We start from the raw sequence: 576,716 nt of genomic DNA on the forward strand, positions 1-576,716 counted from the left end.
AAATTAACTTTAAAAAATTAGAATTGGTTAAGTGGAAGCTAATGACTGTATGAGACATTAAGAATCAATCAAACAAAATCAAAAGAATGAAAAATTAGAAGAAAATGTAAAATTCTTCTTTGGAAAAACAACTGACCTAAAAAAAAGATTGAAGAGAGATAATTTAAGAATTTTTGGACTATCTGAAAACCATCATTAAAAAAGAAGAGCCTGGGCAGTATGTTTTAAGAAATTATTTGAAAAAAAACAAAAAACAATTGCCTTGATATTCTAGAACCAGAGCATAAAATAGTAAGAATCCACTGATCACTTCCTGAAAGAGATCCCAAAATGAAAACTCCCAGGAATATTATAACCAAATTCCTGAACAGAGGGGAGTGTGTGTGTGTGTGTGTGTGTGTGTGTGTGTGTGTATGTGTATGTGGCGGGGGGAGGATGGAGAGGAAGAGCAAAAGCCAAGATGGCAGAGTAAAAACAGGTAATTCCCTGAACTCTCCCCCAAAGCCCTCTAAATACCTGTTAAAAATGACTCTAAACAAATTCTAGAGCTATAGATGGGTCACAAAATGACAGAATGAAACAAATTCCCAGCCCAAGACAACCTGGAAAGTTGACAAGAAGGGTCTATCCCACCAGGCAGGGAATGGAACACAGTCCAGTGTAGGCTGCACTGGCACAGATGGATTGAATCATTGGCAGCTGTGGAAGTTTCCAGACTTCTCAATCCACAAATGCCAAAAAGATCATTAGGAAAACTCTTTGAGACCTGGGTGAAAGAAGATCATGTGGTCTGGCGGGATTGGCCCCCAGCCCAAGGGTGGGGGAGGGTGGTGGCAGTAGTGGTTGGCAGTGGCAGTGGCAACAGCAGTAGCAGTAGCAAGTGCCAGAAACTGCTTCCCAAACTCTAGGCCTACAGATGGTGGGAGTTGAGGGACTGATACAAAATCCCTGAAGCCTGTGGCAGTACACCCACCCCCACTGGAAGCAGAGTCCTACCTTGACAAAGAGTTAGAAAGTCAAGTATTTGGCTGGGACAATGAGGAAATATCATAAAAGAACTCAGACTATAGAATCTTACTTTGATGACAAAGAAGATCAAAACATACAACCAGAAGAAGACAACAAAGTCAAAATTCCTACATCAAAAGCCTTCAAGAGGAATGTAAAGTGGTTGCAGCTCATGGAGGAGCTTAAAAAGGATTTTGAAAATCAAGTAAGAGAAGCAGGGGAAAAATTGGGAAGAGAAATAAGAAAGATGCAGGAAAATTATGAAAATTGAGTCAACAGCTTGCTAAAGGAGACTCCCCAAAATACTGAAGAAAATAACACCTTACAAAATAGACTAACCCAAATGGCAAAAGAGGTCCAAAAGGCAATGAGGAGAAGAATGCCTTAAAAAGCAGAACTGGCCAAATGGAAAAGGAGGTCCAAAAGCTCACTGAAGAAAATAATTCCTTCAAAATTAGAATGGAGCAAATGGAAGTTAATGATTTTGTGAGAAACCAAATTCCTGAACTCTCAGGTCAATGGAGAAAATACTGCAAGCAGCAGAAAAAAATAATTCAAATACCAAATATCAAAATTACAGATGGGATTGCACAGAATTTAGCAGTTTTTACATTAAAGGATCGGAGGACTTGAAATGTGTTCATCCTTCATTGCCAAGAAGACCATGCCATCAGAGAAATGATGATATAACTTGCACTTGACTTTTGTTTTGAGTGAGGGGGGGCTGTGCAGGTCACCAGCCTCACTTCTCCTCCACAGCCATCTGAATCCAGTGACCAGATATTCATCAGGATGACTGGAGATGAGTCAGAATGAGGCAGTTGGGGTTAATTGATTTGCCCAAGGTCACACGGCTAGTGAGTGTCAAGTATCTGAGGTGAGATTTGAACTCAGGTCCTCCTGACTCCTGCATTGGTACTCTATCTACTGTATCACCTTGCTGCCCTACAGTACTTGAAATGTGATATTTCAGAAAGCAAAGGAGTTTGGTTTACAACCAAGAATGAAGTAAAACTGGATAAAAAACAATCTTTCAGGAGAAAAAATGGATATTTGATGAAATAGGGGACTTTCAAACATTCCTGATGAAAAGACCAGAGCTAAATAGAAAATTCAGTTTCAAACACAAAACTCAAGAGAAGAATAAAGAGGTTAATAGAAAAGAAAAAACATAAGTTTTCATGTTTATTCAATAAGGTTAAACTGTTTATATCCCTACATGGGAAGATGATACTTTTAACTATTAAGGATGGTATCTTTATCAGAACAATTAGAAAGAGTAAACATAGAGGATGCAGGTATAAATTGACTTTGATGGGATGATATAAAAAGATTAAAGGGGGAGAAAGAGAATTACACTGAGAAAAGAGGGAAGAAGAGGCAGAATAAACTATATCACATGAAAAGGCATGAAAGACCTATTACAGTGGAGGGGAGAAAGGAGGGTGACCATTACACTCATTGGATTTGACTGAAGGACAACAATACACACACTTAGTTGGATATAGAAATCTATCTTACCATATAGGGAAGTAGGAAGGAAGGGGGACAAGAAAGGGTGGGGGTAATAGAAGAAAGGGCAGAAGATTTTGAGTGGATGGAAAAACAGGCACATAAAATGGTAGTTATTTATTTGTATTCAATTTGGATGCTTTTTAAAAAATAATTTTTGCTCCTTCCATGCTATTTCTACCTTCCATATAAGGAATTGTAATCTTCAGGTTTATAGGTGTTTACACAGTCAATGAACAAGAGAACTGAATGTTATAATGATTTCTGAAATTCCCTTCCATTTTCTTTTTATTTACTGTCTTTCAGTTTTCATCCTTGAATGCCCTTGGGATGACTTTACTTAGCTGAATATTAAACTGTTCTTAAACTTATTTTACCCTTCACATCTCTCTCTCCTTTTGAAGCTAACCCCGTTTTTCCTTCCATCATCATGAATCACCATAAGGTTTTACAAAGAAGTTCATATTCTAAACTCACATTGCCTTTGGCAGACATTGTTTCTCTGTTTGACAAGTAAATCAGATATTTGCTGCTTATGGTACTTCCTATGCTTCTTAGGTTTCTTTGTTGTGGCAATTAATTGGTTAAATATTTGGATAAACTAATTAGAGTCAGTTTCAATATCATTTCTTTTTTTTTTTAAAGTTGTTATTTCTTTTTTTTTTTATTTAACTTTTAACATTTATTTTCTTTTTTTTTTTAATTAAACTTTTAACATTTATTTTCACACAATTTTGGGTTACAAATTTTCTCCCCTTTTATCCCCCCCCCCCCACACCCGAGCTTTCTAATTGCCCCTGTGACCTATCTGCTCTCTCCTCTATCCTCCCTCCCTGGCCTTGTCTCCGTCTTCTCTTTTGTCCTGTAGGGCCAGATAGCTTTCTTGACCCCTTAACCTGTATTTCTTGTTACCCAGTGGTAAGAACATTACATTTGGTCCTAACACTTTGAGTTCCAACTTCTTTAGCTCCCTCCCTCTCCACCCCTTCCCCTTGGAAGACAGGCAATTCAATATAGGCCATATCTGTTTAGTTTTGCAAATGATTTCCATACTAGTTGAGTTGTATAGGACTAACTATATTTCCCTCCATCCTATCCTGTCCCCCTTTACTTCTACTTTCTTATGGTCCTTTCCCTCCCCATGAGTGTCGACCTCGGATTGCATTCTCCTCCCCATGCCCTCCCCTCCATCCTCCCCCCAACCCTGCTTGTGCCCCTGTCCCCCACTCTCCTGTATTATGAGATAGGTTTTCCTATCAAAATGAGTGTGCATTATATTCTTTCCTTTAGTGGAATGTGATGAGAAAACCTCATGTTTTTCTCTTGCCTCCCCTCTTTATCCCACCACTAATAAGTCTTTTGCTTGCCTCTTTTATGAGAGATAATTTGCCCCATATAACTTCTCCCTTTCTCCTCCCAATATTTCTCTCTCACTGCTTGATTTCATTTTTTTTTAAGATATGATCCCATCCTCTTCAATTCACTCTGTGCACTCTGTCTCTATGTATGTGTGCATGTGTGCATGTGTGTGTGTGTGTACTCCCACCCAGTACCCAGATACTGAAATGTTTCAAGAGTTACAAATATTGTCTTTCCATGTAGGAATGTAAACAGTTCAACTTTAGTAAGTCCCTTATGACTTCTCTTTGCTGTTCACCTTTTCATGGTTCTCTTCATTCTTGTGTTAGAAAGTCAAATTTTCTTTCCAGCTCTGGTCTTTTCATCAAGAAAATTTGAAAATCCTCTATTTCATTGAAAGACCATTTTTTCTCCTGAAGTATTATACTCAGTTTTGCTGGGTAGGTGATTCTTGGCTTCAGTCCTAGTTCCTTTGACTTCTGGAATATCCTATTCCATTCCCTTCTATCCCTCAATGTAGAGGATGCCAGATCTTGTTCTATCCTGATTGTATTTCCACAATACTTGAATTGTTTCTTTCTAGCTGCTTGCAATATTTTCTCTTTCACCTGGGAATTCTGGAATTTGGCCACAATGTTCCTAGGAGTTTCTCTTTTTGGATCTCTTTCAGGCGGTGTTCTGCGGATTCCTTGAATATTTATTTTGCCCTCTGGTTCTAGAATCTCAGGGCAGTTTTCCTTGATAATTTCATGGAAGATGATGTCTAGGCTCTTCTTTTGATCATGGTTTTCAGGTAGTCCCAGAATTTTTACATTGTCTCTCCTGATTCTATTTTCCAGGTCAGTTGTTTTTCCAATAAGATATTTCACATTATCTTCCATTTTTCGAATCTTCTCGCTATGTTCTGTGATATTGTCTTTCTCATAAAGTCCGTAGCGTCCATCTGTGCCATTCCAGTTCTGAAAGATCTATTTTCTTCAGTGAGCTTTTGAATCTCCTTTTCCATTTGGCTAATTCTGTTTTTGAAAGCATTCTTTTCCTCATTGGCCTTTTGAACCTCTTTTGCCAATTGAGTTAGGCTAGTTTTCAAGGTGTTAATTTCTTCAACATTTTTTTGGTTCTCCTTTAGCAGGGAGCTGATCTGCTTTTCATGCTTTTCTTTCATCCCTCTCATTTCTCTTCCCAGTTTTTCCTCCACCTCTCTAACTTGATTTTCTTTTTTTTTTTATTTAACTTTTAACATTTATTTTCACACAATTTTGGGTTACAAATTTTCTCCCCTTTTATCCCCTCCTCCCCCCCATACCCGAGCTTTCTAATTGCCCCTGTGACCTATCTGCTCTCTCCTCTATCCTCCCTCCCTGGCCTTGTCTCCGTCTTCTCTTTTGTCCTGTAGGGCCAGATAGCTTTCTTGACCCCTTAACCTGTATTTCTTGTTACCCAGTGGTAAGAACATTACATTTGGTCCTAACACTTTGAGTTCCAACTTCTTTAGCTCCCTCCCTCTCCACCCCTTCCCCTTGGAAGACAGGCAATTCAATATAGGCCATATCTGTTTAGTTTTGCAAATGATTTCCATACTAGTTGAGTTGTATAGGACTAACTATATTTCCCTCCATCCTATCCTGTCCCCCTTTACTTCTACTTTCTTATGGTCCTTTCCCTCCCCATGAGTGTCGACCTCGGATTGCATTCTCCTCCCCATGCCCTCCCCTCCATCCTCCCCCCAACCCTGCTTGTGCCCCTGTCCCCCACTCTCCTGTATTATGAGATAGGTTTTCCTATCAAAATGAGTGTGCATTATATTCTTTCCTTTAGTGGAATGTGATGAGAGTAGACTTCATGTTTTTCTCTTGCCTCCCCTCTTTATCCCTCCACTAATAAGTCTTTTGCTTGCCTCTTTTATGAGAGAGAATTTGCCCCATTCCATTTCTCCCTTTCTCCTCCCAATATTTCTCTCTCACTGCTTGATTTCATTTTTTAAAGATATGAGCCCATCCTCTTCAGTTCCCTCTGTGCACTCTGTCTCTATGTGTGTGTGCGTGTGTGCATGTGTGTGTGTGTAATCCCACCCAGTACCCAGATACTGAAAAGTTTCAAGAGTTACAAATATTGTCTTTCCATGTAGGAATGTAAACAGTTCAACTTTAGTAAGTCCCTTATGACTTCTCTTTGCTGTTCACCTTTTCATGGTTCTCTTCATTCTTATGTTTGAAAGTCAAATTTTCTTTTTAGCTCTGGTCTTTTCATCAAGAATGCTTGAAGGTCCTCTATTTCATGGAAAGACCAATTTTTCCTCTGATGTACTATACTCAGTTTGGCTGGGTAGGTGATTCTTGGTTTTAGTCCTAGTTCCTTTGACTTCTGGAATATTCTATTCCATGCCCTTCGATCCCTTAAAGTACAAGCTGCTAGATCTTGTGTTATCCTGATTGTATTTCCACAATACTTGAATTGTTTCTTTCTAGCTGCTTGCAATATTTTCTCCTTGACCTGGGAACTCTGGAATTTGGCCACAATGTTCCTAGGAGTTTCTCTTTTTGGATCTCTTTCAGGCGGTGTTCTGCGGATTCCTTGAATATTTATTTTGCCCTCTGGTTCTAGAATCTCAGGGCAGTTTTCCTTGATAATTTCATGGAAGATGATGTCTAGGCTCTTTTTTTGATTATGGCTTTCAGGTAGTCCCATAATTTTTAAATTGTCTCTCCTGGATCTATTTTCCAGGTCAGTTGTTTTTCCAATGAGATATTTCACATGATCTTCCATTTTTTCATTCTTTTGGTTTTGTTTTGTGATTTCTTGGTTTCTCATAAAGTCATTAGCCTCCATCTGTTCCATTCTAATTTTGAAAGAACTATTTTCTTCAGTGAGCTTTTGAATCTCCTTTTCCATTTGGCTAATTCTGCTTCTGAAAGCATTCTTCTCCTCATTGGCTTTTTGAACCTCTTTTGCCAATTGAGTTAGCCTGTTTTTCAAGGTGTTATTTTCTTCAACATTTTTTTGGGTCTCCTTTAGCAGGGTGCTGACCTGCTGTTCATGCTTTGACTGCATGTCTCTCATTTCTCTTCCCAGCTTTTCCTCTACCTCTCTAACTTGATTTTCAAAATTCTTTTTGAGCTCTTCCATGGCCTGAGCCCATTGAGTGGGCTGGGATATAGAAGCCTTGACTTCTGTGTCTTTGCCTGATGGCAAGCATTATTCTTCCTCATCAGAAAGGAAGGGAGGAAATGCCTGTTCACCAAGAAAGTAACCTTCTATAGTCTTATTTCTTTTCCCTTTTCTGGGCATTTTCCCAGCCAGTGACTTGACTTCTGAATATTCTCCTCACACCCACCTCACCTCCTGATCCTCCCAGGCAGTGTTTGGGGTCTGAGATTCAAATGCTGCTTCCAGTCTCAGGGCTTTAGGCGGGGGCAGGGCTGCTATTCAGTGTGAGATTAGGTTCAGATGCTCAGGTCAGGGCAGGACTGCCTCACAGGCTCAGTTCCCTCAGGGGGTTTATGCAGAGACCTTCAACAATGGATCCAGGCTCCTGCCTGCTTGGGGAACCCTTGTCTGCCGCTTCCTCTCAGCTTCTGCCTCCCGAGGGGGTCTGAGTTATGGGGGCACCCCACTCCCCTCTCGACCCACCAAAGAGACCCTCTCACCGACCCCTGTCACCTGTGGGTGGAGGGACCCGCGCAGCTGCTGGAGACTCTGTCCCTGAAGCCTGCTCGGATCTGCTCCTCTCGGTGCCGCGGCCAAGGCAGGGCTGTACTTGGCTCCCAGTCCGTGGCGCAAAGGACCTTTTGTGAGAGGTTTGTAGGTCCCTCTGGAACAGAAATCTCCCTCGCTCCAATGTTCTGTGGCCTCTGGTCCTGCAGAATTTGCAGTGAGTTGCTATTTACAGATGTTCTATGAGTTGTGGGTTCGGAGCTATGTGTATGTGCGTCTTTCTACTCCGCCATCTTGTCTCCACCCCCCTAGACATCATTTTTCAAGAAATTATCAAGGAAAACTCCTGATATTTAGAACCAGAAGGTAAAATAGAAATTGAAAGAATTCACCAATCACTTCCTGAAAGAGATTTCAAAATGAAAACTCCCAAGTATATTGTAACCAAATTCCAGAGCTCCTAGGTCAAAGAGAAAATATTGCAAACAGCCAGAAAGAAACTATTCAAATATCATGGAGCCACAGTCAGAACAGAACAAGATTTGCAGGTTCTACATGAAAGGTTTGGAGGGCTTGAGATATAATGTTACAGCAGGTAAAGGACCTAGGATTATAACCTATCCAGCAAAACTGAGTATAATCCTTCAGAGGAAAAAAAAAGGATATTTAATGGAATTGAGGACTTTCAAGAATTCCTGATGAAAAGATCAGACTTGAATAGAAAATCTGTCTTCTAAATACATGTGTCAAGAGAAGCATAGAAAGATAAAAAGGGAAAAGAAATCAAAGGGACTCAATAAGGTTAAACTGTTTACCTTCCTATATGGAAAGATGATTATTGGGGCAGATAGAAGGAGTGTGTATATGTGTGTGTGTGTGTGCATGTGTGTGTGTGTGTACATATACACACATATATACAGATATATGCACATTTATATATATATATACACACACACATATATATACATATACTATAAGTTGAATATGATGGGATACTAAAAAGTAGAAGTAAGTGGTGAAAAAAAGAAATGCACTGGGAGAAAGGGAAAGGAGGAAAGGAAGAGGTAGAATAAATTATCTCATAAAAGAGACACAAAAGAAGTTTTCCAGTGGAGGGGATGAGGGAGATGCGGGGGGGACACTTGAGCACTTGAAGTCTCATTGGAATTGGCTCCAAGAGGGAATAATATACACACTCAGCTGGGTACAGAAATCTATCTTACTTTACAAGAAAGTAGGAGAGTAAGGGGATATAAAAGGAGGGGACTGTAGAAGGAAGAGCAGATTGGGGGAGGCAGTAGTCAGAAGAAAAACATTTTTGAGGATAGACAGGGTGAAAAGTAGAGAGAGTGGAATAATGGGAAAATAAGACAGAGGGAAATAGTAATCATAACTGTGAAAAAATGTTTACATCAAATGTCTCTGACAGAAGTCTCACCTTTCAAATATATAGAGAACTCTCAAATTTATAAAAATAAGAGGTATTTTCCTATTTAAAAATGGTCAAAAGATATGAACAGATAGTTTTCCGGGGAAGTAATCAAAGCTATCTCTAGCCATATGAAAAAAATGCTCTAAAGCACTATTGATTGGAGAAATGCAAATTAAAACAATTCTGAGGTACACCTACCAGGTTGGCTAATATGACAGAAAAGGAAAATGACAAATGCTGGAGGGGATGTGTGAAAATTGAGACACTAATGCACTGTTGGTGGAGTTGTGGATTGATTTAACCACCTCACAGAACAATTTGGAACTATGCCCAAAGGGCTACAAAACCCTTTGACCCAGCAATACCACTACTAGGTCTGTATGATCTCAAAGAGATAAAAACCAAAATAGGACCTGTATGTACAAAAATATTTACAGCAGTTCTTTTCTGGTTGCAAATAATTGGAAAATGAGGGGTGTCCATTAATAAGGAAAAGACTGAACAGGTTATATTATAAAGAATACTATTGTACTATAAGAAATGACAAGCAGGATGCTTTCAGAAAAGCCTGCACTTACATGAAGTGATGCAAAGTGAAATGAGCAGGACCAGTAGAATAGTGTACACAGTTACAACAGTATTGTTTATCAGCATTGTCAGCTGTTTATTGGAGTGGTATTGTTTATCACCTTTATCAAGTATTCTCAGCAATAGAGAGATCCAAGGTTGACGAACTTATAATGAAAAGTGCTATCCATCTCCAGAGAAAGAACTAATGAAGTCTGAATGCAGATCAAAGGACACTTTAAGAAAAGCTTTTTTTATTAATTTATTATTTTTTTATTTTCATTTTCTTTTGCTCTGTATTTTCTTTCCTAACATGACTAATATGGAAATATGTTTTGCATGTCTGTACATGTATAACCTATGCAATTTGGTTACCTTCTCAATGAAAGGAGAGAGGAGGGAGTGAGAGAATTTGGAACTCAAAATTTAAAAAAAAAACCCATGTCACAAATAGTTTTTTATGAAATTGGTGCAAAAATAAAAATACTAAATAATTTTTAAAATTCTCCTAATGCTTTATTTGTAAAGAGTGAGTGAATAGGTAAATGAATGCAGGGGAGCCTACAGAGAAGGACAGAACAGAGAGAAGGTGACAATGATAGGAAGTCATGGAGAGCGAAAGACAAAAGGGAGGGGGAGCTAAAGAGCCCTAAATAAAAGTTAAACAATTAAGATGGACATGAAAATCCAGGATTGTGAGAAGTAGGAGATAAAAAGGTGGTGGCTTGGAGAAGGAAGAGGTGTAAAAGAGAGAGAGAGAGAGAGAGAGAGAGAGAGGGAGGGAGGGAGGGAGGGAGGGAGGGAGGGAGGGGGAGAGAGAGAGAGAGAGAGAGAGAGAGAGAGAGAGAGAGAGAGAGAGAAGAGAGAGAGAGAGAGAGAGAGAGAGAGAGAGAGAGAGAGAAGAGGAAGAAGATGAAGAAAAAGGAGAAGGAGAAGAAGGAGGAGGAGGAGGAGGAAGAAGAGAATGACTAGGAGAGAAGGAGGTATAATGATGCTTCCCTAGGAAGCTGGGAAGATGAGGGGCTGGAGGAGGGAGGCAAAGAGAAGGACAGAGAGTGGAAGAAAGCCAAGGAGGAGATTGGAGAAGATGTAGGAAAGGGCTGCCCAGGAGAGGGGACGGTGGGGTACCGCGGGCAGCGGAGCAGGCTGCAGCCTCATCAGACGATCGTAGGAGGATAAGGAGAGTGGGTGATGACGGTCCCAGAGCGTCGGTGTGGGAGAAGGGAAGGCGGAGGGTTAGGGGAGGAGGGAAGGGGAGGGAGGGAGGGGAGAAGATGGGGGAGATGGGGGAGGGACGGGGGAGGAGGAGGCCGGGAGAGGGAGGGAGCAGACCCCATCCTCCGGGACGCCCTGAGCATGCGCAGCGGCCACGACTGGGCGGCCGCAGGGAGGCGGCTGTTGCGGGTGCCCGCGCTGAGCGAGGCCCGAGGCGGGGCTGAGGCCCGGGATCTGCGTCCGGGAGAAGCCCCGGCCCCGCGGCCGCTCCGCAGCTCTCCCGCCGCCGCCCGCCCTGCCCGGGCGCTCGTTCGGAGGTTCCTGGGCCTCCATTTCGGCCTGCGCCGGTCCGTCACCCCACCCTGTTGCGGTAAGTCTCCCCGCCCCCCGCCCCCCGACCACAGGCTCCCCCTTTTTCCACATCAGTGACCCCGGCCCCCATCCATCCGTCCCACCTGGGGTGACCGAGCGCTAGGCCTGGGGTCCCGCCTCAGACTAGCTGGGTGACCCTGGGCAAGTCGCTGAACCTCTCTCTGTCCCTGCACCTCTCTCTGTCCCTGCCTCAGTTTCCTCTTCTGTAAAATGGGGATCCTAGTGACACCGATCTCTCTGGGTTGTTGGGAGCCTCCGGTGACATAATACTTGTGCCTCCTCCAAAGCACTTAGCACAGTGCCCGGCACATAGTAGGCTCTCTATAACCCCTCCTCCCCCTTCCGTCCTCATGGTCAGTCTTCCTACAGCCCCCGTCATCCTGGCTATCCTCTTCACCATTCCCTTTAACGCCTTGATTCGACTTTGCATTGTCTGTTTTACTGTGAAATTATTTATCAGCAACCATTTTAATAAACAAAAGAAAACGAGGATTGCCTGTTGAAGCCGGCGAAATTCATTTGTTTTCTTTATTTTTAACATGGTATGTTAAATTTAGCAGGATTGTAAAAAAAAAATGACTTATTTGTGTCCCCTATTTTCCTTATTAATGCTCTGCCTGCCTGTCTGTTTCTCCCTCTCCTTCCCCCCCTCCCCCTCTCTGCATTTGTCACTTTCTGGTTCAATTTCCCATTCGCTTCTCCCTGGTAACAAATAGTCACGCAAAGAAATTTACATGCTGACTGTATCTCTGCATCCGTGTCTCATTGAAATGTATCAAGGTCATCCCCTGTCTGCCAGGAGGCGGAGGAATGAATGCTTCACCATTCACCTTTACCACCCAATCCCCCCCATCTAGATCCAGGCAAGCTCCCCAACCCCTGCCTCTCGGTTTCCAGGGTTTGCTTCAAGACCCAGCTCCAAGCTCACCTTCAGTAGAAGCCTTTTCCCCTCGCCCTTCCAGCATGTTGATTGCCTCCCCTTTCAGATTGCCTTCCATCCGTTCTGTGTATAAATCTGATGTACCTAGTTTACATGTTGTCTCTCCCATTAGAATATGTGCTCCTTGACTACAGCGTCTGTTTTTTGCCTCTCTTTGTATCCGGGGTGCTTAGCTTAATGAACGCCTGTGGGTTAACAAGGGCCCTCTTGGCCCTTGAGGAGTAGGTTACCTGCATCCCTCATCTGGGTCTCTGGTACAGATATCTGACCACAGAAATGACTCAATCTCAGTCTTTTCATTTCCATTTACTACTTATTCCCTGCTTTCCCCCTCTTGCTCAGTACAGAGATAGGTTCCCAGATGTGTTAGTGTTCTTTCCTTGAGTGATGTGGAAATGGGCCATACTTTCTAGGTGAAAAAGCATAATATAATCCAAATTAGCAGGCCCTGCTAAACCTACAGATTTGGCATTTCAGTATCTAAGAAGAGGGCTATTTATTAAAATATTTCCCTTTGGGGAGAAAACCCTACCAGATGATTGTGTTTCACACTGTGTAGAATTCAGACTAGATCTTAGAATTTTTCTTAATTAATTAATTTATTTTTAGTTTTCAACATTCATTTTCACAAGATTTTGAGTTCCAAATTTTCTCCCCATCTCTCCTCTTCCCCTCACCAAGACAGGGTACATTCTGATTACCCCTTCCCCCAATCTGCCTTCCCTGTATCACACTCCTCCCTTCCCTTATCCCCACAGATCTTAGAGTTTTTATGGCACAAATAAATTACATCTGCTAGTTTAAATACAGACAGTGTTTCCTGTAGTCTTAATGTTTTATTCATTGTATTGCATTATAATATTTTTCACTATGTAGTTTATTTTTGGAACACTGCTGTCTAATCTTTTTCCTGACTGAAATGAATGAATGAATTTGTTGCCACTGGGAAACGTAATAATATTTGTTATAATATTATTATAATTTTATAATCACAATTATAGTTATATATTATATATAATATGATAATATTAATATTTGATAATGATGATAACGATAATAATGTTTATCAGCAACATAAATATCTTGAGAACGATGTGTAGTATATGTGAAAAAGTAAGCTATAAGGGAAGTCTTAGTTTCCTCTATAAAACATGGTGTTTTCCCTTGACTAAAATGAGCAGAGCTCTATTACCAAAAAAATAAATAAATAAAGGAATATATTGTTAGGTCAGGGTTTTTTTTGGATTAGTAATTGTACTTATGATTTTATACCTCTGTTTAGTTTGCAAGGAGGTAATCATTGAAATAAAAAGTTTTTATACAATTAAAAAATACATTATATACAGATCAAAATATAAAGCGTGGGAATTGCTATTGAATAATGTTTTAGGAAAGTCATGTATGTGAAACAAGCTTGAACAGTGTTCCTGTTTCAATCCTCAGAAAACTTTATTTTTTTTCTGGAGGATGGAAGTGGGTAGGGAGTGGGGGAGGAGGGGGAAATTGTGATGACATGTTGTCTAAAAAGGAATCTACCCCCAAATACTGAAAAGCTCATATGTATGTGTGAAACTTAGAAAATAATATCTATTTGTTTTTTTCCACCCTATCATTCATTAAGGCATCCTGTAACCTTTTCCTAATTATTTTACTCATTGATATTTTTGACAACATGGAGGTTAAACTAGAAGTTTTATTATCGACAAGTATCAAACAGAAAAAACCTTGGCCTCGAATTTCCTGGCTGGGACAGGTTGGTATTTCTTTTCATTCGTATAAATGCATATGTATTTGTTAGATGTTTTATATCATATATATATGTATATATATATATATATACATATAAAACTTCTAAGATAGAATAAGGTGAATAAGACACCCTTTCATTTGAAAGTTAGATGCTTCCTTATCTATTTGAGGTATATTAGCAGATGGACTATTTTACTTACGGATATTGACTCTTGATGGGACTTTAGTTGGCCGTCTAGTCCAGTCTCATTTTACTGATCAGGCAGTTGAGGCCTAAGGAGGAGAAATGATTGGCCTGCTTAAGGTGATACAGATGACAGGTGATACAGCAGGATTGAGCCCAGGTGCTCTAATGCCATCCAAGGGCATTTTTCTCACTATGCTATTTAATGTCCCTAAATAAATATAACTTTAAAAAAAGTAAAGATCTTTTTCATTTTAGGAAATTTTTTTCTCCAAGAGGAATTTATTTGAAAAATTTATTTTGCTACCAGTTAAATTTTTTTTTGTTATTTGGAGCTAGGGTGGTGTACATCTGAAGAGGGGAACCTTCTAAAAGTAGGACAAGTAGGGATGGGAGCCAGATCCCCAGATCACAAACCCCTCCATGCCTTCTCAAGCTGGGTTTGTAAATTTCAACAGCTCCTCTGCATCCTCCATCTAAAGATACCACTCAAATAAGATACTTCTTTAATGCTTAAGTGTATCTGTGATTTGATCAGAGTGGGTATTCCCTATGACTTTATAGATTGCAGCTTATGCTTGCTTTCTGAGTCTGTGCAAGTCACAGACAGGTTCTTCCATAGATCTACAAAAGATCTACCTGAGATTGTGGGAGGCTTCTTTTGTTCTTTGCATATTTTGTCAGTTCCAGTGGAGTACTTGGGCTGTCCCTCTGTGATCCTTTGCTCTTGCCATCTGACCAGGTCACTTACTTTTCCAATCATACATTTCCTTCGTGGTGTCTTTTATTTCTGTTCTTGTGGGTCAGATTGTGCAGATGACTTCCACTGACTGTACTTCTCACTATTTTAGCCTTTGAATCACTTGCACTTTGATTCCTCAAAGACTGTGGTATTCTCAACCCTACAGAACTGATGGGAAGACATTTGTGTTAAAAAGATAGTTTTTGCCCCAAGGGGCAGCTTGGAATTAGTAAAATCATGCATAATTTCTCAGGTGTAATTCAGATAGTTTTCATTCTCCTGTTCAATGATGAGCCTACCTCATTGTCTGTTGGCAGTGTTTGTCCCAAATAGACATACTAATATATTAATTTGATAGACTGGACATTCAGTTGTTTATCATAGTCTGGATGGCAGACATTCTTCATCTGTGTAGTTACATTTGTATGAACTATTAGATTGATATCTTTTGAATAATCATGGATTTCATTGTGGCAGCCCTTATGCCGTCAGCCCAATGTACTCAACAAAGAGGAGTTATCCGGAGGACTTACAAGGGGAATCTCTTTTTCCTTTTGAACCGTGTACAAGACCTCTTCCATGACAGTTAACATAGTACTGAATAAATCTCCTGTGGCTGACTGGAGACTTAATGTTGTTGTTCAGTCACTTCAGTCATATCTGATTCTTCATTTCTCCATTTGGGGTTTTCTTGGCAAGGATACTCGAGTAGTTTGCCATTTTCTTCTCTAGCAAAAAATTAATAGATTATGCCTATCTATAGTATGGCATAGTATAAGAGTTCTTAATCTGGACTTCTTGGATGCCCAAGGTGTCCATGAACAGATCTCAGGGGATGTGTTAATTTAGGGAAAAACAATTGTATCTTTATTTTCACTAACCTCTAATTGAACTTTAGCAGTTCAGTTGTTTGAAAGAATTATTCTTAAAAGGGGTACGTAGGCTTCACAAGATTGCCCAAAAAGGTCTGTGACTCAAAAGAGGTTAAGAACTCATGGCATAGTGTATAGAAAACTGTACTTAGAGTCAGGAAGAATTAGGGTAGAATCTTGCTTTTGACATTTAACAAGCTGTATGGCCCTGGTCAAATCCTCTAACCTACCAGAGCCTCAATTTCCTCATATCCAAATTGGGCATGATCATGGTACCTACCTCACAGGATTGTTGTGAGGCTCAAATGAGATAACATATATAAAAGTGCTTTTCATCCCTTAAAGTGTTATGTAGATTTTAGCTTTATAGTATACCTAGAAGACCCCTTTGTAATCCAAAAACCCAAACTGCATTAAGTTTTTAAAGTAACTATTAGAGAATTGTGAACTAGCAGATGAGATGTTGGAAAAGGTACTTAGAGAGTACTTACACAGCAGAGATACTTAGAAACAGTGGAAAATTCTTAGATAGCTTTCACTTACTGCTGTGTATGTCCATTATATGATTTCTGATTAAAATGTTAAATCATTCTCAAACTGGATTTCATCTTCTGTCTTTCTTGTCCCCCCTTTTTATTGGTATTACTATAGTTAGAATAAGTGAAGAGATAATTCTGTTTGACACCTCAGTGTTTTCAATGTTTCTTCTTCCATAGGAAAATGAAGCTATTTTCCTTTTGGATGATAAATATATAAATGAAATTAATTTACCATCTGGAAAGACGAAGAAGAAAATCCCTCGTTTACAGCTTTTGCTGAAGAATGTTGTCATCTTAACAACTTCTAATAATGGTTAAGTATTACTGATATTTTTAAAAACTTAAATTAAATTGATTTTGGAAGTAATAGTTACCTGCATAGAGAACTGGTCTTGAGCCAGGAAGACCTAGTTCAGACCCCACCTCTGACACTTACTGGCTGTATGAGTTTGGTGAAATCACTTAACTTCTCAGTTTCCCAGACAATTCTTTAATACTGTTAATTGCAGAGTAGCTGCCAATCTGTACTGGTAGAGAGTTTCTTTGTTGCGAGTTCCCTACATGAATGAAATCCCACAGAAAAATGGATTTCAATGTGTAGTAATTCATAATTGAAGTGAATGGCAGAACATTTTCAGGCATTTTAATAACAGTAGTTTAGAAGGAATACTTTTCTTTTTGGAAACAGATGCTTGGCTAGCTGGGTTACTTAACACTGGTGAAATTTTTCTTTGGAACAAAGATCAAGACTGCTTGAAAACTGTATCTGCAACTGAAGAGTCTAAGACACTGATAACAACAGCCTTAGGTAGGAATCTCTTAATTATCTGTTTACATTTATCAAAAATAGAAGGGGGAAGTATAAAAATCCTAATTGAAACCTCTTTTCATTGTTTTTGGTAACACCTGTCTCTGGCATACCTAACATTTTTGTGCTTAACATAAATTCATCCTTATTAACATTTTTTCTTCCTTTGCACATGTTTTGTGTGTTCTGAGTGTTTTTTCTTTCTAATTTATAAAATTAATGTATCAGGAATTTCTGATTGGCAAGGCAGAAAAATAGGTAAATTTAAAAAAATTCATGGAGCTAGCAAATTTGGCCCTCTGATGAATGGTTATTTTTTTTCCCCACAGAATGTTCTCTGAGACTGTATATCTATGTATCAGGAGATGGAAAAAGAGTTCTACTTACCATACCTTCTGGATGCATTTTGTTGTGGGAGTGTTTAGAGTCTGAGAATAATATATATTCCAAAAATTCTTCACTGTTGGGTCAGTGGACACAAATCAAACCTGAAAAATCAACCATTTTTCCTTCTCCTGAAGATAAAGAAGCTGTAGTAGATGCTGTTTTTATAAGAAATGAGGTAAATTTGAAATTAATCAGGCATTATATGATTTGAAATTGAGGAAAAAAGTTAATCATGTGATCTATTTTAGCAAGATGTGTAGAATTCCAGTTGTATATTGGGATGGTAATTGTAAGAATAGCTTATTAGTCATATGAAAATTTTCAACATTTCCTGTCTTGTTCTTTAAATATCGAAAAGAATATGGTTTAGACTTCTAATAGATTTTTCCTGATTTTTTTCAATAGCATATGCAACAATATAGAATTAATGGGATTAAGACTGATAAGAAGTAACTCACATTTCATTTGGAATGTTACATTGTTTGAATTCTAAGGCCCTTACCTCAGGTTTTCTTATGATAAGTATGTGCTGATGCTTTTAAAAAAATAAAATTTTACTGATTTTTAGAATATTTTCCCAATGCATCCCTTCTAGAGAGCCATCCCTTTTGATAAAGGATTTAAAAATAAAGAAAAAAATAGTTATACAAAACTAATCAATATATCAAAAAAGTCTGACATTATAATATGTAGTATTCCACACCCATGAGTTCCCTTGTCCTCATCTGCTTTTTTTGCTTTCCATTATTTCATAGTCTTTCCACGTTTCTTTATATATCTCATGCTTTTCATTCTTAATTATATCATGTTAAATGACTGTGGTATATCATTCTTTTACTGATAGACAGTGAGTTGTTTCTAGGTTTTCACTATTACAAGTAGTGCAACTATAAACATTTTCATAGCTAGCCTTTTCTTATATTATGTTCTGAGATTGTATTTTAACAGTGGGATCAATTGAAGGATATGATTTTTAAAATTTGTGGTATATTGCCAGTTGGATATGAGAGGCGTTTTAGTTTTGGCTTTCAAATTAGTTTATAATAATGTTAGCTTATTAAATCTTTTTGTAAAGTAAAATCAGTTGTTTCTTGTTTGTTTTATTTTGGCAGTTGCTTGGTGATTGCTGCTTGTGTTCGTTTACCTTTTATTCTGGAGAATATTTGATATTAACATTTTTGGCACTTCGGTGGCGTGAAAATGTATCTCGATTTATTAGGTGAGAATAACTTTTCTTTTAAAAGTAAACCAAATGGAAACCCTGTTTATGTACCTTCTGTTTAAGTTCTTTTAATCCTCATACAAAATAATAAAGAGTGAAATAGATAAACATCCATGGACCTGTACTTTCCAGGAGAAGAAAAAAAAAACAAAAGTGCTTGAGGCTGATGTTTAAAAATCTGGAGCCCATGAAGATTTTGCCCTTTTTGCTACTGCTTATTTTCTTGAAACTGGCACAGTTGTTAATTATGACATCATGGGAACCTGATTTATTGTAAGACTGTAGAGACACATAATTTGGAAAAAGTTAAAAAACAAATTAGAAGTTAAAAAGAAATGTGACCTATTTGTACAATGAATCTTTATATTTTTTATTTCCTATCAAAATGTTTATTAACTATTATGTAGACACAATAGCATAATATTAACTCACTTAGCACTTTAAGCTTTACCAAGCACTTTCCTTTACAAATATTCCTACCATTTTGCAAATGTTGAAACTCAGACAGAGATGAGTGAAATGATTTTCTCCAAGTGAACACATCCTGTAAATAGCAGAACCAGTATCTGGTTACCAATCCCTCAACTCTGGATATCAGGAAATCTAGGCCCATCAGACCAGGAAGGTTTGGACTATTAATAAAACACTTGGGTTGCTCTTATTTAACTGGGGCTATTCTGTTCTGCCCCAGATGAAATTTTGAGGTATCTTGAAGTTGGTCTTCAGTGGTAGAGATCAATAAGTGTATACACTGTTATTTCAGCCATGTTCAACTTTAATTACTTCTTGAAATTAGCAGCATATGATGAATTTTTTATGATTCCGTTATTTTTTTTTTCAGTTCATTGTCATACCAGGTTCACTGGGCACATCAAGAATGTTTTCTAAGTACTTTGGTTCCTAAATGTGAACCAGTAAAATCAAGAGGAGCCCTGATTATAGCATTTTCAAGGGATGGCCTTACCCTGGCAGTAACTCTTAATCAAAAAGATCCAAAGGTCAGTAGAATTAATCTGTCCAGCTAAGTGGAATCTGTAAGAAGACTGACTTGAAATAATTTAGAATTTACCTTGAATAGATAGTTTTTATTTTCTAGATATTTTATTGCCTTAATAGTGAGTCTTTTGAATAAATGTTGCTCTATTACTCTAGCAACTAGTACTAGTTTCTACTAGTATTAGTATTATTAGTACTGTAGCAATTGCTTGGGTAATTATATCTAAATTTGTGGCCTCGGATGGGGCAGCTAGGTGATGCAGCAGATAGAGCGCTGGGCCTGGAGTCAGGAAGATCTGAGTTCATATCCAGCCTCAGACACTTACTAGCTGTGTGATCCTGGGCAAGTCATTTAACTCCTATTTGCCTTAGTTCCTTGTCTGTAAAATGGTGACACACTGAAGAAGGAAAAGGCACATGACTCTAGTATCCTTATCAAGAAAACCCCATGGACAAAACTCCATGAGGTTATGTAGAGTCAGAAATGATCCTTCAAGTCTTACTATTTTTTGTGTGTAAGTAGAGGGGCTCAGATCCCATAGCCCTGAGGTCTGAAGCAGCCCTGAAGCCCCTTTCAGAAGCAGATCACCAGCACTCTGGGACTCTCTTGCCTACCCAGGGATTCTTTAATTGGAGGTTGGGCTAGAGTGGATCCTTGAGAAAGTGCACTAACGTCATGGAACCAGATTCAGAGCTGAAAGGAGTTTCAGAGGCCATATGCTTTATCTAATAGCTGAGAAAACTGAGACCCAAGAGATGAAGTAACTTGTCCAAGGTCATTCAGATAGTGTCAGAGACAGGATGTGAATTCAAGTCCTCTGACTCGACAGCCAGTGCTCTTTCCTTTGTATCTCACGTTGTATCTAAGTATGCGATTGAAGTCGTGGTCAGTCTCAGGCGTCCAGGTGACTTTAAAACAAAGTTTCTTAATGTAGAGTTTGGGGATTTTAAAAAATTTTGGATATCTATTTCATTACAATTGATTTCCTCTGTAATTCTCTGCATTTTCCTTTCTTCTATGCATTTATAAACATTCTAAGAAGGGTGCTGTAGGCTTCCCCAGATAGCTTGAGACACCACAAAAAATATAAAAACCCTATTCTAAAACCAGATCTAGTTGAAGCTCAAAAGAACTTCTCAAGACCCACTAATCAATCAGTCGACCAACATTTAAATTATTTATTATATCTTTTGTTTTTCATCACCTATATTTCCCCTCTTATTCTTCCTACTCTCTCTTACAGAGAACCAACCATCCCTTAAATAACAAAGTTAAAAAAATAATAGAAAAAAATTCAGCAGAACTAATTGATATATTGAAAAAATCCTGACATTACATGCAATGCTCAGCACCCAGGGAAACCTCCCCCCTCTACCCAAAGGTGTGGGGGGGTGTTATGTGCTTACCTACCTTCTTTGGAACTAAGCTTCAACTAGCATTTAATAAGTGCCTTATGTGCCAGGCATTGTGTAGCCAAAAATTCCTACCCTTGTGGTGCTTACATTCTAGGGGGAAGAACAACATGTATAAATGTAGGCACATGGAAAATATATACAAATTTATTAGAAGGTGATTTTGGTAGGGAGGGCACTAGCAAGCAACTGGACTGATTAGGAAAGGCTCCATAAAGCAGGTGGCTCATTAACTTCTGACACTGCCACCTCCCTGATCACTTCACCTATGGACTATCGAGATAGCCTGCTGGTGGATCTGCCTGCCATGCTGCACTTGGCTGTCAAAATGACAGCCCTGAAGCTTAGATTTGACCCTGCCACCTCTCTTTTCAGTAGACTTCAGGGGTCCCCTATTACCTTCAGAATCAAACACAGATTTGATTCGGTCAGATTCGGTCAGCCTTCTAAAGCCTTTTATAACTTGGTCCCTTCCTACCTTTCCTTACCTGCCTATCATTCTCCCCTGCACATAACCTGTTATCCAGTGCCACTAGACTCCTTGTTGTTATTCAAGCAAGATACTCCATCTCCCAACTGAACATTTCCCCTGGCTGTCCCCTGTGCCTGGGAGTCTCCCCCTCCTTATGTCTTCCCCCTGGTTCATCCTTGGCTTCTCTCCAGTATCATCTGAAGGCCCACTTCTGCAGGAAGCCTTTCTGGGGTCTCCTTACTGAATCTTAATGCCTTCTGCCTGTGGCTGTTCCCCAGTTTGTCCTGTGTAGCTTATTTGGACAGAGTTGTTTGCACGCTGTCTCCCCCATTAAACTGAGATCCTTGAGTGCAGGGAGTGTTTTTGGCCTCTCTTTGAATGCAGCATTTACACAGTACCCGTGGGTACACTCAGCACACCTGGTGGAAATTTGGTAAATGCTTTCTGGCTGACAGGTTTAACTCTTTCATTTGTCTCTTAATCTCACCTGTTCCTGACTCCCCCAGAACCTCGTTTCTTTACTCATTCCATTTCTCTTCCCCTTTACTGACACTCGTTGGTGTACTAACATGCTCAAATTCCCCATACCTAAAAATAGATTTCTCTTGACCCTAGCATTCTCTAATCTTAATGCTTCATGCTCTTTGTTCTCCTTCATTGCTAAACTTTTAAGAAGTGTGTTCTGTTTTTACCTCTACTTCCTTGTTGCCTCCTTGTGCTTCAGTGCCTTGCCCCCTGGTGCTGCGCTTCTCATGTAGCCCTCTGATGGAGTCACTGTTTCTGGCGTCTCCAAAAACCTCCTTCTTGATAGAGTTGCTGACCCTGATGTCTTCTGTCCCAGAAGAACTTGTTCTTCTACTACATGCCAATCTGCATTGTCAGTGGAAGTGTGCGAGTTTGTGTTTTCTCTCAGTGCCATCTGCATAGAGATTAAGCATTCTTACTTATTTTTTTTTTTTTTACCAATTGGATAGGTATGCCCTAGTTGTTCTTTAAATTTGCATTTTAAAACTTATCTATGAGACCCTTAGGTGGTGCAGGGGGTAGAATGCTGGGATTGCTGTCAGGAAGACTCATTTTCCTGAATTCAAATGTGGTCTCAGATACTTGCTAGCTGAGTGACCCTGGGCGGGTCATTTAACCCTGTTTGCCTCAGTCTCCTCATCTTTGAAATGAACTGGAGAAAGAAGTGGCAAAACCACGCCAGTCCTCTGCCAAGGAAACCCCCAGTGCAGTTATGCAGAGTCATACGTGACTGAAAAAAGACTGAACACACATGAGTTTGAATATGTTTGCAAGTTTTTGTTTCTTCATTTGATTGGTGACTGGGTGTTAGGCCTTGTTAGACTCAGAGCAGGTTTTTATGATGTGAGTGCTGAGGAAAACTTCCCACAGCTTCTCGCTTTTCTTGTTTTTATTGTCCGGTTCTTCAGGGAACAGTCTGAAGAAAGTTATTTCGTCAACATCATCCGTAATTATTCCTCTTGGTTATTTGAGTGATAAGAAACATTTTCCACATTTGGAATTATGCCATTCTGTTTTCTTCTAGAGTTTTTATTAAAAAAACCCAAACCTTCATTTATCTAGCTGGAATTTGGTGTGGTAGGAGTGTGGATCTAATTTTATTTTTCTCTACATTGTTATCCAGTTTCTCTGACATAATTTCTTGAGTTATCAATAGCTTTTGGTTAGTATGACAAGTACGATAAGGGGGGACGCTAGACTTTTTTTTTTAACCTAGTAGCAGATAGTTTTAATGGAAGTTCTTTTATCTTTTTAAGTCAGTGATGGTAAGTTTCCTTCAGACATTTTTTTATCTAATTTTCCCACTTTTTCCCCACGTAAATTTCATTATCATTTCATTTAATTCTATAAAATATATAATTGGTATTATTATTTCTGGTCTTGAGATTTCAAGATCAGAAGCTATGATCACTTTTATGAACTGGTAAAACCTTACCATGTGCTAAAAGTTTGCTTCACCATCCCCTGCTCTAGCAATCCTCCAGTTTCTGTACTCCTTTCTATTCATTATATGACTGGAAGTTTCTTAAGTCCAATAGGACTTAGTATGTATGTATAGGATTGGTGGAATTGAGTCTAGTATTTTAATGTATTATTTTTATTATTTTCATCTAAAATCAAAATTCATTAGTAAAGATTCTTGCAGGTTACAAAATAATTCTCAGTTTGGTTTTTTGTATTTTTTTGTTTGTTTTCTAGGCCACACAAATTCTATTTATAAACATATTGAATTTTGTTACTCTCTGCGGTAGTCTTAAAGGTTGTAGCAATAAGAATCCTGTGGTTCCGTCCAGACTCATTAGGTAAGATCTCTTTTAAAGAATGCCAAAATAATTTTACTTTTAAGGAAGTTATTACAGAACAATTTTTGGAAGTCTTGGAATTTTACAGATGTCAGGAATCTGCTTTCTATCCATTGTTGTTTGTGGGTGATAGATTCTAGAAGTTTTGGATAGTAAAGTCTATGAATCGATCATTATCAGAAGCAGAAGAGGGAGGTATTAGAGAGGGGAATTGTATATAAAATTTTCTCTTTCTTTTCCCATCTCTTTATTTTTTCTTCTTTTTTTCTTTTTCCTTCTTAGGAGAAAGGAGAGGTTGAGGTATGTTGAGAAAACTTGGATAAAGTGGAGAAGTAGAACAGGACTAATAGGGAGACTAGCAGTGGCTGGGATTATAATTTTTCATCCTTGCTTATATGTTAATGTAAAACTAGCAAATTGGCATTTCTGCCAAAAGAAGCACAGGGAAAGATTTTCAGTGGCACATCAGGACTTTAGAGGTAGTTGCACAGATGGTAGATGTTGGACCTGGAGTCAGGAAGACCTGAGTTCCAGTCTGGTCTCAGGGACTGACAACCTCTGTCTGCTTCAGTTTCTGTAACTGTAAAATGGTGAAAATATTAGCAGTATTGTGAGATTAAAGAAGAGAATATTTATTTATTTATAAAGTGATTAGCCCAGTGCCAGACACATAGTAAATGCTTATTCCACTCCCCTCCCCCCTCTTCCCCACCTTGCTTTTAAGCAAAATTGCAAAGAAGACAAAGTTTATCTTCCTTCTCTCTCTCTCTCTCTCTCTCTTTCTCTTTCTCTCTCGACTGTCTTCCCTCCCCCATTACCATCCCTTGCCATCCCTTAGGTACCTCAGATGGAGCTTTGCCTATACGACCTCATTCCCTTCACCCAAATTTGCTCTCTTTTAAGATAACTCTTTTTCTTTCTTCCACAATCAAAATTTCCATTCTCTGAATGTTAGTGTTCTCAGTTAAGTATTGTATGATTTAGGAGTCCCTAGCCTTTGGAGGGGGAGATCATTCCTTTGGGGATGTTAGCAGTTGAGAGTGGTATCCATAATGAATCTGAGGAAGAGGGGGTGCTAAGTAGTTGTGAGATTTTCCCACAGGGGAGGGAATATTCATTTAGGGGATATCATGGCAGTGTTAACTGTTTTGGAGACCTACTGAATATGCTTTTAGAATGATTAGTGATCCCTACTTTATAGTTGGAGGCTACTAATCTGACTAAAGCAATTTACAATTATGTATGAGTGCCCAATAGACTTAAACTTCTAGTGGGCATTTGCATTTTGAAAGCAGATCTTGTTATCCAAATGAATGTGTTTGGTGGAATGTGTAGAAGAAAGATTTTTTGAGAATATGAAAAAAATACTCCCCAACAAATAAAATACATAGAATTGATGTTTTAGTTACAGCTAACTCTATATGTTCATCTTTCCATCTCCATTCAATTTGTGTCTTTGGAACTCAGAGGACATGATTTGGGAAAACCTTGGATTTTTGAAAATGCAAACTACACTTTATTGATGAAGAGTTTTGTGAATGTGTTATCCTTTTCTTTCCCTAGGTCCTACTGGGTGGGTGATATCAGTTGGACTCATGATAGCCTTTTTCTGGCCTGCGTATTAAAACGTGGCTCCTTGGTTCTGTTAAGCTGTTTGGGTGAATTGCTAACTTTGGTCACGTTTGGTTGCTCTATAGAATTTGGACCAGCAGAATTTATTCCTCTTCATCCACTAATAACATATAGGTGAGATAGCATATGAACATATAAGTAAGACGTAATTTTTAGGTCTTTTAACCTGTGATGGTATCTTCCTTCCTGAGTGTTACTTGTATAGATTTTTTTATATAAATTCATCTTTCACATTGTCTTTCTTTTGAGTCTGTCATTTCAATATCTGTTTCTTATTTATAGTTCTCTCCTATTTCTTATTATGGCTTTACCCTGGTGAAAAATTGACATTGTGGCCATGTAAGTATATTATTTACATGTCTTAATAGAGTCAGAAAAATATAAAATGAATAGTCACATTTCTTGTGATAAAAGATTAACTCTTTAAAAACTTATAATTCAAAATTAATTGGGCACATGAATTTTTGCATTTGTTCCAGAAGTTTTAGTTTTTTTAAATAGTGAGAAACCCTTGTTGATTAATCACATTATCCTAAACTTTCGAAGTAGAAATACATGAAACATATAGTTATTTCTAATATGAATGTCACCTCTTGTTAATTTTAATGTAGAATTTAAAGTGACCCAATAAAACAACTGGCTGATCTAGCCATGGTTTTAGATTTATAACTTTGAGTTCATTTATTAGAGAATGATACTTATTAGGCATAGAGCAAGTTTTGGGAGGTATTTCTGTACTGCCCTGAAATTATTTTTTTACTTCTATAGTATGTCACAAATGATTTACAATTTATAAGAGAACCAGTGATTTTTATTGTCACTTAAAATATTTATGTTGGGATAGTTTCTAAAACAAAATATAAAGGATTTTTTACCCATGTAGCCACCTTATCAGGTGAGCACATATTGAAAAGGATATTTAATAGCTGCTATACTTACTGTGACTTTCTGTATGAATGTAGCTATTAATATGGTCATTTATGGAATTTTCTGAATGTTTGCAAAGACCTGTTGTCTACTTTTATTAAGTTGATGCCGTTGGTCTCTGTCATATTAAATTTCTAGAGTGGAGAATTCAATGAAATGCATGTCATGGATAGTACCTTCCTTCTCTGTTCTTCTCTTTCTTCCACCTCCAAACCTAGAACTCAGAAGAACGGCTGTTAAGAATACGAGAGGGGCAGTAGTTAGAGAGACTTTTGGTGGGTGGGATCTAGGAATTCTCTCACTATCTATTAACCTTTCCACTGAACGGTCCTTTACTTTTTGCCACAAGTTATTTTCTTAAGAAGATTGTACATTTCAGGTGCTTTAAAAATTAATTTGACAACCATTTAATTTCAAAGAATACTTATTTTTATTAAATTATGGAAATGCTAAGTTTCACTTGGAAGCACATAAAAGAATTTTTCCACCACTGTTTTCACATACCTTACCTTACTACTGATTTCTTATTTTTTTACACTTCATCAACAGAATGCAAATGTCCCAAACTCCCCTTCATCAAATTTAATGAACATTTCTTGAATACCTACTATGTACAAGGCATTGTATTAGGTTTCCTGAGATATATAAAAATAAGAGGTGTAAACTAGGACCTTAAAAATCTAACTAGATTTCTCTTAAATATATTGCTAGGAGACAAAAAAAAAAAAGAATCAAAGAACTGATAAAAATCCATAGTTTGCTGAAAACATAAAATAATCATAAACATTTACATTTACTGTTGAACTCAAAATACATTGTTGCCTTTTTCCTAAGAGTAAAAAAGGAATTTTATCTTTGTATTTCATTCTTGCTCTTTGATCTTTTTATACTGTCACTTTTTATTTCTGCCTTTTTTTTGGCTTTTTTCTTGGAAAACAATATAAAATGGAAACATTCTATTATTTCCCTGCAAATTTCCCCTTCTAATCCTTTTTTTTAAATTTTGGGGTTTGTTTACTAGACCACAGCAATTTGTACCTCAAGATTCGAGTTATTCCCCTGATCTGTCAGCCTCTGATAATGACCTGATGAGACAGAGATTTTCTGTAAAAACGCACTCAAGATTACCGTACCTGATTGTCTCTGATGGATATATGGTTACAGTGCTTCGATTTTTTGATAATCTCACCCCATCTGTACTTATGAAATCATTTCTGCTTGAATCAACCCAAAAGCTTGAGAAAATACATGAAGGCCTGATATCTCAGGTATGATTTTTATAGAAAATGTAAAACATATTTGCATTGCATTATTACAAAAATTAAAATGATAAATAATGCAGTTTGTTTTTGTACACTAATGTGTTTCTGGTATGGAAAAAGTGATGAAAGTATGAGTTTGTAAAGCCTTGTACTGTTCCCTTTTATAGTCTAAAGGAAAAAACCTGAGATTGCGATCATTGGATTCTCTCCGATCTAGTCTGTTAAAGCATCAGGGAAACCAGAGTTCCGTTGTCTCTGCCATCCCCACATTCTTGCAGACAGAGGAAGAAATAGGGGAACTGACTGAGAGAATGGAAGATTTGCAGGTATTTGATCTCACATTTTATTTCCTCTGAGCAATAATAGCATGTATTGATTTCAGGACTACATCAAGAAATATAGCCTTGGTTTCTTGCTTGTAAAAGGGAAAGAGAATTGGGGCCCCGATCATGTCTGTAGCATCACTACTCTGAGAGGTATTTGATGTTCAGATCTCTTTTCTCATTTCAGGATCACGAAATAGAAGAAAGTAATAATAGTAAACAATTTCCCAACCATTTTTTCCCTTTTTGGAATCAGAAAAGTGATTCTTTGTTTGAAGAAGGAAGACTAGAATTTGCATCCATGTTTGACACTATCCGTGCAAAGGATGATACTAAGGAAAGAGATGAAACCCTAACAGAACTACATTGTATCCAGAAAAATCTCCTTGCAGCCTGGAACATTGGAATTTCAAAGAATGTGGAACACAAAAAATTAATGTTAAATTACACTGTAATCTGTATTACTCATTTTCTCTACATCCTTCAGTTTGTAAAATGTCCTTCTCCTAAACAGAATCTTTTTTTAAGTAAGAACATAAGGCATAATACATGGCTGGACTGTGTCTTTCAACTTTTTCATCAGTGTTTATCCGTTCAGTACTGGGACCTGAGATACAGGCAGGACGTGGGCCATTTGCTAAAGCTGACATCACAGACGCTGAAGCTGATGGTCATTCAGCAGCAAGATCAGTTCTTCTCAGATACTCTTCTAGGTTGTTTCAACTTGCTTAAGATGGTCTCTGACAGTCTAAATGGCATATATACTCTTCAGCATCATCTTATTTCAACATCAGCTGATGGGAATAGGACGGCAAATCATGAATCATTGGTGGTACCTATTTTTCAACAACTTTCTTACAACTGTATTCAGAAATCATGGTCATGGAATTCTTTTCTAAAGATACCTCCTCAGGCCATAAATCTTGTTCAAAAGCCAGGCCACAGGTATGATCATATACTTACATTACAATGTTACTAGAGGTTTATTACTAGAGGTCTAAATAGGCTTCATGTTATTAAAAATGTTATAGTACTTGTGGAACAAAAGAAATCTTCATAAGAATTTCTTAGATTTTTAACAACTGAACAAATATTTTTAATCAGAGACTTGGAAAATATTAACAGTTCAGATTTTAGAATTACATAATTTAGAAAAATATTACCAACTTTTGAGTATGCCAGAAAATATTTGTGAAAAGAGCTGTTCATAATAAAATACGTAGTTTTTAGAATTTAAATTGAGACAAACAAATGATAATTGCCTGTTAGGTATGTCAGAAATAATCTATATATTCATTTATAATTTGTTTTTTATATGATATTCTTTCTATGCAGGTTATCCATCCTTTGGCAGTGGTTGTACAAACAAACTCTGTGGTATCAAGGTCATCTAAGTAGGATGGACCCTAAGGGTGATACACAGTTAATTAGGATAGCAAATGAAGAATCCGTCGTCAGATCCTTGTTGTGCCACATACAGGCTGTTCTGCAGACGGCAGGATGTCGCTTGAACCAAGCTTTGAAACTTAAGTCCATAATTGGTCAGTGTCCCAAAAGGAATCTCCGTCCACATGGTTAAAAATGTTACTGGTCTTTGTGTCCTTTTGGAAGCGCTCATAAGGATCTGTCATGTCTACTCTCAAGCCAATGAAATAGAAAGGCGTATTTTTTTACATGTTCCATTATGAATAAACAACATGTATTAAAAACAGCATCATGCAAATGAGATGGGATCCTCCGTCTGTCTTTATTAGAATAACTGCATGTATCAAACGTAGTTAAATCAGGGTGCAGATGCGATTTGGTGTTCTGTCTTTTTCATTTAACATCATCTCTAGCGTAGATTTGGCTGGGCTTTAAAGCTGAAAGAGACTTTTAAGTTTAAACCTCTTCTATTATAGCTTTCTCATTTTATGAATAGAAAAACTAAAACCTAGAGAGAAACATTTAACATTATCAAGATGATTATTTTTCAGGTTATATTATATATAATATACATATACACATATGTATATAATGTCCCATTTTATGAATATAGTAAAATTAGATAAGCTTTCCCCCCTTTATGGAGTTTTTGAATTATTGCCAGTTTTTTTGCTCGTATAAATGGTATTACCAAGAACATCTTTGGACAAAATTTTTTTTTCTTTTTAGTGATTATTTTTCTTTGGCATCTCTTGCCCAGTGTAGGCTTACTGGGTACTGGGTCAAAGGCTATAAATAGTTACGTGGTACTTATAAATATTGACTGTCTGAAAGTCTTAATGGAAAGAAATTTATAGTGTCACTAGTGATATTTTTGTGTAACTGTTTTCCTATCAGAACGGTTTTTTAACAGTATTAATGATAATTGCTTTTATTTTTTTTGAGGTGAGAAATACTTTCTTTTGGGATCATATGAAGAATCTGTTCAACTGTGGAAGAAAGCACTACAAGAAACCAAAGCAATAGGTAATGATACTGTTCTCTCAGAATAGTTATCTGATGACCAACTACAATTCTAGAGAATTTAGGATTGTATCCATCTCCTGATGGAGAAAACATAGAGTATTAAGTAAGACATATTTTAGGAGACATTATCTGTGCAGAAATTTGTTTTGCTTCAATATCCATTTTTGTAATAGAGGTTTTGTTCTTATTTTCTCAGTTGGTGGGAGGAAGAACATGGGAGGGAGAAAATGCTGATCGTAAAATTTGATTTAGAAAAGAAAAAATAATATATGCGAACTTAGAGGTGACGAAATATGTTGTTTGATTTACTGATCCTGTTAATTCATTGAAAATAATTCCAGATTTCACAGTGCTGAAAGCATTTTTTAATACCCAGATGTAATAGAAAATTGATACATACTAGTTGTCTACAAGGCATATTTTAAAATTTGTCTTATGTGTATAAGCAAAGTTCTTGTATCTTTTAAGTTAGTGCAGAATGTGTCAGTGACTCCAGTTGCATGTTCAAAAGGAGAAAAGTTGGGATTATAATTTTTTTTGACTGGAGAAAAATGTAGAAATAAGGAATGAGCCTTTTTTGTCTTCCTTAAGTGTTCTCTACTTTGGGAAGATGTGAAACTTCTGTCGGTTAACCTAGCTTGAAGACATTCATCCGTGCTAAAAGTCGGATTAAACTACTTTTGCTAAACAGATTTCTATAAAAAATAATTCAGTAGAATTTCTAGGGGATTGGTTTTTGAGGACTTTATGATTTCTAAGTGTTAGTGATAGATACTGACAAACTGAGGCAATAGGGCAATCTGTTGCTGGCTGCAAGTACTCTGTTTTATTTTTATTTTTTTGAAATGTTATTTTATTTTTTCCAATTACATGTAAAGATAGTTTTAAAAATTCATTTTTAATAAGATTTTGAGCTCCAAATTTTTCTCCCTCCCTATCTCTTCCCAAGATGACAAGCAATCTGATATAGGTTATACATGTGCAATCATATTAAATATTAGTCATGTTGTGAAAGTAGAAACAGAACAAAAGGGAAAAACCATGAAATCTTTTCTCTGGACATGGATAGCATTTTTCATCATGAGTTTTTTGGAAAACCATTCCATTTTAGAAGAGCTTTCCCAGCTTTTAAATAGCAATCATTCAATCAGTAAACTTTTTAAGCACCTACTATGGGTCAGGCATTATGATAAGCGGTGGGGATACAAAAAGGGGTGAAAGACGTTTCCTGCCCTGAAGGATCTTGTAATTTCTGACCACTTAGAAAGCATTTTACCTGAGAATACTTCATGGTGGGCCGTTCTCAGGAGGTTACATTGTTTTCTTTCTGTTCCACACTGTATAAGTTTGAAACCTGAATCATCAGTCATCCTGATGAATATCTGGTCACTGGATCCAGATGGCTCTGAAGGAGAGCCCTCCCTCACTCAAAACAGAGTCAAGTGCAAGTCATGTCACCATTTCTCTGATGGCATGGTCTTCTTCATCACCAAAGGACAAACATACATCATTAGTCTATGCTAAATGCTAATGTGTCAATCTCTTCATTAGACCTTTAGATAGGTGAACGATAGGTGAACTTTAGTCATCCTGACGTTATGTGAAATAAAGCAGAATCTGTTGAAATGTGGATAATTGCCATCCAACTAGTTCAGTCCATCAGACATTAAAGGTCTGCTATGTGCAAAGCACTATGCTAGTTGACACAAAGACAAAATGAAAACCGTACTATGATTTCAAGGGGCTTATGTATAATATGTCATCCAGTAAGTATATACACAATTTCAGGAGGAGGGAGTGAGCACTAACAGCTAATGTACCATCAGAAACGGCCCATGAACTGAGCTTTGAAGGAAGCCAGGTGTTCTGAGAGGTGAAGGTGAGGAGGAAGGACATAGGTACGGGGGAATGGCAGAGAGGTGAAAAGCAGGGAATGGGGAGCAGCATGGAGGCTGGTTTCGCTGAAATGTAAACTGAAGGGGAGTAATGAAAAATAGTCTTGGAGGTATAGATTGGAGTGTATTCAGAACTTAAAGGAGATTTAAATATTATTAATTTTTTTGTTTTTAATGAAAGCTTAACATTTTATCATTTGGTCAAGGAGGAAAGAGGACGTGCTTTCTTCAGATACGCTATTATCTTGCCCAGTTATATTGTCATCTCTACTGTTATAATTTAAATGATGCTCAAGGAATGTGTGATCATTTGATAAGAGAAATACTGAGACAGTCTCCAATGTCTTTCAAAGAAGAGGAATATATTCCAGGTATGTTTTTAATGTGACTATATCTAATTTTGCTAGTGTCCAGAGCATATGAATATAGACTAAGTTTGCTATTGAAAATTTGATTTCCGTTCTTCAAGGTGAAAATCTTCATGGCTGTATAATATTGGTTAAATTCTTTCCAAAAGGAATACTTATTAATATTCCAAATATCTTCTGTGACATTTTTTTTTCTGTCGCTCTTCATTTATTAAAGTGGCCCATTGAGGTCATCAGCAGTTTTCTTTAGTTTTAGCAACCAAGTAACCTAATGCTTTGTTCTTTAGGTTAGATTTAAGTACTAAAGCACTTAGGAAGTAGAAAAATATAAATGCATAATAACTTTGTTAATGTGATGGGCGTACTTGCAGAACCAGGAAAATGGACAAAGATGGGAACATATGGCATATGTTTTTAATAACTTCAATTTGATATAGAAGCTGTTGATAATGAAACATTGTTAATAGTTAAAGGAAAGGACATTGATATAGACTCATGAATTTCTACATTAATTTAACATATAATCTTTGTGTCATGGAATATTTTTGTTATTGTTCAGTACTCAAAAGATCTTTTAAAAACTACTGGATTATCTTCTGAATGGCTGAAGTTATTAAAAGTCTGACTGATTAGCAAGCATTTATTCATTTATTAATTCAGTTATTATACATAGTAGACGATATGCCAGGTACTGTATGAGGCAAAGCAACTTGTACATATTCAAAATTTTTATAAGTATAAACAAAATTCATGATAGTAAATACAAGCTGATTTTTAAGAGAAAAGGCACTGTAGCTGGTGGGGGAAGGGAATAAGGAAAAGCTTCATGTATAAGGTGGTACTTCACCTGAACTTTGAAGAAAATGAGGGTTCTAAAAATCATTGATGAGGAGGAGTGCATTCTGGGTATGGGGAACAGCCAGTACAAAAAAAACAAAAACAAACTGGAGATACGAAGTGTTGTGGGTGAGGGACAGTAAAAAGGCCAGTTTTACTGGATCGTATTGAGGGTGAAGGGAAGTGTTATACAGGATAAATCAAAGGTCTTAGTTCAGTTTAAAGCTTTAATAGCATAAAACTGCACTAAGATGTAAAGGAAGATTGTAGCCAGGTTTTGAAGGGCTTCAAATGTCAAAAAGAAGAGTTTATATTTGATCCTAGAATTAATAAGGACCAGGGAAATGCCTTGTGCTCTTTATCATTGGTGTCTTTTTTGGTTTTGGATTTCAATTTGAGATGCTGTTGAAGAAAAACTCAGAATCTGCCCATTTGGTACGAACTGGTTTTAAGGATTGGATTAATACGATCTTGACAAGCAGAAAGTCAAGTACTTGAGGACAGGACTTTGTTTCCTTTGAATTTTATAATTAATAGATAAGGTTTGGGTCCAAGTCAAGAATACTAAAATAACATAATTTCTTGGTACTTATCTTAAAGGGAAAAGGGAGCCTTTGTATGCTTGCAGAATGCCTACGGGACATTGAGTTCCAAATGCCCCGTAGGTAGTTGGTGATGCCAGACTGAAGCTTAGGAGAGAGGCCAGGGCAGTATCTGTAGATTGGAGAATCATGTGTCTAGAGTTAATTGTTACCAATGGCAGCTGATGAGGTCACTGAGAAAGAATTTAAAGAAGAGAACAGGACTTAGGAGAAAGCCCTGGATAGTGGCCAAAGGTAGAATTAGGGGGCAGGAAATGGATGATGATTCTGTAAAGGTAGGAAAACCAAGAGATAGCAATCAACGAAAAATCAGAGAGAGCAGTAGGGTCAAATGCTACAGAAACATGAAAAGAATGAGAACTAAGAGAAGGCCTCTGGATTGGGCAGTGAAGAGAGGGTTGTTCACTTGGGAGAGGGCGATTTCATTTGAGTGAGGAGGTCAGAAGCTTGATTACAAAAAGTTGAGAAGTGAATGAAAGGGGAAAACATATAAGCAGAGGTAATGAGACAACTTTTCCAAGGAGAAAAAGCTGTGAAAGAGAACAGAGTTTAAAGGATGATGGCTTGAGAGGACTGGAGTCAATTGAATGTTAGCCCCAGGATAAGTGAGATGAAACTGTAATATATTTTATATGGGATACGTTCTTATTTGGGCACGTAAGTTCTTTCCTCTTCACATCTGAAGAGACTAATGGTTTCTTCCCACTTCCTCCAACTTGATATGACAAAATTGAACAATTAGAAATGTCAGGAAGATTATAACTTCCACTTAGTATACAGTACATGCTGTTACATACAATAATGTACAATGACCATTTTCTTGGGAAATGAGATTGAAATGTATATTTTAGCTGTGTGATAATACATCTTATATGTTTTTAAAACCTGAATTTTAGTGTAGTTACTTAGTACTAATTTTCATTTTATTAATGTTTATTAATGTCAGTAAATAATATTCTGGAGTTTTTAAAGTGCTTTTTTCAATGGTTTCTAAAAAAAGTTAAAATTATAATTCTTGCATCATTAGAATTATGTTAATCAGACTCCTTGTGTTTTAAAATTATTCTGATTTTTTGAATTAATTGTTAAACACGAACATCTTTAAGGGTAGACACCATTACATAATTGCCAATTATGTCTTTTTGGGTTCTTTTTGTGAAGTCTTGTTATCAGACTGATGTTTAACACTTTTCTGCTGGTTCCTTCGGAGTCCCCTCACACTGCTTATGGTTTTGTTGCTTTCTAGTTTCAGAAAGTTTTCATTGTGACTTTGGAATAATTGGAAATGTTCATCCCGAGGCTGCGGTTGTGGTTGTCCAGTGCATGGCTCGATTCATGGCTGCCTATTTCACCAACCAGCCGCTTTATGTGCTCCCACCTCACAGTGTGGGTGTCCTTCCTCCTCTTCACGTAGAATCAGGTATTTTTATTGAAAAAATAACACTGAGCTATGCCTCGGCTTAAACCATGCTTTGTTGTTCTAAATATAACACTTTAGATTAGGCTTCCTTTTGGTTGTTCTTTAGTTTGGATTGAGTTGACTTTTGTAATATGAAGATGCCAATAAGATCAGTCTCTTACTTTCACTGACTGGAGATATTGTGTCATCCCTTTTTGGTAATTGATATTCATAAGGATTCCTGTAACTGGATGGTTTTAGTGGAACCTGGACGAGCTTTATTTGTCACAGATATTGTACAGATATTCCTTTTTTTTAAAGGAAAGTTTTGTTGATGCCTTTTGAAATAATTGTTTAGGAATGAATATAACAACCTTTTCCTTCTGCCCCTCACCCCCTCAACCACTGAGTTTTCATGAGATCCTTCATACAGAAATTATATCTGGCTCCATTTCCACTTTTGGGATTCTGTGGTTTCTGTGACTATTTAGAACAGAACTGCCCTCCATATATAGGTATACATTCAGAAGTATTACAGCAAAGTTTGGCCCCGGGCTGTTGTGTCAGACTGTCTGTGGAGCCTTTGATATAATGTCATCAGTGAGCCTGACATATCATGTTGTTTGGAGGTCTGAGAGGGGACTGAAGAAAAGTCTAGTTTTGGTTATTTGCATTTGTTTTTGCTGCCCTCAAGTCTCCGCTCCCTGTCTTCTCTCCACCTTGAAAAATAGGTAAGGATCAGAATTGAATGTGGGAAAGAAAAAAGAAACTGAGAAAAAGAAGTGATGCCAATTCTTTGATCAGAACCTGCACTTGATTCTCAATTCCTGTTATGCCTCTTTAGGATAACAGCTCCAAGGAGGATGTCTTGAATAAGCCTTTAGGGCACTAACTTCAAACCCACCGGGCTGTATGGAGACAGTTTTCTCTTCAAATCCACAGGACCCTATGGAGACAGTTTTATATTTGATTGATTTAAATTGTTGTGGAAATGAGTCTTGATCTGAGTCAGATCCGGGTGTTCACATTTTTATCCACATCATTTACATAGGGAGTGAAAAGGAACTTTTAGAATGTGTTCAATATTATTTTGTAAGTCCATTTGGGTTCTTTGGATTTCTGTGGTTTTATTTTAAAAAGCCAACCTAAGATGTCCAAGAACACTAAAGGAGTTCATTCTTAAAAAAAACCCCAAAACCTCAAACACTTTCCTCCTCCCCCAAATAACCCCAAACCCTAAACAGTTTTACAGTTTGGGACTTTATTGCAGCAGATTGAATGCACCAGCCAGTCCGGGAAGTCATCACAGACCATGCAAAGCATGGAACCATGCTGGTATGCTGAAAATCCCATGTTGTTTTATAAATATGCTTAAAAATTTTGTTATCTCCTCCTTTTCTTTATTCGTTCGCAGAACAGTCTGTTCGAATCGTTCCTCTGCAGCACTCTAAGGTGGCAAGTGTGATTAGAGATCAGAACCTCTCTTGTCTGTGGACAGTGGAGTACGCCCTTGAATTGCTGTTTATCACTGGTCTGGTTCCAGAGGCGGTGTGGCTTGCTCACAGACTTGGTGACTGGAAGACGGCTGTTTCAATTGGCTTAGCCTTCACATTATGCTATGAAGGTAACAGCGATTTATCAAGGTTTGTACTTTTCAAGTATGTTTAAGCTCACAGTTACCACACTGATGTCATAAATTTGAGACTTTAATTTTTGTTATTACTGTTATTTGCATTTTATATAGGAACTTTGTCACTTCCCAAATGTATTTATTTAAAATTAATACCTTCAAAGAGGTACTTAATATTTTCAAAGATTAAAAACACCTCTACATTTTGTGTGGAAATTGAAAGAAATCCATTATGTTCTATTTTTTTTCTCTTTACAAAGACTACTTTGTAGCCTTTGTAGTCAGTTAAAGTGGTTTGTGTTCTGTTGTTTCTAAGATTCTGAATAATGAATTTTGCCCGTATATATTTATTTGATCTCTGAACATGAGGCCAGTGTAATTTTATGGGAAGTGCACCAGACAGTGAATTCTAAGAACTGGGCCCTTAGCCCCAGTTTTTATACTGTTAGCCATGAAACCATAAATATATTTATTAACTTTTTTATGACTCATTTTCCTCATTTATAAATCAAGAAAAATAATATTTCCACTATCTACTTCTTAAAGTATAGTTTTAGGCAAGGAGCTTATTAAGTAGTGATGTGTTATATTTGTAATATCTGTTGTTTTATTATATACAATTATCTTTTTACACATTAAAGTCGTATAATAAATCTTGGAATTTTCACTTCTTTGTAATAGGATTGACTTTTAACTTTGCTTTCCTTTCCCAAATGATTTGAGGTATAAGAAAAAGGACTTCACTCTACCATTAAACATGACTCCAACACAGATTTTTCAGGAAAAACTACAATGCTTTTTAGGTCAACCAGCATCTTTGAAAGTGGCTGATGAGTTGGGTCCTAAATACAAACAGTTTACAGGTATGGTGCCTGTCATTTGGTGTTACATATAACATATGTATATGTACATATAAATGTAAATTCTTTCACGCTATTTCTAAAAGTCTTAAGTATCCATGGATTGAACCGCACCTTAAGTTTGTTATGTGAAAAGAGTAGACAGTACTTGCAGTTTTAGCCCCTGAGCGCTTCCAAACTCATTAATACTCAAAACATGCTTCGAGACACTGATGGATCTGTGATATTTTTGTGGGTCCTCTTCTTATGTATGTGTATTACAATCCCTTTATACTTCTACTTAGTGCATTTCTTATTTATATTTTTCTAATAATCCTTCATAGAGAGCAATCTAATGTAAACAATTTAATGCAAGGCATATACACTTTGCTTCCCAGTACCCCTTCCAGAATCTGTCTTTACCACTGTCATTCAGTAACCTTGCTCCTTTAGGGGTCATTCAATCCCTGTTTATTGTCCAGTCAGGATTCTAGTAGCCGTTACCTACTAGCCTCCAGGACTCTTTCCCTCCTTCTTAGGGAACTCATCTCCTGGCTCACAGTCTTTCTCTTCTCCCCTGCTCCTGTCCCTCACGCTAGCTCTTGTCACACCTTCAGACACCTTGACTTGCCCTTTTTCTATGACTCCATCTCCCTTCAGCTGCAGAAATAGCTCTTGCTATTATATTATATTCCACTTTCATGTTCATGAACTCAGAAATTCCTTCATTTGATTATAATCTGTTGTGCCTCACAGCCCCTAAGCTTGTTCCGTCTTGCCCGTAGCCTGTAGCCTCTCTCCTGCAGTTCTTTTCCAGGCCGTAACTCCTGTACCGGCTCCCCTCTAATACCTGCCATCGTAGTAAACTGCTTGGGCCTTTATTGGAATCTTGCTCTGCCAAGCCTCATCCTTGTATTGCTCTTGTAACTGCTGCCTTTGCTCTTTGTCACGTGCTTCTAAACAATGGGAAAAATATGCCACTGTTCAGTTTGGGTTCATGACAAATTGATTTTGCATAATCTTAACTGGAACCTAACTCTGGCACAGTGATTCTTTTGCTCCTCCCTGTTCAATTCACTGTCACCACAGCAACTTTTCCAGACCTTTTCATCCCTCCTTAAACCATACCTATTCTCACCTTTCTCAACCAAGAACTTTGCCTCTCCCATGCCTGCCAGTCCCCTCCCATTCCCCTCTGCCTCCAGCTAAGAAAGACCAAAAGGCAGAGATGCTTGCTCTGTCTGGGACTGCATCTTGGAAGGGCTCACAGCTACAGCAGTACCCAGCTAAAGAAATGAAGACTGGAAAACTAACTTGGGGCCTAAGGGAATATGGCCTTCAGATTATCTGAAAGAGGCCACATATATATCAATAAATATTCCAAGACAAAGGAAAATATCTAAATACCTGATGAGGGGGAGGGCCCTTTGGATTTTACTTGGTGATCTCATCAGTTCCTATAGGTTTAGTGATCTGTTCACATGATCCCTAGATTTTTACACACACACACGCATACATACATATACATGTAGCCTATGTAGCCCCTTATCTCTCCTTGGAGCAGCTGGGTGGCATAGTAGATAGAGTGCTGGGTATGGAGTTAGGAAGATCCAAGTTCAAATCTGGCCTCAGACACTTACTAGCTGTGTAACCTTGGGCAAGTCACTTAACCCTATTTGCCTCAGTTTCCTTACCTATAAAATGAACTGGAGAAGGAAATGGCAAACCACTCCAGGATCTTTGCCAAGAAAACCCCCAGAAAGGGATCATAAAGAATTGGACATGACCAAAATGACTAAACAACAACAAAAAGTGTCTATCATCCACTGCCTTTTGGACATCTCTGATTAGATGTCCCATTGGCATCTCAAACTGAACATGGCCAAAGCAGAATTCGTTTTCTTTTCCTCATACCTCCCCTCTTCCCAACTTCTTTTTTACTGTCCAGGGTACCATCATTTTCCCAGTCACTCAGGCCTCCATCTTGGTGTCTTCCTTGATTCTGCATTCACATCAACTCCATATATCCAGTCTGTTGTCTACCTTCTCTACATCTTTTGCATAACTTTCCTCTCAGTTCACACAGTCAGCTGTCCAGATGTAGACCCTCATTGTTACATGCCTGTACTATCGCAGTAGCTTTTTGGTTCGTCTCCCTGGCCTGTCTGTCAGTATTTTGTCCATCTTCCATTCACTTGCCAAAGTGATTTTTCTAAAGCAGAAGAATGTCAGCCTTTCCTTGAATTCCAAGGGCTCCCACTGATCCTCCAGGACGAATATAAAATCCTCTGACATTGAAAGCTTTTTACCACGAGGCTCCTTCCTACCTTTCCAGTCTCCATGGACTCTGCTATACTCTACTATCAGCGATACTCACACGCCCCTCTTATCACCTGACAATGCTTGTGCTTGCTCTGCAGGGCCTGGGCTGCTTTCTTCCTCACCTGCAGCTTTTTGGCTTCCTGGTCCTTTCAGACTCATCTCAAATCCTGGTCTCCCTTGCTGCTGTTGTCTTTCTCTGCTTACCCTCCGCTTCTACTATGTTTATGTTGCATGAATGCTGCCTCTCCCATTTAAATGTGAGCTCCTGGAGGGCACGGACTACATTTTTTCTTTCTTTCTTTCTTTCTTTTTTTTTTTTTTGGCATTTCTTGTATCCCTATTGTTTAGCTGAGTGTCTGGTGTATAGCAGACCCTTAATAAATAATTTTAAGTGATTGTATGTAAGTATATTTACACTTGGGAGTTAGTTTTTAAAAAGTTAGGTGTTAGTTTTGAAATTTATCAGTTTCTACAAATTAATGGTTCTAAAATGCTCTTGTTAATATTTGTCTTCCCATTTTCAGATCCCATTGAAGAAGAAGATGTCGACCTACTTTTTAATTCCATTCAGGAAGTGTTGAAAGCAGCAGTTATGGCTGATGCTGATATCCTCTCAGAGACATTTCAGCTTCTGATAGACTCAGCCAAAGACTTCAGCAAGAGGTTATGGGGCTTAGTACCTATGGGCTGGTATCTTCCCTCTCCTCCATTATATTGTCCTCAGCCAGCTGTTCTTAGTGAGGTAGGTGTGATGGATTAAAATTTAAAGTACTTTGAAAATCAATTATCCTGTCCATTTTTAATTTTATTGCATTTTTAAAATAAAATTTTTTTAAATAAAAAAAGCATTTTAAAATAAATTATTTTTAATTTTTTTGATCTTCTTTGCTTTCCATTGTATCCCTTCTTCCTTCCTCTCAGAAAGCCATCTCATATGACAAAAAATAAAAAAGAAGGCAAAAAACTGTTCAGAAAAAAATAACATTAAAAGAATTATCTGCAGTGTTCCATACCCCTACCTCAGCCCTTCAAAAATATAGGGGGAGGTGCCTTCTCATATCTCTTTGGGGCCAAACTTGGTCATTGTAATTTTGCAGTATTATGTTTCCATTATTTTATTGTTGTCCTTTGCATTTATATTGTTGTGGTCATGATGGATATTATTTTCCCGTTTCTGCTTATTTCACTGTGCATCAGTTCATAAAAATTTTCCCTTACTTTTCCGTTCGTCATATTCATTGTATTTTTCAACACAATAATATTTTGTTAGGTTCATATACTACAGCTCTTTCCCAGTTGATGGACAACTACTTTGTTTCAGATTTTTCTCTACCAAAAAAAAGTACTACTATAAATATTTTGTTATTTACGAGCCCTTGCTTGTTGCTGTTGACTTCCTTGGGGTATATCCTATGGCAGAATCTCAGAATCAAAGGGTGTATGTAATTTAGCCACTTGGTTTGCAGGGTGCTTTCCAAAATGGTTGTCCCAGTTCACAGCTCTGACAATAGGGCGTTAGTATGCCTGTCTTTTCACAGCTCTTGTAGCCTTGAGTCCTCTTCTCTTGTGCTATCTTGGCAAATTTATTGAATATGAGATGAACCTCGGGGCTTATTTGATATGCATTTCTTTTGTTATTCGTGGTTTGGAGTAGTCATTCATATGTGATTATTCATAGTTTTGTAGTCGTTTTGAGAACTGTTCATATCATTTGACCACTTATCCATTGGCGAATGATGTTTGGCCTTATGTATTTCTGTTAATTACAGATTTGCGTATATTTGATCTTTATTAGAGATATTTGATAAAATTTTTTTCTTTTTATCCTAGTTATATTAGTTTTGTTCATGCAAAATCTTTTCAGTTTCATATAATTGAAACTATTTTGCCATTTGTAATTGCCTCTGTCTCTAGTTGTTTAAAATTTGCCCCTAGTCATAGATATGAGGTACCTGGTTTTGCTTCCTGTAAGGTTTTTGAAAATAAAACCATAATAAAAACTGTCTTCTGAGATACATAAAATTTTTTAAGCCATTTACAAATGAGAATGGGTAATTTCACACAGCATTCCTATTAAGTGATTAAATAGTATAGCTCTCTGTTTGTTGTCACAAAACAAATCAGAATTGAATTTCAGAAGTTCCAAAAAATACTTCCAATATTGGGTACAGAGGTATACAATGAATGCTTCCATTCTGTTATTGTTATTGCTCTGCCTATTTTGAAAGGCTGTTTTTTTCTTGTATTAAGTTGATCGTTTAAAAATAATGCCCAGTAGAACTTTTTCATCATTTTAACCCTTTTTTGTTCCCTCTTCTCTGAGAATTTTGTGTTTAACTTATTTTTCCTTTAAAACATACCGTCTGGAATGAACAGCTTTCAAAACTGTCTGCTTGTCTGTTTCTTTCTTGGCCTTTTTTTCTCTTCTCTATTTAAAAAAAAAATTAATCTAATTTTATAATATTTTTTTTAATTTCCTTCCTTGTAATTCTTTAGAAACTTTTCAGTTTGAGGACCGTTAAATATCATTCTTTCTTTCTTTTTTGCTTTAACTTTTAAAATTACTTATTTGATTGATTCCCTAATTTTTTAAATATTTTTTAAGTACAGTGCCCAGCATGTAATAAAGATCTTTGTTCCCTTCTCTTCATTTACAAACATGACATGATTCCTCTTTTTACCTTGCTTTTCTCAGGACCATGGTGATGACCTCCTATTGAAAGCTGAGAAGGATTATCGCCAGAAGGTGTCTGGCATCCTTCAGAGAATCCTCCTGCTGTTCCGGGCAGCTTGCTGCTCCTGTCCGGCAGCTCAGTGGTACATCTTAAAACTGAGGTGGGCAAGAAAAGTGATGCAAAAGGTAACGCCCCCCTCACCCTTGGCCCTGCTGTTGGTCGTTACCATTCTGGATAATCATCTGCTTCCCTCCTTTATGACCATCTCTGTCATTTTTACACTGAAGTGGAGCATCTCGTGTGTAGGGTCAGTCTTTTCTGTTGGACTTCTGGCCTTGTGAAATAGTCACTTGTGGTGCTTGCTGCTTGCTTGCCATATGGAGGCTAGTTCTGAAGCTCCCTGAGGACAGGGAGACTGTCATTTTTATTGGTGTCCCCAGCACTTTTAGCACAAAACACTATATGTGGACAGGCTTCTAGTACATGTGCAATTTAATGTGAGGCCATGCTAGAAACAGTAGTTTCCTTAGAGAAAGAGAAACCCGAAATATCCCTTTCTTTTGTTCCTGGGTGAGATGATTGATGGTCAGTCTGCTTTTCCTGCCCCAATTTCACACATGTACAAAGCAGTACTAAATGGGTTAGAATAAGTAACAGAAACATTTTGGACCTTTTTGCCCATGTTGCAGAACAGGACAGGGATGGACTTTGTTTATTTTTCTCAGAAATTTTATATGACCAACCACAAGGTCATGTGAAAGTTTTTAGGTCTTGGACTACTAACATGGACAGAACAATTACGTGATCTGTCTAGGGCTATTAAAAAATAACCAGACCTGGTGATTAGGCCTCAGATCTGTGCTTTCATTTGTCATCTGGAGGCATGTTCTGGTAGTTTTAGTGTATTGGCCAGTTTCCTGAGATGTCATCGTCCTTGCCCAGGGGCGTATGGCTTGGGGTGTCAGAAACAGGGCTTGAATCACACACATTCGGCTGCCCCCTGATAAACTGTCCTTACAGATGGTAAATAGAAAATGATGTTGACTTCATTGAGACAAGTTTTAGCCTTCTCAGTTTTCCTTTAGAGAAAACAGAGGATAAATAAATGTTTTCCTTGTTTTAGAGATGGTGAAAAAAGTAGGAGAAATTAAGTAAAACAATTTACTTGTTTTTTTCTCTTTAAAGATATATGTGAACTTCAGAATGATTAAAATGATAAGGTCACTTTTAAAAGTATAATTGATTCTAGAAAGATTTTAACTGTATGGTTATGCCAAAATTTTATTATAGTCTCATTTTCCTTTCTTTTTGATTAAATCAAGTGTTTGTGTGGATCCAGAAGTACTCTGTTTTGAGAATTACTCCGTTTTGTTCACTTCTGTGTAACTGTAGTTTCCGATGTGTCTATTACAATGCAAGTAACCCAAAGTAGGACATCCTGTGGTATCCTGTTATACAGCCTATTCAGAGAAATAGTCTAGCCCCTCACCTCCTGTTATGAAGAAACCCCTAATCCTGAAACTGGGTAAAAGGGGTATTATATCAGATTAGCCTTGAGCCCCATTGACATGGACCTTAACCAGTCAGCTTTTACCCCATCCCCCTCCTGTCCAGTTACCTTGTTATTCCTGTTCCTCCCATATTTGTCTAGGCCCACAGTGGTTCTTGTGAAATCTAATGTACTGGGGATTTTTAAAGTCCTATGAAATTAATATTTTTGTCATTTTTCTCTTTTCAGATTCGAATGAAAGGCTTCCTCCCTTTATTGAATCCTTTCCCAGAGTCTTTGCTTCATTATTGTAAGGTTGGTGTGGCATTCTATCGACCTGGAGCCCCTAAAGACCAAAAGCTTGATGAAGTTTCTTGGAAAACAATAGGTTTGTAGCAATATGAACCTCATGATTTATAGTTTGATCTGGGCACAAAGAGGAACTGCATGTGATAAGGAACGTTCCCAGATTAAAAGAAAACCTCTTAAAAATAATAGAATAGAGCACCTTTTGTATGTCAAAATACTTGTACATGTGTTTTTACATTTCATATTTTATAACATGAATTTATGTTGCCGCTACTCAAAAATATTTTAAAATTCGGTTACTATTTTTATGTTAGAACTTTAAATTTGCAATTTCAGTACTTATGAGGGTATACATATTTTGGGGTATGTACATATTTCTACAGGTTAAGTCTTACATCATTCAATAGTGGTTGCGACTGTGGTTTGAATAACGTGATTTATGCTTTAGGTGACACTTGAATGAATATATAGAATTTTCAGTTGGAAAGGCCCAACCCTTTCATTTTGTAAATGAGGAAACTGGTTCTAACCATTAATTTTGTACTTTAAAAAAATGATCAGATTGCTTTTCATTGTCTTTTATACTTTTTATAGTCTGTTCCTAGAGGAAGCACTCATAGGTAAGGGTGAAAGATGGCACAAAGTGGTTTTGAAATACAGCTTCCTTAGATTCCAGAACTCTTCAGATTAGAGACTGAAGGTTTTTTTCCCCTTCTTGCTTTCCCCTCATTCCTTCAGCTGCTTGAATATTTCAGGAAAACAAGAATGGGAATGAGGTGATGGCTAGAGGTGTCAAAAATGGGGCCCACCAAACTCGTGAGTGTAACCCAAACCAGGTTAAAACATAATTAAGAAATATTTAACAAAAATAAATAAAAATGCAGTAAAATATGATAAAACTAAGTCAGTATGCAGCCTGCAACAATCCTTATGAATTGTCTAGTGACCCCTGTTTCTACCTGAGTTTGACACTCTTGGTCTAAGCTCTCTGCCATCCTTCATACTGACCTGGACCCCTTACTGCTCCTGGAAAGTGCTTAGCTTTGCCACTGCGGAGCTGTGAGGCATTAGGCACAGCCTGAACTGCAGATGGCTCATCTTTGGGAGACATAGGCTAGGGGAAGTCTAAGGTATGTTCCACCTCCCAAATTTTAAAATTCCTCATCGCCAGGTAGATATTTTTAAGTGTAATAGATATGGTAGAAGAATTTATTATTTCTTTAGAAACAGTTTTGAAAACTTTTCCAACATGCCATCCTTTTACTCCCTGCCCCAATCCCGAAGGAAACACACATACAGCGCAAGTAGAAAAGGTTACCCATTTGAAAATGAGGCTGTTTTAGGTGGAGGTGGGCAATAAGTCTTTTTTAAACTTTTGAGTGTATAGAGGCTATACAGAGTACTGTATTTTTTAGAAAGTATATTTATGAAACATATACCCAAGAGGCAAGGGCCATCTAACAGATGGTGCAGTGGGTGGAGCACTGGGTGTGAGATCAGGAGGACTCATCTTCCTGAGTTTCAAATCTGGCTTCAGACACTTACTGACTGTGTGACCCTGGGTAAGTCACTTACCCCGTTTGCCTCAGTTCCTCATCTATAAAATGATCTGGAGAAGGAAATGGCAAACCACTCCAGTATCTCTGCCAAGAAAAACCCTAAAGGGGTCACAAAGAGTCAGACATGACTGAGATGACTCAACGGTAAGAACAACAAAAAGTGGCAGCATGATGTAGTGAACAGAGAGCTCAGTGTCGGGAAGAAGGAGGTTTGAGGCTGGCCTCTGACATATGTCTGTATGACCCTGTGCAGAGGCATCTTGCGATTCCCCGCAGAATGTTGATCTGCATTGGTACTGGGAATTCCTTATCTGGTGAGCTCACCAGAGCTTATCTGGTGATCTAAAAGGTATTTCCATAATGTGTATATTTTTACAGGGTGCCTCAAAAGTCACAGCACACTTTAAAGCTTTAGTAGCTTAAACTGCACTAAGACTTTTGGAACATCCTGAACATCTCTTTAAAACACAAAGACATGAGCATATATTGACTAATATTTTTGGTTCAGGTTGTTTCAGAGAACTCTGTGCTCTGTGTTGGATGCTTCATGTCCGGGAAAAATTGTCATACAGCTGTAGACAATATCAGATAGCAAGAGAAAATGTGGAAAAGAAAAAGGTATTCATATTTATAGTAAAATAATAGTAGTGATCATTGAATTCATCAGATTATTTTGTGAAATTAGTCTACATGGTCTTAATCTCATTTTAAAATGATTTTACAGAATGGAGAAAAATATTTCCAGAATTATTCCCTTCTTTATTAATTCCTCTCTAGGATATGGCGTTGGAGTTTGATGCTTGTATGGTAGAGCACTGTCTCAGTGCACTGGAATGGGCATGTAGAATGTTACCTTTCTCTAGGTTTATGAACATTGAAGAACTTGTGCAGGATATAATTCTGAGTCTTGTTGGAGAGCTCCCACCCACCCGAAAGGTAAAACTCTTAGCTCATGGAGGGCTGGGCCTTTGCAGGACTTTGGCTTTGATGTGACTTGTTTGCTCATAGAACTAAAATAAGTTTATTTTTGCGTAGGTAGCAGAAATTTTGGTGAGAGCATTTCCCAATCCTGAAGATATAAGAGTACCTTTAAGAGAGAAATATAATTCTCTTCATCAGAGACTCAGACATTGTGCTGTGAAAGGTAATGTGATTTCTTGATTTTTTTGATATTAAATGTATAAATTCCTGAGGAATATGATTTTTAAGTATTTATCCTCTATAGACAAGACTCTTCTCTGTCTCTTGTTTAGTAGAGTTGGAGAAAACAAGATCTTGAAAACCTGTTCTCTACGAAGGCTTAGTCCATCATAGGTTAGTGGAAAGAATGCTGCATTTTGAGTCCCAGGAAAGCATTTTAACTCCTGATTGTCATTTACGAGTTGTGTAACTGTGGATGAGTTCCTCAGCCATTCTGGACCTGTTTCCTTATCTGCAAAATGAAGTAGTTGAATTAGGTGACACCTATGGTTATGCGTCTATGAATGAATCCTGTACAGAACAGGTGATCATGTGGAAGTTGAAAAAGAATTAGAAGATACCATGTGTTCTTAACTATTATCCATTGTCTGAGTCTGGTAATTTAGTCATTCCAACACTGTTGCATTTTTTCTTTTATCGAGAAACTTGAGCTATCTTTAGCGTGAGAAGTATTTTGTTAAAAAGTCATTTATTCTTATTATTAGAAGTTTAAAAGTCATTATTATTTACATATAGAATCTACTGAATGTCCAAACCAGATCGGTAGGTATGTTAATATACTTATATCTGTTTTTAGAGAATTCTAGAGATAGTTTCTGTAATTTCTGTTCTATATATTCTGTTGAAATAGTTATATTTATAGTCAGAAACAAATTCTTTGTTTCTTTTGTTAATTTCTAAACTTTTTTCCTCTTGTTCTTTTCTGCTCAGTTGCAATGGAACACAGTAACTCTAACATCTATCTGTATCATTCAGTGAATTAAAAAACTAATTTTATTAAAAAACCAGGCACTGTGGGGATACAAATAAAACATTTCAAGAACGTTTTATTAATGCTGTTTGTTTTTATATCAAAGTCATTTTGGGATATAGTCCTTGTACCTTTTTGTACCTCTCCCTTCTCTCCTCCCAAACTCCCCAATACCTTTCTTTTTCCCTCAGTGATCCTTTACTTATATCAATAAAGTCACTATGCAAAATTGCAAATCTAAGACAACGACTGAGTCCCACAGCTGATGTTGCATTTTACTTCCGCAGTCCTCACCTTTCCAGTGAAAGAAGTGAGGAACGTTTCTTTATGCCTTTTCTAGGTCAAGATTAGTCATTGTAATTATACAGCATTTATCTTTGTTTTAGTAGTGTTCTTGTGTAGTCATTTTGTATATTATTTTCCTTGTGTTTAATTCTACAATCAATTTATATGTCTTTCCATGTTTTTCTGAATTTCTCAGTCTTTTTTTTTTTTTTGCAATATAATAATATTCCTTTACTACCACTACAGTAGGTTCAGTCATTGTCTAATCATTGGGTACCTACTTTGTTTTACATTTTTTGCTAACATAAAAAGTGCTCCAATGTATATTTTGGTATATGTAAGAAATTTCCTTTAGGGCATCTTGAGGGGAAGATGAGAGGCTGCATTTGCCAGGCAAGTCAAACTCACACTACCGTAATCACTATCTCTCTTTGGACCCTGATGGAGATAGCCTAATACCCTGAATTCAAGAATTTGGGAATAGCAGTGTCCCCTAAACCACTAGACCTGTTTCCATTTTGACTTCTGCAACCATCATTGCAAGGGGAAGTCATTGTGGAGAAGGAGCCCACTGTTCTCATCACCACTAGCAGCAACTGTTGACCAACTCTCTAGGCACAAGAACTCTGATAGAATCACCTGTGACCACAGGCTTGGCTTTCAGCACAGCCCTCACACATGTGACTCTTGTAGAGAAAGGTCCAGTTATCTTCACCACCGGCCAGCTGTCTGCCGTACTTATAGGACAGACGAGGTAGCCTAGCTGAAGCATCATGACACCTTGAGGGAGAGATAGGAGGCAGCATTTACAGGTCAAATCACCACTGGCACTATCTTCCTCACCATTTCCCCTTAGACCCTAATGGAGAAAGTCCAGGACCCTGAGCCCAAGAACCTTGGGAATAGTAATGCTTTTAGCCCAGTACCCACAACCATCTTCTGGAATGCGGGTCTACTCATGTCACTCCCTACTTAGTAAACTCTAGTGGCTTCCTGTTGCCTCAAGGAGCAAATACAAAGTACTGTCTTTGGTACTCAAAGTTCCTCCGAATAGAGTCCCTCCTGCCTTTCCAGTGAGAAGATTAAGATTAATCCTGTATCATTTATTTATTGATTCTATTTACAATTCGTTGATTTTGTCCTGTAACTGCTTTTGTCTAGTCATTGTTTAAGTCATGGTTCTTTGTCTCTGAACTTGGTTCAGAGATTCAGTTGGCCTGTAAGACCTCCAGGAATGTAACTGACCTTGGAGGATGCATGTGGACACAAGGGAGTTTGGGCCTGATAGCTTTGCTCCACCAAGCTATGCTTCAAGGATATCTGATTTGCTGTCCAAAAGTCTGGGCTGCTCTCTTGTACCTGGCCTCAAACAATGAGCACTTCTTAGTCTCATGAGAGAAGCTGGGGGGGAAGGGGCGGGCGTTGTTAGCCCACATTACCAAACTTCCAGTCAGTCATGTTGCCCCCTGCACCTCAACTCTGTAGCCAGTCATGCCATCCTCAGTGTTCCCTACCTTCTCCTGCTGTTCCGTACTCTCCAAAACCTATAAAAGAACAACTGTGCTTTGGCATAAATGGAGGCAAGCCATTTATGGCAAGGTAGCATTCCCCTGCTGATAAATGTTGTCTTGCCAGGATATTTGCCTCAGTTTATTATTTTTTTTTTAAGTTTAAATTGCAACACCAGTCTTCTTAGACCCTGTTCCTTAATATGTACTCTTTGATCCACTGACAATGGATTTCCAGCTGTTCCACAAACCAGACATTCCATCTCTTTCAGGTCTGGGCATTTCCCTGGCTCTTCTCCATGCCTAGAATGCTTTCTCACCTCTGCTCTCTTCCTCCTCCACTTGGACTTCTAACCTCTTTGACTTCCTTTAAGTCTCAACTAAAATCCTACCTTCTATAGGGAGCCTTCTCTAACCTGTCTTCATTCCAGTGCCTTCCCTCTTTAAATTTTTCCAGTTTATCCTGTCTATAATTCACGTTGTGTATATTTGTTTATGTGTTGTCTCCCCCCATTAGGTTATAAGCTCCTTGAAGGCAGGGCCTATGTCTTGCCTCTTTTTTGTATCCAGAGTGCTTTGTATAGTGCCTGGCACAGAGTAGTAGATGCTTAATAAATATTAATTGAATGAATGAATAAGTGCATCATCTTGAAGCAGCTGCTGTGGAGAAGTAGCCCAGCAACTGCTCCTGCTGGAGCTGCAGCCACAGGAAACGAAGACCTAGAAAGAAGGTTCTTGCTACTAAAGCCCCTACTTGCCCCTCCATTGAACGTCTACGCCAGTGTGATTTTGTCATGGGAATGTGGCAGTGATCCTCGTTTGCTTTGCTGCTGTGCCCCAAGGACTATGGGGTCTTCCCATCTGATTGTGACTGAAACCTTCCTTACGTGTTGTCTCCTCTGTTAAAAAGCTGAGCTCCTGGGGAGCTGAGACTGGCCTACTTTTCCATCTGTATCCCGCACATAGCACAGTGCTCTTTCCAGGAGTGGATTCTCTAGTGCTTTCCAGAGCAGCCGAGCTGCTCCCCAACCCCCCCAGCAGTGTGCCTGTCTTAGCACCATCCTCCTTGGAATGAACAAGTGGTAGCTTTTCCCGTCTTTGTCCCTTTGAGGAGCGTGTGAGCCTCAGTTAAGTCCCAGTTCTTTTCTGCATTTCTCTTAGGGTTAACGATCTCATACAGTTGTTGATGGTCTGCACTGTTCCTCTTGAAAATGACTCGTTCATATCTTTTGGCTGCTTCTCATTTCTTTTAAGCAGTTGTCCGTGCTTAGTGTCCTTTTACCAGACCTGCACAAGTTGTAAGCTTCATTGGGCTGCCGATAGGTTAGACTAGAGACAACCTGATGTTTGCTGGTTGCCGCCGGTCACGTGACAGATGCCCGAAATCCTTCGGCAGAATGCAGCAGGCCTGCAGGCCCTAGGTGGGCAGGCCTGGGTTAAACTGAGCTAATGTTATCTTTTTAAATCTTCCATTTAGTAGCTTCTTTTCTAGTCTTTTGATACTTTTTATTGTTTACTAGACCCCCTCTGTTCTCTATATCCTTGAAATGTGGATTACAAACTGAACATTATTTTGCAATCCTCCCGTACCATTTTACTTTTAATAATTTGTCCTCTGATGGAGCTGGAAGTCATAGAAATCTATTCTCTTCTGTTCTTTCTACCACTAAAATAGATATGTCTTATCCTCCTAAACATCTATTTATTGAACGTAACATTAAATTCTCTTTGATTATCCTTTCCATCTTAGGGCCGCAAACTGAGGAAATGATGTCTGTTGTCATGCATTCTATTTACAAAGTAAGGGTGAAAGCTCTGAAACGAGTAAGGAGAAATATAGGCCCTTTTGAAACGAATATCTGGGAACCGCCTGAAGAAGAGACTGTAGATAATAAGATTCATACTTATGACCGGTTTTCATTTGGGACCAGCTTGAGCACAAGCACACTTACCGAAGTAGGAAATTGCCTGGCTCATAGTGATACAGAGGCAGCAGATACTTTCTCAGAAGCTTTGTCATCTGAAAAGAAAAGAGAGTAAGTAAATTCAGATCAAAGGTATGGTGGAGCTCATTTTAATATCACTTTCTCTGGGGAAAAATGTCCCCATTGTCTACAGACCTCTCTGTATGTCTTCCTATACCAATCTTGGCTGTAAAATGACTTACTATTTATTATTTTTTCTTGTATTTTTCCCTCAGAAATCATACTGTACATTTCCTATATCTTTTTTTAATAATTTATTTTTCAATTCTCAATGTTCACTTCCACAAGAATTTGAATTTAAAATTTCCTTCTCATCTTTCCCCACCCCACACCTCAGGACAGCATGTATCCCATCCACCTCTTCTTCCAGTTGGTCCTCCCTTCTATTACCCACCCTTCTTCCATCCCCCTTCCCCTCTGTTTTCCTGTAGGGCAAAATAGATTTCTATACTCCATTGGCTGTATATCTTAATTTCCAGTTGCATGCTTAAACAATTTTTAACATTCATTCTTAAAGCTTTGAGTTCCATGTTTTCTCCCTCCCTCCCCACTCACCCTCAGTGACAAAACAAGCGGTTCAATATAGGTCATAAATGTGTAACAATGCAAAAGCACTTCCATAATAGTTTTGTTGTAAAAGACTAACCACATTTCCCTGTGTTCTATCCTACTCTCAATATATTCCCTTCTCTCCCTTGACCTGTCCTCCCACAATAGTGTTTGCTTCTGATTATCCCTCTCCCCAGTTTGCTGTCCCTTCTGTTATATTTCATCTCCTATCCCTTTCCCCCTTGCCTTCCTCCAGGGTAAAATAGATTTCCACATCCAACTGAGTGTGTGTTATTCCTCTTGAAGCCAAATCTCATGAGAGTAAGGCTCACTTATTTCCTTTCATCTCCCCCCTCTTCCCCTCCATTATAAAAACTCTTTTTTCCTCCTTTTATGTGAGATGATTTGCTACATTCTACCTCTCCCTTTCTCTTACTCCTAGAACATTCCATTCAACAGTAAATATTATTTTTTTAGGTATTATCCCTTCATATTCAGCTCACCCTGTACCCTGTGTGTATGTATATATATGTACATATATACACCCATGTACATATACCTACACATGTATAATATACACATACATACATACCCATACACACCTACACACACACACATATAGTATATATACATATATACACACATATATTCCCTCTAACTACCCTAATACTGAAAAAGGTTTCATGAGTTACAAATAACATCTTTCCATGTAGGAATGTAAACAGTTCAACTTTAATGAGTTCCTTAAGACTTTTCTTTCCTGTTTACCTTTACATGTTTCTCTTGATTCTTGTATTTAAAAGTCAGATTTTCTATTCAGTTCTGATCTTTTCAACAAGAATAATTCATTGAAATTCCATTTTTTTCCCCTGAAGTATTATGCTCAATTTTACTGGGTAGGTGATTCTTGGTTTTAATCCTATCTCTTTTGACTTCTGGAATATCATATTCCAAGCCCTTTAGTCCCTTACTGTAGAAGCTGCTAAAGCTAAATCCTGTATTATCCTTATTGTATTTCCACAATACTTAAATTGTTTTTTTAGCTGCTTGTAATATTTTCTCCTTTACCTGGGAACTGGAATTTGGCTACAATATTCCTAGGAGTTTTCCTTTTGGAGTCTCTTTCAGGAAGTGATCGATGAATTCTTTCCATTTCTATTTTACTCTCTGTGTCTGGAATATCAGGGCAGTTTTCCTTGATAATTTCTTGGAAGATGATGTCTAGGCTCTGTTTTTGATCATGGTTTTCAAGTAGACCAATAATTTTTAAGTTATCTCTCCTGGATCTATTTTTCAGGTCTGTTGTTTTTCCAGTGAGATATTTCACATTGTCTTCTATGACTTCTTTTCATTCTTTTGGTTTTGTTTTATAATTTCTTGATTTCTCATAAAGTAATTAGCTTTCATCTGCTCCATTCTAATTTTTAAAGAACTATTTTCTTCAGTGAGCTTTTGATCCTCCTTTTCCATTTGACCAGTTCTGCTTTTTAAAGCATTCTTCTCCTTATTGGCTTTTTGGACTTCTTTTGCCATTTGGGCTAGTCTGTTTTTAAAGGTGTTATATTCTTCAGCATTTCTTTGAGTCTCCTTTAGCAAGTTGTTCCCTTGCTTTTCATGATTTTCTTGCATCGCTCTCATTTCTCTTCCCAGTTTTTCCTCCACCTCTCTTACTTGATTTTCAAAATCCTTTTTGAGCTCTTCCATGACCTGAGACCATTGTAAATTTTATTTGGAGGTTTTGGATGTAGAAGCCTTGACTTTGATGTCTTCCTCTGATGGTGTGCTTTGTTCTTCCTCATCCGAAAGGATGGGAGAAAATACCTTTTCACTGAGAAAATAACCTTATACAATCTTATTTTTTTCCCTTTCTGGGGCATTTTCCCGGCCAGTTACTTGACTTTTGAGTCCTTTGTCAAGTGGAGGGTATACTACCCCAGGCTTCAGAGGTTTTGTGCAGCTGTTCCCTGTGTAGGTACCTATTATAACTTCTCAGTTCCTTCAAGGTGGCAAAATCAAGGCCTGTGCTGTGATCTGTGAGCAACCACAAGCACTCTTTTCTGCTCTGGAACTGAGAATAGAGTTCCCTCTCCACATCCACCTCCAGCTCCACCATGCCAGTGCTCCTTCTTACCCTAGGACTGCCACTCAGAACTGAGACCCAGATCAGCAGCTTGATTCCCCCCAGGGTCTTTAGGGTGAGGGCTCCAAAAGTGGAGTCTGCTCCTGTAGTGGCTGCTGCTGCTTTGGAGCTAAGGCTGGGGCTGGACCATGCTATCCTCTCGCCCAGGTGAAAGAGCTTTCTTATTGACTTTTGAACCTGTCTTTGGCGTTTGTGGGTTGACAAATCTGGGAACTGCAGCTGCTACCCTTGATTCCATGCCTTGAAGCCTGCTCCAGTCCTGTCAGTGCTGCACAGCCCATGCTGGGCTGCTCTCTGTTCCTAGCGCAGAGCGATAGACCTTTCCTGTCAGCCTTCCAAGATGTCTTGGATGATAATCTGTTTCACTCTGTCATTTTGTGGCTTCTGCTTGCTCTGGAATTTGTTTAGAGTAATTTTTTACAGGTATTTTATAGGTTATGGGAGGAGAGCTAGAATAGGTCAGTCCTTCTACTCTGCCATCTTGGCTCAGCCCCTCTACCCCCCACTTCCTATATCTTTTTGGGAAAGTTTAAATGAGAAGGTTACTGTACTGCTTCCTGTTGCTCTGCCTTCATAGCATTCATTTTTAGTTATTTTGTGATCTTTCTTTCCTTTTACATTGCTATAATCATTTCGCATATTTTTTCTTCCCTCTGTTCACTTCAAATCAGTTTGTCTAAATCTTTCCATGCATCTCTGTATTCATCATATTTGTTGTTCCTTACATCATAGCAATACTCCATTATATTCTTGTACCACAATTTGTTTAGCCTCAATTTGTACCTCAGTTGATGTACAACTACTTTATCTCCTGTTATTTGCTACCACAAAAAGTGCTGCTATGAATATTTTGGTGTATATGGAGCCTTTCTTTTTATTATTGACCTGTATACCTAGCAGTAGAACCTCTGGGTCAAAGGATTTGGAACTTTTACCCATTTTATTTGCAAAACTCCAAATTACTTTCCAGAATAGTTATACTAATTCACAGATCTGTTAACAATGTATTAGTATTCCTGTCTTTTCATAGCCCTTCCAGAATTGACTATTCCTTTATTTTGTCATGTTTACCAATTTACTGGGGATGATTTTGGAAAAACTTCAGAGTTGTTTTTATTTCTCTTAAGTGAGTTGGAATATTTTAATGATTTTTAATAGTTCAGAATTCTTTTGAGAAATATTTGTTCATATATCCTTTACCTTTTACCTATTAGGGAATGACTTTTGGTCTTATTTGTTTCTTTTAGTTATGTATATATTATAGATATCAAACTCTTATCAGAGAAACTTGATGTAAATATTTTCTCTCATTCTACTACTGTTCTAGATGCATTTGTTCATGCAGAAGTTTTTCAGTTTCGTGTAATCAAAATTATCTGTTTTGTTTTGCATGCTTGCCTCATCTGTATTTCACTTGGGATGGGTTTGAGTAGAAATATTCTTACAGAGTTCTTGTTTGTTTAGGAATTCATCTCCCTAATTGTGAGAAGATGTATGATCTGCTTTTCTACTTTTTTAATTGTATGAACTTTAAGTTCACGTATCTATTTGAATTTATTGTGGAAAATAGCATATAGAGGAGTATTTCTTGGTGAAATGCTCATCAGTCAGTCATTTATTAAACACTTCCTGTGTGACTGACAATGTGGTAAGTGCTGGATATACAAAGAAAGTCCTTGCACTCAGAGAGCTCACAGTCTCATTAGCAAGACAACATGAAAACAACTTTATACACATAAAATGTATAGAGGATAAGTTGGAGATAATCAAAAGAGGGAAGGCATCAGAATTAAGGGGGAATCAGGAAAAGCTTCATGTAAAAGGTATAGAGTTTTAGCTGGGACTTGAAGAAAACCTGTGAAACCATGTAGCAGAAATGAGGAGGGAGAGCATTTCATGCACAAAGGATAGCCATTGAAAATTCCCAGAGTTGGAAGATGAAGTGTCTACTTCAGGGAATGGCAAGGAGATATATCACTAGGTAACTGGATTGAAGAGTATGTTGTAGGGGGTAGGAAGGGAGGCGCAAGGTGTAGAAAGACTGTAAAGTTAGGAGGAGCTAGGTTATGAAGGGCTTTGAAGACTGAACAGAAGATTTTATATTTGATCCTGGAAGTAATAGGGAGTCACTGTAGTTTATTGAGTGTGTATGGGGAGGTTTGACATTGTTGAACTTTCACTTCAGAAAAATTACTTTGTTGGCTAAATAGCAGATGACTTGGAGTGGATAGAGGCTTTTTGCAGGTAGATCAATCCAAGGCTATTGAACACCAATCCTAGGTCTGAATGGATGTAATGGTAATTTAAATGGGAAGATCTTTCCCATTCATTAATAGACCCTTCTGACCTGCCTATATCACATGGAAGCCCAAGTTACATGTGGTGGGAGGAACTTGCTGAATGGGGGGAACAGGAATTGTGGAGCAGAGCTGAGAGGAAGTTAGAGAGCAGTCACAGCTGGCTAGGACAGAGAAAGCAGGCAGCTGGGGCAGCAACTAGCTTGAGTGGGAGAGCTTGTTTGTGATTTTGTTTAAGGGAGCTGGTTTGTAGAAGCCTAACAGAGGGAAGACTTGGGGATGGTGTTGCCCTCTGCATTGTTACTGCATATAGATTTCTTGTTATTATGATGAATTTGGCTTTCTGGTGTTGGGATTCGACCATCTGGTATTTGAATTAATGTTTTGGTTCTGTCTTCCATGTGGAGTATCTGTTGTATTTTGTGATTCAGAATTGTGCCAGCATATTCATGGCTGCTTTAGGTGCTGTGGATATCATTTTGGCATGCCAATGGATGAGGACCTGTGCTAGATTGGTGGCAGTACCAAAGGAGAGAAGTGGGCATATTTAAGAAGTATTTCAGAGATAAAGTTGATAGGGCTTGGCATCAGATTAGATATGGGGAAGTGAGAGAGAGGAGTTGAGTCTAATACTAGGTTGTGGGCCTGGGGAACTGGAAGGATAGTGTTATCCTTAATAGCAGTAGAGAATTTAGAAAGAAGGAAGTGCTTGGGGGAAACATAATGAGTTCAGTTTTGTACCTGTTGAATTTAAGATGTCAGTGGGACACTCAGTTTGATATGTTCAGTAGACAATTGGAGATGGAAGTCTGGAGGTTGGGAGAGAAGTTCATAGGTTCCCAAAGTTGATGATACCACCCCTGGGGGAGGCACTGGAATGATTCAGGGGAATGATATTTTTTGAAGTGACATAAATTTAAAAAACATTAAAGGGTTAAAGAAAGTAGATTTCCAGGGAGACATTGAATATTTTTTTTTTTTTGAAGAGGGGGCAGTAAGCTGAATGCTTTTGGGAATCTCTGTTTAGATCTGAGAAACATCAGCATAGAGATAATTGAATCCATAGGAGTCAATGAGATCACCAAGTGAAATAAAATAGGGGGAGAATAAAAGAGGACTCAGGACAAAGCACTGTGGGATATCCATGGTTATCAAATGAGACTTGGATGAAGGTCTAGTAAAGGAGACTGAGAAGTCATGGTCAAACCAGGAGTAGAGCCTTGTCAGAGCGGTGTCATAGAAGCCTAGGGAGAAGAGAGTGTTAAGAAGCAGAACATGATTGACAGCATTAAAGGTTACAGAGGGATTAAAAGGGATGAGGATGGGAAAAGGCCATTAGAGTTGGAGAAGGCATTTCAGCTTCTATTGGAGAGAGCCGTTCCCATTGAATGAAGGAGGTGGAAGTCCTTATTTTGGATGACTTTTTCAGGGAATTTAACCACATTTAAGGGAGGAGAGAGATTAGACAATAACCAGTGGGGATGGAGGGGTGGATGGATGAATCAAGTAAGGAGTTTTGGAAGATGGGGAGTGGTGGGCATGTTTATGGGCAATAGGAAAGCAGTCAGTAGATTGGAAGAAACTGAAGGTTAGTGAGAGAGCAGAGATGATGGAGGGAGCAGTCTGCTGGAGAAGATGGGACAGAACGGGGTCACTTGTGTATAGAGTGGCAGAAAGCATCTGAGTGTTAAATAATGAGGGGGGAAGAGAAGAGGAAGCTCTCAGTAAATGCCTCAGTTTCTTCAGTGAAATATGGGGCAAGGTTCTCAGCCAAGAGAGTGGAGGGAGGGGAACTGTGAGAGGTTTAAAAACCAGATAAAATGTTTTGGAAAAGCTGCTGTGGTGAGTGGGGTATTCAGGGAAGTGTCAAAGGATTGCCTCATGTTTTTCTTTCTGGTATATTCTATGTATTATTACATAATTTTAATTTCACTTCACAAATTTTTCCCTTTGATATCTTTTATGTATTGCATTTAAAAAAATCATCAATTTTTTAAAGTTATAAAGAATTCTTGATGGGATCATCATCAACAGCTTACCCTACTCCCCGTTCCTACCTCTTCCTCTTTATAGATGGGAAACTAAGGCCCAAAGAAATTAATTGACCTGTTTATGGGAGAATACTTCATCAGTAATGAAGGATTAGTTTGAATTAATTTTTTTTAATATTTTGTTATAGGAATGCCCAGAATCCTACAGAATTCGCATCAATTAGTAAGCACAACAACAAGAAGAAAAAGTTCAATTCAGAGAAATGTCCTGAAAGGAAAGATGATTATGAAAATTTACCAAGAGAAAATATAGTTCCTGTAGTAGGCGTTTGGGAATTTGAACGTGACGATGATGAATATGTTAAATTCCTTGAGCTGTTCTTGAGTTACGTACTTGAAAAAGATCTGATTGGTTCTAATAATCCTGGCATTCCTTTTCTAAGTGGCTTTTCAGCCCTTCTTAAGGAACATGAGCTTAATTCTTTGCTTTTTGATGTTCATACAACATTAAAACGTCGTCAGGGCAAGCCAACAACCCAGAATGTGTTCAGAGCGGGCTCCTGCTATGTTATTATCCCGGAGTCTTCTGAATCTGAAAAATCATCTACTTTGAATAGTGAAAACTTTAAAAATTTGGGAAATCAAACATCTTCACCTTCAGTATTAGTTGTTCAAGGGCCAAGATCTTTTATACAAAACTCTTCAAATGAAGTAAATAAAAGTACAGGAAAGAGAGGCTTGTTTGGTTTAAAAGAAAAATCTATGTACAGAATCAAAGATGACAACAGAGAGATGCCCATGTCCCACAGATTACCAAAACAAGATTTTCTTCCACAAAACTTGAAGAGTACAAAATTCACTTACAAAGCGGTTCAATGGAATGACATTATTCCTCATGAAGAACTTTCTCCAGAACTAAAGAACAAATTTGGCAGCATAGCAAAGCTACTGGAGTGGATGATAAGATGGTCTGATAGAAGACTGCTCTGTGACTCCACTAAACCTGAATCGTCCTGTCAGTACAGCCCTGTCATGCGGGTGCGGACCTCAGCAGCTGCCATTCTAACCTCCCTGTGGCTTTTAGAACAGACACACTTTGTTCAGCAAAAAAGGGATGTCCTTTGTAAGGTAAGAAAATACTTGATATATTTTGCCAAGTGAATGTTATTTATCATTTATTATGTGCTCACTATGTTCCAGGTGTTGGAAATAGATGAAAAAATAGCTCTTCCCCTTTGGGAGTTTAATTTATTCAGGGGTTATGATGTGTGTACACATAAATATGATAGGGGTAGAGTATAACAATGATGATGATGATAGTCAACATTGATTAAACTTTTTACAGTGCTCTACATGTAATATCTTGTTTGATTTGGCCTTCAGTAACAGCCCTGTGAACTAGCTGGTGGGGTCAACATTTTGTGTAAGGAAACCGGTGCTTGGAAAGGTTAAATGACTTGCCCAGAGTACAGCTAGTGTCAGAGGTTGATCTAAACTTGGGTCTTCCCGACTCCAAGGCCAGCACTGTATTCGCTGTACCACCTGCCTGACAAATGACAGGTACACATTGTGATCTGAGGTCATTGGAAGATACATACTGCTTTTGGGGGGGATGGGGAAGGGAAGAGGTGGCAGGTGGCAGGGAAGGATCCAGAAAGATTTAATGAAGTAGATAACACCAGAGCTAGGAGTGGGAGGATAGAAGGGATTTAGCACAGAAAAGATGAAGAAGCAATCTACGTGAGTGTATAGAGCTGGAAGAGGGAGTACACAAAGACTTTGGTGGATAGCCATTAGACCATAATTATTGTAGAGTACAGAAAGGAGATTAATGTAAAAAAGTTTAGAGACTTTAAATGTAAGACTACAGAGTTTTTATTTTCTCCTGAGGACATACATATGGTATTTGACTTGGGGAGTGACAGAAACATTAAGATTATTTTGGCGGTAGACTAAGTACAGCGCAGATTGAAGAAGGGAAAGACTGGAGATAAATGAGCCTATGAGGGTAAGCTAAGACTTATACCAGTCCAGATGAGAGTCCTTGATCTAGGGTGATGACTATATGAATAGAGAAAAAGGGGATAGAGTTTTTGTTTTTTACTGGGATTTGGCAACAGATTTGATATGGTTGGGAAAGATGAGGTTTGGAGCCTCAGTGACTGTAATGGGGTTAGTAACATAATAGAATTAGATAGGGAGTTTGTTAGGAGGAGCAGGTTTGGAAGAGGGGCCATCAGGAGTTGAGTTTTGAACTTGTGACACTTTAAGATGCTAAGAGGAGAGGTCCTGAATGGGATGAGCTGTTTCTACACATTCTGTCTTCAAGATCATTATGTTTTACTGGAATAGAGTACATGTTTTATTTTAATGTTAATTGCTTTTTGCTTCTAGATTGTCTTTCACTTCTGTGTTTTTTGCATACTCAGTCGTCCTCTCTTTTGTTTCTTTAGTGAGACTGTTATTGTAGATTTCAGTTTTTTTATTCTGCTAATTATTTTTGCTTTGCAGTCCATAAATTCTGCTCTTACAATTCTCATTTCTCTTTTAAATCAATAACGAACAGTGTTCTGGTTCCACATCATCAAAATCCACAAGGTCTTCTGTCTCATCAAGTGTTGAATCATTTAATTTTTTTCTTTTTTAACAGTATGTTATTCATTTAATAAATATTTATTAAGTACCTACTATGTGCCAGGCACTGTGCTAAGCACTAGATTCCTGAACTTGTTTGATAGATTGGGAGGCTGTGTTTCCTTCTGTCAGTGTCTTTCCTCTTGGTTTATCTGCTTCTGCTCAAGGACTTTTGGGTCTTCCTCCGGAGATCGTTGGTGATTTCCCCTTCTTTTCCCCTGTTGCTCGCTTTCTGATGGCTTTCCCTCTGATGGTATATGTTAAAGTACCTCTCCTTGCTCACCAGCTCAGGTCTCTGCCCTGAGTGACTTTTTGTTGTCGTTCAGCTGTTCATTCATGTCTGGCTCCATGTGACCCCATGGACTTTGTCCTTGGTGTTTTCTTGCCAAAGGTCCTGGAGCAGTTTGTCATTTTCTTTCTCAGTGTGTTCCCATTTTACAGATGGGGAACTGAAGTAAATAGGGGTTAAGTAATTTGCCAAGAGTCACACAGCAAGTAAGTGTCTGGGGCTGGATTTGAACTCACATCTTCCTAACTCTAGGCCTGCTGCTGTATCCACTGTGGCACCTAGCTACCTGAGTGACTTTTGGTGGATGCCAAGTGCTTTCCCTTAGATGTTGTGAATTGCCATGCTGCTCCTTCTTCATGCTGCACTCTCTCTTTCTTAATTCTGTTACCTAGCAGTACACACCACTGCCGTGTTGGCACTGCCGCCTGGGTTGATCACTGTTGTTTGTGGTTAGCTTCCCACGGCTTGAAGAGGAGAGGTGGGGTGGGGTTTGGGCTGTGGATCATCCGCTCCACTGAAGGGAACTTTTGCAGCACAGAACTCTGCCACAATACTAGCTATGGACCCTTTAGCAAATTTTTTGCAGTTTGGAGCTTGGATCTCTATGTTACAAGAAAGAGAGACAGGAGTCTGGGGTATGGAGTTGTGGGGGTTTTTTTTGCAAGCCTATGGCAAGTGGTCACTAGGACAGTCTTGTGGGTAGTGTGGTGGTCCAGAGGAGAGGGAGTGTTTAGTGACCTCAAATGAGGTGTTAGTTCATGGAATTTTTTTAATCTTCTGTTGAGTTTCTGGTATCCTAGATCAGGGAGATAGCTTAGAGTCGCTTTGTCTTTGGAGCATAATGTCTGTTTAGGAGAGGTTTGAGAGGTTATGTGAGAGTTAAAGAAAACATCAAATCCTCCATTTTTTGATCAGTGAACTTAAGTTCTTGAATGAGATTGTGGGACTGGTGCTCAGGAGAGACATGGAGGCTGGATTAGGTCAGCATTTGTGTAGTGATCATAAAAGAAACATGGGAGTAGATGTGTTTTCTGAGAGTGGTTCGAGGAAGAAGAGAGGAGAGGAATTAGCCTCTGTCGTAGACACACACAATTAAGGGGCTGTTTTATTAAACAAACTTTTTATATGCCAGACACTTGTTACAAAGAGAGATGAAACAGTTTCTGTTCTTAAGAATCTTTTTAAGCACAAATACACAATATAAAAGTAATTTTAGGATTGGGTAAGAAACTGTAGGGCAGACCAGTTAAGATGAAGCAGCAGAGCTGCGTAGGGAGAGCAGTGAGAAGGAGGAGAAATGCCAAGAGACAGCCATTTCAGTGTGTAGCCCCATTGCTCTTAACTGCAAGGTGGCACAGGTTGGTTTCTGGGCATGCCACCGTAAAACAACCTTCACACTCTGGTCAAAGGCCTCAGGGCTAGAACTTCTATAGAGTGAGACAAAGAACTTACATGTCACTGATAAGAACTTGCCCTGTCTTAACAGAGGGAAGATAACTGGGACCAGTGAGATGAGGATATTTTTTAAATTGCCCAGTAAAGCGTGAGATTGCTGCTGTCTGTCCTTCATTCTCGAAGAGGACCATGACATCAGGGAGGTGATGCCATGACATGCAAGTGCATTGGATTTAAGTGAGGGAGGAAGGAGTGAGAAATGTGGGCCAGGGACATAAGGCCATTAACTCTAACTGTACCATCCCACAAGAGGCTTAGGGGTGGATAATGCCCACTTTCTGGGGTTATTAGCCTTAATATACATACATGTATCCTGAGAAGTTGGGACCATACTAGTCATACCTCCTTTTACCAGTCCCCAAAAGCATTCATTGTAAGGGGTATCATCATAAGCATCTTTAAGAAGGTGGTCCTTGACCTGAGCCTTAAGTGCTTTTGAAACCCTAAAGTGGTTTGTAAATATCACTTATTGTTCATGTTATTGATACCTAGCAAAGAAGACTGAGAGGGATAGTAAGGTAGTAGGAGAACCAGGATTGACGGATGTCATGGAATCTAAGAGAGCAGGTAATGTTCAGAAGGATGGAGGGGTCAATCAATTAATGAACAAATAGATATTGGCCACCTGTTATACGCCAGGTACTGTGGATACAGAAGCAAACTGAAACAGTCCTTGCCTTCTAGAAGTTTCCATTCTATTAGGAGAGAAAAAATGTGCATATATTAATATATACAAACTATATACATGATAATTTTGGGAAAGGAGGAAGGCATTAGCAGCTGACCTCAGAAAAGGCCTCATAGAAGGTGGCATTTGAAATGAGCTTTATAGGAAACTAGGGATTTTAAGAGCAAAAGTGAGGAGGGATAAAAAGTGTCTTCAAAGCCATGGGGCTAAGAGGACTACGAGATTCCAGGAACAGGAAGAAGGATACTTGGCCTGGCCCATATGGTGCATGAAAAGGAATAACGAGTCATAACATTAGAAGGTAGGTTCAGGCCAGTTGAGAAATTACAAACGAAGGAGTTTTTATTTGATCCTGCATGTGTCAGGGAAGCATGGGAACTGTTGGAGCATGATAATGCCATGACCAGAAACTCTGGCAGCCTGTGTAGAGGGGAGACTACAGGCAGAGAGAACAGTTAGGACATGGAGAGGTGATGAAGGCCTGGAGGAGAGAGAAGTGGATGAACACAAACATTGTAGTGAAGATAAATTTGGTAAAACTTGAAAGCGAATTAGAAACATGGATGAGGGACAGTGAGGAGTTGGAAATGACTATCAAGGATAGGGATGCCCTTGACAAAAATTGGGAAGATCTGGGAAAGGTCTGGGTTTTGGGTGAAAGAAAGATAGTTCTAAAATGTTCTGTAGGCAGTTGGTGATTCCCGACTGGGGCTTAGGAGAGATATGTGGGGTTGGATATAGTAGATCTGCAAATTGTCTACATAGGCATGATGATAAGTACAGCCATGGAAACTGAGAGTTAAGCATCATGGATGATGTAGAGAAAAAAAGAGAAGAGGGCTTTTTCTTCTGAGTAAGAGTGTTAAAAGCTGCAAAAAGATCAAGGACAGAGACTGAAAGCTAGTAGACCGGGCAATTGTAAAGTTGATAGTGACATTGGAGAGAGTAGTTTTGGTAGAATGGAAGGGAAAGAGACCAGACTACTGCAAGTTTTAGTGACTGTAAACGAAATACAAGTAATGGTGTGATGTGGTAGCTAAAAATGCCCATGTGATCTTGGGCATTGTGCTTCCAGAAATAGCGAGGTAACATACTCTTCCTACTCTATTCTGCCCAGAATTTCTATAGAGTATTTTGTTCAGTCCTCCGCCTAGTTTAAGAGGTATATTGATAAGCTAGAGAGTGTCTGCAGAAGCACCTTGAGGCTGTGACGTAAGAGGAGTAATGGGCACAACTGGTGTGTTTAAACAGAAGACTCACGGGAGAGTGACAGCTGTTTCCAAGCATCTGAAGAACTGTTGGATGGAAGACAGATTAGATTTGTTTTGTTTGGTCCCAGAGGAGAGAATCAAGAGCAATGGGTGGAAATGTCAAAGAAGTGTATTTAGACTCAGTATTAGAAAAAACCTTCCTAACAATGAAAGCTGTCTGAAAATAGATGGGTTGCCTAAAGAGTTTGGTGGGTTCCCTCTTCTTGGATGTCTTTGATCAAAACATGGAAGACCACTTGTCTGGAGAATTTTATGTATATATATATATATATATATATATATATATATATATATATATATACACACACACACACATACATACATGCATATATATGTATGTATATATATAAATATAAATATATATGTATAAATAATGATTGCTGAGGACAATTCTTCTCTCAAATTATGTGATTCTTTGGGGAATCACGGGGGTGATCCCCCACTTGAGAATTGTTGAGTTGGAAATGGTGGTAGGACAAAGAGGGACAGAGGATTTAAGGGTAGAGAATAATGCATGCTTGAACTAGGCAACTAGCTATGGAGTTTTGGCGGGGCTAGAAGTCATGGTGAGGACAGAAAAAGATGGTATGTGTTCTCACAGGGTGACTGTGGGCAGTTTGGGCTTGGCTTTTGGGCCCTGGGTTTGGGGACCCCAGGGATTATTCTGAACTGAAATAGGATGCCAGTATTAGACTCATGATCACGTAGGAAGGGATGTCCAAAAAGCAGTTGGTTTTTCGGGAAATGTTAATGTTCATCCATTAACTGTGTGATAAAGCTTGCTTTTGTCTAGAGCATCATGTCCATTGTGGCCTGTGTGGTCTGAAGGCCTCCTCTGCTGTAAGCTCTATTAATTTTTGTATCCATCTTTGAATTCCCAGGGCAAAGCCTCTGTGAAGCCTTCCCCGATCTGCCGACCTAGAACTGATTTTACCCTCATTTGATTTCATAGAACTTTATCTAGTTCTTATGACTTATCAAAGTCTAATATGCAATATATTTAATTATTTAAAATCTTTTTTTTCTTCTAGATTATAAGGATCTTGAGATCAGGGATATCGTTTTATTTGTTTACTTATTTTTGTTCTCCTTTCCTCCTGTAGCGCCTAATGGAAGTTCTTTGTATAGTGAGTTCTGAATAAATGTTCTTTGGATGAATTAACAAAAACAAAAAATTGGAAGTTTAGTTTTCTCTTGGTTCATTCTAAACCTAGTAGATTTAGGTAGTTAGTGACACAATAGCACAGCATCTTATGGCTGCTTGTTTCTGTGAAGCTTTAAATTTAACAGTGTGATTTCAAAAACATTTATTAAGGCCCTTCTATGTACAGTGTATTCGGTTAGTATTAGCTTTTGTAGAGCATACTAGATAAATTGTAAGAATACCATATTATATGTTATTCTCATGAGATATGCACACTTTTGAATAAGTGCAGAGTATGATTCAACAATGAGCCGGTGTGGTACAGCATCCAGAGTACTGGATTGGGAGTGAGGAAGTCATGGGTTCCCATCCTGCTTCTAATACTTACAATTTTGTGACCATGGGCAGCTAAGAACTTTATTAGCATTTGATGGAGGATGCTGTAGAGAGAGTTCCTATTTGGAACATATCACCAAGCTTTGAAATATCTCTGTACTTAAATTTAAATGAAATAAAGGATACAATAATAAACATTACAAATATTTTGTTTTAGGTCCCAGAGAATCATTATCCTGTGCCTTCTGTGCTCTTGCCTGAAACTAAAAACAATATTGAGAAAGAAAGCAGTGTAGATCCTGGCTGTCCAGCAGCAGTGCCAACTCCAGATGAAACTGAGGAAGGCCACAATAGCGATGGACTTCATGACAACTTTTTGGAGTAAGTTTTTAATTAGAACTTCCCTCCAGTAGCATGGGTGTGTGGGGAAGACTTCTGGACTTGAAACTAGATTAATGATTGATTTTTGCATGTCTTCATTATAATAGTAAGTCGTGAGGATCCCTTAACAATTTCTTTTAAAATGATGGAAAAATCATTTATTTTTCCTGTTATTTTTTGCTTAAATCTTACTGAGAAGGTGGGTATTTGAATATTAAATTTTTTACGTGGAACCTGTAGGATTACATAAAAACTGAGGAAGCAGTTTTTAATAAAACTTTTTGTGAAAATAATTGAAGGTTTTTTAGTCATTTCAGTATGTAGGATATGTGTTCATTAAAAAATGACAGAAAAACTCCTTTTTGAAAGGGGTTAGATAAGTTAGAATTCTCATCTTTTGAGCGTGGGTCTTTTCATGCTTATCAAAGAAGGCCTTTTCTGCTTTTAAAAAATAAGTAACTAAGCTGTTTTGAAAAAAGAAATTTTGTCAAAAGCCACACTTTGGTCTCTAACACTAGTTTGTATTTTTTTTCTGACATATTTGAATTAGTAGAATAACAACTCAATCAAAAGATCCCGAAATAAAAGAACTCATTGAGGAGAGCATTTCTTTTACTCATGTTACTGATAAAGAATTTACAGATTTTGATGAAGATATCCTAGAAGAAATGGAAACATTCACACAAGAGGAAGTAAAAGAGCCAGACTGTAGAGGTAAGTTCATTTAGTAGATAACTTATTAATTTGATGTTATAAATTTGATGTTAATTTTAAGCCAATGTTGTAGTTACTCTATTTACTTTAGCATTGTCAAAAATATAATTTTGAAATTATTTTGATTATTATTAAAGAGTTTTTGTTCATGAGCTTGGAGATGGGTATATTTTTGCCTAAAATATCTTAGCTACTAGTAAAATTTTTTTCCTGTTGTACCATTACATTGTTGCTTAGACTTTTATATGAAAACATGCTATCTCTTAGATTTTGTGATCCAGTTGACCAGGATTCCTAGATCTGAAGGTCATAGAACTTTAAGAATCCAGAGAATTACTAAACCAGTGACTGAAGACTCATGAGTGCTCACTTCAAGTACATATATTAAATTTAGAACTATACAGAGAAGATTAGCATGGCCCTTTGTATAGGGATGACATGCAGATTCATGAAGCCTTCTATATTTTTACCAGGAGAGCAGTCTTCACAGTAGCCACAATATTGTAAAGATAGTTAACTTTGAAATAACTCTGGTAGGCACAGCGACCAACCACAGCTCCATAGGACTCATTGATGAAATATGCTATCCAGCTCCAGGGAGACAACTGATGGACTCAGAGTGTGGATGGAAGCATATTTTTTCTTTTTGAACATGGTTAATTTGGAAATATGTTTTGTATAATTATAGATATTTGTAATGGGTTTTGTTTTTCTTTCCTTCTCAAGAGGAAAGGAGAGAATTTGAAACTGAATTAGAAGGTCGTGGTACTTAAAAAAATGAGAACAAATCCTGGCAAGTACAGAGGAAACACTTGATGGTGACACAAGAAGAAAGAGATAGGGATGTAGGCCATAGTTTTTAATAACTAAAGTATTTCACTTCAATTTAATAAGCTTTCATTAAACCATTTACTGTTGACTGCCTATGTGATATGTGCTAAGCACTGAGTGTGAGATAAAAAATTTAGATAAAAATGGTCCATGAAATTTACAAAATGTGGTAGGGGGGTTATGACACATACAAGTAACTGTAATATGAAATAGTACATAAATGAATCAGAGAGGTGCATATAGTGTTACATAAAGTTCAAGAGAGAGATTAATCTTTACTAATGGGGCAGTTGGGGAAGGATTATTCAAGAAAGTAACTGATATTTGAGGTGGTTGGGTATCAAAGGATAGGTAAGTATTCAAAAGGCAGGGCTTCAGGTTTTGGAGAGGGCATTCCAGGCATAAAGAGACAGTGTGAACAAAGGCATGGATACTGAGAAGTGTGAGGCATGTACAGGATAGACATTTGATTGGATCAGAGCATATATGGAAGTAATATGAGTTCTTAATGAGAGACATGATTGTGTCAGATTACAAAGAGCTTTGAATGTTACTCTTTCTAATAGTCAGTGAGTGGTCCATCCTGGGTGTTAATTTTCTCCTCTACCATTGTAGTCTATTAAACATTAAAATGGCCAACTTCCATAGACATATATAAATTTTCATCTGCCTTTAAGTCAGAAGTATACAGAAAAGTACAAAAATATGAACTAGTGTATGTTTATTTGGATAGAGTTCTGAATGTCTGACCTTGACTTGGTAGTCAGTAGAGAGTTATTGAAAGGTTCAATTCAATTCAGTATTCAATTAAATTAAGATTTGTTAAGTGCCTACTATGGACCAGGTACTGTGCTATATTCTGAGTTTTGTATAAGATGTTGGCATGCATATTAATTCACTTGTTTCAATTGTGACTGACTCTTCTTGAGTTTTCTTGGCAAAGATATTGGTGTGGTTTGCAATTTCCTTCTCCAGCTCATTTGACAGATAAGGAAACTGAGGCAAACAGGGTTAGGCAATTTGCTCAGGGTCACACAGCTAGTCTGAGGTCTAATTTGAACTCAGGTCTTGCTGAGTCTAGGCCCAGCACTCTGTCCACTGCTTTACCTAAGTTCCTGGTTCATGCATATTGTGCTTAAAGAGGATACATGCATGTATGTACACTCATATATCTATGTGTGTGTGCATTTGGGGAAGGGTAGTGTAGAGTGAGAATAAAGGGTAGGAGGTTATTACAATGTTGCTCAAAGGTTGCTGAAAAGGACCTGATCTAGGATGTGACCGTGGTGACGGTTGTGGTCCAAGCATCTGGGGCAAATGATCATCCAATAGTCTGAGAGTTCAGATAAACGCTCCTTTTAATCAAGATATCTAGTGATGTCCAGATAAAAATTAATCCACAGGGTAATAACCAGTCCAAGAATGTTAAAGCAAGTTTAAAGCCTCTGACAAGGAGGTTCTCTAAGGTCTCAGAAGCCCCTTTGCCAAAGTCCTAAAACTTACATTTTCCTTATCCAAAGGGTCTGTAGCTAGGTTAACTTAAACTTTCCCAGGTCTGCTCCTTTGCATCTTGGATCAGCTACAGCAGTTGAGTGTGTGAGAGTGTGGCAGTTAACTCAGATCCCACTAGTGTTCTCTCTACAATGAATGGGAATGGAGAAGACGGAACAGAAATAAAAGATATTCTGAGGTAAAATTGATGACTTGGTAACTGACTCACTGTGGCACCAAGATTATAAACATGGGAAATGATGGCATAGTGCTGGCAAAAACATTGAAGTCACAAAGAGCAGCAAAGTTTTAGGGAAAGATCGTTAAGAAAAAACATTTCACTTGAATATATTGAATTTAATGTGCTATTTAGACGTGACAGATGTTCTGTAGGCAGTTAGAAATAAGGGTTGTAGCTCAGGAGAGACTTCAAGTAGGTTTGATGGTCATCTATATACAGGTGAGAGCTGAAGCTATGGGGATGAATGAGATAACCTCAAAACAGCATATACATATGAAAAGAAGAGGATGAAGTCAGAAGGTGGGGGGATTTCCACATTAAGGGATCTGTAGCTGAGGAGTAAGAGCCATCCAAGAAGACAAATGACAGTAGAGGTAGGAGAGCTCAAAAGGCAAAGGAGGAAAGAATATCCAGAAGGAGAAAGTTTTCGATAGTGTCACATGCCACAAAAGGCAATTTCAAGAGAGCAAACTAGTCACTTTTTCTTATCCTCATTTCCTCTCAAAACTTTCAAAAATAGGAGTTTTTTAGAAGAGATAAAAACACTTTTAGCTGTCTCTAAGATCTAAAACACTAAGAACCCTAATGGAGTAAAAAAAACTCTATCATCAGAGAAGGTCAATCTCTGACCCACAACATGGCTCACTCAACATCCACTCTTCCATCATGTTCTAGCAGGATTTCATAAGCTGACTCACTGGCTTGTAGCAAAACTCAACTCTGTCTTACCCTCCACCTTGTGCCCTAGAAAACCAAAAGACAAGCTTTCTGTGGCTGGGGCAGCAGCATGGTAATGTTCTGTGTGGCAGCTAGAGAACTGAGGAATAGAAGGCATTGCAGCAGGACATCAGCATCTGTGGCACTCAACCAGGTCTGAGGAAAAGGAGACTGGTCTCCAATTGGACCCAGTTCTGCCTTCCCAGAAGTCATTTGGGGTAGAGACCAAAGCCAGTGAGTTCTTCAGTCTGGGAGAAGGCTGAAATAAGTTTAAGGTCTGTTCCTTGGGGGTCAACATCATCAAAAGAAAAGGAGTCAGAAGGAAGAACGGGGATATAAGAGAAAAAGACTAAAATTATCAGAGATCCTAGGAGGAAGAAAACTCTGTTAAAGATAATGAACACAAGTAGATAAACCCACAGGAAAGTTATTAATAACAGAAGGGATTATGGCCTCTAGATTGGCCGAATACATTCAGATATCTGTGAATAAAAATTGCAAGACGAAGGACACCTGATGAAGCAGAGGACTTGTGTGGAAAAACATCAGGATGTTCACAAGTGGTTTAAAAGAGCAATAAGAATTGTGAAAGCAAAATTTGTGGTCTGCGTAGCAGAAATAATTGATAGAATAAAAAAACTTGAATCCTCTATGGCAAACTTCACCAAAGAAACAAAAGAGAATAAATGATTCAGAATGAAAACATATAGAAGTGAAGGATAATCTTGAAGAAGAGAAGCAAAAAATCTATGAAATTAAAAGAAAATATGATCTTTATATAATCAGAACCTAACAATCTCTGTGACTGGATGCATAGAGAAAAACATAATAATGCCGGAAGTCATTCAATAAAGCTGCCTTCAGTTTGAGCGCCATTCCAAAGAATCCATGGAAAGCTTCCAAGAAAACCAAAACCTGTGCTTCAGACTCTTAACACATGTAGTGGTTAAATAAAATTAGCAGTTCCACTATCGTGATACCAAATTTTGTAAGGGACCAGGAGAAAGACCTTCTAATATAAAGTCAAGGAAATTCACATAACAAAACTTTTCCGTACCAACTAGAAACCCCAGGATGGGATGGAATAATGTGTTTGTAACGTGATATACCCTACAAACCTGAACCTAATTGTTAATGAGAAAAGATATGTTCAATTAAAAAGAAGTATTTGGAGCTTTTCCTTGGTCCCCACCAGTGCTGCCACTGGACACATTTCTTCCCTGCTCAGCTCTCAACTCTGAATCCAGTATCTTCACCTTCTGCTCCTGCTTCCTGAATCTCTACCAGCCCAGCTCCCCTACTCCAAGTTTTCCCAGAACCTATCTAGACATCCCCTTCCCCTGACCCAGCCTTGGCAGAACATGATGTAGACAGTGAACTCCTGGGTTAGGAAGATAATGACATGGAGACAGCAGGTTGGGGTGAGGGTGGAGCTGAGGCCCCTGCAAAGAAAGATTTCCTTTGTCTCCATCCACAGCTCTGGATTCTGTGACTTTCTACTTAAGCTGCTCTGAGCCATTGTAGATTGTGGCTTTGAGCATCCATCTGAAGTCCAGCATGAGTGTATTCCTCAGGCCATCTTAGGAATGGATGTCTTGTGCCAGGCCAAGTCAGGCATGGGAAAGACAGCTGTGTTTGTGGTGGCCACGCTGCAGCAGCTGGAGCCAGTCACTGGTCAGGTTTCTGTGCAGGTGATGTGTCATACTCAAGAGCTGGCCTTTCAGATCAGCAGGGAGTATGCGCACTTCAAATACATGCCTGATGTCAAGGTGGTGGCGTTTTTGGGTGGTCTGTCGATAAAAAAGGGTGAAGAGTTGCTGAAGAATTGCCCACACATTGACGTGGGGACCCTGGGCCATATCTTAGCCCTGGCCTGAGATAAGAGCCTCAATCGCAAACACATTAAACATTTTATCTTGTTTGAGTGTGACAAAATGCTCCAATAACTCGAGATGCATCAGGATGTCCAGGAAATTTTCTGCATGACCCACCATGAGAAGCAGGTCATGATGTTCAGTGCCACCCTGAGCAAGTAGATCTGCCCTGTCTGCTGCAAGTTCACACAAGACCCAGTGGAGATCTTCGTGGATGATGAGATGAAGTTGATGCTGCATGGGCTGCAGCAGTACTGTTGTGAAGCTGAAGGACAAGGAGAAGAACCAAAAACTCTTTGACTTCCTGGACATTCTGGTGTTCAACCAGAGGGTGATCTTTGTGAAATCTGTGCAGCGTTGCATTGCCCTGGCCCACCTCCTAGTGAAATAGAACTTCCCAGCCATTACTATCCATCATGGAATGTCCCAAGAGGAGAGATTGTCCTTGGTATCAGCAGTTCAAGGATTTCCAGCATTGTATCCTTATGGCCACCAACCTGTTTGGCCAGGGCATGAATATTGAACGAGTAAACATCACCTTCAACTATGACATGCCAGAGGACTCAGACACCTACTTACACAGGGTGGCTAGGGCAGGCTGGTTTGGTACGAAGGGTTTTACCATCATATTTGTGTCAGATGAAAATGACACCAAAATCCTCCTTGGTGATATCCAGGATTGCTTCGAGATCAACATCAGTGAACCGCCTGATGAGATAGACATTCTTTCCTACTTTGAGCAGAGTTGGTAGAGGCCTTGGCCTGTCCCTGGAGTATGATATCCTCTCCCTCTCTAGGAGCTGAACACTCGGGCATTGGGGTGAAGAAGATGCTACTGCCACCTGCCCCCAGCCTCCCCACCCCAACGGCCCTGTTCATTTCATCTCCCAAACTCTCTTATTGATTTGTCCTGTCAGATTTTTTTTTCACAAAACTAAAAATGAAACAAAAAAGAAAAAAAATATTTGGAGCACTGCTATAAAGAAAACCAGACCTAAACAGTATGTTTGCTTCACAAACAGACCAGACAATGGAAATATAAGAAAGGTAAACAAATACAGCATCCAAGTAAGATACAGATAATAAAATAAATTCCCTCCATAGGAAAAAGGAAAAAAATTAGCTAAAAAGAAAAAAATATACCTGTTAACAACAAAATAACAACAGCCCATTAAGAGATTTCTTTCAAAGAGCACAAGGAGGCAAGGTTGATAGCAGAAATCAAATAGAAGTCGTGATAGTGGAAGCCTGAAACATCATGGACTACATCTTACAACACACTGCCTGTAGGTCAGTCAGTCTTCCTTGTGTGACTAGATTGCAAAATAGGAGGACGTAGAAAAGGGGAAAGGAGAGGTAGAAAATAGAGGGGATTTGGTGACATACCTAATCAAGTCATAGGTTAATAATGAAGGGAAAATAACTCCTGAGCCTCTCAGGAGGAAGAAGGCCTACAAGAGAATAGGGAGGAGGCAAAGGGAAGGACTAAAACAGAAGGAAAGAAGTGGAGAAGTCCTGTTTCATTGGTGGAAATGGGGTTATCACTGAAGAATGCCCCCATGGGGGAGGAGAGATCTGTTCATGGAAAAGGGGACCTTACAATGGGTATAATCTCCAGAGACTACTTACTCACTCTGACTCAGGAGAAAGGGAATTAGAGCTCTTGAGGGCAACTTTTGCCCAGAAGAGTAGGAGGGCAGGAATCCAGGGAAGAGATTTCATGGCAAATGGGGAAGAAAGGATTGTATAGAAGAGCAGAAGGTAGTAACGAACTGCTCAGTAAGAAACAGGAGAATCCCTTCCAGGGGGCAGACTGTTGTTTTCTGTCACCTGCAGGGACTGAATTTCTGAACATGAGGAGTAACTGAAGCATTTTCAGTACTGTGAGGTAAAGGAATGCCAGCCTACGAAGAGAAAGTGTAGACATCATACCCTTGAAAGCATTTTTAAAGATATTTGTAATTGAAGAGTTGGACAGAGATGAAGGGATAGGAGGTCAAAAGAAGTCCTTTATAGGATTGGCAGACCTGAGTACGCTCCTAGGGAGACGAAGGGAACGTGGCATTCCCCATCATGGACTCAGTTCCAGGCCAGTTCCTCAAACCTGGCGTTCTATTTCTCATCCTCTTGCTTTTGCACAAGCCATCCCAATATGCTTCCTTATCTTTCAGAATGCCTATCTTCCTTCAGAGCTCAGGGGTCATTTTTTTCCATGAGACTTTCGCTGATTTACCTAATTTATTAATGGGCTCTACTCAGATTATCTTGTATTTATGTGTTTGTGTATGTATACACATATGTACATATATATACATATTCACACATACATATACACATAAATATATTTATATACACACATATATATGCACAAACATATATAGTTATGTTCCTTTCCTCTTCCCCCAAAGAATATAAGCTCTTTAAGGACAGCAAAAGCAGCTATTTCTTTTTCATCTTTGTGTTTGTCGTATCTATCAGAGTGTTTTGACTCTTAGTCACATTGATGTTTGTTGAATTGAATTGACAGTGTAGGATGGAAGGGATGATGGCTGGAGCAGAGTTGTAGAGGTTATCTGACAACATGTGAGTAAGAGAAAGGCCTCTTTTCTGAGACAACGTAATGGGTAAGGAAATGATAAGAATGAGAAGCTTTAAGGGGTAAAATATGGAGTTGAGAGATTAGATGACCTCCCTTCTCAGTAAAGCAGAAGGTCATCCACTCTGTTATAAGTGGCGGGGAATGGGGCTGCAGGAGAGTGAACGTTTTAGAGTGGTCACTCTGAGGAACTTAAGGATGTAACGATCACACTTTAAAAATATTCCACTGAAAAAGTAAATAAATTATCATTTAATTTTCCATCTTGTAGTTTATTCCAGGTGTTCTAAAAATCACTTCAGTTCTAAGGTAATCCTTTTTGCTTTTTTGTATCTCAATCTAGAGAATTCTGAAGAATCGTTTGGAAGTCGAAAAAGCACTGACATTTCTATCAGCCTTGTATCATTAGAAGGGCGATCAGAAGAAGTAAGTAAGGTTACATGTTGGTGACTCAAGTTGGCCATTTCTTCTTGTGTTAATGTTATAAATGCATCTAGTTAGAGGATAAACATATTGTTAAAATCTCACTATTCATCTTATTTTAAAAGTTACTGATGAAAAAAATACCACGTGGTATTTTTCCCTTAAAATTGAAATGTTGAAAGTGTCTATTAAGTTAATTAACTTGGTTTCTGAACTTTAATTTCATAAATTGCTTCAGTAATTGAATATAAGCAATGAAAGTGGCAGATCTCTTAAGTGTCAGGTAAAACATGTAATTTCTTTAATGTACATGTGGGAAAACTTGTGCTTATTATGTATTCTTTAAACATTCATCTGGTAGAATACTTTATACACAGCTAGACTGAAAATATTTTGAGATATTTGACTACTTGAAAGAATTCTTACCAATGATCATTATGCCATATTTTAGAGTTAATAGAGTAATTAAGAACCATGTATTTGTATGAGAAGAAGAACAGTTGTGCCGTCCATTCTGTTTCTTTCTCAGCTAGCTTCCCTGTCCTTCACTTTTCTGTCTAGCAGCCTGTCTCTATGTTATTCAAGGGACAGGTGGCAGATTATGCAGTCTGAATATCTGGACAAGAACATGGTTTCATGAAGCCGTCCCGTTTAAATCCTTGCTAGGCCATAGTGTTATCAAAGGAAACAGATTTCGCATAAACCACTTATTTGCTTATTAGAGTTTAGTTGCTCTAGACAGAGGTTCCCAAACTTGTTTGGGCTACTGTCCCCTTTAAAACAATTACTCAGCTCTCTCTCTCTTCTCTCACCCCTGAAATCTACTTTCTTTAACCCTTTAAAGTGGTTTGGTTATTTTTTTAAATTTGCATCATTTCAAATTACCACACTCCCCTGGATCATTCCAGCACCCCCCCAGGGGATGGAATCGCTGACTTCGGCAACCTGTGCTTAGGGGAAAGGATCTTAACCTCTTTTGTGTCATGTGTTCCTTTTGCAGTTGGTGAATCTTATGGATGCCTTGCTTCGAATAATATTTTAAAATTAGAATTACAAAATAAACCAAAGATTGGTGAAAATACAGGGAGATGAATTTTTTTCTTTCCCAAGTTCAAGAACTCCAAGTTAAGAACCCCTTTTCTAGGGGAATGGTTATTTGGAACACTTAATTAAAGTCGTGATGCCCATGGCCATGCATGATTGTTCTTCTTTCTTAAATGCCATCCTATCTTGTGCTATTTTTTAGCAGCATTCCAGAAAAAAAGTTGAGTGTCCATTGAAAGAGTCAGTGAAAGCATCATCTGAGCAGAAAAGGTAAGGTTTAAAAAATATTTTAAATGATTATGATAATTGGCTCATCGAGTTCAATGAAACTTAATTTTAATGTTTAAATTTTTAATATTTTTCTAGGGTTATTTTACTTATATATCAAGTTTTATCTTAGTATATGTGAACCGTGGCTAAGAGAAACTATTTTCTTTGACCTTGGAAAATTTTATATTTCTCAGTTCTCCGTCAAACTCCAAGTGATTTACTTGTAAAATGCTTTTCTCATCCTTTCGTATCATGTAAAATGTAATTGAAGCTGTAGTGTGGCTTCTTAACATCAGTTTTTCCTTTGCTTATAATATTTCTAGAAAAGTTTAAGGTTCTTGAAGGTCCATTTTAATCTTTTGAGAGTTATATTTTTGTGGAAAAAGCCTCGAGAAGAGTCCTAGTAAGAACCGTAGCACATGCTCTTCCCTTGTTCAGACTCAGCGGAGGGGTGCTGAGTGGACTTGCCGGGCATGATTCCTTTCCACAAGATGAGATATTGACTGACACAGATTGGCCTCCTACTTCCTGTGCTCATCCTCCAAGTTTGCGATCATTGCTGTACCTTCTTACCTTCCTTCCCCATCTTTTCCTGTGCTATTTCAGTAAACTTCCTCCACAGATTGAGGTTCCTTGTGCCCTTGTCTCACACCTGAACACTCGGTCCATCATACCCCATCAAAGACCATGGGACTGACCATGCCCTGGGATAGCACTGAGCCATGAGAGTAGAGACCCCAGAGGTGATCTAGCCCAGCGCCCTGCCCTCTCCCTATTTTGTTTAGGAAATTGATGTCCAGGAAAGGGAAGTGATTTGTCTGGATAGTAAATGATGATGGGTTTGAATGCATTTTCAAAACCTGTATCTGGGAATCAATCAATCAACAGACTTTTATTAAGAGTGCTCTCAGATGCTGTCAGAAGGAAACAGTCCCCTCCCTCAAGGAGTGTGTATTCTATTGAGGGGAACATGTGTGTGTCTTTGTGTGTGTGTGTGGGTATATTTGCACACACATAGACAAATTGTACGTGCTTCATACGTGTGTATACAGAAACACAGAATAAATTAAAAATAATTAAAAGGTAGTTAAGGAGAGAGGGGGTAGGTGAAATTAGCTTCTTTGCGTATTGGCCAAATAGCAACCTCCCTACCCCCTTCTTAATAACTTCCTCCCTCTCCCTTTTTTTTTTTTTTTTTTTTTTACTGGCTAAGCGTTCAGGCCTAGTACAAAATTCTTCATGGACTCCCACTTACAGTTAACATCCACTTCCTAGGCCAAGGTGGCCTTTGTCAACATCTTACCTTGGGTAATGGGTAAATGTGGAGCATCATGGTAAGGGCACATCAGCAGCACGTAAAGAGTGATGTCACCCAAAGTGTCCATGGTTCAGATAAGTCATGATCAGAAAGAGTAACCCGGAACCATGTAAGATCAGGCCAACTTTTACCAAATACCACATTGAAAGGGCCAGAGTAGACCAAGGCAGATGCAGAATAAAGGAAGACAATAGGCCCTATGACATAGTAGTTGATTTAGTCAGCACGTACTTTAGATGAATCCAGGAAAGGAACTCAGATGTCATTGTGTTCTCACAAGTATGCCAGGTACCTTCTGTTTTCTTTAATGGGACCTTTTATATCACTGGTGTAGGGACTCCGCAATGAGGCACTCCCTCTGTCAGTTTCTGCAGCTTACAACCTAAGGCACTAAGAGCCTAAGTGCTCCTCCCAGGTGCTATCAGCTATTATGTGTGACAGATCTAACTTGAACCTAGGTTGTCCTGACTTTGAGTCAGATTTTCTGCTGCTTGCTTTATATTGGTAGCTATTATTGAGCCTTTATGCTCCTGGATGTGTGACCCTGGGAAAGTCACATAAACACTTAGTAGTCTAGGCACCTCTTTAAAATTATGTGTTACCAAGAAGGTGCTTACCTGTACTGATAGAATTTCTTCACTTAGGACTTCTACATACCACTAAAATCAAAAGGTCTACCCCTTGCCCCTACTATGAAGATACTTTAACAAGTAAAATGGCATGTGGAATACAGACATTTCTCTTAATGAAAAATGAAATGTATTATTTAAAAATCTATCAACTGGGCTTAGTGATAAGGACCACAAACTCACTTAAGAAAGGAAGGAGAAACTAAATGTTCTGAAAATTTAATCTAATACTTATTTTAAGTTCTGTGTTCATTTTCCAGTGTTTGAAATGTCCAGTCTGAAATGTTTTTCATGTATTGTGTTTAAATGGTCAAAGTCTACTCATTGCCTTTTAGTCAGTTGCTAATTGCTATGGAGACAATTGTAAACAAACTATATTTATGAACTCAACAGCAGGGTATTATAAAGGAATAGTGATTGTGTATCCATGAAAGACTGACAGATTGCCTGTATTAGGGCTAATTTAATATATGTAAATCTTGAAAATATGCTCCATAAATCTCTTTTCTAATCTTATAGTATGGTTGAGACTGCTGCTGACATTAAATTCACCATTCCTCACTCGTTTTGTTTAGATACAAGTGCAGATACTCCTAGGTAAGAAAAAATGAGTTATATTTTTCATTAAATAAATTAGTTTCCTTATATTTTAAGCTCTGAATATTTTTGCATCATGCATTTGATACTATAAGTGTATTTTCTACTTATCATCAAGATATTCAAAACAGATTTTAAACCTTGTGTAATCTACATTTTAAGGGGCCAAAGAGGAAAAATCTTATGTGAAAATAGGAAATAAGCAGTATATTTGTAAAAAGAGGTAGACTTTGTTCTCAGTTTTCAACTTCTAACCCTTCTTTTAAAAGAGCATTTGAAAAATCCTGTGCTCTCATAAGACAAATTATGTTGTGAAAATACTCCTCCCAGCTTTCAATTTTATTTTATACTTGTTTAGAGGCAGGATGACCTGAAGGTTAGTGTTAGTAGTCTTTCCAAATCCGTAGGATATATTTTTTTGTATTTGGACTCATCAGCCTTCTGAAGACATTTTCCATATTAACAATGAGAATTGATATTATTGGGTGTTTACTGAAACTAAGGCACAGGTTTGTCTTGCTAAACAGGACAGCTGTATTACGCATGTCATAGATCTGGCTATAAAGGCATATTTGTTTACCTTAGTCTAAACTTGAATTCCAGGTATGTTGTTATTGCAAGCTAAATCTCTCCAGGGGAGAGACTTTAATTTCCACATAATTATACGTATCCAGATAGTCAGATCTTGTAACTTAGACAAGTTTGAAACCCAAGTTTTTAGAAGGAAAGAGAAAGAATTAGGAAATATTTTAGTATATTTCTCAGCCTGGATTTGGAATAGTTTAACTGACTTTCTATTTAGACATATATAAATGTGACTATTGATCCCCCTATTTTTCTTGCTTGATTTAAGCTCTAATTACTTTAATACGAATTGCCTTCTTTATGATTTAGTTCATGCAGCGCTTTTCATAAAGATCTTTTGTCTTTGCTTTAAGTAGTTTTGATGGGCTTTATAATCATTACCTTCCTTTCTAAGCACTAATTCCTCTGTACATGATTTGTGGTTAATTAAAAATCTGAAGCTTAGAAAGTGAAGCTTGAACTCTGAGTGTTTGAAGTTTATCAGCCGTCATCAGTATTTCAGGTTCTGCTTTAGCACCTGAATGGCAGAGAATGGCATTCTCGATCCGTTCTCTCTAGCCACTGTTTTCACAGTCCTACTCAGGGAACCCGAAAGCCAAATAAAATAAGCTGTACTGTCCCTGAAGTGGAAGTTTATTGATAGTGTGTTCTGAATTAATGAAAAAAGTGGGAACAATGTGTTCTAATCACTGTTTTGAATTTAGTTGTTCATATTAGTGAGTTTCTGTATCTATTTTCTGTATCACTTCATATAGCATACAAGTTTCTGCACCAAAAGAACGATCTTCCTCAGTTCCACTTTTGGTATCAGATACAACCAGTGTTTCCTCAAATACTCCTATTTCAAAACATCACAGGAGCCATAAAGATGCATCTCCAGCTCAATTGCCAAATTCTTCAGAACCTGTTAGACAGTTGCTCCACGATGAATTGTTTAGATTGGTTCAGGTAAGCTGCGTGTGTACACACACGTGTGTGTATACATGTGTGTTTGTGTGTATGTGTATGAAGCAGAATTAGAGAAATTGAGATAATAGTTTTCTTTCAAAAGAACTATGGAAAGACAAAAATTGCTTTCAAATTAAACCTATTGATGCCTGGTTTCAGAAAATGACTGGTTAGAATCTGATTCTAGAAGGATCTTCCTGTTCTGAATTTTTCCTTTGCTGTTAGTTTCATGGAACTGAACAAAGATAATTTTATTGTTTTATTTCCTAGTGGTCCATCTATTTTTGTAGATGACACCTGGCTGAAACAGCCCTCTCCTTTTCTCTCCCTAAATCGCATCATCAGTGGGACATTCTTTAGGGCTAATAAATTTTCCCTTTAGTATGAAAATATTGCCGGGGAGAGTTAAGTATAGAGATCATTTACACCTTAGTGTTAGTTACTTTTCTTAGATTAGTACCATTTGAGCTCAGCCAGTGGAATTTTTTAAAAGACCAATCATGATTGGACAAAAAGGCAGAAAAACAGACTAGAGTTAGAGACAGTATGCAATCACATAGCTCACCTGCCCACTCTCAGGAGATCTTTCTTGGCTGCTTTGCAGTTTTTTCTTCTCTCTTTATTGTAATAGTCTCCTACTGGGGACCTCTTGAACTTGTTCCCTTAATAGGAATCCCTTATCAGGGTGCGCCTGCATCCTTAATTTAATTATGACAAAAGCTACACCACAACACAAATGTGTTTACTGTTTTATGTTTTTAATTTTTATGGAAAGCAAAATGCATTGTAAAAATTTGAGTTTTATAAAATTGTTTTTGAACTTTTATAGACTGGCTTTAAATCTGCTAAGTGACTGGCTATTTTTTTAAATAGCAGTTTGATAGAGATACGTCTTGTACAAATTAGACACTTAAATACTTAGTAAATTGAACCATCAGTATTTATCAAATGTATTCAGTGTTTACCATAGTCAAGGCTTAATGCTGCGGACTGTAGGGGTTATAAAGGTAAAGAAGCTGTGGCCCCTGCTTTTCAGGAACTGAACATTTAGTTGAACCTAAAAAATATGAATGCAGATACTTTAAGGATTAGTCTTAAAGAATGCAAGTACCTTAAGGATTAGTCTTAAATATACCTCATCCATTGGGACGAGGGTGTGGGAGACAGAGAGTGAAAAGTTTGGGGGAGTAAAGAATAGGGAAATTTCATAATCTGACAGTTTCAGAGTTCATGTACTAGAACAAGAGTCCTTTCGATGACAAGTTGAGGAGATCTCCCGTTAATGTCCTCAGACTTCTTAGTGAAAGAGATGAGGTCATCAGTCATAAATTAGAGGCTCAAAATACAAGGGAAATATTCTTAACAATTGACTTATAGACAAACAGCAAATATAGAACTGACAGCTTGTTGAAGACTTGTGGTTATGCAGCACAAATTTGTAGTGAGTTGAAATCAGTATGATTTCATTTTTGTCATTGATGTTCCAATTATTTATTTAGTTATTTTTATACGTTCACTTTTTAAAATTTTGAATTCCAAATTCTCTCGCTCTCTCCTGCCCCACTCATTGAGAAGGCAAGGAATATGATACCCATTACACATGTGAAGTCACACAAAATATATATCCATATTAACCGTGTTGCAAAAGAAAAGGCCAAAAAATATGCTTCTTTCTGCCCTTGGAGTTTATCAGTTCTCTCTGGAGGTGAATAGCATTTTTCATGATGAGTCCTTTGGAATTGTCTTGGATCAGATTGATCAGAGTAGCTGAACCTGTCACAGCTGATCTTCATTACAATACTGCTGTTACTGTATATAATGTGCTTCTGATTCTGCTCACTGAAACCATCTTATTTGTCATTTCTTACAGCACAGTAGTATTCCATCACAATCTTATACCACAACTTGTTTAGCTGTTTCCCAGTTGATACGTATTCCCTCAATTTCTAATTCTTTGCTGTCACAAAAGGAGCTGATATAAATAATTTTGTGTATGTAGGTCTTTCCCCCTTTTCTTTGGTCTCTTTGGGATAGTGCTATTGCTGAGTCAAAGAGTATGCACAATTTTATAGCCCCTTGGTTCCAAATTGTTCTCCGGAATGGCTGGACCAGTTCACAACTCTACCACCAGTGCATTAGTGTAACTGTTTTTCCACATTCCCTCTGGCATTCGTACTTTTCTTTTTCTCTCATGTTAGCCAATCTGATAGGTAGGAGGTGTTACCTCAGAGTTAATTTAATTTGCCTTTAAATAATTATTCGTGATTTAGAGTATTTTTTCTTTTCTTTTTTTTTTTATTTTGTAATGTTTAACAATCACTGCCATACAATTGTGATTTTATCCCCCCCACCTACCCCCCACTCCCCCCCTCCCTCCCCACGACTGCATACAATTCTGTATAGATTCTACATATACTTTCCTATTGAGTATATTTTCACTATAGTCATGCTATGTAGTCAGACTAAGATAAATGAAAGAAATCGTATAACAAATCAGAACATGATACACAAACACATACACATACACAAACATGATCAGCTACAATATGTGAGTGACTTCCATATTTTAGAGTATTTTTTCATATGAGTATTGATAACGTTGATTTCTTCTTCTGAAAACTGCCTGTTCATATTCTTTGACAATTTAGCAGTTGGGTAGTGGCTCTTATTTTATATACATACATACACACACACACACACACACACATGACCTAGTTCCATACATATTTGAAAAATGAGGTCATTGTAAGAGAAACTTAGTGTAAAAAATTTCCCCTAGTTCCTGCTTTCCTTTTAATTTTGGCTGTGTTGGGTTTTTTTGTGCCAAAACTGTTAAATTTGTTGTAATCAGAATTGTCCCATTTCCTCCTTTGGTCTTCTCTATCTCTTGTTTGATCGTAAACTTTCCCCTTATCCATAGATCTAACAGGTAAAATGTCCCATGCTCCTCTTATCTGCTTATGATATGGTCATTTGTATTCAATTTCTTTTCTAAGATAGAGTTATTAAACTTCACCTTTTATGTCTAAGTCCAGTACCCATTTTGACCACAACTTGTATGCTCTGTGAGATGTGGGTCTATGCCTAGTTTCTGCCAAACTTCTTTCTAGTTTTCCCAAAAATTTGTGCCAAATAGTGATTTCTTGCCCCAAAAGCTTGGATGCTTGAGTTTATCAAGCACTGGATTTCTGTGATCATTTACATCATTCTGGTACACTGATCCACTGTATTTCTTAGCTAGTACCAGGTTGTTTCAGTACTATCACTTTTTAATATAGTTTGAAATCCGGCCCTGACAAGTAACCTTTCTTTCCATTTTTTTGTTGGTCTCTTGATATTCTTAATGTTTTGTTCTTCCAGATGAGTTTTGTTACTATTTCTTCTGGCTCATTAAAGTAATTCTTTGGTGGTTTGATTGGTGTGGCACCAAATAAGTAAATCAGCTCAGGTAGAATTGACGTTTTTATTATATTGGCTTGGCCTACCCATAAGCACTTACTAGTTCTCCAGTTGCTTCGATCTTGTCTTTAGTTGTGTCAGGGTGTTTTGTAATTGTGTTATACAATTCTTGAGTTTGTTTTGGCAGGTTGACTCCTAAGTATTTTATATTGTCTGCAGCTATTTTAAATGGAATTTTTCTTTCTGTCTCTTTCTGTGGGACTGTATTAGCAATATATAGAAATGCTGATGATTTCTATGGATTTATTTTATGTCCTGCTACTTTGCTCAAGTTGTTTAATTGTTTGAATTAGATTTTTAGTTGATTCTCTCGAGTTCTCCGAGTATACTGTGTGTCATATTGTCTGCAATTTTACTTTGTGGCCTATTCTTTCAATTCCTTTTTCTTGTCTTTTTGCTGGAGAGTACTTTTACTATAACATTGAATAATAGTGATCTTATCAGGAAGACTTCTAGTTTATTCACATTACAGATAATGCTTGCTCTTGTTTTTAGATAGATAACTTATTTTAAGAAAAGCTTCACTCGTATTTTGTCAGAAGTTTTTTTCTGCATCTATTGATATTCATATGATTTTTGTCCTTTTTTTATTGATATGGTCAGTTATGCTGATAGCTTTCCTAATGTTGAACTAGCTTTACATTCCTGGTATAAATCCCATCTGATCCATAGTGTATGATTTTTGTGACATAGTCTTTATTCTTCTTGCTAGTCTTCTATTGAAAACTTTTGCATTAATATCATTAGGGAAATTTGTCTGTTTTTGCTCTCCCTGGTTTAGGTATCAAAGCCATATTGTGTAGAAGGAATTCTGTCTTTATGTAATTTTTCACATCCCTTACATAGTACTGGAATTTATTTTTCTTTAAATGTTCAGTAGAATTCACTTGTAAATTCATCCGGTCCCGGGGTTATTTGTCTTAGGGAGCTCATTGATGGTTTATTCAATTTCTTTTACTAAGATATCTTTACTAAGATAGGGTTAGGTATGTATTTTATTTGCTCTTCCATTAAGTTGGGCAGTTTCCATTTTTGTAAATATCCATTCACCCATTTCATTAGATCGTTAGATTTATTGGCGTATAATTAGGCAACATAGCTCCTAATAATTGCTTTAATTTCATTTTCATTGGCAGTGCATTCACCTTCATTATTTTATATTAGTAATTTGGTTTTCTTTTTTAATCAAATTAACTAATGGTATATTTATTTATTAGTTTTTTTCCTAAAACAAATTCCTAGTTTTATTTATTAGCTTTATAGTTTTAATAGTTTTTTTGTTTTTAACTTTCAGGTTTTTTTAATCTCTTGATTTTCAGGATTTCTATTTTAGTATTTATTTGAGAATTTTTCATTTGTTCTTTTTCTAGTTTTTATTTTATTTGTGTGACCTTATTGATCTGTTCTTTCTCTCTTTTATTGATGTAAATAATTAGAAATATAAATTTTCTTCTATATACTTCTTTGGCTAAATTCCACAAATTTGGTATGATTTGGCATTATCATTATCTTTAATGAAATTATTGGTTGTTTCTGTGATTTGTTCTGTGACCCATCCATTCCTTAGGATTAGGTTACTTAGTTGACAATTAATTTTTGAACATTTTTTCTCAATTATATGTAAATAAAAATTTCTAACATTTGTTTTAAAAAATTTTGAGTTTCACTTTTTCTCCTTCCTTCTCTCCCTTGCTCCTTCCTTGAGAAGGCAAGCAATTTGACATAGACATGTGCAGTTAGGTAAATATATTTCCACATTAACCATGTTGCAAAAGAAAAAACAGACAAAAAATAAAAATTAACCAAATATGCTTCAGTCTGCATTCAAACTCCATTAGTTTTCTGGAGATGGATAGTATTTTTCATTATAAGTCTTTTGGAACTTCCTTGGATCATTGTATTACTGAGAATGGCTAAGTCATTCACAGTTGAGCATTGTACAATATTGCTGTTACTGGGTGCAGTGTTCAGGTTTTGCTCACTTCACTTTGCATCAGTTCACTAAGTCTTCCCAGGTTTTTCTGAAAGCAGACTGCTCATTATTTCTTATAGCACAATAGTATTCTATCACAATTATTTACCATTTGCTACAACTTGTTCAGGAATTCCCTAATTGATGGGCATCTCCTCAATTTCCAATTCTTTGCCACCACAAGAGGAGCTACTGTAAATGTTTTTGTACAAATAGGTTCTTTCCCCTTCTCTCTTCTTGCCTTTATAAAAAATCTTTTTGGAATACAGACCTAGTAGTGATGTTGCTGGATCAAAAGGTAGACACAGTTTGATTGTTCTTTGAGTATAGTTTCAGGTTGCTCTCCAGAACACTTGGATCAGTTCACACCTGCACACACAGTGTATTTTTAGTTTCCCAGTTTTCCTGCATGCCCTCCAACATTTATCATTTTCCCTTTCTGTAGTATTATCCAATCTGAGAAGTTTGAGGCATTACCTCAGAGTTGTTTTAATTTGCATTTTCTCTAATCAATTGTGATTTAGAAGCGGGGCTTCTTAAACTTTTGTCCCTCACAACTACTTTTTGCCCAAGAAATTTTTGCACGTCCCCAGGTATATAAAATAGGTATACAAATCAAACATTTACTGATAAGAAATCATAAAGAAATTTATTTTAAAACAATTCTTTGGTATACATATAATTTTATATTTTATTAAAGATGAAAGCAGATTTGCATACTAATGAGGTAAATGTCCTTGTTTATATTTACTTAAAGAATTAAATCTTGGTGGAATATTTGATACCATAGGACACAGCATCTTCAACATTTTTCAGAGTTGATTGACATTTTGAGTTTATAATTGTCAATGCTGTGTTCAGAACTATGGCTGTAGTGAAGTCACTCAGTGCAACATGGGCAGGTGCTGCTAGAAACACCTCGGATTTCATTATTTGTTTGACTTTGAATTAATTTTTAGTCGCTCATTCAGAAACCTTTTATTGTTGGCAAATTTTTCTTGACCCCCACATTCAGTTACACGACCCCATATGGGGTCTTGATCCACAGTTTAAGAAGCACTAAAAGGGTTGCGAGTGGAAAAAGTTTAAGAAGCCCTCATTTAGAAAATTTTTTCGTATGATTATAGATAGCTTTGATTTTGTCATCTGAAAAACTTCTTGTTTCTATCCTTTGATCATTTATCAATTGTGGAATGACTTTTGTTCTTATAAATTTGACTTAGCTCTCTCCATATTTCAGAAATGAGCCTAATCAGAGACACTTGTAAAGATTGTTTTCCAGCTTTCTGTTTTCCTTCTAATTTTGGTTGCATTGGTTTTGTTTGTGCAAAAACTTTTTTATTTAATATAAATAAAAACGATCATTTTACATTTTGTAATTCTCTGTATCTGTTGTTTGGTCCTAAATTCTTGTCTTATTAACTATTCCTGGCTCTCCTGCTTTGCTTATGCTATCACCCTTTATGTCTCAAACACGTACTCATTTTGACTTTATCTTGTAGACGGTGTAAAATGTTGGTCTGTACATGTTTCCTGCCATACTGTTTTCCACTTTTCCCGGCAGTTTTTGTCAACGTAGTGAGTTCTTGTCCCCAAAGCTAGACTCTTTGGGCTTATCAAACCCTAGATCGTTGTGGTCGCTTATGACTGTGTCTTGTGTAGCTGATGTTTTCTGCTGATCTGCCATTCCGTTTCTTAGCCGGTGTCAGATGGTTTTGATGATCGCTGCTTTAGAATACCGTTGGAGACATGGTGTGGCCGGGCCACCTTCCTTCACATCGTTGTTTTCATTAATTCCCTTGATATTCCTGACCTTTTGTTCTTCGGATGGAATTTGTGATGATTTTTTTCGAGTTCTATAAAATAGTTTTTTGGTAGTTTGAATGGCATGGCCCTGAACAAGTCAATTCGTTTAGGCAAAAATGTCATCTTTATTATGTTGGCTCAAACTACCCATAAGCAATTGCGATTTTTCAGGTTGTTTGGATCTCATTTTATTTGTGTGAAAAGTGTTTTGTAATTGTGTTCATGTAGCTCCTGGGTTTGCCTTGTCAGGTAGACTCCGAAGTATTTCATATTGTCTACAGTTATTTTAAATGGAATTTCTTTTTCTGTCTTTTGCTATTGGGTTTTATTGATAATATGTAAAAATACTGACTATTATGTGGGTTTATTTTATACTCTGCAACTTTGATAAAGTTTTTAATTATTTCACCTGGTTTTTTAGTTGATTCTCTAGGATTCCCTAAGCGTACCATCACATCATCTGCAAAGACTGATAGTTTTGCTTCCTCGTTGTAGGACAATATTGAATAGCAGTGGTGATAAAGGACATCCTTACTTTACCCCTGACATTAGTGGGAAATGTCTTCCCACAACTCATCCAACATTGATTCTTCCCATCTTTTGTCATCTTTCCTTAAATCATTTTCTAATGAACTTCAACTTATTCTGTTATCTCTTCATTCTATTCCATTCTATAGTGCTTTTGTGTGCTGTTTTATTATACTTCAGTATTTTAAGGATCAACGATTTTGTCGTTTTGTGCATGTATACTCTGTCTACCCATGCAAAGTAGTCTTTTTTGCATTTTGGTAGGGTGATCTTTGAGAGTTGCTGTGGCAGAAAAATCCATAGTTTTGTGATGAGTCTTTTCATGAACTTTTTTGAACTTGCCTGGACTGTCATCTAGTTCTCTGATGATAAACATGCAGTTCCAATACAAGGTCTGTACTTGAAACTTTTCTGTGTTAGTATAGTCTTTAAGACCCAGGGTCATCTCTATGCCATCATAGTGGGACTTAGAGGATATTATTTTATTAATATTCTTAAATCTTTTTTGTTTCTTAGATATGTTTATATTTCTGGCTATACTGTAAACTTTGTGAGGGTAAGGTTTTTTTCCTTACCTAGCACCTAATATAATATTTATTGCCTGACTGACTGAAAAAGAAGCAAGGATATGACTCAGACTTACTGACTCTTCTAAGGGATTGTGACTATTCCTTTTACTTAGATTTAATTTAAATAATTAAAGTTTTTTTTTTTTACTGTATTCTAGTTGCAGCAGATCAACTTCATGAGCCTAATGCAAATAGTAGGGTCCTCATTCGCCAGCCTTCCCACCATGTGCCCTCCACAGCAGGATCCAAGTGTGTGTTTGGAGGAGAGCCAGATTTCAGGCCCCACAAGAGGCAGTGGAGATGTTGAGCCCACGCGTATGCATCTTAAGAAAGGTTTCCTACCTGGATCCATTGGAGACAGCTCCAGACAGTTTGAAAAGAGCAGGCCTCGTCATGAAGAAACTGTCCAGCCTGATCAGAGCAAAGTTGGAAACTATCAGGTACCCTCCATAACGCAGAACATAAAGGATTTGTTTGGTTATTTGATTAAATGTACTTAATGTTCCCTTCACTAAAAAAAAATCACCATACATACCATACTTAAATTAACGAATTCTGAAATGTTTTCTCCAAATATAAACTCTTTTTTTCTCTTTCAGAATATTCCATCCTTATGCATTCCTTCAGGTCACTTAGATGGCCAATCTAATAATGGAAAAGTAACTCCAAAACCTCCAGGCTTGTCCACCACTCCAGGTTCTCCAACTTTTGCTGCAAGCAGTCACTTCCATTTGTTGTCCACTACACCCTCCATTCACAAGAGCCCTGTACTTATTCCAGCTGCAAAAACCTTAAATCCTGCCAGTGGTTTTCCTTTGCTTAAGATTCAGATGAAGCATGAATTCAACCCCCTCTCTGTCCATCCAGTAAGAACTCCACAAGTTACAGTCAGACCCCCTCCAGAACCAAAAGAGGCCTGGGGTTCATCCAGTTCTGGAAAAAAACTTCCTTCATCAGCCCAGAGCATCTCTCCCACATCCCATCTGAATTTGAGCCAGTATGATGTGCAGACTGTGCAGAAAGCCCTGAAGCAGAAGAGATGGGCAGAAGTAAGAGCTACGGAAACCCCTAAGCATCTCAACTTAGATCAGTATGTTGAACGGGAAGCCTTGACACCTCAGTATGACTCTTTAGTGAAAAAGCAAGAAAAAGTATGTGATGTGAGATCAGAGCCCTCTGAGACACCTAGTGAGAATTTTCTTGGTGTTCCTTTGTTACACCTGCAACTTAATCCGCCTACTAGGTTTTCACCAGCTTGGAGAGCATCAGTTTCTTCTCCCTCAATTCCCAGCAGATCTGAAGAAAAAGAAAGAGATTCAAAAGAAATCTTGTCCCCAAGCATAAAATTACTTCATGCTTGCTTAACCCCGGAACACAAGGTAATGGATTTTAACAATTTAATTTATTAGCAGAGCAGTACAAATGTATGATTCCTTCAGTGAAAATATTTTTTAACTTTCTATTTTAATAACATGATTTCTTATAGAAAAGATACCACCACCTAATACATTTAAACTAATAATGTGAGGTGCCATATAATAGTGGAAGGAGCACTGGATTTGGAGGCTGGGGCTTTGGGTTTAGATTCTAGGTATAATGGGATGAGCACATCCCATTATACCTCCAAGCCTTAATTTCCTCATCTGTAAAATAAGAAGTTTGGACTAGAGGATTCTGAAAGTCCTTCTTAGCACTAAATCCTATGGATTAGATTTTTAAAATTATTTATTTGTTTTTTACTTTATTTTTTTTTTAATTTTGAGTTGCAATTTCTTTCCTTTTTCTCTCACCCCTCCATCATTTATTGAGAGGGCAAGCAATATGATACTGGTTATGCATATGAAATCATGCAAAACATATTTCAATATTAGTTATGTTGCAGAAAAGTAAGAAAAATAAAGGGAAAAAAATTATGCTTCACTCAGAGTTCTTCAGTTCTCCATAGACAAGATATTTAAAAGATTCCATGTAGTCGAGTAATAGGGAAAGCTGCCTTGCTAAGATCTGGGAGCAAGAATGAGTTGTATTGGGCATTTCTGCCTGGCTGTAGTTATCTAGACTATTTAAGTAGCAGTGAAGCAAGCAGTTCATAATGCTGATGTTTGATCCTTTTATCTCTGAGATTACGTTGTGTAACTGTTCTGGGATAATTTTGTTTGAGGAGATAGTAAGAGAAGGAGCCAAGTAAAGCTTTTGATACATGGGGCTGTAGAATTGCTGCAGGATTTTGAACATTTGGTTTTGCTTGTATTCATCAACTTTGTTCTTCCATCAGCTGTTCTGGAAGGTGGCCGGGAGAGGGAGGGGTATGTGCATTTCCCTCACTGTCAGAAGTCCCAGATCAGGGGCTTTGGGCCATGCCATGTGACCCGGGCTGGATTCTCTGAGGAGTTGGCGGCTGCTTTTCTCATAATGATTGCAACTGAACAGACTGGACAGTCCAGTGTTTACCCTGTTCCCCTCCTGCTTAACTGGCTTAGTCCCATGGATGAGAAATCCTCTGTGGCTCTAGTACTCCTACAATCTAGATCTATTGTTTAAATACCAAATCATCTCTTTTTCTGATTACAGTATTTTAATTGGGGTTGAGCTTTGTTTTATTATTTTACTTTTAACTGCACCATTTTTTCTCTCTTTCATAGTACCAAAAACCAAAGTTCATTCCACTTGAAAATCTCATTGCATTTAAACAAAGCCAGCAGAAACAGGCACTTAATTTATTTGAACATGGGAACACTGGGAACATCCACCTTTTAAAGGCCAAAATAGATCCACAAAAGGAAAATAGAAAAAGGTAAGTTTTAAAATAAGATTTTATGAAAATAAGCTAGAAAATTCATTATTAATTTTAATCATACCTATGGAAACTTAGAATTGAAAGAAATTTTAAAGTCAGTTATGGTAGAGTGAAAAAAGTACTAGATTCCCAAGTCTGAGTCCTAGCTGTGCCTTAATGGTTTTGTGTCCTTATGTAAGTCATTTACCTCCTTGAGCCTCAATTTCTTTACCTGTCAAGTATGACTCACAGTACACTGCTGACATCATAAGGTGGTTCTTAGGATCAAATAGAAGAATGGTTGTAAAATACTATTTGGGGAGGCGGTGTGCTGTGGTAGTAAGAGGCACCAGTCTTGGAGTCAAACTCATTGAGCCTCTCCCAGCCAGTCTCCTCATCCATAAAGAGAGAAAATAATATACTACCTTCATCATAGTTTGTTGTTAGAAAAGTGCTTTGTAAACCTTTAAGTACTGTTTACATTTGAGTCAAGAGTTACTGCTACAGTATTCCTAAACTCTAGTTAATTCGTAGAGCTAGGAATAAAATCACATCTGTTAACTCTCCTTCTGATGCTTTACTCCATAGCATCTTCTATTTTTATTTTTTAAAAAAATCTAATTTATTTATTTATTTTTAGTTTTCAACATTAATTTCCACAAGATTTTGAGTTCCAAACTTTCTCCCCATCTCTACCCTCTGCCCACCCCAAGACAATGTGCATTCTGATTACCCCTTCCCCCCCAGTCTGCCCTCCCTTCTATCACACCCCTCCCTTCTATTATCCCCATTCCCTCTATTTTCTTGGAGGGCAAGATAGATTTCTATAGCCCATTGCCTGTATATCTTATTTCTCAGTTGCATGTAAAAACAATTTTTAACATTTGTTTTTAAATCTTTGAGTTCCAACTTCTCTCCCTTTCTCCCTCCCCACCCATCCCCATTGAGAAGGCAAGCAATTCTATATATGTTATACATGTGTAGTTATGCAAAAGACTTCCATAAAAGTCATGTGGTGGAAGATTAACTATATTTCCCTCTATCCTATCCTGCCCCTCATTTATTCTGTTCTCTCTTTTGATCTTATCCCTCCTCAAAAGTATTTGCTTCTAATTACACCCTCCTCCCATTTGCCCTTCCTTCTGTCATCCCCTCAATCCCCCTTATCCCCTTCTCCCCTACTTTCCTGTAGTGTAAGATAGAGTTTCATAGCAAATTGAGTGTGCATGTTATTACCTCCTTAAGCCAAATGGGATGAGAGTAAGGTTCACTTTTTCCCTCTCACTTCACCTCTTTGCTTTCATTGCAAAAGCTTTTTCTTGCCTCTTTTATGTGAGAGATAATTTGCCCCATTCTATTTTTCCCTTTCTTCTCACTCCTTAATTTTATCATCCCTTCCTATTCAACTCACCCTATGCCCTCTGTCTATATATATATAATCCCTACAACTACTCAAGTACTGAGAAAAGTCTCAAGAGTTATAAATATTATCTTTCCATGTAGGAATGTAAACGGTTCAACTTTAGTAAGTCCCTTATGATTGCTCTTTCCTTGTTACCTTTTCATGCTTCTCTTGATTCTTGTATTTGAAAATCAAATTTTCTATTCAACTCTGGTCTTTTCATCAAGAATGCTTGGAAGTCCTCTATTTCATTGAATGACCATTTTTTCCCCCTGAAAACACTCAGTTTTGCTGGGTAGGTGATTCTTGGCTTTAGTTCTAGTTCCTTTGACTACTGGAATATCATATTCCAAGCCCTCTGATCCCTTAATGTAGAAGCTGCTAGATCTTGTGTTATCCTGATTGTATTTCCACAATACTCAAATTGTTTCTCTGTGGCAGTTTGCAATATTTTCTCCTTTACCTGGAAGCTCTGGAATTTCGCTACAGTATTTCTAGGAGTTTTCCTTTTGGGATCTCTTTCAGGAGGCAATCAGTGGATTCTTTCAACATTTATTTTACCCTCTGATTCTAGAATATCAGAGTAGTTTTCCTTGATAATTTGTTGAAAGATGATGTCTAGGCTCTTTTTTTTTTATCATGGCTTTCAGGTAGTCCTATAATTTAAATTGTCTCTCCTGGATCTATTTTCCAGGTCAGTTGTTTTTCCAATGAGATATTTCATATTGTCTGCTATTTTTTTATTCCTTTAGTTTTGTTTTATAATTTCTTGATTTTTCATAAAGTCATTAGCTTCTATTTGCTCCATTCTAATCTTTAAGGAATTATTTTCTTCAGTGAGCTTTTGGATCTCCTTTTCCATTCTGGCCAGTTCTGCTTTTTAGAGCATTCTTTTCCTCATTGGCTTTTTGGGTCTCTTCTGTCATTTAGGTTAGTCTGTTTTTTATAGTGTTATTTTCTTCAGCATTTTTTGAGGTCTCCTTTAGCATGCAGTTGACTTGTTTTTCATAATTTTCTTGCATCACTCTCATTTCTCTTCCCAATTTTTGCTCTACTTCTCTTACTTGATTTTCAGAATCTTTTTTGAGCTCTTCCATGGCCTGAGACCAATTCACATTTTTCTTGGTGTATGTTCGTTCTTCGTTGCCAAAGAAGACCATGACATCACAGAAATAATGACATGACTTGCACTTGAATTTGTTTTGACTGAGGGAGGGCTGTGCAGGTCACCAGCCTCACTTGTCCCCCAGAGGCATCTGAATCCAGTGACCAGATATTCATTAGGATAACTGGAGATGACCCAGGATGAGGCAGTTGGGGTTAAGTGAGTTGCCCAAGGTCACACAGCTAGTGAGTGTCAGGTGTCTGAGGTGAGATTTGAACTCAGGTCCTCCTGACTCCTGCACTGATGCTCTATCCACTGTACCACCTAGCTGCCTCATGCTAAGATATGGAGCTGCTTGGAGGACTGAAAACAAGTGTCCCAGCTCAATACTTGGCTTTTTTATGCTAGCACCATCTCTCAAAAACCATGGTGGACAAATCACTGAAAGTTTCTATCATCCAGGCCCAATTTTCTTTTTCGGAGAGATGACACACTGCACTGCTTTTCCTCTCCTCTCCTTCCTTTAACAATCCTTTATTTAGCACCCACTTGGTGCCAAGACACTGCTGGGCCCTAGGAACACAAAGACTCAGCCCATCCATACTCTCCATCCACTCTATGCCTCTGCATAGACTATTTCCTATGTCCTTATGACAACACATTGCATTTCCCTCAGGATGGAGAGGAATTCAACACATTCCTGAAAGAGTAACTGGATATAACTTTGCACGTAAGTTAAACCACTGGTTCTCCTTTACTTAAAACAAATAACTGCCTCACTGCCACCAGCCTCCTGATCCTAGCATTTAGGGCCCCAGCGTACTACCCACTGAGTCCTATTCCCATTCTGTCCTCTTTCATCTCTGTGGCTTTGCTCATACCACTCCTACATCTGAAATGAACTCCATTCTCCCTGACCCTCTCTTGTCCTTCAAGGCCCAACTCAGGTACCATCTCTTCCAGGAAGCCTTCCTTCACATCTCACCCACTGTGCTGCCCACAGCCCTTTGCCCAGACCTGTCCTCTGCATGTACTTCATTGTCCCTCTTTATCAAACCTTGTTAAGAACAGACTCTGTGTCCTATAGATTGATGTGTATCCCCTAGTTCAGGGCGCTGCACAGAACAGATGCTTAATAAATGTGTGCAGGATGAATAAGGCTCCCAATACCTGCACAACCCAAAGTCCAGTGATAATAAATTTTATTCCTAAAGAGGCACAAATAAGAGGCTACCACATCAATTACCAACAGTTCATGACAGCTATGGAAATAATCCTATATCTGAACAAACCAGAGGACTTGGCGTTATCTGTAGCACTTCCTTTATTCAAACCGTGGATCCAGGCTCTTAGCAAGACTACAAGACAACCATCTCACAGCATGAATATTCATATTTCAAGTCTGTAGAGTCAAGGAGCTGGGTCCTTCCTGCCTGGATAATGAAAAAACTTTTAGCAGGCAAAGTTCCATAAAGATCTTTGCTTGTTGAAGCGTTCATTCATTCATTCAGCAAACATGTGAGTGCCTGCTGTTCTTCTTGGAGTCTTCGGATGGAGGAGCTTTGACTTGGTTGTCTTCTGTTTGCATGCTTTGGTCTTCCTTGTCACCAAGGGAAGACTCTATTGTCTGATTCTTTTTCCAGTGTTTGCTCATTTCCCCAGCCATTGACTTGACTTTTGAGCTCTTTGTCCAAGTAGATCTCTGCTTCCCGTGGGGGTGGGAGGTCTACTGTCAGCCACTGGACTTCCCCACCATCTGTGGGCCTTGAACTCCAGAAGTAGTCGCTGTCTCTGCCCCTGCTGCTGTGGCTACTGCAGGTTCCTCGCCTCCTTCCCCTCTGCTGCCGTCTCCCACACTGGTCCCAGTCTTTTTTCGCTGACCTTCCCGTTTGTCCTTGGTGTTTTGGGGTCCTGAAGTTTGGAAACTGCCATGGGTGTGAGAGATGCAGTCCCCAAAGCCTGCTCAGGTCCTGTCTATGCCATCAAGACCCAGCTGGACTGTGCCCTGCCCCCTGCCCCCTGCATGGTGTGATAGACACTTCCCAGCAGCTTTCCCGCTGTCTTGGGCTGGAGATTTGCTTCTCTTCATCCTTCTGTTGGCTCTGCAGCTCCAGGATTGATTCCGAGCCCTTTTTCACAGGTGTTCAGCTGGGCTTGGGGCAGCGCTCTAGAAAGTGTGCACTTACTCTGCCATCTTGGCCCCACCCACCTCTTCCTATGTTTAAAGTTGCGTTCCAAATGTGATCTCATTCATTTCATTCAGACATTTCAGTATATTCCAGAAGATCAAAGGATCATGCATTTTGCTCAGGAAAAATAGAAGTGCATATATTTCATCCTTTTGTTTCTCCATCAGTGGGGAGAATTGAATTAATGTAAATTCTGTATTTTTTTTACAATGTTTATTTATTTCCTTAAATATTTCCCAATTCCATTTAAAAATTTTGATATTCATTTTTAAAGTTGTCAAATTTCATGTTCTTTCCTTTCCTGCCTACCCTCCCTCACCCCTTGAGAAGGCAAGCAGTATAATATAAATTATACATGTATATTCATGAGAAGTCTTGCAAACTATATTTCATGTTGCAAAAGAAAACACACAAAAACCAAGAAAAATAAAGTGAAAAAACATGCAGCAATCTCTACTCAGAGTTCAGTTCTGTCACTGGAGATGGATAGCATTTTTCATCATGGGTCCCTTGGAGTCATTTTGGATATTGTCCTGATTGATCAGAGTAGCTGAGCCTTTCATAGCTGATCGTCATTAGAATATTGCTGTTACTGTGTCCAGGGTTCTCCTGGTTCTGCCCACTTTTTGCATCAGTTCATATAAGACTTCCCAGATTTTGTCTGAAACCATCCTGTTTGTCATTTCTCATGGTGCAATGGTATTCTGTCACCATCATATACTGCAGCTTGTTCACCCAGTTGGTGGGCACCCCCTCAGCTAATTGGAGCTGCTGGAATTATTGAGAAAGGCAAGCAGATAGGCACCAAACATTACTAAGTGTTCACTCTGTGCCCAGGCACTGGACCACGTGGGGATACAAATAAAAGCAAAAGAAAGACAGTCCTTGCCTTTATGGAACTAAATTCTAATGGGGGAAGACAACACACAAAAGGGAGCTAAAAACAGGAGTTTGGGATGGGAGGAAGATGCCTGTGCAGGGGCATGACATTGAAATCCAGAATTAAACAGAACCAGGAGAGGAATAAAAGTTCATTGGCCTCAAAACTTCCCCAAAAGAGAGGCTCATGGGAGGAACTCACCAATCAGAAAAGGGTTTGGCATAGTGGAATGCTGTTTCATGGTGGGAGTGCTGCCAAGGTGGATGGACTTTCCTAGAGGAGGAGGCTCCAGGGGTCTGAGGGAAGTTGTAGAATGAGAGAGCCACTGAACCACAGAGCTAGAGGATCACGTGGACCAGCCTCTTTATCTTTGAGTTCACCTCAAAGTTCCAGTCTTGACTTTTTTTCCTTTCTACACCTTCTCAACTGGTGTTTCATTTTAAAATTTCATTTTAGGAAAATCTTTGGCAGCTAAACAAAGGATGAGTTGGAATGGAGACTTGATGCAGGGAAATATATGGAATGTACTTGCAAAAGTTGGAGAATGCTGAGGTCCTGAACTAGGTAGAGATGGTGGCTGTGTCAGTGGACAGTAAAGGAAAAATTCAAGGGATGTTAGTGGATGTAGAAATAAGAAGACTTGGCAATTGATTAAGTAGATGGAGAGTGAAAAGTTAAGATTACCCCATGAAGGTGTGTGCATGGGTGACGAGAAGGATATTAAAGTCTGTCACGGAAATAGGCAAGTTGGAAGAGGGACATGGATTTTGGAAAAAGATAATGAACTGATGTGTGTTAAGTTTCAGATGCCCCTAGGACATCCAGATCAAAATACTTAGTGTGGAATTACTGCAAGACTGGGGCTCAGAAGAGAAACTAGAGACCACCTGTTCTCAGGTGGTCTGCGCTGGATCTTCATCCAGGTCGCTCCTAGTAACTGGGGGTGTCAGTCCCCTAGAATTGTGCCGTGGGCCCTCTTCTTCTTTCTACTCTGCTTCATTTGGTGATTTCTTCATAACCAAGGATTTGATTGTCATCTTCATCCAGGTGTTTCTCAGGGCAGCTTGTCCAGCCTCTTTCCTGTGTAAAATGTAAAAATGCACAGGAGAGGACAGCTCAGAAGGGTACAGAGAAAAATAAGTTGGGCAGTGTTGGCGCTACTGTTAAATTTAATGTATTTGAATTCAACTTCTTTTAAGTGGAAATGTCCACATTTGTAGTTGTTTGACAAGTTTATGAAAAAAAGAGAAAAAATGTTTCATAAACTGTAAAGCACTGTGTAAACGTAAGACCATGTGACTGCTCACACTTTTCCTCAGGTGTCCTTGTGTTCATTTGACAGTTTCTTGTTTCTTTTAATTAATTTAAATTTTATAACTTTTTATAACAGAGAAAGAAGACGGGCTAAGAAAGACCTTCAAGAAAAGAGTGCAGAGAAACAAGAGAAAAAATGTGTGACATTCCGATCAGAGGATTCCATTGTTAATCCAGATGATTTAGAAGCGTTTGTGAAACAAGAGGTAGAGGTAAGCTGCTGTCAAACTTTAGTATCTCACATGTACAAGAAACTCTGTTTTATATTATTTGCATTAATCTTATACATTTCTAAAGATTACAAATGGACAAACTCTCCAGTACATTCGTGTAGTAAGGCTCATGTTATAAAATGAATATTGCCTAGAAATAATTGTTTTTAAAGCTGAACAGAAGGGATTTACAAGAGAATAGCTTCAGGATTTCTGACGTTCATTTTAAACATGGTCTGTGTATACTATGGACATAAGCAAAATATGCCACTTGAAAATATCTCTAACCCTAAATTATTCCTAAAATATATGTACCAAACACTGATTTTATACTGAATTGAAAATGCTACATTTTACTATCTGGGTAACAAATTTCATGGAAATGGATAATAACTTTATACCGTATGATACCTAAATAATGTTAAATACCAAAGATAATAAACCACATTTTACAGTAACCAAACATTTATTTTGGGATTTATTTAGGATCAGCAAGAACAGCCGGTTCCTCAGCCTCCTGATTGTTTTGTAATTCCTTCGGGTATGTATCTTTGTAATTTATAAACAAGTTATGTTTAACTTAAAGATCAGATAAGCTTTTTGAGGGATGAGCTTATATAATCACAAGAGGTAGATTAATTAGATTTTTCATATTATCACCTGTAATAAGAAGATAAATTTCCACATATATAAATATGCTTATATCCAATGAAGGTCTCCCCTAGAAAACTATCATCAGGCTGTGGTATTTGAGGATTGAGGGAAATGACGTGGGTAAGTGGGTAGGATCTCACACATGCTAATGAATACTCAGATAAGCAGATTTATCAAGGTTCTGTGTGGGTTACAATGCAGGAGTTGGTTCAGAAAAGAGCACATGCTGTCTACACTCAGAAAACTGGTTCAAGTTGCTGCCTAACTGTAGGCATATCCTAAGATGGCATGGTCTTCTCCTCTAAATACGTTATTGTCTGAAGAAGCTTATCTGTTCTTGGTGACTTCATTATGTCTCTGGTGACTCCTAACTCTGTGTCTCCCATTCTGTCTGTTGATCACAGCTCTAGCCTTTTGCCTGCGATTCCTTACTGAACATTTACATGTTACGGTGCTTATATCATTCAGAATTCTCCCCCAACTTGCTATAAGTTCGTTATCTAAGCTAGAAACCTTCAGTCCTTTGGCCTGTCTTTCTGTGACCTCTGAATCTAGCCCTGACTACACGAAGGTTGAGACAGACCGTACCAAGCGATCCCTCTGTGGCTTTTGGTTGTTCGTTATCTGAAATATTCCCTCTGTTTCCTGTCCAGACTTTCTCATCCTTCGTGGTCCAGCTCACATCTCATTTTCCCACTATGTCCGTGAAGTCTTTTTTGGCCGTCTCTGCCCTCATCAACTTTGTCTTCTCTGGGCTGCTAAACAGTGTTATGTATAATTATCTGTTATCTCCTTTCTTGCTCTGTTTACTGGTTGTTTCCTGTCCTTGTTTCCAGACTTGATTACCACTACCTTGAGTGCCGAGTCCTTATTTCCCCCCAAGACTTCTCATTGTCCTGTGAGCATAGTAGGCACTGAATAAGTTGGTTGGTTGATTGTAGTTCACTTGGATTTTTTCTTGTATTTAAGAATCACTAGAAGAGGACATCACTACTTCCGCTGGATTACATTATATGGCTTCTATAAAAAAGAAGTTGGTAGAAAATCAAGATGCAAGTACAAACACAGACCCAGGTAAAACCCCACCCTGGCCCTTTACGTGCTTGTTTTGGGGTTGTCCAGGGTGGCTGAAAGACATCTGGATTTGGAGTTGTAATGCCTGGGTTTGAATCCCAGCTCCCAAACTTCACTTGCTTCTTTGACTTTAAGAAAGTCACTTTACCTCCCTAAAATCTTAGTTTTCTGATCTCTAAGAAGAAAATAATAATACTTTGCACTACCTATTTCAGAAGTTGCTATAAGGAAAGGCCTTTGTAAATCTGAAAGGACTCCGTAAATGAATTTCATTGGTACTATGTTTATGCTACTAAAATCCTTCCTTTTTTTAACACCTCTGTAAGGGATAAGTGTAAGGCATTTTAGTTAAGGTGGTTTTAAAAGAGCTTCTTAATGATTCTAGTGCAGATTATCTGTGACCAGTTTTTGGTTCCAGATTAGCTTCTTCTCTTTTCTCCCTGAGCCAGCTGGTTTGTACATCATTGTAAACACAATTTAGTATAATCTTAGATAAAACATAATAGAAAGATATACCTGTTTGTTTTCATGCATTCTATAGTGTATCCCAAGCCAAACATAGATTAGGTTTTTTTAATTTGGATTCTCTGCCCCAATTTTATTAATATGGAAAATTTGTTTGGTAGGCATTAAGACTACAAAGGCCACAGATAGTACGGCCACAGATAATACAGAAGAAGCATCTATAAATGATTGTATAATAATGATTTAAAAAGCATTTATATAACACTTTAATTTCTAAATATCTCGTTTTATCCTCACAATAACCCTGGGAGATAGATTGCTATCATTATCCCCATTTTACAGATGGGAAACTGAGGCAGAAAGTGGTTAAGTGACTTCCCTAGAGTCACACAGCTAGTACGTGTGGTTGGATTTCAACCCAGGTCTTCCTGACTCTGAGTCTAACTCCCAGTTGGTTAACTCTTGATGATGGAGTTTGTGTGTAAAGAAACTTTCAGAAGTTCATTAAATACACAGACTAATTTCCAGGAAATTTTTTTTGTTACTGTAAATTGTTCCAATATATAAGTAATGTATCTGAGGTTCTCATATTTAAAAATTGCAATTTGTATTTTTAAAAAATTTACTTCTAATTCAACAAACCTTTCATAACTTTGAAAAGGCTCTGTTCGTTGCTGGGAATACCAAAAACGTGAAACATTTCTTGCCCTTACAGAACTGTATTGGGAGGATGTATTTTATTTTTGTTGTTGTTTTTCCAAATTTATTTATTTATTTTCAACAATCACTTCCATAAGTTCTCAATTTTCTCCCCCTTCCTCCCCTTCCCTCCCCAAGATGGCATGCAGTCTTATATGGGTTCTACACATACATTCTTAAATAATCACATTTTCACATTATTCATGTTGCATAGAAGAATTAAAATGAATGGGAGAAACCAAGAGAAAAACAAAACCTAACATAACAAAGGAGAAAATAGTCTGCTTCGTTCTATGCTCTGACTCCATAGTTCTTTCTCTGGATGTGGATGGCGTTTTGCATCATGAGGCAAAAACAGTCCTTGCCTGTGAACTGATCCAGCCATTCTGAGAGCCATTGGAACTATGCCCAAAGGGTTATAGAATGTGCATAGCCTTTGACCCAGCAATATCACTTCTAGGGCTATATCCCAAAGAGATCATAAAAATGGGAAAAGGACCCACATGTACAAAAATATTTCTAGCAGCTCTTTTTGTGGTGGCCAAGAACTGGAAACTGAGGGGATGCCCATCAATTGGGGAATGACTGAACAAGTTGTGGTATATGAATGTAATGGAATACTCTTGTGCTATAAGAAATGATGAACAGGAAGACTTCAGAAAAATCTGGAAGGACTTACATGAACTGATGCTGAGTGAAGTGAACAGAACAGGAGAACATTGTACACAGTAACAGCCACAGTGTGTGAGGACTGTTTCTGGTAGACTTAGCCCTTTATAGCAATGCAAGGACCTACAGCATTTCCAAAGGACTCATGATGCAAAACGCCATCCACATCCAGAGAAAGAACTATGGGGTCGGAACACAGAAGGAAGCAGAATATTTTCTCTTTTTTTATGTTTGGTTTTGTTTTTCTCATGGTATCTGCCATGCGTTTAAATTTTTCTATGCAACATGACTAATGAGAAAATGTGTTTAATAGGAATGCATGTATAGAACCCATATAAGACTGCATGCCGTCTTGGGGAGGGAGGGTAAGGAAGGGGGAGAAAATGTGGAACTTATGGAAGTGATTGTTGAAAACTGAAAACAAATTTTAAAATTTGGAAAACTTGGAAAAGAAAAACAGCTCTTGCACACTGTAGCTGTTAACTGTGTATAATGTTCTCCTGGTTCTGCTCCTTTCACTCAGCATCAGTTCATATAGGTCTTTCCAGGTTTTTGTTCTTATAGCACAATAATATTCCATTACATTCATATACCATAATTTATTCAGCCATTCCCCAGTTGATGGGCAGGCATCCCCTCACTTTCCAGTTCTTGGCCACCACAAATAGAACTGCTAGAAATATTTTTGTACATGTGGGTCCTTTTCCCATTTTTATGATCTCTCTGGGATACAGCCTTAGAAGTGGTATTGCCGGGTCAAAGCGCATTTTTATACTGCTTTGGGCATAGTTCCAAATCGCTTTCTAGAATGGTTGGATCAGCTCACAGCTCCACCAACAATGCATTAGTGTTCCAGTTTTCCCACATCTTCTCCAACATTTATCATTTTCCTGTTTTGTCTTGTTAACCAGTCTTGGGAGCTAACGTAAAAATCATTTTTAATATTGTCAAACTCAACAAATCATTTCTGCCACATGAGGGTATAGTTTTTTTTCCTTTTCATTAATGCATGTTACATTAAAAAGTCTGTAAATTTTAATAACAAAATAAGTTTATTAATTAAAAAATAGCTAAATTGGTTTCATGCAGACAGATTCAATATCAGTGAGTTTTTCTCTTAATTTTTAGCTGATTTATGTATCATATTAATATAGTTTAAAAATGGTACCATGTTCAGAGGATTCAAGTGGAAAATGTTAAAAATGACAATGATGTCTTACTAAAAACTAGATTCCTAGTAAATAAGATCAGAACATTAGGTCTAAATACACAGCAGATATGCCTGGCAACCATATATTGTACGTACTGGTATGTGGAGACTGTGTTTTAAGAGGCAGACATTTTATAATCATTTTTCTTGTGGATAAAAAGTAGATACATTTTTAAAAGATGCTTTTTGTTAACATTTTTGAAGTTCCATTTTACGTTATTGACACGTTTTTCAGTTCCTTCGAGTCATTAAATTGTGAAGAGAAATTTTTTTAATTCCATCTCATTTAAAAAGATACTATTAGAGATTATATTATTCCACAGAAATTACTTTGGAATAGAATTTTTTTTTTTTTTTATTAATTTTTTTATTTTTTTTAATGTTTAACAATCACTGCCATACAATTGCGATTTTATCCCTCCCCACCCACCCCCCACTACCTCCCTCCCTCCCCACGACTGCATACAATTCTGTATAGATTCTACATATACTTTCCTATTGAGTATATTTTCACTATCGTCATGCTATGTAGTCAGACTAAGATAAATGAAAGAATCCGTATAACAAATCAGAACATGATACACAAACAGATACACATACACAAACATGATCTGCTACATTATGTGAGTGACTGGAATAGAATTTTACTTGTATTTCAACCACTGTCCTTTTTCACATTTTTGAAAATATTATGTTTCAGAGTTGCTTGCTACTTCAGAATTTTCATGTTTTAGATTTGCTTTGTGAAATTTTTACTTCTTTTGGACTAATTCTTATTTTCTTAATTTCATTCACCTCTAGTACAAGAATATTTGAGTGTTCCTCAAATGCTGGCTCCAGATGTTTATTTAAATCTCACATTTCCCTCTGAAACATCAGAAACACCTTTGATATCTGATCCTACGTCTAATGTGGTTTGTATTTCCCTAAAATGCTTGTAATATGTTGACATATTGTATAATACATCATAATACATTGTATTAATGAGTGCTAAAAAGTTTTTGTCATCTCAGTAGTTTTGGTGAAATACATTTAGATAATCTAGCCCTAATTAATCTAGGTGTGTCATGAAGTAAAAAAAAAAAGTAGAATCTAGGTCTCACTCTCCAATTAGGTTGCCAACTGGGACCATTTATCATCTGCTGCTTCAGCAAGGCTTAGTAATTCTGGACACATGGCAGGTTCATATCAGCTTGCCCTAGACTAGTTTACTTCGTATCTCTGCAGTGATGATACCTATATTTAGATACATAACCTCTTTAATTAGCTGTTAATAGTTGTTGTATCCTCTAGAAGAATATAAACTCATTGAAGGCAGAGACATTTTTAAAATGAAAAGCTTTAAAAAATTACCATGCATTTCTCTCACCCCCACTGGGGAAAACAAAGAGAAGTAAAACTCTTGTAACACGTGCATCATCAAGCAACCATGTTTCTCTGCCGCCAGTGTCTAAAACGTACGCCCTGTCCTGCATCCTGAACCCATCAGTTCTCTCCCAGCAGGCAGGTAGCGCCTTGATGAGTTCCTCAGTCTTCCAAAGTTACTCATTTTTACTCGTTTTGTTGTTATTGTATAAGCTGTTCTCCTGGGTCTGCGCACTTTATTGTCCCTCACTTTGTACAAATCTTCCCATATTTTTCCTGAAATTATCCACGTTGTTGATTCTGACTTCACAGCTGTCTGATTTGTTTTGATAGCTCTCAAGGCTAGCACAATGTCTTGCATGTGAAAACTTTTCAATAAATACATGTTTTCCACATGTTGCTGAATCCAGTTGCCCTTGTAATATATTTGGTCCTATGTAGAGAACCGTGTATTTAATTCTCTAATTTTCTGGTGTGCTCTACCTCAGGTTGGACACAATAATGTCAATGTCATTGACATCGAAGCCACTGAGCTTCTTCAGGAATTGCCTGTTAGAGAAGAGACCATGGACGATGTTGTTAATGCCCAGGAAGGTGAGAAGGTGAAACTTCCGTCTTCTGCAGATCTGCACTACATGGCAGCTTCTGTTACTAATGGAATTCCTCCTGACCAGTTTGTGACTCCAGGTAATAGCCTTCCTTCTGCTTTGTTACAGCAGTGAAACATTTTGAAGGAAAAAAACGTTAATATTGCTTTGCTTTCCCTATTTTCAGCCTTCTCAAAGATACTTCATCTGAATTTCTTTCTTAAAGTCACTCTTGTATCTTTGGATTTTTTTTATTTTAATGTATAAATGTCATCTTATTTTCTTTATTACTTGACACAGAATTTCCAGATCTATTCCTATTTTTATATTTTCAGAGGTGACCATTTTTTCCTCATCAAGGAATTACAGATTTTGTGATAGAAGAGCCAGAGTGCAGAAATAGGAGCCAAGTTAAATTCATAACTTCTGTTCAGAATGAAGTGGGAGAAAGGCTGTGGATGAAATGGCCAGGCCATCTATAAATTAATCATATGGTATAAACCAACAGGAAGGCCAGACCATTTCATGTTTATTTTTTAAAAGGAGATAAAATCGAGAAAGGAATTTTGACTAAGCAGGGTGAGGTGGAGGGAAATGATTTTAATTAATGAAAATTCACTGACGCAGTAACCAATACTTAATGTACTGCTGTTAGTAAACTGCATAATCTGATAGTAGGTCGGTGAATTTATTTATATAAATCATTACCAAGAGGTAAAATTTTATACATGTCAGTCCCGGAGGGATGGGAAAACTCAAAAATAAAATTCTGAAAATCCAAAAAGGAACAATTGTGATGAGGATGAAAAAGGGGAGTTATCTGAAGTGACCAATCTAGATACACAGGGAACTTCCCATCCAACTCAGATTCATAGAAGCAAATATTAGTAAGGAAGGATCAATGTAAAAAGCATGGCAAGGTTTTATAAGAATAAATTTAGGGGTGCTAAAGTTCAGTATGAGCAGAGTCTGGCAAGGGAGGCCACGGATAACAAAAATTTGGATTAGAGTTTTTAAAGTTATTTTAGAGTACTCACTTAAACAGATTTGGGTAAAAGAGAAGGTCAAAGAAATCTAGGATTGCTGAGCAGGATGGATGTAATAATGACAATGAATGACTCTATTTTCCTTCAGAATTCTCTGTTCAGGAGATTTTTGTATTGGGAAGAAAGGGCAAAAAAATCTAATCTGGAATTGATGCTGAAGATAAGCAGGGAGACAGTAAGATATTTGTCTTTTGGGAGCTCAAGTCATTAGACTCATGTGAACATCATAGGGTACTCAGAACTCGTAGCTATGATTGCTAAGCCACTGTAAGTTATCTTTAAAAGATTCACCAGAGTGGAAGGGCTGGTGTACATTGGATGTGCACAGTATGCAGGTTTTTGAATTTATTCTTAAAGGCTAATGTGTTACTCTACCTAGATTTTTGTTTGTTTTTGAGAGAAGCTGGTAGCTACTGCCTCATCCAATTTACCTTCCTACATTTCTCTTGTTTCTTGTATTTCTTTTTCAAAGTTCTTTCTTGTTCTTGTCTTTTCATCAGAATTACTTGAAAGACCTTTATTCTATGAGAGGTAGGTTTTTTTTTCCCCTATAGCATTATATTCAGCTTTCACAGAGTAAATTATTCTTAGTTGTTTACACCTGTAACTTTTGATTTTGGAATGTAGACAGTCCTTACTTTACATAAATTTGCGTTATTGTAAATTTGACTTCCCAGTGAACTGGAGGCAGTACCCTACCCTGGTCTTGGCTGTGGCTCCTGGCACATGGCAGCGCTGTGCTGGTGTGCAGCCTCTTACCAAGGGTCATCCACTACAGGCACTGAAGCACTCTGGCTGTGGGGATGCAGAGGCATGGAGGGGTCAGAGCCATGTAGAGCCGTTCATGGGGAGAGGGAGATCTGTTAAGTGAGGACTGGCTGTGTAGCACTCCAAGATCACCTCTTGTTCAAAGTACATGTTGCCACATCTTATGGGGCCTTGATGATAGTTCCTTGGTATTGGAATTGCTTCTTTCTGAGTGCTTGCAATAGTTTTCTTTAATTTGGGAGCTTTTGGCTATCACAATCTTGGGAGGTTTTTTTTTTTTTTCAGAGATCAGTGGATTCTGTCTTTACTTTTTATCTGGTTCTAATAGTTCTAGACACTTCATTTTGATTCCTTGAAATATAGCATTCAGACTTTCATTTATTTTTTATCATGGTTTTCAGAGAGTCCAGTGATTCTTACTGCGTTTCCTCTTGACCTGTTTTCTAAGTCATCTGTTTTTTATATGATATGTTATATTTTATTCATTTCAATCTTCTTATTTTATTCTCATATTTCTTGTTGACTCAAGGGCCATTGATTTCTGTTTGGTCTAGTTTTCAGGGAGTCCATTTCTTGGGTAAGCTTTACTACTTTTTACTCTAAGCTATTCTTAAAATTCTTTCCTCTACAGAATTTTTATTTCATTTTTTATTTCTTCTAGGTATTCATGTAGTCCTTGTGGAAATCACTTTTGTATCTCTCTTGCAGTTGTTAGGGAGTTCCTTATTCTAGATTTGCAGTATTTTTGGTATTGCTTAGTTGTTTTCTTTAATTTCCTCCAATCTTCAGTTTTGGTTCCTGAATTTGAACTTTGTACCAGGACCAGAATCTACCCCTTTCTGTGTTTTTGGGTATAGTGGTGGACCTGCCTCATGTCACATTAGGTCCCTGGGTTTTCTATGCTGACTTCTTCCCCTCTAGGGTCAGCCCGTCCATGTCGTTGAAGTTCAGAGTGCTGGGTCTTCAGGGCCCTCTCTAGCGTCTCAGGGGAGAATATTTGGGATCTCATTGCCCTTGCACCTAGTCCATCCCAGGCTGAGCTCGCTCAGAGGCTCCTGCGCCATGGGCCCTAGGGCTTTCTTGTGGGGCGCCAGTCACCTGTACTGCCAGACAGTCATTTGCTAGGCCGGAAGCCTACGCTGGGGTAGCGCTGAGTGCTGGCCTCTCCTTTTTCATCGCCTCCCTATTCATGGCTGACCTTTGGTAGTTCTGGGGTAGGAGAAGCGCTGTCTGTGGTTTCTCGTAGAATTTCTTTATCGTTAGTAAGTGCACTGCACGCTGCAGATCTTGTTAGGGAGATGCTGGGGTGTGGGTGGTCAGCCGCCTCTTCAAGCAGCTTGAAAGTTCAGTGCATTTTTTGTACAGATACCAGAGGCCGCGGGTTTTATTTCCTGGTCGTTTCAGTATCTTTACTGTTGTTCTACCTCCTGCGCTGTAGTTACTGCATGGCAGCACGGTATCCTTGTTTGATACATTGTAGCGGAGATTTCGTTCATGAGAGGGTTGGACGAGGCGGCCCCTGAGGATCCTTGTAGCCCTCAAATGCTGTATTTCTGGTGTATTTCTCTTGTTGGACATATGGAGACAGTTTTCTCTCATCCTCTGTTTTTTAGGTTAAAGCCTCTTTGATTAGATAGGCTAGATTCTTGGCAAATACATTTTCACTAGTTCATAGTACGCCACATCTGTAGTGAGGAGCTTGTCATTCTTTTATTGTAAGCTATGATCCAAAAGAAATCCAATGCCATAGCACCTGAGATCCTGAAGTCTTTAGTTTCTTGCCAGATTTTTTGATGTTACAGATGCTTTCTAGTTGCTTTCTGATTTTTAGCTACATTACAAAAGGGAGCAGTGTAGTCATCCAGTTTGACACGTCTTAGAAGGCTTTTGGTCAGACCTCAGAAACACGCTCCCACAAGAAAGCAGACCTTCCTGTTGTCTCTGTCAGGTAATGAATCCCTCCCTTACTGCTACTCAGGGGAGAGTCAGCTCCAACCACTAATCATCGTCATCATAATGAGAATAGGTAACATTCACATAATGCTTACTATGTCCCAGGCACTGTGCTAAGCACTTTACAGTTATTATCCCATTTGATCCTCCCAGCAGCCCTGGGAGAAGGTAGTGATGCAAAGAGGTTAAAGTGCTTTGCTGCAGCCACACGGTGTCTGAGGATGGATTTGAACTCAGTCCGGCCTTCCTGAGTTCAGGCCCGGCACTCCATTCACTGCCCCACCGAGCTGTCCCAAATTCATACGTTCTTCCCCTCTCTTCCACTGATTACCTCACCTGAAAGCACCTGTGAACTTACATCGCCGTTCATCCAAAGGTAGAATTCCACTTCCCTTTCAGAGTACCGCGTTCTTCTCTTTGGGAAGAGTTCCATTTTTCTTAGCTTTGGTTCCAGTTGTCCTTCTCTGTGACCTTCTTCTACCTCATCCACTTCCTGACACAGGTTAGGACTTCGCTCTTTCTTCACACCTTGTTCTCTGTTTTTATATTGGAGCTTGTTTTCCTAAATCATGTAGAGGCAGAGGGAGGGGAACCTGACCCCACCAACCTGGAAAAGAAACCAAGACCACGGGCATTAACTTTAGCAAGATCAGACATGTATTTGCCACACCTTCAGGTCCTCCTCTCCGTTGTCTCCTTTACCAAGCTGTCGTCCGTGTGTCCTTCTGGTTCAGCTTTGATCCCTCTGCTTCACTTCGTCTAGCTCTTGCCATATTTCTTTTTCTTTGTTTTGCCCAGTTTATTTTATCTTCTTAAACCACAATTTAACCCATTTAGCAAAGGCTTATTTCCAGGTTGGTTTGGTTTTTTTGCTATTATAAACAGTAATATGATGAATGTTTTACATAGATGGGTCCATTATTCCTGCCCAAAGCCTAAGTAAACAGACTTAAAGGTGGGATTGCTGAATTAAACATATGACCAAAATGGTCAGATTGATTTACAACTCCACCAGCGGTGAATTAGCCTGCCGGCTTCCCCACGCCATCTTAGGTCCTTTATCATCTTTGCCTGTTTGGATATATTTTGGAGCCTCAACATCATTAATTTTCATTTCTCTGCTTATTTGTGATTTTTTTTAACATTTTTGAACAGCAGAGCTAGAGACTGAAATCTAATCATTTCATGAAGAAACCCTGAAATAAAACGGTAATTTCTGCTATAGTAAATGGACTCTCATTTCCCCATAAATTCAGTCTGCCTTATATTTTGGACACCAGAGTAGTCACAATTAGTGTCCCGTTCACACAATAAAAGCAGAATTAGGTCTTTGAAGACAAAAATGCAGTTTCTGTATACTTTGTATGTACTATTCTAGGAATGTCAGTGTTCATAATTTTCTTAAGTCTGATTCTAAGTTTTACTTTTTTAAAATAAAAGATCCACCACAAGTACAACCTCAAGTCCAAGAACCTACTGTAAAATTGGGTGCTGGAGATGATTATTTAACCTGGAAACAGTGCCAGGATTTCAGCGCTTCCACTTACACGGTACCATCGGAAAAAAGCATTGACATAGAGCACCTTACCACTAAACTCCTGGAAATAGATGAAAAACTACTTGTACTCCAGAACATCGCAACTAATGTAGAGCAAGATTTTAGCGACACTACGTTGGTACGGCCCTCCTCTGCCTTAACTATCATTTTGTCTTCCTTTTTCTTTTCAAACAGTTTATATTTAGATTACTGATGCGATATCTTTATCATGTTTAAATTATCAAAATAGTATGGTATTTTCAATATCTTAGATTTCTTGGAAAAATATGTTTCTCCTGTTATAAAAATTAATATTAAATGCAAAGCCAGAATGTGGTTATGTCCAGGTGTTGCTTTGTGTGCCTGGTTTTGTATACTTTTTCTTCTTAAAGAATTTTAAAGGTTCCTTGTTGTAGGGTCAGCATTTTATTTGAAATTTTTTCCAGTATATCTTTTTTTAAAAAACTCACTGGTTTTTGTTTTCAGCATTCACTTTTATAAGATTTTGAGTTGTAAAACTTTCCCCCTCTTTTCCTCCCCTCTCCCTAAGATAGCATGATATGGGCTATACATGTGCAATCATATTAAACATATTTCCACATTATTCATGTTTTTCCAGTATATCTGAACTTGTCATTGTTTATAGCTAAGGCCCTTTCAAGGTTCAGCATTATAAGACTCTCTGTTTTTATTTCATTTAAATGCACTAAGCTATACTTACTTTAAAATTAAATCCTATTTGCTGAATCTCCACCATCTCTAATTTTAGGGTTAAGCTCATTATTTCTTTTCAAAAGTCATTTTCTCTTCTTTTTAAGCATATACTTTAAATAATATATAATGGCGTAATTGGTATTATTATTCAACCTTAATAGATATTTTAAGAAAATGTTTTAGTTGAAGAAATCTGAATCAGTGTGAAATTTAGAATTGTTTTGCTATTGGATATTATTTTCAGCTGGTGAAGAGAGAAGACCCCTTTGACTTGTCATATTCCCCAGAACTGGATAAAGAGACAACATTTTCACAAACTTTTAGAAGTCCTGAAGAGGGTTTGTATTCAGAAAAATAGTCACCCACTTCTAGTGGTGTTTTGTTTCTATCACAAGAACAAACATGTTCTTTGAAATGTAAGCAATTAGAACATTTGGGGGGGGGTGGGAGGATAGGAATAAGGAAATGAGCTTGGCATAGATTTTCTATTATATATTTAGTATGTCCGTTTTACATTTTCTAGACATTTAACCCTGTAACAGGAACCCTCTGCTAAGCAGCTGTCTATCTCAAAACCAAGAACTCCAGTCCTCTGGTATTTTCATTTAAATTGCAGAAGGCTGAAGAAGACAGTGCAGAGAACTTCTTTTCTTTGTGAAATAAGGATGTAGCTCCTCTGCATTACATATCTATACGCTGGAATGGACTCATGGGACTAACTGTCTGGGGTGACCACCCTGCTATCTGGCAGCTGCTGTTCATCCAGAAGTAATCTGGAGGGGGAGCAAACACACAATGCAACTTGGAGAGCCAGTGGAAAAGCTGGACTTTTAAATATCTGAGTAGTGAGGAAATGAGTGATTTTTTCTATTGAAAGAATGAAAACAATATAGTGACTTTCTAAAATACTGCTTTGGGTGGAATTATCATTTTAGAATTCTATATTTAGAGAATTGTTAGAATCCATGGAAGTTACTATAAGTAATTGTCTTGGTGTTAAGCGGGGTAATATTAATAAACTTAGGAAATACCCTCTTTTTTTGCTTTTTTCCCTTGCACCACTCCTGCCTTTGCTCTACAATGGATCAGCGTATTCTTTTAGCCATCAGTTTGAAGAAGAGGAGGAAGCTCCATTGCTTGAATTTCCTGAAACAAAGTCTGCTGTTTGGAACTCCTGCACCTTTTCTTCTGTCGTTTCATCTTTTAATGTTTCCAGTGACCAGATTATTTCTACTGGTACTGCTTTACTTTACCTCCGTTTGCTTTTTATTTTATGAACTGGTTATCGACTATTTAGAAAAACGTTCTCAGTGCCATGTTTCGGATGGCTTTGTGAAGTCATTTGCCTTTTTTCTAGATTACTTTGTGGAGAGAAGAGGGTCCAGAAATTGTCCCAATCAAGTTGATTGTTGCTCATCTTTAAAAGAGTTTCTTTATCCAAGTCTATTGAAGTGTATTAGCAATGGTGGAATTTTAATTGGAATTAGTTTGAATTTCAGCTTCATAATGTCTACTTTTTAACTGAAAGTGAGAGAGCATTGAGAATCACTTGCCCCAGCACATTGTAATATCACGCCCGTATCAGGAGGGACAGTGTAACATAGGAAGAGATCTTTGAGTTTGCAGTTAAAAGATCTCGGGGTACATGGTGTTGTTATAGATATACTTCATCTTAAATAGTTAGCGGCTAACCTGCCTTCCTGCATGAAGAAGTAAAAGTCACATCTCTAGACCAAAGCAGGGACCAAACTCTTGGAGCTCTTGTTGGATGTCCAGAACCAGTAGGCCGGCAGGGGCCGACAGAATGCATCGCCTCTCCAGGTACTAGTTTGTTTGACCAGTATTGTTTGTCCTGTAAGTAAAAGGTAAAATACTTCTTATTGCAGCTATTTTTATTAACTTACATTTATATAAAGTATTCCTCTTCAGTTCAATTCAGTTAATTTGTATTGAACAGTCAGAGGATACCTGGATTCTGGGGTCATACCCAAATATAAAGTGACATGTTAGAGGAGCCTTGTACCTAGTGCTCATAAGAAAGGAAATGGAGTTAAGATAGTTTCATACTAACCAAACATTTATTAAACAGCTACTCATTTTATTTAAATAAGTTCTAAGGGCCAGGCCACGTGCTGGAGATAGAAAGACAAAAAAATGAAACGATCTTAGCTGTCAAATAAGTTTGCATTGTATTGCAGGAGATAGAGCAGTTCATACAATAATGGATCAATCTCTGGGTCTAGAGTCAGGAAGATCTGAGTTTTGAACTCAGTTTTGAACTGAATTTTGGCCTCAGACACTTGCATGTCAATTTACTCATTTATAAAGCGAGGATAATACCTACCTCCTAGGAGTGTTGTAAGAATAAAACAGGATCGTATTAGTAAAGCACTTTATAAACTTTAAAGGGCTATTATATGTGCACACACATGTAAATATGAGGCGAGTTTTAGGGGATAGGAATGGATGTTTGGAAGGTCAGGAACGGCTTCTTGGAGAAGGTGGGAGTGCTGGAATCTTGAAAGAAGTGAGGCATCCTGTGAGGTGGAGGTAAGGGAAGAATCATTCCAGTAATTTGGAATAGTCAGTGCAGAAACATGTGGATAAGAAGCCAAGTAAAGTGCTGTGTGTGAGAAACAGAAAAAAAGACCAGTTTGGCCAGACCATGGAGGATGGGAAGGGAAGTGAGGTCTAAAAATGTTGCCTAATAGAATTACGCTTTATACAACATGTGTATAATTTGGGAGATAAAGTAATTAAGCAGGTTGGGTGTAAGAACAAAATGGCTCCAAAGTTTTCAAATTCTTTTATATAAACTAATTCATTTTTCTTTATAAACTCTCCATCTGGCAAAGGGAGGGCAGTGATTTTATCAGTGTATGGAACTGAAGATGAAGCACAATGTATTTTAATAACTTTTCAGAATTTGATCATCTAGGAGAGTGGCCAGGGCACCGAAAAGTTAAATGATACATGTTGTCTTTGTGCCTCTGGCAGATCATTTAACTTCCCAATACCTTGTAACCGTGAGGCTGCTCCATCTGCTTTATCATGTTGTCTCTCCCCATTTTTAATTGAAACAAATGGAAAATGGAAGAAGTCAGTGTTTTTAAGGTCATACTGTGTCAGTGCTGAAGAACTTAGCCGTCCTAACTATCCATTATGATCAATCAGTTACAGGATCGGTCAATTCTATAGCTCCTAGTCAGAAAGACAGAAACTCTGTCCTTTCCTCTTTTCTCTTTATCTTCCCTTTAAGTGAATATCCTTATCCACACCTAGCATTATTACCTCGAAAGGCTGTTTGCCTGTACTGAATGATTCCCAGCTGGGAATTCATAGTAATGAACCTGGCGATCTCAACAGTTAATAGCCCACACCTCAAATTTCCTTCACCAGGATCTGTTTTCCATTTACCCTCAGAAGTAGACAGGTGCTGATAGGCCCTTACTAGCCTATGCTCCATCAGGAAGTATTTAGTTAGTCTGGATCATGGTGAGTGCTAGGGTACCTACAGATGTTTCAGGACCTAAATATTAGTTGTTAATCTGGTCAAAAATGAAAAAGTATATTTAAATTGTAATTTAATTATATTTTAAAGACATTATTCGTCTTTGAGCCAGGTTATTCTAGGGAAGCTATTTTCTGAGTTTGACACATCTGGAGTTGTATTAATTTTCATAACTCTGGAGTATTTGGTACTGTACTAATTCTGTGCTCTTACTAGTCTGTGCTTCCTCAAGTCCATTGTGGACAGTCCTTGCTTGGAAGAGTAAAAATGATAAAAATCAGGTATCTCACCAGGCTGCATCACTGTTGGAGAGTATGTAGCAATGTGCTCATAAGGATATCCTTTTACAGCAGTAGTATCAATTTGACTGTATTTAAAATATTTTTATTACTAGTGACAAGATTTCTAAGTTTAACTTTACTAAAATTCTTATTAATGATAACAAAAATTCTTTTTTAGGCACAGCTAGCAGTGAAGATTCTGCTGGAAGGTAACTATATCATGATTTAATTTATAATCAGTAATTTTTTAAAATTTAGTATTGTATTTTTCCCCACTTACAAGTAAGAACAATTTCTAGCAACTGTTTTTAAAACTGAGTTCCAGATTCTCTCCTTCCCTCTCCACCCCCCTCATTGGGAAGGTAAGCCATTTGATATAAGTATAATCCTTAATTTTACTTAAAATTGAGTGTTGTATCTCCCTAATTTTGTTGTTTGTGCAGCTGTAAACTGTGGTTCCACATATCTTATAATCTGATTGAAAGAAATATGGTAGATTTCCATTTATCCAAAATGGACAAGGGGATGAGGTCTCTGATTAACCAGAGAATTGTGCATACTTGAGACCCTAGCTAAAGCATTTGTGTACCTGGGTCAAGGCTAAGTCAAGGCTACTGTGCTCTTTCCCTCGCATTCCATGGGTGTATTGAATACAATTTTACACCTTCAAGGAGTAGTTTATTTCGCTTTTGTAACCATCCCTATTCCCAGCTATTGTGTGCCTGTGATGTGTACCCACCCAGAGGTGCTGATCTTCACATTTAAGTCATAAAACTTGAGGTGAAGGTTAGAAGTTAAAAAAAGACAAACTTAAGACTTCCGAACCTCCAGACTAAGTCTCATTCTCAGCGTTGTTTTGTTTCAAGTATGCATTTAGGGTTAAAGCTATCTGAAATAATAATCTCACAATTTGTGAATCTGTGAAATTTACTAAGATTTATTGGTTGTTTTTTATAGGCATACCCAGCATGAACTAGCTTTCCTCTTTGTGGTAGCTATCACCATGTGAATTGTGGTCCATATTAGACACTAAGAGAAGAGGTTTTTCAACTGAGATGTGCAGAAATAGCAAACAGTTCAATTCTGCAAACATTTGTTAAACCCATGTTCAGGAACTGTGAGATAAAGAAGTCAGATATAACTAAAGTTTGGTGACTTGGTGACAGGAGAGAGGTACCATTAAAAGAAATAGGAAAGGGAGACAGAGTAAGTTTTGTACATTTTTGTACACAGACTTTGAGTCAGTGGTGACAACAGGAGATTATCCTGAAGGAGGCAGCCAGGAGACATTGGATGTGTGCTAGCGCGGGGCAGGGGAAGGGAGAGACACCCGTGTGCAGATAGGAAGCCTGAGCTTCAGTCCAGGCTTTGGTATTAACTGTGTGACTATGAACTCCTTTTCTATAAAATTATACTTTGTAAGGAATCTCTAAAGATCACTTTATGATTTCTTATAAAGTCCCAATTCTAAAATTCTTTAATTTTATGAAATTCTTTTTACTTAATGCCAAGGTCTGTGGATTTAGATAGGAAAAAGTTTGCCTCTTTGTTTTCATTGACTTCTCTCTGAAATTTATTTTTTCCTTTAGTTTTTTAAAAAAATCCCAAGAAGGGCCGGGCTCCATGACATAAAAAGATCCATCTCTGAGTGAACGATGCAGAGATATTCGTATTACTGCAGTGCTTTAGAGTTAGCGTTATGAACACTGGCATTACTATAATATAATATAATATAATATAATATAATATAATATAATATAATATAAAATATTCTGGCAGTTTTCTGTTTAGATGAATGGAAGCTTACTGTTATCTTATTTGTGTAATTTCATGCCCCCAGGTGAAAAAGTTTTTAATTGATTGGGTAATTTTTTTTCATTCATAAAATCTTACCAAGATGCAGCAGAAGAAAGGTTCCTCCTACCAAGTAGTCGCTACTGTTCTCTGAATTTGGGCACGTTGAGTGGTTGTGATAGAACCCGCTGTTAAGGGAATTAATATCCCAAAACAGCCATTTCCTCAGGGTTCGTAGCTAGGTGAAGAGGAAACACTACTGACCGTTACGTGTTTTTCCTGTCATCTGCAGACAGGATGATGTGGTGGAAAGAACGTAAGTCAGGAGACCTTGGTTCTAGGTCCTGGCTCTGCTCCTCCCTGGCTGGTCAGGCATTTACTTCTCTAGTCTGTTTCCTCATCTGGAAACCGAGGAGGTTAGACTTGATCTTTAAGGTCTCTGAAGAGGGAGGAGCAGACTGACAAATATTTGTGTGTATTCAGCTTATTGAGTAATAATTGGGCAGCTGGGATGCTTTTTTCTAAGGTTGCTTTTGTGTTTAATATTATTTTCATTTCCATCCTCACTGACTCGGTTCAAACTGCGTTTGTAAACGAAGCGTTTCAGCAGATTTTCAGATAACCGGACTAACCGATATTGCTGACATAATTGGTGATCTTATCACTGAGAGTGGTGTATCTAGTGAAGAACTCGGTTTAACAGAGCACCAAGCTAAGAAAATCTCCAGGTAACTGTCAAAGAATTCACATGATTGAACTTTAGGTTGAATTTTATTTTAATTAATTTTTAAAATTCATATGAATATATTAAAGGACCTGAAATATTAATCCTGACAAGTATAAACAAGATAACTTTTAGTCAAAAAGTTAGGCCAAGGCAGATCTTAGCTTTGCTCATTTTTCTAGATGAGTGGTTTATTTTTTCCCCAGAAACAAGACTGGAATACAGCCCTCGTGTTTTCTTGGAGAATGTTGACTTGGAGGGCCATATCATGTGAATATAAAGAGTCACTAAAGTTACTGCCAAAGCTGTTTTTTCATTCTTCATCAAATTTCATCCCTCACCCTGATGAGGACGAGACATTTTTATTGGGCTCGTTTTGAAAAAAAAATTTTTTAAGGGAGAGATGATCTCTTATTGCATGTACAATAAGAAATGCAGCTTGAAAAAAAGTTAGGAAAGGCTTAATCCAGTGAGTTCTAAACACTCTTTTTTTAGGGTAAAGACGAAAGAACAGTAGGGTTTGTTTCACGAATGATCTATTTAAATGACAGATCTCACTTTGATTTGTCATATATCTTCAGCTACAAAGGAGCAGAAAGCCTTTTGCAGAACAGCGTTGCTTTCTGTCCCACATAGAAGAATCATTACAAAGGCTGTAAAGAATGAGTCGTTTTGACTCCTCTCGGCTGCAGAACCAGATTTCAAAGGTACAGACATGTTCGCTGTTCAATCTCTCAGGATCCATGGCGCCCCAAAGAAGAGAAAGTCACAAAGAACAGAGAAGGAGAAAAGAGAGATCAGAGCGTGGATGAAAAAAAAAAGGAAGGAGAGGATGGCAGAGTATCTGACACAGCTGGCTGAGAAGAGAGAGCAGGAGCACGAGCCCTTCCAGGCCCCGAACCATCGGGTACGTTCTGAGACACAGAGGGTGACGGGGCAGTGATGTGTGGGGACTCCCTGCTGGGCCTGTCTGATTTCCAGCTAAGATCAAGTATAAGGGGGGATATACTTAGCATGCTAGGGTATGCTAATACAAACACACTCAGACAAGTTTCTCTGAAGAGATTTGCATGCGTTGTACTTAGAAGTATGAATCTCTTTCCCTACTGGTTTATTTCTATTTTAAATCTTTGGCTTAAAATTATAAAGTGACTACTTCTTTTGGGTTAGCATGCCAAGGGAGTCAAGTGTTCACGTAGGGGTCTATGAAAGGTGGTTGATGTTCATTTTGTTCCTCAGCGCAGACAAACCAAGGAAATTGAAGCTCTTTAGTTTTCATCTTAACATAAATGTAAAAACTGACCAGAAATTCTTTTTGTACGGCTCTGTGAGAAGGCAGCCAATGAGGAAGTAGCATCTTTTTCCTTCACTTTTCCTAGGTGTGTTTATTTTACTCAGTTGGTTATTTGGCCTCATGCATTAAAAGCAGTCCTATTTACTCACTTTTCAGTTTTAAGTCTCCCATTTAGCTTAGAGAAATAATAGATTTTAATGGCTCAGCCATGCATCCCAAGAACAGTCTCTCACATATATGTTTTGTAATCAGTCATCAAAAATCTAATGAGTGGCTACTATGTTTAAGTACGGGGAATTAGCCTTAAGGAAAAGAAAATAACACTGTCGAAAAGTGCCTTTTAACATTTTTTTTTGGTAACTCAATGGCATCATCATGAAAATGTAATTATTGCATGAGGCAGCTAGATGGTTCAGTGGTTAGAGCACTGGGCCTAGAGCCAGGAAAACCTGAGTTCACATCTGACCTCAAACACTTGATTAGCTGTGTGACCCTGGGCAAGTCACTTATCCTCTGTTTGCCTTAATTTACTGTAGAAGGAAATGACGATCCACTCCAGTATCTTTGCCAAGAAAGCCCCATAGACAGTATGGTCCATGGGGATATGAAGAGTTAGACATGACTGACACCAGGAGCAGAGGCTGTTGCATGCCGTGCTGTAATTCAGTGGTGCTCTCAAGCTGTTTCCCACCACAGTACATGTCCTGCTGTGGTTTCTGCTTTGTGTCGCCTCTGTCACCCTTCCTTGTGCCAGCCTGTGAACGTGCGTGTCTCTGACAAAGCTCGATACCCTTGCCATGCATTTTGCTGACATTCATTTGCTACGGGAAGTCAAATGACCAAGCTTGTTAAAATTATTGATAAAGCAAGAATAAATGGGCCAAAAAGAATTATTTTATGATTTAAAGTCCAGGAGCTTTAGGCATGGAATATATTCACTTATACCTGTCTTGCCTGCTAAAAGATTTTTCCTCCTCTTCAAATGCGCTCTCAGTTGTGTTTCAAGTGGGTGAGGTTGCCGGTTAAATTATAACCAAATAACTTAGATTTTACTGTAATTATGAAGTGTGTATGAGAATTTCTATGAAGAATCACTTGAACATTTTGTTCATCTCTATAAAGCCTTGAGAAAGTTAATTGCTTTATGCCTCAATTTTTCTGCATATAAAATGGGCATGATTGCCCATGTGAATCGTAGAAATGAACTTTAGCAGGTTTTCTGGAATGATAATGTTTACATATACGGTATTTGCCGCTTTATCCTTTTTATCCACAGGATTCATTCTGTGGCTTATAAATCAGCCCGGTGGTAAACCTTAAACAAGCACAGGCTTATACTTCCATCAATTATTCTTTTAGTAGGAACACAAACTAGAAAACAGAGGTGTCCTCATCTTTGAAATGCTGCCTATTTTCCACATAAAAGTACAGCTTTTTAAGAACGTGGGGATGTCATTTGTAAAATCGTTTTTGCACAGATGTTCTACACTGTTATCAGATTGTTTACTTAACACTTGAATATTGTTTCCTAGTTATGTGCAGGGATAAGACTACAGTTTATCGAAGAGATATTTCATTCAAACTCAATTCAGAAAACTTTCTGCAGATGTAAGATTGTCATGAAGAGGCAGTGTAGTATAGGAGAGCCGAGCCAGCCCCCAAGCCCAGGTGACCCGATTGCAGGCCCTGGTCCTGGCAGTGTTCCTCTGATGAACTTTGCCAGATAGGGGACACAGGCTGTGCTTAGCCACACTTTGGGGAAAGAAGCAAGTGGGATGATACATAGAGAGTCATGGTTTCATGTGCAGTCTTTTGTGTTCTGAGCCTTTGGAGATGCTCCTTTAAAAATTAAGAATAAAATAAAATGAAAAGAGTAAGTTACAGAAAGGTGGCGAATCTGTAACTGTGGAGGAAGGTTCCCACACTAAGGAAATAGCAGGTACAGACAGAAAAACTCTGATAGGTGATGAAATGGAAATGTTCCACTGCCAAGTTTTCCCTCAAGTCTGTTGAGGCTGTAACTCCAACCAGGATTATTATTTCCTTTCCACAAGACTACAGGGACATAGCTATAAAAGACAGCCAAAGAATGTTGTGTGGTATACGTATTTGTCAGCAAATTCCGTCGCACTTTCCATTCAAGTATATACAAGTTATGGAACACGATAACATCATTGGATTGAGCTAACTTGCTGTTTCTTGTGCAGTTGTGTATGACTTCAAAGGAAATTAGGCTGTGTCAGAAGATGAAGAATGAAAAAGACAGGTAAGTGGAGCAGATACGCCATGAAGACTCATCTGCACTTGGCTAAATCTTACGTAATTTTCACTGACAGACTTCCTGGCTGCGGTCAGAAAAGATGATCTGCTGTGACAAGGACGTTTATTACATCTTACACCCAAAGACCTACTTTCTTTAATTTCCCGTCTTTCTTAGTAACTATAGGTTCAGGGAGAAAGAACACTACTTAAAGCACTGAACATGGCAGGCTTAATTAGGCTTTAGTTTACAAAGTCTGTTATCTGTCTTATCCTTGTGGTTTCTGTTCTGTCCATATGAATTTTCCATCTATGAGGCTTTGTAGTATAATGGAAAAGGCTGAATTTGGAGTCAGAAGTCAAGATATGACTGAGATCCAGAGCTTCCGTTTTCTATCTGTGTGACTTTGGGTGGGTCACAACCTCTGTGAATCTCAGCAACCTTAGCTTCTTAAAAGTTTATGCTACTTACCTCATACAACTCTTGTGGAGATCAAATGAAAATAATGTATGTGAAGGGCTTTGTAAATTATAAAACATCACTTTAGCATTATAGCAGGAATTTGCGCATGCAGACATGTTCTGTCTCTTCATGGTTCTTAGAAGTGAAAACTAAATGCCCAGGATCCACTGCAAACCTCTGTAATTTCAAAGTAATACTCACAAACCAGTATGTTAACATGTTTGTATTTTTAATTCCTTTTCCAGATTACAACTATCTGAACACTATCATCGCCGAGTTGCACAAGCATATAGCCTAATGAATGAGTTGTTATTCGAGTCAGCACAGGTGCCAAGAAAATCCTTGACAAAGGCACCAGGGAGCCCACCCAAGTCTCCTCGAATTTCTAGGAGGCAGCATCATCTTCCTCCAAGCGGGTAAGAGAAGCCCTGACACGGGTAGTAGGCAAAGGTCACTTTTCGGTTTTCAAAGGCAGAAAATCAGCATTTTGTCTTTCGTATAATTAATTTGAGGCTAGGTCTTTGTGTCTGTCTCTAAACAGCTAAATTGAATTGAGAAAGTGTAACTAGATCATGGTCACAAAGACTTTGTGCATGTATAGTTACTCCATGAATATTAATTTCAGTAGCACCATGAAAAGGGCAGGGGTAAAAGTCTTAATTTTGTAACCAAAACAGCTAACATACTTGAAAAATGTGCTTCTTTTGGGGGCAGCTAAGAGGTACAGTGGATAGAATGCCTGGAATCAGGAAGACTTATCTTTCTAAGTTCAAACCTGGCCTCAGACCCTTACCAGCTGTGTCACCCTAGGCAAGTCACTTAACCCCATCTGCCTCAGGTTTCTCATCTGTCAAATGAGCTGGAGAAGGAAATGGCAAACCACTCCATTATCTTTGCCAACAAAACCCCAGATGGGATCACAAAAAGTTAATTTTTGCAACTGAACAAAAACTTCATGTTGGAGAATCTGACATATAACCAATAAGATTGATTACAGGCCATTTTTTTTCTTTCACAGTGGTTCTCTTTCGACCTTGGGCCTGGGTCCAGTAAACAGGAATAAATGGCACTTAGAATATCTAAGAAAACAAGAGTACATGGTTACAAGATAAACCATAACTTGATCGGTCTGTCTATCAGATAAGGATCCAGGTGTCTAAATGGATCACAAACTGAAAATGAATTAGCAGAATGTTCACAGGAACTGGAAAGAAATAATTAAAAGTATATAAAAAAGGCTAAAAAGGAAGTTATACAAGAGGGAAATACAATGTATAAATAGTGTTGGATCTGGTATCATGCTTTCCTCCTTACTTCCTACATGCCTTTGGACCAGCCTGTGCACCTCAGTTTCCTCATCTGCAAAAGGAAGGGGTTGAAATAGATGATATCTGAGATCCTTCTAGCTCTCTGCTTTTGTGAAGGTTTTTTTTAAAAAACCGTTAAAAATTTGGGCTTGTGTGGAATAGTGCATATTTCTTGCAAGTCAGGAAAATCTGTGTTCATGTCCCACTTCTAAGACATGCTGGCTTTTTGACCCTGAGCACTTTTCATGAATAAAAGTTGTGAAATAGTTTCTGCTCTGCATTAGTGAAAGGACTTTCCTCATTGAGAGTTCCCTGTACCATTGAAATCATAGACCTGGATAAAAAAGTGTCATCACCAAATGTCAGCATTAGAAGGGGTACACACCTCCAGGACGTGAACAAGACTCCCCACGGCCACGTGCCTGAAGACGTGTCATCCAGTCTTTGCTCTTAGACCTCTGTCTGGTCCGGAGGAACCATCCCATGTTTTGTGGAGATAGCTCTCATTAGGAAGGTTTTCCCAAGCACTCTGCTAAATTTTCTTTGTTGAAACTTCCCCCCTGTTGCTTCCTGTTCTGTTTGCTGGAGCCAAGGGGAACAGATCCCCTCCCCACTCTTCAAGTGCTTCTACAGCACAGCCAGCCTGAGTTTCCTGAGCCTGTTCTTATACAGCACGATCTTGAGACCCTTCAGCATCTCAGTCCCTTCCTGTGCATAATCACAAGCTTCTCAATGTCCTTTCCCAAATGTGGCAACCAGACAGAATCAAATCCTCCAAAGTTTAGGGAAGAGACAATCCAGGGATTATTTAATAAATATTGTCAAGTATGTAAAGAAGAGCTACCCCTTTCTAAAGCTCCATTAAAATAATAGTGATTTGTGTTCAACATATAGAATGAAGATTATAAGATATTGAAGTAATGAACTAGTTAGAAAATTGTGAAAACACTTAGATAAGTAAAGAAAATCTCAAGTTGGTAAGTTTTGGTAAATCTACTTCTATGGATATACAATTGTGCTGTATTTGTGGGAATTAAAAATTTCTTTAACTCATGTTTATTACCAATGTAATTTAGATTGTGAATAATAATTTTTTTCTCCTTTTAGAAAGGACCGTAATATTAGTACCTTGTCACCAAGTCGAAATTCAAAAGTTAGATTTGCTTCCAAACCTACTTATATTCATGGAAGATCCCCTTTAAGCCAACATCAGCATTCATCTCAACGAAATAGTAAGACTTAAAAAACCTTTCGCTCTTTATAAGCATTACTACTTATGACCACTATTCCATTTAAAATATCGCGATACTTTAAAGAAAGGGTCTGCTACCTAGGGAGCTATCACAGATGTCACATATATGTACTGATCTCTTAGTTACAGTATCATTTTCCCTTCCGTACTGATTTCTAAGAATTCCTGGTCTTGTAGAAATGTCATTGCTAGCTATCTTGAAAAGGACTCTTTTGCTAAAAAGGAGAAGGATAATCAATCCAAAAGTCCTTCCAGCTTGTATTTGAGATTGTCTTCATGGTGTAGACCAAAGTCAAGAGGGTTACATGCATTTCCCTTTCAGGAATGGTTGCTATTCCAATGAAGAAAACAACAGAAATGACCAAAAGGCCTGCACGAAATGTATCATGCTCTTCAGACCTCTCCAGTCAAGGTAAATTATAAAAAATGCCATGTTATAAAAAAAAATCTCCCAGATACAGACTTCATCATGTAGCACACACTTAGTAGAATTGCCAGAAGGAAAACTGATAGCAACTCATCAGGATGATGTCATTGGGTATTAACTCTGAGGAGCTGGACTTCTCTAACCATAAGTTTAGCTAGTTCTCATATAAAGGACCCCAAACAGAAATCTGTTTGGACATGTAGGATTAGTCACATGTGCTGTGGTTTCCTGCTTTTAACAAATAAAGTGGATGGGGCTCCCATGTGCCAAGTGTGCACACGAGGCAGAGGGCTGCTTCACAAAAGGAGTCATTTTCTCTTTTTGTGGAGGCCTCACCAGACTCACTATGGGGGGTGGTAAAAGATGAGACCTCAGCTGCCTGGTCTTTGCAGACTTGACTACTCAAAGGTCACTGTGCTGTGACCACTGGACTTACTGACTCTGCCTCTAGGCTTCCTCGTTAGCTGGCGCTCTCATCTGCCACCTGGCAGCTCATAGCCGCTCTGCTTCACTCACTACCAGGAAGTAAAAGAAACAGTAACTTTAATTTTAATGTGGACCTGAACTGTTTTCCATTGAAATATGGAACAAGGAAAGTCTGTCTGCTCACCTTCATTGCCAACCTATTAGAAAAAGGAATTTATATCTGTTGCTTGTACTCATACGTTTGCAATTCAGCTTCCATTCCCACTACTCTAGTATTAAGACTGCTTTGTCTATGCCTTAAGTACCAACTTAAATGACTTGTTCTTAGTCTTTTTGCCCTTTGACCTTCCTGTAGCATTTCACAGGATTGTTGATCCTACCTGCTTTCTCTATCCTCAGTTTCCCCACCTAGGCATGGATATTCTCCAAATCTCTTTCCTCTGCCTTTAAAAAAAATTAAGGTAACGGAAGGAACATAATAGTGTATTTACACTGGAAAAGGGAAAAAAATCATACCTTGGAAACACCTCGAAAAATCATTCCCCTGTCTCTAGGGGAAAATATAAATCTTACTCTTATAGCATTAATCCAATAAAACAGAAGGGAATGAAACACTGGATAAGAAAACAAAACTCTAAAATCTGTTGCTTACAAGAAACACATTTAAAAAACAGACATACACAAAATAAAGTTGAGGGGATAGAAAAAATTTACTATGCATCAGGTAAATCCAGAAAAGATGAATTACCATCATACTACCAGAGAAAACAAAAACAAACTTTCAAAAAATGAAAAGTATAAACAAGGAAACAATATTATGCTGAGAGGAGCCCCTCGACAGTGAATCGAGATCAGTAACATGCTTCTAACTAATATGCTTCAAATGCTTTAGCATCCACATCCACAGCGGAAACGTTACCTGAGCTTCAACAAGACATAGGCAGCAGCAAGAGATTTCCGTAGCCCTCTGTTTGTGGTCAGGTTTAGCAGAAAGATAAAAGGCAAAATATAGAAATGAACAAATTTCTCAAAACTAGAGAATTAAACTAGCAATTACTAGAATTAAATTAGAGTAGAAATAAACTAGAGAAACTAAAATTAATAGACCTGCGGCATTTCCTAAATGGGACAGAAAAGAACAGACATGTGCCCCGCCTGGAGCTTCTGCAAAGATTGACCTTGTCCGAGGGCAGAGAGATTGCAAACAGATGAAAAAGATGGAAACAAATAGTCAATACGTTCTATGTGAACCATAAAGTAACAAAACCAAAAATGGGTTCAGGGACCACAAACAGAAGACAGAGGCCCGAATCAAAGCTTACGAATGAAATCTTAAATAATGAATCTAAGACAATATCACAGAAAGAGTCATTAGGTAAAAGAAAATGATAACGATGAAATAAAACGCTAAAATTTCTGGCATGCAGCTAAAACACCTACTCAGAGGAAAATCATATTCTTAAAATCATTAATTAGCAAAATAGAAAAAGAGACAAGATTAATGAAGGGAATATGCCTTTTCAAACAAATAAACCTAACAAGCACAAAAAAAGGAGATCCTAAGAATTAGAAGGAAAACACAGATTAAAAACAAAAATCCCCATAGAAATCATAAAACTGAAAGGAAATTCTTTGAAAAGACTAATAAAATCTACAAATCTTTTGCTAATCTGATTAAAAAGAAGAGAGCAGGAAAATCGTATCAATAAAATAACAAATGAATGAGATAAAATCATGATAGAATTGGAATAAAAAAAGAATAACCAGAACATATTGTGAATACTTATATGCTAACAAACTGAGAAGACGGAAAACATGTACCCTCAAAAATGTAAAATACCCAGACTCTTAGAAGACCAAACAGAGATTTTTAAATAACCTCCCAGAAAAGGAACTACCAAAGAAAAGAGCTAATCTTGATGGATTCACAGGAGAATTCTGTCAAACTTCTAAAGTACAGTTAATATCCTTGCTTCACAAATTATTCTCAAAAACTGAGAATCAGAAGTCTTTGAGAGACAAGTATCGTCCTAATTCTTAAACCAGGAAAAAATAAAACATACAAAACTATAAGGCAATATCATTAATAGCATTAGCTCAAAAATTGTAAACAAAATCCTATTAAACAGACTTCAGTGATTTATCCAAGAAATCATTCATCATGACCAAGCGGGATTTATCCCAGAGTTGCAAGATGGCTCAACATTAGGAAAACAGCATAATTAATCATATTAAAAATCAAAACATCCAGAACTAAATCACCCTCTCAGTAGATGCAGAAAAAGCCTTTGACAGAGTCAAACCCTCTGCAAAGAGCCTTCTCAAGTGCAGGCCTGGAGGGACCATTTTCAGTGTCATTCATAAAAAGCATCTGTCTAAAGCCAAAAGCACATACCACATACTTTTTATACAGATAAAATTTTTTTCTGCGGAGGAGACGTTCTCTCTTAGACCCGCTTCCAGCACAGCAAGTTGCCTACAGGGTATATCTGTCCCTAAGAACATAATGGCCTCCTAGAAACAGATTCCTCTTTGATGTGGCCCTTCTAGTAGGAGAGACTGTGGTGTGCACAGCCTTGGGCTGAAGCCACATGGATCTACATCCAAGCCAAAAGTGTCCAAGGCAACCAGTGTACTATCCTCAGGAGCGTGTAAGTGGAATGAACTCTTTGTAGTCACATCTCCAGAAAAATGATGCTCATAGAGAGAGAGGTGATTCCTATACATTTTTGAGAAAGGTGATAGCCGATGCTGTCATCGTAGAAGGTGGTAACGTGCAACTGGTAGAGGCAGTTTTGTTTCTAGAAACATACCAGGCACAGGAGCACCTTCTGTTGCTCAGTCAGGAAACTGACTTACCTGTAGACTCCTCACCAGCCTGCCAGTGGTACCAAGATGTGGCACTAATCCGTCTCTACCTATGGATCATGTAGGCAGGATACGATGATGCAGAAAGAAATCCATAACTTTGGTATAACCAGAAAGGAACTTTTCTCTTGGGTAGGACAATCTGGATCATGTTCTCCACAAAGGGTCTGGTGGACTGAAAATGTGGGTGAAGGGTGAAGGATGCTACAGTTGACATTTTTTAGTACCCTTAGCTCTGGCCACACAAATACATCTTCAGTGCGGGGCAGATCCTCTCCAGCTGGCTAGAGGGAACATAGGCCATGACCATAGGGGCAGCTCAGAGGACCCATCCAGCATCCTGGCTCCACACCTAGGTCCTCACCACCCCAAAAGCACATATTATCTGCAAGATACTTAGTCTTCTAATCGGATGAGGCATTTGGGGATTCTGTTTCTTCATTTGCATTATTCAGGGCTTACTAAATAAATATCTAAAGCCTCTGTATTCCAAAGATATGATTTTATATAAAGGGACTGGAAATAATTGCCATTCTAATACTGTTATTGAAAGCCTATGTCTAAAATATTATGCAGGTTCTGTTTTGTGATCAGTAAACACCCAACTTGGAGTGCTATTTTGGAAATTTTATAAAATTTCCTTTTCAGGTTTGTGCAGCTTTTTCTTGCATATTTTGCTCTTATCATCTGATGAATTGTCTCAGGTAGGGCTCTGAGAAAAATGGAATCGGATGCTACAAAATGGTTCTCAGGAAGAAGAGTCCAAAGAGAGTAGAGCTTTGCCACGCATTTGGAGTCTAAATTTAGAGCTGGGAAGAGGAATGCAGAAGCTTGCCTAGTTTCACCCCCTCACTTCACAGCTGGGTAAAATGAGGCCCTCCGCCTGCTGTTTAACCCTTTCCTCTAACTCCAAATCCTGCCCACTTTCCATTGCTCCAGTGGCGAATGTGCCATCTCTTGGTTAAAATTTAAGCTCATGATCCTGAAATTCTGGCTTGAGAACTTACATTTCGCCAGATTCCATGATGGTCCGAATTTGTTTTTAAGAGTTTTTTTTTTTAAATAATTGTTAACATTTCAAAGCTTTATTTGAAAAATACTCTTGTATACATAAGTTAGCATAAGCTGTTCTATGTAGAAATCCAGAGCCATAATTATCATTCCCATTTCATAGATGACAATTCTGAAAGCCTAGAAACCTGCCCAGAGTAACCTTGGACTAAGTTTCCCATTTGCTGCTAACTTCTATTGCATCTTGAATTCAGAGAAACCAATTTCACACCCGGTTCTTTCCAGTGACCGTTGTTTGTAGCATGCTAAGCTGCTCTTTAGCCCTTGTTCAGTTTTCTTTATTTTAATCTTTCCTTTTGTACCAGCTTCTGTTCTTCTTGGCTACGGTGCTTGTTCATGTATTCAGTGCCATCGTCAGCTCCCAGACTCACTCTTCACCTTGTATTGTGGTGACAGAGTTTTTTTAAAAGAACAGTTTCTACTTCCTGCAAAGATGGGTTCAAGATCTGGTCTTTCTGTAATATCCTGACCTTATAACTTACTCCTAGCCTTGTGAATTACATTGACATTCTACTTAAAACAGGAAAGATAAACTCTTTCAGAGAGAATGAGGTTCTTGTGCAAAACTTTGAAGTGGCAGCCATGGTTCCTGCCTTCAGAGCTGTCATGGTACAGGTGGCTGCTGAGTGACATTATCCGCATCTCTCTTCATGCCCTTAGTTTGTGTACATTCAGCTTGTCACCTTTCCGAAGTTCAACCAAAATTAAATGTCTAACCTCTTCTGTTAACAAAGCATCCATCTCTTAATTTAGCTAGATTGTCCATCTTCTGTTGTAGTAGATCAGGAGTTTCTGGGAGGAAATTGCCTTAGATCCTATAGCTGGAAGAATTTTTCTTCCATATTTGAAAATGTTTTAAGGAAAATGTGTGTGTATTGTGTGTGTATTTATAGAGAGAGTTGTTTGCCATCCTTGAGCCATTGCATAGCATGATCAACAAGGACACCAAGCAGGCTTCTTTTGGCTGTATTTGAAAGTCACAATTTTTAAATAAATGGTATAAGACTGATGAGGCTATCTTAATTTTAATTGATTAGATTTTGGTAGCCCTCCAGCGTGGGTAGTGTGTGTGATTCTTTTCTTAGAATCTTATCATGATAGCTATTTCTTGCATCCTGAGATAAAGATATGTTATTTCTTTCATATATCTCAGTATATAACCATAGTATAAAATATGTACCTATGTATGACAGTAATGGTAACGGTAGCTCTTTTCTTAAGGAGGACATTTTGCTGATTTAGCAAAACTTGGTATTAGAATGTTTGCATTTATTTATAAAGGGATTACAAGCATTTTTGTCCAACAAAGTAGTTTGAATAGTTGAATGGATATTGCTATTACTTCACATTAGTATTGGTTTGGAGCTAATCTAAGTCTGAATGAACTTTGTGTGTGTGTGTGTGTGTGTGTGTGTGTGTGTGTTATAGTACAGCAGAGTACCTTTGCCAAGAGTATTAAAACACAGTAGGTTGCTTATAAACTTCAGAATTGATTTAATGAAACTAGATAATAGCATAAAGACTTTGGGACTTAAACTAGAAATCATCAAAGAAGGAAAACAATAGTGCTCTTTTAAAAGGCATACACTCCTGTGTTGCGTTCCATATTGTTTTTTTCCAGAAAGATGATTATATGTGAAAATGAGAGTTTCTATTATATATAGCTTTGCTTTTTAAAAAGTATATAACATTCAACATTAAAAAGTATATAACATTGCTTTCAAAGATGACCTCTCCATATTTCCTTCTGAAATTACTTATTTTCTTCTGTGCATTTTAAAAAGTACTTTAGGGACTCTCCTCTCTTTTGGGGGGTCAACTCTGTTGCTAGTTTCTCTGTACTTCCCTAAATTCAAAAAGGAAAAAAACAACACTTAGAGCATGCACTGACAAACCAAACAAACCCGCACATTTACCATTTGCAAAGATGCGTACTGCTTCTGCCCCCTTGAGCTTGTTAGCTGTTTGCTAGGAGAGGGGTAGCGTGCCTCATCCGTCCTCCGGAGCCCAGTGAGATTTGTCATTGCATTCATGGCTCGGAGTTCTCAGAAGACCTTTCGTAGCTGTTTTCTTTGTGGAATGTTATTGCTCGCATCAGTTCGTACACGTCTGTCCAGGCTTATCTGAAACATTCCCTTTCATAATTTCTTATTGTGCGATACATTTCCTTACGTTCACTTACCACAATTTGTTCAGTCATTCTCCAGCTAATAGATGCTTCCTTTGTTCCCCGTTTTTTGTTACAACCAAAGAGTGCTGCTATGAACGTTATCATACGCGAGTTCCTTTCCTGTTTCTTTGGGCTGTAGGTCTTGTAGTGGCATCGCTGGGTTAACACACTCTGTATTGACTTTTGGGGGATAGTTTCAGGATGCTTTCCAGAGCAGCTGGGCCAGTTCATGGTTTCAGTGAGAGTGCCCCAGTATGCCTGCCTTTCCCTAGCTCCTCCAGCAACGGTCATTTTGCTTTTTTGTTTTTTTTTTTGGTCACCTTTGCCAGTTTGTTAGGTTTGGAAGTTGCACTCCATGTTTTCACCTGACTCTGTCTACCTCATCCTTACATTGCTGCCATGAAGGCAGTCATACCCACAAGGCAAGGGGAGAGACTGTCTGGAGGCTATTAATGGCCATTTGTCATAGAACAGGCATTGGCACACTGCAGCCTGTGGGCACTTGCCAGACCTGCTTGTCTGTGTATGGTAGGAGAGCTCAAGTTGTATTGGACACAGCCAGGTTCAGTTTTCTGTCTTGTCACTGGCTGCTCTGCTTGCTCCATCTTACTGCTTGGTGCACGACAAACCACACGTATCAGTGTGCCACAATATTTTATTATTACTACTACCAGTGCATATCCATCGTACTAAAACAAGGAAAGAGGAGGCATAAAAAGAGTTTCATAGGATGTTTTAAGCTCAAGGCTGAGACTGAGATTTTTCAGGATAAAAAGAACTAGCCACATCCCTCATGATCCAGCCCTGTATAGCTTCGGAAATGAGCTTTGGCTACAGGCTTGATAATGAATTCAACCTAAAAATCACAAAGCACTTTGCTCATCTGTAAAACTTACACCATGGGAAAGTCAGTTCAATGACAGCTAACACTGTTTGACTCCCAAGTGATGTCAGGCTGCTTTTATACACTTTCTATTGTGTCAGGAGTTAAAACGAGAAGCAAGATTCCATTTCCATACAGATTTGCAGTGGATAATTTTTTCAATCTCAAACTACAGTTCCAGAAGCACTTTTTAGATCTTGACGTAAGTGCAAAAGAAATTTCCATATTTCAAATTGTATTTAACTGTATAACTGAAGAACTTCCACTAACCTTCAATTGTAAGTCATTCATCTGCAGTGTGAATGACATGCTCAAAAGCCAGTTTTCAAGAAAATAATCTATTAGAATCTTTAAATGTCTTCTAATTAATGATTATGATTAATTAAAAACATACTCATGGAATGATAGCAGCAGTTGGCATTACTTATCTGTATGAAAAGACATTTTCAAAGATAAACTACATAAAATCTCATTGCAGATCAGCATTAACAGATGAACATTTGCAATTGATTTTGATGACAGGAAATACTCACTTTGAACTCTAATTAAAGTGTTATTCCATAGAAAAATAATTCCATTCTTCTTACTAGTAGACCTGTATTACCAAAAATATATTTATTTTTAATTTTGAAATTCATCAGTAAAAAACTGTGGAAATTTGTTTTCTGTTCTTATGGAAGTACTTATTTAATACCCTCCGTTTTGCATTTTGGCCTGCAAAGCCTAAACTATTTACTATCTGGCCCTTTATACAAAAAGTTTGTCAAGCCCTGCTTGGAAGAATGTGCTTAAAAATGTGTTCTGAAGCAATTTCCTAAAAAGCCTCTGTGGCAGTGTATGTGAAAAGTTAATTATCCTATTTCCCAAAGTAGGTCTTTTATTTGAGTTTGTCTTAGCATCTGTAAGGACTCTCCACTCCAGGCTTCTTACTATTTTCCTTTAGGAGTTCTTAATTTTTGAGCCACAAGAGAAAATAACAGTTTGCTCTCTCTCAGCGTGATATTTCGATAGCATTTGCTCCAGGATAGCACTATATGGAAGCTCTAAGATGCCCTGAGAATAATATATTGCTCAGACAACCCAGATTTTATGAGCCAAACTGTGGAATATAATAGGATGCCTTGGCCCCAACAGTAAATGTCCTAACAAAGAATACTGATATCCATCTCAGGAACATGTCAATACAGCCAGATACATAACCTCAACTTTTTCTCCTTTGAAGATTTTGGTTATCCACCTCAACGAGCCAGATCCATAATAAGTTCTGAAACGAGTACATTCACAAGTAATGTGGAGGAATATGAGAGGGAACTTGATAAAGCAAGGACCTGGACTGTGTCTGAAGGTGTTGACAAGATTCTTAGCAGAAGGGCAGATTCTTCCCTTGAGGTAAGAATTATAACTTCAACAGGTTTTGCAAGGGAGTTGGGTCCCAAGTTGGAGAGGATTGCGACAGGGGGAGAGGATTGCGACAGGGAAAGGATGAAGGAAATCCGAGTGAAAAGAAACTAGCTTCAGCAGGGCTACAAAGCCTTGGCAATGAGCCCAGCATGAATGGGCCAAGAAGGCTGTTTTTCTTTTTGTCTTTTTCATCGTCATGTTCCCTAAAGTTCTTATTCTTTCTCAGTTGGATCTCTGGCTCACAAGCCCCAAAGTCTTTTCTTCCCATTGTAATAACTAAAGCCCCCTCTTTTCACCTCGTCTCCTAATACTTCTTTCTTTTTTTGTCATCTTGTGTTCCATGTAGATTTTAATACTTCATAACTTTTTTTTCTGCTGTGAAGGCTTTTACAGGTTCCTTGCTCCTTGCCTTCCAAGAGCTGTTGAATAGTGGGTGGATCTTTGTTTTCTACTTTCAGGAGTATCTTTTTGCAGGGAGAACTGTGCTATATCCGAAGTTGACTCAAGTCAAAGTGGTTAAACTCACCTTTATTTATTTATTTTTTTTACTGAAAGTTATTTTGCCAAGAAGCAGTTGTCCATAACAGCTCTGAGAAGGCAGAGTCACAACCTTTTGGTTCTCATAATCTTAACTAATCCCACAGTCACTGTTACAACCCTATAAGTCTTGTACTTAGTTTCATATGATTTAAAATACTACATGGCCCTGTTCCTTCTACCAGGAACATTTTCTAAGCTATTCCAACTGAAGAAGAAAGGCTGTCAAAGCGTTGGCAGAAGCACAGATAAGTGAAATGATGATTCCATGTTGGTCTAGTCTGAGCTTTGAGCTGATTGCTTGGAGGGAAGTTATGCAGAGATAGGGATGATTAGTGCCACTTCACACACAGCACGGGAAGTTTCAGTAGAGATATAGACTGTGGGATGAAAATGGTATTGGCTTTTTTGGCCTCAGTCTTTTATTTTCTTTGTTCAGTTCAGCAAGGAATTATTGCTTCTTTTGTGTCAGGTATGTAAAGATAGAATTCAAACAGTTCCTGTCCTCAAGGAGCTTAGATTCCATTTCTTTTTGGAGTGATACATCCTCCTCATTTGGTGCCCAGCACTCATGAGGCTTCTTCAGAGAAGGCCCAGGTCAGTGTGGTGATCTGTCACAGCAGTGATGGAAGGTCCCTTTGGAAATGAATAGAAGGATCCCGTTGAAAACCTCCCTTTCTGCCAAATTAATGGTTCAAGGTAATTCCAGAGACACTTGTCAATAGACTTTTAGTATCCTAAGTAACACACCTCCGTTCTTCCTTGCCCCTAGCCTAATACAGTGAATGATATTCAAAACTACCTCATTTTAAACTAAAATTGGACTTGGAAGAATTCTAGCAAGACTTCTGAGATTTTCTTTCAGCAGCTAATCCTTTCACAAGTATCCAAACCAGAGAAATATTGCTTATTTGAGGAGTTATTAGTTGATTTCTAGTCCAGCTGCTAGTCATTCTTATTTACCGTCAACCTGAAATGGGCTGTGAACACTAAACATGATGAGACAGGTCAGGAGTTGGGTCCAGGGATCTCTTCTTAGGTTTTGTTTAGCTTTTCTAAGCTCTCAGGAATGGGACTAACCAAATTTCTCCCGTTCCTTAATAGGACTTTTCACCAGCTGAAGATGAAGGGTTTCCCATAAGCATCAGTGGCCTGGATAGTGGGTCTGAGAGCACTGGCAGCATCCTCAGCAAGATTGACTGGCATGCTATTGATGACCTGATAGCCACGGTAGAAAACACGTGAAACAAATTGTGCCTTTGGGGCAGTGTATGCCCAGGCTGCTGTGCACAATACCAGCGTTACTGACTGTAAAAAATTACATCTCAGGGAAAGAACCTGAACCAGATCAGGGAAACTGGGATAAATATCTTAACTAGCATCAGGGAAAATTCAATAAACATGATTCAAGCTAGGAAGGAGAGGACGTCATACCATCTGTAGTGCCAGTCTCTGCATTGTACAAGGATGGCCACGCATCATTAGTAAATCAGTCATATCACATGAATAAAACATTTTCCTTTAAATTATATACTTTTATTGTTTTTCACCTTTAAGAAAACAGTAGAAATGTTTTCATGCTGTTCAGTTAAAAATTCAGATGATTTTAGCCCCCCTTTTAAATAAATGTAAACAGAACATTGTTCTAAATGGTTTTATCAATAAAAATTTTTTTCCTGGTCTCTGTTGTGATTTAAATAGCTAATGCATTTACCTATATCTAGATGAATCTAATTTCAATGCCTGTTTGATCACCGAAGATGAGGGGAAGCTTGTGAACAATGCATTGAGGCTTCCAGAGGGTTGTACTGATTAGCATAAACAGAAGTTACAGAGGAATATGGGGGAGCCATGTCTCAGGTGGATGGGGACAAGACAGTTTTTGCTTCAAGCACAGATGTTTCTGCATCCCCTGGATTAGGAGAGGAGATAGTGGGAGGTTGTTAACCATAGGATAGGAATGTAGTAATGCATTTGGATTAGAGCTCTCTAAGAATGTGACATGTGCACCTGCCTCTTGAGCACAACCATAGCGATGGACTTGGGCCCAAGAGGAGGCATGTGTGTCTGAACACAGCTAATGGGGGACCTGGTTTCCCATTTCTTTTTCCCAGGATGGGAGAGGAGCCTGTTAGAAGAAGGAAAAATAAGTACATATAAAATCTAATTTAAAAATAATGACTAAAATATGAATAAGTTAAATAAATAAATCTAAATAAATATATAATAGAATAAATATAAATAAATGGAAATAAAATTTATTATTCATTGTTGGAATGCACCTATATAATGAAAATATCACCTAAATTGATCTACACATGGAATGCAATACCAATCAAATTACCAGGGGTATGTATAACTTACTGAAGTTAAACTAATTAACCTCGTTAAACTAGGTTAAACTAATTAAAAATTCAGCAAAGTTTAGCAAAAAATCTAAACTCTTAAGTGAATTAGTGGAGAGAAAAAGAGAACAAAGGAAGGACTAGAAGTCCTATAGCTGACATGGTACCAAAAGCAGGAATTATCAAAAAGTATTTAGTTACTGGTTAAAAAAAGAGAAATGTAGGCCAGTGGACTGACCATAGGGACAATCAGAAAAAAAATGGATGCTATAACTCAGTGTTTGATATGTCTTGGAAAATACATGGGGAAAGAAGAGGGTAGAACTAAGATGGTGCAGTAAAAGCAAGGACTTGCTAGAGCTTCCCCCCCAAATCCAGCCGAACCCAGCCAGATACCTGCAAAAAATGACTCTAAACAAATTCTGGAGCTGCAGAATTCACACAATGACAGAGTGAAGCAAATCTCCAGCCCAAGACAGCCTGGAAGGTCGATGGGAAACATCAGTTATGCTGGGAGTGGAGCACAGTCCAGCATAGGATGCGTGGGCACAGAGAGCTTGAGTAGGCCTCAGGAGGACTGAATCACTGGCAGCTGTGGCAGTTTCTATACTTCTCAACCCCAAAACATCAACGACAACTTGGAAGGTCACTAGAAAAAACCTTTTGGACTGTGTGAGAGAAGAGCATGATATGGCCCCAGCCCCAGAGTGGCAGAGGGGGCAAAGGAGCCTGCAGGAGCTTTCTGGAGCTCTAGGCTCACAGACTGTGGGGGGACTAAGCAACTGACAGTACACCCCTTCCCCCACTGGAAGCAAGAACTACCTTGACAAAGAGCTCAAAAGTCAAGTAATTGGCTAGGGAAATGAGCAAAAATAGGAAAAAAATCAGACTATAGAATCTTACTTTGGTGAAGAAGAAGATCAAAACATACAACCAGAAGGAGACAACAAAGTAAAAACTCCTACATCTGAAGCCTCCAAGAAAAATATGAATTCATTTCAGGCCATGGAAGAGCTCAAAAAGGATTTTGAAAATCAAGTCAGAGAAGTAGAGGAAAAATTGGGAAGAAAAATGAGAGTGATGCAAAAAAATCATGAAAAACAAGTCAACAGCTTACTAAAGGAGATCCAAAAACTGCTAAAGAAAATAACACCTTAAAACAGACTAATCCCAATGGCAAAAGAGATCCTAAAAGCCAATGAGGAGAAGAATGTCTTAAAAAGCAGAATTGGCCAGATGGAAAAGGAGGTCCAAAAACTCACTGAAGAAAATCCTTAAAGATTAGAATGGAGCAGATGGAAACTAATGGCTTTATGAAAAATCAGGAAATTATAAAACAAAACCAAAAGAATTTAAAAAAATAGGAAACAATGTGAAATATTTCATTGGAAAAACAACTGACCTGGAAAACAGATCCAAGAAAGACAATTTAAAAATTATGGGACTACCTGAAAGCCATGATCAAAAAGGGAGCCTAGACATTGTCTTTCAAGAAATTATCAAAGAAAACTGCCCTGATATTCTAGAACCAAAGGGTAAAATAGATATTGAAAGAATTCACTGATCACCTTCTGAAAGATATCCCCAAAAGAAAACTCTTAGGAATATTGTAGACTAATTCCAGAGTTCCTAGGTCAAGGAGAAAATATTTCAAGCAGCCAGAAAGAAACAATTTAAATACTGTGGAAACACAATCAGGATAATACAAGATCTAGCAGTTTCTACAGTAAGTGATCAAAGGGTTTGGAATATGATTTTCCAGAGGTCAAAGGAACTAAGATTAAAACCACGAATCACCTACCCAGCAAAACTGAGTGTAATACTTCAGGGGAAAAATGGTCATTCAATGAAACAGAGGACTTTTCAAGCATTCTTGATGAAAAGACCAGAGCTGAATAGAAAATTTGACTTTCAAACACAAGAATCAAGAGAAGCATGAAAAGGTAACAGGAAAGAGAAATCATAAGGGACTAACTAAAGTTGAACTCTTTACATTCCTACATGGAAAAATAATACTTGTAACACTTGGGAGTTTTCTCAGTATTAGGGTAATTGGAGAGATTTCATAAAAAAATATATATGTATACACACACATACACAGAGGGCACAGGGTGAGTTGGATATGAAGGGATGATATCTAAAAAAAATTAAGGAGTGAGAGGATTATATTGGGAGGAGAAAGGAAGAAACAGAATGGGGTAAATTATCTCTCACATAAAAGAGTCAGGAAAAAACTTACAATGGAAGTGAAGGGGGGAGGTGAGAGTGAAAAAGTGAACCTTTCATCACATTTGACTTAAGGAGAGAATAACATGAACATTCAATTTGGTATGAGAATCTATCCTGCCCTACAGGAAAGTAGGGGGGAGGGAAATGATAGAAGGGAGGGCAAATGGGAGGAGAGAGTAATTAGAAGTAAACACTTTTGAGGAAAGACAGGGTCAAAAGAATAGAATAAATGGGGGACAGGGTAGGATAGAGGGAAATATAGTTAGTCTTTCACAACATGACTGTTTTGGAAGTGTTTTGCATGACTACATATGTATAACCTATTTTGAATTGCTTGCCTTCTCAATGTGGTGGGTGGGGAAGGAGGAAGGGAGAGAAGTTGGAACTCAAGAGTTTTAGAAATGAATGTTAAAAATTGTTTTTACATGCAACTGGGAAATAAGACATACAGGCAGTGGGGCATAGAAACGTATCTTGCCCTACAAGAAAATAGAGGAGAAGGGGATAAAAGGAGGGGGTGATAGAAAGGAGGGAAAATCGGGAGAGGGATAATCAGAATGCATGCTGTCTTGGGGTAGGGGAAGGGAGAGATGGGGAAAAAATTTAGAACTCAAAATCTTGTGGAAGTGAATGTTGAAAATTAAAAATAAATAAATTAGAAAAAATATTGTGGAAAGTAGTTCCAAATTACTGATGAGAGAATTACAAATCAAGACAACCCTGACCTTTTACCTCACACCCTGCAAACTGGCTAGGTTAAGAGAAAGATGTCAAATCAATGTTAAAAAGGTTATGGAAAGATAGGTAAATTAGTGCAATGTTGATGAAACTGAATCCATACATATATTTTAGAAAACAATTTGATATTGTGCAAATAAAGTGACTAAAAACGTCTAAAAATAAATTACATGGAGATGAAATGCTTTTCTTTGATTCTTTCATACATGATAAATTGGTCTAAGCCTAATTTCAGCTAACCCCTTTCCAATTTTCCTATTAATTCTTGAAGAAAAAGCATTAAGTGCTAGGAAATATACTGATGGCTGGGAATACAGATACCGGAAGGATCTCAAGGGTCTTCTATTCTAATAAAAGATAAGATATAGAAAGGAGTGGTTGTCAGGAAAAGGTGTTTGGTTCTGGGAAATTAAGGATTATGAGTGAAATCATGGTAGCATTTTTTATTTTGTTCAGTATTTTCCAAAAGAGTGAGTACAAGTGGGGAATGGTAGGAAGAATTAGCTATCACAGGATGTAGGGCCTGCACTGGAGGCAGATAGATGTACACAACCTCCATTAATTAGGAGAACATGGTCCCAGGGTGGGTGGCAGAGGGAAGCATCAGGGCAACATGGCAAGGTATACCAGCCACATAAAGTTCAAAATGAAGACGTGACCTGGAATATTAAAATTCACTATTAAAAAAAGAGCAAAGAGAACCAGATAAAGTGCCTTTCATTACTGTGGTTGGGGGGTACACTTTTTAACCAAAGTATAGAGGCCATCACAAAAGATAAAATAAGTAATTTCTTGACTTATAACTTATTTTCTTAAGCCATTTATTTCTTTCTGGCAAGACTGATGTACCTGATGATTATCACTTCTATTTCTGTCTTCGGTAACCTTTACAAAATACTCTCCATTTGCTTCACTCTTCTAGTTTCTGAATTTTGTCACAAGTACTTTTTAAAAAATATATATTCGTTTCTTTAAATATTTACCAGTTACATTTTTATATGAATTCTTTTTAATATATAATGCTTATTTTCATCTAACATAACTTCTTATATACTTTGAATAAAACGTATCCTTGAAAGTCATATTTTGGTCATGCATCTCATTTAGCTACTCATATAGGTACTCGTTATGTGGAAGCCAGCAGACATCTTTCCCTATTGATTATTAGCATATTAGAGAATTTATGACTTCTTGATTATGTGATTAACAAGATGTCAAATTACTTCCTCCAAACTTCAACTCTCCATGCCCTTACCTCCAAACCCATGCCACAAAAGAAGGAATTATGCACCAAATTGAGGGAAAAAGCATTCTATCAAAGTCCTTTTATGAGACAAATACAATCCTAATGCCTGAAACCAAGGAAGCAAAATAAAGCAAAAAAAAAAAAAAAAGGTATAGACCAGTGTGATTAATGAATATTGATTCAAACATTTTGAATAAAAACCTGGCAAAAGGCTAGAGTAATTTTTAAAAATCATTATGATCACATTAGATTTATGCCAGGGATGCAATGATGGTTTATCATCAGAAAGAAAGACTCATTAATTAACATTAAAAATTTTTTAAAGCACATGATTATCCCAATAAATGAAGAAAAAGCCTTTGACAAACCACAATGTTAATTTATGCTAAAAACTCTACAAAAATATAGGCATAAAGGGATTTATGTATGATTTTTAAAAGTATCATCTGAACACAAAAGCTAGCATTACATAAAATGAGGAGATACCAGAAACTTTTCTAATAAATATAGGAGTAAATCAAGGAGGCTCCCAATCCCTCACTATTTGATACAGTTAAAGATATGTTAAAATAGCGAATAAGACAAATTAAGGGCAAAAAGATAGACTAAATTATCCCTGTAGGATTTACTCAGAACATCCCACGGAATCAGCAAAAAAGCTAACTGAGACAATAACTTCAGTAAAGTTGCAGGCTGCAAAATAACCCATACAAATTCAACATTCTTTTGTAATAATAATAATAATATAATCTAGGAGTCAATAACAGAAAAGAAATCCCATTTAAGATGACTACAACCTAATTAAAATATCTGGAAATCAATAGTAATGCACAGTCAATATCTGTATAAATACAATAACAGTTCTCTTTTAAACAACTTAAGTAGTTGAAATAATATTCAGTGTTCATGACTATGCCAACATAATAAAAAGGACAATACAACCAAGGTTATTGACAAATTTAGTGCTACCAAACTGCAAACTACCCAAATGATTATTATACAGATAGACAAAATGATTAAAAAAAATAATTTAGAGCAACTAAAGATATAATATCAAAGAAAATTATTTTAAAATGTGTGAATGAAGGAGGAATAGCACTTCTCTATCTCTAACCACAGTATAAGCCAGAAATTACCAAGACAATAAAGTATTGATTAAAAAATAGAAAAAGAAAATCAGTGGAATGGACTAACTATGGAAGAATGAGGGATAATCACACACTAAATCCAATGTTTAAAAAGCCTGAAAATGTATATTGGCTAGAAAGTAATTTCCCATTTAATGAGAACTTCTGGGGAAAATGGAAAAAAGTCTGGAAGAAATTAGGTTTAGATCAGTATTTTACATTATATTCCACAAATATAAAATGGATAAGTGATTTCAGAATATTAAAGAACATATTTTGGAAAAATTAGGAGACAGAAGCAGGAAATAGATCTTTCACAGATGTGGTTAGGGGTGAATTCTTAATAAGGGTAAGGGGCAAGTACAAAAGAAAGTAATTTTGATTACAGTAAATTGAAAAGGTTTTCACATCAAGAAAATTAATGCAACTAGGATAAAAAGAAGTGGTCAACTAGAAAAAACTCTGTATCTAATGCCTCTGATGAGGATCAAATACAAGACAAATATAAAACTAACAGAAAATATATGGCTGACGGGGGAGGAGTTGGAGGAGTTGGAGATGGGGGTTGGAGTCCTCTCTAGGGAAAAGGCTCATGGTGTGAGAGCTGACAGCACTGTCCTTAGCTTCGAGAGGCTGATGAATCTATGCAAAAACCTGGAGTTTCAGACTCCTGGTAAAATCATTACCCACCCCTCCCTCCATTTTATAGTCAATTCCTATTTTTGTATTTCGTACATAATGACACAAATAATGCACAATACCTTTTGGAAAAGAATTCCTCCTGTTTTCAATTCTGCAAATTCTGAATTTGGGGGAATTTGGTCAGCACGACAAACAATCTGGCAGTGAGATTTCTTATGACTCTATACAACTATCGGTTCTCATTAATGATCTAAGACTATTTTAGTCCATCATGGAAACACTTGGAGATATGGCGTAGAAGACAAAACTTTGCCCTAGTTTTGCAGGCCTGTATCTCAACGATTGCTGATCTTGCAATATTTGTTGGATTTCCTGTTGAAGAAGAAGAAAGGTATATTATGGTAAAGATGGCATGCTGAATCTACTAACAATACCCCTAAATCCGAGTGAGTTTTTCCTATAACAGGCTTGCTTGTGAATTTGTTCCAGTTAAACCAATTTCAAATAAAAATAATTAGTTATACTGACTCTGGCTCTTCTTAAAAACTGACTTGTCTTTTTGTTCAACATAAAATTTGGAAATCTTGCCCACTAATCAATTTGGAAAACCAAAACTGTTATTTTAAATCTATTGAATGGTGTACCTAAATATTCTTTATCAGAACATGTGGTAAAAGACATGTCCTTAAACATTGTACCGAATAGTCATTGAGCCAATTCTTATTCACACAAATATTTCTTAATTCATACTATGACATTATTATGTGGTAAGGTTTTATTCTCTAGAAATTTCTGATAGAAAAACATGGTTATCTCAATATATAGATTTAAAATGTAGCAAAAAAATTATCTCCTTAGCAAACCAGTTATTAATTATTTTTAGCTCTTCTATACTAATGTTTTCAGGGAGAACATGCCAAGATGGGGGATGGTGGCCTTGAAAGTACTAATGAAAAAAGGACAGAATTCCTTATTATATCTTTAAAAAAAGAAAAGATAATAATAGGTATGAGATATCTTTAAATCAGAGTAATCCATGAAACTAAGGAAATAATTTGTCCAAAAGTTCAACTCAAGAGTAGCATGTCTGATCAACAGCTATTATAATAAGCCTATTAGCTTGGCTCATTTTTTTAAGCATACCTTGTAATTTCTGTGTGAAAGTTATGTTATTTGCATCTTTCCTACAAGTGATGTTTCTAAAGAGAAAAAAGAGCAATACTTCTTAGAGCCAATTCTAAACATCTGTTGTCAAGAAAAACATTTAAATGAACATCTGCATTTTGTATTTGGTATTAAAATAGTCATCTTGTAGCAGAGGATGATGTGAACTGAATCTTGAGGCAGAGAATGACCTGTCCTTTCAGAATTTGCTAGTTGATAAAGATTTCATAGGAAGGATGCTAAGATGGCAGAGTGAAGCAGGAACTCTCCTGAGCCCTCTCAAATTCCCCCCAAATAACTTTGCAATAATGTTTCAGAAACAATTTTGGTACAGTGAAGCAGCTTACCAGCCAGGACAACTTGAAAAGTCAGTAGGAAAGGTCTGTCTCACAGGAGTGGGAAGAGAGTGAGCTTCTGTGAGCAAGACAGTGGCAGAAAGCCCGAAAGGAGAGCAGCAGTGAAGATGTTTACCTCAGTGTAAGCCAATAGTGAGGTCCTAACCCAGGACAGGTCAGCAGGGAGGCCCTCCCTTCAGCACAAGCCAGTAGCTAAACCCTGGGGCCTAGTGCAAGCCAGCAGCAAGACTCTGAGCCCTGGCACAAGAGGGTTGGGACAGTGCCCTCTCTACTTTAAGATCAGAGCTCAATTTTTACATGAAGTAAAAAAGTCACAAAATAGGCTGAAAAATGAGCACACCCCCAAAACAAACAGACAAACAAGAATCTGACCAAAAAAAAACTTACTTTGGTGACAGGGAGGAACAAAGCACAAATTCAGAAAGGGAGAACAATGTAAAAACAGCTACATGTGAAGCCTCAAAGAAAAATATGAATTAATTTCAAATGTGAATTAATTAAAAAGGATTTTAAAAAGCAAAGAAGAGAAGTAGAGGAAATATTAGGAAAAGAAATGAGAGTAAAGTAAGAGAATCATAAAAAAGGGTCAACAGCTTGGTAAAAGAAGCACAAAAATTGGGAAAGGAGATACAAAATTTTAGTGAAGAAAACAACTCCTTAAAAAGAAGAACTAGTCAAATGGAAAAGGAGATACAAAAGCTCACTGAAGAAAATAATTCCTTAAAAATGAGAACTGAGCAAATGGAAGCTAATTATTCCATGAAACATCAAGAAATGACAAAACAAAACCAAAATAATAAAAAGATAGGAAAAAGTGTGAAATATCTCATGAGGAAAGCAACTGACCTAGAAAATAGATCCAAGAGAGAGAATTTTAGAATTATTGGACTACCTAAAAACTATGATTTTTTTAAAAAAGAGATTGAACATCATATTTCAAGAAATTACCCAGGAATATTGTCCCTATATCCCAGAGTCAAATAGAAATCAAAAGAACCCACTGATCACTACCTGAAAGAGATCTCAAAATGAAAACTCCCAGGAATATCATAGCTAAATTCCAAGTTTCCAGGCCAAGGAGAAAATACTACAAGTGACCAGAAAGAAACAATTCAAATTATCATTGAGCCATAGTAAGGATTATAGAGGATTTATAGCTTTTACATTATAGAACTGGAGGGCTTGGAATATAATATTCCAGAAGGCAAAGGAGTTTGGATTACAACCAAGTATCACCTACTCAGCAAAAAAATGAGTATAATCCTTCAGGGGAAAAAATGGATATTTAATGAAATATAGGGTTTTCAAGTATTCCTAACTAAAAGACTAGAGCTGAACAAAAAATTTGATCTTCAAATACAAAACTCAAGAGGGAAGCACAAAACAGGTAAAATGAAAGATAAAACATAAGAGATTTGATTAGACTATATTCCTAAATGACAAGATGATATTTGTAACTCTTAAGAACCTTATCATGATTAAGGCAATTAGAAGGATTATACATAGATAGAGGGTATGGGTGTGAGTAGGCTGAAGAGATGATATCCAAAACAAAAACAAAATTAAAGGATAGGAAAACTGCTTTGGGAGAAGAGGAAAGGGAGAGGTAGAATGGTATATATTAGCTCACATAAAAGAGAGGTAAAGGGCCATTACATTGGAGGGGAAGATGGGGGCCTGGATGGTCAATGGTTGAACTTTACTCTCATCGGAATTGACTCAAAGAGGGAATAACATACACATTCAGGTGGTTATAGAAATCCATCTTATTCGGGGAAATAAAGAGTGATGGAGATAAGAGAAAACGAGAGATTGATAGAAGAGAGGGTGGCTTGGAGAAGGTGGTAGTCAGAATTAAAACACTTGTGAGAAGGGGCAGAATGAAAGGAGAGACAGAGAGAATGATAAACCAGGGAAAAACAGGATGGAGGGAAATATACAGTCATCCTAACTGTAAACATGAATGAAATGAACTGATTCATAAAATAGAAGTAGATAGCAGAACTGATTAAAAATCAGCATCCTACAATATATTACTTACAAGAAACACATTTGAAGTGTCAAAGTAAGTGGCCAGAACAGAATCTATTATGCTTCAGCTGAAGTTAAAAAAAAAAAAGGCAGGCATAGAAATAATGATCTCAGACAAAGAAAAAGCAAAAATCGATCTAATTAAAAGAGATAAGGAAGGAAACCATATCCAAAGGAATGAAACTGCATGCCAGAAGTTACCATAGATAATAAGTACTTAATAGTAAAAATATATGTGAATTAAATGGTATAGCATCCAAATTTTTAAAGAAGTTGTTAAAAGTTGTTAAACAGGAGCAAATAGTGAAACTATACCAGTAAAGGACTTTAAATTTCTTCCCCTCTCAGAATTAGATATATCTGACAAGAATAATAAATAAGAAGATAAGGACGTGAATAGAATTTTAGAAAAGTCAGATATGACAGATCTCTGGAGAAAATTGAATGGGAATAGAAGGGAATATACCTTTTTTCCAGTGGCACATGGCATCCACACAAAAATTGACCATATATTAGTTCACAAAACCCTCACAACTAAATGCAGGAAAGCAAAAAACTTAAATGCATCTTTTTAAGCTCATACTGCAATACAAATTACATTCAATAAAGGATAGTCGAAAGGTAGATAAAAATTAATCGGAAAAGATGCAATCTAAAGAATAAGTGGGTCAAAAAACAAATCATAGGAACAATACATAATTTCATTAAAGAGAATAAAATGAGACAAAATATCCAAATTTATGGGATGCAGCCAAAGCATACTTAGTGGAAAATTTATATCTCTAAATCTTTATATCAATAAAATAGAGAAAGATTAATGAATTGGTCATGCAGCTAGGAAAACAAGAAAAAGAAGAAATTAAAAATCCCCAATTAAACACCAAATTGGAAATTCTAAAAATCAAAGGAGAGTAATAAAATTCAAAGTAAGAAAACCACTGAAGTATTAAAACTAGATGCTGGTTTTATGAAAAAACCCATAATATTAGAGAAATCACTCAACTGGTTTAAATAATGAACAACTTTAGCAAACTTACAGGATATAAAATGAACCCATATAAATCATCAGCATTTCTATATATTATTGACAAAGAAAGTCTGGCAGCAAGAGAAATGAAATAAAAAATTTGAAATAACTGTAAACACTATAAAATATTTAGGAATCTACCTGACAAGACAAAACCAGAAACAACATGAACAAAATTACAAAACATTTTTCACACAAATAAAATCAAATCTAAACAATTAGAATAATATTAATCACTTGTAGGTATGCTGAGAGAATATAATAAAAAAATGACCATTCTACCTAAATTAATCTAGTTATTCAGGGGCACACCAAACTACCAAAAATTATTTTATAGAGCTAGAAAGAATAAGAGCAAATTATCAAGAATGATAAAGGAATCAATAAACAAAAGTGATTTTTGTGACCTAGCCATACCAGATCTCAAGCTGTATTTTAAAGTGGTAATCATCATTACAATGAGGTATTAAGAAATCGAGTGTTGGATCAGTGGAATAGATTAGGTACACAATACGTTGTAGTCAATGACCATAGTAATTTAGTGTTTGATAAATTCAAATAGTGTTTGATAAATTTAGTGCCAAGCTTTTGGCACTAAAATTCATTATTTGATAAAAACTGCTGGGAAAAGTGGAAAACAGTATGGCAGAAACTAGACACATATCAACACCTCATACCATATACCAAGATAAGGTCAAAATAGGTGCATGTTTTAGATATAAAGGATGATACCAATAAGCAAATTAGGAGAGCAAGGAATAGTTTACCTAAAAGATTTATGGATAAGGGAAGAATTTAGCACCAAAGAAAGAGCATTATGAAATATAAAATGGATAATTTTGATTATATTAAATCAAAAAAGTTTTACACAAGAAATGAACATTAGAAGAAAAGCAGAAAATCTGGGAAACAATTTTTACAGCAATTATCTCTGACAAAGTTCTCATTTCTCAAATACATAGATAATTGAGTCAAATTTATAAAAATAAGCATCGTTCCCCAATTGATAAGTGGTCCAAAGACAGGAATAGGCAGTTTTCAGATGAAGCAATCAAAGCTATTTTTTGTCATGTGAAAAAATACTCTATGTTGCTATTGATTAAAGAAATGCGAATTCAAACAATTCTGAGGTATCACCTCATACCTATCAGATTGGCTAATATGACAAAAACGGAAAATGATAAATGTTGAAGAAGATGTCGGAAGATTGGAACACTAATAAATTGTTGGTGAAGTTGTAAACTGAGCCAACCATTCTATGGAGCCATTTGGAACTATGCCCAAAGGACTATAAAATTGGGCATACCCTTTGATCTAGCAATAGTATCACTAGTCTGTATCCCAAAGAGATTTTTTTAAAAGGGGGGGGGAGGAGAATCTATGTAAAGAAAAATATTTATAGCTGCTCTTTTTGTAGTGACTAAGAATTGGGAATTGTGGAGATGTCCATCAATTGGGAACAGATGAATAAGTTGTGGTACGTGACTAAAATGGAATAATTATTGTGCTATTAGAGTTATTGTGTATATAGAGAACTGATTCAAATGTATAACTATACAAGTCATTCCCCAATTGATAAATGGTCAAAGTATATGAATAGGCAATTTTCAGAGGAAGAAATTAAAGATATCTATAATCATATGAAAAAATGCTCTAAATCACTTTTGATTAGAGAGATGCAAATCAAAACAACTCTGAGGTACCACATCACGCCTATAAGATTGGCAAACATGACAGAACAAGAAAATGATAAATGCTGGAGAGGATGTGGGAGAGTTGGAACACTAATTCATCATTGGTGGAGCTGTGAGCTCATCCAACCATTCTGGAGAGCAATTTGGAACTATGCCCAAAGGGCTACAAAAATGTGCATACCCTTTGACTCAGCAATATTGCTTCTAGGACTGTATCCTCAAGAGATCATAAAAATGGGAAAGGGTCCTACATGTACAAAAATATTTATAGCAGCACTCTTTGTAGTTGCCAAAAACTGGAAGTCAAGGGGATGCCCATCAATTGGGGAATGGCTGGAATTATGGTATATGAATGTAATGGAGTACTATTGTGCCATAAGAAATGATGAACAAGAAGGCTTCAGGGAAGCCTGGAAGGACTTATATGATGTGATGCTGAGTGAAAGGAGCAGAACCAGGAGAACTGTGTGCACAGCAATGACCACAGTGTGCGAGAGTTTTTTCTGGTAGACTTGGAACTTCGTAATAATGCAAGAACTTAAAAAAAAAAAATCCTATGGTTTTCTAAGGCAAAATGCCTTCCACACTCAGAGAAGGAACTGTGGAGTTCATTCGTGGAATGTAGCAGACCAAGTTTGTGTGTGTGTGTGTGTGTGTGTGTGTGTGTGTGTGTGTGTGTGTGTGTGTATTATGTTTTGATTTGTTATATGATTCCTTCCATTTATTTTAGTTCGACTACATAGCATGACTGTAGTGAAAACGTATTCAATAGGAAAGTATATGTAGATCCTATATAGAATAGTGTGCCGTCTTAGGGAGGGAGGGAGGTGGTGAGGGGTAGGTGTGGGAGCCTCAAAATCTAAATTTTATGATAGTGATTGTAGAACATTAAAAAAAAATAAAATAAAATTTAAAAAATTAAAAAAGGAAAAAAATAAAAAAATAAAAATTCATGAAAAAAGAATTATTGTGCTATAAGAAATAAGCAAAATGGATTTTACAAAAACATGGAAAGACTTACACGAACTGATGCAAAGTGAAATGAGTAGAACCAGGATAACATTATATTCAGTAATAGCAGCAGCACTGAACAACTGTGAATGACTTAGTTGTTCTCAATAATACAATGATCCAAGACAGTTCCAAGGATGTGTGATGAAAAAATGCTATCCATGTCCAGAGACCTGATGATATCTGAATATAAACTGAAGCATACCATTTTTCACTTTTTCTTCCTTTTTTTAAAATTTGTTTTCTTTCATAAAATGACTAATTTGGAAATGTTTTACATGACTGCACATGTATAAGGTATATCAGATTGCTTGTAGTCTCAGGGAAGGGTACGAGAGGTAGGCAGGGATTGAATTTGGAACTCAGGAATTTTAAAAAATGAATGTCAAAAATTGTTTTTTTACGTGCAATTGGGGGGAAGATAAAATGCTGTTAAAAGATTCATAGGAAGTTGCTTATTTGCACATAGTAGTTTTAAACTTTTGGTTAAAAAAGATCACATTATAGAGAGTACTTAAGCCAAATTATTCAGCTAATAGAACACTGATTTATAATTTCTTGAATTTAAAATTGGTTCTATATTTGAAATTGTACAACTTTAATTTACTCTTATGATTCTAATTAAAAATAGAAAACTGAAAGTCATGAGGGTTGAGAGGATACCATATTTCTTTCACTAAATGAGACTAATGGTTCTCATTTGATAAATACTTTTTTTTCCATTCATTTCTGATTCTAGTAAATTTCTGATATTCATGGCAAGGTTTCCTTCACTACAGTGCACTACTGGCTATAAATTAAAAAAATACTTTTAGATATTTGGGAAAGATCCTATATTGTGTACTGTCCATTAAACATGTGACAACCTTATTATTTATTTCTACCTGTTAAAGTCCTAGAGCTTAAAAGTATTGAATGAAATGTAATTTCAGAGACATCAAATATAAACAAGAAATACACGACAAGAAATATAAATCAAAACAATTTCTCACCCTGCAAATTTGCAACATGACCAAAGATGGGATTATTGGAGGGGGCTGTGTAAAGACAGACAAAAGTATACTCTTGGTAGATCTAGGAGTTGGTTCAATCATTCTGGAAAGCAATATAAAATTACAGAAAGTTTCTAAAATATCTATGACACAGAGATTCCAATCCTGTGTTCATCCTTCATTGCCGAAGAAGACCACACCATCAAGAGAAATGATGACATGACTTGCACTTGACTTTGTTTTGAGTGAGGGAGGGCTGTGCAGGTCACCAGCCTCACTTCTCCAGAGCCATCTGGATCCAGTGACCAGATATATTCATCAGGATGACTGGAGATGACCCAGAATGCACTGGGAGACCTTGGGCCCTGTAGGCCAAGGTCTTTGCTGGTACTCACTTAGGGTGAGGCGACACCCATTCATTGAATAAGCCTGTTTAAGAAGTAGCCAGGGGGTGATGACCCCTTTAATGAGGCCAAGAAAAAGAAAGACATCAGACTGGGAAGGAAACAGCAACAGTTACTATAGATAATGACTCTAAAGCTAGGGGGTCCAGAAGAGCCCTTAGGCAGAGGCCCATTGCCATCCCAGCCTTAGAATGCAGTAGGCTTGAGGTTTTGGGAAAGGACAGGACAGGGGAAAGGAAAGGAAAAGGGAAATAAAAAGAAAGGAAAGGAAAGGAAAGGGAAAAGGAAAGGAAAGGAAAAACAAAAGGAAAGGAAAGGAAAGGAAAAGATTCCAATTCTAGGCATATTTTTAAGGAGGTCAATGACAAGAGGCTCCTCTGTAGTAGGGACCTAAGCTAACTCACTGCCTTGTGCCTAGGGTCTGTCCTGGGATTCCCCACTCCTCTGCAGATGCTCTGTGGGAATCCACCACCTGTACCCCTATGTAGCTGTGGTAGCTAAAGAAGAAGGAAGTGGGACTGAAAATGCCTTATCTTCTCAGTGGGGTGAAGCTTTAGGAACCCTTAAGTTTGCAAAGAGTCTCCCCCAGAACATCTATGTTGATCTCTCTCCAGTCCCTGTAGCAAAATGCAGTAGGTAACAGCCAAATAAGCAAAGGCAACTAAAGCAGCTAGGTGGCACAGTGGGGACAGTACCAAGTCTGCAGTCAGGAATACTCATATTCATGAGTTCAAATCCTGCCTCAGACACTGATTAGCTGTGTGACCCTGGGAAAGTCACTTACCCCTGTTTGCCTTAGTTTCCTCATCTGTAAAATGAGCTGGAGAAGGAAATGTCAAACCACTCAAGCCAAGAAAACTCCAAATGGGGTCACAAAGAGTTGGACATGACTGAAAAAAATGAATAAAAATAAAGAAAGGAAAACCAAATGGTGATTTTGGTTAGTAGTCCAGTTTGTCTTGAAGGAAAGGAGACTGAAAGCATGTAAGATTAGATTTGTCCCCTCTGCCTGTGTCCCAGTGTATTGAGGGTAGGGACACAGGTTGGTGACCCTTTTATGCCTTGATGTGAAGAAATTGAGGCAGTGGCAGCCTGGCAGCCTGGACTGGAGTCAAGAAGTCCTGAATTCCAATCTGGCATCAGATATTTACTAGCTGTGTGACCATGGGCAGTCACTTATCCTCTGTTCTCCTCAGTTGCTCATCTGTAAAATGGGGACACATTGGAGAAGGAAATGACAAAACTGGCAAATGACAAAATTGGCAAACCACTCTAGTATCTTTGCCAAGAAAACCAAATGGACTTGTCTATAGGGTTACATAGAGTCAGAAATGTCTGAATGACAAGGATAACAAAATAAATGAGGATATGATAGGACTAACATTTCTAGAATTCAACTTCTTTCCTCCTACCCACAACATGAACCTGGTTGACCTTACCTTTACTGCAACTTTCTGATTATCTAGGAGGATAAAAAGTTCCAGTTACATAACAAGTGAAATCTGGGTCTCTCAGATTTGGTGAGTGGCTTTATCTATGTGTTTCCCCATCACACAGCCCCATGGGTGTGGACTGACTGATTAACTGGTAAAATCCGAATTGGAGGTCAGGATGGTTGGGACTTAAGCAAATACTCTTGTGCATGCAAAGAGGACTTTGGGAATGAGTTAGTAAGGAGAGTCAGACCCAGCTGCTGCCCTACTAGTTAGGCAGCAGGGGATAAGCTCAGGAAGCAGCTTTGGGGGTGGCTACTGAAACAGGAGGCTGATAAGAAAGCAGATAATGGCCAGCCCATGTGGGTGCTAGTAAGACCCTACAGAAAAATGAAGGACTCCAATAGCCCTTCAGCCTTATCCAAACCTGAGTAATTCTCTAAATCAGGGGGCTTGAGGCCACAGGTTCCCCATCCTGCAAAAATCTCTGCCTCACTTATATCATTCAGGGGAGGCCAGAGTTCATAGAGGGAAGGAGTATTATGAGCATAGTATTATGTGGACCTTTTCAGCAACCTCCAGCCATGTTACTGTGGGTAAGGCCCAGTGGAAATTCTTAAAATTACTTGAACTCTTTCATGTAGCTAATACCAAACAAATTGGACAACCCAGAAGAGTGGAAAACATTTCTTCTATAGTGATAGAGAGAGAAGGAAGATGGAGTACTTTGTTATATCAGATACCCTTTCAACAGTCTTGTATTACCTTCAATGAAGGCACTGGCAGTTATAAACTAGACTAGTGGAAGCTGAATGAAGTTATCACATCTGCCTCTACAACTGTTCCTAATCTTGTCAATGTTGTAGATCAGGTAGTTCAAGGTGAATGGTATGGGAGAAATCAAATTTACCCAGGCTTTCTCTATTCTGGGGGCTAAGTCTTGTCAGGAGTGGTTTGCTTTCATCTGGGAAGGTGTCCAATACACCTTCCCATCCTTCCTTAGAGTAACTTCAACTCTTTCTTCTACTGCCACATTATAGTGAACTGAGATCTGAAAGAGGTCTCCCACCTGAGGGCATGGATGTACACCACTATGTTGATGACATAATATTGAATGACCCAGATGAGGTCACAGTGATGGACACTGCAGATCATATGGGAAATTATCCCTTAGAAAATAGAGGTCAGCCTGCTCAGTCAAATTTTGGGGAATAAAGGTGGGGCAAAACCAAACAATCTACAATAAGCTATTGATATTTGCTTCCCCATGATCTAAGAATGAATATCAGAAACTTTTTGGACTCTAGGTTTTTGAGAACTCACATCATTCTCCACATGGAAATCCTGTTGGGATCTTCTTGCATCCCTCAACCCATAATAGACAAATCTAGACAAAGGGTGATTATATGACCCTTTATCATCTGTTTAATAGCATCTAGAACCTAGTAACAGTCAAATGCGCTTCCCAGAAATGATAGCGGTACATTAGAAATCATCTTTGCCTGGGTTCCTCTGGTGTTTGTATCCTTCATAACCAAGTGGTGACTAGACCAGAGACTGAGGCCACCAAGGCCAGACACTGGAACCCTGCCTCTTCTGCTGGCTCAGTGGACTACTCCATATAAGGACCTGGCTCCCAAGTAATACCATTTTGCCTGGTTAATGGATGACTCTATTGGCTACAGTTGTATACACCACTGAAATTCTGTAGCCACTAATCTGGTAACAGGAGATAGATACATGTCTGTAAAAAAATCAGTGCTACCCTGGAAAGGGAATACCTCTTAACCAGTGGAATCTTGGATCTTGTTTCCATAAAGACTTACCTGATAAGGATGTGCTGTTTTCAGAGGGAGTTCTGGCTGATCCTCTCCAACCCTTTCTCAGCACAGAGTTGTCTTGTCATCAAGGTCCTTGCCTCCTAAGAGGTCTCCATACACCATGGAGAAGTAGCTCAGGTTACAACTGACTTCTTTTCTTCTGGGAAGGTTCAGGGAAGTCCTCCCCAGAAAGGGATTGGGGGAAAGGACAGGGTTTTATTGAAGGGAGATATCTTGCTTTCTAATATCATGGGGGAGATAAAACTGTTAAGTATTTACCTGGAAGAAAGGGGATCCCTTAGTTATCTTGGTGGTGATTCTGAACCATTGGATGAAGATAAGAGATTTTATTTAACCACTGTGGAACTGGGGAGCAACCCATCCAGAGGACTCTAAAGGGGAAAAGATTTTGTATGATTTTCTTGATGTATCTCTAAGGGAGGCAGAGATTTTGGCAGATAGGTCAGGGAACACTAATTGTGTGGTGGTACAGTTCTGTATCAATTTAGATCCTGGGATAGGTTTCCTGAGAGAGGATCATGACCTTTTATTCTCTTTGCTATAAATGACCTTTGATGAGCAATAAAGAATTTCTGACCGTACCAGAAGTGTACTCATTCTGGCCCTGACATTCCTGGAGCTGCTCTAGCTCTCTGTCACCAAGAGAAGAAATCTATGACTCTCCTGGAAGTGTCATCCTCTGTACTCTGTGTTCTTTTTGGTACTACTCTGGCTTGTTGTCACCAATTTTCATTAGGAGACCAGCTGTGAACTGAAAAGATTTGGCCTCATCCATGACATAGGCTAGTAAATGACTTGTGACTTGTTCTTTCAAAAGAAAGAAGAAAAGTCCTAGGATTTTTGAATGTTGTTCTCATCATTTTTATTTTGTTTTGTTTGGTTTTGATTTTTTCATCTTTTCTACTTTTCCTTCCCTTAGCACTACTCTTGACAGGAGGATTTTCTACTATATAAGCATTTACATGATGAAAGATTGAAGCTGGACATAGCTCAGATAACAGAAAAGGCAGGGACTCACCTGAGCTTTCCCAAATTCCCCTCCAAACAACTTTTAAAAATGCCTCAAAAAGAATTCTGGAGCAACAGAACCCACAAAGGGACGAGGTGAAACAATTTTCCAGCCCAAGCCAACTTAGAAGGTCATCAGGGAAAGTGTATCATACAGGGGTGAGAGTGGAGCACAGTCCAGTACAGACTTTGTCAGGGCAGGCAATGCCCCAGGAAACCAGCAGACCTGGGAAGTGACTGAATCAGAAGTGGCAGTGGCAATATCCAGAATTCTCGGTCCATAGATGGAAAGTGAGTCAGATAACTGGTTAGAAGAAGATTACAGGGGTCCCTCTGCTGGCACTGGGGCACGACTGTGTTGCATTGCCTATTTTCAGATCCAGATTGAAGTCCTGGGTCGTAGTCCCAGGGCGAGGAAGAGCATTAGTACACCAGAGTTTGTGGCTGCAGGGGAGCAAGAATTCTGGTCACAGTTCCAGGGTAGAAAAGAGTGCTTGTGGTCACTCACAGACCAGAGCAAAGACCATGAGAGTAATAAACACATCTCTCCTTGGATTATACCATCTTGGAAGAACCAAAAACTTACAGGTCCCCAGAATTAGCTCTGAAAACAGCTCGACAAAAAAACCTGAAGTTTGAGACATTGTCCCCTCCACCCTGAAAGCAGAGCCCAACTTTAATACAAACTTAAAAGTCAAGACATAGTTTGGGGAAATGAGCAAACAAAAACAAAAAAGGTATTGACCACAGAAAGTTACGGTGACAGGGAAGATCAAAAAACACAAAGTCAGAAGAAGACAAAAAATTTAAAACTGCTGCATCCCAAGCCTCAAAGAAAAAATGTAAATTGGTCTTAGGCCCAAAAAGAATTCCTAGAAAAACTCAAAAAGAATTTTAAAAATCACATAAGAGAGGTAAAAGAAAAAATTGGGAAAAGAAATGACAGTGATGCGAGGAAATCATGAAAAAAGAGTAAAAATCTTGGTAAAGTAGTCACAAGAATACAGATGAAAATAACACCTTAAAAACAGAATAAGCTAAATGATAAAAGAGGCACAAATATCCAATGAAGAGAAGGATGCCTTAAAAAGCAAAACTGGTCAAATGGAAAAAGATATGCAAAATTCACTGAAGAACTCATTAAAAAGCAGAATTGGCCAAATGGAAAAGGAGGTACAAAAGCTCACTGAAGAAAATAATTCCTTAAAAATTAGAATGAGTAAGTGAGAATTAATGACTCCATGAGACATCAATGAACAATAAAACAAAATCAGAATAATGAAAAAAATAGAAGAAAATGTGAAATATCTCATTGGAAAATCAATTGATCTGGAAAACAGATTGAAGTGAGATTACTTAAGAATCATTAGAGTACCTGAAAGTCATGATAAAAAAAGTCTAGATATCATCTTTCAATAAATCATCAAGGAAAGCTGCTATGATATATTACAACTAGAGGATAAAATAGAAATGGAAAGAATCCAAAAATCACCTCCTGAAAGAGATCCAAAAGTGAAAACTCCCAGGAATATTATAGCCAAGTTAAATCAGAGCTTCCAGGTCAAGGAAAAAATATTACAAGTAGCCAGAAAGAAACAATTGAAATATTGTGAAATCACAATTAGGATAACACAAGGCTTAGCAGCTTCTACATTAAAGGATCAGAGCACTTGGAATATGATATTCTGGAGGACAAAAGAGTTAGGAATTCAACAAAAAATTACCTACCCAGCAAAACTAAGTGTAATCTTTCAGAGGAAAAAGTGGATATTCAAGAAAATAGAGGACTTCAAAGCATTCCTGATGAATGAAAAGACCAGAGCTGAATAGAAAATATGACTTTCAAATATAAGACTCAAGGGGTAAATGGGAGAGAAAAATCATAAGGGATTAAATTAGGTTAAATTGTTTACATTCATTCATGGGAAGATATTTGTAACTCATACGAATTTTCTCATTATTAGGCCAATTAAAGAAATATACATAGACAGAGGGCATGGGTGTAAGTTAAGAATAAAACTAAGGGATTAGAAAGAGGAATGCACTGGGAGAAGGGAAAAGGAAAAGATAGAATGGGGTGTATCATTTCATAAAAGAGAAGAAAAAGAGCTTTTAGAATGGAGGGGAGTACCAGAAGGTGGGGAAGAGCATGTGAACCTTATTCTCATTGGAATTGACTCAAAGAGGGAATACACACATGCTCAGTTGGGTACAGAAATCTACATTGCCCTACATGAAAGTAGAGAGGATGTAGAGAAAAGAAGGGGGTGGAGTTGATAGAAGGGAGGGAAGATTGGGGGAGCTGATAGTCAGAAGCAAAACACTTTTGAAGATGGTCAGGGTGGGCAAAGGGAGTGAGATTAGGATAAATGGTGGGAAAGGAGACAGAGGGAAATACACAGTATTCAACTGTAGGGGAAAACTTTTACTGCAAGTTTCTCTGATAAAGGCCTTACATCTCAAACATATAGATAACTGAGTCAAATTTATAAAAATAATCACCATTTCCCAATTGATAAATGGTTAAAGGATACGAATGGGCAGTTTTCAGATGAGGTAAACAAAGCTAACTTAAATTATATGGGAAAAAATGCTCTAAATCACAGCTGATTAGAGAAATAAAAATTAAAATAGTTCTGAGATACCACCCCACACTTATCAGATTGGCTAAGGTGAGAGAAAATGAAAATGATAAATGTTGGAGGGAAAAACTAAGACACTATTGCATTCTTGGTGGAGTTGTGAACTGATTCAACCGTTCTGTATAGCAATTTGGAACTATAAAGGGCTATAAAACTGTAAAGCGTTGCCCATCAAGTGGAGAATGGATAAACAAGTTGTAGTATGTGATGGAATACTATTGTACTATAAGAAATGATGAGCCAGATTCTCTCAGAAAGACCTGTAAAAACTTACATGAACTGATTCAAAGTGAAATGAACATATTCTAGAGAAAATAGTAACAGCAATACTGTATGATGATCAACTGTGAATGACCAAGCTATTCTCAGCTATTCAATGATCCAAGACAATTCTGAAGGACTTCTGATGAAAAAATGCTATCTATCTATAGAGAAAGAATAATGGTGGGAATGCAGATGAAAGCATACTTTTTTAAACTTTCTTTTTCTTTTTTTTGGTCTGTGTTTTCTTTCATAACATGAGTAACATAGACATGTGAGTAAAATAGACATTTTTGCATGACTGCATAAAATTCTTTTCTTCTTAATGAAGGGGAAAAGGAGTAATTGAAAACTCAAAATTTAAAAAAATGGTAAAAATTGCTTTTACATGCAATTAGGGGGAAAATAAGATATTAAATAATTTAAATGATGGAAAATCCTCTAGCAGGTCCTTAGGGTCTTGTCCCCAAGGAGTGGTATGTGATAAGACCAGCATTTCTGGGACACAGCTTCTTTCTTCTAATCCGCAAATGGGGGGGTTTTACCTGAAAGACAAAGTTGTCCCCAGAGCCTGACTGGCCTTAGTTTCCCTGACACAACTTGCATGATCATCTAGAGACATAATAAGTCTCAGCTGCATGCAGTCTGGGGCTCTCATATTTGGTGGGCGTCTAAAATCGTACAAGTCATCATAGCAGGATGACTTATTGACCAGATGAATTTCCAGATGGAGACAAGGACATGTGGTGCATTCAGAGAAGCTAAGTGCTACTGCATTTTTGTTGCATATTCTAGGTGTTTTAAGGCAAGGTAAACCTCCTTTGTTAAATGTTTATTGACTTTTAAGTGCTTCATTTTGTCCCAATATCAAACTAATAACACTAAACTAAATAATACCCTTATTGATGTTGGAGCTTCCTCTACAGCAGAGGAAAGCCAGAAAATGAGTTCCTGGGGAATTTTTTTAAAAAGATGAAATGCCAAAAGTTTTATGAGGAAGAACCCACAGTAAAAATCCAGAGCAACTGCATACAAATTAATAGATATTGCCTTAAAACCAGAAGGAAGGATAAAAAGTGAATCTTCCAAAAGCATACAAAATTCTTACAAATATTGCAAGACAAAGGCAAGTGAACCAATAGCTGATAAAATACAGAATCATAAGGCCTCCCAAGGTAGCATGGGATAATAGTATGAATCTTTAGAGTGGTCCAAAAGACAAACAAAAACCACAGACTAAGGGTGAATATAGGTCAGAACTTAAAGCTCTCAGTGAAGAATTAAAAAAAACAACCAATCAGTAGTTTAGAAAAAAAATGGAATCTATAATGTAAAGTCTCACTAAAGAAGCAAAAGAAAGATGAACAAATATGGAACATAACAATGCAGAAATAGGGAAAATCTGACAGAAAAAAAGCAAAAAACACCCCCAGCATTAAAGGGATATATGGACTCTATATAAGCCCAACCAAGTAAATCATGAAGATGGGGCATAAGAATCATGTCTCTCAGAAAAACTCAACAAATTAAAAAAACAAAACAAACCGAAAACACCCAATCTCTTAAGTCCATAATGCAGGAAATGAGGCAAAAGAAAAGATTTAGAACTTGTGATACAGAAAACGAAACTCTAATCAACAGAACTCAGACTGCCTACAGAAAAAAAAGCCAAGTCAAACAAAACCAAACAAATACCAACCCAAACCTTTGTGATTTAAACTCCAAGATATATAAATGGTTAAACTGAATAATTTCAATGACAGGGAACCAATTTTGCAAGCAATCAGGAATGACCTTCAAATATGAAGGTAAGAAATTTTAGTCATAAGAAACTGAAGGAGGGAACTGAATAACATTTTGAAAGCAATGGAACTCAAGGAGCAACCCAAAATGGCATACCCTGAAAATTTGAGCCTAATCATCAATTTAAAAAAATGAACATTCAACAAAAAAGTGACATGACACATTTCTGTAAAAAGAAAACTCAAGCGGATATGAGCAAATTATTCAATTTAAAAACATCCCAAACAACAAATACAAGGAAGTACACAAGTATAATTATCAGGGAAAGAATAACTAATAGGTCAAATTGCCATATATTTAGTAGAAGAGAGAAAAGAAGAGATTTTGGAGAGAGAGACAGAAAGAGAGAGAAAGAGAGATAGAGAGAGAGACAGACAGACAGACAGAGACAGGGAGAGGGAGAGGGAGAGGGAGAGGGAGAGGGAGAGGGAGAGGGAGAGGGAGAGGGAGAGGGAGAGGGAGAGGGAGAGGGAGAGGGAGAGGGAGAGGGAGAGGAGAGAGAGAGAGAGAGAGAGAGAGAGAGAGAGAGAGAGAGAGAGAGAGAGAGAGAGAGAGAGAGAGAGAGAGAGAGAGAGAGAGAGAGAATATACATGTGGATATGATGGACATACACGTTTTTCTCCCCTCCTCTTAATTTCTCCTTCTAGCCCAACTAGTGTAAAGTATCTTAAACTGGATTTTAGACTCCAGGCTAATACATTGTTACTAGCATTTGTTAGGGTAGTAACAATGTCCATATACCAATTTTTAGGCCACAGTGTAGAAATCAAAATTCCATTTTCAGATATCATGTTATTCAAGCTTTACCATTTTCTTCTCTTTGTATAAAATTTTTTCTCCTGGTCCTCTTTACTTCATTCTGTATCAGTTTATATAAATTTTCTCAGGTTTTTCTGAAATCATCTTTATTATTTTTTACAGCAAAATGGTATTCATCACATTTATATATCATAACTTCTTCAGCCATTTATGATGGGTACCTACTCAGATTCTCATACTTTGTTCCCTCAAAAAACCATATTTTCCACATACTATTAGGGTTTGTTTTGCTTAAGACTGATTCTTCCTTTGATTTAACTTCTCTTTAATTCCTCCTTTTCTTCTTTTCTTCCTTTCCTTGGTGAGTGAAGTATCCAAGTGTGTATGTGTGTGTGTGTGCGTGTGCGCGCGCACATGGGCATGCATCCTTCCCTCCTTTGACCAGTTCAGAATTCATATTTGCCTCTTTAGGCTCTTGTTCTTGGTTTTCACATTGAAGTTCCCTCTCCCACTATTTTCTCCAGTTGCTAATTAATATTTTGTTGCTCATGATAACTTGGAGACTATGGAGACCAGTTCCTTGGCCATCTTTACCTTTTCTTGTCAGAAACAGGCACTCCTGCACATTGAGCATTGCTTAAGTCACTTGTTTGTGTTTCTCCTGAAGCCATCAGTCCAAGGCACAGCAAAATTTCCCAGCTCTCCATATTAGCTGGAAATGAGTTTCTCAGTTTTTGGAGACTCCAAGTCCAAATTTTCATTCTCCTCACATTTTTAGCATCCTATTAACATTTTGATCATTTTATAGTAACTTGACATATAGTCACTTTGGTATTATCATTTCCTCTGCTTAAATATATAACATCCTTTTGTGATACCACCTTGTAACTCTCTATAGAACTTAACAGTCATACCCAAATTCTTTCCCCCTCCTGTTTAGAACTTCTTCCTTGAATCCTCCTCTTCCTTCAGACTGAGTCTTATGCCCTGGTCCTTCTCTTTCCACCCCAACCCCTGCCTGAAGATCTCCCAAACTATTCCTCTCCAAATTTGATTTCTGACCTTCCCAATTCCAAAGCTTTCCAAATCAGCCTCATTCCTCAAGCTCTTCTTTCCTTTCCTCTACACAATCTCTTTCTTTGGAATCCAGAGGTAGAATTCTAATTTTGCATTAATTACTTTTTCTGGGACTGGATTGAATTTCATTGGTATAGAGAACTCTCAGTGTGAGAGACTAGAAAGTCATGCATGCAACTTGTAGTCTTAACCAGTTACCCGGGGCATGGAGAAGTTGTGATTTAAATATGATAACACAGCTAGTATACTATACTATACTGTCAAAGGCAAAGCTCGAACCAAGGTCTTCAAAACTACCTTTCCATCCGATTTTAATATTTGTTCCAATAAGCCAACTGTCTATATTGGCAATTTATCATTTCCTTTGCTTAAATATAAGCAATTACATCTTTGTGATGTTATTTGATACTAACCACATCCAGCCACCTCTTAACACTTTTCACCAAAAAAAAAAAAAAAAAAAAAAAAAAAAAAAAAGCATTCATAATGTTTCTGTATAAAGCTTCTGTATTGGCTTTAGGTCTCTGACTTCTCTGGTTACTTACTCCTAAACTATGTTATTTTTTTAAAACATTTTTTGCCTTCTTCCCTTAATTTCCCTAAAGCTACTGAATATTAAAGTATACCTTGATTGAACTAGAAGGTCTTATTGAGTTTATAGAATTTCCTCGCCTCCTCATCCTTTGTAACAGATCTAAGCAACAATTCTTTGCACAGGTCTCACAAAATATAGTTTCTTGTTGCCTTTGAATGCCTGGCCATTAAAACCAACTAAGCCAACTCATTCATTTGCCTCTCTGAGGGAAAATCTCTTCCCAGTCCTTTCATGGAGATGTACCTTTCTTTTCCCTCCCTGGTTTTGTTTCTGGTGAGAATGCCAAGATTAATATAATTCAATTTCTCCAATAATATATTCACCTAGTCACTGGAAAAGGACCTAGCATTTACCGTTTCAACAACTATGTTAACAGTTATAGTTGGTCCCCAAACCATAATTTTTGGCATCTTTCTGCCTTTGTCACTACATTTTGTCAATACATTTTATATTTTCTTTATGAGTTGCTATGGCCAAAGTATTAATCCCCATTTATTAGTGATGCTCTTAGGCTGGTCCTTGGGAAGCAGATGTAGTCTGTTGTAGAGATAGTACTTGATGTTCTTCTAGCATGGTAGAACCTGTGCAACCTTGTACTCTGCTGGCATCACTTTTTGAAGATCCCAGGGTCAACAACTTATGGTTAAGCTGGTGGAAATAAAGATTATAGAGGAACCAAGCTCTATTGCATTGAGGACATAAAAAAGGGCACCAGATTGAATAATGACCAAGAAATCCAAAGAGAAATAACAGTAAATCTTTTCATCCACTTCAACCAAGGAGGATAAGCAGAATTCTTTGGACACTGGGAAAGGGATGAAACCAACGGAGGCAGCACCCATTCAGGGACACAGACTAGAAGGCAGCCAATACTTTCTTACCAGCAATGATCAGGGAGGCCCTGAAGACTTCAGTCCTCTCCCTGGGACAATTCACCTGCCAACCAGTGTCCTGGGCAGAGGTACACGAGGGCAGGCAGAACCTGGTGGGTGGTAGGAACTCAGGAAATCTTGGCCTGGATAAAATCGGACTGAACTCCTCCAACCAATAGCCTGGCCCTGGCCCAAAGTCCCAAATCAACAACTAAGGCTGAATATAGTTATAAGTGAAAGGGAAAAAATACCGAATAATAAAGAAACACTATGGGTCAAGCAACACCCAAGAGACCAGCCCAGAAGAGAAAACAACACAAGTACAAGCAAAGTCCTAGAAAAATAAATGATTTGGCCACAGACAGGCAGGCAGCTAGGTGGTGTACTGGCTAGAGTTCTGGTCCTAGAGTCAGTAAGACCTGAGTTCAAATCTAGCCTCAGACACTCGTTATGTGACCCTAGGCAAGTTACTTAACTGCTGTCTGCCTCAGTTTCCTCAACTGGAAAATGGGGATAATAATAGCATGTACCTTCCAGGGTTGTTGTGAGGAACAGATGAGCTAATATTTGTAAAAGTGCTTAGCAGTGTCTGGCATATGGTAAGTACTTAATAAATGCTTGGGCAGTTAGGTGGCACAGCAGATACAGAGCCAGGCCTGGAGTCAGGAAGACCTGAATTCAAATCTACCTTCAGACACTTAGGAGCTGTGTGACCCTGAGGAAGGCACTTAACTCTGTTTGCCTCAGTTTCCTCATATGTAAAATGAATTGGAGAAAGAAATGGCCAACTACTCCAGTATCTTTGCCAAGTAAACCCTAAAAGGGGTCACAAAGTTGGACAAAAATGAAATGACTGAACATTAAATGCTTATTGAATTGGCTTGACAATGACCCCAAAAGATAAGAAATATTACTACAATGTCAAAAGACTGAAAAAAATCGGAAGGAAATATTTGAAAGGTAGCTACTATTAAAATAACTGATCAGAAAAAAATGGAATTTAAAAATGATCAGATTCCCTGAAAACCATAATTAAACAAATTATTTTTCCACCCTATCTATCTTCCCCATGTTCCCCTTTAGGACTATCTTGCAGTAGTAGCAGGATACATTAATTTGTATTAATGATTTTTTTTAAAAGCTCCAGAAATATGTTGAAACCAGCCCTTTCCAAAACGCCTGGAGGTGCTACATAGGCAATGACTTACACCCCAAATTTTCAAAATCATTAGTTCTTCAGTTTAAAAAAATTTGGGGGACGAGGAAGTTTTTATTCTCTTTCACTTTTTAAAAATTTTAATGAAGTACAAAATACTGGACTATAGGAGGCCATAGAACTCATTCTTACTAATGACTAGTAAAAAACCAAACAAACCCTGGATGTCATGTTCCAAAAAAATCATGAATTGAAAACTGCCAGGAATGTTATAACCTAAATTGAAAGCTTGTAGGTCAAAAAAAAAAAATACTACAAGCAGTAAGAAAGTGTTTAAATAACAGGAAACCAAACAGGATCACACATGACTTGACAGCAACTACTATGAAGGTAGGAGGAAAATGAGACTTTGAGTATGATATTCCTAAAGGCAAAAATAAAGTTTGCATCCAAGAATAACTTACCTTGTAAGATCGAGTATAATTCTTCAGGGAGAAAAACTGAATCTCAAATAGAAGAAAGAGACTTTCAAGTATTACTGATAAAGAGATGAGAGCTGAGTAGAAACTTTGAAATACAAAGTGAAGAGTTAATAGAAACCCAGAAAGGCAAATAATTTGAGCCATTGGAAGGAGTTACACGACGAAGTCCTTTCACTATAATAGAAGGGATGTTTACAATCCTCATGTTTTTAAACACCACAGAGTCAAATAAGACAAAGGGTGCCTGGGTATAGTTGTGTTCAGGAAAGAAAAGGGAGGGAAAAAAGGAAGACATCAGGAAAGAAATGAAGACAGGGGAACTTACTACTTCTTAGCACTGGACCATAAAAGGAGTACACTAACATGAAGGAAAGGGTGGGAGAACAGCCATCAGATGAATCTCACTCTTATCTGAATTGGACAAGGGAGGGCTAAACACACACAAACAAAATTTAGTGTAGAAATAAATGAAATTTAATAGTGAAACAGGTGGACACAGGGTGAGGGAAGATGGTTTAAGACATTGAGAAATGAATAGTTACAAGGAAAACAACTAACTTCAGAAGGGTGTACTGTAAAGAGGAGACTAAAAAGTGTTGATCATAGTAATTCTTTTTCACTATCTTCTTTGTAAAGCAGGGCATGGAGAGAAAAAGTAGAAAAACTTTTTAAGTTAAAAAAATTTTTTTTAGTTCTTTCCCCTTCTTTTTTGAAAAATTAGATTTCTAATTCTTTTCCTCAATGAAAAGCTACCTTTTTTTCCATCCACTTTCTTTTCCCCATGCTTTTGAAGAAAGAAAAAAACACAAAATCCCCATTATACACATATCTTTAGGCTGAACAAAATTCCCCACTGGCTATATTTTAAAAAAAAAAAAAGATTTTTCAATTTTAACTCTGAGGCTATCACCTCTTTGGAAGGGGCAAAGAAAGGAACATGCCTGGTGTCAGAATGAATATTCTCTTAATTAATCTTCGTAACAATCCCGTAAGGTAGGTGTTGCTATCATGTCCATTTTATAGTTGATGAAACTGAGGCAAATAGAGGTTTTTAGGTGACTTGTCCAGGATCACACAGCTAGTAAGAGTCTGAAACTGGATATGAGCTCAGGTCTTCCTGGCTCTGGGTCCAATGTCTCTATCCACGGTGGCCACATAGCTGCTTCTGCTGGGAAACGGATAGCATGTTTCATCATGAGACCTCTAGAATCATGGTTGGTTGTTGCAGTGATCAGTTCTAAAGTCTTTTATAGTTTTTTTGTCATAATAATAATGTGGTTTGTATAAAATGTTCTTGGGGCAGTGAGGTGGTGCAGTGGATAGAGCACTGGCCCAGGAGTTAGGAGGACCTGAGTTCAAATCCAGCCTTAAATATTTGACATTTGCTAGCTGTGTGACCTGGGCAAGTCACTTAACGATCTCCTTGCCAAAAAAAAATGTTCTTGTGGTTCTTGTCACTTCACTCTCCATCAGTTCATACATGTCTTCCCAGATTTCTCTGAAACCATTTCTTGGATCATTTCTTAGAGCATCATATTATTACATTATGTTCATACATCATAATTTGTTCAGCCATTCCCCAGTGATGGATGGGCACCCCAATTCTTTGCTACAACAAAAAGCTGCTATAAATAGAAAACTTATAAGAATATAAAAGAGGGAAATAAATGACAGTCATAATTATGAATGTGAATGGAATGAGCTCACACAGGGAGGAGGACAGTAGGATGGATTGAAAAGCAGAAGTCAGCCTTATACAAACAGTGCTGAGAGGAGCTCAATTCAGTCTGGTCATTAATCCATCTCTCTCGATGTGGCTGTGGGAGCAGCTGAGTTCATCCCTCTTCAGGGTCACAGTCTGGGCCCACACCCAAGCTTGTCTTGCTCCAACAGTGGTCACCAACCATGATGTCAGCATTAGGGAAGCTACAAAAGTACCTGGAAGAGGGGAAAGAGTGCTGGAAGTCCATGTTGCTCTGCAGCAGAGAAACTCAAACTGGAGACAGGAATCAAACACAGGGCAGCAGAATGGACAGGAGAAACTGTTGATAATGTGAATTTGACAGCTTTGGTTGCCCCCATTTCAGGTGGTTACACGGTGAAAATCAACCGTGATGGATAGATCAATCCAATACATTTGAGAAAATCTATATTACCTTAACTAGTGTTCACCAAATCCCCACTTAGAATACATAGGTGCAATTCACAGAGAGGCCATTAGAGCTTTCAGTAAAGACTCTAAATGGGGAAAAACTACCTTGGGGAAGTAACCACTTGGAGGCTAATCTCTGTGGAAGTTTAAGAAAGACCAAGAGTGCTACAGTTTTTGAATTATGAAAAAAGAAGTTGGAAAAGGATTGGGATTACCCAACCCAGGTAGTTATGAAGGTACTACAGAAGCCTTATGAAGATGGAGAAGCTGTTGAAGAGACCCATCACTAAAGTCTGGGTGGAGTCAAAAGAGAAACAAGCTAAAGAGAGACCCAATTTTGAGGCAAGAAAGTCCTTTCAGTCACCGATGCAAATTGTTTCTAGTATAGGACTGATGCTTAGCTGTGCAGCTGCATTTGACAATATATTGTTTTTATATCTTTCTTCCAAGCAAGGACTGTGATCTCTTTCCATTTCATGTTGGAGAATTTATTTAAAATAATATATGCTTTTATTTTAAAAGCCTTTCGAGGAGGATTACCTTAGCATTCTGATTTTTGTGTGCATGAAAAGGTCAATATTTCTTTAATTCAACATCAAAGAAGTCTTGCTAATTTTAAAATATGGATTATATGTGTATATGTGCATACGTGTGTGTATGTTAAAGGCAGAATCCAACATGTTTTTTTTCTTACAAGAAACACACTTGAAAGAAAGAGTCACACAGTGAAAGTGCTAGGCTAGAACACAATTTATTAAGCTTCTGGCAACTCAAAAAAGCAGGCATAGCAATCTTGATCTTAGACAAAGTAAATGTAAAAACAGAAACGGTTAAAAGGGATAAACAAGGGAACAACATTATACCTAAGGGCATTACAGAAAATAAAATAATATCAACACAATATACATGCACTGAATGGCATAGTAATCTATGTATCAAAAGAAAAGTTAATTAAATGAAATGGAGAAACAGATAGCAAAATTACAATTATTGGAAACCTCCTTGGGCTCCTTTCAGACCTAGACAAATCTAACAAAAAAACAAACAAACAAAATACTTCTAAAGAATTTTAGAAAAGTTAGATATAATAAATCACTGATGATGACTGAATGGAAAAAGAAACGAACATGCAAAGAAACTTGCTTTGTACAGCACCTTTACAATAATCAAATATGCACCAGGACATAAAAACCCCATAATCAAATTTAGAAAAGCAGAAATGTCAAACATAATCTTTGCTGAGCAAAATGTGACAAAGTTATAACAAATAAAAGGAAAGAAAGGATTCACAGTTAAATGAAGACTAAATAATTTAATCTTAATGACTTGGTTGGCCAGAGAATGAATTTTAGGACTATCTCCAGCACTGAGTACCTACCAAGGAATGTGGCTTCTATTTTCCCTACCCCAGGTCCTAGCACTGCCATCCACCTCTGGCTTCCATGACCTCTGGGCCTTTTCCAGGTCTGGCCTGCCATGGGGCAAAGCTCTCTCGACCTCCAACTTCTTGAGGTTTTGTACAGCACAGGCAAGGCACCACTGACATCTGAATGAGGTCTTATACCTATTTGAGGCTCTTATAGGATACATCTGCCACAAGGTTGAACCTTGCACAGTCTAATCACTTGATTCTCTCAAACGAGTACTCTTCAATTACTGATGACTTTGCCTGAACTCACTCTGCAATGGTTATGATAGCCCCAACTCTCTTTAACTCCCCTCGCCCCAATACCCTGCCAATGTCTTACTGCAGATCTATACTTTCCATTGTGTTCTCTGGAATTTCTGCTTCATAAATAACAAACTTCCTGTCATCCTAAACCTCTTCCTTTCTTACTTCTTCCTTCCTTGGCCATTTAATAAAATCTGGTTGCCATCTGATAACATTGCCTCCTTTCCTAACTAGACTCACATTCAGAACTTCTTTGAAGAAATGTGCCTGCGGGAAGTTTCATTTTCTATTCTGATAGACATACCACATCATCAGCTTTTTTGGATCAGCTATCAACTAGGGAGACTCAAACAACTGATGAGTACCGTGTAGCTGCAAACAGGCAGGGGATGTCTCCACAAGTGTGACATGCCTGGGGTAGGTAGACAATATCTGTGCATGCTTCAAGGTGGGGAATCTCTTACATTTTTTCCTAGCTTAAAATGTATTGTCTTCAGCAAATTACCCAGCGTGCATTTTTTTTCCTGTTTCTTTACACATCTTCAATCCCTCAGCAAAGTCCTCTAGGATCCCTTGGAAGCTGAAGCATTATTTTGTTTTCACTGCTACCCAAGCATTATGTAGGAAAGAGTCTCAGAATGGTCAACAGGACTAAGATCTTATACAATACAACTCCAAAGTTACATCCAGTGCTCACAATCATTGACCAATTTCAATTGGACAATTTCAATCAAGGACATTTTATGAAACATACCAGGGATTGTTGTTTGCTTATTTCTTTAACAGGGTCTAGTGGAAAACACTTAAACATTAAAAAAAAAAAAAGAAGAAGAAAACAGAACTAAAGCAAAGCTATCAAAAAAGGAAAAATTGGAGAAAAGAAAAATTAAGCCACCCACTCCCCCTCCCCCCAGAGAAAGAAACACTTAAATCTAAATTACCTCCTGAAATATATGGAGTTTTTCCCACAGGGATTAGGGGACTTTGTATCAATCAGAAATAACCCCCTCACCTTTCAGAACAGAAATCCATGGTTTTGCGTTCATCATTAATCTTCTGGAATCATGATTGTAATTGTATTGAACAGAGTTCTTAGGTCTTTCAAAGTTTTTTTTCTTTATAATGTTGTGGCTACTGTATAAGTTTTTGTGCTGGTTCTGCTCATTTCATTCTGTCAGTTCATATAGGTTTCTCTGACTCTATCACTTTGCCATTTCTTATGGCACAATAATATTCCATATGCATGTAATTTAATTTAAGCTGTTTCCCAGTCCATGGCCACTCATGAATTTATTAAGCATTTAATGTGTGTCAGATTGAGTCAGCTAAATGGTTCAGTCAATAGAGCTCTGGGGTTGGAGTCAGAAAGATCTAAGTTCAGATCTAGCCTCAGACACTGTGTGACCCTGGGCAAGTCACTTAATCTGTTTGTCTTAATCCACTGGAGAACTAAATGGCAAACCTCTCCAGCATCGTTGTCAAGAAAACCCCATAAACAGTATAGTCCATAGGGTCACAAAGAGTAGGACACAACTGAACAACAGCCACAACGGGTCAGGTCATGTGCCAAGTGATGGAATACAACAAGAGGTGAAACCATTGCTCCTGCTTTTAAGATGCTCACATTCTAACACAGGGAGAGAGGAGATGGCATTTCAATGACTCGTGTGGGAAGACCAAGAAGAACCATTCCATCTTCCCTTGCTGCTAACATGTAGGGACAGAATACCATTCTATTAAGTTTCTGGCCTGGTGTCCTGCCTTGGAGAAGGAGAATAACACCGCTCCATCTTCTCCAAGCTCTTGCTCCCTACATGTGAGCTGTCTAAAGAAGACCTCGTTCCCTGCTGAAGACAGAAGCTCTCTGGCCTTCCTTTCCAACACTGCCTGCATTTCCATTCATTCTCTTCCACTTACTGATCAAGGTGGAGGAATTAAAATATTACTTGCTTTCCATTACCACTTTGAGTTCTATCATCATTTAGTAACCTCTTCTTCTTTTTTTTAAAATTATTTTTTAATGTTTAACAATCACTGCCATACAATTGAGATTTTATCCCCCTCACACCTACCCCCCACTACCCCCCTCCCTCCCCACGACTGCATACAGTTCTGTATAGGTTCTACATATACTTTCCTATTGAGTACATTTTCACTATAGTCATGCTATGTAGTCGGACTAAAATAGATGGAAGAAATCATATAACAAATCAAAACATGATACACAAAAACATACACATACACAAACATGATCTGCTACATTCTGCGAATGACTTCCATATTTCTTTCTCTGAGTGTGGAAGGCATTTTGCCTTAGAGAGCCACCATTGGGATTTTATTATTATTTTTTTTTAAGAAGTTCTTGCGTTATTAAAAATTCCAAGTCTACCAGAAAAAACTCTCGCACACTGTGGTCGTTGCTGTGCACAAAGTTCTCCTGGTTCTGCTCCTTTCACTCAGCATCAGGTCTTATAAGTCCTTCCAGGCCTCTCTGAAGTCTTCTTGTTCATCATTTCTTATGGCACAATAGTACTCCATTACATTCAAATACCATAATTTATTCAGCCATTCCCCAATTGATGGACATCCCCTTGACTTCCAGTTTTTGGCAACTACAAAGAGTGCTGCTATAAGTATTTTTGTACATGTGGGACCCTTTCCCATTTTTATGATCTCTTGGGGATACAGTCCTAGTAGCGATATTGCTGGGTCAAAGGGTATGCACATTTTTGTAGCCCTTTGGGCATAGTTCCAAATTGCTCTCCAGAATGGTTGGATGCGCTCGCAGCTCCACCAACAATGAATTAGTGTTCCAACTCTCCCACATCCTCTCCAGCATTTATCATTTTCTTGTTCTGTCATGTTTGCCATGTAACCTCTTCTTCTTTCCATACAATCCACATCTGCCATGTAATCAAAATCCTTGTAGCCTTGAGGTCTACAGAACTCTGGGATACTCCTTTTCTTTCTTCAAGGATATCAGTGCTTGATTCACAGTCTTTCTTCCCCAACTCCTGCCCTCATACTAGGGGTCTTCAACATTCATATTGAGACTCTCAAACACCCCACCTCTCCCATTTCTTATGCTACTCATTTCTACTCCACCTTGACTACACAAAGATGGTCATAATCTTGTTCTTTCTATAGCCTACAAATGTACCACCTCCATGTTTAAATATTCTGAAATTCTCTTATCTGATCACAGACTATTAGCTATTCACTTTTCCCTCTACCTTCTGGTAGCAAATACCATTCTTCTTCCATACCTTGATCTACAACCCTTTGACCCCTCATATCTCTCAAGTTCCATTCTCTCTACCACATCTTGACCCCTTGATGAACCAGTTCAACTCTACACTGTACACTTCTTGAGAACCTAGATTCCTTAACTTATTGATGCTTGTGCTTTACAGCCTTGGATTGCTCCCACCATGTCTTTGCTCTTGCATGCACTTTGTTGACTGAAGGTGAGAAAATCACTCAACCATCCTGAGTCTGCCATAAATTTGTGTTACATAATTTCAACCAGAACTTCACTGCTGCTATGCAATCCTTCTGTACCTCCCTAATCAATTCAATTCACTACAGAGGCTCTTTCAAACCTTTTCACTTCTCCTCAAATCTCCCATGGCTCCCCATCTATCTACCATCTTGGTTGAGACCCTACCCTTATATTTTACGGAAAAATTGTGGCCATTTGCTGAGAGCTCTCTTTTTTCCTTTTCATCTCACTTCACTCATATGCCTTCTGTGACTATCTTCTCCTCCTGCCCTGTCTCAGGTGAAGAGGTGGCCCTTCTCCTTACCAAAACAAATCCCTCTATCTGCATAAGTGATCTCATTCCATTCCATCTCCTCTAACAGATTGATCCTTCTGATATCCCCATTCTATCACTTATCTTCAATCTTTCCCTTCTACTAGTTGCTTCCCTACTGCCTATAAAGATGCCCATGTTCCCCAACCCCCACCTCATCCTCAAAAAAAACTTCACCTGATCCTTACCCCTGCTAGGTATCATCCTGTATTTCTACTGCCATTTTGGCTAAAGTCTTTGAGAAAGCCATCTACAACTGGTGCTTCCACTTTCTCTTCTCTCAGTATCTTTAATTTGCTATAGGTTTCTAATCTCACCACTGAACCAAACAATAATTCTCTCTGAAGTAACCTTAATCGCCTAATCCAGAGGTCTTTTCTCAACCCTCAGTCTCCTTAACCTTTCTGCAGCCTCTGACACTGCTGATCACTCTCCTGGATAATTTCTTCTCTCTTAGGCTTTTGGAAAATGATGCTCCTCCTACCTATCTGATCAGTCCTTCTCAGTCTTGTTTGCTCAGGTCAATTAATCATGGGGTTTTTTCACAGGGTTCTGTCCTGGGGCTTATTCCCCCTCTATATACTTCACTGGGTGATCTTGTCACCTCCCATAGATCCAATGATCATCTCTATGCTGGTGACCTTGAAATTTCTTATCCAGCCCTGACATCTCTACTAACTTCTCTACTGCAGTCTTGCATTTTACTCAGTTAATGAACATTCACCTGCTTCCTATGGGCCTGATACTGTTTTAAGTACTGAGGTTCCAAATACAAAAAAAAGAAAAATAGTCCCTGTCTTCAAGTTTACAATTTAATGGGGGTAGACAACATACCAAAGGAAGTTGAAAAGTCTAGGCAAGAGTGAGGAGCTACTGGGTGAGGGGCATGATGGAGAAGACCAAAGGAGTGCAGCCAGGTAGGAAATGAAGAGATGGCTGGCCTGGCCTTCTTCCTTTAGTGGAGGTTTTGGGAGAAGCTCTTTGATCTGCCCTCCAATCAATGGTAGCAGAGTACTAATAGGACTGATGAGGTGGTGAGTATCCAGGCTGATGTGATCTTACAGCAAGATGAGGTTCCTGAGGGTATGAGGAAGTCTAAAGGGAGTGGCTGGCTGGGAAATAACAGGCATCCTTAACTCCCTACCAGATGTCTCAAACTGGATATCCAAGAGACATCTTAAACTCTACATGTATACAACTGAGCTCATTATCTTTCTCCCCAACCCTCCCTCCTTCCAAACTTCCTTGTTCCTATCAAGCAAACCATCTTCAAGTCCCCCAGGTTCACAACCCACCTCCTCACTATTGCTTATTCCCCCTATCTAATCTGTTGCCAAGACTTGCTGATTTCCTCTTTATGACATCTCTTGAATATGCCCCCTTCTCCTTTCTGCCACTGTCTGGACTGCTACAATGCCTGTGGTTGATCTGCCTATCTCAGTTCTCTTCTCCAATCAATCTTCCATTCAGCCACAAAAGTGATTTTCTTAAAGCTCAGGTGTGATCATGTCACACCTTCCCCCAAACTCCAATGGATCCCCATAACCTCTAGTATTAAATACAAAATCCTATTTGGTGTTCAAAGTCCTTCATAACCTTTTACTCCACTACATGCTCTTTGATCCAGTGACACTGTATTCCTAGCAATTCCTCAAACCAAACCTTCCATTTCTTAGCTCTGCCCATTTTCTCATCTTCACCTCCTCATAACCTTTGCTTCTTTCAAGTCCCAGATAAAATCCTACCTTCTCAAATTCTAAGTTCCTGAAGGACTGGGTCTTTTGACCTTCTTTGCATCCCTAGCACTGGTGGCTGGCACATAGTAGGTGCCGGATAAATGCTTATTAACTGAGTGAAACAACTATGTACATTTAACTGTAAATGTATGCATATTCAGTGCAAATGAAAGGTTATCTTAGGAGTTCCTTGCTACAACAAAAAAGGCTCCTAATATTTTTCTACATGTAAGCCCTTCCCCTCCATCATAGGATTGTAAATTTATGACTAGAAGGGGCCTTAAAGGCATTGAGTCTAACTCTCTCTTTTACAAATGAAACCCAGAAAATAATTAAATGAGTTGAAAAGGCATCACATAAATGTAAAGTGTTTGAGGCAAGACTTGAACTCAAGTTTTCTAGACTCTTGAGTCCTGAAATCCATTCAGTATTCATGATTTCTCCATACCGTCTTTGACTTCTTTGGAATATACTCTCAATATGGGTATCATTTTGGATGTAGTTCTAAATTGCTTTCCAGAATGGCTGTACCAATTTATAACTCCATCAATAGTGCACTAGCTTGCCTGTCATGTCAGAGTCCCTCTAATAATCATTTTCTGTTTTTGTCATCTCTGAAAATCTCATGGGTATGAGGCAGAACCTCTGAGTTGTTTTAATTTGCATTCCTGGTATATTTAGCAATTTGGAGCATTTTCATGTGGTGGTTGGTAAACTGCTTTTCTTCTTTTCAGGACTGTTGATACCTGTTGACTATCTATTGGGGAATGGCTCTTGTTCTTATATAGCTGTATCAATTCCCTACATATCCTGATTATTAGTTCTCTATTAAAGAAGTTACTTCAAAGATTTTTTTCCTCAGTTCTTTTTCTAATTCTAATCTTACTGTTTTTGTTTGTGCAAAATCTTTTCAATTTTATATAATTAAACTTCTTCATTTTAATGTTTCTACCCCTTGCTTGATCAATAACTCTTCCCTACCCATAGTTGTGAAAGGTGTCTCTTTTGTTTCTCCTCTAATTTGATCTGACATTTTATGTCTTCATCATGTACCCATTTGGAACTTACTGTGGTGTACTGTAGAAATGCTGGCTAAACAAATCTAATTTTTTTTTGAGTAGGGGCAGTTTTTGTAAAATAGTGCGAATCCTTACTCTAAGTGTAATTTTTAAAATGATAGGAGAGATGTGAGCATGTTTGTAGGCAGCAGAGTAAGAACCAATAGAAGAGAATGGAAATTAGAAGTGGGGGATGATAGTGGGACCAATATGCTGGAGAACATGGGAGAGAACACAAGTACATGTATTGGGGTTGACTTTGGTAAATAAGGATCACTTCCTCATCAGAAACTGGAGCAATGGAATAGAGAGTGAGAGATGATGTCAGGAAATGTGAGATGAGAAGGGAAAAAGAAGGAACTAGCAGGAAATGACTGGATGTTTTCAGTGAAGGATGAGATGAAGTCCTTGGCTGAGAGGGTGGGATGAAAAGATCATGTGTGAAGATTGAGGATAAAATAGGTTTAGAACAGTTGCTGTAGGAAGTGGGATGGATAGTCATGGATCAATGAGGGAGTGGAAGGATTGCTTTGCTTTGCTGCAATGAGGTCCTAGTTGAGATGAGATATCAATTTGAAGTGGATTCAATCAGCATGGTTTCATGCTGTTTCATTCAGTAGCACTTGAGTAATAGTGAATGAGGCAGATGGTAGGATAAAACCAGGACTGGGGTTTGGCAAGCTTGAGTTGCAAGAGGACAAAGGAACAAGAGTTGAGGATCATGTAGAGCTGAAACAAGAGATTAAAATTGAGAAAAGAGGAGAGTGTCACCAGGACAGAGGTGATCATGGTCTTGGAAATTACTGAGGAGCAGAGGAACTGAATGAAGGTCATGGTGAGGACAAAGAATACATTTAAGAATAAAGATCAGATAAAAGAAATAATGCAAAGTTGCTTAAATTCATGACAAAAAATAAAAATTTAAAAAACCTCTCTACATAAAAGCAATGAAACAATATTAGTATGTCATGGAGGAAAATAAACATTATTAATTGGTGATGGATTTACATACTTAACAGACTAGAGAATAATTTGGTAGTATTTGTTGAGGTTACAAAGTCATCACACCTTTTAATCTAACAGTATACATCCCCACAATGTAACAACATTCAACAAGCATTATTAAACACTTACCATGTGCCAGGCATTGGACTAAGTGCTGGGCAAACAAATACAAGCAAAAACAAAGGCAGTCTTTGCCTTCAAAGAGCTTACGTTGTTATTGGGAATAAAAGGAAATTGAAAATGAAGAGTGGGGAGAAAGCACCTGGTGAGAGATGTGCAAAGGACTGAAGGCTGGTGGGAAATGAAGAGACAGTTGGCCTGGGCACCTCCTTCAATGAAGATTCCAGGAAAAATCTACTCCTCTCAGCAGAGGGAGGGGCCCTAGGTACAAAGGGCACTTCCAAGGTATGAGTTAGAGAGCAGAAGTGACCTTCCAAGATGAAGAGTTTCTGGGACATGATGAAGGAGTTCAGGAGCACAGCCTTGTGGGAAATAAAAAGATGGCTGGCCTGAGAGCTCTCCTTAGATGGAAGCTCTAGGAGGAATATTCCACTCTCTAATCAGAGGCAAGATCTCCAGGGTGGACCTAGGCATTAAATCAGAGGATACTTCCAGGGGTTAATTCAAGCGTGAAGCGATCTTGTAAGATGTTGAGTTTCTGTGGCATGATGGGGAAGTCCAGGAGTATAGCCTGGTGGGAAATGAATGTAACATCTTAAATCATGTGCAGCAGAGAAACAAAATGGAACAGTCAGCACTCATGCTGAGGCTCGAGGGCTCACACTTCTCACCTAGTTGAGTGAATGTATCCCATAATACTCTGGAATTGGCTCATTTCTTCCTACCTACACCTACTCTCACAGGTCCAAGTGCCCATAGAGAAACAACCAAAACACAGTTATATGCAAACTCTCTTATGATTCTTCACGTGTGTTTAGAGGAAGTACATGTCACATCCTGCATTCATCAATCTAGCTCTTGAGTCTCCCTCTAAAATATTTCCTATCTACACAACAAGTCATTCACAATGATGACACTTTTAGAGTTCAAAACATGATGATTTATATAATTTACATAATAAGGTAAAAGAAATGATATGCTATATAAGATATAATCTCAAATATGTGAATAATAAAATACATCACAATACACATATTAACTCCACTGATGCACTCAACAACTATGGTGAAGAGTGGGAATACACTCATAGGAACCTGGCATAGAAACATATTAGGGAGGAAAATGTGAGTGCTTAAGGCAATTCACAGCTCTAGACTCAATATTACCGATCCATTCAGGAACATCTTCATCCCTGAAACTGCTTCTATTCTCATTGCTTGATAACTGAGCGTCCCCACCGGGGGGAAGAAATCTTCTCTAACACAAAGTAGCCTTTGTAAAGGCTCCTTCATTAACCATCACTAATAAAATACAATGGTGGTAGTGAGAGCCTGAAGACTCCCAGTAACTCATCTTTTATGTAAGAAGTCACAAATTTCCAAATTTCTCCTATCAAATTGTCAATCTTTTTTCAATCAACCTCAATTGCCACATGTTTGCATGATTTCTCATTTTCTTAATTTTACTTTCTTTTAAAAGAATATATATCATATACAAAAAAGGTATATATTTAAATTACCTGAGGTACCCCCATCATGTTTCTATAGAAGTCTCCCAAAAGGTAGTCTGTTGTCTCCAATGCCCTTAAACTTCTTTTACTCTCATGCTTCTCTCTAGCTTTTAATAAAAAATCTTTTTCTCTCTTTACATCCCTATAACAGTAAACTGCTCCTACAGAAGAGATTCAAGTCCTCAAATGTGTACTGCAGAGAAAATCCCATCTAAAAGCCATTTCTTCATATATACATTTTAACAGTTTATCATATGTACATAACATGTTATTAAAGCATATGAAACAAGATGTTTTTTCTACTTGTAGTAGGTATCCAAATGCTAGCCCATAACGGGCAATATCTTTTATGTAATAAATACAAATCTTTTCTTTCACACAAAAACACTTTTCTGTCCTTTTCGTCATGAACAACTCCAATAATTCCACTGTTAGGGAAAATGCCCTGAAAGTGTTTATCAAAATTTCAAAAAGCTATCTTTTCAAAGATGTTCATACCAGCATTAACTGTGTACAAGTGCTATTAAAAAACAAACAACAACAAAAAACTGAAAGCAATCACATAAGAGAAAAAGCAAATGAGAGTGAATGAACAAATCCTGATTTAGAAGGAGTGGCTGAATAGTCTGTAGCCAATACGCATCCTTGCCTCCTTCCCTCCAGCGAACCTCTCCATTTGTGTTCTTGATCACATTTCATTTGGCTCCCCCTGGAGACTTTGCTCCCAAGAGTATTTCCAGAAACCCTTTTTCTTCATCCTTTTACTCTGCCTACACACTCATCCGTTCAATCAATCAATAAGTATTTATTAAGAAAATATCATATTTGCCTGTTGCATATGTAACTAAGTACAAAGAATGAAACAATTTCTGTTTGTAAGGACCACACACTTAAAAAACATACTGCACACCTTTTCTTTAATTTTTTTCATACTTAAATTATATTTTTTCCAATTGGCAAAAATCTCCTTTCTCTCCGATCCATTGTCCCCTTCCCCAAGAACGATAACAACAATAAAATTCCTGTTACAAAAATGTATAGTTAAATAAAACATTTCTGCCTTAGTCATGTCCTATCTCTACACCACCCCCACATATCCTATTGCTACCTGTAGTTACACATCAATTCCTATAAGTATATTCCTACTCTTTATCATAGGTACATACACAACACATACAAACATATATATTCATACTAACAAACATATATTTTCACACATTTCTTATTCTGTACTCTGAGTCTTTCACCTTTCCTTTGATTTCATTTTTCTATTGTGAACTTAAACACCAAATAAAATGAACATTTTCATATACTTTGTAAAATAGAATAATGAAATACCATGTATATCTTATTTTTCTTTTAAAATACATAATAAATTCAACATATAACTTCTAAAGCTATCATTGTGATTCTGGCATTCTTTCTGCTAGTTTCTGTTCATTGAAAAACAGTCCTGTGATCCCTTTGTCTTTTATGCTTTGACTACCTTTTCCATATCCTTCCTCTTCTTTCTCCCACTGGGGAGAAAAAAGAAGCAAAAGCCTTTTCACCAACAAGCCAAATAATTCACCCATTGGCCATAACAGGACATGTATGTCCATTCTGCCCCTGGAGCTTATCCTGTACCTCATGTTTATCATTTGTCTTCCAGAGTCAAGGTCAGTCTTAACTTTTTAAGTCCTTCCAAGATATTTTTCTTAACAGTGTTCTGATTATTATATAAATTGTTCTCCAGGTTCTAATGACTTCACTGTGTGTACTTAAGTCTACACAAGTCTTCCCAGTTTTCTCTGAAACTATCCTTTTCTTCATTTCTTACAGTGCAATAATAATTTCATTACATTTTGGTTTTTGAAATTCAATTTTATTTAATTTAATGTTCCAATTTCTCCCCCTCCCTTGCCCACCGAGAAGGCAAGAAAAACAAAGCTCATTACAAAGTTGTATAGTCATGCAAAACAAACGACTACATTACCTATGTCCAAAAAGAGGAACAAAAAGAAAAAAAAAGGGAAATATGCTTCCACCCGTACAATAAGTCCATCAGCTCTCTATGAGGGGGTGGATAGCAAGTTTCATCATGGATTCTTTGGAGTTATGGCTGGGTTACTGATCATAGTTCCTAAGGGTTTCTAAGTTTATTTTTAAGACGCTGTTGTTACTGTATAAGTTGTTCTCCTGGTTCTGCTTACTTTACTTTGAATCAGTTCATAAAAGTCTTCCCAGGTTTCTCTGAAACAATCTCCTTTATCATTTCTTACTGCATGGTAGAGGGGCAGCCAGGTGGTGCGGTGGATGGAGTGCTGGGCCTAGAGTCAGAAGATCTGAGTTCAAATCCTCAGAATCTAGCTGTGTGACCCCATGGCAACTCACCCTGTTGGTCTCAGTTTCCTCATCTGTCAAATGAGCTAGAGAAGGAAATGGCAAACCTCTCCAATATTTTGGCCATGAAAACCTCAAATGGGGCCATGAAGAGTTAGATACAACTGAAAATGACTAAATAGCACCACCACATTACAATAATATTATATACGAAAACTTGTTCAGCCATTCTACAACTGATGGGCATCCCTTCAGTTTCTAATTCTTTGCTATGTCCTTTTCTCAGTCCTTATACTCCATGACCTGCTTCTTTTGCTGGCTTATGTTCTTCTTGCTCCAGAAGAGGGATTGTTTCACAAGGCTCTCTTCTCAGGTCTCTTTCTCCTTTACACAATTCCTTAATAATCAAAGGATGACAGAGATCTAGAGTTGGGAGAGCTCTTAGAAATATTCTAGCCTGACCTCAATTCCCAGAGGAGGACACTGGGGGCCACAGAAGTTAAATGGCTTGCTCAAGGCTACATATGTAGTAAGCATCAAAAAACAGGATTTGAACTCAGTTTCTCTGATTCCAGAGTAATGGTTCTTTCCGCTGCACCATACTCCCCTGACCTTATCCATTCCTATGGCTCTAATGACCACCTCTATCTTTCAAAATGACATATCCCTGCATAGTCCCTTTGCTGAATTCACCTGCTAATTCATAACTACATAAAATGCTCTTATTAATGCATAGTTCATTCCCCTATTATATTCAATAAACAGTTTTTAAGTACCTCCTGCATGCTGAGTACTATACTTGATGGTGGGGGAGGTATAAAATATGGCCATGAGATAGCTCCTGTCTTTGTGGAACTTCAATGGTTTCCTATTGCCTTTTGGACAAAATACAAACTTCTTTATTTAGCATTTATTGTTCTTAAACATCTGACTCAGAGGTACATGTCTAGCCTTATTTTATACTATAATCATCCACTCACTACACTGCAGTTCAACACTACTACCGGTTGTTTCCATAACTGCTTGTGTCTTCTCCCACCTCTAGGCATCTGGCACAGGCATCCTGTCCATGCTTACAGTGTAATCTCTTCTTTCTACTTGGTGAAATCCTTCTCTTAATCCAAAACTTACCTCAGAGGCCACCTCCATGAAGCATTCACAGATGTCCCATGTCTGAAAGTCATTTCTCCTTCTTCAGATTTTTCTTCCAGAACTTTACCTAGTTTTCACCTCTGATGTGTCACAGTCTACTCTTTATCACTACTTGTGGATATGTTTTCTTGCCTTCTAGTAGATTTAGGGGACTCAAGGGAGGCAATTATAGTCTCTAGTAGCAGAAATATCAGTAAAGGTATCAGCAGTAGTATCAGTAGTAATATCTGTAGTAGTGGCGGCGGTGGTGGTGGTAGTAGTACTTATATCATACAGACATAGCAGGAGAGAGCAACATCATGTGAGAGCAGGAGAAGATGCCCACCTTCCCAGAATGGTGCCTGAGATGCTGAATTATCTTGCCGATTATCTTGCCAGTTCCTTGAGCTGCGGCAAAAACGAGCCTTGTTCGGATTAGCTAATGTCCCAATACTTTAATTCAACCACAAAAAAGCAATTATTTTATCCACTTGTGCAATAGCTTGTAGACCAACAAATAAGAAATAATAATAGCAGGATAGTGATTTGTTCCAGGACCATTTCTCTCTGAATCCAATCAAAAAAAGAAGAATGGAACACTGACATTTATGTAGAAGTCTATGCTTTGCAAAGCACTTTTCACATTCATTATCTTATTTGATCCTCTTTGAACTTTTTTTAGGCAATGCTGTCTTATCTTCATTTTACAGATCAGTAAACTGAGGCTGAGTCACACAACTGGTGACTGAAGTGGGCTTTGAGACCATGTCTTCTTGACTCTAAGTGCAGCACTCTATCGCCTGTGCCATGCCCACTGTCCATCCACAGGTTCCCAAAGGGGAGATACTAGCCCCTGGGGAGGCACTGGAATGATCAAGGGGGGGTGGTAGTTGCCTCAGGTGCAATTTGGGGGTGTTAAATAAAAATAACGGGGTGGTGGAAGCATAAAGAAAGAAGAAAATTTTGAAAAAGAGTTCATCTGTTGTGGAACAGAGTCAAAGTCATAATGATTACATTATTTTCCAAATAAACACACAAAATGCAAGTTATAACTATTCAGTGGTCAAGTCTGCCAACAGGTCTTAACAAACAAAGGTTGGCAGGTGAGCATGTCTTGCATTGTCAGGAAGTCCAGCATGTATTGGCAGGAATACGTGTGTGTAATGACTTGTTTACAATACAATACTACACAGTTACATGAAGCAATATTGTGTCATCAAAATTTTAAAACAGAAAAAACTCTTCAAGTTTGTAGTAAATTATTAAATTTGAGATGTAACATTTAAAAAACATTTATTTTTTTGAAATGATGCAAATTTAAAAAAACATTACGGGTTAAAGAAACTAGATTTTCAGGGGGTGCTGAGCAACTTTTTTTTTTTGAAAAGGGGGCCAAATAAGCTTGCCTACCTCTGGTCCATACAAACGAGACATAGTGCCTTGCACATAGCACATGTTTAATATATGTTGGTTAAATTGTTCACAAACGCTTATTTACAAACGGGACAAGTTATCCTGAAACAATTTCCATTTGACAGATGGGGATCCTGAGCCTTGGGTATTACATGAATCCTCCAGAACCAACATGGAATCCATAGGTATAATTTTTGGAATTCAAGTCTCTTGACAAAACTGTTTGAAGGATGACTGCTCAAAACTTCTTCCTAAAGGAAAAACATGTGCAGGTGCCAGTTTGGGTGCCCAGTAAATATTAAGTACAATTAGGGATCTATCTTTAAGTAGACCTTGCTGTTTGAGGCCAATGAAAAAAATCTATCAGGGTACATGGAACCAAGTTTTCTAGGGGCAATGGGTTCGATGGCCTAAAAAATTCCCTTGATAAATCAGAATGCAGCTGTATAACTCTCTACCCAATCCATTTATTTGTTTGCTAGAGAACAAGCAAAATAAAACCAAAATAAAACAGTAGGAGAATGGTCAGTCAAACCCTTACCTACAGTATCCAGTTTCAGGAAAAGTCAGAGCAAGGATTAGAATTAGAAGTCTTGTTGCATTGGATGACTGAGGGGGAACCCTAGCCACACTCTATGGCCCAGTTTCCTAATTTCCCCGTAAGCTGCAAACAAAAAAAAAGGGGAAAGAGATAATATTGCCAAATAACACAATGGCACTCCTTCACTGTGTGAATGAAAAGAGACAGAAATCGTGGTATGATCATTAGAAAGAGTTACAGAAATGCTTTTTGACAACCTAGAGATTACAATAAGATAACACTTACCCTTTGCTGCTAAAAGCAGGTGACTGATCAGCTGAAAGATATTGTATGGTTTTTTTCTTTTATGGTGAAATTTAGTTATAATTCAATTTAAATATACATTTGTTAAACATCAAGCAGTCTTTTGGATGCTAAGGATACAAAGACAAAAAGGAAAAAAAAGGTATTTGCCCTCATGGTCCTTGCATTCCAGGAGAGCGGGGCAATATGTAGACAGAAAAGAAAGTTTCTAGAAAACAGGGTTCTATTAAATATAAAAGAACATTAAGTAAAAAAATTCTAAAAAAAAAAAAATCATCTGAATAAATAAACTTCCTAGTTCAGTGGTGGTCACTAGGATTCCTACTGTTTTCTAACTCATAAGTGATTAGCCACAAACCGGTAAAAGAAGTTTTAGATTTTGAAGTAATAGGTATATAAAGGGTCAAGGAAAATCCACTTATTAGGTAATACCTTCAGATATCATTGGGTACATACCTGGTCCTTCCTCATTCCTTCAGGGTTACCTTTGCCATATGAGAACAGTGTAATAGGCAACCTAGGTCTAGTTTAGTAAAACGTCCTAATTGTGGTCCAAAGAGTAAGGAAACAATGTTAAGAGAACATTCTAAGTCTAAAGGATTAGTGTGGATTATTCAACAAGAACTTTATGACAAAATTCTCATTCTTCCTCATTTAAATGGAATTTACTCACAAAAATATGGTATTACCATATACGATTTGAAGTTAACAACAGAAAAAGGGGGAAAAAGCCAAATATAGTAAAACACCAAGTGTTGGCTAGGTGCTCATGGTTGCTAGTCAGGCCAACCGGTTCAAACAGCCACTTTCTTTGTAGGCAAGGCAAAGCCCTAGAGATTGAAAATAAAATAGTTTGGGTTCTCAGATTCAGATTTCTCCCTCTCACTGAAAGTCCTGGCTGGGTCCAGATTGCCCCCTTTTTTTGTTCTGCCTATGCTCCAGTCTCCATTTGGTTTTGCCTCATCTCTCAGTTGTTTCTTCTGGTCATACTTCCTGCTTCTTGCTGAGGCAGATATTCACATATTGCTCTTGAACCTGCTCATGTCCAAAGGGCTCAGTCCTTTCAATTAAAGTCTTATCACATAACAGCTGGAGGTGAGAAAAAGTTGGTTTGTGCTGACAGCCATATCATCTCTCTCTGTGTCCTTTCTCCTTGAAATCTTGACTGCCTACATTTTAAGCTCTTTCCATCACTGCCTCAGTTCTAAAGCTCTGTTGGTAGGTCAGTATTTGTACTCTCTGCCTCAAATAAGCTAGTCATATTTTAAACTTAGGACTTTAAAAAAAAGTTTTGAATGAAGCTTTTCCTTGCATTTGTATGGCTCTCTCTTATTTTTGGTTGTTTGGTTGTTTCATTTGTGTCCGACTCTTTGTGATCCCCCCACACCCCCAATCCCTTTAAGGTTTCCTTGGCAGAGATTCTGGAGTGGTCTGCCATTTCTTTCTCTAGATTTGAAAGACAAGGAAACTGAGGTTAAGTGACTTGCCCAGGGTCAGTCACATAGCTATTAAGTGTTTGAGGCTGGATGTGAACTCACAAAATGAGTCTTCTCGACTCCAGGCCCAGAACTATATCCACTGCTCTACCTTTGCTGCCTGTAAGTGTACACAAATAGTACAGGGGAAGGAGAGCACCAGGTCTAGAATGAAAGGATTTTGGTTCAGATCTATCACTTAATACTTTGTGACTTTGGGCAAGTCACTGGACCTCTCTGGGACTCAGTTTCCTGATCTGTTAAGAAGGTTGCTAGAGATGACCTTTATATGAACACAATGGTATGTTAAGCTCCTTCGCCTGTTTCCTGAACTGTAACAAAGGAATGAGGTTACTAACATCCTTTAACTTCTCCCTCATTCTCATTCACGATGATACACTTACTCCTTCTGGAAACATTTGTGACTAACTCTGCAAGTGTAGCAATAGAGATGACAGAGTGGTGCAAAGTTAAGACCTCCAAGACAGCAGGCCGGGCCAGAGCAGCAGAGCAAGGCTGCTTTGGTTTTAGTTCCAGGGAGCAGCTCACTTTCTGTGCTCTCAAGAATAAGATCTAGAAAGACTCATAAAATATGCTGGACTTCCTTCCTTCCACCCTTTATAATCCTATAAAGAAGATCCTGGATATATCCCTTGTGGGGATTCTATGTGTAATATGATTTTATGACCTGTACTTGTATTGGTTTTCTAGGTTCCAGATTCAATTGTCTTTCCATGTGTAGGTGCCCCTCAGGTCTTTTCCTGGGCCCTCTCTTGACTTCCTGGCCTCTCTTATTGCTTCTATGTAGATGCTTCAATAGTTCAAGCCAGATCTCTAGATCCAATTCTTATTGCTTTCCCTGGGCTCCAATCTCACATTACCCACTGTCTTTTGGGCATCTCCAGTTGCACACTCTGCAGATGTCCCAAGCTTAACATGTCCAAAATGGTACTCACGACCTTTGTTCCTAAAGTTACCTTTCCTCCAAACTTCTGCATTTCTCATTGAGGGAACCACTATTCTCCCAGTAATCTGAGCTCATAACTTTGCTATCCTTCCCTCTTCATTACTTCTCATATCCATTTAGTTGCCAAGTTCTCTATTTTTCCTTGACAATGTCTCTTGCAGAGACATTCTCTTCCACCAATCCTTTCAGGGCTGGATCACCTCTGGCTTGAATTATTGCAATAGTCACCTAACTGAATGTTTGCCTTGAAGTTCCTCTTCTTTTCAATCTCTCCTACACAGAGCTACCAAAATAATCTTCATGAAACAAGTATGACCGTGTCACTTCCCTGCTCACAAACTTTCAGTTCCTCTGTTTCTTCTAGAATAAAAAAACTCCAAGGTTTGGCGTTTAAGGCCTTTCATAATTAGGCTTGAGCATACCTTCCTATCATTTTAACATTATTCCTGTCTTATTCTGTGTTCCAGTCACATTGTCCGATTCGCTCTTCTCCAAACTTGGCAGTCAGTTTCCCACTTCAATGCTTTTGCATAGACTGTCTTCCATGCCTTGAATGTACTCCATTCTCATCTCCACTTCTTAGAATCCCTAGCTTCCTTTAAGGCTTAGTTCAGGGATCAATTCTTCTGGGAAGTTTCTTGGTACACCTTAGCTGTTCCTTAAATTATCTTGTGTATATGCATATGCACATCTACTTATTTGTTCGTACATTTTATTTCTTCTAGTAAAAGGTGAACCTGAAGATAAGCAAATATTTTGCCTTTGTATCCCCAGCACACGGCAATGATCCTTGCTGTGAGTGTTTATTGGATTGGATTAGTTATGGATGTGCAGAGATGTCATCAACAAGTCAGATTTTAATATGTTACGTATAGAAGATGGAAGAGAAGAAAAGTATCTAAGAAAGGATATAAAAGATTTTTGTAAGACTTTGGTTGAGAATCCTAAGGATTACAATGCTTGAATGGTGGTTGGTGAAGAACTAAGAATGGCAAAGATTTTTAAAAAGGAATAAGGGGAAAAGGATCATGAAAGAAAGGACAGAATTCTTGCTTTGGGGGATAGGATGACAGTGAAGCTGAGAACCCCAAATTACTCATCCCTTATTTTGCTTCTGTTTCCTCTTTCAAGGAGAATTAACCTTGGATTGGAAAGACTACAGTTAAAGATGGTTTGTAAACCCAAATGAAGAGAAAATGCAGACAGAATCTAGCTGTACTCAACAATTAAAATTCACCAAGCCTGGAGAACTATATTCTAGGGGGCTGAAAATAACTGAGAAATGCTAAACCACTACTGGTGATCTTTAGAGACCCTGGAGAATGGCCTTAGCTCCGCTGCTCACATAGGAAGTCTTTCTTGCTCCCCAACAGCCAAAAATCCTCCCTGCTAACTACTCCATATTTACTATCCTTATGTTACTCACTCTTTAATGTAAACACATTTATATGTATATTTTTGTTGCATCCTCTAATCAAATGTAAGTTGCTCAAGAGTAGGAATTGCTTCATTCATATCACGTAACATAATAACTGGGAAATATGTGCTACCTAATACAGGCTTGCAGATTGATTATTAGAAGTGCTGGTACCAAATAAACAGGGAGTTTTAGTAAGAGCAGGGCATAACCATCCCTAAATAATGGGAGTGCAAACACTAGGAGATACATACAGGATGGACAGCTGAAATTCACCTGGTGCTGAGACACAGGATAAAGGTTGCCCTAATTTTAAAAAAAGAGAAGAATGTAGTATCTTTAAACTACCTCTCAGTGAGTACATTCTTGGGGAAATTCTATAATATTAATGCGACACTATATGAGAAATTAGAAAGTGGGATCTCCCCAAACCAGCATGGTTTTACTAAGAACAAGTCATAGCAGACAAACCCCCCTTCCTCTTATTTACAGGGTACCTGCGGGTAGAATAACAGTTAAATTTCAACACAGCCCTTGACAAAGATGCATATATTATCCTTGTGGATGATATGGGAAGGTATGGTTTAGATAATAGTGATTTAGACAGAGAGATAGGTCAGGTAGATTTGAAATGGCTTGAATGACGAAGATCCCTCCAAAGGAGGGCGAGCTCTTGTGTAGTTTCCTCAGAGATCAATTCTTGATCCTCTGCTGTTCAATACTTTTTTCTCAAGAACTTGGACAAAGTGATGGATAGCAATTGTAGATGACCTAAAGTTTGGAGGATAGCTAATGGATTACATAACAGGAGTTCAGGTCCAAAAGATGTAGAAAAAATTGACAGGCTGGAATGATAACTGGAACTGAATAAAGTCAAATTAGTATGGATGAAATGTCAAGTTCTACAGAGAACGCAGGAGTAGTGACTAGATAAAAGTTCTCATGAAAAAAAGATCTATGGGTCTAAGTGGACTGAAATCTCAGTGTAAGTCAAGCTGTCATCTAGTCAAGAAGGTTGATGCTATCCTAGGCTGTAATAAGAGACGTAATTTCCACAATGAGGAAGGTAATTTACTCCTCTGCCTTGGTCTACTACACAGTTCCACTAAGCTGGAAAATATTCCTAACAATGACAACTTTCCAAAAGTGGAATTAGTTCCTCTTCACTGAAAATTTTCAAGCAAAAAGTTATATGACCAAGGGTTGGGGACATTACACAGAAGATTCTTTTTCAGGTATGTGTTGGATGCAATGATTTGTGAGAATACTTTTCTATTTTGTGATTCTTAAATCTGTTTCTCAAGTCACAAGCATTAAGAGAAAGTCTTTTTATTCTCTATCTTTGTGCCCTGAAACCATCCTATGTCAATGAAGGGCAATAATATTTTAGATCATCTTGGCTGGCGAGAGCAGTACAGATATACAACATGTTGGCCCACATACAAATTTCTGTGCCAAATCAAGGGTGTGGTAGACATTAAGATTATTGGGTTTCTCACTTTACAGTGATGTGTTACTGAGAAGTTGCAGAAAAATCAGAAATTTGACCCTGAATGATTTAGTTGGCAATACTTTCTTTAGATGCTCTGATGGAGCTTCTTCAAGATGCATACAATAAATCCTTTTCAAATAAGACAGTGACACCTAAACTTATTTGCTTTGTAAATATGGATGGTATTATCCAATTTTCTGAAAGTAGAGCAGAATGAATCTAGGTGAGGTTTCTTGTGGCCTGAAAGGGTAAATTCTGTACCAGCAGATGAACAGCTTTGCATCCTGCTCATAGTAGCTCTGATCCATCGAGATTTTAAAAAGTTGTGTGATTTCTCTTATGACAGAATCTGGAAAAGAGGGCCTGAGTTTCTTGATTTCCCAGCTAGCAATAACAATGGACTGAGTTTCAAGGTATTCAATAATTAAAATATACCACACTGCATAAAGATCAGAGAAGATTAGAGCTGGGTTATATGATCTTAGAAATCATGTTGTTCAGTCCTGGAATTATACAGATGAAAAGGCTGATGTCCAGAGAAAAGAGTGGCTTTCCTAAGATCATTCACATACCTAGTCAATGAAAGAACAGGAACTAGAAACAAAGTTTCCTGGAGCCCAGTTTAATTTTCTTTTCATGACACCACACTGGGTTTTCTATTTTAAAAAACATACATAATTTCTGTTACAAGGAATTTGGAAGGGCAAGATCACTAGGTGGTAAGGCACTGCAGATAGGCATATATACACAACCTTTGCCTATGTAATCTCCCACCTTCTATATATTACAAAATTAAACTTATTATGCTACACTATGAATATTGTATATATATGCAAATTTAATAAATGGTAGCAATACTTTACTACGTGAAGAGTATTCTTCTTTCTTACCTGGGTGAAGAGAAGGTATACATACCATTTCTGGTAAGAAAAGGGGGACTTCTGACAGAAGGTTAAGCTAAGGTAAAAATTTTACAGTTTTGCATGAGTAGAGAAAGAGAGTCTTTCTAGTATAAATACATTATTCTGGCACAATTATTTTCATGAACAATAATACTTACAGTACGTTAAGTTCAAAACAAGGGTAATGTGAATTATATTCACACCCACATACATGTACCATTCTCCCTATTATCAGTGCTTCTTCCCCTCTCTTCTTTAAGCAAAGATTACATAATAATAGAACAAATTTATATGAAGAGCAAATACAAAAATACAAAGGATAAATTTATATAAAGGATAAATTAGGGATTATCTATTTTACAGATTCTTTGCTTTATAAAAGGATTCCTGACCGGATTCATTGAATTTTTGAGTTTATGCTAAGTGATTCAATTGACCAAATCATAATTCATGCAGATTTTGAAAACATACCACCCTATGTGAGATATATGAATTTCTTGGTTTCACTTGTCCTGATTTACCCATGGCAAAGAAAACTAAGTCAGGTTGGTACTTACCTAGTTGTTGGCTTCCTTTTTTGCACACCTACCAACTGACGGATGGATCCATGCTTAGGATCTTGTATTCTTGGTGTAACCAGAACTGGAGAAGAAATCCTGAAAACTGCAAATGACTGATGCATAGCTCTGAAAAAAAATCCTTCCACTAAATCTGGAGCCATTGGGTATGACCTGCCGATTTGGTTTCTGCAAGATGGTTTCTCTGTCTGCTGCTCCTACGTATAACTCCAAAGCATTTATTTAAGAAATCAATGGCAACCACTTCAACACCCTATTTGAGGAAAATAGCATGTCTGAAAACTGCACCAGGTAATAGTCCAGGCCTACCATTGTTCTCAGAAGTGTGAGGTCAGGATGAAAACAAGGCAGGATATAGGCATTGGACTGATAATCTCTAATGCAGCTTTGAGTTCTGTGTTATATGGTCCCAGGAGAACAGCCCTGAGAATTAAGTCAGGTGAAAATTACTTTTTGACCAATGAGATCATTTGGACAGTAGCCATACACAAAAGAGTAAAGTTTCATCATTTGATTGTATCTCACTGGTATTGAACAAATACCATGAAAATATGATAACCAACCATCTTCGTTTTTAAAGTCATCAGGGTTTAGTTGGAAGGGCCCTAACTCTTAAATTCTGGGCTAAATGAGATGAGAGTGAACCTAGTCTATAATTTTACTTTTGGATGGCTGACTTTTTGAATGTTTCTTCTTACATTTAACCTGAATGTGGCCCTCTACACCTTTCACTCATTGTTGTCAGAGGAAGAATAGAAAAACAGAACAAGTCTAATCCTTTTTACACAACAGGCTTCAAATATTCCAAGACAGCTGTCATGCCTGGTCAGATTCTTCTCTTTACTAAGCTAAACATTCTCAGTTATTTCAATCAATCTTCATTTGTGCAGCATAATGGATGGAATGCTGGGTTTGGAGAGAGGATGACCTGGGTTTGAATCCTGCCTCCATCACTAGCTAGCTTTGTGACCCTCACCAAGACATCAATCTCTTTTAGTTTCAGTTTCCTTATCTGTAAAATGGAGATTAAAAAACAGCACCTACCTCACAGGGTTGTTTGCAGATTAAACAAGCATATCCGTGTAATACTTTGTAAACAAATCTTAACAAACCAGATCAGCGTCAGTTATTATCATACGGAATGATCCCCAGGCCCAGCGCCATCTTGGTCAGTCTCTTCTAGTCAATCTCCATCTTATCAACGTCCTTCCTAAAATGTTAGTTAGGACTAAACACAATACTTTAGATATGGTGTAATCAGGCAGACTAATGCCTCTTAATGCAGCCTGAGAATGTTAGCTTTTCTGGCTGCGATATCCCATTGTAGACCTATCCTGAGCTTGCCTTCCACCAACACTCCCAGATCCTTTTTATACAAACAACTGTGCAGCCAAACCTCCTCAATCCTCAAGGTCAGAATGCACTTTAAGAGAAGATAAGCACCTGAATAAGAAAGCTGCAATCATGTCATGCAGAGAAGAGGGATCAATGGGTCTGCTGCTTCAAATATTCACATAAGCTGAGACCTTCAGGTTCACAAGTGGATTATGTGAAATCATTTGGTGAAGGGGAAAATTAATGTAACTGTGGGAGGTATCAATATGATTTTTCTTTTCAAAAGTACTACAAAAATCCAAAGGGTAACATCAGTAGGGTAACTACATGGATATTACATGACATTGGAGACTTGCGAAACTGTAACCCACCTTTAGTCATAATAGCTATTGATTACTTTAGTAAAAGAATGTTAGAGTTAGGACCTTTGGGCCTAGGCAGTCAAGGTACCTCATTTTACAGATTTTGGATGCAGTTAATTGTTTTACTTACCTACATTAATGGAAGGGAGCAGTGGTATAAATAATTCCAAATAATGGATAATCCAAACACAGTTTAGGATTGCAGTATCACTCCTTCAGATTAATTTTCTTAGTTGTGTTTCTTAGGCTAATAATGACTTTCATTCCTTAAGCACATATACAGAAGTCAAGAAGCTCAGGTAAAGCTAAAAAAAGCTAGAACAGGATTTAAAATTTAGACAAAAGATTTGACTAAGTAATTCCATAACAACCGAATTAACGCATTTGATTAAAAAAATTATCCTAAAGTGGTTCACACAGAATTGAAGTGAATTAGGTAACCATCTCATCTTGAATGTACTCTAGAGCTGAGCAAAGATTTTCTCAGATAATAATAATAGCACTTACATAGTGCTACATATACATCTGCGTCTCTTAACAAACTCGTGAGACAGGTGGTATTACCTCCATTTTACAGACAAGGAAACTAAGGCTAAGAAATATCAAATGGCGACCCAGGGCCACATGGCTACTGAGTGTTGGAGGCAGAATTTGAGCTCAGGCTGTAACCTTATAAAGATAACACAGAAAATAAATTATGTTGCAGTCAACAAAAGGACTTGATTAGGACGGTCAGAAGCTCTAAACTTGGGCAAGTCCTTTACCATCTCTGGACTTCAGCCTTTTCATCTACAAAATTAGGGGTCTGCCTGGCACATAATGTTTGTTTTTTTAAATTTGACTTATAGCCAGACAGTCTAGCTAAAAACTCTGGCTGGATATTTATTCAAATTTTGTTACTGAACTCTTTCTTTTCCTGTAGCATCTAAGAGTGTTTTTTATTCAGCACATGGCAGAAATTAAATGAAACTAAAAGTTTTGTCCAATAGCTAAAACAGCATGCCTACCTATAACCAAGATTCTCGGAAAAGAACTGTCTTTTTTGAAGGAGGTAGATGTGATATTTTGGAAGCTGGGTACAATGGAATTTCTACATCCTACCATGAGACAGTACGGTCTAGTGGGAAGAGCCTTGAATCTGTAATCAGGGGACCCAAGTCCAAATGCTGGTTCTGTCTCAGTCTCTGCTTGTAAGTACAAAGAGGCAAAATCCTATTAAAACAATATGACTGTAGATTCAAATTTCTCTGCACGACAACAAAATGACAGTCTAGCCTACAGTTCACTTGTTTTAAGGAATACTTGAAAGTAAAATTTAGACTCTTAAAAGTTATTGTCATTTTTTTGCTTGGGGATTGGGAATGCTATGTCTAGATCTATGAATTCATTGGTATGGGTATTTGCTGGTGAGTAACCTCAATCAATGCAGATCAACCCCTATTTGCAACTAATTATCTTAGAAAGTAGCTTGGGGTCCCAAGAGGTTAAATGACTTTTCCAGAATTACAGATGGAATGTGTCAGAGAAGACCGGAACCCGGTTCTGACTCCGAGACCAGCTTTGTAATCATAATGCTGTGCTGTTTCTCAAATGAATCTCATGAGGGTGGTGGACAAAATGTTGGAAAATTTATATGGTTAAGAGTTAAGTGAAGGCCTATAAAACTTCAATTCTTATTCCAATCCTTTATCTCCAACTACCTGCTGAACATGGATGTTCCACTGTCTCCTCAAACTCACTCCCAACTGGTTGTGACCTCTTTAGTTCATCTTTGCCATCTCCCCCAAATACCTAGGCTCAAGGATCTGCTCTGATTTGACTCCCAATAAGACAATTCTTCCTTTAAAATGTCTTTTAGAGCCATTCTTTCCTCTCCTACAGTCACTGCCACCATCTAACCCCTTAGTTTACTGCGCTAAACTTATTGGTCAACTTTTTTCCTCTTTCCACTAAAATTTACAAACCACAGCCATATTACGAATTCTAAGACACTGCTGTCATAATTTTACTCCCTATTAAAAAACCTTGAATGGTCCGTGCAGAATTAAAATCCAGATTTCTTAGCCTCACAATCAAAGCCCTTGTCTTACAGGCCACCTTGTGGTAATAAGTACCTAACTATGTACTCGTCTAGAGCTTATTACCTTCCCAATTAAGACTAAAAATCCTGTAGCTAGGGACCAAGTCTTGGTATCCCATGCAGACCTACAATTGCCCCAAACTGATAAATACATACTCTATATTAGTTCACATATACTAGGAATGAAGGCATTAACAAGTGTTAAAAGGCAGAAAATCGTATTAAACAAATCCCAAGAGAAAGCAATTTCAGTAATGTTCTGTAGAGTTTTTAATGTTAAATTACTTTTTTGAACTTGTATTAGTGACAACTCAGCCAGGAAACAAAGTTAAATATTGTCATTCATTATTAGAGTGTGCACATAACTGATTCATAATCATACCAAACTGATCTCTTGCCCATCTTAGGATTGATGCTGACTGTAGATGAGATAAAAAACTACGTAGAGCTAGAAAGGAATTTGGAAATCATTTAGCCAACTCCCTGAGGAAACTGAAAACCAGGGAAGTTAGGTGATTTTTCCAAGATGATCTACACAGTGAAAGTAGCAGTGCTGGAATTCCAACTCAGAGCTTCTGACTGCAAATGCAGGGAATCTTTATGGTTACATTATTCTTGATTTCATTTTGCCAGAAATCTTAAGGCTAAAGTGTTATGCAAATTTAAAGCCAAACTACCTAAATACTTTAAACTTAGGAATTTTTCTGATGTTTTAAACCTAAGTAACTTTTAAACTAGAACTGAATTTCATATGTGAACCTGTTTATCTTCTCTTTTGCAGAGTTCTTTTTGGGTGAAGAGTTTTAGTTAATATAGGAAGTGCTATTTATCTCACATGAAAAGGATCTAATATCAACATTATGCACATTTGTAATTAATTCAGAGAATAATATTAAGCAACATCCTCAAGTTACATTCCACTTGTGTAAGATCAACTGTTTGATTAGTATTGGGCTTTAAGATGTAGTGAAACGTGGAGGGTATGTGGTGAAATTACTCATTCAAAAAACAATGAGATTACATAACAAGCTGAAGTGCTAGTCAATGTCTGATGTATTATGGCTTCAGTTTGGGGAATTGGGTGAATATTATCCATACCAAGCCCAGTAACCATGGAAATTAAATTTGTTTTACTATGACAACCACTTCAGCACCCTATTTTATGTTTCCATTATTTGGTAAAAATGGATCAACAGGATAAGAATTATAATATCAATGATAATCTAGGTATCAATAATTTTATTTCTTAAATTTTCATATAATTCAAATTAAGACAATCAAATCTATTATGGCTGATAAAAAAAGAGAGGTTAGCTAGCGGACATGGCAAATAGCAAAAATGTCAAAAAATTTCAGGAACAAAGAGCCCAGATGATTATATTTTTGTCTAGGAACAATAAAGTCAGCAATGTTTTTGCTTGTAATTTAAATTTATTACCATTTCAAGTGCATGCTCTGGTGGGTTTTGTTTTCATATAGAGTCTTTTTCTTTAAAATCATAATCACTTATGTGACCGTAACAATGGTTCTGGGTTCACAAAATTTCTAGATTGCTTTTCTGTTACAAATAGTAAAGTGGTCTGTGGGAGCTCAAAAAACACCAACAGAATACACCTGGAGAAAGCAAGAATTTAATTTACAAGCTAGAGTGTTGCTATGTTTAAACACTCTTTTTCACAATCATATTAATAATAAGTCTTTACTTACCTGTTGATATGAGACAGACTTTGAACATCAGCCATGACGTATGTATGATAGACCTGTTGCCATCTCAAACAAATAGGCAGAATCAGGTATATATAATACCCTTTACTGGAATCTCAATTTTTTTTTTTTTATAAAGATCTTTTTTTGGCCATACTGTTCCTTTTAAATACATCCTCATGTATTGTTTCTTGTAAATGCACTTTCACAATGTTTGGTTATGGGAACAATAAAGCAGAGAGATTAAAATCAGAATGCTAAAATATGAATCTGATAAACCATCTCAACCAATGAAACAGTTAAGTTCAAGAATGTACTGGGATAGCATTGTGACAAGGTTATGTCATACCTAGTAAATTCCATGTTACGCTAACGTATCATGGTAACCTACCAAATAAGATTCCACAATCAAGATTGTATTTTCAGTTTTTCACTTAAGGGGTTTTGACTTAAAAGTATTTTAAAGATATTTTGAGGTCTAAAATTTTCCGAGTTTTACAATTGGACAAATAGTAGATTACGTTCTATTCAATTTTTAGGCTTAAAATGACACCATTTCATGAATTTTAGCTTTCAAAAGTAAAATTCTCAATGGGAGCCTTATACACAGCTAATTATTTTCTTTATACCTAGAACCCCTGTAAATGACAACACTGTGTGGAAGTGATGGTCATGACGAGTGTCTGAAGTTTGGTATGACTGTGAAAACAATATTGAGGATAAAGGTCACAATTAGCCAGTATGCAACTGCCGGAGCTACAGCAATTTTCTTCTAAAACACCATTCCAGGTGCCCATTTCCTAACCTCTCTTCTCCAGAGCCCTTCAAATATATATTAAAGAGAAAAAAAAAATCTAATTTTGCCCCCAAACAAGTTATTATACGATGGAAGATACAACAACATGCACAATTAAGGAAGCAAAACATATTCTTTGAGAAAATGTTCAACAAAGAATTCCACATAGGAATTAAATCCTGAGTTATCATTTCAGTTTAATAGGTTTGTACAAAAAAAAGTGTTTTGCAATAATATTACTATTCCTCACAAACTGAATATAATTTTGTTCGCTGGTTTCTTAAAACCGAGCATTCCACAAGTTAAATGTGTCTTAAAAAATCAGGTTTATTTATTTGTAAGTGCACCTATTTTAGAGAATTAAACTTGAAATGTCAGTTTGGTTTTTGTAAAAATTGCTCTTTCCCCACAGATTTTCAAACATTAGCAGCTATTGCTACTTGGGTCACTAGTGAAATCAACCCAACAAGCACTTGTTTTTCCCAGTCAGACAAAAGAAGTCTGTGTTGACATATATGGATACAGGTAAGTGCTCCTAAAAGATTTATGATACAACTTTAAAGTAGAAAATTAAAAAAAAACATTTCAATTAGTAAAAAATATTATAATATACAAATAGCATTAAAAATCATTTGTGAAAAAGGTAGTATAATTACCAAATTTCATACCCATCTCAATCCTCAGATTACTTCGCAAATAAACCTCTACAATTTTAACCAAGAGAAATGCTAGTTACCCAAAATAGAGCGATTGCTAAGTTTTCCCAAAGTTTAAACTATCAAAATTATCATTTTGACATCATTAGAAAGAAATTGAAGCATACAAGGAATAAACTATAGTTTCTTTTTATATCAAAATGTACTCTTGAAAATGTGTTTGGCACAGTGCTAAATCATATATAGTTAATACTAAAGATCGCAGGATACAATAAAACCCTGGAGTTAACTGTGTATACACCCTTTTATGGGAGAAAAATAAAGGTACCAATTATTCAGAAGTCAGTCAGCCTATACAAACTGTATAAACAATATTTTATGTCTTGCTTTGAAAACCACTGATAATAGTCAATTTTACATAAAGGACTGCAAAATAATATAAATGGATTTAAACATATCTTTACAATAAGAAATTCAAATGGAAACAGACAAGTAACAAAGAGAAGTAAAAAAATTTATTGCAGTATTCGTTCCACCAGATTGCCTGGGGATCCCTTTTCTTGTATTATTTCAGGGTGACCTAATACATCAAAATCTACATTTACAAAAACTCCTCCTGCAGATAGGTCATAGATACTGCATGCTTTTTTTTTTTCAACAGAATAAATTATATATCCAGGGGATTCTGCCATTTTACAGCCTGGAAAAAACAATGCTTCCCTGGAAACTGGGCTAAGCTAAAGAAAGCCATCCGCTGCTAGGTTAAACTCCAAGAACACTTTATTAAGAACATTAACAGACTAATTTCCAACATTCACTTGTTTATTTTATTAAACAGAAAGTTTTTTTTCAAGATATAAACAATTTTTGTTAAACTATAATACAGTGGGAGTAAAAATGAACTGAGAAGTTTCTGCTGCACAACAGCGAAGGAAGCTCCCACAAAAATGTTTACCAAACATTTCCTTCTTTTTTCCTGCGTCCCAGGTTCCATTCTTACTCTTCATAAAACTGATTTTTTTTTTTGCCAGAATGTTGATATTTCAAGTTTCTCTGCCTTTCATTTAAAATTCCTGTAATTTGGCTGCATGTACAAATTCATTAGCTGGAAGTCCCATCCTTGGCGGCATACAGCGATCGTAAAGTCTGAACAACTTTATTAGTCAGCTTATTAGCACTCGTTAGAGCAATTTTTTTGTAAATAATGTCTGACTCTTTAATAGTGTCTACCCAAGGCACCAGTTTGCGACCGTCACGGCGTTTAGCCTCAGTCCAGGAGCCACTGTAGGAGCCTGCCATCCACTGAACACTGAAGCCATTGCTGGTTTTCTGTACTACTCTTGCAATTTGTGGTCGATCTTTGTACTTTGGACAGCAAATAGCGATGACATCCATGACATCAACACTTTCATTCATCTGTGCTGCCAACTCTGTAGAGTCTGAATTTCGTTTTGACCTTCTCAATGACTAAAACATTGGGGGGGAAAAAAGACCAAGTGTTACACACGGAACTGTAGTGAAATTATTGCTTTTATTGCTTTTAATCCCTTGACGCCGGGAGTTGGGATTTCCCAGCATACTTCCATTGCCGGTAATGAGACGCACCGTGACCGCCAGCGCCAAGGGGTTAACACTTGTAAAACCACATACTCTTAATTTGTACCCGTCTTTACTCTTAGTGATATATAAAATATATATATGTATATATATATACACATAAATCATAAAGCTACATAAAAAACCTGGCAACAATAAAAAGGATGACACATACAATACATTGCAAAGGAAAATTAATAACCCTTTATAATTGGGTAAGTCTATTTTCCGTATTTTTTCTTTTTTATTGTCTTTTCTATTAAACTTTCTACAAAAGGATGTATAAATGGTTAAGTAGAGAATATCTATCTACAAAATGCTTTTTCTGGTAGATTACATTACTTTGTGTACATTTAGTATAATAGACTGACATGTATAAGCACATAAAAATCATTTTACGTAATACGCTGCGAAATACGTTGACTCCTCCTCCGCCTCACCCCTGAAGTGCCTCCTCCTCTATCCTCCCCATCACTTTCATCATCTTCTGTCTCAGCTGCATTGTTTTTAGGGCTGCCTCCTCCAAGCAGTGAGGTAATCGCTTTGTTCCGGGCATTTGTGCTGGCCGACACCTCCCCTTCTTCTTCTTCTTCATCAGGATCCAAATGTTCCATGAGGAGCTTGAACTATAAAAAAGAAGAATATTTCACAACTTCAGTCAGAATACTAAGGATCTAGTCCTGGCTAAGTACTGTTACATGATTAAGACAATTTGGCAATACTAATTCAAGCAAATTTTGGGAGCAACCCTCCTTCCTCATTTGATATTATATTTTTACCACCTAAAATACAGATATGATTATTGTTGGGAGGATGATTTTTTTAAAATGACTTATCCAAAATAAACATAGTTAAGATGCTCTGGAAGATATGAACATTTTATCTCTGGAGAGTTAAAATAATTTTACTATTTCAAAAACAGGATGCACACGGCATCTTTGTTTAAATAAGAATATGCTATTTTTAATGGGCTTTGTATTTGATTTCTTGTTTTACATAAGTTACATTATAAAGGATGATTTCAAGCTGAAAGTTAACCATTAGGACTCATTTAACATAGAAAGCTAATGAAATATTTTAAAGTGGTCTTTAAAAAGATATTTTATTATCAATTCTTAATGTCAAAGATTTCATGAACAAGCCACTGTATTTTATACTGTTTAAAAAGTAATATCATTAAAACCATATAATACTGCACACAATATTTGTGAAAAAAGGAATATATTTTGCAGTTTTATTACTCACATCTAGATATTGTTTAACTATACTCCTCTTCACGTCTTCTGTAATTTTGGAATTAGACATATCACTCCGCAGGAAGTCTAAGGTTTGTTTAGGATGAAAATGGATTCCTGTTTTCCGGTTTATCGCTTTATCATATACTTTTGCAGATTCAGATGGAGAATACTTCTGAATTTTACTGTTTTCAGGAAAAAAAACCCCAACATTTGAGATTTTTAAAATTTGAAGCACTGACATTTACACTGACCCATTCCACAATAAACCGAATTTCAACTTTAATAAAATGAAATGTGCCACTTGGAGAAGTATCTGAATTAAGTACATTTTATTAAAATTTTTAAGGCTTTAATATAACTTAATTCAAAGAGATTCTGAGATCACTTAATTTTTCAAAAAAAAAAACCAAACCAAACCAAAATTCTCTAGGAAGCCACCTTGCACATTTCAGAAATTAGGATGGGGTAAGAAAGTAATACTTATATCTAGAAACATAGTCTGCAGAAAGGCATGAATTTAATTTCCCAAAAGCCTGTGTGTTACAATGTACTGTATTTCTCAAAGAACCAAATAAGATATTAACATCTTATTCTATTTAAAGAACAGGGTCATCTATGAAATCAGGATGGTCATGTGAATAACGTAATACAGAAAAAGAAGCAGTCTTTGGGGCTTGAATATAATGAGATAGTATTTTGTACTCTAAGAAAGGACAAATATAAAGAATTAAGAAAAATGGGAAGACATATGAACTGAAGCAGACTGAAATGAGAGGAAGCAGGAGAAAAATATACATAACGCTACCGTAATTAAGCTAAAAAACACTACAAGGAAACAGAAATTGGAGTAATTATAAAGACCAGCATTGGCCTTGTAGAGTAGATGAAAAACACACCTTCATTCATTCTTTGAGATAGAGTAAGGAAGAACTAGGAAAACAGAGAAAGTAGAAATGGAAAACTGCTTACCCTTCTAGGAGTACTGATATTCCTCTGAATTTATAAGAATTTGCACATTTTCTAACTCTGTCTCAGAAGAGAGTCCAAAATTTATATAAAGTGAAGACCAATAGGATTTATATGAAGTTAGCTTGGAGGAAGACTATAGATATTCTTAGTGCACATCTACCGCTAAGGCCATGTACATAATGTTTTAAAGACAGCTAATAAAGAATTTAAGAGAGATCAGAAAGTTAGTAGCAACCTTTTATTGTGATTGTACCTTCCTACTCTCACTGCATGCAAAGGAATACTTGCAATGTGAAGAAGAGCACACAATCAAGGCTTAGTTCCTTATTCCTTAAAGTGTTTGAGTAAGAGCCTTCTGTCACGATTTCTTTCTCCTTACCTATCAGAGAATCCACAGAGGTTCTTTAAATGTTGTTTTAACATCAGAAGTAATAAAATACCCTGGGACACGTTGGCAAACTCAATTAAAGGACTTGAATTGTCAGGTAAACATTTCATCACAGCATTTATGTCATCTTCTTCATCTGAATCCGAATCCGAGTCAACTCGTTTACGTGACTTTCGAGGTTTGGAAACCTCTTCTTCACTGTCACTTCCAGATGCACTTTCCCGGTTTGGTGAAGGTTTCTTCTCTTTCCTCTTATCTTTCACCATAGACTGAAAGAAAGAAGAAATCGGCTCATCTCAGAACTGAGAAGATAAATATGGGCCTCATCTGACAGGATATAATAGTCCCTAACATTCTTCTATAACTCAGGTTTCTGTACATCAAATCCTATTTCATTATAAAAATGAAGATGCATACTCCTAGAAAAAAACTAGCCTCAAAACAAAATAAAATCGCAGGGCAAGAGATTTTTTGAAGTCACTTATTTTCTCTGAAGATATAACAAAAATCTGAAAATAAATGACAAAATTTCAATTCAATATTTAGAATTATTGTTTTGTATAATGTCTTATGGGATCTAAAAGAAAAAAATCATTACAGTAATTAATGTAAGCTGAACTTGACAAAAAAGTCACCTAATTTTAATCAGCTCTTCCCCTTTTCAAGAATCCTTCAATAGTATAACATACAACTTTGATCAGATCCTGATGAAATCATCAAGCTTATATAAACAGGTTGGCCTAAGCTAAAAAGGAAGACAGAAATACAACACGTAATTTTACTGAATTAAAGCCTTGGAGTAGATGAAGGTTGCAGAAAATGAATCTACAAATACATGCAATAGTAAGTGAACAAGGGAGCATATATACTATAAAATATGGTCAAAGGATTTGGAGAATTCTTTAAAGTTAGATCTCCCTGACTTAGAAATTTGGTTAATTTAAAATCTGTATACACTAAACTTTTACCCAAGGAGAAAATACCATTGGTATCTTTCAATTAAGTATTTATTCAATGACAAACTTTGTTCTCAGTTCAACAGCAGGAACTTTCACAATTAAACTACAAGACCAAAAAGAATATACATTATCCATTAACAGGACTCTACAACAGTGCTAATATCAATAGGTAAGTTTTAGACACTGGTGAATGGTGATTTCATTGTATGTACAAAAAGCCTTTACAACACCCAAGGTCAGTGCTTAAAGTAAGAGAAAAGAAGTGGCATTTAGCTCACTTTCTCCCATTCAAGGACTGCCAAGAGTTTCATGTGGACTTAAGAGTTTATACATCTGTCAAAGAAATAAAAATAAACACTGAGAAGCAAAACAGTGAAAATACCATGCTTTTATTTTGACAGATGCACTAAGGGTTCCCATGTGTAACTTACCTCCTTAAATGACTGTAGGAGATTACTGCCAGAAACGGAGAGGGTAATATCTATATGATGCATTATAAACAATGGTTCTTCCTGTGTCTGGTAAGGGAAACAGGCTAGATTGTCTGCTATATACAAGAGCATATTCACTTCTGTTTTCTGTAAGTTAAAAAAGATCAAAATATTTAAAAATTTGTATATTCATATTCTCAACATGAAATGCAAAAAAACAGGTGTCAATGCCTAGTGCATTGTCTTCTCATCTAAATAAAAAAGAAACTTTTCCTTCCACCCTTGCACCAAACATGAGCTGGGTTCATAAATTTTTCTTTTCCCATCATGTAGTTTCTCATCTGAAAAGGACAGTTTGTCTTCCTGTGGAAAGGGATAAGCTTGGAAACAGCACTCAGGAAGCCTCAGTAGCCCACCAGGGTTCGACCAGCCTTTCTCCCTTTAGTCTCCCTTCTGCCCTCTCTCCTCAGCGTCCAAGCTGCTGATCTCTCTAAATGCTGACCTCACTTCCTGGTCCCACCACATCCCAGCTCATCTTCCTTCACTGTCTGTACCTGCCCCGCAACTTGGCATTTTGCATCCCTCCTTCAATCTCTCTCTGTCAGTTTTAAATATCACAGAATTTCAGAGTTGAAAAAACCTATGGAGCCAATGAATCCAGCCATACCTGAGAAGGAATCCCAACTCTAATAAAGAGTGATTATTAAATTCATTGGTAAGCATTCTACCCTAAGATAAACTACACTTTAGTTATACTAAATTTTCATACTTTAATTTTGAATGAATCATGTTCCTTTTCAGGGTAATCTTTTAATTTGCAAATATTTAGAAAAATTAAGAATGCAGACATTAAATATTTTCATTGTATACCAGAAGGTAAAATTTAACACTATAGAACATTTAATTAAGAAAAAGCTTTTCATGCTTACTGCTGTGTCATCAAAGAGATTGAGTAAAGCAATTAGAAAGGCTCGTCTGTGTTGGCGATTTCCTCGGATCATGGAGTAAAGATGCGAACACAAAGCACTAGAGGATTCGTCTTGTCTGAAACCCCTTACGGCATCTTTTGGGGATGTGTTGATTGCTTGTTGAACTTGGTAAGACATCTTCATGCCAGCCACAGCTTTCATCTGAAATCATAAAATCTTCATTTTTATCATTGAAATTTTAAAAAAAGAAAACAAAAATAAAAGGGTACTATATCCTGAAATACATTTTGAGTCTTACTTCATCATCTGGTTCTTATTTCATAGTAAGAGCACCTTAGAAGAGAATTTTGTAAAATGTTGATTTGTAGTTCTCAATTTTAAGTGAAAACTATCTTACTAGATACTAATATCCATTTTTTAAAAATCCAAGACTACTTCCAATTATAAAACAACTGAAAATTAGATCATAGTATTTTAGATCTCTAAGTGACTTTGGATGCATAATTTGACGTCCTAATTTTAGAGATCAGGCCCAGGGAGGTCAACAGATTTGCTGAAACTCACAGAGCTAATAAGTAGGAGAACTCTTGTTTTCTGATTTAATGCTCTTTCTACTATCATACAAAGCCTTCATATCAAAAGGAGGAATTAAAAATTCTACTAAGAAACCATACATTCTTTTTAAAAAGCATAGTTGCTCAGTCTGATAATCCTTCCATACAACATTAAAAAAAAATTAATTTGGTCAGGAGAATGATTTCAGTACATAACACTTTAAGTTTTCATTTGCCAAACTCACTGAGTAACAACCATTCTGCACTAGTTCTTATTACAACATATTTTGCATAGGTAAATATATATAGAATTCCCCCTGCCTTGTTAGATTTTAAGTTCCATAAAAACAGGAATCATGTTCTACCTTTTATTTTATTTGGGGGTTTAGTATGGTGTTTTGCACAAAGTAGTTGCTTAAGGCTGCTGAATGAAGGCACACAAGTAGTATCAGTATTTAGCAACTGCTATTTGAAATTATTTATCATTAAGGCTCATATAATTCTGAAGTCCAACTAATAATTTTAAAAGATTGAGAAAATCTGTATTTTTAAGATATGAATAAACTAATAGTACTGATTATAGTAAAGGTTTATGGAGGCAGAGCTTAAACTAGAATTCAGATCTCTCGATTTCCTTATCCCATTCTTCCTTCTGTATCATTCTGCTAATCTTACTCCATTATAATAATTTATTTTAAATTAGAACTTTATTTTAGAAATAAACTTGGTACACACGGATTAAAGAGTCACACACTTAGAAAAATACATGTTAAAGACACATTAAAATTTTTTTAACGAATTGAAAAGAACTGATAAATATTGCGGGGTATTCAAAATTAAAACCAAGGAAAAACAAATTAAATTTAAATTATACATGTTTCAAGTACATACGTGAATGAATCCAGCATATTTTTTGTCTATTTCCACAAGCTGCTGGTCAGCTTTATTCCGCATGGCAGGCTCAGGGTCTGTGCCCATAGCAATTAAATATGGCACACACTAGAAATGAAATAAAGGGTATTTAAGTCAATGAGGTACTGCAAACTACCTGAAAGCTAGTTCAGCTAAAATCTTAGGAAAATTTAAGAATTATTTTGACTAAGTCATTTACATGAATTATAGCTTGATAAGTTCCTTATGGCCAAAAAATGCTTTCGTAACTAGCATTTACCCAAGGATTCTGACCTCTTTCATAAAGCGTTAGTTTGTTCTCAGGTGTAATCTACAGAAGAAAGTGTCAGACCACAGGCAAAGACCAGATTGAGGAGCCACTCTGAAATCTCATTGGTCAGTTATGAAGTCACATGAAAGGTTTAGTATTAATTATGCCATGCAGTGAATCCCTACAAGAGACTAGTAAATTTAAGACTTCGATAGCTAAAAACAAAATTGTTCTCTTATCCTTACGGTTTAGATAGGGTTCTGAAGTGATTAGACCCCTAAAGCACTCTTTCGGTCAAATGAGTTGACTAAGCATGAAGAGATATTACAGAAGGGACTTCTATATACTTTCCCTATACAATATAGTAGAGAAATATTTAATTCTGAAGACATTAAATAAAGTCAAACATCTGAAAGGAAAACTATGCTACTGTCTTATTCAGTGCTTTAAAATGCTGGATGAACTGACACAAAGTTCAATTTTATATTGTGTACGTTAACATCTTCATAGCTTTTTTATGAAAGAAAGGATCTGAACTGTAATTTTATCAATGTTAGCAACACCTGTTGGGTAGAAACTAGCTCTTCTGTAACTTATAGTTTCAGAGAGTGCTTGTGGCATTGAGAGATTTTGTGATTTGAAGGTCATGAATGTAGGTCTTCCTGATCCAAAGGATGATGCTTCTCATGATCACATATTTTACTGGGTATAAAAAATCCTCTAGAGATTAAAATAAAATATAATAAATAATGATTCACATTTATACATCATGTGATCCTATATAATTTTACATGTAATCCATATCAAAAGATTCAAGACAATGCTCAGGGTTCATAATGTGGAAAGGATGGAATGTATCAGGAGAAACTTTGTTGCACTGATATTTATTTCAAAGTAAATAGTATTATAATGAGGGTTACAGTGCATAAAGAATACACTGGTTATAATCAGTCTTGAGGTTGCAGTAAGACAGGAGTCAATATGGTACTCCTCACCCAAAGGGTACACAAGTTCTACAGAGGCAACGATTTCAGAAATAAAACTTATAATGATAGACCTATTATTTCTCACTCTTTCCATTTTCTTCCCACCCACCACCCCCTTAATTCAATACCCAAAGCTTTTAACAATTTTAAATTGGGAGGAGTTCTCAAAGTTACGTTTTCATCAATAATCTTGGAAGTAGAAAAAAAATTTTTGTATGTCCATGTATGAAACTCAATAAATCAGTTATACACAACAATGTCCCAATCATCTGAAGGTCAAACTTCTGGCAACTTATACCATAACAGTACTCCCAAGATAATTAAATAGCCACCAAAAGAAAAAATCACATGCACTTCCCATAGGAAAGGCCTTGGGGTTTTCAATCACATAATTCTACCAAGACTGGTGATTTGGCCTCTGTGCTCATAGGAAGATGGTCTGAGAGAATCAAAAAATAAGAAAGCAACGAAGGGGTTGGGGGAGTGTATGTATGGAGACATGTAATTTATAGGTTATTTATATTTCTGAATATTCACTTATCATTTATATACTTATATGTTATATAGGTTTATTATATATACACAAATATTGACACATACATATATAAACACATATATATTATAGCTTTGTATTTACCTATACACATATCCTAGATACAAAAGCAGTCTAAGTTCATTAAGTATAGAGGTAAGCACTTCTATAATATTAAGTATTACAATACTTAATTACTTCCACAATATTATTTATTAGAATGCAGTTCATAATTATGGACTTCAGATAATTAAGAAAGGGTTATATTATATTTTCTATTTAATTATATTTAAAGAGGCAGAAGTATACAACATGCTGTAGACATACTTCAATTAAAAATGATTAAAATAAAATGTTCTAGCCATTTGAAAGGGTAAACTAGTTATGGAAAAAAAAATGACTAAAAAGAAATGTTGCTACGTCAAAGTGTTTCACAGGCATATTTTCTGCATATGGTTTCCCTATTCAGTGTCCACTATCTGCCAGGCACTTTGCTAAGTGCTGGGGATACAGAAAGAGGTAAAAAAGCCTCTCTCTTTACGGAGCTTGTAATCGAATGGGGGAGATAAGAAGTAAATACGTAAAAGTAAAGCTATATACATGAAATAATGAGGGAAGCCACTAGAATTAAAAGAGGTTAGAAAAGGCTTCCCATACAAGATGAGATTTCAGTTGGGACTTGAAAGGAAGTCAGGGAAGCCTGTAGGTTGAGATGAGGAAAGAGCATTCTAGGCATGGGAGACATCTAGAGAAAATGCAAGGAGCTGAGGGATGCTAAGTATTACTCATGAAAGGGCAAGAAAGCCAGTGTCAGTGGATTGACACTGGGAATAAGGTATAACGCAGTGAAGGCCAAACGGAGGATTTTATTTTTAATCATGGGGGTGAATAGGGAAGTGTCATGGTGGGGTCTGCATGTTAGGAAACTTACTTTGGCAGCTTAATGGAGGATGGATTGGAATGGTGAGAGGGTTGAAACAGGCATACACACCCGAGGCTATCACAACAGCGTAAACATGAAATGATGAGGGCAAATACAAAGGTGGGGTTAGTATCTGAAAAACTGACAGACTAAACACAAATATAAGGAGTTGAGGATGACATCTAGGTTTTAAGTCTGAGGGAATGGGAGGATAGTGCCACTCTCAATAGTAATGAGGGAAGGAGGAGTTGGGAGGAAAGATAATGATTTATTTTGGACATGTTGAGTTTAACATGTCTACAGGAAATCCAGTATGAAATGCCTGCAAGGCAGATGAACTTGTGAGACTGAAGGACAGCAGAGAGGTTGGAGCAAGATAGGTAAATTGGAGAATCATCTACATAGAGATGGTAAATTCACAGGAAGTGGTTGAGATCACCAAGTGAAGTAGTAAAGGGGCAGAAGAGAGGAGGTCTCAGGACAGAACCCTGTGGGACACCAACGTTAGAGACTGCTACTAAGGAAGGAGAACCAGACGAAAGTGGTGTCCTGAAAACCATGAGAAAAGTGAGTATGAAGGAAAAGAGGGTCATCAGCAGTGTCAAAGGCTGCAGACAGGCTGAGGAAAGGCCTTTGGACTGGGCAAATAAGAAATCATGGTAACTTTGGAGAGAGGTGTTTCAGCAGAATGATGAAATTGGGAGCTACTCTGTAAGGGGTTAAGAAGAAAGTAAGAGGCAAAAGAGAGAAAAAGTATGTGTGCCTATTGTAGATGGCTTTTTAAAGAAGTTTACTCACAGACGGCAAAAAAGATATAAAGTTTTATGGCAGGAATGGAAGGATCAAGTGAGGGGTTTTTTTGGGATGGAGGAGACATGGGCATGTTTGTAGGCAGTAGGTAAGGAGCCAGTAGACAGGGAGAGACTAAAAAGAAGTGAGGATGACAGAGCAGATAAACTTTTGGAGGACAAGGGATAGTGTGGGATTGCTTAAGCAGGTAGAGGTACTTGCCATCGTAATTATAAAAGGCACCTGAGTGATAGGTGAGGGAGAGAAGAGGGAGCTTATGGAAAATGGCCTCAATTTCTTCTGTAAAATATAAGACAAACTGGGGGGAAAGGGGAAACAGAGCCAAGATGGCAGAGTAACAGCATGGACTTTCTACAGAACTTCTGCCAAGTCGAGCCAATACCTGTAAAAAATGGCTCTAAACAAATTCTGGACCTGCAGAACCCACAGAATAACAGAGTGAGGCAAACCTTCAGCCAAAGACAGCCTGGAAGGTCGCTGGGAAGTGTCTGTTGCGCCACGCGGGGGGAAGGGCAGTCTAGCGTGGGCCATGACAGCACAGACAGGACCTGAGCAGGACTTGGGGGGACTGAATCTCTCACACCTGTGGTGGTTTCCAGACTTCATGACCCCAAAACACTGCGGATAAATTGGAAGGTCAGTGGGAAAAGCCTGTGGGACCAGTGTGGGAGAGTTTGTTGGTCCAGCCCCAGGGAGGCTGAAGCAGGGAAGGGGAGGAGGAACCTGCAGCAGCCACAGCAGCAGCAGAGATAGAGACCCCGACTGTTTCTGGAGCTCTAGGCCCACAGATAGTGGGGGGATCAAGCGGCTGACAGTACACCTCTCACGCCCACTGGAAGCAGAGATCTATCTTGACAAAGAGCTCAAAAGTCATTAAATGGCTGGGGAAATGAGCAAAAATCGGAAAAAGAATCAGACTCTAGAATCTTCCTTTGGTGACAAATAAGACCAAAGCATGCAAACAGAGGGTAAATACAACATGAGACAGAAGGCACACGGGATGGTCAAATGGGAGACCCTGCTTCACTGGTCCAAAATTTTCCCTTTAAATGCTAGAGATTAGGAACAAGTTGGTGCAGAAGAAGACAGAAGTTTCATCTATGTAGCAAGAGATGGAAGCCCTGATTGTCACTGACTTTTCCTCTTACGTAACCAAATTCCAAAGTAAAGTTAGATTTAATTACATGAGTATAATATAATTCAATGATATAATTCTTGTATTTTCTTTTGAGGATTTAGGATTTCCTTATATTAGCCAAAAATCATTCACATAATAGTCACCATGGATTTTTTAAATTGCTCTTGGCATTACAGTGAGACTCTAAGTCTGAAAAGATACTAGTCGATTAGAAAAGTATCTTTTCTCAAACTGATTTGAAATATTATTCTGAAATTTTTGATTGGACAACTAAGTTTTGAGGAAAAGCATTATATAAACCTAGCAAGTAAGTAATGGCAAATAAGAGGAAGGTTCTGAATAGCTAATTCAAAACAATTCTGGCTTACCTAAGTTGGTTATGGTTTAGTGTGAATTCTCATTAGAACACAGATTCAACCCTGTGTCAGTCATTAATTTGTGCTCTATAGACTACATACCTAAACTAGTTAATTACCTCAAAAATATATACTGTTGGTCCAAATCTGAGAATGTGTTAATGGATTCGCTCAGATTTATCACTATTAATGAGAACTCAGGTCTTCTGACCTCCAAGTTGTGCCCTCTAACCACCGTGCTACTGAGTTGCTTGTACACACACTTTCTCATATTTCTAGTAAAATGAAAAATTCCTTACATATTTTACCAAAATTTCATTTTGGAAGAGTTTTTCAAACACTATAAGATCCTGAGGTAAAGAAGGCAAATGTATCACTTATATGAAGAACAAACACAACTTTATCAACTCATAATATAACTGGATCCAATATCAAAAAGAATTCATCCCTGCTTACCTGAACTGGATGAATGAGTCCCTGATTGAGGGTTAATGCAATGACATTTAGGGCAAAATGGCGCACACTTGACTGGGTGTGAAAGAAAGCCTCAAGAACTTGTTTGAGGTAAAGTTGCATGATGGAGCTGCTCATCCCTGAGGACACGTCACCCATTTCTTTCAGATCTTCCTGTTTTGCTACTTTCTTCCCTAGGAAAGGAAGGACAGATTGAGTCAAGTTTGACTGAAAATACTCTTTTTGTTGGGTACATTCTATTGCTCTGTCTTATGTCTCTGTTCAGAATCACAGAACCTTCAAACGGTGAGTTCACAGAGTTAGTCCTTGAACTAAAGGCAGTAAGACTCAAGGTAAAACAGAGATTAGTCACCTTCAGAAGTGAAAACCTTCAAAAGACAGTTTGTGAATGGGCTGACAATGAGAATAGTGAATTAAATCTAATCAAGAAAGTCAGATATCTACCCAAATCTATCAGAAGACAGCAATTGAAAATGTAATAGATGTAAAGAAAAGCATAATCTGCTCAGTATGTTTTAACAGGTCCACAGCAATGGCAAGTCAACAGAGGCATGGATATATGAGTGGATTCTATAAAAAATGAGAGTCCAAAGCAAGAATTTATGAGTATATGCAGTGCTAATGAGCACTGTTTTTCCTTATCCAATTCTTAATCCCCTCTCTCTTCCAAATAAGACTTAAATTTATTTGAACTTTAAACATTTCTAAGCATTTCACCATGCTTAAAAAATACTTAAAGGAAATGAAGAAAAAATGAAATGCAGTAATACTCCGTCTTCCTACACACAAAGAAAAGAAAATGTTCTTATACCATAGGAACGCCACTTCTATTCTTCTAAATTAAGAAAAGTCCATGAATTGATTTTAAAATCAGTTCTACTTCCTCTGCTTTCTTTCAGTTTGCTACTTAGCTTCAAAGCAAACTCACTCTTGCAGTAGTTTATAAATGCTCTTTTAGCAAGTCAATAATATTTAGGATTATTTAATCAGAGAGCACCATGGGCTCTAGAAAAATATGGCCTCATAACACTCACTAAAAGTAAAAAAAAAAATGAATTACCCTTTTCCCTGCATTATTATTCCCATAAAGGTACATTCAATGTTTAAAAAAAATAACTTGAAACAGCGTTCACTTACAGTCTTTATCTGCCTGTTGCATACGTGTATCTTCTTCTTGCAGGTAGGTTTGGAGATTTTTTAACACTTGGATTTTTAAATTTACCGAGCTGTTCTTATCAGCTAGAATGCTGTTATACAGATTCTTTACCTCTTGCTCAAACATTAGACTTGGATGCTGAATAAATGCAAATCCTAGGGAAATGGAAAAAAATTTTTTGATGCAGTCATTTCAAATTATAGGTAAAATGTTTCAAAATATAATGAAAATTTTGGTAAAAGATATAATTTCCTTAGTTCATAAAAATAATACTTAAAATGACTTTAAGAGTATGCAGGTAGCCTTACCTAGAGAAGTTTTAGAGCAGGAACTTCTTCCCCCATGTTTTAAAAACAAGAAATTGCATTTCAAAGGAGAATTTCACACAAGAGGAAAACTTGAGGAGGGAGCAGGGCCTAGTGGCTAGGGGAGTGGATTGGGAGTCAGGAGTCTTGGGTTCTATTCCTGGCTCCACCACTGACTTGTTGTGACCAAGGGTGAGTCACTTAATCTCTCTGTGCCTCAATTCTCCATCTGTAAAATGGGGACAATAATATTTACCACCCACCTACCTCACAGGGATGCTTTCAGGATTTAAGAGGTCATGTCTTTAAACATTTTCAGATCCCTAGTAAAAGGTACTATATATGCGTTACTTTTAAAGTTGAGCTATAACTGCCTGATATAATAAAATGGCTCATTTTAGGTTATTCCACAAGTGTCAACCACAATGCTAAAATCACTGAAATCTAAAATAGCGGTTTTCCTTTGATTTCTCCTTAAATGATTTCTTATTGCAGTTGAAATGCTGAACCTACAACCTTGATTTTACTAATGCAGCATACTAATATTTGTGTTTATAAACATTCTCTACCAATGTCTTATTCTGATGTCTAATTATGGAATAAGGTGACTCCAAGTTCTGAAAGCAGGGCAATACCAGTCACAGGGGGACCATTAAGCAAGAAAGGCTTGAAGTAGAGCCCAAGGAATAACTCAGTGTAAACTGTCTGAAGAGCGGCCCAATTAAACTCAGATGGGTTCCCTACAAGGTGTATTGTAGGAGGATGGAATGTTTTGGCCAGGCTAACTCCCAAAGATCATTTACTTAAAAGCAGAGAGGGGTTGCAATCTGAGTTGATAGGAGTATCCACACATCTACAAAATCACAGATTCTTGAAGTACTGACATAATAATGTCTTATTATGCAATGAAATTTTATTTTTATTTAAAGGTCTTTAAGTGTTTTCTAAATAGTACATGAAAGCCCATAATATTTATTGCTACCATAATATTATTTTAACTTTCTAATTCTGAAACCAAAGCATGGAGAAATCAAATAACTTGCTCAAGGTCACACAGCATATCTAAGGACTCAGCAAGAATGTCTTCTAATTGTTGATCTTAGAACTATTTCCTCAATAGTACTTTTTCTTTAAGTTAAAATAATTCTATCTCGTTTCTTTGAATATTTTAACTTCTGGTTTTATTACTGGGGCCTCTCTACTACATAAACTTCCTACTATAGTATACATTCATGTTTAAATGGCTTGAAGCTAATACTGCACAAAACTGCATCCCTAGTTAGAAAAAGCCATTAAAAACCCTAATAAAACTTTTCCCTACTATTGAAGCCTCTGAATGGAAAGACAGAAACACATACCTGACAGTGTAGGATAGGTAAGGTCTTGCTCAAAAAATCAATAATAAAAATGACAATAACATATAACTTTCAAACATTACAACAAATGCTAAACTTTGATGCATTTTTCTCTCAATAAGCAAGCCCTACATAAGAAAGGCCATAAAGTTTTCTTTCCAGTAAGTTAAAGAACTGTTTGTGTCAAAATCAAGAGTGATTTAGCATCAGAAATTAGATCTGTACCATTTTTAAGACAACTTTTAAGAGCCTTTTAAATGTCAACTTAGACCCTTTTACAGCTACACTGCTCATTTTTTCCTCATCCTTTAGCTTACATCTAAGCATTTTCAGGTACCCTGGACACTGAAAAACCAAAGTTAGAATAAAAAGATATTCCAATCATGCAATGCTCCTAGGGCAGGTATAAGAGAAGTGTCTTAAATTTGTAAAGTAACTTGCATTATGGTAGCTATTTATATAGCTACAAGGGAGTAAATACAAGAGGGTAAATTTTTATCCTATATGTAAATTACCCTTTATTCAAGAGTCAGGAACATACATGCAATGAATGTTTAAGAGTAAGTCGAGGAAATAAAACCAGGATTGAATCCTTGCTACTTAAAATACCTTCTTTCTCTGCTGAGTGCTTTATAAACTAATTAATCCTCACAATATCCATGTAAGATAGATGGGGGATAGATATTGTTAACTTCATTTTACTGATGAGGAAACTGATGTACAAAGAAGTTAAGAGACTTGCTCAAGGTCACCCAGGAAGTCACTGGGAAAGCTAAGAAGAGAGTTCCAACACCCAGTCCAGTATTCCATACACCAGATCATGCTGCTATTACCAGCACATTCAAGAGAACAACACTTAAGTAAAAGCATTCAAAAACTCACTAATTAGTTTTTATGTATTGTAAGATAAGAAACAAGTGAAGAACATGCAGTTGTCACACTGAGGTTGGCCAACCTTAATCCCCAAATCCGCAATGAAAATAAAGTTTAAAATACTATCTTACCTAGACCAATAATGGCTTTGGTTTGTACTTCCTCGTCTGAATGTTTTGTAAAATACATCAGGAGTTCAAGTACTTTATCCTTTATGTTAACCTAGCCAAATAAAGAGGGAAAGAAAAAAAACTGATGGAATTTTGGTCTTTGCTATACAGATTTTACTTTTCAACCTTAAAGAATACCTAGAATCCTTGAAGTATCTATTCTAATTTCTCTTTGATGCAAGAATCCCTTCTATAACAACTTTTTGAAATGATAACCCAGCTTTTGCTTAACTATCTCTGGTAATCAGAAGCTCACTATCTAAAGATACCTGTTCCATTTTCAGACAGTTATCACTTTAAAAATGTTCTCTCAGACTGAAGTGAAACCTGTCTCTAACTTCTTTCCACTGGAATTAAACTGATTTAGAATTTTAATAAGTAAAATTCAGCAAAACATAAACACATTTTAGTAGTCAGAAGACAATTTAGATTTACTATTTAGATAGACTGACTCATTTTTCAGTGTTGTCATTTGTTGCTTTTACAGATAAAATTTTTAAATAACAAATTAAGTAAATTGGAGAATATTACCTTACTGCTGCCTTTAAAGTCTTCTTGATCAAAATCAAAATGACGGCACAGTGCTCCAACAGTGAAAAGGGATCTAAGCAGTGCTGGTTTATTTGATGTAAGTACGGTGCTGGCTGAGTCTTCTTGATGCTGAATTTTTAATTTTGAAAGTGCACCTAATGAAGAGATCCTTCACTTAATCATACTCACCATTATGTCCCTGAATTAGTGTGTTAATTATTATATAAAATGTTTCAAAAACGACAATGAGTAAATAATCTCATCAAGAACACATTCATGCAAATACAAGGGTGAATTACTTTTGTATCTGCTCACTTTTCTATGCTGATTCTATTCCACAGGGTAACTATTTCTAACCTTAAAAAAAAATTAGGAATACATACATTATGGGTCTTGAAAATGATAAGAATGATGCTGACGATGAATCACCAAAATAATATGGGAAATTTTACAATACAGAGTAGGCTGTGAATTTATCAAAGTCCATGAAGAATGGCTGAAAGTGTAAATAACTTCCAAGAAGAAGTTAGAACAAAGATTTAATTCAATTTGGCCAATGGGTGAAGTGCCTACTGTGTGCAAGGTACTATGCTACAGCTGCTGGGGAAACAAAGACAAAAAATGAGGCAACTCTAATTTTCAATTAATTTAATGGGTTTGGGGAAGGAAGAATATTCTAGGGGTATACACCTAACATTTCTGAGGCTGTCATTGTGGAAGGCTATCACATCCTCCCACCCTGTCTCTCAGTATAGACATAGTACCGGACTTGGGTTAAAATCACAGAGCTGATGCACTATGTCAAATTTATGTCTTTATGCTTAACTTACCATAGTATCTATTGAAACAAGCCCACACAAATTTATAATTTTGTGTGACTTTATTTACAACAGCCCCAAGACAGCTCACACAATGTTGCACTACCTAAAAAGACATAGAAAAATGTTACCATTTAGATAGATTGTAAGTGCAAAATGAAAAGCTATAAAATGTTCAACTTTCCTTAAAAATCCAGGTGGCTAATTAAAAAAACTACAATATTTAAACAATTATCACCAGTTAATGATGTATTATCTAAATATAAACATAAGAGGATACTTACGGTCATGCCATATTTGATGATAAGTTTCATGAGATCTTCCTCGATGGTGGCAAGGAAGGTTTCACTTGGGTGTTCCATCAACGGTACTACTAATTCTAAGATTTTTGCAACATTGCAAATGACCATGAAATCATTTTGTGTCTGTAAGACCAAAATTAAGGAGGATTAAATTTTATGATTACTCAAAATCTGGGAAGAATTAGATTCGTGTGTGTGTGTGTGTAACGGCAGATAAGGTGAAACAACTATGCCAGCTTTAATATGAAAAAATCAACTCTTTCCTTCTCTTTCCAAGAATATAGAGAAGTAGTGTGATAAGGTGGAAAAAATGCTTGTCCAAAGCCTTGGGTTCTACTCTCCCATTTCTTACTAACTTCGTGTATGACCTTGGAAAAGGCATTTCACTTTTCTGGGCCTCATCTTTAAAAGGAGAAAACTGAACTACATGATCTTTAAGGTCTCTTACAGCTCAAAAATGCTATTATTTAAACTAAATGCTTCAATCTAAATTTTCAAATCTAAACCAAATATAATATTTAATAGGACAAAATAATTTATTACTACAAACATAAAATAAGAATTCATTCAGTGAATGAATAAAATTAAGTCCCACTTCTTTAAAATAATAAATGGCAGAAACCTAAGAAAATATTTAAAAATGACTATTCTTTTAAGCTAGTACTTCTCAAATTGGTGGATTATAAATCAATAATGTATAAGAATGAAGATGATCCTGGAAACTAGAGTTCTACAGTTTCCAAAGGGGTACTTTTTGAAAAAAAATTTGCCCTTTCTCACTTTGCTCAGCCAAGGAACCTTGCTTATTAACAACCAAGAAGCATTCATCATATATTCATTATGCTTATTAAGATTCCAATTAATATTATGATTCACTTACTGAATTGCCATTTATTGCCTAATGTTGAGTTAGACATTGGATAAGCTGCAACTAATATGATCTATGTAGCTATCTATCTAGACATGACCAGAGTCTTCCCACAGTCTAACATGGAAAATATGACACATAAAAAATACATAACTATATAATGATTAAAATGCAGAACACTAGGGAACAAGAAATGGAGAAATGGAAATCTGAGTTCTTGATGCATAAATAGGTTTCAATAGCCATAGATAAGGAAGTAAGAGAAGAACGTTTCAGGCATAAGCAAAAAAGGTAAAGGTACGGAGTTAAGAAAGTGCTGAACTTTTGGGAAGGGTATCAGGTAGTCTGATATGATCACAGCATAATATACCTTTTAGGAAAAAGAAGGCTGTAAAGAAGTTTAAGTTAAACCCTGATCATAAATGGACCTTAAATGTCAGACTAAAGAATTTGTATGTGATAAAGCAAGCAACAGAGCACCACGGAAGGCTGCTCCATTAGTATCTCTGAAATGTAAGGAGAAAGTGAAGAAGGTGCCCTCACATCTGGTGGACTCCCCATGTGAATTCCTGGCAGGACATGAATAAGAAGAGAAGGACATTGGATGGGAAGGCATGAATGGGTGAGGGAGTACCCACACAAATGAGACTGCAGATCCAGTATTCGAGAACTCTAGGGAACCTCTGAAAGGTCTTGAGCAAAGAAGTGTGGCATGATGACCAGGGACTGATTTTTCAGTAGTGACAAAGAATTAGAATTGAATTAGAGTGGGAAGCAACCATCTATAGGGAGGTCAATTAAGAGGCTGTAACAGTATAATCCACATGGGTAGAGGATAGTAGTGATAGAAAAAAATGAAAGGATGGTTATAAGAAATACTAGGTAGACAGAAGCAGTAGTACTCTGTATATATTTTCTAAGTAGAAGGTAGGAGAGAACAAAGCATGAAAAACCACATTGAGGTTTGAAGGCTGAGTGACTAGGAAAATTTATATATGATATAGCAAACAACAGAGTACATACATGGGAAAGATCTTAAATTCTTCTTTGGACACATTAAATATGATGGACCTGAGGGATATCAACTTGGTATACCATTAGACAGTTATAGATTCAAATCTGAAGGCTCAAGGATGGAAAGGAATGTGCCAGATTAGATGTGGAGATTTGAGAGCCATCCGTATAGAACTGAGAGTTGAAGTTGTGGGAATGGATGAGACTGCCAAGAGGGTGCGTCAAGAAAGGTCACAGGAAGATAGGTCAAGAATACGATGTTAAGTAACACCTGTCTTAAGGAAATGAAGACAAAGGAGGAAAATCAGCAGTGTGTGCTGTCATAGTAGCCACAGGGTACGGAGTGTCAAAGAAGTGAGTAAGGTCAGCAGAGAAGTCAAAATGGATGAAACTGGAGAGAAGGTTCTTGGATTCAGGGATGAGGTTCATTTGGTAATCTTTGAGGGAGTAGTTTTGATAGAGACAGAACAGAAGTTTAACTGCAAGGGGTTTGGGAAGTGCTAGGGAATTGAAGACATTAAGCAGAGAAAAATTTTCAGAAAGGTGAAGCAATACAACTCATTTCTTTATTCCCAAAGACTAAACAAAGTTGGGAAGGTAGAAAGTGTTATTTTTTTCTCTTAAAGAAAAGAGTGGGAGAAAAAAGGCCTAGAAATGAATGAACCCTCTACAGGAGAATCATAAAATACCTTTCTAATAAGCACTTATCAGTGAGCTTTCATGTAAATCATCTAATTTGATTCTCACAACAACATTCTCGGGTAGCCAGGACAAGCATTCTTATCCTTGTTATGGCAAGGAAAAAAACTAAGCCCAGAGAGATGTAGTGACCTGCCAGAAATCACAACTCCGGCCAGTGGTGGCATCTAGTTCTGAACTCAAGTTCTTGTGCCTGTTGTCCTCCAAGGCTTCCTCACTATATCTCACTATCTTTCTTTTCAATTCAATTGAAGGACTATGTATGTCAGCTAGAGAATGCCTAATGGCAAAGTAGTCATTTATGGATGTACTTAATGACTCTGTAAAGACAGAGTTATGGTAAAACAAATTTTCCTTGTCTTTATCTACCATCTTGCCTCTTTTTTCTTGCCAGGGCCTGAGTTTTTTCATCTAGAAAAATACTCAAGACAAACTGTTAACTGAGGTTATTCACAAACTTCTATCACCAGGGGTGGACATTAAATATACAGAAATCAGGACAAATAATTTCTTTTTTCATAGGAAAACACAAAATAGCAGTAATGAATGACATATGTAGAAAAAAGTCCATGATTTTAAAATTTAGCTCTCAAACAGGCTACTTAAATCTATCCTGCACATCTCTATATATTACATAATTTTAGATCTAAGTTTTTGTTTTTATGGAAATGTACACACAAAGTATTATACATACTAAACTAAATGTTCCATTCCATTTACAAATATACCCTGAAAAACAGACTAATGAAAAACTAAAACCTCAATGTTACCCTAAGGATGTATAAAGGACACACAAGAGTATTTTCTTCATGCTCAATGTTTGTGACCTATTAGTGAAACTCTGGTTGATATTTCCCCTTATTAGGTGAATTATAAATTTCAAATCTTCCATCTTTTACTTATGAAAGGCACTTTTCTGATACTTACGCTACATTTAGTGGTAAGGTATGGTTGCATGGTCATGGCATGTTTGACCATTAGCTGGGGTCTGATTTTGCTGAATAAGAACAAAGTGGTTATGCAAGCTACCAATCGACCAGAATTCACTCCCTTATTGTCAGAATCTGGAAAAAAAAAATTAAAATGAAAACACAGTGGAAATTGTACAGAATACAATCTAAACTGTTTTACTAATTCCTTGGGGGAAAATAATGTAACTCTGGGTAACTGAGGATAATGGAGAAGGCTTTTCCTCCCAGAGGTGGTGGGATGCTTAGTTGTATGAGGAGCTGAGCTGGGTGATTTCAGTGACAGAAGTAACAGATGAGGAAAACTAAGCCAGGAAAGCGGTTTAGCTGTGGCTGGAGAGAATCTATTTCAATGCCAGTAATAATTATTAGGCATCTAAAGCGTGCAACACACTGTGCACTGTGGGAGATGTATATTTTAGATAAGATAGGTTTCCTTTGCCCTTGTGGATGGGGCTAAACTAAAAGGACACAGAAAACAGAGGTAATAACACAAAACAGGGGTAAGATAAAGATGGCTAAAAGAGTGGTGACAGGCTGAAGAGTGTTAGGGTTAAAAGAGGAAGTTTTCTTTTGGGGGACAAATTGTATTACATGGGTCAAGGTGAATTTTTAGAGTAGGAATCAATAATCTTTTTAGCCCTAAAAATAAAAGTAATACCCTTAACTGTCAATAGAGTAGAAGAGAGAGGAAAAAACGAATAGAAGAAATGTGGGAAAGATAAAAGAAAAAAGACAGAGGTGGATAAAGTGGGTAAAGTATTACTCTGAACTAATTCAGACGTGTTACTAAATGGCATCTGTGTTAAAGGATGCATACATTTCTTCTGGAGAATGATTTATCGCTGACTATTCAGGTACTATAGAGTCTTGTGAGTTTTGGATTATCTATATTAATATTGCCACATTAGATAAAATAATGTATTTATATTTTAATGCTAAATTTCAAAATTGAGAATTGGCAAAAAAATGAGATGATCTTTGTTTTGACAGAAGATGAGATCTTAATTTCTTAAGGTGTTTTGACCCACTAACTGAATTTAGAAACAATTTTCAAGGCCAAAAATCAAATAAACAACAGCTCACAGAATTAAACAAAAAGCTTCCTTAAAACCTGTGAAATCAGTTTCTTTGTCATAAGTTAACAAAAATGATTTAAAAGAACTAGAATTCATCTATCTGTTAAAAATTCTAAAGTGGAGGTTTAAATTTTTTCAAGATATTCCTATCAATTAAGCAAAAAATGGTCTTTGGGCTTAGTTTCATTTATTACTCTAGATCCTAGGAGGTACCATAATTTACAGTAAGATGTGTAACCTTAATAGTTAGATAGAACAGTGTCGGGCCTGGAGTAGGAAGACTCATCTCCCCGAGTTCAAATCCGGCCTCAGACACTTACTAGCTATGTAACCCTGGGCAAGTCACTTAAACATATCTGTCTCAGTTCCTCGTCTGTAAAATGAGCTAGAGAAGGAAAAAGCAAACCATTCCAGTATATCTGCCAAGAAAACTCCAAACAGGGTCATGAAGAATCAAATAAAACCAAAACAACTCAATTGTGATTCTTAGAGAACAACTTTAAGAGGTTTATTCAACATTAACAATCCCATAAAGTATAATTTGGATTTCAACATCAAAAGGAAGTAGATGAAAAAACCTACACTACATTTTAACAACACGGGAAGAAATCTGAATCTTGTTATTTAGAAGTGAATGAGTGCTAAATAAATATTCGCTGATTCTCTGGCTATGCAGAGAAGAAAATGAGTACAGGAAATTGTCAAGTACCCTATTTTATATACATGCTTACATATGATTATGTATAGTTATATACACATATTTTCTACATATATTATAAAATGCGTGACTTACCAGCTAGAGATTCCTCATATTTAAGGATATGCTCAACTAAGTTATCAACAAGCTGGGTACAAGCTTTCTTCACAGGTTTATATGAAGCATCCTCTTCTGACTTCAACAGCTTTATCAGATAGGGAAAAAAATTCCAGTAAAGTTATTGAATATGCAATGATATAAACACAATGGCTAGTGTCTTAAATAAAAATTCTCAAATGTATACAATAACTTAACAATGCATATAAAAATACCACATTCTAAAAAGAAATTCCAACATAATCTTTAAGAAGAAAAGGGGAACAGGGTGACATAACTAGGGTAAAGGTTCTCAGGCTAGGTAAGTAAATAACTGTAGTGAGTTACAGCAGGAATACAAGACAAGGCCAAATTATATCTTGAAAGAATTTAGTTTGTGTGTTTTTTTTTTTAAAAACAGAGTTGGTATGAAGTTTATCTTCACTTAGAAAAAGCCTTGAAAATAGGTAAATTGATACAGAGAATTTTTCAAAATGCTGGGAAAACATCTAGAATACATTAAGAAAAACTAGATTTTTCCAAATGTATTCAAAGAGCATCTGATGACAGGAACTTAAAATATGGAAGAAAGCAGTAACAGTTTACTTTTATCAGGGATCTTCGTCTTAGGGAGCAAGGAAAAAAAAAGGGAACTAGAGAGGTTCTCTTTATTCTCCTGTATCCATCCCCTCTTCCGTTTCAAGAGACCTTCACCCTGTCCTTCAGAGGGAGAATGAGGTGAAAAAAAGTGGAGATATTTTACCCTCTCAAGAGTGGTAATCTTAATTTAAAGAAAAATTGAGATGTCATTCAACCCCAGTCTATAATCCCTTATAAAAATATACTGTTATCTATTTCTTTCCTATCAAATTTGACTATATTTGAAATGAACCCCAACTCCAATTTTACATTCATAGAATCATAATCTAAAAGGGAATATTGAGTAATTTGGTAGGAAAATAAAGTTAGTAACCTTTTATCAGAGCTTTAAAAACACTTAAGACATTACAAATGGGTTCTCTGTATGTGAAACATATTGTATTAAGCTACAGATAGCTTAGTTTATAATCATTAAGCAATTAAGCTGAGACTAGAACAGAAATGCTGATAAAAGGATTTTTTTTGAGAAATATCTATTTTATTTCTGTACAAATGCAAATCTTTCAATTTATGCAACCTTTATTAAGTGATTACTACTTCCTAAGTATTGGAGATATAAAGAGAAAAAAATGACACAGTCCTCTTCCCATTTCAAGGATGTAATTTATTTGTTCTCATGTCTGAACCTCCAATCAAAGTGAATTGTATAAATGTGAACTACCTTTTCAGTCCCCTGCCCTTCCCTTACCCTACAACTTAACAATCTTTTCTTGCCTTCATTTGAGCAGTATTAAAACCTTATCTTTTCTAGAAAGCTTTGACAACCTAAATATAGACTATCTAATAATCTTTTCCCATTAATGCCCCAATAGCAGGGTCTTCCTTTGTAAATATATTTCATATAATGACACATTATTCATATTTCTTACATTTATTCACTGTGTTTATTTTTGCTACCTCTAATACATTCATATGGGCGCTGTTGGCCTGAGATAATATGCCCATTAAAGTGAAAAGGTTTTCTTTATAAAATTCTATTTGCAGTGTCATAAATAGAGGGATCTACATGCTTTCTGGAAACTAATAACAATATCACTTGGCTTCAAAGTGCTTATACGAAGGTGGGATAGCTGTAAAAATGAAATGTTTTAATCTGGGCTGAGCAGTGAGAGCTCCATGTATGTTAGTATGGAATTAGAGAGCTTCATTTTCCAGGCTTCTGTCAATTTAATTATTCCAGTAACAACTCCTGTTCCATACATCATCACCATTTACCCTTTTCAACTTCCTAGTTAATTTTCAGAATTTATGTGTATAGATATACAACTGCTGGAGCTGATTATATTTTACATTACTTGTGTCGATGGTTATGTATTTTTTATCCATTGCTTATTTTTATAAAAGTGGGTTTTCCATTTTTCTTGTTACATTATAAATCCTCCTAAGGCAGGAACTACATAGAGCTCCATTTTATGTCTTCTGCTATCATTATTTGGACAGAATGGATGCCAAGTCACTGCTGCTGACTGATGGATTAAACAAAGGAGTAGTGGTGAAACAGAAGGTAGCAGATTACTATTGATTCAATAAGTGTTTCATATATGTCACTACAGTGATACTCTGGAGATCTGAATACCTCAACTGATGGTACCAGCAGAGCAAATAGATGAGAACAGTTAAGTCAACAAAGCTATCGGTGGCAACCTTGTTCATGATGCCCTAGATGATGTCATTGTAATAATATAGCAGAGAAAAAAAGGCTAGCACATAGTGTGAGGGTTAGGGATCTTATAAACATTTTATTGTGGATACTAGAGAACTATCATTTTGACTTTTTTTTTTTGGACTAGACCAATAAATTAACTGGTATAGGCAATGTCCCAAAGAGAAAATTCTTTTTGAAAATAAACACTGCCTTTCAATCAGCTAGCCAGAGCTGACAGAATCAGGAAATACAACTAAGTTTGTCAGCATCTGGCTCAGAAATACCATTTATAAGGTATACTGAAACCCACTGATCGCTGGGGCTTTGGGAGGATGTGATCCTGCTACAGTGTTATCCAAACTAAAGACCAGTCCTTGGGAGACAGACTTGATGGAGAAATGGATGGTGTGGGTGACTGGCACCTGCTTTGTACTTGGTACTGTAAGAGGGCAGCCTATGGCTGAGAAGTGTGAGGTGACTGGTCCAGGGTCACATAGGCAGCCTGTGTCAGAGGTGGGGATTGTGCATTGCCACTGTCTTGATTTCAGAACTTGCTCTTTATCCACCAAACCACTATAGCTCTCTTATGATATACCAAACTCAATTTCTGATCATATAAAAAAGTCTTTTCAGACTTGAACCTAGCCACACGTGGCCTTGAGGCCACAGATTCCCCACTGCCATGCTAAACTTTTCAATGTTATATGCCTAACTAGCATAAAAAATTTTGGGAAGTCATTTTATATATAGTTTTCCTTTTGTTATATTTTTCTTGAAAGAATGACTTATATCCCATACATTTTGGCTTGAGTTTTTGTTAGCTTCCCTTGTTTTAAATGATCTTATTTAAATTAACCTTAAAAACACAAAAATAGGAGTTTTCAAAAATGAGCAATGGTTAGGATTTTATTCAATATTAAAATTGAAACATATATGTTATTCAACTTTATAGATATTTATATTTCATAGATAGAAGTTTTTTTTTCAAATGCTTATAATCAAAAGTCAAAGGTATACTCACATTTTGAAGAAGCTGTTCAAACCAGTCATATCCAGTATCTCTACAAGCTGCAACCTTAGAGGAAAAAACATGTTATAGGGTCATAAAATTCGTTTACAGAACAACATAATTAATATATATTGTCTAATAATAATGACTGTTATATTATTATAATTATATGAATATTTTATAATATAAAAACAGATTTGTACTTATTTGCTATTTATATATGCATTTTTGATTTTCAGAACTATAAAATGATTTTTAAAAAATATATATACTCATTCTCCCTCTTATTGGGCTAAATAATTTGATGATGGGGCCTTAAGTATTATTCTAACTAAATTGGAAATTATTTCAATTAATATAATTCTATAAAATTAAGCATTATTCCAAATAACATGAAAATTCTGGGAGAAGGCAACTTAAGAATATAAAGCACTAAAGCCAGATATTACTTACATTTTAATCAATAACCTGAACCAGATATTACTTAATTTTAATCAATAACTTGACCACTGCTATATAAAAGCCTAACCCTCACTTTGCTATTTATCTTCCTCATAGACAGCTGACTTTTAAGACTTTTCAAATAAATTCAAAGTGCAAAAACAGATGTGAAATTTGCTAGTGATTAAAATTTAAATGTGATTCAAAAAAAGAATTTGGACAAATTTAAGACTCTATAAATATGCCACACTGTCCATTAAATTATACCAATTGAAATTCATACAAATACATAAAGTTTCTTCTCCAAAGTTTGTCTATGAATACAAAAAGAAGGAATTCTGATGAGGAAACAAAGGGAGAGTTTTCTAAAGAGACTGATGTGGATTCAGTGCAGATGTAATGAAGACATACAGTGGCAAAAGAAACAGGGCCAGGTAATGGAGAAAAAAGATAAAATGATGGCACCTCAGAAATAGTGGCAGCTGTGCCAAAGTGCAGAATGAGCTGGGGGTATGGAAGGAGCAGGGAGGGTGGGCAGGAAGGGCAAGGAAAGTTGAGGACACCATAAAGATTGTTTTCTTACGCCAGATGGGAGAAGAAAGGAGGGTCAAAGAAGGGATAAAATTGCCATGAAGGGCTGACAGACAACAGTGCAAGTGCTCCGTTCCTGTTGTGTTTCTGTTTTCTCTGGTGGGGTAAATATCTTATGGGTTTGAAAGGAAATGATAAAATGACTCAGAGGGAAACAGGAAGATCATCAGAGAGCACCTAGAGGTCCTTCTTATCTGAGGCTGCTGAAAGATCCTGTATAAGTGTATTAGAGACTGCTGAGTCACTTATCAATATCTTGAAAAATGGGAGAGCTAATAGAAGGACTACAGAAGGGCAAATATTATTTCAATTCCTGCATTCCTGCACCACAAAGGACTAGTATGGAGCCTGACTACAGGCCAGAAAACTTGATTTTGGTATCTGGCAAAATCCTTGACCATGTTATTGAAGTGAGAGTTGGTGAATATCTAAGAAAAGGAAGTGGCGCTCACAAAAAGCATGGCTTCTAAGAAAGGTAAGTCATGCCAGAATAATCTTATTTCTGACAGCATTACAATGGAATGCTACAGGTGAAGTTTATCTAGATTTTTAGTAATAGAGCTAATAAAGCTTTAAAGGTAATGCTTGTGGCCAGGGCAATTTGGAATGGGTTAATGGTTAAACTCAACACCTAGTCATTGAAAGTCTGATGTCAATTCTGAGGGCTCCAGAGATTTGTGCTTAGCACTGTATAGACAGCAAAAATCATCAATTTGGCAAAGAACACAAAGTGTGTGGGGGTAGTTAACACATTGCATGACAGGCTCTAAAAAGCTCTTTAAGAGTTTAGAATATTTATTAACATAAAGTCTTAGAAATGAGTTGGGAGACCTGGCTAGGTCATAGTTCATTTGAAAAAAATCGGGTGGTTTTAGAGGATTTCAAATTCAATAAGTGCCAACTATGTGACAGAACAGCCAAGAAAGCCCATATGAACTTAGACTGTATACAGGGAGGGATGCATCCAGGACTAGGGAGGACAAAGTCCTGCTTTCCTCTGTCATATTTGAGGAAGGATGTAAAGCTGGAAAATGTTCAGATAAAGGAAATTAGGATGGTAAAGGGCCCTAAGATCACACTTCAGGAGGATTAGTTATGGTGATAAGGGATATTCAGCCTGAAGGAGATAGGAGGTAAGAGAACTAATAGCTGTTTCCAAGTATCTGAATAACTGTTATGTGGAAGAGGAATGTGACTTGTTCTGTTTGAGCAGAACCAAGAGCAATGTTTGGAAATTACAGAGACAAACCTAGGATTTATATAAGGAAAATCTTTTTTTTTCTTAAACAATCAGAACTATCCAAAAAGAGGGAAAGGCGGTGGTACATCCCCCTCCATGTGGGTTTTCAGAAAAGTGGAGCATCGCCACTTTTCATGCACGCTGAATCAGGATTCCTTATTTATGTACGGAACAAGCTAGAGGATGTCAGAAATACCTCCCAAAGAGAGGCACTGTGATTGTATGACTGCTGTCACCTTTGCTTCAACATCCCAAACTGTGCTTTACCCCTTATCAAGCTTTAGGGGCTGCAGGAAGTAGAGGAAGGGGGCAGGTTTCAAAACTGTCAGGACTTGGGTTTTCTTCAGGGAAGTCCATGGTGGAGAGGGAAGTTGTGAGGGTCAGCAACCAAGCTCCCATGATTCCCTCCTACTAATATCTTCTACAGTCCTGACAGGAGGATTCACAGAGAAAGCAAATGTAGGACCTATAAGCCCATCCCATGTTTAAGGCACTGTAGTCTAGGAGTGATAAAGTAATAAGCATATGATCTCAAGTGATAATATATACACAGGAATCAAGTCCTTGTTCTAACTCCAATTCTTACCACATCAGTGATGTTTAAAATTTTCCTGGTCATTGCTTCTTTGTCATGATGAGGAGTTGGAGTAAACCAGAGTTTCTGGAATGTTTCATTTACTAATTTCTAGAAAACAGAAAAAGTTCCAAAACTGACTAAGCAAACAACTCAAATATTTCAAAATTGCTAATATTACATTCTAACTCAAATGGACATGAATTATGTGGAATCAAAGGAAAAAAATCAGAAGAATTCCTAAATGAATTTTCACAATCACCCAAGAATGAACTTAACATGTTGGCTATCTTTCAACTATGTTTTTATAATGAGCAATGTTTCTAAGTGTAAAAATAAACATAGAAGAATTAATTTTCATTTTTATAAAAGTTAGAATTACTTTGAATTATATCAGTAAATAGTCAAAGAAAATTTTATCATAAATTACAAACATTTCAGATTATTAAAAAAAGCCAGTATTTTTTATGATTACAGAAAAGAACATTTTATGTTTGGGTAATTACAAATGTAAGTTACACAGCTGCACCTAAAATGTTTTACTAAAAAGAAATTTTTTTACTATAACACTGTCATAGTTGTTGGGAGAAATGTAACTCCTAGAGTTAATCATTAATCTTAAGGCATTAATACATTTTTCCTTCCAAACACAATTTTTCAGATAAAAAGACTGAACGTTCACTAACAGAATGAAGACATAGGCAGACAGTCCTTTTCAAAGTTTTTAAGGATATAAGAGAAATAAAATAAATATCTCCTTAAAAGATTTAACTTCTTATCTAGAAATATTCTATATCTTACTGATAAGAAAAGAATAATGTGACTTGTCTAAGGTCAACCAGAAAGCTGGTTGCAAATTGAGAATCAATACTTTCAATAATCACTTTAAATAACTTTATAAGGAGGAAAAATGATTTTTTTTAGAAAAGTGAATCCAAAGATGAAGTCTGAACTGATATGAAAGGTCTCCTTCACTTCTTTCAGGAGAGTTTTGTAATCATGAATAATTCTGCAGCATGTTTATCTAGTTACCTGAATGCTGGACACATTCATTAACAATGACTGATCTATAAATTAGGCCTATGATTCATATTAATTTCTTCAGTGTTCTTAACCTCAAAAGCTTTATGCATTATGGAGAAAGGCATTTTGTTTAAATGTTTGCATAAATCAAAAAGTTAAATAATGGAAAAAGTTAGCATGTAAACATTTTGAACTCAGCATTTGGGAAAATGTTGTAATTTATGCTGATAAGAAAAGTAAATGAGCAGAGATCATCCTTTATGGATGACTAATCTGTTAACTGTAAAAATATGAATTTGCACATATTTATTAATTTTGACATTTTCAGAAACAAAATTCTTTTTTAGAAGGAAAAAAAAAGATCGACAACACTGAAAACCAAATTAGTCTCATTAAGTCAAATGCTACCACTATACATCCCCTAACAGCAATTTGAGAGAAACCTCAGTAATCTGAGCTCTCCAAGGCAGTGAAGGTAAATCATTAGTTCCCTCATTCAAAATAGTCTTTTTGTGCTTTATTCTGAACACCTCAGAAGCTTTTTTTTTTTTGGTTAAGTCACTAAACATGAAAATGAGGTAAAATTTAGAAATGAAGAAAAGATTTGTAAAGCACTCTGAAAATTTTAAACTGCTATTATAAAATGCTAATCTCAACTATTCTTAGGGTTAACTTGATGGAAGACTGGAGAAAGCGCTGAGCCTATGATCAGAATGATCTGAGTTCAAACGAAGCTTCAGAAGCTTACTAGCTGTATGACCATGGGAACGTTACTTAATACCTGTTTCCCTGAGTTTTCTCATCTACAAAATGGGGACAATGACAGCACCTACCTCTCTCAGGGTTGTAAAGATCAAATGGGATGAATACTTTTAAAGCGCTTAGTATAGTATCTGGCATACAGTAAGCACTACATAAACGGTCGCTATAATAAAAACAACAGCAAATACGCAGTGTGATGATTCATATTTGAAACTGTCATATAAATTATGCATGTTCAGGTGTGACAACTATTTAACTTACTGAAAAGAAGCAGCGTTTGCTTTTCATCCTACCTTAATGCCCTCTTCATCATTTACTCTGCGGATCATTTTCACACACATCTCTGTGATTTTGGGAAATGTAGGCTGTTCAATACATATGTCTCTCAGAATCTTTATTACTCTTTTTCTGACACTGATACCAGTATCCTGGAAAAGAAAATTACGCCAGTAAGAGTCAGAAAAATTATGACATACTGTATAAAATAATGAAATACGCCAATAAAATGATAAAACATCCAACGTATAGCAAAGCTACTACTGAAAAAACTGTCACGTGAGAAGTGTTCTTAACTTCTTAGATAAACATGGCGAACATGGGAGGTATTTTGATCATTACAACAGACGCTGAAACTACTTTTAATTTATCACACTGTTCTCAATGGCAGGAGAAATGGTGTGCATAATTATGGATCACTATTCACATGATGAGAGATTTAGAACATTTTACTGCTGTAGATAGCTCTCTTCTAAACACACTACAAAAATAATGAATCTGATTCTCCTTTCCACTCCTAGAAAGGAATAACTAATAAAATGCTTTCTTTGGCCCATACATTTTGCTTGAATTAGAACTACTATGTCCAATTAGAATATTACAGACTAAGGCATAACATTCCAATTTCATTCTAAAGACGGACGGCAAAAGAAATTACTGCAATACATGAACAACATAATGGTCACAATATGGGAATATAATTTAATCTGAGTTTTATCAAAACATATCAAGAATATTATCCAGATACTTCAGTTTCCTAAATAAGATCTGAAAAAGGGACCTCAAAAGCTATTTAAGTCATATATTTGATATCTGTCCTCCCCACTCCTGCCTCATCTTATACCTGAAGGAACTGAACCCAAGAAGGCTTAAGTGACATACGTACGGTCATATAGGTAACATTGCAAAGTCAGATTTTCAATTTATGTGCTGTGACTCTAAATCCAGTGTTATTTTTCACTGTAATACACTAGTTTTCATTTACTTTTTCATTTATTTATTACTATTTTCTTTAATTTGGTTATTTTCATTAAAATGACAACAACCATAAAGGAATACAAGCATTAATTTTATATGGACAAGGACAGCAATAGTAGTACTACTTTGCTGAATTTATTATATATTAGTAATTCAGTTTCATACACAATTCCCAAATTCTAGCTTTTTTTTATACGTAGAGATATTTACTGATTTTCTAGAATTCTTGCTCACTCTGTATTTTCTCACTGAAATAAACTTCTGGCTTTTAACACTGTTTTTATTCATTGTAAATAAAATTATGAAAATGATGCAGTAACTCAGAAGATATCAAAATCAAGAAACAAACTTTTATTTATAAGTATGAGTGGAAATCCTAAATGCTGTGTTTGAATTGCCACAAGATCTTGAGTAAAACAAGACACCTTTCCTTCCTCTGGCAGTTGCTTAAGATGAGGTAAGTATAGAACAATTAGCAAAATATACAGTATAATGCAGTCTTTGATCATTTCATTTTGTCAATGTGGGTATTCCTTCCACTTACACAGATTGCAATCTTTCTACAACTTGGGAGATTTCTTTCTTTCTTTTTTTTTTTGCCAAAGAGTCCCCCACCCTCTGGCCAAGCTGGGGATGAGCTTCTCTAAACAGAAGCATACTGGTTCTTCCAACTTTACTGCTTAAAACTTAAGACTTTGGAGACACCTGGTATAGTCTGTCAACAGACCTACAGTCAACGCATTTCCTAGTTGGTAGCGATGAATGTGCTGGGCACACTACTAATTTCTTCACAAAATTCTTATGTGTTAAATCAAATTCTGGAATTTTTATTAAAAACGTATTTTAGATATATAGGCAAAGCCTCATCTGTTAAAGAAGTTGTAAGGATAACAACATATCATCTCAATTACATGAATTAGGGAGGCCTGAAAAAAGAAAGACAGCCTTAAGAAATAGGCAATATAATGAAAACTAGTTATATCACAAAACAAACCTACCAATATTCTTTCAATCAGCATGTCATAATACTGTTCAGCAAGCTGAGGTCGACAGAGCACAAACCGACCTAATAATTCTACTGCTGCCTCTCGGACACTGGTGGAATTATCCATTAATCTTCCATGGACACCTCGCTGCATATCCAACTAAAGAAAAAAGCAAACTCTATGTTGTTCACAGGTGGAATGAATAAGTATGGACAGAAAAACACAAATACAAACAATTTCTCTTTCTTGCTATATGTTTGCTTGTTTTACCCTTGCTAAAATGCTGGGGTCTACAGCAACAACCTCAGATAAACACTTCATGGCTTTTGTTCGAACAGCTATTGCATTTTCACCAAGTACTCGTAGAATCTGGTAAGAAAAAGTAGAAATTCCAATGAATTCTATAACGTGGCAAGATACACGGAATATAAAACAATAATGAAAGAACATATGACAAAAACTAACATAAACACTTAAAAATCTAACCATTTCCTTTCATTTGGATAAGTTTGGTAAAGTAGGATAGTGTAATCTTGGTGACCTAATTCAAGTAGCAAAGGTAGTGCAAGTAGAAAACTACAGAATTCTCAAATTTTGGGCATTCCTGTTGTTCTGGTAATCTTCAGCTTAACATAGCTTTTACTGGAATGCTTCAACTGCAAGAAAGATATACAAGTCCACTGATACCTCTGTCCAACTGACTTTTATTAAGGTTATCAGTACAACTGAAATCCTAACCGGGAGTTTTGTATGAATGACCTTTTATATGAAAGTGGCTCCAAATATTATTTCTAAAACTCCTCTTCTAAACTGATCTCCAGGAATGACAAAATCATGCACATTTCTAGATGTGGTTTCTCTCTTGCTCCTTTTCTTTTAGGTTTAAGTGCGGTAAAAGTTTTAAATGATTTTCCAAAATAAACACATGGCTGAAAAGTAAAACATAAGGTTTCACATGTAGTGTGACTTTCTAATGCCACAATCTGTCTGATAATGCTTCATTATGCATTGGTAAAATTTATATTCAGAAAAAGCAGGCACAGCAAAAATAAATAAACAAATAAAATAATTAAAACAAAGACAAAAACCTGTAGGATTTACCTTAACTTACTAAACAACTGTACTCAAGAATGCATATTGTTGCACACATGACTCCATGTCTGGAATCAGTAAACTAACTCTATTCCACTGCACAAAACCTTTTTGCCTTTACCTGTGTCAAATAAATATCGAAGCTCTGGGCAAACGGCCTCATAGAGGCCAAGTATCTTACAATCAAGCAAGCATCTTCATAATCCACAGTATCAGAATTCATTCTGTAAGAAGTCATTAAAAATTTTACTTTCACAAAAATGTTTTTAAGAAGGAAAATTCAAATGTAATTATGCATATATGTGAATATACATATATATATACTTCTCATGCAGAACTTACTTTAATGTACTGAACTGAGAAGGTGTAGTTTTAATAATGCTTCGAAGAAATTTTTTCCGACCTTCAGCTCGATGCATGATTTGGCCAGTTGTTTCAACTTCCTTTGCATGATGTGTCCCTTCTGATGAATCCTCATCTTTCTGTGATTTCATTGCTTTTTCTGTCTCCAAAGTTGTGTCCCGAAACCACTGAGCTATATAAAACTTACGAGAAAACTAGGGAGAAGATGTATAGATTTGAGATGGACAGTTATTAATGTCATAATTTGAAATATTTATTATGCATTGCTATTGATAACTTTAAAAAATGCCAAATCTAACTACATAAAAGCTCACATAAAATTTAATGTTTATGGGAACGTGAAGGTTTAGAGAAAACTAGAATAGCCCAAAGGCCTTTAATGAGAGAGAACTTTCACAATTATTGAGAAAAAAGGGACATTCTTTTCATTACTTCATGAAATAGATCCAAAGAAATCAGGGTCAAAAAGTAATCTTAAAATCATTTTACTTTAACCTTTTATTTTGCCAATGAGGAAACCTAGGTCCAGAAATGTTAAGTAAATTGCCCAAGTTCAGGTAGCTACAAAATAGTAAAGATTCTGCATCAGAAAACCCAAAATTTCAAGTCCAGGCTTCTTTCCATTACACCACTCCGATCCACACAATATTTCACATAAAATATAGGACAAAGTAACTGAGTATTCAAATAAGAACAGTGACAGACACAATCAAGATAATTCCATGCATGATTATTAACTTTGGGACAACCTACAGCACTTGGAATTAAATAATGAAAATTTTTAAAAAATGTCTTTGGTGTTTTGCGTTTTTTTCCCCCTTCACTAAGAATGTAGCACTAATCAGTAAAACAGTAAGTACTCATACTATCTTCTACCTCTGACATTAATTCATGCCATTAAATAGCAGCAAGTAGCACAATCTGAGATAGTAGGAAGAGGTGAGTTAGATTAGTCTAAAGTTACATTTGAAAGCAAATACTCAACGTTTTCTTTAACAAGTATCCTCCATTCTCATGCCTGATACATCACCTAAAATCACACCAAAGTATCACAGCGATAACTGTACAACATCGAGACATCAGCTGTACATCAAGCAAAACGATGCTGCGATACACTTAAGAACATCAGGCTTTAATTCTGTGATGCTGTAATAAAATTTATGTTATAAAGAAACTAGGAAAAAGGCTTTTTAGTATTTGCTCTCCAAATATTTTTAAGAAAAAAATATGGTAGCAGATGGATCTCCTAACAATCCACTACTGGTTGCACTAAATAACTGTCTAGCCTTTTCAAATTATCATAAACCTTTTTTGGTGAGCAGTTCTATTATAAAATTTTATTAAAGAACAGGATTTAGACAGGTTCATCTGAATTCAGATAAACTAAATTATAAGAAATCCTCAAATCTGAGACCACAGGTATAAGGTTTACAGTGATACTTCAGTGTACTTTACCCACTATAAATTAAAAAATAATTTATATATATAATTCAAATCATTGTTGCAAAATAGTTGATGGCTATCTTCTAATAACCATTTTTAATGTATTTTAAGATAGAGCCAATCCTTTGTTCTCTCTAGAAATAAAGATTTCCAGCATCTTTAGCATCTTGTACAAGATACAACTTTTCAACTCTCTTTAAGGCCCTGTCCAAATATATCTGACACAGTCAAAAAAGAAAATGGAACCCTACCACCAATGAAGGATCAGTTTCAGTGTTTTCATCCAAGTAATCTAGCAATGCCTTTTGCAACTGCTGAATTTCATCTTCCCCTCCTGTAACCTGCAGTATAGTAAATAAGTATTTATAATATTTTAATTCATGATAAGAAAAATCTAGCTGAATGAAGAATTAAATTGTTAGATCATGAGGATGAGATGCTATTTAAACACACAAATAAAAACAAAAATAAAAGGAATTTGAAACCAGAAAAAAACACTTAAAATATTCTTAATTTTAGGCTTTATCCTTTATTCAGAGTACTTTTTTCCCAAAGAATTTACTGTTTAGATAGATACTTAGTATAAAAACTTTCAAAATAATATTTCTTGAGAGAAATAATTAATTTCTCATTCTACTTTTCAACAACATGCAGAGAGAAACAGAAATAACTCTTTCCTTGAGTCTTCTTCTCAAAGAACAATGCTCCAAATGTCATAATACGGGTACATGTATTATGTGTTACTACATGCTGCCTATTTTTTAAAATTTATTTTCAGTGTTCTACAATCACTACCCACCCATATAACCTAGATTTTTTTTCTCTCCTTCCCCCTCCCTCCCTGAGACAGTGTATAATTTTATATAGGTTCTATATATATATTCCTATTAAATACATTTTTACCATAGTCATGTTGTGTAGAAGAATTAAATTGAATGGGAGAAATCATATAACAAACCAAAACATAATACAAAAGAAAATGATCTGCTACATTCGGCAATTGAATTCCACAGTTCTTTCTCTGGATGTGGAAGGCATTTTGCTTAAAAGACCATTGGGAATTTTTTAAGTCCTTGCATTGCAATGAAGTTCTAAGTCTACTGGAAAAAACCCTCACACACCATGGTTGTTGATGTATACAAAGTTCTCCTGGTTCTGCTCCTTTTGCTCATATGCTGCCTATTTTTTGGGAACTACTTAAAATGTAAAATTCTGAAGAACAAAAATGATAATGTCTTGTATTCGACACACTTTATTCCATGGTGGGACAACTATAATTACAAGTAAAGCAGCTGATATGACCTAGAGAGCATGAAATTCCTTCTATCACGAGGAGTCTCTACAGTCCTGTTCTTGGATTTAAACGTATTTGACATTACTACTTGAGCTGCCCCTTAGTATGGTGTCTAGTACCGGTGCCAGGACTGAGTATGAAATGAAGTTCACACACTGAAGTTTCATTTCGTACTTAAATCATCACCGGGTTTTAATTTTCTCTTTGTAACCTTGAAAAATCATTAGGTATTCAAATTACTTTCTAAAATTAGTCCTTTATAAGAAAAAGTCTTTTATGAGAAAAAGAAAACTATCAGCTAATAACAAAAGCATTTTTGAAAATCCTCCACTGAACTACACTCCAGACTAAAGAAAGATTCTTATCTTTTCTAAATTTTATTTATATAGTGTGATACCTGTTTTAAAATTCGGGCAATAGATCCTTGATCCATTTTGCTTGTAACAGCATCTTTTCTCAATCGTGCAGCTACTGTTCCAAGATAATCAAGAGACGCCACTCTTAAAGCCATCTCTGTTGACTTATTGCTGAACTGATGAACCTAAACACCAAAATTAAGGAGGATTTCATTTTATTTATAGATAACATTTTGGCCAAAATATCATATCAACTCATTTTACAAACTTCATATCTCTTTGTAATAACATTTGTGTTACAGATACAAATATTAAACTGACAGAATCTAAAAACTTTGGCTAGTGGGTCATCCTCTTTGCTGAATCATTAACTATGAGGAGGGTGAGTATTGTTAATGAGGATGGAAAAATAGGCAGGGGCCTGGTTTTGAAGCTTTTAAAAAGATTAATGGAGAAGTATGTATTTTATCTTAGAGGCAATAAGCTCAAACCTCCCCTCAAAGCATAGATCAAGAAAGCAATGCTTGCGTACAGGTCACCCACCAACTTACAATCTAGTCCTCACCTCCTCAGCCGCCTCAACTACTAAAGACTGGGCAAAGAAAGTTTTCTTCAGCAAAGCTCTTAGCACTGTCAAATGGTTAAACAGCATAAACTGATATGGTTTAACTAATGGTAATGACCATTACTATTTGCTTTGCTGGTGAAACTTATGGACTAATAGGTCCTTGCATCTGATATCTCCATATATGTTGCCTCTTCATTTTAGAAGGTGAGTTCTTGAGAGAACAGGAATAGTCTTGCTTTTCTTTTTGTATCCTTAGTGGTTAATACAGTACTCTAGAGGTACATGGTGTTTATTTAATGCTCTTTTATTCATTTATTTGAAATATTTCAGAATGAAATTTCAAAACAAAATATTTCATTTTGTCATTACTATGTTCTAAATTTAAAAAGCTCAAGTAAAGAGAAATTAATGATTTAGAGTCAAATGATGTCCCTGGTCCATTTTTCTCAAAGCATGAAACAAAAAAATAATTCTATTCAAACTGGAATCAGTGGATCATTTTATCTAATATAATTATGCAAAAGCTTCAAGTCATTAAAATGAAAATTTATGAAAAGTTCTAAAGCACTGGATGTTGTCATTCACATACGAGAAAAATATTTTTCTTATTAAACTGAGACAAGATATATAGCATACACCTATGTTATGCTGTCCAGAAGTATTCTAATAATCTTTAAATGTTGTATTCTTACCAAGAGTCTCCCTAACAAGCTAAGTAATAATTCGGCAGCTGGCCATTCTGGCTTATTGACTGTAGAAAGGAGATCTTGAACAAAATTTTCAAAGAGTGGCCTGTAATCTTCTTCACCCTGCTTACTCCCACATCTGTTCAAGAAAAGTAATAAAGGAGGATATGAATTTAAACACTGGTTTTTCATAAAAAGAGTTGATGCATATTTCTTAGATATCCTGGTTCAAGCAAAAGGTAAATATATATATATTCCATTTAATGAAACATAGCTTTAAACAGACTATTTTAAATACTACATTACAATCATCAAAGTGTCCTTTTCTTCTAAATACCCTCACTTATTATGTTTTATTTTTGTTGTATTTATTCCAGATAATGTACACATGATGCTTTGTAAGTGAGGTACTACATTCGATTAACTGAAATGAAAAATGCTCTCTTTCTCTAGCATCTCAAGTTTTTCAACCTTGGCTCCATTTTCATTTATTCCTTCCATTCTTTCTCCAAAACCTTCAAGATTAAGTTGTGAAACCATATTTTCTATGAAAGGGAAACAAAAGAATCTGAATCTAGTTTTATAACTTTTCACAGATCACTATGTTTAAATTATTAACAAACCTACTATGGGATTTTAATTATATTCACTTTTTAAAGTAGTATTTTATTTTTTCCAATTACATATAAAACCATTTTTTAACATTTGTTTTTTTTTTTTTTTAATTTTGGGTTCCAAAAGCTATTCCTTCTTTACTCCCCTCCCCTCTCTTTGAAAGGACAAGCAATCTGAATAGGTTATACGTGATTACATTCTCACTTTTTAAGGAAGATGGAGAGGAAATTCTGTGCTGTTCGCATAGCTGTCTCATAAGAATTAGTAATGACGACATCCTGATCCACCTAAAATAAGAAAAATTAATTTAGATTATAGGAAAAAATAACCTACAAGGTAGCACTATCATTGAAGTACACATATTATTAAGTGTTTATAGTCACTAGAGAAAAGCATTAGTTGTAATAAGTGTTAAGAAAAATACACTTATATCTAAAAATTCTGGCAATAACATTAAACTTTAAGGAAATTCTCATTTCTTACAAAAATTAATTTTAATATTGGTACAATAAAGTTAATATAGTTTTTTGTGTATGTCAAAGAAAGGCATTAATCTAAATAAAAAAATGTATCAAGTAGCAACTCAGCAAAAGGATTCAATATAAATGCACATGTATATAACCAGCAATAATCTACTTTTCCAAAGGTCAGGATAAGAGGAAATTACGGCCAACATTACAAAGAGGGCCTTAAACAAGACATCAAGAAAAATCACTTAGAGAATATACAGTAAAAGAAAAAAGGACTAGAGCAGATAACCAAGGGTCTAGGATGATTTGCTTGAAGTTAAGTTAAAACTGGGGTGATACAAAAAGATTTCAAAAGAACTGAGATTAAACATGGAATACTGCTTGCTCAATAACAAATCAGCTGATTTCATGCATTAATAGAACTTGAATAATATCCTGTATTTGTATAACACTTTTTCAATATGCTCTCATATATTACATCATTAAGTCCTCATAAAAAGTAAAAGCAAGGTGGGTAGACAGGTTAGTTATTATCACTACCATTTCACAGATAAGGACACAGACTTATGCAGAGACCAAGTAAGCTGCATCTGGTCTGTAAGTGTGGTCTTCTGACTGAATAAGTCAAGTGCTTGCTTTATGAAACACTCTATCTTCTTGTAAATTGTCTATAAACTATAAATGATCTAGCTAAATCATGTTCCTATTAATTACCATGATAATATTAGAGATGCATTATTATGGGAAAAAAATTGTCTTTAAATCCCAAGAAAAATCCCATTTAATGTGAATATTTATTTCAAGAAGCACCAAGGAGAAATTATTTTACAAAAGTCACCACATCACTAAGTGAGAATTTAATTTAGGCATACTCATAAGAACATCTTCAAAATACTTAACCATACTGTTTACCTTCTTGTTGGATTCCTCTTCCGAATTAGAATCTTTCTCTGCTGATGGCAGGTGTACTACACATTGAATAAGTTGTAAAACTAGCGCAGTCACCATCTGAATATACATGGGCTCACCATCCATGTCACTACTATTCAGTCTAAGAATGGGAAACAAGACATAATTATGTAGAATACCCTAGATCATTTGAACTTGTAAAATATTTTAGTGTATTATAAATATCTAGTGATAACTATTATTAATCTAGTTTTACAGGGGAATGTTCAGCTCATGAAACTATTAAGACAGAACCCCAAATTCTTAAAGTCAATCAATAACAACCATACACCTATCAAATTAGAGCTGACAGAGCCCTTAGAGGCCAACTAATTCAGATTTTTCATTTTAAAGATGGGGAAACTGAAGCTATAAAAAGTAAAGTGACTTCCCCAAGGCAAGTGGCAGATTTGTGAATGTGAAACCTGACCTCATTCCTTAAAATCCAGTACACTCTTTTCCATTAAGCTACACTTATCACTGGGTACATCCACTGTGTAGAGTCTCTGCACTAGCAGGGGCAGAAGATGTTGACAGTGGAAAGCACAATGTCTAGTTCTGGTTTAAAACTGAGTAAGAAGTGAGACAAAGCCATACTTTTGACAAAAAAGACAGAAATATGACAAATATAAAAACTGACTTTTCACAACAATATTCAAATACAAATTAAGTACTTCAGTGGGAGGAATAAAGGAAATATTGTAGAAAGATAAAAATTTTTGCAGTTTTAAATGCTAAATAAGACATAGTTTGAATAAGAAGGCTGGAGAGAACCCACTGGATGGGAAAACACTGCAAAATATTCTTTAAGTGACTTCCTCTTAATGCTGTATTCAGAGTGGAAAAGAATATCAATTTTAATAGCAACTTATTTCCAAACTCTAACAAAGGAGTGAAGCATCGCAAGTTTTATCTACATAATATGAGAAAAATCTGAAAACTGTGGCTGAGTATGAAAGCCGTACACTATGAAATGTTTCAAGGCGCATGGAATAAGTTTTTTTTTTTAAGGAAAAAAAGCAAAACCTACTCTAAAACACTAGATACTTATTTCTAGTTTTCTACTGCTGTGCAAAAGTTTTCTTACAATCGTGACTATGTCCAAAGGCAGGTATCAGTGGCTTCAGTTTCAAAGAGGAAGACATTATTAATGGTGCAGGTGAAAAACATGCAGTGCTTCATCTATTTATTTTCTGGTAGTATGGTCATCTTGCTCTGTGTCAGTAAGTGAAATGTTTGCTAACTAAGGAGCTTTCTGAGCTCCTTCAGTCTTCTGTGGCAACAGATTCGCAGCATTTAAAATTCCATATAAAATTATTATTCTTGTTGTCAGTGTCATCTCTGATATCCATTTCCCTTTTCTCATTATAGATGACATTTATATAGTTCAAGAATGAATTACTTCAATTGTACTCTTCATCTTTTCCCCATCGCAATTCTCTGTCTTTGCTTTTTCTTCATTTTGATCTTTGCACTGACACGTCAGTGGTCTGACTACACAGAGAACTGATTCAAAGGTAACTCCAATATTAAAAATAAATTTTCCCCAACTATTAAAATAGAAGCCATTTAAATTTTTGTACTGTTACTTGGTAATTGCTATGTCCAACTCCTACTACATCTTTTCTCCAATAAAATGCTCATGATACAAAAATGTAAAGCTTCTGTTTGGTTAGCAAATCTTTGGTATCTTTCATTCCTTTCTCCTGAATTCAACTTTTCTATGTATCTATGGCTACCATCACTTTTCCCCACATTTGTGTTAGCCACTGAATATCAGAGTAGATGTTTATTTTTTTAAAAGGTCTTAATGAGTTCTTGTAGAATTTTTCTCCCTCTTTACCCTTAATAACAAACGTTAGTTCTTAAGTGTAATTACTTTCAGAGTTGTCTTTCTGAAAATACTTATTAATGGTACTTAATACAAGATGATTAGATATCCCATAAAATAATATTTTATTTATTTATTAAAATAATTAACTCTGGAAATAACATAAAACTTTCCTGCCAACACTTTTGTCTCTTCAAGGATGGATGACCTCGGATGAAGCCTACAATTGTCTTTCTTCTGATGTTATATATATCAAGAATATAAAAACTGATGTTTCAACTTAAACAACTGGAGATTATACATTTAAAATCCCAATAGTCAAATCAAGTTTATAAAAAGTCAAAAAACTGTGTGATTGTCATTACCCTCTGTCCCTGGTGTCTGCCACTTGGTTACAGTTACTGCAGGACCAGAGGAGGGTCACACATCACCATGGGCCTCAAATGGCTACACTAGTTTACATTATAAACTTGTTTGCAAAATCTTAGGAAGAATGATAATTATGAGCAGCATCTTTTAATAAAATGAGTTTAAAATAAGATTGGCAACAAATCTAGATAAGCAAAATTATCTCAAGGGTATTTAAGATTGAAATGAAAGTAGTACAACTAGCAAACTATTTTCATCTTCAAAGTTGGTGAAACCAACACATTTAGACTCACAGTCTTAGATGTTCTTATAGGGAGGGCAAATGTGGTAGGAAGATCACAAAGATGGAGAAAAAAGCAAGAATGGATCACAACCTATATAGAAATCTATGCCAATACACAAATATGAGAGCACAAAAGGGATCAATATTAAGTCCTCATAAAAAGAGGGAAGGAATCAAAGGTGTAGAAAAAAATACCGGAACTTATTTAAGGGGAAAAAAAAGTGATGGAAGAAAACATCAATAACACAGTTTATATGCTGATGAATGGAGAACATATTCAGTGGGGGAACCATAAGGAATAAACAAATTTTCATATATGTGTATACACATATGTATATATGTGTAAAATTTCTTGGTTGTTTGAAAGACATAGGAAAAACAATATCCCATTGTCCTTACTGATTATGAAAAAAATATCTGATTTGGCAGAACAAAAGAGCGCTTTAAAGTCTCTTTTCTAACAAGGTATCACCTCCATCAAAACTACTTAAGATTTCTGAAAGAACAAAAACAATCCTGTTCACCAAACCTCTAAGCATCAAGTAAGACATAAAACAAAGAGCGACATGGCTGCCAAAGGTGTGTGCTGCTGTGATGGAGGTGATTCAGCACAATCCAAGTTTAAGAAGCTTTTCTGCAGACAATTAAATCCTACAAATGCTCCTGTCTTTGATGGTATTGTGGTGACTGCAGTAAGTTTTTGAATGCTGAACTGCCTTTTGGAAGAGATGTGTAACCATTCCGAAGAGAGTGACTATCCACACAGGAACAAATGGATAAAGAACGCTTTTTGCCCAAACTGTAACATACATTTAGATGGAAAATTTATAGAGCTTGTTCATCAATATGTGTATGGAGGACAACAATTAACAAATTAGATCTGGAGTTAAACAGGATGAAAAGCATGTGCAGGATCACCCTCAGCAAATTGTAAAATTCCTTTATGATCTCATGCTTCCCATGGAAACAAAAGTCTATCTTTTTAAATGTTAACTTTTTTTTTTAAATGTTAAGGCCTAAACGTTGCTGAATGCAATGAAAAATGGAATACAACAGGATTTAAAGAATTAAAAACAAACATCACAGAGATCAATGGAGAGGTGCACCATGAGACTCCTGGTTTCAACACGTAACCAATAAGGAGCTTTGAAAATGAAGAGGAACGAAATATGTCATTAAGGAAATATGGAAAGAAATAAAGAAAGGCTGGTCATTTTGGAAGGTAAATGAAAAGCGGATAGCCAGCATTCCAGTGGTAACTTCATGAAATCAGGAGAAATAGAGAAAAGGCTTAACAATAACGAACAAGAGATGAACAGAATGGGCAGGGAGGTTATAATTTTTAAAGCTGGAGGGAAATCTCTAATTAACGAAATCACAGATCCTTTCAACTATTTTGAATATAAGCATGCTGAGAAGCACATAATGTAGAAATCTGAATTTTAGGTGATTTTCCCAAATAATTGGGCTGTAGAATATTTAAGCTAAAGGTTAATAAACCAGAATTGATCCCAAACTACACAGTTATTATTATGATCCAAAAGACATTTACATTTCTGACAGACAGCTACATATTTATAATAGAAAACAGATTAGCATTGAATAATGTGCTGTGCATACAGCTAACGATGGTGACAAGAAAGAAAATTAAAAACATACTAGCATTTGAATGACACTATATACAAATCTGCCTTTTAAAAAAAAGAGGAAAGAAGAGAAAGAATAATAATACGCATTTATCCAGTTAATGTCTACGAGGTGCCAGGCATTGTCCTAAGCATTTTCTACAAATATTCACTTGATTCTCACAATAATCTTGTGAGGCAAGTGCTATTATTATCCTCATTTTTACAGTGGAGGAAACTAAAGCAGATAGAAGTTCAGTGACTTGCCCAAGGTCACGCAACAGTAATAATGGTGATGACAGCTAACATTTACGTAGTGCTTGTGATGTGCCAGGCACATTCACAAATATTTCATTTCATCCTCACAACAACCCTGGGAAGTAGGTATCATTATTACCCCCATTTTACAGATGAGGAAAATGAGGCAAATAGAAGTTAGGTGACTTGCTCCAGGTTAAACAGCTTATAAGGTGTGAGAATGTTTCTGAACTTAGGTCTTCCTGACTTCTAAGCCCAGAGTTCTATTTCAAGGCATCACCAGCTGTAAATCCATAAAAAAAAGTAGCATAGAAATCACTGTTAAATTACACATGGTCCAGAAAAAAAAATACAAAGACATAAAAGTGCTTTAGCAATGGAAGTCTAATTTTTGTGATCATCTATGCCAAATCTATTTTTTTGGGATCTGGAAGACCAGTTTTTAAAACACAAAATTAATTTGGTTAATTTTCCTTAAAACAGTGTGTACATATAGAGTAAAACAGGTATCTGGAGTGTTTTATACTTTAGTTATATATAAAAATAAACGAAAAGGATAAATTCAAGAAATTTTTTAAATGATTTAAAATAAAGGTAAATGCACTCTATAGAATGATAGGGAGAGAACGTCACAAATGAGGAACACTGGGGGGCAAAACCGAAAGAGCAGGGTAAGAGTTAGAAGCATAACATAGCATGCCCACAAAACCTTCTCTACAAACATCTAGAAAAACACCAGACAGGATTCTGATTGGGAAAGTCAAGGGGGAAAAAAACAACCACAGTGAGTCCTTCTTCCAGTCCAGAGTAATTTAGGGGGACTTAGGTCTACAGATTCTGTGGAAGGGGTATATTCAGGGTATAACAGGAAGCATTCTAGCACCCAAGGGCTGGGCAGGAAGCACCAAAGCAGAAAGGGATCACAGGATACATGAACTAGGATGGAGGGCAGGAATAGGTGTCATTTGGCAGCTCTTTCACTCATTACCCAGTTCTGGGTCACAGATCCAGGGCAGAGAGGAGTGGTCCCACAGGAGCAGTTGCTGGTGGGCCTCTATCTGGGCAATGAGCAAGGATAAGTTCTTTAAGATTCTGATCCCAGAAACAGGGTGGGGACTTGCTGTTATTTTCCAACCCAGAGAGGAAGCCTGCAGTGGAACAGCCAGGGCAGGAGTCCTAGACAAAAGGGGAGCCTATAGTTCAGTTGCTCAGCACCTGCAGACCCTCACAGCAGGTGAACTGTGGCTGAATGCAGCAGCCATCCATGGAAACTCTTAACCAGGGACAAACTGATAGGACCCAAACCAAGATCAAGAACTTGCAGAATTCACACCAGGTCAGTGAGCAGTTTTTGCCCAGGATCACATCATTTTGGGAGGACTGAAACCTTGAGGAACACCAGTTTGAGCTGTGGGAATTCCACCCTGATCTTCTACCATTTAAGAGCGGCACTCAGAGAATGTCCCTCATCATTTACCACCTGGTTATTTTCTTGCACTTCATGATCTCTAGTTAAGGTCTATTCTTTACTGACCAGAGGAGGTATAAAAACTCATCATTATGTAATGTAAAATAAACTCTTTAATTCTCACCTTATTAGATCATTTTTCATCCTGGTTGCAGGACTTCAATATGACCTGGGGTTCTGGGTAACTGACCCATTCTCTTTTCAATTTCCTTTCATGTGTTGTCTCCCCCATTAGGCTGGGAATTTCGTGAGAGCAGGTTATGCCCTACGCCCTATGCCAGTGTCTGGCACACAGGAGGTGTTTAGTAAATATTTATTGACTCTACTGATTGAAAGCAGCAGATGGAAACTAGAGGACACATGATCTGGTTAGACATTCATCGCCAAAGTGTGTAGAGAGCAGCACAAAAATAAAGTTCAAAGCTGAGAAAAAGACTAGAATGAATACAAACTAAAAGAATAGCACTATAAAGAGATTAGGGTGACAGGAAGCTCAAAGACACAAATCGAGAAGGCGGCTGCATGATTCAAAAATATTTACAAGCAGAACCTCAAAGAAAAATGCAGCCTGGACACAAATCCAATCAGAAGTCCCAGAAGAGTAAAAAAAAAAAAATTATTTGAAAAAAACAAGTGAGAGCCATGGAAGAAAGATCTGAAAAAAAGAATCAAAAGGTTGGAACTAGAAATGAACAAATGAACAAAAAAACCTGTTAAAGTCATTAAATCCCTAAAAAAAAAAAATCAGAATTTACTAAATAGAAGCTAATGATTCTATGACACATAAAGAATCATTTTAAAAGTCAATAAACTAAAAAAAAAACCCTGATAATGTGAAGAGAATATGTGAGGTATTTCATAGCAAAAACAAGTGACCTAGAAAAATATGAGGAGAGGTAATTTAAACATCACTGGTCATGAAAGTCATGACCAAAAAATAAAAAGAGCCTACACTTCATATTTCAAGAAATCTTAAAATTGCCCAGATTTCTTATAACAAGAGGGTGAAGCAGAAATTTAATAATTGTACTAGTCTTTTTTCCTGAAAGACACTTCAAAATGAAAACTCTCAGGAATATTAACAGTCAAAATTTAGAGCTCCCAGGTAAAGGAAAAAATCTGGCAAACCACCAGAAAGAAAAAAACACAGGCAGAATCACACAAGATTTTGCAAGCACTACTATTAAGGAACAGAAATCTTGGTATATGACATTCCAGAAAGCAAAAGATGTAGGTTTACAATCAAGAATAATTTATGAAGCAAAATACTATCATTCTATAGGACAAAAAAAAAAAAAAAAATGGACCTTTAATGAAAAATAGAACTTTCAAGCATTCTTGATGGAAGGACCAAAAGCTGGTAAAAAAAAATCTGATGCAAGTCTGCAGGAGTCAAGAGAAGTATAAAACAATAAACATGAGCATGAAACCATGAGGATCTAAAAACAGTTTATATTATATGGGAAGATGTCTATCATCACCACCACCGTTATCATCATCATCATCATCATCATCATCTTCAGTTACAGAAAGAATAATCCTACTATGATTTGATGATATGAAAAGATGAATGGAAAGGGTGGAAAAGAGGAATACAGTGGGGGAGAAGGGGTAAAGGGAGAGGAGAAAATTATCTCACATAAATGAGATGTGCAAGTAGAATGCTGTACAACAATGAGGAAGGATTGGAGGGGTGGCAGTGACATTTGGACTGCACTCTCATTTGAACTGGCAAAAGAGGAAGGATGGATACACACATACACACAGATGAGTACAAAAATACATTTCACACAACAAGGAAAAGAGAGGAAAAGGACTTAAGGGAAAATGTGAGAGTGGGAAAATGTCACAACAGAGAAAACTTTATACCAGCATCCCTAATGAATAGCGCTGCAAAATTTTTAAATTAATATTAGTGAGAAGATTATAGTGAGATATCACAAAGATCACTATGACCATGCTGGAGCTACACTAGGAATGCAGAGCTGATTCAGTATCAGGAAAACCATAAACATAATTTATCACATTAATAACAAAGCAACAAAAAACCAAATACTTTCATCAACTGATGGAGAAAAGGCTTTTGACAAAATATAATATCCATTCCTATTCAAAACACAAGAAAACAAATTGGAATTTTTCTTAAAAATGATAAATAATATCTATTAAAACCCAAGAATAAGCATTATCTGTAATGGAGATACGCTACAAAGAAGACTTTTCAACAAGAGCAGAGGTAAGAACAAAGTATCAATTATCAACATTACTATTCAATATAGTGCTAAAAAGGCTAGCTATAGCAACAAGTAATTAAAGGAGTAAACACATAGAATGAAGGAAAAAAAGATCTTTTTTTTTTCCTGCAGGTAATATGATGGTTTACTTAGAGAATACTAGAGGGTCAATTGAAAACTAAGTGAAATAATTATCACAGTTGCATGATATAAAATAAACCCATAAAAATCATCAGCATTCAATTATTATAACCAACAAATTCCAACAGGGAGAGATAGAAGTAAAGATTCTATTTAAAACAATGATAGACAATACGAAATATCTGCAAGTTAACCTACCAAGAAACACAGAGAAACTCTATGAACACTATTATAAAATATTCTTCACACAAATAATGATATCTAAACAACTGGAAAAATATTAGCTGTTCATGGGTAAGTTTAACATAATACAAATTACAACACAATCTAGATTAATTTAATATAAAATTTATTGAGGAACAAAAAGTTTAAGAACATCAAGGGAATTCATTTTAAAATGTGGGAAGGGAGTAGGGCTGACATCTCAAACGACATTACACAGCTATAATCATTAAAACAATTTTGAATTGACATTGAATTGACAGAAATAAAGAGACTGATCAGTGGACTAGAATAGTTACATAAATGTTTAGAAAATATATAAATGTATAGAAAAAAAGAAGCACAGTATTCTAGTGTTTTGATAAAAGCAAAGATCCCAGCTATTGGCACAAGAACCCTCTACTGACAAAAACTATTGAGAAAACTAAAAAGCAGTCCAGGAGAAACTACGTTTAAACGAATATCTTACACCATAAATCAAGATAAGGTTAAAATGGGTAAATGATTTAGATACAAAGGGTGGTATCATAAACAAATTAGAAGACCATGGAAGAAATTACTTGTCAGATATAAGGAAAGAAGAAGAATTTATAACAAAACAAGAGAGAGAGGGGCAAATGGATAATTTGATCACTAACAATTTTTTTTTTTGCACAAACAAAATTAATGCAGCTAATATTAGAAGAAAAATGGAAAGTTGGGAGAAAAATCTTTGAAGCAAGTTTCTCTGATAAATGTTGCATTTTTAAGTCAAATTTATAAGAAAAAGAACCATTTCCCCAATTGATAAATGATTAAAGGATATGAACAGGCATTTTTCAGAGGAAAAAATCTAAGCTATCAATACCCATATGAAAAACTGTTCTCAATCATTAATAAATAGAAAAATGAATATTAAAACAACTTGGAGTTACCTCACACCTACGAGATTGACAAGGCTGACAAAAAAAATGGAAAATGGCAAATACCGGAGAGGCTGTGGGTAATCACAGGCACATTAATTCACTTTTGGTGGTGCTAGCATCTGGTTCAAATATTCTGGAAAGCAACTTGGAATCATGCCCAAAAAGCTATTAAATTGTCCCTATTCTTTGGTCCAGCAATATTGCTATTAGGTCTATGCCCCAAAGAGTACAAAGAAAGAAGAAAAAGACTCATATGTACCAAGATATTTATGGCAGCTCTTTTTGTGCTATCAGAAAAATGGAAATGGGGGGGAAGGGGGAAGAGAGGGGCGGTGCTCATCAGGCTGGGGAATGGCTGAACAAGTTACAATACATGTATGTAACAGAATGCTACTGTATGATAAGAGATGTTGAAAGGGAAAGTTTTAGAAAACTTGGAAAGACTAATTCAAAGAAATATTTATCTAATAACACTGTAAAGACAAACAACTTCTCAAAGATTTAAGAACTCCAGTCAACACAACAGAACCAATCACAGTTCCAGAGGACTCATGACGAAACATGCTGCCCACCTCAATGATGGCCTTAGAATATAGACTGAAGCATGTTATTTTTTGGACATGACTAAGGTGGCAACCAGTTTTGCTTGACAATTTATAATAATTTTGTTTTTATTGATTTCTCAAAAAGTGGAGGTGGTAGAGGTAGGAAGGAGAGAATACGCAACTGAAAAATAAAACTGAATCAATTAAAAAAAGTGATATGATGGGCAAATAAACTATTTGGCTTAAGCATAAAGTGATTGGGGGGGAGGGGGTTGAGATACATCAACCTGAAGAGATGGATCGAAGTCCAACTGTGAGGGCTTTAAATGACAAGGGACTTTATATTTTGTTCTTGAGATAATGGCGAAGGACCATGGAAACTTCTTGTGAGGCACAAAGTGAATGAAATCTTATGAAGTTGCCCTGCTTCACTATCTTGCCAGGTTTTTGTTTGATTTTTTTGCCCCTTGTCTCCCTTTCATAGACTAGATTACCAAGTTGTTAGGGATCTTAAATATCATCTAGTCTAACCCTTTGTTTTATAAATGAGGAAACTAAGGCCCAGAGAGGGCAAATTATTTGATCCAAGTAGCAGAGTGATAGAAATGAGATTTGATCCAAGCTTAGCACAGTTGCCTGGCACACAGTAGGCACTTAATAAATGTTATTGATCGACTGATCCCAAGTAAAAGATTAAAAAGTTAGAACTACTGAAATCTAATCCAAACCCTTCAATTTTACAGATAAAGAAACTGAGCCCCAGAAAGATTAAGTGACTTGTCCAAGATTGTGTAAGTAGTAAGTGGCAAAGCTAGGAATTAAATCTAAATTAAATCTGTCTTCTGATGACAAATCCAGTATTCATTCTATTTTACTACATTATAAACTTTTCTCTTGATCTAACTCCAACCTACTTGTAGCTAACTTTTGTTTTGTTGGCATTAGGTTAGTAAGCAAGCATTTCATTTTAAAAGGCCACTTTGCTATCCTGTAAATGGCAAATAGAAGCAGGCAATAAAAATTAATTATATAGCCAACAAAAGATGTGTACAAGCTACTCTGCTTAATTATGTCAATTAATAAACAATTAATGAGTACTTATATACATGGCCTGGTTAAAGTCACACTCAGTAAAGATCTAAAAAATGACAAAATAGAAAATAGATTGAACTTGTAAAATAAAATAACTGTTTATTTGAGATGAAGTGATAACATATAAGGAGAAGAGCCACATAAGAGTTAAGATGATCCTTACTATTCTCCCCTATTTACTATACTTAGTTCTAAGTCTATGCATAAAAGCACAATTTTTGTTTCTTAGGGTTATTCTTCCTCTGACCCCAATTGCATGTTACCAGGTAGTTTTCTCCAAGATTAAAGAGGCAGCTATGAGCACAATGAACAGTGAGCTAGAGTCAGGAAAGCCTGAGTTCAAATCTGGCCTCAGACTTACTCGCTGGGTAACCCATGACAAGTTACTTAACCTCTACTTGTCTAACTTCAGTTTCCTCAATTGTAAAATGGGGATAACTTGCCTCTGAGGGATGACATGAGGATAAAACAACAAGAATTTGCGAAGTATTTTGTAAACCTTAAAACACTATGTAAACACTAGCTGTTATTATTATTAAAGAAAATTCCATTTTCTACTTTAAATTTTCCGCTTTCTCAAAAGTAAGTTTCAACAACAAGAACTGTGTAACCTTCATTACTGGGACTATAACGTTCAAGTCTTTCAAGGTAAAGTTGGAAGTGACATATAGGAAGAGGTTTTCTGACTCCTAGGTCGCTCAGAATAGCCCACAGAACCTCAGAGCTGAGTAAAGGCCTCCAAGGGCTACTTGAGCAAAAGCAGAAAACAAACAAAACAAAAACCAAAACTCCCTAAATCCTCTCTTAAACATCCCCAAGTGACCACAGAGCATTTAGTTGAGGATCTTCAGTTAAAAGAACTATTTCCTATAGCATCTCATTCCACTTTCGAAAATCACTAATTGTCAGAAACTGCTTCTTTATATAAAGGCAAAAATATTTCTCTCTGCATTTTCAATCTAGCATTCTTATTTTTCCCTTCTAGGATCAGGACTAATTAACTTCTAGAACAAGTAAACTCACAGCAAATATATGTTGTGTGTGATGGGCACACAGAAAACAGGCTCAAGGAAGAAGTTACACAAGAAAGGGATGTTGATTTCTTACTTAGTTCACCCTCTTCAATAGTTAATAATTTTCTGTAGGAAAATAGGAATATAGCCTTATTATCCTAATCCTAAGATTTGCTTTCTTTGAAAGCAAAGACAAGTTATATTATAGTGTTATGTCTCCTAAGGCCTTCATTATAATGGATCACTTCTATTTTACCTGAAGTTCCTTAGACTCCTCTTGCTGGTTGGTAATCTTGCAAGTGAAGTGAAAATTTCTTCCAATATCAACTGCCTATGTTTTTCATACCTTGAGAATACCTATTTAGCAGTTGTAAGATTAAAAAACAAAACAAAACCCAAAAGATTAACATTCGCTCAAAAAAAAGACATAGATTTTAATTTCTAATGGTATTATATTACATCTGCTCTACATGTTTCTTGTATATACTTGATTCTGTATATGTCCCCTCCCTAACTAAAACATAAGCTCCTGAAGGGCAGAGATGGTGCCTGACTTTCTTTCTATTTACAGGGTATAGAACAGTGGCAGCACTTAGGTACCATAAATACTGAACATTTTAAATACCTTAAATGATCAATTCCTACATGAAGACAGTCTGAGAATTTTGCCACACATTAGTAATATATTTTTATTATTCAAAGGAATTTCATAAATATCTATTGAGTGGAAGATATAGTATTAGGCAATTCAGATACAAAGAAAATACCCAAATAGTACCCACCCTCAGAAGGGCGATAATAGAGTAAGTATGATTATTTCACCTCCAAATGGTCTGGAATCACTGTGATTATGTTTATTAAGAATTCTTTTAGTTTGAAGGATCATTATATTCTTATAATAACTGAACCCAAAGAGATCTATCTACTAAGTGTATAAAGCAGATAATTAATCGAAATACAATAAAATTGAAGACTTAAAAAACTGTCAGATAACAATAAACTGCAAAATATTAGTGACATTTTTGTTAATATTATTTTCTTAGTGACATAATGAAAACTACCAATTTACCGAAATTATACTTACTGCAGTGACTAATTTGATGGCACATAACTGGAGTTCACTGACATTTTCTACAAAAAATGGTGTTATTCCCATTGATGATATCTACAAAAAATATGGAGGAAAAATCTTTCACTATTATGCCCAAACTATCCAGATAATCTAAGTATGGACTTGCCAGAAGACCCTGAGAACCATTATGCATTTTTCTTGCCAGTCACTCAGCTGCCCAATCAGCCACTTATTCTGCTCTACTAGAGCTCAATTACATGCCCCACACACAGACTACCATGGAGGGCCACAATATCTAGCATTTTTTTTTTCCTCCTACAACAAGCAAAGAAATTCAGAACATCAGGACACACCAATCAAGTGTTTGCAACATGATCCACTTTCTGGGAAATAGTGGCTTATTTTTCAGAGAACCAAACAGGCATCTATCAAAAGAACATTTATATCAATATTTATGAACTGTTTTTAGCCAAAACTATGTTTCTTGTTTTATACTTCTAATGTACCATTTTTAAGAAAAACACATTTTATTTGAGCTTGAAATCCTAATTTGGTATTGATAAACGAATAAAGTAAAATTATAACCAGTCTTCAGTTTTAAGTTATTTAGAAATCACAAAAAATATGGTAGTAATACTTGCCTGAAGAATTGTTGTATCAGTTAGGAGTTGTATCTCCAAAAGTTCTGCCAAGCTGCTAACGATATCACAAACTTTGTTATAAAGCATTACGATTACTCTCTGCTTGTGAGTGGAACACTTGGCACGTTTTGCCTTTGAGGTTAATACTCCTCCTAAATTTGTTTATAAATTGAGGGAAAATTTATCAATAAAATATTTTAACATCAGACTAAATATAAATTTTATGAAATGAAATTTTGAAAGATCTGTCTATTTCTTACTTGTGGCAAACACATTAGTACATCACCATCCTCCTTCCTCCCCTCAAATCATTTAAAATAAAGCCTAAAAAGTGTTCTTTGATAATATTTAATTTGCAAAGGAAACATCTGTATAGAGCAATAGATGACTGTTGGTATACTTTGTAGGCAATTAAAATTTTGATGCTACAACAAGGACTTTCTAGATAATGTTCCTGACCTGAACCAAAATGAAAGATGAACTGAATTTTGAATTTTACTGATTTGAATCATATCTGCCTTTATGCATATCAAAATCACTGAATAAAATATGCCAAAGTATAGATTATTCAACATCCAATATCTTCTATCTTCCTACTGCTTAGATTATGTCTATTTCATTGTCTATTTTCAGAGGTTTAAGAAAAAGAAAAGATTTTGAAACTTAATACAGCTGTTCCCACAACTATAATTCCATTCTCATCTCTGCTAGAGACCAAATGAAGACAGAGATTAAAAACAGAACTCATATAAGCTATGTTTTTCCCTATCATTACAAATGCTACGTGGCTGTGCATAAAATATTTTCTAAACAAATTCTTGTTGAAGTATCACAGATAAGTGACAAAGGGTCACATTTATAATAAAAATCCAAGACAGTATTTCTATACCCTTCCTAATTTCAGCATTATCTATGGTACCATCTGAAGTAATCATCTGTTAAATTACGGTTTTCACTTAACTTGGAAAAATATATCATAGGATATTTTTATTAAGGACTAAATTAAAGAGTGGTTATGTCAATAAATAATGAAAAACTAACCGCCATGAGGATCCACTCTATAGACAGGATCATACTGAGGATAAAGAGTATTTTGTAAGTGAAATTTAGTATACTGTATAACTCTTTCTATTACATCCTCAATATATACAGCTTTTGGCATGTTAGGTGATGTCATAATGTTGATGGCTGTAAGACAAGCATCGGCTGACTTGGTAACTCTCTCCATAATCAGGTCTCTCCACAGACGTTCTTCTTCTTCAGTGTCATTATTCTACAAAAGAACAGACTGTTAATGTAGTAGGAATGTACACATTCAGTTTCTCAAATACAGCATAAATGAAAATTATAGCACATTAGACTTTACCTCCAGCTTCCATCACTAGATGGAACTCTAGAGGTAGACAGTTATTCTCAAGGACAAATATCCTTAAGGCTGTTGTATGAAACTGTGTCTTTTGTGGTCACTATGAACACATATTTGTATCATCAAAACACTGTCAATATATTTCCGTAGTGGAAAGAGCAGGGAATTTGGAGTCAAGACTTGGTCATGAATTCCATTTGACTTATTACCTGTGTGATCTTGGCTAAGTCACTTAACCTTTTTATATTAAGACTTTAGGTAAGATGATTTCTAGCTTTAGATCCTATGATTTTTTTTGGCAGGGACACAATGCTATTATGAAATCCAAAGGATATGCATATTAGGAAGACTGTTCAGTGTTTCTAATATAACCCCAAATACTCATTATAATGAACATAATATTTCTGAGGAAACAATTCCAAGTTTACTGATTTACTAATATAAAAATTACTATTTTCATTTGGCAAAAAGGAACTCTAAAAAGGGTATGGAAGATCACTTAATGAATGAACATCAAGCAATTACCTTGACTGTCAGGGACTGAGGTTATAAATAGAAACAAACAAGAAAAAGCCTGTCCTCAGGAGCAAGATAATGTGTGTGTGTGTGTGTGTGTGTGTGTGTACGTGTGCATGTGCGCATTTGTACAAAAGAGAGATAAGGTGGGGAGTAAACATGTAGTGGGATGTTTTGGAAATAGTTAGGAAGCAGTGTGTTTGCCTGGTTCTGGGAAAGATTAAGGCTTATTCTCATTCTGTCTCAGTGTCCTGGGCTTCAGGGAAAGAGTACGTTGAATTTTTGTGTGTTTACTTTAATTATTTTTCCTTGTATTACCTTTCCTGGTTTAGGTATCAGGACTGTATTTGTCCCAAAAAAGGAGACAGTGGTTTCTTTCTCACTTATTGAGAACAGTTTGTCTAGTACTGTTGTTAATTGTTCAAAATGGATGTGTGGCCTAAATATTTACTATCATAACATAAAAAAATTAGAAAAGCAGATAATATACCTTTCTTGTAGTTAGGAGATGTATGTATTCTTTACAAAACAAGGGATAAATGCAATAAAAAATAAGAGATAAATTATTATATGAAATTGAAAAACTTCCATATAAACAAAATAAATATATCTGGGATAAAAAAGAATGGTGATGGAATATGAAAAAAAAAAAATCACACTTACATAGATGGTATCTCAAAAGTCTTAGAGCAGTTTTAAGTTAAAGTTCTTTCTTCTTTGTGGAAAGACAACCAAATCAAAAACAATTTAAAATGAATACTACAAAATTACAAAGAACCAGAATGGCCCCAAAGAAGATCTATAAGATACTCGCAAACTATTCCTTTGCAAAGGTACACAGGTGTGTACAAAGCACATTTCAGACTTTTGGGATGTATTGCTTAGTTTTACTGATTCTTTTCCTCTTCTCTTTTTCTTTTCTTTTTTTTCTTAAAAACAAAAGATGTCAATAAATGTTCGTTTAAAAAATGAAATTTAGATACGAGTTTGTTGGGTGATCAGGTTGCTTCTAGATTTTTATAGCTACATTAGATTGTGAAAAATTTTGAAAAAGTTAAAAAAAAACCCAAACCTGTCCAGGATACATTCCTAACCAGAATTATACTATAAAGCAATTAAGTATGAGGAATAGAAAGAAATGTGCAAAACTCTGTATGAAATAATGCAAAGAAAAAAAAGAGAAATAAAAGAGTACACATTAATTATGGTCATAGGGGAAAGTAAATGAGAATGGACAACAGAATTCTAATGGAGACTTAGAAGAAGGGCAATGCAAAAGTGACAAGCTGCTTTATGTATTTAATTTAAATATGATTATTAAACAAACAGTTGTTTCTATTGATGATTGACGTCAAGTTTCTAATAAATGTTTAATTTGAAAATCTCAAGCTAAAAATCAAACTTAGTATATAGTATGATTATCACAGTATTTTCATCCTAAACTCTTAAAAGTATTTGCTGACCATTCAATGAGAACGTATTATCATAGACTGCCTTTAAATTTTATTTAATTTTCCTCAGACATTTGTTTTACCTATCCAATCGGATCATAAGCTCTGAAAATAAGCACATAATGTATGCTTTTACATTCTACAAAGCACCTTAACACAGAGTTTAATACATTGCTGACTGATTCCTATACAAACAAAATCTATAAGGATGCTCTGGTAGGAATTGCCTTTCAAATCTTACAATTCTGTGAAGGGGGAAAAGATCCCAAGCATTTTGCTTTTCCATTTTACAAACAATCATGTCACACATAAAATTACTACCATTTGTTGTAACTATTTTATAAACAATCACAACATACAGATATACATATAAATAAAATTACTATCATTTAGGATAGTCATTTTGAGATGTAAATGGCAAACTTTTATCTGAATATGAAAAAAGCATATTTAAAATATTTGATATAACACTTTTAACAACCACTTTAGAATGAACGTTATTACCACAAGTGAAGATATGCCAGCAGCAATGTTAAATAACCAATTACAAATCAGCTGATAACTAGCTCAAATTGTTTCCCTGCTGACTTCAAGCACATCCAGCCATGTCCTCCCGAGCCTTAAGAAACCACAACAACACTCTATGTTCTTAAACTATTATCCTACACTTCTCTTTTTTGGGTCAAACTACTAAAAATGTTGTTTATATGTTGCCTCCACTTCCTCTCATTCATTCTTTAACCCTTTGTAGACTTGTTTCCTAGTTCACCATTTAATCAAAGTCACTAATCAATGTCAAGTTTGAAGTTCTTTTCTTAGTCCTCATGCTTTGCACGACCAAGCTGCATGACTGTTGATCATGTTTTCCTCCAAAATACTTTAATTTCTTATTAAATTTATTTTATATCTATGTGTATATATGTATAAATATATATACATACAATGATTATATGTACACATGAATACACATTTATTTAAAAACACACACCTCTCCTCAGTTAGAGTATAAACTCATTCTAAGTAGGAATTGTTTCATTCTTTGTATTTTATGCCAAGCAGAGCACAGTAGGCCTAAGCACTTGCTGACTGATGATCCGAATTTTCCTCTACTTAAAAACTTTCTTAAATGATAGCTCTTAAAATTGAAAGAAAAATTGCATTTACTAGAGTAAATTTGTTTTATATCATGCTTTTAAAAAATATTCTCATTTAAGAAACCAATCAAAACATAAAAGATGCTTTTATGTCAAAAGATCAGTATAATGCTGACAAAATTAAAAGCAGAATTATCAATATTCATCTTAAACTTACATGATTTAGCAATGTAGAAAGCTTCGATCCATCTTGAATATTCTTCTCCAAAATATTCAGAACTTTTACTGTTTTATCTGTTGCAAGCTATACATAAAACACAAATTATCATAACAGACAATTACAAATGATGGTACCTCTAAAGAGGATTCATAAAACACAGAACATAAAAAACCTGGAGTTTTCTAGTCCAATTAGCTTCTAGATGAGTAAATTGGGACTTAAGAAGTCTTATCTATCATTATAGATAAAACTAAAGCCCAAATGCCCTGATTCTCATCTTGGTTACATTTTTATCAAACTTGGCTGCCACGTAGAAGTATGTTTGCTTTTGTACAAGGAGCTACTTCCAAATCTAACAAAAGCATGAAGGATTAAATAAAGATAAATCTCTAGAGTCTACCTATAGGTTAAGAGGAGTTGGCTACAAAACTGAATTAATTATACTTGGAAGTTCTCCCAAACCTGAGGGAGTCTGAAAAACATAACATCTAACACTTCAGGGAATCAACAGACTTTGTTAATTGATTGATGAAGGTTTCCATAAAAGGTCACAGTGTGGTGGACATCCATGGTGTGGGGAGAAGAGTGCTAGACTTGCCATCGGGAGATTTCCTGGCTACCTGTCTAAGAGCAATTCATTAAGCTCCCTAACCTATCAGATTCCTCATCTGCAAACTGAGCAGGGCTCATAATACCTGCAGGATCTAACACACAAGGCTGGTGGGAGGGTCCACATATAAGATATGTAAAAGGCTTTTCAAGTTTAAAGAACTACATGAATGACAACTATTAGAATTATTGTTATATTGAAGTAGTAACGTGAATGGAAGAGATGCTTAGTGGACTGAGTGCTGAGGTTGGGAATCCGTAACACTTGGGTTCAAATACTGCCTTTCACACATCATACCATATGTGCCCACAGGCAAGGCTCTCTGTGCCTCAAGCACTGAGACTTCTTACAGAGTTATTGACATGCTGTCACCTGTGATACCACAAATCTTTAATATATTGCAATATTAAGATAACAGAGTTTTATTATAAAGAAACAATAATCCAAAAAAAGAAGGAAGCATTGAGATATAATAGAAAGGAAATACTAGAATAGGATTTGAGCAACCTGGATTCTAGTTCCAGATTTGCCATAAACTAGATAAATGGATTTTGAGAAAGTCTTCAAATTCTTTGTTCCTCAGTTTCTTCATGGAGTTCCTAAGACTGAACTAGCTGAATGTTAAGGTCCTTTGCAGCTCTGCTCTAAAAATCTAGAAAGCTTTCAAATCAGTAGAATACATTTTCTCCAGAAAAGAAAAAAAAAGAGCATTATTAAATGCGTACTCTTACAGTTGAAATGGCTGAGAGTTATAAATCTGATGTAAACTTTTTAATTTAAATATCCTATTTAGAAAGTGAATATCCATAAATCCCCTTCCCCATAATTTTTTCCATATTAAAAAGAGTAAGTTAGCTGGTCCTGGAAATAAGATTTTAAAGGTTTTATAGTATATTATAATAGCTAAAGTTCTTAAAAGAATTATTTTCATATACTTAGGAACATAAATACACATAATTATGTAACTTTAGAAAACTCAAATGCCTAAGATTTAAATTTGCCCCATGGCGATATTATAAATAAAAATTTGGTTAAACAAAAGAAATTAATGTATCCCTCATTATAATATAAATATCAATAGGAACAATCACACATTCCTATATATAGGAATATCTGGCTTATTTTAGAAAGTAGAATAAAAGTATGATTCATAAGTTCATTTAAAAATTTTATTAACAGAAGCAATTTTCAAACTAAATTTTATAAAAACGCTAAAAAAAAATCCTTTATGATGAAGCTACCTCTTTCAACACCAACTCCACACCTACACTTCTAATAATTATTATACTGCCCTTAAACCAGATATAATTATCTTTATAGTTCATAATGAGGGGAAAGATTCAGAGAGATGCTATACATGATGCAGCACGGTACAGTAGGTAACAGTCCTGGATTGGAGCCTAGAAATCTAGGTTTGAATCTTTCTCCCTCTCAAGCCTCAGAAACGTATTAGTCATGTGACACATGCATTAATCTTTCAATACCTGAGTTTCCTGATATACAAAACAGAGAAAATATTTTTTCTGGCAACATCACAGGAATGCAAACCTTAAAGTGCTACCAATAAGTGCTATTACAGGGAGTCAATACTATAGCACTTAACTGATCTACTACTCAAGTACTAGAACAGTAAATTATCAGTACAGCTCTCAAAAGAATTACTCCAATCATATGTTCTTGGCACCAAGATTCAGAATGACCAAAACTAACTATCAAAGCAAAATCCTAGTGGATTTATGAAAGAAATACTATTTCACTGCTCTTACATGAATGTTTGCAATTAAATGTGATGAAATTATTAAATCAAAGATTAAGAAGGATTAACAGGTTACCTGCACTATAATCCTGCTTTAGATCAGGAAAGTGCCCTTAACTGTCCAAACAAAGATTTTACTACTGCAACTTTGGTAATAAAAAAATTATTTTGGTCGTGTCATATTTCTTTTATTTTTTAGCATCTTAATTTTTCACAAAAATATAGCCACAGAATGGCAAGATTTTGATTTATTCATTAAGTGGTAGATATAATTCAGATTTATCTGTATATGCATTGTCATCAATGCTCTTTACCACTTTTCCTTTACCCCAACATATAGTACACTCCTTGAAAGCTAGGATTATGCCAGAGTTTGAACCCTAGGGTTCAGCACACTATTTTTTCAAGCAACAGATGCTTGATAATTCTTGAATTAGATACAGTTATGATCATGACTGTTTTCTAAAGAACTAAGAAATTAATGAACATATTAAACTGATCTACTTCTCAAATTTTAGATGTAAATATGGAATAACTAAAAAAATTAATTCCAAACATTTATTACCAGACATACGTATGAATTTTAATTTAGAGAAATACCTTATCCATTATTCCCATTGCTTTAATTTTAGCAGATTCGCTGCCCAATTCACTAAGTTGATGTTTTCCTAAAAGCAGTTCCTGAGGAATTTCTTCATCATCACCTAAAAAAAATTCAACATTTTAGATGAAAGAAACATTTCACAATGGTTAGATTTATTTATTTATTTTTGGGTTACTGAATACTTTTATTCTGCACATAGAGGTCACTAAGGATTTGGCCTGTGGGCTCATCAGGGTTGTATCACAAGTACATGGCTCCACACATCAACACCAGGGTTGGGGGTGTGAACAGGTCAATCTATCCCAGTCACAAGATGATAAAGGGTCTTCTGACAAGATGATCAGGTAGTCTCTGGTATAAGATAGTTCTAACGAAGCAGTGAGAACATCACAGAAAGGTTGAAGGGAGAGGGAAGTTAAGCAGCAGAGGCCCCTGCCACCAAAACAAGACTGGTCTAGTACTTGGTGCTGTCCATTCTTAGGACAGGAGCAGACTTCTATAAAGGTGACTGGTGCCTGTGAGCTCTTAGGCCTCCTAGCCACAAAGCTTACTTGGCCCGATGGTTTCTGAAGTTCCTTCCAGCAAATTTAGCCTTGTTGTCCACTTCTTCCTCAATTCTGAGAAGACGGTTATATTTGGCCAGATGCTCAGATCAGCAGGGGGCACCAGTCTTGATCTGCCCAGTACAGAGACCCACCACCCGTCTGCAATGAAGGTATCTTCAGCCTCCCCAGAATGATGGGAAACCATTACTCCCCACCCAGTGGATTGGACCAGCTTGCACGCCTGGAGAGATTCAGTCATGGAGCCAATTTGGTTCACTTTGAGTAGGAGGCAATTGCAGGCCTTCTCGTTCACAGCCTCTTCAATTCGCTTGGGATTGATCACTGTGACATCATCTCCTACCACCTGGATGCCGGCAATAGCAGTGAAATTTTTCCAAGTTTCCCAATCATCCTGGTTAAAGGGATCTTCAATAGACACCACTGGATAATCCTTGATGAAACTCTTGTAGAGGTCCCCAAGCTCAGAAGGGGAGATGTACCTGCTGGAATCATCAGGAGACTTGAAGGTCAAGTCATATGTCCCATATCAGAAGAATTCAGAGGCAGCAACATCCATGCCAATTATGACCTTATCAGTATAGCCAGCCTTACCAATAGCATTCTTTAGCAGGTCCAGAGCTTCTTTATTCTCCAGGATATTAGGAGCAAAGCCACCCTCATTCCCCACATTGGTGGCATCCTGTCCATATTTCTGCTTTATCAAACTCTTCAGATTGTGGTAGACCTCAGCTCCAATGCACATGGTCTCCTTAAAGATTGCTGCTCCACCAGGGAGGATCATAAACTCCTGCAGAGCCAACTTGTTACCAGCATGGGAGCAATCACTGATCACGTTGAAGGCTGGAACGGGCATGATGACTTCATCGTTGCCTGCAAGGTCAGCAATATGATGGTACAGGGAGACACCTTTCTCAGCAGCTCTGGCCTTACAAACAGCCAGATTCACTCCTAAAATGGCATTTGAACCAAATTTAGGTGTATTCTCAGTGTCATCCATCTCTATCATCAATTTGTCAATCTTCTCCTGCTCCACAACATTCAATTTCTTTCTAAAACAGGGTTGGGGGCAATAGTTTTACTGATGTGCTCAACCGCTTTTGAGAGACCTTTCCCCATGTAGCGGGTCTTATCATTGTCTCAGAGCTCCAAGGCTTCATGGATACCAGTAGAAGCACCACTGGGCACAGCAGCTCAGAACTGACCTTTTTCAGTGTAGAGATCAATTTCAACAGTAGGGTTTCCATGAGAGTAAAAGATCTCTCTTGCCTGGATCTTGTAAATATACATGTTGAGTTTCTGGACAGGGTTTCCTCCACTGGGCTCAGAGAACAGAGGCCGAGGGGCAAGATTTATTTTTAAAGAAATATCTTAAACTGAGCAATTCAGTCTTGGTCATCTGTATCTCTGGACACTGCCCCCCCCCCCCATACCCATACCCCAACTTAAACAAATAATAGCACAATTTAAATTTTTTTCTTATCCCTCAGGTAAAATCTTGGCTTAAAAAAGATGACAAGAATAAAAATTCTTATTAGAATAGGAAGGCCATTTTAGAAATGAGTATTTTGTAAACTATGTCCAATCTGAAAAGTTGAAATTTAGTACTACCAATCTTACCCTAGTAAACTTAAGTGTTCAGAGTGGAGGGGAACTAATTCTCTCAAATTATGTGTGCTTTAAAAATCCAAAGCCATACCATAAAGCTATTCATCAGTTTAGAGACTCAGGAAGCTAACATGATCCTGATATTTAATGCTTTTACACAACTGTTCATTTTCCAAAAAAATGCTACGGGAACAAATGCGTATTAAACACAGCTATGAACAGGGTTGTAAATCCAGGAGATACTAGGTAACCACTATACTTATAAAGGTCACAAAAGTGGAGCTAAATAACCTGACAATGAGTGTATGAAATCCCAGAAGAAGGAGTAAAAAGTTGCCTGGATCAAACTGATTTTATGTTTTTTGAAGTGAAAGTGGAGAAGTGATACAATTCTCTCTCTCATTCTATCAAATGAAGTAAGTAGCTTAGAAAATGCACTGTCGTTAGACGATATTCTAAGTGGTTGTGCCTATTCACATAGTCCCCCCAAATACTGTGTGCCAACCCTTGAAAATTCCCTACTACAAATATTTAGACCAATCCTGTTCAGTCAGTTTTTCCCCACTCTCCCAATTTTTCAAGCCTTAACAATTCTTAATTACTTTATGAAGTTTCCTGTTAGTGACACTCATTTCACCACTAACTCTTCACTCTTTGACCTCCCTTGGCACCTGTTTATGTCAGAAAACTTAACACACATTTAATATACTGATTGCATTGTTACCGCTTTGGTCTTTCCCTCTTCTCCAAATGAGCGTCACCTCCATGAAGCCAGGAACCTTATTTTTCTCTGTGTCCTTCTGAAGCACCCAGAAAGTATTAAGTACACAGCAAATATAGAATACTTTTAAAAAAGGAATTACCAAATGCTGTAAAATCCATGTCTTCGAGATTTTCTAAAATATTCTCTATTGAAGCAGTAAATCTCTTAAAAGTAGAAGAATCCATCATTTCTGTTGTGGAGAAAAATTTTTTTAAATTATTTTTCTGCAGATAGCTGACAATTAAAACTGAACACTATGGAAACATTATAAAACTGCTAAATTACCTTCAGGTGTCAGTTTTGGTTCATAAGCTTTCCGTTTCTTTTGCTTTTCTCTTTTCTTCATCTTTCTAGCAACTAAAAATAAGATAAGAGACTTTTAAATGAGAATTACAACATAAATTGATTTCATTTTTGCCCCACATATCTTTTTGAAGTAAACATTTAAAGCAACAGTTTCAATAGAAACTAAACACATATGCTTTTCTTTTGGACAAATAGAGTTATCAGAATGTTTGAAATTAGCTTACTAAAGATTTAAAATATAAGATTTAAAGTAAGCCCTAATGTAAAAGCAGGTAGCACAAGGAATCCCCTAATGCTTATGGATTACCCTCACTAAGGCTGGGAGGAGGAGAATAGTCTTCCATGTCTGAATCTGATGGGCTGCGATTTCGATAACGGCCACCACCGGAACTCCTCCTGCCTTCATGAGAATGGCCACTTCTTCTATGATCCCCAGAGCTTCGTCTGTCACGCTCTTCGTATTCCCAAGCTTTATCATCATCTTTGTCCTTCTTATGTCGTTTCCGAGAAGCTAAAAGCAAATTTTCATGACAAATGATTTACCCTTTTTGAAAGACTATAAAAAATTTCTACTTTAAAAATGTTCACTTTGATTTAAGGAAATTCTAAACAGTTCTCTTACCTGAAAGAATAAATATGACATAAAAATGCTATCTATAACTTTAACATGGCATTTCTAGAATTAAATATTTTACATAAAACAAACAGGTCTCCACACTTTTTTGATCATGCACCCTTATGAAGATGCATGCACATCCTTTAGGTGTATATTTATTTATAAGACATAAATACATACATATATACACACATAGTACTGTAATAATATATTATGGACAGTATAAATATTTAAAAGCTGAAAAGGATTAAAGGTGAAATAAATAATATTTTAAAAATATTTTGTTCAGAGGAAATACAAAAAAACCCTTTTTTTGCAATGTGACTGAATATGCTCCTTTAACAAAAAATTTCTATGTATGTCTTGAGGAATAAGGCGAACTTGTAAATAAAAATTGTTAGTAATTCATTTTTCACTTAATTTGATGAACGTACCTAGCAAAACAAGCAAATTTCTTTCTCTTGAAATACTTTTTTTAAAATGGAAAGATACACAACCATCAAATAATAGGTCATAACAATCAATGAACATAACAGCTTTTCATCAGGAGTCATGTTTGTTTGTGCAATGACACCATACAAAATGCAAAAACAACAAGCAAAAGTGAATTTTCTCTGATTTCAGCACAGTAGAAAAATTTCAACATAAATCCATTCATCTTCCTTTACCTGGTTCTACTTAATCAATGATATCATTTCCTAATTTCTTCTTCACACCTGGATAATTCAGTTGTGTTTTTGTATAAGTGAAAGGTACAGTAACAAGGTCAGTTTGGCTGGACCACAGAGTGAGAGAAGGGGAGGTATGTGGGGCAGAGATCTGTGAAGTGCTTTAAATGCCAAAAACAGCTGGGTTTATATTTAATTCTAGAGTCAAGAGGGAGCCAATGGCATTTACTGAGGGGATAGAGAGTGTGTGAATATGTGAGTTGTGAGTATGTGTATGTGTGTGTGTGTGTGACACAGTCAAATTTACCTTTCAGGAAAATCAGGTTGGCAAGCGTGTGGAAGAGACTGGAATGAGGAGTGACGTATAGCAAGAAGATCAATTAGGAGGGCACTTACTACTAGTCTAGGTAAGAAGTGATTTAAGTTGGTGGCTATGTGAATGAAGAGAAGAGGACAAGTGTTATGGAGATAGAAATCATAAGCTATGGCAAGCACTATATTAAGTGAGAGAGACAGAGAAGTCAAAGAATGACATGATGTGAAGCTAGGTCACTAGTTCCCTTACAAGAAATAGTGAAGTTAAGAAAGGTGAGTTTTTGGAGCAAAATAACCACCCATTAATTAATAGGATTTATTAAGTGCTTATGTACCAGAATACATTAAAATATGTAATGCCATGCCTGCTTATTATCCTTTGGGATTCTTTCTGTCCCACCCAAAACAGGAAAGGGAGTTCTGGGCAGGAAGGGATCTCTCACTCACCAGTCTGTTCAAGAGCACAGAGACCAATCTCTGAGGGTTGCCTGATGTAGCTATAAGGTGATCTTGGAGTAGATAAGTTGCAGGGGAAGATTTTTCCCAATGGTACATGTAGAGCACCTCCTGTGGGTACCCAGGAATTGGGAGGGGGTAGGTTAGGAGCTCATACACTGGGGGGTACACTGGAGGAATGGCGTAGAGTGGAGAGTGTTAGGCGCTAATGGGCAAAGGGTAAGTGTGGTTGTGTAGGAGACAAGCCTCATTGGCACCTATGTGGAGGGTGAGATGCATCCCATCTTCCCACCCACCAACTGGTAGTGCCCGTGGGGTCATACAGTGTCATGTCCTCATTTTGGTGACCACTGCTCTAAGAAACACAATAAGAAAATAGTAAGCAGCAAATTATACTTTCAATTCAAGAAAATCAATTATCTGTAATAACTACTACATCAAATCTCAAAACTCAATATAGTTCACAATTCAAACTACATTTAAGACCTGGACAAAAACTTATGTGTCTTATATAAACAGAACTGATTAAGAAAGGAACTGCAAAATTGTAGAGCAAACCATCAGGTGTGTAACCTATCAAAAGAATACAGAATTCTCTGAGTTGGAAATGATTTTTAGTGAAGGAGAACCTTACGTCGTCCGATTCCACTTTTGGATATTGCTAAGAGTTCAGAAATTTTCCCTAACATGTAAGAGGAATCCATCTCTCAGCAACTTCTACCCATTGCTACCTGTTCTGCCATCTGAGATCAAACAGAATAAGGACCATCCTTCTTCTATATAACAGCTCTTCAAGTCCTTGAAAGCAGCAATCACATCCCCATGATCCTTGTACAATTTGGCCTCCAGTTTCCTCTGAATCCTCTTGAACTTGCCAATATTCTTCCTAGAATTTGGTGGCCAGAACTGAAAAGAATACACCAGATGTGGCCTGACCAGCACAGGATACAAGGTGACCATTACCTCTCTCATTCTGGACACTATACCTTTCCTAATGAATCCTAAGATGACATGAGCTTTTTTTGGCTGCTGACATGTCACTGAATAACAGACTCTGAATTTCACTGGATCAGAGCTTTCTCAGAATGCCATGCTTCCCCCATTTTGTACTTAAGTTGATTTTTATTTTTATCCCAAATGTAGGACTTTATACTTCTCTCTCTTAGATTTCATTTTATTAGATCCAGCCTACAAGTTTAGCATGCCGAAATCTTTGGATTCAGATTCTGTCATTTAACTTGTGAGGTACTCCTTTTTCCAGCTTCATAATCTAGTATGTCATTTATGCCTTCAAGAGAGTCACTAACAAAAATACTAACCCTCACAAGGCCAAGGAAGATCTCTGATATCCCCGTACCTAATACTTTTTTCTAATCTGACACTGACATATGAATAATTACAACTTGGTTCTGAGAATTCAATCAGTTTAAAATCCACCTAATTGTACAATACAACTAGCCTGTGTTTCTCCATCTTCTCACAGGGACAACGAGAGACTCTGAAATACTTTGGTGAAATCTAGCTACCACATTTGATTAGTAAAAGAAATAAGCAACTGAAGCCATTAAGTATTTTGGTAGACTATCTGGACTGGAAATTGTAATTCTAGAGATATATAGTACTAGCTGATGTTCTTTTAATACTCATTTATTTAGTTTGATTCTATTGCCAAGAGGCTCCGTAAAACTCAAGGAGGAGAACCCTTTGAAGAGTTGTGAATTGTCAGAATGTCCCTTAATGGTCTAGTCTTTTGGCAGAATAATAATCCTGTATAAAACCTGGCCTCACTCAAGAGTGGCATGCTCTTATGAGATCTCATGTCCACAACAGAAAGCTTACTTTAAGGACCTGGTTTTAAAATAGTGCAGAATGTACTACACAGCCTCAGTCTTCGAATAAACCTCCATAAATTAGTTTAGTTGGCTATATGGACCTTTCTGCCTAGTCCAGACCTGAGATTGGTGCTCCCAATTTAAATGTGTTTCCACATCTGAAATACTGAATCCCAATCCGTGCGTGAACACTTAGATTCTATAATTATTTGTGCCCTTGGTCTGGCTTCTATTTCTAGAGACTGATTCCTGGCTTAAAATGATACATCAGGCTAACATCTAATAGAGCTGTATAAAAAAGAGTTATAAATAGACAAGAGGGTTGGAAAAGGACATTACTGAGAAAGAATCATCAAATACAGTAATTGGCTATATAGCTAATCATTGAAAAAAATTATAAAAACAGCACCTCAGAACTGGAAGGGATTTCCCAGACCATCTAATTCAACCCATGCCTAGACAGGAATGCATTTGATGCCATCACTAACAAGTGGCTATCCAGTTTGTACCTGGGTTGGTCTTCTGAATGTTGGCCCTAATTTGCTTGCTCAGCACTCAAAACATGTCTTTAAGAACTGGTCATACTCCAAGGATTTCTAATGCTCTCATGCCCACTTCTTATATGAATTTTCCCCACCCTTGTCATAAATTTAGGCTGTGCAATGACTTAGTTATTGGGTCCTCTTGACCAGACCCAGTACCAAGACCCATCTTATTTAAAAATCATAACTAGTCATGATTTTCTGCTGACAAGGTGGTGGTAGATGAGGGTTGTGATAATTCATATCTTTTTACATTTGTTAAGCAGTACAACAACAATTAAGTTCCTTGGAAACTGCCACAGGGTGGGAATGGGGTGGGTTGAAATCTAATCAAGCTATCCCCTTCTCAGGATATCACACCAAATCCCAAAGGCACATCTATTTTCAAAGTTCTGCACAATTATTTTTCTGCCTCAGTGGTCATACAAAAGACATTACGTGTACTTAAAGAAGAAGATATGGTTGGGAGGTGGATGAGGTAGAGGCAGTGTTTTCCTCTGTTTATGACTAGACTCTATGTTTCCTAATGCGTAACCAAAATGAAAAGTTTGTCCCATTACAATACTAGTCTCTAGAAAGGTCCACAATGCAGAAAACAGAGGCTCAAGATACATAGTACTTATTGCTACTCACTTAAGATGTACTGAATATCCATTATGTGCAAAGTATTATGCAATAGAAGGGAAAATTGTTTTGAATATTGTGTTACTGATATTATTACTTTTATTTAAGTTTTCTTCACAGATAAGATACTACTCCACATCAAAATGATAGGATTCATTGAATAACTGAGAAGTCTTTTAAAAATGTTTTGCCCCTCTCATTGGCTTATTTTGTGATTCTAAGTGGTGTGGGATGAGAATGGGCTAACCTTAGTAAAATATGTCTTTGATGCACGCCTATGTCTCTTTTCAGGTCTCCTTCGGGACTCCCCTCTCTTACTTCTTTGACCCTACTTTTGGCTTCTGCCTTCTCATTCATACCTAGCATGGTGGCCTCCAGCTGGAATTAATTTGACTAAAACATCACTTTGAAGCAGCTTTCCTCTTACCTCTCACTCACCCTTCCCCACTTAATAACTTCTTAAAAAAGGATAAAAATAAAAGAATACAATTGAGTTGGTTGGAAGGAATGCAGAAAAAGAAAAACAACTCTGATGTACAGGCAACTAAGCACAATACTGTAATTAAAAGAAAGATCCAGAATGGCTAAGTAGATGAAAATCCTGCCGAGAAAGTGGAGTTAAGGGAACAATAATGGATCCCAGCTTGTCATAAAAAAAAAGAACAGCTTCAGACCACAAAAATATCAGTTACATGGCTAATTCATTTGTAGTTAACTGCTTTATATTTTACAAATTCAGAATTATGTGATCTATAATAGAAAGGCATTTAAAAAATTTTTTCTCTTATTCAATTCTATCAGATTTTTTATTCCACTTAAAAAGTGGTAACAATTTGACTTTACCAGTGCATCATATACTTCTCTAATATACTGAGCACTTAAATGTGGTTTGATGCAGTCCTAAACAATTATATGACAATAAATATTATTATTTTCAAATTAGAAAGTTACAAAAAGAATAAATGGAAATTGAAAAGACAGCATACATCTCAATAATACAGCAGAAATTAAGTTACACACTACTTACATTCAAAAGCATCTTCACTGTCATTGTCTTCATCCGAACTGATTTCAGCATATTTTGGCTTTTCATTAACTGTGCTACGTTTGCGCTTGTTCATTTTCACGCGTTCACAAAGTGGCATGGTAGATTCAATTTCGGCCAGGAGCTCAGGGGGTAATTCTTTTAACACTGACTGATCTATACTACCTATTAATGAAGAGTAAGAAGAAAATTTAAATCTGAAGATAAATGAAAATATTTAATTGCATTGGTATAGTGGAACCTAACTGTATTTACAGGAAGTTTCCTGAGAATTATAATTTATTTTCATATTAAATATATTCAAATTTTAATAAAGTACTCTCATTTCTAGTAGTCATAATCCTAAAATGTTATACTACAATCTATTGCAGTGAGTATATTTGGGTAAGTAGTTACATAAACCTCTGAAAACAATGCCTATTGCAAACCCAATGCTAAGGTCTAGAAAAAGGGTGGTGGGGGAGGGGAGAAAGGATATAAAATGCATTGCTAAAGGAAACATTAAAAAAAATCACATAGCTGCTTTAAAACCAATGAAATTTCTGCCCCCTTAACTTTTTTCTCTCTCTCTGGTAAGGTGACTGCAATATAAGGACTATATTTTACGAAATCCAGAATACTCTCATTCCCACTTAAAATTACAGGATTCTTCAATAATTAAAGAATGTAATAGAGTATTTTCTCATGAAATAATTTTTAAAAATGGAGAAAAACTTTTCTCTACCTATATTATCAAATATTCTTCATGTTATGAAAAACTGTCATTTATGTGATCTCATATGCTAAAAAATTTCCCCCCCAAACCCAGAAGCTGTCAAAAAAAATTTGTCCAGAATAAGTTGTCATCAGTGAGTCAGAAAGAAAGCTTATTTTACTTACCCATATATCTCCTAAAGTTATTAGTTAAAGGATAAAAATGCTGTTGGGCATGTTAAACATTGAGAACTTGCTGAAAGGCTACTGTTAAAGTATCAAACTTCAATACACAGTAGGGGATTATAGGATTTCCAATACAATGCGGACAATCATCAAAATTTGATTTGTCCTTGAATAATAAGTTTTATGTATACATAAATGCTCTATGGTTTACAAAATGTTTTATACATTATCTCATTTGCATGGAAGTAATTAAAAGATCACAAAGGTATTAGATAGATAGGAAATCAAGCTTAGACACCAGTCACAAACTCAAATATGGTCTAAGTTCATGATATTTCAAACCATGCAGTACCTACCTCTAACATTTGAATCAAAGATATGACAAAATAGGCAAGAAATATCCAGTGATAACTCAGAACCATCTATTACTTCTGAACCATATGGTCCAAATGTTCACCTTAATCTGCAATAAACTTTTGCTAAGTTTTTCTCTCTTACTTATTCTTAGAAACAAGAGTTGAATTGTCTCCAATAAAGAATAATGTCAGTGGCTCTAGAACTTTTTTTTATTGTTGCTTAACACTATTTATGACTCATTTCTGTCAGGCCCCAATCATACACCAATATAACATATTGGTTTTACAGATCTGGAATTCAGTCTAAAATGGACTAATTTAACACCAATCTATTTCAATGAAACTCCTAAATGGAAGTTACTATGGCTTCCTTGAAAGTTATCCTGTTTTATCTATCAAATGCATCATTTCCCAGTACACTGATAAAAATCACACTATCTCTATGTGCAGAATTGAATCAGTTAAGGCTTCTATCTCTACCATACTTATTAACCAACAGTGCTTTGTGTCCATCACTTAGATGGTCAGTTTCTTCAGTGCATGAGTCATGTCTTCTAGTTTACATGTTTTCCCTCTATCAGCTGCCTCCGTAGGATCCAGTACACTGTTCTGTACACAACAGAGGTGCCATAAATATTTGCTATGTGATTCAAATTTTCTGACATTGAAGATTTGGAAAAATGCTTCTTGGAAGCCATATAGGATCTCCCTGAAAGGAATCGATGAGGCCATCTAATCCAATTCTTATTTTACAAATGAGCAAACCAAGGCACTGGTAAATCAAGAGAATGGTACATATTTATCAATCCTGGTATGGGTATTCCCTAAATAAATCCTCTGGGGCTAGGACTGAATCTCTTTGCTCCATCCCAATTCTCCCTTGCTGAAATCTAGCACAATGAAAAAAGAAAGCCTTATCTACCACTGTCAGAGTCCAGGCCTACCTATCATGCTTAATGTTTTCAGAGCTCAAGGTGAAGGAGCTTTGGTGTTTGCTTGTTGCAGTTTCTCTTTGGCTGTAAATGTTGAGAGGTGTAACTTTCAGATAAAATCCTCCATATTTCAAAATACTACACACACACACACACACCCCACTCACTTATTCAGAATAGTCCACTTACAGATGCTGCTGCACTGTATCCAAATAGTTAAAAGTCCTAAAAGAGTGGTTTGAAAGTTTGAGATAGTTATCAAACTTATGTAACCCATGTGGGCCCTAAATAATTTCCTAAGGTCAACTCTTCTGAAAAATTAATGTCTTTTCATCTTATTAATATAGGCAGCAGATTATACTTCAATATAATGCAGAGCCTTTGATAGCTATTTCTTTTCCTGGTGAGAGAGATGTTTTCACTTCCATATTTGTGACTGTCGCCTAGGAGTTGAAATTACTGGAATTCTGACAAAAGATTAATATATGTGGAATTTTTCCATATTGCATTAATGAGGTTTTAGTCATCTACTTCTTTCCTCAAGGTGCTACTATGTTAAGAGTGTAAGCTCCTGGAGAGTTGGGATTGTTTCATTCTTCATTGGTCATCTCCAGGAACTAGCAGACAGTAGCTATTAATATTTATTGATGACAAGTAAAATCTTATTGCAGTAAAATGATCAAAATGCCTTACTGTGAATTTTTTAAAATTAATTTACATATAGGAAAAAAATTGCAACTAGCATTTCTAATATCTGAAAGAAACTCAAGTAAGAAGCGGCTACTCAACGGTCTTTATCGTACTCAGTCTACAAAGTTACCTTTATTCTTAGCAGTACTAAGTCTGACCTCTAGAGCAGAGGTCAACAAATTCTAGCCCACCAAAACCACAAAAACCATTCTTAACTCACTGGCTGTACAAAAACAGAAGGTAGCAGTGTGCCAGTCCCTGCTCTAGAACCTATGGCGGTTACATACAACAAGAATATGTAGTATGACCGTCACATCTCCGAAGCAGGACTTCTTGTTACAGTAACTAGATTTCAAAAAGCCATATTGCACTAGAAATCACTAAAAGCCTGAAAGCTCCAAGGTTTCCTGCCTGGTAATTGATAATAATGAGCTGTACGTGTGCATGTATGTGCATGTGTGTGGTAACTGATAGTAATAAGCACATACATATACATATATACGCATATATGTGATTCTTTGTACAATAATGACATTGAAATTAACAGTAAAATCTCAATTAATGAATTCTCCTGGAATGAAAACTAAGTCATCTAGGTTAAAACACAAAATGGACCACCCACTATTTACCGTGCCGTGTAACTACATCATAGAGTTCAAAATAAACACTTTCTCTAACCAAGACACGTAGACAGCTGAACACTAAGCACAAATCTCCTTTTACAATTTCTATTTTGCTGTGGACAAGCTGCCACAGATAGGATTGTGAAGCTTAAAATATTTCTGAGTTTTTCACTATACTTAATTTTGCCTTTAAAGAAACAGCAAAGGATCTGACACTAGTCATTTACACTTTTCTCCAGAACTCCCAGAACAGACTCTGTACTTTTTTCTCCCCTCTATGATGACCCCTCCTGCTCTTAACTCCCAAATTTTCAGTGAAGAGTGGTGTCTGATAGCTATTCACACTTGACTGATAATTTAATATAACTGAACTTTAGGTAATGGTTACCTCAACCAGTCCTTCATTCCTTTTATATCTATAACTGTGAAAAGAAAGGTTTTTGGGGGGAGAGAATGTGATCAATGGTAATTGGACTCATTTACCTCATAAGGTTACCTGTAACAGATAAAGCTAATTTTTCCTTCTTAGAATAGTGTTGAGGTGAGAGAGGAACAAGAAGGTGCAGGGAAAAAAAGGGAGGCCACAAATTTAAATCTAGAAAGGACTGATGAAGTCATCTAGTTCAACTAACTCATTTAAAAAATGAGGAAACTGAGGTCCAGAAATATTAAGTGACTTGCCCAAGGCTGTATATGAACTTATTGACAGAACAAAGTTTTGAATGGAGGTCCTCTGACTGCAGAATTGGTATCCTTTCCATGGTATGAATTTCAAGTCAGATGGGACAGTCCTTGATGTTACACCCATGCTCATCTTATATTTCCTGGGATAGCTACCATTATTTCAGTTAGTATTTAATGATGTTTTCCCATGATAATTCCCTTTTCTGATATCCTATTGTGCATGTCATTACTATATCCATTTTACTGATGGAAGTATTACATTAAGCAGCTTAAACCATATGAAAACACAAGCCCGAGAATCAGTGAAGAAACACATACTGAAGTACTTGTGTTTATAAATAGGTATCGTTGTTATGAATTTGTATTACCTATAAATTATATATAAACACATACAGTTTAAATTTAGTCTAAGTTCTTTCTTAAAAACCAAAGTGTCATCAAGTTTCAAGTAACATTTATACATGATTTTTCTCATAGTACTATGTGGATTCCCCTGATCAATACTTTGTATCAATACTTCGTCCAGAATTCTGCACAATTTTCTTTTATTATTTCTGCATTTTTTTCTTAAATCTATCATGTTCTTCTAAGAGGCCTATGATCCTTAAGTTCTCTTTGTGCATTCTGTCTTCAAGGCCAGTTGCTTTGGCACGTATAGAATACATATATTCTCTTGTTTCTGTTTTGCCAAACTATCCTCTTCTTCTCCATGTGCTTCTAAATCTGTTAATTTTCCTGTCATGGTTTCGCTTTTATTGGTCTACCATGTTTCAAAATTCTACAGTGAGGATGCCTAATTTTCTTTGATGAAAACTCCAACTTCTAACCTAAAACCATTTCTTTTTTTTTTGTTATTCTGAGGTTTTTTATTATGATTATCTCTCACTGGCCTACAGACATATAATTTGTCTGACACTACTGGGTTTATTTTCCCTCACATTATAATATTTGCTAACTCTACTTTGGCTTTTCTTTGCTGCTCTATTTATTTTTCCTTCTGTTTCTTAGGAACTTCTCTATTGGCCTGTATGTTGAGATTTTAGTGAGGATATTTTGCTTGCTATCTTTAGTTTTTAATACTTTTTCTTGAATCACCTATTACTCATATTTTGAACCCTCCCTTTTCATGGGTGCCTCATACCCTCCCCCCCCCCCCACCCCCCCACGGCTAGGTTGGATGAGGCCTGCCAGTACTTCCTCCAATAGGAGAGGAACACTGGTTAGCCCAGGACAAAGTCTTGAGTAATCTCTGGGGTATGGGACTGGTCTTAGGCAGTTTTCCCTTAAGCCTAAACACTAACTTGCACAAATTCATTTTTCACTCAGTCTGATTCCTCCCTCTCTCTGTTTCTTGTAGAGCATGGGAAAGGGGCAGAGTCATCAGAGGGAGAGAAGATAGATCAGTCTAGTTTGTGTTTACTGCCACAGACATGTGAGGGGGGAGTGAGTAGCAAGTGCTTTTGAGGATTAAAATTCACTGCTGTTCGCAAGATTTTTTCCCCTCTTCTGGCTGTTGTGTCTTCTTAACTTAAGGATTGAGATCTAGTTATTCCACACCTGGTAGATAAAGGCTTTGTTTGGAGGTTTATGGGGTAGAGTAATTTGCAGAGCAACTAATCTGCCTCCTTATTGGTTATGTGACCTGAAACTTTAACAATCATTCTCAACCTCTAAGTTACAAAGTTCTAAAGTTTCAAGGGCTTTAGAAATGGGAGTAAGAGATTATAGTTCTAAATATGTGTGCAACATCAGATATATAAATAGATTGGAAATTCAGTGGAGATTAAAACAAAAAAATTTGAGACAAGAGGCAGCTTAGAAAAATAAAATATATACTGGCTCTTTAGTCAGAGGACCTGGATTCAAGTCCTGCTTCTGAAGCTTACAACCTCTGTGATCTAGGGCAGGTTACAAACTCCATAGGTCTGAATTTCCTCATCTGTAAAATTAGGACTTTGTACTAGATTCCTTCTTCTCTATGTTCCTATGAACTTAATTATTAAATTAAAGCAGTATTTGATTTTATTTGTACATTTATATATACACACACATATATACATATGTAGTTGGTAAGAATGTATGGTATCTCCACCACTCTACCCTCACTGATTAATATAAAATCTGAGTGTCACCTATAATCATGCTCCACTAAGTACCTTGATTAAATTACTGATCAGAAATTCCTAGGGATTAAAAAAAAGAGTTCCCCTATTTGAGACACTTGGAAAATGGATAAATCATGTGATTTTGCTTTTAATGATTTGTTTTTTATGAGACTATTTGCTAGCATCAATTAATTAATAAGCATTTATTGCCAGGTGTTGTACTAAAACTCTAGTTTTGCAAAGATAAAAAATGAAATAGTCCCATCTACCAAAGAGCTCACATTCTATCAGGAAAGATAATTTCCATACACACACACACACACACACACACACACACACACACACACACACGTGCATATAACGAGTAAAAGAAAACAAGGTAATCAGGCAGAAAGGGTACCAGTAGGTGTTGGAAGGAGATCAGCTAATAAGCTTCTTGTAAAAGCCAAAAAGAAGAGTTCATCTTTGGTACTGGGGGGATAGAGCAGGGAGCACTGGAGTCTGATGTTGTAATTTGGCGGCTGTGTGAAGAAAGGACTGGAGCAAACAACCGTGGGACAGCAAATGTGAAGTGATGAAGGTCTCAATTAATTTGGTGGCTGTGTGAGCAATGAGAAAGGGATAAATGCAGGAGATGTTAATGGTGGCAAGTGCTTCAAGGAGGTCATTGAACTACAAGGATGAAGTCTGAGAAACAACCATGAAATTTGGAAATTAGAGTATAGCGATTTTTTTTTCCCAAGATGGGGAAGACTTACATGTAAGAAGTGTCAAAAAAGACAACATAAGAGACATGAGTGACTGGAAAAGAATTAGGAGGAGCAAATAGAGTAAGCTATCAAATTTAAGTGTTGCATTGACATACAAGATCAACAGAACCAAAACATGTTGGGTAGATCTTTTATAGACTATAACTGCAAAAGATGAAAAAGCATGAAAGGGTTGTAATATACTCTAGACACAGAGATGGCCATAAATCCATTCACATTTAATATATTACAAATCAGGTGCTGGAGAAAAGAAAAAAAAATAGCTACCAACTATGTGGGGGTTAAAAACTAATACTTAATCTAGAAGTTAAGATTTATGGGAAAAAAATTTTTCTTCTGTGTTTTAAGTTTAGTAAATTAGCTATTAACTAGCTATATTATATGTATAGACAACAGTATTGAGTAAAACCTGAAATACTCTATCATCAAAAATCACTTTTTCACTGAATTTTAGAACATAATTTTATTCCAGATATATGATATAACTGAGATAAATTTGTTTAGTAACCATTAGATAATTACTAGAAGACAGTTGTGTAAAAGGGGATATGTTGCCAAAGGCATCTACCACTGCTGTAGAGGAGGAGATTCAGTGTGCAAACCAAGTTGAAGATATCTTTACAGATAGTACTGTCTTCTATATGTTCTTGGTTTTGGATGATGATACTCGCTATGTCAAAACCTAGAATATTCTGGATCTCTGGAACTATATCAGAAACCACTGAGTCTAGCCTACTCATCGATCTGGAAAAAAACAGCCGGATAAAAAATTCCTATTGTTTAGATCAGTGGTGTCAAACTCAAATAGAAATGGGGACTACTAAAGAGTACTTAATAAGGATCCCTGTGGACTACATATTGGCTTAATTTTAAAGTATTTTATTGTATTTTTAATTATCTTGTTAAATATTTCGCAAATACATTTTGATCTGGTTTGGACCGCATTTAGGAGGGAATGCCTTGAGTTGGATACCTCTGATCTGGATTATGACATGCACTTAGATTGACAACCCGTACTACTCGTTCATCAGTATATATAACATGCAAAGACACTGCAAATGTGACAAACTGGACCCAGAATCAAATAGCAGGAACGGAGCAGGAAGATTTGCTGTTAGAAAACTGCTGTACTCCTTTAATGATCCCAAGATTCTTCAAGAAATAAAGACCTATCTCTTCAATGGCCCCAACTGTGTTGTATGTCTGTCCTTCATAAAGCAGTAGACTCTCTAAAAGAATTAAAAATGAGAATCATTCAAAAGGTAATAGAGAGGTGTATGATGGATTATGTGGAGCCTCTAACAAGTAGCAAATGAGGAAATATGAATAAGAGCTAGAGTAAAGGATGCCATCTGAGAAGTGTATGATCAATAAAAGAATATAGGCTAGCCCTAAGGTGAAAAGAAGTGTTAACTGATGGACAGTCTGAATGTTCCACTGAAATATCTGAAATGTTTGGACAAAGACAAGAAAGTCCTACTGTATATTAAAGGACAGAAGATATGGGGGAAAAAAACCAAGTTAGATGGAGAAGTCTGTATGGGCTATGATCTTCATCACTGTAAGAAATATTTACAAAATGAGATCGGAAACTTATTAGCTATCTGAATACTTGAAGTATAGCATATAAGATACTGTTTTCCCATTAGATCATCTCCTAAAAAAAGAGGAAATAAAAAAAATTATCTGCTACCAGAATTATAGTTTCACAGGATAATGTTCAGTTGCATTAAATACAATATAATGTTTACAAATAAAAAGTAAAAAAACCCAAATACACCCAAAGTACTATGTGACCAGTTACTCTTAGAGTACTTTTTCCTTCCAAAAAGCACTTCATGATACTGCCATTTTCTAAGAAGTCACATGTATACATCAAAATTCTTCACTTCTTTCTGATTAAAAGGCCAAACTAAAAATTGTGTAGTGCCAAATCTAATCTATAGTTTGGTTCCATGAAAAACTTAATTGAAATAATTTTAATTTTAAATTTACACATACTTTACCAACACATTTCCTTCAATGTGAATTCTATTAATAATTCAAAATCAAAATGTAGATTGTGAATTATTAAAAGAATCCCCGTTTCTCCAGGCATAAAAGAAAGAAGTGAAACTACTGCTGAAAAATAAATTTCAATGTAATGTTCTATAATCATCTTAAAGAACCTTAACCAAAAAAAAAAAGCACTCTTACAAGATTTTTTTTTTCTTAATAAAAAGGTGTGAGGAATGAATGAGTTGCACTTTGCCCAAAGATTCCCAGATTTTAGGAATGGGTTTTCCCCAAGATTCTGCTTTGGGATGGGTAACTCTCTTCTTTCTACATTTTATTTTGGTAGTTCATTTGCTCCTTTTATGAGAATGTGCTACACAAGCAGTGAAGATATCTTTGATCAAAGTATAAAATGGAAATCAGGTTATTCACAAACATTGTATTTACCTCAGATCACATCTTTATAGTCACACAACTGACTGAAAGACAAGGAGAATGTAATATTGCATGGTACTTAGTGTTTGTTGACTATAAAAAAGCACTTGATTTAAGTAGACAAAAGGTTACCTGACTAAGGTGTCTCTAGTGAACAGTCAAGATCATCCATTATTTCTTAAAAAGATCTCACAAGCAACTCTGATAACCCTGAGAGACATTAAACGGGGACTTGTGAGCTTGACAAAGGTGTCTACCACCACCCATCACAGACATCAAAGATAAATGCAGGACTCGGAGTCGTATTGACTTCTTTTTTGATGGAGGCTGCAATGGGAGTAAAAAGAACATTTTCCCACAGAAACCGGAGAGAGAACATCTGGAGAGAGAACATCTGAAGAGCGGAAATGTGAGGATGGGATAAATTGTAAGCTAAGACCTCCAAGGAGACATAGGATGGTTAGTAAAGAAGAGGGAAAGGGGATGAAACAGACCTGAACAAGGAATGAATGGATAGCTTAGTCCAAAATGAGCTTCTGCCAAGATAAAAGGTAGAAGGGAAGGTTGGCAACAAACAGAAAATTGTTATTGCACACAAGAGCAATAGGTCCTCCATAAAGTTTTAATGAAATACAGCATCAGACATAAATGAAAGGATAAATTCAGTGAGTGGCCTAAACCCATTATAGATGGGCAATCACTGTTGAATATTTTGTATAACAAATCAACATTATATTCTACTTCAACTTCTTTAAATGGAACTAGAAGAAGCAATCTAAATAATAATTTTTCCTTTCTCATGAGGAATTCTCTAGAAATCTCTTCAAACAACTGGCTAAGGAAGGAATTACAAGCCCATAAGAAGATCCAGTACTAATTATATACCTAGGAATCAAATATAAAAAATTCAGGAATAGTCAAGATTTTATGTAATGTAAAGGGAAAGGAATTCTTTAAATTTCTTAAGCTCAGATGAATTTGTACTGATTACAATTCAATTTATAAATGGAGTTTTTGGTGAGCTTTCAAAGAGAATCACAAGTAGAGGACGAGTAGTCATTCTGTGGTCTGTGAATATCTAATAGATATGGTCTCTAATTCATTTCTCTAAATAACTGCAAAACATTTTACCTACATGAGGATCTTTAAAAATCCTGAAGCACTAAGCACCTGTGTTTGGTAAAAAATTCCATTTTATAATTAATATAGATGAGGGAATGGTTCCTGTATGTCTAACACTACATGGTTTTCTTCAATTAGAGGTCTTTTATATGTCCTTGAGCATTTGAAAACATCATTGTTTAAACTTTCTATATTCCTCTCCCAATACACAAAACTAATGACGATAGTAAGTTGTATGCTTATGGTTTTCATGAAAACATACTTAAAAATTAACAATGAAAAATATTACCAGTGAAAATAAGTAGAATGTTACTAATGATAATACCTATAGAATCACAACAGGAATCAGAAATAAAAAAGCAGTTATTAACGCAAATAATATTTATTCCTTGCTACTGTATTCAAGCAGCAACAAAAGACTTGTCTGGAATAAGGAGGGCAAAGTATTCTTGTCTTAGCAAACTACCAAGTTTCTAGGAAGAAACAGATGCTTCCAAATAAGAAAGAATCAAGATGGTGCTATCCAATTTTCCTTTATAAAAGAACACACTAGAATTCATAGAGAAGCCAACTTCAAAACTCGCAATATTTTTTTTTAAAAGTTTCAATTCCAACCAAACAAAAATTTCTTAAATCACCTTCATCCTGCAATCTTTATTTCATGAGCAAATGATGTTAAAATGCATTCAAGCAATAAAAATATTAATGCTTAACAATATTTTAGATATGTGTAGTTACTATAAAAAACCAATATTTTAGTGACAATTTAAAGAAGGAAAATGATTCAGGATGCAGAAATGACTTCATTAAAAAAAATGAATGAACAACTCATTCTTAACATAGACAGCTGCGAAAAAGCTGGGAAAAAGATACCCATAATTCAAAGTCATTCACTAACTAAATAATATGTCCTTTCCTATAAACAAAGTATCTACAGGAATATATAATGAATTCTGTAAAAAGAAAGCAAGCTATAATATTATGTTTTATACCTTCCCACACCTCAATTGGGAAGATTACTTGATAGTGATGAGGTCTAACTCCAAAAGGGAACAGCTAACTCCAAAAGGCAATAGCAGCATTCAAATTATCTTATATTCAACTTCTTAATCAATTTATTTATGTAACCAAAACTTAAAAAAAAAAAAGTGAGACTTAAAGTCCATCTCCTTTCAACTAGACATGAAATGCTCTTTCATCACTGGTCACCTACTTAATCTAGGTATATTACTTTATTATATCATCAAAAACAACATCAGATTCTATTGATAGCAAGTAGATCAAGTGTTGTCTGCCATTAGGTTTTATACAAGTCATATATATACAGATATAAAATATATTTACACATGCACAACCCATACATACACACATGCCTAGACTCAATACTATATGTGTAAGAATCCTCTTTTATCAGTGCAAATCTGGCAAATTTTTTTTTGCAACTTTTTAAACAGCATTTTTTGAAGCACTGAGAAGTTATAACTGAACAGGATCGCATAGCCAACATGTATTGTATGCATTATGTATGTATAAATGCACACACGCGTGTACAACCCCTGCCCCTCCCCATGTTTGTAACCATCCATTATACACAGGAGTAAGAGGTTATACGTAGTTTCAATATAGGATACAACTCAATCCAATACATACCCAAAGAACTTAACCTAGAAAACCTAATAAAATGCTTATGCCCCAGACACAGTTTCCTAAAAATGAATGATCTCACCATTGCACAGACTATGCATGTCTAGTTTACTTTTTAAATATTATTTTCTAAGTAATTCAATCAAGATACACAACTAAATGGAAATAGCACACAAGAAATAACAGTAGCGTAAGAACCTCTAAGATTTGAAAAGGGCATCTGTAATTATTTCCTTTGTACTTCACTCTGATCCTTTAAGGGAGGTTAGAGACAAAAATTAAAACACCATGACGATTAACTGTATTGTAGAACACCCACAAATGAACTACTACTGTTCTGGAGATGCTGGATACATTCATTTTATTAAATATATTAGAAAAATATTCTGATAAAGAGACCAAAGTAAAAAAGAGAAAACACATTTAGAAATCTACACTGAATTCTACACAATAGGCAAAACCTAAATCCAAATGTCAAATTACATTAACAAATTTATCTGTGCTCACTGGATTTGTATCAATGTGCATAAATCTAATATTTTTGTATGCAGTGTATTCATTTTTCACATTTCACAAATTAGCCTTGTTTCAATATTTAGCATCATTTAACAAGAATACCAAGTACGACAGAAAGTACCAAAATAAAATATTCCTTACCTTTATTTGATTTGGATGGCTTATTCTTGCTAGCTTTAAGAGAACTTCTTGATCTGTCCTCTCTATCCTTAATTAATTTCTGAACATCATCCAAAGACAGCTTCTGCAGGACAACTACAGGCTTAGCTCCTTTATTAAGATCTTCTACTAGTCCCAATTTTTCAATTTTGTCTCTCTGTTCCCCCTTAAGTTCCATTTTCCTTGTCTCCTGAGTAACATTGCCATCTTTATCTCTCTTGATTTTTGGAATGACAAAATTTTTCAGTGCACCAGATCTGCCCCCCAACAAATAACTGGGAAAATCTGCTTTATTGTCAGGGTGTGCTTTATTACTATCTACTCTACTTTTATTACCATCTGTCCTCCGGTCATCTTTACTATTTGGTGATTTAAAACCAGATCTATCAGATCTTGCTTTGCTAGTATCGCCTCTACTCTCTTTAACACGAGGACTATCAGGTCGTGATTTCTGTTCCCCAGAAGACAGTCTTTCTCTGGACTCTCCTGATTCATGTCTGTGTTTTCTTTCTAGTTTATCTGGTTTTGAACCATCAGATTTAACGCTGTGTTTAGAATCATGTTCATTTCTGTTGGAGGATCTTAATGTATCTGGTCTTCGAATTCTAGACTGATCTCCTCGATGTCTCTCTGATTCAGTCCTATCCTCTGATTTCTGTTTATTATCATGGTCTCGTCTTAGTGACTCAGAAATGGATCGTCCATCTGGTCTTTGCTTTAAGGTTTCTGATCGTTCAGATTTCACTCGAGGAGAATCAGATTTAACATCCTGTTTATGTCTTGTTTCAGGTTTCTTTTCTGCAGACGCCTTTCCAGAATCTCTCCTATCATGCCTGTGCCTTGGAGTTTCAGGGCGGCTATCACCCTTTTGCTTGGGTGTTTCAGGGCGGCCATCACCCTTCTGTTTGGGGGTTTCAGGTCGGCCCTCACCTTTCTGCTTGGGAGTTTCAGGTCGGCCCTCACTTTTCTGTTTGGGGGTTTCAGGTCGGCCCTCAGCCTTCTGTTTGGGGGTTTCAGGTCTCAGCTTGGTTGTTTCCTGTTTACCATTATTTTGCTTATTCTCATTTGGTTTTGTGTCTGTTGGTTTGCTTTCATTTTGTTTTGATTCTGCTGTTTTGCTCTCATTTTGTTTCATTTCTGTTGTCCTGCTTTCATTCTGTTTATTTTCTGCAGCTTTACTCTCATTTTGTTTAGCTTCTGCTGCTGGTTTGCTTTCAGTCTGTTTAACTTCTATCCCTGGTCTACTCTCAGTCTGTTTTCCTTCTGTCAATCTGCTGTCATTCTGTTTTACTTCCATGGCTGCTGGTCTGCTCTCAGTGGGTTTAACTTCTGTTGTTGGTTTACTCTCATTATGCTTGGCTTCTACCAGGGATCTACTCTCAGTCTGCTTAACTTCTGGCACTAGTCTGCTCTCAGTCTGCTTAGATTCTGCTGCTGATCTGCTCTCATTCTGCTTAGTTTCTGTTGCTGGTCTGTTCTCATTCTGTTTAGTTTCTGCTGCTGGTCTATTTTCATTCAACTTTGTCTCCAACAATCGATTTTCATTTGGTTTAGATTCCATCAACTTGTTCTCATTTTGTTTCATTTCAGTCTTTATACTCTCAGAATCAGGCTTTTTCCTGGGGGTCTCAGGATGGTTTTCAGGTTTTTGTTTAAGAACCCCAATATCTTCTTGATGAATAGAAATAGCCCCATCATTACACTGTTTGCTTTCTTCAGGCTTTTTAATGGTGTCTGAATCCTGAGTTACAGATGCCTGAGACTCTACTCGTCCTGCCTGATGAAGATCAATGCTAACCATTAGTGCTGGCCTTGACCCATTTCCTGTAGAACCTGTCTCCTGAGAAGCTGGTCTATTACCTCCAGTAGCACCCCCAGCCTCCTGTGGGTAAGAATCTTGTTTTCTTTTTTTCAAAGGCTTATCTGAAATTTAAAGATAAATACACAAAATCAGTAAGATGTAATATTCACATCTCATAAAAATTACTGTATGTTCTGTTGGCAAAATTCATCAATGCAACTTTGTAAAGATACCTGACAGGGCAATTAAAAAATGCTGCAATCTGGTTGGATATGACAATATTTTAAAATCAAGGCTTAACAGAATATTTATGTAGAGTGATCTTCAATTACTATATCACAAAAACTGATAATTACATTTCTGTAGTGTCACAGGGAAAGAAGTCAACACCATACCTAGTATGGTCTCTAAATACTACTTCGTATGTATACTGAGTACAACTGACCTAAAATTCTACAGAACAGAAAATCTTCATAAAATTTCTGTTGAATATACTGAAATGTGCTTTTGGACTTCTGGGCATCAAATGGCATTAAAATTGAGGTTAAATATAGAACTATCACACACACACACAGATACACACTTTAGAATCAGTTATAGATATGTCTCCCTGTCAAAAAGGAAGACAAACAATACTCTCTTTAGGTTTAGAAAGAACATCTTTTGAATCAAGACAATTAATTGCAACCATTTTTAAAAGGGTATGAAGCAAAATATTCTGTCAGTAGCCCAAATCAATTAACATGGGCTTTTAATAACATGTGTGAAAAGAAACAAGGAAAATGGAATTTATACCATTTTGAATAGGAAAGTACAGAATATTTGGCTGTATTACTTTTAAATAACTTTATACAAAGGATATGACATTTGTGATAGATCTAAGTAGTACATATGAAAAGTTCAAGATTAATATCTGCTGTATTAAGTACAAGTGAATTTGGAGTTTTAAGGAAGCACCAAATCTCATAATTAAGTATAGCAGAGAATATGAAAAAAATTTCCTTTCCTAATTGTGAGCTGAAAGTAACTGCTGTTGAAATTTATATTATGTTCCACAAAGCAAGGTCCTAGATGTTTTACCTTTTGGGTTCAAAACGAAATGTTTCTCAATATTCAAACTGTATTTTTAAATGAAATAACTTATTTGACAGCTTGATAATACTGTAATCTCTCCCGAAAATAACCTACTACATAATTTTCTATAAAGCTGTATAGACAGTTATGTCTTGTAAACAATCACATTACTACAACAATTTTTAAACTGACACTTTCATTTGTGAAAGAGTTTATTTACTAACTTGACAATTATTTACCTTTTCATATGTTCAGAGGATGCTCCTCCAGAGGGGATATCAAGCTGTCTCATTATTTAAAAGTATTCATGACAAATTCTTATAGAATATATTCATCAATGTTCTAACTTTGCAAACAAAAAATTATTAAAAAAAAAATAAACAGTTACCACAAGGGAGTCAAATAACAATTGGGTAGGTGAACCAGTGGGGGCAGAAACTTGTGATATCCTCATTATAGGGAAGTTCTAAAATGTTAAGCAATTTGTTCGTGTTTTGGATGCAAGCCCTTCTATCTGATGAGGTTTTCAACAAAAATAATCTGAGAAATGACCATTCTTGTTTGTCACATAATTAAACTTAAAAAAAAAAAAAGAATTCTCATCGTTATTTACTTAATGATAAATGATTTTGCAAATAGTATCCACATGAGGTGAAAATTTTAATAGATTTATGTGACTCATAATAATAATACTAGCTAATATTTATATGGTGCCTACTATGTGCCAGGCACTGTGCTAATAACTATTTTGGTATGATTATCCCGTTTAATCCTCACAACAATCCTGCAAGACATGCGCTATTTTTATTATTGCCATTTTACAGGTGAGGAAACTGAGACAGACACAGGTAAAGTGACTTGCCTGGGATCACACAGTTAATAAGTGTCTGATGCCATATGTTAACTCTGATCTTCCTGACTTTGGACACTGTATCTATCCATTGTGCCATCTAGCTGCTCCAGTTATTTTAATTTTTAAACAAGTGTTGAAAATTCAAACAGCCACACATAGGTATATATACGAACACATTCATATGATCACCAATTTAGAGGGAGAAGGGCCTTTCCACAGTCCTCTCATTTTACAGATTAGGAAACTGAGGCCTAAGGAAGGTGAATGATTTATACTTAGTTTCAAAGCATCAGGCATGTATGATGTATCAGTATGTATCCCCAGAAAACATCTACTCTGTCAATGAACCACAGCACTACAGGTAGGCAGGATGGTACAGTCATTTGTAGCCAAAGGATCAAAGCTTAAACCTTTGCTCTATTATTTAAAAGCTGTGTGAATTTCAGCTAGTCACTTAACCTCTTAAGTCTCCATTTCCTCAACTATAAACAAAATCAAACAAAAACAAGGAGGGTCTTATGAATCAAATGACCTCTGAAGTTTCTTCTAGCCCTGAATCTATAGAGGAAAAATAATCTAATAAATGGAAACTTGGGGTACCAGAAAGAGTATTGGAATTAGAGTTTGAATCTCAGGTCTCTACTTGTTACATGTGTGACCACAGGCAAATTAGCAGAAATTAAAACTTACATTTTTAACATTATAGAACCTTCAGTGATAAAACAGAGAATTTTGTAATAGGCTTCCATTATATTCTTTTAAATCAAATAATTATTTAATAACAAATAAATTGTTGCTGGAATGGCATACTTTTTTTTTTTTTTGCAGGCCATGATTTCTCCAGTTATAAAATGACTAGATGCTTTCTAAAGTCCTTTCTATGTCCAAATCTGTGGACATGTGTATTTATGATCAATGGACTCAGTTGAGATCTCTTCTTGCTTACAGTTTTCCTAGAGAATAGATATGTAGGTTTTTGTTTTATTGTTTTTTGACCAACATTCTTTTTGATCACTGTTAAAAAATTTTTCCTTGATTATTTCCCTACACACAAAATCCACATTTAAAACAGTGTGCCAGAAGGCAACAGTTATGTTTTTTTCCAAGATATTTATCTCTATGAAATGCTCTCCTAAACTGCTGAAGAGAAATAAGAAATCAAACAGAACTGTAAGATTTCAAAATTTCAAATATTCACTTATGAAGATAATTAAGGTGATACCGTCAGCATACTTGACCTATAAAAAGAGAAAACTCTTGAACATCTTGTGATTTACTTAAAAGAAATCTTATCCTAGTGAAATTAAGCAATATATCTTTTTAGAGTAAATTGTATTATCATTTTTTTAAAAAATGAGAACATTTGGAAGTTTATTTTTAAAAAGAATTTCAGTGTACTTAGGGACTAAGTATCTGTTACCAATTCCATTTCAATCTTCATTATTTAAAAAATGAAATTTAGCACAGACTCTAATTTAACTTCAATATGAGAATGATTATGGTACTGAATTGTTGTACAGAATCACTGTGACGTTACTGTATAGGAACTTTTTTATTATTGTACATAGGCATGTTAAGGGACATGAATATTGTGATAAAGATGGCATGACTATTTTTAAAAACAGAAATAACACCTGAAAGCATTTGATCATGACTGATATGATTACAATTAGGAGGGTATTATGCTGTTTTAATTTTGTTCATAAAATAAAAAAGCTAAAAAAAGACAGCATTTAATATGTTCAACTAGCTAAAAGTACACCATTTGTAGAAAACTTGAAAAAATTATGTCATGACAGCAAGGTTTCTGACAGCTGAATAAGTTTTGCTTTTCTAGTTTTGATTTAGTTCCTATGAGCATGTCAGTCTTTATCTGTTTTTGTTTTTTGCCATCAGTCTTCACTTCCCAACCTTCTTCACCTGATTATCAAAAGCCATTTTTATGAATAAGTTCAACATTATGGACAATGATTTCCTTTGAATCCTCCTCATCTAGGGCTGGCCAAATCCCTGAGATAACTGCATACAAAATGAACAATGAAAACCAACAACACTGCCAAATCCAGATGCCAATGTCTTCAAAATAAGGAACCATTAGCTTTAGAAGAATTCTAATGAAGTTGGAAAAAAAAAAGCCATGAAACTCTACATATAAAATGTTAAAAAAACTGTCAATATCTGAAACTGCTAAGTTACAGCTTAAAGTGCTTACTATAAAAGTCAGATAATTAGTATGCATATTAACCTACATAACAAAAAAAAGACTAAGTATTATATAAATCATACAAAAAGCTAAGTGCCACATTCAGAGGTTGTCAAAAAAACCTCAGTTTTTCCTTTCAGTATATCAGTTAGGGAAAAGAATGGACTTTGGATAAACATGAGGATAAGTTCGAGAAGGGTCACTTTGAGGAGAGATTAGTTCAGAGGTTATTCTGGAAGAAAAAACAACAGGCCTTTTGACCTATATTTTATATTTGTAGTTATTTGGTAGCATTAATTTCCCACCAGTCACACTGCTTTTGGACTTCTCTAGAACTATCCATTATGCCTTCATTTACCAGGAAATTCGTCACAGGGTTCATACCGTAAGTTCATCCCCTCTGGACCCTCTGGTTGGAGGGCAAGGCCATGAGCTCGAGGTAAAGAGAAGGTTCAGCATAGTTTTTCTCCCTGTTTCTCACCATTTTCACTACTTTTGGACTTCCCCAGAACACTCCAACATTCTACATCCTCCCCCGCCTCACTTCTCTTTACCCCTAGTTTTTTGGCTTTCTTCTGTGCATAGTCTTCCCCTATTAGAATGTAAACTCCTCGAGAGAAGAAGCTGTCCGCAGAAAGTGGGCTCTTAATAAACTGTTCTTGACCACAATGACCACTAGCCAACAACAAGTACTACTATGTATTTATAACCCTTAAATGTTAGGAATGTGTAACGGAAAGGATAGATGTTGTGCACACAGAAAACTCAAAGGGGAAACTGTTAATGTGTGTGTAATACTATCCAAGGAAGAAATGCACACCAGAGTCAAACTGGATTATCTGCTTATGAGAATGGGTACTCCATGGAAGAGGTGAGGTCCTATCAAAATTCAGGTGAAATATTCTTTAAACTTAGCCAAATCATTTTGTTCTAGTTCTACAGTTACCAAACATCAACTTTCTTACAAATAATATGGTTTCTTAGACATGGCATTTGAATTCAGAACAAAGTATGCTCTAGGGAAAGGATTAATTGGTCACTGTAAATGAACAGATGAGGATTCTCAGAGGTCAATCTGCCATTTTTAGTTTTTTTTCAGTACCTAAATATTCCTGGATAAAATGAATAGAAAAGTTTTAAAACTACAGAACCAAGAAATTATATACTAGACGACTGAGGTAATATTACACTACAGGGCTAACCATAAATAGTATCAAAAACCTCATAACATATGATTAAGAGAACACTGTGCCAGAATATAGTACAAAAACTTTAAGTGGATAATTTATGAAAACTTAAATATTAATTTCTTCATTGTAGGGCTAAATTATGAATTTGACAAAACCTTAACCAAGATTCCAATTTCATGAATTTTCTCATGTCATCTGCAACTTCAAATCACCATGTGGAATATTTAATCTTGGTAATATCTTTAGTAAGGTGATTGTATGTATGTGTATATACATATGTACACATATATGTATATGTGCATATATATGTACATACATACACACAGATATATATTTCATTTTTTAAAACGGAAATTAAGGGAACAAGAAAAGATATTCCTTGATATTCACTAGATTCTGGATGGTAGCACCTAAACTTCTAGATCAGGAGTGGGGAACCTATGGCCCTCTAGGTCCTTAAGTGCAGCCTTTTGACTGAATCAAACTTCACAGAACCAAGTTGCCTTAATAAAAGGATTTGTTCTGTAAAACTTGGACTCAATCAAAAGGCTGCACCCCAAGGACCTAAAACCCACATGTGGCTTCGAGACTACAGGTTCCCCATCTGTGATCTAGGCACTTGGTTCCAATCGTTAAACACTTAAATATATATTTCAAAGAACACCCTAAAACTAAGAATGCTAGAATTCAAGAAAGGACAAAGCAAAACAAATACAGAGAGAAAACCCACCTACATTACTAGATTAAGGTTATCAATTATAAATCTAGATATTTTAGTCCTGCTTCAAAATGAGTTGTTTTTCCTACTACTTAATTTTTAAATTGCCTTCATCATGAAACACAAAAAACACTTCATGTAAAAAGAGTTATATTATGATACCACAAATTTCTATTATATTTAAAAGAAGAATGTGAAATTTAACGTTTTTTTCCAACATGATTCCATTTGTCTGTGTTCCAATTTGTTCCCTTCAGTACATATTTAAAGTGTTTCATTGATGTTACTTTCCTTCCTTTCTTTTGATACTATTATCATAACTCCTTATTTATCTCGTCACTTCCCCCAAAAAAAGTCCATACAGAGTCAAGGAAAAGAACTTATATTGGTCATGTCTGAAAGGGTATATTTCATTCTACACTTTCAGTTGGTCCATTGTCTAGTAAGAGGAGAGGTGCATGAAATCACAGTCTTCAGGAACTGTGGTTGTTTAATGCATTGATCGCAGTTCTTAGGTTTTTGATAGTTGATCCTTACAATGCTGTAGTTACTGTATAAATTGTTCTCTTGGCTCTGCTCAACTCACTTTGAGTCAGTTAACACAAGTTTATGTGAATTCATTTTTTTCATCACTTCTTATGGCACAATCATATTTCAATACATACATATAACCATAATTTTCTTAGCCATTCTCCAGCAGGTGAGCATCTACTTTGTTTCCAGTTCCTTGTTATTACAAAAAAATGCTGTTATGAATAATTTTGTACACAAAGGAACTTTCTGTCTTTAATTCCATTCAGATATAGGTCTAGTAGTGTTACTGTTAGGGTAAAAGATATGTATAGTTCAGTGACTTCTGGGGTTTGCTTTCGAATTGATTTTCAGAATGGTTGGACTAGTTAGAGTTCACAACTCTATCAACAGGAAATCAGCATGTCTGTCCTCCTATATCTCCTGCAATAATAGCGATTTCTCTTTGTCATCTTTATCAAATTGATGGGTGTGTGAGGCAGAACCTCAGTTATTTTTCATCTGGAGCTCTGTTATTATTATTACTCTTATTGATTTGAGTCTTTTCATAGTTGATCGCCTCTCTTCTTTAGAAAACAGCCTGTTCATCCTTTGACTATTTTTTATCATGGATTGGTTCTTATTCTTACATATTTGAATCATTTATCTATGAAGCTGGAACGTAAGATTTCCCTGCAATTAACTGTTTCCCTTCTAATTCTTGTTACATTGACTTTATTGGTACAAAATTTCCTCAATTTTACGTAACCAAGTTGAACATTTTATTTTCTTTGATCATCTCTTTCTTTTGTTTGAGCAAGGGCTCTTTTTCAATCTGTAGTTGAGACTTTCCTTCTCTGCTCCTTTAGTTTATGATAGAATCTCATATCAATGCACTGTGTCCACTGGGAGTTTACTCTGGTATAGGGTGTGAAATGCTGAGCTAAACCTTATTTCTGCTAGACTGTATTCCAAATTTTCCCAGTAGGTTTGTCAAAAGTGATTCCTTGTCTCAGTATCTGGTGTCCCTAGGTTTATCAATCACTATGTTTCCATGTTCAATGTCTCCTGGTTCTAATACCTAATCTGAGATAGTGAGAGGCTTCCTCTCCCTCCACATGAATTTTTAATAATTTTTTTTAAATTGCAAGAAGTAACTCTTTGGTCATTTGATTAATAAAGCAGTGACCCTATAAATTACTTTCGGCAGTGTTTCTATATATTGGCACGGTTCAACCATGAATAAATAATCTTCCTCAGTATTTAAATTTTGCTTTACTTGCTTAAAGAGGGTCTTGTAGTTGTATTTTTATGAGCATTCTGATAGGTACTTTCCCAGAAATTTAAAATGTTCTATAATTATGTTAAAAACAATTAATTTCTCATCTTTTCCTTTTAGACTTTGTTGGTAATTTAAAGAAAGGCTGACAATTTTTGTGAGTGGACTTTATATCTGGCTACTTAAGTTATTGTTTTAATTAATTTTAATTTGTATCTTTAAGGATTATGTGAACTAGAAGTATAAAAACTCTATGGCCTAGAACCAGATTTAAATATAATTGGGAAATATTTAACAAAAAAAATATAATACAGCATATTTTAACTAGTGATTTTCTAAGGCAATACGCTGCCCCTCAGGGACATTTCTAGTTATCGTCGAGCCCTGTTTGAAACTGCTCTAAATCATCTACAAAACGACAGTTTAATTTCACCTTTGTCTATGCTTATTTTCATAACTTGTCTTACAGTTAACATATCCAGAGTGATATTAAATAAGAGTGGTTACACACTTGCTTTAATCCTACCTTTTTGGAAAGATCTTTATCATTTTTTCCATTATAGATAATACCTGCTTTTAGTTACAGATAGATGTTGCTTATCATATTAAGGAAAAGTCTATTATTATGTTTTTAAATATTTTATGTACTGTCTTGTTCAGGTTATGTATAAGACTAAAAAGATGCCTCTAAGTCCCACTCCTTTGTCCATATTTGTATACCTTTCTCATAGATCCTAATTGTTTCAAGCCAATTCTTACTTCTTTACCTTTTAACTAGTATATACCATCAAAATAGCCTACAGTCCATGTGTACATATGCTCCTTAACTCTATGAACCTTGAAGTCAGAGGGTTTTAAAATCTATCTCTTCCCCACATTACTACATAACTACCATTATTTAGTTTCTTGCAATTATGTATAATTGCCTTCCAATCCCTGCTCACTTCTGATATTTTAGTAAAAAAATGCTTGAAAGCCTTCTATTCTGTTAAAGATATATTTTCTCCTCTATGACATTATACTCAATTTTGTAGGATAAAATATTATATTATTACATTTTAATTATATTACTATAAGAAGTCTCATTTATTATAAGTCATCTGCCCTCTGGAATAGGGTATTCAATAATTTTCTCTCCTTCATAGTAGTTGCAGCCTGGTTTTATTGTGGGATCACAACTATGATTCCTTGGGACTTGAACTCTTAACACAGTATTCTCTCTTTAACTTGAAGTCTGGCTCTGGTATTTTGTGGTGCTTTCAAGCTATAGTTTCTTTCAGGAGATTACCAGTGGATTATTTCTATTTTCATATTGCCCTCTGCTTCTTTTAGTTTTTTGTTTGGTAACAGTTTTGGTAACAGGTAAGAATCTGATGATTCTTATGTAATCTCTTCTGGACCTGTTTTCAAAGTGAATTGTTCTATCTCCACTGCTTAGCATAGTGTCTGATACACAGTAGGCACTTAATGTTTATTTATTGACAATTTTTTAATCTTTAACTAAGAATATTTATTGTTGCTTCGTGGAGTCACCGAATTTTAATTGCTGTTACGTCTGAAAGGAGTCTATTACTCGGTTAAGGTTTCTTACATTTATTTGAAACAGTTTTCTTTCCAATGATTTACTCTAGAGCTCTTATTTCAGTTCTAATATCACCTTTTATCTCTTGCTTCATTTCTTCTGGTTCCATTTTTGTAGTTTTTGCAATTATAGCATTTTTCCTTCTGCATCTCTGCTAATACATGCTGTGGAATTAACCTTTTTAATCTGAGTTTATATTTCTTAGGCTTCTGTTAAACTACAGTATTTCTTCACTATGTTAGGTAGTGCTTCTTTCCCCCATTTATATTTCACCTGGTATGGACTCTCTCCCTAAGTTCCGAGACTACAGGTAGTTTTACTAGAGTTTGGGCTCGGTTTTCTGGTGGAAGAGCTCGCCTGTCTATTACTAGCTCCTGGTTGTCTTTTAACTTTACAGTTTTGGATCAGGTGGTGGCATTTTCTTTTCTTTTGTATCACTTGGTTTTCCCTTATGTTCTTTGCAGGGGTGTGTATAGTAGACTTGGACTTCTCTATAATGTTTCATAATATTATTGGGTCTGATTCTGGGTAATGGTGGGTCAGAGAGAGTTGGGGAGTAGAAGCCTGCAACCAAAGCCTGGTGACTTTGTCATAAAGTTACATCAGGAGCAGCAAATACCTTCCTTTTTCATATGGGACCAGGTTAGTAGTCTGAAAAATTCTAAATCAATTCCACTTGCCTAAGTTTTAATCAAGTCATATCTAAATCATTACATATTGTTTAAAAAACAAATGTCAATTAAAAAAATCTGCAAAGAAATTCAGGATGCCAATAAAGTCTTTACAAAGATCTATTCACTTTCTCCCCTCAATTTTCCCAAAATTATCACAAATATTTCTAGTGATAGGCCTAAGTCTATCCATTTAAACTCTCAAAATTTCTGTCCAGTTCATGAGTGTAAACTTTAAACAAATTTTATAAATTTCAATAAACAGAAAAAACTAACAATATGTTTCTCTCCAACAAAGATGAAATGTACAATACATAATCAGTTATCCTGACTGCTAATTAGCATATTATTTGCAAAACATTTCATATTTTCTAAGCATTAAAATTAGCATACTATACAGGTAAAATTTTAATCCTTTAACCCTTTTCCCAGCAGGTTTTCTTTTACCTACGTTTTGTCACATAACAAAAAAATCCACACAAACAGAAGTTTCTCCCTAGCACAAAAAATGTTTTTAACAGTGTCCTCCCAAAAGAAAACAAAAGACACGCAAACCAAAAGATATCTTAAATGATAACAGAGCGTATAAAGTAACTGCCCGGCCCTTCTGTTTTTTTCTTCAGGATAGGGATAATCTATGTATTGAGGAAAAACATAAAATCCACCTTAATCTAAACTGGACCACTAAATCAGAAAGATTCTTTAAAATGAGCAAATCTTTTTCACTAAGTCCCTGCTAACAGGACCTTAGTTTTATTTGATCATTTGCATAACAGGAACTACTAAAACTACTCTATCTTATTATTAAGCTAATACAGTGCAAACACTAGTTGGATGTGAAAGAATACTTACTTGACTCACAGTAAATAGCAAATGTGTGAATTCTGAAAAGTCTCACTTCCAAATACTAACCTAGTAAGACAGATCACACAACTCAAATGATATGACTACAAATAATAACCTAACAACCTAAGCAAATTCATAATCTTCTCCTAAATGTAACAACTGTGTTGTCTTTGCTTTGGCACAAACTAATTACAGATACATAACTCTTATGTATTCTACTTACGAAACAAAAGTGATATAAATGCCAACGAACATTTTAGTGGAAAACATCCAAGATAATAGCTAGTACTTAAATAGAGCTTTAAGAACTGTAAAATGCTCAGCTTGTGTTTACTCATGTGACCCTTGTAACATGCTGAGATAGGGGCTATTATTATTATTATTATTATTCATAACGTAGACAAGGAAACTGTGCCAGAAAGAAGTTAAGTGACTTGCTCAAGGGCACTCTTTGATTAAAACTCAGGTATTTCTGACTCCAACACTGTGTATACTATACCTTATCTTCCATAAATATGACATGACATGACAATATAATACATAAGAGATAGTTACTGGAACTGTGGTATATTACCTAGAGAAATGATCAATATTTTTCCAACAATTACTTCTAAAAAAAATTAGGATTCAAGAAAGTAACTTCCACATGGTACCAACCACAAATTAAAAGAAGTATGAATGGTTATAAAGTATAAAACGTTGGTAAAACAAGAAACTTATCTTGTAAAATTATAATATAAAATTTTCTGAGGATGACAGAATAGTAAAGCAACAAGACCAGGCAGCAATGTATAACCGTTTTACCTTTATCTTGAACTTCCTTTGAAAAACGCTCCCTTTCAATAGCCGATTCCCGTTCTATCCTCTCAATTTCAGCCAATGCATCCAATTCTACTTCATCATACAGCGTTCCTTGTGGCTGAGATTGTACCACAGAAGACTGAGGCTGTTTTGCAGTAACTGATGTGTTCTGTTGTAGAACAGGCACTTGTTGTGCCTGAAGGAATGCTGTCTGTTCATGCTGCGGCAAACACTGCGCAGCGTTTAGTGGGCGGTTTACATCCTGTGGTGTAATGGGTGTTTTTGAAGTTTGTCCTGGGTACTGCACATTAAAAGGAATATCACTCTCTGATACATTGCTATTTTCTATACCAGAAAGCATATCTTCCTGCTGGTCCATATCCGAAGATCTTACGCGAGAAAGTCTTAATGTAAGTTTAGTAGAGTCCTTAGATGGAGAACTAATGATATCATACATTGCAGCTTTTTCACTCTGGTCTTTTTCATCTTTCCCTAACTTCATTTTCTTTTGTTTCTTCTGTTTTCTTTCTGGCGAATCTAATAATATGTCGGGTGGAACATCTCTAGGTGATGAATAGGGTGGAGGTTGAGACTGCAGGATTAACGGTGGTCTTGATCCTAGAAAAACAATTCAAAAGGACTGAACAGTTATGCTGGTATAGATCTTTCATATTTATGTATGGAATGGTAAAAGTATTAAATAAGTAGCAACATATGACCATTCTACAAGCAATTACTAAAAAGGATAATGTAATTCAATGTGCCAATGAAAAGAACTTAATCAACTAATCACAGCTGACAAAAATGGTTCGTAAAAAACTGGACTGGCTGAACACTGGACACAGAAACTATATGGCAATTATAATCTAATGCTACTGGCTACAGTTTTGAAAGGTTACAGGAATCCAACTGGGCCAAAAGGAAGAAAGAAGGTAAGGTTTAAAACTTCTCTAGTCTCTTCTTACATGTTATGAAACTATCAATCTACACAAGACAATTTCTTTAGGCTGAGCATGTAGACAGTGATAAGCAGATCTTTAATGTGAATTGGGCTCAGTGATAAAATAATTTTTCAAAGATTAAAAAAATTGTTTTAAAATTTTAAAATTATTTCTGATATTACATATTTCTGAAAATAATTCTTATGTGACAAGAGGAATTAATTTAATTTTTATTTTCCCCATTCATTACTTACTCATTTTTCCTCATCACAGAATTTGATTTTTGAGCCTAAAGGCAACCTAACTGAGACCATTTAGTTAAACTTTCTCCTTTTCCACAGGAAGAAACTCAGGCAGCATGGCACAGTGGACAGAATGGTGAACTTGGAATAAGGCCTGGGTTTGAATCCCTCATTAGACACTAATTTATTTTATAACCCTAAGCACATCATTTAATGTCTCCTAGCCTCAGTTTGTCATTTATAAAATGGAGATAATTGTAACACCTATCTCAGAGAATTTTTTGGAGCAACAAATTAAAAAAAAGAGAGCTTTGTAAACTTTAGTATACTATATAAATGTTAGCTATTTATAGCAGGATTAAGCTATTTAAGTCATTAAAACTTAAAGCTGTACTTGGGCTTTAGGGACAACCCTGTACTAAACCCTTAACAGGTTTCAGCAAATGACAAGGCTCAATATGTTTCCACTCAAAGAAACCATTGTATATACCACACGTGAAGAAAAGTATATTAAAGGATTAGACTTGTTCTGCTTGACTCCAGTGGGGCAAAACTAGGCACTGTGGATGGAAGTTGTAAGAGGCAAACAGAGGCTTGATCTAAGGAAAAATTTCCAAATAATCTGAATTCTCCAAAAACAGAATAGATTGCCTTGGGAGGTACTAAGTTTCTTCTCATTGTAAGTCTTGAAAAAAAGCTCAAAGACCACTTGTTGGACATACAGTAGAGATAACTTTCTCAGATAAAGATCTGAGTAGCGGAGGGGTGGGGAACCTGTGGCCTCTTGGCCACATGTGGTCCTCCAGCTCTTCAAGCGCAGCACAAGGTCCAAGATTGGATTCTGTCAAAGGGCTGTACTTGAGGACGTAGAGGGACACACACACACACACACACACACACACACACACACACACACACACACACACACACACACACACACACACACACACCTTAATATATTTTACGTGACATCACTAAAGTATCTCTGAAGATGTTTTAAAACATATTCAGTGGCAAAAGTGTTCTGAATGAATAGCAAACTGCCTCTATAAACATAACATAAAAAAAAAGTTGAGGAGACTTTCATTGCTGTTGAACTTATATTGCTTAAAGAAATAAAATATACTGAAGTTTTATGAATCAGTATTTTCTTGTTTCTATCATGCAAATGAAAGGATACAGCATAAAGACATACAATACCATTAATTGTTTCTATGAAAACTAGTTAGACAATGTAGCATTAAGCAGGGACAACTTTATTATTAGAAGCAGTATTGTCATCATTATTATTACTAGGGCCTAAATCTACACAATGTTTTACGATTTGCAAAGCACTTTGTACATATTAACTCATTTAATTAAACTTGAATTAATCAGGTTCATATAATATATAGATAGTCAACCCCCCTGCTCCCCCCCAAAAAACCATTAGAGCTGGGTTTGATTATAATGAACACGAGTAGTTCTTCCAAAATGACACTGATCAGGGTAAGCTTAGCTATGGTGCGCATATATGTTACTTTCTGTTCTTATCACTATCATTTTTTCTTGGGAAACATGTTTTTCCTCACTTTTCTAGTATAATTCTTCTGGGTTTTTGTTTTTATTACTGATAACAACATATTATTTGGTTATATGTCTCACACTTTCTAGCATATCAAAAACTTTTCTAAATATCATATTCTAGTCTTGAAACATTTAGATATTTAGGCAACAATTTAGAAAGTGTCATGGGATCACAGATTTAGAATTTACAGTGTTCTTCCCATATTTCAATTTCAGCATTTTAGAAATGAGGAAATTGAGGTGCTGAGAACTTAAATGACTTGACTAAAGGTGATAAATGCTAAAAGTGACAGAGTCTGAATCTGAACCTGGGTCCCTTCATCCCAAATCCAGCACTCTTTTCACTCCTGCATATTCAAAGAACTAAGAACCAGAGCTTAAATGTCATACAATTTGAAATTAGGTATTTTCCATTCATGAACATTAGTAATGGAAGAAAGCCAACTGATAAACATCTAAATGGACAAAACAGATAAACAGAAGATATTAAAAAAAGATTTTCTGCTTCACAGAAATATTCACTTTAGAAAGCTCCTCTAATGCATTTAAAGTGAAATCTGATTTGTAAATGTTTTAGGAACATTTGTATTGCTTTGAAATGAATATTTGGGTGGGAAGCTCTATGTATAACAACATACTACAGTTGTTGCTTTGAAATATCGATCAGTAGTTCTTTTTCTTGAGTATGTTTACACGAGACTCTAAGTAGCCTAGCAAGAAATACAGTTTGATTCTCAAATTCTTGTAATTCATACAGGAACCACATTAGAAAATTTGAAACATTCTAACATGTTCCTTGGGCATTTTAATAATCTTAGGCTAATTTATCGTAGGTTAATTTTTCACTTAATCTATCACCATCTAACTGATGAAAAACATTCATGTATTTACATTGCACTGTTGATATTATTTAGAAAATATTATGGTTTAATATTTATTACTTCTCCTAGAAAATATTATTTTTCATGCTGATTGCTAGTGAGACCTTACACTTTTGAGCAAGAGAAGATACTTGAATACAGGTAGTGACAAGTAAAAAATGAACAATTTCCAAATGTTTCATACCTCATTCATGAATCTCTATGATTCAAGGAGACAAAATACACTTTTAATTGCACTGTTATTTTCAGAGAGATATCTGCATTTTGGTTGCAACTCAATCAGAAAGTTAACCAACCTTCTACAAATATTTACAATGGAAACTTTTTGGTAGGAAACATCATTTGATCTTAAAGGAAAGGAACTGGAGAGACTGTCATTTTGTCAAGGTCACAAAATGAATCATTTTAGAAAATGAGGGAAAAAGTCCACATTTAAAATGTTTCTTCTCAAATACCTAGAATTTAGAAGATATCAACTACAAGAAAATATATTTATATGGATTTCTTTAAACTATTGAATTGCTGGTGAAAGAGGGAGAATTTTGAAGGGTAAATGCTTAAAGAAGTTACTCATTTGAAAAGAGAAATTCATATAATATTTTAAAGTAATGAGATGAATTAAAATGATAATAATACCTTTAGGCGTTCCATCACTTCCAGCTGGAGAGCACACTGGCTGTGGAGACCTCAAAGGAAAAGATGCAGCATTCCTCATTGTTGAAGAATCTCCATCCTAAGAAAATAATCATAAACATACATGTCAAAGAGAAACTTCTTAGCAGTTTTAAAGAAAAATACTAAATATCAATACTTTACTGATTTGCAAAGGGTCAGTATTCAAAACTATAATTTTTTCCAAACCTTATTTTCTTCTTTATTTAATATCTCAGAAACAAGCATTTCATGTTTTAAAATATAATGCATTGGTTAAGCATAGCAAGGAAAAATAATGAACTAGTGTCACCATATAATATGCTTCCCTTTATTTCTGGTTGCCTTTTTCAATTATGGGTTGAAGAAATGAACTGTAAATTTACTAAGTTCAAAATCATTTGAAAATTTCCATAAACTTGCCCAACAAAGATACCATTTCAGATAGATATTATTGGTCATAAAGTGAAAGGTCTATCAGAAAAAAGTTAAAAGCGGAGAACCACAAGATGGGCTCTTCCTGATCCCTTAACTTACCACTCTCCAGCAAATGAGAAGAGAAAGTGCTAGATAATTTTTTGTTGCATAATTTATATGCAAAAGTTCTACCAAACACATCAAAATTTCAACATGCTTAAAATATTAACAGTAGCAGTAAAAACAAAAGTCAACCTTAGAATCATAACATCACAGAACTACACTGGAGCTTTAGTGCAGCTTCTTTATTGGTATTACTGAAAATAATGAAAACAGCTGACACAATGTAGTGCTTTATATTTCAGAGTTTTTTTTCATCTAGTCTTCATAACAACTCTGTAAAGTTAGCAGGGCATGTACTGTTACCTCCATTAAATAAACAGGCCCAGAGAGATTAAGTCACTTGCCCGACTAGAACCCAGGTTATGATGTAATGTAACAAAATAGTAAAACTACCCCTTTACCTTAAAAATAGTGACTTTTTTTGTTTTACATACATCACTACTTAGCCTGTGCACCATGTGTAGGTAGTCGTCACTTGAGCCATGTCTAGGATTATCAGCATGATGATTAGCTGAATTGCCAGACAACTGACCAGAAACTTTATTATCATGCATGTTTCTCAGCCCACTTGGGACAATGGGACTTGATACTGATGCTGAAATTAGAAAGAATAATAAAATTAACAGCTTTTCAGGAAGGAAAAAATTTTTAACTATTTGGAGTATAGTGAAAATAATGTTTAATCAATTACAAACAATAGTCAGATATTATGGTATAAGAGCCAATTAATTTAATTTTCAGACTAGGGGAAAGTGCACAAAAAATTCCAATTTTTGAGGAAATAGCTGAAAAGATATTTGTAAACACAGTGAATTTTAAAATTACAATAATTTTTTGCTCAAAATCTATAGCTGGAATATAAAAATTAGCATTTTTATCTTTAACAAAGTAGTATTTTATACGTACATATATACAACGATGTAAATAATCAAAATAACCTTTGCAATACTAAATCTGCTCACTCCATTTCAACTTCTCTAGTAAGAAGCTGAATCTTTAAACAGATCTGGTAGCATTGGATTTTGTCGTAAATATGGGAAAGTACTTCCTAAATGAGGAAGCTCACTTAACCACCTGAAAACTAGAAAATGATTAATCATGGAATAATATATGCTATTCAATCTGAATTACTCATTTGATTTTACCCCATGATCCCTCATTAGTAATTTCTGTGAAAAGAAAAAAAATTCACATTTATAATAATGGTATAAATAAAATATATAGTCATATAAACCCACCCCTGTTCCTAACTTCCCTTTTTCTGTTAGAGACACCACTGTTCTTTCAGTCAGTCACTCAGGTCACAAGTTTGTATTTATTTTGCATTCCTTATATTCGCATTGTCTCCCTTGTTAGAATGTAAGCTCCCTGAAATAAGAAACTGTTTCATTTCTGTCTTTGAGTCCCAGCATCTGGTACAGTACGGGGCATACAATCAGTGCTTAACAAATGCTTGTTGACTGATTTATCCTTCACACTTCACCGTTATGCACTCCCCTTATCCAATCAATTGCCAAGTCTTGTTGATTCTGTCCTCCTTAACATTCTAAAGATCTCTAGCATTTTATGCCTTTATAATCTAGTATTACAAATTGAACCTTTCCATCTAAGGTTATTTTGTATCAAATTCATTGTCAATGCCACATACTCACTGAAGGGAAACAATGTTTTCTTTCATTTAGGTGGCCCTGTATTATAGCTGTTGTTAATGGAAAGACTAATAAACAGGCAGTTCCAGAACAAAATTCAATTTTTTGAATTTTGGCAAAAGCTTTTTCCAACAAAAGAACACACCATACAACCATGAGAACAATGTATATTTACACACGACCCACTTAAAATAGTTGTATACTTCCTGTTAATGTATTTTTCTTAAGTCTTTATATAGTGCTTCTTCATAAAATCACTCTAAATTAAGGGATGTAGACTTTAGTAGAGAAATACACTATTAGAGCCTTTTACAGTTCTGCAGGCCTTTAGAAGCATCCTGCCCAAGAAAACTGAAGCCTGGAGAGGTTACATGAGGTTGACATGGTCATATATCTAATTAACTGCAAAGCTAGAACTAATATGCAGAGTTAGCATTTGCTTGGATAGTACATTTTGTGGAGAGGACTTACAACTAACTCTCAAAGGAGATGACATGAACAGAGCTTTAAAGGGCACAGATAGTTTAAAGAAGCAGAATTGAGGAAGGAGAGCACTCCATGCCTGTGCAAAGTCATGGAGGTGGGAGACAGACCATCCTTGAGGGCAGGGGCTTTTGTCTTAGTACTCTCAGCGATCAGCCCAGGGCCTGGTACAAAGGAGTTTAACAAATGCTTATTCATCTGAACTGGACTGACTACTAGCTATCCTCCAAATTAAACACGCTCCATCTCTTTGGCGAGTGCCTAGAAGGCACTCTTCTCATATCCACAGGTGCAGCCGTGAAGTCTTCCCTGGTCCTCTCCGCTTAAAGCAGAAGTACTTAACCTGAGGCCTGGGAACCTGTTTTTAAAAAAATATTTTGTTAAATGTATTTGGCTCCCTCTGTTTTATGCATTTAAGAACATTATTCAAAGGGGTTCAATGGCTTTTCATCAAGACTGTCAAAGGACGACGACAAAAAAGGCTAAGAATTCTTGGCTTAAAGTGTTTTCACTCATCTCAAACTTCCAGAGATGACACTGATCTTTCCTTTGGCCACCAAAGGCTACTTTTATATTATACTTATCTGTGTTCTATTTCTGTAGAATCTAAGATCCTTGAGGTCTGCAACCATGTTGTTTAAGAAGCCATTATTACCTATATCTAGAAAATAATGGGGATTATTGAAAAGGCTATGGAGCAAATTCTAAGTCCAGACACTAAAGACTAGGCCCTCAAGACCTCACAACTCTTATTATTGCAACTGGTCTCCCTTATGCTGCTTTCTGACTTTCAATCCATTTAGCATATAAATGTCTTATTTTTCTTCCTCATGACATCAATTCATTTGAGAAAACACTTACAAAGTGCCTATTATTTGCTAGAGACAGAAAAATGAAAGAAAGCAAGGAAATTACATTTTATATATTATTTCTACTATATCATGCCTTTTCCCAAAAACAAGTAGCTTCTTACTGGTTTCCAAAGTGGGATACCACTAATGACCTCCAGGTGTGGCAGGAACCCAAAGAACTTATAATTGACACTAATCAGATGGAGGGTCACATCCACCCTTTCCTATGATAGGCATGCTTTTCTTTACACCGTGCCCAAACAAATCCTTTATCTATTATTCTCTAATACTCCACTATTCCATCTCTTTCCTCCTACATGTAAGCTCCCAACAGCATTCCTTCTAAACCAGGCACTGCTCCCCCCCCCCCCCCCCCCCCCCCCCCCGCCCCCAGGGGAGTTAAAACCTAATTGAAACCCAGGCACCAGAGCTGTGCAGATCCACTGGGAAAATTTCCACCCATCAACAATACCCAATCTTTGCTATCTAGTAGCTGAAGTTGTTCTCTGTGCTCCAAGGCAGTAACTGGTAAGAATCCTGTGTAGTCTGCAGTGGGATAGAGTGAGTCATCTAAGATTGGCATCATAAATCTCAGTATATTATCTTCCCCAAATCTAGCCTTTTCCCAAACTTCCCCTATCATAATCTAGGGTTTCACTATTCTACCAGTTATCCAAGTCTGCAACCAATGGGTCTTCCTTTAACTCCTCACTCCATATAACAAAGCAATTACCAAATTTTGTCATTTCCATCTCTACAACGTATCTCACATCTCCTGCTCTACAAAACCCAGTTTAGTCATTTAACATCTTTACCCAGACTACTTCAATGGCCTCCTAATTAGGTTTCTCTGCCTCAAGTGTCCCCTCGTTCCAATGCATCCTTCACATAACTTTTCAAAGTGATTTTTTCTAAAGCACAGGTCTGATTGTTTCACAACCTCCTCCCCCACTTCCATAAATTCCAGTGGCTCTATCCTGCCTCCAGGATCACCTATAAACTCCTTTTAGTAATTAATGCCCTTCAAGACCTGTCTCCAGCCTACCTTTTCAACATCATCTCCTACTAACCCCCTCCCTGAACTCTGCTGTCCAGCAGAACTTGCCTTTGTGCTGATTCTCACATGCATGTGAAAGCACCACTAAGATATTCAAATGTGAATAGGAAATTAAAGCATGATATCATCCGATAAGTGGAACACACAGAAAGAGAAAGATCTGTATTAAAAACTTTCTGCTGAATTGAAACCAGAGACAATTCACTTTTGCTTTTATTTTTTTTGCATTGTGTGTGGTGAACAGCTACACACAAACATGACTTTTGCAGAAAAGTTGTTATGTTTACCATTATAACCTTTTATTTGATTACTGTATTTTTTGACTAAAAATGTATATTTAAAAAGCAAATTTAGCAGCTTAGCTAGTTACAATGATGAAATTAACTGAATAATTAATTATTAATGAACGATTATTTATATTTTCACCTTATCCTCCAGGATATACACAAAGATTAAAAAAACCACAATGAGGCATATTCAAGTGACATTACTTTTACTAAAAATATTATCACTGATAAGAGTTTTAGTGAGAGCAAAAAAGGTTTTGTTAATAAAAGATATTTTAAAAACCTTTATTTCACCTTTATCTCATCCTCTGAAATTTCTGGGTTTGAGTAGGTTTTATATTGTACATAATATTTTAGTACAATAGCACATATATAATTTATAAACATACAATACAAATATTGCCAGTGAATACTCAGTTTTTTTAATGGAGGGGGTGTGTGATTAAAACAGTGGCAAACTCCAGTTTTTAGCTATTTATTATGTGGCTTTAATGAACCTTATCTCCAGGCTTCATCCAAATCTACTTGGCTGATGCCATATTAAAAATATAGAGCACATGAATGTTCTTTATCCATCTATCCCTTGCACATCCTCTCACCTTCTCCATTTAAAAAGGCCCTTTCTCATCTATTTTACTTCATCCTGATCTTTCTACTCTTATTTCCTAGAACACTCAACTGGCACCACAAAATTTACCATTTCTTTACATATGGTAAAATCTCAATGAAGTTTTGCTGTAGAAGAACTTTAAAATCATCACCAGAATTACAGAGAAACTGACAGAGAGCTGGCCTTGGAGCAAGAACATTTGACAGCGAGAGGTCATGTATGACCCTGCACAAATATCACCTCTCGTTTCAGGAAACTCTGTAAGACTACAACTTTTAGAGAAAGTCTTGATGGGAACTGGCAGAGAGGAAAAAATGAAATATGTTCCAATAGTAAAGAGATGGGAAGAGTTGTTACGTGAGGCCTGAGATCATAGAGGATCGTGAAAATTATACAATTTAGAGCTCAAATGGACTTTAAGACGTTGGATAAGCCCAACCACTTCATTTTATAGACAAGGAAACCACAAAGCCTAGAAAAGTGAAGTGGCTTGCCCAAGTAGAATAGTCAGAAATCAAAGCTACACTACTACAGAGCTGGACAAATGTTGAACTGTGGTGGCTGGACTAGGGATAGTGAGCAGAACTGGGAGAAACTGAGGAAAACTGATTGTTAAACTAGACCTGCTATCTTAATGTGGGAAACAAGCAGGACCCTGGGAAAAAGTACAGAGCAGGCAAAGACTGTCTACTTACTATCCCACCCTCCCTTTATGGGAGTGGAAGTGGAAGCTTCTGCTTCTTGTCTCCTTTTCTTGCTTTCTTCCAATGCTCTGCCCCATCTGGATGCAGGTGGAACCCAAGCACACTTATGTGGCAGTCTGATTCTCCTAACACGTTCCTATCACTCTGGCCTGCTTCCATTTCTTCTAGCTCTTCTCTCTCCAAGTTTTCAATGAGTATTACATATCTCATGAGGGTTTAGATTTGATTTTCTTATTAAAATAATTGATGTTAAAATATAAAAATTTTGTTCTCAGGGTATTTACATTTCATATAAGAGTTTTATAAATTAAATGATTCCAAAAATATGAAATTCTTTCCTTCCTTCAAGGTCTGTTTCATGTGTTACATGTCTATATTCTCATCTATATTGCAAGGTCATTTAGGGAAGGAACTATAACTAAGTTTTATCTATGTATTCCCACTTCTTGGATAAATGAAATGCTGAATATGAGTTGCAGATTTAGCTTTGGCAATAGTTAAAAGGGATTTAAATAAAGAAGGGAAGGTTTGGTAGACAACAAAGCTAAACACAAGGAAGATATGACAAGCAATTGCCTAGGGCAAGTAGTCTTTCAAGTAGGAGCTCAGAAGCTCCAGTGGGCTATGGCAAGACCTCAAAGAAGAGGCAACCAATCTGAAGTTGGGAAGACAGGAAGCATCCCATTGTCTCTGGACTTGAACCCTACCTCCCCTTTTCACCTATTATCATTCAATACTCCCTCTACTCTTTTCCTTCCCAATCTCCTAGTATAAGTGCCCAAATTCTCTCCTTCTGTTTTGGGTATTGGCCCCACTTGTCGATTATAACCTGTATTTTAGGAACTTGAATAAGAAACTAGCTACTCTGGCAAAATTGTACTAATGTGCACTCTGAGCATATCATCCCTTACCCAGATCACTTTGTGGGTCTCAGGACCCCCTGGGCAGGTGCTTCAGGCTTAGGGAGTGGCAAGTGAATAACAGACCTGCTCTAGGAGCCCCTTCTCCTCCTTCTGTCCCATAAGATGAACAGAAATGGGTAGAATATTATTTGTATTAGATATCTCTTTGTGTTATCTTTCTCCTAAATCCACTCTTCTTATGAACATCTCTATTTTTGTCAAGAATATCCCCATCCTTAAAGTCACCCAGGCCTATAAACAATAAACCATTCTCAATTCCATACTTTCATTCTCTCCACATAATTAACTGCCTATCTTATTGATTCTATCCTCCGTCATCTCTTGCATCCAGTCTATTCTCTCTACTCACACATGGTCTCATCAGCCCTCACCTGGATTATGGCAATAGCCTCCTAATTTGTCTCCCAGCCTCACCTTTCCCCATTCAAATCCATCTTCCGCATCACTGCCAAATTGATAGGCCTAAAGCACAAGTTTGACTATGTTAATCTCTAACTCAATAAACTGCAGTGGCCACCTACTAACTCTAGTATTAAATATTATTTCATCTTCATTTTATCCTGCTAAATTTATATTTTAAGTTGATAATGTACATAATATTCATACAGTAGTGCACACATACACTTCATTAAAAAATAAATATACATATATTGGAGGTACATGCTCAATTTTTTTTAACTGATAGAGGTGCACAATTAAAAGTGTGGAGACCATAGACCTAGGGAACAATAATGAATTATTTTTAATAATAATTTTCATGAAAGCAAATACTTTTAATTCTAGAAAATTACACATAGGTATTTTGTGTTAAGGCACATCACATGTATTTCAATGAAGGCTAAAAAAATCTCCAGAGAACAGTAACAAATCAAGCAAACGTTTCAAATAGAAGGCTAGTACAGTTTTCAAATTTTGGATTGGTATCCAATTATGTCAACATGCTTTCAATTCCAATACTGCTGGCACCAAACTAATAAATTAAAAATTTCCAATTACAATTTTAGCATACTGTTTAGGAAAATTACAACAGGAATATCTTAAAATTTCCATAAAATCTATTTTCAACTTAATTTGAAGCATGTTACAAATAATTGATACCTTGTTACTGAAAAGCTCATTTACTTACCTAAACCATTTCATTGCTAACTTTTTTTTTCCACTTTGATTACGAGACTACTATGAAAGGAATTGGTATGGAATAGGCTACACACACACACACTCACGTATGTATATATTCTCAACTTCAGTTAACCTGTTAGTTGTTTGTATCTCTAAGCTACTAAGATGCAGAAAAAAATACACAGTTTTTGAATGAATGTTCTTTGACACAGTCCACTTCTTTAATTTTTAAAGAAACAGTCATCCATTTTTTTCTGAGTATAAAAATCATGATATTTTAGAGCTAGAAGAAACCTTAAAATTCACACAGTCCAACATTCTGATTTTTTAGAGGAGGAAATAGAGGCAGAAAAACATTAAATGTTTTGCTGATGGTCATAGAAGTTGTGTTTCTGGACTCTTGATCTATGCTTTTTATATTACACCACAATAACTCTTCACTAATAAACTTAAAAAAAGTTTTATTTTAGTAATAAAAAAATACCTTTTATTAAACATTTTGTTGCTTTTATAATAGTTCTTTGGAGTAAATGTACATTATTAGAAATCAACTGTGAAATATAACCTTAAATTTTTATACCAATCCTATAAATGCTTTTTATAAGTTTTTTTTAAGTGATTAGAGTTACAGTTGATTCACATAAAGAACAGACAGATATCTGTTAGCATTTTACTAAAGTCTTTAAGATAAGAATACCAAAACTAGTAGCTAATATGAAATGTACACCATCAGGCTCTGTAACATCCTCAGTAAAGAAATGTCCAACAGTCTTACCTTGCTGCATCTGTGGATGTGGTGTGTAACTTGGAGGATGTGAGTATGGCATGTATCCTGCAGGGCTCTGTGGGGCATATGGACTAGGCACTGGGCTGTTTGGTTGTGCCATATATCTGTTCCCAGAGCTTGTCTGTGGGGGCACAAATCGGCTAAAACCCCAAAATCAAATGAAGAATTATATGAGGAGATGCAATTAATTATTTCATTCCTTGAAATTTTATTTTCACAAAATTCTCGGAAGTACATTTGTACCATATATAATTATGGAAACTTAAGACTCTTACAAAATATTTAGGTAACATTCAATAGATTAAGAATCCCTCATTTTAATTAAGTGAAAAGTGTTGAGATCAATTATAAAAGTTGTGATCACTCAGTTAAAGTAATTCTTGCTAAAATATACTTATACTCTACATGCTTTCTTATACTTTAGTTTAAAATACCAAAACTTTCTATCCCTTTCCCCAGTTTAACAATTTAAACGATGTTAGTTCAACTTCCAGTCAAAGTAATTATAGGGATGCTTCATGTTCTTCTGTAATTAATTCTTTAATAAAATAGCCACAAATTTTCCTTTAATACTTTCAGTATCTGTGCTTTCATGAATGGGGGTACTCTGCTAAATTGCTAAAAGCAATTCCTCTTCACTAGTGGTATCAAACTCAAATACAACAGCTAACTGCATATTGACTTAAAAAACCAAAAATCAACATTTTATATATTGCATTATATTTTTATTTTTTAAAAAACATTTCCCAATAACATTTTAATCTGTTTACAGTTGCACTGGGGTTAGGTTTCAATTTCTGCCTGTTACCTGCAGGTCAAGAATTTGACACCTCTGATCTACAATGCAGTAGGTGGTCTTATTGAGTTGCTACAGTTAGAAACAATTCCATCATCTGGTGGCTAACCTTCTGCTAATAAGATTTAGATATACAATGCTTTAAAACAGTAAACTCTGAAACTACCACAGAGCTAAAGTAAATATGTTTTATCCCCAAATGGAATTTTTTTCTGGAGAAAACATGGTGTGAGATGTCCAAAACAAAAGCCATGCTTAATAATTATACATATTACCTGGAAGGGCTGTGTGAGATAGTGGTTTGTTGGTAATTGGAAGATGCAGGACTACTGTGCATGGAATTTTGAGAAAGTTTATACTGGGACATCATCATTCCTATACAGCATACAAAAATATTATTGTATTAATTTCTTGTAATGATAACACCATCTTTTAAACATTCAAACTGAAGCATATTTTCTTTTCACAAATATTCAAAAGTTCCTATTTTCAAAACATGGTGTCTTCCTTTTTGCTAAGCTTTTCATTTTGATTGGCATAAGAAGGCAGTTATAAAAATGACTGTAAACTTCACATAAAGTTTATAAAGTATATAAAAGTTTATATAAAATCTTTTCATTATGTAACTAATTGTAGGAATAAACCTAGAGACCTCAATAAAGCTTGAATACTACATTTCAAACATAGATTTAGAAGGACCTTAGTAGTCATTTGGTCCAACCTTTGAGCCAATGCAGCAATTTCTTTCTCCATGTTTTGTAATCTCTGCTTCATTCTAGTCTTGAATGAGGAGCTCCTTACTTTATAAGACAGACAGTATACCACAATACTGGGCAGTTCTCAAAAATTATTCTGCCTACATGTCTGTAACTTCAACTTAATAGCTATCATTGTTCTTCTTCCTAGAGCAACACAAAACAAATATACTCCCTCTTCCACATAACCAGTATCTGAAGACAATTATTGAATCTTCCCTAATCCTTGACTTGTGTTCTGTGGACCATATATTACAAGCTCTTTCAACTGTTACACATATGACATTTTATTACAGAGAAGCTGGATGATGTAGCAGATAAGAGTACTTGATCTGAAGTCAGGAAGACATAGTTTTAAATAACATGTCATATACCAGTTGTGTAACTTTAGAAAAGCTGCTTAACCTCTCTCAGCCTCAATTTCCTCATCTGTAAGATGAGGTTAACAATGCTTGCAAGATGCACATCAAAGGATTCTTGTAGGAATCAAATGAGACAATATAAATAAAATGTTTCTAAATTTTAAAATGTTACATGGTGTCAACTATTCATATGGAATGAAGCACAGTTTAATTTCTGGTAACTTTAAGGTCCACAGTGAAACTTGTCTATTGAAATTGTCTAAAAATTGAAAAAGCTTATGACCTACTTGCAAACTCTTTTCAGCTCCCTCCCCTCCCCATAATTTCTCCCTAAATTTAATTTCCTGCTTTTAACTCTTCTAAATCATTCCCAGGCCTAATGTTATCTAAATACTTTTTCTAAATCTACATTCTCCCCCAAACATAAGTGATTCTTGATTTTATACCTTAGTAATTATTTTATATGGGGCAGGTGTAGTACGTATCTAGGAAAAGGACTGTAAAGTGTTTTCTAAAGTATATCTTTTTGCAAGGCAATTGAAACTAAAGTGACTTTCCCAGGGTTACACAACTAGTAAGTGTTAAGTGTCTGAGGCTGGATTTGAACTCAGGTCCTCCTGACTCCAAGTATTTTCTAATTTAAAAACTGAAACAATAAAATGGAACTTCTAGAGCAGCAACTCAGGATGAAAAGGGTGAATGAAATCCTCAAGTCTAGAGTGGTCTCAAAGTACAAATTCTCAAGACTTCAAAAATCCAATGATATTCTCTTAGCTTTACCTAACTCCCATGCAACCCTAGCACCACACACACCTGAAAGGATGTTATTTATGACTAACATTTATGCATTTCTACTATGTATATGGTCCAGTTTAAGGTATTAAACTGGGTAACTAACAAACTAGGTTAACTAGGTAACTAGGCAAATAACAAACTATATGCCATCTTATTAAAAAAAAGAGACAAATTTATTACAGATAATATACATTTGGGCATTTGAACTAAGAAGAAAAATATATTTTAAAAATGTAACTAATAGGAAAATATTCTCACCACTCTGTACGTATCTGTTCTGCATGCTTTTCTCCCTGAAAACATTAGGATTCCTTGCCAGGACAGACTGCAGCAAGACTGGTATGTCTCCTTCTGGATCATCACTACCAAGATTATCTTTCAACTCTCTAGCATTAAAGAAATAAACAGAAGACAAATAAGCATATAAAAAATGTCCTAAGTTATAAAAATTCCATTACTCTACTTTAGCCAATGAAACTTGGAAGAGAATGAAATGCAAAAACCAAGAGTACTCACAATAATAGATATTAAGCCTATAGATGTTTCATAAAGTATGGACCCTGAGAATAGAGATCCCTGAGCAAAGATAATCAAGAATGCAAAATGATTTATTAAGGATGAAATGTATTCCAGGGAGTATATTTTCCTTTGGAGTTATAATTATTAAAGAATTTTGCATTTTAAAAAACATCAAGTAGAAGATAAATGAGGTCAGCTCTCAGTCATTAACCCCAATAAAAGATATAGAAAGGAAAACAATTCAAAAATTATCTGGCTCTGGATTGCACTTTTTACTCCTTAGGTTTCAATGAGAGTGATATCGATTATAGCTAATATATTTATGAGCTAAGTACCTTGCATAATCTCATTTGATCAGCCTGTGAGGTAAGTGCAATTTTACAGATAAGGAAACTGAGGCTGAAAGAGATTAAGTGATTTGTCCAGGGTCACAAAGCTAGTAAGTGACTGAGGTAGGATTTGAACTCATGTCTTCCTCACTGGAAGACCAGAGTTCTATTCATTAACACCACTTAGATGGCACCATGATGGAATGGAAAAAGCATTATACTTGGAGTCAGAAGAGCTGGCTTTATTGTCCTGGCTCCACTATTTGGTAGCCTTGTTGACACTGTAGGAGTCACTGAAGCTCTTTAAGCTACAGTTTCCCCATCTATAAAATAGGGATAGAAATAATAAACCATTAACAACCTTGAAGGGTTGTTGTAAGGCCATGGAAATGTTTTGTAACTGTAATGTAGCACATATATGTTATTATAACATAGCCTCTGGGATTTCTGGAAATAATTTCCAACAAAATAATGAAAAGCACAGAAGCCCTCCAATTTCTCTGTCCTGTACCCATAGACCAAACTCAAAGTCAACATAGGGAATCCAGATATAAAATGATTAAGTCCAGTTCCCACTATGGATAAATCTGAGAGTAAGAACTAAATTATCTTCATAACTCCATTTGGCTACTTTTCCTTTTCCTTGTTTTTAATTTCAATGTTCTATTCAGTTGGTACTGCCTGATACAGACTTATTTAGGGAGTCACTGCTCTTAGATACATTATGAGCTCCTAGAGATAGTAAATTAAATTGCCTCACAATAAAGTGGAAATCTGTCTTTCAAGAATGTTCTGACTTCAGTTGAACACATGAAAACATATAGTTAAAGGTAGCAAAATTCCACTAAATTCCAGCCAACAGACAATTATTAAACAGTTGCTATGTGCAAGGGACTATGCTAGTTACAAAGAAAACCTTCATCCTCAAGAGGGTGGAAGACCTTGGGGAAGGGGGGGCGAGAAGAGAAGGAAAAGTGAAACAAGAGCCTAAATGACTAGAATTCAAGACAGCATGAATGCAGTAGAAAGAGAACTGGATTTAGAGTCACAGGAGGTGTTCTCTCTGTGTGAACTTCCTTCTGTCTGGGCTCCATGCTGACACCTGGCTATTTTTCACTCTGCCACAGCAATCTTCTCAACGTGTGAAGTCAAGAGCACATCAGGGCCCCTTCATAACAGATCCTCCATTTTAAACAAACTGCCTGGGACAGCCCAGCCATATAGTCACTCCTCTCTGGTATCCTTCCCTGACCTTTTAGATATTACCCACCATGGTCCAAGTACCTCTTACTGACACCCCCTGCTTTTCAGATTCCTTTTCTGAGTTGTCCTCCTCCATTAAGCTTCTTGAGGGAAGGGACTGACTTTCTTTGTGCACATATGCGTATTTACAGAGCTTAGTAAGGAGCCTACTCCATAGAAAGTCCTTAATAAGTACTTATTGACTTGATCTTTGGAAAGTTACTTTCTGGGTCTGTTTCCTGAACCATAAAATAAGAGGATTAGACTAGATTATTTCTTAATATCTCTCCCAGCTCTTAATCGATGATGTTTTCACTAGAAGTACAAAGTAGAAATCCAAAAATATTATGAGAAATTTGAAGAAGGACTGACAGAATAATCCAACATTAAAAAAAATACATATCTTTTTTCTTAAGGGAATTGACAATTTGTTTTGAAAAAATGACTACATTTGTAGTCTCCCAAGAATTTAAAGGATATGAAAGGTAGATGGGAGACTGGGAGAGGAAGGCAAGCTGTAAAACACTAAGAAATCTGAAGATCACTTTTAACTGAGGGGATCTGAAAAGACTTCAAGGAAGAAGCAGCACCCCAAATTAGGCCTTGAAGTAGCGTTACGGCAGAGCACAGTCTATGAGTAACAGCAAAGAACCAAAGACAGAACATAGAACAAATGAAGGGAGTTGTGTTAAACAAAGCTGGACAGGTGGGCTGAAGTCAGATTGTGAAGGGCTCTAAAGGCTAGGATAAAAGGAAGGCACTAGAATAACAAAACAGATTTTATTTAGTAGTCAAAAGAGACAAGTCTGACATTTACTTGTGGATTGGAGAGGAAAACAGAGGGGAGACAGAAAGACTGGTTTAGATGGTTACAGAAATGAACTATTTCAGCACTGAATCAATGGAATAGCTTCACTGTCTCAACACATTTAATAGTTCTAAGATCCATGAAAATAGTAGTCACATAGACAGTATTTAGCCTTAGAATGATCCACCTTAACATGTTTTCTTCAGGAATGATTTGTATCTAAAAGCAGAACATAATAATTTGGTTTGTATCAATTGCTGAGAATATAAAAGGGCCTCAAACTGAATTACATTGCAATTAACATATTTTTAGATAGTATCACTTTTAAAAAGGGTGTGTGTGTGTGTGTGTGTGTGTGTGTGTGTGTGTGTGTGTGAGAGAGAGAGAGAGAGAGAGAGAGAGAGAGAGAAACCATTACATTGATTTGAGTTCAATTCCCAACTCTGCTGCTTACTACCTGTGTGACTTTATCACACAATCATCCATCTCCCAAGGACTCTGTTTCCTTATCTGTATGATGAGGACGTGAGGTCAATGATCTCTAAGAGCTGTAAAACTTTAAACCAATATCCTAAATGTCTGAGATTGCCTGACTTTGTGTAAACTGTTCATGGAACTAGTTTGCTGAGTTTCTTCTGATATTTCACCCATCTAATTTTAAACATGGAAACAGCCTCCTTGAGGGAAGGGACTGACTTTCTTTGTGCACACATGTGTATTTACAGAGCTTAGTAAGGGGCCTACTCCACAGAAAACCCTTAATAAGAACTTACTGACTTGAACTTTGGAAAGTTACTTTCTGGGTCTGTTTCCTTACTCCTACCTTTTCAAAGCTAGTAATATATCCTAAACATTACATTAGTATCCTAAGTACCTTCAGCATCTCTATAAAAGAGAAAGCAATACTTGTGAAGAACTCTGGATAGTGAGAGGAATAAAGACTGATCCAAGTAGTACTGTAAAAATGAAATGACACCAACATGTCTATCAAAATAACTACACCTAATTAAACTTCATTCTCTTTCTATTACATTATGGTCATCAACTTTGCTACTTACATAACACCCCTCCTCCCCCAACAATGACTGTATTTTAAGGATGAAAGTCAAAGAAAGATAAAAACCAGGTCAACATAAATTACATTAGTAAGAAAAAAACCTGAACTTTATTTACTTTTAGGTATAAAGGAAGAAAGTACTTACATGTGATCTGTTGACACCTGGTTGAGGGTGTGAACAAGCTGTGAAACCAAATTTTCATCCCTACAGGCCAAAAGGCAGTTTACCTCTTCTGCTATTCGTCCATTAAACAGAAGGCTCTTTGTAGTTGTAGCAGGTAAAGGAGATGGAAGAGGCAACTGATTCAAGACTATTTGGGATAAAAATAAAATATCAGAAATGTATCCAACATAAAAAACACTACATACATTTTTTTTCCTTAAGGGAACTTGACAATTCGTTTTGAAAAAAAGAAAAAAGATTACACTGTAGTCTCCAAAGATTTTAAATTGAGAATTGCCCAAGGATATGGGAGATAGATGGGAGACTGGGAGAGGAGGGCAAGCTGTAAAACACTAAGAAAGAATTATTGAAGAGAAGCAAGGTACAAGATGCCATCAAAGACATGAGGCTGGTCATGCTGCAAAAGTGAGAGCCAAAATGCTCCGCTGATATACCTGCACTGTTAGAAAAAAATCAAAGAAGGCCCATAGCATACAGGGTGGAGTTGTGTCTAAACTGAGGAAGAACATGGAACAAGAGTCATATGTGGAAGGACTGGGACATGTATAATTGGAGGTAGCACTCCCACTAATAAGATCATACAGCAATCTGAGTATTTGATAAACTGATAACTTTACTATAAATCATCAATAAAGCCAATCAAACCTGTTCTGTAAGTAGGTGCATTTAAATAAATGAAATTCAACACATAAAAATTCCACAATAACTTTTCAGTTAATCTGAGTCTCCAACCTCTTTCCCCGACCTCGTTCCCCACCCCTTTGTATATTCATTTCTGTTCGCTTTTAGTTTTATAAAGTCTTAGAGTATGTATGTCCTATTTCTCTGGCTCCACTTTTTCTTCCACTTTATATTATTTTATAAAGGTCTGTACAGTATTATTTAGATCCTTTTGTAAGTATCAATCTTAACTGCATTATGATACTTCAATATATAAATATACCACAACTTAAAAAAACAACTATTCACTTACTGGACATTTAAGGTGTTAATGCTGCTACAAATATTCTTTAACATATAGTTCTTTCCTTTCCTCTTCCTTTCTTATAGCACACTCAGAATATCCCAAATAAGGGAAATAATAAGTCAAAGGACAGGGGTACTTTTTGAAGAATACTACTGAACTGTGTGTGTGTGTGTGTGTTCCTCACATTATTACATCAGTTCAGAATTCTGCCAATGTAATTCTACCAACTGTTCTTGTTTCTCAAGAATATATAGAAGTTAATCCCCAACTATTTTATAATTCTGTTCTTAATGTAAATTGGGGTTTCTTTTTGTAATATTTTCTTGATCTCTACTGCTTGTATTTAAGAAGGCTAATGATATGTATGAGAACTTTGCGCACTACAACTAGGATGAACTTATTTAATGCCTCAATTAAGTTTTGATTAGGTAAATGGATTTTCTAGGTTTAACCTATGCTACTTGCAAAAAATATTCTGACTTTTCAATTCCAATGTTATTTCTTTTGTCTTTTTCTTTTGTTGTTGCACTTGCTAGCTGTACCAAAATTATGTGTTAAAAATAAATGGTAAAAGTGCTACTACATCTCTGCACCCCAAAGAGATCAGAAAAAGAGGAAGAGGATCCATATATGCAAAATTATTTATAGTAGCTCTTTTTGTGGTGGCAAAGAACTGTAAACTGTCCATTAATTGGGGAATGGCTGAAAAAATTATGGTCTATGACAGCGATGGAATACTACTGAGGTGTAAGAAATGATGAAGGGCATGGTTTCAAAAACACCTGGGGAGGCTTGTATGAAGTATTGCAAAGTGAAGTGAGCAGAGTCAGGATAATAATTTACACAGTAACAATCATATTGCAAAGAAAATCAATTGTGAAAGACTTAGTGACTGATCAGCACAATGCACAACTACATTTCCAAAGACCTCAAAGATGAAACAGGCTATCCACTTCCAGAGAGCTGGTGGCCTCTGAGTGAAGACTGAAGCATATTTTCCTCTCCTTCATTCTTTTTTTTTTTTTTTTTGGGGGGAAGGGGGGGGTTTACTGATAGTCAATGTTGAAATCTGTTATGCAAGAGGATATACATTTGTAAGAGGTTTTGTTTTTCTTGACTTCTCAAAAAGGGGAGGTGGGAGGAAGGGACGAATTCTGAACTTAAAATCGAGTTACTGGTTGACAAAAGCAAAAAAAGTGGCATAAAGTACTTACCAACCTAGATTTATACTTTTTTTTTTATGGCAGGAATATGTCTGTTTCCACATTATATATAATGTCAGCTTTTGACTTCAGGTAGATAGTTTTAATTTTGTTTAAGAAAAATATACATCTCTTTTTCAATTATTTTAGTGTGATATAAGGAATAACTTATATCTTATTAAAGGCCTATCCTACATTTACTGATATTATCACATATATTTGGTTTTTTCTGGTTGACAACTCAGAGGGGTATAGTGGAAGAGAGCTGACCTGACCAGCAATCTATGTGTCCTTCTTTGTGCCTCAGAAAACTCTTAAAAGACAATAAAGTTGCAGAATATTTGTTGATCAGCATTACTGGGAGTTCCCTACATGAATTAAAAGACCAGTAAAGATGAATGTTGCATATGATAGTTGTTCTAATGTTGAACAAGTCTTGCAAATCTGGAATAAATCCTGCTTTGAATGATTAATTCAGTTCAATTCCACAAACAAAACAAAAACCAAAATTCAAGTAAATGTCTATTAAAACAAGTAGATTGGACTAGATGTTCTTTTAAAGTCCTTTTGACTTTATATCTATGACCTTCAGTGACCTACTACACACAAATGCTAGGTTCTGGAGATGTAAAGATCAAAATAAAATCAAACTGTCTCTGGCTTCAAGGAACTTAAGACTAATGGCAGTTGGAGAGAGAAACAAACTATACACAAGTAAAGACAAAGCATATCAATGAAATATAAGATAATTTCAAAAAAAAGAAAACATCACTGAAGAACCAGGAAAGGTCTAAGGAATTCAGGGATTTTCTGAGCCGGTAAGGATAATGTCAATTACAGACACCGGGGCTACCTTATGTAAAAGTATAGACAGGATATGAAAGGTCACAAATTTGAATGCATTTTCACTAGCTAGCCTACATACCTGTACGTTCTCCTTCTCTCCTTCCTCATCTCTAGCTCCTGGCTTCCTGTCTCAAGTGAAATTCTACCCACTTGAAGAGCCTTTCCCAGTCTCCCTTAATGTTAGCGCCTTTCCTCAATGGCTACCTCTACTTTATCCTGTACGTATCTTGTTTACACAGTTGTTTATATGTTGTCTCTCCACTTCAACTGTGAACTCCTTGAAGGAAGGTATTGAGTGGGATAGACTTAGTGAAGACTCCTCAGATTGTAATTTTTCTCCCAGGGGTGAGGTAAGGCCTAAAGGCTCAAGGTTACAATATTTTTAGAATAGAATAGTTCCATATAAGGATATAAAACTGTGTAGTGTATTAGGGTCTCAATGATTGGACAAAACTTACATAATTCCTCGATGTCTTCATTTCAAAAGGGATTGGTTAGATTTCATGTCTAGAATGTAAGACCATATTCTCAGCTAATGAGGATAATGGTCAGTGGGGGGAGGAGGGACTTGCATTAGGGTCTATATAAATCACTGTCCTGTTCTTTGTCTTCGGCTTTCCTACTCCTACAGGTGAGCCCCGCTTCTAGAGAATCGAATAAATCACTTTTCTGTCATCACTTTGAGAGGCCTCTGAGTAATTGATTTATGTAGGGACCTGAGCCATCCCACACAGTTTGGGGGCTCGTCCGGGATCTGTGACCTTTCTGAGAGACGGCTGACAGCTCAGTTCAAAGACTGGGCGCCTGTGGGGAGATTTCCCCATCGTCCTTGAGAAGGGCTGCCAGGCCTCCCTCTCTGCAAGGTAACGACCCGAAGCAGAGGAACTCAGTGAAGACAGAAAAGAATAGAGATAGGGACTCCAAAGACTCCGAAGCTGTGAAGTGTGTAAAAATGCCAACCGGTTGGTGTTGAAGTTTGCAGTCAGGCAACTTGTACGCGTATACGACCCAGCGGTAAGCGCGGGGGGGCCTGGGGGTCAATTCGTTGAGTCTTAGATAGACTCGGGGAGAAGGTGACGACTCCCAACCAAATTAGTGGACTGCGGGACCCCAGGGTGAAGGGCTCCCCCCCCCAAAACATTTGCTGGGTGACTGCTGGTGACGGGCGACCCTCACCTGAGAGCTGGCAAGAGAGCTAGCAAGGGAGCTAGCACAATTCGTTGAGTCTCAGACTTGGAGGTGTTGGCGACAACCCTTGACCAAAATGAGACAAAAGCAGTCCAAAAATAGAGCTTCGGAGAGGAGTCAGGAAGAAATACCGGTAAATAGTCCCTTGGGAAACTGATTACAAAATTGGCATGAATTACCAAATTATAGAGAAAAGAATGTAGAAGAAGATGATTAAGTACTGTTGTTTCGTATGGGGTGAAAAGACATCGGAGGAGGAGGCACAATCTGGCCCAAATATGGTTCCTCCGAGGATTGGGTTTGCCAAAAATTTAAACCTATATGTACTATTCTATTCTGTTAAATGTTTTGTCTGTATATGTTGTGTTGGTATTTCTGTGTGAATGAAAGTCTGTGTGTCTCTGTTTTTATCTGATAAGGTTGTAAATTTAGCCAGCCAGCCAGCAGGAGCAGAAAGGCTGAGCTGAACTGTCCTTGAAATTCCTGTTACTCCCTTTCTTCAACCCCTCCAGACTAGTTTCAGAGGGGCGGAGGGACAAGGAGGGAGAGAAAGGAAAAAAAAAATCTTTTTCCCTCAGACCTAAGAGGCATGCTGGCAACCATTTAACCATTTCCTGCCTCACCCAAAAGAAGAAATTTTAGTGTAATGGGAAATAACAGAAAGTTAAGTGAATTCATTCTGGTCGTATTTGGAATTGTGAATAGGTGAAATGTGTCATTCTTAATTTAATGTTTCAGATAGGTTAGAATTTATTAAAGTTTGGTGGAAGTAAGCAGAAGATTAGAAAGTAAAAAAATCTCAAGTAAGCAACTTAGAGCTGAGAGTTTTGGATTTAGGTTTAATTAGATCAATATATTTGATGCCAGACAATGTATTTAAAGTAAAAAGATAATAAGTTTAGGTTTTTCTTTTTCTTTGCAGGGTGGGAGGGCCAGAAAGGGGTGGCCTTGGGAATCCTGGCACAAATAAGAGGAGGGCAGAGACACCCAGGAGCATTTCTGCCAAAAATATTAGATCCATTAACAAAAGGATAGGTATTTGTTAGATGCAACATTAATCTAATGTAACTGTTACATGCTTTTAAATTTTGTAATTTATTACATATAGATTGGGGTTTTAAAAAGATGTAATAGAAATTTGATAATTTGAAACTTACATTTGGTTATAAAAAAAAAGAGCTGAATAGGTTAATGGCTTCTTTTAAGTTTTAAGTAAACTTAAATAAGTTTAAATTTTTAGGTAATCCATCTAAATATTGTATTAGAAATTGCATTGTTAAGCTAATTAGTGAATTGGTTAAAAAGAGTTGTTATGAATTGTTTTTTTGTAAGAGTTTTCTTGTTGTAGCATTCTTATTAAGAAAATGAGAATGCTTTAAAAATGTGCATGTATATATATATATATATATAGGTGTGATTTTCAAGCCTGTTTCATCTGAGCATGTATTATGTTAAAAGTTTATTTCTGTTGTTGAAAAGGAAATTTTAGCTAAAATTGTTTTTGCCATGAATCAAGCATTTACTCTAAAGTTAATTTTTTAAAAGAAAGTTTATGGGCAAATGTGAAAAGGCTTTGGGTTTAGGTCTTTTCTTGTGATTTCTGTCAATTAGTTTCAAGGGGATTGTGATAAATTGCAAACTGTACATAAGAAAGGAAATATTTGTTGTATTAAGAAATACTTTGTAAAATCTTTCGTATGGGTTTTTGGAAGGCCTACCTATCCAATTTGTATTTGTAAGTTACAAAAGTGGGAAGAATTTAGTTTCTCTAATGGGATATGAAAATGCAATTGGTGTCATCTGAAATTTATTGTTCGGGTTCATAGCTAAAACAATTTATCACTTATGAAAATTATGTTTGCCATTTGTAATTCTAATGCTAAAACCTAAAGCTGGTACACTGTGTGTATATGTGGGAAAAGAAGCAGTCCTCAGGCTAGTAACAAGTACAGACCCAGCAGCTGAGAAGATTGTATATAGAACTTGCTTTGGTGAGAATTTGAAAATGTATAAGAAATGATCTTCAGTGATTGGCTCTTTAGGGCAGATTTAGGATCTAAGAAGTAAGTAAAATCCCTGGGGACATTCTTTCTAAATCTAATGGGAATAAACAGATATTGTATCATTGTTACATAGAACAAAATTGGGATTCAAAGTTAGCTGTAATTGTATTTTATTTACAGGGGGATTCAAGGAAAGGAATCCCTTACAAAAAAAAAAGGGGGGGGGGGGCCAGGTGGTCTGGGAGCTCCAGGAATGGTCTTGATGGGAGTGGCCAGTAAACTGGAGATTTGGACTGATAGAATTAAGAGTGGGAAGTAGAATAGACTTGGGCATAGTGATAGAGTGGACCTTAGAAGAGCCGGTTCACGTGAAAAAAAAAAAAAGAAAAAAAAAACCAAGGAGTTTTCAAGGTGAGGTTTTCCAGGGCCTTTAGACAAATGGGACTAAAACTCTTTTGGGGTAATAGACAAAGGTCCCAACTTGGAATGAGATCTTTACATGTTACAAAATGATGTAAAAGCAATTAGTATTAAAACAATTAACTGAATTAATTACTGAGACTAAATCAGAGACAACTTCAGTTTGGGAAAAAGAATTTCAGTCTAATTTTCTTAGAGGTAGGTAGCCTCTGGTAATATTTGGCATTGAAAGTTAAATGATTGTTTTGATTTGAATTCATTACATGAACATAAAAATTCAAGTTAGTGTTTGAACTTATCACATGTGTAGCTCATTCTTTTAGATTGAGCAGGGTTAGAAAGAGATAAAGTAGTTTGGGAAACAGATATAAATCTACTAGAGCAATGACTTATGATTGTTATTCAATCAGGAACTAGAACATGTATAGAAAGGCATGTAGGCTACTTAGACCTGCTTCAAAGATGTTCCTTGGCCAATGTGAAATTAGTCATGTCTGAAACTGATTATTGGAGCTTGCTATTTTAAGATTTTTGTGGGACTATTAACTGACTGTTCTTCTGAGTCTAACTCCAGGTGTGGATAGCAAGAGAGGTGGTCTGAGCCACTGATCCATGATGCCAATAAGCCTGTGAGATGCTGGTATGAACTGCAAAAGGTGATCTCATGGGAAGGTTGGGAGAGCGACTGTTCAGTCTGGGCTGAGGTAGGATTCTTCTGACTCAATTTCCCCACTGACACCTGGCAGACTTGAAGCCTGGCTGAACACCAGTTGACAATCTACTCCTGCCTGGAATTGACATGAAGTGAGGGAGATGTTGTTTCCCTTCAATGTCCCTACTCTTAGTGGCAAATTCCTAAAATCAGAAGTTTTGTAAGTAAAAATACCAGATCTGTTGAATAATAGATTGTTGGTAGGGGAACATCTGAGGTTAAGTCTAAAATTGAGCTAACAGGTTTAGGACTTTAGACCAACAACAATAAGTTAGGGTCCTCTAATTCTTAGTAATAGTGTGGAGATGATTAGGTCAAGGGCTTGTGAGACTAGCATGCATAGTTATTATTTTGTCTTAGTTGGTTAATGTTAAATGAAAAATGGTTTGTGGACTATATTGTAAATGCTTTAAAAGAAGCATCACATGATCAGAAGTTGGAATTGTTTTATGATGTGATATGCACTGTGTTAAAAATGATTATTTCTTGTATTTATATAAGTACTGGAGCCTGGTATTGACTCCTTAGTGAAATCTCATCTTCCTAATGAGGGAATGAATAATGACTTACTGTGAAATGTAGAAGCTGCATTTTAATGTGAATTTTCTTTTTTTGTTAAATGACAATTTGTCAAAGTTTCAATTTTGATTTTTGTAAGAATGATAGGAGTGGTAATCTAAGATGGTATTAAGTTCAGTTCTGTAGGAGAGTGGACATCTGGATTTCTACAAGAAGATGAAGAGAAGAAGATGCTGAGATGCTGTGCTGAAGACTGTTTGAAGGAGCATTCAGATCAGAAAATTGCATAAGATGATATTTTTCCCCAGACTGCTGTATGAGATGGAACCTCTAAATGGACAGTTCATTAATTTAAATCTCTGTATCTGTACTTATGACAAGGGGACTGCCCCCTGTAATTTGCTAATGTGTCAGTTAACTTTGCTTCCTTCCCATATTCATATAAAAGGGAGACAGATGAAGGGAAGGATTCATAAGGGAAAGAATGTGAAGAGGTATTTATTGATTGGATTTAGGTGTGGAAACAGGAATAAAATAAGAGGAGGGAAGGAATATGGGTAAGATTGAACCTTGAACTATCTATTCCCCCATCCCAATTAAAAAAAAAAAATGTTTAGCATGATTGGGAAGCCAGTACACAAAGTTATGGAAGGTTATTGCATTTAGTTATTAAACTCTCAAGCTTCATGCTTGGAGACACACTTTATCAGTATTTAAAAGCTCCATCTGAAGCGTGTGTGAGAACACACAGAATTTGGAAAGGGATAGCCAATGAGATATATATATATATATAAATTCATTATAAGTTTTGTTATTTGGGGAACTATACTAGGATTACTATTGTTTGTTATTAACAGGATTCTCTGTTCAGCAACTGTCCTAAGCCATTAATCACAATATCTAAACAGGACTCTTCTATTAAGACCGTATGGACTTGACAAACCGTGGGAACAATGCAACCAAAATGTAATACCCTGGGAATGTCCCTTTTAGGCATGATCCTGTTCCCACTGCTGGGACACCAGGCCCCAGTTATCAACTCCCCCCTCTTGAAAATAGTTTCCTGGCCCTAATTCAGACCATTGCGGACACCTTTGAGGTATCCGACTGTTGGATTTGTGGGGGGGCCTCAGTGGTTAAGCCAATGGCCATGGGTAGCAGTACCGCTGAGTCCAGTCTGGATCTTAAGTAATAGATCTGTAGTACATGACAGAACAAGATTCTGGACAAGCCAAGAGAAACACCAATGGTCTTTGTCCGAATCAGTTCCAGGTGAACACTGTTTAAACCAAACAGGACCTGAATTGCAGGAGACATGGCTGGGAGAAAGTAATTGTAAATGGACATTCACACAAAGGCCAGAAACCCTGGCTCGTATTGATTGTGCCCAGTATGCAAACAGATGGGATCAGAACGGTATTACCTGTTCAGATGGTAGGGTGATTCCCTGTACACATTCATTTTTCCCACCCTCTTCATACGAAGAGAGAACAAAAGGAGAATATCATGAAAGTTGTGGGTATAAGTTTTACAACCCCTCTGATCCCAGAGAACCATGTGAAGGGGGTCACGACCATGACTATTTGTGGAGTTGTATATATATGAATAGTATTAAGAATAAAACAGAATATAAAGAATGGGTATGGAAGTGGGAGAATGGAACACATAGGATGATGTTTGATACTTTCTAGAGTGTAATCAATAGAACTGGGGAGAATTATCAACATTGTAGATGGAAGAGGAAACAACAACTATGGAAGGGTAAGTCAGAGATCATGAAAGGGGGACCATTAGGCCCGGATGATGTGAAGTACTTTCCGGCTGTGGATTATAGAGTAAGACTGTTTCTAGAGGAAAATCCTGCTTTGAGAGGGCATTATTGGATATGTGGACAGACAACCTATGCTCACCTTCCGCTAAACTGAAGAGGTGTTTGTTACATTGGATTGGTGAGACCTAAATTCTTTTTCTTGCCTGAATCAGGGAAACAGCATCTAGGGGTCCCTCTATATGATGATCTAGCAAAAAGAAAGAGGAACATCGACACCTCCCTCACTCAGACTGGAAATGCAAATGGGTGGGGCGATACTTGGCCTCCTGAGAGGATAATCAAAGAGTATGGGCCTGCAACTTGGGCTCAAGATGGGAGCTGGGGTTATAGAACCCCTATATATCTATTAAACAGACTAATCAGACTTCAAGCAGTAGTTGAAGTTATAACCAAACAGCAAAGGCTTTGGACTTATTGGCTGATCAAGCCACACAAGCTAGGGAAGCAGTACTGCAACATAGATTAATCTTAGATTATTTACTTGCAGAAGAAGGAGGAGTTTGTGGGAAACTCAATTTATCTACATGTTGCCTAAAAATTGATGATAATGGAAGGATAGTGAAAGAGATCACCAAGAATATCAGGAAAGTGCTCATGTTCCCATACAAACTTGGGGCTCCCCTTTCAATACATCCTGGTGGTCCTGGTTTGAGGGGAGCTGGTGGAAGAGGTTACTGTGGTTTGGCCTTATAGCAATTAGTGGCATTGTATTACTTCCTATTTGTTTACCTTGTTTGATCTCACTAATTACTAAAATAGTTAGAAATTCTTTACTAAAACTTGCTAGAGTAGAAGAAAGGACTGAAGGAGCCATTCGATTGATGATATTAAAGAAGGAAGGTTGGGCACCTGTGGAGACAAGAGACATGAATGATCCTGATTGGGATGAGGAGATTAATAGTGTGAGATTATGTTACAGAACTTCGGTTGAAACATCCGTGAGAAGTCTTCAGGCTGATAAAATAAGAGGAGGGATTGAGTGGGATAGACTTAGTGAAGACTCCTCAGATTGTAATTTTTCTCCCAGGGGTGAGGTAAGGCCTAAAGGCTCAAGGTTACAATATTTTTCGAATAGAATAGTTCCATATAAGGATATAAAACTGTGTAGTGTATTAGGGTCTCAATGATTGGACAAAACTTACATAATTCCTCGATGTCTTCATTTCAAAAGGGATTGGTTAGATTTCATGTCTAGAATGTAAGACCATATTCTCAGCTAATGAGGATAATGGTCAGTGGGGGGAGGAGGGACTTGCATTAGGGTCTATATAAATCACTGTCCTGTTCTTTGTCTTCGGCTTTCCTACTCCTACAGGTGAGCCCCGCTTCTCGAGAATCGAATAAATCACTTTTCTGTCATCACTTTGAGAGGCCTCTGAGTAATTGATTTATGTAGGGACCTGAGCCATCCCACACAGTATGGTTTTTGCCTTTCTTTAATAAATACTTGTTCAGTCAATCAGTCAGTCAACTAGCATTTATCAAGTACTGCGCAAATCTCTGGGTAAACAAAGAAAAGTCCATTTCCCTAAACCAAACCAAAAAAATATATACACACAGAACCTGTTCAAGGAGCACACAGGCTAATAAAAATTGACTTGAAATGTTGATTTGACATAGGTTTCAGCCCTAAGTCATCAGTGTGTCTAGAGGAGAGAGTGTGTAAAAGGGAAAATATAGCTGGAAAAGTTGGGACCAGCTAGATGCTGCACATTTTTGAATACGGAACATCAGCTTTAGATCTGTTATGTGAGGTTTTAAGTCCTACCTCTCACATACATTAATTAGGTATGTCACCCTAGGCAAGTCATTTAACCTCTCAGTGCCATAGGGAAGACAACAGGTGCAGATGAGATGATGACCTGACTTAGAAGAGGAAGTTTACTTACTGGGAGTTCTCTATACTAATGAAATTATAGGCTGTCCTAAACCCATATCCCTCTGTGCCAAAACAATTTGAGTGCTCACTCTGTGCATTAATACGGTATCTTAAAAGTTATAAGGGTTTTTATTGGTCATTTATTCCAGCCTCCACCTGAATCACATATCATCTTTATACTATCTCTGATCAGTGGTCAATCTGTATTTCCTCCAATGGATGACTTGAGGAGAGAGACATAGAATTCACTACCATCTCCTATCCCAACTCCAGTGAGGCCAAAGCAGCTGTTCCCATTTCTAGACTACTCTAATGGTCAAATTTTTCTTCTATTGAACTGAAATCCAATTATTTTATTTAATTTTAACTCAACAATCCTAGAACTACTTTCTGAAACCAAAGAGAATAAATTTAATCTTATTTCTACATGAACATCTTATTATGTAAAGATGTTAACCAGAATAAAGAGAGGTCACAGGAATCCAAGCTGCAAATCATTTACTCTAGCCTCTTCACATTACATGTATGGGAAAAGGTGCCTAGAAGAGGCTAAGTGACTAAGCCACGGATACTAACAAAGATTATATTCAATCCTGGGCCTTCTGACTACTTTTATTTTTAAGATGTATTGCTGTATTTTGTAAATTGATGCAGCATTTTTACATTCATATTTAGTAAACTAATCCAGCATTCTTACATCCATATTTATTAGGGAAGAGAAGTGCTGTGAATAGAGAGCTGGTCCAGGAGTCAGGATGCTCTGCATCCAGGGCAAGCCACAACCTCTCAAAACCCCAGGCAACTCTCTTATGCTACAAATTGCAGAGGAGGTGCCAATTTAGATTGATAGAGGAAGTTCCTCACTGGAACCTTCTTCTAATGATAAAATCACTGATCTAGTCTTAAAAAAAAAGTTATTCATTATTTTTTAGTGTTTGCCTAATTGGACAGTACTCCATCTTTCTCTATTTTTTAAACTAATTTATATGTTAAAAGAATTTCCTTTCTTGGAAGATTTAAAAAACTCTTCCCTTGAATTCATATGGATGACATGGGAGGGTTTGGTGTTTTTTGGGGTGGTAAGGTGGGGAAGTAGGTTAATTTGTTTTATTTTTTCCTCTGAGACTTTTGCTATTTAAGTAACAAATTTCTGTATTATCAGTTTTGTTCATTTGCATTTTTAAAAATATTAACCTATCTTAAGCTTTCTGATGCGCTAATATATATGGCTTTGTGTAATATCCTTGAGGATTTCCTAATTTCTTTAACATTTGCTTTGATATTTTTTATTGTAATTTTGTTGATTTGTGTTTTATCTCGCTTCAGAAAAAAACTGCTAATAATTCATCAATTTTTATTGGTTCTTGATTTTAATTATAAGTTCAACTAAGCCTTCATTTTCTAGTCTCCCGTTTTTAGCTTTTCCATCTCTTATTTCTAAATTTTCTTTTGGATTGCTTCCTTACTTCCACCCTGGAATGTTCAGATAGTTCCTGTTCATTCTAGTTCGCCATTATGGTTTATTTCTTTTTTGTAGTTTACATATAAGATTTGCCTTTTAAATAAAAAGATGGATTTATTTTACCACATTATATATGCAAGGTACATTATTCTACTTTCAAAAAAGTCCTTTCAGTATATTTATCTGTGGAGTAGTTCTCTATCTATAATTCAGAACAGTAAAACACAGACTATGTTACTACACAAGTGAATTCATCAATTTTCTGTACACAATTCCCCCCTTGCTGCTTGCAGTAACTAAAATGTTCACATGTGAAAGGGGCAGTACCTTAAACAAATGCTTTTGTTACTCATGTACAAAGCGACACTGCTGCTTCCAGTGAGAAATGACCCTATGGCCTGGGTTGTACACTTGCCAAAAAGACTATTTTATGAAGAACTCGCATGGGGCAGGTGATCACATGGTGGCCAGAAGAAGTGATACAAGGACACTCTCAAGAACTCTGGATTTGACTGTGCAACATGGGAGACACTGGCACAGGACTGCTCAGCATCACGTGCCCACATTTGAAAGGGTGCTGTGCTCTTGAGCAAAGCAGAATTGAGACAGCATAAAGTAAATGCAGGATGTGCAAATTTGGGATATCCACCCCAAATATTCAAATGAACTATCTGTGCCCAACCTGTGGTACAGCATTCCGAGCTCATATTGGTCTGATCAGCCACAGTCAGACACACTGAAATTTCACTTTACAATGGTGATGTCATTTTGGTCCTCTTCAAAGACGAAGGACAACAATCAACAAAGCGATACTAACTATAATCAGATTACTTCTGCTACTGGTACCAAAGCTAAGGATATTGTTTTTTTCTGGTGTTTTGAAAATACTTAAAGCACATTATGTATTTTGTTAAGAATTTATTCAGCATGGAATTCCTTGTCTACAAAAGTCATAGTAATTATCGTGGCTCTTTATTAATTAATCCCAAGATTGAGATATTCTTTTGTTTTCACACCAAATGGGGATTTAAGGATCTAACTGTATGTTCTGAAGACTTGTGCATCAGTTTGGCAAATTTTATTTTTCTTCACTTGTGGATCTCAAGTTGTTCTTTCTAAAAGGAGGGGAAAGGATTAGGTGATATTAAAAGGTTCTTTACATAGCTAACATTCTGTGATTAAAATACAAGTACAAGTACAATCTACTTACGGTCTGTGAGACTAGCAATCCCCGCAAGAGTAGTGATGGGAACATGAGGCATATCCCCATTCATCCTGAAATGTTGGGATGGTGTTGTCTACACAAGTACTTTAGCTTAGGTGCCAGCTATCATTACTTCCCATCTCCCAAACACTGCAAGACAAAAAAACACAAAATGGCTTGTAAAATTGGAAAAAAAAAATAGAGGGTGACTAGTAACGATAAAAATAACATTATTGGCAAACTTTTAATTGAACACAAAACAAGAAGATCTACAGAAAAGGAGCAGTACTGTTTTTCAAATATATTATTGGATAACCGTACTGAGAGTTACCAGTTTGTCTAGCACTGAAACAATTCTTTTGTATAGAGGCCAAACTCTTTAGTCGGTACAAACCTCTCTGCAAAAAGGCTCCAACTTATCTTCCCAATCCTGTTAATCAATTGCTCTTTTGTAAGACCTTCTTTTTTCTTGGTCTGCCTGGGCTAAACTCACTGTTGTCAAGGACTCCTGGTGTTTTCCTCCCTTGGTACCTTTGCTTATGTAATTTTCCCTTCTTTTCATCTTGCCAATATATTGTCTGGATACTTATACATCCTTCAAAGCCTAGTTCAAGACCTGATTCTTTCCTGGTATTTTTCCAGATCCATTAATTCTGGGAACAATGACCTCAAACTTCTTGAAATGCACGGCACTTATAAATTCCTCGTAACTGCTTTTGTAATTTACTCATACTTATTTTTCAGTTTTTTATGCCCTACTTTCCCAATAAGATCATAATTGTGTCCTGAAAAGACAATTCTGCCCCACCAAAAGGTCAATGCTGATGCTGTCAGGCTTACATATGCATATATAAACAAACCAGTAATGTTTGTCAAGTTTATAATTTTTATAAAATTTTACTTTTTGCATCTGGTATCTTATGCATAGCATACCCTTAGTAAATTTTTAATGACCAACTAATTTGGCACAAAAGAATTCTATCACAGCAGAAGGGGCTGGCTCAAATCACCTTGACCACCATCTTTCTTCAGATCCTGACAGAGACAGCCCAACACCCTGAACCCAAGAATCTTGGGAACAACAATGCTTCTAGCCCAATTCCCTGAGCCATCATCCTGGGAAACAACCCTTATGGAGATGCAGCATGGTAACTGCTCCTGAAGGTGCTATCCAAGAACCAGAAAAGAAAGTTCTTTTCACCAAAGTCCTCAGTACTACCCAATGGTTCAGCATCGGAAACGTATGTGATTTTAACAGTGAAAAAGACATCACACAACAAGCACTACTATTTGCTTTGCCGTTACACTCTAATGACCATGGGACGTTTCCATCTGACTAGCAGCTGAATCCTTCCTTAAATGTTGTTTGCTTCATTAGAATATGAGCTCCATGAGAACAGGGACTGTCTTACTTTTCTATTTGTATGCCCAGTGTACTAACCACTTGTCAAATGGGCTGTATTAAAGAGATTTTCAGGCATGAATTGGACTAGTTGTCAATAACACCACTAATCACTTCAAAATTCTGTAATTACTTTTCTCAGGCAATTGACCACCACAGGCATTGTGCAGCTGAGTGTCAAGCAAATGCATTGCTAGTAGATGACAGTGAAAGTAAGTGGCAAAAAGTACAAGAAAGCAAATGAACAGACAATCCTGGTGTGAACAGAGGAATTCTAGCATAAGAAAACATTCTGGGGCAAAGAGTCTGAAGAATTATGGAATCTTAGAGCTGGAACAGATTTTGTGAGTCACTTGAACCCTATCTCTCCTCCCAATGTAAGAGCTTTAGTCTCTGCTTGAAAACTTCCACCAACACTAATGCAATGTTGGTAGAGTTATGAGCGGAGCCAACTATTCTTAGAGCAATTTGGAACTATGCCCCAAAGACTATAAAACTGGGTATACCCTTTGACACAGTAATAGCACTACTAGGTTTGTATCCCCAAGAATTTTTTTTTTTAAAAAAAAGGAAAAGAAAAAGGGAAAGGAAAAATATGTACAAAAATATTTATAGCAGCTCTGTGGTAGTAGGGAAGGAAATTTGTAACTCAAAATTTTAAAAATTGATAATTTTTTTTTTTTACATTTGATTGGGAAAAATACTCTAAAAAAGAAGAAAAAACTTCCATTGATAGGAAGCCAGAAGATGGAGATAAAGAGGGAAGTGAAGCCCACTTTTTTGGAATGTAATTTACTGTGCTAAGTGATTTTTTTAAATAGATAATCCTTCTAATTCTTGGCAAGTATATCTTGGAATGTGAGGTTTTACTTACTTCTATTTGTATCCTCAAGTCTTAGCAACGTTTTGCACACAGTAAATGTTTAATAGATGCTTAATTAATTCATTCATTATTATTTATAATGAAATCTGCTTCCCTTTAAATATCATTTCATTGGTCCAAGCTCTTAGTAATGAAACAATAAATAAGCTAATTCTTCCACTGATGTGCCAGCTTTACAAATGTAGGAAATTCAACATATCTCTCGCTTTTTCCCTTCTTTTAGAAGGTTCTCCCTTCCTTCATCTTCCAACATAGGCATTCATTAACCATGCATTAATCAATCAACAAAGGTTTATTAAACATCTACTATATGCTAGGCAGTCTGCTAGGTGCTGGGAATATAAATAAAATGAAACAAAAGGTCGTACATTCTAAAGGAGGAGGTACAAATGTACATGTAAAAACAGAATAAATATAAAAAGAATATATACAAATAAATAACAAGTAATTAAATACAAAGTAATGTGAGAAGGGCAGTTAAAGGGATTAGGAAAAGGTCTATCAAGAAGACTATCTTTAAGGAAGAGAGAGATTTTATGTGATGAAGGTGAAGAGGGATTGGATGTTAGGCATGGGGGACCACCAGTGTAAAGGACAAAGATGGGAGATGGAGTGTAATATGTGAGGTACACGGACAAGGCTAATTTGTCTGTACTTCAGCATGGGAAAGGGAGTAATGTTCAGTAATATAGGTTGGGACCAGGTTGTACAAGTCTTTAAAAGCTAAAGAGAAGTTAAGTTTTATGCCGTAGCTAATAGGGAGCCACAGGAGTTGATTAAAAAGGGAAATCACATGACTGGATCTGCACTTAAGGAAGAGAATTTTGGTGAGTGTATGGAGAATAGACTGGAGTAAAGAGACACTTAAGGAAGGGAGGCTAATAACGCTGTTGCATTAATTTAAGTGAGAAGTGATGAGGACCTGAACTAAGGTTGTCGCTATGTGAGAGAAGGGGCTAACACAAGAGATCTTATAAAGGTAGAAAGAGTAACATCTAGTAATCCTCAGATAATGTATTTTCAACACCTCCCTCTCAAAAATTTCTGGTTGCTTGCCTTTGCACATACTGTAGTTTGTCAATCTTGCTCTTTAAGGAAACATGAAATGTCTTTCCCTCTGGTCATAAATTATCCCCTCCTTTCCTATGATCCCCTAAGTTACCATGTATCTACCGTCTACTTTATATTGTATTTATTTTAATACATATGTTATTTCTCCCTACTTACTACTTTAGAACAGGGATTATGCTTTATTCTCCTTTATACAATACTTCTCACTGTTTTACATACTGAAAGTGCTCAATGAATATTTATTTAACTGGAAGTATTGCATCTAGAATTGGACACAATAGTATGGTATCCTAAAGATAAAATTTGTACTGAGGAAATGTTTTTAAGAACAGCATAATGGACAAAGAGTTAGTTCTCTTTGAGAGTGAAGGACAAACAACAACTGGACAAATATATAATGGAATAGTACAGAAGTATAAGAAATGATAGACATGATTAATAATAAGCAGAAAAACTTATCTAAGTGAAGGAATCATAGCCAAGAAAAAATATTGACAATGACTACACCAATTTAAATGGAAAGAACAACCACAAAACAAATGAAAGTGAACATTGCAGAATTACCAAAAACAAGCATGGTCCCAAAGAAGAGAAATGAGAAGATACCTCCCCTTACTCTTCCGTAGGGTTGGGAGATCTGCAGGGGTGAAATTCTGCATGTATTTTCAGACTTACTCAATGTAGTGACTATTTTTTTTTCCCTTAAAAGGAGAGGGAGGAAGGTACGAAAATTCAGTCAATGCAATGAACAAAAGATACCAATAAAAACTTAAAAAAAAAGAATAACATAAAAGAAAAAACAAGAATAGACTATTTAAGCTCATTAAAGGCAGGAGCTATTTGCCTATTTTTGTAGCCCTAGAACAGTTTTTAGTACATAGTAAAGTATTAATAAATGTTTCCTTACTGAGTGATTGGAAGAGCTGGCAAACAGAATATTGGTAATGCTATAAATTCGTTCATCTATTTTGGAAATCAATTTGGAATTGTGCAAGGAAAAGAGTAAACTCTGCATACGTTGAGACCAGAGATTCCACTACTGGGCATATTACAGAACCCAATGAAGTCTAGGAAAAAGAAAATGGTCCCACATATTAAAATATTCATAGTAGCACACTTTGTGGATGCAATAACCAAACAAAACAGTTGCCTACTAATTAATCATGCCTGAAAAAATGTGGTACATGAATGCAATAAACAGAATATATGTGTCCAGTAAGAAATTATGACTGAGGAATTCAGAAGAACATTCAGATCTCTACGAAATGGTGCTGAATGGAAAAAGTGGAAGCAAAAGATACACGATAATTACAATAATGCAAATGAAAAGATCATGAACTGAAAAACCAATAATGCCCCCAGAGACAAGACAGTGAAACACGTCTCCATCATTATAATAAAGAAGCAAGGGGTTGCTAGAGCAGAGCATTCTGTACATTATCAGAAAAACTTCTTAAAAAGAATAATAATAAAAAAGAAGCACCAGGAAGGGATTGGGGTAAAGAAGGAAAAAAATAATACTGTTGTGAAAGGGGATAGGGCATATCTTTAATAAAATAATGATACACTTACAAGCACTCAAAGTAACAAGGTACTTTCACTCACCCAATTTTACAGATGAAGAAATTGTGCTTAAAGTCCCACATTCTGTAAGAAGCCTTTCATAGTCTCCTTAATTCTAATGCCTTCTCTTGGACATTACCCTCAATTTAACCCATCTATTATCTTGTCTGTATACAGTCATTTGTATGTTTTCTTCTCCATTATACTGTGAGCTCCTTGAGATCAGGGACTCTCTTTGCCTTTCTTTGTATCACAGAACTTAGCACACCTCTGGCATATAACAGGTGTTAATAAATGCTAGTAGACTTACTAGACTCAAGAGATTGATTTGCTAAAGGTCAAACAACTCGTAAGGAGCAGAATTCAAGTTGCTTGGGGAGAGGGGGCAGGATGTCAAGAGGTTTGAGAGGCACACTACCTATTTTATTTTATAGTAGTACAAATGTGTAAATATGAAAACACCACAAAATAAAAAGGCAGCAAATATTTTACATATTTTTACATCAGATCAAAGCTATGACCTGTATGATTTGAAAAACAAGACAAAACAATAATGCTTTCTAGGCTTAGCAGTTGCAGACTAAACATCAGATCTATCATGTGGCAAAAATTCACATTTAAATCTATATACATGCACATATTAATCTAAGCACACTCAGAAGCCCTATAGTACAGACTATATGATGTTCATTAAGCTGGGCTTTTTGTTGACCTACTTTTTTTTTTTTTTTTTTTACCACCACACAGATTGGAATAGCTGAGGAAGATGAAGCCTTTTGACTCTTCTGACTAAATTCAGTGTTCTTCCTACCATGCTTCTTTTGGGGGCAAACGGATTACAACGAATTCACAAATGGACCAAGACTCTTCTGCTATTCACAAAAATACATGCCATCACACTATCTCAGCATCTCACAAAATGAATATTGTACACCCCTGTCTTCTCTTTGAGTCTATAAATATCTATATACTTCACTAAAAATCCACAACTTCTTTTAATTTCACTATTAACAAATTAGACAGACCTCATTAATATTTTAATACTTCTGATCTTAACCAAACAGTTTAACTGACAGGTGACTTTTATTAGGGAAAGGCTGTGGAGTCTGGCAAAGCTTTAAATCTAATTCTAGATGCAACTATTTGACATTGTGGATAGTGCTGGAATTGAAGCCAGGATGACCTAGGTTAAAATCCACGGACACTTATTTAGCCGTGTGACCAGCCTCAGTTTCTTCATCCACAAAGTGGGGATAGCAATAGCACACAGGGTTTTGAGGATCAAATGAGTAACTTTGTAATGAGTTTGCTTTGCAAAAGAGCTATATAAATGCTAGCCATATATAATTTGTTTTAATGTATTCCCAAGGTTAAATGTTCCATTTAAAGTCTTTTTGTGCACTGAGAAGTGACATGCTTATTGAGGTTAGTTGGCCCTTCTCTTTTCCAAGGACAATCTTTCTACATCTGCTTTTGAAATCATTCTTTCCACTTTTCTTCAACAGCTTCCTTAATCATTCACTCTCTAATCTTCAATATCTTTGTACAGGTTCACTGCCTATTCCCTCAAGTTACTTTCCTTTCTTTGTAAATGCCGAGGAAAAATGTCTACACTTCTTGCCTTCACTTCCTTATTTCTCACTCTTCAATCCTTCGAAATGTGGTCTGCAGCCTTTCTGCTGCATCTGACACAGCTGAGCACGCTTTCCTCCTGGACACTTTCTCTCCTCTGAGTTTTCATGAGACTTCCCACTCTCAACAATCCTCCCTATCTATGCTGACTAGCCCCTTTGTAAGTGGCTCCCCACCCATAGCATGTCACCTAATTGTGGGTAAAACCAAAGGGTCAGTCTTGGATTCTTCTTTCCACACTTATTCCTTGGTGATCTGATCAGCTCCTATGGTTTCCATTATGGAGATGACTCCCAGACCTATATATGTAAGCCCTGGCTCTTCTCTGAGGTTCATGTTATAATTGAGGGGAGATAAATAGCAGCTTTCAGCTTCAAATCAGATGGAAGGTCCAGGGGTAAAGCATATGGCAATACATCGGGTCTTTTCCATCAATAAAAACCATATCATGTACTTTATAAAGCATACAAAAATCGGAAATTACGAAAGATCAGATAAAGATAAAAGATAAAAAATAGGACAAAATCTTATTTTAAGCAAGATTTGTGATGGGCAAGGGAAACTAGAGGAAGGTGGACAGGGCAGCTTAGGTTTATGGGAAGGGGAACAGATGGAAGGAAAATGAAACCCTGTCTGCCTGGGGAGAAGCTTGGGACTAACTGTCTAGTACAGCCCACAGTAGGTATAGGCAGGGAAAGGAAGGCAGAAGCAGGGGGTAACTGTAAACAAACTGAGTGGTTGTGCTATTCTCCTTATTTCCAATATTTTTTCAGGCACCTCCAACGAATTGTCCTGAGCGCATCTCCCCACGGAGAGCGCATAGTATATTGAGGTCAGTATTCAGTTTCCCAGGAAAGGTTAGCTTTGTTCCAAAGCCCCAAAGTCAGACTGTTTAATTTCAGAAGTCATTTTTACAAGAAGAGCCATAGGTTAATTAGCCAGGTGAAATAGTGAATAAATTAGTACTAGAAAACAACAACTGCAGTTCCAAATCCTAAGCCTTGACGGCTGACCAGAAATATCATTTTCAAAAGGAAGACTTTACAGGTGTTAGGTCCTGAACAGGAGGAGTTCAGCCACAGAAGGCAGGGACCTTGTATTTGCCTTTGTTTGCCTCCTGGCACTTAGCCCCAGATCTGGCACACAGTAAGTGGTTATTGACCGATTAAAGGAAGAAAAATTACTTTTATTCATTAATACAGGTTTGTAAGGTTGACACTACAAAGCAAATCCTGAGTTCTATCTATCATCAGAACCAGTTCTCTGAGTGGCAGTAACAGAATGATGTCTCATCCAGTCTACTACAACCTACAGAAAATATCAGTGGGAGCTCATTAGAGACACCTACTCTTGGAGGACACATAGAACCAATCCACTATAGTTCTAATGTGTATGTGAAGGGGATGAATGTACCTCCCAGGCTTGTTAGGATAAATGCGATATTTATAAAATGCTTCATAAATCTTAAAGAGATATAGAAATACTGTTTTGTTGTTTTTATTATTATAGCATATGTGTGAAGGATGGATTGGCAGAGGGAAGAACGAGAGGCCAAGAGACGAACTGCTAAGAATTTTTCCTAACCTATTTGGTGAATAAGCAATGCAGTACAGTAGAAAGAAGACAGATTTAGAGTCAAAGGGCCTGGTTTTGAATCTACCATTTAGCTGTGTTACCTTGGGCAAACTACAACTTGTAGGTCCCTTCCTGCTTTCAAATTGACAACTCTCACATGGAAGCAAAATCTCCCTCTGAAACATTAACCCACTGCTCCTAGTTCTGCTTTTTGGTAACAGGAATATGGTGATTTCTGGCACAGGAATGCCTGAAGACAAGTCTGTCCCTCTTCTCATACAACCCTCCCACCCCCAAACACATGTGTGTATACATTCACACATATATATGCACACACAATGGACTATACTACTTTGTATTAAAAAGGATAACAGTAAAAGAATAAGTTTCAGCAAAAAATAGGTGATGTTGATCACTTAATTCATTCTCACTTGTCAGTCATATCCCTGCCCTGTGGGACTAGAGCAAACAATTTTTCTTCCCTTCCACTTTCATCTCATATTCTAAATAAATAACAGGCCACAATATCATACATAGCCTCTAAAGACTTCTGATTCAGACCAGTCTAAGGCAAGAGTTCAAGTAAGAAGAAATGCATGGGAGTAAGCAAAGGTAAATATGAGTTAAGGGACAAAATAGCCATAGAATAATGGAGGCAGAATTTACATGACTTAGCAATGACTGGAAGGGGGTAGGTGGATGAAGACCAGAGAGAAGAATTAAAGAAAGAGTGGCAACTTTCTCATTCATTTTAATTGTTTTAATTATTAACACTACAACAATATAGCTTACTACATTATGATTTAAATATGTTGATGCAGCTCAGTCTAGGAACCTAATTACCAATGTAATTTCTACAGAAAAATATATTATGGGTTCTAAACTAATTTGTAAATGGACTTCTGCAACAGAATTCATTTATCAGTCTGGACTACCTGTATATTTCAACTATCCATGCAGTCCTCTATCATCTAGGATAAATCAAAGAGTTGGTTCTAGTTTCTGAATTATTAGGAAAAAATAAGATAACAATTTTGAAATTTCTAATTTAACAAAATTTGAGTGGAAATAGCATAATTTATACTATTACTATTATGCCAAATTTATAACGATCTCATTAATTTTTCAAATGAAATGTAACAGTAGACAGAGCAACAAAAAGCCCCTTTGAAGTAAAAGATATAATAAAAAGGGCAGAAGAATGTAAATTAAAAGAGATGAGTTTGTTTTTCTTGGTGCTCTTCTACTAAGTAGTAGTGTAAACTAGAGCACTTAAATCTTTTAGCTCTTAGTTTATTCAGGTTCTTCACACAGTAGACACTTAAGCGTCAGCTGTATTATCTTCATCTACAGAACAGATTGAATTTTGTAAACTCAAAGAACCAGTCCTACCATCTACTGGCAGAAATAAAGAACTGCAAATGAATCTAAACACTTTCTTTAGAGTTTTAAAAGATCCCATCAGATTTAAAATCATTTAATATCAATTACATATATACATACATTCCGCCCTGCCCTGAACATGACAAAGAATTGAGAGATATATGATCCAACAAGAGACAGAACTATTTATATTATTTTATATTAAAACAAAGGGCTTTATGTTAAACATAAGGCTAAGATTATGAAATTTCAATAAAGTGTTGATTTACATAGGTATAAAGAATAATGGATTCAAAAAGAAATGATGTAATTATACTTGTATTTTACCAATATTATTCCTATTTCTATTGAACAAGTCTATTAATTTGCTTTAATATGACTATTCTAACTTTCAATGGGGCTATAATCTGCCCTGGTGAGACCAGCTTACTGTGTTTTAGGCAGGAAGTTTTAGGAAAGATTTTTAAGCAGGAGTGACCCAAGCAGTCAAGACTGGAAGTCATTCCATATGAGAATGGGTTCAAGGAAAAATATAGGTGCTTAGCTTGATGAAAAGATTTAAGATGGAGGAGACAAAATGGGTTTTGTATTTTTTTCAAATGGATAGAGGAAATTTGGACACAATTGTAGATAACAAAGAAGGAACCAGCAGAAAAGAGGGGAACAAAAGATTAGGGGGAAAAGTTAATCAGAAAGTGTAGGCCATTTGTTGGAGAAGAGGGGAGAGGAGATTAAGGACACATATATTGCCTTAGAGACCTTCCAATACAACTCCCTTCATTTTGCAAATGAAGAAACTGAGGTCCAGGGATTATAAATCATATGTTCAAGGTATAAAAGACAGTAAATGGGCCAGAATTTGATCTGAAAGCTACCAATCCAACACAACTACACAGTACCACTATTCCAAGCAGTTCTTCAGGACTGCTTTCAATAAAAGTGTATAGAGTGCCAGTTATAGAGTCAGGAAAACTTGAGTTCAAATGTAACCTCAGATACTTAGAAGCTTTGTAAACATGCAACAACATTACCATCTTCCTTATCAAGAGATTTTGTTTCACTCTATCTTCTCAAAAAATGAAAGTATGGTCTCAAAGAAAGACATGAAAAACTGAAGATGTGAAGACTCAGTTACGTGTTCGATTTTTGACAGTTAGGATGGTATGAAGAACCCTCTTATTTCAGTTCACCTACATTAATTGCCAGTAGTTTGACCAATCCAACGATTTGAGCCTTTTGTCAAAAGGAAAGACTAAAGATAGGACTGGTCATAGCACTGCAAGCAAACCCTATATGAAGGGGGATGGGGGAAAAGAGGTTTATGTTTGAAATGTTAGAAAACTTAAAAGTTATCAATCAAACAAATTATAAGCTATTTGCCATGTTTAAAACCATAGAACTGGTGGTCTTAAAGTTTCTCTAATGAAGTAATATTCTGTAAAACACTAAAATGAATCTTGCTTTACTTGACTAGACCTATAATTTGATGGCATAGGGAATTCCCAGGGAGGAACTTCCTCTATTAATGCAGACTGGCAATTTTCTTTGCAACTTATAATCTGATTTACAAAATGATGCTTAAAACACAATTTTGTTTTTCTGCTGTGTGGTATTTCCAATAATTCTTCTTTCTAGATTCTGCTTTAAAGAGTCAAAACCTCTGAGTATTAATAATCTCAATGAAAATAACTTTCTTAAGTTTTTATTACTAGTACCTTAACTGAGACATTAGATCAGCTCCAATAACTCAAACTTGTTTTTTTTTTTCTCTCATAACTTGTAATACAACACAGGGTTCATAGCCTACTTCATGTATTTTTTTGAAATTATCTTGAGTTTTATAGAAATATAACTTTAAGATTTTGAACTCAAAATCAAGTCACATGAATTTTGAAGATTCAAAGCTGATTTTTATCTGAAGGTTTTAGAGGAAAAAAAGTCTTCTGTCCTTTATTGTCATGGTACAGCCTTTATCAAAAATGCTAGTAGTCCACAAGAGGGCACACTTTAAATGACTATAACTGAAAAATCAAGGAATCATCAGAGCTGAAAGAAACCTGAGAGATGACTTAGTCCAGAGGACATTCCTTACCTTCCTTGCCTACTCACTTTATACAGAGAAGGAAACTGAAAGGGCAGGGATGTTAAAGTAACTCCTTGAAACTGTATGACCTTGAAAAAGGATTTTTAACTCATTGAAAAATAAGGAGTTTGTGTCCCTTCTGGCCCCTTTATGATTTAAATGTTATTATTTTATAAAATCGAAACTTAATTTTAGCAGACAACTAAAATGTTAGCCAAAGTTCTATATTAACAGAAGGGCAACACATCTGAATCTGGGGTAAAACTGGGAACAAATTACTTATCATGTCTCGTCCAGTTTCCTCCCCAATCAGATCATAATATTTCCATAACCTATCTGATGATGAAATGCATGAGGAAAAAAATAAAATCATTACATAAATGGGAGAGTATTATTATTTTTAAACATCTGATATGCAGTGACTTGTACAGGTAGGAGCAATATAAATGTCACCTATTATCATAGTGATATCAATTGCCACCAAAAACTGAGGAATAGAAATTGAATCACATTATTTCATACTAGATGGAGGAAAAATGCAGGGAAATGAATATTAAAATGGTTATATTACATCCATCTAATCATAGTATCATTTAATAACAACTAACATTTAAAGTTGGCAAAGTGCTTTATAAATATTTTATCTTCACAACAACTCTAGAAGATAGATCCTGTTATGATCCCTATTTTACAGATCAGGAACTGAGACAGATAATAGTTAAGTAACTTCTCCAGAGTCACACAGCTGATTCCAGGTCTTGTACTCTCTCCATTGAAAAGTAATTCAAATACAAAGAATGAAACAGTCTCTTACTCTAAAGAAGCTTACATTCTATGGGAGGAGGGGAAGTGGGGGGAGAGAAAAAGAGTATATACATATAGATACAGAATAAAAACAAAATGAGGTAGCGAGGGAGGGAATTAGCAAGTGGAGGCAGCAGGAAAGGTTTCATGTAGAAGATGGAGATTGAACCATAGCTTGCAGAAAGTGACGGATTCTGTTACAGGTAAAGAAAGAGACCACTCATTACAAGCATAGGTGATGGCTAATGCAGAGACATATAGAAGGGAGACGAAGTGCTGTCTATGAGGAACAGAGTGGTGAGACCACAGAATGCTCTGAGAGTAGTAAAAACATTAATGCTACAAGGATATATTGGGATCAAGCTGAAAAAGGTGGTGGTGGGGGGGCTTTAAATGACAGGGAACATATTTTAATCCTAGATCAACAGGAGTTGGAAGTGCATTGGATAGAACTAGAATTACAAGGTCAGATCTGTAGTACTCAAGGAAAGTCTAACTTTAGCAGGTGCATGGAACATGTATTAAAGTGGGGACAATCTAATCAGAAGGACATTGCAGTAGTCTAGATTAAGAACATGATGAGAGCCTGAACTATTCTAGTGGCTATTTGAGTAGAGAGAAGGGGTTAGATGTGAGAGATGTGAAGGCAAAAACGATTTGACGATTTGGTGAGTGGTTAAGATATAATGGGGTAAGGGAAAGTAAAGAGTTCATTACCATCTAGATTACAAATTCTAGATTACAAATCTGGGAGAATAGAAGAATGAAATCAGAGAGAATACAGAAAGGAAACCCAAGACAGAACTTTAAGTGAACGCTTACAGGTAGGGACATGAGTAGAAGAGATATGGATAAGCCAAGAGAGAATGAGAGGGAGTGGTCAGAAAGAGAGAAAAACCAAGAGAAAGTAGTATCATGAAAACCCAGAGGAGAAAGTAAAGGTTTGAATATTAAGAGTGAAGAGACTATCAAGAAGAATGACAACTGTGTAAAAAAAAAAAAAATCATCCTATTTGGCAAACCAAGCCAGATTTTCATAAAGAATGGAAAAGTGCATCAGAGGAAGTAAAAGCAATACGTAGAGACAGCTTTTTTTTTTTTTTTTAAATCATCAGTCTGACTCAGAAAGGATGGTCAGATATAGGACAAAAATTTAAGGGGAAAACAAGTGGAGTCTGGAGGCTACAACAAATTTGGCTGTACCAAGAATCACACCAACGTGTTTATTATTTTATTTATTTGGTCTGATCTGGGTTGAAGTCAAATTGTACAATAGATCTTTTCTTAATCAATCTCTTTTAGATAGTTTAGCTTGATGACAACCAACAAAGATAAGAATATATTTAAAGAAACCTGGATACTCTTTCCACTCAACAGGTTATGATCACCAAAAGTCTCTAAGACATTCTAAAAGTTGAAAACATGTTATGGAAGTATATAAGAAAGAAGACATGTAGCAGAAATTAAATTCTTTAAGGGGAGAGACTGTTTGACTTGACTTTAATATCCTCAGTATCTTGCATAGTACCTTGAGTTTGGTATGTGTTTAATATTTCTAGGGCCTAGGAAGGGGAGAGAGGTGGGCATGGGAGAAGAAATAAGCATTTACATAGTGCCTAATATCTATTAGGCACTGTGCTAAACACTTTACAAATAGATCCTCTTAACAATCCTATGAGGCAGGTACAATTATTAACCCCATTTTACAGCTGAGGCAAAGAAAGGTTAAGTGATTTGTTTAGAGTCAATCAGCTTGTGTCTAAGATAGTATTTAAATTCAGGTATTGCTGTCTCCAGACCCACTGCACTACCCACTGTACCACCTAACCGCCTCTGACAGTTATGCCTCCTGTAACAGAGGAAGCACTGAACAAATACTTGATTAATAAATGCTTGTTGAATTGATTTGGACATGAAAATAACTACAGTTAGTATCCTTTATGGCCCAAAGTGGTCAAACATGTGGGCAGTCAAGAATGTATATAAAGTCACAGGATCATAAAAATTACAGCAAAAAAATCCTTCGGAGGATCAGAGATTTAGAACTGAAAGGGACTCATAAGTAAGCTAGTCTAAATTTTCTCAATTTACAGTAATGAGTAAACTAATGAGTAAATTTTATGAGTAAATACTAAGGACTGGAGAGGTAAAATAATTTGGCTATGGTCACAAAGGTATTAACAAAGGAGCTGAGAAGAATCAAAATGTGATCCTCTTGCTATAAATACAATGTTCTTTCCACTCTACCATGCTATTTCTCTAACACAAGATAGGTCCTACACTGAGTCAATTATTGTTACCAATTAACCAACAAGGATTTATTAAGTTTCTTGTGTGCTAGAAACTAAAGCTAAAAAGACAAAAGTGAAGAATATGTCCACTTCTCTCCATGAGAGAGTTCACACTTTTCCCTTGGGCAGTCTACTCTCTACCCATGGGACACAGTATAGAAAAATAAGCATGTACAAAATAGACAAAGGATAATTTTAAGGGAAAATACTAACAGAGGATTAAAAAGGGCTTCATGCAGAATATGGCACTTGAGTTCAGTCTTTTTTGGCTGGAAGGCAGGAAGTGTAAAGGGGAGTAAAGTGTAGATAAGGCTGGAAAAGAGAGGTAAGAGGCTAAGCTGTGAAGGAATTTAAATATCAAACAGTTTATATTTGATCATTGTGGTACTAGAAAGACACTGGAGCTTGCTGAATAGGGAACAGACACAGTCATACCTTCAATTTAGGAAAACAGCATGGGTCAAGTACAGGAAAGGCAGATTACATTAAGGAGGGATTTAAGCCAAGGAGACCAAATAGGAGATCACTGTAGTGGTCCAAGTGAAAGGTGATGAAGACCTGAATGAGGACAGTGGCTTTGTGAGTGGAGAAAAATGGACAAACTCAAAACATGATCACGGAGGCAGAAATGTCAAGATCTGTCAAATGACTGGATGTAGGGGGTGAGTGGGAAGGAAGATGACAATGAAGATAAGAAATCTGATGAATGGAAGGTTGGTGGTGCCCTTGACAGAAATGGCTAAGTATGGAAAAAGGGTAGATTGTGAAGAAAGATAATAAATTTCATTTTGGACAGGTTTAAGTTTGCTGTCTCCAGGACGTCAAGTCTGAATATTCAAAATGCAGTTGTTAATAAATGGCTGGGACTCAGAAACAATTCTATGGCTGGTTATATAGATCCAGGTGTCGTCTACGTTACATAGAAATGAGAAATAAATAAAACAGGAGCTGATGAGATAGTTCTGAGACAACAGAACAGAAGGCCCAGGATAGAACTGTAGGGTGCAGACATAGCAAAGAGTCAGCTGGAGAGAATTACAGTAGAACCTCGGTTTATGAATAACCTGTTTTATGTATGCTTTGCTGGACAAGGAAATATTTTTTTGCAAAATTTATCTTACTGGACAAACAAAAATTTGCAGTATGAAGATCATGTTTGGACTTGAACAGCTCGCAAAGGGATGACGCTCAACAAGGGCAATGGTTTTTGGTTGTTTGGTTTTGTTTTTTTTTTGCTTTCCCATGTCAAACAAAGGAATGGTATATCAACTAATTGGACTCATTAAGCATTGAAGATAGCATAGGTCACTCCTAACAGTACCATTACAAGTGTGTTCGTATGTGTTTGCACACATAAAATAGTACTGTGTTCTACAACAACATCTATAACAATAGCCCCAATGAAGAAAATCAAAAAGCAAGGTGCAAAGAAGAAGGAGACTATTACATTGGAAATGAAAAAAGATATCCCTGAGAAGCATGAAAATAGTGTGTGCATGACTGATCTTCCATGGTTTTATATCCCGTTTGCATCTCCCTTCCATCTCCCTCATGCTAGCCACAACTCTTCTCAAAGGTAAAGTAAAGGTTAATTTATTTTATTTTCGGTTTATATTGTGTACTAATCATTGCTATTGTATTTCAGGAGCATTAGGGACAAAAAACTTACTTAGAATTACAAACAATTATTTTTATATGAATATTTTTGGGGATGTGGTACCGATCATCTGACTTTACATTATTTCCCATGGGAAGATTTGCTTTGCAATACAAACATATAGCATAATGAACAGAATTTCAGAATGAATTAAATTTATAAACAAGTTTCTACTGTATATGAACAATGTCCCAGTGAAGGAGTTTGAGAAGAAGCAGTCAGTTAGGTAGGAAGACAACCAAGAAAGCAGCGCCACACAAACCCAGAGAGGAAAGAGAACCCAGAAGAAGAGGGCAGACAAAAGTAACAATCATTGTAGAAATGTGAAAAAGTATGAGGCCTGAGAAAATGCCAAAAGTTTGGCAATCAAGACTTCAAGGGCAGGTCTAGAGAGAGCAATTTTTTGAATGAAGCCAGAAGAGACTACAAAAGATTGAAAAGTGAGTGAAAGAAAGTGATAGTATGATTAACTTTTTTCTAGGAGTTTGATGGAAAGGGGTAAGAGAAATATAGGAAAACATCTTGAGATAGATTATAGAGAACTGTGAGGGTATTTTTAAGGATAAGAGAGAGAGGTGATTTTGTAGACAACATGGAAAGAGACCAGTACATAGGGGAAAGAGAAAGGATGAATGAATGGGGAGTCTGCTGAGCAGTTGGGAAGAATATTTAATTCAAGTCTATTCATAGGAGGTTGGCCTTCATGAGAAGGGCTACTTCACCAGAAACTAAGGTAATGCAGGAAATAATAGGAGATGAAGTCAAGGGCTTTTGAGAAGAGAATGAAAGAACTCACAGGGAATGGCTCAGTTTTCTCAAATAAAGAGAAAAGTTCTGCCTCTGTGAGGGTGAATAGAAGTATGATACAGGAGGCCTGAAGAGAGAAGCAATAAAATAGATGACAGATCAGTATAGTATATAGTATATAAACAGCTGGCCTTGGATTCAGTAGTCCTGGGTTCAAGTCTACCTCTGATAAATATTACTTATGTAATTATAAGTAAACTTCTGGGTGACCTCAGAGAATCTTCTAAGATTAAATTACCAATACAAAAATATGAATTGCCCAGATTAACAGAGAAATAGAATACTTAAATAACTCTATATTAGAAAAAGAAACTGAGCAAGCCAAAAATAAGCTCTCCTCCTCCCCCATTCCAAGAATCCCCAGGACCAGATGGATTTACAAGAGAATTCTACCAAACATTTGAGGAAGAATTAATTCCTATACTATATAAACTATATGTGAAAACAGGTAAAGAAGGAGTCCTACCAAATTCCTTCTTTGACACAAATATGGTGTTGATACCTAAACCAGGAAGAGTTAAAACAAAGAAAGAAAACTATAGACCAATTTCCCTAATGAATACTGATGGAAAATTTTAAAATGAAATACTAGTAAGGACATTAGCCATATATCACAAAAATCATACACTATGACCAAGCAGGATTTATACCAGGAATGCAGGGCTGGTTCAATATTAGGAAACTTATCAGTGTAACTGACCATATTGATAACAAAACCAACAAAAATCATATGATTATTTCAATAGATGCAGAAAAAGCTTTTGATAAAATATAATATTCATTCCTATTAAAAACTCTAGAAAGCAGAAGAATGGAGCTTTCCTTAAAATAACCAGTATTCATCTAAAGCCATCAGCAAACATTACCTATAATGAGAACAAACCAGAAGCCTTTCCAATAAGATCAGGGTAAAACATACCCATTAATACCATATTATTCAATATAATACTAGAAATGCTAGCTATAGCATTCAGAAAACAAAATTAAAAGAGTTAGAATAAGCAATGAGGAAAAAAAAAACCTCTTTGCAGATGATATGATGGTATACCTAGAGAATCCTAGAGTCAACTAAAAAATATTTGAAATAACTTCAACAAAGTTGCAGAATATAAAATAAACACAAGTAAATCATCAGCATTTCCATATATTACAAAGTCCAATAGGCAAGAGCTAGAAAAAGAAATTCCATTTAAAATAACTGCAAACAACATAAAATACTTGGAAGCTTACCTGCCAAGACAAACCCAAAAACTATATGAATACAATTACAAAACACTTTTCACACAATCAAGTTAGATCTAAACAACTGTAGAACTATTATTTGTTCACGGGTAGGCTGAGGCAATATAATAAAAATGACAATTCTACCTAAACTAATTTACTTATTCAGTACATACCAAACTACCCAAAAATCATTTTACAGAACTACAAAAAAAAAAAATCCATCTGGAAGACTAAAGGTCAAGAATATCAAGGGAATCAATAAAAAAAAAAAAAAAAAAAAGGAAAGAAAGTGGCCTAGCAGTACCAGATCTCAAGCTGAATCATAAGGAAGTGGTTATTGAGGCAATCTGGTACTGGCTAAGAGGTGAAGTGGTGGATTGGTAGAGTGTACTGTGTACACAGTGCACAATGGTAGATGACGATGGTGGTCTGGGGTTGGATTGTCCCAGGAATCCAGACTTTTGGTACAGGAACTCACTGTATTACAGGGACTACTGTGGGGCTGGAGGATGGTTAGACTGGGTATGGACCAACATCTCACATGGTGACAGTGTGGGATAGAGGTGGGTACATAACCTGAAGCCAGGGTGGTGGTGGTGGTGGTGGTGGTGATGAAGGCTATTATAGGCAAGTTAAGGGAGCATGGAATACTTTGCCTGTTGGATCTATGGATGGGGGAGGAATCTGTGACCAAAAAGGATATGGAGAGCATTGTGGGATGTGGAATGAGTGGTTTTGATTGCATTAAGTTAAAGGGCTTTTGTAGGAACAAAAGCAGTGCAGTCAGTAGAAAGCAGGAAAAGTAGAATGGGATTTTGCAGCAAGTTCCTCTGATGAAAATGTAGAGAACGGAGTCAAATTTACAAGAATATAAGTCATTTCCCAATTGATAAATGGTCGAAGGATATGAACAAGCAGTTTTCAGAAGAAATAGTCAAGCTTTTGATAGTTACATGAAAAAAATGGTCTCAATCACTATAGATTAGAGGAATGCAAATTAAAACCACTAGTGAGATTCCACCTCACACCTATCAGATTGGTTAATATGACAGAAATGGAAAACAGCAAAAGTTGGAATGGATATGGAAAAATCGAGACACTAATGCACTATTGGTAGCTGTGAACTGATCCAACCATTTGGGAGAGCAATTTGCCCAAAAGGCTATAAAACTGTTTCTATCCTTTGATCCAGCAATACCACTACTGGGTCTTTATTTCAAAGAGATTTTAAAGAAAGAAAAGAAAAGAAAAGAAAAAGTCCTGGCTAGGGATATATAGGACCAATAACTTGGGAAGATGGGTATCACTCCATCCTCCCCTTGATGGACAGTTGGGGGTGAGGGTTTGTTTCCAACAAGACAATCGCTGCTTTTCACTCTTCCCGTTAACACTCCCCAACTCTGTTCCTGTACTGTAAAAAAACTCCCAACCTTCCAATCCTCACTCCTCACCCCCACCCAAACTTCTGTATTGGGCACTGGCTCCTGAAGATAGGTATAATCTACTCAAGTACCCACAGGATCAACTGTACAAAAGCCACTAAGAAAACTCTTCCTCAGACTGATAAATCCTGTGGCTTTTGAAGGAATTCTAGGGACAGGGAATGGTTAGTAAACCCATCATCCCCTTTTCTTTTTGAGGGGACAAAGTAATACAAGATAAGCAAAAATGAGCTCAAATACTGCCTCAGACTTTTTTTTTACTAGCTGTGTGATCCTGAAAAAGTCACTTCACCTCTCTGTGCCTCAGTTTCTCATCTGTCAAACAAGGTTGGACTTGATGGCCTCGAAGATTTAAACTACCTTTAAATTTATGGTTCCATGGATGGGTTGCAATCTATATTGCAGATCTCTTGACGCTATCTTTTCTCTCCCACATTACTCATGAGGTTCCCAACATTTGTATTATCCTTAACTCCTCAATTTTCCTTACCTCACATACACAATCAGTTCAAACCTTGCTATTTCTACCCCCACAATACCTGTTGCATCTTGTTTCCTGCCCACTGGCACAGTCACCATCCTAGTTTAGATGCTCATTATCTCTTATTGGACAACAACTTCTCTACTGGTCTCTTCCTCAAGACTCTCCTCCCCCAATTCATCTTTTAGACACCCACCAAAGCTATTTTCGTAATGTGTAGGTCTGACCATGTCACCATTCCCCTTCAGTAAACACCAATGGTTCCCTACTAGATTACTGGTATAAAATATAAACTCTTCTTTAGGCCTTTAAAATCCAAAGCCTGTCCCAAGCCTTACTATGTATTACTCCCTCCCTTCTTGCATTACTCAACAGTTCAAACCAAACTAGCCTTCTTGCTGTTCCTCCTACTCACAGAAAAAACCAATTAATATAAACAAATCTGATAGGATTTTTATAATCTAATATATATATTTATTTCATAAATCTAATAGGATATTTAAGGTATAATACCACCCACTAAGCAGAGCCACTAAAAGATGGAAGAATGGCTTACAAGTGAAAACTTTCTACTCAGTAAAGACCAGAAACAATTAACTTTTGGTTTTGTACTGTAAAAAAAATAACATCTGCCGAAAAGCTAGGATAACCTATTATTTATGTTACATAACTTTCAATAAAAAGTACTTAAGAAATTCACCTTCTTGATTATTCATACTAACCAAACTGAATGGATAATGAATTAGTAAACAATTTACAAGTCTTCCCTACCCCTCAGGTAATATAACACGGATAAAACAAAGAATCAAAAAAGACTGTATACTCAAATCACACCGTTCCCCCTAAAAATACTGTTAATATTTTAGTAGAGCTATTTATTAGATATGTAGTCATGTGTAACAGTGAAGATGCAAATCCTGCCATGTTGTTATTCTTCATGTTTGAAGAGAGCCAATGGCATCGCAGGATGATATCTTGACTCATGCGTGAGGCAGAGCTATACAAAGTCTTCATCCTCATTCTCTCTTCCAGTGTCATGCAAGACAAAAGTCAGGGAGACTGGTGATGTCCCGAGAAGCAGCAGATGGCCCAGGCTGCTCTAGTGTCTGGCCAAGTAGTAAACATCCTCAGTGTCTACTTCAGCTATCTTCAAGGACTCTGGGGGGAAAAATGTTCTCATTTGTCTTTTCTATTAAAGGAAGTCTTCACCTGCTTGGGGTAGACATCCTTCTAACTCATCAATGGATTTGAAGCCTACTAGTTACCCTCAACCTAGTTTTTAGTTCAACTGCTGAGACAGTTTACCAGAGTGTAGCCACTGCACATACCACAGTTTTTTGGAGCCACAGGTGAGATTTTGGGGACAGACAGGCACCAAAGTTGGATAAGCAACCCTGAAAAGGGCTCAGCAAACCTTCACACCTGGGGTACTAGTCCCCCTGAATACCCCATACACCCTAATCCTGCAACAAAGAGTAATACACAGGGAGAGTCATTTTCTCTTCCAAAATTACTGACATTTTGTTTTCAATATAGCCTTCATTTTCAAATATATCTCTTCCCCCTTCTATACCCAGAGAAATATTCTACATAACTAAGATAAAAAAAAAGAAAGGAAGAAAGCTGTTCAGCACAATGATACAATATATTACCTAAAGTCAGACCATATAACATACTAGCTAAGTCTGATTGTATATGCAGTTTTTGACACTAACAGTCCTATTACTATAGTCCTAGACACTAACAGCAAGGAAAGTGGGAGTTTTCTTCTTTTGGCCAAAGTTTGACAATTACAATTATACAGGCTTTTCTTGTTCTTGCTGTTGTTTGTTTCTGTGTTTTGTTCTTTCGACATGGAGATTATTTTGTAGTCTTTGTGTGTACTGGATTCTTGGTCCCACTTACAGCACTTTGTATTAATTCACATAAGTCATCCATTTCTTTTCTTTATTCTTTATATTTGTTTCTTACTACTGTAATATTCTTTTATATCTATGTACCCCAATTTGTTCAGGTATTCCCTGGAGGTGGTGAGTTCTTTCTCAGTAGAGGTCTTCAAACACAGGTTGGGTCAATCACTTTGATTCTTTAGAGATGGTGATATTCTGACATCCTAAACCACACAGTAGTATCAGAAGAACACTGGTTTGCAAAGATGGGTTCTTGCATTAGACTGTCCCTTGGCCACAGCAATATCATTCTGACTATTTTGTGATAGTTACCAGACAGAGAAGTACTGACATCTGGGTTTTCAAGCTCGGGGGTTTCTTAGTGGCTTCCCAGAGTCTCATCTGGCACACAAACCTCCCAAAAACTAAGCCTCCCCCAAGCAATTCTGTAGTAACTTTTTACACATCTATTTTTCAGTCTCTCACTGGTCACATGTTACAGCCTGCTCACATCCACCATGTACCTCTCCAGTGCTCTCTGTGATAAGCATTTTTAATTCTTCAGACACTATTGTATTCTAATTTTTCCTGTAGTATATCAACACTGCTATAATGATAAGGAAAACTGAGGCCATTAAGAAATCTTTGCGATTTTCCACAAGTAATCCAAACCACTGCTCTCTTCTTCCTGTTCAATTCTGGGTTCAACTCATTGTGCATTTCTACGTATGCATGCTGTTAGACAAGCTCTAAAAGATGTTCATCCAAATACATGTTGAAATCTGGGCAAGAGACATTATTCATTTCTTTAAATTGTATTTTACCATCCACTGCTTCTACCTGCTTCATGAGATGATACTACTCATTGTACATGTGTATATTTTATAAATAAATAAACATACGTTAGGATTGTATATTTAAAATTTTTCTACTGATTGGGGTATGTATCTCAGAAAGTTTATAGAACTCTCTATAGGGTTGTGAGATCTACCACAGATATCATGCCCAATTTATAATTATATGACTTTAGAACCAGAAGGTGGGGATTACTTAGTCCAACTCTCTCATTAAACAAATAAATGAGGCAGTTCCATGATATGATGGAAAAAGCAGCATTCGCAGTAAGAGGATCTAAATTCAAAGATACCTACAAAGATCTTGTACAAATCATTCAGTTTCAGTGAGTCTCAGTGGAACTAAGAGAAAGTTTATAACACTGTAATTCTATGAAGTCCTTTTTTGACTTGGTAGTAAGTACTCAGTAAATGGCAGTGCTGACCCTAGAAGACAGTCTCCCCAGAGACAGACTAGAAATTTTTCTACTAAAACAGAAAACTCCTAAAAATGAAGGCAAACAATATTAACACTTAACAAGCTGTAATGGTAACTATGAGAGTTTAAAGATTCCTCCCGGCCCATTAAGGAAAGCATGATTAGGGGAGGCCCATGCTTTTTGTTAATTTTCTAATGACGCACTGATTCTCAAGGACTGTGATGCCCTCTGGCTCTGAAAAATGATGTTTTACTTTCAGGTTTACTCATTGTAAATGTTTGCTTGGCCAGACAAGACTCTGGGCAGCCGCTAGGGAGCACCCTTCCCTCCCCCCACCCCCCACGCCGGTACTGAAAACCCAGATGTTGGTGCTTCTCTCCCCGGTAGCTTTGTATGTATGGTCAGACAGTAATCTGTCTTGATCTGTCAGGCAATTAGAAGCCCTGTTAGTTCATTTTGATTTCTCTGAAGTTCAGGGTGCTGACTTTTTCCCCTGAAACAAGTGAATGATATATATGCTTGATTAAAGTGATTGTTGACCCCAAAAAAGTTGCTTTCCTTTTAGAAAAGCAGATCAAAGAACCTGTGATAGCAGGTCCTCCTGTGTATGTTGGAGTTCTTGCTTTTATGCAAGCCTAGCAATAATCAGTGCTAGGAAAAACAAAACAAAATACCAGCATTGACATTTTACTTACTCCAACTCAATGATGTCATGATGAATATAAGAAACAGCAGAATAACCAGGCCAATTCCACTATGGTAAACTACGGTGGAACATGCATAGTAGGCAGAAAAAAATTTCTGAAGCACCCCCCCAAAAACAAGCTCTAGCTATAAATTCATAGGACAAAGAAAGCAGCAGGCAGAGCAGACTGGTTTATGACAATCAGAAATGGAGGGTCTCATTTTACAAAAAGTCTTCAGATAGGCCACCAAAAAAATGGCTAGATCCAGTCAGGCACTACAACTATGCAATGGGTGCTAATCAATAGTAAGTGCTCAATAAAAATGTGCGAAATGGAACTGAAAATCAACTAAATCTGAAGCTAGAAATAAAAAAGTAGTTGTCTCTGCATATACTATGGTTAAATATATTTATCTTCTTAGTCACATCCACAGACAGCCACTGAGGCAAATCTCAAGGAAAATGACAGGTAAAGCAGTGCTAAAATGTATTTGCTAAAACAATTTTAGTGCAAGTTTCCGGAAAGAAATAATATCCAAAATAAATGGAACAAGGTATGGGTTAAATGGCAATAAGAAAATAAATGGAATTAAAACATCACTACTCACACAAAACTCTGATGATTTAAAGTAAATAACTGAAGATTACTCAGGCTTGAAAAATAAATGAAATTCCATAGCTGATCCATAGCCCTAATTACGTTAGACACAAACAATATTCCTAGATTTTAAACATCAGATCTGTCCATAACTAATTTTTCCTTGCTTTTGCCTAAGTGATACTCCAATCAATCAATCAGTCAATCAACCAATCAAATATTTATTAAGGGCCTATTTACAATAACTGTCAGGCATAAAGTAGTCTTTGTGCTTCAGGAGTTTACATTCTAATAGGAAAGACAACATATACATATAAAGGTATATGAAAATACATACAAAGCAGATATAAAGTATTCTTGGAGGGCAAGACACATGCAAGCTCTTTGGGAGGTTGTTGCAATAATTATGGGCAAGTAGAAATTAGCTAAGTAGGAACAAAAAATGAATCATTTGAAAGATATCATCCATCTGAGATCACAAGGAAAAAATCTACCCAAGACAAAATATGTTTCTTGTTTGGTCATCAAAAGAACAGACAGATATAATTATTCCCTAAATATAAAGTTATTTATCTATGTCTGGCTAAATTAGGAATTTTCACTTTTAAAGAGCAACTTTAAATTAGAATTTTTTTTCACCTTTGAATCTTAGTTAAGTATTTCCAGCATCATATAACATCACAAAAATAAATCAGTTTGCATGCATGAAAATAACTAACAAGTGGGGGAGGGCAGTGTTTTCCTCTATCTTGACCTTACTGCTAATAATTTTTAAAAACAGATTCCTCCTCCTATTTTCAGTAAGTAAAAAGCTCCATTAATATTAGATACTAATAGTTTTGAACACAAATGATTTTTGATCTACTAAAATACTGTACCATAATTACAATCTAGTAATAAGGTCAAATTTAAATACTGAATTGCACATAAAATAACCCAAAAACTTTAACAAGACTTGTTCTGTTTTCTTTTTATGCAAATATTTTCAATACTTCATATTCTGGAAACACTGAAAAACCTCACATAAAACAACTTTATTTTGACTTTAAATGAGGCTTTAATGGTTAATTTAATGACCACAATATAATTCAAAGGTAAATTTTTTTCATGAAACACATATTGGAAATAAAAAATTAAGATGAAAGTAGTTTTCTGTTATTTGACTACTCATTCTTTAGGATTTCACTGCTGTCTCCATTTGGAAGGATATCTTTTTGGGTAGCTAGGTGGTGCCGTGTATAGAGCCCCCTGCATGAATGAGGAAGGTCTGAGTACTGAGCTGTGTGAACCTCTTGGACTCATCTTCCTCATCTGTAAAATGAGGAGAACAAGGGCAGTTACCTCCTGTGGTTGTTGTGAGGATCAAACCAATAAGCACTTAGCACAGTGCCTAGCACATGGTAAGTGCTATATAAATGTTAGTTGTTGTTAATGTTATTTTTTTGTTTGTGCTATCTGAACTGATTACTATTTATTATGGTATCTATCTATTATTTATATATTTATTATAATATGTTATACCATAATATATATTAGTATATATTTATTGTAGTCTAAAAAATGTATTTACTATTTCTGTCTTTTTACATTTATTTGCAGTATCTCTTTACCCTAGGTTATGGTCAATTTTTGTAAAAGTTGCATATGGTACTGAGATATATTCTTTACAAGTAGTTCATTCTACAAGTCATTTAGATCTAGTTTCTCAAGCAATTTGTTCAATTCTGTATTTCCCTTTTTATCTTTGTCAGACTTATTCAAAATTACTATCATATTATGATCTATGTCAAGAGGCAGAGTTGTTGTGATGATAAATGAGATAATATTTGTAAAGGATAGAGCCTAGCATGTAGTAGGCACTATATAAATGTTTTTTTCACTCTCTCCACCTTAAATGTTTCATAGAATGCCATTTAATAATGGTTATACAATTTAACTTTTAACTGTTAAACATTTAAGATGCTTACAATACTTTATGAAATTATATAAGGTGAACAATAATTTGTACACTTATCAGAAAAAAATGGAAATAGAAAGCTAGGAGTAGGAAAGACATTTCAAATCCATTAGACAAAAACAGATGATACTGCCTCTAGCCATTTTTTGAGAAAAGAATAGACAGGTCTCATTTCTAGAATATATAGAGAACTGAGTCAAATGTACAACAATACAAGTCATTCCCCAATTGATAAATGGTCAAAGGATATGAACAGGCCATTTTCAGAGGAAGAAATTAAAGATATCTATAATCATATGAAAAAATGATCTAAATCACTTTTGATTAGACATGCAAATCAAAACCACTCTGAGGTACCACATCACACCTATCAGATTGGCAAACATGACAGAACAGGAAAATGATAAATGTTGGAGAGGATGTGGGAGAGTTGGAACATTAATTCATTGTTGGTGAAACTGTGAGCTGATCCAACCATTCTAGAGAGCAAATTGGAACTATACCCAAAGGACTACAAAAAGGTGTATACCCTTTGACCCAGCAATGTCCCGTCTAGGACTGTATCCCCAAGTGATCATAAAAATGGGAAAGGGTCCCACATGTACAAAAATATTTATAGCAGCACTCTTTGTGGTGGCCAAGAACTGGAAACCAAGGAGATGCCCATCAATTGGGGAATGGCTGAATAAATTATGATATATGAATGTAATGGAATACTATTGTACTATAAGAAATGATGAACAAGAAGACTTCAGAGAGGCCTGGAGAGATTTATATGATCTGATGCTGAGTGAAAGGAGCAGAACCAGGAGAACTTGGTGCATGGCAACGACCACAGTGTGTGAGAGTTTTTTCCGGTAGACTTGGATCTTCACAGCAATGCAACAAGGACTTAAAAAAAAAATTCCCAATGATCTAAGGCAAAATGCCTTCCACATCCAGAGAAAGAACTATGGAATTCAATCTCAGAATGTAGCAGATCATTTTTTTGTGCGTATTTAACGTTTCAGTTTGTTATATGATTTCTCCTATTTATGTTAGTTCTACACAGCATGACTATAGTGAAAATGTATTCAATAGGAATGCATGTGTAGATCCTATATAGAACTGTATGCCATCGTGGGGAGGGAGGGGGGTGATGGGGAGTAGGTAGGGGGAAAAAAATCTAAGTTTTATGGTAATGATTGTAGAACACTAAAAATAAATAAAAGATAAAAAAAAATAAAAGAAAAAAAAAGAATAGATCCCTAACTTCAAAAGTGATCTAAATATATCTATTTACTTTATATCTGTCTTAGATTGGTGATTCAAAAACTCTTGTCATTGCAGAGATGTTTACCTGATTTTGTTCTAAATACTATAAAACAGGAACAGTGCTGACTGGAACACAGAAATCCTGGGTTCTGAAATAATAGTGGCACAATGGAATGTCAGGTCTGGAGTCAGTAAGACTCCTCTTTCTGAATTCAAAAATCTAGCCTCAGGCACTTACCATCTGTTTAACCCTGGGCAAGTCACTTACTTCTGTTTCCTAAGTTTCCTCACCTGTAAAATGAGGTGGAGAAGGAAATGGCAAACCACTCCAGTATCTCTGCCAAGAAAACCCCAAATGGTGTCACCAAGAGTCGGACATAAAACTATTATCGACTAAAACAACATTTTTAATAGCACTTTAAGGTTTGAAAAGTATTGTACAAATATCATATTTTATCCTCACAACAACCCTGGGAGATAGGTGCTATTATTATCCCATTTTACAGCTGAGGAACTGAGGATGACTCCAGGGTCAGCTCTCTCTCTACCTGCTTATATTCTTGTTCAGATATTTCCAGTGTGACCAAAGACAATTTATCTGAAGCTTAATGTCTGGCTCTGGGGATAAATAATATGTGCAATGGCTAACTGCATTGATGTGAGGAAAAAGCTTTGCTTACTTTGAAATACTGGGTCAATTAATTAACCAACAAGTATTTATTAAGCTCCTAACTTCCAGATGTTCCATACAAAGATAAAAAGTGTAATAGTTCCTGCCACAAAGAGGTTATATCCTAAGAAAAAAGACAACAGACACATATATAGATATGTACAAAACAACAGTTATTATTTGTAAATCATGTGAAGATTAAAAGGTGCTTTAAATACATCCTATCTGCTATGCCCAACTCTCTGAAATAGGTGCTGTTATCACATTTTACAGTTAAAGAAACTAAACCTAAAAGTCATGATTTGAGTTGCCAGGATTAGAAAATATATGTATAAATATATGGATTTAAGGCAGAATTTGGACTACAAATTTGTTGTAGGTATGAGGAGAGGATAGAACCAGTAGCTGAAAGGACCAGGAAAGATCTTTTGTATAAATTAGTTCTTTAACTGAGTCTTGAAAGAAGCCAGGGATTCCAAAGGACGTGGTGAGGAGAGAGTAAATTCTAAGCACAGGGGAATAGATAGCCAACTAGAAGGCAGACAGATTGGAGATGAAGTTCCATGTGTGAGAAACAACAAAGTAGACAGCTTGGCTAGACGATAGTGTGTGTTGGGGACAAATGTAAATGTAATGTAAGATAAGGCCACATAATGAAGAGCTTAAATGCTGAACAGACATGTTTATATATGATCCTCAAGTCAGTACGATGCCACTGTAACCTACAGAATAAATATGGCCAAACTTATGATCTGTCTGGTAAATGTGGTGGCTTACGTGAGGGGTAGGGAGACCAATTAGGAGGCTATGGAAGGAATTCTGGCCAATGCGATGATGGTCTAAACAAGGGGGATGGCTCTGAGTAGGAAGGAAAGAATATGAGAGATGTATTCATGGTAGAATCATCAAGACTGCACAACTGAAAGGATATGCGAGGAGAGAAAGAAGAATTAGAAAAGACAAGGCTGCAAACCTGGAGAACAGAAAGGATGGTCCTGTCCTCAAAAGAAATAGGGAAATTTGTAAGACAGGTAGGTTCAGGAGAAAAGATAATGAATTCAATTTAAGATGCACTGTGGAAAATCCAGTTTGAAATGTCCAATAGGCAGTTGGTAATGTATGAATGGAGCAAAGAAGAGAGATAGATGGGATATGCTGATCTGACAGTCATCTGTAGAGATGAAAATTAAACCCATGGGAGTGGTTGATCTAAGTAATAGAGAGAGGATTCTTAACCTGGAACTCATGAACCTGTTTTTCTTAAACAAAAATTCTGTATTTCAATAAAAATGGTACCCTTTATAATACTATAGATATTTTATGAATTTAAAAACATTCTAGACTTCATCAGACTGTCAAAAATAGTCCAATAACATAAAAATGGTTAAGAATTCCTCTGAGAGTGTAAACAGGAGGACCTAATACTTAGGGCTGAACAGAACTGAAGATCCAGCAAAGGAAATGGGGAAGCAGAAAAGAGTAAAAGGAACAAAGAGAGAGCAACATCACAAAAACAGAGAGCAGAGAGTATTCGGAGGTCAAAAAGGATGAGAGTTGAGAAAAGGCCATTAGACTTAGTAATTAAAATATCATTAGTTATATCATTAGTTACACCATGGTTCACAATATATTCAAAATTGATGTGTGAACTGAATACTAAAGATCATACTATAAAACATTAGAAGAGAAGATTATATATCCTTCACAGCTTTGAGTAAAGGATGAATTCTTAACCAAACAAGGGATAGAATCAATTACAGAAGGTAAAATAGCTAACTCTGATTACATGAAATTGAAAAGCCACAAGAATGGAAATGGATGAGTGGGGTAAAAATCTATCATATATATCTGATAAGGGTTTAATATTCAAGATACACAGACAACAGATATGTTGAAGACAAAAGCCATAGCCCTATAGAGAAGTTAATGGTCAAAGGAGATAATTGAAAACAATTAACAACCATATGAAAGTCCTAAGTCAAAAATAACAAGAATCAAAAAGAATCACAAATAACAAATCAAAAGACAGCAATAATTCTGGAGGGGTTGTGGAGAGACAAGCACACTAATGCCCTATTGGTGGAGCAGTGAATTGGTGATCTGGAATTAGGCAAATAAAATAGCTAAGATGCCTGTATCTTTTGAACCATAAGATTCTACTGCTTGGGAAATACTTTAAGGAGATCATTCATACCCCTTTCTGTATCTATCTAAATGCACTTTTTTTTTTACAGCAAAGAATTGGGATAAAACAGATGTCCACTCACTGGGAGCCACTGATAGGGGGTAGAGCTGCAGCAGCAGAGGGTCTGAAATGATCAGATCCATTCTTTAGGAAAATAACTTTGACAGTTCTGTGAGGGGTGGATCAGAGTGAAAGCTGGAATGAGGGGAGGCTTGAGTCACGGAAGATCAATTAGAAAGCTATTACAGCAGTTCAAGCAAGAGGCGATGAAGGTCTTGAATTAGAGTAGTAGCACAAGTAGAGAGGTGAAGACATATGGGAGACACTATTTGCTAACAGATTGGATACGTGGAATGAGAATTAGGAGGGAGTAAAGGAAGTAAAGGAAGACAACAATTCTACAAACCTGGGATATTGCAAAGATGGTGATGCCCTCTAGTGAAAAAGAAATCTGGAGGAGGGATGAATGGAGGAAGAAAAGAAAATGATATCCTGACTTAAAGGTTTTGGGGATTTCCAGTTTGAGATGTTTTTTTGCATATTTTGGGTTTGAGAGGTCTTTGGAACAACTATTTTGAAAAGTCCAATACGCAGTTGGTGATGGGAGACTGCAGCTCAAAAAGAGAGCTTAGAAGTGGATATATTAATTCTCACAAAGTGGGAAGTATAAGAAAAAGAGAGAAGGGGGCCCCAGGACAAAGCCTTGGGGGTATACTTAGAGTTAGTTTAACAGGGCTGATGAACCAGAAAATGAGACTGAAAAAGTGAGGTAGGAAGGAGAAGTAGAAGAAAACAGAATTCAGAAAGGAATCTTTAAGGGGTAAGGATAGCCAATATCATTAAATGAAGAAGAGTTAACTATCCCTGTGATTTATTCTTTAATCTAGTTGTTTAGGATTTTGTTATTAAGTCTGTGTAGGTCTGTGTCTTGTTCTCTCTTCATTACTATTTTTTATTGTGTTATTGTTTGTAACAGCTGTGTTTAGTATTTCTGCTTTTTTACATTAATAATTTTTGTGTCTTATTATAGGGTCTTTTATTGATTACATGAAATTGAAAAGCCACAAGAATGGAAATGGATGAGTGGGGTAAAAATCTATCATATATATCTGATAAGGGTTTAATATTCAAGATACACAGACAACAGATATATTGAAGACAAAAGCCATAGCCCTGTAGAGAAGTTAACGGTCAAAGGAGATAACTGAAAACAATTAACAACCATGTGAAAGGCCTAAGTCAAAAATAACAAGAATCAAAAAGAATCAAAAATAACAAATCAAAAGACAGCAATTCTCATTCGGAAGTTATGGCACAGAAAGGATGTGTGAGCTCCTGAAGAGCAGCTGGCAAACAGAAGGGGATAGACGGAAGTTAGAGCATAAAAGATGAGACAGCATAGTCTTTGGGATGGAGAATGATCATGGGGAGATCCAGGAGGAGAAATGGATTTGAAACACAAGGTAAATCCTACCACATAGTGCTATTTCTGTCCAAAATTACCTTCTTCATTAATTGATACTTCTACGAGTGAGACAAAGAATAAAAGAAGCAAAGGGATGCTGGCGGAAAGATATAAAGTAAAATAACATTAAAATTGTTAGAAAAAGTAATTCAAACCCATTATTTCAGAAGCTTTTGACTCCACAAGGAGCACAGAAAGATTAAAGAGAAAATAAATAAGGGCAAAGTCCATAAAACAAATAATAAAATTTCAGAATTAGACTTCAAGAAAAAAGAACTATAAAGAAAACAAAGTAAAGAAAAATATCTTTAAAAAGGCATAGAATATAAAGAAAACTATAAAGAATTTTTTAAAAAGCGGGGTGATTTCATTCGAATCCCCCAACTAAAAGAGGAAAGAGAAATCAATAATTTAAGTAAAAATTCAAAACTAAAGAAGGAGTAGCAAACAGGAGAAACAGTAGAAATTGAATAGCATAAGAAAAATAAAGAGCAGGGACAAAGTATTTCTTTATGGTGGTTAGAAATTTTTTTTGCACTAAAAAAAACCTATCCCACAAATGTGAATATAATGCAGTCTTAATAAAATTAAAGAGCAGTGAAATGGATTTAAAAAAATAACCCAAAACTTTACAAGCTGTCACTTAGGAAAAAAAATACATCTAAAAATATCAAAATTGAGAGTGGAATAATCAAATGATCCAAAAAAAAAAAGGAGTTGCAATCATGCTATAAGGAAAAAACTCCAAACATACAGACTTTCAGGAGGGATAAATAAGGAAATTATGTTATGATTAATGGAACCAAAGAAAATGAACAAATTATAATATTAAACATATTTGCAGCAAATGGCATGGTTATTTAAATTTAGGGTTAAAAGCTTTATGTTTTCTGAATGGCAACATCAAAGAATATACATATTTTTCAGCACAAAATGATAACTTACAATAAAAGACCCTATAATAAGACACAAAAATTATGAATGTAAAAAAGCAGAAATACTAAACACAGCTGTTACAAACAATAATACAATAAAAATAGTAATGAAGACAGAACAAGACACAGACCTACACAGACTTAATAACAAAATCCTAAACAACTAGAAGGTTAAAGAATAAATCACAGAGATAGTTAACTCTGTAAAAGACAATGATAATGATGAAATAACTTAGCAATATTTTTATGGAATGCAACTTAAAACAATAATCAGAGGAAAAGTTTTACCTCTAAAAACATATTACAAAATAAGAAAAAGCATTAATGAATAGACAACAAAAATTAAAATATTGAAAAACCAACAAATAAACAAACCCAAAGTATGCAGAAGAAAACCAAAATTTTAGAAGAAAATAAATTGGAAACTAGAAGACTGATAAACAAAACAAAGACTTGGTTATTTAAAAATACTAACAAAATTGATAAATTTTTAGCCAATTTGATTTTTAAAAGGGGGAGGAAAATCAAATTAACTACATGTACAAGGTGAAGACACAACCAAGAAAAAAAATTTTTTTTATTACATATCACAACAGGATAATTTAACTGAATATCTTCCATCTACTTCTACCTACCCTGCAACTACGTAACTACATGACATCTACATTATCATCAGACAAGACACAAGATTCTGTCCAAGATTTCCCAACACATACCAATAACATCGCATCCTCACATGCTAAACCTCAGGGGTGGGGAACCTACAGCCTCAAGGCCACATGTGACCCTCCAGGTGCTCAAGTGCAGCCCTTTGACTGAATCCAAACTTCAGAGAAAAAATCCTTTTATTAAAGGGATTTATTTTTGGAGTTTGGGGAGATCATGAAGTTCAGGACAGCAGTCAGGTGAAAAAATCTTATATTGAAGAGCTTTTAGTTGTATTTTTTTTTTAAATACACATATAATGTGTATAATGTATATTTTATAGTTTGCATATCTTGAATATCAAATCTGATATACACAAATTTGTGCTTTTGTATAAGTTTTTCAATTTCATGTAATCAAAATGATCTATCTTGTCTTAATTGCTTCTATTCATTGATTGGTTAAGAATTCATTTCCTATCCACTGCTGTGAAAGGCATATGATCTGCTTCTCTTCTAATTTTTTATGACATGATCCTTGATATTAAGGTCACATTCATTCTGACTTGATTATGGAATATGGGGATAAGATGTTGGTCTAAGTCTAACTTCTGCCAGACTGTTGTCTACTTTTCCCAGCACTATTTATCAAATAGGGAGTCCTTCCCTAAGTAATTTGTGTTTTTCAATTTATCAAATACGGAATTAACATGTGAAATTATAGAATGAAGGTTAGAGAGCTTCTGCATGACATTAACTCTGAAGCTTACTCCTCCTCAATATGTCATGTCATTGAGGCCTCTCCCTCTCTCTGACTGGAGAGGCTAAGAGTTGGATATCACAGAGCCCACGCTAGACCCTCCCAGGGCATTTACCACATAATTTCCCATCCAGGCTGCAGAAATTTCATCTTGCTCCTGCCCAGGCTCAATGTCTTCTCCACCTTCAGCTTCTTTTTATATGTTGTCTTTCTCCATTAGATTGTGAGCTCTTTGAGGACAGGAACTATCTTATGCTTTTTCTTTGAATCCTCAGCACAATGACTGCCTGGTACATAGGTGATTAGTAAATGTTTGTATGACCAGAGTTCTCCCCAAAGCCCTTAAAATACCTGTAAAAAATTACTAAACAAATTCTAGAGCAGCAAAAGCCACAAAGTGACAGGAGTTGGCTTCAGGGTGTGGAATCATGGGCAGCGGCTGCAGTTTTCAGATTTCCCAACCCACAAACACCAAAGACAGCTTCAAAGGTCAGTGAGAAAACTCTTTCACCTCAGTGACAAGGGAATTGCCCTGGTCAGGTGCCAGGCCCCAGTCCCAGCCCCAGGGCAGCAGCAGCCACTTCTGGAGCTCTCAGCCTACAAAAAGCAGGAGAATTGAGCAGTTGATCTGGGTCTCAGTCCTCAATGGAGGTCCTAGGATAAGGAGGAATGCTGGCATGGTGGAGCTGGTGGTGGCTGTGGAAAGGGAGCCCTACTTGCAATTCCAGGACAGAAAAGAGTGCTTGTGATTGCTTACAGACCAGACCACAGGCCAGTAGGGGAGTAAACACCTCTCCCTTGACTATGCCACTTTGGAAGAACTGAGAACTTACAGGTCCCTAGAGATGTCTCAGAGAACAGCTGCACAAAACCTCTGAAGCCTGGGATAGTACAACGCCCCAAAAGGGAGAAGAAATAAGATTATAGATGGTTACTTTCTTGATGAAAACATATTTTCTTCCTTTCAGATGAGGAAGCTCAAAACATACAACCAGAGGAAGACCAAAGCATACAAATACAGGAAGACAGCAAGGTTAAGGCTCTTACATCCAAAGCCTCCAAAAAAAACCAAAAAAAAATGAAATGGTCTCAGGTCATGGAAGAATTAAAAAAGGATTTTGAAAATCAAGTAAGAGAGGTAGAGGAAAAATTAGGAATGAGAGTGATGCAAAAAAAATCATGAAAAATGAGTCAACAGCTTGCTAAAGGAGACCCCAAAAATGCTGAAGAAAAGAACACTTAAAAATAGACTAACCTAAATTGCAAAAAAGGTCCAAAAAGTCAATGAGGAGAACAATGTCTTAAAAAGCACAACTGGCCAGATGAAAAAGGAGGTCCAAAAGCTCACTGAAGAAAGTAGTTCTTTAAAAATTAGCAGATGGAAGCTAATGACTTTCTTTATGAGAAATCAAGAAATTACAAAACAAAACCAAGATTGAAAAAACAGAAGCTGATGTAAAATATCTCACTGGAAAAACAACTGACCTGGAAAACAGATCCAGGTGAGATAATTTTATTTTATTTTACTTTTTAATTAATTAATTAATTTAACATTTAACATTCATTTTCACAAAATTTTGGGTTCCAAATTTTCTCCCCATTTGTTCCCTCCCCCCACCCCAGAACACCGAGCATTCTAATTGCCCCTATCACCAATCTCCCCCCAGTTCTATCATCCCTCCCTTCCCTTATCCCCATTTTCTCTTTTGTTCTGTAGGGCCAGGTAACTTTCTATACCCCATTGCCTGTATTTCTTATTTCCTAGTTATATGCAAGAACAATACTCAACAGTTGTTCCTAAAACTTTGAGTCCCAACTTCTGTTCATCCCTCCCTCCCCACCCATTCCCTTTGGAAGGCAAGCAATTCAATATAGGCCATATATGTGTAGTTTTGCAAATGACTTCCATAATAGTCGTGTTCTGTAAGACTAACTATATTTCCCTCCATCCTATCCTGCCCCCCATTGCTTCTATTCTCTCCTTGGATCCTGTCCCTCCCCAAGTGTTGACTTCAAATTGCTCCCTCCTCCCATTGCCCTCCCTTCCATCATCCCCCCCATCCTGCTTAACCCCTTCTCCCCCACTTTCCTGTATTGTAAGATAGGTTTTCATACCAAAATGACTGTGCATTTTATTCCTTCCTTTAGTAGAATGTGATGAGAGTAAACTTCATGTTTTTCTCTTACCTCCCCTCTTTTTCCCTCCACTAAAAAGTCTTATGCTTGCCTCTTTTATGAGAGATAATTTGTCCCATTCCATTTCTCCCTTTATCTTCCCAATATATTTCTCTCTCACCACTTAATTTCATTTTTTTAAGACATGATCCCATCCTATTCAATTCACTCTGTGCTGTGTGTGTGTGTGTGTAATCCCACCCAGTACCCAGATACTGAAAAGTTTCAAGAGTTACAAATATTGTCTTTCCATGTAAAAATGTAAACAGTTCAACTTTAGTAAGTCAATTATGACTTCTCTTTGCTGTTTACCTTTTCATGTTTGTCTTCATTCTTGTGTTTGAAAGTCAAATTTTCTTTTCAGCTCTGGTCTTTTCATCAAGAATGCTTGAAAGTCCTCGATTTCATTGAAAGACCATTTTTTCCCCTGAAATTTTATACTCAGTTTTGCTGGGTAGGTGATTCTTGGTTTTAGTCCTAGTTCCTTTGACTTCTGGAATATCCTATTCCATGCCCTTTGATCCCTTAAGGTAGAAGCTGCTAGATCTTGTGTTATCCTGATTGCATTCCCACAATACTTGAATTGTTTCTTTCTAGCTGCTTGCAATATTTTCTCCTTGACCAGAGAACCCTGGAATTTGGCCACAATGTTCCTAGGAGTTTCTCTTTTTGGATCTCTGTCAGGTGGTGATCGGTGGATTCCTTGAATATTTATTTTGCCCTCTGGTTCTAGAATCTCAGGGAAGTTTTCCTTGATAATTTCATGAAAGATAATGTCTAGACTCTTTTTTTGATCATGGCTTTCAGGTAGTCCCATAATTTTTATATTGTCTCTTCTGGATCTATTTTCCAGGTCAGTTGTTTTTCCAATGAGATATTTCACATTATCTTCCATTTTTTCATTCTTTTGGTTTTGTTTTATGATTTCTTGGTTTCTCATAAAGTCATTGGCCTCCATCTGTTCCATTCTAATTTTGAAAGAACTATTTTCTTCAGTGAGCTTTTGAACCTCCTTTTCAATTTGGCTAATTCTGCTTTTGAAAGCATTCTTCTCCTCATTGGCTTTTTGAACCTCTTTTGCCAATTGAGTTAGCCTATTTTTCAAGGTGTTATTTTCTTCAGCATTTTTTTGGGTCTCCTTTAGCAAGGTGTGGACCTGCTTTTCATGCTTTTCTTTCATCTCTCTCATTTCTCTTCCCAGTTTTTCCTCCATCTCTCTAACCTGATTTTCAAAATCCTTTTTGAGATCTTTCATGGCCTGAGCCCATGGAATATTTCTTTTGGATGTTTGGGATACAGAAGCCTTGATTTCTACATCTTTCCCTGATGGTAAGCATTGTTCTTCCTCATCAGAAAGGAAGGGAGGAGATATCTGTTCACCAAGAAAGTAACCTTTTATGGTCTTACTTTTTTTCCCCCTTTTCTGGGCATTTTCCCAGCCAGTTACTAGACTTCTGAGTTTCCTCCCCGCACCCACCTCACCTCCAGATCTGCCCAGGTAGTGCTTGGGGGCTGAGATCCAAATGCTGCTTCCCAGCCTCAGGGCTTTCAGCTGCGGGGAAGGGGCTGGGCTACTATTCAGTGTGAGATTAAGTTCAGGTGCTCAGGTGGGGGCAGGGCCGCCACACGGGGCTCAGTTCCCTCAGGGGGTTTATGCAGAGACCTTCAACAATGGATCTGAGCTCCTGCCTGCTTGGGGAGCCCCTGTCTGCTGCCACCCCCACTGCTGCCTCTCGAGGGGGCCCGAACCACAGGGACACCCCACTCCCCTGTCAGCCACCCAAAAAGACTCTCGACCCTTGTCACCTGTGGGTGGAGGGACCTGTGAGGCTGCCAGAGATTCTGTCCCTGAAGCCTGCTCAGATCCGCTCCTCTCAGTGCCCTGCGGCCAAGGCAGGGCTGGGCTCTGATCCGGATCTGGTGCGTGACAGACCCTTTGGGTAAGTTTTTCAGGGCTCTCTGGAACAGAAATCTCCTCCATTCCGTTGTTCTGTGGCTTCTGTTGCTCCAGAATTTGTTGGGAGTTCTTCTTTACAGGTAATTTATGGGCTGTGGGTTTGGAGCTAGCATATGTGTATCTTTCTACTCTGCCATCTTGGCTCCTCCACCAGGTGAGATAATTTTAAAATGATTGATCTACCTAAAAACCATGATCAAAAAAAGGGCCTAGACATCAACTTCCAAGAAATTATCAAGGAAAACTGCCCTGATATTCTAGACCCAAAGGGTAAAAAAGAAATGGAAAGAATTTACTGATCACCTCTTGAAAGAGACCCCAAAAGGAAAATTCTTAGGAATATTTTAGCCAACTTCCAGAGTGCCCAGGTCAAGAAGAAAATATTACAAGCAACCAGGAGGACAATTCAAGTATTGTGGAAATACAATCAGGCTAACACAGGATTTAGCAGCTTCTACATTAAGGGACTGAAGGGCTTAGAATATGATATTCCAGAGGTTAAAGGACGTAGGATTAAAACCAAAAATCACCTACCCAGAAAAACTGAGTATAATGCTTTAGGGGGAAAAATGGAATTTCAATGAAATAGAGAACTTTCAAGCATTCTTGTTGAAAAGATCAGAGCTGAATAGAAAATATGACTTTCAAATACAAGAATCAAGAGAAGCATAAAAAGGTAAACAGGAAAGAGAAGCCATAAGGAACTCATTAAAGTTGAACTGTTTACATTCCTACATGCAAAGTTATTTGTAACTCATGAGACCTTTTTAGTATTTCTCAGTGAGATTGGGTGGGGAGGGAAGAAGGGAGAAAATATGGTACTCAAATCTTTAAAAATGAATATTAAAAATTGTTTTTGCATGCAACTGGGAAATAAGATGTACAGGCAATGGGATATAGAAATCTATTTTGCCTTACAGGAAAATAGAGGGGAGGAGGATTAAAGAAGGGGGGGGTGATAGAAAGGAGGACAGACTGGAGGAACAAACGGATGGGGTGCACACTGTCCTGGGGTGGGGGGTGGGGAGAGATGGGGACAAAATTTGGAAATCAAATTCTTCTGGAAGTGAATGTCAAAAACAGAAAAATAAATTACAGATTAAAATTTTTAAAAAGAGAATGATAAAAAAATAAATGTTTATAGATTCTGACACAGGTTGTCAAAAGACAGTATCTGAACAGTTTTCAAAAGCAGAATGAAAAATAATTAAGAACCACTTGCAAGAATGTTCTCAACTTTAATAAGAGGAATGAAAATTAAAACAACTCTGTTTCACTTCAAACTCAATTTTAAAAAAAAGATCAAGATGACAAAAGATGGGAAGTCAATGTTGGAGAGGTTGTAGGAAGATAAGAACACCAAGTACAACCATTTTGAAAAACAATTTGGAATTATACAACCAAAATGACTAAAATGTCCATACCATATTATACAGAGATTTCACTATTACGTCTATATCCCATGGAGGTCATTGGCAAGAGTGAAGTCTACATATGCACTAAAATATTTATAAAAGCATTTTTTGTGACAGTAAAGAATTGGAAATTAAGTAGATGCTCATTGATTGGGAATGTCTAAAATTATGGTACTTGCATGTAATGGAATATTTACTGTTCTATAAGAAATGATGAATGAAGAATACAAAGAAATCAAGGAAAGGACCAATATATGTGTATACACACACACACACACACACACACACACACACACACAATGCCTACAAAAATGTAAATGGAGAGAACCACAAAACAATAAAAAAAAAAAAAGAATGCTACAAAATTACAAAGAACAAATATGGCCCCAAAGAAAAGAAGTAAAAAGACACCCACACCAATACCTTCGCAGAGGTAGGAGGTCCATAGGGACTGTTCGTTGCATATATTTTAAAAACCTTTTTGTTGTATTGATTGGTTTTGCTCATTTTTTCCCCTCTCTTCTTCTATCTGAAAATTATTACGTGTTATATTGGATGGCTTGCTGGAGGGGGAAGAGAGGAAAATGGGAGAAATACTGGTAATATACAGAAGCAAAAGATAACAGTAAAAAAACCGTTAAAATAAAATTTGTGGCTCATCAGTTGGGTCTGTAAGAGAAGATTAATCCAGTAACTACAAAACTATATGAAAGTTGAAAATGATGGAAAAGGATGCTTCAAAAATGTAGGAAAAGTGAAATTCATACAATCTAATTATAACAAGTCCTCCTATTGTCATTCATTATTTTTGGTCAGTACTGGCTTTTGAGATGGAGTGGATTTGCCACTTAACTTTTCATGTGACTTTGAGCAAGTCACCTCACCACTTGGCCTTGGTTTCCTTGACTGTAAAATGAGGAGGTTGCACTGTAGCTTCTGGTTCCCTTCCAGCCTGACAGTCATATCCAAGTCAGCTGCCTGTATGCAGCAAGACCATCAACTACTTAGAACAAAACTAAAAATTAAAAATTATGGAAACACAAGGGGAGACACTGAATAATTCTAGTAGTTTTTACATGACTTATTCAAATGATCTATCAATGGTTAAGCAGAAAATGGGGGAAGGGAGAAAGATAGGGATATTGTAATTTTTATATTTTTAATTATTTACATCTAGTTTATTTTTATTTTCTTCATTAATAAGCACTTCATATTAATTCACACTTCCTACTATGCTCCATTAAGCAACTAAAATTTTTTTAATGAAAATTTTTTTCAGATCTAGAAAAATTGAGCCCTCAATACATGCATGTGCAGCAAAACAAACTCTTACCTTTGTCATGTCTGAAAATGTCTTTTATCACTTCTCTGCTGGGAGGTGTTTCATTTTTATTCTTTTGGATATATGGTTTATCAATTGTGTTGATCAAAGTTCTAGAGCCTTTCAAAACTGTTTTTCTCAGTAATATTGTTACTGTGTAAATTGTTCTAGTTCTGTTCACTATTCATCAGTTCTTCCCAGTTTCCTCTATAATTGTTCATTTAGTCATTTCTTGGTTTATTAATATTGCACTACATTTGCATAGCACAATTTGTGTGGGCATTCCCCAAAAGGTCACCCTTTTAGTTTGTAATTTTGGGCTATCACAAAAAGATCTAGTATAAATATTTCTGTGCACTTAGGCCCTTTTTTCTTTGATTTCATTTGAGGTGTAGATCTAGTACTGGTACAGCATCAAAGGGTATGTAATGCATATTCATTTACTAACTTTGGGCAGAAGTTTCAAAATGCTTTCCAGAATGGCAGAATCAATTTGCATTCTCCCTCAGCTCCTATAACATCTGAAATTTTCTCTTCCGCTATCTTTGCCAGTCTGATTAGGTAGATAATAAAAAGTTCAAAACTGCTTAAATATACATTTCTCTAATTCTTAGTGATTAAGAGAATTTTTTCATGATGTTGATAATTTGGTTTTCTTCCAAGTTACATGCTCTATGAAAAGTCATCACCTTCTAACCAAATTTTCATGTTCTTGAATTCTTGTATTCATAACTACTGATAACTTTATCCATGAAACTCTTTCTTTCTCTGCTTTCTTGATAGTATCTGCTTCTCCTATTTTTGTGTTTATTTCAGTACTCCATAACTATAAGAACTCCCCAGGGTTCAATTCTTACTTACCTTTTTGATCCTCTCTACATTTTCCCAAAGAATTTGCAGGGATTACACAATAGGCATGATGATGGAGTAGCTGTTTACCTCAAACCTCCCTATTTCTTTCTTGGAATTCCCGTTTCCCCCCTTCAAGGCTTTGGTTTTTTCAAAGAGCATTTTCTAAGTAATGCCCCCTCTCTACATATGAACACAGACACAGACACAGACACACACAGACACACAGACACACACACAGACACACACACACACACACACACACAGACACACACACACACACACACACACACCTAAGAATACATTGTATTCCCCAATTATAATGCAACCTGCAGGCAGATACTAGCACTTAGGGGGAAGGGAGGGAGGGAGGGAGAAGGAGAGAGAGAGAATGAGAATGAGAATGAATATGTGTGTGCATACACACACATACATATAAATGATACATATTTCTTGTTTGATAACTCTTCAACCCCCAAACCTCAGAAAAAGAAATCAAGGACTAAATACAGAGAGTAACTAAAGCTGAAACAAAAGTCAAAATAAAAACATTGTAAAAGGTTAAAGATCCATGAAATTTCATGAGAAAACACAAATATGCAGAGGTCCCAGTCAGCATCACCAACTGCCCAAAACCATTCCAGATTCCATGTGCAGGCAACAAAAGATTCTATGACAAAGGTCTAGGAGAGGAGATCCTTACCAGGCCCTTTACTCATGGCAAAGATTAAACCTGATAATCATTCTTTCCAGCCACGTAAAGGAAGGGGTAATGTAGAAGATATGGAGAAAAGAAAGCAGAGTGCATTCTAGAGTTGCTCAGAAAGGAAGGAGCTTTCAGGGACAGAGAAAAAGGTAACTGGAAACTCAATTGGGGCCAACGCTTGGCTCTCACCTCAAAAGAGCAATAACATTTCCCACTCTGGGTGAGGGGGATGATAGAAGGGAGGGCAAATGGGACAAGGGAATAATCAGAAATAAACACTTTTGGGGAGGGACATTAAAAGAGACAATAGAAAAAATGGGGGGGGCAGGATAAGATGGAGAGAAATATAGTTAGTCTTACACAACATGATTATTATGGAAGTCTTTTGTAAGACTACACATATACAGCCTATGCTGAATTGCTTACCTTCTCCGTGGGGATGGGTGGAGAGGGAAGAAGGGAGAGAAGTGAGACTTCAAAGTATTAGGAACGAATGTTGAGAACTGTTTTTGCATGTAACTGGGAAATAAGAAACACAGGTAATAGGGCATAGAAATCTAGCTTGCCCTACAAGAAAAGAGAGAAGAACGGGATAAGGGAAGGGAGGGGTGTGATAGAAGGGAGGGCATATTGAGGGAAGGGGTAATCAGAATACAAGACATTATGGGGTAGGGGGAGGGGAGAGATGGGGAGAAGATTTGGAACTCAAAATTTTGTGGAAATGAATGCTGAAAACTAAAAATAAATTAAGTAAAAAAAATTAAAAAAAATAAAATCCCATTTGAGAGGCAGGCTTCTCCATTTGACAGGATCACAGACAGTCCTTAATATTTTTCGTGTGAAAGGGCAGCCTGTATACATCTTATAGACAACCGTTTTGTATGATTCCAAGAGTATCTAAAAATAATGTTCTGGGGTCAGAGATATAATGCCCCATCCACTAAAAAAAAAAAAAAAAAAAAGGAGAAAGGGTGATGGAGAACTTGTGCAGAAGTAAAAGGGAAATGGGTCAAATAGGAGAGAAACCGGAGATTAATGACTGGGAATGTGAAATAAAGTCTGAAAAATCAAAGGAAAAAGTATGAGGGGAAACCTAGCTCAGGAAAAGATGAACCCACAGAGATTCATAAAGATAAAGATGTGAAGTCAATGAGAGAACAGAATGTTGTGGGCAAGACTTAAACAAAGAAAGAAGATGAACCAAAATTCACCAATTAAAAAGAGAATTTTGTGGTTCCTAAGACATCATGAAAGAGCAAGAAATTACAGAATAACTGAAAAAAAAGAAATAAAACTTTTAAAAAGTTAAGAATGAAATTAAGTCAGAAATAAAAGTTTTTTTAAAAAAATAGCAAACTTAGAAGGTAATAGAAAATGACTTTGAAACAGAAGTGCTTAAGAGGATAATATGGAATACAAAAACAAAGAAATGGAAGAAAATGTTGGCAGAAGAGAAAGACTTTCAAATATGAAGGAGTGCCAATGCAAATAACTCAGAATTATTACTCTTGTAGTCAACCAAATCAGAATAACATGTTCCAAAAAGCAAAGAAACTCAACATGTAACCCAAATGAAATTCAGCAAAGCCAAGCCTAAACATCAATGAAAAAATGATCCTTCAGTAAAAGTGTAAATATTTGAGGAATTCTTCCAAAACAAAATGAAACTAGCAAATCCACAATAAGACCTGAACAGAATATTCCCCTTCTGAACACCCCAAATAAGAGGAACACAAGAAAGGCAAATAATAATCATCAAAAATAGACTAAGCAAAGAAATACATTTTAAATGAAATCAAAGTTTCTTTCTTCAATCAAACAGAACAGAAGGAAGCAAACCGGCAGTTTCCTTAGTAAGGTGTTACACACCTACCATGTGACAGGCACTATGCTCAATACTTTACCAATATTATTTCATTTGATTTTCACAACAATCATGGGAAGTGCAATTATTATACCCATTTTACAGTTCAGAAAATGAAACTGAACAAGCCATAAAAAAATTAGCAAAGGGGAAAAAATACTTAGTACAGATGAATATTTACAGGTCTATTCTATCTAATGTTGAATGAACACTTAATAGTCATGCATCACTAATTCTCAAAAGCAGAGAAAGAAAATTATCAAACTAATTTTATGATACACATATGGTCCTAAATGAAGTGTTGGGGGTTGGGAGTTAAACAAAACCGTGCTGAGTCTACTACAAATTTATGTTACCTAATCTCAACTGGGTCCTCATTGCTGTAAGGCAATTCTTTTATAACTCTTTAATTAGATTACTTTTCCATTCACCATAGCAGATTTTAACACTTTTTTATTCTTTCTCAAGCCTCCCATAACTCCCAGTCCCCCATTTTCTTACCTGAGAACTGTCTCACATTTCACTGAAAAGACTCGTCATTCCCTGAAAGCTCCCTCTTCTCCCTTCTTCCTCATTTCACACCATCCAGACTGCCTTCTGAAACTATCTTCTGCTTTACCCTTGTCTCAAATGATGATGTGGTCCTTCTCTTTACGAAGGCAAGCCTCTTCAGATGATTAAGTGATCCTGCTTCATCTCATCTTCACCAGAAGACTGCCCCCATGCTTTACACTCTCTAGCTTATCTTCAGTGTCTATTTATTGGTTGCTTCTCCATTGTCTAAAACACACCCCGTGTCTGCCCCATATTAAGAAAGCTCTCTCATTTCTCCCTATCTATCATCCTATGTCTCTCCTCCTTTTTGAGGCTAATTATTTTTTTAAAAAGCTATCTAATCAGCTAGTAGTCTTCGTTCCTTCTGTCTGTCCTTAAGTCTCTACAGTCTGGTTTCCAATCACTCCCTTCAAATGACCTTGTACTCTCCAAAGTTAGTAATGACACTGTCAAGTTACCTTCTTCTCCTTGACACTCTCGTATTGCGAGGTTTTCATGACACTGTTCTGTCCTGGTTCTCCTCCTACCTATCTGACCACTCTTCACTCAACCTCTTTTGCTGAATCTTCATCTAGGTTACAATTACTAATCATGGATGTTTCCCAAGCTCTGTCCTGAGCCCTTTTCTCTTCTCCTTCCATACTCTTTTGCTTGGTGTTATCATCAGTCCCCTATGATTCAATTATCATCTCTACGCAGATGATTTTCATTTGTCCAACCCTAACCTTTTTCTATTTATATTCACAGTGCTCTGCTTTGCATGCATGTACTTATTCATAAGATATTCTGAAGTTTGGAAGTGCTACTTCTCTTTCATTCTTACTTTTTAATCATGGTTAGATGTCAGAGTAGATGGTAATGCCTGAACCATGCGCCAGGATGGTGATAATACAAAGAAAGGCAAAAATTAGTTCTTTCTTATCCTTTTCCTGTTCCACTCTGCAGGACTTTCCTGGACTTCCCTCACCTCTCCAAGCAAGACTAGTCTTCTATTACGCAACAAACTACTAAAAAAATAAATAAACCTCTCCTCCTTGATTTCTGTCCTTCAACTGTTTCAGTCAATATCTGACTCTTCATTACCCCATTTGGGGTTTTCTTGGCAAAGACAATGGAGTGGTCTGCCATTTCTTTCTCTAGCTCATTTTACAGATAAGGAAACTGAGGCAGAGTTAAGTGACTTGCCCAGGGCCACCTAGTAAGTGTCTGAGGCCAGATTTGAGTTCAAGAAGATGATATCCACTGCACTACCTAGAAGCCCCCCTATAAACTTAGAGTTCACTTACCTTAAAAAAAAACAAAAAAAAACACAAACTTTTTCTGACACTATCCCACTCCAAGCTATAAAATTCTGACCTTTTCCTCAATTCTTTTTCTCCCTACATGATGACAATGATCACCCTTCTCCCTTGCCTGCATCCTCTCTCTTCTCTGAGTGTTTGTGACACCTCTCTCTTTTGGTTTTTCCTTCTACCTGTCTATGTCTTCTCAATCTGTTCTGATGGGTCATCATAGACTTTTCTGTCCCCTAAACTGTACCATGGTTCTGTCCTAGGTCTTCTCTCTCTACAATCTTTCCCTTGGTGATCCCATGCAGATGACTCTCAAATCTTCATAACCAGTCATACTATCTCTTCTGAGCTCTAGAGTCCCACATCTTTAAGAGTTAATTGGACAATTCCAAAAGGATGTAATGTAGGCATCTCAAACTTGTCAAGACCATATTAGAATCTCTTTCTCCTTTCTATCAAGGGTACCATTATATTTCTGGTCATTTAAATATCTGTCTATTAGACATCTTAAACTGGATGACCCACAGACACTTAGTTTTAATTCAGTATATCTAAAAGTGAAATCATTCTTTCCTCTCCCAATTCCTTCCCTCTTCCTAACTTTCCCATTAGTGCCAAGAGTGCCATATATCTTATATCATTCCTGACTTCTTACTTTCTCCCCACTTCCCATATCCAATCTCCCATATCCTGCGGATTCTAACCTTCAAAATACTTTTGAATACACTCCCTGTTCTCCTTTTGACATTGCTGCCATCCTGACAAGCCTGCATCATCTCATGCTTACTGCAATAGGCTGCTGGTTGGTTGGTCTCCTCAAGTTTCTCCTTAACTTCGATCCATCTTCAGCTATCAATGTGATCATCTCAAAGCACAAGTCTTATCATATCACCTTCCTCCTCCCACTCCCCCATTCAATAAACTCCAGTGGCTCCCTACTACCTCCAGGATCAAAGACAAAGTCCTTAATGACCTGGAACCCTCCTACCTTTCCAATCTTCTTATATCTCCCCCATTTTCATCCCTGTAGTACTATGTAATACAGTGATGCTGTTCCTCCCACAAGATATTCTATCTCCCAATTCAATGTATTTTCACTGGCTGTCCCTCGTGCCTGAAATTCTCTCCCTCTTCATTTCTGCCATCTGGCTTTCCTGGCTTCCTTCAGATCTCAGCTAAAACCACACCTTTCTACAGGAAGCCTTACCTGACCCCTTTTAATGCTAGGGCTCAAATACCTTCAATTTAATGTGCACATATCTTATCTATATGCATTAGATTGCAAACTGCCTCTCCCATTAGACTGTGAGCTACCTGAGAAGGAACTGATTTTTGCCTTTGTATTGCCAGCATCCTGGTACATGGTAGGCACTTCATAAATGCTTGTTAACTGGATTCAGGTTCACAACCTTGAAGTCATCTTCCCTCATCCTTACTTCTTCAACTCTTCCTCACCTTTGCCTTTCATTTGCTATCAGGTGCAAAGTCTTGTCAACTCTACCTCCATAGCATCTCTAACACCCATCCCCTTACTCACGCTTATATTACTACCAACTTAGTTCAGGGTCTTATCTCTTCTTTCCTTAATTATTGCAATAACTTCCTAATTTTTCTTCCTCCTAGTTTCTTCCTTCTCCAAACCACATTCCATACAGCAGCTAAAGTGATATTCCTAAAGAGCAAGTCTGACTCTGCTCAAGAAGGCTCCAGTCACTCTTTAATGGAACATAACACATTCCTGTTTAAATCCCTTTACAATCTAGCTCCTGCCTATCTTTCCAGATTCATTATACAATATTTCCCTTTCTAAGGTTCAAATAAACTGGCTCACTTACTATTTCACACTTGACATCTCAACAACTCCCCCATCTCTATGCCTATACAGCATAGGTTGCCCCCCATTCTTAGAATGTCCTCATACACCTCTGCCTTTTAGAATCCCTAACCTCCTTCAATGACCAACTCAAGAGATTTCTGTCGCTATTGCCTTGTATTTACTTGCACATGTACACATTGTTTCCCTTGACAGAATATAAATTCCTAGAAGCAGGAACTATTTCATTTTTGTCTTTGCCTAGTCTAGTGCCTGGCATATAGTAAACACAATAAATGTGTACCGATTGATGCCAGCTCCCCAGCTTAAAAAAAAAAAAAAACAAACAAAAATAAAACTTCAATGGCCCTTCAAAGTTTATGAGATTAGTACAAATTCCTTATTTTCAGTACATGTTTACTGGGCTCAGGCCAGTTTATTCACTGTTCAAAAAAAAAAAAAAAAGATTTCCATTTTGCCTTAACCTCTTTACTTACACTTTACTTTTTTCTTCTCCATCCTCCCCAACTATTCTTATCTTACCCAAACTTAAAGACTTATTAAGTCTCTTCTCTTTCAAAAGTCTTTTTCAATTACTTCAGCTCATATCAATGGCTCCTTTCTCTTAACTCCTGTATCCCTTATTTTTCTGTACTGCTACACCACACAATTGTGCATTTTGAGTATATAAGACTTCTTTTTATTGGTCCCTAATAATTTCTTATGTGTTAGGTCTTACCTCCCCAAAGAGAGTGTGAATTCCTTGTGAATAGAAACTGTGTCATAACTTCTTTTGGGACCCTCTCCATTCAAATGACCCAGTGCTGCGTAATACTCAGCACAAAGCCTGGCACAGGGAAGGTTAAATTGAAGTTTCTGTATGTGTGTATACACATTTATATGTAAACACACAGACATGAGGAACTGTTAGTGAATAGACAGATAGGACAAGTTACTACCACTTCATAGTCTGAATATATATTTGATATATATTGGATTTTAAAATTTTACATGTCTTTAAATAAGCTGCTGAAAAGAAATGCCAAAGTCAGACCTCTAACTCCAGCTATATACAATCAAGCACTAGGTAAAGTTTCATATTAAGTGAAAACTGATAAATAATAGGATGACATTACTAAGCCATATTCAAATAGAAAATAAAAAGACTCAACAATGATCTTTATTATTCCTGACTTTTATGTTTATATTTGCACCAGGTTAAATTATAGCTATCTCCAGCAATCCCCTGCCCCCCTTCACTCAACCTTCCAGTGGGAGGAGGTAAATAAAGAACATTCAGGCTAGAGAAAAAAACAAAACAAAATGGTATAAATAGATTCTTTAAGGTCCAGTAAAAATATCAGATACAAATACGGTATGACTGGTAATGGACAAAGTTAAACGTTAAAATTACACTACATCTCATGCACATTAAATTACTGACAACCGTATTGCTTTGCAATCTACATTAAATCTGATGCAATTTTATCTTCTTTACAAGGCTACTAAAAATAGCTCAATGAAGACTGCTATGTGGTTATTCATTCTTTTTTAAAAAATCAACAAGGAAACTTTACAATGAATTTGCTACCTACTCAATTTTAGCATGTTTGATTTCCCCATCATAGATTCTCTGTCAATCTGGCATGTAAGTCACTCCCTCTCTGCTTTCCAGAACACTCCTAAAACCTTGAGCTAACACATCATTCAAGACATAAACCAGAAGATAACTACTTGGCAAATGTTAGGCAAAATACCAAGTGGGCTAATGAGTTCTGAATGACGATGTACAAATTTCAAATACCATCTTAGAGGACGGACAGAAATCTGTCACTAGATGGAAATACAGAACTTTAGAACTGGTAAGGACCTTAATGATACAGTTTTCTGTATTGTGTTTTTGTCTAACCATTTTATTTTACAAATATAAAACAGATTCAAAAAATACAGAGCTATTTGCATTTGTGAGTAGGACTAGGTTTTTCATTTGTACTGTTGCATCAAAACTTTGAACACTATAGGATTGTCACGAGATTCGTGGTGAAAATGAAGCAGATGAAGACTTCATGTAGTCCAAATTAAGTCATCAAATAGATAGACCATAGACTGCTTAATTTAGTTCATAAATACATAGAAAATGGAGCCTGGTTAAATAAGAGAATAAGTTGAAATACATTTTGGGACATGCCAAGTAGAACTTTCAATAATCCCAAAGTTGTCCTTAATGCAAAGGTCCAGCATTTCAACACAAATATCCTCCAGGTGATACACTATGACTGTGAATCAGGGAACACTATTATATCAGAAGAATCAAAATTTTAATGCCTGAAAGACTCAAATGATGATGATGATGAACACATGGTACATGTAAGAAGGCTACAGTATATTTAATAATAAATAGCTAGTAACATTTGCATAGAGCTTTAAGATTTGCAAAGTGCTTCACAAATCTTATCTCACATAATTTTTTCAACCCTCAGAGGGTAGGTGCTATTATTACCAAGAGGAAACTGAAGCTGAGAGAGGATAAATGATATGCTCTAGGATCACACAGCTAGATGAGCATCTGAGACAGGATTCAAAACTCGTGTCTTTCTGAATCCAACTCCAGTATCGTATTCACTGTACCATTTAGCTGCCTCATCAAATGATTGGCATAGAAGAATCATAAAAGACAAGGACATGAAGAATTAGCAACATATATGGATTGGTTGTGTATCAGGAATGGGACCAAACAATAACCTGACAGAAATGATGGTTATCTAAAACCAATTAATCAAAAACATTTATCGAGCGCTTACTCTCAGACAGCCATTCAACAGTCATCAAGCATTCACGTGCCAGAGACTGTGCTGTGCTAGGAGTACAAATATATGCAGAAAGAGTCCCTGCCTGCAAGGAGATTGCATTCTCATAATACATATAGACAACATATAAAAGGAGATGTGGAAAGGACAATGAAGCACAGGGGCATGAGTAGAAAAGTGATGAGTCAGGAAAGCAGATCCTAGAGAAAAATGAAGATATGGTTGTCCTGAGCCTACTCCTTAAAATGGAGGTTCTGGGAGGAACAAGCCAATGAGAGGGAGAGGCTATGGAAGTAGAGAGTACTTCTAATTAGTAAATTCCATGACTAGAGTGAGTTTCTAGGATAAAAAGGATTCTGGGGCATGACAGAAAAAGTCTTACGGAGATGAGTTAAGAAAAAGGTTAGCCTGGAAAGTCAGTGTGATATATGAAGGGAAAAAAAGAAAAAGAAAAAAATAGTTGCTGCCTTCAGGAAGCTTACATTTTAATGAAGTATTAAAAACAAAGGCAGACCTCTCACATATTTTGTAGGACATATATGAAATCACAGAGGAAAGGAAAGCACATAAGGAAGAAGAAAAATGTGAATTGATGAGATGATTGATCTGAAGATTTACTCAGATACATAAATTCTTACAATACAGATGTCAATGAAAGTGGGACATCAGAGGATATTATAATCAAAGGGATCTGGAAGACATAAGAAATACCCTAAGTCAGCTTACTTTTCTGTCACTCTCACACATCCAGGTAAAAAGGGAGGGAGTAAAGACTAGCCACTTGACTTTACCCTAGTCCACTATTATGCTAAGTTATATATTAATTACATATTAGAACTTCCAAACTTACACCCTTGTTCCAAAATCCAGCTCGGTATTCCGTCTGTAACAGTGATACCAAGAGGTTTGTTCAATAGGATAAATATGTATCATCTTTGGGGATTTCACTCCATTAGGATATTTCTTTTTGTCATTAGCTTACTTTTCAGTGTGTGTGTGTGTGTGTGTGTGTGTGTGTGTGTGTGTGTGTGTGTGTGTGTGTTTTAAAGTCTGTCCTCATACAGCAAGTTACTATTGCGCTTCTCTGGACCATTTCCCACCTTCAATCTTTCCTGAGAAGGAACAGCAAGAACAATAGGTAATATTTTTAAGGCTCAAACAAATCTTGATTTGTACAATGGTTTAAAAAATGCCTCCTCTTTGGTTGTAGAACTATTCTTGACTTTGCTAAGAATTTTGCTGTTTGGTCCTTTGGCTAAAGAAAGAACATGCAGCTAGTGTCTTCAAAGAATATTTTACAGATTACCAGTTCCCCTTTGTTGATTTTAATAAAATAAAACTTCTGTAAGTACATTCTACAAGTACAGTTTGTCAGGTGAGGTGTAAAACAGAAAATTAGTAAATATACTACATAATAGGTATTCCCATCTCTCCTTTGCAACTTTGATCTTTGAGAAATGGTATATTCCGACATTTTTAACTATACAGAATCCCTGGGAAAATACTTATTTTTAAATATATTTTAAAAAATATTTTTTAATGTTTTTCTGTCTTGAGTAGCTCATTGAGTCTATGTGCTCACACTTGCTAAACTTAACTATATGCCCTTGGGCAAATAATTTTATTTCTCTGGACTTACTCACCTATTAAATGAAGGAACTGGAGCGTAAGTGGTCAGCATAACAACAAAAGCACTGTGTGATTATAATAATGAACCTTTCTTGCCAGACAAAAGCTGAGAAATCATATCTCTCTTTGTAGCAGTGGAACGCTACATATGTGGGCAACAGTATACACGGTCTGACAAAAATGATTAATTGACTGCTTTTGCTGAACTTCCTCCTCTTTCTTTTAAAAACTTTGTTACTCACTGAGTAGGAGGGAAAGTGGAAGGTAAACGTTTGAAAATGAAGGGTCCATCTTAACCTTTAAAGTGATATATTAATGTGATGGAGAACTACCATGCTGTAAGAAATGGGGAAACATGATTTCAAAACATCATGGAAGGACTTCAATGAATTGGTGCAGCACAAAGTAAGCAGCAAGAGAACAACAGTTTACATTATAATATCAATATTGTAAAAACTGAACAATTTTGAGGACTTTCGTAAACTCATTTCGAATGAAACAGGCAGAACCAAGAGAACAATTTGTACAATGACAACACTGTAAGCAAACAACTTAAAAATCTATAAGAACTACCATCTCATTCATGATTCCAGAAGACTGATGAATGAAACATGCTATCCATTATAGAGTGGTGAAGGATTTAGACTATGAAACACAAGGCAGATATACACACAAGTATATCTGTATATAGCCAGAGGAGAAATTTGTTTTGCTTGACTATGCATATTTATTACAAGAAATGTTTTTTTCTTTTCTTCCTTTTTTTTTAATGGAGTGAAAGGTGGGAAGAAAAATAGATTTCTGTTAATTAAAAAAAATAAGGTGCTAAAGATGTGAAAAGTAACAATTTGTTTTTATTTTAGACACAATTTTACAATCAATTAGTAAGCAATTATTAAACACTTACTATTTGCTAGGCATTATGTTAAGCCCTGGGGACACAATGAAAAAACAAAAGGCCAACCCTTCTACGTGTACCCTGGATGTCCTCTGTTCTTCTCCAGCAGACTTCTCCAGTAACATCCCCACTCTCTAATCTTAAATTTCTCTCTACGTACTGGTTCTTTCCCTGCTGCCTAGTAACATACTTGCTTCTCCCTCATCATCAAAATAGATTAAGATGAAATAAAATAAAAAACCTTCACTGCCATCCCCTGTTAGCTCTCATCCTTTATTTTCTCCTTTGCTCCTCTACTTAAATCCTTTGAAAAAGTCATTACACTCAGTGCCTCCAATTCCTCTTTTAAAACCACTACAATCTGGCTTCCTACTTAATCATTCAAATGAAACTGTTTTCTATAAAGCTGTGATTTAACTCTTAACTGACAAGTTGGTGGTTTTAAAAAAATCCTCAGCATTTTCTTTTCTTGTATATTCTTTCCTCTCTGAGGTTTATGCTATCTTGGTTCTCCTCCTACCTGTCCGACATCTGAGTGTCCTTTGCTGGAACTTTATCCTATACATGCCCTCTTTCTGTAGGTGTCCCAAGTCTCGTCTTGGGTCCTATTTATTTTTATCTATATTCTGTTGCTGATCTCATCCACTCCCAGAGATTCAATTAATATCTCTAAGCAGATGATCCATGTGTATGTCTTAAAACTGTACTAAGACTTGAAACCCTGCATATTGAGAGATCATCTGAATGATGATCCCATTCAACTATATTAAATCTGTATTAAACTGTATTAAATCCTAGTCAGAGCAATAGGCACTCTTTACCCACTGGGATTTTCCTTGTTTTCCACTTTTCCCCTATGCATTACACTTAACACTTAACTTGCAGAAGAGTTGGAACACTTGCCTGGGATGGCTTCAGAGAGTTATCTGTAACATTATAATAGGCTGAGAAAATAGTAGCTGAGCTTGTTAGTAGCTAAGACATCTAAATGGACTCAGGATGGCCCCAGTTACATAGCAAGGCTGAAGAATAACAGACAAACAGCCTGTATACTTCACTAGTATGAAACTAGCATCAGAACCCCTAGTGAAAGACTTTTGGGAAGATCACAGACAAAAGTCATGCAGGGAAAGACAGCATAAGGGTGGGTTGAAATGTGGAGGTACTGCAGGTACTCACGTAGGATAAAACCACAAAAATAGTTCCTAGTTTTGGATAAAACCATAAAAAAAATGTCTAGTTTTATCAATTCACTGTTTATTTTTCTAATTTCAATTCTGTTAATCTCTTTATTGATTCAGCATTTCCAACTTAATTGCTGTTTTTTTAAAAAGAAATTTATTTCCTTCCTAAGATTTTTTTTAAAGTTTCATGACCAATTTGCTGATGTGTTCTTCCGTTTCTTGATAAATGTGTATAGAGAAGTCCTTAACTATCTGTCTACATGTAGATTTCAAAAACTTTGAGGAGAAAAATATTTGGGTAATTTTATATATACATATATGTATATATAAAGTGATATCTTATTATTATTATAATCAGTTTCTTTTATAATTGTATATTTTATGCAATAAAGTCATTATTCTAAAAAACGGGCCATTATTTTCACCAGACTGCCAAAGGTGTCCACGACATAAAAAAGGTGTAAGAACCTCTGCTTTGGAGAGATATATTTTCTCTTGAAGACTGTCTTGCCTGGATCTCCAAAATTTTGGTATATTGTCTCATTATTGTCATGTGCTTTGATGACATTATTTGTCGTTTCTATGATTCGTTCTTTAACCCAGCAATTCTTTAAGATAAAGTTATCTGGTCTCTCATTTTTAATTCTTAAAAGCCTTTTACCTTTGTTAAATATAAATTTATTTTTTGGTGTCCAAAAAAAGGGTGTGTTAATATCTCTACTTTTTCAAATTTGTTTGTGAGGTGTTGACTGGCCTAATGCATGGTCAGTTTGTGTAAAGGTTCTAATGGCAGAAGGAAAAAATAGGTATATTCCTCCCATCCTCATCAATTTCACAAGTCTTGAGATAAGGGCATTTAAAAAATTCTGTTTAGTTGAGATTTCTGTTTTATTGCCTTTCATTTCATTTATAATTCACAAAAGCTAGACATGTAGTGAACTTAAAAAAAATGAATGGTGTTTATACATTAGAAAGAAAGTGTGAGATGCTTGAGAACTATTGGAGGGCAGAAAGACTAAAATTAAAACTGTAATGTCTTCTTTGGAGTGTTACTGTAGACTGTGAACACTCATAAAAACAGTGACTTACAGGAGCAACAAGAGCAGTTTCTGACACATTTATATTCTCTGTTATCAAGGAGGCGTCCTGTGTTAAAATAAGAGCTATTTCAAGTTTTAGGATCATTCAAAGGATCATTTCTGGGGTCCTTAAGCAGAAATTCCTTTCAATAACTTTCACAGACATCTGAGTTTACTCCTGTAATATCAAAATCATAAAACTGAACAGTATAGAGATCCACAAACCACACAACTAGGAATTCATTTTAATTACCTGTGATGAATATTTGTGATAACATACTACTAGCAATAGTTTTGATCTAATTATCTGGGTCAGAGAAATTTTACAAAAATCTTATCATTCAAAAAAGCTCAGATCAGAGTTTGTTTTAGTTAAATACAGCCAGTGAAAACACTGAATTGGAGGAACATAAAACTTTCAAAGGTAAGAAAGGTCTTAAGACAATTTGTAGAGTAAAGTGAAGTAAAAAACTTAAAAGAACCATGGAGTCAACCAAAAAATTAAATAAACAATTAGTGACTTTAGTAAATTAGCAAGATAGAAAATAAATCCATGTAAATCATCAGCCTACCTATTACCAACAAAAACCAGAAAGACAATAGAAAAAAAATCACATTCAAAATAAATGTTATATACTAAATGAATGTTTATATGAAATATATAAATAGCTGGGAATTTACTTACCAAAACACACTCAGGAACTATATAAATGCAATTACAAAATACTCTTTATAGAATTAAAGATTGACTTAAATAGTGAGAGATGCTACTCTGTTGGAGACAGAGTGACAGTAATAAAAATGACAATACCACCTAATTTATTTGTTCAGTACTATCCCACTCATGTATTACTTTAGAGAGTTTGAAATAAAAAAAAACTCATGCACAGATTCCCAAAGTGGGAGATACCACTCCCTGGGGGTTGGGTGCTGGAATGATTGAGGGGACAGTGGTAGCCTTGGGTGCAATTGGAGGGCACTGAATAAAAATAAGGGAGCAGCGGAGGCATAAGGAAAGAGGAGAAGAAAATTTTGAAAAACTGTTTGTATATGTTTCATCTGTTGTGTAACAGCGTTAAAGTCATAGTGATTATATTATTTTCCTAATAAACACACAAAATGCAAGTTATAACCCATCAGTTGTCCACTGACAGGTTCTAACAAGCAAGTGTTGGCAGATGAATGTGTTGTACATTGTTGGGAAGTCCAACATGCACTGGTAGGAATATGTGCTTGTAATGACTTGTTTATAATATGACACTATATGATTACATGACACAATATGTTGCATCATCAAAATTTCAATGCAGGGAAAAGCCAAATTGACAAAAAATTATTAAACTTAAGATGCGTCATTTAAAAATATGTATTTTATATATTTTTTGAAATAATGCAAATTTCAAAAAACATTAAAGGGTTAAAGAAAGTAGATTTCAAGGGGGGGCAGAGTAATTTTTTTTTAAATGAGGGCAGCAGGCCAAATAAGTTTGGGAACCTCTGATCTGGAGGAACGGAAAGGTCAAGAATCTCAAGGGAAAGGGAAAAAAGTGGGAATGAGGATACCTGGCATTTCTACATCTATATTACATAGCAGTAATAACTAAAACTAATCTGATACTAGTTAAAAAATAAAATTGATCAGTGGAAAAAATTAGGTACATAACAAAAGAGAAGCAAAGAAAATAGCTTAGCATGAGACAGCCAAAGACCCTAATTCCTAGTATAAGCATTTAGTATTTAAAAAAAAAAAAAACCGAACTACTGGGAAACCCAGGAAGTACTCTGCTAGAAAGTAGGTTTAAATTAAGATCTCAAACCATATACTGAATGGGATATATGACCAAAAAATAGAGTTAAAAAAGGAAATATCTTTCACAAGTATGTGATGGGGAAAAGTTAATGAGTAGATGAGCCATGGAGAGGATCAGGGAGGATAACAGAATTATACATGTGAGGCTGAAAGGAACCATAGAGGCCAATGAGTCTAACACCCTCATTTTACACGTAAGTAAACTTAGGCTAAGAGAGATTAAGTGACTTGCCCACATGGCTGAGGCAGGATTTGATCTCCTCTTCCTGATGCTAAGCTTAGTTCCACTGTGCCACCTAGCTGCCTCAGAAGTAAATGACAGAAAAAATAGACAATCTTGATTTAAACTAAAAAGGTTTTGTACAAATAAAGCTAAAAGGCCAAAGGGGGGGAGGGGGGGGGAGGAAGAGAAGAAATCTTTGTAGTAAATTTTTCTAAGAAAAGTCTCATTTCCAAAATATAAAAGAACTGATCCACATTTATAAGACTTAAAGCCATTCCTCAAAAGATAAATGATAAAAGATGAACTGTAGTTTTCAAAGAAGAAATCTGAACTATCAACAATCATATAAAAAAGCTCTAAGTCACTTATAACAAGAGACATGCCCATTAAAGTAATTTTGAGATATTACTTCGCAACCAACAGATTGGCAAAAATGGAAAATGTTGGAGGGTCTGCTGTTTAACAGGCTCCCTAAAGCACTGCTGATGGAACTCTGAATTGGTTTATCCATTCTGGAAAACAGAATTTGGAATTAAACCCATAAACATACTAAGAGCATACTCAGTGATGACTTTACTAGACCTATACCCAAAGAGATCAAAAAAAAAAAAAAAAAAAAGGAAAAAGACCTATATGCACATAAATAACCATAGTAGCTCTTTCTGATGTAGCCAAGAAATAGAGAGAGTGCCCATAAACTGGAGGATTGGCTAAACAAAATACAGCACATGAAAAAAATGGATTATTATTGTACTACAAGAAATGATGAAAGAGTTTCAGAGAAACTGGGGAAGACTTATGTGAACTGACATAGAGTGAAAGGAATAGAACCAGGAGAACAATTTATATGTTAACAACAACATCGTAAAGGTAATTTTTAAAAACTTAGGGACTCTGATCAATCTACAGCTCCAGAGGTCTGATGAAGTTATATATCCTCCTGACAGAGATGTGATGGACTAAAGGTAAAGAACAGGAAATATCTCAGACATGGCCAATATGTAGATTTGCTTTGCCTGCTTATTACAAGGGTTCTGCTTTTTTAGGAAGAGAGAAGGAAAGGTGGAGGAGGGAGGGAAAGAGAGAAGAGAGAGAGGCAGATGTAGGGAAGAAGTGAAAGGGACAGGAAAAAGGACAGGGATGGGAGGAGGAGAGAGAAGAGAGGTACTTAAAAGTTCAGAAGGAAACAAACAAGTAAGAGTTTCTAAAGTACTATGATGAATTTAGTATATATAAATATTTAAAGACAAGCTGCATCTAACAGAAATTCAGTTTCATATACAATCCTCTTTTTCAGTTCTAATTTGTATTTAGAATTTCTCACTGGAAGTGTTGGTTAAGTGTAAAAAAAAGTTAGAATTTTAAAAATTATATTTAAAATATTCCAGAGGTACTATACCAAATTAATTTACTGAATTATCAATTCTCGTTAGAATATCACATATTGGGTTGTCATACAGAACCTCAAGATTAACAAATACTAATGAATAATAAAAATCAATAATGCCAATTCTTGCCACAACAGTCGTCAATACTTTATTTTACAATTATTATATAAGAAAATTTACCAACAGTTCAGTGATTCAAATGTTTCAATGCAAAATTTCTTTGTTTTAGTACTAGCTGTCTAACTTTTCTATCAAGGAGAGCTTTATGGAGAGAGGCACTGTATTAGGAAGGAGAGGAAGTGTGACATGCTAGTTACAGAGGCAGCTGTGAAGTTGGGAGAGCCTGAGTTCAAGCTCTGATTCTGACACATATTTAGCTTTGTGATCCTGGCAAAACCACTTAATCATTCAGAGCTCTAGATTGTAAGTTGTAAACACCTGAAAATTCCCCCAACCAATGAAATCAGGGGTCCAGCCCCTGTCTGCTCTCACTGTTAGGAGACTATAAAACTAAGTTGTATGTTTACGTCTTTCAGATCAATGTATCAATATACCTTTTTTCAACATGTTTGGTGTATACTATACTCCCTGCAATATGGCTAATAAACCCCAAACACTCGTTTTTCCTAATCTCCATTTAGAAACTGTATACACTCACTCTCTCTCTCTCTCTCTCTCTCTCTCTCTCTCTCTCTCTCTCTCTCTCTCTCTCTCTTTCTCTCCTTTCCTAGTCACTTCTCCCCATACCCTCATCTTCACTCCCCTCAGCTACAGCTTCCTTCCACACCCAGTCCTAAATTCCTTGTCCCACCTCACTTCCTTCTATGCTCACACTAACATCCCAACTATCAGATAAATTCCCATTCCTCCTCAATTTTTTCCTTAAAACTCTTAACTCTGCTTTACTAATTGACATTTGGCTTTCCCTTTTTCTACCTTGCGCCATGTCCCTGGTGACTGTCTCCACAGTTGGCAGTTTTCCAGCACCTCACCAATTTCAAAAGAGCAAAATTCTCCTTATTCCACTACCCCTTGCTGTGCTGAAGAACAAGTGCTGGTCATTAACTGGGGGTGTCCTATAGGGCTCCTCCCTGGGCCTTCTCTTTTCCCTCTATATTATTTCACTTGGTGATCTCACCAACTCTCCCCTCTATTCCAACAATTCACAAATTCTGCCCTAACCTCTCCTGCCAACCTCCAATTTCTCATCTCCTACAGCCCTTCAAGACATCTTGAATTGGATGTCCAGCATCCTTAAATTCAACATACTCCAAGCAGAACTTCTCTTTCCTCCTAAACTCTCCCACTTTCCCAACTTCCTTATTACTGTCAAAGGCACCACCATCCTCCCAGTTGCCAGGCTCACAGCCTAGCTGTCATTTTCTATTCCTCACTCTCCCTTGTCCCTCATTTCCAATCTGTTGCCAAGGCCTGCTGATTTAACCTTTGCAACATTTTTCAAATATGGTGACACTGCCATCACCTTACTACAGGCCTCCTACTATACTACAGCAAAAGCCCGCTGGTTAGTCAGTCGGCCAAAAATCTCTCTCCACTCTCCAGTCCATTCTCTATTCAGGCATCAAAGTAATTTTCCAAAATCAAAGGCGACAACCCTGCTCCTCCCCTTCCTCCTCTGAAGCTTCCTTTTCTGACTCACTTTCCCTATAATGCCCCATAACTGTGGGTGTACCCCAAGACTGCCCTGGGCCCTCTTGTATTCCATCTCTTTAGTTTCCCATTTGGTAAACTTATCAATTCCCATGGGTTATCATCTTTATGCAGATGATTCTCAAATCTATATATTAAGGTCTGGTCTCTCTCCAGTCACGTATTTCAACTATCTAGTGGATATTTCAAAGTGGATGCCTTAAGGGCATCTCAAACCAAAGGGCATGAACTAAACCAAACTCATTATTTTTCTTCCCAAATACTCCCTTTCCAACTTTTCCATTGCTGGTGAGGGCACCATTACCCTTATCATCACTAAGGTTTGAAACTTTGGCATTAATCTTGACTACTAAGTCTTAGAGTTAGTTGCCCAATCTTGTAGATTCTAACTCTACAACAGTTTTCACATTTGTCTTGGGCTCTCTAATGCAAAACTCTAGTCCAGGCACTCAGCAATATCAAGAGCTGGAGCACTACAATAACCTCTTCATTATCTCCTTCCTCAGTTCCCTCTCCACTCTAATCCTTCATACACATGGCTGTCAAAGAGATCTGCCAGGTCAGATTATGTCACTCACCTACCCTATAAATTTCAATAGTTTCCTATTTCCTCTAGGATGAAATAAAAACTGCAGTTTTTAAGGTTCTTCACAACCTGAATCTAGTTTTCCAACCCTATTATACACCACTCCCCTTCTTACATGCTATGATCTAAGCCAAACTGACTTTCTGTTGCTCACCCAGGACTCAATCTCCTTTCTCCATGCATTTGTACTTCCTCTTCCCTCATGCCTGGAATGCACTCCTACCTCACCTCTGCCTCTTAAGAATGCTGTTTTCTCTAAACAATTAAAGTATTTCACAGAAAGTTTTTCTGGCTTTCCCCACATGCTAATGTACAAAACTTCCTGCTCCTGTGACACCCCGCCCCAACACTTTGTATATACTTATTTGTGTACATATTGTCTCCCCTGATAAAATGCAAGCTCTTTAAGTACAAGGAAAGGTTTCCTCTTTTCCTTTCTGGAGGATAGGGGTGCTGGTGGTGGTAGTGGTAACTGCATCCACAGTATCTGGCACATAGGAGGTACTTAATTACTCAGTGAATGACTCCTAGCCTGCTACTTTGACCACATTAATAGCTGGTAGCAAAATTGCACTTCATGGCCCACACTGAGACCCATCTTTGTATCCTATGTAAAAAGGAAAGCACTACATCATCTCATTCTACAAAAGGGATTGCCGTTCAATCTTTGACTTTGAATTTCAACATTCTTTTAAATAATATTTTATTTATATTTGTTTTGACTTCACAGTCATTTCTGAACGTTGACTTGCATTCCAACACACAGGTGCACATAAACAAACTCTTGAAACAAACAAACCACCACCACAACAAAGACCAGGCAATAGAAACTTATATGAACTGATGCTGAATGAAGTGAGAAGAAGCAGGAGCCTCACTGTGTGATGACTAACTTTGATAGACTTGGCTCTTCTCAGCAAAGCAAGGATATAAGACAACTCCAAAAGCCTCATGATGGAAAATGCTATCCACATCCAGAAATGGATGTCTGAATGCATACTATTTACTCTTTTTTTCTTTAGTTATTTTGTTTTGTTTCTTCTTTTTCATGGTTCCTCCCGTTGGTTCTAATCTTTCTTTACAACATGACTAATGTGAAAATATGTTTAATATAAATGTATATGTAGGACCTATATCAGACTGCATGCAGTCTTGCAGACGGGAGAGAGGGAAGGGGAGAAAGAAAACAAAATGGAAGTGAATGTTTAAAAGTAAAAATAAATTAATTTATTGCTTTTAAAAAACCAGGTAAGCAGGTTAATTCAACTGAATGGAATTCTGTCCTACCTGTTCCCCATCTCTCTACTAAGAGAAGGAGGATATGCTTCATTATCTATTCTCCAGGACCAAGAACAATTATCAATATTACTCCAAGTCTGGCTTCCTTTCAACGATCTTTTAATGTTTGTTGCTGTAGTCACTATCTATATTGTCCTTAGGGTCCCACTTACTTTATTCTTCATTCATATAAATCTGGACCATCTCCAATTGTCCTGATTTATATCTGACCACTGGACTCAGATGTTTCTGGAGGAAAAAGTGAGACTGGTGACTTCACACAGCCATCTCTCACTCCAATTCACTTGCAAGTCATGGCACCATCTTCCTGTTGTCATGGTCCTCTTGAAGAACAGAAGGGCAAACCACAACAAATCTTCCATTATTTCTCTGAATTCCTAAGACTGCCTATTTTTTACTTCAAAATAATATTCCATTATAGTAAAAAATACAATTTTTCTGCCATTACCCATTTTATTTCCAGCTATTTGCTCCCATGATCTTTATCTATTTCACAATATTTATAGTTTCTAAAGTATTTCCCCTCCAATACTCTGGAGGTATTATGATCCCCATTTGTAAAATGGGGAAACTGAGACTCAAAGAGATGAAACTATCTGCTTAGGGTCAGAGAGTTATTAAGTGTTGGAGCTGAGACCCAAAATCTTCTAAAATCTATTTGGGTTCCAATACAACATACTATTTCAAAGCTCCATTGAAGTCAATGTATAAAGAAAGCCTGTCATTCTGTAATATAGCAGAAAGCATTCCCTGGATAAAGAACCAGAAGATCCATTGTACCAGCATGAGTCAAAGTTTTCCAACTATAAAGCAGAGTAATACCACTGTAACTACCCTAAAATCAAATAAGGTAAAAATTGTAAAGTACTTAGCAGAGTCTGACACTTAGTAAGTGCTATATAAATGTTTATTATTATTATACAAAGTTGCTGTGCAAATCAAAACAAGTTAAACTGTAACTGTAAAGTACTATAAAAAAGTAAAACAAAGCCAGTAAAAATTATCTTTAAAATGTTTTTTTTTTTAGTGACCTTAAGTTTTCCTTTTCTTCTTTTACTAGTTTCCTTGTACTCTAGACTTCACTTATCAGCTTCAATTCTACTATTTAATGGGAATAGGCATCAGTGAGACCCTCCTTCCTCTTCTTTGGATATCTAGAGCCCACAGGGTATCAGGCAGGACCAGGTGCCAGCAAGGCACTTCTCCAAACTTCCTGCCAATGGCTCCTTTCCATTTCCAATTCCTGGTGGGATGCTGGCCACTGTCCATCCCTACCTTTGTGGCAATGAACTCAGAATCTTGGTTTTATTCGGACCCTTAAACCCCTCTCCCTATTTCCAAATGGTGGTAGGGAAGAACTCTCCAGGTCCTCTGTCTTGAAGAACTTACATGGATGCTCACAACACTTAAATTAGCTCAGAGTCACAAATTATAATCTTGCTGCTAAAAAGAAAAGATCCCTAGTCCTTTCTAATGCCTTGCAACTTTCCCTGTACCTCTTGGACTTCGCATTTCCCTATACCCTCCATACTCCTGAGCACTGCCATTTCGCCTTCTGATACATCCATGCCACTCAGCTTTTTCTATCCATCCTGCAGTTGAACCATCCCATACATGTCTTCCTTAATTTAAGTATGAGTTCTCAGAGGGCAGGGACTCTTTTCTTTTTTCCATTTGGGTATTTCTAAAGCCATGAAAACAAAAAAAGGCATACAGTGAAATTCTTACATACTGTCAAACAACATTCTCTTAAGTGCCGCATCTAAAGGTCTTTTCTTAAGCCTCATCCTTCTTGACTTCTCTGAAGCCTTTGGCACTGTGGACCCCTCCTCTTCTCTTACTGTATTCTCTCAAGGTTTCCTTGACATTACTCCACCCTGATTCTCATAACTATCATGCTGGTCCTTCTGATTTTCCTTCACAGCATCATCATCCTTGCCATGCCCTTTATTACTCAGGGAGGTGCCACAGAGGATCTGGGACCCCTTCCCTCTGCAATGTTTCACTTAGTTCCCATCAGCTCCTAAGGATTCAATTAGCATCTTTTTGCAGATAAATCTCAACTCTACTTAGCTGTCCCTAACCTCTGTCCTGACTTCCAGTTTCCCATTTCCAATTGCCTACAGGATATCCCAAAATGAACTGGATATCTCATAGACTTATTTAAACTCAACATGTCCAAAACCAAACTCTTATCTTTCCCACTAAACTACCCCTTTCTCCCACTTTCCCTATGACTGTCAAGAGAACCACTATCCTACAAGTCACACAGACTCCCAACCTAGGAGGCACCCTTGACTCCTAAATCTCCACATCCAATCTGCTGTCAAATCCTGCTGATTTTACATTCAATCCATCTGTTATATAAGCCTCTTCTCTCCTCTGACATTGCCACTACCGTGGTTCTAGTCTTCATAACCTCACCTGCACTTTGCACAGCCTATGGGATGGTCTCCCTTAACCCAAGTCTCTCCTCACTCCAGTCCTGGTCATGTCAACTCTCCCTATACCCCCAATAAACTCCAGTGGCTTCCCATTATCTCCAAGATCAAACATAAAATTCTTCTTATGGCTTTCAAAGCCCATTCTAACCTGCTCCCGTCCTACCTTTCTAGTCATCTTATGCCTTACACCTCTCCTGTCCTGTGTACCTCTCCCCAATACTCTGTGATCTAGTGACACTGGCCTGCTTGCTGTTCTTCCACATGACACTCCATCTCCTGACTCAATGGCATTTTTACTATTTCACCCCCATTCTTAAATATTCATATTCATTCTCTCTCTCCCCTCCCCTCTTTGCATCTCCACCTCCTGGCTTCCCAGCATCTTCTGAAGTGAGGTGGCAATCAGTGAGCTTGTTTCAGGGTTAGAAAGATTTTGCTTTAAACTCCATTTCTGACACCTCAGCCTCTGGTTTGTATACCGTTGCTCAAATCACTTAACCACTCAGCACTTTGGAAAACTTTCTGATACTGTATGTTGTAGAATAGTTGCTGATCTGCATTGACAGATGTCTCATTTGGAGTACAGTATACCAATGCATTCACAGAACTGCTCCAATTGATAGAGTGATATTTACTAACAATAAACCATGAATAATAAGATAGGGTCCAACTGTGATAATTACTTTTGGATATAAGCTGCCAGAATACTAAGAACAACACAAAAAGTAAAATTTTTTCTATGATATAAAAAAAATCTCTCATAGATGTACTTTTTGTACGATTAGAAGTTCAAATATAATTAAGGAATTGTAGCGATCAACAAAAATCTGGAAGATGTCAATTTAGATAAAAATACATTTGAATTAATAAGAATCTGGAATGTGTTGGTCAGAATTGAGGGTATTTTAACTCTTCCTTTTTTGTAACTTTTTGGCAGCCTAGTTCTCAGAATAAGAGAGTTAAGTGAGTAAGAGTTAAGACAGAAAGTTTGAAAATCAACAGTATCAGACAGCCAAAGAAAATCAGATTTGTGAAACTACAAATGTTATGCAGGATTCAGAAGTATGCAGTTCATATAACTGCTGAAAGTACATATGATGGTGAAAGTACATAGCAGCAGCAGCAGCATCTAGCAGTTGTACAATGTTTTAAAGGTTCGCATTATATGTTAACTCATTCAATCCTTACAACTCTATGAGGGAGGTACTATTATTTTTAACAGCATCATTTTACAAATGAGGGAACTGAAGCTGACAGTAGTTAAGTGACTTGTCCAAAGTCCCAAGTCACACAGCTACAGCTAGTAGGTATCTGAGGATTCAAACTGTGGTGTTCCTGACTCCAAAATTAATGCTTTATTAAGTAAGTCACCTGGGTGCCTAGGACAGTAGAAGAAACTGCTACAGAATATATAATCTTCAAAATTAACCTACCCTTGATAAAATCAGTAGAAAAGTTTGTTCCCAAAGACTCTGGACATCATCTTAACCTGCTTTATATCTATCCTATCACCATTCAATCATAAAATATTTTTAATTCTACTCATATAAGCTAATAATACTGCTCTTAATAACTTTTATATTTTCTCTACAGCGAACTAAATTTTAATATAAATAATTCTTATTATTCCTGTCACTTCAGTCTGAGGTGTCAAACTCTCTATGACTCAAGTGTAGCCTAAAACAGATAAAAATGTCACTGGGAAATAAATAAAAATGCAATCAAACACAGAAAATGTTGATATGTGGTTTTCTGAGTCAATATAGGGCCAGCAGATATCCTTTTACTAGTCTAAGAAGAGTATGAAAATTTGGATCAAGAAAAGCCTGTGTTTTTGTTTCAGTAGCTCATTCTGTCTGTTAACATTTCCAAGTGTCCTCATTTTTACTTTACCTTTTTGCAACTTTTGACATCAATGACTACCACCTCTTCACTTATATCATCTTTCTTCTTTGCTTCCGTGACACAACTCTCTCCATAATCTCCTCCTGAATTATTACTCCTTGGTCTTCGTTGTTGACTCATCATCATTCTCTTGCTCCTAAGTTGCATCTTGAGCCCTCTAATTTCACTATACCTTCTCTCAGTGATTTTATCAGATCCCATGGGGTCAATTATCATCTCTAATAAAGATGATTCATCCATTTGTACATACCACATCTTCAACTATTTGTCAGACATTCCTACCTACATGTTTCACAGGTATCTCAAACATCATATCCAAAATCTCCCACCCCAAACTTAACATTCCTCCAAACCTCCTTACTTCTGTTGAGGGATCTATAATCTTTTGGGGGTAATTGAAATTCACAAATTTCCATTCTTCACTCTTCCTTACCCTTCAAATCAATGCCATTATCTAGTTGATTTTTACACTTAACTGTACAGTGGCATGAGTAATGGATTTGGACTGAAAAGATCAGGGATCAAATCTAGCCTCTGACAAAACATCTGTGTGATCCTGAGTAAGTAACTAAGCCTCTCTGGAAATCAGTTTACTCATCTGTAAAGATGGGAGTTCCCATCACTAGATGACCTTTGCGGTTACTTCTAGGTTTTAATGTGTTTGGTTTGTTTTTGTTTTTTGAGCAAAGCCTTAACTTCAACTCAGAATCTGAGCTCTTTTTGACTCAGCAGTCTGAGTTATACTTGTTCTGAGCTCAAATTGGAAAATGAACTGAATATATATGATTTCAAGACAAACTGTTCATAATTTCAGGAACTGTTGCTTGTCTTTTAAAAAATTAGCTTTACACATTTAGAAAAGAAGCAAATGATAGTTTAAATTAATTTCCCCCCCAGTAACATTTATTTTTTCTCCCTTTCAAATCCCTAACTAGAAAAAAGAAAAACAAAACCCCTGTAACAAATAAGCACAATCAAACCAAAATTCCCACACTGAACATATCCAAAAAATGTGTCTCTTTCTGTATGTTAAATCCTTTAACTCTTTGTCAGGAAGTAGTGTGCTTCATCATGTGTCCTCTGGAAATAAGGTTGATCATTCTTCCACTGATTATAGTTCTTAAGTCTTTCAAGGTTATCTATTTTTATAATATTGTTAAAGTATAAATTCTTCTCCTGATTCTGCTCACTCTGCATCAGTTCGTTCAAATCTTCCCAGGTTTCCTGAAACCATTTTTTTCTCTGTTTCTTACAAAACAATAGGATTCCATTATATTTATATATGATAATGTGTTTGGCCATTTCCCAAATGATGTGCATTCTCTTAGTTTCCAGTTCTTTGCCACAACAAAAAGAGTTATTACCAATATTTTTGTACATATATCTTTTCCTCTTTGGGGGTGTAGGTCTAATGGTGGCATTACTAGGTCAAATGATACATTTTTAATAGTAGCAAAACTAAATTACTTTACTGTTCAGAAAGTCAAACCACTGACACTTTTGGCTCAATTCCCTTAAGAATTGTATTTCAGAAGCACAGATATTCTATTTCCATCAATAATTGTTAAAACTTTTAAAGAAGTGCCCTTTTCAAAGACCATTTTTCAACTGAGATTCAATTCAACTCATCTTTTCCTTCTTTTCTTTCCTGGAGGAAAATAAAAAATGCTCCAAACTGATACACAGCAAAGTGAGCAGAACCAGAATAATTTATGCATTTAATACTACACTGTTAAAGGACAACCTGTGAAAGGCTTAGGAGCAAACATGATTCCAAAAAAGTGAGGATAATGCAAGTTCTCCAACTCCTGGCAAGAAGGTGATGGGCTACAGGTATAGAAAAAGGCATATAGTTTTGGATCCTATCTATAACACTAAACTTGTTTTGCCTGACTAAACTAATTGTGGGGTGGGGAAGGGGGGTTAAGGGGCTGAAGGGGAAAAAAAGGGAAAAGGTTAAAAAAAAATGAATAAAGTACAGAAGGGGACAGAGAAGACAGTGTTGTTCCTACAGTGTTAAATGCTAAGCTTGGTCCTAAATGCTGGGTTACAAACAGAAGTAAGACGTTCCTGGTTCTCAGAGTTAACACTTTAAGTGGATTAGCTCCAGGACAAATGGAAAGGTTTAGGAATCCTAAGGGTACAACAGCAGGGTAACAATGGCAAGGTACAAGGTCTTTCTTTAGGTTAAGTAAGTAGCTTAGACCACAGAAGTTTGTGGTTTATAGGGAACAGAGGGAGATCAAACTGGTAAGGCCAGGAAGATCTTACAGTGCAGTACTGGACAGGAAAGATGGTAAGGTCCAGATTAACTTCATCTCACCAAAAGGAACAGAGTTGGTAATTCCCATGTCATCCAACAGAAGTTATACAAAATGTGTTCCACTTACCTTGGTGTTGTGGGGTTTGGCCAGGGGTATGGTTTGAAGGAACAAAAAGAGAAATAAATCCTGGCACTGTATAGTCTTCCCAATGCCTACCCCTAATGAATTAAATGAAAACCACAATTTTTACCTAGCACCATAAAATCTCTTCTTACATAGCTTATATTTACTGAACTGCCCTATCAATATTGAGGAAAACACTTGTAGGTTATTAACTATACTATACTTTAGCAACTCTCATCAAGGATTTCCAAATTTTCTACTAGCTAAAACATAAAGTGACTTCCTAGTTCTCCTCTTCATAAGTTGTAGCTCAGAAAAACCTGTAACTTCTAACCAATGAATATCTCTGGGTAGAATTGCCCTCCATAATGTGCAAGTAATGAGAGTGCTATATGGATAAAAAGTCAAGGCTAAAAGAAATAGAATCATGAGTTGAGAAAGATAGGGAACACTGTAAAAGATAAAGCTATAACACTAAATTCAAAAAAGCTACAAACTTACATGTACTTACATGCAGAAAAGAGGACACCAATGACTTACAAATTAAATTTTAAAAGTATAAAGAAAAAAATCGCAGAATGCCAATAAAAATGCTATTTAGTTAGCTAATAGAAAAATAAAATGATTTATAGTAAAACATTAACATAGTAATCAAATATTAAGAAGCTATTTGGAAATTAAATTGTCTCTCCCTCTCAAATCAAAATAATGTATACAACATGATGTGATCCAGTGACTGGCCTCCTTTGTTATTCCTTGAACAAGACAATCTATCTCCCTAACGAGACATATGGACTGTCCCCTCCTATGCCTGGAATTATCTCTTTCTTCATCTCTACCACCAGATTTCCTGGCTTCAAGTCCTGCCAGGAGAAAAAAAAAAAAAGCCTTTCCTAGTCTTTCATTGAGATTATCTACAATTTACCCTTTACACAATATGTACTTGTTTTTCAATCTTTCTTTGTATTCCCAGTGCTTAGCACAGTGCATGACATATACAGAGTAAGCACTTAACAAATCTGTTATGACTGATTAATGATTTAGTATAGGCTGAGCAGAAACTGGATGTTCATACTAATGGTTCAAGTGAATGACCCTGGCCCTCTTCCTTCATGGCATTTTCAGGCAGGTGGAGGGGTAGCAGTCATGGCTGCTTCATCTCTCCACCCAGCTACCACGTTACAAATGGTAACTATATTGTTTTTGTGTCATTCTTTTATCACTAGAAGTAAAGCAGTATCCTGAGACGGGAGTACTCAGGTGACTAGTGAGTCTGCGATATCCATCAAAACCATGGGAGTTCCTTACCATCAATTAATAGAGTCCCAGAACTTGTAACATCAGGACTGAGTCTAGTGAGTCTAGTGCAGCTCCACTAATAAGCAAGGGTGTAACAACTCATCCATAGGCCACACCATACTCAACAAACAAATTGGTGGGAACTCCAAGAAGGGAGAAAAAGGAAAACTCAAATCCAGGAGGTACTTTTTGGCTATAAGTACTCCTTACAGGTCCTTTTTAGTATCTTTATGCCTTAGCACAGTGTCTGGCACATAGTAGGTGATTATTAAATGCTTGTTGATGACTAGTTATCACAAGAGTAACATTATTTCAGTAGTTCAATGGTGATCTCATCAATACAGTCTATTGCTTCCAAGATAACAAAGTGAAACTGAATCATGATTTCTCCTGTGAAATTCTTGTCCATTGCCACACATAAATTCTCAATGTATAGGATCTACCTAATGTCTGAAAGCCTTTTTTGAGGTCTTTCAAAATTATCTGGTTACCAGTGCAACACTTACATGGTTCATTCCTCATTCCTTCACCTTATTACATAGATGTCCTACATCCTTTTTCTTATCATATTTCCTGAAGATAACCTTTACACCATTTCTTCAGCACAAATTATCATTAGTAAATATGCTGCAACCTACTTATCCATATCATTCACCTCAATTGCCCTTGAATAACACCTGACCAATCAACCCACTAAACATTTATTAAGGACCTACAATATATGCCAGGCACTGGAGATATAAATACAAAAGTTAGAAAATTCCTACCCTTGAAATGTTTTGAGGGTGGATGGTTACAATATATTAGTAGTTAAATAAACACAAAATATATAAGAAAATAAATCACAAAAGGTGATTTTTAGGTAAGGGACAGTAAGAATTCTGGGAATAAAGATGGACTTGTTGAAGGAGGTGGCACTTCACTTGAGCCTTGAAGGGACTTCAGGATGAAGGGGTTGGGGTTCCAAGAGCAGAGGTGAAAAGGAAGAGCATCCCAAGGATGGGGGACTGTCTGTACAAAGGAACAAGGGATGGGAGATGGAATGTCATGGATGGCAACAGTAGGTTAGTTGGAATAGAACATGGAGTGCAAGAGTAAGGTGTAAGGGAAGAACGGTGAAACCAGCTGGGAAAATAGGCTGGAATATACTGTAAAGGACTTTAAATAACAAACTGAGGAGTTATTTTTTCCTATAGGCAAAAGGAAGAGTTTGGGAAAGGGGGAGGAAAGGAGAGATGGATTAAAGATTATTGAACATGGGAGTGATAAGGTCAGACTTAACCTGCCCTTTAAAAAAGGACTTGGGATTTCTAGAGCCTCAGGAAAACTCCTGGTATGGGGGGACTCTTTCTACCAAAGAAGGTCTCAACCAGGCTGTGACTTAATAACTGGATCTTAGAGAGCTGGATAAGTTGACTTACTTGCCCAGGGTTACTTCATTTCCCACTTGACTGTACTCCTTAGGACTTCTTCATCATGTCTCTAAACTGTGGTTCCTTTTGTGAGCTATCTCTTTCAATCCCACTAGATTTTGAGCTCCTTAAGGGGTGGGATTGTTTTTTTTCTTACATGCATTTCCAGTGCTTGGCAAATAGCCTGATACAAAGTAGGCACTTAATACATGTTTACTGATTAATTAACAAGCAAGAAAAGGCAAGTTTAAATCCATGTCTTACTGACTCCAAGCTCAGTACTTTATCACTATACCATGGGTACAGTCAGAAGACTATTGTTATTTTTTTTTAGATATTATTTTTCAGTTTGAGAGCAATTCAGGATTGTTCAAAGTGCTTCATCAGGTGCTAAATGAAATTTTTCCAAAACCATCAGGTGTATAAGTAAGATGAAAGGTGCCTGGTATAGTGGAATGAGGGCCAGCCTAGGAGGCAGGAAAATCTAGGTGTAAGTCCTGCCTCTGACACATGTTTGCACTGTGACCAAAGACAAATCACTTTACCATTTGGTACCTAAATTAACTTCCTAACACTAAAATTACAGATCAGTTGCCAATCTGTAACAGTCAGGGAAATTTCATACTGTGATTTCACTAAAAGGAATCACAGGTCCAGAACTCCTACCACACATTCAAAAGAAAGGAATGAAGGAAAGAAGGACAGTAAGAAAGAAAGAAGGACAGCAAGAAAGGAAGGAAGGAAGGAAGGAAGGAAGGAAGGAAAAGAGAAAGAAAGGAAGGAAGGAAAAGAGGAAGAAAGGAAGAAAGGAAGAAAGGAAGAAAGGAAGAAAGAAAGAAAGAAAGAAAGAAAGAAAGAGAGGGAGAAAGGATGTACTTAGTAGAGATGAAGGTGGTACCTGAGCTGTGCTTTCAAGGAAATTAGTAATCATAATATAAGACTATGGAAGGAGTACATTCCAGACATAAGAGTTCTACTTGTGAAAAGGCACAGAGGAAGGAGATGGAATATCACATACAAGGATCAGCTATCAGGCCAGCTTGGCTGAAACTGAGTGTGTGTGAAGCAAGCATAATATGAAATAATGCTGGAAAGGTAAGTGCTAACCAGTTTCTAGAGGCCTTTAAATGCCAAGTTGAGGACTTCATGTTTCATCCGAGAGGGAAAAAGGAAGCCATATTTTTGAAAATGGGGGTAGGTGATCAGGAAATAGTTAGTTTGTTCTAGTTTGGCTAGAACACTGTTAGCTTCCGTGTAAATACTTTCAGTAACAACTCACTATCTCAAAAAATAGCCATTTCATTTTCTAACAGTTTAAGAAAGTTCTACCTGATGTTGAACTAAAATATGCCACATAACTTCTTAGAAGTACTCTGCCTTCCAGATCTATATCGAATAAATTTAATATTACTTTCATAAAGTAGCCTTTCAAATATTTGAAAACCTCTCCCACCACCACCAAAAGTTTAAAGCTATTTCTGATAGGTCAAAAGTTAGAATTCTTTCCTGTCTGAAAATACAAAAAAGCAAGTCACTAAACAGTAACATGCTTTTATTACTACAAGGAAAATTTACTGAAACATTAACCAAAAAATAAGAAATTTACTTAAAAAAATAGAAATGCGACACATTGCTTTAATCAGTGCTTTTGCCTCACTTTCTGTATTTCAAATTCCAGACCTCCCTTCTCTTCTTTACTCCCCCCTTCTTCAATTAAAGATCCCACGAAGCACAGGTAAATATGGGCAAGAATGGTGCATTATTATCGTTGTTGTTACGTGCTTCTTACTATAAAAATGACGTACTCTGAATGCTATCAGACTTAACACTGTCACTCAAGTTGATTATATTTGTTTATTTAAATTTGCTTATATAATTTACATGACTCATCATTAAAATGAGCTTGAATTGGTGGTCTATTTGGTGGAATTCACTCTCTTCTCTAAATTCATTCCCTTCTTCAAACAACTGATGACCACAGGAGAGGATGGTCTGGTCACCATCTACCTGATTCTACTCATCTGAACTGAATGACCTCACAAGACAAGTTAAATTAAAACATTCAAACAATTTATTTCAACATCTGAGTTGTTTCATCAGTCATTTAAAAAAAAAACAAACCACCACCAAAAAAACTTCCCTTAAGATTTTTCCCCTTATTTTAGGCAGAATTACACACACACACACACACACACACACACACACACACACACACACACACAAACAAAAGTCACAGAATTTCAGAGTTAGACAAAAACCTGAAGTGATCATCTACTCCAACCTATGCTTGAAAAAGTCTTATCTACAACAACTCAGACAAGTGGTCATTCAGGTTTTGCAATAGAGGGAAAAGCACTATCTCCTGAGGGCCAAACATCCACTGTCTCTCACTATAAACAAATTCTTCCTTCACATTGAGAATCTATTGCAACTTCCACATGTAGGTCCTAGCTATGCCTCAAGACCAAGTACAATTCCGCTTCTACACGACAGCTCTTGAAGACTTCTGAAAGACTTTTTTCTCTTGTCCCCCAAGTCTTCTCTTTTCTAGGCTGATCATCCTAACTTAATGTGGCATGAACTTATATAGATCCTTGCTGGTTGTCTTCTCAAGTTATAGATTTTCTCAGTGCTTATGAGGAAAAAAGAAATAGGATCCTTAGCCTCATTTATTAAATGGTTAATATTACATGGCATTAAATTAGATACTTTACAACTGTTCCTGCTCTCAAGAAGTTTACAATCTAAAAGTCAACACATCTGCACATAAACATGTTTAAAAAGCCATATACATCAAAACAATGCATCCAGTAATAATACAGCTAACATTTACATAGCACTTACTACATGCCAGACACCATGCTAAAGCATTTTACAACTGTTATCTCATTTTATCCTTACAACACTCCTGGGAAGTAAGTGCTGTTATCCCAATTTTACAGATGGGGAAACAGATTATGAGACTTGCCCAGGGATACATAGCTGGTGCCTGAGGCCATATCTGAACACTAGTCTTCTGGACAGGATGCCCAAGATTATACACAAGCAACCTAGCTGACCACTAGTAAAGTACTACTTATGTGAATCAGGCTCATTTTATCATGTTCATTCTGTACACCTTACCTAGAATGTTCTTTTCAATTTTTTTCTTCTTATCTAAAGTCTACAAACCCTCAAATTCTTCAAAGCTCACCTCCAGTTCCACTTCCATGAAACTGACTACTAATTCTTGCCCACTGTGATTCTTCCCTTCCTAATAACCTAGAATACTTATGATGATACCAAACATTTTGGGGTGGGGTTGTGGAGTAAAGGAGTAAAAGAGAGATTCAGCTCAGGGCTAGAGAACTTCCAGTGAGGAAATTCTCTCTATAAATGTAAGATCTCCAACTCTTCTTCAATTCACTCTCTAGGCACAAGACTGTTATGGCTAGGGTCATAAAGATAATATTCATATGAGGGGAATCTGAACCCTTGGTACTCCTCTCTGTATCCACTACATCAAGCCTGAACAAAAACCAGACCACTTATGCCAGGAAAAGGATTACAACAGGCCTACAGAATACGTAGTCACCACAGCACATGTGCCTATTTGTCATGTGACCTGCTGCAACCAACTATAGTTAGTCTTTCTCTAGTCCAGCCAATCAGCAACCCGAAGTTTACAAGTTGTGCTGCTCTGCACTACACCACACTGCCTCTCTCACTTGCTCAAGTCAAACATTAAAGTACCTAATATTAAATTTTAAAAAAAGTCTAGTCCTTTAAACTGTCATATGTCTAACCATTACATAGATATAAAACATTTCCTCTAAGAATTATGAAGGCAAAGATAATGACACAGATTTTATTTCCTCAGGAAATGGATATATTCAATCTGATTTTTTTGAATGAATTCATTGGAGAAGTCTGAGGTGGCTCTCAATTTTCTTCCTAAAAGAGGCCATTAGTTAATGTTGTGGTTAGAATTTTGTTTTTTAAGTGTCATATCTGATTTCCTAGGGGCATACATGATATATGTAAGTCCAAGATATATGTCTATGTCCGAAATTCTCTTCCTTGGCTATTATGACATCTAAAATGACATGATCTTTTTTCTTACAAGGTTTCAGCACTTATGGAGTTGGAAATGACATCAAAATGCATCTAAAATCCTCGTTTTACAGATTATGAAACTGAGTCCAGAGACTTTTAAATTAAGAAGCAGAGATGAATTCCTATCTTCTAAGTGATAAATTGATCAACAGGGCAAGAATTTATCAGATATCCTACTTTTAGCTGATTAAGACTTCCAAAACAATGAGATTGATTCCTCAATATTATATTTTGCTTCTGTGGTAATTTTGTGACCTGTCTTAGAAAACCATCATCCCCAAAAGACAGATGTTAACACCAAAAGAAATAAGTGGTTCTCAAAAGAAAAGAACAAATATATAAAAGAATTCTAGTAAAAAAAAAAACCACAAGTCAAAATAACTATAAATTATTTGTATGCAGTGACTTAAATAAATTTCCACACTCTGACCCGGAGATTTCATTGCACATATTGTAAGGAAGTCCAAAAGAAAAGAAGGTTTCTATATGGAACAAAAAACTTATAGCAGCACTTTTTGTAGTAGATGGCCATCAACTGGAGAAGTACTAAATCAGTCAGTCAATGAATAAATATTTATTAAGAGCCTTCTATGTTCCAGGAACAATGCTAAATGCCAATACAAAAAGAGGCAAAATACAGTCATGTTATGGTATATGAATGTTAAGGAATGTTACTATGATGTAAAAAAAAAAATAGAAAGGGTGAGAAAACTTATCAAATAATGCAAAGTGAAATAAGCAGAACCAGGAAAACGACATATCAAATAAATGACTACAAACAAAAAGAACAAAAAATTATGATGACTTAAGTTTAATCTAAAAGAAGATATATGAGAAAGAGCCTCTCCTTGTTCATCTGAAGAGACAGAAGACTATAGGTGTGGAGTACAAGATTTCATCAGTATGCTAGGAGGTTCTGCTGAATTCGGTTATGTCTCCCTCCCTTACCACTCTTGCTTTTTCTATCCAACCAGGTCTGGTCAGATCTTACTGCTAATCTGTGGTCCCCCTGCCCCCCCTTCCCAGAGATTAAGCATATTGGTGGGAAACTTAGAGTAGATAAAGCACAATGAAGCTCACAACACTGAAAGTTCAAGGAATCCACCAGCCTCAAATGTCCCAGTGGCAGAAATGGCAAGTATTTGTTCACCATGTCTAGTTTTCCTCCCTCCACTTTAAAAATTTTCTATTGTAAGGAACTGCTTCCTAAGAATAAGAGAGAGGAGATATACATTAGGAAATGTAGGTATTTTTAAAAGAGATAGTAATACTTTTTTTAAAAAGAAGAACATAGGGGTAGGGGAACAAGGTCACGATATCAGAGTAAGAGTCAGTATTTTTGCCTTGCTCTCCCAACACATCTCCTACCCAACAATCTACAAAATGATGTTAAGCAAAGAAAATGGTACACTGGGTCATGTTTTTTTTAACCCACAGCAGCTTAGGAAGGTAGACAATGGTATGTGCACGTTTGGATGGGAGCTGGCCAGCAACTCAGTGATGGTAGGGAGTGGGAACACTCTAACACTCAGGGATAGAAAAAAACCCAAGCATCAGGGCAGGAAGCACCAGAAGAAATACCATCTGGCATCTCTGTCACCCATTACCCAGTTACAAGTCACAGATTCAGGGCAGAGAGGAGTGGCTGTGACCAAGTGTGGGCCATAGCTAAGTACTGAACCCAAAACAAATTCCAGAAATTCAGCTTTGTAGCTCTGAGCACAGGGGCAGAGAGTGACTCAGTTTTAACCTTTAGCGCAGCACATAGGTGTTCAATGAAAAAGCAGGACAGAAAACCAAGCAAGACCAAATGTAGTTCAGCCATGCTGCATCTACAGAACCTCACTAATAGGGAATGAGTTTGAGCAACATGCTACTGAAACTCAACTACTCACAAAGTCAATAAAATACAAATCTGGTTCAAAAACTTGCAGAACTCAGATCAATGAACAGACCTCTCCCCAGATCATTCCACTTTCAAAGAAATGAAAACTTGTAGACCCCCTAGATTGAGCTGTGAAAGCAGAAGTTCAGGCAGGTTCAAGTGGGACCTCCCCCTAAGCCCACCCAGAATTGATCAAAATCCAACATAAGCATGAAGTCCAAAGTCAAGACATGAGCTAAAAGAATGTGCAAACAAAAAGAATCCAAATCCCAATGAGCTACCCCAGTAACAAGGAAGCTCAAGACCCAAACACACAGAAGAAAACAATGACTTGAAAACATCTACAAGCAACACCTCAAAGGGGAAACAAAGTAGACTGTAAACAAAATGAACAAGAGTTCCCAGAAGAATCAAAGCAAGAACTAAATCAAGGTTTTATAAAACAAAAACAACTGTTCTAGAAACCTAATAAGAGTGGTAGAGAGAAAAAATGGGGAAACACCTGAAAGCTAAGGAAGTAATGAAAAGAGAATTAACAACTTGGTAAAAAGAGGCATAAAGACTTACTGAAAGAAAAAACTCCTTAAAAATCAGAATGGAAGGGAGAAATTAAGATGGAAAGACACAACTGCCAAACCTTCCCCAAATGTCTCACTCAAAATGAGTACAGAAAACAATAAACAGAATATTGAGCAAGAAAGTGAAGAAAAAAGACACAGTGGGTTATTTTTTCCAGTCCAAGGCAGACTAGAAAGAAAGAGGTATGTGGACAATGGGGTGGAGGCTGGCCAGTAGCATGGCATGGAATGGCAGAAGTAACACTGGGTGTGGTCTGTGGGGCATCAGTAAGACCCAGGAATGGTAAGGGGACTGAACACCTTGTCACAGCACCCTTATACTAAAACCATGGGAGCAGGATCCAGTGTCAACTGGCAGCTCTGTTGCCCATGTGAATCACAGAGCAAAGCAATCACAGTTACAAGGGAAGCAAAGACTCTAGCTCTGTAAGAACTAGAGTACAGACAAGGAGTGACCAGCATTGCACAGATTACAGTACACTGGAAGCCAAGAAAAACTTACAGGCCCCAAGACCAAGAACATACATACACACACACACACACACACACACACAGAGGCCCCAAGACCAAGAAAACACACAAACACACACACAGATACACAGGCCCAAAGACCAAGAAAACACACAGACAGACAGACAGACAGACACACACACACACACACACCCCCGGAGTTGGACACAGAAATTCATCTTACCCAATGGGAAAGGATAGGAAGAGGCTGGGAGAAAAGGGTGTGTGAGGTGGGGGAAAAGAAGGGACTGGGTTGGGGATTAATGAAATGAAGTGGATTACGTGTGGGAGAGGTCTGAAGCAAAAGAAAGGAAGAGTGTAAAAAAAAAAAAAAAGAATGACAAAAGAGCATGGAGGAAAATACACAGCAATTGTAACTGCGACTGGGATGAATTCACCCATACAATGGAAAATGATAGCAGACTGCATTAGAAACCAGAATCTAATACTATGTTATTTATAAAAAACACACTTGAAACAGGATGCAGAGAGAGTTAAAATAAGGGGCTGTAACAGGATCTCTTATGCTTCAGTTGAAGTAAAAAAAGGTAGGGGTAGCAATCATAATCTCAGACAAAGTACAAGCAAAAATAGACCTAATGAAAAGAGAGAACAAGGGAAGCTACATTTTGCTACAAGGCATTATGAACAATGAATCAAAATCAATACTGAAAATAAATGCACCAATAGCATTTTGTGCTATTCCTGAAGGAAAAATTTAATGAATTACAGCAAGGAATACATAGTGAAAACATTACCAGTGGGGACCTCAATTTATTCTTCTCAGAGAGAGATAACTACAACCATAAAATAAACAAGAAAAAAAGTCATGGAGATGAATAAAATTTTTAGAAAAGTTATATATAATAGCCCTCAGGAGAACACTGAATGGCAAATCGAAAGGAATATACCTTCTCCTCAGCTATGAATGGCACCTACACAAAAACTGACCATACATTAGTACATAAAAACCTCACCAAATGCTGAAAAGCGAAAATATTAAAAGCATCCACAACAGACCATAAAACAACAAAAAACCCTGACTGAATCCTAAAGAACGAGTGGGTTAGAGAACAAATCATAGAAATAATACTTTCATTGAAGAGAATGATAACAATGAGACAACATATTAAAATTTGTAGGTGAATTCAAAGAAGCATTTCAAGGAAAATTTATATCTCTAAATGCTTTTATGAATAAGAGAGAGAAAAAATGCAGATCAATGAACTGGGCACACAATGAAAACATTCAAAACCAACAAATTTTAAAGTCCCCAATTACATCAAAATCAAAGGAGAGATGGATAAACCTGAAAATATGGTAAATCAAGCATTGATGTAATAATATAAACTAACGGAAAGAATAGATAAAAGGAATTCCACTAATTTTTTTTTCCTGAGACACAAATATGACTCTAACATCAAAATGAGAGTAAACATAGAGGAAAACAAGTATAGACAATTTCCCTAATGATTATGGATGCAAATTTTTTAAAAATTAATTAAATTTTTAGTTTTCAACATTCATTTCCACAAGACTGACCTCCAAATTTTCTCCCCATCTCTCTCCTCCCTCCACCCCAAGACACTTCCCCCAATCTGCCCTCCTTTCTATCACACCCCTCCCTTCCCTTAGCCCCATCTTCTCTCTTTTCTTGTAGGGCAAGACAGATTTCTATACCCCATTAGCTGTATTTCTTATTTCCCAGTTGCATTCAATCCTTAGGATTTAGGAACATTTGTTCCTAAAACTTTGAGTTCCCACATCTCTTCCTTCCTCCCTCCCCACTCATCCCCACTGAGAATGCAAGCAATTCAATACAGCCTATATATGTGTAGCTCTGCAAAAGACTTCCAAAACAGTCATGTTGTATAAGACTATCTATATTTCCCTCCATCCTATCCTGCCCCCCATTAACTCTATTCTCTCTTTTGACTTTGTCCCTGCCCAAAGGTGTTTACTTCTAATTGCTCCCTCCTCCCATTTGCCCTCCCTTCTATCATTCCCCCAACCCCACTTGTCCCCTTCTCCTCTACTTTCTTGTACCAAATTGAGTGTGTATGTTATTCCCTCCTTAAGCCAAATGTGATGAGAGTAAGCTTCACTTTTTCCCTCTCACCTCCCCATTTTTCCCCTCCATTGAAAAAGCTTTTTCTTGCCTTTTTTATGAGAGATAGTTTGCCCCATTCCATTTCTCCCTTTCTCCTCCCAATACATTCCTCTTTCACCCCTTAATTTTATTTTTTTAGCTCATTCCTTCTTATTCAACTCATCCTGTGCCCTCTATCTATCTGTGTGTGTGTGTGTGTGTGTGTGTGTGTGTGTGTGTGTATAATCCCTTCAACTACCCAAATACTGAGAAAAGTTTCAAGAACTACAAATATGACCTTTCCATGTAGGAATGTAAACAGTTCAACTTTAGTAAGTCTCTCGGGATTTCTCTTTCCTGTTTACTTTTTCATGCTTCTCTTGACTCGTGTGTTTGAGAGTCAGATTTTCTATTCAGCTCTGGTCTTTTCACCAAGACAGCTTGAAAGTCCTCTATTTCACTGAATGACCATTTTTTCCCCTTAAGTATTATACTCAGCTTTGCTGGGTAGGTGATTCTTGGTTTTAATCCTAGTCCATTTGACTTCTGGAATATCATATTCCAAGCCCTTTGATCCCTTAATGTAGAAGCTGCTAGATCTTGTGTTATCCCGAATGTATTTCCACAATACTTGAATTGTTTCTTTCTGGCTGCTTGCAATATTTTCTCCTTAACCTGGGAACTCTGGAATTTGGCTACAATATTCCTAGGAGTTTTTCTTTTTGGATCTCTTTCAGGAGGTGATTGGTGAATTCTTTCAATATTTACTTTACCCTCTGCTTCTAGAATATCATGGCAATTTTCCTTGATAATTTCATGAAAGATAATGTCTAGCCTCCTTTTTTTTTGACCATGGCTTTCAGGTACTCCCATAATTTTTAAATTGTGTCTCCTGGATCAATTTTCCAGGTCAGTTATTTTTCCAATGAGATATTTCACTTATTCTTCTATTTTTTCATTCTTTTGGTTTTGTTTTGTAATTTCTTGGTTTCTCATAAGGCCATTAGGTTCCATCTGCTCCATTCTGATTTTTAAAGAACTATTTTCTTCAGTGAGCTTTTGAATCTCCTTTTCATTTGGCTAATTCTGCTTTTTAAAGCATTCCTCTCCTCACTGGCTTTTTGGACCTCTTTTGCCATTTGGGCTACTCTATTTTTAAAGGTGTAATTTTTTTCAGCATTTTTTGGGGGGTTTTCTTTAGCAAGCTGTTGACTTGCTTCTCATAACTTTCTTGCATCACTCTCATTTGTCCTCCCAATTTTTCCTCCACCTCTCTTACTTGATTTTCAAAATCCTTTTTGGGCTCTTCCATGGCCTGAGACCACTGCATATTTATTTTGGAGGTTTTGGATGCAGAAGCTTTGGTTTTTAAATCTTCCTCTGATGGTATGCTTTGTTCTTCCTCATCCAAAAGGATGGAAGAAAATAGCTGTTCACCAAGAAAGCAACCTTCTATAGGCTTATTTTTTTTTCCCCTTTATGGGCATTTTCCCAGCCAGTTACTTGACTTTTTAGTCCTTTGTCAAAGTGGAGGATATACTCTAGGGATCTGCAAGTTCTCAGTTCCTCCAAAGTGGCACAATCAAGGGAGGAGTTTACTCTTCTCCTGGCCTGCGCTCTGGTCTGGGAGCAAACATAAGCTTTTCTGCCCAGGATTTGTGAGTAGGGTTCCCTCTCCACAACCACCTTCAGTACCACCAGGCCAGCACTCTTCCTTACCCTAGGGCCGCTTGAGATCCAGATCAGCTGCTTGATTCCCCAGGATCTTTAGGCTGAGTATGCTGCAGTAGCTGCTGCTGCCCTGGGCCCAGGGCTAGGGCTGACCCTGCTCCCTCTCATCCAGGTGAAAGAGATTTCTCACAGACCTTTGAAGCTCCCTCTGGCGTTTGTGGGTTGAGAAATCTGGGAACTGCAGCTGTTGCCTGTGATTCCATACCCTGAAGCCTGCTCCAGTCCTACTCCTGCCACGTGGCACAGCCAAGGCTGTGGTGTGCTCCGCTAAGTTCTGTGCAATAGACCTTTTCTGTCGGCCTTTCAGGCTGTCTTGGACTGCAAATCTCTTTCACTCTGTCATTTTGTGGCTTCTGCTAGTCTAGAACTTGTTTAGTCATTTTTTACAGGTATTTTATGGGTTATGGGGGAGACCTACCGCAGGTCTGTCCTTCTACTATGCCCTCTTGGCTCTGCCCCCCCATGGATGCAAATTTTTTTTAAAAAATAGTTATCAAGAAGATTACAGCAAGACATTACAAATGTCACACACTTTGACCAGGCTGAATTTATACCAGGAATACAGGGCTGGTTAATATTGGGAAATCTATAAGCAAATGATGCAGAAAAATATTTTGATAAAGTACAACAACCATTCCTATGAAAAACACTAGAAAACAAATGGGGCCTTTGTTAAAATGACAAATATTTTTAATCTAAAATCAAGAGCAAGAATTATCTGTAATAGGGATGAACTAAAAGCCTTTCCAGTAAGGTCAGAGGTGAAGCAAAGAAGTCTATAATCACCATTATTATTCAGTATTGTACTAGAAATAGCTATAGCAATAAGACAAGAAAAAGAAATCAAAGAAATATGTACAGGCTCCGAGGAAATAAAACAAAATTTATCTGGAGGATGAAAAGGTCAAGAATATCAAAGGAATCAAAGAAAAATATTGGGGAGACTAGCAGTACCAGATCTCACATTATACTACAGAGTTATAACCATTAAAACAATTTGCTTCTAAGTAAGAAATTGAGAAGTTTATCAGTGGGGCAGTTTAGGTACACCACTGTATTAAGCACAATATGCAAATGAGCACAGTAACCTAGTAATTGATAAATTCAAAGATTCCAGTGTTGGAGGCAAGAATTCACTATTTGACAAAAACTTTTGGGAAAACTTACAAGGTAGTCTGACAGACAGCAGGCATATACCAACAACAAATACTGTATAATACGAAAAGTTCAAAATCAGCAAATGACTTAGACATAAAAGGTGATATCAAAAGCATATTAATGGAGCAGGGGAAAAATTATCTGTCAGATCTATGGATAGCGAAGGAGTTAGTGGCCAAACAAGAAACAGAGCTTCACAAGAAGTAAAATTATTTTATGACATAAAATTAACAAGTTTTTGCACATATAAAACCAATACAACTTGAATGTAAAGAAAAGCAAGAACCTTGGGGAAAAAAATCATTTTTTAATAAAGGTTTCATTTCTAGGACAAATAGGAAACTGAGTCAAATTTACAATAAAAGCCATTCTCCAACTGCTAAATGATCAAAGGATAAGAATAGGCAGTTTTTGGAAGATGAAATCCAAGCTATCAAGAGCCATATGGAAAAATGTTGTAAATCAATAACAATCAATGAAATGCACAATAAAACAACTCTGAGGTACCACCTTAGATATATTATATTAGCTAAATGACAAAAAAGGTAAATCACGAATGCTAGAGGGATATTGGAAAACAGGCGTACTGATGCGTAGCTCATGGAACTGTGAACCAGTCCAACTATTCTGGAAAGCAATTTGGAACCATGCCCAAAAGGCTATAACAATTAACCCTTCCACCTCACCAAAATTGGGGATGTGGTGCCCCCACGATCTAGAAAATCAGTTTAAATATTCTGACCCTCCCTTCATGCCAGAAAAGTCTGAATTATTGTGGTATTAAGAAATAAAACATGTTGATATTACACAATATTATATTGTATGCATTTCTGAGTTTCTAAACTTTCTGTGTCATCAGGTAGCCTTGTGTGCTGTCTGCAGCTTCCACAAAACTCCCCAAAATTCTTATTTAATTTCTTATGCTGACCTGTGATATATCAAAACTGTGATCAGGAAAGTTGTGATGTAGAAAGGATAACTGTAAACTGTACCTACCCATTGACCCAGTGATATTCCTATTGGGTTAGATCTATATCCACAAGAGATCAAAGAAAGAGGAAAAGAGCTCATATGTACAGAAATAATTATCGCAGCTCTTTTCTTTTGGTATCAAAGGATTCAAAATTGGGGAATGGCTGAACAAGGAATGACATATGAATGTGATGGAATACTACTGCTATGTAAGAAATGATGACTTATACAAAACTCATGTAAAGTGAAGTGAGCCGAACAAACAGAACAATCTATAAAGGAACTGAACTAATGTAAAGATAATGAACTTTTAATGATTTACTCTAATTTAAGTAATAACATGATGACAATCCACAATTCCAAAGGATTCATGACAAAACATGTTATCTACCTTCAGAAAGAGAACCGAAGGACCCACAGTACAGACTGAAGCATACTTTCTTCTATTTCTTTCTTTTTTTCCCCCCTTTGGAACATGGCTAATGGGGAAATTTGTTCTGCATATCTAGACATATTTTTAACGATATCTATTTTTCTTGCCTTCTCAATGAGTGGGGAAAAAGAGGGGAGGTAAAGAATTTGGATGTGAAAATAAAACTGAATTAAAAAATAAAAAAGTACACTATCAAAATGTCCAATGTGGTTAAATATAATTTAGTAATAACAACATTAATTTGTTTTTCTTCCTTTGTATCCTAACCTGAATATTCTCCACTATGTGCAAAAATCCACAGCTTCCTTCAAGGCTTTAATTCAGATGTTAACTCTGTATTTTTTCCTGATGCTCCACCTCAGCTGTAAAGTCCTTAGTACTCACTTATTCCTGAAATGACTATTTACTTATCGGTGTACATGTTATATCTTTCCAGGAAAATGTAAGTTCCTTGAGTGAAGGGACAGTTTTTGTCTTTGTATATATCCCTAATACTCAATACAATGCCCTACAATCTACAAGAAGTAGGCATTTAATAAATACGTAATTGGACTGGATTCCTTTACAACATTTAGGACAGTGCTGGACAAGTAGATGCTCCACAAATGAACAGTTGCATTAACAATGAACTGAAATACAGAATTTCAGGGTAGGAAGGCCCCACACAGGTCACATAATCCCATCCATGTACAAACAAGAATTCTCTATAAAATACCTCCAAGTAGTCAATCAGGCTTTTAAAAGACGACAGGAACAGAGACAACCCACTACCTTCTAAAGAAGGCTGCCCAACATGTGGATGGCTTCATTAGAAAGCTTTCTCCTACATCATCAAGCCTAAATATGCCTTTTTGCAAATCTGCACAATGTTAGTTGTTCTGCCTTCTGGGGCCAGGCAGAACAAATATAATCCATCTTCTAAATGACAGTGCATTCAATGTTTGCCGACAATTCCTTTGAGTCTTTGAGACTTCTAGCTAGACATTCTCAGTCACTTCAGCTCATCTCCATGTGGAATCTTAAGTCCCATCACTAGTATTACTAACTTTCTCTGGACACCATCCAACTTATCAATGTTCTCTTTAAAATGTGGTGCTTAGAACAGAATGAAATATAATAATAAGTAATAACAATAGCAACATGACAATAATAGCTAGTATTTATATATAGTGCCTATGTGTTAGCATTGTGTTAAGAGCTATACAACTAGATCATCTGATCCTTACAACAACCCTGGGGTAGTAGGTGCTATTATTATCTCTACTTTACAGGTGAGGAAAATGAAACAAACTGAGGTTAAGTGACTTGCGCTAGGTCACATAGTGCTCAGTGTCTCAGGCAAGACTTGAACTCCAGTCTTCCTGACTCCAGGTCCACTGTGCCACCAAACTGCCAAAATATTCCAGATGAGGTCTGACCAGGGAACAGGATGGTGGGACTCACACATCCTGGTCCTGACACCATACTCTTGTGGATGGACCAGCAGTTTCCCAATACCACTTCCCTGACCTTGACATAGCTTCCTTCTCCTATGCAACCTGATTGACCTCAGCATCCCTGACACAGCTTCCTGATCTAAGGACATAAAAAGTCCCAACCTTGTACCTTCCAGACATGGTGGGGTCTGTGTTAAGGCAAAGTAAACCTCCTCCTGTGTTAAATGTTCAGTGACCTGTAAGTGCCAAGACAGTGTTGACTTTAAAGCTGTGCCTACAACACCTCTTGATTCAACTCAGTTTGTTGCATTTTTAGGTTCCATATCACACTACTGACATATTGAGTTTACAAGTCAACCCAAACCCCTAGATTTTTTTCAGATGAACTGCTACCAGTCCCTGCCACCCACACTCAAAGCCGTTGAGATACTGCATCCTGACCTTGTTAGCTATCAGTGTTATCTACAAACTTGACAAACATGCCATCTATGCTTTTATCTAAATCAGGGCTTAAATATATTAAAATACCTCTGAAGTGAATATCCCAAAGTCAGACCTAAAAGACAGGGACCATGGGACTCCAGAATGTTCAGAGATACTTTCTTGTTCGACATTACTTGGGGTAGGGGGTTCATACGTCTATCTGAAGAGAAGAAAGACCCTCTAATATATTTCATTATCTCTGTGAGTTTTAGCATCTCTTCCTCTTCTTACAACGCACAGAGTACATATGGAGCATAGGACACCAAAAAGGTTCAATGTGAAGCACCCAGAGGTTTAGCTTCAATCCAAGGATTTTTACTCAGTCTCATTGCGCAGGGACAACATCACTCAACCTCTCTGTGACAAAAAAGCACTCTGAGATTCCCTCCTGTGAAGCCAACAATAGCTTTTGTACCAATGAGCTCAATGGGATAGTGACACTCTCCATGTTGGGGAGGTTCAAAGGTCTGCAATCCATGACAGAACCGCCAAGAAAATGTGGCAAATTTTATGATGCTGGAAAACAGGGTGTTGTCTTCTGAAGTTGAGACACCCAAGATCAGAAGTCCTTTAAAAAATAAATGTTTTTTGAAAAGCAGAGCCAGATTTGAAGACTGAGTGCCTCAGTAATTTGCTACTTAGCACTTACAAGACTTTGAGCAAGCTGCTTTATTGCTCAGGACCCTCAGTATCTTCATTTACGGAATAAATGAGTTGGACCAGATTATCTCTAAAGTCTCCTTCAGGTCAGAATTCTATGATCCTTTGAACAGGTATAATTGAGAAATATAGGATATGGCTAAGTACATAATTAGAGTTAGGAAAAAAGAATAGGTCTAGGTTCAGATAAAACATGAGTCATGAGTCCTTTTACGATCAATAGGTAAGTTTTTTAGAAGACAAGAGAGTCTATGCCAATTTGATACTTTCCACAGGTCATCAAGACTTAAGAAAACTTATCTAAACAGGCCAGCCATGGTGGAGCCTGCTTTCGGTCCCTTTTGTTAGAGAGACAGGGGCTAGTGCATTGTTTGAGCTCAGAGCTACAGCGTATCTAAAACCAAATACGGTGAATAACTATGACCTGTAGAGATGTAGGGTGAAAAGGCAGGAACCAGGCTGCCTAATCAGTCAATCAATAAGCATATATTAAGCACCTATTATGTGCAAGGCACTGTACTAAGCACTGGGAATACACAGAATAGCAAAACAAAATCTCTGTTCTCAAGGCGCTCACAGTTTGAGGGAGACTAACATGCAAACAACTATGTACAAACCAGATAAATTAGAGGTGATCTCAGAGAGATAAGGATTAGGAAACAAGGTTGGGAAAAGTTTCTAACGGAAAGTAGGACTTTAACTGAGACTTGATGAAAGCCAGGAAGCAGAGAAAAGGAGGAAGAGTTCTAGGCATGGGACAGATAATGAAAATGCACTGAATCTGGAGATGGAGTGTTGTGTGGAAGAAAAGCAAAGAGGCCAGTACCACTGAATCAAAGAGTATGTGAAGGAAGTAATATGTAAGAAAGTTGGAAAGGTAGGGGATGTATGTTTGTGTGTGTGGGGGATGCCACTAGGTTATGAAGGGCCTTGAATGCCAAAAAAGGTTTTTATATTTGGTCCTGGAGATGATAGTCACTGGAGGTTATTGTGTGTGTGTGTGTGTGTGTGTGTGTGTGTGAGACATGATCAGACCTGTGCTTTAAGGGAGTCCACTTTGACAGCTGAATGGACAATGAACTGGAGTGAGGAGAGATTTGAGTTAGGGAAAACAAACAGCAGACTACACAACAGTCCAGGTGTGGAGTAATGAAGGCCTGTACCAGGATTATAGCAGCATCAAAGGAGAGAAGGAGGCATATGTGAGAGGAGTAACAAAGGTAAAAATTGATAGGCCTTGGTAATAAATCGGATAAAGAGAGAGAGAAGAGTCATGGATGACACCTGCATGAAGCGTACTTAGAGAGCCTGGATGCCTGGGAGGATGATTGTATCACCAAGGCAATATTCACAGCACTGAGAACGGCTATGAATATGCTGGCACAGTTCTGAATCTCAAACTATAAAAGACTTTCCATATATAAGGCAGACGAAAAACATTTATTCAGACACCAAAAAGTCAAAATCCAACACCAGAAAAAGCCAAATCTGTTATAGTAGCCAAGAAATCGATACACATTAGCACTGCCAGGGACAAAGGCATTCCCAAGCCCTCCCCCCACAGCCCTCACTGGCTTCCTACAAGCTATGCTTACAAGCCTTGCTGTGCCTGGCACAGCAAGGGATCCACTCTCCTCCACCCCAAATGCTCTCACTAATTTCCTCCCAGTTCTGCTCCACCTTTCCTGTTTCACTCATTCGTAAGCTCCTCCCACCACATGTGACTTAGGCTTCCAGGTGATTTAAGTAGGTCACATAGGCTTATTGATGAATGGAGAAGATCTTCCCATTTAAATTATCATTACAATGGTGTTGCCCTCAACAGTAATAACTAAAGTTAAAAAGAAAGGAGAAGAAAGATAAGTTTAGTTTTGAACATGTCTCAAACATGTTGAACATGTTTGAGACATATGAATGAGCAGAGAGATGAGGGCTGAATAAGAAGATTTTACTTAATAGCATGGAGATCCTAATTGATTCCATGGGAACTGATAAGACTACCAAGCAAAAGAGTATATAGAGAGAAAAGAGAACCCAAGACAGAGTACTGTGGGATATCTACAGTCAAGAGGATATGACCTGGATTCAGCACAGCCTGAGAAGGACTGGGTCAGACAGGCTGGAAAAACCGAGCAGGTCTAAGATTCCATGCCAGTCAATATTGTGATCTGGCCTGTCAGGGGCCAGTGCTCTTGCAGCCAGGGCTAGATTGGGAGACCCAGTCTCAAAAAAGATAAAGCAGGCCTTCAGAGTTCTTAAGTCATACAAGAGAGGCAATCTCTTGATAAATACTCCCTTTTTTTTCGGTCAAAAAATTCTTTATTCTCTGAACACCTATCTTTTACATTAGAACTGGCTATAAGTTATATAAATCCTTTCATTCCCCCAAAATACAAAACAACCTTCCACAACAGATTTGGCAACACGAAGGACATTGAAAAGAATGCTCTACAAATTGGAAAGGCAATTTCAAAAGTTTTGAGTAATGGCAGTATCACCAGAAAAAAGTAGAATGCACCATCATATCCAATACTAACTTAGAGGTATAAATTCTACATATATGTTGAAAAAATTACTTTCTCCTATTAACTTGTAGATTGGTTATTCCAAAAATTATATATGGGACCACTATATATAGTTTAAAACTGCCTTGAGACTTTTCGGACACTCTATATTTGAATTTAGCACAGGATGTCAAGTGTTATTTTTTTTTAACTCTTAAAATGAACCTAAAAAGTTGTGTCAAGGATTATGCAGTCTTTGGCAAGAAGCTGAAGACCATAGGGTGGATTTTCCTCACTGCTGCCTGCTGAAGACAAGGAATACTGCAGAAGAGAAACATTAATGGAATGTGAATAGCTGGCTAAAAAAAGTAGTGTCTGGAAATGGGATTTGAATTTTTGGATCTTGGTTTACCATAAAGTGTTGATAAATTCCTGGACAGAGACGGAGTATACCTGACAAAGGATAACAGGAATGTATTTGCCAGATGTCAAGGTCTGTTTAAACCAAAAAGGATAGGGAAAGGAGAAGACTGCCTAGGTAAATCCCCAAACTTAGAGAGAGAGAATAGCTACAAGGAAAGAAGAAAAACCCAGAAATTCATAGTTAACAAGCCCCCTCCCCCCAAAATATGTATATATACTTAAATGCCAAGTTTAGTCAACAAAGAGGAACTAGAGAACCTAATGAAAGGTGGAATCTTGGCATAACAGGTATCACTTAGGCTTGGTGGGATGAAACCCATGACTAGACTAAGACCAAGGATGGGAATACCTTATTCACAAGAAAGAGGCCTGGAAAAATCAGGCAGATGGGATAGCGTTATACATTAAGAAGGTATATTCATGTGATGAAACCCATGAACCAAAGGGAGGAAGTATAATGAAGAGTATCTGGGTGAAGGTCAAAACAGGAGGAAACATTTTGTTTCACAAATCTGGCAGAGGCATGATTATCATGAAGACTACAGATTTCAATCATCCAGACATTTGTTGGAGCTCTTTCGAAACCTAAAGCAGAAAAGATAATAGTTTCTTGAGTTGTTTTAGTAATAATAATTTCATCCTTCAAAAGGTAGAGAAAACAAGGGGTAAATCTATAATGGAACTGATTCTTACTAACAAAAGAAGTGTTTTTTGAGTGGAAATGACAGGAACCTTGGTGGGAAATGACAACTCCATCCTAAAGTTTGTGATACAGGAGAGGAAATCTGGTGGTAATCTGATATACACTCTAGATTTTGGGGAAACATTTCAAAGAAAAAGAATGTAGGACCTCATGAACTGAAATTAAAATACTTCAGGCAACATCAAGCAGAAAAGTGATGGTAGATACCTAAGAATCAAATTCTTAAAGATACAAAAGGAAACAATTCCAATAAGGTAGAAAAGTAAGATTTGTCTGAAGAGACTAATGTGGATGGATGCAACAAATTAGATTTTTAAAAGAAATGTACAGAAGATGGAAGGCCAGATAATAGAGAATGAGTAAGAGTATAGAATGGTTTTATAAAATTAGATGTCTGCAATTGTAAAGCTCTTTATGAACTGAGGTTATCAAGAAAAGATAAGATCAAACAAAAAAAGATGGTGTTTTTTTTTCTTTAAGCAACAGTAGGAGGAAGATAAAAGAAGGAAAAAGACCTTTGCTTAAAGTGGATAGGACAAGAATAATCCACAAAGAAAGTACAGTGGTTCAATTCTTATTTTGTTTTCTTTCTAGGGGGCATTAGGGAGCCAGAGGACTTTTACAGTATATTGATATTTGGCGGTATGGACAGTCTCATACTTTAAAAAAAATTATGGTGTGAGTTGTGTGGAGAATGGGTTTGCAGTGGGGAAGAGACGAGTGGCAGGAAGTACAATAAAGAGCCTCTTTAGGTTATTATTAATGCCATCACCAATAATTTTTAAAAAACCAATTGTCCCAGTAGTGGAAATGGGCATATAGCAAAGCAGAGGTGGGACAAAATTAGGTACCGATATTTAAAATGTTTAAATTGAAGACTACTGAATTTTTTAAGTCTTGACCATATAAAATCAATTAATATACAGCAATAACTCCTATTGCCATACAATGCATTCGAAACTTAAAATCTATCTTAAAAACCATGCTCGTCTGGTTCAGAAGTGCAAGTAGCATTACTGAGTATAAAAAAACTTTTCTCCCTAATCTTCCATTTCTACCTGTCAACTTGCTCCTTTCCTGCTTACTAGAAATATGCTCAGATATCCCACAATTCTTAGAAAACCTTCAATTTACTCTACCATCCTCTCCAGCTATAATCTTATATCTTTGCTGCCTTTCACAGTCCAGTTTTTATAAAAAGAGGTCAATTACTCATTGCCTTGAATTTCCTCTCTCCTTTTACTCAATTCTCTCCTTACAACTTGGCTTCTGAATTTGGCACTCAACTGAAACTGTTCTCCCCAAGTCATCAATGATCCAGTTCTCTCTCTTTTTAAAGGAGATATTAGTTATTTTATTGATGTTTTATGTTGCCCACATTCCATCCTTCGTCCTTCCTTTCTTCCCTGCCTGAGAGCCACTCCTTATTTTTCTTGTCCCACATGTCTTGAATGTACTCCCTCCCAACCCCTACCTCCTCATAGAATTCCCAGAATTTTTTCATAATTCAGTTCAAGCAACATATCTCTCATATGACCTTTCCTGATATCCCCAGCTATTAGCATATCCCAGTCTGTAAGACCTGGATATCTCCATCAGACTGTAAAACATCTACTCCAAAAATTCTCTGGGGATTTTTTTACATGCACGAGGCTTGGAAATCTTGTTCCCACTGAGGGTATGATGGAACTCTGATAAATATAATGATTTAGTGGGAAGCAAAATTACTCCAGAATGATAGAAATTCCCAAATGTAGATGGAATACTACAATACAATCTTGCACCATGACAAATACCTAAAAAGGTTAAGAAATTTATCAAAGACATTGGTTTAAGTATGCTATGGTGCCTGGAAACTTGCCTGATTTGAACTCCATTGAAACCTATGGACTGTAATCAATGCTAAACTTAGAAAAAAGGACGGTTCACTTAATAGCCTATGTGATTAAAGTGTGGTTTCATGATGAAGAATTAAAGAATATCTATCAAAAAGCTTACAAACTCAATGTCAAGTCATAAAACAAATGACTGCTGTAGGACACAATGCATATTAATAGTTTTTAAAGATAAAAGTTATTTGTTTTTATAGTATAGGCCAATAAACTTTAATTATTTTTGTTTTGTCCCAGTTAATTTGCATGTCATTTTTTATGGGGGAAGGGATGTCCCAAAAACTTTTGTGCAGTTTTAAGCTCTCAAACCTTTAAGAGGTTGTATATCAAGCCCTGGTGTCTCTCTTGAGCTCCAGTCTCATACAGCCAACTGTCTACTACTGGACACTCCAGAGACATTTTAAACTCAGTGTATGCAAAAGTGGATTCATTATATGTCTCCCAAAATAAATCTATCCCTTTCCGAATTTCTCTTTTTTGTTTAAAGCATCCCCATCCTTCTGGTCACCCACATGCATGATACCTTGGACTATCCTTGACTCTGCACACTCTCTCAGCCCACATGTTCAATGACTTGTCCTATCTAGTCAATTCTACCTTAATAATATCTTTTATATGGATTCTCTTTTCTTCACTCAGGTAACCAACACACTAATTCAAAAGCCCTCTTCACTCCTCTCACCTACACAATGGCCTCCTAATTTGTCTCTGTGTCAAATCTCTCCAATCCATGCAGCTACCAAAGCAATATTCCTAAAGCAGAGGTCTAATTATGACAAGAAAAAGCCTCCTACTCACAAAGCTCTGGTGCCTCCCATTAAAATAAAATAAAAAACTTTATCCTGTTTGTCATTCAACACCCTTCATATGTGGCTCCAGCCTCAAATTCCAGGTTTGTGAGGCTTTTTGGCTTGTTTGTTTGTTTGTTTAGATTTTGGTAAGAGAAGGTACTTGAGAAGGGATTTATTTAACAATGACTGGTATTTAAAAAAAAAAATCACACACACTATTTATCAACGAAACATTTTAATATAACAAATCATTGAATTTCACCAAACCGGTAGTCACTCTTCTCCAACTACCATACTGATAAATTATTAAGCTAAGTAAATCCAAAGGGAAGACATGGACAATAAAGATAATTTACATACCTGGATCACAAAGAATACAGACATTGTTAACCTATTCTTCTTTCCTATCAAATAGGAAACATATAACTAAAAGTGGGTGGAACCATTATTTAATCAGGAAATAGAATGCTTAACCTGTTTAAAATGAAATTTCCCCCACTTAATCTTAATTATATATGTGAATTAAAAGTAAGGTGTAATGGCAGGCTAAAATTTAAAATTAAGAACACAAATAATATCCTGGCATAGACATAACTAGCATACTGGACTACTGACAGTCAAAGAAAACTGTAGTATTTTCTGATTAAGTGCCCACAGAGTACTCAAGACGTAGACATTATAAAGAAAAGAATCATGAAAGAAAACAAAGCCCCAAAAAAGTCTTCAAGGGAATGAAAAGATACAAAACTAAAAATGAAAGCCATTGATTGAGTTAACCCAATAGTCTTTTTTTAAAGAAACTTGTTTCAAAACTTAAAAACTACTTCAGAGGCTATGAAATTGTTATAAGCCTTATGATCCTAAATTCTTGCACCATGTTCTCAACATACATATAAAGAAATTATCATTTTATATTAATCGGAGAGTTCTACTCTATTTGGAGTTTGTTATGAATAAATTAGTATTCACTACAAGGTTACTAACTAGTTCAGTAAAAGAAAAGTCACCTATAATGTATATCAATAAAAATTCTAGTTTGTCCGCATTCTTTAGAAGAGTCACATATTTAGTCCTAGTTACAATTTTAAAGTCTGAAGAAGAAACAATTCTCTTAACTCCTTTTGAAAGAAAGGTCTTAAGCAGTAAAAACTGTAGTGATGCCATCTATGGGACAGTTAATGGAATGCAGACAGCTTGGAGCAAAGGAATAAATATAATGTCTGAATCTTGTTTAGCTGAGGTCTACGGAGAATACCAATCCTTTAAGAGCTGAGGTTCTTAACCAGGGGTCTGTGAACTTATTAAATATTAGATAACTATTGGAATATAATCGATTTCCTTTACAACTTATGCACTACATTTTATTCATTTAAAAATATTCTATGAGTTCCATTGGTTTCACCATACTGCCAAAAGGGGTCCATGACACAAAAAGGTTAAGAACTTCTGGTTTTGAAGTGAAAGGGACTTGAGATACTATCTATTAACATTTGGAGTTAACAGCAGGATTTACTATAAATATTGCTCTACATACCTACACCCCAAACCATAAATACTATCCAGTTTAAGTGGTCTTGAGGAATTTTTTATAAATGCTAGTTTTTTGGACTGTACCTGGGTAAAGAGAATTCCTATACAGATCAGCAACTGCTTTGTAACTTATAGAGAGATGCCTGGATACTGAGAGGTTCTGCTTAGTATGTTAGGAACAAACTCGGACCTAGGTCTTCCTGAATCCAAGACCAGCAATCTAGATCCACTAAGCCAGGCTGTCTAAGTATTATTAATAACTTCTTTTGTCTCATGGACAACCAGTTAAATAAGTTATTGGCCTAACTTTACTGAACAAGCTAAAAACCATTATGTATCAAAATAAGATACTTTAATAATTGCCATCTTGACCAGGAATAATTTTAATTAACATGAAATTTAAAAATCAAGAGCATTCATCAAAATGGTTACGTTTTAAATGGTTGATAGTTAAATATATACACATATAGAGGTGAGACGTTTCAAGGGACAGGGAAAAAAGTATTGCATAATAATACCAAGGCTAGACATCTGCAAGAGTACTACTGAAACTAACATAAAAGGGACAGAAAAGAGAAAGCAGTATTTCCTAGAAAAATTAATCTCAGGGTTTTTACGATGAACTTGACAAAGTAACCTATATTCTATAGAAAGACCTTGACAAAATTTTTATAAAAACAGAAGCAAATTTATTATGATCAGCCTCTAAACATTAACAACCAAAGTCACCAAAATTTAAGAGGTTGTATCTATGAAAATAAATCTCTCATCCTATATAAGCATGAAAAATATATAAATAACTGAAATTGCAGTATAGCAAATAGGATTGCAAAGGAAGGTTCACAGTAACAGTGCTTTCTGATTAGCAAAGAAAAATCACGCTCAAGTGTTTTTCTTTGGACTATCCACTAAGTGGTCCCTGAAAAGAATATGTCAAGGTGTTGCTTATACTACAGGTGGGGAGAGCAAGAGGAAAGTCAAGCTTTGGATAAAAATGCTCTAAGTTTTAATGTCTTGCCAAGAGTAAGTAACAAAGCTTTAGCCTCTTTTTTTTTCAACCATCCCAAATATCCTAATCAGGAAGGAAAAACTTTCTTTTCCAAACTATTCATCAAAATGAAACAGCATAAAACATGAAAAAGAAAATCATCTAGAAGCCTGATGAAGCAGAAAATATGTGTTCATGACTCTTCCTATCTTTTTTAAAATGAATTTATTAAACTCTAAAGGAAAGTTGAGCATTTTAAGTTTACAAAGGGTCTTATTTAATTTGGCTTTCCCAACATACTCCAAGTATTCTTTTCATTTTCCAGATGAAGAAACTGAGGATCAAAACGACTGAGTAGTCAACCAACTATTAGACGTACATCTTTAGTATCTTTGGGGAGCTGATCACGATGAAATCTAACCTGTATTATGACCAGTCTAACTGTTGTCACTGAAATTACAGAAAGATATCCTTTTTAAGGAAAGAATATTTAAAAAGCAAAAAAATTTATTTATTTTCAGAATAAAGTCATTTCAACAATCTTTATTAAAAAAACTAGCAATTGAGAGTATAATTTACAATGCTATTTTAAAATATTCTCTTTTAACAATGAAAAGTTACATACAAAGTTCTTAATTTCCTTCCCTGGCTAATTGCAGATAGGGTTCTTATGCATCATTCCATTTTAACAGTCACTTCCATTTAGAGAACTGATGTTTTCATTAAGATGGCATTATATAAAAATGGCATGGTACAGGAGAGTCACCAGAATAGTCCTTTTTCTAATGAAGACAAATGAAAATCTTGGAAATGCATGTTTTTGAAAACAATGAAACTAAGAAATTTGTGGCAGCAAAACATACTGTCACTTTTAAAACTAACCTTGATAAAAATAGACCAAAGAAAGGTAACTTTGAGTAGATTAAAATTAAAAACAAAAACACAAAATTAAAAATAATGGAACTTTGATCAAGTAGAAACTGGACTGCACCTGACCATAAGCTAGAGCAGTATTTTCCAAAGTGGAGGACCAGTGGACCAGGAAGACCTCAAGGGTATGTGATCAGTCAATCAAGAAGAGGAGTCCCATCTCACTTTCTGCACAATAGTAAATTATGATGGGTGAGTCTCCAACACTACTACACACCATGCACTTCACCCTTTTTTAATCTTTTTAATCAATAGTCCTCCATTCTATGCTCTTCCATCCATAAGCTTTTCTGTCCCCTTTTCAGTATTTTTTTCTTACTAAGAAATCAGATTAAGTCTTTTATCCAAACCTATCTTTCATATGTACAAAAAATGAAGCAGTCTAGAGATTCTTAAACCCAAAACACATATTGATGGCAAGGCCCTTTTGGCCAAGATAAAAAAAGTATTTTGAGCATGCTGGGAACGATGTTAGTTTTACTGCCTAGATGGGTGTATGTGTAGATACACACATACGGATTTATATTTGAATATAAAAAAGCATTTTATTTGATAAGAAAACATCACCTAATAAGGCTCTCCTTTAGTAAGTTGTTTTTCATGCATGTGACTTTGTTCAAACACACTCTGATTAATAATACTAAGTGAGACAACAAATGGAGACATCTGCCCAACAAAAGTGTTTGTCACTGTTGTTATGGTGGATATTCAGTGTAGAAGCTAAAAGAAAGATGGACTTCTTAATAGAGATAGCTATGTTTGCAGATGATACTGTACTGATTGTATCAAGTCCCCAAACTGTAGAACCCACTAGATGAAATATATACTTACCTCAAAATATAAGTCTAATTATCCAAGAAAAACCAAGATACTTATCCAGACTTTGATATGAAGTTAGATGAACAACCCATGGGGTTAGCCAATAAATCAAAAGGTTTTATTAAACAAGCACTGCCCTCAAAAAACTTCTATCCTATTAGGGGGAACGGCATGTACAAACATAAGTAAAAATATCAACAAACTGTATGTGTGTGTGTGTGTGTGTGTGTGTGTGTGTGTGTGTGTGTGTGTGTGTGTGGCAGGGAGCTGGGGGGGCAGGGTGGGTTGTTTGAGGGAGTTACCAATCATTGGGAGTGGAGAAGAGAGGGAATCAGTTAAAGGTGACATGCTTTAAAGAAAATTAAGGACATGAAGAGATTGCCATAAGCACAGTGCTTTCCATTCAGGCAGAGACAAGAGCCGGAAGGTTGTGCACAAACAACACAGCAAGCATGCCAGTTTGTCTGGACAACAGAGTCCATGTATAAATAACAGGGCTAGAAAGGTAGGATCAAAGAAGGTTGTGAAGAGCTTTAAATGCCACATAGAGGACTCTGTATTAGATCCTAGAGGAAAAAGGGAGGTACTAAAATTTATTCAGCAGTCGAGTGACACAGGGGCAGCCAGATGGTTCGGCTTCATGGATAGAGTTCTGGGCCTTCAGTCAGAAAAACCCAAGTTCAAATTTAGCCTCAGACACTTACTAGCTAGTTGTGTGACCTTGGGCAAGTTGTTTAACCTCTGTTTGCCTTGGAGATAGTTAGGCTGCCTAATGGATAGAATCCTGAGCCTGGAGTCAGGAAGACCTGAGTTCAAATTTGGCCTCAGGCACTTACTGGTTATGTAACCCTGGGCAAGTCACTTAACCTCTGTTTTGTCTTAATCTTCCAGAAAAAGAAATGTCAATCCACGCCAGTATCTTCGCCAAGAAAATCCCATGGTCAATATAGTCCACAGGGTCAAGAAGAGTCAGACACAACTAAACAACAACAACAAAGAGTGACACAATCAGATCTTATTCATTAGGATTATTTAATTTGATAGCTCTGTGGAAGAAGGATTTGAAAGAGGAAAAACTCGAGGATGAAGACTAATTAGAAGGCTATTACAACAGTCCTGGTAAGAAGTGAAGCCTGAATGAAGGTGGTGGCCTTGTGAGTAGAGAGAAGGGGGCATATTAATGAGACGTTGAGAAGGAAGAATCTACAAAGTTGTAAGCATTTGGTGTAAGGGTTAGTAAGGAGAAAGGAATGACTTCTAAGATTGCTTCCTGTAAGGACAGTACTGTCCTTGACAGAAATACTTAAGTTTAGAAAACAGGTGGGTTTGGGGAGGAAGGAATGTATCAGTACATACATCTTGATCCAACACCAGAGATAGACACTGAGCTGGGACCAGAACTGAAAAGGAGAAATGGCCTGGACTGTATCTGGGAAATGTACAATGCTTTTAATGACTCCAAGCTTCTACCAGACACAAAGGCCCATCTTTTACCACCAACATTTTTTAGCTGTGCCAAACAGCTGTGAATAAAAGAACATCATAGATTCTGAGGAATCTAAATTGTGGATCCCCCAAATGGTAATAAAGAAGCTAAAAGTAGTAGACTGAACTGGATTATCAAAGAAGAAATGAGAAAAAGAGAAGTAACATAAAGCCTATCCTCAGAGAAACGTACAACTGGAATGGGTACCAATGATATAGTAAGACAGCCCCATAATGTCAAGAGATCTAGAGGAAGGGCCCCAATTTAGATGGACCCTTTGAGGATAACTCAAAATAAGAGCTGCATGAGATACCAGAATGTGTAGGGTTATGACCGAGATGCTCTGCAGAAGGAAAGAGATGAGACCTTTCCTGATAACCCCAACTGCTAGTGTCTCCAACCCATCCTCACCCATTACCATGGATTTACTTTACTTTGTATCTATTTTGTCTGCACTTATATGTGTATGTGTTGTTCTGTCCTCCCCATCCCCATCTAAAATTGAAGTTATTGGTGAGGGTAGGGTCCAGGTCTACTTAATTTTTGGTCTTTACATCCCCAACGCCTAGCAAAATGCCTGACACATAGTAGAAGTTTAATAAATACTTGTTCATTGATTAAGTGCAATCACATCAATGATGGAGCCATAAAAATAAATATACATTTTCACATATATTTACACAAGTATGTATGTATGTTTCCGTTTGTGTGTGTGTGAGAGAGAGACACAGACAGAGATACAGAGGGAGAGAAACCTGGAGACAGTCCATGATGCAGGTATCAATCTAAGTATGGAGAAGCTAATCATCAAAAAGCTAAACCATGGCCACTGTGTGGTGAAATTTTTTGGCCACAACTCATATAACTGGTTATCAAGGCATTTTTCTACACTAGGAGAGTACACATATACAATGTAAATAAATATACATACATAAGACGCCGTAAGAATCCAATTTCATTAATTCACAAATATAGTCCATAGCCCCTCTAAATTTAGTAGATTATTTTCACAAATTACTATGGCAGAAAAGTCTTCTTTCTGTAACCACTAGGTGACAAACCTTTCCAGATTTACTGAGCCAAGTCCTTAGAGTAAGCTGAAAAAGCTTTTGGTTGCAGTTTAATAAAATGGAATAGGATAACTGGTATCACTATACCAGTTAAGGACATACTTAATATTTTTTAATCAATCAATCAACAAGGATTTAATGATTGCCTACTACATGTGCTGGTCACAGTGCTAGCTCTGACAAGGACAAAAGTGAAACAAGTTTCTGGTCCCAAGGTTATATTACCAGGAGGAAAACATGGACATTTTAAAGTATGCATAGGATAAATGTAAAATACGTAAGATGGGGGAGTGGGGTGGATGGGACACTAGCTGTTGAGAGGAACAGGAAAGGCTTCATGTGAAAGGTGGTACATGAGCTTGAAGAAAGGAAGGGATTCTAGGATATGGGAGGTAAGAAGGGAGCCACCCTTAAAACATGGGTCGGCAAGGAGGGAGTCGGGGGGGGGGGGGGCGCAGTCATGACAAAAGCACTAAGAACAGATGACACACTTCATCATGATACAGAAGCAGACAATACACAGCAAATATTTCACTGAATAGCACCTGAGGAAAACTGTATTCACCTTAGGGTGATCTGCTAAATATTTTTTTAACTGCTGCAATCCAGTAAATGTTTTTTTTTTTTTACCTTTTTCTTCTACTTATACCACATGCCATTCACAAGCACTCACAACCTTTCCTAGCCCCAGCCGTTTAGCACATAAACCATTCTCAGTACAATTCAGTGCTTAGGAAAACTCTGCAATTCTCCAAATATTTATTAAGCCTTTATTGTGAGCAAAATACCATATAAAAGACAGAGTTTAGACAAGACAGCCCCTGCCCTCCTAGAACTTAAACTTTCATACAGAAGTAATGATATCATTAAATAGCAAATAAGTTTATAGTAAGTACAAACAGCACTATAAGAAGTCTGAGAGAAGTAATTGTCATAAGCCAACAGTGGGAAAGCTTCCTGGAAGTGGCTTTAAAGGACAGGTTTAAACCTCAGGGAACGTGTCTCAGTCACAGGACGGTGGGCAGCTGCAGGGCACACTGAGGTCACCAAGCAGTTCAGCTTAGTTGGAGTACAGTACACAGAGAAGAAAACAGTATGAGATCAAAATGAAAGAGTAGTATCCCAATTAGGGAGGACTATGAATGTCAGGCCAAGGAATCTGAACGATACTTGGTAGGCAAGAGGAAACCATGAAAGGTTTTGAACAGAACATGCACAGAAAAAGAACATGACCAAAGGTGTGCTTGTGAAAAGTGAACTCTGAAAAGAGTAGGTAAGTCTTGGCAGTACCACAGCAGCTACTCCAAATCTTCCTTTTCCTCACATCTCTTACCTTTTCTCTCCTGCTTTTGTGCCCCCACAGGACCTTATCTCCCACTTAATGGAGAAAATAAAGGCCATATGCTATGAGTTCCCTTATCGCCCCTACCCTACACACTCAAAACACCCTCTACACCATCCCCTATTCTTCCCTCTTTTGGTCTTAAGAAATCCAATCCAATTCAGTAAACTACTTTGTATAAGAGGGCATATAAGCGGTGAAGTGGATACAGCACCAGGCCTGAAGTCCGGAAGACTTCCAGAGTTCAAATCTGCCCTTAGACACTTAGTAGTTGTGTGACGCTGGGCAAGTCGCTTAACCCTGTAGGACTCAGTTTCCTCATCTGTAAAATAAGCAGGAGAAGGAAACGGCAAACCACTCCAGTACCTTTGCCAAGAAAACTTTAAATGGGATCACACAGAGTTGGGCACTGCTTAAAGAATGAACAACACTATGTATAAAGCATAGCACTAGGCCCGGGGGATAAAGGCAAAAACAAAACAATTCCTACCCTCAAGGTGCTTTAACACTGCATAGAAAAAAATGGTTCCTTTTCTCTTTGCCAAGGGACTGTCCTCCTTAAAGTGGACTCCCATTTTTTTCACCTTAGATCTTATCCCTGGGGTACTTTTTAGCTGCCAACAAACATGGCCAGATGTATAAGAAGCTTAGAAAAACTCATCTGTGTCATCTCTTCAAGCTACCTATTAAAAATCTTTTCCCTTACACAGTCATACTACCAAGAAAAAGTTTTCTTCCTTTATCTCCACTTTCTAACCTACTCACTTCTCAACTCCTTGCAATATTGGTTTCTGACACTACCCCTCTAAATTAAAATGGTCTCTTCAGAGGTATAACTTTCAAGTATAAGAGGGTAATAATCTCTCTATATTTTGCAGGGGTCAGACCACACCACTGTACTGTGGTCACTTTGGGGTGCCACAATTTAAGACTGATATTAATAAACTGGAGACCCTACAGAAGATAAGCAGGGTGGTGAAAAGGTAATTCTTCAGATTCTATTTACAGTCCACCATGATTTGGCTCAAACCTACATTTCCATATAATTCTCCTTCACACATACTTCTATATTCCTGCCAAACTAATTAATTAACTAATTCATTGTTCCCTGGACTGCAAACCAGACTTTGGCTCTTTTAGAATCCTTAGGTCTTTCTCTTCAGGGCTCACCTCAGTTGCCACCTTCTAGACTGAAGGCTTTCACTGAACTCTGCTCCACCCCACAACTCCTATTTGCTTGTGTTCTTTTCCTAACCAATTGTCGATTTGTATCTCTTCCACAGACTATAAATTCCTTAAAGGGACTCTTATTTTTGTCTGACAGTATCCTGGGTATATTAGGCTTCTTAGTAAATGTTTATTAAATTGAATGAGTATGAACAGTTGATTGGAGGAGGAGGGAACAGAGAAGAGCTGGTAGAAAAATCCATTAGGAAGCTATTCAGCTACTAGGTTAAGTAGGTGGTGTGGTAATATGGGTGTGTAGTGGAATTATGGGACTAGGAACAGGGATAGGCAATGAATTAGATATATGAACCAAGGAGACTTGGTCACTAACTATACATGAGAAGCAAGGGAAATGGCAGATTTGAAAATAACACCAAGATTATGGACATAGGTGTTTCTCCTTGCATATAAATTAGCAAAGATGAAAAAAACATGCACAATCTATGGTAGAAAGGCATGAGAAGACAGACAAGCATACTGATGTACGTACTGATGTAGATGTATAGTTAGTACAAATATGAAATGGTTCAACCATTGGCTGTATATTCACTGACTGGAGGAATGATGGGAAAAAAATAAAGGAATATTTTTAAGCATTAATAAAAAAACAAATATGAGGAATCCAGAACAATTAAGATTTGTGAAAACTGATAAAGAGCAAAATAAGTGAACAAAGAACAATATATGCAATGATTACAACACTATAAATGACAGAAAATTAATAGGATTTTGAACTCCAAGTAATGGAAAAAAACAGTGAAGTCTGGAGAAAGAGACATTTAAAAATATTTTCTTTCATGGCAGAACAGTGGGGGCCCACTAAGCTAGAATATTGTATACAGTCAGAAATTCTTGGAGATTTTTGTTTAATTCCTTTTTCTTAAGAAAAGGGAAGGTTTATTGGAATGGGTGGGGGTGGGGAGAAGTGATTATGCTATAAAGACAAGGCATTTTAAAGTAAAACTGAAACAGAGTCTATATTCTAATAGACATGTAAAATTTTAAAACTGAATTTTCTAATACTCAGTAAATCTGCAAAGATGATAAGAGATGGAAATAATCAATGCCAGAAGGGCTAGTGAAAGATAGGTATACTAATAAGGTACTGTAATTTGGAACTGTAACTTGGCTTAAACACTCTAAGAAGAAAATTGGAATTATATTTTAAAAGTGCCAAAAAAAAAAGGCTATAACCTTCAACCCAGAGATCTCACTGCTAAGCATATAGCCCATGAAGGTGTAAGAAAGAAAAGTCCCACACAGTCCAAAATATTCTTAAAATAGTTTTCTCTAATAGCAAAGATATCTACAAAGTAGGTGTCCCTCACTGGAGGAATGCCTGAACTGTGGTGAAGAAATAAAATGCCATATTATTGCACTCTAAGAAATGATGAGTATGTACCACTTAAAGAAGTATTAAGACTTATTCAAATGGATGCAGAGTGAAATAAGCAGAACTAGGAACACATGTACACAATGACAACAAATGGAAATAACTTTAAAAAACCTAAATTCTGTGTAATTAAAATAAAACCATTCTCAAAACAGAGTGAATAAAATGTACCCTCCTTTTATCACAGAGGTGGAGGACTGTGCATAAGGAATAGTCTATATACTGTTAGATGTAGTCAATATTCCAACTAGGTTTTATTGTTCTGTGTTTTCTTTTTCTTTTAAAATTCTTACTACAAAGTATGAATTGCTGGGCAAATGGATATATTTTTAAATGAATGTGATGGAATAAAAAGTTATCAACAAAACAATATTTTTAAGAATACAGTGGACTTAAGGGGCAGAGGGGAATGTGAATTCAGAAGGAGGAACAAGTTTTGGTGAAGTTAAAATTAACTGAAAGCTGGAGATGCTGAGTCTGGAATGTCAAGCATTAGTATATGCAGGAGGGGATGCCTGTAGGTAGTTGGAGTTGGGTGGGGGCGGTCTGGACCTCAACAGAGGAACTGTGAGCAGTTTCAGTCAAAGTTATATAGAGAGAAGAGAGCTTTCAAGGAGGTTTACAGGATTAAAAAAAGTATTTAGAGTTGGAAGGTTCAATTCCCTTACCTTTCAGATAAGAAAACTGAGAACCAGAGAACTTAAGAAACTTGCCCAAGATTGGGATTTGAACCCAGTCATCTGATTACAAATCCAGCAAGCAATCTTTGCACTATGTCACATTATGTATCTTCAAGTGGCATCTCTGAAAATGAAAAAGCAACAGACATGCATAACACAGTTCAAGGTGTGAAATATCTTATCTGACTAGGATCACAAGATCACAGATCTAGAGTTAGAAGAGTCTTAGAGATTATCTACTTAGATCACCTCACTTTATACACAACAAAAGTGAAGTGAGAGCTTAGAAGTCAGTGTTTGCCGGAGGAGAAAAAAAGGGAACAAACATTTATTAAGCTCTTCCTATGTACCAGGCATCATCCTAAATGCTTTACAAATATTATCTCATTTGATCCTTACAACAACCCCGAGACACAGACAGTACTATTATCTCCATTTTACAGTTGAGAAAACTGAGGCAGATGGTTTAAGTGACTTGCCCAGGGTCCAACGCCAGACAGGAGATCAGGCCTTCTTAACTCCAGATGAAACTTTCTATCTTGCATGACCTATAAATTTACTAATTTTTTTTCTGGAAGCTTGAAAGGGAATACTATCACAGGCAAATATAGAAGAATTACCCTTAGTTAGGAAGAAGGATACTTCTTCCTACAAGGCTAGTGGAAGGAAGTGAGACTGGGTGATGATACTGATTTTCTTCTATCTGAGCAAGTTCCTATAAGCTAGCCTCAATGTTCTCATTTAAAATTCTCTTGTTGAAGGCTAGGGCTATTGGAGCACAGTTGGGTGCTCAACCAAAGAGAGGAAAGTACTCGGAACATTCATTGTGGGAAATAAGACAGGGTATCAGTAAGAACAGAAAAGTAAGATTTCTTAGTGGTAGTAAAGACCAAGCTGAGCTTATGTACCATAAATTATAGCGAGTGAAATCAATTCAATTAATAAACCTGAATTGATTTCACTCATTATAGCTTACTTTGGGCCAGTAAAACTTTGTACCAAAAAAGAACACCAATTGTTTAATACTCTATACTTCTTCCTAGAAAGAGGGTAGGTTGATTCTAAATTTATTCGTTTAATTATACGTGCTTGGACTTCATGGGAAGATTAGAAACTCTGTCTTATCCCAAGAAACTTCTCCAAAGGAGAAATTCTGCACCAAAGATAAAGCAACTTAAGCTATCTCCATGGTCTAGAATATGCAGGATCCAAAAGAAGGTTAAAAACAAACAAAATGACACCTAACTTGAATTCACTTAGCACCTCCTCTAACCCTCACCTCTTTACTAGCCATAAGACTACACTAGCTGAGCAAAGGATCCAACACAAGGGTTTGTTAAAAAAAAAAATAAAAAGCCAAGGATCAGACACAAGGGTTTGCAAAAAAAAAACCAAACCCCAACAACAGACCCCAGCTCTAGGTTGTGCATGTTGGCTCTGACAGCAAAATACAGTACCAAAGCTTGTTGGGGACTCAAGTGACAGAGAGCCAGTGCCAAGGCAGCCAGAGATCTGTGCTATGAAACATGTCTCAAGAAGAGTTGAAGAACAGAGAGAAAGAAGCAGGACACATGCTGGGGCTTGAAATAGAGCTCAACACCACACCCTACTCCATGTTTTCTCTCAGAGTCTCTGAGACACAAACTACAAAAATGAATACTGCAGCACCAGCCCTCAATGCTTTGAACTGCCAGTGCTGACCCAGGGAACCAAGAAGCAGGGGACTGGGGAGGGGGGGAATGGGGATGGGGCTGGACTGTGCAACACTCACTAATCTTGAAGGAAAGAATGCAGCATTTAGCTGGGAACAATTCTGCCCATCCCAGTCACTTAGGACCGAGGCTACTAATTTTTGAATTGTCCAATCAGGAAGAAGCTGAGACTCTGACATCCATCCCCCAAGGAAACCATCATAAGAGGGGAAAGAGTCAGAAAGAAAGCAATAAGGAAACTAAAGGGAGGGAAGGGGGGGAGTGAAATTATCAAAGATCTCAAGAAAGAAAAAACTCAAAGACCTTGAGCATCAGCTGATAAATCAACAGGGAAAACATTAACAACAGAAGGAAATATGGTGTCCTGATCTAGTAAAATTAATTAATTAGACTACCACCAATTTTTGTTTGTTCACGAGTGATGGCCATAAAAAAACTAGAAGTCTACTGCTCTTGTATTTTCTTTTGAACTCATACTGAGTTCATCAGGGTTTTTAGCAATTACATTAAGGAGAGAGGAAGGCAACCTAACTACATGAGAAAACTACTTCATAATCAGTGGAGCTAAGGAGGTTATGTAAAACTAGTTCTTTCTCTGAATCACAGGGCCTAGAAAAAAGACACCTCTTTATCAAGGTGTCTGGTTATCCTCTGGCCCAAAATAGGTGCAGTAAGCTAAACCCATGAGAAATCTTGGAGGGACAGAAGAAAGATTCTCAATTATCATAAAACTTATTTATATAATCTTGAAAAAATGAAAACTAGTCCTAAAGTTCTTTGATTTTATTAATATTAATTTACTAATACCACTTATTACTACTACACAAATCAACACTTAATTTGTACTGTCATATTTTTTCCTAATAATGTCATGTATGTTAATACTCTTGCTCCACTAGTTAGACTTTAGTTCTCAACATGACATGTCAAAATTCTTCTATTTCTCTGCAGCAGCTACCTTTTTCTTAAACACACAGGTGTTTCCACAAATATTTCTAGACTGTTTGATGGACTGATTCTTGAATGGCAAAAAAAACTGGAAGGAGGATACTACCCTCCTGAGAGGCCAAAAATATAGATAAGGATGGTACTGATTAGGCATCTCATAGAAGTCACTGGGACAGTTGATGGAGTGCCAGGTCTAGAATCAGGAAGACTCACCTTCCTGAATTCAAATCCAGCTTTAGGCACTTACTAGCAGTATGATCCTGCACAAGTCACCCTGTTTGCCTTAGTTTCCTCATCTGTAAAATGAACTAAAGAGGGAAATGGCAAACCACTCCAGTATCACTGTCAAGAAAATTCCAAATGGGATGATGAAGAAAAAACACAGCTGAAACAACAACAGAAATCACATTCTGAAAAAGACAGCCTTGAAGCTTAATACTCTCTCTATATACTCCAAAGAAAAGAGAACAAATCATATTTTTAAAAGAATCACCCAACTGGACCAGAGGATTTAGAGGTGGAGATTATTTAATCCAAGACTCTCATTTTACAAATGAGAAAACATGCTCTGAGGGGGTAGGTGACTTGCTCAAGGTCACAAAGACATTAAGTCTGAAAGAGACTTCTAACTAATTCTCTAACTTCAGCACAATGCTGTTTTCAAAATATCATACAGTCCTTCAAAAAAGTATTTTACAACAACAAAATATGCACTCTATTTTAATACTCTTGCATTCCCTTTAAAACAAAAACACAACAAAAATTTATTCTAGATGAGGATAAGAGAAATATATTCCAAAGAAATATAGTCAGTGTCTGGTAATTTGTACTAATGAAAGACAGAAATGGCAAAAGATCATTGAAAATGTTGAATTAGCTCCAAATCATTTGTTTGTTTACAGAAGGTATTTTTATACTAACATTTGAATATGGGTGTTTCTGATATTTTAGAATTCCTAAGACTTTTAAAAAACAGGCGTACAACAAAAGCAATCAGGAAATTTAAATCAACTGCATTTAAGAGCTTTAGGTAAAGCACTAGGAAAAGAAAAAAAGGATGAATCTTTTTGCAAAGAGAATAGTCAGTCACTGGCTTTTTTCTTTACCTGCTCTGTAAATTCATATTTTTATGTATCAGATTGGGGGAGGAGGTGGAAAACACATCTCTAATGAAAACATTTTGTAAAGGCCTGACTGCCTGGCTTTCCTATATTACTCTCTCCCCCAAGTGTATTAATATCAAAACCAAGAAACTCTACCAGTTTAAAAAGAGAGAGAGACAGACAAGGTTGAATCTGGTAATGCTCAATCTAAGAAAAAGTGCCACTGGGTTGAAGACCCAGACCACAAAGTAACAAACTTTTCTATTATCTATCCAGCAACTAATTAGAGACACAAGATGCAATTCATAATCCTAAGGTGTTAGTCACAATTATACACATAGGGAATAACAATTAACAGCTGACATTCATATAGCACTTTAAAGTTCACAAAAAGCTCTACTTACATGATTGCATTTAATCCTCAAAGAAATTAATGGGTAGTGACTACAGACCTTTTTAAAAGAAATTTATACAATTCTAGAAATTAGTTTGCACATTATTTTCTTAAAACATAAAAATACTACCTATGATACCTGAAGGTAGTTTTGATTACTTAGAATGTTTGTAGGCAGTAGAAAAGCAGCTAATAAATAAGGAGAGACTGAAGATCAGAGAGTGGGAATGACAGAAGAGGAAATCTGCTGGAGAAAATGGAATGGAATGGGATTACTTGTGCAAGCACAGCAGACTGCCTTGGCAAGGAGAGGACAGAGGTGAAGGAGAAAGTGGCAAAAGGCATCAGAGTGATGTAACATGAGGAGGAGGGGAGAAGAGAAGAGTGAGCTCTCAGCATTCCCCCATTAAAATATGAGTCAAGGTTTTTAGCTCAAACAGCGAAAAGAAGGGGTGGAAAGCTTTGGAAAAGCCACTGTGGTGAGTGGAGATGGTGTGTCAATTCTGAGGATGTAAAAGAATTGCCTTTTAGTTGTGAAGGCCCTGGCTGAAGTAATCTAACATAAATTTGTAATGGACTCAGCTGGTATGGTTTCGTGATTTTTCTCTAGCTTCATTCTGCAAGCACATGTATAGAAATGAAGGCAGAAGACAGTGGCAATGATCCAAGGCTGAGGCTTGGCAGGGCAAGATCTTTGATATAAGGATTTGAGAGAAGAGAACAGTGCTGCTGTTGCATCAAGTCTCCAGGAATACAAGAAGAGTCAAAAGATAGTTCCTGCCCTCAAGAAGCCCACAATCTAATGGGCGAAACAAGAAGCAAACAATATGTACAAACAAGCTACATACAGGATAAAAAGAAAATAATTAAAATTAGGAAGACACTGCAATTTAAGGGGTTTAGAAAAGATTTCCAGTAGAGTAGTAGTGTCAAACTCAAACAGAAACAGATCCCTGCATATTGACTTAGATAATCATGAGTTAACATTAACTATGTTGTATTTTTTTATTTATTTTGTTAAACGTTTCCTAATTATATTTTATCTGGTTCTGGCTCATTGTGGAGTTTTTCAGGTCAAAGTCTGATGATGATATTTTATTTGGGACTAAAGGGAGAGAAGCCAGTAGATGAAGACATGGAGGAAGAATATTCTAGGCATCGTCTTTTTAGAAGTTCTTACTGTAACATAAGATTTTTCTCTATGTTCTCCCATACTTAAATAAAGAAAATGCCAATGGGGTCAAGGTTCTAGCTGCTTCTTGAATAACTCTGAGAAAAGAAGGAAGAAGATGAGAATAGGATGTCTGTTACATCTTCTTCAGCTATTCCTGACATACCATTTTCTCTCCTTTCTCTCCATGCCTTCTAGATGGCCTGTTAAAACCATAATGTAGTTGAGGTCATGAATATTGTCTGAAATAGGTTATTAGGAATAACAATCACAGTTTTATAAAAAAAATTAAATTCATTAAAATTTTACAGTAATGTGTGTGATGGTGTGTGTACACACTCACACACAAATAATTTGAACTTCCCTGTGAAGTAGGTACTTTATTACCCAGATTTTATAATGAAGATACTGAGGTTTAGTAAAGTCAAGTGACTTGCCCAGGGCCACACATCAAGCTCTTGAAGAAGACCATCACATCAAGATGAAGACATGACTTGTAGTTGACTCTGATTTGAGTCACCAGCCTCACTTTCTCCTCCACAGCCATCTGCGTCCAATGGACTATTCATCAGGACAATTGGAGATGGCCCAAGATGCAATGTGTGACTGGCCATTTTAGGGTAAGGTCTTATCAGATCCTCACTTTGTGTGAGATACACCAATTCAATGGTGGTTACTCAAGGGATGGCCCCTTCAATCAAAAAGAAAAAAATCAAACTGGGAAGGGAAGACCCTCAGGTTTCCTAGGTAAAAGAGAAACAGTTAACTATTTAGTATTTTACACGTATGTGTATTTAGTAAATACACACCTCAAGCAGTATCAGATGCATGATTTGATCTCAGGTCTTCAGGACTCCAGGTCTAGCACTTCATCCACTATACCCACTTAATTGTCTTAAATACCATTTAGAACAAGCATGTATTTTCCTATACCTAAAAAATGATACTTGTCTTTAAAAACAGGGATTTCTAGAAACTTGGAGGAAAAAAATTAACTTTGAGAGTATTTTTGACAGATTATAGAATGTATAATCTAAACTATAGACTGGGAGCTAGAGAAGATTTTAGTGTTCATCTAAAAGGTAACAGAGGTCACCTAGTCCAATTCTCTCATTTTTTAGATGAAGAGACTGAAGCCCAGAAAGTGGTAAGTGGGAGAATCCAGCATTGGATTCTCTAACTCCAAATCCAACATTGTTTCCACTGAAGCACACTATATCTCATCTATACCATACTGGTAAATGTTTCAGAAGTTCATGAAGTTCAAACCACTCATTTTACTTATGAGGAATTCAAGAACCAAGAGAAGTAAAATAACTTGGTTCTGTGACAAAAAGCAAGTTAGTAGGAATAAGATTAGAAATTTAGTTCTGCTTCCTATTCCAGGATTCTTTTCACTATACCATCCCAACAGATGAAAATGTAATTCTGAAAAGAAACATTTGTGGTACTAGAGGGAAATGATGCCAACATCCTGGCAATTCAGGTTCAGTGCAATGTCAGTAAGAAATGAGACACTTTAAAGTCACTGGAGAGTTAACAAAAGATTTAATTATTAACATCAAAAATGTGCAAAGATACCTAGCGTCTACAGTGGTACCCTCCCCCTTCTCCCCATCTCATGGAAATGTACATATTCAGCAAGGCAGGGTGTCTTCAAATACTCATCAAGCTGGAAGGGCCGTACCTCCCTAGAGATGAGAACTTATTATGTCTCTACAGGAGCAGGAAGCTAACCCAAGGGGGAACAGGGTGGGGAATCAGCCCTATCAGGTATTCATTAGCTACTCTAGTGGACTAAAGCAAGAATAAAAATAAACAAAATAATACAATTGCATTATAATTCTTAACATACATGTGTAGAGTTTACTTTTTATTACATGTTGTTTATGTCATGGAATCTATGGACTTCGTATTTTAAACATATAAAATACACAGGGGGCTACAAAGGAAATCGATTATCCTTCAATACAGTAATCAAAATATTTGGGGAATAAAAAAGTTGGCAACCAAGGTAAGAACCTCTGAATCTCTTATTTGGGCCACTATTGCAAAAAACAAATTAAAGACTGTGGTTATATTATGGATCCTATCATGTGACCCAAATAGATAATGATGTATTAATATAGAAAACCTCTAACAGTTTTTATTCTTGTACTTTGAAACATGGCATCATAATGGAGCTTTTACTTTATTAACATTTGTTATTATTTCTTAAGTATATACTAAGTATTTGGGAGAAAGGCATTTCAAAACATGTTGCCCAGCTGAAAAAGAATAATTGGAGATTCAAAGTTTATCATGAAAATTTGCAAATTCATGTAACAGCAATGGACTGCTGGAGGGAAAACCCGCTACAATAATATAAAGCAATTGAGAATATTAAACTGTGTGCTAACAACAAAGTCACACTGGCTATGAGGAAATATGTCAGAGATCCTAGGCAGAGTTCTTTATCCCTTCGCCTGTTCCCACCTCGATGTCTGATGACTTGAATTAGTATGCCACAGAGAACAGGTTTGCCCTAGGTCCACTAACAACTCCAGGGGCCTAGGGGTACCACGAGGTACCAGAAAATAGGGAGAAATGAAGCTTCTCAGAGTAGCCCAAATGAATAAGCCTAACTAAATGAATTTTCCCTATTTCAGCTCCTTCCCTGTCATCATGACTTTCCCTTCCCCTCCACCCCTCCCCCCATAAAACCCTTTCAGCAACAACCCCTTATGCCTATTGTCCAAAAACCACAGTTATTCAACACTTGCTTACTCTGGACAACAGGTAGGTGAACTCTTTACTCTCTTGCTCTGGAGCCATCCCTAGTCTACTGGTTTGGGAAAAACAGGAATCTTTGCTGTTGGCCAAAAAGCATGAGGTCAAGTAAGAATTTAGTGAAGTCATTTTGCTCCTCCTCTCAAGACCTTACCTATATGCACTAAGGAACCTCTCGTTTAAAAGGATCAAAACTGAATTCAATTTGACTCAAATGCTTATTAAATCTACCTTCAAGCAAACTTGTATGACCATTTGGAACTCCTAAATATAGTGTATTTACGTCTGAATCCTACAATTTTAAAGCAAAAGTGTCTAGTCCTGATCTGAGCAACTAAAAAAAATGAAAAAGGCAGGCAGCTACAATTACTTAACTAGTAGAACTCCTAGGACAGCTTCTCAATGGAGCAACAGTTTATATGACTTCAGTACTTTTCAGTTACATGGCAATGTTGAAAATTTTAAAACTACATACATACATACGTACACACACACACACACACACATACAGAATTTCAAATCAAAATGTCTACCACTTGTGCTACAAACACTACAAGAAAAAGTGCTAACTCCTCACTTACAGGGTATTGGATTTTTAAAAATTTCATAGGAAGGGGTGGGGAGAAGGGGATTTGGCCTTAGTACCCACACCTTTATAGTAATTGTTTAGGCCATTGGTATTTCCCAGTTTCAGGACATTACAACAAAAATTACAAACCTCTCAAGGAAAAATATTTCTATAAGGGTCACTAAAACTCTATCAAAATTTAGTATAAGCAAAAAGTCACTTAAAATTTAATGTCTTTCATAGTTTTAAAGTTAGTTGATGGAGTTCTTAGAGGTTACTTTTTCCAATAGTCTCACTTTATAAATAAGAAAACAGATCCAGAGAAGTTAAAAGATATTGCCCAAACCAGCATTCCAACCCAGTGCTCTTTTTATTACACCATGATGCCTCTCACCATCCTTACTGACTCTGCCTCCTCATGGCTTCCTCTCTAGTACTCAAGCTGATAAAGTATCTCTTGAAAATCTTATGAAAAATATTTAACTCCTCTTCCAATCAATCAATTAATCAATAAATAATTGTTTATTAAGGGCCTTTTATGCGCTTCGACAAAAACTCAACTTATAACATGAAGTAAAATATCTAGCTACAGTAATGATATAAAAGAACCATAATGCACTTCACTGTATTTCTACTTCACTTTTTTACTGCATGGACACAGTCTTCATCTACATGCAAAAGAAGATAAACTAAAGTCACACACACAAACTTTTGCACAATTGTTCAGAGCCATTGGAAGCTTTGTTCCTGGACTCTTGGAAAGAAGTGTCATGTCATTCCATTTGTTATTTTTCAAATAGTAGGCATGCGTTGTTATTTATCATTTGAAAATTATTTCATTTCTCATTTCTAAAAAACGAAAATATTCCATTTTCAAAGAGTTCTAATTGTCAGAAAGCTCTTCTATGGAGCTTAAAACTCCTTCCCTGTAATTCTACCCATTGATCCTAGATCTCCCCATTGATGTCATGCAAAATTATTTTCCATTCTCCTAGACATTTAATTTTTATAACTACCTGTCTAGCCTTTTCTTGTCTAAGTATGGTTTTCTTTGTATTTTTTTCTTCCTATCTAAAACTTTCTTTTATGGTTGGGGATGTGTAAAATGTGTTAAGGGAGCTTAGATGTACAACTACAGTATTTCCCTAAGGGTAAGAATAAGGAGTACAACTTGTAATGTTAGAGAGTTGCCTAGGGAGCACCAAGAAGTTAAGTGATAACCAGGGTCATGAATCCTTAAGTGTCAGGGAGCAAAATTTGAACCTAGGTGTTTCTGACTTCAAGGCCCACTATCCGATACTACATATTACCTCTCAAAATTTACATATTTCCCCAAAGATAAAGAGCTTAAAAGCAAAAACAAAGTTCTGTATGATTCCATGTAACCTGTGTGGCTTAAAATTATAAAGTGAATTAATAAGTGTTGTAAACTGTTTAACCTGCCACTTACATTTCTGCCTTTACAACTCCTAAGTTTCCAAAGCTTAAAAGTTTAACGTCCTGTTTCTTTAAATCAGAAGATAAATCAGAAGATAAGAGGTCCTGACCTTGTTAGATCTTTCACAACAGTCTGGAAAAGTCAGGAGAGGGAGGGAAAAGAACTCCATTCTTTCCCTCTGCAGATGATCAGCAACTGGTCTGTAACTTAGACTCCTAGAGATTGCCTGGGGAGGTTAAGTGGCTTGCCCAGGGTCACACAGTTAGTAAGTGTCAAAGGTTGTACTTAAAATAGGTCTTCCTAAAGCCGTGGCTGACCCTCTATCCACTATTCAATGCTGTTTCCCTTATCTGCAAATACAATATCTAACTTACACATAATGCTTTCTTACTATGTACAAGATACTATTCTAAGTGTCAGGGATACCAAGACAAAATGAAACAGTTCTGATACTCAAGGAGTTAACCTGACTATCCCAAAATAAATACCTATCTATATTCTTCAGAAAGAAGAATTTTCTGGCATTAAACATGTGTGCATATATTAAAATTCTTTAAAGTTGTTCTTTCATATTTTCTAAAAGTTTAAGACAAGTTCACAGAACATTTTACATATATCTTTTCATATACCTTTCCTGGGCCAGTCAATTTTGTGCCAACCATATAGGAAAGAATTATTTCCTTTTATTGTCCCTATAGTTTTATAAGAGAGGATGGATGAATTCATTGCCTTCTTCAGCTAACTTCCTCAGTCTCACAAATTAGAGCAAACAAGGACATTCATTCAAAATCTACTTTAAATCATTCAAAACAATTCTGAGCCCCTTGTTTTGATTTGGTTTCTTCCTCAGGATGGCCATAAATAAAAGTTCTATAGCATCATCTTAATGTGGGTATGAGACTGTCTAGGTAGGTAAGACTTAAAACAATGAAGCCACACTGTAAAAAACTGAGTCCACGAAGAAATGTGGTACAAAGTGCTCTAGAGTCTGAGAGTTTAGAAAACCCAAATTCTAGTTGTCTATTAATTTTACTTGCTGTTTTTTTACATGTGACAATTTCAATTTGTTTCCCTACCTGTAAAAATATATCTCTAAGGTCTCTTCCAAGCGTAAGATATTCTGTTTCTATGAGTTAGAGCTGGAAAGAGGTTTCTGGATTTCCACCTAGACTCTCAAGTTCTTCTTATAAGCATTCAGTGATAAGTGACGATCGTGGGAATTAGGAGACCTGGATTTAAGGCTTTGACACTTAGTGAACCCACAGGTAAATCATTTCATTTCTATGACCCTCAATTTTCTCTTCTACAAAATGGGGCCAGTACGGCCTGAAATGCCTGCCTCACAAAGTCACTGTAATAATCAAACAAGGTTATATAAAGCACTTTTCAAACCTTAAAAAGGTATATAAATTCAGCTATCATTGCTCTCTCTAAGCTAGAAATCAATAGCAGCTCAGCGTGATGGCAAAGCCCTACCTGAGGCACACCTGCTTTCTCTCTCAATTTGCTACCTGAATCACACCTTCCTTTTCTTTTTTGATCTCCTATTGGGCTTGGCATTCAGAATAACTATTAAAAAAATATCATTAACCAGATTGCTTCTGATAATAGAAAATAAGGGTTCAAGAAAGCAATCTCTGATGGACCAATGAGGATAATCTCTAATCAAGTAATCACAAATACATGTTTGCTATTCCTCACAAAGGAAACAAAATGAGACATGAATGGATTAGTAGAAATCAGTCACCAATCTTGATCACTTATTATAAAATGATACAGTACATAGTTCCAACTACATAATGTCCTCTGGTTAATGTTCTCTAGTCCTCTAATAATATTGAGCCACTGATCACCAGCGGTTTGGATACAGTAAAGAGTAAATACCTCAACTGAAAAATTTGTAAAATGTTGCAATTTTTAAAAATAACAGCCTCAAGCTAAAACTTTCTAGGATCCCCTTCTTTTGAATTTAATAACTCTATAGTCTACCTCAAGATGACTGATTTGACTCAAGAATATTGGTCTCCCTTCTACATTCACTTTCAATAAAGTACATACAACCAAAGTATAAACCAAAGGATAGCAAAACTAGGAGTTCTCTATAATTCATGTTATAATCCTCAATAAATGTATACAACTGGAATGACAGTAAAGAACTAATGCACACTATAATGATAAACTGAGGGATAAGTGAAGGAATGACAGACATAGTGTCTGTGACTGAAGGTTTGGAATTTGTGCTCTCCCAGGCTTCTTAAACTTTTTCTACTCTAGAACAGTTTAGGCAGTTGCTGCATGGCCTGAAGGCAAGAACAATGCAAAGTGCACATGCTTTGTGTTCAGAACCAAGGCTGCATTTGCACCATGAAACAGGTGCAAGAGCTACCAGAAGCAACCTGGATTCACTATGAGTGTAATTTTTAATTAATTTTGGTCATCGCACACTCAGAAACCTTCCACTGCTGCCAAAGTCTTCTCCACCTGGTAAGAGGTCTCCATCCACAGTTTAAGGAGCACTGTGAAATGCTGTCAAACTCAAATAGAAATGGGGGCCACTATCCTACATGAAAGGCAGCTAGATGCGCTCATGTATAGAGAGCCACGCTTTGAGTCAGGAAGATCTGAGTTCAAATGTGACCTAAGGCACTTGATAGTTGTGTTACTGGGCAAGTCACTTAACCTCTGTTTGCCTTCATCTACTGGAGAAGGAAATATCAAACCACTCCATTACCTTTGCCAAGAAAAACCCATGGAGAATATGGTCCATGTGGTCATGAAGTCAGACATGAATGAACAGCAATAAACTGTACATAAGCAGTTTTAAATTGTAATATACTATGTTTTATTGTCTTTTAAAATTTATTTTGTAAAATATTTCCCAATTACATTTTAATCTGGTTTCAAGCTGCGCTAAGGAACATTGTGAGCCACATATTTGACACCCCTGTGCTAGGTGTTTGCCATTAGCAGTTTTTTAAAATATATTCATAAATTAACTCTTTAAAAGAGAAGTACAAACATACAAAGGATATTTTGAATTGTTTCAGGTCTTGCAACTGCCTTCTAAGAAACCCAGTAAATAAAAAACCCCAAAACAAAGAAACAAACTCCAAATCTATTGGATGGCTTGTAAACATCTTACACTCAACATTTCTAAAACTGATTTATTATCACCCTTCCCCCCCCAACCTTCTCCTCTTGCTAACTTCCCTATTACTGTCCAGGCCACTATCATTCCTGGGTGTCCTCCGTGACTCCTTATTCCCTCCTCTCCCCCCACACCCATGCGATCTTCTGCCAAGTCCTGTAGCTTCTCCCCTCATAACATTCTCTCTTGACATTGCTCCAATTCTGGTACAGTCTCTATCACCTCACCCCTAAACGACTGCAAAACCCTGCTAGTTGGTCTGCCTACCACAAGTCTCTCCCCATTTCAGTCCATCTTCCATTAAACTGCCAAAGGAACTTTCCTAAAGCACAGGTCTGGCCATATCAATCTCTTCTATTTGATAAAACTGCAGAGGCTACATATTACCTCTAGGATCAAATATAAAATCCTATTTGGTTTTCAAAGCTCTTGATATCCTGGCTCCTTTCCAATTTTCTTACACATTACTTACCCCTCTCTCTCTTCTCCTCTCGGCCCCCCTCTGCCCTGCCATGGGCCAGTGACACTGGCTTCCTTGCTGGTTCTGGAACAATATAGTCCATCTCCCAATAGTGTATTTTTACTAGATGTTTCCCCAAGCCTGGAATGCTCTCCTGCTGTACTAAGTTATCCTGTAAATATTTTGCTTGTATGCAGTTGTTTTTATGTTGTCTCCACCCCTGGACTGTGAACTCCTTGGGGGCAAGACCTACTTTTGCCTTTCTTTGTACCCTCTGCACTTAGCACAGTGCCTGGCACACAGTAAGCATTTAAATGCTCATTGACTTGACATGGCTCCACACTAAGGTTTACAGTGGACATAAGATTCCTCCCAAGGAAGGCATGATAAAGAAAGTAACTGATAAAGGATATTCCCTGATAACAAGCTCCATAGAAGCCTGAAATCAAATTATATACCAGAGAACACTAAGACCATAATCTGCTGATTTTTTAGAGTTTCTAAACCACATGTGTATATGATACTATAGCATCTAGGAAACAAGATGACCTGAGTTTGAATCCTGCTTCAGACACTTAGGAGATTTTTTGACACTGGGCATGTCACTTAACCTCTCAATAAAACAGGGATAAGAATAACAAGGCTCACCTCAAAGGGTTGTTGTGAGAATCTGATGAGTTAACAATCTCTCTCTTAAAGAGTTCTTTAAATCCTAGGAGCTGTTATTATTATTTCAATAGGTATCATTATGAAAGAATAACAGAGAGGAATCAATACAAGAGAAGCACAACGATGTCTCTTTCCTCAGTCTCTCCTGTTAAATATGACAGTCCTGTAAGGAAATGACTCACAGGCCACTTCTTTACTGCTGGGGTCAAAAGTGAGTCTGAGTCCATTAGTTTCGTGAATTAATTCGACAGTGGTGAGCGAAGCAAAAACGATAAAAACCCGACAACAACCAGGTCATACAAACAGCACTAAAAGAATAAAACGTTTTACTAACGTACAAAAACAAAATAGCCTTTCATTTTCCTTTTTCCATTTTAGTTCCAGGAACCAGGGCAACTAGGGTGAAGCCGAGAGAGCACCAGGCCTGTAATCACAAAGTTCAAAATGAACAGAGTTCAAAAATATGGCCTCAAGACACTTACTAGCTGTGTGACCCTGGGCAAGTCATTTAACCCTGTTGGGCTCAGTTCCACATTTGTAAAATGAGCTGGAGAAGGGAATGCTCACCCCACCCCAAACCTTTTGCCAAGAAAACTCCAAACAGGGGCATGAAGAGCTGGACATGATTGAAACAACAAAGTTCTTGAAATGAAATTGGTTTTTTTTGAAGTAAAATCAAACACCAGTTTTACATTACCATTTAAAAATCTGTCTTAAAAGACTCCCACAGCCATTTTATGGAGTATGATATCAACTAAACTGTTAACGTTCTTGAGGGTAGAAACCATATTCTATGTTGCAAGTCAATTTAACCAATTTTTAACACCACATATAGTTTTAAAAGTAAAAATATTGATACTAAATTATATTTGTGTGCCTGTGCACAAAAAACTACAATACAAAATAATATTTGTTAAGTATATAGTGAAGTACCCATTTTCCAAATAAAAACAAATATTTATTCAACTGAATTGCTCTAGTCTAGAGGACATGCTTTCCTGTCCTCAGGAAGTATGGTTTTACAGTAGTTAAGCAAAAAGACCTTCGTTTAAGTACTGCCAGTCCCTTCCCCACCCCTAAAATACCCGAACTTTGACACAAATTAGCTCTGTGATCAGGACATGTAAATTCCCCAAGACTATAAACTGACCTGCATGTGTAGACAGAGTTTCTTACACCACCACCAACCCAACTCCAGTTATTAGATGGAGTTTCTCACACACCCTGCCCCCAACTCCATTTATTGAAGCAAGATTATACACAAAGGATTTTGAGGTCCTAAGAATACAAAAAAATAAAGAAAACAATATTCCTTCACCAAAAGGCATACCCATCCTCTAACTGGCCTGGCTATAAATATATAAGAATCAAAAAATCTATTCTCAGTATTCTCTAATAGAGTCCTTGGTCACAAAATATTCCATTAACAGAGACCCATGAAAAAGAAAAGAACTAGGGTCCTCCTTCAAATTAATGAGTTTTTAACTAATCTTAATGGAGTGATAGGGTGGAAAAAGTACTGGACTTACTACAAGGAGACTTGGGTTCAAATCTTACAACTGACACTAATTGTGTAACCCTGGCAAGTCATTAACCTCTTCATCACAGTTTCTATCTTTGTAAATGGTGAAAATGAAATCTTTTGCAAATAAGGACTATATGAAACGTCAGTTATCAACTTCAGTTAATAGGATTAAGCTAGTGAGAATGTAAATGTACTTGTTAAATACTTTAAAAGGAAAGACTACATGAAAAAGTTTTAATTCACAAAGAAGTCCAGAGTTACTTTTTGCCACTGAACCAAACAAGTTTTCAAACAATCAGAATACACCCAAAAAATAAATATCAATCTACCAGTTCAAAATAATGGCTGATAAATATTGGCAGCACTATGTCCTTCCCTCATGTCCATTTTTTTGTATTGTCTTCCCTTTCTCCTCTTTCATCTTGCACCTTCTAACATCATATTGGTTCCTCCTGATCTTGCATATGCCTTATGCCTTCCAGAAGTACCCTTAGACATTTATCCTAGGCTAATGGAAGTAAAGGCTAAAACAAAGATGATTTAGTTTTACATTAATCTGCAGACACTATAAATGCTTTCCTCACAGCAGTCAGATTACAACCCAAGTATTTAAAGCCTAAGCTAACAACCAGTTAGCACAGATGAGGATGTTGCCATAATGCAATTAACAGTATTTTTCTTTTTAGCTGTCTACTCTGTCTCCTTACTTAGTATGTATACATTATTCTTTCATCTGTCAGGCCTGATATAATGCAGGAGTAGCACTGGGCAAATGGGGGCTAGGAGAAAGGGTCAAAGAGCACTATCTACAAAGTATAATTAATACACAGAACTGAGTAAGAGACTACCAAGAGTGAGTCAAAGCAAGACGTGGAAAATTCAAAACTCAAGAACACAGAATGAACTCAGTGTAAATAGGTGGCATGTAAAAGGTGTTAAGAAATTTGAGATTTTATCATCTAAACCGCTTCAAACCAGTTCAGATTTTAGATCAGAACATTGGACAAATATTTCGATTCAACAAACATTTATAAAACTCCTAATGTATGCAAAACCTTGTGCTGAGGCACTGGAGGACATAATTTCTGACAGACCCTGCTTTCATGGAATTTACATTTTAATAGTCTGATGGGTATATGACACATACACAAATAACTGTAATTTACCTGATAGATGTATATGGGAGATGCCAAGTGCTGTGTGAGAAAGAGGCACTGGGAGGAGCAGACAAAGGTCATTAATTAACCAAGGAGATCAGTGAAAGCTTCAAGGTGAAGGCAGTATTTGAATAGGGCTAAAAAGGAAGGGTACCCTCTAGTCTAGTCCCATCCCTACCCTAAGTCACATAACTCATATATGCTCACTGTATAAGCAAATGCATAAAGGTGAGAAAGTACAAGACGTGGACGTGGGAGGGCTGAATTGCGTACACGAGTTAAATGATAGGATGACAGCAGGTTGTAGATGACAAAGCCAGGTTAAGGACTTTGTACTTAATTCTTCAGCCAACAGGAAGTAACTGGCAAGTTTTAAACAGAGTAGTAACATAACCAGATCTATGCCTAAACAAGATTACTCTGACAGGGGGTATGAAGGATAGACTGGAGGAGAAAAGGCCATATGCAGTTACTATGCATAAAAACACGGTTTGAGTATTGGCTAAGGACCGGATCTGTGATTTCACTGCTCTAAGGGACTCTCAGAAGAAACATCCCCACTCATCCAATGAACTGAAAATAGGTATAGTTTAAGACAGGGTTCCTTTGCCCTCCAGGAACTTATAACCTAGTTTGGGAGATGAAAAGCTAAATAATACAATAAAGACAAAATCAAGAGAATGCTAAAAATTGTCACATGGCATATGATTAACTGCCAAATGAACGAGAGACAGAGTGAAAATGATCATATATACTAAGGGTTACAAAAGGGGAGAAATCACTGTGACTTGAAGTGGTTCCTGAACTGTATTAAAGGCTAGGCAGAGGGAAGTCGGAGGACACCCAAGAACAGTGAAATAGCTACAAGAGTGTAAGCACAAAGAGAACACAAATTATATTTGGGGTACACTGAGAGGTTATCAAATTTCTCAGCCACTAATCAAATCATTATCCTAGAACCAAATTAAAGTTGCAGGGTAACACCTTTGCAGACAGGACATAAAAGTTGTTTCTGAAGCTTTTAATAGATGGCTATATTATGGGGAGCATAGTGTGATCTGTAGATATATCTAAGTTATGATGAAATTCAATCCCAAATGAACTTGAGATGATTCCACCTAATTATTCTCTGCTTTTTAGAAAACATTTTTCTTATAAAAAATCACTATGCCACAAATTCTCAGATTTGTATTTGCACAAAGATTTTACAAAAGAAATATTTTCAAAAAACCTTATGAAAGGTAGATACCTAGTGATATATATTCCACACATAAATACAGCAATTTTACTTTTGAGAAATCCCCAAAAGCTACAGATAGCTAAATTTCCTCAAAACAAAACACAAAAATTCAGCAGCTAGGATACTTATATCCTAGTTTTTCCTTACTCATGAAAAAAATTTCATCGTAAATATTACCCCTCAGTTTTGATTTGCTCCCCCTTCGTAGGTGTCCTTACCAGCTCACAACTTCTTTTATTTTAGATTAATTTTTTTCTTAAACAATTTCTGATACCACATAAGTATTGCAACAAATGACATTTATCAATTGCTTTTTCCTAGTTTGTCTAAAAGTAAATCTGCAACATATGTAAATAACCTGCCTATGACTAAAATGATAAAAGTAATTTCTTAAAAGTTACTTTAAGATTAATCCAGAATTGTACAGCAGCTAGAAAAAATGTGACCTATACAAGATAAAAAGTGTTTAAGAAACAATACAACATTAATTAAATCAGTACATGTTCTGGAATACTTCTATTATTCCATAAAGAAGTAATGCTGATAGTTTCTAATTAAGCAAAGCTAAATTTTTTAATAGTTTCCATAACATTTCTTTTAACACCAAGTCAACAATGCTTGGAAAATGCCTTCTAAAAGCAACCCTGAAGACACAGCTCTCAAAAAAATAAAGTTTATCAAATAAAGTTTACTTCTAGAATAAACTCTAGAGGTTTAGAAATGGTGCATCAGTTTCTTATTAATTTGCAACCTGAACCTACTTAAATCCAATCTTTTGAGTTTTAGGTCTCTATTCCCATGTTAATGTGCTTAGTTGTGCTAGTCATAGATGGTCATAGAAAAACTGACAAGTGATCTTGGACACTACTATTGATTGTTGTTTGGTAATATAGGCATCCCATTGTTTTACTGAGAAGGTACATTCATTACTTGCAATAAAATTGTCTGTGAAAACAGTTTGCATAAAACAAATCCTACCTTCCCTACTAAGTAAAATCAGATGACTTTTTTTCCAATGAAAGAGTAGTGGTTATTTCCTTAAGACATGAGATGTAGCAGAAATCAGAATTTTATATCTGCTCAGTCTACTTTTCCTTTAAAAGCATTTCTTGTCTCTGGAATCTTCTATCTCCTGAAAACCTGGCAACAGATAATTTTCCTGTGCTTTCTTAGTCCCTGATTATACCTGCTCCCTACTTTTTATCAGGATACTTATTTATTGTGCTATTAGAGCCAATACACTTATTTTTTAAAAACAAAGGACAGGAAACTTCTACGTCTAGGTGTATTCAACCTAATATACTTCTGATAAAAAGTTCTTAACTTTGACAGGGGGCATAAGTATTTATACAGTGTCTACTATGAGCCAGGTATATGCTAAGCATTTTGACAAATATCTGCTTATTTTGAGGTACCTCATGATTATCACAGGATGACAGACTTAGAATTGGAAGGGATCTCATCTCACACATCACCCAGTTCTGTCACCTCCTTTTACAGATGAGAAAAATGAGACCCAGAAAGGTGAAGGGACCTGCTGCAGGGTCACTTTGGTAGTAAACTGCAAATACCATTGAACCCAGGTCCTATTATTTCAAATCCAACAGTTTTCCCACTCTACCACATTGCCTCTCAGTCTTTTAAATTCTAAATCTGACATATAAATCTTATATCATATGGGAAACCTGTGCGTAATACTTCTCCCAAGGAAAAAAAAACGGAGAGAATTAATAGTTAGCTGAATTATCAAAGCATTAATTTTTTTCCTAACTTACTGCTAGGTAAAAATAAGAACATCTTTAACATCTTATGATAATCAGTGCGCTAAGTTCTATCCTGTTACTGTCACTAACCTGGTTGTATTACTTGAAAATTTTCCTCCTGTTTAAGTGTCCTGATCAGAATCCTGAGGCCAACGAAATGTCATGTTTGTCCAAAAACCTGATGACACATACAGGATGAAACATGATAGTATAGAAATAAAAGTGCAAAAAACCTCACTTAACTAGTCCCTCCTCCCCTACTTTAATTGGACTATCTGAACTATTCATTCACACTATTATTTCTTTCGTTACCAATTCTAGATAGGATGAAAATACTTACAGAATTTTAAAAAGTTGTTATTTTCAGAATTCTAGCACCTAGTAAAGTACCATGGATATTAGAGTGCCTTCTAAGGAAAACATCCTCTCTAACTGGAGAAAACAAAACACAACAACAAAAAAACAAAACCAAAACAAAACAACAACACTGCACACTATTCTAAGGAAAAATCAACAAGTTATACAAGACCACATGCAATATTACCAAGTACAGAATTTCTAAACTTATAGGCAAGGCACTCAATACCTACTAAAATACTTGACTACTGCTATCAAAAAATTGGCAGGCCTATCTAAAAGATGGTACCACACCCTACCTGTGTTTCTTCTTTTGGTTTTCTACTTTCTAGAAGTGAAGGTGTCTTCAACTCTATCCCCTGCACCACCTAGCTGCCAAGCCCTCCATTTCCCCATCTGTAAAATGAGGCCCAGGGAGGTTTTGTAACTTGCCTAAGGTTACACAGGTATAGTAAACCTCAGAGATGGGACCTGAACCCACATTCTTTGACTCTGAAGTCAATGCTCTTTCCACTGTACCATACAATTCCACAATGGATATCTTCTACTCCAACAACAAACACAGCTGATTAGACTATTCCTCCCTGTTTTATGTCTCATTTTATATCAATAATCAGAGAATCAAACAGTTTTTGCTGTTGTTACATCAAGGAATCTTATATAGGCTTAATATATTAATGTGAGACACCTTGTTGGAGAAAAACTATTACGGCACTTTGTTCTACCTAATCAAATGTTTTAATGGTCAACAAACTAATAAAGCACAGTCGGATCTTGTAGTCTCTCTATCTTTCAATGTGACCATAGAGATGTAGTCTTCTACAGAATATCATTTGCAAAAGCCCACCATTAAGGAGGGCCTTTATATATGTATGCAAATTCTCACAGATACATGACACCTTGGACACTTAACGCAGGTGAACAGTGAAGTGAGTCCAGAAGTGACTAGAAGGAAGAGTGAACTGGGCTGCATTTGAGAAAGGATGCAGTTCTTCCAGTGATACCAAACTTCTTCCTGAAGCAAAATCTTACCTTTTAAATGCAAAACTCTTTCAGAATAAGAATTAAAATTCCAAGTCACTTGTAGGACAATGTAGATAAGCATGATGGGTGAAATAGTCTGGAGCATATTATGAACAATGAATTGTGTGCCTGATGCAGTATAAAAAACATAAAAGAAACACATGCAAAAGAAAGCAAGTGGACCAGCCAAAGTGTAAAGGATAGTTTTCACTACTTGGGCAATGTACTATTCTACCACCAATGAAAATTCCAGAAAGAAAGATGGTCCTCAGCAGGTTGGGTAGAACTCCACATTCACAAAATCACAAATAAAATGAAGACTACTTGATTTGTAGTAAGTACTCTTCATTCTGATCCTTTTATTCATTCACACTTTGCCACACTAACTTTTTCTCCCTCTCTCTATGTGGCCGATAGGCCACCTTAATTTCATTAAATACCATTTCTCTTCTCTATTATCTAGTGTTAATAGGGAAGTGCTAGTCTATTTTATTTAATGGAGGCAGTATAGTATGATGGAAAGAAGACTGGAAATTTAGAAACAAGTCCCTGTTCTGCAGCTAACTAGTTAATGCGACCTTGGGAAAGTCACTTCACTCATTTCACAGCAGTATTTCTATCAGCACAGAATCAGAAACAAAACAGATACCCAAAGATCAGAAATGAAATTAGAAATAGCCAATAATGTTGACTAAACAAATATAATGGATTATTTACTTCACCCTAAGAAATGATCAATATGAAGAAGCATGAGAAAATTGGTATGCACCAATGAAAAGTGATGTAAGTAGAACCAGGAATATATACAATGACAAACGTAAACAGAGAGCAAGGAAACGGAATGGCATTAACTATAATGACCAAGCTTGGATACAGAGAAGAGATAATACATCTCTTTCTTTGCAGATTACAGGAGTAGCACTACATACTTTGTCAGTTAGACTGATGCGTTAGTTAATTTTGCTGAGTTACTTGCACCCCTCCACCACCAATTTTTAATCTATTCTACAAGTGACAGCTGGGGGTTAAAGTGGGGCAGAGGGAAAGATATATTCAGAAATAAAGGTATTATAAAAATAAAAGTATCAATAACTTTTTTAAAAGAGAAACTACCCTAGTAACCCTATAAGGCACTTCCAGTGACTGCAATAAGTATGTCACTGTGGGCAGAATGCTAGACATTTAATTAGAAAGACCTGAAATTGAATTCCAATTCAGATGCTGTGACACCCAGCACAAGTCTTTTAACTCCTCTCTAAGCCTGTATATACATCTGTGAAGTGAGGATAAATAACAGCACCTATTTCAGAAAGTTGTGTGTGGTATGTAAAGTACTTTGTAAACATTAAAACAATATATAGATGCTAGCTATTATTATCAGCCACACTGCTTTAAAAAACTTATTTTAAAATAAGTTTATGTTGTTTGCTGACACTGTACACAATGTATGTACTCTTTTAAAGATGGTAAGAAAACTTCTGAGACCCATTTTCCCTGAGGATTTGGATTTATCCATGGCTCAGATCAAATACAAAATGACTAGTTTTGTACTCATAGTTTCCATAATTATTAATCAGACCCCTGGTCAGTCTCATCGTTTTTTGACCTTGGAACACTAGAAATATTACTAAGCTTTAAAATACCATACTTCGCTGCCTAATTGTCACATTCTGGTTTTTTGTTTTTCTCCCGAGTCCAAAAACTGGTTTACAACCCTTTCATGGTGTAATCCTGGCACAGTATAATTCTGTTCATCAGGTTGCTTAAAAGGTAAACAGGGCAACAATGCATTCACCAGTGGCATAGAGATATGCATTTTTATCTCTGGCATTACAAGCCACTAGCCTAGAACTCCCAGGGCAGGCACATTGTCAGTATTCAATTTTAATGTATATTCACTAGTATTCCGTGAGTCCTGATCTTGCACCAAAGACAGTAATAAATGATTTTTCAAGCAATACCGGCACAATTAAAAAAAAAAACAACAAACCACACAATGGTTGCATTCCACTCCTCCTCTCAAAAAATTGTCATAAAGTATGTGATGATTATACAGTGAAATATGGGTAAAGGTTAAAAAAACTTTTTTTGTTCTAAGAATATTCCCTGATCTTGAACTTGGCTTCAATCTTTTGGATTCAGTATACCTATGTCACTTACTACGTGGCTTTGGATAAGTCACCTCACCCTCCTGCCTCAGTTTCCTCATTTGTAACATAGGGGTGTTTAGCAAGATGGCCTCTGAGGTCTTTTCCACCTTTATACCTGTAATCCTATGGGCTCTGCTCTAAGGAATAAGAAAGATTCCATTTTCACTTTCACTAACCTTAATTCTGGGCCTTCCTGATTTGAAGCAATCTGTATAAGACTGTTCCCAGAAAGAAGAGAATAGTAGGGAAATAAAATAGGTAACATGTATATAGTGTCCTAAGGTTTACCAAACACTTTGCATACATGAACATCCTTGATCCTCAAAACAATTTAGTAGGGCAGGAGATACAAGCCTTACAAAGACGAGGAAAGTGAGGAGAAGAGAGTTTTGGGTTTCTTTTTTTTATCTGCCCGCAGGAACAACGCATTATGCTGCTCTTTTCTACTAAAAGTCATTGCAATGTGTCCCATTCCCCTAAGAGTTTGTGAATTCCAATAAAGCAGAAGAGTTGCCATGTCTAAACTTTCTGCCTCCCCTAACAGCCAACAGTGAGAGCTTTAGCACACAACAGGTACTTGATAAATGTTTGCTAAAGTGCACTAAACCAATAATCTTAACGATTCTACAGAGAAGTTTTAACCTGATTTGTATCTTAAAATTTCAGAACATTTTAAACTTCTGAAAGTTTCATCTTCTATTTGGAACTACGTACAAAGTAGAAGTTTAAAGATCAGTCTCTCTTCTTCCTAACAGGCATCCCCCTCATCCAAAACCCCCTCAAAACCAGAAGCCACATCCTTTCAAACGAAAGAGAAAAAGAAGGATGGTAGAAAAGAGATTGGGAAAAAAAAAATTTCCAAAGTCAAATGAACATTTCATAAATATCTCTTAGGAACTTTAATTATCTTATGTTTGTACAGCAAAGGTAATTTCTTAATATTTCCTCACAAAAATGGATAGAATGAAGCTAACTTTAGCATTGCTCAACACTAGTTAATTTCAATCTCCAGGTTTTAAGTTGCAAGAAAAAGTATTACTTTGCTCGGCACAGACAGAGGCAATCAGTTTCTTTCACATGAGTCAGGTATAAAAAAGTGTGGGAGTACAGAAACACTATGTCTAATTTAAACCCTTGCATTGTAGTTATAACCTGATTATAGTTGAGGGAAAACTGTGAATCACATATAACTACATTAAAATGATCAACTTACTTAGGAGAATATCGACTGCGAATCCACAGGTGTATTAAACTAAGAACTAATGGCACACTTAAATATACAGAAAAGGCTGCCCAATGGAGTTGAGAAAAGGTACTGATTTATCTCCTTCCTAGCTTATATGGAAAGATATTTTTGTTTCACAAATAACAGCTCAGCTATAAGTACAAAAACTAAAATCTAATTTAAGTTTAATTACATGTATTAAGAGCAAGATATATTTAAATTTTATTTCGACGAGACTTCCTTTTGACACTTCTGACCACACACATATTCCCTTGTAGTAAATTCCCACATAACATCCTAGTACGTGTGATTTTACAGTGGTTAAACGTATAGTGTTACAAAACTATCGAAAACCAATATGAAAATGCATCTACTCTAAACAAAAACATTAAGCAAAATGACCAAGAGTCAACACGGACAAAAAAATAACACCAATATTTCATAACTGCCTCACATTTCAGTGCCTGGCACATAGTAAATGTTTAATAAATGCTAGCTGAGTGGCTACATAGTTGTTCGGAAATGAAAAGTTAAATGTAAATGAATATCCCAGTTTCTTTTAGCTTCAATGAATTACTTTTAATGACCAAAGTTAAAAAAATTTTGCTTTTTACTGACATAAAAGTTTTTTGCTCTGCAAAATAAACGAATTCAGCCAATTTTTTTTAAAAAAGGCATATAAAAACATTTTAAAGACGCAGTATCTCCATTTTAAAGAATCTTTAAATTACCTAAGTTTACATAAATAAAATATCAAAGCCAATAATAACCTATGCAAACTATTAGTTGGAAGTTCAATACATTCTGCAAAAAATTGTAAAAGAAACGGAATTTTAATCTGACTTTAACACTTCTGTAAATAGGTAATATTTGGAGAAATGCATTAAATAGCACAAGTTCCTAACATAATTAGGGGCTGGAAGGGCCTTTAAAAATCATCTAGTCTAACACCCTCATTTTTTAGATGGCAAAACTCAGGTCCAGATAAGTGATATTATTTACTCAAAGTTATACAGCAAGTTAATGGCAGAGCTAAAACTAGAACTAGGATGTCCAGACTCCTAGTTGAAATACTAAGTTATTTCAAACAAAAAGGGGGCTTTATAAATTTTCCTAATTGAGTTGTTACATTTTTGTTGCTGTTTAGTCGTTTTTCAGTCATGTCTGACTCCTTGTAACCCCCTTTTGAAATTTTCTTGATGGAGATACTGGAGGGTTTGCCATTTCTTTCTCCAGCTCATTTTGCAGTGAGGAAACTAAAGGTTAACACGGTTAAGGGACTTGCCCAGAATCACACAGCTAAGAAGTGTCTGTCTGCTGCTAGATTTGAACTCAGGAAAAGGAGTCTTCCGGACTCTAGGTCCCTATACTCTACACCTAGCTGTTACATAGGATGTACATTTATGTATATATGGATCCGAGATCAAAAATAATATTGCCCACAAATTAAATGCATGCTTGCATATGTACTCTTATTTATGACACATAACTAAAAAGGAGTAAAATATTTTCTTTTTAAACAAACATACCAGAACTGGCTCTGAATAACTTGGGGATTCTCCATCATTGAAGATAATCAAAAGAATGTCGCCCAGCTTCTAAACGCAATTCCCAAAGGGCAATGACAGCATTAACTGAGAAAAGTCTTGCCTCTCACAAGACGACAGCATCTATAGTTTCAAGCTTCAGTTTGGTGTATGCTTTTTCAAACTGTTATTTTGCAGTCATACATCTTAACTGTCCTGACCTTGGGCAATGCACTTACACTTCTCTGGGCCACAGTTTCTTCATCTGTAAAATGAGGAGGCAAACAGACAACAATCCTTAAAATCCCTTTTAGTCCTAATATTCTACGATGATTCTGTGTTGTCGTACAAATATGAATAAGAAAGTTGAATGAAGTGTGGCTTCTCCCTTTCACAGAAGGAAGTCCAAATCTACTCTATTAGCTCCAATCTATTTCTCATAATCTGGCCTCAGACACTTACTTACTAGCTATGCAACCCTGGGCAGGTCACTTGATCCTGTTTGCCTTAGTTTCCTCATTTGCAAAATGAGCTGGAAATGGCAAACTATGCCAACATCTTTGCAGAGAAAACCCCAAAAGGGATCACAAAAAGTTGGGCAGACTGAAACAATTCGACAGCAATTGTCGACAACAATTCAACTACAATTTCTAATAAGTGTATCGTTTGGGGAAAGTAAAGAAATCACATATTTTACAAGTCTAGGTTTAAAACGTAACATTTTGTAACCAAGTTAGTGTCAGAAATATTGATAATTATTTAAAGTTCCCATATGATTTGCTTCAGTTCAATTTAATTGCCCTTATGCACAATTTTCCTTTTTAATACAACTACACAGTCAATTTACTAAGTTCTTCCACTTTATTTTACTTTTAGTGTTACTCTATAAAACTATCAGAAAATGTCTAATTCCTTCAATAGTTTAAATTTGGAAAATACAAGCAATACCTAAAAATACATAAATGACAAATTCCAATGACTTTAAATTTACTTCAAATTGGTCCCCAACGTATCGATATATAAATGATGAGTGAAAGGCAACTATGACTTTTGTCCTTTCAACCTCTGGGGAAAAAACTCTGACTACATTAAAAACCACGGTTAAAAATATAGCCCTGATCTAAGATGAAAACAGCATTCAAAAGCTTTTTTCACTCAACAATAAAGACTAGAAACACTAAAGTTTCATGCTGACAATTTTAAAAATACAATCATTACACAAAAAATTCAGGAGAAAGGAATCTTTCATTTAAAGTAGCGATTTCCTTTATCTTCTATAAGATCAACATACTTACATCAACCTACCAAAAAACCTCTCACAACATGACTGAGAAGACAAAAATAGAGTTTTTACACTGCGACCATCCTTCCAAGATGTATTTCATCTTTTTTGTAACAGATTGGAAAAATCACAAAGAACAGTAACATTATAGTTAATCCATGGATAGGGGAGTCAGTGTCAGGACTCAGGAATTCGTATCCTGAGCTCAGATCTTTCTTATAGCATCATAGTCTGGGGGGCTAACAATTGTTTATTCTCCCACTGACTCATCAAATGTATTTGGGCAAGTCATCAGGCCTCTGTGAATGTCCATTTCTCATCCAAATGTGAAAATAATGCTGATCATTTTTGTCACAGAGATATAATGAGAACACCTATAGAAAGCTTTCTGGTTATCCTGGGAAAAGCCTTTAAAAAAACTCAAGAATTTTTACAAATGACAATCTATATAGTAAAAAGTACAGAAAAAAAAAATTCCTCAGTAATCTACACATTTTGCTTCTTAAACAATGTACAAGAAAATGATTTACCAGAGGTTTACAATACAGGCACTAAGATGAAGCTTTTGGCTAAGATTAAATCTTTATTCCTACCTTACGCTGTGACACCTCTCTAATAATTTTTAGTGCCCAAGATTATCGTAAACGTGAGTGTGGTGAACAATGCTAAGAGCCATTCAATATTGACATTTAACCTATTTCTACATTTAAAGACAATGTGATATTTGCTTTATCCTGTAATGCTGGACTTAACATTTTTTCACATGGGCTATGGTTTCAAATATTTACCTCATTCAAACTCTGTGTTAAGTTTTCAGAAATTACATTTAAAGGTTTTTCCAGGAAGAATTCTTGTCTATGACAGACCTTCCAATCAAGTCATGTAAATGAAATCTCATGTAAGTAATTTTATTGATTACATGAAGAATAATTTTTCCTTCTAAGTAACATCAAAAAAGGTTAAAGTACTATCAAATTCAAATTTGTAGTTTTCATATGTGTTCATTTATCAGAAAATATTCCTAGGGAAAAACATGAAAGAGCGTCTCAAAATTCCACACTTGAATTCAAATTAAATGCTTCTCTAAACTTCATCAGGAAACAAGTGGCAAACATGAGTTTCTTTAGGGAAACCTAAAAACCCTAAGAAATAAAGAGATTAGATGGCTTGGTATTATTAATTGGACTGTGTTTTGTTTTTTGCCTTTCCTTGCTCCAAGTTAAGAAAATTTCCATTTTAGAATAGTATGACCACATCTTTCTTTCAAAAACTAATTACTTAGGAAAGACAATACCCAAAATAGTTCTACTGGACTCTATCCAATCTAACAAAGAAAAATGACTATTGTGTGTTAGGGATGCTTGAAAATAAGTCCTGCCCTCAAGAGCTTACAATCTGAGGGCGGTGATGAGGGGAGGAATACAACATGCTCCCCTTTTAGGTAAAGCAAGTATGGCTATATCTGATAATTGCATTTATAACTAAGGGTATCAAGAAAAGCTTCCAACAGGAGATGGCAAAGGAATTGAGCTATGATGGGGATTTTAAAGCTTTTACTTTCTAGTTCTAAAAAGAGCAAATAAAATTGCACATTCTTTAATGAAATTCATATTTAATTTCCAACTTTAAGATGCCCCTTAACATATTTACCATATCACCAAAAATTCTCTTAACTTTTTTACTGTTACAAATTTTGCCAAGGCACAAAACCCAAAAATGTCATACCATACTAAGTAACTCAGATATTAAAAATTATTAACTGCTTAAGTTTTAACCCTAATTTGAAGTATTTCTTGATTCTAGAATCTGGTTTTATTATAAATTGATTAATATGACTACGCAATAGCCACAACAAAATAACAACAAAAAACCCCTCAACCTGCTATTAAATAAATTTGAGGTGTTTACTGTCAGGTGAAACTTTTCTCAAGTTTGCCCCTTTCCCAATATATCACTGAGCTACCTTTCTCTCAGAGGATCTTAAAAAATCTGGAGAGCATAGCCTTGTCTTTGTTTACATCTAAATACTTCTGCAGTTAAATGATTTGTTGGAGGCTAGTTTTCTAACAGATGGGGGCTGGGGGAAGAGGAATGAACTGTATACTGAGGAGCTCTGAGGGAATTGCTTTCAAATTTGGGGGGAAAAAATCTGAGAAAGAGAAATTTAATCATTCACTTGATATGAAAACAAAGTTTTTTCCTCAGTATTTCAGGGACAAGCTAACAACTAATCCGTGATTCTGCTTATAACTCAGGAATCACACACAGAAAACCAACATGAAAGAAGACTGCTTTTTCAACTCTTTCTAACCCCCGAGCACACTTCTCTGAAGCGCCGTGAAACAAACAGCAGGGCTGGTGCGTCGCTCTCTGATGATGAAAACCAACCCAGCACAACCACTTTTCCTCCAGTCCTCTGCTGTGAACTGGGCACGTCTCAGACCCCCAAGCGAAACAGCTGTTCAGTTCAAGTCATAAAGCCAGCCCGAGGATTTCTGCGGTAAGCGCTTTGGGGGGGTGCGTGTGTGTGCGTGTGTGCGCGTGTGTCTGTGTTCAAGAGCTGCTTTCTCAGAATGGGCAGCGCTGCTCCCTCCCTCCCTCCCTCCCCTGCTCCTCCCCCGCCCCCTCCCCCGCCCCCTCCCCCGCCCCCACCCCCACCCCCAGCAGGCCTGAGGCCCTGTTGCAAACAGTGTCGAACAGGAGCAGGCAGCACAAAGACAGGAATGGGAGATTAGTGGGAGGGAGGGAGGCCGGGATTGGGGCTCAGCAGGAGCTTCAGGCTTTTTAAAATTCAAACTGCTCCCTGACCAATACAAATCACGGACACGCTACTGACTACTACACGGATTTATGGCATTAAAAACATGCCTGGGACGTGACAGCTATATTAACTTGACCCTTTTTAACATTGATCCGAACGTTGGCAGACACTATGGTAGAGTTCGACGCAAGCCAGACCCTAAACTCCAGAATAATCCCCAGGAAAGTTACTTATTGGACAGTGACGATGGAAATTTAATAAAGCTGCAAGAAAAAAATCTTTTTGGGCCAGTGTGACATCAGTGAACAAACTTAAGAGAAGTGCTGAGCAACGTTGCTCCTTAAAGACTTGAACATTCAAAAACAAACAGACACGACACAAAAGTACCCGAACAGCCTTGCCCAGGTAAGCCCTGCTCTCCATGCCACTTCCACGAGTCAAGTTTCTTTAATTTACTTCACAAACTTGCCTTTCCAGTTCCATCATACACCACCACCTAGCCATCCCCTGCACAGAACCTCCAGTTGGTTCAGAACGGCTCCTCTCCTCGAGCCACTTCGGACCCCTCCGACCCACTACGGTGACACCTCTCATTACCCAGGCAAACATCATGGGCACACACAGCCAATGACAGTCCCGAGACCTCCAAAAGATCTCCCCTGACACCAGAGGGACGGGACACCCAGGGGGACGCCTGTCCTTCCGAGCGCTTCTCCTCCGTCCCCCCTCTCCCACCGCCCCGCTCCCAGGCACAGCGGGGCCCCTCCGAGGCTCCCTCCGAGCCCCAGGGCCGGGGTGTACCTGTCAACAACTTCCCCCGCCTCCGAGAGCCGCGTTCGGCTCCTCACGGAGCGCACTACTGTTTATGTCACTCGGGTTTCCGTCTCCCAGCCGTGAGCGAGGACCGAATGCCTTTAAAAGGGGAAACGAGTCTCGGTTAACTTTTGCACGCCCAAACAAGTTTGAAAAAAGGCCAACGCCGCGTCCCGGGCTCGTTCCTGGGCATTTCACATCTGCCTCGCTCTAACTGAAACTACTTCCTCCCGGCCCAGGGTCACTGGGGGAAGGAGGGGGTTGTTTGTCTCGCGGAGACCTTTCCCACCGCTCGCCCCGGGAAAGTTGTAAATATAGAGCGGATCGGGGCGCCCTGGCCGCTCCGGGTATTGTTTCCGCCTCCTCGTCTTCCTACCGCTTCTCCCTCGGCTGAGGCCTGTCACTGAGAAGCGATCGCTCCGCTCTGACCGGAGCCTCTCCTAATCCCCGAGCTCAAGTAGATTCCGCTGGCCCGCGGCCTGCGCTCTCCGCCGGGCCTACGCCTCCCCGGCCGCCCGGCAGGAACCGAATCTCCTCCGCAAAAGTCGGCGGGGAAAGACCTCCAACCGCCGCCGGCCGAGGCGCCTGCTCCCGGGGCGGACAACTCCGCGCTGGCTCCGCCGAGGAGACCCGGGGCTGCCGGGGACGGGAGCGGGAGGGGGAGGAGAGGAGCCCGGGTCCTGGCCCCGCCGCCGCCGCGGCCGCCGAAAGAAAGGGAAGGAAGGAATTTACCTGGGCGAATCGGCGTCTGAATCGGTGCGGAGGCCGAGGCCGAGGCGGCTGTGGGGAGCCTATAATCCGGGCCGGGAGGGGGGGCGGCTGAGGCTCCTCTTCCGTCTCCTCCTCAGTGCAGTGAACATGTAGAGCCAGGGGGAGACCAGCCGAGAAGACAAATCGCTGCTTCTTCTTCCTCCTCCTCCTCCTTCTCCCACATAGAAACACTTACAAACACCCGACCGGGGCCCCAGCTACCGAGGGGGCATCGCAGCCGGCTCGGGAACCAATCCTCCTCTCGGCGGGGGCGTCCCTGCCTGCGGCTCGGCGGTGTCGGGCGAGTCGGTACCGAAGGAGGGAGGGGGGGGAGGGCGGGGGGGGGAAGGAGCCCTGTGTGTGTGTGTGTGTCTCTCGCTCGGTCTCTCCCTCTCAGAACAAAATGCCGACCGGAAGTGCAGCTGCAGGAATGACTCCCTCCACCGGCGCCAAACACCAACAACCTCCCCCTCTCCCCCACTCCACTTCCGCCACCGCCGCCGCCCGCCCGCCAGCCCGCTGCCGCCGCCGCCGCCGCTACTACTACTACTCCAGTGCCCCCGGCCGCCGCCAGTCTCCCTCGTCGCCGCTCGCGCCGCCGCCGCCGACAGCCGGGGCCGACAGCCGGGGCCGACAGCCGGGGCCTGCGCCGCTGGAGCCTGGGCCGGCGGCCTCGGCGGCGGCGGCCGCGCCGACCGCTCCTCCTCCTCTCTCAGCAGCCTCTGCCTCGCTCCCTCCTCTTCCTTCTCCTCCTTCTCCCGCCGTCGCCGCCGCCGCCGCTGCTCCTGCTGCCGCTGCCCTGGGTGGGTGTGGATTCTGCCCTCTATCGTAGCTGTGGCCCAGGACCGGGCCGGTTACTGCCGCCCTCCTTCTGGTCCTTCTTTTCCTAGGGGAAAATGGGAAGACCTCAGCTTCGGGCGTCGTCGGGCTTTCAGCGGAGGAGACCCTCGGAAGGTTTTGGGGTGGCTTCCCTCCCCATCCCCCACCCCTCCCCGCTCTCTCACGCACACACACACACACACTCACACTCACACTCACACACACACACACACTTTTCCCAGGAGGGGGCTTCAAGGCCCCGGACACTGAAGGCTGAAGAGAAGAGGACGGGTCCTCCCCGGGGTTAGGGGTCGCCGCTCGGGGGGGCCACGTTTCGGACCCCCGCGATTCCATTGGACTCTCGGGGTGACCTCGCGACCTGGTGGATGTGCGGCTCTTTCCCGCTGACCGAGCTGCACGCATCCGTGTGCACACCTGCACACCCGCACACGGCCTAGCCCGGAGCGAGGACGCTCCCGCGTGGATTCGAACGCCCTCCTTGGCTTTGTCGCCTCTCCCGTGGTCCGCCGTCGAGAGGCCGGGGCTTGGCTTGGTTTCCCTCCTGGGGAGATGGGCTTGTGGGCAGCGCTGTGCCGGGGAAGTCAGGGCACGTTCCGATGCCAGGCTCTCCTTTTCTCCTGCTGGACCTAGCTGGACCAGTTAGCTCCATGTGCTTGCAGGTATTTGGCGGCCCCGTGTGTACCCCCCGCTCAGGGCTAGATGGAGCTGTGGCGCCCCGGGGGTGAGGGGCTGCTCGGGGCCGGCCTCGCCACGGTCTGCGGGGTGATGGGTGGGGGGCGCCGCGGGTCTGGAGCTCCCCCGACCCGTCCTAGACCCGAGGGCTGACCTGGCTGGTGAGCTCAGGCTGTCCTTGTTCCCAGCTCTTTAGCAGCCCCCTTCCCTTCCCTTCCCTTCCCTTCCCTTCCCTTCCCTTCCCTTCCCTTCCCTTCCCTTCCCCTCCCTTCCCTCCCCTCCGCGGCCCTTCCTCCCCTCTCCTCCCGCTTCCCTCAGAGATACTTGTTACAGGCTGCTCACTTTATTTGTTCGGAGGAAGCAGGACAGCTGTTGAAGGATTAATTTAAAGTTGGGCTCAATTTTAGCTGAGTTTAGACCTTGACGTGTTTTATTCCATTTTAATAAATTTGGTAAAATTATAAACAGGTTCCATTATTTGATTTAAATAGTAATATCTGTAATATTTTGTTAAAAGTGAATGGCGTTCTTAACAAATCAGTTACCAGGTGAATTAGAAATGCAGTCCGAGAACCCCGAGACTGAGTTGGTCTCTCTTAGACAATGCTCCTATTCAATATTCATTCAATATTCACCGGAGAGAGCTTTATGGAGAAGTTCTGAAAAGGACGGAAAATCTAGGAAGAAAAGCTCTTTAAGTCCTGCATCAAGATACCAGACGAACCGAAGACACTCACCAGAAACAAGTTAAGACGAGTTTGTGGTGACGACTTGTGCTTGAGGGCCCTATGGAGGACGGTTCGTGAGCTCGGGCAGTTCTATCGCTTGTCTTAGGGGAAGCTTTTCTCTTCCTTAATGACAGACTCCTTGCCTCATTTTGACTAGTCACCAGAGTAACCTAAAGAAGATGTCTATTCTAGAGAAGTCACAATTGTTCACTGTACTGGGGGGTGGGAGGGAATTAAAAAGACCTACTGATAATCTTAAAGGGGCTGTGTATGCCTAATCTTGGTCCACATCTAAGAAAAGCTTACTATTCTCTTATTCTCTAGGACAATTAAAATGCTAATCCACTTTACTTTTACTATTTAATTCTGGGGAAAAAATAGTGAAAGCTGAAGCCTGAATTAATCTGAAGATTTATACAACTTTTTAGTTCACTTTTTTCAGGGCTATTTAAATCACCTCTTTAGGGCTATTTGATCACCTCTAATAAACTTAGGTGCGTCATTTAAATTAATAACAATGACTTGAAAGGTATTAGAGATAGAAATGAAATTAAAATACCTGTTTTCTAGTTGCTTGTACAAAGCTGCTTAAAAATACCTGCACCTAAACCTCAAGCTGTTTAATTTATAGTGTATATATGCCAAATAATTAATATCCATAAATTATATTTTCTGCATAAGGTTCATGACATAAAAAAGATTATAACCTCACAAATAAGATAAAATGGTTTACAGATATTCTTCCAATTAAGGTCTTACCTACTAGTCTTATACAAGTTTTAAGTCACATGCAAACATCATATATTTTCACTTAATTTCAGAATGCCATCATTTAAGTCTGCTTTGGAGGATCATTATGCTGCTTCTATATCCTCTCCTGAATTTTAGCAAGTAAACTAGTAATTCAACATATTTGGGTAATTTAAGTTATACAGTCCTTTGCTTATGATATATAAAATGCCAACTTAGGTCTTCACATTAGAGTACTCAAATGGATCTTTACTCTCATTGATATATGTGCCTTCCAACTACTATAGATTGCAACCCAGTCCAAACCTGTCCATCCTATGTGACTCTTGCATGTCCTACTCTAAGTTCACCACAGGGGGTCCACTTAACACCCTGGAGGGCCTTTGGTGAGGATAAGATTGAACCACAACTTGTCTATCAGTCATTTCTCCCTCTTGCCACATGAACAGCCCATCTTTTCAATGATCAATGATAATATCTTTAACATTGCTTGTCTATAACTCTAGTTTGTTATGCAACTTGCTCACAGTTAACACGTACCTCTCCATTGCCCTTTATTTATCCTCCATTTCACTTCTTTAGTATGCTCTGATTTGTAGCCATACAAATGTTGGAAGAATGAGGATATTTTTTAAAAAACTGGCCTTTTGTTTTGGGGAAAATCTTGAGGTCATCAAAATAATTTTTCAGTTTCAAAGGCCATCGTGCCCACTCTTCTGTTCACAGTTCTGTGCCCATTTGCAGGATCTGCCCTATCTATCTCGGTCACTACAAAAGCACCATGGGCTGTCCATTAAACTTCATATCATGGTCTGGGCAATACACATTACTTATTACATTATAGTATGGTATAAAATTGAAAAATACTTATTAATATTTTCACTTCATGGCGTATATAGCATAGGAATAATGTATCCCTAACTTTATAGTTAGTGGGTACTGGTATTAAATGTTTTCAATCATTGTATTGCCAAAATGTTAAATTGTATCATGAATCAGAGATTCAGAGTTAGAAGGGTCCTCAGAGGCCATCTAGTCCAAATTATGTCAGACTTAATCTAAAACGTTCCTGGCAAATGGTCAGTCAGCCTTCATTTGAAGGCTCCTGTGATGTAAACTGCCTTGAAAAGCAGGAAGTTACCTTCTAGTTTTAGACCGTTCTGTTACTTATGTACTCAAACACTAGGTTCCTACTATATGATAGAAGCTGGGGCAGTTAGAAATTTTACATAGGACATAGTCCCAGTCAGAAATTTCACATAGATCCAGTCATTAGGAAGCTTACCCTGCTTTTCCACCCTCCCCACCCCAAAGTATAATTCTTAAAAGAGAGACCATGGATTTGAGATTAAATCCTAATGTTTATGATACTGATTAGAAATTACTATAATTTACAAAAATTAAATGTAAGTGGCAAGCATTAGGTACTATCACTATTTCACCTGAATACACAGTAATGTGTTTTTTTCTTTCCCAATTGTGTTCATTTTTAAGTAGAGATATTTACTCTTATTGTGTGGTTTTGAATTTGGTTATTCTATTTACATCCACTTTGTGTCAGATACTTGAGTATGTTTTCTAGAATACTATTGCAGAATCATAGAAATCTTTAAAATGCAGACCAGAAATTCTTCCTCTAGTACACCACCTAGTGTTTTAATAGTTTATATGTAAATATCCAAACTAGGGTTCTACAAGGAAACTACTTCATGACCCAAGAATTTCAGTGTCGGTGTTTTGTTGATATCTGACCAAAAGTTATCTGGAGAAGGCAGAAGAAAAGGGAAGCAGAGGTACTCTTTTTAACAGTATTCCCTCCTTGCTTTATATCAGTAAGATAATGTATCAAATAACATGAAAATACATGAATGTGCTCTGCAAATTACAAATATCATACAACAATGCAGAATGATGATGATTTAAGTTAAATAATATACAGCCATCTCAGCTGGCCCCTTATCAGAAACATAGAAGATACAGTGGAGTATGAAGGTCTGAAGACCTAGTTTTGAGTCCTAACTCACCCACTAATTCACTTTGTGAGATTAGGCAAATTACTTAACCTCCCTCCCTGAGACAGTTTCCTCATCAGTAAAATGAGAACTGGATGATCTCTTAAGAGTCCTTCCAGTCCTAATGTTATGTCTATGACTTAAATCCTAATTTAATTCAGTAATTTTGTGTTTTACTTTTCTGACCTCTGCTGAGTAATTTCTTTCCCTGTTATTTAACTGCTTTCAAATATTTACAAATGATCATCTCTCCGTGCACTCAATATTATGTTTTGTTCATACATATTTAAATCATTTCCCCCCCACAGTAAGTTGATTTCTCCTATTTTCTCACAGAGCATCCATGATTTTCTATACTTTTGGCTTAGCAAGATAACAGAGTTAATTTTACCTGAAGAAAGGAATTGCCACATTACTTTATGAAGCAGATAGCACTGATATGAAACAGCACTGAGTGTATTATGGTCTATTAGAATATACTGGCAAGTAGATATTTGTCATTTTTAAGATTGATGGAAATTCATTTATGCTATGATTCAGAATTTATCAAAGTAAAAATTAGTTGTTTTGAATAGAAACACATTTTTTCATAAATTTTTAAAACTTAGCACAGTACCTGGCACATAGTGAGTGATTTAAATACTTGCTGAGTATTACTTAATTAAATGCATTATTTAATCCTACCTAGTTTTTTGAAATAGTTTTATTTTCAATTTTATCAATAAAGCTTTTCTTCTTTTGTTGAAACTGTGTGCTTGTATTTCTCCTTCTTGAAGTTAGTAGGTCAGTAAACATTTATTAAATGTTCACACTTGTAGGCACTGTGCTAAGCACTGGGGATAAAAAGAAAGGCAAAAGACAATCCCTGCTCTTGAGAAGTTTACTATCTAATGGGGGAGACATGAACAAACAAAACATATACATGATAAATTGGAAATAATCAACAGAGGGAAGGTCCTAGTATTAAGGAGAATCAGGAAAGACTTCTTGGAAGGTTAAAATTTTAACTGCAACTTCAAGGAAGCCAGGAAAGCTAGGAGGCAGAAATAACGAGCAAGAAAATTCTAATTATGGGGGACAATCAATGAAAATGCACCAAGTTGGGAGAGGGAATGTTTTGTCTTAGAAACCAAAAGGAAGCCAGTGTTACTGGATCATGGAATACGCATGGAAGTTATGAAAGGTTTTAAAAGACAAACAAAATTTACATGTAATAGTGTTGGATAGGCTTGAATTACCTAAGGTGAAGGGACCAGCTTCTGGAAGAAGGTATTCTCCCATTCCCCTACCATGTAGAATAGCCTCTTCCAATTGGCTACATAGACAGAACAGACTGCAACTTTTAAAACTGCCAGATGAGGACTCTAGCTGTGTTTCTTGCCACATCCAGAGAAGGTAAAGGTCACAGCTCACCCACAACACAAGCACCATGAACTGAAAAGTTTGGGGGAAACTCCTCCTCCCCCCTTTCACTCTGTGGTACTGAGAATCAGACTAGGGGTTGTGTTTTGTTTTGTTTGTCATTTTGGTTCTAGGTGCAGCTGGTGGAATCTCCACTGAGTCCAGGAGTTCAAGCCATGGTGACCTTCGAGGCAGGATTTCAGGCCAGATGTGCTGCTCAGCCAGCCCCGTCAGGGAAGCCCTAAGAAGTCAGAGTGCCTGGGACTCCATCCCAAGTGGGGCTTTGGGCACAGAACTTGGGTATGTACATAGGCTCTGAGCTAAGCTGTGAACTAATTTCCCTTCCCCTCCCCAGAATTCGAGGTGGTAGTAGGATAATGCCCTAATGTGTTAAGGGAGTATGTTGTATAATATACATGTGCACATATGTACATATGATAAATATATACATGTGTATATATGGGTATTTACATGAATGTGTATTATATGTGTATTTATTTAACATACCTTTGTTTTTAAAAGTCAATCCAACTATTAAATGGTTAAATGAAACTGAGGTATGGGGATCTCCCTTACAATTGAAAGAATATATCACAGGAGCCTGGAGCCAATAGCAGAGAACCTAGACACTCTCTTAGGGGGACTGGAGAACAGCTTGGATTGGGGTGAAATACAACACACCTGACCTTCAGGCAATGAGGAGCAGTAATCACTGTTATATTTATTTGATCCTAGAGTTGTAATAGTAAACCACTGGAATTTACTGAATGGGGGATGGGGGAGGTAGCATAGGATGACATGGTTAGTCTGATGCTTTAGAAAAATTTGGTGGCTGAGTAGAGGATGGATGTGGGGAGAGACTTGAAGCTAGAAGACTGACTAGCAGGCATATACATAGTCTAGGTGTGAGATGATAAAGGGCCTGCAGCAGGGTGGTAATAGTATGGGAGGAGAGAAGGTGGGGTATATAGGAGAGATGTTTCAGAGGTAGAATCAACAGGACTTGGCAATAGATTTGATGTTGAAGATGACACCTAGGTTGGGAGCCTGTGTGACTGGGATGTACTTTCAGCAGTAATAGGAAAATTAGGAAAAGAGGAGGAGTTGTGGTGAAAGAATGATCTCAGTTTTTGGACATGTTGAGTTTAAGATGTCTATGGGACATCCAATTCAAGATGTCCAACAGGCAAACAGAAATATGAAAATCGTAGTCAGGAAAAAGAGATATTAGGACTAGATAAATAGATCTGGGAATCATTAACTTAGAGATGATAATTTAACCAGTGAGGATTGCTGAGATCACCAAGTGAAATAATTTAGATGGAGAAGAAAAAAGAAAGCCAAGGACAGAGTATAAATGCAAAGGTAACTCACAGGCTGACTAGAACTGAAAGGGCATAAATATTTTAAAACATTCATTTTTGAAGGCAGTAATACAAAATTCATTTTAAAAGTTCCTTTCAAAGTAATTCAAAGGCTTATGATATTCATTTTAAACTGTTTTCTTAAGCAGGTAGCATTGAATCAAAGAAAGAAACTTAGGTCTTGTTGAATTTGTCAGATTCCAAAATCCAAAATAACTTGTTTCTTTCAGATATTTCTGGGAAGTTTTTAGGTCAGGAATAATGTGGGAGAATTCTAGAAAGCTATCACTTAGCTGGGAATTATATAAAAGGGTCCCTTAACTATGAAAATACTATATGTGGAATCAGAAGAGCTGGGCTCAAATTCTGGCTGTTCTGTCTACTAGCAGCATACCCTGAAACAAATCATTCAGCCTCCCTGGTTTCAAATTCTTTCTCAGTAAATTATATTTGCATCATCTTCTTCACAAGGTTGTTGCAAAGGTGCATGTAAAGTGCTTTTTTAAAAAAATAAAACACTATATAAATGTATGATTTTATCACAGAAAGGATATGATGTGTTAATTTCAATAAAGAGAACTTAGGATGGATGACAGGAGCAAAATATATGTGGCCGGTAGATTTGTCACGTCATGAGGATCTGAGGCAAGGGAACCTTTTTTTTTCTCTAGGGGGTACTAAATTATTTGGATTATTTGATTTCAGGTACTTAGATTTATGGTTCTTTCTTTTTGATATCTTCTAACACTATTTCTAATCTAAAAAATTTAATATATCCAAATAGTTGTTACATACTCATTGCCTTTAGGTTAAATAAAAACTCTTCTGTTTAGCATTTAGTCTTTCACAATCTGACACTAGACTACCTTCCCAAGGAGATTACTTACACATTATTCACTGTAATACACTTTATATCCTAACCAAACTAGTCTACTTGCCAGTCCCTATACTAGACATTTTATCTCCTACCTCTGTGCTTTTGCACAGGCTGTACCCTATGCTTCGTTAGAATGATCTGCCACCTCACCTTCTCATTTTGAATCCTTTTGCTTCCCTCAAAGCTCAATTCAAAAACAACCTCCTTTAAGGCCTTCAGTCTCTTAGTCGCTTATTTATTTTGTTAAAAGCTCTCACTCTGAACACGCTTAATCCAAATAGTGGAACGTAATTCAGTTGTTTTTCAGTCATGTCCAATTCTTCATGACCCCATTTGGGTTTTTTTGGGGGGTGATGGGGGGAAAGATACTGCAGTGGTTTCTCATTTCCTTCTTCAGCTCTTTTTACAGATGAGAAAACTAAGGCAAACAGGGTTAAGTGACTTCCGTGGCATCACAGCTAATAAGTGTCTGAGGCCAGACTTTAACTCAGGAAGATGTCTTCCTGATTCCAGGCCCAGTACTCTATCCACTGTGCCACCTAATGGAATGGAAGATCTCTTAAAGGTATAAATAGTAGCTTTTGCGTTTGTATCCCCAGCGCCTATCACAGTGCATGGCACACAGTAGCTGTTTAATAAAATGCTTATGTTTGACTGACTGATAGGTGACAAAAATTAATTCCCCGAAATAGTACCTTTCAGCATTATCCTTTTAATCAGGTAAGAACTATTTATTGAATAAATAGTGCATAGTGCATGTTACCCTTCTTACCCTGTCAATCTGTGACTTGTATCCATAATGTTAATATGTAACCAATTAAGGTATTCAATGGATAGATTTAAAAAGTTAGAAATATATTGAACCAAAGTTATATAATTCTGGAACTGCCCTCCTTTCCCAAAAAGTAATGAAAGGAGGAAAATTTACATTCTTGCTATCTGGAATCCATATCTAATTTATTTTATCTTCAGGATGTTGTGGGATAAAAAAAATGAGTAATATCACTCACTACCTTTTCCTTTACATTCAATTGTGTATATTGTGCCTATAATGATGTTTTTACTGATTTATTCCAATTCTCTTTTAAGAAATAAATTCTTAAAGAAGAATAATGCACTAGAAATGGGGGAAATATTCTATATTTAATTTCTCCACAAAATTATCTTTAATGTTGCATTGAGCATTTTTCTCAGTGAATACAAGCCATTCCTTTTAACTTAAAAAAAATCTAAAGTTAATAAAATAATTTTGCTTTTCAATGAGTTTTCTATTACCATAACTTGTCAAAATATTTATTTAAATTTGTGTGAAGAATTAAAAAAGGGAAAATCTGTTTAGTGAGAATGAGTAAAAAGTATTTGACCAAAGGTCTTAACATGGAACCTTAAAGAGTACAATATTTTAAGAATCTCTCACAAGGATCATTTTTATACTATGGTCATGGCTACCAAAATAACTTTTAAAAGGTCATTATTAGCTACAGAAGATTAGTAGATTTTCAAAAGGGGAGAAAAATCTGTTAAGAAAGCATTAATGGTTAAGGATTTCCTCTTTCTATACATCCTTTGATAAGCTCACTTTTAGCTCGAAGTACTCAAAACTTTGAAACTAAGGTTAATAATTTTCCTGAACAAGACTTAAAATGTATTAATGATAATGATATGTAAATTTACATATGTAATTTAAATATGTATCATAAAATTTGTTGTAATGAAGCTTATTCAAAGTTAATTCATGTAAATGTTTTACAGGCACTACACTGAAAGAAATAATACTATTAACCAGAAGAGGGAGCCAATTTAGTCCTAAAAGATTATAGGAGTACAAAGGAAGGCCACGTGACTTCCTGTTTTGAGTTTCAGGAATTTAGTTGCTGATGTACTAGTGCTGAATTAGGACAAACTAAAACTCAGATCAGAAGGATGGAGGTGAATTGCCAAAGTATATGAATATCTAATTTGAGTTGGAGACCAACTTAAATATATTCACACTAATGTGTTTATTTATTATTATTGTTATTATTGCCAGCAGTTGGTTTGTAAGTATATCAGATTTTCTAATGTGCAGTAGCATGGATAATAAGTTTTCAGGGCAATGACGTGATCAAAGAAATGATACTAATTATCATTTGGGAAATAGTACATATTCAACCTGAGGCATAAAACTGGAGACTATGGTATTTTCACATAAAAACGTACCCTTAAAGCATAATGAATTGCTTAGTCAGACAAAAGAGTAAAAAAAAAAAAAGTTACATTTTTTCTATTTTAGCTGAATATTCTAGGAAAGTTAATTTGTTTTGTTTTTTGAAAAGTAGATGGGGATTAGATGTTTGAAAAAGATTTACATTAATTCTCATGATAAGGAAATATAGTATCTCAGCATTAGTATGGACCTTAAAGGTCAGTCCAACTTGAATAGAAATTTCCTGTACAACATCCCTAACTAGTGGTCACTCAGCCTCTGCTTTTGTAGAATTCCAGTGAAGAAGAACCCCACTACCTCCCAAAGCAGCCTGTTCTCCTTTTGCAAACCTTTGTCAGAAAGTTTTTCTTTACATCAGACTAACTCTACTTTTCATAACTCTCCCTCTCCCTACCATCAGAACTCCCAGTTGCTTCTACTTCTTTCTGTATCTTGGGACCAAGCAGAATAAGTCTTTTCTTCTGTGTGACAATCCTTCAAATGCTTTGAAGTTATAATGTTTTCCACTGTCTTCCTTTTTTCAGGTTAAACATCCCATACACCCTATGTTTCAACCAAACTGTACAAATCTCTACATCTCAAACACATCCCAGACTTAGTGTTTCCTCTCTTGAAACTTTAATAATTCATTATAATTGAATACTTGTACCATTACTATGATATGTTATATTTAGGTGGCTCTCTGGATAGTGCTGGACCTGATGTGAAGAAAACCTAAATTCAAATCCAGTCTCTGATAATTTACTAGCTTGGTGACTGGGAGCTAAATTTTTGGCTTCTTTGACTTTTGTTTTTTGACTCTGTGATCCAAGTCACTTGATCTGCCTGCCTTAATTTCCTTATCTAATAATAATAGCAGCTACTTTCCAGGATAAAATGAGATAATATATGTAACATACTTTGTAAACCATAAAACCCTTTATAAATGCTAACTTTTATTATTCTTGTTATTATTTCAATACTGAAAAACATTTATGTATTATTCTCATAGACATTCAATTGGTAATCTTAAATTAGGAGTGAAAATATTTTGAAGACTCATTGGAAAAGGAATATATTTTTGCTATCCATACAAAATATGAAATTTCAGTTGGCAGGTGAAACATTTAAAGAACTATAACAGCATAATCACAAGGGCACCTCACATTTATATAGTGTCTTTTTAGAACTTAAAAATACCCAAGCATAGTAGGTACAAGGTGAGTGAATAACTGTAGCCTATAATCTATTGTAAGTAAAACTACATCATCGGATATCATTTGAATCATATTTGAAATAAATCAAAAATTCAGAGACCTAAAAACTTTTAAGAAAAAATATATTAAACTATCATATCTTGATAGCTTTGTACTTTGCAAAGCATATATACCTTTGGACAAGTTCTGTAGGTTGTCCAAATAAATATATGACAAAATCTAGCCTTTAACCACTTAGTTTTTCAGAAAATAGACTGGTCACCTGGAAAGAGCAAAGGAAACTAGTAGACAGCCTAAAGCTCCACTGGTATCTTCATGAAGTTAAAGGAGAAAGCAAAGAATGCCCCCAATATATTGGGTGTATCCCCTATAGAAAATTTACAATAGGACATAGATGAGAATTACACAGGATGAGTTGCAATCTATACTCATATGAACATCCACCATGATGAGCTCACAGAGCAACCTCAGCATATGAGCCTGGTAGCTTAAAAGGCTTGTGGAAAAGTGGTGTCTAATGCATTGTAGGATAGCAGAATGAGTGAAATAAGTTTTAATCATGACTTTGTTTTAATTAAATTTATTTCAGGCTTTTATTCACAAGAAAACACAACATAAAATCAAGCAAAGATATCTATGGACAACTCAGGGAGTTGCAGAAGTATCAGAAGTAAGATGATTGACTTTTAATAGTTAGTGGATAACATCATGTGCAACTAGACTGAAAACTTCTTGACATCATAGACCCTACTATACAATTTTCTTACATCCTGAAGAGCACCTAGAAAACAAATAGTAACAAGTTAAATACTTCTCTGATAGCCTTTTAAGTAGAGTTGTAAACAATTTGTGCTTCAAAATGCTACGTGATAACATACCACATTTCTATTATTCTGATAACATTTGTAGGTGAGTCACGTTACAAATCATGGTCATCGGATGTAGGATAGTCAGTCATTTGGTCTAGGTTATGTAGGTCACTTTCATGACTCTTAAGCAACCCAATTAATATTGGGCAAATTTAAAGCTTCATGGTATCTGAGGCAATCTAGTCCAACTCCCTCACTGTACATATGAAAAACTGCCACAAAAAATTATGAGAACATGGAGTTATGTTAGGACCTAGAAGAGGTCAGATCTCCTACAAACACCTCATCAAAGAACAAAAAAATGCACCAAAATAAGCAATAAAGAAAACCAAAGAGAAACAGTTATAAACTCCTCCATCCAGTCCAAGACTAAACAAACAAAAACCCTTCCAGAATCCTGCAGAAGCTCTCAGTGGAAATGTCAGGTAGGTAGAAATCAAACTGTGCAAGTCAGCAGGAGACTGATTCACAGCCCCTGGCAGCCCTTGCTCTAGCCCTAGCCCCAGGACCTTCTAGAAGATGTTGCCAGATCAGTGCTCAGTGTAGGGCTGTCCTCCCTGTCTCACGGCCTCTGTTGTTGGCAGGGCTAGCTTATGCCCAATAGAGACCAGGCAGCCTACCCTAAAACAAATTAGAAAGCAGTCAGACCAGTACCTGCGCAGACCAGTTTAGGGAAACCCAAGTCACAGAGGACCTATAGAAGGAAAAAAGACCAAGTGGTCATACAGAAAGTCTACCACAAGCACAATCAACATTTGGTTGGAGGCTACTATGGGTGACACCAAGAAGTGATGAAGCTAATTCCTGGTCTGGAATTCTGGAAGGAGGAGGAGGAGGGGGAGGAGCTGCTAACATATGTAAAGTAAACAGGGCCAAGAAAACAATATGCACACTAACAACAATGTAAATAGGAAGAATGACAATAAAAAAATTGACATACACTCAATCCTCAACATTTCTGTGTTTAACTTGAGATTTTATTAATAACCTCATTTTCACTTTCATGTTGGCAGCCTCACATATTTCTGGCTATGTGCAGTAGAGAAAAAAAGTGAGAGGTAGGATGTGTGCAAGTTTGTGGAGCAGCTGGTATCCTACTAGGTGCTTCACTGGCACAGGATTGCCCTGCATCAAAAAAGGCACTGTACTATATAAGCACAGCAGAATTGCAGTAGCTCAAAAGAATTGTGAGATGTGCAAATTTAGAGATATCTCCACTCCAAATGTCCACTTGGACTATTTGTGCCTGATCTGTGATAGAGCTTTTTCAGCTTATATTGGTCTGATCAGCTACAGTCTGACATGCTGTACCTTGACTCCAACATAGTGATGTCATGTTGGTCCTCTTCAAGAATGAAGGACAATCGCCCTACCTCTGTAAAGAACTTCCCATACATTTGTTCCATATATTGCCTTTAAAACTCACGTTTTATGTTGCAATTTTGCCTCCTAAGGTACGAGTCCTTTAGGCTCTAAGCCCAAGCCAGTGATGTGGCTTAATGAGAAAATAAAAGTGTTAGATAAACTTTGTGCTGGGATGTCTGTAGCTGCTGTCCGCAGTGAGTTTGGTGTATAACTAATCTATCTACAAAAAGGAGGAAAGTACAGACAGTTTTCACTTTATGTAAATTCACAATATGCAAATTTGATTCCCCAGCTAGGGACAATAAATGGGACCCTGCACCTGCCCAGATGCTAGCTCCCTGCAGACTGCTAATAAAGGTCGCAGAGGCAGTGGTAGCCCAGGTGTAGTCCTGTACCAGGAGACCTCTAGTCCAGACACTGAAAGCTCTTGGGAGGTTGGGGGGCAGGTGGAGAGGAGGAAGAGACAGGGTCAGGTACTGAAGATGCTCAGACTTGCCTTGCCAGAGAGCTGTGGAGGAGGTGGGGTCTGGGAAGGGGAGAAGGAGGTTCACTAAACTGTCCGCTTATATTATTCCTAAAAGTGTTCATGAATCTATTCCAGAAAGTGCTAAAGTAACCTTTCAAGTACTCAATGAGGGAACTGAAAAGAGGAAAAGTGGCTAAGTTTGTGGGTAAATGAGATGGGTGTTACCCCCCACTCCCTGCTTCTGGTGAACCCTACCCCCTCAACACTCAAGAGTTCTACCTCCCTCCACCAAAGCCAGGAGTACCAGGCTCAACTGGGGACTCAACCCAAGGTGTACACTTTTCATCTAGGAACAGTTCAACCAGGGAGTTGAAAGGGAGATTTTTTTACCTTGGGGTTCTTCTGACATCTCTGCCCCGGCGCCTCTTCCCATCCCCTTTCCCCCTCCAGTATTGTCTTTCCTCTGGGCTATTTCATAGTTACTGTGTTAGGAAAAGTGGATATTATTAGAATTAATATTTTATTATAAAGAATTATACACAAAAAGTGTATTTTCAGCAATCTCTAGTGAAAAATCTTTTGGGGTGGTTGCAGGAATCTTACCCTCCTATTTCCCATAAGTTCAATGTATCAGCAGTTTCATTTTTGCATTTCATCCAGTTTTCTAAGAGAGTTGAGGACTGGCTGGATCAAATTATAAATTATAATTTATAGAATGATAAAGATCAAGTGGGACTCAAATGAAGAAATATGAGAAGGCATCTGCAACTTACCCCTTCATAAAGATGTGAGGTCCACAAGTGTTAACATACTGCACATGTTTTTAGACTTTGTCAATATATCATTCAATTGTGCTGACTTTTAAAAATTCTTCTCCAAAAAGTACTGTTTATCATAAGGGATGTTTTCTGGAATGGGGAGAGATAGATGGGATCCTGTAATGGTGTAAGAAACAGAAAATGTCTACATTCTTTTAAAACTAAAACAAATAAATGATGGATAGGGAGGAAATAAAGTTGAGGAGAATTAATAGTTTAGAACATATGATGGTAAACTTTACCCAAACCAAACTCTCTGAAATTGAGAAAGGGTCAAACAGAAAGCAGCAACTACATGAAACAATGAGCAATAAAACAAAATCATAAAATGGGAAAAAACCCAACAAAGCAAAATATGTTATCTGCTGTCAAAAAATTTACCTGGAAAACAAATAAAGCAGAGATAATCTAAGAATCATTGGTCTACCTGATAATAATGAACAGTAACAACAAAAGGTTAGACACTACATTTCAAGAAATCATAAATGAAAAATGTCTACATCTATCAGGAACAGAAGGCAAAGTAAAAACAGAAAAAATCACCAGTTACCTCCTGAAACCCCAAATGTCACAGACCAAATCCAGAGCTTCCAGGTCAAAGAAAAGATAATGCAAACAGACACAAACATCTTTTTGAGTACCAAGGAGTCATAATCTGGATCATATAAGACTGAGAAAATGTCACTATGAAGAGGAGAGCTTGGAATACATTTTCAATCAATAATAACCTGTTCTGGAAAAAATTAGCATAATAGTACTAAAGGGAAAAAAAATGGACCTTTAGTGAAACAGAGAACTGTCAAGCATTGCTGATGAAAAGGTCAGAAGCAAATAGAAACCTTGAAAGGCAATGAGTTAAGAGAAGCAAAGATTGGGGACTATATTATAGGGACTAAAAGATAATTCATTTCATATATACTAAGAGATATAGATGAAACAAGTAAACTCTCCAAACCCTAATTTCTTTAGGAGTCACAGAGAAATAAGACATGTAGAGGTCTTGGGGGTGGTTATTCTCTGTTTTGATGGTCTTAGAAAAAGAAAGGAAAGGGAAGAAAATAATATAACAGGAGTGCAGGAGATGAATAATATATAAACATGGAGGAAGGAATGAGAAGAATGGGTTTCCCATGAAACTACTTTTCATTTTAACCAGGAAAAAGGAAGGCTGAACACACTGATTCTTTCTTCTCTCTCTCTCTCTCTCTCTCTCTCTCTCTCTCTCTCTCTCTCTCTCTCGCACACGCGCGCGCACACACATCCATGCGTACACAAAGTTTGGTATTTAAAAACATTATACTCACCAGGGAAATAGGCAGGGAAAAGGAAAGGGAAGAATGAGGTTTCAGAGGGTGGACAGGACTGAGGGAGCAGTCACAAACAAAATAAACTCCCTTTCAGAGAGTAGAGTATGAAGAGGAGATTAAAAGGAAAGAAAGAAAGACTAAAAACCTGTAATCAAAAGAAGAGAAGAGAGGCAATGGAGCAGAATCAGATTGCTTCAATTATAGGTCAATAGTATTAAGTAAACTTGTCTTTTATTACCTTCGTTATGAAGAGGGGGCAAAGGACAAAGAGAAGGAAAAGTATAAGAGAACAGGATGGAGGGAAATACATAATTAACAATCATAATGATGAAAGTGAATAGGATAAACTCACACATAAAATGCAAAAGGAAAACAGAACAGATTAGAAAACAGAATCCAACATGTTGCTTATAAGAGACATACTTGAAACAAAGATTCACACAAGGTTCAAATAAAGAGAGAAAGCAAAATCTTTTTATACACTTAGATGAACTTTTAAAAAAAAGCAGGTAGTAGTAATTGTGATTTTAGGCAAGGAAAGACAGACAATAAAAAGAGATAAAACAGGGAAACTACATTATGCTTATAAGTGCAAAAGACACTGAACACATATCAATATTAAATGGCATAGCATTTAAATATTTAAAGGAAATTTTGATAGAACTGTAGAGAAAAATAGATAACAAATAAATAAATATTTAAATATTATTAAAATAAATATAATAAAATAAATAGCAAGGGACCCCAATGTACCCTTCAGACCCAGATAAATATAAGAAAAAAAATTAACATGGTAAGTATCTGAAGAGAACCATAGAAAGATGGCAATTATTAAATAAAATATAGAAATGAGTTGAAATATTTGTCAGCAGGGCATCTCACTTTTACAGAAATTGACTGTTTCGGGACAAAAAAAACCCCTCTACAAACAAATGCTGAAAAGCATTAAATTAAATATCAAACATATCCTTTACATACCAAAATATAATAAAGATTACATTCAATAAAAGACCATTAAAAAAGCATCAATAACTAAGAAGAGACCAAATAATTTAATACTAAAGAATTAATGAGTCAAAGAACAAATACTAGAAACAATAGAAAATTTCATCAAAGAAAATTAGAGCAATGAGACAAGATACCAAAACTTTTGGGATATAACAGCTAAAATAGTCCTTAGGGGGAACTTTATATCTCTGAATGCTTTCACCAATAAAAGACAGAAGCAGCCAATCAATGAATTGGGAATGCAGCCATAAAATCTAGAAAAGCTATAAGTAAAAAGCCCCAACTAAAGACCAAAAACCAAATACTGAAAATCAAAAAAGAGGTGAACAAAACTGAAAGAAAAAAATCCACCGAGTCCATAAATAAAACTGGAAATTTTTCTTTTAAACAGATAACAGCTAGTTTGATTTTTTTTTAAAGAGAAGAAAACCAAATTGTGAAACAATTGAAGATGAAATAACAGAAACTAGCCTAAACTATTTTGTTCAATTACGTAAAAAAAAAAAGCTGATGACCTAGATAAAACAGATGAATATTTTAAAAAATATAAAATACCCAGATTACCAGAAAAAAGAGATCAATTATGTAAACAATCTAATATCAGAAAAAGAACTGAACGTGTCATAAATGAACTCCCAAGGGAAAAACTTCAGGTCCAAATGGATTTACAAGAGAATTCTAACAAACATTCAAAAAAAAATTCATTCTAATACTACATACAAGGTTTTTCCAAATTCTTTCTATGATACAAATATAATCTTTATACCTAAACTAGGGGGAGTCAAAGCAGAGAAAGAAAACTATAGAAAAATACCCCTAATATTGACACAAAAATATCCCCAACATTAACACAAAAATATGAAGCAAATTAAAGAATTAGCAAAGAAGCTATTAAAATGATATTAAAAATATCATACATTATAATTAGATCGGATTTATTCCAGGAATTCAGTTTGTTCATTATAGGGAAAACTATAAACACAACAGCCCATGTTAATAAAACAATGCTAAAAACCACCCAATTACATCAATATATGCTGAAAAGATTTTTGATAAAATTTAATACCCATTTCTGTTAAAGAAAACATTACAAAGGAGTTTGTTATGTGGTTTGCAGGCAAAACAAGTAGCTATTCCTTCTGGAAACTTCATGTGTGTGTGTGTGAGTGTGTGTGACAGCAGTTTCATTTTCAAGATGTATAAATAAGAGATTCATGTACAACTTTTTCTTTTCTGTTGTATATATGGAAATGCTCATTTCAGTCAATGTTTGTTAAATTCAGGATTTTTTTAAATGATAAAAAAAAGGTAAACTGAAGCTCAAATTGGCTAAGAGACTTGCCTAGATTCACACAGGTGAAGTTGCAGAGTTTGAGTACAACTACATCTGTCAGTTTTTATACTACCTACTACCTTCCTGAGCCCAGTAAGGTGGTACCATATATAAGCAAACTATGCTGAATTCAGCTGAGTCTCAGTCCAGTTTGACATTTAAAAAATGTTTAAGTGGAACTGAACCATCTCTTAAAAGAAATTGGAGTAGATTTTTTAAAAATTCACAATAAGTTAACCAATAAGCATTTATTAAGCAACTACTATGTGCCAGACACAGTATTAGGTGCTGAGGGCACAAAGATAGAAGTGGTACTGTTCCTACTCACAAAAAGCTTACGTTCTATCAAGAGAGAAAACATGTACATCCATGGATACATATATGAAAAAAGAGAGTGAAGTGATTTGTACTTGGCCTGACCAGGACAGTTTATGTTTAATATTGGAATTAAATAAGATGCTCATAGGTCATTAAACAATTAAGAAAAAAGAGATTTACTTGGCCATATCAGGAGAAAGATATACAACATGGAAAAGCATTTAAGATATCCAGAACTGATTCTGCTGAACCAAGATTCCTTGCCCGAGTAACTCATCACCATCTACCTGCAAGGCATCAGAACACCCAGATTCGGTGAAGTTATATAGCTTAGCACAGTGCCTGACACACAGTAAGTGCTTAATAAATGTTTACTGATTGATTATTGATATTGTATATATTTCTATCATTGAAGAATTTTGGAGAAGTTTTGACTTTTTAAAAATTATTTTTATTTATTTAGTTCCACTTATTTATTTTGTTAGATATTTCCCAATTACATATAATTTTTCTTAACAATCATTTAAAAAATTTTTGAATTCCAAATTCTCTCTATCCTGCCCTTCCCCTCTCCTTGAGAAGGCAAGCTATTTTATTTGAATTATACATACAAAACATCTTTCCCTATTAGCCACATGGCAAAAGAAAACTCAAACAAAATAAAACAATAAAAATGAAGATAGTAAAAGGAAGCATGCTTCAATCTGCATTCAGAATTCATCAATTCTCCCTCTGGATGTAGATAATATTTTTCATCATGAGTCCTTTGGAATTATCTTGGATTACTGTCTTCAGAATAGCTAGGTTTTTCACAGTTAGTGCTATTAACATGTACAACATTCTTGGTTCTGCTTATTTCACTTTGCATGAGTTCATATATGTCTTCCCAGGTTTTTCTGAAACCATCCTGCTGGTCATTTCTTACAACACAAATAGTACTCTGTTACAATCCATATATCACAGCTTCTTCAGCCATTCCCCAATTTATGGGCATCCCCTCAATTTCCAAATCTTTGCCAGGACAAAAAGAATAGGTATAAATATTTTTGTACTAATACATCCTCTCCCCCTTTTTTGATCTCTTTGGGACACAGATCTAGTAGTGCTGAGAAATTTTGACTTTTATGGAAAAGTTAAGGAGTAATCTGTTTGGATTGAATTATTGTGAATTATATATGTATTTTCTATCTCTCCCATTAGAACATAAATTCCATGCCAGTAGGGATTATTTCATTCTTTATACCTGTATCCCCAGTGTCTGACATAATACCTGGCATACAGCAGCTACTTAATATACTTATTGACTCCTAAAATAACACTACTAAAACAACACTATCCACTAGATTTCTTGAGTATCTTTAGAATTTTAAAAAATTCTACTTAGTGTTTTGTCAATCTTTCACCTCATTTAGCACCATTCCTCATAAGCATCCCCTGAGTTTTGGTCTTTGAGTCAGGAGACTGAATTCTAGCCTCACCTTTGCACTAACAAGCTGTCACTTGATGTTCCTGGGTCTTGATTTCCTCATCTATAAAATTAAGTTAGACCAAAGTTCTTCCCATTTCTAGAAGTCAATGTTTCTAACTTAATATGACTCCTCTCATTTTATGTATAGCCTCGGGTGAAATTTAGAAAGGTTTCATTGAGTAATTGACAACATCCCACATACGCAAAAATGTTAACTGATTATAGAATTTATCCCTTTTCCTAAAAGGCTTCTATATAGTGACCATTTTTGTTTGTTTGATTTTTGTTTTTTGTTTTTTTAGATGTTAGGTGGAGGAATTTTATTTTATCTTTTTTTTTATTTAACTTTTAACATTCATTTTCACAAAATTTTGGGTTCCAAATTTTCTCCCCTTTTGTCCCCTCCCCCCACCCCAAAACACCAAGCATTCTAATTGTCCCTATCACCAATCTGCTCTCTCTTCTATCATCCCTCTCTGCCCTTGTCTCCATCTTCTCTTTTGTACTGCAGGGCCAGATAACTTTCTATACCCCTTTACCTGTATTTCTTATTTCCTAGTGGCAAGAACAGAACTTGACAGTTGTTCCTAAAACTTTGAGTTCCAACTTCTTTACCTCCCTCCCTCCCCACCCCTTCCCTTTGGAAGGCAAGCAATTCAATATAGGCCAAATCTGTGTAGTTTTGCAAATGACTTCCATAATGGTCGTGTTGTATAAGACTAACTATATTTCCCTCCATCCTATCCTGTCCCCCATTACTTCTATTCTCTCTTTTGATCCTGTCCCTCCCCATGAGTGTCAACCTCAGATTGCTCCCTCCTCCCCATGCCCTCCCTTCCACCATCCCCCCCACCCCGCTTATCCCCTTCTCCCCCACTTTCCTGTATTATAAGATAGGTTTTCATACCAAAATGAGTGTGCATTTTATTCCTTCCTTTAGTGAAATGTGATGAGAGTAAACTTCATGTTTTTCTCTCACCTCCCCTCTTTATCCCTCCACTAATAAGTCTTTTGCTTACCTCTTTTATGAGAGATAATTTGCCCCATTCCATTTCTCCCTTTCTCCTCCCAATATATTTCTCTCTCACTGCTTGATTTCATTTTTTAAAGATATGATCCCATCCTCTTCAATTCACTCTGTGCACTCTCTCTCTATGTGTGTGTGTGTGTGCGTGTGCATGTGTGTGTGTGTAATCCCACCCAGTACCCAGATACTGAAAAGTTTCAAGTTACAAATGTTGTCTTTCCATGTAGGAATGTAAACAGTTCAACTTTTATAAGTCCCTTATGACTTCTCTTTGCTGTTTACCTTTTCATGCTTCTCTTCATTCTTGTGTTTGAAAGTCAAATTTTCTTTTCAGCTCTGGTCTTTTCATCAAGAATGCCTGAAAGTCCTCTATTTCACTGAAAGACCAATTTTTCCCCTGAAGTATTATACGCAGTTTTGCTGGGTAGGTGATTCTTGGTTTTAGTCCTAGTTCCTTTGACTTCTGGAATATCCTATTCCACGCCCTTCGATCCCTTAATGTAGAAGCTGCTAGATCTTGTGTTATCTTGACTGTATTTCCACAATACTTGAATTGTTTCTTTCTAGCTGCTTGAAATATTTTCTCCTTGACCAGGGAACTCTGGAATTTGGCCACAATGTTCCTAGGAGTTTCTCTTTTTGGATCTCTTTCATGCGGTGTTCTGTGGATTCCTTGAATACTTATTTTGCCCTCTCGTTCTAGAATCTCAGGGCAGTTTTCCTTGATAATTTCATGAAAGATGATGTCTAGACTCTTTTTTTGATCATGGCTTTCAGGTAGTCCCATAATTTTTAAATTGTCTCTCCTGGATCTATTTTCCAGGTCAGTTGTTTTTCCAATGAGATATTTCACATTATCTTCCATTTTTTCATTCTTTTGGTTTTGTTTTGTGATTTCTTGGTTTCTCATAAAGTCATTAGCCTCCATCTGTTCCATTCTAATTCTGAAAGAACTATTTTCTTCAGTGAGCTTTTGAACCTCCTTTTCCATTTGGCTAATTCTGCTTTTGAAAGCATTCTTCTCCTCATTGGCTTCTTGAACCTCTTTTGCCAATTGAGTTAGCCTATTTTTCAAGGTGTTATTTTCTTCCGCATTTTTCTGGGTCTCCTTTAGCAGCGTGCTGACCTGCTGTTCATGCTTTACCTGAATGTCTCTCATTTCTCTTCCCAGCTTTTCCTCCACCTCTCTAACTTGATTTTCAAAATCCTTTTTGAGCTCTTCCATGGCCTGAGACCATTGAGTGGGGCTGGGATACAGAAGCCTTGACTTATGTATCTTTCCCTGATGGTAAGCATTGTTCTTTTTCATCAGAAACGAAGGGAGGAAATACCTGTTCACCAAGAAAGTAACCTTCTATAGTCTTATTTTTTTTCCCTTTTCTGGGCATTTTCCCAGCCAGTGACTTGACTTCTGAGTAGTCTCTTCACACCCACTTTGCCTCTGGATCCTCCCAGCCAGCTCTTGGGGTCTGAGATTCAGATGCTGCTTCCCAGCCTCAGGGCTTTGGGCGGGGGCAGGGCTGCTATTCAGTGTGAGATTAAGTTCAGGTGCTCAGGTGAGGGCAGGGCAGCCTCAAAGGCTCAGTACCCTCAGGGGGTTTATGCACAGACCTTCAACAATGGATCAGAGCTCCTGCCTGCTTGGGGAGCCCTGGCCTGCTGCCACCTCCACTGCTGCCTCCCGAGGGGGCCTGAGTTATGGGGGCACCCCACTCCCCTCTCAACCCACCAAAGAGACCCTCTCACTGACCCTTGTCACCTGTGGGTGGAGGGACCCGCATGGCTGCTGTAGATTCTGTCCCTGAAGCCTGCTCGGATCTGCTCCTCTCAGCGCTGCACGGCCAATGCAGGGCTGGGCTGGGCTCTCCGGGACCGCAGCGTGAAGGACCTTTTGCGAGAGGTTTTCAGGCTCTCAGGAACAGAAATCTCATCTGCTCCGTTGTTCTGTGGCTTCTACTTCTCCAGAGTTTGTTGGTAGTTCTTTTTTACGGATATTTTATGGGCTGTGGGTTCAGAGCTAGTGTATCTTGGCTCCACCCCCTAGATTGGAACTCTTGGAATTGAGTTCATGTATAGGAGCTGGCCCCATTATATTCCTTTACCTCCAGGATGAGAAAAATGATTAATTTGTAACTTATAATAACTAATAACTAACATTGGGAAGACACAGGATTTATCCCTCTCTGAAATTTTATTCTCTACTAGGCCAAGCCAGGATCTAACAAACACTGCTGACAATGAGACTGGATTAACTTTATCCTCAATCTTGTACAGACCCCATCCAGGCAGGGAAGCCCATTGTGTTCTACTCAGGTTTAGGTGGGGATAAATTATTTTATTAGATTGCCCAAGGGCTGGGGTTGATTTCCAGTAAATGATAAGATCAAAGTCATGTCCCCTAGCACCTCATTAGAAGAGGTCCACCTTTCACTATAATATTCATTTTTTCTCATTACTTGTTGATCAATGAGAGCTGACTACCAGGAGCACCCACTCTTCTAAGGGCAAATAAGCACTGAGTGGGTTCCATAAGGGGAGTTTGGCAGTAGAGAGTGTCACTGACCCCTTGCTGCTAGCATGATAATAAAATGATTGATTATCCAGAAATTATGTCTCTCAAACTTTTTAAATATCATAAGACCTTGCAGTTCTAGTCACTAAGAATGGACCTCCACTAGAGGAGATCATTCTTTCTCTTCTGGTCTGAGCTGGAATTTTATCAGACTCCCAGGTGAAGAGCTCATTTACTACTATGTATTCTTGATATATTTTAATTTATAAAAATTTATTAATTTTTTTGCTTAGATAAAATTGTTATTTGTGGTCTTTTAACTGGTATTTCATGGAAAGAGGTTAAGGTGTCAAGTGTAACGTGAGGGCTACCCTTCACTTTATGAGTTACTGTTTCTTTTGCATCCTAAACATTATATCCCCAGACTAAGATTATATGAAAGGTGGCAGATATTTATACGTTCATTTGGTAGCAAATGCCTCTCCAAATCAGTGATTATGTCACCACCTTGGATCCTCATTAGGGAGCAGAAAAGGAAACTCATGAACTAGGCTTCCATGTCCCAAATAATTTTTTTTAAAGGATATTATTTAAAGTCTAAAAGAGCTTCAAAGAGGGCTAGAATCAGGAATGGGATGTGACAATCTTCCAAATCCTCATCCAAACTGGAGTGGGAGTATGGCAGTTTTGAAAGAAAGGGCACAGAATAAGGATTTTTATAGCACCTTTGTGTCAGGTGCTATGCTAAGTGCTTTATAAATATTATTCCAGAGGAGCCAAGATGGTGGAGTAGAAAGACATATGTATGCTAGCTCCAAACCCACAGCCCCATAAATTACCTATAAGAAGAACTCCTAACAAATTCTGGAGCAGCAGAAGCCACAGAACAATGGAGCAGACGAGATCTCTGTTCCAGAGAGACCTGAAAAACCGATGGGAAAGATCCGTTGTGCCCTGGACCCAGAGCAGAGCTCAGCCCTGCCTTGGCCACGTGGCACCGAGAAGAACAGATCTGAGCAGGCTGCAGGGATGGGATCTCCAGCAGCCATATGGGTCCCTCCACCCACAGTCGGAAAAGGTCAGTGAGAGGGTCTCTTTGGCTGGCTGAGAGGGAAGCGGGGTGTCCCCATAACCCAGGCCCTCTTGGGAGACAGCAGCAGAGGCAGCAGCGGAAGGGGGCTCCCAAAGCAAGCAAGAGCTCGGATCCATTGTTGAAAGTCTCCACATAAACCCCTGAGGGAACTGACCCCCTTGTGGCGGCCCTGCCCCTACCTGAGCACCTGAACTTAATCTCACACTGCATAGCAGCCCCACCCCCGCTGAGAGCCCTGAGGCTGGGAAGCAGCATTTGAATATCAGACCTTAAGTGCTGGCTGGGCGGATCTGGAGGTGCGGTGGGTGTGGAGAGGACACTCAGAAGTCAAATACCGGCTGGGAAAATGCCCCGAAAAGGGGAAAAAATAAGACCATAGAAGGTTACTTTCTTGGTGAACATATATCTCCTCCCTTCCTATCTGATGAGGAAGAACAAGGCTTACCATCAGGGAAAGACATAGAAGTCAAGGATTCTGTATCTCAAACATCCAGAATAAATATTCAATGGGCTCAAGCCATGGAAGAGCTCAAAAAGGATTTTAACAATCAAGTTAGAGAGGTGGAGGAAAAACTGGGAAGAGAAATGAGAGAGATGAAAGAAAAGCATGAAAAGCAGGTCAACACCTTGCTAAAGGAGACCCAAAAAAATGCGGAAGAAATTAACACCTTGAAAAATAGGCTAACTCAATTGGCAAAAGAGGTTCAAGAAGCCAATGAGGAGAAGAATGCTTTCAAAAGCAGAATTAGCCAAATGGAAAAGGAGGTTCAAAAGCTCACTGAAGAAAATAGTTCTTTCAAAATTAGAATGGAAGAGATGGAGGCTAATGACTTTATGAGAAACCAAGAAATCATAAAACAAAACCAAAAGAATGAAAAAATGGAAGATAATGTGAAATATCTCATTGGAAAAACAACTGACCTGGAAAATAGATCCAGGAAAGATAATTTAAAAATTGTGGGACTACCTGAAAGCCATGATCAGAAAAAGAGCTTAGACATCATCTTTCATGAAATTATCAAGGAAAACTGCCCTGAGATTCTAGAACCAGAGGGCAAAATAAGTATTTAAGGAATCCACCGATCACCACCTGACAGAGATCCAAAAAGAGAAACTCCTAGGAACATTGTGGTCAAATTCCAGGGTTCCCTGGTCAAGGAGAAAATATTGCAAGCAACTAGAAAGAAACAATTCAAGTATTGTGGAAATACAATCAGGATAACACAAGACCTAGCAACTTCTACATTAAGGGATCGAAGGGCGTGGAATAGGATATTCCAGAAGTTTTAGGACTAAAACCAAGAATCACCTACCCAGCAAAACTGAGTATAAAATTTCAGGAGAAAAAATGGTCTTTCAATGAAATTGAGGACTTTCAAGCATTCCTGATGAAAAGACCAGAGCTGAAAAGGAAATCTGACTTTCAAACACAAGAATGAAGAGAAGCATGAAAAGGTAAGCAGCAAAGAGAAGTCATAAGGGACTTATTGAAGTTGAACTGTTTACATTCCTACATGGAAAGACAATATTTGTAACTCTTGAAACTTTTCAGTATCTGGGTACTGGGTGGGATTACACACACACACACACACACACACACACACACACACACACACAGCACAGAGTGAATTGAATAGGATGGGATCATATCTTAAAAAAATGAAATTAAGTGGTGAGAGAGAAATATATTGGGAGGAGAAAGGGAGAAATGGAATGGGGCAAATTATCTCTCACAAAAGAGGCAAGCAAAAGACTTTTTAGTGGAGGGAAAAAGAAGGCAGGTGAGAGAAAAACATGAAGTTTGCTCTCATCACATTCCACTAAAGAAAGGAATAAAATGCACACTCATTTTGGTATGAAAACCTATCTTACAATACAGGAAAGTGGGGGAGAAGGGGCTAAGCAGGGTGGGGGTATGATGGAAGGGAGGGCAATGGGAGGAGGAAGCAATTTGAAGTCAACACTTGGGGAGGGACAGGATCAAAAGAGAGAATAGAAGCAATGGGGGGCAGGATAGGATGGAGGGAAATATAGTTAGTCTTACACAACACAACTATTGTGGAAGTCATTTGCAAAACTACACATATATGGCCTATATTGAATTGCTTGCCTTCCCAAAGGGAAAGAGTGGGGAGGGAGGGATGAAGAGAAGTTGGAACTCAAAGTTTTAGGAACAACTGTCAAGTACTGTTCTTACTACTAGGAAATAAGAAATACAGGTAAAGGGGTATAGAAAGTTATCTGGCCCTACAGGACAAAAGAGAAGATGGAGACAAGGGCAGAGGGGATGATAGAAGAGAGGGCCGATTGGTGATAGGGGCAATTAGAATGCTCGGTGTTTTGGGGTGGAGGGAGGGGACAAATGGGGGGAAAATTTGGAACCCCAAATTTTGTGAAAATGAATGTTAAAAGTTAAATAAATTAATGAAAAAAAATTAAAATTAAAAAAAAATAAATATTATTCCACTGCATCTTCACAACTAATCCCGCAAGGTGGATGCTGTTATTCCCCTCATCTTAGGGTTGATGAAGCTGACTTGTCCAAGGTCATTTAGCTAGTAAGTGTCTAAGGACTCCTCTGAGCTCCGGACTTCCCGAGTCCAGGCCCAGCCTTCTATCCATTGCAGCACCTAGCTGCCTCTGGAGAATTAGTATCCTATTTTGCTTACACAAATGTTCCTGACAAATAGTAGAACTGCTAGCCTGATGGGAGCTTGTGGTAAGATAAGCATGCACAACCCGCTCTGCGAGGGTGGGGTGGTGGAGGTGAGGGCACTAGAAGGCTGGGGGCCCTGGAGGTCAGGCCCTTCCACAAGGATCCTCACCGCCACGCCCACGTAATCTGCATAAGGAGGGAATGCTGGGATATCAAGTCAGGGAGCTGAGAAATCCGAACTCACCTTAACTCCGACCTCCATCTTTAACGGTGATGATGAAGATAAAAATGAAGACGATAATAAACGGGGTGGTACCATAAGCACACCAACGAGGAGGATGACACAGTAAGAACCGCCGTGGCCCCTCTCGGTCTGGCCTGACTGACACGTGGACAGCCAGACAGGGCCTGCGCGTCCAAGGAAAGGTGTGGAGTTCGGGGAGGGACGCCTGTCCGTGGCCGGGAGCTTCGGGTAGACCACGAGAGAAGGCGTCGCCACTGACGGTGCGGAGCTTCCGCAACCTCGTCCTTCCGGCGGGCCTGCGCTGCCTCCTGGGAGCGGGCCCCCGAGGCCTGAACCACTCCCTCAGGAGGGATCTCACGGGAGGACGGAAAGATGCCCTTTCCTAACTTCACCTTCGGTTCCCTTATTTTAATTCACAGATATATCTGAGGGAATGTATACCTTCGATTTCCTTGGATAATAGGAAAATTTGAGGAGGTTATGTTGTGAAAATAAATGGCATTTGCCACCAAAATTCCCCCCTCTCATTGAGGAAAATGGATCAGTCCTTGCTCCGCCCTCTCACTAGACTTTCAGCCACGTGGGGGTGGGGGTGGGGTACACTTGGACTTGGGAAGATCATAGTTCCATCTCCGTGCTTGCTTACCTCCCAACACATTCGTTAAAATCCTCAAGCTTTCCCCCCTTTTATTTACTTATCTGTAACATTGATTTTAAAAAATTGGAGTTCCAAATTCCCTCCCACCTGCCTCACTTAAATCCAATTCATGGCCTTCCCCAGGTCTTTGGTTCCCCCATCCCTGTAGAGGGCAGCAGTATGCTCTCTATTACATGTCTGAAGTCATGCCAAGCATATTTCCATCGTGGCCATGTTGGGGGGAGGGAGGGAGAGAAAGCCAGGAGCCTAAAGACAGTGGAAGCCGTGTGGCTAGATCTGCATTCAGAACTCATCAATCCTCTCCCAGGAGTGGAGAGTACTTTTCATTGGAATTGCCTTGGATCATTACCTTGATCAGAAGAGCTGCCTCACAGCTGATCGTCCTTACATAGTGCCCCTACTGGGAACCATGTTCTCCTGGTTCATCTCAGTCTTCCTAGGTTTTTCTGAATCCATCCTGCTGGTCATTTCTTGTAGCACAACTGTATTCCATCCCAGTCATAGGATCATGTTCAACCATTACCTGATTGATGGGCGGAGCATACAGGTGTTCAGAGAAGACTAGTGCCTCTGGTGTGAGGGCTGCAGAGCCCTTTTTCAGGACTACTTTCCATCTTCGGTGTCCAATGGCCACTCAATTCTCACCTGTAGTTCCAAGAAGCTGTAGAGCATGTGCAGTGGCCACACCTATGGCCTTCTTGACAGGCATGCTAAGCTAGGTTGAGGGTAACCAACAGACCTCAAACCCTTTGGTGAGTTGGGGGTGTCTACCCCAAGCATGTGAAGACTTCACTGGTGGAATAGACAGATGTGAACAATTTGTTCCAGTGGGCCATGAAGGTGATGGAAGCAGGTGCCATGGAGCCCTTAGAGCTTGGCTAGACATCATGGACACCGATGTCATCCACTGAATTCTGAGCCATTGCCTGTTGTTCTTCTGTCTTGCCCCTGGAATTCTTTGACTTTGGAAGAGTTTGATAAGTTTGTGCAACTCTGCCTCACTTAAATCCAGCTTATGTGCAAGTCAAAAGACATTATGCTATCATTCTATTTTTATCATTTTACATTTTACTATTTACTATTTCATTATCTAATTTGTATTCAAAGTCCTGTGGTGACAGGCAAGAGACAAAGTAGCTGGTATAGATGCACTGGGAGCTGTAGTCACAATCCTGTACACAGGTGGCCCAGACCATAGGGTCATCTTCTCACTGGAAGAAGGAGTATTCAACAGCCTCCTAGGTGTCTGACCAGTCTTTTTTAAAGACCACACTGCTCACCTCCTGGAATGAGGAAGGGGCTAGCAAAGGTGCCCTAAAATTGTCTCCACCTAACTTAGCCCTGGTCTGCTAATTGTGGCAGGTGGGGATCCTGCTCTGTGGTCAAAACCACCCAAAATGTAAAAAATCTTTTGTGATGATGATTCGACTCAGCATTGGCATATGGAATATGTGTACACTTATGGACAACACAAAATCCAGTAGACTTAAAAGACAAATAGCTCTTGTGGTGAGAGAACTTATCAAGTATCTCATCCGAATAGCAGCCCTGAGTGAAACAAGGCTGGCAAATGAAGGTCAGGTTATTGAAGTCAGAGCTGGATACAAGTTTTTTTCTGGAGTGGTTATCATGATGAGTTGGTGTCGGTTTTGCAATCAAATCTAATCTAGTCAATAAACTTGTATACCTCACAAAAGGTGTGAATGACAGGTTTGTGACAATGTAATTGCCACTTGCAGGAAAGTACTATGTTACAATCATCAGTGCACGTACTCCCACCATGCTGAACTTTGATGAGGTAAAGAAAAATGTTATGAAGACCTGGAAACCCTCAACATCAATGTGCTGAAAGAGGACAAGCTTGCAATTCTGGGTGACTTTAATTCCAGAGTAGGCACAGATGTGACAGGGAGTCCTTGGGAAGGAAGGAATGGGAAACAGCAATAGTCACTTACTACTGAAAACTTGTGCATCTCATGACCTTCTCATCACCAACACTGTCTTCCATTTGCCTAAACACAATAAAACTTCATGGGTGCACCCTTGAAGTATACATTGGAATTTCATAGGCTATGTCCTTATAAAGAGAAGAAACAGATAGGATGTGAAAGTGATAAAGGCCATGTGTGGCCAGAGTGCTGGATCAATGAGAAACTTATCCTCTCCCAGCTAAGCATTCACAATCAATAAAAGCTGCAGCTCTAAGGCAAGATGACTGCCAGAAACCTAATGTCAACAGATCAGAGCACTTCTCCTAGCAGGAGCAGTTTGTTGTTGATATGGAGGGAAAGCTGAGCCAACACACTGTTGGTAATAGTAGAACAGAAAAGGAGTGGGCAGCTTTCAGAGATTTGGTGTGCAGCACCACATTTATTCATCTGAGTCAGAACACTTGCAATCATCACTACTGGTTTGATAAAAATGATGGGGAAATTCAGAAGCTACTAAGTGAAAAACGAGAACTCTACAACGTCTACTAGTGGGGAGTTCATCTGTCTCTAAAAAGGCAGAGTTTAATTCCATCAAAAGTAAAGTGCAGGTGAAGCTTAGAGAGATACATGATTCTTGGTTCAATAAGAAGATAGATGAAACTCAGTTTTATGCTGATAGTAACAACCCAAAATGCTTCTATGACACCCTGAAGGTTATTCATGGGCCAAAGACCTATAGTGTATTTCAATTACACAGTACTGATGGAGCCAGACTGATTAGTGAAAAGGGCATGACCCTGGAGAGATGAGCTGAACACTTCTACAGTGTTCTCAGCAGACCATCATCAGTCAATGCTGAAGCCACTGACCACATACCTTGGGTTGAAGTCAATCCCTCTCTAGCTGAATTTTCAACTGAAGAAGAAGTTTTGAGTGCCATTAGGTTTCTCTGGTATGGCAAAACTCCGTTGTCCATCTCTATAAAGCAAAAGGAAATAGATTGTCTTTATGACAATCACAGAGTGAATCTCACTCCTTGTCATTGCCAGCAGATTCTTTCCAGAGTCTTCCTTAATAGGCTCATCCTTCACCTGGAAGATGGTCATCTACTCAAGAACCAGTGTGGTTTCAGAAAGGACCAAGGAACAGTCAATATGATGTTTGCTGCCCAACAACTCCAGTAGAAATGTCATGAGCAGAACAGAAGTCTGTGTACAACATTCATCTGTCTGACCAAGGGCCTTTGGTATTGGTAGTTATGAGGGCTTGTGGAAGATCATGGCAAAATATGGTTGTCCAGAGAAGTTCATCAATATTGAATTCCAGTTTCATGACAGCATGCTGGCCTGGGTTCTGGATAATGGATGATGCATTCACACTTTCCCAGTCACCAATGGGGTGAAGCAGGGCTGTATGCTTTAGCATGATGTTTTCAAGAATGTGGTCGGACACCTTCAATAAAGATGAAAGTGGCAGCAAGGTAAATTACCACACTGATGGTTATACGGTCCAGAAATTCAGTCAGAGCCAAAGACTGATGCAAGGAGTTTTCTCACAATTGTACATCCCAAACACCCCATATGTATTATCCGAAAACTGGTTCCACACTAATCAATCAGTTATTGTTCCCTTATTTCTTTGATTGTTTTCAGACACCCTGGGGAATGGGACACCTCTGTTTCTGATTTCAGGGAATTGCACCTGTTCACTCTCCCCCTACAATTTTTTCCTTTTGAGGCTTTGCTGTTAATTGTTCAGTCTTCATTCTGCTTCTGAGTTTGTGTACTTATCTTCACTGTCACCATAGCAGCTTTTTTTCTTTTTTTAATGACCTTGTCTTTCTTTGTTGTTTGCTCATTTTCCCAGCTTATTTCTGGACTTTGAACTTTATGTTAAAGTTAGGCTCTGCTTCTGGGATGGAGGTGGTGGGACACTGTCCCAAGCTTCAAGTTTTTTCTCACTGCTGTTTTCAGAGCTATTTCTGGGAGTTTAGAATGTGAGTTCTTTAAGAGTATGGAATTTTACTTTTTTTATTTACATCCCCAGCATTTAGCACAGTGCTTTGCACATGGTAAGCAATTATTATAAGATTCATTCATTCATTCATTCTTTCATGACATTCCATCTCCAACTCCTTATTTCAAACTAATTGTCCTCCATGCTTCCTCACTTCTGGCTCCCAGCTTCCCTGGCTTCCTTCAAGGCTCATTTCAAACCCCATCATGCATAGGAAAACCTTTCTAAGTCCTTACAGCTGTTACTGCTTTCTCTTCTGAGATTACCTTCCATGTACTCTGTATCTTGTATACACATAATTGTTTACATGTTGTCTCTTCCATTAGAATGTGAGATCCTTGAGGGCAAGGATTTTTTTTTACTTTCTTCATATCCCTAGCTCTTAGCAGGGTGCCTGGTACATGGTAAATCCTTAATAAATGCTTTTTGATTGACTAATTGATAAGGAAATTACAGATCCAGTCCCTGTCTATCTCTACATTCTAGTAGACAGCCTTCTGATGAAGTGCTTTAATGTTAAGAATTTGTGGTCCTCTGCTACAAGAATATGTGATTTAAAAACCAGTGGTCCTTTTGTTTAAAATTTGCAAGTTATGAAAATGTGAAGCATATTAAAAAAGCTTTTTGTAGCCTTACATCATTTGGTTCTAGAGCTATAGTTCAAGGCCTATTTACAAAGAACTAGGGGAAAGAAACCAGCTTTGTTCAGTTACTTCTGTCTTCACATCAAATAATGAATCAAGAAGCATTATTTACTAAGCAGTTACTCTATTCTGGGCACTGCTAAAGTGCTAGAGAGGTAAAGAAAAAGCTGGATCTCACGAAATCCTTGTACTCGTACCCATATTGCATATAAGACCAGGATGACTTTTAGAGAGGTTGTTTTTTTTTTTTTAAACTTAATTGAATTTAAGGAACATTCTGGGGAAATATTGGCCCAGAGTGCTGGTAAGAATTGGCCCTTGTAGGCTGAGTAGGCACTGTGGCCACAACTTACTACTGTATGTTTTTAGTACGTTAAACAGACCCAGAAAGAACCAAATGAAAAACTCACAAATATTTGCTTTACTGTAGAAAACCTTGAAGTCCTCACAATTTTCAAACAATTGTTAACCTTTTCAGATAATCACGTCTCCTTGGATGTAGCTTCTACAAGTCTGCTGTTCTCACTGAGGATTTCCACAGGCTGCTCCCATACCAGACCCCAGCCTGTGCCCACAAAAACTTCTTTTGTCAGCTGCTGCTTATTATTTTCAGTGCACAACTCCCTTCTCCTGGTCCAGTGTTGTCTGAATACCGTACACTTCTGTCTCTCATTGTCCTTCATAGGTAACCTTCTGACACCTAGTCAAGATTTATTTGGTCTTGTGGTTTATGAACTAAAGGAGGAAGACACATTTATTAAGTGCCTATTATGTTCCAGGTACTATATTAGGTACTTTACAAATAATATCTCATTTTATCCTCCCAACAAATCTGAAAGTTGGGTACTATTACTATCCCTGTTTTACAGCTGAAGAACCGGAGGCAGACAGAAGCTAAGTTACTTGCCTAGGGTAACATAGCTGGGAAATATCTGAAGCAGGATTGAAACTCAGGGCTTTTTGACTCCAGATCCAGCACTTTATCCATTGTATGCCTAGCTGATCCACAGGTTCCAGAGATAATGTTATATAAATTGGACATATGGCAATTGATCAGCATCTTACAATTAACTTGAGAAGTGCACATTTCTAGAAAGAACATTTGATGGAACAGGAGACCTGAGACTAGTTCCCAGCTGTGCCATTGACTAGTTATATGATTCAGGGCAGCTCAATTAACCTTTCTGGGCTTCAGTTTATCACTTAAAAATGATCTCTAAGGTCCTTTCCAGTACTAAAAACATGTGAATCTACAAACACTAAAAAAAGTGTATGCTATTATTATGTTTTAAATAAACTTTAAGCTCTCTTTTTTATACATTTAACTTGTTCTTCACATGGGACATATTTTTTTTCACACATGAAGATACTAAAAACAAACCATAACTGCATCTTCAAAAATGCAAACAAAATGGAAAAAATTCTCTGAAAATCTGTAACTTTCTTTATATTACACAGCATTTAAGACAGAGGTCCCTATATATACCCAGGAACTGCCTTGTATACATAGCAATTGTTCAATAATCCAATAAAATGTCGTGTTTTTTTTTTTAAATGTAGAGATTACTTTTCATTTTGTCTTTGTGTTCTTCCTATACCCAGTACCTTGTATTTTGAAGGTACATAAGAAATGCTTGCTGAACTAATTAATAAATGAATGGATTGTTATTGATTTGATTTATTCTTTTTTCTCTGACAAAGAAAATGTCAGCACAACCAATTAGAACATTGAAAAAGTCCAAAAACATGTGCAATGTGCAACATCTGTGGACCTCTCATTTCCATAAATGGATAGGTTGGTGATATCCTCTCATATCTCTTCATTTGAGTTCATGCTTGATCTTTATAGTTTTGCTACACTTACTTTTGATTTTTTTGCAGGTGGTCGTTTTTTCTGTTTATAGTATTTATTCATTCTGCTTCAGTTCATGTAACTCTTTCCATGCTTCTCTATATTCACCACATACATTATTTTTTACAGCACAGTACATTAATGAACTACAATTTGTTTAGCCATTCCCCAATCGATGGGCATCTATTTTGTTTCTGATTCTTTGGTACCACAGAAAGCACTACTATTATGTTGTTGTATATTAATACTTCCTTCTAATGACTTCCTTGGGGTATAAGTGTGATAGGGAATCTCTAGTTCAAAGGATACGGACATTTCAGTCATTTTATTTGCATAATTTCAAACTACTTTCCAAAATTATTATAGTATTTCAATAATGTGTTAGTATTATTATTCCACAAACCCTTCAACATTGATTATTGCTCGTTTGTCATTTTTGCCAGCTTATTGGGCACAAAGTGATGCCTCAATGATTTGTATTTTTCTTATTAGTTATTTGGAGCATTCTTTCATATGGTTCTTAATACTTTGCAATTCCTTTGAAAACTGTATATTCATATCCTTTGACTAATTATCTACTGGAGAATGCCTGTTAATTCCATATACATTCACATGCATTAATTTCATTTATGCATACACACGTATATATATATATATATAATGCCTACTAATTTCATATATATACACACATATGTAAATTATTTATGTATCTTAGATTGTTTATAAAGACTTTTTTTCCTATTTGACTGCTTCCCTTCTTATCCTAAGTGCATTAATTTTGTCTGTGCAGAAGCTTTTCAGTCTCATGTAATCAGTTATGTATTTTACCTCTCATTGCCTCTATATCTTGTTTGGTTAAGAATATACCTCTTACTCATAGCTTCTTATTTTTTATAGTATGCTCTTTAAATATTAAGGTCTTATAACCATTTAGAATGTATTGCAGAATTTTGTAAAAGGTGTTGGTCTAAGCCTAATTTCGCCAATTTGTTTTCCAGTTTTCCCAGCAGTTTTTATCACATAAGGAGCTTTTCTCTAGGTACTTTATGTTTTCCGCCTTTATCAAACACTGGGTTATTGAGGTTCATTGTTTCTGATTCTCTCTTGTCTAGTCTAGCTATTGATATAGTTCTCTTTTTTTAAGTAGTATCAGATGGCTTTGATAACTTCTATTTTATGATATAATTTGACATCTGGAAGTGCTATTTTTCCCAGTTTGAGTTATTCTGAAATAATTAGAAAAAGTGTATTTTTAAGCTAATTCTGAAGAGGCTATAAAAAAAGAAGACATATATACATATATACACATAATATGTGTGTGCATTTACATAGGTATATGTGTGTGTGTGTCCCTAGCCCTGCTTCTAATCCTGTGTTTATCAAGATAACTCATCAAAATAGGTTTTATTTAAATCTACAAATAGAATCTATTTGTATTGGATGCATCTACCTAATACTTCACTCAATGGTGCAATATCATTCGATGCTTATTCCTTATGAATCTTAAGACCTATCAACTTAGATTCATCTAATAGACCATAAAAGTGAATAACCTAAGAATTTCCTTCACCTTGGAAAGGCAGGGCTGGTGAAAGAAACACCAGGGTCTTTTTGATGTTCCTTAAATCACTTCATGTGTGCCTTCTCCACCTACGTACTAAGCCCCACTTGTACCACTTATGATTCTTTTGCAGTAGTTTACCTTAGAATGGAATGAAAGGAATCTTAAAACTGGTCTATTTGAACCTCCAGCACCACCTCCCCAGGGTCACCTCACCCCTCCCACACACAAACTCTATCCCTCCCCTGCTCTTCACCATCACACTTTAGCAGTTTCTTTGACAACATGCTTGGCTGGTGAACATCTGATTTCTACTCAGGTGTCAGAGAGTTCACTATTTTCTTGAAATACTTCATTCCATTTTTTGACAAATAGCATTGTTGGAAAGTTCTATATTACATTATGGTGAGATTTGCATCCCTGAAATGTTTGGTCACTTTTTTTGGTAACTACATTGTACAAAAATAAAGCATGAATGACTTCTCCATCTCTACTGCAGCATCCTTCTCGTGAGGGTACAATCCTTAACCATTACCATTTGGTGAGTTCCTCTCCAGAACTTTCATTAAAGAAGTACCCATGCTAGCCATGCTCATTTCAAATCAGGCTTAACCCAAGACTCCTTGGAAAACTTTTTTATCCTCTTCCCTAACCTTGTTCTTCAACTCCCTTTTATGTGTCGGCTTCCTGCTTTAGAACACAAGCTCCTTTGAGGGCAAGGACTGTCTTTCTTTTTGCTTGTATTTGTTTTCTCAGTGTTTAACACAGTTCCTGGCATATAGTAACTGCTTAATAAATGTTATATCTATCTATGTATCTATGTATCTGTCTATGTATCTATCTATCTGTTTGTCTGTCTGTCTGTCTCTGTCTATCTATCTATCTACCTATCAAATAAATGTAATTATCTACTTTACATTAAATATTATATGAGAAATATTTTCCTGCAAGAAGATGCTAAACATTGGAACTAGTTACTTGGGAAGAACATGGGATTTTCTACATTTAAAGTAGGATAGATCCCATAGTGGATTATGTGAGTCAGCCTGAAGATGCAGAAGTTGCTTAGATGATATTTAGTGGTTTCTTTCAACCCTTTTGAGTCCTCAGTTTCATAATGAATGATGAAATATATATACATATATATGTGTGTATGTATGTATACAAATACATATATATTCACACGCAAAATAATTTAAGTATCCTTAAAATTGGTTATGCTGGTCAAATAGGATTTATAGTGGGAATGAAGAGATGATTCATCAGTAGGGAAAAATATAATTAATGACCCTAAAACCAAGATATCCCAAACCACATGATTATATAAAAAAGATCTTTGACAAAGTAAAACACGCATGCTAAAAACCCTAAAAAGCATAAACGTGGAAGGACCAGTTTTCAATATGATAAAAAATAATGGCTCTAAACAAACAAACATGCAAAAAACCCCAAACAACTATGATTATTTGCATTGAGGAAACACTAATAGCTTTCCCAGTAATGGAAAAAGGCTAGTAAATTCAAGCTTTACCTCAGTAAAAGCAAGGATCCCCCTTCCTCCATTGTTATTTGACATTTGATAATAATTGACAAGAGAAGAGAATTAAAGGCATAAATAGCAACAAAGAGGAAATAAAATTAGCTCTGATAATGACATGATGGTTTGCTTAGAAAACCCTAAAGAATAGGCAAAAAAAAAATTGAAACAAATTATAACTTCTCTGAAGGAGGACACAAAATAAACCCACAAGATCAAGAGCATTTCTATGTAATAATGAAATCCAGGAGGAAATTATAGAAAAGGCAATTCCATTCAAAATAGCTTGAAAACACATTTGATACAACACACATGGTATAAACACAGCTGGTCATCATGGCTGATTTTAAGAAAGCAAATTTACTATACACATTTCATTATTCATTATGAGATCAGAGATTCAAAAGGATTAGAAGAAACCTCTAACGCTTACCTATTCTTTCATCTTCGGTCAGATTTACACAATTCATCATGGGATCTATCCTGATTCTCCCCAGTTGTTAGTAAGTATACTTGGAAATTATAAATTTATAAATATTTTGTGATTTCTTTTATATGTACACCCCTCCCCCCCACAGAATTTAAGTTTCTTTGGATAAAGACTGTTTCATTTTCATCATTGTACCTCTGCTCCCTAAGCATAGTGCCAAGTACATCATAACCATTTAATGAATGCTTATTGAATGAATGAATAAAGAGAAGGGGTCTATACTAGATGATCTTTGAAGTTTCTTGTAACTGTGACACAGCAGAAACTTTCCAACTAATATTTAAAGTCCCTAAAAAAGGATGAAAAATTTCCCCAATTCTCTCTGTCTCTCCCTCTCTTTTCCACCTTCTATTCCCGCCCCCCTTTACTCTCTCCCTTTCATCTACAGGCTTATTGCTGTTTATTGGTGCCAATATTCAACAACTAATTTTGGTGAATACATGTGAAAAAAGAATATGTTGAATAGTGATAGAAATCTGGTCTTGGAGTCAAGAGGATCTGAGTTCAAATGTTACCTCTGACATATATAGTGGCTATGTGATCCTGGGTGAATCCCTTAATCTCTCAGTGCTCCTGGCAACTGTTTAAGACTAGACAATGCAGGATAGTTGCTGATTTGCCTTGGTAGAGAAGGTTTTCTCAGGAGACATTCCTTACAGGAATAAAATTACAGGTTTGTGTCAGCCAGATACCTTTTAGTAATTAATAATTGGTAGCATTTTCCTACATGGACATTTTATTCTCAGTCTAATGGTTTGTTTATTTAACTAAATCCTGATGTACTTATTAGGAGCTATTAGCTTTTCTAAACCATTGAGAAAAAAGGAAACAAGAACAAAAACAAAATATTCCCTGTCTAGATGAAACTTATATTCTTCTTGGGATAAATACACTAGAAAATGTTACACATGGTGATAGGAAGAGAAATAACTCACTAGCAACTGGGAGACCAGGGAGATTGGAGGCAGAGACACCAATCATGAGACTTTTGCAATAGTCTAGGTGAAAAGTGATGTAGGAGGGGAAGGAAGGAGAGGGACCTGAAGTTCTGTAAACAATAGCTACCAGAATTTTGATTATGTGGGAGACAGGAATTGTTGTATTTGTCCTTTGTTCTCAAAGAGGACCATGACATTGAGATTATGACATGACTTGCAATTGACTTGAATTTGAGGGAGGGAGGGATGTGCAAGGTCACCAGCTTCACTTTCTCCTCCAGAGCCACCTGGGTCCAGTGACCTGTTATTCATCAAGATGACTGGAGATAGCCCAGGATGCAATGGGAGATATGAATTGCATGAACCTCAAAAGAAGAGAGGTTACTGAGTGATGGAGGTAAGGCAAAACCTGGAAATGCCAAAGGGTAGCAAGGAGGAAACCAACTTCTCAGCCTTGACCACTGAGACAAGGAGAATGAGAAAAGGTACAATCAATGCTGTAAAGAGTAACCAGGGAGGTTGAATTGTTAGAAAAAGAGCCAAGTGTCAGTAAGAGCCAATAGATGGAAGGAGTGGGAGAGGAAAAGACAGAGAATAAAAGGAAGTTTGCTGGCTTTGGAAAAGGCACTGCACAGTATGGTGGAAGGGTTGGGTGGTGATTGGTTGAAACTCTGGGGTAGGAGATTTGACAGGAATAGGAATGAAGCATCAGGTGGTGGGAGTAGGGTAGGGAATGATGTTTGTACAATAACCCAGAGAAGTTCAGAATCACCGGAATATGAAGGGTACGAAAGCTCATTATTAAGTGGAGGGTGCTATTCTTCTTCCCAAAGGAGATTAAAGATCAGACTGGAGGCAAGTGCAGTATGAGATGGGAGGCACATGGTTGGATGGTAATTTGGGAAACCCTCTTTCACTACTCCTCTTCCTTCCTAAAGGTAGACAAAACTGCAGCAGGAGATGGGAGGCCTGAGATCAAAGAACGATTCTTCCTCTTTGCACACCAGAGGCTCTCCACATTCTGCTTGGGAGATTGGGCAGGCAGCAGCAGGCAGAAGTTACCTTGTACTAGGGCAGTTGGAAGTCCTAATCAGGCCACCTTCCTTCAAGGGACTGCTGCATTAAGCAGGAGGTGACAAGCATGGCCAGAATGGATGTTGCAAAGTCAGAGGAAGATTTGGCTCCTTTTTCTGGGATCATAGCTCTAGACCTGAAAGAGACCTCAGAATCAATCCACTCCAACCCTTTCATTTAACAGATGAGGAAACTGAGGTCCAGAGAGGTTAAATACCTTGCTCAAAGTCACTCAAATAGCAAAGCATCAGAAGCATGGTTTGACTCCAATTCTCATGCCATTCTTATCATGCTATTAATTGTCCTAATACAAAAGCTTTGATGTGAAATAGAATTAAATTATTCTTTGGAATTTTATTTTTATGTGCATTTCATTTTTATTATTTTATAAATCATATGATTTATAGACATATAATTATGTATATAGTTATACAAATATTTATATATTACATAACTATACTTGTATAATTTAGATATATTTATTCATTAATGATAGTTTATTAGTTATTAACAAATTATTGCTAATTTGTGCAGCAAATAAGAAAATTTGATGAATAAAATATCTAGGGTACTGCTAATCAAGGCTTTAACATCTTAAGATATTTGTTTCTTAAGCTATATCTAGTTGTTTTATTTATGTTAATACTTTAGACCATAAAGTCCTACTTAACGCTTCATCATTGTATGGAGGTAATGTCGAGTTTTTGAAGACTATGACAACAGGGTGCAAGTTCTGTCAGACATAGAGACATAATTAGCATAAGGAGATTGAAGTTTTGTCCTAGGGTGCTACCATCAGAGGATGCATACTTTATTTCAGTGGCCAGAGCTATTCTCATAATTCAGGTACAATTTGGTGGTTGTTTTCCCACTATACCTCCTTGACTAGAATCAGAACAAGATAGTACACTCTCTTACTTCCTCATGCTCCAAAGTTTTTTTTTTAAACTGTGGATGAAAATATTCCTAATTCTGATTCTCCCATACTGAAAAGACAAGTATGGTTTTGCAAATAAATTAGATGTGCTTTCTTAAGACCAATCTTACTAAGTTTATCACTTACGGGCTATCCCTTTAGTCTTAAGTTCTTCAGCTATGGCAAACCATGAAACAAACAAAAATTGATAATAACCTTCAGTTTTTGAGATTTTTTTTCAGGAACAGGAGTGGCAGAGTGGTGGGAAAGGTATAAAGAAATTTTTTTGAACATTCATAAACATTAACATCTTTTGAAACTCTGAATGTGAGATGCTCATGCAATGTCTAATAAGTAGATGCATTACTAAAGGAACTGAATAATGTTATTTTCAACATTTTCATTATAGATAAAAACCAACAAAAATAAGTTTCAGTAAAATGAAAGGATGACTCGCAGGTTCTACTTCAAGAGTCACTTAAAAGAGTTGTCAGAGTTGAGTTTACTTTTTGTGTAAAGGCAATAAGAAATATAATTTATGGAGCATTTGGTAGTGGTCACAATAAGCATTTGTAAAGTGACCACCATGAAAATATTTCAAAACTGTTACAAAGAATGAGGGGGGAGAAAAAATATGTTAAAAACTCAATAAGAATGATTGAAATTCAATCAACATAGATTTTAATACTCAATACATTCAGTGCAAGACAGGCATAGTGGAAGATGGTGAAAAATACATTAGAAAATTTATAAGTAAGAAACAAAGGTCATTTTAAAAATAACAATATTATCCTAGTGATATTCTCCATGACTACAAGTCATGGGTTGATGAAATCTCTGAAGAATGAAACTTGTGGGTTGCCTAAGGATCAATGGAGAGGCATGTGGTAGGCCACAAGCAAGATGTGGCATATTGTGAATGAATATTTGTACAAGGAGAAATGAAGCAAAGAATATACTGGAGAGATTTACAGTTGGAAAAGGAGGCAGCCCAGTGCCGACATGAGAGCAAAGGAATAACTGATACGCGAACTTATATGGTCCACTGATAGCAACACAATGTTGGGAAATCTACCATCCTATTCAGAAAGCTAGCTTGCTCTGGGGTAAGTTTGCAGGAATTTGCATTAGTTTCCATGCCAAGACTCTTGTCCCTATTTCTGTTTGCTTTTACTGGCATTAGTCTGCCTGAACAACCCCAGCTATCATCCCCTACTAGTCATTTTGTGATATTCTGGAAGCGGATGTAAAAGCTCGCTTTTATTTCTATTTGGTTTTCATTATCATTTGTTTGCTTTTTGGCAGTCTTCATTTATTTGCTGTAGTTTGTGTGAGAGAGCTGGACTTCACTATGACCTTTCGTATCAAATTTTAACCAGATCCCTAAGTGTAATAGGGTTCTGAGAACTGAGTGGCATCCTGGAAGTTGTAGTTCAGAGGAATAAGCATTCTCCTCTAAGAACCATTTGGTACTATTTTGAACTTTGAGCCAGAATTACACGTTTAAGAAATCAGAATTGCATCATGACCAGAGTTCTTACAAAAATACTCATGATCTTTGAAACATAGATTGAAAGCAAAAGTGAGTGCTGTAGGAACTGAACAGTAAAGGTAAGCAAAGTAGGATCTTTTGCTGGTTTTGTTTTAGTATAATCAAGTCAACCAAGAGTTTTTCCTAGGAGTAAAGTACAGAAACAAGAGTTTCTTTAACTAGAAATAGCATATGTATTTGTATTGTTAATCATTTTAATATGGTTAAACATCTTTCCCACCCATTAATGGGCCTGGGAAGATTTGTTAACATCTTTTGTTAATGAGACACTGATTCCCAAGGGTTGTGATCCTCTCTAGTTCTGAAAAATGTATAGACTCTGAGGGTGAGGTTTTTATTTTGGGGGCTTAGTTTTTGGAAGAAGTTTTGTGTGCCATATGAGAGTCTGGGAAGCTGCTAAACAGCCTCTGAGCTTTGAAAACCTAGATGTTGGTGCTTTCCTCTCTGGTAACGTATGGTAATGTATGTATGGTCAAGCAGTTGCATCAGTATGTTGATCTGTGATGTATGTATTGCTTACTGTCAGGCAGTTGAAAGCCCTGTCTGTTGATTTAGATTTCTCTGTATTTTCTCTGACATTCAAGGTGCTGAATTTTTCCCTTGAACTAAAGGAATGATACATGTGCTTGGTTAAAGTGATTGTTGACCCCTCAAAAGTTGCCTTTCCTTTTAGAAATGCAGATCTAAGAACCTCTTATAGCAGGTATCCTTGTGTATGTCAGGGTCCTTGCTGATACACAGCTGCAGTGGAGGACAGACTCCTTATCCCACTGAGGACATAATTAGCTCCATTGGCCCTGCTCTTATAAGCATCTCAGGGCAAATTACTTAGGTTAATGCTACTTGTTATACTGAACTACTCAAGAAATGAAGGAAGTTTTAAAAAAAAAGGTCTTCTCTTTCTTCAGTTTCTCTTACTCATGACTGCCTTTTAACAAACACTCTAATATACTCTTATCTCTTCTTTCTAAATGTTCCCTATATCCTGTTTTTTGACTCAGATTTAAAGAGGAAAGGTTAGCTAGAAATAAACACTAATTTAAAATTAGGACTGAGAGTCAAATCTCTGCTTGAATATTAGGAATTTTCCTAATTAGGAGCTCCGAGCAATTACAATTGTACTTTTAATTTTTCATCTTATTTAAGCTCCAAAAAGCATCAGAACATGTAGACCTAAGGAAACATTCTATTGCCCTCAGGCGAAGTTATAAGTTAATTATCATGACTGATTAACTCTCCTGATACAAAAGGAGTAGGGAGGAGAAAAAATCACAAGCATCAGGTAGTCAACTGTACCATTCAGAGATCCCCATGACCACCAGTATTCATATAAGAAAAGAAGCATCAAGAAGTTATATAAAACCATATGCAAGACCAGTAAGTACATTTCCAAACTCACAGGCAAGACACCAGTTCTATAATACTGCTCTTGACTATAGCTACCAAAAATTTTACAGAGCTATTAAAGGAGTGGTGACATGCTTCACTCCTTCGAGTACAGTTCCTTACTATACTTCTTCCTTTAATTTTCTGTTTCCTAGTCAAAATCAAGTTATATTCAATTAAAATTCTTTCTATAGTTTATAAGTTCACTAAAGTTCAATTAAAGCCCTTAACTTTCCCCCCCCCCCCACCTCATGTTCTTCTCACCTCAGCCAATAGTGGGAAAGAAATGCATAAGCACACATGCTGAGAAAGAAAATGTTGAAAATTAAAGAACAGGAAAATTATGCTGATTAGAACTCTTCTACATGATAGCAGTGATAATTACATTGGAAGTCCTAAATTCTAGAAATTAACAATAATGCTTAGGAAATTAAAAGACCTTCTCCCAACAAACTTCTTACGCTAGTTCCCTATAAAGCAATGTCAGACTATTTTTAACGTTAGCACTAGAGAGTATGTCTTGATTTAAAAATGAAGACCTTTGTCACAACCAGGAAAAAGCAGAAAGTGTTCCCCTTCTATCTAAAACTTCTCTCTTGAATTGTTCTATCATATATTTAATTATATTTAATCTCAGAATCCAAAAGCATGTCAAGTCTAAATGTCTAGTCTTAATTTATATTAAATGCTACCCCTTGCCCTGAATGGGATACCTACTTTTTATATCTCTTTTTCTAGACCTCCTGCTTCCTTTTATTTTAAAGTAAATAATTTGAGATCTGGTTGACTATGAACTTGCTTTCATATTTCTACCTACTACCTTTTACAGGTTTTCTTTCTGGTTACAGACCTTTCCTGATTACTCACTAAAATAATTTGTAGCAAAATATGTATCTATTTATTTCTGCATCTAAATTTATACAGCAATCCATCTATCTGAATTTATATTTCCTTTCAGTAGAATTTAAGTTTGTTGAACATAAGAGCTGTTCCATTTTTGTCTTTGTATCATGAGCATCTAGTACAGTGGTTCATAGTAGGCACAATAAAAAACTTGTAAAACTAAATTCAACTGAGCTATGTAAAAGTTTCTACGTATATTAACAATGATCAAAAGAGTGTCTAAAAAAATATAATGAGAGTGTAATGTTCATTAGGTCCTTTTCTTTTGTGAAAAGCAGTTAATAATGAAAACATAATTTAAGCATATATTTAAGGAACAATCAAATTGGTTTTCTAATTGGACAGAAAAATGGAATGATGACATTGGTAACATCTTTTTAACTATTTCACGGACTTACCATATGAGGTTCAAATAAGAAATTGAAATTCAAATAAGAATTTCACAGATTTGCCATGTAAGGTTCAAATAAGAAAAGAAACACTTTACAAACTTTAAAGTATTATTTAAATGTCTGTTTTGTGTTATAGTGATTAATAATAAAATAAAAATTTTAAAACTCTTATCTCAATAAAATCATAGACCCTCAGATTTGGAAGAGATTGACCTGGAAGTTATCTAATCCACCCCATACTTTTTGTATCATAGCAATAAGTAGTCAATAAACTTCAGTTTAAAGGTCACCAGAGAAGAAGAATCCTCATTTCCCAAGTTATCCCATTTTACTTTTGTAGCCTCTAATTACTGTTGACTGTTGAATCAAAACTTGCTTCTCTGTAAGCTTCCAACCACTCTTACCTCTGCCCTCAAAGAACAAACAAAATAATTCTAATTCCCCTTCCTAAAACAGGCCTGCAAATACTTGAAGACAGTTCCTGTTTCCTCAGGTCTCCTCCAGGAGCTAAGCAGCAGTCAGGGAATCCTAGGCAGAGTTGACTATCAAAGGGTGACTGGTATTATTCCCAGAGTTCTGTAACACTTAAGAGGAAATCTGGTGAATAATACTCTAGGAACATTGTCATGAAAGAACATTATGCCAGTGTCTTTAGTACATATAGTATTGGGTTATTTAAAAGGCAAAGACTCTATTTTATTGCTAGTGTTAGGAGCCCGGGCTAATGCATTAATTTGTTAGTTGTGTCATTCCAGACTTCATTTGTCTGTCTTTTTAATGCAAAAAGATGATTGGACCTAATCTATAGTCTATACAAATTTTTGTACATTTATTTTGAGCCATATTCTGTCTAGACTAAAGGGATTATTTGCTGGGCTCTGGATTCAAGTTAATTTTGTAAAATATAAGTTTTTTCAACAGTGATTAACTGTGCATTGGCCTTAAATCTTTGTGTGTACTTGGTTCAGTGAGTAATTTATTTCTGAAGAGCCTGTTACTTTATAACTTAATTTTATCATTTATTAAACCAATATGATTGTCATTTGATAGTTTGAGTACCATTCTTAATTCATTTAGTAAAAGTAGCCCACTATTTTCTGAACACATTCCCTTTTCTCTCAGAGGCGATTGTTACATTTTACCAACATGACCTTCCTTTCCCTCTTAAGATCAATGCTATCTAGGAGTGCACAATTATTGGCTACATTTTTAAGTAGAGGAATTTGCCTTAATACTTAGTTCTTAGGACTTTATTAATTGACATGGTAAGTTCAGGTCCAGGTTTTTTTTATCCATTGACTCTTGTTCAGAGTGTTAGAGCATAGAGTTATGCTTCTATCACTTTTCCCATTCCTCTTGTTCATATTTAATACATGATTTTATACATACTTTAACAAAAATTTATATTAATAAGCATCCACATTACTGAGCTTTCCCTTAGAATTTGAACCTTGTTTCTGCATATTAGCAAAGATTGCTTGCTACATCAGTAGAGAATAGAACTGCCCATAAGGTCTGATGTCATATTGACCAACTACTGTAATAAAATATGGTCTATGCAAAATAACAAAAAATAAGTATAGAATTTACTGAAACACTGACTGTAAGGAGTATTTGTCCATAGTGTAATGCTAAATTGGGAAGACATCAGGCATTTGTTACTTGGGCAGTTTGCAGATGATCTGTCATGTTTGCTAATGGATCCTCTTCGTAGGCTCTCTCTTTAGTTCTCCAGATACCCAGATACCCTTTTTTAAAGGCCAAGCACAAAGATCAATTATTAATCATCATAAATATGATTTCAGTTGGGCAATAAGCACCAAGGACATACCAAGTTCATACCTTGTTATAGTCTGAGAGCAAGCAGAATTTCCCCTTGTCATGGAATTAACCCTATCCAGGAAATTTCACACCTTATTCAATTGACAGTAAAAGGAAGAAGACACATCTACCACAAAAGAAAGAATGAAACTTTGGGAACTTGGAGTCAAAGCATATAAAATATTTCTTAGTCCTCAATAAAGTTTTATCTCACCTCCACCCTCTAACTAAAATCAAGTGTCTTAGGCAGATCAAGTGAAACCTCCAAACACTCAAGAAGAATACCTTTAGATGAAAAGAAGCAAAGATTATACCTGATTTATTAGGATTGATTGGCTTGCCACACTGAAGTCAAGCAGGGTCCTGACTGGTGCTTTCCAGAAGAGGACAATATTTTCTTCCTAGTGCCAAGGAACGAGGAAGGGAGAAGCAATAGGATGCTAAAGAGACAAGGAAGAAGAAATGGAGAGAGAAGAGGAAAGAAGGGGAGGGAAAACATACCCACAAATGGGAAAGATTAGGATTAGTGTTAGAAGCAGCCATCCAGACAAGATTGAAAGTAACAGAGTAGGGCAAATGGCAGATATTCTGGTAGTGAGGAAGGCAAAAGTGGTGTTATCTGTAGAAAACAGCATTTGAGAAGCTCTGGAAAGTATAGAGAATATGGAGGACTCACTCACTGTCTACACTGCATTTCTATAGTGTACAAGCTCTCCAAAGAACTAGTAAATGCTGTATTAAATATTTTCTTAAAAACTGACCTGAAAGAAGGTCCCATTTTCTTTTTTTTTTCTCTACTGTATTATTCATTATAAAGAGTTTCAGTTTTGATTGGAGAGAGGTATAATTTTTTATTCTATATTTTTCTTTTCTGAGAAAGATAACAATAAATGACTTTCTTATTTCTAGGAATATTATGTAACAAAAAATTAAACATTCCATTGTTTTCTCTTAGGTAGGAATCTGTTGTTCCTAGTTAAGTGACAAAACTTTTAAAATTTGCACCATAATAAATCTAAAACATGTCCATTTTAATTGGCTTAAATAACTGAGCTTTTAAACTCAGAAAATTATTTTTCTCTTTTGCCAAGGTGATACCTTCCTAACATTTTTTTATGTGAGGTAATTTTATTTCTATGTAATTTTTCTTTCTATAATTTTCTAAAGGACAACCAATTCAGTTACTGAGAGTAATAGGGAAGGTTTTTCTTCTGAAATCTGAAGGAACTTTTACTGATCTGTGTGGTCCACAAAAATGTTGAAACAGTTCAGTCTGGTGAAGTGACTAATACAAGACATAGAAATGGAGGAACCATGCAAGTTGTCAATTCTCAATAAGTGTTTGATGAATAAATTATTACTTAGAGACAAAAAATTTAAGTCTTCTCTAAATAGACCCTGTCCATGCCCTGCTACAGGCCATCCAGACACCATGGGAGCTCCATGGGTTCAGTCAAGCAAGAGGACCTTGCCCATCTCTCTCAATCATCTTGCCAATACCCCTAGGCCCTTTCTCTCTCTTGCCTGGGTGCTGACCCATTCCCTCCATTCCCATCCTCGAGGAAGAGAATTCAGAATTCCTGCTTTATTTGGACTCTCAGGGACATTTCCCAAAGGCTATGATTAGGGCCCTTCTCTCATATGTGCATTTTCCTCAATTAAAGTGTGAATTCCTTGAGAACAAATGAACTATCTCACTTCTCTGTTTGTATCCTGCAGTGCTTAACACAGTACTTAGCACATCATAAGTGTTTAATAAGTGGTTTTTCATTCATTCATTCTCTCTCCTTTTTGCTGATGGAGGTGCTAAGTAGCAGTGAGATGATACAATGAATGGGGAAAAAGCCCAAGAGAATATCAAGAGCAAAGGACCTGTGAGATAAATCAAATGCCAACTAGACTTACATTGACTGTTTACCTTGAGCCATGGAGCAGAAACACTATTTTTAAAAAATGGCATTTTCCTATTTCTTCTTTCTATTTGAATTCCTTCTTCCTTCTGAATTGGTCCACCTTATTGTATGTGACATAGATCTGATAAGAAAAAAATGGCCCTTTCCCCCTCCTCAAAGAAGAAGGAAGAAAAGTAGAACCATGTCCTCAAATGATAAATCAGTGGAAGAAGGAGTATAGAAGATACAAAGGAACTAGACTCACAGAATCAGAGAATTTTGGAGCTAGAAAGAATTATTATCACAGGGGAGGAAACTAAGGCCCAGAAAAAATAAGTGACTAGCTCAAGACAATGTGATTAGTGTTAATGCAAAATTAGCTAAAGGGTGGCAGAAATCCAAGGTCAAGAATCAGCAGGGGCATTTGTACCCCAAAGGTCTTAGATGCTGCTCTTCTATAGGTAATAATTAGCTCACACATTTAAGGTGTGTATGGGGTAAAGGACAGAACTGATGTTAATATTTTGATCTTTTAAGGGCAAGACTATCTCCTTCCTCAATACCTGAAAATCTTCTGCTGCCACAGAGTAAGTGGCATAGAGTAAGGCAAGAATCTGGTAATGGTCCCAAAGTAGCATGATCTCTGAGTAGAGCAATGAAGGAGGCCAGGATTTCCCTAGATTCTTTTCATTTTGTGTCCCTTTTACCCCGTGCCTGAACCCCTCTGCTCTGGGGGAAATTCTGGGAGAGCTGAGTAATCTATATAACCTCCAGTTACGTCTTTTGTGTCTATGTTTCCGTTGGTTGGGCAGCTTAGATCTGGGGCCCTATAGTACACCTGTGGGAGTTGGCTATGTTAGAGCTGTACATCATGCCAGTCAAATGTGTGTCCTTGATAGTTAGGTATGTTGGCAGGGGCTAGTCACATGATAGCTTAGAGGTCAAGCTGGCACTGGATCACTGGTCTTCTATCAGCCAGTACTTTTCTGTTCTGTTTTTACTACTTCTCTTTGTTAAAGATAACATGGACAATTAGTCTTGGGAATCAGAAAGACCTGAATTCAGGACTTCTGACAGATGGACTGGGTGACTCTGGGCAAGACTCTTCATACTTTAGGCAACTCTCTAAGACAGTAAGTAGGTGGCAAAGAAGGTGAAAGTCTGAATTAGTAGAGGGTGTTTCCTCCTCTGGGCATTCCCTATACTAATGAGCACATAAGGCCAACCCCTGTTCCTACCCATATCTTTGTTAAACATCCATGATATGGAGGGTAGTGTGTTAGGTATGTTCAAGATAAAAAGAAGCACATAACACAGTCATCATCCTCAAAAAATGCACAGTATAACTGGAGAGATGAGATATATATATACCCTCAAAAAGTTAACTCAGTACAAAAATGAAGTGCAAAAACCACAAGATTTTACACAATTAATTGCAAATTAAGTGATATAGATGGTAATGTGAGCTCAAAATTTCAAGGAACTTGAAGCTGTTTGTAAGACAACCAATTATAAATTAATAATCTTTAAAAGAGCTTACATTAATGTACCAGCATATAGTTAACAAAGCATTTTACTTACAATAAACCTGTGAAGTATATATCACAAGTATTATTATCCTCATTCTGTAGCTTTGAGTTTGTTAGATTTGATGACCTCCAAAGTTCCTTTCAGCTCCAAATCTATGATTCTGTGCAGATAAAGAAACCACAATTATGAAAGTGATGGTGAGGCACAAAACCCAGACCCAAACCCAGGGCTTCCAGGTTTGCCTAGATTTCACTCTTCCTATTACGTCTTGTTGTTTCCCATAAATCAGCTGAGGAGATGATATAACACAGCATCTCCGTTATCATTAGAATGAGTCGATATAGTTCTTGAAGTAAATAAAGATAAAATAAAACACCATTCTGTTACTTTTCAAGAGGTCTGTTTTGTTTTTGTTTTTGGTAATAAATAGACAAAAGTAAGCAGGTCTTTTGTAGCATATTGCTACAAAAAAATGACTCCAGTAAAATCATTAGAACTTCTAACTACAGGGGCTCAAAAGATATACCTCAGAGGAATTCAAAGAAAACAAAGTCACCACATTATACCCCGTTGCAGATATCCAACCCTCCTGACGGAATAACTAACATCACCTTTTAACTGACAAGAGTCAGAAGCTTGTCTCTGCATTATGTTAATGGGTACAGGAAAAAAAAAACCATACTATTTCAGTGTGATTGCTGCTTTTACTTTGTGCCTCTGGTGAATTCTCAGACCAAGCAGTCAATGAGCACAAAATAGCTTTAAGGAGGATGTTTCTAAAGCTTCCGATGTTTATCAAATCATTAAGAGAGGAAAACTTCAACTTTCACAGTTGATCAACATGGCACTTATATGCCAGTACATCCACATTTTGGACTTTGTATGATACTGGCTGTGTGATTGCAATTACCGGAACCAACATTGGTGTGTTTTCATAATTTCTAGCAAACTCTACCTTTTAGGATAGGAATTAGTAGGGAATCCTTGCTGTCAGGATAGCATTAAGAATATATTAATTTTTTTCTTCCAGTGCCAAGATGGTGGAGTGAAGAAGAAACCATCTGAAACCTCCCAAATTCCCCTCCGAACAACTAGAAAACCACTTCAGAATTGGTCTAGGAGCAGGGAAGCAACTTACCAGCCAGGCAAGAAAGGTCTGTCTCACTGGGGTGGGAGGGAGCCAGGTCCAAGAGGCTAGCAGCAGCTAGCCTCATTGCAGGAGGCCTGCAGCAGAATGGTCCACCAGTGAGGCCCTGCCCTCCTGCAAACCAGAAGACCCCCGACAAGTGAATAATTTGTGCAGTGCAACAGGTTCTCACTCCAGTGACCCCATCCCAGCATAAGCCACCAGCGAGATCTTGACCCCATTTCTAACCAGGGGTGAAGCCCTCCCCCAGGGCTGGCCAACAATGAGACACCCCTCCAACCCCCATACTAGCAGAGAGACCCTGTTTCCATAGCCCACAGGCAGACCACCAATAAGATTTCTCATCCAGGGCCAGCCATAAGAAAGACTCTGTTACCATAGCAACCCAGCAAGCAAGGAACCTGGAGCAGGTCAGCAGCTAAACCCCATACCCAAAAGAAAACAACAGGGGGGCTCATCACCCAGTACAAGCAAGAAGGGAAACCTACTCTCCAGAGCAAGAAAGTAGCTAGGCTGGGGGAGGGGGGGAGAACCTGTGGCCTCAAGGCCACATGTGGCCTTCTGGGTCTTTGAGTGTGACCTTTTGACTGAGTCCAAGTTTTACTGAAAAAAATCCTTTTATTAAGGGGATTTATGTTTTGAAGTTTGGATTTAGTTAAAGAATTGCACTTGAGGACCTAGAGGGCCAGATGTGGCTTCAAGGCAGCAGGTTCCCCACCCCTGAGCTAAGCCCTGAAGTCCAGTGAAAACCAGCTGCAGCACAAACAGCTTGGGATAGTGCAGGAGCAGAGCTCAATTCTTACATAAAAGCACTGAATCACACACAAAAAAAGAAAAAGTAGGAAAAAATGAGCAAAAAACAAAAACAGCTTGACTATAGAAAGCTACTGTGGTGATAGGGAAGATCAAGGCATAAACTTAGAAGAGGACAACAGTGTCAAAATGGCTACATGTGAAGCCTCAAAGAAAAATGTAATTTGGTCTCAGGACCAAGAAGAATTCCTACAAGAGTTTTAAAAAGCATATTAGAGAAATAGAAGAAAATTTGGGAAAAGAAATGAGACTAGTGCAAGAAAATCATGAAAAAAGAGTCACTAGTTTGGGAAAAGATATACAAAAATTTACTGAGGAAAACAATTCCCTAAAAGATAGAATTGGTCAAATGGAAAAGGAAGTACAGAAGCTCCCTGAAGAAAATAATTCCTTAAATATTAGAATTGAAGAAGTGCAAACTAACAACTCTCTGAGACATCAAGATACAATAAAACACAATTTAAAAAAGTAAAAAAAATGAAGAAAATGTGAAATTTCTCATTGGAAAAACAACTGACTTAGAAAATAGATCCCAGAGAGATAATATAAGAATTATTGGACTATCTGAAAGCCACACTAAAAAAAGCCTGGATAGCATCTTTCAAGAAACTATCAAAGAAAACTTCCTTGATATATTAGAACCAGAGGGCAAAATAAAAATGGAAAGAATCCACTGATTACCACCTGAAAGAGATCCCTAAATAAAAACTCCTGGGAATATCATGTCTAAATTGTAGGACTCACAGATCAAGGAGAAAATATTGCAAACACCCAAAAAGAAACAGTTCAAATACAGGATTTGGCAGTTTCCACATTAAAGAACCAGAGGACTTAGAATATGATATACCAGAAGACAAAGGAGTTAGGATTACATCTAAGAATCACCTGTCCAGCAAAATTCAATATAACCTTTCAGGGGTAAAATGGACACTTTATGAAATAGAGGACTTTCTAGCATTTCTAATTAAAAAACCAGAGCTGAATAAAAAATTTGACCTCAAAATACAAAACTCAAGGGAAACATAAATAGATACAAATGAAACAAGAAAGGAAAAACATAAGAAATTCCATAAGGTTAAACTGTTCATATTTCTATATAGCAAGATAATAGTTGTAACTCTTAAAAACTTAATTATCATAAAAGAAATTAGAAAGAGTGTATGTAGATAGAGGGTGTAGATATAAAGTGACTTTGATGGAATGATACCCCCAAAAACAAAATAAAAAGGTGAGAAAAAATTGCACTGGAAGAAGAAGGAGGAGGGAGATTGAATGGGGTAAATTACCCCACATAAAAGAGTCATGAGATATCTATTACAATGAAAGGGAAGATGGGGATGTGTGTGGCAGGCATATCTTAAACCTTACTCTCATCAAAATTGGCTCAAAGAGGGGATAACATGCACATCCATTGGATATAAAAATCTATTCTACCCTATAAGGAAGTAAAAAGGAATGGGTATAATAGAAAGGGAAGGAGGGAACTGATAAAAGGGAGGGTATACTGGGGAAGGTGGTGATCAGAAGCAAAACACTTGTGAAGAGGGAGAGGGTGGGGGATAAGAGAAGGGATAAACAATTGAAAAATAACACAGAGGGAAATACATAGTTACTTGTCATTACTATAATGTGAACAGGATACATTCACCTATAAAACAAAAGGAGACAGCAGAATGAATTAAAAACCAGAATCCAACAATATATTTACAAGGAACCCATTTGAAGCAGAGAGATACATACAAGGTAAAGGTAAGGGGCTAGAGCAGAATCTGTTGTGCTTCAGCTGAAGCAAAGAAAGCAGGGATGGCAATTGATATCAGACAAAGCGAAAGTGAAAATAGATCTAATTAAAAAGAAATAAAGAAAGAAACTATCTTGCTAAAATGTATCATAGACAATGAAGTCATATCAATACTAAATGCATATGCACCAAATGGTACAGCATCTAAATTTTTGAAGGAGAAGTTGAATGAGTTATAGAAAGAAATAGATAATAAAACTATACGATTGGGGGACCTCAACTTTCCCCTCTCAGAACTAGATAAATCTAACAAAAAAATAAATGAAAGAAGTTAAAGAGGTGAATAAAATTCTGGAAAAGTTAGATTTGATTGCTTCCTGGAGAAAACTGAAAGGGAATAGAAAAGCATATATCTTTTTCTCAGCAGTACATGGTACCTATACAAAAATTGACAGTGACCATGTATTAGGACAAAAAAACCTCATAATCAAATGCAGAAAAGCAGAAATAGTAAGCATATCTTTTTCAGATAATAATGTAATAAAAATTACATTCAATAAGGGACAATAGAAAGACAGCTTAAAAATTAATTGGTAATTAAATAATCTAATCCTAAAAACCAAGTGGATAAAAGAAAAAAAATCATGGAAACAATCAATAATTTCATGAAAGAAAATGGCAATGAGACAGCATACCAATATTTCTGGGATGCAGACAAAGTGGTACTTGGGGGAAAATTTATATCTTTAATTACTTATATCAATAAAATGGAGAAAAAATAGATAAATGAATCAGGCATGCAAGTAAAAAAAAAAACTAGAAAAAGAACAAATCAAAAATCTCCAATTAAATACCAAATTGGAAATCCTGAAAATCAAAGGAGTAATTAATAAAATTGAAAGCAAGAAAACCATTGAACTAATAAATGAAACTTGAAGCTGGTTTTATGAAAAAAAACAATAAAATAGATAAACCATTAATTAATTTGATTAAAGAAAGGAAAGAAGAAAACAAAATGACTAGTATCAAAAAGGAATGGGGTGAATTCACCACCAATGAAGAGGAAATTAAGACAGTTGTTGGGAGCTATTTTGCCAAATTATATGCCAATAAAATTGATAATCTAAATATAATGGATGAATATCTACAAAAATATAAAATACCCATATTAATGGGAGTAGAAATAAAATACTTAAATAACCTAATCTTAGAAAAAGAAGTTGAACAAGCCATTAATGAATTTCCTAAGAAAAAATCCCCAGGATCAGGTGGATTCACAAGCAAATTCTACCAAACATTTAAAGAAAAATTAATCCCAATACTATATAAACTATTTGGAAAAGTAGGCAAAGAAGGGGTCCTACCAAATTCCTTTTACAACACAAATGTGATACTGATATCTAAATAAGGAAGAGACAAAACAGAGAAAGAAAACTATAGATCAATTTCTCTTATGAATATTGAAGCAAAAATTTTAAATATATATTTATATTTGTTCTGTCATTCAAGTCATTAAAAAGCATTTGTTAAGCATTTACTATTCATCATGTGCCAGACACAGTGTTAAGTACTGGGGATGTAGCCAAAGATAAAACTAAGTTCTGTGCTAAGTGCTGGGGATGCAAAAAAAGAGGCAAGAACTGCCTCTAGGAGCTCACAATATAATGTGGCAGATAACAAGCAAACATATATTTACAAATTTACAAATAATCTATAAACTGGATAAGCAGGAAATCATTAACAAAGAGAAGGCACTAGAATTAATAGGGGTTGGGAAATACTTGCTGTTGAATGTTGAAGTTTAGGGGTGCTTGGGACCCCAAAATAGTGACATACCAGGTCCTGCCCAAATGAATTCAGAAAGAGAGAGAGAGAGAGAGAGAGAGAGAGAGAGAGAGAGAGAGAGATTTAGGGGAAAAGATAATGAATTTCATTTTGGGTATGTTGATAAGATATCTACTGGACATCCAGTCTGAAAGGCAGTTGGAGATATAAGGTTGGAGGTCAGCAGAGAGGTTGGGGCAGGATAGGTAGATATGAAAATTGTCAGCATAGAGATGGCAATTAAATTCATGGGAGTTGATGAGATCACCAAACAAAGTTTTTAAAAAAGAAAAGAGAAGAGTGTTCGGGACAGAATTCTATAGGACATCTATGGTTAGACAATATGGTCTGGATGGAGATCCAACAAAGGAGATTGAGAAGGAGCAGTCAAATAGGTAGGAGAACAAGGAGAGAATGATGTCCTGAAAACCTAGAGAGGAGTATGAAGGAGGAAAAGGTAATAATCAGCAGGACAAGGCAGTGGGAAATGTATAAAGCTGCCATTCATGATGATTCTGCTCAGGTTAACAACAGTCAGGGATTGTGTTGTCTAGGACACTACTGGAATTGATCTGAGTTGGAGGTAACCCCTGCAATCTTGTGGTACCAAACTGGGATGATGTGATTCAAGATCCTCTGGAGTAGGCCTGTGATCCTCTGGAGTAGACCTGTGGCAGTTTGAGTTAATTTCATCCCTTAGGAGAATTGATTTGGAACCAAGCAGTGGGTCCTTTAAGATAAAAAAAAAAAATTATGTATAAAGATAGCTCTCAGACTCTTGAGAAGAACTCTTGAGATCCCTGAGAACTTCCTTGAGAATGACTTTTAATCACCCTGAAGGCTGCTTTTGTGCTTTTATTGTTTTGTGTAATACTTTTACCACTTCACAGTATGCTTTTAATATATTTTTGTCAAAGAAATAACATTTTTTAACCCTCAGTCTCTGAGCAATCCATTGCACAAGACATGGAATGATGACCAGGACATTCATCATTTTTTAAAATAGCATTTTATTTTTTCCCAATTACATGTAAAGATAATTTTTAAACATTTATTATAACAAAATTTTTGAGTTCCAAATTTTCTCCCTCTCACTTACTCCCCCTCCCAATCTAAGACAGTAAGCAATTTATTATTATTTTTTTAGGAATATAAACAGTTCAACTTTAATAGGTCCCTTATGATTTCTCTTTCCTGTTTACCTCTTCATGCTCCTCTTGGTTCTTATATTTGAAAGTAAAATTTTCTATTCAGCTCTAATCTGTTCAACAAGAATGCTTGAAAGTTCTCTGTTTCATTGAATATTTATTTTTTTCCCTGAAGGATTATACTCAGTTTTGTTGGGTAGGTGATTCTTGGTTTCAATCCTAGCTCCTTTGACCTCTGGAATATCATCTTCCAAGCTCTCAGATTCTCTAATGTAGAAGCTGCCAAATCTTGTGTTATCCTGATTGTGTTTCCACAATACTAGAATTGTTTATTTCTGATTGCTTGCATTGTTTTCTCCTTGACCTCGGAACTCTGGAATTTGGCTACAACATTCCTGGGAGTTTTCTTTGTGGGATCTCTTTCAGGAAATGATCAGTGGATTCTTTCAATTTCTATTTTACCTTCTGGTTCTAGAATATCAGGGCAGTTTTCCTTGATAATTTTTTGAAAGATGATGTCTAGGTTCTTTTTTTTAATCATGGCTTTCAGGTAGTCTAATAATTTTAAAATTATCTCTCCTGGATCTATTTTCCAGGTCAGTTGTTTTTCCAATGAGATATTTTACATTGTCTTCTGTTTTTTCATTATTTTAGTTTTGTTTTATAGTTTCTTGATTTCTCATAGAGTTATTAGTTTCCATTTGCTCCATTCTAATTTTTAAGGAGTTTTTTCTTCAGTGAGTTTTTGGACCTCCTTTTCCATTTGACCAATTCTGCTTTTTAAGGCATTCTTCTTGTTGCCTTTTTGTACTTCTTTTGTCATTTGGGTTTGTCTGTTTTTTAAGGTGTTATTTTCTTCAGTATTTTTTGGGTCCCCTTTAGCAAGCTGTTGACTCATTTTTCATGATCTTCTTGCATCACTCTCATTTCTCTTCCCAAGTTTTCCTCTACTTCTCTTACTTGATTTTCAAAATCCTTTCTGAGCTCTTCCATGGCCTGAGAACAAGTCATATTTTCCTTGGAGGCTTTGGGTGTAGGAGCTTTGACTTTGTTTTCTTCTGGTTGTATGTTTTGGTCTTCCAATAAGATTCTATAGTCTGATTCCCCACCCCTCACTGTTTGCTCATTTTCCCAGTCAATTATTTGACTTTTTAGCTCTTTGTTAAGATAGGGCTCTGCTTTCAGTGTTGAGGGTGTATTGTCCCAAGCTTCAGGGGTTTTGTGTAGCTATTTTCAGAGATATTTCTAGGGATCTGTAAATTTTCAGTTCTTCCAAGGTTGTATGATCAAAGGAGAGGTGTTTACTCCTATCCTGTGTTCTGGTCTGTAAGTGACCACAAACACTCTTTTCTGCCTTGGAATTGTGAGGAGGATTCCCTCTCCACTACTGCCACAAGTTCTACCATGCCAGTGCTCCTCCTTGCCCCAGGACTGTGACCCAGACCTAAGCATGGGCAATGCAAGAGAATCTTGCCTGAGTGCCAGGAAAAAGATCCCTGCAGAGTACTCTGGAAGCAGCTGCCATTGCTGCCACTACCACCACCTGCACAGCCCTGGGGCTGGGATCCAACGGGGCTCCTCTCTCACACAAGTCAGACAGAACTTTCCTACTGACCTTCTAAGTTGTCTTTGACATTTGTAGGTTAAGAAGTTTGGAAACTGCCACAACTGCCAGTGATTCAGTGCCCTGAGGCCTGCTCTGGACTTGGTTCGGTGTGGCCTGCACTGGACTGGGCTCTTCTCTCACACTGGTGCAACAGATCTTTCCTGTTGACCTTTCAGGTTTTTTAGGCTGGAAATGTGTTTCACTCTGTCATTTTGTGGGTTCTGTTGTTCTAGAATTTGTTTAGAGTCATTTTTTACAGGTATTTGGAGGGAATTGGGGGAAAGCTCAAACAAGTCCCTGATTTTACTCCACCATTTTTGACAGTAGGGAGTTTCATAGAGGTTATATATATGAATCATTTGTCAAGCATATTTTCATATTATTCATCTTGTGAAAGAAGAAACAGATCAAAAGAAAAAAACCACAAAAAAATAAAGTGAAAATAGTATACTTCAATCTACATTCAGACTCTAGATATGGTTAGCATTTTCCATTATGAGTCTTTTGAAATTGTCTTGGATTATTGTATTGCTGAGAAGTGCTAATTCTATCATATTTTATCATCATACAATGTTGCTGTTGCTTTGGACAATATTCTTCCAGTTCCGTTCACTTCACTCAACATCAATTTGCGTAAGTCTTTCTGAATCTTTCTGAAATCTGACTGCTCATCATTTCTTATAGCACAGTAATATTCCATTACATTCATATACTACAACTTATTCAGCCATTCCCCAATTGATGGGCATCCCCTCAGTTTCCAATGCTTTGCCACCACAAAAAGAGTTGCTATAAATATTTTGGTGCATGCGGGTCCTTTTCCCTTTTTTATAATCTCTTTGGTATACAGACCTAGCAGTGCTATTGCTGGATCAAAGAGTATGCAGTTTTATAGCCTTTTGGGCATACTTCCAAATTGTTGTCCAAAATGGTTGGATCAGTTCCACTCCATCAACAATGTATTAGTCTAACAATTTATTTAATAATATATACATTCTAGAAATATCTGGGAATGAAAGTATGATAGGATATAGTATGTTTCCTATCCATAGTCTCCTATCACTCTACTGGACAAAGGCAGATTTATTTTGTCATCAAAGATTAGGATTAGGCGTTATTATTGATTAGAGTTTGACTTTCAGTGATGTTGTTATTTATATTATTACAGTCATAGTTTTGACATAGCTTTTACAGGATCATATATATTTATTTTTCCTTCTCTATTACTTGCCCTTCCTTTTATCTTCCACAAACCTTTAAAAAATAATATCCACATTGGTTGATAAGTTAACATTTATCTCTTTAGCCAATTTCTACTTTTGCTTTTGTTAAAAAATAAAAACAGGGGGCGGAGCCAAGATGGCGGAGTGAAAGCAACGACTCACCTAAGCTCCTGGAAAAACTCCTCTGGATATATCTGGGGGGAGAGTCTGACCAGACTTTGGAGGTGTAGAATCCAGTGGGAGACGGACTTTGACAGATTCGGAGCCCAGGCTGGACTGGAAGGTCCACGGGAGGGATCTGTTCCGCGGGGGTAAGACCCCGGCGCACAGCGCAGCGCGGTCGGCGCGGCAGGGCGGAGGGGACCCGAGGGGCCCGAGAGCGGCAGGCGAGACCAGCGGAGCAGGAGATAAGCCAGGCCGAGCCAACGATATCAGCGCAACAGCCTTTGAAATCTTCAGCCTAAAGACGGGACTTCAGTGGGTCACTACTTGAACATCCAGAAGCTGGGATGCCGGAGTGATCAGTAAGTGCTCTCCCCTCCCCCCCCCGATGACCGTGAGGGAACCATAAAATTCTTCCCCAGATTAATCCTGGATCAGCGGGAACAGCAGAAGGGGGCAGGTGGTCTCATAACACCAGAGGCTGGAGAGGTGGCAAAGGGGGATTCTTCCTACCGTGGTGGAGGCTATCTGGAGGGACAGACGACCCAGGGCAGAGAAAAATTCGCACTGAGACCCAAGCAAGCCGCAGCCCGGGAGACGAGCCCCAGGAGGGGCGGGAACACTCATTAGCCTCTAGGCGTGCCCCAACCCTCCAGGGGAAAAGGGAAGACAATAGGGAAGCAGGGATCACCATCCCCGGGCCTTGCCTTTGCCTCAGGCCAGCTGAGGAGATAGCCTGAGACCAGACCACACCTCCCACACACCTATCAAGCTAAACCCAGGGTTGATCTGGGAAACAACAACAACAACAACAACAACAACAACAACAAAAAAAGCCTGCTTTTAGCCTAGACAAACATCAACTCAACTTAAAAGATCTGTATCTTCTGACTGAAAGAACCAAAAGCTACAACACTCAGCCAACATCATGAATCGGAAAAAGCAGACGAAAAGTGAAAAAACCATAGAATCTTTCTATGGGGATAAGGACCAAAACACAAACACCAAAGAGGTCAGAGCTGAGACTGTACTTCCATCTGAAACCTCAGATGGGACTATGAATTTCTCGCAAGCACAACTAGATTACCTGGAACGTCTGAAGAAGGATATAAAAGAAAAACTGGCCAATGATTTTAAAACCATAAAAAAAGAATTCACTGATGAGAACATCAATCTGAAAAAGAAAATTGAAGAAATGGAAAAGGAAGTTCAAAAATTAACTGGAGAGAATAATTCCCTAAAAGGAAGAGTTAATCAAACGGAAAAGGAAACTCAAAACCTAATAGGGAAAATTGATCAGATGGAAAAGGAAACCCAAAACCTAACTGGGAAAATTGGTCGAATGGAAAAAGAAGTACAAAAATTAAATGGAGAAAATAGCTCCTTAAAGGGAAAAATTGGCCAGATGGAAAAGGAGATGCGAAAGCTAACTGAAGAAAACAATACGATCAAGATTAGAATTGGGCAAGTAGAAACTAATGACTCAATGAGGCAACAAGAATCAGTCAAACAAAATCTAAAGAATGAAAAGATAGAAGAAAATCTAAAATATTTAATTGGAAAAACAACTGACCTGGAAAATAGATCCAGGAGAGAAAATCTAAGAATTATTGGCCTGCCAGAAACCCATGATGAAGAAAAGAGTCTGGACAATATCTTCCAGGAAATCATCAAGGAAAACTGCCCAGAAGTACTAGACTCAGAGGGCAAAATAGTCATCGAAAGAATCCACCGTTCCCCACCGGAAAGGGATCCCAAACTCAAAACCCCAAGAAATATAGTTGCCAAATTCCAGAGCTATCAAGTGAAGGAGAAAATACTACAAGCAGCCAGAAAGAAACAATTTAAATATCAAGGTCACACAGTCAGGATCACACAGGACCTTGCAGCTTCTACATTAAAAGATCGAAAGAATTGGAACCCAATATTCCGTAAGGCAAAGGAGTTGGGACTCCAACCGAGGATCAACTACCCAGCAAAGTTCAGCATAACATTTCAGGCAAGGAGAAAGTCATTCAATGAAATAAGGGATTTCCAGAGCTTCCTGACCAAAACACCAGAACTCAATAGACAATCTGATCTTCAAATGCAGGTCTCCAGAGAATCATAAAAAGGTAAACAGAGGGGAAAAAACAAAAACAAAAACTTGCAACTCAATTAGGGCAATCTGTTTACCTCCCTGTAAGGGAAGATGATACCTGTTAATCTTGAGAACTGTGCAGCTATTATGATAAAAGGGATATATGTAGAGGGAACGGGCATAAAGTAAATGATGTCATGGCAAAAATATGATTTAAGTATGAGAAGGGAATGTAATAGGAGGTGTGGAAAGGGGGAAGCAGAAAATGGCAAATTATATCACAGGAAGAAGTACAAAACTATAGTAGAGGGAAGGAGGGGAGGGAGATGAGCATTGTTTGAGAGGTACTCTCATCTGATTTGTTCAAAGGAGGGAACAATAACCTTAAGCAGATAATCCTAACTAGCTCTATAGGTAGTAGGAGGGGAAGGGGGAAGAAAGGGGAGGGTGGCTAAAAGGGAGGAAAGAAGCAATAAGAGTAAAGGGGACTAAAAGGGAGGGGGGCTAAAAGAAGGAGGGGAAGGCTGCAGGAGGAGGGGGAGAAAAGTGAATACTATTGAGGAGGGGAAGGGAGACAGGAGAGTTAAAAGCACAAATGGTGGGAAAGAGGGTGGAGGGAAATACACAGATTGTAATCATAACTGTGAATGTGAATGGGATGGACTCTCCCATAAAACGGAGACGGATAGCAGAATGGATTAAAAGCCATAATCCAACAATATGCTGCTTACAAGAAACACATTTGAAACGGGGGGATACACATAGGATAAAGGTCAAAGGATGGAGCAGAATATATTGTGCTTCAGCTCATGTAAGAAAGGCAGGAGTAGCAATCCTAATCTCAGACAAAGCAAAAGCAGAAATAGATCTAATCAAAAGGGATAAGGATGGAAACTATATCCTACTAAAAGGCACCATAGACAATGAAGCAATATCATTACTAAACATATATGCTCCAAGTGGTATAGCATCCAGATTCTTAGAGGAGAGGTTGGGGGAGTTGAAGGAAGAAATTGATAGCAAAACTATACTAGTGGGGGACCTCAACCTCCCCTTCTCTGAACTAGATAAATCCAACCTTAAAATAAACAAGAAAGAGGTTAAGGAGGTAAATAAAACTCTGGATAAGGTAGATATGATAGATCTTTGGAGAAAATTAAATGGGAATAGAAAGGAATATACCTTTTTCTCAGCGGTACATGGAACATTTACAAAAATTGACCATGTACTAGGACATAAAAATCTCACAATCCAGTGCAGAAAGGTAGAGATAATCAATGCATCCTTTTCAGATCATAATGCATTAAAAATTACATGTAATAAAAGGCCATGGAAAGAGAAACCAAAAATCAATTGGAAACTAAATAATCTAATTCTAAAGAAGGATTGGGTTAAAGAAGAAATCATAGAAACAATCAACAACTTCATTCAAGAGAATGACAATAGTGAGACAACGTACCAAAACTTATGGGACACTGCAAAAGCAGTTATTAGGGGAAGTTTTATATCTCTGAATGCTTACATAAATAAAATAGAGAAAGAGGAGATCAATGACTTAGGCTTGCAGTTGAAAAAGCTAGAAAAAGAACAAATTGAAAATCCCCAAGTAAATACCAAATTAGAAATACTGAAAACCAAAGGAGAGATTAATAAAATTGAAATAAAGAAAACTATTGAATTAATAAATAAAACCAATAGTTGGTTTTATGAAAAAACTAATAAAATTGATAAACCTTTGGTTAATCTGATCAAAAAAAAGAAAGAAGAAAACCAAATTACTAACATTAAAAATGAAAGGGGTGAACTCACCTCCAATGAGGAGGAAATTAAAACAATAATTAGAAACTACTTTGCCCAACTTTATGCCCACAAATTCGACAATCTAAACGAGATGGATGAATATTTTAAAAAATACAAATTGCCCAGATTAACAGAAGAGGAAGTTGAATACTTAAACAACCCCATCTCAGAAAAAGAAATTGAACAAGCCATCAATGAACTCCCTAGGAAAAAATCTCCAGGGCCAGATGGATTCACAAGTGAATTCTATCAAACATTTAAAGAACAGTTAATTCCAATACTACATACACTATTCTTGAAAATTGGGGAAGAAGGAGTCCTCCCAAATTCTTTCTATGATACAAATATGGTTTTGATACCCAAACCAGGAAGAGACAAAACAGAGAAAGAAAATTATAGACCAATTTCCCTAATGAATATAGATGCAAAAATTTTAAATAAGATTTTAGCAAAACGAATACAGCATCTTATCACGAGATTAATACATTATGATCAGGTAGGATTCATACCAGGACTACAGGGCTGGTTCAATATTAGGAAAACTATTAGCATTATCGATCACATCAACAAGAAAGCTAACAAAAACCACATGATTATCTCAATAGATGCAGAAAAAGCTTTTGACAAAATACAACATCCATTCCTACTAAAAACATTGGAGAACGTAGGAATAAAGGGAACTTTCCATAAAATAATAAGCAGTATCTATCTAAAACCTTCAGCAAGCATTATATGCAATGGGGATAAGCTAGATGCATTCCCAAAAAGATCAGGGGTGAAACAAGGTTGTCCATTATCACCACTATTATTCAATATGGTACTAGAAATGTTAGCTGTAGCAATTAGACAAGATAAAGATATTCAAGGAATTAGAATAGCCAAAGAAGAAACTAAGTTATCACTCTTTGCAGATGATATGATGATTTACCTAGAGAATCCCAGAGATTCAAGTAAAAAATTACTTGAATTAATAAACAACTTTGGCAAAGTTGCAGGGTACAAAATAAACCCACACAAATCCTCTGCATTCCTATATATTAGCAACAAAGTTCAACAGCAAGAGATAGAAAGAGAAATCCCATTTAAAGTTAGGGTAGACAGTATAAAATACTTAGGAGTCTACCTGCCAAAACAAACCCAGGGATTATATGAACACAATTACAAGACACTTTTTGCACAAATAAAGTCAGATTTAAGTAAGTGGAAAAACATTAGTTGCTCATGGGTAGGCCGTGCTAATATAATAAAAATGACAATTCTACCCAAATTAATATACTTATTTAGTGCCATACCAATTAAACTATCAGACAATTACTTTCTAGAGCTGGATAAAATAATATCAAAATTCATTTGGAAAAACAAAAGGTCCAGAATATCAAAGGGACTAATGAAAAGAAATGCTTGGGAAGGTGGCCTAGCGCTACCAGACCTTAAACTGTACTATAAAGCAGCAATTATCAAAACCACTTGGTATTGGCTAAGAAACAGAGAGGTAGACAAGTGGAATAGACTTGGCACTCAAGATGCAGTAGGCAAGGAATATAGCAACCTTCTGTTTGATAAACCCAAGGACCCCAGCTTCTGGGATAAGAACTCATTGTTTGACAAAAATTGCTGGGAAAACTGGATAACAGTGTGGCGGAAATTAGGCATAGACCCATACCTGACACCGTACACAAGAATAAAGTCCAAATGGGTACATGATTTAGGTATAAAGATTGATACCATGAATAAACTGGAGAAGCAAGGAATAGTGTATTTATCAGATCTATGGAGAAGGGAAGAATTCTTTACTAAAGGAGAGATAGAATGCATTATGAAATGCAAAATGGATAACTTTGAGTACATTAAACTGAGAAGTTTTTGCACAACCAAACCCAATGCAATCAAAATCTGGAGGGATGTAGTAAATTGGGAAAAAATTTTTACAGCTAAGCTCGGGGATAAAGGCCTCATTTCTAGAATATATAGAGAACTGACCCAAATGTATAATCGTACAAGTCATTCCCCAATTGATAAATGGTCAAAGGATATGAACAGGCAATTTTCAGAGGAAGAAATTAAAGCTATCTATAATCATATGAAAAAATGCTCTAAATCACTATTGGTTAGAGAGATGCAAATCAAAACAACTCTGAGGTACCACATCACACCTATAAGATTGGCAAACATGACAGAACAAGAAAATGATAAATGCTGGAGAGGATGTGGGAGAGTTGGAACACTAATTCATTGTTGGTGGAGCTGTGAGCGCATCCAACCATTCTGGAGAGCAATTTGGAACTATGCCCAAAGGGCTACAAAAATGTGCATACCCTTTGACCCAGCAATATCGCTACTAGGTCTATATCCCCAAGAGATCATAAAAATGGGAAAGGGTCCCACATGTACAAAAATATTTATAGCAGCACTCTATGTAGTTGCCAAAAACTGGAAGTCAAGGGGATGTCCATCAATTGGGGAATGGCTGAATAAATTATGGTATATGAATGTAATGGAGTACTATTGTGCCATAAGAAATGATGAACAAGAAGACTTCAGAGAGGCCTGGAAGGACTTATATGACCTGATGCTGAGTGAAAGGAGCAGAACCAGGAGAACTTTATGCACAGCAACAACCACAGTGTGTGAGAGTTTTTTCTGGTAGACTTAGATTTTTGTAATAACACAAGAACTTCTGAAAAAAAAAAAAATTCCCAATGGTGGTTCTCAAGGCAAAATGCCTTCCACACTCAGAGAGAGAAATATGGAAGTCACTCACATAATGTAGCAGATCATGTTTGTGTATGTGTATCTGTTTGTGTATCATGTTCTGATTTGTTATACGGATTCTTTCATTTATCTTAGTCTGACTACATAGCATGACTATAGTGAAAATATACTCAATAGGAAAGTATATGTAGAATCTATACAGAATTGTATGCAGTCGTGGGGAGGGAGGGAGGTAGTGGGGGGTGGGTGGGGAGGGATAAAATCGCAATTGCATGGTAGTGATTGTTAAACATTAAAAAAATAAAAAAATTAAAAAAAATAAAAAATAAAAAAATAAAAAATAAAAACAGCTTTTCTATTATCTTTAAATTTTAATTCTTGAGAGCATCCTATCACTCATGGGCCAATTTCCCTTATAGAATTTTAAAGCTTGACCTATTACTATACTTCCTTAGGCAAGTCAACCTGTGTCTAGGTTTTCTCTTCTCTATCATGAATTCTAACAGGGAAAGATCACTTCGCCCTAAAAGGTTGCACCTTGTCATTTGTACTTAAGAAACAACTTGTTCCTGTTGGTGAAAATCAGATCAAGAATAATAGCCCCAATTGCCACTTATTCTACCATTTAAAAAATGGAATTCTTGGAGAACTTTGTCAGACCTATGAATAATTGAAATTCCCCATCTCTACTGTATTGTGCTTCTGTGCCAGGTTTGTGACCTATTTCTTGAATTCCTTCCCATTTTCCTCTTTTGACTCAGTGGTCTCATGACCATATAGTTTCTGTTTCTGCTTCTGGTGATCCTTACCCAAATGTTCCTCATCATTCATTCATCCTTCAGTTCCCAGATTTTTTTACATGAATATATCTTAATATGCATATGATTCTACCTCTATCTTTAAAAAAATTCATTCTGTTCTTTTTGAATATATATCATCTTCCAAGGCCATAACACATTAATGAGTTCCATCTTACCAAGTTTGATTACATTTGGCTCCTTGCATTGAGATAGTCAGTAAATATTTTTTAAGCACCTATTATGTGCCAAACATTGTGCTAAGCACTGGGAATACAAAAACAAAAAAGAAAGATAATCTCTTCCCTTAAGAAGTTTACAGTCTAATGGGGGAAGACAGCATATAAAAGAAAGTTAAAAAGAGATAGGGGAAGAAAGTACTCAGTATAGAAGGTATGGTGGAGAAATAAAAGAAATCCAAAATGAGTGCATCTGGAGAAGCCAAAGAAGAATAAAATGAGTGTAATCAGATGGGATCTTGTCATCCATGCTTGAGTGCATTTCTATATAGATATCTAAGACCATGAGGTTCATTACTGGTTCCTTCTTTAGATATTATTTTATATGAATTATTGGAACTCTATTGCTATTCTTGCTCCAATATTATAATTGTTATTTTCTGTAGTATCCAACTTGGCAAATGTATGTGGACAGTTTTCTTCTTCCCCTTCACTTTCAGTTTAAAGCACTCTTGATCAGATTTGAAAGGCTCCAGGCAAATATATTTGATTCAGTCCAATTCAATTCAACAGATACTTATTAAGTGTTTACTATGTGCAAGGAATTGTCCTTAGGTGCTGAGGATACAAATATGAAAAATGATAGTTCCTGTATTCAAAGAGTTTGAAATACAGCAGAGGAGAATGCAATATGTGCACAAATAACTATAATACAAGTTAGAATTTGATCAAATGTTTATGAGAAGTCAAACCTCTGTTCAGCATTCAAGATTTGAAGAAGCTGAGGAGTCATTTCTGGCTGGTTGGGTGGACAGAATCAGGAACATTTTTGACTCATAGACTTTAATGCTGGAAGGGACTTTTAGTTCAGCTGTCATTGTTACAGATAAAGAAACTGTGATAGGTACTGGTAGACAAACAAAAATTAGACATGACAATCATTGACCTCATGGGGCTTACAATTCAGGGAGGAAATAAATACATACACAAATAGCTATAATACGAATTAATATCATGATAAGTGCATCAAAATGCTGCAAAGTGCCTCATAGAAACTGAGGAGGGAAAAAGATCATTCCCAATGAGGGTAGTCAGGAAAGATTTCATTGAAGATTTGGGCTTTAAAGGATTGCTATTGGTTCAAAACAATTTAGGTAGGTCGTTGTGTTCATCCTTCATTGCTGAAGAAGACCATGCCATCAGAGACATGATGACATGACTTGCACTTGACTTTGTTTTGAGTGAGGGTGGGCTGTGCAGGTCACCAACCTCACCTCTCCTCCAGAGCCATCTGAATCCAGTGACCAGATATTCCTCAGGATGACTAGAGATGACCCAGGATGCACTGGGAGACCTTGGCCCCTTTAGGGAGGTTAGTGAGTGGGTGGAAGGGTACCTTCTAGGCAACAATATAAGCACCAGAGGTAGAAAAATTTAGAGTATGTATTGAGGAAAGAGAGTAGTTAAGTATAGCTTTAGTGTACATAGAATACATAGAGAAGGGGAATTATAAAATTAAGCTAACAAGATGTGATAGTGCAGGATTGTGGAAGATCTTGAATGCTGAAAAGGAATTTGAACTTTGCTCATGAGGCAATACGGAATTATGAAAGAGTTTTGAACAAAGAAGGGATATGATTAGCACTATGCCTGAGAAAAAGTCTGGAAGGATTATGAAAGATAGTTTGTAGATAGGATAGAATGGAAGGAAAAAGACCTCTTAGCAAAGTTACTGCAACTGCTGTGCTACATGTGGCATTAAAGAGTTGTCCAGGGCACTTAGAAGTTAAGTGACTTGCTCAGGGTCACCGAGCCTCCATTGTTTATTGATGTACCAGTACTGGGGTCAGCACACACATACATGTATACATACATATAACTGTTACTTTAATGTATGTATGTTTATGTGTGTATATTGACTCCCAATAGTGGTGCATTATATACATATACAGGTGTACTTATGTATCTATGTATATTTCTATATTAGTAGTTGCATATGCATACGAGACAAGATAAAGATGTATGTATAAAATATATCTCTCAAAATGGGACAATTTTTAGTGCTATTACAAATGTTGAGTTGTTCCGAAATATCCTTTGGTTATCCTTTTGAATATCATTCTTTAAAGTTTTACTGTTATGTGAATAATCATGATCATCTAACGCCCAGGGATGGCAATTGGTTTGACAGTTCTTGGACCTCCTTTTCATAGATTTTTAATGGTATATTCCTTTTTTCTTTTTTAGTTTTATTGATTTTTTTATATCACATTTGCAGATTATTCATACTTACCAAAAGATCTCTTATGACAAGGTAAAAGTTAGGTAAAACTAACAATACCTCATAAATAATAATAATAATAAATAAACCTCATATGAAAATGTATGCAGCATTCTACATTAGTAGCACCTATTAAAAATGGTCACAATCCCCAAAGTTATTGACAGGATATTGGATCAAATCTAATAAGATAGAGTTTCATGGGAATGAATGTAAAGTTTTATACAGGATAAAAAAAATCATTTCTGTAAGTGCAAGACAGGTGAGGCATGGCTAGACAGCAGTTGCATTGACAAGGGTTTGAGGACTTTAGTGAACTGCCAACTTAATGAGTTAACAATGTGACATGGAAACAAAGAAAGTTAATTCAATTCCAGATTGCGTTAAGAAGGACTTATTGTGAAAAGCCTGGGATTCATATCATTAGAGGGTTGTCTAAAGAACCTGAGGATATTTAAGTTAGAGTAGACTCAGGTTAGGACATGACAGCTGTCATCAAGTATCAAGTTTTACTGATACCTTTAATTTTTTGTTAATGTGGTTAGATTCAAAACAAGTAATGCTATCTAAAAAATGAAATGGGCCACTTCTGAAAGAATTGAGTCTTTATTCCCATCCTTACTTTCGTCTCACTAGAGATGATGTGATTCTGTTCATGGAGAATTGGCAGAGTTACTGCTGTGATGAGTAGTTGTAGGAACAGGGAGGTGGTTGAACTATTCTGTCAATCGATGTCCTTCTTTTAAAATTTGTTTTTTTTATTTTTTGATTCACTTAAAATCCTGAGTTAGGTACGTCTTGGCCAGAGCTAGAAAGAGGTATGAAAAATGATTTAAAAACTCACAGAAGGGTTAGGGAATAAAAATGTTCAGAGAAAACAGCCTTGCAAAATCTGTTTCAAACTAACAAACTTTGGAGCAGACTTGAAAAGTTTTAGGAACTACTTTGCGGATGATGGTTGGGATCTCCAAAATTGTTGACAGGATAGTGAATCAAATTTAATAAGACAACGTTTCCTGGAGAGGAATGTAAAGTTTCACAATGTTGCTACATTTGTAATTCTGTTACAAGGCTAATTTACAGTCATTATTTAGAAGTTAAATATTTTTTATCTAAATATGCAAATAAAAGGATGTCAGTTTTAAGACCTCTTATAGAAGACTTGTAATAAATATTCTAGTTTTTACATTAATAAATATTATAAATTATATTTTAACAATTATATAATAATAAATATTCTACATTTTATCATGAACTCAAAAGATGAGGCAATGAAGTATTAGACATATTCAAGGGAGAACTATTTATCTCATAACTCAGCAGAATAATTTTGCCCTATTTTATTATAATTTATACTACAAGATTGTGAAAAATGAATTTGACTCATCCAGAGGTTAGATGAAAGGTTCTAAAGAATAAGGTTTTCAATAAATAACATTTTATGAGCTGTACTTAGGTAGTGCTTATTTTTTAGCTAATTGTTCCCATTAAAAATTGTTTAAAAGCAAAGAAATGTGTTTCCTGGGTAACAAAATTCTTGGATTTTAATCTTATTCATTAATCTTGCTACTATCAACAGATTCAATGTCTATTTCAAATCTTATTTTACAAAAAATCAGTTTTGAAAATCAACTTTATGTTTAATGACTATTGATATTTAAATTTCATTTTAAAGTTCCATAGGTATGTAGAGACCTGCAGAAATAACTGTACTGGTTTCTTTTTGACATTGCAATTTTGTCGTCATAGATTGTGCTGACATTGTTGTGGGTAAGTCAAATTGCCTCTAAGTAAAAGGGGATTAGTGCTGTTATCATAACAAAATTATGAAATACAATTACTTAAGTTCAATGACTGCTTTTTAAAAGAAGTCTTTTAAAAGAAATACTAAGAAGAAATTGTCACACAACAGCTTGCAAAATATTTGGCAGGGCTAGCTGAGTACGATCAGCCTCTCTTGGGAGAGTAGAACTTAAAGAGCAGCCATCTCCCAGAAATCTGTGAGCAAACAAGTATTATCCTCTGCTGTGGCGGATTCTTAGATTCTTGTCCAACTCTATTATATATCCAGTGGTTCCTTGACCTTGGCTGGCAAGCAGTAAATGCTCTTATTTCAGTCTGCTTAGTTTCACACACACACACACACACACACACACACACACACACACACACCACAAACACACACACGTCTATGTTTTCCTTCTTGCACTGTATGGTCTGAATCCTGGGAAAGATCCTTACTTGAACTCTGAAATGCCTCACTCAAATCCCTTCTGGGTGCCTAGCATGCATATTTTCTTCCCCTATTTGCCTCTGAGGGCATCCTTATGGCCTGACAGTGACTTGGACTTAATATACTCTGCCTTTCTCCAAAGTTCACAAAACTAGATGAATTAGTCCATGCCTAAGACGTGGTCTGGAGGTTAGATTCCGAAGAAAAGGAATAAAATCAGAAGAATTAATTTGATTTTTAAAATAGCAAAATAATTAGAAAACAGTAAAGATTTTAATCACTTTTTTCACTTAAAAAAAGAAATCCCATCTGTCCTAACAGCTTATTAAATTTCAGCTTTAGGCAATTTGAAATTGTTAGAATATCAAAATTGCTACCCAAGGCTTCATGATGGAAGCTAGCTCCAATTTAATTGCAATAATACAAGTGGCACCAATACATAGCAATTTACCATAAAACTTTTTGTAATTTAAAACAATATTTTGGGGAGTTTAAAAGTTAATGAGTAAAATAATTATTGTAGTAAATTATTCACAAACTATATTTAATTTTCATTTATTTCAGAATTCATGAGTTCTAGTACATATATTAAATGGTATGTCACCTGCTTAACATATCAAGCAAGGTAAGTTGTAATATAAGGATAAGACCCTATCGAGATCAAGCAGTGATGAACACTGTTAAGATTTAGTGGAAGAGATCCCAAATTGCACCTTAAATGTTTTCTTTAACAGTTTTTCCTACATGTAGAATATTTAACAATGTTTGGTGGTGCTGTTTAAATCATAAAGAAGTATATTTTTGCTAAGAAAAAGGAAAGCTGAAAAACTTGTGACTAATTTATATTTCAAATAAATATATGGTTAAGCTTAAGCCTGTAACTTGGACATGCCATTAATGCCTCTACCTCCCCTTATGGCAGCATTTCTTAACTGTAAGTTCAGTTCTTTTGAGTGATTAATAATTCTTTTGAATATTGAACCTGAAAGGTTAAAAGTATGAAATAATAGCAATTGTTTTACAAAATTGTTGAAATTATTTTAACACAATGCATGAAAGGTTGCCATGTCTTGAGCAAGAACATTGTACTTAAAAGTGCAAGCTAGATATGCTAAATCTAATGACCTTTTCTAAATCCTTATGCTTCATAACCTCTCTGCAGCCTCTGTTTCCTGATTTTCTGACTGCTCCTTCTCAGCCTCTTTTGCTGGATCTTCACTGAGTACACACCAGGTCACTTTCTTGTGTTGTTGATTCCCCTGTGTGGTATTTCACTGAGTGATACCATCATCTCTCATGGATTCAATTATCATTTATATGCTGATGGTTTTCAAATTTATTTATCCAGTCTTAACCTCTCTGCTGACCTCCAGTCTCACATCTCCAACTACCTAGTAGACATCTTAAATTTGATGTCCCATAGATCTCTTAAACTCAGCATATCCAGAACTGAATTCATTATCTCCATCCCATCCCTATCCCTAACCCATCCCTCTCCCTAACTTTTCTATTACTTTTGAGACCACAACCATCTTTCAGTCACCCTGGCTTCTAAAAATGCTGTTTCTGAACCTTTATTAGGTGTATAACCTAATATCAATAATTAATTAGGTTTTACAAAAAGGATATTTACTGAGAATGTATAGCAAGAACAATAGTTTAAAATTATTTCCCACACGCTTATACTTGGGGAAATAGTCTCTTCTTGAGGTCCCAAGGGAGAATGAGTGCAAATTTTAAGTACAATGGGAGTGAAACATGTATAGTAGCTGCCTGTCACTTGAAGGATCAAGCATAAACTCCTCTGGTATCCAAAAATCTTTAAAACCTATCTTCCAGTCTTGCACTTTATGTCCCCCCACATACTCTGTGATCTCCTCATTGACCGTCCACAAGATGTTCCATCTCCCCACTCTGGGCATTTGCAATGACTTTCATGGACATTCATGGAATGGTTCCCCTTCTCGTCTCTGTCTCATATCTTCAAGTCACAGCTAAAGTCCTCTCTTGAAAGCCCTCAGGTCTTCAGTGCATACTTAGTTTTGACTCAGATGCTCATGAATTATCAACCCTTTTGGGGTTGATAATAGTATAATAGTGCATCTGTATTACAGATGATTATCCCCTATAGAACTTTTGGACCTTCACTTGAATCTCTGAAAATTGCCTCAACATGTAGTAAGTATAAAACTGTGGGAGCCCTTATCCTTACTCTCACTCAAAGCCAATATGGAGCCATGAGCAAAGGGCACTGCTGTGACTGAGAGAGGCCGTAGAAGGCACTTCATAAATGTTTATTGAATTGAATTGGATTGGGTTGATTATGCACCTTGTGATAGATTTTGGGTTTTTTGACTGAATTAATCTAACGAGATTCTTTAATGCTCATAACTAGAAGGTTGGCCATGGGATGTTGACTTTTTTTCTTTACCTGTTCAAAAAGATCATTTGTTAAAACCTAGAGTTTGCTTATATCCTCTACATGGGAGCACTCATATTCATACCCATAAAACTATAGATTCTTGAAATAATAAAGTTAATAGATTGAATGAACCCTTGAAAAAGTCAGCCATGATGCTCTAATAAGTTACTATGCCTTTTCTTTTCTTTTTTCTTTTAAGCATTATGTGCTGGAGCCAGCTCATTCTGGCTCCCAAGTGGTGATTGTCAAATTTTCAGTGTGAGTATTTACACCTTGGAAATCAGCAAATTCTACAAATTAGAGTTTGATTTAGAGTTTGAGTGATTGTCTAGACGTAAGAAAGTGGTGGATAAAATGGTAATAATGCAGATTAAACCTAAAAGTCACATGTATTTCCCCCCCAGAGAAGTGGAACACTTAGCCAGCACACTAATGATCATGCTGGTCATCATTTGAACATTTTACTGTAGCTAGTACTGTCACCAGAATATGGATAGGGTTAGAGGAGAGTTAAAATCACCTTGTTCCAATTTGCTCTATTAATTTTCTTGGTAAAAGATTTGATGATGCAGATAATTGAGAATTTTGCATAAGAAGAGGCATGGAATTTCCTTTCTATGTGTATTTCAACAGATTGTGCTTTTCGTTGTCCCCAAAGCAATCAAATAATTGAAAGCGATCTGTGTTTTAAAAAGAATATTCTTGAAATTGGCAAGTGGAGAACTTTGGGGACATATCTCCACGTTATCTTTACATTTTCTTAGCAAACAAAGAAGTTCTACTCCATAAAGATCAATTAGTTTTGAGATTTTATCTGATGACCGAAAGACTTTTTATTTCTGATAGTATCTCCATGATCTATGAAAAAATGCATTTTAATTAAAAAGCATACATAAATTCTGATATTAATAGTCTAAGAGAAAAAATCCCAAACACATGCAGAAATTCTGTACGGAATAAATCATGTGCACTTGAGAATGAAAGCTGTCTTGTGAGAGAGAAATTGTCTGCAGCTACAGAAGATTTATTGTGTGAATGTGTTTCTACATGGCACGCAGGACCCTGGGCATGACAGGGCAATTTCACAAACAAACAACTCGTACCAGAAGGCGATACAAGGGCAGAAAAAAAGGGGACTGGAGAGACAAGAAGAGTGTGTGTATACATATATATGCATGTGTGTACAAATGTATAATATATGTATATACACCCATGTATGTTGCTGTCTCATCTATATACTTGATACATATAGCAGTATATAGACTGAAGAATAGAAAGATATATGTGTATATATTGCTGGTAAACAGCAATATATATAATATCTAATATTGTGGCTGTTTAGTCATTTCAGTCCTGTTTGACTTTTCATTACCCCATTTGGGGTTTTCTTGACAAAGATACTGGAGTAGTTTTCTGTCTCCTTCTCCAGTTCATTTTATAGATGAGGAACTGAGGCAAACAGGGTTAAGTGACTTGCCCAGGGTCACACAAAGTATCCGAGGCCAGATTTGAACTAACGAAGATCAGTCTTCCTGACTTCAGGCCTCGTACTCATTGAGTCACCTATCTGCCAATATCTAATATATCTATCATTAATTATATTATATAATTATATAAAATATGTCAATTATATTAAGTATAAATTACATATGTGACAATTATATATTATGTAAAGTTTTACATATATAATATATGACATTATCTATATTTGAATATTGCTGTCTAAAGTGGTAAAACTCTAAAGAGAAGCTTTTTTAATCCAAGTATATTTAGTGAAAAATATTTCACATAGGCAAATTGGAGCTGCGTTTTTAAAAAACAAAATTTATCTACCATTTGTAATGCAATTTTAAAAAAAATGTTAAATAATGTTTAAATAAGCATCTAAGTTATAAATACGTATTGGTAACTTTGTTTATGCACAGAAACTGAGAGACCTGTTGCAGATGAGTGAATTAAGGAGGGAACAAAAAGGAAATTCACTATTAAGAACCATGCTAACCCCCAATTTACAAAGATAGTCCAATTTTAAGTGTCTATAACTTTACCCCAGTCCAAATCAGTAAAAACATCCTATACTTTCCAAGTGTACTAAAGTCTTAGTAGCATAAATAGTCTCTTATAGTTTTCTGTCATTGAGTTTTTGTTGAACTGTTCTGTAGAACTTTGAATATGGACACTAAAGAATTATTTTCCAAGACCGGTGGGAAAACTATTTTGTAAAGAGAGCCTAGGAAAACAGGACATCTAGAATAAAACTGTCAGGATTTTTTTGTGTGAGAATCCCAAGACACTGGTCATAGAAATTAAAAAATATCAAAGATCTCCTACCATTTGTTCAGACTCATCTACAGAAGTTATTTTGCTTTTTCTAAAAGCATACTCCATATTTTTTCATCACACAAAATGCCTCATTTAGCTACTCTGATATTTCCTGCTGACATCATCAAAGCCTTGACATATGACTTACTCCAGTGGGTCACAGTGGAATTTTTGCTTTAAAGTTGAACAAATGGAAAGAGAAACATTGAATTTAATCTTTAGCAGCAATTTGATCCCTAGCCCCAACCAGGGTCTTTTTTCACTTTGATGGGAGCTGTCACATTACTGCCATTAAAATAAAAGCTTTACACTTATTTTGCTCAATATAAAAATATTAATTTGGCATAATATGAGCAATACACCAATTAGCGGCCAAGTTGGCTAAGAAAGTAAAACATATGCTTACACACTGTTTCTTAATGAACGGTATGTTTGCTTTGGCTGAATTGCTACTCCTTGGCAAATTATCATTTTTATTAATTTTCCATCTAACAAGCAAGGAAGGTACTTTGTTGAGCAAATTCTAGAAGAGGATTGGAAGAGTTGAAGACAAGCTTAGCTTTCCTTAAGCTTACATTAAATTTCATTTTTAAATCATGGTGAAAATATTTAGTTCTAATGCCTTTCTCTAAGTGGGCATATAAATATTTTCTAAGTAGGAATATAGCTAAATATATAATGTTAAATAATATAACATAGACATAAATAATTTCTATTCATTCAATCCACTTCCATAAGGATTTGTTAAACACCTACTACATTCTTGGCACTGGGTAATGAAATGGATTTGCAAAGACAGAAAAGAAAACAATTCTTTCCTTTAAGGAGGTCAGTAGCTAGGTGAAGGAGTGAATAGAATCTTGGATGTGGAGTTAAAAAGAACTGAGTTCAGATTTGGTCTCAGGTATTTACTGGCTCTGTGACCTTATCCAAGTCATTTAATCTCCGTCTGTCTCAGTTTTCTCCTCTGCCAAATGGGAATAATAATAACACCAATATCACAGACTTATAAGGATCAGATTAGATAACATATGGAAAGTACTTTACAAACCTCAAATTTGTATGCTTATGCTAGCTACTGTTCTGTAGAACTTTGAATATGGACGCTAAGGAATTATTTTCCAAGATTGGTGGGAAAACTATTTGTAAAGAGAGCCTCGGAAAACAGGACATCTAGATATCTACTCATTTTTGAGGAGGCAATGAAAAATTAAGTGGTTTGTCAGCTTCTTCTGTAGTACCAATACTATAAGTGAGCATCAGCGATATTTTTTAAGCTGGAACTGCCTGTCTCTACCAATTTTGTATCATATCTGTAAGTGAATAGATAATAGTAGCAACTTAGCTCATGGAATCATAGATTTAAGACTGGAGGAATCTCAACGGTCAATTTCAATTTCAGTCAGTTCAAATTTCTCATTCTGTATGAGGAAACTGAGACCCAATGATGTTAGATGACTTGCCTGAACTCACAGAGGTAGTGTCAGAGGCAGAATTTGAACGTGGGTCCACTGACTCCAGGGCCAGTGCTTGTTCCACTTTTTCCACAGGAGGGTCTGAAACTTTGAGAGTTAAATGACCTGCCCATGGTCACTAACTGTCACAGGAGTGAATTTAACTTGTCTTCACAGTATTTATTGAATATTGTATTAAATAATAGGTGTAAAACTGTGAGGGAGATACAAAAGAACATAAGACATGGAAGTCTTTGATTTCCAAGAGTTTTGCAATATTTTTTGGGGAAAATATTTCATTGAACTTATTGAACCTACATTATTATGTGATTATTATATTTTATATGTGATTTTTCTGTATAATTAATTAATGTTATATTAATCATTTAAAAAATCCAGAAGTCACGTTTAGTCCAACTCTAAGAATCCCTTTCATAACAAGCTTAATGACTATTGTGTAAGTATTGTGGCCTCCTCCTCATAGTTATTAATGAGCACTTATTAGCCCCGTTCTCTACTATGTTCCAGGGTAGATTTTTTGAGAGTGGTCTGAACTTCCGATTTCATTGATGTAGGGAAAACCCTCTTAGCAGAAAGATCACTCACTTGTTCCTAACTTAACCTTAGAAGATTGTCTGGAGCATTGAGGGGTGAAGTGATTAGTTCAGTCACAAAGCCAGGAGTATGTATCTGAGGACAATTTTGGAGCCAGGACTTCCTGACTCCAAGGTTGGCATTCAGAAATCTATAGTCACATGACCTCTCAAAAACTCCTGGTTACCTACTTGTTTCTAAAAGTCAGAAAAGTGCCAATTAAAACATGTGAAGCAAAGAATTCAAAACAAAATTCAATGTTGGTAGGATTGTGGGGAAATAGGTACAATATATTGATGCTGATGGAACTGAGAACTGTTGCGGGTTTTTTGAAAAACAGTTTGGAAAACAAGTTATAAAACGTAACCTTCCCCAGTGATTCCATTGCTAGGACTATATCTTAAGGATGTTATTAAATGGTTGAAAAAAGACTATTCTTAGTGTCATTATTCATAACAGCAAAAGACTGTATGCTCTTATCAGTTCAATGATTGAGGGATGGTAGAACACATTGTGGTGTAGTAATGTAATATAATTCCATTTTATCACAAAAATGAAAAAAAAAAGAATACAAAAACACATAGAAAGGAATATAAAGTAATACAGAATGAAGAAACCAAACCAGAACTAACATATACAACTATATAAAGAAACTAGAAGGAAAATTCTTAATCTCTTATATGTAAAAAAGAATTTAGGAGATGCAGAACCTGCAATTGGTTTCTTTTTTTGTTTTTATATTTTTCTTCCCCCTCTTAGAGCAAAATGCAAATAATTTGGAGATTATGGGGGGTTTTATATTATTTTATTCCTTATTTTGGTTTTGCATCTGTTTTAAGTATATAATAATTTTTAATTGAACGGCAATGCTATCTATCACTCCAATTAGATTTTAAGTTGTCTAGGAACTAGCTTTCCCCAGTAGGCTGCATGTACTTTTTGGGTTCTCCTCTACTTAAAACCATAACTCATGAGAACTTGTACTAAAATGTTTCCTTTTCTTCTCTAGTAAGCCAGAGTACACAAATGGTTCAAAGTAAAGACATCCAACGAAGTAGCATAGCAAGAAAAGTCACAATAGAATATTCTATCCACAAACCTAAGCACAAAATTCCACAACTACAAATATCATCAGTAGGGAAAGTAGACACAGGTAAGGATCATGAAAAGAGACATATAGATAAGGAACACATAAGCCTAGGACACAGTCATAGAGTAACAGCTCCTGACTTTAACACAGCAGCACCACCAATGTCTTTTAGGACGTTATTATCTACTTTCAATAGTCCTTTTGTCCCTTCCTCCCCTCATGATTTATTGGCAAAGAAAGGAGAAAATGAGTTTTATCAAGTAGCAATCAATTGGCCACACAATTTTAATTTAGATACGGTAAATAGTATCAGAGGCAAAATTTTGATTTTATTTTTTTTCCTATCTTTCCATCTACCGAGTGATGGGAAAGTTCTTTGACAACAATAACAAATTCAGTAATCTGATGGAGGACCATCAAACTCTGTACCAAAAGAGTAATAATTCCTGTCACATATATGACAAAAGATTTTTCCTTCTTCATGGTGTGACTGTCCCTATATAATGTGCTTTTTACATTCCACGTATTGCCATGAGTCGATCATGGAAAACAGCTCTACGGTCCTCTCCAGGCAAGAAAGGTAGCCATTCATCACACTGGTGTCTTAAGGGACATCTTTTTAGCAAGGCTTTGCTTTGCTGGTTTCATGGCAACATAGTTTCTGCTGGACACTGGTCCCTACTACAAGTTTTTCATCCTATCTTCATGGCTACCTCAGTTTTAGTCTGCTAAGGTATAGGAGCTAAAAGGGCTTTCTGCTAAGGTTCGCTTTAGTCACAGTTTTCAAACTAACATAGTCATCGAACTAACAAAATCGTGTCTTTTTTTTTAAACTCTTTTGTCTGGATGATTATTAGAATAAATTATAGATAACTAATTTAGGGTTATCTGATAATCTCTGGTTTAGCACGCAAATTCATTTGACACCCTTTCCTCTCCCACAAAAGATAAGCTAAGGAGGCAAGGGTCATGTGTTCCTTAGTCACCTAGCTCACTTTGCTGCTTTTATTATGTGTATCTGAAAATAGCAAAGCTCTCTTTCTTTGGTGTTCTGTTGTGAAAAACCCTATTGTCTCCCTAATGCCCCTTTAGCTTTGGGCTATCTTGAGAGATAGTTTCTCCTACTAGAAATTTTTAAGCAAAGGCTGGACGACCATTTGTTTCATAGGTTACAGAGGTGATTCTCATTCAAAAAAGACATGAGTTAGATGTCCCCTAAAGGTCCTTCCAACTCAGATTGCGTGATTTTGTAATGTGCTAAACTCACTCTTTACTAAATACTTTTGTTGTTGAGTCATTTCAGTTATGACAGATTCTTCCTGATGCCTTTTGGGGTTTTCTTGGCAAAGATACTGGAGTGGTTTGCCATTTCCTTCTCCACTTCATTTTACAGATGAGGAAACTGAGGCAAGCAGGGTTAAGTGACTTGCCTAGAGTCACACAACTAGTAATTGTCTGAGGCTGGATTTGAACTTAGGTCTTCCTGACTCCAGGCCCAGTGCTCTATCCTCTGAGTCACCTAGCTGTCTGATCATTATTACTTATATTTCATGAAATAATTTTCAATACTTTTTATAGTTTAACTTCTGTATTATTTATATATTTTTGTTAGTAAGGTTTTGATATTTGTTAATAATGTTCTAGTTTTTCAAAACTGATAACTTTACTTTGGTAAATTGGAATGTTATATTGCTTGCCATATAAACACAGAACATTGGTTGAGAAAATCAATTGATCCATGACAATTTTAAGTATGGTCATTTTGTCTCTAAATAATTTTTTATTTCAAGTCATGTTGGTTAGATTTCATCATTGAAATTCCACATTTTCTGGAGCAAAATGCAGCATGGTAAATGTTAATATACTCTGCCATTTGATGTCAGATTTGTTTCCTCTATACAATATACTGTTTTTTCCTCAAAATCCATTCTGTAATGGAGCTAGATCTATTTTTAAAAAATTAATTTTATTATTACTCAGCATTCATTTGTTCTTCCACTCTTTACCAATTGAGTAATTAAAATAAAAAGAGAGAAATTAAAGCTTAATAACAAATTTGCAGAGCTATGTCAATTAATAAACATTTTTTAAACATCTACTATGTGTCAGACACTTTGCTAAGTGCTGCAGACACAAATGGGAAAAAACATAGTCCCTGATCTCTAGGAGAGAAGACTGCACAAAAAAGGAAGTTGAAAATAGGAAAGAGTGACAGGAAAAAATATGACGGAAAAATCAGAGAAATTGCAAAGTAATGCAGTTAGGTGAGAAATGAAGAGATCTTCTGACCTGAGTTCGAAGTTCGTGACTCTAACTCTCCACCAGAGGAGCACAAGTTGGGGAAGAGGTGGAGTACTAAGCCTCATGGGATCTGGCAGGATGATGTTTTCTCAATAGTGAGCTTTTTGGGGCATATCTGATCGTTGGATCTAGATGGTTCTGGAGGAGAAAGTGAGACTGGTGACCTTACACAGCCCTCACTCAAATCAGTCAGCTGCAAGTGATGTCATAATTTCCCTGATGTCATGATCCTCTTCAAAAAACAAAGGATAAACACAACCTGTGAGTAGATGTAGTTGCCTGAATGGGGGACCCAGCTAGTTGGCTAACTCAACTCATTCTCTCCCTTTCCCTCTCTTTCTTGAACTTCTCCTGTCCAAATGGAGGTAAATTTTGATTGCCAGAAGCTTCCCAGTTAACTTGGGATTTCCTTCCTTCCTTCCTTCCTTCCTTCCTTCCTTCCTTCCTTCCTTCCTTCCTTCCTTCCTTCCTTCCTTCCTTCCTTCCAATTTTAACTGTATTAGATATGGTTGTGTGAAAATCTTTTACTTTTACAAATCAAAGTTTTCCATTTTCTCTTTTGTGATTCTCTATGCCTTGTTTGGTCATAGATTCTTCCCTAGCCACATATCCATGTATTTCTTCTTTGCTCCTCTAATGTGCTTATTATATCATCTTTTATGTCTAAATCATGCATTCTTTTGGCATTTATCTTGGTATGCAGTGTGAGATGTTAGTTTATACCTCATTTCTGCCTTATCACTTTCCCGTATTCCCAGCAGTTTTTTTCAAATACTATATTGTTACCCCAGTAGGTGAGGTTTGGGGATTTACTGAGCACTATGCTAAATATGTTAGTTTGCTTTTGTGTGTTTTGTATCTAACCTGTTCTCTAGTCAACCTCTAATTTTTAACCAATACCAAATAATTTTGATGATTATTGATTTGAGATCTGGCAGACTACTTTCTTTCCCATGATTACATTTTCCATAATTATTGACCTTGTTTCCCTTCATGTGAATTTTTATAATTATTTTTTCTTTGTGCAGTTTTTAAAAATTAAATAACTTTTAGTTTTCAACATTCACAAGATTTTGCATTCCAAGTTTTCTCCTCATCTCTCCCTTCCACCCACCCCAAGAAAGTGTGCATTCTGACTACCCCTTCCCTCAATCTGCCCTCCCTTCTATCACAACCCTTCCTTCTCTTATCCCTTTCCCCTCTATTTTCTTGTAGGGCAATATAGATTTCTATACCCCATTTGCTGTATGTCTTATTTTCCAGTTATATGTAAAAACAATTTTTAACATTCATTTTTAAAACTTTGAGTTTCAACTTCTCTCCCTTCCTCTCTCCCCACCCACCCCATTGAGAAGGCAAGCAGTTTGATATAGGTTATACATGTGTAGTCATGTAAAACACTTACATAACAGTCATGTTGTGAGACTAACTATATTTCCCTTCATCCTATCCTGCCCCCATTTATTCATTCTCTCTTTTGACCTTGTCCCTCCTCAAAAGTGTTTACTTCTAATTACCTCTTTTTCAGATTTTCCCTCCCTTGTATCATGCCCCCCACACTACTTATCCCCTTCCCCCCTACTTTCCTGTGGTGTAATATAGATTTTCATACCAAATTGAGTGTGCATGTTGTTCCCTCCTTAAGCCAAATCCTATGAGAGTTAGGTTCATTCTTTCTCTCTCCCCTCCCTCCCTTCTCCTCCATTGAAAAAACTTTTTCTTGCTTCTTTTATGTGAGAGAGAATTTACCTCATTCTATTTCTCTCTTTTTCCTTCTCCCAATATATTCCTCTCTCACCCCTTAATTTTATTTATTTAGGTATCATCCCTTTATATTCAACTCACTCTGTGTGCTCTGTCTATATATATGTAATCCCTCCAACTACCCTAATACTGAGAAAAGTCTCAAGAGTTACAAATATTGTTTTTCCATGAAGGAATGTAAATAGTTCAACTTTAGTAAGTCCCTTATAATTTCTCTTTCCTGTTTACCTTTTCATGCTTCTCTTGATTCTTGTGTCTGAAAGTCAAATTTTCTATTCAGTTTTGATCATTTTGTCAAGAATGCTTTAAAGTTCTCTATTTCATTGATTGACCAATTTTTCCCTTGAAGTATTATACTCAGTTTTGCCGGGTAGGTGATTCTTGGTTTTAATCCTAACTTCTTTGACCTCTGGAATATCATATTCCAAGCCCTGTGATACCTTAATTTAGAAGCTACTAGATCTTTTGTTATTCTGATTGTATTTTCACAATACTCGAATTGTTCCTTTCTGGCTGCTTGCTATATTTTGGCAGCTCTGGAATTTGGCTACACTGTTCCTAGGAGTTTTCCTTTGGGGATCTCTTTCAGGAGGCAATGAATGGGTTCTTTCAATATCATTTTACCTTCTGGTTCTAGAATATAGGACAATTTTCCTTGATAATTTCTTGAAAGGTGATGTCTAGGCACTTGTTTTGATCATGGCTTTCAATAATTTTTAAACCATGTCTCCTGGATCTATTTTCTCGATCAGTTTTTTTCCCAGTGAGATATTTTACATTGTCTGCTATTTTTTCATTTCTTTGGTTTTGTTTTATAATTTATTGATTTTTCATAAAGTCATTAGTTTCTATCTGCTCCATTCTAATCTTTAAGGAATTATTTTCTTCAGTGAGTTTTTGGACTTCCTTTTCCATCTGGGCAGTTCTGCTTTTTAGGGCATTCTTCTCCTTATTGGCTTTTTGGATCTCTTTTGCCATTGAGGTTAGTCTATTTTTTAAGGTGTTATTTACTTCAGTATTTTTTGGGTGCCCTTAAGCAAGCAGTTGACTCATTTTTCATGATTTTCTTGCACCACTCTCATTTCTCTTCCCGATTTTTCTTCCACTTCTCTTACTTGATTTTCAAAATCCTATTTGAGCTCTTCCATGACTTAAGACCAGTTCATATTTTTCTTGGAGGCTTTGGATGTAGGAGTTTTGACTTTGTTGTCTTTTTCTGTTTCTATATTTTGATTTTCCTTGTCACCAAAGTAAGATTCTTTTTCCAGGTTTTGCTCTTTTCCCCTGTCATTTACTTGACTTTTGAGCTCTTGGTCAAGGTAGTTCTCTGCTTCCAGTGAGGGTGGAGTGGTGTACTGTCATGCACTCTATCCCCCCACAATCCATGGGCCAAGAGCTCCAGAAACAGCAGCTGCTGCTGTCCTTGCTATTACTGTGGCTGCAACAAGCTCCTCCATTCCCTCTGCCAACTTGGGACTGGGGCTGGACCACTCTGCGGTCTCACACAGGTCTGACAGGTTTTTTCACTGACCTTCCTATTTGTCCTTGGTATTTTGGGATTGTGAAGTCTGGAAACCACTACAGGTGCCAATGATATAGACTCCCCTTCCTCTCTAGGGCCTCTCCCCCCAGGCCTGCTCAGGTCCATTCTCTGCTGATTGGTCCATGCTAGAGTGCACTCTGCTACAGCCTGGAATGACAGATGCTTCCTGTTGACCTTCCAAGCTGTCTTAAACTGGAGATTAGCTTCACTCCATCATTCTGTGGGTTCTGCAGCTCCAGAATTTGTATAGAGTCATTTTTTACAGGTATTTGTCTGGCTTTGGGGGGAAAAGTTTAGCAAGTCCCTGCTTTTTATCCACCATCTTGGCTCTGCCCCCCTATAATTATTTTTTCTACCTCTGTAAAATAATTTTTGGTAGTTTTTACTTGATATGGCACTTAATAAGTAAATATTATCATTTTTATTACATTTATTTAACCAGTCTATAAAGAATTAATATTTCTCTAATTATTATAATTAGTTATAATCTAATTATTAATTCTCTAAATTCTTCTGAAAAGAGTATTTTGTAATTGGATTAATATGGTTCCTGGTGGTATCTTAGCATATAGGCTTCCAAGTATTTGATACTTGGAATATGAATTTCTTTTTCTATATTTTCCTTTTGGCTTTTGTTGAAATATGCAGGAATACTAATGATTTACATAGATTTATTTTCTATCCTGCAACTTCTTTGAATTTATTGTTCCAATTATTTTTAGACTACATGACTTCTAAATAAATCACCATATTTGTAAAAAGCAAGAGTTTGTTTCCTTTTTGCTATGCTTACTCCTTCAATTTTTCTTTCTTGTCTTGGAATTCAATCTATTTACTTACGAAGTTATGTGAGTCACCAAGACCAGAAGAACTATATCCTAAGGTAGTAAAAAAAATGTTAGATGAGATGCAACTTAGTGGCAAAAGAGATAGAATGTTTTAAGTGGTAGATATAACTTTGAATCAGGCACTTACTTGTTGTGTGATGCTGATCAAGTCACTTAACTTTTCTCACTCTCAGTTCATCTGTGAAATGGGAATAATAATAGCACCTACCTCAGAGGGTCATGGTGGGGATCAAATATGATAATACATATATGAAGTGCTTTGTAAACCTTAAAGTGCTATATGAATGCTAGTTATCACATTATTACTAAGCAAGAGTCAGCAACCTTTGAAAGCTTGTGGAAAATAAGAAAGTTACTACAAGACTGGAAAAGGGCAAATGTCCTGCTTTTCATTAAAAGAAAAACAATGAAGTCTGTGAAATGTAGACCAATGAGCTTGTCTTTACTTCCAGGAAAAGTTCCTGGCATAGTTAATAAATGTCCAGAAAGGGAAGTGAGTATCGCAACATCAGTTATCAAGGACAAGTGCATTGTGGGAACACTAATATGTTATTGGAGCTGAGAATTAGACCTGCCATTTTGGAAAACAATAGGGAATCATATGAAAACAGTATGTAAAGTGTCCACACATCTTAATGCAAGGATTCCATTGCAAGATCTGTAGCCCAATAAGGTCATTTACACCAAAATATTTATAGTAACATTCTTTGTGGTAACAAAGAACTGAAAACAAGATGGATGATAATCAATGGGAAATGGCTAAACTAATTTTGCTACATGAATTTAATGGAAAAATGTGCTATAAAAATGATGATTATAATCAATATAGAGAAATATGATCTGCTAGAAGAATCCTGGAGCCAGGTGAATGACTTTCGCTTAAGAGGATTTAGAGGACCATCTATTATTGGGATCTAGGGAATGAGAACACTTTCATTTATGAGATTACAAAAGGTTCCATGAAGCCCATTGGCATTCTCTCTCTCCCAATAGGATGGGGAATTAGGGAAATTATGGAGAGATTAAATTATAATTCTTTGAGAATTGGTAGGAGATTGCACTTGTTTGGATATGGAGAATTGGGAGTGATTCATTTGCATTATTATGTTTCTTTATTATTCATCTTGCTACTCTGTCTTAATTAAAGACTATGCTATTGGGTTTGTGGTTCTGGCCATTTCTGTGAGTTCTAGAAATTTTAAAATTTGAAGAAAACTCAATCAGTTTCTCCTCCTCATTTCAATGATTTCATTTGGCAGCAAAGATCTCTTTCCTGAGGTAGGCTTAGATGGTAAATCAACATCTACATTAGAGAGAAGAAAAGAAGAAAATCTACACATATAATTTGTGTGTCCAAATGTCATTTATTTAAATACTCCATATGGAAAACAAAGGTCTCAGAAATGCTAGAGGTGGAAGAAGTTCTGTGACCAAGACTGTATACATGTTGGGGGAATGATGTGGCAGTTCAAAAAAAAAGTGACTTCCCAGTTTTCTGTGTATGTGGGTGTGGGGTGTGTGTATATATGTGTATGTGCGTGTAGGAAACATTCCATATCTGATATATGTTAGGGAAACTCCCCCACTTTTCAGGAGTTTAAGAGTGGCCACTGATAGGGAAGCAAGGTATTTTCTGTTACTTATATTTGCAGATTTACATTTTTGCATCTTTGAGTACTTTAATAGTGTTGAAATAGCAAAGAAGGGAGAGATGGAAGTGGAGAGATTATCTGATATCCTCTCACCAAATTTCATAGAGATAGGAGCCTGTTTGTCATACCCTTGGCTAGATATCTGAGAAACTCCCTGTACAGGTGAGCATGAACTCATATAGAGAATAAAAGTGCCAATGTTTGTTCACAGATTGAATTTGATTTAACTCTTTATTGTCCTGACCCAGTCGCAGCTTCTAAAGCATGCAAAAGGTGCAGTGAACAGGTTAACATTCATTCAGAGCCTTTTTCTTAGTACTTCATGTGCTAGAGTGCCTTCTTTGCATTTGTGATTTAAGTTAACATACTTAAACGTAGATGATTGTTCAGGGCTAGGATAGGTCCTAACAATATGTGGCATCATCACGTACCCTATCCATGTCAACCTCCTGGAGTAGGAAGAGATGACTCTATATATTTAGACATCCTGAAGCAAAACCCCATTTACTCTGTACTAGATCTATCTCTGATGAAAGAAGTTTATTTTTTTATTTTTACTTTTTTTATTTTTTATTCATAAATTTATTTATTTAAATTTTCAACATTCATTTTCACAAAATTTTGAGTACCAAATTTTCTCCCCATTTTTCCCCTCCCCCCCAAACACCGAGCATTCTAATTGCCCCTATCACCAATCTGCCTTTCCTTCTAACATCCCTCCCTTCCCTTATCCCCATCTTCTCTTTTGTCCTGTAGGGCAAGATAACTTTCTATACCCCATTACCTGTATTTCTTATTTCCTAGTAGCAAGAACAATACTCAAGAGCTGTTCCTAAAACTTTGAGTTCCAACTTCTCTTCATCCCTGCCTCCCCACCCATTCCCTTTGGGAAGGCAAGCAATTCAATATAGGCCATATCTGTGTAGTTTTGCAAATGACTTCCATAATAGTCATGTTGTGTAAGACTAATTATATTTCACTCCCTCCTATCCTGCCCCCCATTGCTTCTATTCTCTCTTTTGATCCTGTCCCTCCCCAAGAGTGTTGACTTCAAATTGCTCCCTCCTCCCACTGCCCTCCCTTCCATCATCCTCCCCACCCTGCTTATCCTCTTCTCCTCCACTTTCCTGTATTGTAAGATAGGTTTTCATACCAAAATGAGTGTGCATTTTATTCCTTCCTTGAGTCAAATGTGATGAGAGTATGCTTCATGTTTTTTCTCTCACCTCCCCACTTTTTCCCTCCACTGAAAAGTCATTTACTTGCCTCTTTTATGGGAGATAATTTGCCCTGTTCCATTTCTCCCTTTTTCCTCCCAATATATTTCTTTCTCACAGCTTAATTTCATTTTTTTTAAGATATGGTCCCATCCTATTCAATCCTGTGCTCTCTCTCTCTGTGTGTGTGTGTGTGTGTGTGTGTGTGTGTGTGTAATCCCACCAACTACCCAGATACTGAAAAAAGCTTCAAGAGTTACAAATATTGTCTTTCTTTCCATGTAGGAAAGTAAATAGTTCAACTTTAGTAAGTCCCTTATGATTTCTCTTTGCTGTTTACCTTTTCATGGTTCTCTTCATTCTTCTGTTTGAAAGTCAAATTTTCTTTTCAACTCTGGCCTTTTCATCAAGAAGGCTTGAAAGTCCTCTATTTCATTGAAAGACCATTTTCCCCCTGAAGTATTATACTCAGTTTTGCTGGGTAGGTGATTTTTGGTTTTAGTCCTAGTTCCTTTGACTTCTAGAATATAATATTCCACGCCCTTCGATCCCTTAATGTAGAAGCTGCTAGATCTGTGTTATCCTGACTGGATTTCCACAATACTTGAATTGTTTCTTTCTAGCTGCTTGCAATATTTTCTCCTTGACTTGGGAACTCTGGAATTTGGCCACAATGTTCCTAGGAGTTTCTCTTTTTGGATGTCTTTCAGGAGGTGATCAGTGGATTCTTTCAATATTTATTTTGTCCCCTGATTCCAGAATCTCAGGGCAGTTTTCCTTGATAATTTCATGCAAGATGATGTCTAGGCTCTTTTTTTGATCATGGCTAGTAGTCCCATCAGGTAGTCCCATAATTTTTAAATTGTCTCTCCTGGATCTATTTTCCAGGTCAGTTGTTTTTCCAATGAGATATTTCACATTATCTTCCATATTCTTATTCTCTTGGTTTTGTTTTGTGATTTCTTGGTTTCTCATAGAGTCATTAGCCTCCATCTGTTCCATTCTAATTTTGAAAGAACTATTTTCTTCAGTGAGCTTCTGAACCTCCTTTTCCATTTGGCTAATTCTGCTTTTGAAAGCATTCTTCTCCTCATTGACTTTTTGAACCTCTTTTGTCCATTGAGTTAGCTTATTTTCAAGGTGTTATTTTCTTCAGCATTTATTTGGGTCTCCTTTAGCAAGGTGTTGACCCGCTTTTCATGCTTTTCTTGCATCTCTCTCATTTCTCTTCCCAGTTTTTCCTCCACCTCTCTTATTTGATTTTTAAAATCCTTTTTGAGCTCTTCCATGGCCTGAGACCGCTGAAAGTTTATTTTGGATATTTGGGATACAGAAGCCTTGATTTTTATGTCTTTCCCTGATGGTAAGCATTATTCTTCCTCATCCAAAAGGTGGGAGAAGATATCTGTTCACCAAGAAAGTCACCTTCTATAGTCTTATTTTTTTCCCCTTTTTTGGGCATTTTCCCAACCAATTACTTGACTTTTGGGTCCTTTGTCAAGAGTAGGGTATACTCTGACTATCTGTAAGATCTCAGTTCCTCCAAGGTGGCACAATCAAGCATGTACACTGGTCTGGCAGAGATTTTTGTGCCCAGAATCTTAGCAGTTACCTCTCCACATCCACCTGGTCTCCAGTTTTGCCAAGCCAGCACTGGGGGCTGATTTTCAGATAAGCTGGATGGGCAGAGCCACCATTCAGTGTGAGATAAAGATCGGTTCCCTCAGGGCCTCTACACAGGGCTGAGGTAATATTCAGTTCCTCAGTGCCCCCAGGGGTTTTTATGCTCCAAAAATGGATGTGGGCTGCTATAGAGGCTGCAGTGGGAACTGCTGCCGCCTGCCTGACGTGGCCTCTGGGGGCTGCAGCCTGAGGCCAGAGCTATGGGAAAGCCTTTCTCCCTTCCCAGCCAGCTGAAAAAACCCTGTCACTGACCTTTGGTGCCTGTGGGTTGAGGGATCTGTGAACCACTGCTGCTGGGACTGGGGATTCACTGCTGCTCTGACTGGGGATTCCGCAACTGGAGATTCTGCCCCCGAGGTGTCCTCCTCGCAGAGTCATACCACGCCAGGTGGCCAAGGCTGGGCTGGGCTCCGCTCTACATCTGGTGCAACTGATGTTTCCTGTGGGCCTTTCAGGTCACCCTGGCCTGGAAATCTCCTCCACTCTGTTGTTCTCCACTTCTGCTGCTCCAAAATTTGTTGAGAGTCCCTCTCTACAGGTATTTTATGGGCTGTGTGGGGGCAGCCTGTGTATGTGTGTCTTCCTGATGAAAGCAGTTTAAAAGTATAGAAATGCAATTGCAGCAAAGAGGAATTAAACTTTTTTGACTTGGCACTAGAGGGCAGAAATGGGAGCAAGGAGTTGTAAAGAGGATAGTTTAGCATGGATGTAAGGAAAACTTCCTTTTGTTTAGAACCCTATATGGGTGGAATGGCAGGCAGCTAGGTTCTGCAGTGGATAGAACATTGATCCTGGAGTGAGGAGGATCTGAATTCAAATACAGCCTCAGACACTAACAGTGTGACCCTGGACAAGGTATTTAACCCTATTTTACCTCAGTTCCTTATTTGTATCTTTTCCAAGAGAACCCCAAATGGGATCACAGAAAGGCAGACACTACTGAAACAACTCAACAATGACAACACAACAGATAGAATGGCAGTCTTGGCAAGTAGTGATACCTTCTCTGAATGACTATTTGCTGGGTATGATGTTGAAAGGATTCTTGCTTAGGTAACAGTTGAATTACATTACTTCTTTTTTTTTTTTTGAACTACATGACTTCTGAGGTTCCATCCAACCCTGGGATTTTACAGAGGAAAAAAACCCTTATTTTATAAAATCAAAAAATTGTTTTGTTTTTTTTTATCATTTTATCATAAAAAAGTTTTAAAAGTAAAATAACTTTGAAAAGTCCTATTACAAGTATAACATAAATATCACTTTAATGTGATACAACATTCTCTATAATCTTGTAATGGTCTAATAGTACTGCACAACTAATGAGTATCAGACTTATATTTTTAAAAAAATATAATATATTTTTTAAAATTATAATATATTAAAAATCTTTAATATATCAATAAGATAGACTCTGTTGAATTATTATTTAATATTTGTTACTGTTGTATTATTTATGGAATAACATTAAATGGTTATTATTTAGTAATTTATGTTTTCTTTGAGGAATGGAAATAGAAATGAAAAATTGAAATGTTAGGTAACAACGAGAAGAGGAAAAGAGTGACAGAGTAGTCATAAAGGAAAATTACATATCATAAATGTAAGGCAAAGCAGAATGTTTCCAAAATGCAACTGATTTGAGTTGTAATTATATAAATTATAAGTCTTATTTTAATAAAATATTAACTTTGCCAGCATATTAGAATGGTTTATATGGTCTCAGAGGAAGTGATAATCGGTATTGCACTCACTTTTTTCCTAGTTCTAAAAACAATGCAAAGATAATAACTTACAGGCTTCGTAGAAACAATGATTGTGTCTGAGCATATTTCAGTTAAGTGATAAAGACTAAAATATGCTATTTGTGTTATGTTTATTAATTCTTATAGTTTTTATATAGTTATATGTGCAGTGTTACTTTATGGTGTATTTATATTTACTGTTACAGATTATGGGTAAGATTCTCAACCTAAAATTTTCTCACAAAATTATTTAAAAGAAAAGCATTAATCACAGTGCATTAACGAGCTAGATTGGCATTTTATTAATCTCTCATGGAACTGTGGAAATAGATTGATACTCATGGATTCAGATTCCTTGGTCTTTTAAAAATAAACATAAAAAATGAACAGCTCACCAAAGTTTTCTAGTTGACCATCCTTCCTCCATGAAGTGGAAAGACAGCAATATGCATATTCATTTGGCATGAATCACTATTTCTGCTGGGAGGATTTATGACTATTTCCAAAACCAACCTAGTGAATAATAAAAGACACGATGACTTAATGATTATTAGTGTTATTACTCTATACTTGGGTTTTATTACAGTTTCATCTAATGATATTTGGTCTGATTACCTGGGAAACAAGAGCAAACTGAGATTAATTTTTTAAGTTCTTTGCCAGTTGACTCCTTAGGATATTATATCTATATGTTAGTCAATTATCCTAGAAGAAAATTGAAAAATTCAGCCAAATGTCTATATGCTTTCTTTGCATAAAGCTTTTGGAGGCTTGGTATCAAGTACAAAAAAAAATCTGGGTGATTGAAGTTTGATCTAAATATTTAACTTTTCATCTAGATGTTTTGTCGCTGTGAAAATTAAAGTCAATGACTCTATGTAGGATGATGCATCATATATTTTTGTCCAGATTTATAGTTATAGCTATATTTCAGAACTTAAATAAAAATCATTATGAGTAGATATATTTGTCATTTTGAGAATGAGGAGGAATGAAAAAGAGAGAACTCTTATCGAATAGAACTTGCAAGAATGTCTTAATGTCCTCCCGGAGTTGTTATTGTGGTGAGTATCTGGCTCAGTGCAGCCTTGTTATAGGAACTGCTTCCTGAATTTATACCTGTGTCCTTGTAATATTGGCTTCAGTTATGATTTTCAGTTCATATTTTCTTAGAAATCACAGTGCAGATAAATTCACATTTTTAAATTGTCATCCTCACCCAGATCCTGACAAAGTATAAATTAGGAAGATGCCAAAAACTAGTGTTTTCATAAAAAAGAAGGTGGCTATATAAACTTCAAATAAGGTAGAAATGAAAGAACAACTAAATTTTCCAGTTTCTGCCAAACAAAAAATGTCCACTCAACAACCCTCCCTCTGCAATATACACAAATATCATGAATCATAAGATTATAGGACTCAGAAAGTACAAAGGGCTATTAGTAAATTCATGAATTAATACCAAATCTATAGCTTTCCATTGTCAAAAATAATCATTTGTTGCAACTTAGGGCTTTTATTCATTACTATTATAGTGACTGACGTTAAAAGATAATGTGTTAGAATTTTATACATTTCCTATCAAGGACTCTGACTCACTCAATAATTTTGCATCACTATGGTCATATTGTCATAGACTCTGATTTAAGATCATACTCTTCACATTAGAAATATGAGTCATGACTTATTGAACAGGGTTAAATTTCTACCTTGTTTGTAGACACAAAAATATATAGAATGTACTGATTTATAGGCTGTGTACAATTTTTCATAATTTCCTGTATAGTCCTTGAAGTTTTATAGAGAGGGAAAAATCATTAAGCATTATATTAATGCTGTGTTTCAAAGTAATATTATTTCTTCAGGAAGCTAGATGGTCCAGTGGATAGAGTACTAGACCTAGAGTCAGGAAGATCTGAGTTCAAATCTGGCCTCAGACACTAGTTGTGCGAGCCTGGGCAAGTCACTTAACCCTGTTTGCTTGGTTCCTCATCTTAAAATGAGCTAGAGAAGGAAATGGCAAACCATGTCATTGTCTTTGCCAAGAAAACCCCAAGTGAGGTCATGAAGAGTTGGACATGACTGAACAACAATGACAAATTATTTCTTTTTAAATACCTAAAATGATATACACCACAGTAATAATCATGACACTTTCTTTTTTCTTAAAGTATGGCTCTTCATCAATGACAATGTTGAATTTTGGTTTTTTCTGTGGCATATGGGCAAGTAATTTTTGTTTAGGCTTTACTTCCTTGGTAATGTGATGCAAAAAAAAGTTGGTTTTCTTTTTTTTTACTGACTGAGAAATAAACATTCTTGGGCAAACTTGTTCATTTGCCATGAAAGGAGGACAGGACCCATGGCTAACATTTGTTATAACAAATATACTATTAGCGAATGATCAAGACTTCAAATCTTCCATGTCTTTGGTGTGAGCATGTTAAAACTAGTCCATGCTTTTTTGTTTGCAAATTTTCCTAGTCTTCCCATCATGCTTCCAAGGAGAATACTGAATACCTTCCTCTAGAAATCTGGACATTAAGTGGATATCAATGCAGTACACAGGCTTGTTTACATAGGTCAGATTGGAGCGTGGCTTCCACTGCACTCTGGATGCCCTTATTTTTTATCTTCCTTTCTTTTTTTTTATCCTTCCTGCATTGATTTTGATCTTGGCTCTAAGAAGTCAGCAATCTGACTGTAATAGATAGCAAATTCATAAATGACTCCCATACCAGTTATCTCTCATTTCCTGCTTGTTAGAATCAATTTAATTTTTTTGTTCATGTTATTTAGTTCCCATGTTGCACATCACTTCCCATCTCTTCTCAGAGAGTTTATGATACATCTGCGTAGAGCAGAGGTTCTTAACCCAGGTTTTGTGAACCTGTTTTTGAAAAAATATTTTGATAACTGTACTTTAGCCTAATTAGTTTCCTTTGTAATTCCAAGTAATTTTACTTTATGCATTTAAAAATATTATTCTAAAAAGGGGAACCTTTTAAAAAAATATTTTATTTTTTCCCAATTACATATAAAAACAATTTTCTAACATTTTGAAAAAACATTTGAGTTTTAAATTCTCTCTTTCCCTCCCCTGTCCCTTCTCTGAGACAGTGAGCACTTTGATATAGGCTGTACATGTGCAATGATGCAAAACATATTTCCATATTAGTTATATTATTAAAGAAAACACAGATAACAAAAAAGAACCACAAAAAATAAAGAAAGTGAATAATAGTATGCTTTGATCTTCATTCAGACTCCATCAGTTATTTCTCTGGAGATGGATAGCACATTTCATTGTGAGTTCTTTGGAATTGTCTTGGACAATTATATTGCTGAGACTAGCTAAGTCATTCACAACTGATCTTTGTACAATATTGTCGTTGCTGTGTACAATGTTTTCTTGGTTCTGCCCACTTCACTTTGCCTTAGTTCATGTAAGTCTTTCCAGATTTTTCTGAAATCATCCAGTTTGTCAGTTCTAGCACAATAATATTCCATTACAATCATATGCCCCAACTTGTTCTGCCATTTCCCAGTTGATGGATATCCCCTCAATTTCCAATTCTTTGCCACCAAAAAAAGAATTGATATAAATATTTTTGTACAAATAGGTCCTTTTCCCAGAGAAACTTTTTAACTTGAAGAATAGATTACCTAACGGACAACTGTTGATCTACGTTCAGGGTACTCTGTGTACCCACATTCCCTAAAACCATAGTTTACAAGACCCAACCAGTGTGTTTACCTTTAAAACTCAGATATAGCAAGGTCAAAGCATGGGCATTTACTGGAATAGCACAGTAAGAAAAATAACAGCTAAACATTTTCTCCATAAACTATGGGGAGAGATAATGCACTCTCTCACAGATACACATGGTGTTAGTGGGAAGTATAGGGAACATGTGAGGACAAGACAACTATAGGAAATATATCTGGTCAGGGCACATGTTTGTCAAGGTGCCTCATGTATTTAATGCTGCACCAGAGCTGTTGGGATCTGCTACAGACAACATCATTCTACCCACACCTTCTTGCTATTGACTTCATACTGTGTTGGCTGCTGCTTAGCTATCTAGTTTCTGGCTTAGCCAAAATCCTCAGGTATTTCTTTCTTAGGAAAGACTGGGTGCTACCATATATAAAGTCTATACAATGATTCTCAAACTTTTTTGTCTTAAGATTCCTTAATTCTCAAAAATTATTGAAAATTCCAAATTGCTTTTACTTATATGGGTCATATTGATTAATATTTACTGTATTAGAAATGAAAATGGATAACTAAAATGTTTATTAATTCATTAAGGACAATCATAAAACCACCACACACACATATAAGTAGCACTTTAAAAAAAGAAAAATAGTTATATTTCTCAAAAGAAAAAACTTTAGACATTTTTGCAAATCTCTCTTATGCTTGGCTTAATAGAGAAGACAGCTGGATTCTCACATCTGTTTCTGCATTCAATCTGTTGTGATATGTTGCTTTGGTTGAAATACTTGGAGGATTTAACTTCGTGCAGATATATAGATGGAAAAAGGGAGAAATATTTTAATACACAAATAATATCTTAGTATTATTATGAAAATAATTTTGACCTCACCTGGACCACAGTTTGAGAACTTTGAGAATTTTTCTAGCTCTTTTAGAAAAGGCAGAAAATCCTTACCCTAGAACCAAAGAAGATTGCCTTTTCTTGGCTCTTCAGTCTTGACTACTCCAGCTTCTCATCTCCTCAGCAGGAGATTCTCAGTCTCAGGCACCAAAGTCTTTGGAACAAATAATGCCCTTAAGTTTAGCTGTTTTTTTTTTTTAAAGGGGAGTCCTCTTTTGGACTGGGAAATGGCTCCCTATTCACCCTATTCTCCTGAGCATTCTTTTCAATTTTCAATCTCCAAATGCTAGGCTGTCAACTAGGCAATGGTTATTTACCTAGTAATTGCCAAGCAGCTCTAAAGTTCAGGGTTCCTCAATTTTTAAACCCAAGTCTTTTCCATTTTCACATGTAAATGAGTAGACTGAGATAGGATCAGACTAGGTGCGGAGGTCATCCATCTGCTCCTCTACTTTCTCAGTCAAATCTCTGGCCCTCTTACACACAGATGTGGCTCAGAGGGTCTAAGGGGCTTGTGAAGTTTCTGTACACAGTCTATATACACAGACCATACACAGACTATATACACTTCTATACACAGACTACAGTCTATAAGTCATTGAACTCAATTATTTCCCATCCTTAAACTATGTTTTCTGTTGTATATTTTTGCTGTTTACCACAACATCTACTTTTGTACTGAAATCATCCCGGATTTATTTAGGCAGTTCTAATTGAGTCTTGGCAAAGTTTCTCCACCTCCTCATCTTCTGTGACAGATGTTGGAGGGATGATTTTCTTTTTTACTTTGGAAAATATTTTTATTGATATTTTCTGTTTCTTGTATCACTGTAGTTATTCCAAGTATCACTCTTCCTCTCCTCTCTCACAAAACCATCCTACATGACAAATAATATTTTTTTGAGGGGGAAAAATCAGCACAACTGATCTATACATTGAAAAAGTCCAAAAAAGCCCCCGCCTCCCAAGTGTTATGTGTGATGCCTATGGACCTGCTGTCTCCACAAAGGGCTAGGTTGGCAGTTTTCTTCACCTCCCTTCATTGGAGACTTGCTTGATCTTTCTCATTTCTGGTGTGTAGTTTTTTTCCATTTATATTGTTGTAGTTCCTATGTATATGGTAAATGACTTTTAATATGGTCTTTTTTTGGAAAATGCTTATCTTTGTCCCTTGAAATGATATTTCTTGATGTTTATCAATGTCCATTAAAATGAATGTTACCAACCTCTTTTCTTAATCCATCCAAAGAGAGTCTATGAGTGAGGCCAATTACGTTGCCCCTTTCAAGTTCTAAAGATATCCTCAAATGGTTATGGTCTCTGTTATCTCAAGCCTCCCCACTCTGATACATTCCTTGTGTGTTCCCAGTTACAAACACTGAATTGCATGTTAACTAATTGACATTAGTTTTTACTTCAGAGTTTTTACTTCAAAGATATAGTAAGAATAGGATTATAAAATTTTTCTCCCTGATACTTCCAGGGGCATCAGATTTAATACAGCTTCTGTATAGGGTTGGCCCAGCTATGGCATCACTGCTGGATGGTGAGCTACCTTCAGCCTAGATTCTAAAGGTTGCTCTTCACTCCTTGAATCCTCAATCTGCTGGCTGCAAACCCTGGAACAGGTACCAGTCCTGGATTTCCTGGTGGCTTACTCTCTGGACTTTTGAAAACTCACAAAATTTTAGCCTCATTCATTTAGAACCTGAAACAAAAGAACAAATACCATGTCAAAAAAAAATTGAGGTCCATATTCATGGGTCACACATCAATCTTGGATGAAAATTAGCCCAAAGTCTTTCCCTTAGCAGCACTGTCTCCTTTCTTTATTGGAATGATTCTCTATAGGAAGACAGATCAAAATGGACTGATTCTGTTTAACTAGAGTTTTTTGAATGTCTCAAGTTCTTGCTTATGCAGAAACTCAGAAATGATACTCTCCATTGTGTGGTTAGAAGACTGGAATCAGTTATAAACTATCTACATTTACTAGAAATCTCTCCATCTCACTTTCTTTTCATGTCATCGCGTCTCTGGAAGCAGGTTCCCTCCTCTCTTCCACTAGGGAAGGAATCGCATCAGTCAAGTATTCTGCATGTGCTTATAAAGACTAGGCTCATTGGCCAGGTCCCTGTCATACTGCTCTCAGTTGCATGTTAGCTCAGGGTGAAGGAGGTCTAGTCTCTCTTTATAAGCTATAACTTTTTTTTCTTTTCTAGTTCCTTTTATACTGTCACAGGATCATAGAACCATAGATTTAGAACTGGGAGGGATATTAGAGGTCACTTAGTCCAACCCCTTTCATTTTATAGGTGAGGAAACTGAGGTCCAGGGAGGATTAGTGACTTGTCCAAGGTCACATAGATAGTAAATGTTTTAGCCAGGATTTGAACTTGTTTTCTGACCCTGGAACCAGTGCTCTTTCCACTGTACCATATTATCTCTAGTGAAAATGATAAGATTGCTAAAATTCAGTTCTTCTGGTATTAGGTAAACTTGTTGGTTGTTGGACCAGGATTTCATGTTTAGATATCAATAGTCACATTAATATTTATAGATGGTCTAAATGCTCTGATTCTCTAGCTTTCCTCTCCCCCTTTCCACAATTCTTCCACCATCTCTCCAGAAGTGGAAGAGAGCCACACAGGATTGAAAGATGTTTTGTATTTTTCTTTGTTTCCTGAATTACCATGGCCAAATAATTCATCACCAAGTGTCCAATCTTCTGGAAATGATACTCTCTGTATTTATTAGGCTGGCTATTGGAAAACAGAAAGAGTCTGTTGCTAGGACTAAATTTCAAGCATTTAAAACATGGAAGAAATTGGTAGAGTTTACAGAAAGACAAAACCTTTAAAAATAGAGGGTTATCTTTATATAGGGTTGAGGTATCCTTTAGGACACTGTGGAAGGTGAGAGAAATATCAACAATGGCTTATATGATTGGGGGACTTATAAATCACAGTTACAACTTAAATTTTGTAAAAGAGGAGAGCATGTCATGAACTTTTATTTTGTATTCTACTGTTTAAAATGATTAATAATTTTGAGTAATTTTAAAAGTTGCAGAAGAGGAATACTATCTGCACACTTTGAAAATGAGGGGGAAATGTACTATGTTACTATAGGGAGCTTCATGTAGAAGAATTTCTGGCTTAGCTATAAATTGCCATCTGTACAAAATATAATGACATATTGCAATCAATAGTGACCAAGCCGGATATTTGCAGGTCAGTTATGGCAAGAGAGGAAGGCAATTTCACATTGAGAATGAGTAATGGAAAAGATAAAAGGTAACCTTGACAGGTAATCCTGTTAAGAGGGAAATTGAAAAATATTTAAAGAGCCTGATTTGTGCTAATAGTTAGTTCTATGGAATTACATCTTTGATGAATATACAGTATTCTAAAAGATAACTTCCTCGATTTAGTAGAAAAGCTTTTCTGTGACCAGAAGAGTCTGAATTTTTTTGGAAAATCATTGTTAGCATTTGTTAAATAATAGGGACCCATCAGTAATACAGTGTGTCATTTGGGGAGAAGAACAAATTAGCAGGTCTTTATTTAGCATCTAGTATGTGCCTAAGCCTGTGTTGGGTCTGTGAGAGATAATTTCTTCTCCAACTTCAAGGAGTTTACTGTCTGATTGAAGAGACAAGGTAGACAATGTAAAGCAACAGTGAATAATAAAACGTAATGAGTGAATGATTGTGCCTTATGTATGTCAGGTCCACTGCTGCTCAGCATTAGCATTTTTAATCCTTTGAGTTCTTGCAGTAGCCTACGATAGTGATTTAGGGTTGTTTTGCTGCAAAAGAAGACTGACTTATTGAAGGCCTGACCATTTCTTGCCTTTTTCTTACTGTTGCTCAGCAGAATATTGGGAGGAGTAGACTACAAGTATTATTTGAATATATATACATGTATGTAATAGATATGCATGTATATATATAATAGATATGTGTATATATACACATACATCTATAAGATATATTATAGGTATGTATATATACACACATACATATATACATTTATGTGTATGTGTGTGTATATATTTATATGTACATATATACCTACATACATACATATATGCAGTCCAGGACCCTGAATCAAAGAACTTCAGCAATGCTTCCAACTCCACTGAAAAATGGCTCAAGATCACAAACAGATATGATTTTATCAGTGGAAATGACATACAAGATGAGGCATTACCTTTTGCTTTGCTGACGAATCCTAAGGACCATGAGGACTTTACATCTGACTTGGAGCTGAAACCTTCCATAGATGTCATCTCCTTCATTAGAATGTGAGCAGAAACCCTCTGACTTTTCTATTTCTATCCCCAGTGTTTAGCACAGTGCTTTACCCATAGTAAGCACTTAATTGATGCTTCATCCACTCATTTATAAGAGTTCAGAGTAGGAGAGACCATTGTGGAAGAGTCAGAGAAGGTTTCTTAGAAGATACAGGACTGAATTGGGCCTTAAAGGATGAGCATTATTCAAATAGAAGGAGGAGAACCTTAGAAGCAGGAAGGAGACCAGCAAAGAGGAAGGAGAAATGTTTAGAGCAACTCTCATTGTTTTATCAATTTTATTTAGCTCCCTCTTCTTAAAATAGAGGGTTATTAAAATTCACTTTCTGTTAAAAATAGACAAAAATGTTTGGAATTTCGTAGCCTTTATAACTATATGTTTGGTTAATAACATAGGTGTAAGTCATACTCCCTGAGGCCTACATTAAAATGTCATAATATTATACTTCAGAGTAACTATAAACATAACTTTAAAATCAATTTTTTTTCTTTTTTTTCTTTTTTCTTTTTTTTATTATTATTATTTTTTAATGTTTAACAATCACTGCCATACAATTGAGATTTTATCCCCCCCACACCTACTCCCCACTACCCCCCTCCCTCCCCACGACTGCATATAATTCTGTATAGGTTCTACATATACTTTCCTACTGAGTACATTTTCACTATAGTCATGCTATGTAGTCAGACTAAAATAAATGAAAGAAATCATATAACAAATCAAAACATGATACACAAACACATACACATACACAAACATGATCTGCTACATTTTGTGAATGACTTCCATATTTCTTTCTCTGAGTGTGGAAGGCATTTTGCCTTGAGAACCACCTTTGGGATTTTTTTTTTTATAAGAAGTTTTTGCGTTATTACAAAATTCCAAGTCTACCAGAAAAAATTCTTGCACACTGTGGTCGTTGCTGTGCACAAAGTTCTCCTGGTTCTGCTCCTAAAATCAATTTAATGTCAGGGTAAAAAAAAGCATGTTTTTATTGTGTTCATAAGAAGACAATACTAGGGCTCTGCTAACCTAGGGCATAAAGGGAGTTTGGTCATGAAGGGCTATCCCTAGAAAATATTGTTTTTCTAGATCTCTTAAGATGAAATTTTAGAAGGATCAGCACAAGTGCACTGATTGTTCTTGTTGTACAAAGTGTAAGTTTGTTTTGGGTCAGCTGGGCTTTTAAATCAATCATTTAATCAATAAGCATTTATTACACGCATACTATGCGCCTGGCCTTGTGCTAGGTATTGATGATATAAAGACAAATACCCTCAAGGAACTAAATTCTAATGGGGGATAAGATATATACATGCATATGCCATGCCCACAAGATGGAAACAGACTGGAAATGCCCCACATGGTTTGACTATAGAATTCACAGGCAGCCAGAAGTATCATACTAAAAGGGGTGAGGGGATAGGGAAAGGAAACAGAGGCAGATTTGGAAGCAGCTGAGTTTGAGTCAGAGGCAGAAAAAAACTGAGCAATATATCCAAGGAATTGATCCAAATGCAAAGCCCTAAGCTCAGGAAAGTTAGGTGAAGTTGCTGTTCAGTCATTCAGTTGTGTCCAACTCTTTGGGATCCTGTATGAGGTCATCTTGGCAAAGATACTGGAAGGGTTTGCAGTTTCCTTTTCCAGAAGATTAAGACAAATAGAAGTTAAGTGACTTGGTCAGGGTCACACAGCTAGTATCTTAGGCCAAATCTGAACTCAGGTCTTACTGACTCCAAGCCCAGCTCTCTATCCAGTGAGACACCTAGCTGCCTCTAAAACAAGAACCCAACAGAGTGACAACTAGCTTGAGGGACCTAGGACTTTGGATCAGGGTGCTGACATCATTCAGGGCTCTGCTTAGTCCCCGGGGTGGCTTTTCAGGACCACCAGGCTAGGGAACTGTGTCCCATTCCCTCCATGTCAGTGTCTGTTAGTGATGAAGCACAGCTTTCACTTCCCTTACCAGCCCGTGACTATTGGTTTCCTCCCTGGGAGTCCTTGGCATCAGCCTTCTCTCTGCAGCTGCTGGAATCCTTAAGTACAGCTGTAGAATCAAGATATTGGCAGAGGCCACTTCCAGAGGGAGCAAAGTTGGAGGAGAAGCAGGCATTACATCAGGAGATCATCCTGAGGAGCAGCAACATTCAAAATTCCATTTTTGCTAGTAAGGTGTTTCTCATACTGAGCGTTGTCCTTCCTGCTTCTTCCAGCTTGATGACAGAACCGGACAATTCAAATACTTCTGACAAGTTGAACTCAACATAGGTGCTGGTTTGAGTGTCCCACAGTCACAGAATGATAGATAGTAATTCACTGAATAGTTTGTTGATGGTGATATTGTCTTAATATTTTAAAGTGAAGTACAGCTGCAGAGAAAATGGCAGCTAGATGGCTGAGTGGATAGAGTGTTGGGCCTGGGATCAGAAAAACCTGAGTTCAAATCTGGCTTAAGACACTAGCTGGGCAAGTCACTTAACCTCTATTTGTCTTAATCTACTGATAAAGGAAATGACAAACCACTCCAATATCTTTGCCAAGAAAACCCCAAGGATAGTATGGTCCATGAGATCAATAAGAGTCAGACAGAAACAACAGTATATAGCATTTCACTAAATAATAGTCGCAAATTTTATGTCATTTTTTTTTTTTTGCAAAAAAAGTGTTGTGCGACCATTATGTGGAACTTTTTTAAAAAACTGTGCCAGTATTACTTAAAAAATAATTTATTACTAAACTCTCTTTGGTGTAAGATTAGGATGCATGGAATACTGAATATACCTTAAAGCTGAGTATATACAATTCATGTGTGCTGAGAATTGTAGGCTTCCACCTCACAATGCTTGAGAGATAAATGTGTATCCATAAGCCACTGTGGAATACATTGCTGCTGTGTTTACCTTGTAAGTGGCGTGATGAGCAGACTATATCATGCGATAAAAGATTATAAACTAATTTCTGAACTGAAAAAACAGAGTGTGATGATTATGCAATAACTACA

At 36.8% G+C, this 576,716-nt stretch overlaps 2 protein-coding genes, 2 long non-coding RNA genes, 1 other non-coding gene and 2 pseudogenes across 12 annotated transcripts; 3 read left to right on the forward strand and 4 right to left on the reverse strand.

Moving 5' to 3' along the window:
- The first annotated feature begins 10,906 nt into the window (after positions 1–10,906).
- CPLANE1 (ciliogenesis and planar polarity effector complex subunit 1) lies at positions 10,907–136,773 on the forward strand. 4 transcript variants are annotated; one of them, XM_072605790.1, is made up of 52 exons: positions 10,907–11,117; positions 13,681–13,812; positions 16,323–16,458; positions 16,834–16,953; positions 17,283–17,515; positions 18,453–18,559; positions 19,404–19,560; positions 23,667–23,770; positions 25,334–25,516; positions 27,351–27,597; positions 27,759–27,917; positions 28,102–28,859; positions 29,250–29,455; positions 30,285–30,365; positions 32,467–32,631; positions 35,314–35,487; positions 36,881–37,109; positions 37,820–37,959; positions 40,782–40,999; positions 42,953–43,117; positions 44,671–44,809; positions 46,798–46,907; positions 47,067–47,225; positions 47,325–47,433; positions 51,784–52,069; positions 59,184–60,123; positions 67,030–67,193; positions 67,744–67,907; positions 76,001–76,083; positions 77,327–77,394; positions 79,861–79,938; positions 81,279–81,471; positions 89,964–90,245; positions 90,405–91,184; positions 92,448–92,599; positions 99,548–99,683; positions 100,170–100,224; positions 101,307–101,411; positions 105,256–105,368; positions 106,308–106,506; positions 111,614–111,849; positions 112,669–112,762; positions 113,514–113,660; positions 116,395–116,425; positions 118,610–118,738; positions 119,473–119,641; positions 122,236–122,294; positions 122,996–123,166; positions 125,165–125,289; positions 125,632–125,721; positions 134,377–134,543; positions 136,197–136,773. In XM_072605790.1, exons 2-52 carry the CDS (start codon positions 13,732–13,734, stop codon positions 136,335–136,337), a joined length of 9,537 nt encoding a protein of 3,178 aa, XP_072461891.1. In that variant the 5' UTR covers positions 10,907–11,117; positions 13,681–13,731; the 3' UTR covers positions 136,338–136,773. The 4 variants fall into 4 exon arrangements, with proteins under 4 accessions (XP_072461891.1, XP_072461893.1, XP_072461892.1 ...); XM_072605792.1 differs by having other exon boundaries at positions 77,330–77,394; XM_072605791.1 differs by having other exon boundaries at positions 67,747–67,907.
- Positions 68,270–68,375, forward strand: LOC140502960 (U6 spliceosomal RNA). The gene has a single exon (XR_011966677.1). It is a non-coding gene; the product is annotated as a U6 spliceosomal RNA (small nuclear RNA).
- LOC140501819 (spliceosome RNA helicase DDX39B pseudogene) lies at positions 70,351–75,991 on the forward strand (annotated as a pseudogene).
- A 62,289-nt stretch (positions 136,774–199,062) lies between the features above and the next one.
- Positions 199,063–470,883, reverse strand: NIPBL (NIPBL cohesin loading factor). Of its 3 annotated transcripts, XM_072605796.1 has the most exons (48): positions 470,751–470,857; positions 470,007–470,117; positions 332,434–332,577; positions 318,156–318,321; positions 314,314–314,441; positions 312,419–312,518; positions 311,336–311,487; positions 303,312–303,472; positions 302,323–302,419; positions 298,060–298,674; positions 284,511–286,451; positions 271,601–271,783; positions 265,828–266,031; positions 265,500–265,571; positions 265,315–265,404; positions 262,277–262,380; positions 259,308–259,394; positions 255,705–255,936; positions 254,664–254,815; positions 254,035–254,115; positions 253,207–253,307; positions 240,929–241,067; positions 239,751–239,833; positions 238,938–239,070; positions 237,719–237,862; positions 236,279–236,368; positions 234,564–234,778; positions 234,343–234,445; positions 233,400–233,498; positions 233,142–233,288; positions 231,183–231,317; positions 229,117–229,215; positions 226,271–226,324; positions 222,945–223,053; positions 221,032–221,168; positions 217,506–217,646; positions 217,234–217,327; positions 216,404–216,558; positions 215,834–215,924; positions 213,151–213,324; positions 211,996–212,186; positions 206,525–206,632; positions 205,080–205,280; positions 204,151–204,297; positions 202,752–203,029; positions 201,411–201,585; positions 200,606–200,791; positions 199,063–200,036 (listed from the first exon to the last, which is right to left on the reverse strand). In XM_072605796.1, exons 3-48 carry the CDS (start codon positions 332,495–332,497, stop codon positions 199,671–199,673), a joined length of 8,724 nt encoding a protein of 2,907 aa, XP_072461897.1. In that variant the 5' UTR covers positions 332,498–332,577; positions 470,007–470,117; positions 470,751–470,857; the 3' UTR covers positions 199,063–199,670. The 3 variants fall into 3 exon arrangements, with proteins under 3 accessions (XP_072461897.1, XP_072461896.1, XP_072461898.1); XM_072605795.1 differs by lacking the exon at positions 470,007–470,117 and having other exon boundaries at positions 470,751–470,883; XM_072605797.1 differs by lacking the exon at positions 470,007–470,117 and having other exon boundaries at positions 200,565–200,791; positions 470,751–470,883.
- LOC140501821 (alpha-enolase pseudogene) lies at positions 262,737–264,219 on the reverse strand (annotated as a pseudogene).
- Positions 470,884–483,378: 12,495 nt separating the features above from the next.
- Positions 483,379–499,622, reverse strand: LOC140501822 (uncharacterized). 2 transcript variants are annotated; one of them, XR_011966373.1, is made up of 5 exons: positions 499,299–499,573; positions 486,288–486,449; positions 485,905–485,996; positions 484,338–484,377; positions 483,379–483,595 (listed from the first exon to the last, which is right to left on the reverse strand). It is a non-coding gene; the product is annotated as an uncharacterized lncRNA (long non-coding RNA). The 2 variants fall into 2 exon arrangements; XR_011966372.1 differs by lacking the exon at positions 484,338–484,377 and having other exon boundaries at positions 499,299–499,622.
- A 5,345-nt stretch (positions 499,623–504,967) lies between these two features.
- Positions 504,968–554,435, reverse strand: LOC140501823 (uncharacterized). 2 transcript variants are annotated; one of them, XR_011966374.1, is made up of 4 exons: positions 554,309–554,435; positions 523,530–523,652; positions 522,443–522,551; positions 504,968–505,282 (listed from the first exon to the last, which is right to left on the reverse strand). It is a non-coding gene; the product is annotated as an uncharacterized lncRNA (long non-coding RNA). The 2 variants fall into 2 exon arrangements; XR_011966375.1 differs by lacking the exon at positions 504,968–505,282 and adding an exon at positions 519,262–519,409.
- Positions 554,436–576,716: the final 22,281 nt, after the last annotated feature.

Source organism: Notamacropus eugenii, chromosome 4 (assembly GCF_028372415.1).
Source record: "Notamacropus eugenii isolate mMacEug1 chromosome 4, mMacEug1.pri_v2, whole genome shotgun sequence".
Taxonomy (NCBI): Eukaryota; Metazoa; Chordata; class Mammalia; order Diprotodontia; family Macropodidae; genus Notamacropus; species Notamacropus eugenii.

What these genes read in the sequence shown, in the direction of transcription:
- NIPBL (XM_072605795.1), bottom strand. Translation starts at nt 332,497, where the DNA reads ATGAATGGGGATATGCCTCATGTTCCCATCACTACTCTTGCGGGGATT. An exon ending in ACCCCAGCATTTTAGCAAGG is followed by an intron (nt 233,289 to 233,399) that starts GTAAAACAAGCA and finishes TTTTTTCTTTAG; the next exon opens with TTGGATATGCAGCGAGGTGT. An exon ending in GCAACAGGCAGATAAAGACT is followed by an intron (nt 212,187 to 213,150) that starts GTAAGTGAACGC and finishes TTCCTTTCCTAG; the next exon opens with GGAAGAAAGTAGCAAAACAG.
- CPLANE1 (XM_072605790.1), top strand. Translation starts at nt 13,732, where the DNA reads ATGGAGGTTAAACTAGAAGTTTTATTATCGACAAGTATCAAACAGAAA. An exon ending in CAAGAAAAGTGATGCAAAAG is followed by an intron (nt 43,118 to 44,670) that starts GTAACGCCCCCC and finishes TTCTCTTTTCAG; the next exon opens with ATTCGAATGAAAGGCTTCCT. An exon ending in CAGACATTGTGCTGTGAAAG is followed by an intron (nt 47,434 to 51,783) that starts GTAATGTGATTT and finishes TTTCCATCTTAG; the next exon opens with GGCCGCAAACTGAGGAAATG.